The sequence below is a fragment of the Rhinolophus ferrumequinum genome, chromosome 7, assembly GCF_004115265.2.
Source record: "Rhinolophus ferrumequinum isolate MPI-CBG mRhiFer1 chromosome 7, mRhiFer1_v1.p, whole genome shotgun sequence".
Lineage (NCBI taxonomy): Eukaryota > Metazoa > Chordata > Mammalia > Chiroptera > Rhinolophidae > Rhinolophus > Rhinolophus ferrumequinum.
In genome coordinates this window covers 5504199-6080914 of record NC_046290.1, presented here as the reverse complement: position 1 = coordinate 6080914, position 576716 = coordinate 5504199, and the positions used below count along the sequence as shown (strand labels likewise).

General features: G+C 42.2%; 2 protein-coding genes, 2 long non-coding RNA genes, 1 other non-coding gene and 2 pseudogenes across 7 annotated transcripts; 2 read left to right on the top strand and 5 right to left on the bottom strand.

Moving 5' to 3' along the window:
* The first annotated feature begins 46386 nt into the window (after window positions 1-46386).
* Window positions 46387-47286, top strand: TAS2R1 (taste 2 receptor member 1). The gene has a single exon (XM_033109928.1). It carries the CDS (start codon window positions 46387-46389, stop codon window positions 47284-47286), a length of 900 nt encoding a protein of 299 aa, XP_032965819.1.
* Window positions 47287-84703: 37417 nt separating this feature from the next.
* LOC117024425 (uncharacterized) lies at window positions 84704-93645 on the bottom strand. Its single transcript, XR_004423448.1, has 3 exons — window positions 93410-93645; window positions 87781-88032; window positions 84704-87671 (listed from the first exon to the last, which is right to left on the bottom strand). It is a non-coding gene; the product is annotated as an uncharacterized LOC117024425 (long non-coding RNA).
* A 20100-nt stretch (window positions 93646-113745) lies between these two features.
* Window positions 113746-117542, bottom strand: LOC117024437 (uncharacterized). Its single transcript, XR_004423450.1, has 3 exons — window positions 117234-117542; window positions 114759-114841; window positions 113746-114623 (listed from the first exon to the last, which is right to left on the bottom strand). It is a non-coding gene; the product is annotated as an uncharacterized LOC117024437 (long non-coding RNA).
* Window positions 114723-114792, bottom strand: LOC117025375 (small nucleolar RNA SNORD123). The gene has a single exon (XR_004423588.1). It is a non-coding gene; the product is annotated as a small nucleolar RNA SNORD123 (small nucleolar RNA).
* A 153-nt stretch (window positions 117543-117695) lies between the features above and the next one.
* Window positions 117696-548496, top strand: SEMA5A (semaphorin 5A). Of its 3 annotated transcripts, none has more exons than XR_004423500.1 (24): window positions 117696-118096; window positions 221462-221556; window positions 267638-267834; window positions 312489-312588; window positions 327599-327644; window positions 392878-392940; window positions 403628-403726; window positions 405304-405517; window positions 422865-423150; window positions 427765-427900; window positions 435277-435481; window positions 457185-457392; window positions 471746-471863; window positions 480664-480845; window positions 484981-485124; window positions 494961-495108; window positions 524283-524508; window positions 527732-527950; window positions 533549-533719; window positions 535230-535385; window positions 536761-536808; window positions 541217-541428; window positions 543831-545098; window positions 548154-548496. XR_004423500.1 is itself a non-coding variant. In XM_033110203.1 (24 exons), the coding sequence occupies exons 4-24, from the start codon at window positions 267714-267716 to the stop codon at window positions 543948-543950; spliced, it is 3222 nt and encodes a 1073-aa protein (XP_032966094.1). In that variant the 5' UTR covers window positions 117696-118096; window positions 145812-145903; window positions 221462-221556; window positions 267638-267713; the 3' UTR covers window positions 543951-548496. The 3 variants fall into 3 exon arrangements, 2 of the variants coding, with proteins under 2 accessions (XP_032966094.1, XP_032966093.1); XM_033110203.1 differs by adding an exon at window positions 145812-145903 and having other exon boundaries at window positions 543831-548496; XM_033110202.1 differs by having other exon boundaries at window positions 543831-548496.
* LOC117025053 (farnesyl pyrophosphate synthase-like) lies at window positions 408793-409868 on the bottom strand (annotated as a pseudogene).
* LOC117025391 (uncharacterized) lies at window positions 430174-430339 on the bottom strand (annotated as a pseudogene).
* Window positions 548497-576716: the final 28220 nt, after the last annotated feature.

Here is a 576716-nt window from a genome sequence, read left to right as displayed (position 1 = left end):
CCCATTGAGTATTATTGGCTCCCTTGTCAAATGTTAGTTGACCATAGTATAGGCAGGGGTTTATTTCTGGGCTCCCAGGTGTCTTCTATGCTTCTTCGTGTTTATGTTTATACGATCACCACACTGTTTTGATAATGACAGCTTTGTGGTGTAGTTCATCAGGAAGTGTGATGCCTCCAGCTTTGTTCTATTGCAATTGCTTTCACTGTTTTGGGTCTTTTGTGGTTCCATATAAATTTTAGGATTGTTCTATTTCTGTGAAAAATGCCATTGGAATTTTGATAGGGATTCCATTGAATCTGTATGTTGCTTTAGGTAGTGTGGACATTTTAACAATATTAATTTTTCAATCCATGAACATGGGTTCAATTTGTGTTTTCAACTTCTTTCATCAAAGTCTAGTATTCTTTTAAAGTGAACAAAAGCTTCTGTATGTTGGGGGATAATTTTCTTCTTTCATTTTCCTGATAGTGTTTACATATGTTTTATTTTTTGTTTGAAGAGTTTGTCTATTTCTTTTAGGCAGCTTTTAAACTAAATACAAATTCAAAGATTTCCATTTCAGTTGTATTTTCTTCTCTCCTTCTTTTCTTCCTTATTTTTCTTCTCCTTCTTCTTTTTCTTCTCCTTCTCCTTCTCCTTCTTCCTATTTATTGTTCCTTTTGAATTTTTCTAGTTGATTGCTTAGTTAACTTATCTTTGTTTTATGTCATTTGTAATGAAAGCGTTTAAAGCTGTGAATTTTTCCCTGATGAGATATTTGGCTGTATGCTTTTTTATATTTTTATGTTCTATTCTCACTTTTATTGTTATATTTATAGCTTATAATTTTTATTTTATTTAAACTAAGGGTTACGTAGAATGTTACAATTTTGAAGTGTTTCCAAAAATTGTTTATTTTGAAAGGTAATACTAAAATCTCTTTTTTTACCTTGATTCCACCGGGAAATAGGAAAAATTGCAAAAGTTTTACTCTCTCTCTGCCTTTAGGAATATATTCTGAGACTTTCAAAACAAATTATTGTCATTACATTATTATTTTGATCTTGCATATGTTTTTCTTTACTGCCAGTGTCCCATTTAAATTCATGCACCATATAATTACTTCACTTCCCACTCAGTTAATGTGACGAGTAACTTCCTCTAGTTGTATTTTAATTTAGCTCACTTAAAAAAATGTATGTAATCTCTATTTATTCCATCTGGCGTCTTTTCCACTAAAGCCTTTCCCTTCACACTTTTCTCCTTGCTGTTTCTCAGGGGTTACATCTTCTGGCTTCCTACTTGTTTTGCCTCCCTCACACTCCATTTCCTGAATCATGCTAAAGTTGCTGTGGTAAATATTTGACTGAGGCAGGTTTGCTGTGTCTCTTCTTTTCTACAGGCCCTGTTTCAGTGTGAGGGTCCTGCCTTCTCATGGTCTTCCTCAGGTGTAGTCATGAAGACTCCCTATTGCCCTGACTTTGAGTCTCTGGACTTCACATGGTCTTACTTGCTATCCCGTTGGGTGCATCCCTGCAGGTTTTGAGATGTTCAGAGAGGGGTTCTGTGGACCCTCACGTAGTTGGTATCCAGCATCTCTGCCGATCTTGCCGCCACCCTCCTTAGTTCATTCTGGGGAATATGAAAGGTCTCCCAGACTTTCCTTTGGCCTGAATTTACCTCATCCCAGCTCCATCTGCCTTGGAGTTGGTGCAGACTTCTTCAAATGCCGTAAATAGAAGTGTAACTCTGTCAGACCTAGATCTAGGTGTTTTATTAAAATGAGTTTTCGTATTCCCCTGTATCTCCAAACTTGCTTTATTGAGAAGGGAATTGAGGCTTCTTCAGTGCCATGCTGAGCTGACAACTAAAACAACAAAAGCAATAATGATGTTACTACGAGTTACAGTAACGACAACGACGGCACCAATTTTGTGAAGAGCTTTCCCGACACTAAGCACTCAGCATGAATTACTGAATTGCTTTATGTTTAATGCACTCTGTGTAATAGATAATATCATTCTCTCCTATTTAAGATGAAGAGAGGGCCCCAGGGAGGTAACGCGCGCCTCTAAGTCACACAGCAGGTAAGCGGTGGGTTGGGTTAACCCAGGCAGGTTAACTCTGGAATTTACACTGCTAACCAGGCACTGGAACTGGAAAGGATTTTTTAAATATATATTACTGAGTCTATTTCTAAGGCACAAGAATAAAACTCTGAACAGTGTCATGGAATTGAGAAAAGTCCTTTATTGGTGAACTAGTGAGATAAAATGATGGAAAATGGAAAATTCGGTGAGTTCTAGAGAAAGCTACTAACAAAGAGGCAAATTTCTGGAATGACTCTCATGGGATATTAATGATCAAAATGAACCTAACTAATCAATATGTGAGAAAGAGTTAAAGAATTATAATTTTTTAAACCAATTTTCAAGTTAATTTTCACATACCATCCTCTTCTATGCTTTTGTTATAACTGACATAATGTTCTAGCAAAACATCATGACTTACCAAACTGTGTTTAAAATGAGATGATAAAAATGAGTTAAAATTAAGATCAAACAATAGAAACACATTAGAGAGAAGCTGGCCCTTTAACATTTTCCTTTTAATAGATTTATGGGTGGGAAGAGGAGGTAATATACTTCAAACTTAAAATGATACCTATTAAAATGTTGGAAGCCAAAATTAAGAATATCTTTGTTTTATAAGTAGGGTAATACAATCCTATTTTCTTATTCTTTTACCTTTGTTTTGGAAGAAAATTATTTCAAGACTCTAGTTTGGTGGCACTTAAGCTAAAGACAAGAAGTCACTTTGGGTTCATCTCTTGTTTGATTTGCAACTACTGAAATTTCCTTTGATCTTGACTTAATTACTTCCATATTTTTTGTGAATTAAAAACTTGTTTGATTTTTTTGTTCCAGTTGTTACAATTTATCATCTGCCTTCTTGTCAACAGCTGCAAACATCTTAGAGGCTACACTTAAAAGGGTCAATTTTATGATTCATTTGTGTCTTAATTTGACAAAGGGGATCTAATTAGTTGTAAATCTTTCCTTGTGAATTACTAAGAAGCAGTTTCCCTTGTTTAGTAACACCAGACCTGGAGTAGCTTTGTTAAAATTGAATACCTCTGGGGAAAAGAAAACAAAAAAAGCTAGTAATTTCTTTGAAGATGGACTATGGTTGGTTTTTGGAGGTGAGGGTTATTGAGTTGTAATAGCCAGTTTAATTCTATTGAAACATATTACGTTGTAAATTGCTGTTGAGCATGGTAGCAACTGGCCATGCTATTTAAACTGCTATATACAGCCAACACTGCACAAAACAATCTCCAAATGTACCCAAGCAGTGGTTCACTGCTGGCTGTGTGATAAAACATTTTAAAAAGGAAAATGCAATGTAGTTGGCAAACTCAGCTTGGGAACAGAAAATATCCCAAAAGAGACCATGCTATAATCGGGCAAGGGGCATAGATAAAGAGGAAATTTAAGCAATTTATTTGCCTCTTTATTATGCCTCTCTGTTAAAAAAAAATCGAGGGAAGGTTATAGAATGCCTACAAGAAACCAAATGTCTTAAATAGTCATTGTACAGTCTGCCTATCTGTATTTGTGTTTATAAATATTTAGTTTTCGTTTGATGAGCTGAAGGCAGACAGCCGTCTCCGCTTTGCCATCAACTTTATGTTTTGTTCCTTCCCAGGGGCTCCTCCATAGACGGCGAGCAGCTCTTCGTGTGGAAATAGTTCAGTGGGGAGGGTTGAAGGGGAGGAGAAAAGTATGAGGAAATGAGAGAGGAAATGGCTTCTGAATTCAACACGTTCGTACAGATGAGAGAAATGGATCCTCCTTTACCGTGGGATGCAGGGGTCCTCAGTGAATGTCATCTTTCTTGGTTAAATGCATTTCTAAATAATAAAGGAGAAAATCAGGGTGAAGGGAAAAATAAGATGGGGCCAGGATGGGGCTTGTATACAAAGAGGTGAGCTGCAAAACCAGCTCCATGTCACATGGAGAGGAGAACACGCATTGTTATGTAATTCTTGGCATCTAGACAGTCTAAACACTTATTCTAGGGAGGTAGGTACAGCTCTTTTTGTATGCAGACCTCAGAGAAGGTCTTCTCACAGTTTCATGAAGATGATGCCCTGTGATATCATGAGGAACAGTACCCACGGTGGTTCAAGCACCAATTCCGTGAGGAATTGCACGGCACTTTTGTCCAGTGTTCCTTACTGGATGTTGATGGCGGAAAACCAAAGTACAGTTTGGTGTGAGCATCTTCACAGGTCACCATATTATGTGACCAGGCTCTTTGATGGTCTGGCTTAATTCAAGAATAAAAGGTTAATGTTTAGAACCATTGGATTTAACAGGAATGGACTTCCAGGAGTGGGGACCTGCACAACCCCATAAAACTGTGCAAAATGTGACTGTGTTGCCCATGGTTGAAAGTGTATAACGTCGTCCGGCTCTGAAACAGTATGTGATCCCGACCTTTCTGGAGGAAAGGTGGTCTGCGACTCTCAGGCAGCCCTATGCAAATATTTCCCCTCTGAAGTCATACATTGGTAACGCTGGGCTGGTGCTAAGTTCCAGGTGTGCTCTGACAGGACCTAGGATGCCAGCCGTCTTCTACAGCAGTCAGAGAAGCACCACGGCTGTGATAATAAGTGGAGCTGGGGTCAGTGCCGTGTGCAAGCTCAGGAGCCAGACAGGGACACAAGCCACATCCAAGGGCCCTGCTCCTCATCATGGGCTGAGAGTAGAACAGGACAGAGCCCTGGCTTCTTGAGGATGGCACTCCATCAACTTCAAATGATGGAGACAGGGTGGTCCACAGGTGCTCTCCATGGTGACACCAAGTCATTCGAGTTCAACGTGGAGAGGGCACAGCCGGGGGAGGGGGGAGCTGCCCCTCATCCCTGTTTTATCCTCCCGGAAATTATCACCTGATTGTTGGCTTCATTATTAAGGGACAAATATTCTATGGACATTTAAAAAAGAAAAAGTCTAATTTGAGTCAATTTCTACTCATAGAATCAGAAACTAAGAAAAGACTCAAATGAAACACCAAGTATCCTTTTCCCCCCCACCAAGTTAATAAGCATTGACGGGTCCCCTCTGTCCTGCCTGTTCCTTCACTGAAACATTGGTCTAGCCCTAGGTTCTAGAACATGCTTTTACCTCACTCCTTCAGTAGCCGTGCAGGTGTCACGTTCCCATTTCCCCCTTTCTCATCAGCCTTTTCCTCCAAGGCAAACTAAAGGCACAGCACTCCCTCCCCTGGAATCTTCTGAGAAGCTTGCAGACAGCATGCACTGCACTTAGAAAGAGCAGCATCAGCTCGCCTCACTGGGCCAGCGTGCCCTGCTGGTCCCCTGTGGCTGCAGGAATGAGGGACCACACTGGGTGGCTTATGACAGCAGACATGCGTTCTCTCACAGTTCTGTTCTGGAGACCAGAGTCTGAAATCAAGGCATCAGCAGGCAGTGCTCCCTCTGAAGGCTCCAGGGGAGGGTTCTTCCCGCCTCCGCCAGCTCATGGGGGTTCCAGGCATTTCTTGGTTTGTGGCTGCATCACTCCGGTCTCTGCCTCCATCTTTACAAGGCGTTCTCTGCTTCCTGTGCATCTGTTTCCCTCTGCAAGTCTCCTATAAAGACACTTGTGATTGGATCTAGGGGCCATTAGCCAATGCCAGGATGATCTCATCTTGACATCCTAGGCTTAATTATATCTGCAAAGACCCCCTTTTTCTAAATAAGGTCACATTCGCAGCCCCTGGAGATTAAGATGTGAACATATCTTCTTGGTGGCGGGGGGGTACAATTCAGCCCACTGCAGTGCACAAAACTCACAGGATGGTTTGTCTCCTTGGTTACACACACTTCTGGAAAGAGTGAGTAGGCGTGGTATTACGGGGGGCTGTGGCCTGTTGTGGAGTGCTCTGAGTTCATACAAGGGAGAGTGGGTGTGAGAGGCGCTTTGATTGTTTATGATTCCCCTTCTGTCCCTTGATTGCTGGCAAAGGATGGCTTGCCCAGGAGACGGAGCCCCAGGACAACAGAGGCAAAGGTATTGAAACAGAAGGCAGTTGCATTTTCTTTCATGCAGTGGGCAGCCAGCAGTGGGCACCTCTGCCTTTCCCATCTCTCCGTCTCCAACTTAGAAAACAGAAGTAAGATGGTTGGTCAACGGATACATATCAACATCTTTAATTGAAAATGAAGTCAGAGTTTTTTTTTTTTGTCCCTGACAGAAATTAAACCTGATTTGATTGTGTTGACGAGGACTCATTTGGCTAATTATAAAATATGAAGGCTATTTTCCACAAACTGAGTCATGTCCTTACTTTTAATAAGAACGTATTTAAAGCACCTAATAAGACAAAAACATTTCAGGACCACCACATATCCAGGGACTGCCAATTATATTAGAGTCTATGCACACGTGATCCCCTTAAGTTATGCAGTGCACGACCTGTGTAATCATACTCATAGACCTGGACATTTTATTTAAAAATTGCTGTAATATAAAATGGTTCACAAAATTTTATTTTCCCAAATGTTTATGAATATATCAATTTAAACAAGGTGCTTTTGGGGGAAAGTGACTTGACAAATCTTGGTAAATATTTTTTTGGATTATGTATTCCAGAAATTACAAAAGATCTTTAAATAATAGGGCAACAAGTTCTTTTACCAGTTACCACTTAGATGGATTCTAATTTTTTGCTTTCAACAAAGTTAAAGAAGGTCCTGCTCATATTTTCAGGTTATTGAAAATAGTTAATTTTTGATGGCATGTTACTATGTGATTTTGATCATATAATTTAGACAAATTTCAATGAATTGAGTCAAGATGTTTTAACAAAACTCTGTTTATTCCCGTCTACTTGTTTATAAGAGTATAACTTTTCAATATTTAACATTAAGTAGGAGCAGAATTGATGCGGACTCCTGGCTCATTCTTGCAGTACGCGCAATGATTATTTCATCAAAGGATAAAAAAACTTTCACTCATCTCATTAAGAGATGAGTTTGTGTTAATATTTTGTTTTTCTTTGATAATAATTTGTATTGTGTATTTGCCAATTATTTATTGTAATGTGAAATTGCAGTAACTCACCTAAAGTAAATGTTTAATATTTAGCACCTTGCAGACAGGAAATTTTTTAAAAAAATGGTAACTTATGTATTATATATTATAAATATGAGTATATATAAATATATAATTATCATTATATATTACTTTGTTCCAAGGTACCATGTAGAGTAACCAATGAAAGACTGTCAAGCCTTAAAAATGTAATACATTACGATGAAAATCTGTGACAGAAAGTCCAAAGGAGAAAAAAGAATGAGATAAATTTCCCAACTGTTTAAAAAAAGAGCTCGTTATTTATTTATGTATGTATGTATGTATGTATGTATGTATGTATTTATTTAAATGGATGATGTTAGGTGTTAGCTCCCTGTGGTGATAGTTTTTGTATCTTGAAGATGCATCAACATCCTCTACATGGCTAATTAAACACTCCCAGAATTTTGAACTTAGTAGGTCTGGGGTGGGACTAGCAAATTTGTATTTCTAACTTGTTCCCAGATTAAGTCTGATGCTGCTGGACCACGCTTTAAAACGTACTGCCCCTAGGTGTTTGGAGTTCATTGGATATTTTTACAAGAGTGATTAATTGGGTACATGGGCAATAATATTAAAGGTCACAGGATGGATGATACATAGATAGCTAGATAGTAAAAATTGATAGTTGGAGGACAGAGAGATAGATAGATAGATAGATAAACAGACAGATAGATAGAAAGATAGATAAGGCCTAGCTAGGCCAGAGCAAAGCCATAGTGTTGATAAAAGTCATAAATGGGCAAGAATCGGAATCCTCCATTCAGGGTGGTCCTGGAACAGTTTCTGGGGCACCTGAGTTAGCTCAGGCTTTTAAGTGGCCCGTATCATCAGCTGCAGGTGGTACTGAAGCATTGATGGGCAGGGCCATCTTTGCTGAGGACTTTTCCCCAGTGCTCGGTTCTAAGCGATGCATATCCAGTACCAGCCTGTACCCAAGCATGAAGCTGCTAATGTGGGAGAGGCCCCTAGCTTCTCCCTTCTTGCCCTGATTTGCTTTGCCGCAGCTGTGGTTTTGACCCAGGTGGGCTTCTGGAACTGGGCTGAACGATAAGCCCTGGTGCCTCCACTGAACAAGGATCTTCACATTCTCAGTATCCCATGGTGGTTGCTATTATCCCCAATCATAAAGATGCAGACACTGAGCCTTCCAGAACCTGGGGACTCACCCCTGCTCCCAGGAGTGTGGGGAGGTGGGTATCTACTTGACAACAAAGTCTGTCTGTCTCTTTCCTCTGCATTTTCAGCATACATCAGAAATACCCACATCCAGTTCACCTGTGGTACTTGTCAAAAATGCAAACCCCAGCTTTGTCCCAGATCTCTTCAGTTAGAATCTCTATTTTTCAAAGAACCCAACGGGTGATTCTTCTATTCAGTCAACTTCAAGAATCACTGTTCCTGAAAATGACTCATTTTTGCATAACCATATAGGACTTCATTTCATCTGCACAAGTGATAAATCAACCCTCTGTCCAAGCTTAATAAAGGTCACTCCATTGATGGTTTAAAGCGTTTCCAGATTTCTATTGATAGGTAATTAATAATTACTTAGCATAGTCACCTAAGCACAGAATGAAGAATTGTGTCTTTGTTTTGAGGTCTCTAGTCTTCCAATGTCCTAGGCTTCACGAGTCTGCTCTGCCATGTCTGTGACCCCAGGGATGTTGTTGCAGTGCCACTCCTGGCATTGGACCTTGGCACATGCAGCTCCACGTCACCCATCGGGTTCCTCATCAATCCCCAGTGATAGAAGGGCTCCCACCTTCTATTCATCATCGCTCATCCAATTAGAGTTAAACATAGTGACACCAATGGTACACCGACTGCAAGCGGGACACCTGCTGGACTGCAGACAGCTGGGTGGGGGGATGACACAACCAGCCTTCTGGAAGCTTTAGAGAGAGTGCATGGATGGAGCTGGCGACCCTTGAAAATTGTCATCAGACAAGTACTTCTGCCCTGCTCTGTGCGTGGCCCTTGAAGCTACCTAGGGAACAAGCCGTGGGTGCCCATGACAGTTTGGTGGCCAGAGGGAGTCAAACAATAGAGAGTAGGAAGAGAGGGTCCAGGTTGGGAGGCTTCCATCTTCACCTGAACACATGATATGCTTTGCCTGGCTCTTCTGTTCAATAGTCAGTCAGTCTCAGCAGCTGGTTCTCGTGGGCTGTCTCATTCACAGGGGAGCATGGGGCAAAACTGCAGGTAGATGCCAGCGTTACCTAAAAGTTGACACATTTCCCAAGTAGGTTGAAAACCTTCCTGTGCCCCTCTGTGCTCGTTGGTGACCCTTGTTACATCTGACACTGGTTTAGCTTCAGTAAACCATGGATAGAATTTGGAGGCCTGTGGGTATTTATGTCTTTCAGACTCCTTTCCAGTGATGTACTATTACTGTAACGTGCCAGCTTCTGAGAGCTTGACTACATATGCTAGAGCTAGACTCTGAAAGTAGACCAACCAAATCAAGTTACGTTTGTTCTGTGGTTCCTGAGTAAAATACTCATATGTTAATGACTCTTGATTAAAATATATCATACATTAGGACATATATTTGAATGATATACTAATAACTCATTATCTTTCTGTTCTCTAGCAAAGAAACATCACAATTTCAAATTTTGGTCAAACATTTTACATGTGTTTAAAACATGCACAGACATTTTAAAAATATATAACTAGACATTTTAAAAATATATAACATTTGTTATGTTATTTTTTAAAGTAATTCATGTAAATTTGGAGGGTAATACAGAATAATAAATACATAAAAACACATAAAAGGAAACAAAAATAATCCATAATTACTGTTAACAAAGTGTAATTATTGTTATTATTTAGTTTCATTTTTATGCCGTGTTTCCCTGAAAACAAGACCTAGCTGGACAATCAGCTCTAATGCGTCTTTTGGAGCAAAAATTAGTATAAGACCCAGTCTTATTTTACTGTAAGACCAGATCTTTAACATAATATATAATATAATATAATATAATATAATATAATATAATGTAATACCGGTTCTTATATAATATAAGACCAGGTCTTATATTAATTTTTGCTTCAAAAGACACATTAGAGCTAATGGTCTGGCTAGGTCTTATTTTCTGGGAAACACGGTAGTTACAAATATTTTAAAATAAAATTGGAACTATTTGCCATATACTACTTTAAATTTATTTTTTAAAAAGTAACATTTTATTAAGAGAATTTCTTCATAACATTAAGTTTTTTGAAAAACAAATTTTAGCAGACATGTAGCTTCTATTACTTGGGTGCAAAAATAATTGTGGTTGAAAAGGTTAAAAACAATTGCAAAAACCACCATTACTTTTGCACTAACTTAAAATTATGTGGATATAATATAACTTGTTTGGCTATTTCCTCATAGGTTGGACCTTTAGATGATTTATTTTCTCATTTTATTTTCTTATTTTATTTATTAATATTTCCTTCCCTTTCCTTCCTACCTCCCTTCCTTTCTCCCTTCCTTCCCTCCCTCTTCCTCTCTCCCAACCCTTTTTCTTTCTTCCTACTCTTGTAAATAAAGCTACACGGTACATCACACTACAGGCCTTCTGAGTGATTAATTACATGACAAAGCAAAGTCCCAGGGAATTTCTTGGGATTAATGGCCACGGGAAAGAGTTCACTCTGGGCCAGATCTCCTATCTGGTGATCAAGGCTAGGGGAAATGCCTGGGGATGACGTCCTTATGGCTGGATCAACTTTTTTTTTTCTTTCCTTTCTCAAGAATAATAATTTTTTTTTTTTTAAAGTTAGATTTTCCCAGTGACAATAGCTTTGTCTTGTTGATGGCACGGACATTCAGGATAGTTGTCTATTTTTTTTTCTGTACTGATTAATCTAGGGATTGAAGATTTTATGAAACAGATTCATTCAATTGCAGTTGGAAAGATACAACCAAAATGGCTTTATCTCTCTAAAAACTTTGCCTATGTTACTTAACAATATTTGATTCTTTATGTAGTGCAATGCGCTATGCTTTTCTTAAACATGATTTATAGACATAATTAGGGATTTTTTCTTGGAGCTGTGTAGTGTGAATTATGCTGGAATATGTCATTTTATCAAAGCCATCAGCTCTGGCCGGGTAGTTTGCACAGGTGCAATACAACTCCTGGGAGAACTATTGTTAACTTGTAACAACACCACTAATCTGATTAGATTTCGACACAAGTTACTCAATACGTGAATAATCGCTCTGGGGTTGTGGTTTCCAGTGTACTTGATTTCCAAAGGGTGTTTCGTCTAGTTTTTATTTTTATATTTATTATGTAATATAATACAATATAATGTGATATTGTAATCAATATTATTATAAATATGTAACTATATATATTTATTATCTATATACATATATTATCTATAACTCTTCAAATGTGTTTTTCCTTGACACATTTTAGTCAGTTGGAGGGTTTTCTATGGGTCTGTAAGGTTGTATTGTGCAGCCAATTAATCCATTTCAAAGAGTAAAAGTCTACCTTTTTTCTTATAGTCTCAGCTTTGGTTGTTCAAAATGATAAAACTGCTCTCCAGTGTTTTTCTCAGCAGGAAATAAATACAGAGGATGCCAAAAAATTGTATACACATTTTAAGAAAGGAAAAAAAAACTGTATTAAAATTACGCTGATGGTAACCACTTTGAGCACCTCTTGTCATTGCGAAGTCAAACGTGACATATTCGTCTTTTGTTATTGGTATATATATTGAGAATTACAATTTGAATACAGTTTTTGCCTTTCTTAAAATGTGTATACATTTTTCTTGGCATCCTCTGAATTTCCCAGGTTATTTTATGGCCCCACCCCCATAGCTTTGCTTGTGAACTTGACCTTGACCATATTCCTGGTGCTCATCCAGACGACCTTAGCTTTCCAGTCTCATACATTCAGTGGCCTTGTGCTTATCCCCTGTGGATTCACCTTACATTCAGTAAATGAGGCCTGGACACGTATAAGTTGCAGAGTCTGTCCTGAACCATGCAAAGTCTCGGTCCTGTGGGTCTAGATTGCAGAGCAGGAGAGTGGCAGGAGGACTTTGCATCAATACCTCAGACTTACTCAGTCCAAACTTGAACTTATTCTGGGCTTTGTCCAGACCTGCCTGCTCTTCTCCCTGAGTCCCTATTTCAGTTTTTAGAGCCACCCTTCGCCTATTCTGTTCTTATAAGAAAAATGTGCCGTGCACTTAGCTAGATGTTGGCACATGATAATAAAAAATACAGACCTTTGAGCTGACATTCTGAAAATGTCACAGAAAAAGCGAAGGCTGCTAAGGCTTGTACATATGGCTCTGTGTTTGGGCAGCAAGAGTAGGTGAGAGAGGAAGGTCCCGCTTCTGTGATATCAGATAGTTTTCACTTCATGCACAAAGTCCACCAATTAGTCGTGGCTGCCCCGAGCTCTGGGTTGGGAAGGCTACAGACTCAGAAGACTGCTCTGATCAATTAGTAATATCTGCCACAGGCAGTAGCTAGAGGTATATGGTCACGCATGCTAAGCACTGACATACCACATGGCTAACAGAGATTTCTTTCTAAAAGAACCAGGGGAAACCACCCCTGAATGTTTGCCCGAGCGTCAGGATGGCTCACTGGGCTCATACACACAGCCTTCTGTGCACCAGGAGGTCTCTTTCCCCGTGTGACTATATCAGTACTCAAACCTTCCCAAATTGTGGCTGTCAATATACTGTATGTTTTTTAATGTATGTGAATTTCATCTTAATTTCTTAGGATGACATACATGTGTGACTTAAATCATATGTGTAAATGACTTTCCAAAAACAGCTTGGAGGCTTGCAGAGTATCGTGTTCTGCCTGATGGAGGACTAGAATAATAAGAGATTATATATATAATTTTTATAATACATGCTATACTATAATACGTACTGCACAAAGATTTAAGGAAAAAACACAAATTTTGTGAGTTAAATGGTGCAGAAAAAGCAAAGAATATAAATAATACTTCAAAGACGTGGCTCTGAGCCCTTGTAGTTTTACATTAATGTGGTTTTACATTAAAGGATCTTTTCATGTGCCTGGTCTCCTCAAAGCTCAGCTTGTTACTGGTGGTTGGTTGGAGGTCATGTTTGTTGAATGGATTAGAGATGCCACTATATTTCATGTTATGTAATTCCTGGTCAAGAGGCAGTGATGTTGGAATGGGGTTGCACTGGGCGAGGTGAAGATCGATGACAGTCCCTCGCCCTTCAGTTTGGTGCGGTGTGGTTGGAGCTGTGTGCTACCCCAGGCAGTTCAGACCACCCTTAGCTGCCCTGGAAAACGCACAAGACAGTTCAGAACTAGTGTGGTTCACAGTGGGACAGGTCTCAGGGTCTCATCCTAAAATAGGCAAAGGTCACGTCAAGCACTTCAGTTGTCTAACTCAAGCCAGTTACAGGATCTTCCCCCTGAGATTTTCAGTTCTTTGAGATCGTAGCTGATGTATTTCTCTGCTCTCTTTTTTCCCCATTCATTTCTTTTTTCCTCTGAACTTCCCACTGTGGGTGGGGACACTTGCCATTCATCGGGTGACCTAGTGTCCATACACCCCAGGAGGGAGGGAGGAGGGCTGACTGAGAATTTGGAGAGGACCCTGAGCCATTGACCAGGCACTTCTGTTTCCTTTGGACTCCGCCTGGAGAGAGCATGACCCAGGTCTGACGTCCATGCCTTAAGTTTTACAAGAGCACATCTCCATCCCCGAGGGGAAGCTTGGATCAGATTGATGTCTGCCTGATTCTAGGCGAAGTATAAAGAAGCTGCTTAGATGTAAAGCAAAGCCATGCTGCCCCAAATAATCTTTATCAGTGAGAAATCTGAGGTTTTGTACCTCATCTGCCTGACTCTTGCCTGTCTCTCAGTTGTTCCTCAGTTTTGTCAAGGAAAAATGGACTGAGGTATTAACCTATAAAACATATAAATGTTCAGTACAGCTTCTCATTTAATGTGTCCTGGAGCCAGTCATTAACTGAGTTCTGCTGCCACGAATGTCCCAGATAAAATGTAAAGAAAAACAAAACAAAACAATAACAGCAACAAAAAAACAAGAAATGAAACATGGCCATTGTCCTCAGTGAGTTCATAACTTGGTGAGCACACAGATAATTTAAAAAAAATCACAGAACAACATGCTAAGGTTTTGGGGAGAACTAAATTCTGGATGCTCAAACCATTTCAACTATAAGGCGACACATCATCTGGAGATCTTGTTAAAATGCAGATTGTGATTCTGCAGGTTTGGGGTGAAGTGAGAGTCTGCATTTCTCACGAGCCCCCAGGTGATGCGGATGCTGTTGGTCCTTGGGCCACACTGAGTAGCGAGTAGCGAGGCAGGAGACGAACCTGACCCTCCAGGAGCCAAACGGCACAGAGAAGGGGCGTCCAACCAGTTCGTTTTGGAAAGGTCAGGGAAGACTGCTCTGAGGACGGGACAGCAAGGCTGAATCTCCAAAGAGGAGCCGTTTGTCAGGAAAGATCTGGAGCCGTGGAAGGTCCAAAGGTGAGCCATCGTGGAAGGGCATGGTGGTCTGTTGTTTGAGGAGCCATGAGAAACCCCCACAAGTGTGAAATGGGTTGCGAGTTGGAAAGGGGAGGAAATAAGGGATGATATTCAGTGCTAAGGATGGATTCTGATTTTATCCTGCAAGTGATTGGGAACATCGACGAACTTAAAGGGAATCTTTATGATCTCATTTAAATTTTTAATAGACTTTAATTTTTTAGAACAGTTTTAGATTTACAGAAAAAAATGAGAATATATTACAAAGGATTCCCATTTAATACCTATTTTCCTTATTACAATCATCTTAAATTATTAGTATAGTCAATTTGTTACAATTGATAAACCAGTATCGATACATTATATCTATTAAAATCCATATTTTATTCGTAATTCCTTCATTTGTACCTAATGTCCTTTTTCTGTTCCAGGGTCCTATCTAGGATACATTAGATTTAGTTGACATGTCTTCTTAGGTTCTTGTTGGCTCTGGCAGTTTCTGTGACTGTCCTTGTTTTTGATGACCTGGACATTTTTTGGAGTACTGGTTAGATATTTTGTAGAATGCCCCTCTATTAGGATTTGTCTGACACTTTTGTCCTCACAAGACTTGGGTTATGGGTTATTGGGAGAAAGACCATGGAAGTCAAGTGCCATTTTCATCACGTCACACTAAAAGTACATAATAGCATCATGCTTAATGACTGTTGACGTTGACTGGTCACCTGGCTGGGGTGGTGTTTTGTTTCTGCACTGTGAAGTTACTCTTTCGTCCTCTTTTCGTGTTGTACCCTTTGAACGGTAGTTGCATACTTAAGGAGTAAGATATCTGCTTCTCCTCCTTGAGGGCAGAATACCTACATATGTTGTTTGGAAATACTCTGCTTGGGAAACGTGTCTCTTCTCCCCATTGATCAATGTACTCAGCATTTATATCAGTATGGCTTTAGGAATATTTAGTTTATACTTTGGGTTATAATCCAGTGCTACCTTATTTATTTTGTTGCCCAGATTGTGTAGCTTTGTTCATGGGGGATGTTTCAGTGGCATGTAAGTCCCACTGACATACCCATCTTTCTTTTAGCACTTTCTTTTTATCTGGCATGATAAGACGCTCCAGGCTTATCTTGTATTTTCCCTGCCCCAGTCCTAGAATCAGCCGTTTCCCCCAAGGAGCCTTGATTCCCTTTTTTGGAGGATGGTAGAAGACACCAAGATTTGGATGCTAGTTGTGCTCATTGCTACTGGGGTGTTGTTTATTTTAGGCCTTTCAGCTAATAGCACAAGGAAATATATGGGCCTATACTAACCTTCATTTATACACATATCTATAAATATTTCTATATGTAACAATTCATGTCTTTATTAGGCTACACAGTTCATACCGATGTGTCTATCTCTAATCCAGGTACTCCATGGATCATTCTAGCCTCCTTCCCATGCTTGTTTGTAAATTCTCAGTCCTACGGTGAGAAACCTGCTCCCACCATTTGCCATTCACTTACCTATTTGTTCAGTTCCAACGTGCATGGATAGCAGTCTCACCAGAACCCATAACCCGTGGGCAACAACTTGATCACCTGCAGCGCAATGGTTAGGTGTAGTTCCCAGTGCCTTTAGTCCTACAGACGCTGCTCATTTCCAAAGTTATTAGGTCAGCACCTTTTCCTCCACCCCTCTAATGAAGTTATGTCATACACTTGTAATATATTTAGATTCTCTTGTTGCATTCTGCATTTCTTTTTGGGATATCCCAAACTTCCAAATGATTTTTTAAAATTTGCGTACAGTAAGGTTCACTCTTTGTCCTATAAAAGTCTATGGATTTTTGACAAATGCATAGTGTCATATATTCACCATTACAGTAGCATACAAAATAGTTTTATTGCCCTAAAAATCTGCTGTACTTCATCCATTCTTTCTTTTCTCCCTTTTCCTGAGCTCCTGGCAACCACGGATCCTTTTATAGTCTTTATAGTTTGCCATTTTCCAGAACATCATCTAGTTGGAATCATGCAGTATTTAGCCTTTCCAGAATGGACTCTTTCACTTAGCAACATGCGTTTAAAGTCATTGCTTATCTTGTTGTATCTTTATAGCTCACTTATTTTTATTGCTGAGTAATATTCCACTGTAGGGATGTACCACAGTTCATCCATTCACCTCTTGAAGGACATCTTTGTTGCTTTCAGCTTTTGATGATTATGAGTAAAGCTGCTATAAAATATTCACATGCAAGTTTTTGTGTGGACTTAAATTTCCGAGTCAGTTGTATAAGTACTTAGGTGCACAATTGCTGGATCACATGGTAAGTCTATGTTTAGTTTTGTAAGAAACTGCCACAAACTGCCTTCCAAAGTGGCTGTACCATTTTGCCTTTCTACCCGCTGTGTTTCATTCTTGTCAGCATTCAGTTTTGTTAGTTTTTGGATTTTAGATACTATAATAGACGTGTAGTGGTATCTCCTTGTTTCAATTTCCATTTCCCTAGTGAGAAATGATGTTGAGAATCTTTGCATATGCTTTTTTGCCATCTGTATATCTTCTTTGGTGAGGTATCTGCTCAGCTCTTTGTCAATTTTTTTTTTAATTGGGTTGTTCCTTTTGTTATAGTTGAGTTTTAAGAGTTCTTTACATATTTCAGATAATAGTCTTTTATCAGATATGTCTTTTGTGAATATTTTCTTCTGGCCCATGGCTTCTCTTTTGATTAATTTAATTGGGTCTTTAATAAATGCGAAGTTTTTAATTTTAATGAAGTCTTAATTTATATATTTTTTTGTCATGTGTTGTACTGTTGGTGTTATATCTGAAAAATCATTGCTAAACCGAAAGTCACATATTTCCTTCTAGAAGTTTTATAGCATTACATTTATATTTAGGTCTATGATTCATTTGTGTTAATTTTTGTGAAAGATGTAAGGTCTGTGTCTATATTTATTCTTTCTGCATATAGATGCCCAAATGTACGATCATCATTTATTGAAAATGCTATTTTTTCTCTTTTAAATTGCCTTTGCTCCTTTGTCAGAGATAAGTTAATGATATTTATGTGTGTCTATTTCTGGGTTCTCTGCACTGTCCCATTGATCTATGTGTCTATTTTTTCATGACTCTGTTTTGATTACTGTAGTTTTTCAGTAAGTCCTGAAGTCAAATAGTATCAGTCCTCCAACTTTTTTCTTCTTCTTCAGTATTGTGCTGGCTATTCTAGATCTTTAGCCTTTCCATATCAACTTTAGAATCAGTTTGTTGGTAACCACAAAATAGCGTGTTGGTATTGTGATATATCGACTCGTATATATCTACTCGTATATATAGTCATCTTAACAATATTGAGTTTTCTAATTTATGAACATGGAATATGTCTCCATTTATTTGTAGATTCTTTGATTTCTCTCATCAGAGTTTTGTAGTATTCTATATATTAATCCTATACATATTTTGCTAGATTTATACCTCAGAATTCCATTATTTTGGTGCCATTACAAATGAAAAAAATTTATAATTTAAATTCCAATTATTTATTGCTGGCGTGTAGGAGAGTATTGACATTTAAACATTAGCCTGTTCAAACTTTGTTGTAATCACTGATTAGTATCAGGAGTCATTTTGTTGATTTGAGGGTGTTTTCTACACAATCATATCATTCATGAACAAAGGTAATTTTAATTCTTCCTTCACAATCTGTACCTTTTTATTTCATTTTCTTGTCTTATTACACTAGTTAGGTTTTCTAGTATGAAGTTGAATAGGAGTGATGGCAGGGGACATCCTTGTCTTATTCCCACAATTTAATTTTTAAATGATGAATTTCTAGGTTGTGTGAGAAAAAGAGTAGACTGAAGGAAAGGAAGCAGTATTGCTATAGTCTAGTTAAAGGATGATTTTCAAAACTGTGAAAGGAAGGATTTAAAGAAGATGGATTCAAGAGAAATGACAACTGTAGAATCTGGTTGACTATCAGGTATCATGATGACGAAAAGTATTAAAGTTACCGATGGCCTCCATGTAACTGGCTGGGCAGTGAGGCAGTGAGGGGGCACCATTCACTAAAAGAGGAAACTTAGAAATTTTAAGAATTATCCTGAATGTATTTACATATTTTAAACTCACTTAATAGTCATGTATCTCGGTGAGGTAGATACTGTTATTATTCTCAAATTATGGATGAGGAACAGAGACATGTAGAAGTTAAGTAACTTCGTTAAAGTTACATAGTTTTATAGTAGAGACTAGATTTAAACTCAGATGACCTGGCCCTGAGGTCAATACTCCAATCATATGATTCTTAAATGTATGCAATCGGGGTGAAGATTAATTCAGGTTTGGGCATTTGGTGTTCTAGGAACATGTGGGATTTCAAGTGAAAATGTACTTATTTGTTTCTTAAGCTATGTTGTTGGTATAGTGTTGGTTAGCATAGTATTCTTCGTATCTTTTTTAATATCTGAAATGTTTCATAATAGAATATTTTATATAAGATTTGATGGTATGAAAACATTGGCTTGACTCTCCAAAATGGCCTGACATAACTTGCATGTAAAATGCAGTTGTTGGGACTACTTCTTATTTTTGTTACGTATGTGTCTACTCTCAGTCTCAGGTCAGCACTGGAAACTAGGGAAGAAAGCCATCCAGATGCCAGCAACTGTGAGGGAAGAGCTGGTATCATCTTCTGTGAAGGACCAGACTTCACAATTACTTTCACAATTACTGGGATTTGATCACACAGTTCTGAGACCTTCACAATTAATTATTATTCTTAAATCATGGGTGAGGAACAGAGACATGTAGAAGTTAAGTAACTTAGTTAAAGTTACATAGTTGTATGGTAGAGACTGGATTTAAACCCAGATGACCTGACCCTGAGGTTAATACTGCAACCATAAGTAATTGTGAAGGTCTCAGAACAGTGTGATCAAATCCCAGAAGAATCTCCTAATATCCCCTATGTTGGGCAAAAGGTTTCATTGTATTTATTAGTGTAGAAAAATTATAAACTAAATAAAAGCATAAACCCATAAATAAGGAGAAGTGAGATAAATCCTGTACAGTTAACATTTGTTAATCTCCTTCCAATCTTTTTCCTCCTGCTTATATTATTTAAATTATTAGTATGTTAATTTACTTTTTTATGCCTTTTAAAGTAGAGACTATACGTGCATCTATTTAAAATACATATTTCCAGGTTCTTACACAGTACTTGGCACGTGGTGGGCAGCATTAAATATTTGTAGGAGCAAATGGACTCCAGAAATCAATACAAAGGGTTCATGTTCACGTATTTTTATTTTGAAACATATTCGTTATCTACATATAATGATCTTTTAAATCATTTTTTAAAAATTTTGCCTTAAAATTGACTTTTAATTTAATATTGCTATTCCAACTTTAATTTTATTTGCCTTATGTATTTTGCCCATCATTTTATTTTTAAACCGCATATGTATGTTTATATATAAATATATGTTTTATTTTATATATAAACATATATATATATTAAGTGTGTATCTCTCTTTACATAGCATATAGTAGAATTTGCTTTATGACTGAGGATCTTTTGTTTTGTAATTGAGTTTAGCTCTTTTATTTACTGTTGTAAATAAAACTGATATAGCTCCTTCTGATTTTTTGTTTTTTGCTTTCCGTTTCCTTTTTGTGGAGTTCCATGTTATCTTCTGATCCCGATATTGTTTTCTTTTTTTTTTTTTACCTTGTAGTGATTTTAAGATGCACAAACCATTTTTAGTCTACAGTCAGTGTTAAAAATTTAGCAGTTTATTTATACTGTAAATATGCCAGTATGCAAATATAAACTATACTTTCATTGGCCAAATGAAAGTATACTTTATAAACATATACTTTCTTGCCTTCTTTCTTTTTTTTTTTTCCTTAAGCATCAGTGCCAAGGAAGAAATAATTCTTTAGTCATCTGGGGTGCTATTTCATTGACAAAACCTCTTATCCCTCCCACATGTCATAAATATTAACAAAGGTATTTTATTAGACATTAAGAGCAGTTTGGACAGCTGTGATTGGCCAGGGAAAATTATAGGGCAGATGCAAGCTTTGTAGATACCTTCATATTATACGTCAGAGTCAGCCATAGATTATGTCTGCTGCTATGTCAGCTGTACCACCATAGTTACAGCAAGGGTGTTTCTAAGCCAGACATCATTTCTTAATTAGGTTGTGATTTTGCTTTCAGTCAGAGCAGGTACTTCAATAAATAGAACTCTCATTAAATTGTTTTTAAAAAACAAAACTTTTTTTAAAAAACAGAAAAATCTCTTTTTGTGATTATTTTTCCACTTACTATTCTGTCTGGAAATAGGCAACATCAAAAAAATTATGACATCCCCTTTATATAATTTTCCTGCATCCAATTCAGCTCCTCCAGTGATTAGTGAGCACCTGATGTATATAAATCATGCTCTGTACCCCAAAAGTAGGTTGAAACTTGGGGAGGATCCATCTTACACTGTTAGCTCAAAAGTAGGGCTGTGTTGTAATTGCAAGTATTTCAGCTTTTGAAAATTTATGAATTATCATGGTGTAATAAAATAAGAAAAATGAGTTCTCAACTGCTATTTTCTTTTTCTCCCTCTTTCACCTTATTTTCACCTATTTTCATTTCTTTAAGAATCACATCTACATTGCTTATTATACACCAGGCACTGTTCTCAGCCCTTTACAAATATTAAATCATTTGCTTGTCATAACAACCCTAGAGGCAGATATTGATATAACACCCATTCTATAGACGTGTGGACTGAGGATTTTACTACAGACAGGGTTGCTCAAAGTCTCTGGTCTTAGACATTCCCCTCCATTATCTCACCAGCATCTTCACATATCACTGTTTGTACTTGCACAGCCCACGTTTCCGTTAAGGTGGGTCTTAGGGAGGAAACAGGACATAGGTCAAAGACTGAAACACTTGGGTTTGCAGCGCTGGCCTGTCCCTTATTAACTGTGAAAACTGGGTAGGCAGAGTTATGGCCCTAAGAATATTCCACACCCTAATCCCCAGGACTGTGAAAATGATGAGATACCATACCTATGAATACGTCACCTTACATGGCAAAAGGGACTTCGAGATGTGGTTAGGATTTACTAGTCCATAACATTAAAATAGGGAGATTATCCTGGGTTATCAGAACGGCCCCGTAATCACAGATGCCCTTAAAAGTAGAAGCAGGAGAGGAAGTTGAAGAGATTCCAAGCACAAGGACTATTCAATGTGCTACTGCTGGCTTGAAGATGGAGGAGGCCACGTGCCAAGGAAATGGAGACCCTAGTCCTACAACTGCAAGGAATTGACTTCTGCCAACAACAAAAATGAGTTTGGAGCAGAGCCTCTAGAAAGGAACACAGGCCAGTGGACACCTTGAGTTTAACCTTGTAGGATCCTGAGCAGAGTATCCTGTCATGCCATGTGGGACTTCTTACAAACACCTGGGAGATAAGAAGTTGGTGTTGAAGCTGCTATATTTGTGGAACTTTGTTACATGGCAACAGCAGACTAATGCAGTAACCTTGGACAAGTTCCTGAATCTTGCCCAGTTTGTTTACTTATCTGTACAGAGGGGCTCATGGCAGGTGTGTTCCCTAAGATTAAGTCATTAGATGACAGTGTAGTGTGGTGCCCAGAACATAGTAAAAGTTCAGTAAATGTGGTTACATGTCACAGGTATAAAAAATTCATTGTGAGAGTGAAGGGTGAAACAGAGAAACTCTGCATAAGGGAAGTGGCACTTTAACTGAATAGGCTGAGTCTTGAGAGACAATTTAGATTAAAATTAAACCAGTAAAGAACTGCAAGGAGGAAAGTCCACAGTTTACCCAAATCCATCACACATTGCATGGAAGTATGCATTTGCATTTTAATAGGCAGAAGAAAATTAACTGATCTCAGACTGTGGCATCTTCCAGAGGAACTTTCAGTCCTGGAAAATAAAATAGGGGCAAAAATAGAAAATGGAAATTAATATGGAATATATACAGTGGTTTACAGCCCATGTGTTTGTGTAGCTGACTGGCAGTCCAGGACCAACACAGGACTTGTTTTTCTTTCACGCCTGTACCACGTGCAACTGAGAACTAAAATGTTAGTGTAAAGTGCATGACGGCATCTGAAGGCAAGCATGGGCTACCCGTTCCCAGTTGTGATGGACATCTGATGGATGTAATGTGATAATAACCTCTTGTCTTCTACAGAACTCAGAGGAAGCCAGACTGTGAAATGGAACCAGTGAGATTTTAAATAGTGTTAATCCACAGATTACGGTTCTGCTGGATTACTGGGAAATGCGGATCAAAAGGAGACAGGGGGTGGGAGTCAGGGAACTGTATTTATTTCCTAGGGTTGCAACAACAAATTATCCCAAATTGGGTGGCTTCAGACAACATAAATTTATTCTCTCATATTTCTGGACGTGAGAAGTCTGAAATCAAGGTGTTGGCAGGGTGGGCTCCTTCTGGAGGATCTCAGGGAGAATCTGTTCCGGGCACCCCTTCTGGCAACCTTGGGGGTGCTTGGCTTGTAGATACATCACTCCCGTCTCTGCCTCTGTTTTCACACGGTCTTCCACTCTTCTCTCTTATCAGAGCACAGGTCGTTGGATTTAGGGCCGGCCAGGTAATCCAGGATGAACGCATCTCGAAATTCTTAACTTAATTATGTTTGCAAAGACTCTCCAAATAAGGCCACAGTCACAGGTCCCTAAGGGGTTAGGACTTGGAACTATCTTTTCTGGGGGGCCACTGTTCAGCGTACTGCAGGGACTATCGAGAAATAGCATCACCTTTATAAATGTGGAATTGCAACAGGAAATAAGAAAGCAAGCCCAATGGGGCTAATTTCTATGGATGACATTTTAAGTTAAAAAAAAATATTTGGATTTCAGGTAAATATTAGTATAATTTTTCTACATGAGTAAAAAAGCTCATTCTTAGAACAAAAAAACAGGGAGAGGGAGGATAAATCTATGCAACAGTTGAGCCATTGCAGGTAGTTTTTAAATGGATAAACCCCTCTTCTTTCTCCATTGAGAGAAGAACAGACAGAGAAGACCCTCCATTGAGAGAAGGCTGACAGAGTTATAAATATTACAACATGAAAAATAAGAAACTATTGAGAAAAACAATATAATTTAAAAATATATAAGCTATTTTTCTACCTTCATTTCAGTTTTTTTAAAAATATTGCCATTTGTTGGGTTCAAAAATTTCAACTTGTGGTCATGGCGATTCAGTATTATTTGCCTGCCCCACTTGCCCTGTTTTTTTTAGCACGTATGTTGTTTGTAGAATCATCTTTATTTCGCAGAGTTTGCTTGAGAGTAAGCTAACTTCCAATTGTCTTAATAGCTTTGTTATGAGTAAATGTATGTAATTGTGCTTTGTAATGTAAAGTGGTATGCACATATAAAGTGGAATTTCATTGGCCAAAGCAAGTCATATGACAACATTTAATTTTAAGTATGCGGCGGGTAACCAGGGCTCAGGAGGAGCAACAGCCAGAGTATTTGTGGACAGCCCGAACTCCGAGCCCGAACTCCGAGCCCGAACTCCGAGCCCGAACTCCGAGCCCGAACTCCGAGCCCCAACTCCGAGCCCGAACTCCGAGCCCGAACTCCGAGCCCGAACTCCGAGCCCGAACTCCGAGCCCGAACTCCGAGCCCGAACTCCGAGCCCGAACTCCGAGCCCGAACTCCGAGCCCGAACTCCGAGCCCGAACTCCGAGCCCGAACTCCGAGCCCCAACTCCGAGCCCCAACTCCGAGCCCCAACTCCGACCTCTTAGAATCCCAAGCTCTATGGGGAAGGCAGTGCAGTACTAACTACAAAATGGCAATCGATGTTTTGATTCAGGATGTGGATAAAATTCTTCCATGTCTGATCAAAGGTAATTGGGTATTGACAAACAAATTCTGTTCACGTCAGTATCTCTGGAAGCAAGAAATTAGTCTTCCTATCAAAATTTCTTACAGAAATGTCAAAAACCCTATCAATTTGGTTGCTGTTTCTTAACGGATGTATCATTGGAGAATATCAGTTCTGAAACACTGATACTGTTCTGCGTAGTTCGACACCCAACTAATAGATTGATGGGTGTGTGTGTGTGTGTGTGTGTGTGTGTGTGTAAACACGTGTGTGCTTACATGTTGTGCTACTATTAGCAAATATGTTTGCTCATATTTGAGTCCCCCTCTTTCTGGGCACATGGTGAGACTTCACCTCCCCTTCCCCTGAAGTCAGGTGTGGCCACATGACTTACTTTGGACAGTGAACTGGTTGGGAGTGACACACGTCACTCCGGACAGAAGCATTTAATTGCCAGCATGACACTTCATTAATATCTTTCCCTCAGCTATGATAACCGGCACAGCACGCTCTGCACCGAGGAAGGACTCCATCCTCCTGAATTTCTGCCTGAGGAATAGTGTGTGGCCAGTGCCTAGCAGACTATGATGGGCAAGCAGCATGGATATAAAGGAACTTTGAGATTCGGGGGTGATTACAGGTTATGAAAATAGCCATAAATTCTTCCATCACCTTTGCAATGTGACTGTTGCCCTTCTCATCAACGGGTAGATTTTCCTTCTCCACTTCCCTGAAACTGGGCTGAATTTGTGACTTGCTTTGATCAAGAGACTGAGGGAGAACTGAGAAGTGACACTGAAGGAGTTTCCAGCAAAGGCCTCCAGAGACCTCGCAACTTCTGCTGAACCCTCCTGCTGCCTCGTATCCACCTTGCGAGCCAGTGACCACAGGGAAAGCCCGCGTGTGAAGAGAGCCCTGGCTGACAGCCAGCATGCACCTCCGGGCACGTGAGCGGGACCACCTTGGATTATTCAGCCTGCCTGGGCCACCATCTGACTGCTGTACATGAACAACCCCAGGCAAAGTCACAGAAGAAATGCCAGCTGAGCTCGGTCCAAAAACTGCTAACCCACAGAACTGTGAGTGAAGAGTTTCGTTTTTCTGCGTCACTAAGTTTGTATGGTTTGCATACGGCAATGGATAACAGATGCAGCATAAACTCGCTTATTCCGATTAATGCATGTGTGTGTATGTGTGTGGGTGTGTGTGTGTTTAATATAAGTCTGTGTGTATGTTATATGCACACATATGTGTTAATGTGTGCATATATAGTATGTGTATATAATAAACCTGTGTATATATTTTATCCCTGCTTAATGACGGGGATGTGTTCTGAAAATTGTGTTGGTAGGCAATATTGTGGTTGTGTAAACCTCACAGAGTGCACTTCCACAAACCTCCATGGTATAGCTTAGGCTATCTGGTGTACCACTGCCATACGCTTGGTCTGTCGGTGGCCGAAGTGTCATTATGTGACACGTGACTGTATACATACAAACATAGACGCACTGATATGTGTCTAGATGAAATTAATTTTTATCAGGCGACTGGGTCAAGAATGTGATGCAGTTTTTATTTTAGAAACAAAGAAATTCAGGTGTTCACTGAAATTTCCCTCATTTCTATCAAGATAATGTTGGTGGATGGCTAGATTAAAGCGATCTAAAAAAATGGACTTGAGGAAATCATTCTCTAATAGCTGATTCCTCTGTAGACAAATGATATTAAAACCAGATTGTGAGGTTCGAAGATCTGTGTTTTTGTTTTTCCCTCTTCCTCCTGAGGCATTCCAGAATGCACTATGTCGTCCTTGCCAGACGTGATTGAGGACACCTACAGGGTCAGAAAAGATAGCATCCATCGGCCCTTTGGAGTTTAGGATTACATCACTCACAACTGACACTGCTGTGATTAGTCAAGCCGGAATCATTCGAGCTAAAATGCAGCCTGGAAATCCACTGAGGCTTTTCATATCGAAAGTTTCATATAAAAAGTTATAAAGACCTTTCTAAATCATTTCTTCTGAGGAAGAGGGAGGCTTTATAAGAAGGAACCAGAGTTCAGACTGATTAGAGTCTGTGCTGGAAAGAACAGGTTTGGCTAAAATGGGAAGGTTTCGATTAAAAAGGAAACTTGCACGATAGCTGTGTATTAGCTTTCTGTGGCTGCCATACCAAAGGACTGCAAAGTAAGTGGATTAAAACTACACACATTTATTACCTTCCAGTTCTGGAGGTCCAGAGTCCAGTGTGGGTCTCCTGGGGCGACAATCCAGGTGTCAGTAGGTTCCTTTCTGGAGACTGTTGGGGAGAGGCGTTCCCTTGCTCGTGCGGGTGTTGGCGTAATTCAGTCCCTCGAGGCTGTAGCACTGAGGTTCCCCTGTCCTTGCTGGCTGTCAGCTGGGAGCCACCCTTACCACCTAGGTGCCTCAGATCCTTGCACACCGTCCCTACCTCTCGATCCTTCTCTTGCTGCCATCTCTGATTCACTTCCGAGTTTTAAGAATTTGTGTCATCAGTTTGGACCCACTCAGATTATCAGGGTAATTTTCTCATCTCAAGGTATATAAACCTAACTCATGTCTGTGAAGTCCCTTTTGCCGTGCCAGGTGACATTTTCACAGGTTCCAGGGATCAGGACATGGACATCTCAAGGAGCCATCATTCTGCCCCATCAGGCCACATAGAATGATCAGAGGTGTGGGTCTGGAGTGTCTTGTGACCATTGGGTCTCACTTCCCAGGCTGGGCCGTTGGGTGTGAGCTCAGAGAAGGGCCTGATGAAGAAATCTGGATATGTCAGTGGTTACTAGGGTGTGTTTGGTATAAAGAAGAATCAAGTTTATAGTTAGGCCTTATGTTTTTGTCCTTTTTGTTTAGAAACAAACTGTTTCATGACAGACTTTTCCATAATACCTGTTAGTTATTCTTAAGAAGCATTTTAACTACCACCTCCTCTTTTGGAACGCGTTCATAGAAGAAAGTGCTTAGAGCTCTTCACTCCCAGACTCGCGAGCCTTGCTGGGGAGTTCTGGGCTCAGGGTGACTCTGAGCTTTGAACTTTGCGTCTGTTCACTGCAGAGTGAGACAACCCGGAGCCCCCGCCATCCAATCTCCTATCCTGACTCTGTGGGGAACGGTCCCGACCCAAAGATGGACACACGGGTGATTGGAGAGTGCTAGCAGCAGGCAATTCACTGGGGCTGTTGTGTGGATGTCCTTCGGAGGCCGGAGATCGGTACAGAAGGGAATCCAGTAACACAGTGAGGATCTTCTATGGGCCTGACCTGATGACCTAACAAAAATGTTCATGTCGTTTTCCCTTCTACTAGCTTTGGATGGCTGCACTGTGGGACCGTCACTAGTATGTCCCCACTCCCCGATTTCTCATATGTCACACAGACCTGATCGGGGAGCCAAGTGGCACCATGTAAGTGTGTGCACTGGCTGCCAGGCTCTCCAGTGTGCTCATACTGGGAGACCTCGGGGTGAAACGGCTCTGAGCTACTGTGCTGGGCTGACTCTTCTAAGTGGAGGAAGTTAAGCTCGAGATTTGCTGTTAAATGTGGTACTGTCAGTCTTCCCAGAAGACGGCGGGTCTAGGTCTTGAATGTTAGTCATAGGTACGAGGTGGCCTTTGAGAAACCAGCTTCCCTCACTGCAGTGCCAGCATGTTTCGCAAGAAGCCCACTTACTCCCTGTTCCCATGGGGCAGGAGTTCGGGGGTCCCTGTGCTCCCCTGGAGTCAGCATGGGCCTGGATTCCAGTACCCATGTTGAGAGCCCAGGGACTGGTTTTACCAAGTTTTTGCAGATGCTATCAAACTTTCGGGCTTTGAGCCATGCAGGAAAATTAATAACAGGCATATTTATTAAATCTGAATGCCGATTTGTTAATTTGCCACAGGGGTTAGACGTTGCAGGCAGAAGGATACTTGTATCCAAGGCAACCTCCGCTGAAAAAGCAGATGTAGACGGAGAGCAAAGGGAACTTGAGGGTTTTGTGGGATGCTGTATTCATACTGTGTCTTCCGGGACTTCTGAAAGTGAGGCTTCCGTGACTGCAAGACCGTGTTGTGCTGTTAGGACGGCTTTGCAGTAAGTGATGCTCCGGGGTTTTCCATTGGCCTAGGCTCCCAGCACGTGGGTCATGAGAGCACATTGCCACATACTTGCTGCAGTAGAGTTGGACAAGTAACCGTTTTTAAATTGGATTATCAACAACCATGCCACCGGTTACTTCCACATCAGTAGGAAGTCGTTTGGGGTCAATTCATTTGCTCCACGGATAACTCATCCATTTTTGATTGTTTACCAGATAATTCCAGAAAGTAACTGGTGCACTTGATTGCAACACTCAAGTGTCTGCGGTGCTACTCGTGTGTGGGGGTCAGACCATCAGCCTCAGTGTGGCCCCACCTGAGGGCTTGGCCTCACGGACACGCACACTCAGGGTCCAGAGTCAGGCTTTCTGAGGGTGGAGTCCAGGAAATGGTCTTAACAAACCTTTCAGGTGATTCTTCTGTGCATGCAAGTGTGAGAACCATGGCTATAATGGTTAAAAGAGTAGGGATCCTAGGGCCAGGCTGCCTGGGCTTGTATTTTGGCTATTCCGCTGCAGGCTGGGTACCCTTGGGAAAATGACTTAACCTCTCTGAGAATCAGCTTCCTCATCTGTAACATGGACTTACTAAGGAGTCTTTCCTCACAGGGGTGTTGTGAGGGTTAACTGAGTGAACACATGTAAAGTGTGTTGTGAATAGTAGCTGGCACACAGGAAGGGCGTTCTCAGGGTTTGCTGCTATTCCTGCTTTCATGCCAGGGCTGACAGAGTGACAGTGTACAAGTGTCTGCTCCATTTGCTCCAATTTACTGCGAGCTCATCCTCTGAGTGGTGCTGGGATGCAGGAGGAGGGGTGCAGCACATGGCCCCAGGAATACTGGGCTTGCATCTTGCCCGCCCATCTGCTCCAAGGACTTGACGAGATCACCGAATGGATCTGACCCTGGTTTCTTCACCCCCGCGGTCCTGCTGGTGTTTAAGATCACTCTTGTCTTTGAAACTCTGTTCCTAAACACCATCCTCGTCCCTCGTCCTGCTAGGGCCACATCAGGGGGAGAAGTGTAGGCCGTGTTCAGACCTATGGGAGCAGGGCCATTTGCACTGGAAGCAAAAGGGACTTTTAAGAAAAGAGTGTATCACAGCCAACTGCTTTTGACTTCAATCCTGAGTAGACTAAAACTTTAAGGTGAGGTGATAACAGAGCTTCCAAAGCACGTGGTTAGTATTTTTGGTCTTTTAAAATTATGCAAATAAGGCATGTTAATCGAAGTAGAAAATATCAGATGACTGAAAGGAAAAAAAAATCATAATCTGTTGTCTGAAGAAAACACAATGAATTTTTCAGATGTATGTTTCTACAGGTTTTTCTGTATATTTTAAATTAAAATTGGTTTATACTTTTTTTAACTGGCTTTTAAAACACATATTATGAATGAGTTTGTCAATCATCACAATCAATATCAATAATTGTAGATTATACATGTCTGCTAATTATTGAATTATATATCATTGGAATTCATGATTTACTTAATTACTCCTTTAGTTAGTTTAAAATATTTTTCCATCTTATAGCCAATGAGCAATGAAATCTCCTGTAAGGATGGATATTCATGGACAATTCTCTGATAATTTCCCTAGAACACGTTCTTGAAGGCTAAATAGCTAGAGGAAGAGGGCAAAGTGTTTTAATGGCTTCTATTAAATGTTGTCAAATTGCTTTCTCAAAAATTTATCCCTGTTTATCCTTCCGCCAGTAGTGGGTAGAAGTGCCACAAGTTAAAACATTACCAACACGGGATGTTTTTCCTTATTTTAATCTCTCCCAATGTAAAAATGCTTTCTCATTCAACAAGACATTCGAGAACTGTTTCCTGAGCACCTAGACGACGCGGGCCCTGTGTGGGCATCAGGCTCTAGCATCGTCCTTACGGAGCTCATTGCCAAGGCCACTGCGTGTGGAGGCCAGTGGGACGGGTGCTTGGGCTGTGAGAGGCACAGCATTGCAAAGCAGGGGGTCCTAATCCGACCCGGGGGTGGGAGAACCTACCAAAGAAAGAGCGTCTGAATTGAGATCCTCAGAAGGAACAGGGGGTATCCACATGTCGAGTTGGGGACTGGTGGTCCTGGAGAAAGAATGGACACCCCAGGAGCAAAAGAAAGCAGGGCAAGGGCAGGATGAGACATGTAGTTGTTTTCATTTGCATTTCCTTGATTTCCAGACAAGTTGAACATTTTAAATTCTCATTGGTCATATACTCGTATTTATGTTTTTTCCTTGTGAACTGTGTATTTACATCCTTTGCCTATTTATCGATCCAAGTTTTCAGTGTATTTTACTTATCTGTTTCTAAGAACCCTTTTGCATTAGAGATACATTAACCTTCATCAATCATATTTAAAATAGAGTTTGGGCCTATATATTTCTTTAATAAATCGCTTGTTTTATGATCTGTTCATTTTTCTCTTGAGGTGTTCGGTGGTATTTTTTTTTGTTTTTTGTTTTTTGGTCTTTTTAGTTTTGAGATGTCTTTCTAAAATATTAACTCAGTCTCTTATACATTATAATGAGTTCTTTCTGGTTTTTACTCACCTTTTAATATTGTTTATGTTCTTTTTGAGCCTACAGAAATTTAAATTAAGTAGTTATAGTTGTCAGCCTTTCCTTTCAATATGAAACCCTTCTCTAGTCATTTTATTAACATATAATTATCATAAGGTAAGGTTTGTAGTTTGTTGAGTTTTGAGACATCTGTGCACCATATAATCACCAGTACAGAATATTTCTCTCATCTCAGAAAGTGCCCTCGTGTCCTGTTCTGGTCAGTTCTCTCCACACACCATGCCCTGACCACAGACCCCCCCCCCCGTCTGATTTCTATCAGCATAGATTCATTGTGCTTATTCTAAACTTCATAAAAGTACAATCATACAATAAGCAGTCTAGCTCTTTCCACTCAAGATGATGTTTTGAGATTCACCCATGTTGTTCCTTTTAATTCTCAATAGCGATCCATTGCATGACTATATTTCAATGCAGTTACCCATTTATCCAAATGTCTCTTGGTGGACATTTGGATTCTTTCATGTTTTTGGCTTCTCTGAAAATTCTTTGTACAGGTTTTTTTGTGGACATTGCTTTATTTCTCTTGGGTAAATAGAGAGAAGTGAAATTGCTGGATCACGGACTCTGCATATGTTTAACTTTATAATAAGCTGAGAAGCTATTTTCCAGAATAGCGTATCATTTTCACTCTCACTGGTGAGATATGAGAATATTCCACTTGTTCCACATTTTCACCAACACTTGTTTCATCTTTAATTAATTTCTATGTAAATTTGGAGACAGTGAGAATCTAGCTTTATCTTTCCCTGGGGGGTTAGCCACTTATCCCAACAATATTCATCATATAGTCCCAGAACAATTTTATATACATTTTTCTTTTTCTGGACTGTCCATTTATTCCCCTGATTTTCCTGATGCCAGTATCATTGAATTTTAGTCATTATTGCTTTGTAATGTATTTCAATATCTGATAGTGAAAGTTGTTCCTCTTTATTCTTTTTGTTGCTGTCCCACAAGATTTCAGGCTATTCTTACACATTTAATCTTGCTTGAAAAGTCAGGATTATTTTTCTAAAAATTTTATTTTTATTAGTCAAAGAATGATAGAGGGATAGAGAATAAAATTGAGATTGTTTCAGCCTTGGGTAAAAGTTTGCCCAAGAGAATAACAACCCTAAATCTTATTTTTTTAAAAAAAATCATTAGGTGTTATACTTATACAGCAAATTCAAGGGCTTTTGTTTGTTTGTTTGTTTTAATTCTATACCTAACTGAAGTTCAGGAATCCTTTTAATTAGAGCTTCAGGCATCATGGAAATTCCTATGGAAAGTGATTTTGAAAGTTCTCAGCTCCCTGGGATCTATTTTTGGATGGGAATTTCCATTTTTTGATTAATTTGCTCCAGATACGGTTACAGTGCTCTCAAGGCTTGCCACCAAAATGACCTGACTGAGCTGTCAGACTCAGCCCTCCCCCGTCATCAAAGATTCACACCCTGATGGAAGATGTTTATTACCAGGAGATCATTTACTAACCACAGAGCTGACTCCAACCTTCCTTCTTGCTCAGACATCACCACATGACCACAAAGTTGGGTGTTAGGAGACGGTGTTTGTGGCTCACATCAAGGAAAGAAAAGTGGGCTGAATATTTGGCAATTGTTCTTAGTTTGGGGCTAATTTTCAGAGATACTGATTAAAGCTTAAGACAGTAATTGTAACACTGTAACACTGTAACAGTAATTGTGATTTCTTGGTTTGTGCTGGAGGTTACAATCCTATGAAAATCATACAGAAAATAATGAGAGCTCGTGAGGCTATGGAGAAATTAGAAGCTTTGTGCCATGATGGTGGGGGTGTAAAATGGTTGCAGCTGCTGTGGAAAGCAGTATGGATATTCCTCAAAAATAAAAAAATAGAATTACCATATGATCCATAAATTTCACTTCTGGGTAGATACCCAAAAGAATTGAAAGCAAGGACAGGAACAGATATCTGCACACCCATGTTTATAACAACATTATTTACAGCAGCCCAAAGTGGAAGCAACCCAAGTGTCCACTGATGGATGAATGGGTAAACAATATGTGGTCTGTACATACAGTGGGATATGATTCAGCCTCAAAAAGGAAGAAGAGTCTGACACATGCTACAGCGTGGATGAACCTGGAAGACATTACGCTAAGTGAAATAAGCCAGTCACAAAAGGACAAATATTGTATGATTCCACTCATGCATGGTACTTAGAGTAATCAAATCCATAGAGACAGAAAATAGGGAGGCAGTGGCCCAAGCCTGGGGGTAAGGTCGAGATGGGGAGTTACTGTTTCATGGAGACAGAGTTTGTTTTGCAAGGTAAAAAAAAAAGCTCTGGAGATGGGCGGTGGTGATGGTTGCACAACAGTGTGAATGTCCTGAATGCCACTGCACTGTACACTTAAAAATGGTTAAAATGGCAACTTTTATGTTGCGTATATTTTAGCACAATGAAAATTTTAGAAAAAGCAAACGAAACAAACAAAGTTCCTAGGAAAATCAGATTCTGAAAACCATTAAGGGCCATTATATTAGTCAAGGTACGTTAACTGTGAAACACACAATCCCAAAATTTGGATGACTCAAGGCAATCAATACTTATTTCTCACTCATATTTCAGTCCATTGTGGGTTTGGTGAGGGCAGGCCGGGGTGGAGTGTGTGCTCCACACAATCATTCAGGGACTCACATCCTTCCATCATGTGGCCCCACCCTCCTGAAGGTCTTTAGAGTGCTCTCTGGTCAGCCAGGGGAAGAGAAAGAGGGTGAGATAGTGCTTGAGTAGTTCTTATGGACCAGGCCTCAGAGTGGAACACATCAGTTCTGGTCATATTCCGCTGGCCAGAACTCTGTCATTGGTACACACTTAATGCAAGGGACAGTGGGAAATGTAGTCCAGCTGTGTGTCCAGGAGAAAGAGGGGGTTCTCAGATATTTGTAAGAACTGCAGGTCTCTGCTACAGTTGAGTCCCACTAGAAGGGCATATTTGATAGATGTCTTTCTGGGAATAAGATCAGCAGTATTCATAGCAGTCAGAATCCTGGGGGAAAGGTATTTCTTATGGGCAACAGAGAGCTGTCTCCATCATGGATCCCACCACCTCTTTAGCATGTGAATATTCATATAAGTATTTCAACTAGTTTCCATTTTGAGCTGCAGGTAGATTGCTTCAGCAACAGACCTGTATATTCCCTGCTGACAGTCAGGTGAAGGGTGACTCCTGTGGTGATAGCCATTATTAAGCTGCTGTCAAGTTCGTAGTTGGGATAGTATGGAAAGTTGATGAGCACCACTGGTACAGATAGGAAGATGGAAACCCAGCAGCGAGGGGCTCGTTACCAGGTTCTGGATGACTTTTTCATCCTAGATGCTCAGCCACTGAAGTGGGTGGAGGGGCTTGGGGGGGTTTCTGAGCCCCAGCTGGAGCTTCACTGAGTCATACGTTGGCTGTGGCCTCTGGAGTGTTCTTTAGTCTCAAATCCTCACCAGAAAATTATATGTACACCAGACAATTATGTGTACACCTGTATGCACACAGACCTGGAGCTGCCTCCACTCAAATGGAATAAGCTGTAAGTTCACCTGCACTGATATTATACAAATATTCATAAAACTTTGGGTTTGGGTTATAGTCTTTTCAAAAATGAAGCCTTGAAAACGTGTTACAGATTTCGCCATTAAATATGCCTACAGTCACATGAAAAATCTTCACAAATGCGAGTCACTTCCCAATTTATCTTGCTTGTCAGATCTGAAGCATATTGGGTGATTTTAAGTAACACTCATGCTATTGAGTTATTTCACATCTTTCTGTTGGAAATTCTTTCACTTCCACCTATTTCTGGTTTGGCTATCCTTCTCCAACCCAAGTCTTTATCTCCCTCCATACCAGTACCTATTGGAATAATTACTGACCCCATTATTAAAACAGAACTCTCTGTTCAGGTTCATGCTAGTTAAATCTCATAGCTACGTTGAGGACCAGTTCAGTGATATACACGTGAAACTGGTCACACGGTCCTTCTCTCAGGCTGAGAGGCTGCTTATCTTGAGGGCATCAGTCTAGTAAGCTCTGATGATGAGATATGTCCAGTTTTTCTATTTGGGATTTCTCCACACTGCAACGCAGCACAGACTTAGATGCTTTACATCCTCTGAGCCTGTGAGAAGCACATAGAGGCAGGCTTGATATTTCTAATTGTTCAGAACCACAGCCATTATAGGAACTCCTTCCCAGCCAATCTGCAGGCTACATGTTGTAGCAGACCTTTCCACAATGTCATTGATGCCCAGGTGTATTTTTATTTTACACATTTAATTACGCATTCATTCAACATAGATTTTTGGGTACCGACTGTATATCAAGTGCCAGCAAGTTCTTGGGGATACATCAAAATACAAAAATTGTCACCATTATCATGGAATTTTGGATTCTATGAAGAGGAACAGATAATAAGAATTAATATGTCTGATTGTGATAAGTGTTAGCAAAAAAGTAAAAAAAGCAGAATGAAGAAGAGGAAGGGAAGGGGGTAAAAAGTGGTGGCAATATGGGGTAGAGTAATCTGATAAGGCCTTTTTGGTGAGGTGACATTTGATCTGAATTAGGAGAGGACATGATCCTCGTGGCTGTGGAAGAGTGTTCCAAGCATGAGAAATCTCAGGCCTCATACATGGCGACCCTTGTACCACGTAGGGTCACCCTGGTACTTGGTGCACTGTACCCAACAAAACCCAGTGCAAAACCATGGGCACAAAGTTACCTTCTCAGCAGCGTAAGGGATCTGGGCTAAACAGGATCTAGGCCTGCTGCAGAATACCAGTGTGGACCCGTCCACTCTACAAGGCCAGTAGTACATAGACAGTGTGTGGCACGTGTGCGATTTTCATTTTGCTTTTCCCTACCATTTCTTGCTCAAGTGCTTTCAGGGGCAAACACAGATGCTGATTTAGCAAAAAAGAATTTTTTTGTTTTAATAGTTTCCTTTGGTGAAGGCTGGCAGCCATAACGAGTACAGCATGTATATAGTAAGATTATAAATCTTAAGCTATGTTAGAACATATTTTTTTTCCTCCTATCATCTTACTTAGAAAATACAAATTTTCCTATGGTTGTACTCTTTATTTGTATATCTTAGGTGAGAATGGGATGTCTCTAAAACTACTTGGAAATCACTGTCTCTTATTCCTCTATTTCTAATTTTATTTTTCATATAAAAATTTCCAGGACCAATTGCAGACTGTATAACTCTCTGCATTTGGACTGTAAACTGCGTATAATTAAGATTGCTTTTCTAATTGCATATGTCTGAGCAGACCATTATACCTGGTTGAAAACAGACAGGCACATTTATTAAGTAGCTCAGTTTCAAATGAGAAATAAATGCCTATCATTTCTAAAATACAACATTTTCCCCAAAATGAGGGATATTAGCTGTGCTGTTGATTATGAATCCAACTTTAATAAAATTTTCTTTTGCTCAAAGGCTTTGACCAAAGTGGATGCAGTTTGCATATTTTGATCTCTTAAATGACAAATGCAAAACACATGGAAATGTAGCTCCACTCTTAATACACTTTTTGCATAGTGCAACTTGCTGGAACATGCATGTGCGTATTTGTGTTTCATTAAAAATCGTATTTGAGGTAGAGGTGGCCCTAGGACACATTACTGCTGACTTTTGATTGAATTATTGGAAACTGGGAAAATAGAAGCCAATAAAATGACATTCCAGAGAGGTGACAGAGAAGCCACCCCCTAGAAGTATTTTGGAAAGATAAGATGTAGCCAGGGCCTCCCTGAGAGACAGCGCCGAGGCCAGCAAACTTCTGCACAGATATTTTGCAAGTACTTCCAGCTCTTGCTCATTGTTACACTTCTCTACAAACCATTGCCTGTGAAATGAATAGTGGCAGGAAACTTACTTCAAATGCAATTGTCAACAGTTCTTCGCGTAGAGACCTTAGCTTTCTTAACCACACGCAGCTAACGATGCCCGTGAACAGATGGCATAGCTTCGCATTGCCCAATAAAAGTTTGTTCAGTGGACAAATGCACAAGCACAACGCCACAGATCCAGGTGTGCCAAGGTACGCGGTCTTACCTCTGCTCGATGAAGTGAGTGGTGAACCTTTAAGATTGCTTTTCATTGCAAAATGGTCCCTACACGGCTTTGGTCAGGTTGCTTTGGAAGGAGGACCCTCAGGATTAGGCAAGTGTCTCTGCCTCTCTTTCAGCCGAGAATTGTGGACCTCACGTCATACTGACTGTCAGAACCACGGAAGGAAGGAGTTTTAAGGAGCCAGGAGTGAGCAGAGAGAAAAGGGGCTTTCCAGAGGAAAAAGCTGGAGAAGAGACCCTTCAAGGATGCCCAGGGGCTGGTCCTACTCCCTCCCTCTGCGTGAGCAAATGGCCTCACGGGAGAGAAGTTCAGTTTGAGATCTAAGTGTTTGCCAGACATTACTGGGCATTGACTGTTCGTGCAGATTTCTCCCAAATCATGATACAAGTCCCTAGCAAGAAAGGAGAGAGGTGCCATTAGAAATTGAGATTTTCGTTTTGGCAGGATCCTGTCTTGCAAAGAATGAGTCATTCATTCCTCGCTGTATTGGCCCCGGTAATAGCGAGTGTGGGACCAGTGGAAACCTCGCTGAGTATGTGGCCTCTGCTTCTGCTTGACGTGACCTTCTGCTGTCCCCCTGAGACCTTCACCTGACCTTTCAGAGGACGTGGTTCTGGCCTCTTTCTGTCAAACTCGAGCCCACCTGAAATGATGCAGAACAATGGAGATCAACTGTATTGTAAATTTGATAGGTTATTTGAAAACAATAAAAGGCATGAAAATAGGCTTCATAAATCAATTTCTAAAGTGGTTGGAAACTAAAACGAGGCCTAAATTCTGTTCCCAGCAATCTGGGTTGGTGTGAGAGAGCCGGGCTGCTTTAATTATCAGTCCATATAATTAAGGTTGTATTTTTCTCTCAAATGTTGGACTGTTCTCTCCCCATCCTCCACCCTATACTGCTGTGTTTCCAGTTACATTTACTCTCTCTGTTTTAGATAAAAAGCATGATGCACTTTGAATATATCTGACAACAATTACTTTTGGAATATATTTGATCTCATCCTGTTTTTATAGCCAAAATCGCTTACTTTGTGTGAATTCTTAGGAGGAAGTAAGTTTTGTAAATCACTGTGTTAAGTCATAACTAGAAAAGAAAAAAAAAACATCGACTAAATCGAGGAAAAACCCTACTCCTGACTGCTTAATTGTTAACATTACCCAAATGTCCTCTGCTACAGTAGAATCTCTAATTATCTAAATTATGTTTTGTGCCAGGCAGAAAGAATAGGCTTTTAAAATTGATACTATCTATTGAACTGTAACAAGACAACATGCAGATTGGTGAATAATTGAGAAAGGATCATATGTCCTAAAATGAAACTTCTATATTATCATTTAGTATAAACGCAGGGAGTCTTAAGTGTACAGCAATAATGACTAATGTATTACTATTGCAATTTAAAATATGTTGGACCAATTTCACTCTACACAAAGGGCTGGAGGGCCTCAGGTACCATTGCTCGATTTTTTTTTTTCTTTTCTCACATTTTGGAAGGATTGTAGGTTCCTATGTCTACACTTTGCAATGAAGACTGGTGGGGTGCAGATATTTTTCTTCTGTAGGAAAAACATTAGAAATGTTATGTAATATTAAAGTTTGACCAGCAACCTCTTTCTAAAGCTGAGAAGCTTTATTCATTTGTTCATTGTTGCACATTCAGCAGATGTTTATAAAACATCTCCATATATATCCACACACAGATGCAGGGGATGAGGCCAGTGTTCCCAAACCACATGAAGTGCTAGAAACCTGAAGCTTGGCCCCGGCTGCTGGTAAAGCAAAGCAAGAAACAATTATCTGGGTCTTCTGGAAGTTGACAAAATGAAGTCTGGAGAAGGTGGTCTCAAGGGGGAAAAAGGAGAAACGAGGTTCTGGGAGGGCCTTATGCATGCAATCTTATCATTTCATTGTAATTCCTAAGTAAGAATTCTACCTTTGAGGGGCAGAAAAAAGGTTTGACTCATAGGATACAAAAGAACCATTTAAGATTGGACCAATGCAGAAATGGCAGTAGGGTTTCAAGATCACACATGGCAACTGGCGTGTATGTCGATGCATATGGAAACCCACTGGACCGTGCAACTCCTGGACATATAACCAGTAGGAGTACAGCGCCAGGGGTGTGCTGTGTGGATTGCAGTGCATAAAACTTCTGATGCCCATATGGGAACCTTATGCTTTGGAAGCTCTTCTTACAGCACAATAAAAATTTGAGCTGTCAGAGTGAGGATGTGATAGGAAGAGAATAATTAAATATACAAGGGAGACTCCAGAAAATAAATTTGTATTTTTTTTTATAACAAATTCTTCTACAAATATGTTCTTCTCAAATATGTTTGAGAAAACTATGAGTTTAGTGACTAGAGCACTTTGATTTAGAGATCACATGTTTGGGCCCTTGGCATATCGCTAAAGGACTGGCTTTAGGCAAATCACTTCTCTGGTTTCAGTTCCTCAGTGGGAAAGTGTCTTTCTCTGTAGCCCCCGACTATTAGATCATAGTTCACCCAGTGTGACAAAAACCCACCTCAAGCTCCCTCCGGCAAAACTTAGGGATTTGGGGGTTCATGTCAATGTCAAGGCCAATAGTAAGTGAGGGCTGATCTGGGGCTGAGATGTTCTCAGGACTGGTCTGCTCCCTCTTCTCTGGACACTGCTGTCCTCTGCAGAGGATTCACGCTTAGGCTGGTCCAAGTCCCCCTGATGGTGGCAGGCTGGCTGCCAGCAGCTCTAGACAAATATATTTGACAGAGAGGGACATTTTATCCAGTCTGCTCAAGCGAAAGTTCTCAGATTAGGTCTGACTTTGACAAATTTGGCCCTCATGCTGCTCATCCCTAAATGAACTCCCCTGCTCAGGTGAGTGGATGTGTTAACTGTCACACCTGGGTTATGTGCCTATTCCTGGATTCGGAGATGGGGACAGTCCCAAATAAGACACCTAAAGAAGGATGGAGGAGAGGCGGCTCCTCTGAACAAAGCCACGCTGGAGAATAGGGAGTGAATGCTGCTCAGGCAAAGAAAGTAGCTGCCCCACCTTTATGCCTAAAGCATTGGAAGGAATCTTGGCTCACTGTAGGACTTGACCTTGGGAGGCTGGGATGCTGAATGATAAAAGGTAAAAGTCACACAGAGGACTGAAAGTCAGATTGTGGGCCACACCTTGGAAATACTACTGTTTACCTGTGTGACCAAGGGCAATTTCCAATCCTCTGTGCACCTCAATTTAATAATCTCTAAAGTGGAGAAAATATTGATTTCGTAGAGTTGTCAAGAGGGCAAATTGAGACTACATTTGTCATTTGCTTAGCGTTTTAAGCACTACATAAATGTTAAGTATTCTGCCCCTTCCCAAAAGCGTCTGCCTCAGATTTGTTCACTGTGAATTCTTTCCATTCCCAGAGAAACAGATAATTCCCATGCTGTTTAAATTGTTCTGGTGCATAGGAAATAAGAAAAGCGGAACAATTTTTTGATAAATCCAGCATAACATGGAGAATCAAATTTATCTAATATAGCACCAGAAAAATCTACAAACCAATCTTCCTTATGAATAAAGGAGTGAAATTTCTAAACGAAACAGCAAATACAATCAGCCACATATAAAGAGATTAGGCTCCCATGTCTAGTAGAGTTGACTTAAGAGGTTCCAGTGTTAATTCACGTACTCTGCTCTCACCAGGCTTCCTTCCACAAAGAGATGGCATTGGACTGGACGATCAGCGTGCATAAAATACTCTGTTTCTGATTGATAGTGCTCAGACACTCCCATTGGCAATCTCTTCTCAACCCAGTCTTGTGGCTTTAAATATCCCTATGCAAATAAATTTTAAATGTGTATTTCTAGCCCTTGTAGCTCCCCCAACTCCAAATTTATCACTCACTGCTTAATAACATCTCCACCTGGAGTGGGCATTTCAGACCGAGCGTGTCCACAACAGAGCTTCGAATTGGAACCTTCCTCCGATCTCCCCCTTCTTGAAAAATGGCGGCATCACTCACAGTGGAGCATGTTAATGACCAAAAATAATTCCTGATTTCTCTTGTTCCCTCACTCCCCCTATCAAAGCCATCTGAAATCCCTGTTCATTATACCTTCAAAACACCTTCCATATCCGGATACTTCTTTCCAATCCTCTACCACCAGTCTGATTTAAGCCAACAACCTACCAACAGCCTTCATCTTGGCCTTTCTGCTTCCACTCTCGCCCCTTCCTGACCCCCCACGTGTGTCCTTCCCCCATGATCTGGCCCTGCCACACCTGCCCCTCTGTTCTCCTTGCCTCTGGTCTTCACCTTGCTCGTGCTATCCCCTGACACTGCAAAGTTTGGCCCTTTGTTTTTTCCTGGATCACCTCAAGGTCTCTTTTTGATTCAAGGGGGCATCGCTATCTCCTGCCCTCTCCACTTGGAGTGTTCATCCCCTAGACCTCCAGAGATGATTCCTTTTCATCCAGTTTTCTTTTCAACCATCACCTCCCTCCTCTCCTGAGGACATTGCCTCCCTTGACCCCACTTTCTAAAGTAGTACTTTGCACTGCATTACCTGGAAGTATTTACTTCTTTATTTGTTTAATTCTCCTCTTCCCCACTAAAGTGTGATTTTCAAGATGACAGAGATTTTGTCTTGTTCATTATTATATGCTGCATGCTTAGAATAGTGACTACTCTGTCGTCCCTAATACACCCAATAAATTAAAGTATGGAGGGAAGGAGGAAGGGAGAAGGAAAGGAGGGAGGGAAGGAGGAAGAGAAGAAGGAAGGAAGGAAGGAAGAAAGGAAGGAAGGAAGAAAGGAAAGGAGAGAAGGATCTGGGAGGGAGGGAAGAAGCAAGGAAGGATTTGAAATCCCACAATCAGTTTAGAGCTAAAGATGAAATCATGGGAGCCAGGGTTATTCATGGGGATTAGAGATTATTCTAATCCCCACTGTGGGGAGTGGGGCTCATTCGGGGGGGAATGGGGGTCATTCATGGCAAGTGCAGCATCTCTGGCTTCCCTTTCCTCATTGTAACTAACGTGGGATGCTTGTTTGTAAAACACTTTGAGTTCTTTCTGTGTAACACTTAAATTTAGTGCATTACATTGTTCCATTATTCTATTTGGACATACATTTAAAAATATTGAGAGGAGTAAAGAAAATCAAAGAAATCTATTACCAAGATAAAAAAGAGGAAAAAAGGGGACCTGAATATTAAAGACAAAAATGTTAGTCCAAAAGATTAATAGCATATCCAAGTGGAGAGAAGCAAATGAATGAATGTAAAGAATGATTATTCTGAAAGAGTCTGGAGCTTTTTAACCAAAATATTGAGAATTTTAAATGGAATACATTCCATAGGGGCTTTAACAAGGGCTGAGCTATGCTACATGGAAGATTCAGTAAGGATGTCTGCATTGCTTAGTCCAGGGTCTATTTCGTTCGTATTTGAACGATCTTATTAAATATACAATAATGTTAATACATGTGCATGTTCCTTAAAGCAGGAATTGTTCCCTTGGTAATGAAGAGGGAAGACTCACTTGGGAAAGGCATTAAAACTATCGCTCACTCTCAGGGTGATTCTAATCCCAGATCAATGTCCATGTGTGGCTGGAAAGCAGAAAGATGATTATGACAGGCTTCTACCTGGTGGCAAGCTTGCCAATGTCAGTCTAACTGCCTGTGGAAAAAAAATCGCTCTTTCTTTAGAGGGGCTGAATGATCTGAATATAAATAAGCAGCTCTTTCTGCCTGTCAGTTGCCTCGAGAATGTTTAGTATTGTCTCTTTTAATGACTGGTCATTTCAGATGAGTGTGAGTGAGTGGATTTAATCAGGGTGAGATGGGGTAGTCATCATCTGAATTTCGCCACATCGGGACTTGTTCCATCTGTTCTGAGCCATTTGCCCATCACTGTTCTGAACCAGTGACTGACAGGTGAAGCCTGACATGTACGTTTTTCAGCTAAGAGCCAGAAATCCTCTGATGTGTCCTTCTCGCTAAAACCAACTGCTTAAGAGACGAAAACCCCTTTTCGTCTATATTTAGGACCGTTTGTCTCTGGTTTGTTGCATTGCTCATTAAAATATTTAGCTCACTCTCGCTTAGCGCAGTATGACCAACATCCACGGTTATTTTGATTGATGTGGTAAAATCTGAGGGGAAGGCTGGATAACAGGACCCCGGAGATTCTTCACATCAGCACTGAAATGCAGCTGCCTGCGGGGTCTGAATGGGATATTAGTTCAGCAGCCACACATGTGCTGTGCTGCTCTGGACAGACATCTCGCATCCCGCCATCCTTTGGTGGAAGAAATACAAGTCTCAGGCGAGTTGGTGGCACTTGGCCAGGAATGGTACGCCTTCAGCAGCCTCTGTGTGTGCTCACTGAAGAGACTGGTGATGGAAATTATTTAATGAAAAAATGTAGCTTAATCCTCGTGAATTTTTATTTTTTACTCCGTGGGATTTCTGCATCAGAAGAGCTGTTCTTCATGAAATAAAGTTCCCTGTGAAGAATTGCCTCTACTCCCCAAGCTAGTTCTAACAAAAGTTATAATAGAATATTTGAGAACCAAATATTCCCTCAAGATGCTTGAATCCAAAAGACAAACAGCATGTTAATAAATAGAATTGGCCGTAGTGATTTCCTTTAAGTCTTCAGTGTACCATGCATTATCTTTGCTCATTGGCTGTCAGTGCTGAAAATCTACATTGCTCTTCTAGATCAGACTAGAATTTTCCCTCCACTTTTCTGCCTTAGCAGTACCATTACTTTTCTGCAATATTGACGTGCCCAGACCATGCTGAAGGGCTCAGAATGTCAATGTCACGGCAACATTGCGTCCACAGCAAAGAGCTAGATGCTGGTCTCAGGACACGATATCTCTAGGAACAGACTTAGAAAGCAAACTCTGTCTTTCAAAGTGACTTTGTACTGTTGAGTTCTCTTTTCCGCTGTTATGAAAACACTTATATAATTGAGCTTGGTTCTACGTAACAAACACACCACATGTGAAATGCTAAAAGAATGAATAAATGCTGAGGATGAGAAGAAAGCCCTGACATGCCCTCACAGAGCTGAGTCGAGTCTCACAGGGCACGGGCTAGTAACTGTTATTTGTCAGCACAGTGACAGGCTCAGCAGCAGAGGTTTGATTGAAAATCCAAGGAAGTAGTAGTGAATACTCTTTCAAGAGTCCTCGGATTCGTTATTGCATAGGTGGATGCCCTTCCATTCTTGCTTTTCCAGCCTGCAGAATGTAACATAGGAAAGTTTTTTCATACTGTTTTCTTTCCACCGGACGGAGAAGAATAAGGTTTATCCTGATTGTCATGCTTAACTCTGGATCAATTTTGAGAGAATCCATGCATGAGCTGCCTCCTGCAATACCTCCTTGAAGATATCCCCATTTGTTCCCTTCATTGCATTGATGTCATGACCAGAAGGACAGCGCGAAATCCTACATCACACAGACGTTACATATTCAGAGAAGAATAACACAGTAACTCACCACAAATGTTTTCATATGGTTCCCCTTCCAGTTTTCTACAAGTAAGATTCATTATAAGTATCTTTTATGACGCCTTTGGACAAAGTAACATGTGGCCATAAGGACACATGCCTCATTATGGGGTCTGCTGGGAACATTGTGACCCAGTGCTGCAGTGGAAAAGCTTCAATTCCCCCAACATTTAATAAATTCTTCCCCACTTTGTGCTCTGGTGGTGAATTGTCCAAACAACTAACCTAGTTTTATGTCACATTCTACATGGTAGATTGCTCTGTCTTTAGTCTCTGAATGCCTTGAGGACAGACTGTGTTCTGTCCACCACTGTCTCCCCGGTGTTTGGCACAGTGGTGATCAACTAGGGGTGATTTTGCCACTCAGGGAACATTTAGCAATGTCTGGAAACATTTTTGGTTGTCACATCTGGGGAGGAGGGTGTATTATTGGCATCTAGTGGGTAGACACCAGGGATGCTTGTAGACATCCTCCCTTGCACAGGACAGCCCCTGCCCCCCATAACCAACAAAGAATTATCCAACTCAAAAAGTCAACAGTGTCGAGATCGAGAAAACTTGTTTAGCATAACACCTGGCACAGCATACATGTTAATAAATGCTCATTTTTCCAAAGAGAGTCATAATGACACATTGAATTGCGTACTCTTTTATTATAACGTTTCCCCTGGAACAACATGCTCATGTCATAATATTCTGATTGTTTTGAAAAAATACCCAGGAAGAGGTTTCAACCCCTATTTTGTGGAATTATAGCTGTTCAATTTGTTGTAAATTCCAGGGGCGATTTCAAGAGGAACTCGTCGCGCTGCTATTTCTGTGATGTAATCTCAATCCCTGTATAATCCTGCAGATGACTGCTGGTGTGCATCGTGCCGAGGGATTCTTTTTGCTGCATATTTCCTTCCTTTAGGCTTTTGACCTATTGTATACACATATTTGTGATGCTTTCTGTTTGTCACATATGTTTTATTACATAACTGTTTTGAATTTTAGGTGGTCCTGAATTGCTAATTACATATTAGAGAGCCACTACTTAGAAGGCTTATGTGGCTCATTGAACTCCGTCATGAGAGCAGAGGTGACAGTGTCAAAAAAAAATGATTTGTTAAAGAATACCTCACAGACATTAAGCAGCATCCTACCTGTGGGCACAATTAAACATTCATGGTAGAGAGGAAGGATTGAGGAACTTCCACTAATTATGTAATCAAGGAGCCCTTCTCCCAGCGTGGAAGGTATCTCATTTCCACCATTTGCTTGTGATGATGACATTGAAAGCTAAGCAGACCTGGAAAATGCAAAAGCCTTCACAAAGAAGCAAATAGTTGCTAGAATATTTCTTTCTTATTTGACTGCCTCAGACCTAAACGGAGAAAACAGTGATATAAACACAGGTGTGCCACCTTCCTACCTCACTGCCTTTCTTGTTAGAGTCCTGTCCCCCAGAAGGATTCTGATCTAGTTGAAAAACAGACAACTTGAAAAATCCCAGCTTTCCAAAAATCTGTAACTGCACCATTTTCTAAAGTAACTGATTTTTCCTTCTCAAAATGCTAGAGTCTCATTTCATCACCCATCTTTTTTTTGCAGTGATACAATTTCTCACAGGGGTTTTGGCAAATGGCATTATTGTACTTGTGACTGGCCCGGACTTGATCAAGCAGAGAAAGATGGTGCCCTTGGATCTCCTCCTTTGCTGCCTGGCAATTTCCAGGATTGGTTTCCAGATCGTCATCTTCTATGTTATTCTGGCTGTCCTGTCCTTGATTGAATTATCTCCAGTTACTGAGACGTTTACATTTTTCATGTTTGTGAGTGAATCAGGACTTTGGCTAGCTACGTGGCTCAGCGTTTTCTACTGCGCTAAAATCACCACCGTCATTCATCCATTCTTCTTTTGGTTGAAATTGAGGATATCCAAGTTGGTTCCATTGCTGATTTTTGGGTCCTTGCTATATACATCTTTGACTTCTGTTTTCCATAGTAAATATAGCTGGACTCTTTTCCAGAAAGTCTGGTTGGGCCTTTTCTCCCCAAATGTAACAACTCAGATGAAAGAACTATGTACATTACAGTTTGCCTTTCTTGTCACTGAGTTCTTGTTGCCATTACTTATCTTCCTTATTTCTGCTCTGCTCTTGATATTTTCCCTGGGGAGACACACCCAGCAGATGATAAACACAGCACCAGGCACCAGGCACCCTAACACAAGTGTCTACTTCAACGTTCTTCTGTCTATCCTGTCCTTCCTGGTCCTCTATCTCTCCCAGTACATGATGGCTGCTTTAATCTTTTCTCAAATTTCCAAGATCAGACACTTCGTCTTTCTGATTTCCATGTTAGTGTTTGGTTCATACCCCTCTGGACACTCCATTATCTTAATTTTAGGAACTCCTAAACTCAAACAAAGTGCGAAGAAGTTCTTCCTCCACAGTAAGTGCTGTCAGTGAGAGAGAACTTGGGTCCCTTCAGAGAACCGGCGGTCTGATGAGTGGACAGTGCCTGCCATGCCTTCTTCAGCCAAACACACCAGCCTGTTCACAGATACACAAAACGTCATCTAAAGACTGTCAAAACGGAGTCATTTTTATGGACTTGCTCCTTTTTCAAAGGGTTGAGTTTCAAAGCACGACCCATGTTGGTGGGTCACGTCATATCAGTATCCTCGTTGTGATATTATACTGTTGTCTCACAAGATGTTACCTAATTGGGGAAGACTGGGTAAGTCGTACAGGGATCTTTCTGTATTCTTCTTACAACTGCAAGCAAATCAACAATTATCTCAAAATAAAAAGTTCAAAGAAAAGTAAAGCACGTTTGAACTTGTGACGTCAGAAGGATGCACGAATGCCGTAGGGTCCCTGTGTGTCTGACGCCTAGTCTTAGATGATTTGTCCTGAACAAAAGGGCTGACTGCTCATCTCTTGTTTGCCTGGATGTTATTTCTGTTCTGTTTGTTAGAATTACAGACAATGGAAACATTCTTCCACCTAAGGTCAGAGAAGAAGTTGGGGACAGGCTGGCCTTCTCTGTCCTTGTAAGCTCACCTACTCCATGCTGCTGAGAGCGTAGGTGCAATGGTGACATGTCTCATCAACTGATAAAAAGGCAGACGGATGGAGGAGAAAGAGGGATCCAGGGCCGAGCCCTTGTTTTCCCTTTCCCCCAGTTGGGCACACCGAGCACACAATAACTAGCAAAGATGTTTCATTTTGCACTCGGTGTGCTCAGCTTTGGGATCCTTTCAACTGAGGGTGGCAGTTTGGAGCTCCTACCACGTTGCATATCTTCCCAACGAAGCAACATCGGTAGGTGGGTGGGTTGGAGGTGTCTCCATCTGCTTGCAGTCACAAATGCGTTTTCTACTTATTTGATGATTTTGGATGCTAAGAAATATATTTTTAAAACAACTTCAGAACCCTTTTGCTTCCAGTGAAGTAAAAGATTTTCCTTAATTTGGCTATATATAGATCGTAATTCATGTGTGATGATGGAAAGTGTGTTTAGGTTTGGATTTGCCAATCACCACTAACGTAGATTCAAACACTGGTTTACTAGCCCAAGACATGCAGGCCTGGTCGTATTAAACAAACAGAGGCCTTTGCCTCTGAAGATCCAGGCAAGTATTTATCTTCTTGGGTGTGGGAATTAAGCTCTGAGGCTAATCTTCCTCATCCCACAGGTTTCATACTTCATTCCCCAAGGAACAAAATAACAGCCTCTGTCTTCCTGCTCTTTGATTTCCCACGTGCCACTAGGTGAGAAGTTTTATAGCTAATTGTGTACTCAGGCAACCAGATCTGGGAAGAGCAGTTATGTCCTGGATGCTTTGAGAAGGGACAGTGAGGCACCACGTTTATTTTCTGCACATCTCAAGTTCAGGTGTCTGCTCCTTGAATAATGGTGTGTATCTGCACATGGAGAGAGAGAGAGAGAGAGAGAGAGAGAGAGAGAGAGAGAGAGAGAGAGAGAGAGAGAGAGAGAGAGAGAAGGAGTGATTTCTAACATTCGGGAAGAAACACATATAACTCTCATGTGAGTTTTTTCTTATATACCAAATTCTGATTTGATTCCATGCAATTCCTGCTTTAAATAATACTAGTTAATGGAATAAATATTAAGGTATGGCTGTTTACATACTTAAACCTTACAAAGAGTTACCAAAAAAAAAAGACAATGCATGTTAGAGCAAACTGTTCTAGACACATTTTCAGAGTCTACTTTCCTAGAAATAAATTTCTTCCAGAAGTGTTGCCTGGCTGTCGCATCAACAGATATTGCTAGGACACCAATTGCTCCATTGTAGAAGCAAAACAGATTCAGCCTTCTGTCTCTCTGGAGCCTCCCTTATCTGGACTGCTGAGCCTTGACACATTGTTTTGGCCCTGTTCATCTGGTGTGGGGTTAGCCTCTGAAGTGGTGCGGAACCCCGTCTACCCCACCCCTGCATTTTGAGAAATGGGGCTGGACAGGGGCCACTGGGAGCCTTGGCTGTGGGATCACATGCCCGTGGGTCAGGCCAGAGGGCTGCTGGCTTCAGGACGTGACTCTGTATACCCTTCCCCTGCTTCCTCTGGCTCCCTGGGGAGACCCAACACCCCTGTACAGTTAGTAGCAAAGGAGGGTGGGCTCTAGGAAGCCTCTAGGAAAGGAAGCCAGCATAATGTCCCACTCCACTTCAGACAGGGATTCCACGAGCGGCCCCAAGCCAGAGGATGAGTGTGCCACGTTGTGCTCCACTGTCCATTCTGACTCCTTTAAGGCTCAAACTTCAGGAGTTCTCCATGATTTCCAGGGACTGAAAATGGTGACTCCAATTGAGAAGGCTAATCTATGTGCTCATAGAAATAGATTTTTTAAAATATTCATGATGCAACAATTTGAATGTTAAAAGTTTCAATTTAATGCTGTTTAAATTCTAAGTCACTCATTCAAATGTAAGAACTGTTTGATGATAGAATAATCTGGACCTGAAAGTGCTGGGAAGACGTCAGTGTTTAATGTCTACCGGTCTTCTTCAGTCTGACGACCACCCATTCTAGATCCTTCAGCTCACATATTATGCCCCAGTGTATGCATCAATACAGTCGTACATGTCAGACTGTGATTATTCTAATTCTAGGCTAGGGAAATATGGTTTCCATAACTTTTGTCCATGTAGCCCTACATCTTGTCGGGTGAGAAGAGGGACAGGTACTCAGAAATATCCAAAATGAAAGAAACCAGGCAGATCGTCCAAATCAACTTTGGCAATCCATGGGATGACAGATGTTGCAGACAGATGGCACCCATATTGGAGAAAAATCCAAATGACGAGGACAGGGAGACCCATGTGTTTTCGAGAGGGTTTCGCTAGGGAATGAGTTTAGAATCAGGTTAGAGATTGTATTATCTCAAACTTAATATCAGTAGTTATATTTTTTTAAAAAAATTACTCTTTTGCTACCAAAGAATTGTAGACTGTCATCTGAAACCTTTATGCCAGGGAAAAGGGGAAAGGGGTAGGCACTGAGAAAATCTGCCTCCATGAGTTGAAAACCTTAAGCTTTTGGGAGCAGTTAACATAGACTCAGCTCAGGGTATTTGTTTCACTGCCTTTCTATATGAAGCCAACATAGCTCTCTCTCTCCTTGACACATTAAACCATCTGATAAATCACTCCATACCTTTGCAGCATTAAATAATGATTGCTTTTAAGATGTGATGTAAACCTTTGGCTTCGTATCTGTGAAATCTGGATCTACTTAATCATTTTGGCTGGGGGTCAGAAGTTGGTGATTTTATTCTGTAATTTAAAACACATTCAAATCAATGAAGTGTGGGTTTCCTTTTTTCTTTTGGGTGTTTTATTTGTTTCTATTTTAAACGTTTCTCCACAGGATCATCAACATAACTTAATATTAAAATACCTACTTAAATCTCTAAAAACATGCCCATTTTTAAAACGATGATTGAGAATTCATTTTGGTTAAACCTCAACGTCCTTGAGAAAAGGGTACATTATGACTCCGTTTCTATTTCTGAGGTTGGAATGTATGTACTTAAGTAAAATCTCTAGCTTCTGTTAACTAAACTTTCCTATTCCTCTAGAGTTGTTTAAGTAATTCAATATAAGACACGCTGATGAGCCACTGGGTAGAATTCGGATTTGGGGGTACCTCAGGTCCCATAGCTGGACTGCACTCAGCACTTGGTAAGCTCGCTCTGAATGACCGAAATTCCAGAGCCACGGGGGGAACTTCTAATTCTTCTCAAGTTAGGCAGGTGGGGAAAGATTTGGAAAATAAGTGAAGTGGCTAACTTTAGGATGGGATGGAATATTGCTAAATATGGGGAATGCCTTCCGGCCTAAACCCACTCATTTGGAGAGCAGATGCTGTACTTATAAATTAGTAAGTTTCACTTCACTTGAAACTCAGGCAGTTGGCTTCCAGGAAACACTGACCAGCCATGGTCGGGAAGCTCAATTTCATGATAAATATTCCCCAGCATAGTCACCACTGCTTGAGATTCTTGAAATACGTTCTTGTGCCTTTGATCGTGGAGACATGATGTTCTTAATGCCCCTGGCTGATGATGGATCTGAAGAACGGGCTCTATGGGAGGAGAGAGGAGACCTTGAGACTAATATGTTGGATTGGGAGGCTAAGTGGATTTGTATACTACCGTATAGAGATAAGTAATTAGTCCACGCACAAGCCAAACCAGTGTTTCAGAGCCAATAATCTGGTCTCCAGTTCTCGCCAGCACGCGCCTGCTTATTTTGGTTACTTAACAACTCCCATGAAATGCAGTAAGCACAGAAAGAAGCTGAGCCTCTGCTCCCAGACCTGTAAAATGGGGATAAGAATGACAGATACCATGTGCTTAACAAAGTTCCAAATACATGGTTGTGAGCGCTAATGAATAACTCCCGGTCCAGAGACTTGAAGCAAGTGCTGTCACAGTATCTCTAGCAGCACCTTGGGAGAGCAAGGGCCTGCACTGGGAGGGACAGGCTGACAATGGAGGGTCATACGAGTAACTGAAGCCTGAAGTGAACCTAGATGCACCCTGATGAGCTGGGTGGCTTGATGTACCTGAACCTCACGTTTCTCCCAATTTTGAAATGGGGTGCAAACAATTCCAAGCTTAACAAGAGGAGTGGATGGGCTCCTGAAATCAGTGCCTGGCTGCCATTAATGTTGCTTAATGCGTACAGAATTTCTGTTTGGGATGATGAAAAAGTCCTGGAAATAGATGGTGATGGTTACACAACACTGAATGTACTTAGTACCACTGAGTCACACTTAAAATGGCGAATATGGTAAACGTTATGTATATATTACCACAAAAAAAGAAACCACTGTCATAAAAGATAAGAGGCAGGGGCTGGGCGTGCTACCATTGTGTCCTGGGACTGTTTATCGGCAAATACAGGGGACAGTCTCCCTTATCTGTCACTGTGAAATCCGAAATCAACTCCCCCCATTGCAATCAGCTTGTGTTCAGGCTAATAGACAAATACTATGAACCCAGGTACTTTTAGAATCTGAGGAGATCACTACTATTAAAATACGAGCTCCTCATGCTTTCGAAGGTACACAAGGCTTTTGGCAGGCCCTCGAACTTGAGAATGTGCAATGGTTTAAGCAGAGCAAGGAAAAAATCAGATTTTCTGATGCCATCTTTAAAAAGAAGTTAGTTCGAAATTCATTTCAAGGGTCAAACCCAAATAAAACTAAAAAGTAGATTTTTTTTTTTTTTAACAGGCAGAGGGTACTTGGGGTAAATTGCTGGGGAATGGAAGTTCTAATCCAGCAGGGCATCAAAGTTGTGCTTATAGGGAAGCATTTTAAAGTCTGACTCAATCCTTGGTACTGAACTCAGAGCGAACTGATTACAAATGGCGTGCTTCCAGAATGTTAAAAATAAACATGTCTCCCTCCGTGGGACCAGTTTCTGTTCATGTGAGTCACCTAGAGAGCAAGTGGGGAACGCATCCTGAGGCATTGTTGTCCTATCCAAGCAGAAATGTAATCAGGGCAAATCCAGCTAGCTCGGCTGGGCAGTCTTACCTGCCAACGCAATACTATTTCTTCTCCACATGCTTTGTGTTTGGTTATCCTCCAGGTTTCTGCCCCTGCCAATCAGAGCTGCTTTGTCGTCATTTATACACAGACCTACTGGAATGTGCTGGGAGGTGTGCTTATCAGTTACAAGCTGATGCCACTCCTCCCAAAGAATTCCCGGGAGGTGGGGGGCGGGGGATGGTTCCAAGTATGGAGAGCGCTCTGTCTGCCTGGTTTTAAAGGGAGAAAGTGAAGAGACCTCTTGTGAAGTAACTCTCTAAAGGTGTCCTCTCTGGGGTTTTAAATCATACCTGAAAAAGCAAAAATAAAGCAGAACGGTGTAGACAAGCCAGTAGGGACGTCCTGGGAAAAGAGCCTCAGGCCTGTGCCGTTAAACCTTCCGATGGCCAAGGTCAAGTGAGACCTGGGTCGTTTCTGCCTCTCAGGTGCTGAGAACGAGACGGGAGTGTGAGCTCCAGAGGAAGGCTTGGGTGCTCTCACTGGCTGTTAAGAGTGAGGATTTTTACATCTTTAATTAGATTTTTTATTTATTGAAAATAATAACGAATAACAAATAGGGAAGAAGAAAATTGCCCAGAATTCACCTTCCAATGAAATTAGCAATTTTGATTTGCCCGTGTTCCCATTCAAACACTGTGAATAAAATTATTTAATTTTTACATCATTATAATCATGGCAAAGGTATATTTTTATAAATTTTATTTTTCTTGTTATGTTAAGCATTTCCTTGCTGATCGTTTTAATGACTATAGAACATTGAGCTGATACAGCACAGTGCCCGGGAAAAGAGGGGGTGTTGTAATGGCCTCAGCCGTTAGGACCCAGGCTGATTCCACCGTCCCTGCTCAGACGGCCTTCCTGCTGTCCTGGGCACAGGGAGACCCTGGGCTAAGGAGTGAGTCCTTCAGAGTCTTAACTGGAAGGAGGTTTACACAGAAAGGAGTTAACTCATGTGTTAAACGATTCCACCCGTTTTCTTATCAGGTTGTTTAGAAATTCATATTGAACCAACAATACGTTTAATTACCCATTATGATAATGACGATAATGTGCTTGATCCTAAAATTTAAAAACCTGAGACCGAAGGCAGGTATTCTTAATCCCATTACAAATGAGGAAACAGATTCAGAGACTGAGTGACTGGCACAGCCATGATTTGAAGCCCCATCTTCTAGCTCATCTGGATACACTTGATGGTAACGCGGAGCCCTGAGGGTGCTGAGGGCCGAGTGCCCAGCACAGGGGTGGCACGTATCACCATAGGTGCCAGAGGAGACAGCAAGCAGAGATTCTCACCATATTCCCAAGGTGAAATGGAGGTCAAGAGAGAGGCTGGTAGATGGGCTCAAAGGAGACCAGAGAGAGGAGAAGAAGGAGCTCGTGGGCAGGGAGATATTGCAGATACCCCGGAAGTGTTGCTGGGGCCTTCCTGGAGCAGGGACAGGCATAAGCGAGAGTCCAGGGCTGACCTTGACCAGGAGAAGTTGACCTTGACCAGGAGAAGGAGCTAAGAAAAGCTGTGAGAGGAGAGTGGAGCCCCCTGCAGGCCTGCATTGTTCTGTGACGTCGGGAGCAGAAGGCGGAGCTGGGCGGCCACTGCTGGGACCTGCCGTACAGCAGTACCCTGTCCCTGTGGGAAGTTCCGCGAACCATCTGCGGATGCGTGTTCGCAGCGTGGGAGACACACTAGTCACACTGAGGATGAGAAGACCCGGGCGAGGGGCTGGGCTAACCACCCAAATCAAAGCTGATTTTCCGGGACCACCCCATCGGTTTAGCGATGGTCCATGTCTCCTCACAAACTGTTCTTCCTTCGTCACTTAGGTCTTTCCGGGAAGAGGTCGACATTTTCCCTCTTGGATTAAACTTTGAAAAAATTCGAAAGGGAACGTGGAGGAGACCGGTTTCCTCATTCTTCTAGATCAGGTTTCTCAGCTTCAACACAATTGCCATTTGGTATTGGCTAACCGTTTAGGGGTGACAGAGGCCGTGCTGTGCATTGTAGGATGGCAGCCACGTCTCTGGCCTCTACCCATAATGTGCGAATAGCACGTCCCCTCCCCACCGAGACAGTACAAAATGTCTCCAGATATTGCCACATGTCCCTGGGGGGCAAAATCACCCATGGGTGAGAACAGCTCTGCTAGAGGAACCTGTTCATTTTACTCCGCAAAGGAAAATGGACTAATAAATATGTAGATTAACATATTTATAATTTAAAAGTACCTGTGACTGTTGTATTAATTATACAATTAAATAGCAGAGCATTGAGTTTCTGTGATATTACCTTCCAGCTAAAACTCGGCGTAGTGTCATTGGAACCAGATTCAAACTCAGTCCATTTCAGTCTTTCTCTCAAAGTTTCCCCAGGACACGTCCTCTCTTGCTTCCTATTCTAAACCACTGTTTGTTGCCTCTAAGAAACAGTTGCTGTACCCCAAAGTGAGGGCACACAGTGGCACTGGGTATGTTCCTGAGTTCTGAGACTGTTGTAGGGTTAAGGAATTGATGGGTACAAAATTCGTGACATTAGGGCAGAAATTGCAAGAGAAGAACAAAGTTCTGTGTGGACTAAGAAGTCAGTCTGGGGGATTAGCATCTTCCTTTTATTTGTGGTTCCGCTGAAGGAGAATGCAGTTCTTAGAGCTCGGATAACACTGGTTGAGGCTCCGAGTGGGGCAATTGCAGAGGAGGAGGCTCAACTGGAAGCTCCTCTTCCATAGCGTCGTGTGTCTGCGTTTGCATGCACAGAGTACAAGGGCGTCTCCAGCACCGCCATCCATCATTTCTTTACTCAGGCGGAGGGAGAGGTGAAGCCAAGCAGGCAGGCTGGTGCTGTGAGCAGTGTCATTTTCCCTCATTTCCTTCCTAAGAAGCCAGACACCGCCACTCTCAGAGCTGGGGACACCCCGACCCAGCAAGGCAAACTTAGGGACTGTGCTTTATCTGAGGGAGCCTGTGGAGACCTCCCTGCAAACAGAGCTACAGGGTAATATCTCCCTGGAGACTCTGTGACCCAGTGAGAAGGATGAGTGTAATCAGGAATGTTAGGGTAAGGAGAAGCGTTAGTGTAACAAGAGGTGTTGGTGTAAGGAGGGAGGCTAGTATAAGGAGAAGTGTCAGCGTAATGGGGGTGTTAGTGTAACGGGAGGTGTCAGTGTAAGGAAGGGTGTTAGCGTAATGGGGGTGTTAGTGTAATGGGAGGTGTTAGTGTAAGGAAGGGTGTTAGTGTAATGGGGGTGTTAGTGTAACGGGAGGTGTCGGTGTAAGGAAGTGTGTTAGTGTAATGGGAGGTGTCAGTGTAAGGAAGGGTGTTAGTGTAATGGGGGTGTTAGTGTAATGGGAGGTGTCGGTGTAAGGAAGGGTGTTAGCGTAATGGGGGTGTTAGTGTAAGGAAGGGTGGTAGTGTAATGGGGGTGTTAGTGTAATGGGGGTGTTAGTGTAATGGGGGTGTTAGTGTAACGGGAGGTGTCGGTGTAAGGAAGGGTGTTAGCGTAATGGGGGTGTTAGTGTAACGGGAGGTGTCAGTGTAAGGAAGGGTGTTAGCGTAATGGGGTGTTAGTGTAATGGGAGGTGTCGGTGTAAGGAAGGGTGTTAGCGTAATGGGGGTGTTAGTGTAAGGAAGGGTGTTAGTGTAATGGGGGTGTTAGTGTAATGGAGGTGTTAGTGTAACGGGAGGTGTTAGTGTAAGGAAGGGTGTTAGCGTAATGGGGGTGTTAGTGTAACGGGAGATGTCGGTGTAAGGAAGGGTGTTAGCGTAATGGGGGTGTTAGTGTAACGGGAGGTGTTAGTGTAAGGAAGGGTGTTAGCGTAATGGGGGTGTTAGTGTAACGGGAGGTGTCGGTGTAATGCAGGGTGTTAGCGTAATGGGGGTGTTAGTGTAACGGGAGGTGTCAGTGTAAGGAAGGGTGTTAGTGTAATGGGGGTGTTAGTGTAATGGGAGGTGTCAGTTGTAAGGAAGGGTGACTTTGTTGTTAACTGTTTTCTCACTAGAATGCTGGAGGGACTAAGACAGCCAGCTGGGTTAAAATGTAAACTCCAATAGAAAGATAAAGTGCATACTGATAGAATTTGGGTGACGAAGGTCTTTCTGAGCAGAACATTAAAGTCAAAAAATTCACAGATCTGATGACATAAAACTCTCAAGTGTCTCTACAGAAAGTCTCAATGACAATCTTCAGAATTTTGGGAAGCTATTGCAGCTTATATAACAGAATTAATATTAACAGAGTAACAATTCCCCAAAGTAACGAGAAAAAGACGAGCGTGATCAATAGTGTATGCAAAAGATGTGAAGGAGGCGATCCAAAACAGGCCAGAAAGTGCTTGACAAATGTGGAACCAGAATGCAAGCTGGAACAACACTTGGGTAGTGCCAGCCATAGTTTAGTGGGCTGATAAACAAAACGGAAAGGAACGCAGTTGCCAGTGCAGGCCGTCGGAGGTTTTGCTGTCAGCACAGCATTTCAGAGAACTGTTGGCCAGTGTACCTATGGATTCGGAAGCTAGAATACTTTGACCTAGTAGCAATTCCACATCTATGTACTTGGTATCAAGAAATAATGAGTTAAGTGCCCCAAATGAAAATTGAGAAAGCTTCATTTTAAAAGTTTCATTTTTTATGAAGCCAAAAATGTGGAAGACCCTAAATGACCAGGAGAGTGTTTCAATAAAAACCACACGTGAACCTGGAATACTCCTGCATCTGTCAAAAATATGTATGTTGACCTACATGTATGGACATAAGGATGTTCATACAGCCTTAAATGCAAAAAAGAAAATAAAGATTACAAGGTAACATACAGGATTTTATTATGTGAAAATATGTAAGTTTACTTTCATATACCTAAAGAAAAAGTGGAATTGTATATGACTCTTTCTCATTTGGATCAGGGTGCACATCCCACGTTCACTCCTGTACCTCCAGGGATCCAGCTGATGCAGGCTTTTGGCGCCACCCCAGGAACAAGTGCTCAGAAGCAGAATTGAAAGCAAAGGAGGCCTCTGGTGCACCAGTGGTTGTTTTACAGTATGTAAGTCTGCCTTCTCCTGCTCCAAACCCTCCAATGTCTTACTTTCCTGTTCAGAATACAAACTATACTCTCCCTGTAGTCTATACGATCCCATGAAACATGAGCCCTCTCTAAATTCTCTCTGAATTCTTTTTCTTTCCTTTCCTTTCCTTACTTGGTCTGCATAGAACACAATGGCCTCCATGCTGTTCCTAGTTCATATACCAAGTTCTCTTCTACCCCAGGGCCTTTACATTTGCTTCTTTTTGCCCAGAAAATGCACAGTCTGCCTCTTGCCCTCACTTAATCAGGTCTCTGCTCAAATGTCACCTCCGTGAAGCAGACTTTCCTGATCATCCCATCTGAAATAGAACCTTCCCCCATCCTTCTATATCCCCCAGTTCACCTTTAATTTTCCTCCTAGCACCTCAATCAGTGCCTGACGATAAATGATGCATTCAGATCCTCATTTGTTTTTGACCTCTCCCCAAATAGAGCAAAAGCTCCACGAGGGGGACACTTGGCTTATTCTTTGCCATATCCACAGTTCCTGAAAGAGTATCTATCTGGTCTGTACTTATTGGTGGGAAAAAAAAGAGAGGGAATAATAGTAGAAATTAACTAAAAGACAAAGAAACAAAATCAACGAGAACAAATGCTGTTTTTTAGAAATATCCCAAACTAAACAAACTACTGTCAGGGATGATTAAATCAAAAAGGAAGACAAGTTATATTAGTGATGACAAAGGAGGCAAAGCGGATAGAGGAAAAGTTTTTTTAGAAATTAAGAGATTGCCCTGACCACCTTCATAACAATGAATTAGAAGATTCTGCTGAGGTGGGGGCCCTGGCCTGCCTGGAGGGCCCCCCCCCCGATGGCCCCTACAAGCAGTGGGGACAGGCATAGCCCAGGTATTGGTGGGGTGTGAAGTTTATAGAGAATTAGGTAATGATGTAAGAAAAACAAAATCACACAGATTTTCATACTAAAAAGCTCACAAATATCACAACATTGTAAAATCCAGAAAAATAACAAGAACTTATTCTTAGTAGCTGTAGCAGGAACTGACTGCCTGACGCGCACGCCTCTGCGTTACTCATCTCTCTGGGGTTTTTTCCCTGCATACTTTTCAATTGCCTCCTCCTATGACAATAATGTTGTAATATCGTTTTCTGTAGAGAAAATAGAAAGCTAATTCCATCTTCCCTCTCACAAGGTTGACAGAAACTTGTTTTTTATTATTGAGATTTAGAAAGGCTACTTTCAGTGCCACCTCTGGTAATTGGTGATGCCACAATGGTGGCTTTCTGTGCAGTTTCTTGTTCAGTAGGCCCTCCCAGTGGGACTGGGGAGGGGTGCAGAGTCAAGGCCTTGGGTATTTCCTGGGGGAGTCGTGAGGGGCCATAGGATCAGGCCTCAGAGGTTTACAAGACTTCATCCCCCATCTCTCTGGATATGGCCTCCCTCAGCCACTGCCTCAGTGGCAGGTCAGCTTCCCACCCTCGGGTGTTTCCCACTCCCTCCCTAACCATCCTCACTGTTGCAGGGCTCGTCCACCAGAAGTGGGGAACACAGAATCACCGTCAGATCCTTCTTCTTGAGGTCAGCGTGGGGTCAGGACTCTCCATGAATCCTCAAGTGACAGGCTGTTGCTGGGACCACAGGATGGCGTGTGGTGCTGGTGGCTCTCTCGTCTTTCCTGTAGCGCCCACCAGAAGCATGTCAAGGTGACACCTAGGCTGGGCAGTGCTCCATGCAGGGGAGCTGCTCGACCTCCTTGCATCCGTGGGTGAGAGCACAGCCAGTGCGAGCATCATTCTCTTCCTGGCAAGCCCACCACTGAGTGGGGGCCAACCTAGGGGCAGGTAGGAACAGCTCAAGAGCCTGCAAGAGGGGCAAGGGACTGCCTGCTGGGGTAAGTGGTACAGGATTTACTGCCACGGTTATGCTTCCATGTGTCCTTCTTGGTGTGTTCTTCTTCTCGTCCTTCCTCATTCTTCCTCCTCCATACCAGTTGGTATCCTGGTATTGGCCATCTGGTGGTTGCACGAATCCCCTCTCACTCCTTGACCATAAATAAGAATGGTCACCTCAGTTTTACATCTAACAATTTTACTATTTGTTTTCTATATGTTTTATGTCTTTTTTTGGTTCCTCTATTCCTCTATTGCTTTCTTTTATGTTAAATATGCAAACTCCAGTGTACCATTATAATTTTATTTTTCTTTATTTTCCTATATATTTTTGAGTTATTTTCATAATAGTTACTCTGGGGGTTACAATTTACATTTTAACATATGCCAATCTAGTTCAGATTAATACCAATTTAATTTCAACAGTACACAAGATTTTGTTCTTATATAGTGCCTTTTCCTCCCTTTCCTTTGTGGTGTTATTGTCACAGATTACATTACTTCTTTGTGTACTGTATGCCCATCAACACAAATTTATAATTTTTTTTTATGTTGTTATCTTTTAGGAGAAAAATCGTGCGAACAAAAAATACATTTATACTGTTTTTTTTTTTTAATATTTACCTGTTTTGTGACATTTATTGGTGCTCTTTATTTCTTTGTGTGGATTCAACTTGATGTTTAGTGTCCCTTCATTTCAGCCTGAAGGACTCTCTTTGACATTTCTAGTAGGATAGCTCTATGTGAGACAAATTATCTCCGTTTTTAAAATATGAGAATATTTTAAAATATGAGAATATATTAATTTCCCCTTCATTTCTGATGGGTAATTTTGCCAGATACAAAATTCATGGTTGATAGTTTTTTTTTCTTTCAATGCTTTGAATATGTCATACTTCTGACTTCTGGTTTCCATGGTTTCTGGTAAGTCAGCCATCAATCTAAATGAGGATTACTTTTACAAAATCAGTCATTTCTTTCTTGCTACTTTCAAGAATCTTTCTTGGTTTTTTACTTTAGACAGTTTGATGATGACATATATATGTGGATATCTTGAGTTTATCCTGTTTGGAATTCATTGAGCTGCTTGGATGAGATTAATGTTTTTTATCAAATTTGGGAAGTTTGAGCCATTATTTTTCAAATATTCTTTCTGTCCCTTTCTCTCTACTCCATTATTCATATGTTGAGAATCTTGATTGTGTTTTACAGGTCTATGAGGCTCTGTTCATTTTTTTTCTTCTTCTTTTTTGTTCCTCAGATTGGATAATCAGTTGATTACTTTCAAGATTACTTTTTCTTTCTTCTGCTCTTCAGCCCTCTAGTGAATTTTTCATATTAGTTGTACTTTTTCAATTGCATAATTTCAATTTGATTTTTAAAATGATTTCTTTATTGATATTCTCTATTTGGTGAGACATCATACTTTCCTTTAGTTCTTTTGATATAGTCCTCTTTAGCTCTTAGAATATGTTTAAATAGCTTATTTTCAAGTCTTTGTCCAGTAAGTCCAATGTCAGGTCTTCCTAAGAGACAGTTTCTATTGATTGCTTCCCTGCTCCCTTTTTATGGACCATACTTTCTTGTTTTTGGCATGTCCCATAGTTTTTTGTGAAAATCAGACATTGAAAATATAATGTGTCAACTCTGAAAATCAGATTTTCCTCTGATCCCCTCTTTCTGGTTTGTTTTCATTGCTCCTTGTTGTTGTAGTTGCTGATTGTTTGTTTAGTGACGTTGCTGAAAAATGGGAACACAGGCTTTCATTTTACAAGGCTATTGTAGATCTAGAGCGTTGGGGCTGGGACTAGGGCAAGTTGAAAGCCCCAGAGCTCACTGGTGTTGCTGAGATTTAGCCAGTTCTTCTTTAACAAATGCTCCTCAGGTTACTCCAGGCCTTTGGTTAATTTCCAAAGTTCTGAAAAAGTTGATACTGACAACTTTTGCCAGTTTTCTCATTGCTTTTACGGAGAAGACAATTTTTGGAGAAGAGAACTTTCTGCCATTTTGATTGATGTCATTTAACTTTGTTTTGATACATGAAATAGCTTGATTATGCTGCTTTTATGTAACCTCAGCCTGACCTGATAGCTCTGGTCCTGAAGGAGTCTGACTCTGATTTTTGATCCTTATTTACCCCTTATAACTTATTTACTAGGCCTAAGTTTTTACATGGAGACACCTCTAAAATAAGTTGGAGTAAAATATGTCCTTATTGATAGCACCCAAAGTAGTGCATATATTAACACCATTATTGTTTTGTACATACAGACGTTTTATAGTGAAGTATTAATCCAGATGAGGCCACAATCAGGATCATGAGTATCACTTGTGAACTTATTAGAAATGCAAATTCTCAGACCCTAGCGTGTCTAAGTCCCTGCTTTAACAAGTGCTTTGGGTAACTTATGCTTATTAAAGTTTAAGGCCCACTGGAAAAGAGAAAAAGATATCATTTACACCAGTTAAATATTCTAAGTAGAACCTTGATTCTCATTTCCATCGAGCTGAGTGATCTTGGCTGAGTTACCTATTTTCACCTGCAGGCTTTGATTAGACTTGTAAAGTTCATTCCATTGCCTTTGATGCTCAGAGACCTCCCTCTCAGTGAGTCCTTTCATGAACATTCTATGGAGAACCTTCCTCCTTCCGTCTTCTCCAGCCCTTCATCTGCTTTATAGCAGGTCACTGTTCTCCCACTGGGTGTTAGCTCCATGAGGGAAGGGACTGCTGTGGTCTGAGTGTTTGTGTCTACCCAGAATTCTTATGGTGAAATCCTAACCCCCAAAGATGATGTTATTAAGAGGTGGGGCCCCTGGGAAGTACTTAGGTTATGAGGATGGAGTCCTCATGAATGGGATTAGTGCTCTTATAAAAGAGGCTACAGAGAGATCCCTGGACCCTTCCATCATGTGAGGACACAGTGAGAAGGCACCAGCTATGACCAGGAAGAGAGCCCTCACCAGAACTTGACCATGCCGGCACCTTGATCTTGGACTTCCCAGCCTTCAGAGCTGTGAGAGATACATGTCTCTTGTTCATAAGCCACCCAGTCTGTGGTGTTTTGTTACAGCACCCTGAAAGGACTAAGAGGGACACTGCCAGCACTGAACGAGTGACCACATGTTGCATGTCTTCTGTAGATAGTGATTGTGGGGACAGAGCCAGGAGTGCAGTTTCCAGGCTCTCGGCCTCACGTGGAAAGGTGCTGGCTCAGGTAGTAAATGGCCATCAACTGTGATTGGATGGCCATCAGCTGTGGCTAGTTGGCTGTCAGCTGTAACCAGTGAGCCATTGGCCTCTAATAAAAATGCCGTGGCTACGCTAGCAACAAATGGGGGTTAGAAAGAAGATGGTGGCTGAGCCTGCAAGCGCGGATTACAGTTAGCAAGTGGGGTTGGTTGGTTGGCAGAAAAGCAGACAGCAGGTTGCAGATTGTGTGGCTCCTGCTTCCTGTGTCTCCAACCCAGCCGCCAGTGAGACTATGGTGGTATGACTCCCCTGTCTATGGCTCCGTGGGTGTTCCTTTTTGGCCTCACTATGTCCTGTGTTCTTATGTGGGGAGCGGGACTAGAGACCCCACGTGACACCCTGCATGACAGTGATTGTAGGATTAATTAAAGAGACCACTAGCTGGATGGCAGTATTAAATGGACTTGCTTCCTTTCTAGTTATTTTCCAGGCTTCTTTCCTGTGGAATCCACCTCCTGTTTAACTGCTATCCCCCAAACATAGAAGAAAGCTGATCCCAGTATTGGTCCTGTGAATGCAGAGACCCTTTTCTCCATACTTGCCTCTCCCATTGAGCTCCCAGTGTCCCGGGGCCTCACCTCACTAATGGACCTGCTTAGGACTGCCAGCCATGCAGGTCCATCATACGTGCCTCGGGGCCTCTTTGCACACCATTGTTGGTGGCTCACAATTCTTTTGATCTGCCTACTTGGGTCCGCTTGCCCACCTACATTCTTCAGATAGCTCCTAAGAGTTCCTAACTGTGTCTCCCTGCGTGATCTACACGAGGTATTATAATTCACTTCTAGGTGTAGTAGTCCTGAGGTCGGGAACAAAAAAAGTTCCAGGATTCATTCGTTCTGTTACTGACTGAATCTTTTTTTATGAATGTCCATTCGGTGTATATGCACTCAGCATCTGAAAGCTAAAGTTAGCAGTTGTTAGAAGAAAGCACAATAGCATACTGTATCCCTATTAGAGAAATTGCTCATCTGCTCACAGACTCTTCCTGACCACACCAGGCCTCTTTACTAAGAAAACACTCTAAACTTCTCCAGCTTCGATGTAACAAAAACCCACCAAATATTTGTATTTCTTTGTCTGGTGTCCTATGCAGCAGAAAAATGTAGGCTGCTTAAAAAACATGTCCTAGTCACTTTTGGATTCTCCCACAGTGTACATATTAGTCCAAAAGTTGCATTCCATCTTGTTTTGGTCACCTCTTGGATTATTACATCGAATGTCTTATTGTACCTTCACCTTTTGATGCCAGCTGCTACAAGGCGCTGCAGTTCAATCAAGCATGGAAAATAAAGGTGAACATCATTCCATTCTTCATTCTGCATTTGACACAGGCTGGAACGTCGCGGGAGGAATGAAAAATAAGAATCGATGGCACAAAGAATCTGTGGTCAGGCAGACGGCTGGATGAGGTGGTTCATACCAGAGCAGGGAAGACAAACATTTTCTCAGAACAGAACTTTGAAAGGAAGAGAGGACATTGTGCTCTGTTAGCCGTCCCAGGGACGGGATCATCAGTGTGGAAAATAGAAAACCGTGGAAAAATCAATTGATCTGGCACGGAATAAATAACAGGACAGCGACTGCAGCCATGTTTGAGAGGAGGAAAGTACAGAGGAAATATGGTATTTTTTTTTGTAACTACACAGCTTCTTACTCTCACAAGCATCTAGCTATAGGAGGAAGAAAACATGACCTGTTTCTCCATCTGCTTTCAGAATCCAACACCGTTTCCAGGCTACACGTTGGGCAAAGGGAGAATGAAACCTGCGTAGCCCAGAGGGAGGCGCGCTGCCCGTCCTGACGGAGCCCTACAGATTCTGGTGTTGCCCAGCCTCACCACCGTGAGCTGTTTTCCAGGCAAAGATACTCTGCCTACAGAGACGCTTCAAGCTCTCACTTGAGAACTCCCTGGAGTGTCCCAGTTGTGAGGTCTGTAGCTCCGCTCAGCTCCTTTTGACTGTCCAGCACCTGCACTCCCGTCCTGTGACTGGCACGTGCTTGCTCTGATGGACGCTGATGCCCTTCCAGGCCCTGTGCCCTCAGCTGCTGTGAGCATTGGCGGCTAAGGAGTCACTGCTGTCCCCCCACTTTCCAGAGCTTCCACTGCCTGGAAACTGTATTGGTTCCTAGAGCAGCTACAACAAACTCTACGGGGCTGGGTGGCTTATATAACGGAAAGTTATTTCCGGAAAGTTCTGGAGGTTGGAAGTCCAAGATCAAAGTGTGGGCAGGGTTGGTTTCTTCTGAGGCCTCTCTCCGTGGCATGCTGATGGCTGCTTCCTCCTGTGTCCTTACAGGTTTTCCTTCTGCTTCTGGCTGTGTTCCAATCTCTTCTTGTTGTAAGGACATCAATCAGATTGGGTTAGCGCCCACCCATACGACCTCATTGGACTTGAATCACCTCTCAAAGTCCCTGTCTTTATATACAGTCACATTCTGAGGTTTGGGGGTTAGGGTTTCCACGTGTGAATTTAGAAGGAGCGTAACTCAGCCCATAACAGACCAGAAGCCTGGTCTTTTTATTTTTTGTAATAAAAAACCCCCAAACTTTCTAAAGCCAAATATCATCTGGTCATTTACAGCCTCTGAGCATTTGACACCCCCACCCCCCACCCCCAAGACAGTTACCTGGTCCCTAAACCTGCAGCCACAAAAACTGCACTACTGAAACTCTATGCCCTTTCCCACGGAAAGGGCTGTTCTCCCAATGTCGACCGAAGCTGTGGCCAGGGAGGCACGTGCCGTAGACAAGGAAGCTCCTCCTAAGAAACAGGACACGAGTCAGGGACAGAGGAGACAGGAGAGACCCACAGAGTTTGGAGAAGCAGCTTGTCCCAGAGCCGCTGCACCAATAGGGCAGGGTGTGGGGACACCAACAGGTGCCCCCTGTGCCACTCACCTGTATTCTGAATGTGAGTTGAAGATGAATAAAAGGTAGAGACTCTAGCCCAGACCAGCAGGGTCCCTTCCTACCAGTCTCCCACGGTTTTCCAGCAGTTCCTTAGGGAACTGAAGGTAATATCCAAGCTTTGCGGTTCTGTGTGTGGGGGGGTAGGCTGAATATGACCCACAAAGATGCCCATGTCCTGACCTCCAGCACTTATGATTATGCTACTTTACATAGAAAAGAGGCTTCACAGACATGATCGAGGATTTTAAGTTTGAGTCATTATCTTGGGTTATCTGGGTGGGTCTGGTGCAATCCTGGGATGCTTATAAGAGGGAGGGGGAGCGTCAGAATCAGAGAAGTGACAATGCGAGCAGAGGTCAGAGAGAAGATGCTATCCTGCTGGCTTTGAAGATGGAGGAAGGAGCCACAAGCCACGGAGTGCAGGTGGCTTCTGGAAGGCAAGGGACAGATTCTCCTCTCACAGCCTCCAAAGGAACATGGCCAACACCTCAATTTCAGTCCAGTGTGACTGATTTTGGGCTTCTCACCTCCAAGCTGTGAGATAAGCATCTTGTATTAAGTCCCTAAGTTTGTGATAATTTGTTGCAGTATCAATGAAAAAGTAATATATATAATAGGGATAAGTTTTCATTACAGTGCTTTATTTCAAGAAGCATCACGTTATTTAATTTCTAATATGTATGTCATATTAGAAATATAAAATATCTTAAATTCAAATCTAGAACTAAACTGGCAAGAATTAGAATGATGCGGAAATCTGTAATATTAATCATAATTGGTCCTTCCCCCGTCCTAGCATTGCAGAAGTATCCTTGAGGACCTGAGTGCTCCGGGAAATTTACAAAAGATCTCCTGACTTCAGGCTATGATGAGAACAGCTGACATGCTCACCATCTAAACCCATAGTCCAAGCTAACAGTTCAGGGTTCAACTTCAGCAAAGAGCCTGGTAGAAAATATTCTAGACTTTGTGCTCTCTGCCACCACTCTCTGCTCTTGTAGTGTGAAAGCTGCCACAGACAGCTCGTGAACAAATGGACATGGCTACGTGCTAACAAAGCTTAATTCAACAAAAGCAGGCTGCAGGCTGGATTAATCACTGGCCACAGTTTGCTGGCTCCCCATTGGCCACCCAACGGTAGGCAAACCTGCTGTTCAAAAGCTCCTCTCCCCTGGGATGAATTTGGTGACTTGGATCTTTTATGCAGCCTCAGAGGTCACAGCTCCTAGGGGTAGGTCTTCCAGCGACCACAAGCCACCTTAATAGGTGACCACCAAGTGGTCTGCTACCTGGACGCCAGGTCTCCCCAGCAGGGCTCTCCATCACCACCCTTCCCCCCAGCCCCAGTGGCCCCCACTGAGTGGGTTTGTCCACTCTGCTCTTCCTCCCCTTCTTGACACCTCTTCTGCAAGAATCCAGCTCTTTTCCCCCAAAACCCCTTTTTCCCTTTGAGAAAAGAAGAGGAAATAAGCTTCTGCTTTCATAACCACAGGAAAATAATGGCTCATTCGGGTCATCCTGCACCTCCGTATTGTCTCCTGTCCGTGGGATCTACGGTTGGACTTAATTTATTGCTCAGTAAACTGTAGGTAGTTTTCATCCTATATGAATATGCAGTCATTTTCGGTCAGTTCTTTCATTGCCTTAAAAAGACATGTTAAAGAACCCCAGAGATAGTACTGAAGATGCACATCTGCGTGGCATGCATGAAATTGAAAACTAGAGTCCAGATACTCAGCTGGGTGACCAGCTTTCCTTGCATCAAGGCCGACTGACGAGGTTTATTCCTGTCGGGGGGCACCAGTCGTGCTGCCCTTGACCTTTCCCTGGTCCTCTGGCCTCCTCTGCAGGTTGTCTGTCTGGTGTTAGGATTCCTCACAGTCCCTGGTCCGGCAACCACTGCATTTGTAGATGTCAACAAACAAAACGGACTGTCCTGGTTTCAGCCACTTGCCTTTCCTTAGTATGAAAACAAAACAGAACAAACGGAAACCAGCTCTTGGGCTCTAGGGAATGAATACACATCTATTCTTTGGTTCCCACTTCATCAACTGATAGCCCATCTTTAGCATTGGGACCCATGTTTCCAATTGCTGTGTATCGGGCTTTAATTATAGTGAAGAGCGTGTTTCATGGGCTTATCTTGAGGAAAATAGTGCACTTAATGGCAATCTTAAGAATATTTTTATTCAACAAAGCTTCCTATTTGAAAGAAAAACATCTATGGCCTCAAAAGTTTTGGTAAAGGTTATAGAAATGGCAAAGTATGCTGTTTTCTTCCCCTCCTGTTCTCTAGCTACTCGCCTGCCTCTCTCATCCACCCACACCTGCTGAAGGAGAGCCCTTTCCTATTGAAATGCTCGCTTACCTCCCTGGCAAGAGCTGAGGAACCACCAGGAGGGAAAAAGGCGTCTGGAAGTCACAGGTCTGCTTGCCATCAGATCATGTTTCTTGAGCATCTGGACGGGGAAAGCACTGCGCAAGGCAGGTATCAGCTGAGTGAGCAGAAAAGCTGCAGATACACAGTGGGGGCCAGTGAATCTGCTGCTTAAGAGAACAAGGTAGTAATTGCTTCTTGTCCGAGCTTTCTACCATTTTTCAAAAGGAAACAGTTCAAGTATGATGCTAGCAGAAAAAGATTTTTCTCACCTTATATATGAGAATCTGTTTCAATGAAATTACCTGGAGAATTTGAAAATGCAGATGTCTGAAAGTAGGAAGATAGACTAGCTCGTATTCTTTTCCAGTCCTCCAATATCATAGGCATTTCCTTTGAATGAATCAGAACAGGACAGTATGAGAGAGTCAGACTGACGTTGCTGATTAACTTTTGTCAGCTATTCCTTTAAATTAAGGGGAAGGATATTTGATGAGAACAAATAAGCATTGACTGTCCTATAGAAAACATCAGAAATAAGTCTCAAGCTTATTCTCGTTAAGCAATAAACCATCAATTTCTTTTCCTCCAGTAATTGAGAAATTGGCACCCCGCAGTTTAATGGATGTTGTACCAACAATAACTGAGCAGAAAACTGGAATCAGGAGATCAGACACTGGGTAACAGTATTCACCCCTCACGTGGCACGTACCTGGTCAACAACTAAGGCAAGACAATATCTGAGGGATCCGACAAAAAGTGCAAAATTAGCCTTTGTCTCCAAAAGGATTATTTCCCCGTTAAGCTCATGTTTTATTTTATTCATAATGTAGTTGTGGCAAGTAGGATAACTGTTTTCATTGTGTGGGAACGGGCCAGCTGAGTGCGGCTGCTCAGGTGAGAGAGAGAAGACCTGTAGGGGACTCAGAAATGCAGAAACAGTAGGAGTGTCTGGGAGTGATGGTGCACACTCACCTTTTCAAGAGGCACTTGTCATTGTGGGGACTTTTTGCTTTTGCCAACGACAAGTAAAAAATAGTTTGTTCTTGGTTGCAGTGCAGATGCCGATAGATTTTAATGCTCCTTGAGAAAAATGAAGACTTGGGAGACTGATATTTAATAAATCAGATTATTTAAAATATAGCCCAGTTTTGTGTTTTGGCTAAATCAGGGAGATGGGAGACAAAGGGAGAAGAAGCAAAATGGAAGATGAGAGGAAGAGGGAAGACAGTGATCAAAGGGGAACAGCAGGAATTAAGTGGAAGGAGAGGAGAAAAAGACACATCTTAGCTCGTTCAGGCCGCTGTAACAGAACACCACAGACTATGTGGCTCTAACAACACACATTTATTTCTCACAGTTCTGGAGCCTGGAAGTCCAAGATCAAGGTACTCGTGGATTCAGTGTCTGGTTCCTAGACGGCTTACTTCTTTCTGGGTCCTTTGAGGACATGGCAGAAGTGGCAAGGGAGGTCTCGGGGGCGTCTTTCATCAGGGCTCTCATCCTTCTAGATCCGATCACCTCCCTGAGCCCCATTTCCTAATACCATCACCTTGGGGGTTAGGTTTCAACATGTGAATTGGGGGCGGGGGAACACAAACTTTCAGTCTAGAGCAAGGCACAGAGGCAATGGAGAGAAGGAAAGGAGACACTAAATGTAGAGACACTGGCAGCAGCAAGAGAAGAAAGGTCAGGAAAAGTGGGGGACAGCATGAGACGACATAGAGCGAGGTTAGTGGAAACTGCAGTGTGAGGTCCCCCTTGTTTGGAGTAGGTTATGGTATGTTGTCATTTACCATGGTGACACTGACTGTCATGATGAGTTAGTCATCCTGCAAGCGGGTCTGTGATGCCCGCTCTTTGCCAGGTGGTGTCCTGGGTGCTGGCGCATGGCAGCCAGGCTCATGTCCTGTGCGGTGAGACACGTCGTGCCTTTGCCACGAGGACACACGGTTTGTGTTCATTATGAAATTCTGGAGTTTATATTGTCAGTAAGGATCATTTTACCACAGATTTTTTTTGTCTTGGCGTTCTTAGGGTTTATGATTAAGGGTTTAAAGTTATAGTTTGGAGCATTAGCAACATCTAATTTTTTGGTAAAGATTAAGAGTCTTCTTTTATAATTGGAAGCAGCAGCCTGGTGGGTTTGCGATGTGGTGGTTTTGGTGGGAGGGGTGGCTAGGAGCAGGACCAAGTCATTTCAGGAACCTAAAGGTTACCCTTGCAAAGGCGCTCAGTTCATTGTCGTGGCCCTTTCTTTCTCTGAAACGAAATCCAGATGCCTTCTTAGTCCACCTGAGTCTCAGAAAGCAGAGTTCTTGGTGCTCTTTTGCAGGGAATTAAAAGCACCTTCAGGTTAAATAAAGGAGTAAAACTCAGTTCTTACTTTCATCGCTGCTCTTATCAAAATGCCAAGCTTCTTGGTTCTGAAGGCGACAGCCATGGGGCACTATCCCATATCTGACGGATGAGATGGCAAATGCCTTCAGCTAGATAAGGGGCCGCTCAACGGTCAATTAGCACAGGTTTTTCTTTAGATCAAACTGTGCTCTGGACGTGTCGCTCTGGGGCTGGCGAAGGTGATGGTACCATCTAAAGTGATGGTACCATGGGGAGTAGGATGGTGTCATTCCAGAGGTACCTAGAGGGAGCATGGGGCAGAACTTGGGCAGCGAGCAGGATTTCCAAAGGAAACTCCCTATGATGTCCTGTTTCTGTGTTCTAGAAATTATTTCGATAAGAAAAACATTTCATAAAATCATTTGGCAACAGATACTCGTTTTCCATGGGAAGTGAGATTTCTTTGAACTATTCGGCATGTCCAATTTTCATCAGTAAAATTCTGGAACTAAATAAACGTGATAATTGCACAACAATGTGAGTGTACTTAATGCCATTGAACTGTACACTTAAAAAGGGTTAAAATGGTCAATTTTATGTTATCTGTATTTTATCCCCCCAAATTTTTAATTGGTTGATTTTATTATGAAACAAGTTTCAGCAATAATTAGGCATCAATATAATAAAAAAATAATACCTTTGATTTTAAATCCATGAAAGGAATGAAATGAAATATGATCAAATTTCAAACAATTTGCTAAAAAGCTCATATTTTAGTATGATTTCATAATAAAGAAATTTCACAATGGAAACTAATTGCTAGCAGAACCATAGCTTCTGAGTTCTTCTTCTGATGCAAGAATATTAAAAGTAGGAGGAAAACAAAGGGACAAAAATTACTAAGAAAAATCCAGACCTAACCCTTATATCAGGAACTAAGAAACAAGTAACTGGCCTCCTAGGAGACAAATTGCACCATTTGGCACATAATCACTTTGTTTGGGAAACACTACATTCAGAGGGAATGGTATCTGGGAGGGAAAACATCCTTCTAATCTTATCAGTACCAGCTCTGCACCTGGAGTTTGGAGCCAGTGTCCTCTCCCTTCATTAGAAGCTCAGCTTCAAAGCCCGAAAGGACTCTGAGAAGCAGAGCTGTTTACAATCATTCCTCGTCCTTTGCAAGCAGAGCTGTGTGGGTGTGGAGAGGCAGCTCTATCAGATCCCCGGGCAAACTGAGGGCTTCTAGAATGTGCAGGCGTCTACTCTCAGGGTTAAATAATTCACCCGATAAAATTAACAACTTCTACTGGCCCCCTACCATCGCAAGTATAAAATTCATTTCTGCGTTGTTTTCTTTTCAACTTTACAGAACGGCAGGGACCATGCATATGCTCAGTAGACTTTTCTTGTAAAAAATACGTTGATTTTATGATATAATAAGCAAAACCCAGTAAATGTTTCCAAATTTGATTGCAGGATGGGGGTGGGGGATCTGGAAATTAATTCAATGATCCCACATTTACCAGGATCTTTAGACGCTCCTTAGACCATGAAATGCAAAGTCAGCTCCTTGTAGTGCTTAACCGAAGATGCTCTGCTGTTAAAGAAATAATTTCCTTTTGTCTTCTGTCCAGAAAGAATGAGGAAAAAACGATTTACATGTTATCAACTCATCTACTTAATGGCTATTGACTGTTTTCCCCTGTTATCTTAAAGCTAATAAATACAGAATCCCTCACCTGTTCGTAAAGAGATTATTCCCAACAATTTGATCATGTTGTCATTTTTCTTTAGGTGCTCTTTAAGGTCCCCATTAGCCAAACAGAACCAAATGGAGCCAAGTTAGTGTTGATCACCTGGGAGCCCCTCTGAACTTGCAGAGTTAATACGTATATCATTGTCAGGATGGAAAGTTATTTGGTGGGACTATTGGTGTCATCCATTGAGGACCAGGGTTGATTCCGCCAACCCAGCTGACTGGGTGTGTGTCCTCCCCCTCATTACTGAAAGTGCCCCTCTCTCAAAACTATACCTAGGAACAAAATGTGTGTGATTGTTGTCAGCATCTCATGTTCCCCACTCCTCCTGGAGTCCCCCTCTGGGAGATTGTACCAGTGCCCACGCTTACTCAGTGCATTCCCTGCGGAGGGCAGTGTGTCATTGAGCAGGACCACATGACTTGCCTTTGCCAGTGAAATACAAGTGGTCTGGATAGAAGTTCTAACAGCCAGCACCTGCTCCCTTTTTCCTCATCTGGGATGATGGAGGGAGGGAACCCCTGGATGCCTCGGTTCCTGAATAATTAAAATGATCAGGGTCTGCAACAAACAACGTGAGCAAGAAACCAACTTCCTCATGTAACCACTGAGCTTTTTATAGGATGTTTCTACTGCGTTACCCAATCTACCCTGTCTGATACGTCACAGTCACAACTAGAAATATTGATGACTTTGTCTCTTTGGATTCCATGGAACGATAATGACCATCAGCGACTTTCAAGTTCAGTTGGTGTCAGGAACTATTCCTGACCTACTGATTCAGTTGAAAGAGGAGCTGGAGTCTCTCGGGTCAGCTCAGTTGGCAATCTTCCATAGAGCAGCAGCTCAAGTTCAGACATGAAAATGGAGCAGTGAATTTTGAGGGAAACAAACAGTGATGACAAGGTTTGGTAGATCTCTGGTTTGATGAGACAATAAAGACATTGCAGATATAAAACAGAGTGGGGCAGAGGACATCCAGAATGAAGTCTCATGTGGTGCAGCTAGAGTGGCAGCAAGAAGTTTTAGCGCAGGAATGCTCTTCTAGAACTCATGGCAATTTAACGTGGGACTGAATTAGGGTTCTCCAGCAAAACAGAACCAATAGGATATGTATGTATAGGGGTATATATGTATATGTAAGTATAATATTTACTGTGAGGAATTAGCTCATGTGATTATGGAGGCTGGAAAGTCCCAGAATCCTTCCTCTGCAAACTGGCACTCATGAAAGCTGGTGGCATAAGTGTAGTCCAAGTCTTAAGGCCTGAGAACCAGGAGTGGTGGCAGTGGGAGCGCCCCTCTGAGGGCAGAAGACCCATGTCTCAGTTCAAGCTATCAGGCGGAGAAAGAATTCTCTTCCTTTACCTTTTTGTTCTATTCAAACCCTCAACAGATGGGATCCAATCTGCTTTACTCAGTCAACCGAGTCAGGTGCTAAGCTCTTCCAGAAACACCCTCAGGGACACATTCGGAATAAGGTCTAACTAAATATCTGGGCACCCTGTGACCCAGTCAGGTTGACATATAAAATTAACCATCAGAGGCATGAGAACTCTTTCCCAAGGAGGTATCAAGGAAACTGGGTGTGTGTGCATCTTGATACATACTGCGATTATTGATCCACAGCGTACACCCAGAAAAGTACACAAATCATAAGGATACAGCTCAGTGAATTTTCACAGAGAACGCACCAGATAAGCAGTACTCAGAAGAGACACGATATTACCAGGACTCCCTGTCATGTGTCCCTCCTCCTACTTCAGAGTAGTTCTTTTTCTCATTTCTAAAACAGATTGCCTTTACCTGCTATGTCTGGTTTCTTTTTCTCAAGGTTGTGTTTGAGACATCCATCCGTGTGTGGGTGTATAGTTCATTCCTTATCATAGCTGCATAGCATTCTTTGTATGGATGTATACTGTAATTTATTTATGCATTCTACTGTTGGTGGGCATTTGAGTAGTTTCCTATTACAAGTAGTGCTGCTGTTAACATTTTTTGATACATGTCTTTTGATGAACATACATGTGCAATCCTATTGGGTACAAGCCTTGCAGTACAATTGCTGGATCACAGGGTATATGTTATGTTCAGTTGTGACCGAGACTTTTTCCAAATTAGTTATACTCCCACCAGCAATACATGAGGGTCTTGCCTATTCCACCCTTTCTAACCCTGGGTGGTCTTTATCTTTCTCACTTTAGTCATTCTAGTAGATGTGTGATGATATCTTACTGTGGTTTTATTTCGCATTTCCCTATTGCCTCTTGGGCATCTTTTCATATATTTATTTGCCATTTGGAGTATTCTTTCTTAAGTGCCTGCTCAATTCTTTTGCACTTTTGGCCATTGGGTTGTCTGCCTTCTTTCTTGAGGATTCCTTAATATTCTTTACTCTAGATACAAGTCCTATTTCAGACGGATAATGTGCAAAACTAACTCTCACTCCATGGGTTTCCCTTACAATCTGTTCATGGTGTCTTGACATACAAAAGTTTTTAACCTTAAGGTGGCTCCAATTGATCACGTTTTCCTCTATGATTAGCATTTTGTGGGCCTTGTTTAGAAATCTGGGCCTATTCCACTGTCATAAATGTGCTTCCCTATATTTTCTTCTGAAATATTTATTACTATTTGCATTTAGATCTGCACTCCATCTGTAACTGCTTTTTGTGTTCAGTGTGATGTCGGGCTCGAGAATCATTTTTTCCATATGAATATCCAATTGGTCTGGCAAAATCAATCAAAAGGCCATCTTTTCCTCCTGCCTACCTGTGTCACTGTGGGTCACATATCAGGTGACTGCATATGCGTGGGTCTAGTGTCCAGACTTTCTGTTCTGATGCATGGATCTATTCATCTAACTATGCACTGTGTTAATTGTCATAGTTTTATAATCATGGCACATATTGCATTCAATAGTTATTTTCTTAACACAAATTCACCAGCAAGAAGCAATGGTTCAAAGGATATGGATCATATTTTGGGAGCTCTTAGCATATACAATCAAATGCCCTCAAAAGATTACACATCCTCTAATACTGTAGGTAGTTATTATTCTACTTGTTTGCTCTCATTTTGCCAACTTTTGGTTCTAGCATTTTAAAAAATTGCACCAAATATAGCCATCACCAGTGATGTTGACAACTACCATTTAGTCCGTTATACACCAGGCACTGTGTTAGCGATTCTCTCAAGAGATCTGCAGTTTGGTTTTATGTTCCCCATTTCCCATATTAAAAAAAAAAAACTGAGGCTCTGGATGGTCACCTGACTCATTCAAAGCTGCCCAGGCAGTAAGAGTCAGAGATGCATTTTCAGTCTCTATCTGCCTCTCTCCAGAGCCCTTCTTTTCCCCACTGTATTGTTGGATTCATTTGCAATTCTTTAAGGACAAAGTAGGTGAAAGTCTTTCTCCATGGGGCCTCAGTGTCCCAGTACCTCCCATTGCTCTGATTCTTGTGCCCTTCTCAGGAGGAATGACAATTCCTGAGGCTTCTAACTGTCTGGGGAGCCTGCATATGTTATCCTCCCACCACCTCCTGCCAGAGAGAGTGATTGTAATGATGCCCTTTGTGCCGACACCCATTTATCAGAGGCCAGTGGTCTAAGGGAACTAGTTAAGGACAGATTCAGAAAATTTATTGGCGATTAAACTGCCATTCTTCATGTGTAGGTGAAGAGAAAGACGTGTGGGTAGCCATTTTGCAGGGGAAATTGAGAAAATGCTGAGGGGCAGCTGTTGGATGAGCGTGGGGGTTGCAAAGGCTTCTGGGAATCCAGGGCCCAAGGCCAGTGCTGCCTGAACCTGGTGGGAATCCTCACAGATAGTAGTCATGTGGGGAAGGCCAGCAGGCCCACCTTGGAGGTCCAGGGAGTCTTGCCCACCCTTTGAAGCAGGGTGCTCAAGACTCTGCTTGCCCACCCTGCTTCAAAGTAGAAGCAGGCTCCTTTGGAGCCTGTGGGGCCGATTCTGCACCTAACATACACATTCTCTTTGTCTCACACACAGGCACCCACAGATCTCTCCCTGTTGCTCCCCTACACACTGACATTTGAGATCTTTGCCAATATTCTAAAAGGAGTTTTGGCTCCAGCTCCTTCCGCGGCCTCTGACATATGTGCCTTTTTCTGAGCTGAGCTGGGTGAAGGCAGGAGACGGCAAGAAGTAGGTAGAACAAGACCCACAGAGGCAGTGTGCCCACTTTCGCCAGCGGCTTTGTTATGTAATTGCCATGTATTTTGTCTGTTTTCCCCAGAAACATGAATGTCATCTGTAGAAGAGGAGTATGGTGAGAAGCTAAAAATATGGAAAACATGGTGTGTAGATCTGGGAAGAACAGTTCTTGGAGCAGACTTCGAGGGGCTCTTCTTCACTTAAACGGAGGATTGTGTAGCCCTGAGCACCATGTTCATCAGACCTGAAACCCTTGAGCTCCTCCAGCCAAGGGACAGGAAAGGAAGCAAAGTCACCTAAGCGGCCCTATTGTCACTAGGACAGCTCAGCTTCGGGTTCCGTAGACCTTACAGTCACACCTGTGGATGAACCAGGACAAAGGCTGCAGGTTGCTCAGAAGGACAGAAAGTCCAGCAACCTTCTGAGTCCCACAGGCCGTCCTGGAGCTCCAAGCATGGAGGGATCCTTTCCACTCATAACAAGGAGGCAGAACTGGGCCATGGTGTACCTGGACTCTTACCTGTGTCTTACCTCTTAGAGTCCTGTGTCCCTAGCACTAGCTGCCGTTACCTTACTGTATTCTTTAAATGCCCACGAGATAAGATGTTCCTCCAAATGAGCAGAAAGAAAAAAACCAAGAGTGGGACAAAGTGGCTCAGTCCTGCCACCAGTCTAGGACTTGCCTCCTGCCTCCTTGGAGACAACTGTGAAACACAAAGGAAGTAACTTTCTGTAGAACTCACGATGTTTCAGTCTAGTTACGTTCTGACCCATTAAGTTCTTTCACCCTGGCAACCCTAGGAGGCAGACATCATTTCCATTTTACAGATGAGGAAACTGAGGCTCAGAGAGGTGAAGTCGTTTGCTGAAGATTGCTCAAAGAGTAAAAGCTGAAGACAAGATTTATTCTAGGTCTGTTTGGCTTTAGAGTCAGTGATCTAAAGTGAAGCCAGTTTTGGTCTCAAATGTCATTATAGTCCTTCAGACTTAGATTTTTTTATTGATTCTGTAGATAGTCTATGGTTTGCTTCACAGGAAGCAATAAGGTTCTGTGTAGGGCAGTTATTACGCTGGCCTTTCACATATTGCCATCTTTGAAGACTTTTAAAAATATTTTAAAGGGTTGGTTTTCCAATCATCAAAATGTAGATAGTCTCACAGTGTCTAATTGAACCAAAATATTCTTAGCAGACTGGGTAATTTTGACATGAGTCATTTCATCTCTGAACTTTATGGTAATAGAGCAATTGACAGTCTCACCTCATGGTTAAGTGTGGCAGAAGATCCATTCAGAACGAGAAGAAAAAAACGACGCATTCAGCACATTTGTGTAGCAGATGAAAATGCCTGCTCTGTGCCAGCAATCGATAATCCCAGGTGTTCTTCATTCGCAGCTCAGCCCAGATCTGAGACTTGGAAATTGAACTTCCCAGAGCTTTGGTTGAACTCTTTCAGTTTTGTTTAATTCCACACGGTGTCCTGAGAAACCCGCTTCCCCAGGCCTTGGCTGCAAGTGGGTTATAAATGGGTTTCTTATAATTTAAGGACATCCGAATCCAAACACTTCCTTGAAGTTTTGAAGCTGCTGAGTCTGCAGTTGCTCAGATGTCTGGAGCGAGGAAGGCATGCCAAGCAAAGGACAGTCCAAGTGGACCGGCTGCATGGACTGCACGTGACTGGGCTGGACGGAATTACCTCCATGGGGAAATGAGGATGCACGGTCCTCAGAACGTGAGGACCCCAGGGGTTTTCACAGCAAGTTTCCCAATTAATGCCGCCCATCTCTCAGGAGCACATATCAGATGGCAGGAGCCAAGCTTTGTAGAAAGTGGATACAAAACCAAAGACTTTAAGTAACTAGCCTGTGGCCACACAAATCAATGCTGGAAGCTGAGAATAGAAACCAGTCTTCTGACCTCTAGCCCGCGACTCTATCCATCATCCCTGTCTCCGTGGAACTAAAATATACCCTTTTCTCTGAAAACAAATGGAACCAGCATGACCCAATGAAATTGAGTGTCGTTATTGTGGTTGTCATAGCAACCTGATTTAGAACTCAAAATACAGACTTTGATTTTGTGTTACTGGGAGAGGGCACTGGGGAGATAGCGGTAACCCCCTCTCCAAACAAAGTTTAATTTTTCTATGACTTGAATCCTAATGCTAGTACAAAAAGTTTTAGTGATTTGAGTTTTAGAGCTTCCAGACGGGTAAACATAATTTTCTCTCACAGATTTTCTTTTTTGCTGTTTTTCTTTTTTCAGCAAAACGAGAATTCTATTTTAATTCTATGGTTATGTTTATAGTGTTTAAGATTCTTTAGTAACTTGAAGATTTAATATATAATTAGTACATTTTATAGGATTTTAAATAATTTCTAGCCAGGATGTAATTCTGTGTATCATCATAATTTCTTTTGTGTCTAGGGTTATATGATTGCTTTGAACAGGAAAGTTGTTCTCCAGAAGTGGTCCCTAATGAAAGTGCTTTACATGGTAAGAGGTTATAATTATATGCAGCACAAATTCCTAGTTGCTGCTCAGCAGCTACCTTCCCCTTTTCCTGAGTATTATTTTTTCTAATCCCTTTGCCATCCTGAATGACTGCTTGCTCACATCCATCAAAGCTAAATGTGGCCATGAATTTTGGCCAAGGAAATGGAAGTCGAGTGTTTTGTGTAAACTCCCAGGAAGTGCCTCTAAAGGGAGGAGGGTCACCTTGTTCCTCCCCAGGCCATGGCTGTGGTGGCTGGAGCTCTGGCACTCCGCTTGGGCTCTGAGGTCATGGGACTCATTCTGGGGATAGCAGAGGTGTCAGCTGGACAGATCCTGTATCCTGAAGATCTTGGGGAGTGGGACCAAATCACTGGGGAAATCACTGACTGCCTCCGGACAGCTTTTCTATTGTATGTAAACCACTGCCGATCTGGCCTCTCTGTACCATGCAGAGGATATAACATGCAAAGCAATATTACCACTATTGATTGGATTATTCTGTTAAATCTGATCTTTCACAGCTAAAGGAAGGAAGTAATCCATCCGGTCTTTTACACGCCTTCTTCCTTCCCATGGCCACCCCAAACAGTTCCCCGCGGGAGCCTACCCCAGAACATTTACTCACCACACGGTAAGAGGAGTTTGCAGCCATCTCTGCAGAAAGCAAATAGCCTTTGATGACAAAGATGTATTCCTAATAAGCTGCTGTCCAGGAAGTGTGGAGATAGCCAGCTACTTCCTCAAGGTGCCATCTTCAGCCGGTGAGACATTCTCGTGCTTCGTCCCCAGCACTGGGATACAATTAATTTATGATCAGTGCTGCCCTCGGGTTTAAAACAAGCACAGAACGAGGCTGCCTAAGTACGTGGGTGGCGCTGATGTACTCCTCGTCTGTTCACAGTCACCCAGGCCCAGCCTGCGTCCCCGGAGCAGTGCAGGGGAGGCCAGTGCTAACTACTTATGTTAACTAGTTATGGTCCCTTGTCATTAGGAGAAGACAGTGACCTTTATTAGATAACAAGTTCCAAAAAGGCCTGAGTTTCTTGAGTCACTTTTTCTGGGAGACTGTGTCTCACACACGTGTCATTTCCTGGAGCAAGTAGGAGAAACTGAGGCCCCGGCTGTGACCTGACCACGGGACAGAGGTGGAGGCGATTGTCCAGGAGTGGACAGTTATGATGAGCCTACCCAGACCCTCTCTGAGCCAGGATCGCACAGAGACACTCAGTACCAGCACAGACACACTGCTGTCCACCACGCATGGATATTCAGATCTGCAGGAAACCCTAGGATGTTTTCACTGTCAACACAGTTTACCTTCAAAATGGGAACATCTAAAGGTAACTAGCCCTTCAGGTGTTTTTTTGGCACAATAAAAGCAAGCAGTATGTAGGCAAATGTTTGTATTTCTTTTGAAACTGAAAAACTTCCGTTATTTCAGAAACTATTTTCGGGCCAAAAAAAAAAAAATTATCAGAAATATGAGCTAAATACATGACCTCTGCGTGAACCTAAATATGCATTTATACACAGTGCTCTAGATGTTAACCATTCAAATGGCAAAACGTGTGTTCATGTGTGAAGCTGTGTTACACATACAAATATTAACCTTGTTTACATTAATTTTATGAATACAAAACCATAAACTTAAAAGCTCAGCCCCTAACAATTTAAATAGCAAAGAATGGGTGGTAATGATTCAGTGATCATTCTGCCTGATTTTTAAATCGGAGAGATTATTCCCAATCATTCAACTTCATCATAATTGTGCCCTACGGGTTTGGTGTGGAGAGATTAGTACCTCTTTTCCTTGAAATCCTTGAATGTTGATTTAATTGAATCTTTTCTCTCTTCTGCCTATTTTACAAGATTTAGCAAATGGAATGCAGGTTCTCTTCAAAAGCATGTGCTCACAAAATAAGGAGACCAATTATGTGTTGCAGGTCCAAAATCTCTGGAAATGTTGCCAAATTGTGCATTGTCCCAGCGTGCGATGTCACAATCCAGTGCATTGCAAATTGGTTCCACTTGCTCACACGCATCTCTGGGGAGTCCACTCACACATCATTTTAAATGTGCTTGGTTGTTTTTGCTGACTTATAAATGTTCAGAAGAAAAAGAACCTGCCTTCTGAAGAAGACAGGGTTATAAAATGGACAACTTCTCACCAGGAGGGAAAGTTTCTGAACCAGTTTCAAAGAGGAGGACAAAAAAAGGTCAGTGACAAGTTCAGGTTGAAGAGTTCTGCTGACACAAACACAAGAAAAGCAGATGTAAGGAGGACACAGAGGAGCCTTCGAGTTGGGCATTCGGACTTCGCATTAGAGGCAATTGGAGCATTGAGAAGGTCTGTGGCAGCCCAGAGGGAGGAAAACAATATATAAAGAGAAAAACTATTTTAGTCACTTGTATCTGATAAGCATTAGTTGGGCATCCTTTGTTAGTTAGTAAAGCTTACGTTTCTTTTTACTTGGTGCTATCATTGGACTGCACTGCTTTTAATAAGAGCAACTACTTTAATGAGTACAAGATTTATTTTCTTAGTAAAGGGGATTGTGAGCTTCTTCACAGGTGAGCTGGGGAAATCAAATGAGCAGTTTATTCGTTCAATGATTCTGTGTATTTCTATATCTGTATATTTGACTTTGGAGTGATTTCCATGAGTAGTCAATCATCTTTGCACCACCTTGAATAACTAATACAGTATTTTGATGCTTATTGATTTGTGAAATTATCAAATTTTGTAGGGTAAAAAAGCACAGGTTCATATAACCTCCTCTCACTTGAGAAATGCCTACTGCTGGGTGAGGCAGTTCCAGGTGATGGCTTTCCAAAATATGAAACTGTATTTGTAATGCTCCAAAGCTCACCTGCCTGGGTTCAAATCCAGGCACCGCGATTTATTAGCTGTGTGACTTTGGGATACTTATGTTATCTCTATGGGCCTCTGTTTCTTCATCTAAAGAAGGGGGAATAATTGTAGACATATGAGGTGGGATAATTAAGTTTGCGAACTTGTTGCAATGATGTTGCTAACCTTTTTTGATATCAGAGGGATTATTCATTATGAATTTGTACTGATTGGGCAAACAGTTAACCAAGTTTACTAGAATTTGGAAGTGCTGAAAAGGCTACCTGAAAAAGGTAGACAACCTGAACTTTTCGCCAACAGTTCATGGCTCTTACATCATGACTATGCACCAGCTCACATGACTGTCTGTGAGGGAATTTTTAGCCAGTAAACAAATAACGGTATTGGAACACCCTCCCTATTCACCTTCCCTACTCACCATCCCTGGCCCCCAATGACTTGTTTACCCGAAGATAAAGGAAATATTGAAAGGAAGACCTTTTGATGACATTCAGGTAATATGACAACAGCTCTGCTGGCCGTTCCAGAAAAAGAGTTCCAAAATTGCTTTGAAAGGTGGACTAGGCACTGGCATCGGTTCATAGCTTCCCAAGGGGAGTACTTCGAAGGTGACCATAGTGATATTCAGCAATGAAATATGTAGTACTTTTTGTAGGATGAGTTCATGAACTTAATTATCTGACCTCATATATCATACAGTAAAGCTGAGGCATTGGAACACTTGAGAATGGCAACTTTCTACCTTGTAGATATATTTGGGTGCAAAGCCCAGTGCTTGGGACTGCCAGAAGGATAGGGGAGAAGAAAATGTCCCTACTTTGGGGGAGCTTATAACCTAGAGTGGGAATAAGGAAAGATACAAAAATTATGAGGAAAGGTGCCTCTGAGTGTGTAATTATCTCTATATGGTTCAGATAGGTGTTATTAGTGATAGCTTTCCGGAGAATAGAAGGTTTCAGCTGGGTTGTATACTACAGGGAAGATTTAAACTCATGTGAGTTGTACATATCCACAATCCCCAAATTCAGAATGCTCCACAAACCATTCTAACCCCAACTCATGTGACTACACACTTTTGTATGACCTAACACACTTTTTAGTGAACACTTGACATGAACTGATGTGAGGCTATTTATCATCTTTATTATCCCACATTGTGACTATTTCTAGATTTCTCTGCAGAAATATTAATGTGTTAGATTCTAGGTGCTGCTCTCCTCCACTGGTGGCATATACCAGTTATTGCTCTGCAATGAGCAACCCCAGAAATTATGACTTAAAACAACGATCACCATTTATTATCACTCATGATTCCATGGGTTGATGGGCTCAGCTGGGCAGTGCTTCTGCTCCACCTGATGTCAGCTATGGGCTGCCATCCTCTGGAGGGTCCCTGGGGCTAGAACTTCTGACATGGGTCACTCACTTGGCTGGCAGTGGGGGCTGAGCGGGGCCTTCGGTTCAGATGTCTCAGGTAACCTGCACAACCTGCCCCATGTGACTCATTTGGGCTTCTTGAGCCTGGCGGTTGGATTTTGAGAGAGTGAAGTCCAAGAAGATTGAAGAAACTCTACAGATTTCCTAAGACCCAGGCTAAAAGTTTACGGTGTCACTTACATTGCCTGCTGGTGGCCCAAACAAGTCACATGCCAGCCCAGACTCAAGGACAAGGGAAACTGCATACCTCTCAGTGGGAGAAGTGGCAAAGAATTTGTAGCCATTGTTGACCCAAGACAGGCTGTTCTGTACTCTATGGTGTAGGGACCGCATGACGTTTGTAAATTGTGTTATGTCTCCAGCCCCAGGAACTTCACATGAGAGGCAGAATATCTGTGTGTCTCCCCACTGCTGTCAGGTCAGTCTGGTGCATGTTGGTGTGGAAATACACCAGCACCATGACTGGCATCTTCAGGTGGTTTTCCTCAAAGAACGCTGTGCGATTGTTCCCCTTCACACGTGTTTAGGTTACCATCCAAAATCGCTTATCATAAATTTAAATAATTGCAAGGCTATAATTTCAAGAGTCCTGTTAAACATGATTGAAGATTTATAGTAGAGCCTTAATATTTTCTCTCTTAAACATACCCAATGAATCTAAATGCTAAAGTGATTTGATTCCAACATCAACTCTTTTTACACTACATGAACAAACTCTTCTTTTACAGGAGAGGTTTTACATCATTTCTTTTGCTCATGAAATTTGCATTTCCATTATACTGTTCTACAATGTAAATATGGATATGTATTTAAATTTAATTTTCTAAAATATCACATGATATCTTAAATACTCTGCTCTACATTTTGAATAATTACTTCTGGATTTAGTTATCATTACAATAATTACCATTGCATAATGGAACAAAAATGAAAATGTCTCACAAATTTTGAAAATTATGAGAGCGAAGATAACATGTTATTGAAAAAATGCATCTTTGAGAGATGGGTAATTTTTTTCTTTTTACTTTCATTTTTATTCTTTATTTTTTTCTTTTGGTTACATGTCTCTACATGAATATTGCTTATTGCTAAAGTGAACAAAGGCTCAACATCAATTTTATTGCTATTTTTTCAGTTTTATAAGTTCAAGTATTTAGAAAATTCATCCATATAAACAGATGGAAATGGAAGAAAACTGTTAGAACCATGTCACTCAGTTCTTTGAACTCTTCCAAGCTATACTCCAGAAATCATATTATAATCTGTCATCAAAAATTGCTTTTAATGTTCTATCAGATGACAATTCAATTAAGTTCTCCTTCAATTTAGTTGAAAACAAACAGGAAAAAAACCCCACAAAAATAAAAAAAACTAGAAACCAAACTGACTTATTATAGTCATTGATCTTTCCCCATTTCTCAAAGTGTGCCTCTCTGAGAAAGACACCATGGGAAGGCCAGGGGACAGTGACAGGTATGCTTTTGTTCAGTAATTGCCCCCCGCCCCCCAAAAGGCTAAAGAAGTGATGGATGAGCGGAAGTTCCAAGAAGGAGTGGGGGAGGGTGGTGAAGAGTATGGCCTCTGAGTCTGTGAGTCATTGCTCCACACCAGAAAAACCAGTTAAGTGTTCTCACTTTAATACATGGAGCTTTCTGGGCGAATGGCTCTCTGGTTGACCAGTAAGCCACAAGGTTTTGAAGAGATGAATAACTAGGTCCACATGTTGGAGGGAGGGGTACAGAATCAGTTAATACAATTGATGTCCTTTTGGAAAAATTTTTGACAAATTTACATTAAAAATTAATCATGGGTAATTAAATATTTTACACTGGTAGAAATAAAAATGAGACTTTATGTCTGGCGTCTAGTAGGAGGATAATGATTATTTCCAAATAAATGAATGAATAATTGGAAACTATCTGGATTTTTTTCCTGGGCAATAAGTTTATGAGGTCATTAAATTTAACATTTTTATGGTGTCTGAGACAAGGAGTGTACAATTAGCACCATACCATGGTTTTCCTCAACCCCAAATCATGAGTGTAGATGGAAACTCTGCAAGTGAGCCTAGTAGTAATTAGATGAATTTTCATTTGCAGGTGTTAGACAACAATGCTTTGAGAACTAGAATACTAATTGTTTGTATAGAAAGATGGAGTCAGATGGTTAATAATTCAATGCGGTATGTAGAAGTTACCATTTGAATTTTAAAATAGAGTTAACATAACTTTGGCATAAAAGGAAGGCTAGTGTTTTTAAATATATGGGAAACAACTTTTAAAGCTTCCTAGCCCACAAGGTGATGATGGCAGAGAGCTGGCTGTGAACCCAAAATGGTACTTCTTCTTCCACAATATGGAGGTGTTGGGTAGATAGTCGCCCAATTCTGGACAGCATTTTCCAGCTCAGGTTTATATCCAGGTCTAGCCATGAACCAGCTCTCTCCAGCGAGATATGAGTGGAAGGGATGAATGTCACTTCTTAGCTGGGGGATTTAAGAGACAGATGAGCCATCCCACTGTCTTCTTGCCCTTTTGCTGGTTAGAAACAGAATACTCTGAGGTGTCAATCATGGCATCTGTGTGGTGCCACAGGATGGAAGGTGTTAGGGTCTTTGGGTCACAAGTTAGAGGAAAACTGTCTACTGACCAGGAATTTCTCATTGGACTGTTACACAGACAAGAAAAACAATTTCATTATAGTAAACAAGCAAAATGTTGGATTTATTTGTTATAGCAGCTATCATTGTCCTAATGAAACAGAAGTATAGGTTGAAATCATATAGAGATCAAAAACCACTTAAATAAGTTAATGCATGGTAGGTTTATAGTGTATATTTGAGGGAATATGAGTGTTTAAGGAAGCCTAAGGTATATGTGTGCTTAAGTTTTTCCTATTTAGGAGATTCGAACGTGCCTCTTTCGCTGTCAGGACTCTACTCATACATGCTACCTTTCCAAACACTGCAGTTAAAAATGCCTGAAACTGGCACAAGAAAACTATGAATTTTACCACATTATGAATAATTCTCTAGACAATCTTGTCACTCCAGCATGTATTCAAACAAGAAAAAGCCCAATAAACAGCAGCATGTCATGCTGTTAAAACAATTAAGAGTCACCAGATTAAGAATCAGCAGCAAAGTCCAAAGCCCGTAAGACTGATGGCGTTGAATGAGATGAGGTACAGCCGTTTGGCTGTGCCACCTGCTCATTGCACTTGGGTGGTGCTGCTGCTGGCACATGTGTCGGCATCACAATTGGCAGTGGAAGAGTCTGACTGGATGGAGCCCGCCACCCATCCGTCTTCATTCAGCCTCCCTTCCCAAAGGCCACGGTTATTGATGCTCTAACAAGCACACTGACAGACCCCATCCAACTTCTGTTCAGGGCCCACCGATCACAGGAGCTCAGCAGCTTTCCCTGAAATTTATACAAATGACTTGGAATATGTGAGTTTTAATGCTGATGTTTTTTTAAAAGAGGCACCTGTTGAAGTCTTCGTATTTTTATTTGTAGGTAAAAAGAGAGGACTAGAACACAGAAGACCCATCTGTCACATCCCCTCTAAAACTAACTTATAGAAAACAGGAGAGACGCCTAATAACATTTGAATCAGTTGAAGGTAAACATCCCACTCTAAATTCACAGACGTTCAGCTAACCAAACTTTTAAATTTTGCTTCATCTTTGGAGAAGTCAGATTTGATTACTCCCAGAGAAAATCACATGCAGCACACATTACAGTTATGTAGAGTGCAAGCAAGTTATAATTACTAGGATTCTCCTAAATTCAAAAGCATTAAGAATTTTTATAACATGATGATTGTAGTCAAACACTTGCAGGGCAGCCAACGTCTTCACTTCGGTCCAAGTTTCAGTCTGTAATCCAGATGTTTTGTTTACATGCCGCCAGTTCTTCATCTTTCAGATTCTTTAAACTTTAATTGACAAAATCTTTTGGCCATATTGACCTGATGCTTCCTAGGCTCAGTCTTACTGTTCTCCTTATGTGAATAATTAACGAAACAAAGAGTTGGATAATTCCAGAACCTCTCCTTCAGTTTTCACTACATTTTGATGCAGAAACAACCCCCCAAACTCTGGTTTATTTCCACTTACATTTGATGTCATCTGTGGATTTGCTTCATGTATCTTCATTCTAGGACCAAAGAGAAAGGAGCAGCTCCTGTTGGGGCCTTGCCATGGGCATGGCTGAAGGAAAAGGAGAAGAACAAGAGAAGTGTCACAAACACCCCCTCCCCAATGGAAGAATAAACAAACAAACAAACTGCTCTGAGGTAGCCTACATCCTGTAACTCACCTGTCAGCCAAAGCAAGTCACAAGGTCAAGTGGGGGTGGGGAGGCGAATCCTCTTACTGTAAGTAGGAGCCAGTAGTTGACCACAGTAACACAGGCTCTCCCAGTGCACTGTCTTGGTCACAGATATTCATTTGCCCCGTCTGCAAGCATCGTGTGGCGGGAAGTACCCCCCAGAACTACGCCCCAGTCAAATTCCAGGATTTCATATAGTCTCTCCATCCGCTCAGCATCTGATTCCTCTTGATCTAGTGACTTTTGAACAACAACAAACACACAACAAAATGTTATCTTTGCAGAAACATGGCACAGTCATCACTCCCACTTGTAAAGGTGGTGAAGGGGAAGCACACATCGATCACCTCGGACCCGCTGACAACACTTGCTAAGTCTCCTCACCCTGGGGTACAGTAGGGTGTTTTGTTTTTTTTTTTAATCCTTCACAGGATTTACTGATGCTCTGTGTTGTAACTTTAGTATGGCTCTTCTCGAAGCTGTTGAAATGCAGGTGGCTACTTTAGCAAGTGTCCCAACTGGTTTTTAAAACTCCTTAGTTTGGGGTGTTTCCTCAGGAGCGGCTGGGTAGTGTGTGCTGATTTTCTTCTCTTGCTAATGTTACAACTGATACAGAAGCGCACAGACTGACATATTATGTAAGGCACAAATAACTAATTATGCAACCTTAAATGTCCCAGGGGAAAATTCATGATCATTTCCAGGCAATGATGCTTTTTGTTTTAATAAGTTTCAGCCTCAAGGGTAGAAATGAGAACTCTCTGGTGTGTCTCCCTTTTCCATTTTGTATAGAGATTGTCCCTCATCCGTAGAGAAGGCTACAGAACCAGGGCTCATAATCTGGAGCAGGGGATGAAAACCTGAGGGCTTGCCTCCCAGCCAGAACAAGTCCAAACTCCAGAACCAGGACCAGCAAATAAAGAGATCGACTTTTACATGGGGTACTGGAAAGTGGAAGGTTGGGTCAGATGAACTTACTTTATTTTCTCATCCTCTTTTTTGTCCGACTTCTTTTTACTTCCTTCTCTTGCCCTAGCAGGTAACCGTGAGAAGGCCTGTATGTCAGAATTTTGGTTCAGAACCCAAATAATGAAGAAATGCCATGGGTTCATTCCATGGGAGCGTTACTTTGTGGGATCATGAAGAGCTGAGATACCACAAAAAGTGAGTATTCCAAAAGGCACTCTTTATTTGGCTTGCCCCCTATTTCTGAAGCTTAACAAACCTGGACACCGGAAGAAAGATGAAGTGACATGGGACTGATTTTATCCATATACCTGAAATGGTATCTAAAGTCCATGCTTCCTATGTGGACTCGGAGGGTCAGGCCTGGCGCTCAGGGTCCTGGGAAAGTGATAAAATCTGCCTTCGATGCCTCCCTCCAACCTCGACCTTCCTGGACCCCTGGGCATTTCTCCCATAACAGCCTCTTCTTTCCCACCCCACTGCCCCACCCCCATCATTCCACAAGCACCTGGGTCCCTCCAGACAATCTGAATCTCAGGTTCCCTGGAGGAGCAAATCCTCTTAGAGCCAATCACTCTCTGCTTTAACAATCAGAGTGAGAGCAACATGACTCTCTTCAGTTAATAGGACACAGTGGCGTCTGATGATGGCTTCTGTGAAATCAACTTTGAAATGTTGCCTATTCTTCTGCTCAGTGACCCTCGAACTTTTGCTGTTTCCCGTTTTATACTTTACAGGCGACGTTTCCACCACTCCTTGCTTTGTGAGTTGTTCTGCAGTCTGGGGCCAGAAGCAGTAAAATGCTCGAGCAAATTTAGCATCAAAGAGTGTCCTGCCCTTGCAATGTTTGCATTTTAAAGAGGACCACAGGAGAGGAAGGAGTCGGTTCCACGGGTGGAATTTAGACTCACACTCAAGAAGAGATAGATGTTCTGCAGTTGGGGACCTATCCAGGGAGCCCTGACATCAGGGCGCATTTCTTATACATCATCCATTCATCGAGGAACAAATATTGAGCACTCAATATGGGTTTGACACTTTTAAGGACAAAACAGAGGAAAACCCCTGTCTTTACAGAGCTTACTTTCTAGTGACAGTGTTATTTTAGTTATTAAAGTAAAGTATATAGTTTGTTATAAGATGATAGGTGCCCTGCAGCGGAGGGCATAGAGCTCGGTAAGGGGAACTAGGTGTATGGGAAGAGAGGATGAGATTTTAAATGGGACCACCAGGGAGGCATCAGTAAGAAGGGGAATGTGGATAAAGACTTGAAGAAGGGATAGTGTGCAATGAAACGTCTGACTGCATTTTTGATGTGTGACTGCTGATAGCTTTCACTCCCCACCATTCCCCTCCTTTTCCCTTTCTGCCCCACATGTGGGTGAGGCAATGGTGCCTAGGGGACATTCGGCCACATAAGCCCTGGACCCGGGCTGGAATGACTGTGCAACCCCGGCCGTCACACGGCGCCCTGTGCTCAGACTCTCCACACTTGGTTTATTTAATGCTCTGCTGCCAACATCTTAAAATGCCTCATCAGTTTTGACAGAGTGGCCGCATGTGTAGACAGGTCTGCGATAATGTGGGCAGGCCTTTCCTTTCTCCAGTATCTGAAGCAGAGCTTCCAGGAGTTCTGATGTCAAACTCAAAGCTGGCCTCCCAGGTACGGAACAAAAGTCTCACTTTTCAACTTTGGGGATAATTGTCGGATGACTGTTGCTGTGCATTGTGACACAATCATAGACTCACAGCCAGTTGTAAGAAAATCTTCAGAGGGAACCCAGCTATGCTTTACTCGGTTTCTTCTAAGGCTGTCATCGTGCATCAAAAGTGTCTTTTTTCAATATATGAAGATAGAGCATCTTTTCTGTAACAACTTGCACTTAAATATTTAGTTAAGTAGTCCTTTTTTCACTGTTCTTTCTGTCCGCAAATGTTAGGATTCCAGCCCTTACCCACGACCCTTGGCAGCAAAACTTTAAAAAATTGTCTCCACTCCTCCATTTCTTCTCTCACCGTCTCACAGACTGTTGCCCCTCCATTCCCAAGAGCCGTTCTCATCGATGATGAAATCCAGTGGATGATCCTCCATTCAGCTGAGCTCTCAGCAGCATTGGTGGAGTTAATTGCTGCCTCTTCCTAGACCTGCTTCTTTCTCCTGGCTTCCAGGACACTGATCCCTCCCAGTTTGCCTCCTTTCTTCACTGGGCACTCCTGAATCCATTGCTGGTTCCTCTCACCCCCTCCCCCCATGCTGAGCCCCGGGACTCATCTGCACTCTGTTCTTCCCCATTCTTCCTCTCACCCCGTCTAATCCTCTCTGGACTGAAGACCCCAAGCCCTTCTTTTAAGTTTCGGATGTGAATGCGTATGTATCCCAACTGCCCACCTGAGGACTGCTTTGTATCTCGCTCTTATTTCAAGAGAATTAAATTTCACGAACCAAGATTAAAAGCAGTATAATAATATTAAGAGAATGAAGATTACATGAAGTAGTAATTGTCTGACCCATTTCTAATCATTGCCCAAGAGCTGTTGACATGTTTCTGCTCTTGCTTCTAGGTTACCTTTCATTTTCTTCTACTCTGAGGACTCCAAGAATAATTTGAGGTGCAAAGCTCCGTTACTCCAACATGAAGTATGTATTTTTACATAGGATTTTCTGGTTTTACATTATTTCCAGTCATCTACAGGTGTTAACATTTTGAATTAAAATTTATTTTTCACATATCTTGCAAATCTAATCACTTTATAAAATATTGTGAAAGCTGATTTTTTTCTTTTTGAGCTTAGTCTTCTAAACTGAATGCAGAAAAATATTTTTCCTTTTCATATATATAGAGCCTATTTCAATATCAGTACTCCAGCCTGATTCTCTAAATTGATGATTTAGATTAATAGGAAAATATTATTCTAAAAATACCTAAGTAAAGGCAACCAATTTATGTTTGTGCGAAAATGTCACTCAGAGCCCATGTAGCTTTGCAGCACTACTGCCTACTTGGGGCAAACAGTTAACTAGAATTTCTCATCAATCAGGAAAAAGATTTTTCCACTAAACGGGGAAGAGATATAATTGAAGTAGGTCAAACCAGTTGAAAGTGCTTTCTCTGGAAGTAAAATATTGTTAAATATTGGCTCTTTCGTCTGGTTTAACCTAAGATGTACAGGAAACTCAGTATGAAGAGTGATGAAATTGCTAACAAAACAACTCAAAAAGAGATGATTCAGAACAAGGGAAATAAAAACAAAACAACAAAAAAATGAGAAATGCAGTTGTGGAACAACTCAGGGGACATCTGGCTGGGAGGGCCCAGCCTGGTCACAGAGCCGTCGTCCATAGAACATCTTGTGTCCATCAGGGAAAAGGGAGTGAAAGCTCTAGAGCCACAAAATCCAGAGGACAAAGATGATACAACCGTAACAGCAGCTTTTATTGACCTTTCACTGTACATAAAGATAACTATGTTCATTGTGAAAAGTTTAGAAAATAGAGAAATTCTTAAAGGAGGAAGTGATAATTGCACATCTGTGTACCTATTTCCTGTTGTGTTTGTCATGAATGCATGTATAAATTACAAAATTAGGACTATGTATTTTACAGGTTGTCTTACAACCTGTCGTTTTCATTAATGTCATAACATAATTATGTTATAAACAACATTCATAAGAATGTCATAAACAGTTTTCCGTGTCTTGAAATAGGCTTTGAGAAGACAGATTCAGTGGTTCCATAATAGCTATGTAATAGATGGAATGAAATTGATTTGATTGTTCTTCTATTGTGAGATATTTATGTTGCCTCTATTTTTTTACTGTGCTGTACAGTGACAATCTCTGTCCCCAACATTTGTAAACCTGTATTATTTCTTTAAGTTAATTTGGAGTGAAATGGTGTGTTCACTTTAAAAGCTCTTGCTAAGTATTTCCCTTCAGAACATGAATACAAATTTACCTGCCCATCAGTCAGACAAATAAGAGGGTAAAATACGTATTTGATCATCTTTGTCAATTTACTGGATGAAAATGATATCTCATTGTTTTATTTTTAAATTTTTAAAAAAAATTTGTTGTTATGTTTGATATCTATTTTATTGCTCCTTTTATGAATTATCCTCCATTCATCTTTTATATTGGGGTGTTCCTTTTCTTAAGCACTCTATATATTTGGCATCACCCAATGGTCCATGTCTTGGTAGCATAATGTCACCTTAGCTTTAGGGACACGATCAGTTATGGGAGCTCAGTAGCCACCAGGCAGATTGCCAGGATCAGATCACTACAAAGCATCTGCTCCGTGCTATTTCTGGGAGACCCCAGAGGAGTTCTTCCATGTGCTAATAAGCCCAGCTAGTGAGCTGCCATCACTGTCTGCTCTCTGACCTCCTCTGTCCTTCTTCCTCTGGCTCCCACTGGTCCATGTCTACCATCAGAACGCCATATAGGGGAGACACACATACAGCTTCCACCAGGGGTCCGGAATACTCTCGAGAATTAACAGAGAAACTGTCTTCTCCAGGGTGAGAAATCAGTCATGCCAATCCTGTCAACCCTGTGGATGCCTGTCCTTCTAATGCAGACACTTTCCAGGCTGCAGAGAGGGGTGAGTAAGCTGAGTAAGAAGGGGAGGTAAGCTGTTGTCTGTACGTACCTAGGAGCGTGTGCGATCCAGCTCAAATAGCCAACTCTGCCCTGTTGGTCTGGCACACTGAGCCTTTGTCTGTGACAAATGCTGCAGATCTTTTCTTTTTGTCTGTTGTTTCCATTACAGTTTGTCAGGGTGAAGTATGTAACTTGGTTAGCTTCCACATGAATGAAATAAGGCATTGACTTCTCTTTATGGAAACATGGTCCACTAGGTGTTCTGAAGCCCCTCTCACTGCAGAACACCTGGAAAGGTGGAAAAAAATAAACTAAATTTCTTTAAAATATATAGCTGAGCTCATAAGAAAGTAAGGAATCTCCCAAGGGCTAAAAATGGAGAGAATAGAAATTTTCTTTAGGGCTTTGCATGAATTGGGGGAGAAGATAAGTGGGGTGTGCCTATCTTAGTAACCAATAACCAAAGGATTTGAATTTTATGGTCACAGGAAATAAGGCATTGAAACCTGCAAGATGATGTGAGGAAATTGCTCCTTCACCCCAGCCCCCACCCCCAAAGCCAGCACTATTGATTGGTTATATCCTTATTGAGAGGGTATGTGAAACACCCATGCACCAGCAAAGACAGTAAAGCTCTCTGCTCCTGGATCATGGTGGGAAAAACTCTCCCCTTAAAAATGATAACCGAGCTCAGGATATAGGAATGGCGGTAGCGGGGCGTACTTTCTGAGTTCTCCTCCGGATCTTATTACAAACGGGGCCTATAACCCATCAAAGAACTCTTTGCTCATCACACAGAACAGCTAAGAGACTCGTGGATTACTTGAAGCTAAGGATTACTTGAAGGTGCGTTAATTGGGCAAGCAGGGGAAGGAAGGAAGGGAGCGGAGTGAAAACACGCGGGCCCGCGGGGTCTCTGCAGGCAGCGGCGGCAGCGAAAACCGCGCTGGCACCCGCAGTTCTGGGCACGCACGGGATCCCAGGGCGGAACGGAGAGCACAGAAAGCAGGAGGTGGGCTCTTTTCCTGCGTCCCACGGCTTATTTCTCCCGCCGAGAGGGCGGCCAGTGGGCCCTGGGGCGGACAAAGACCACAGACTCCATACCTGGGCCCCTCCCCCCCTTCCAATCCTACCCCAGCCCTTCCAGAGACTTAAACTGGCCCCTGAACTGAGAAGTAGTGTCAGATTACAGAGGAGCCGTAGTAGTGCTCAGGCTCTGGGAAGCCTGACAAGCAGCCCTGACCCAGGGAAGAGGCTGGGAAGAGTGTGATTGTGGCTGGGCTAGGAGAGAAGAGACTCCTCCACCCCCAGCCCCCACCCTTTCTGGCCTGCCTAGGGCGGGGCAAGTGCTACTGCCGAGACACTCCTAGGGATCAGCAGTAAGCAGCAGACGCAGCTCTGGGCTTTCAGCAGCTCAGAAATCTCCCGCCCGCACCCCCCCATACACACACACACTGAAGAAGTGCCTTAAGACTCAGGAGTACTGGACACGGGGCTGGTGGTGCTACTCTCAGTGTGCATATGTGCAGGAAAGGGCAGAAACTGCACTGACTTTGTAAAAAATATCATCCAGACCCCTCAGGCCCACGCATTTAAATCTACAGTCCCAAAGTCACTCTAGGCACCAGGTGATCGGCTCTGCCTGCGCAATAAGTAGGGGGCTCTTTGGTACAGCAGAGGACAACCTGGACATTACTTGGGGGGCTTACGCCAAGACTGGCGCTGCTTTTTGTTTTGCTTTGTTTTGTTTTGTTTTGCTTTGTCTTTATATCTTTGATATCTTTGCTTGTGTCCAGTGGGGGTTATCGGGTGTTTTTACATGTGAATGTATTTGACTTTTTTCTTTGTTGTTGTTGTTGTTGTGCTTGGTGATTTGTTTTGTTCTGAAACTGCCCTACCAGGGCCCAGCTTAAGAGGCACAAGATTCAACATATCCAGAGGCCAACTCCAGACCAAACCAGAGTACTACTGGGTTTGACCTACAAGTCACACACTCAGAGGGAATTCTCTACAGGCACTAGAGCCCATAGAGGCCAAACCACATTTAAGTGGTCAACCCTCACACAGCAGAACGCCCTGCAGTGGGCAGAGCCAAGTCTCACAACGAGTCAGCCTAGGAGTTAACCCCACCTACTCACAAGCAAAAAACAATTAAAGATCTTCTTGAACAGGACAATATACACAAAACAAGAGTCACCTTTGGAGCACACGCAGAGGAGAAGAACGAAGTAGTGCAGGTCAAATATAAAGAACACATACTACATAAGATAACCTAGCAAGAACTAAGAACTCTAGGGGATCTACCTAATATATCAAAGCAAACACAGAGAGTCAGCCAGAATGGGAAAACAAAGATACACGTCCCAAATAAAAGAACAGAAGAAACCTCCACAACTGGAACCAAATAAAGCAGAGGTAACCAACCTTTCAGAGACAGAGTCCAGAATATTGGTGATAAGAATGTTTAAGGAGCTTAGAGAAGACATAAAGAAGGATGTAGAAATCATAATGAACAACCAGTTAGAACTAAAGAACACAATTACCGAAATAAAGAACTCACTTGAAGGAATTACCAGCAGGTTAGATGAAACAGAGGATCGAATCGGCGACTTAGAAGACAAGGTAGCAGAGATCACCCAAACGGAACAACAGAAAGAAAAAAGAATAAAAAACAATGAGGATGGCTTAAGAGACCTCTGGGATAACATCAAGCGCAACAACGTGCGCATCATAGGAATACCAGAAGGTGAAGAGAGGAAGCAAGGGATTGAGAACATATTTGAAGTAATAATGTCCGAAAACTTCCCCAACCTGATGAAGGAAACCAACATACAAGCCCAGGAAGTGCAGAGAGTTCCAACCAGGATAAACCCAAACAGGTCCACACCAAGACATATTATAGTTAAAATGTCAAAGGTTAAAGACAAAGAGAGAATCCTAAAAGCAGCAAGAGAAAGACAGAGGGTTACATACAAGGGAACTCCCATAAGACTATCAAATGACTTTTCTACAGAAACATTGAAGGCCAGGAAGGAGTGGCAGGCGATACTCAAAGTGATGGAAAACAAAGGCCTACAACCTAGATTGCTTTATCCAGCAAGGCTATCATTTAAAGTTGATGGAGAGATAAAGAGCTTTCCAGAAAAAAATAAGCTAAAGGAATTTATTACCACCAAGCCAGCATTGCAAGAAATACTAAAAGGACTTCTGTAAATAGAAGAAAGATCAAAACAACCTAACTACAAATTTAAAAATGGCAATAACTATGTACCCATCAATAATCACTTTAAATGTAAATGGATTAAATGCTCCAATCAAGAGACATAGGGTGGCTGACTGGATAAGAAAGCAAGACCCTTGTATATGCTGTATACAAGAGACTCACCTCAGAACAAAAGACACACACAGGCTGAAAGTGAAGGGTTGGAGTAAGATATTTCATACAAATGGAAATTAGAAAAAAGCTAAAGTTGCAATCCTTATATCTGACAAAATAGACTTTAAAATGAAGAACATATTAAAAGATAAAGATGGGCACTATATAATAATAAAGGGATCAATCCGACAAGAGGACATAACCCTAGTAAACATCTATGCACCCAACATAGGAGCACCTAAATATATAAAACAGGTACTGACTGACATAAAGACAGAGATCAACAGTAACACTATCATAGTAGGGGACTTCAACACACCTCTGACAACAAGGGACAGGTCTTCCAGACAGAAAATCAATATGGAAACAACAGCCTTAAATGATACATTGGACTACTTGGATTTAATCGATATTTTCAGAACATTTCACCCCAATGCTGCAAAATACACGTTTTTCTCAAGCGCACATGGAACATTTTCCAAGATAGACCATATATTAGGCCACAAAACAAGTCTTGATAAATTTAAGAAAATTTAAATCATACCAATTGTCTTCTCTGATCACAGTGCTATGAAATTAGAAATGAACTACAGAAAAAAAACTGGAAGACATACCAACTCATGGAGGCTGAATAACTTATTACTAAATAATGAATGGGTCAAGCAGGAGATCAAGGAAGAAATCAAAAGATATCTCGAGACAAACGAAAATGAAAACACAACGACCCAAAATCTATAGGATTCCGCGAAAGCAGTCCTAAGAGGGAAATTCATAGCATTGCAGGCCTACCTAAAGAAACAAGAAACATCACTAATCAACACTTTATCTTCACACTTAAGGGATCTGGAAAAAGAACAGCAAAATAAGCCCAAAGGGAGCACAAGGAAGGAGACAATAAAGATCAGAGCAGAAATAAATGAAATAGAAACCAGAAAAACAATACAAAAGATCAATGAATCCAAGAGTTGGTTCTTAGAGAAGATAAACAAAATTGACAAACCTTTAGCCAGACTCATTAAAAAAAAGAGAGAGAGGACCCAAATTAATAAAATCAGAAATGAAAGAGGAGAAGTGACATCGGACACCGCAGAAATACAAAAAGTTTTAAGAAATTACTATGAGCAACTATATGCCAACAAATTTGACAATCTGGAAGAAATGGACAAATTTCTAGAGGCGTACAACTTTCCAAGGCTAACTCAAGAAGAAACAGAAAACCGGAATAGACTGATTACCACCAGGGAAATTGAATCAGTAATCAACAATCTCCCAACAAACAAAAGCCCTGGACCAGATGGCTTTACAGGTGAATTTTACAAAACGTTCAAAAAAGAATTATCACCTATTCTCCTCAAGCTCTTCCAAAAAATCCAGAAGGAGGGAAGACTCCCAAACACTTTTTACGAAGCCACTATCACCCTGATCCCAAAATCAGACAAAGACACCACAAAAAAAGAAAACTACAGGCCGATATTGCTAATGAACATAGATGCAAAAATCCTCAACAAAATATTAGTGAACAGAATTCAGCAATACATTAAAAAGATCATACACCATGATCAAGTGGGATTCATCCCTGGTATGCAAGGGTGGTTCAACATCCGCAAATCAATTAATGTGATACACCACATTAACAAAATGAAAAATAAAAATCACACGATCATATCAACAGATGCAGAAAAAGCATTTGATAAAATCCAACAGTGATTTATGATAAAAACCCTTAAGAAAGTGGGAATAGAGGGATCATATCTCAACATAATAAAGGCCATATATGACAAACCACAGCTAACATCATACTCAATGGGGAAAAGCTAAAACCATTCCCCCTAAGATCAGGAACAAGGCAAGGTTGCCCACTATCTCCGCTTCTATTCAACATAGTGCTGGAAGTTCTAGCCACAGCAATCAGACAAGAAGAAGAAATAAAAGGCATCCAAATCGGTAAGGAGGAAGTAAAATTATCATTATATGCAGATGATATGATACTATATATAGAGAACCCTAAAGACTCCACCAAGAAGCTATTAGAGCTGATAGATGAATTTAGTAAAGTAGCAGGATACAAAATTAATATTCAGAAATCAGTTGCATTTGTATATACCAATAATAAAACATCAGAAGGAGAAATAAGAAAAACAATCCCATTTACAATTGCTCCAAAGACTATAAAATACCTGGGAATAAATTTAACCAAAGAAGTAAAAGATCTGTACTCAGAAAATTATAAGACACTGAAGAAAGGAATGAAGGAAGATATAAATAGATGGAAACACATATCATGTTCATGGATAGGAAGAATTAATATAGTTAAAATGTCCATACTGCCTAAGGCAATATACATATTCAATGCAATTCCTATCAAACTACCAACGACGTTTTTCACAGAAATAGAACATATAATCCTAAAATTTATATGGGACCATAAAAGACCCCGAATAGCCAAGGCAATCTTGAGAAATAAGAACAAAGTGGGAGGTATAACAATACCTGACTTCAAATTATACTACAAGGCTACAGTAATCAAAACAGCATGATACTGGCATAAAACCAGACACATAGATCAATGGAACAGAATAGAGAGTTCAGAAATAAATCCATGCCTATATGGCCATTTAATCTACGACAATGGAAGCAAGAATGTACGATGAGGTAAAGACAGTCTATTCAATAAATGGTGCTGGGAAACCTGTACAGACACATGCAAAAAAATGAAGCTGGACCACCTCCTTACACCATATACAAAAATAAATTCAAAATGGCTTAAAGACTTAAATGTAAGATCTGAAACCATAAAATACCTAGAAGAAAACATAGGAAGAAACTTCACAGACATTACCCAGAGTAAGATTTTTACTGATATATCCCCTCGTGCAAGGGAAGTAAGAGAAAAAATAAACATGTGGGATTATATCAAACTAAAAAGTTTTTTCACAGCAAAGGAAACCATCAATAAAACAAAAAGGGATCCTACTGAATGGGAAAAGATATTTGCCAATGATATATCTGATAAGGGATTAATATCACAAATGTATAAAAAACTCACTCAACTCAATTCCAAAAAACAAACGACCCAATTAAAAAATGGGCAGAGGACTTGAAGACACATTTTTCTAAAAAGGACATGCAGATGTCAAACAGACATATGAAGAAATGCTCAACCTCACTAACCATCAGAGAAATGCAAATAAAAACCACAATGAGATACCACCTCACCCCAGTCAAAATGGCTATCATCAATAAATCAACAAACAACAAGTGCTGGCACGGATGTGGAGAAAAAGGAACGCTTGTGCACTGTTGGTGGGATTGCAGATTGGTGCAGCCACTATGGAAAACAGTATGGAGGTATCTCAAAAATCTGAAAATGGAACTACCCTATGATCCAGTAATTCCACTCCTAGGTATCTATCCGGAGAAATCCAAAACTCCAATTCAAAAATCTTTATGCACTCCTATGTTTATTGCAGCACTATACACAATAGCTAAGACATGGAAACAACCGAAATGCCCATCGGTAGATGACTGGATTAAGAAACTGTGGTACATTTATACAATGGAGTATTACGCAGCCATAAAGAAGAAAGAAATCTTACCATTTGCAACAACATGGATGGACCTAGAGAACATTAAGTTAAGTGAAATAAGTCAGACAGAGAAAGATAAGTACCATATGATCTCACTTATATGCGGAATCTAAAGAAAAGAATAAGTGAATGAACTAATCAGAAACAGTTTTGGAGACAAAGAGGAAAAACTGAGGGTTGCTAGATGGGCGGGGGGGGTGGGGGTAAAGGGTCAGGGGAGGGGATTAGAAAACAATCAGTAACCACAAGATGGCCAAGGGGTTTGAAAATTAATCTGGGGAACGTAATCAATAATGTTGTAAAGATTTTGTAGGGTATCCAATAGACATGTGTCCCATTTCGGAGACCATCTCAGGGAAGATGTAGATGCCTGATCACTGCACTGTACACCTGAAGCTGAACAATAATGAATGCCAACTATAATTTTATATATATATATATATATATGTATATATAGGTATGTATACATTTACAAGAGGCAGAGATATTGGGAGTGGAGATAGTGGAAATGGGATGGCTCGGTGCGATGTCAGAGAGATAGTGGATGGGGGGCGGGGGGTCCACAGTGTGAGGGATATAAATGATAAACGTCTAAGAAAAAAAAAAACCTCATAGACAAGACAGACAATAGTTTAGTGGTTACCAGAGGTTAAGGGGGTAACCTCTGGGGGGTGGGAGATGAGGGTAAGGGGGATCAAATATATGGTGATGGAAGGAGAACTGACTATGGGTGGTGAACACACAATGTAATTTATAGATGATGTGATACAGAATTGTACACCTGAAATCTATGTAATTTTACTAACAATTGTCACCCCAATAAATTAAAAAAACAAAAAGATAACCGCCAGCTTTCTCTCATGAAGGTTTAGAGTTTGACACTACTACACTTAAGATCTCCAAAGGAAAAAATTAATGCCAACAGAAAAAGAGCCCTAGCCTGGCATCACTCCTGGGATGCCCAAAACCTTCTCCAAGGGACATATTTTAATCCAGGACACTCAGAGTTTTCACATATAAAGCCACACAGAGCACCAACTTACAACCTACACCTTAAAGTCACAAAAGAACCACCTACCGTGTACATGAGTCAGCAAATAGAAACAGTGGGTTCAGAGATTAGAGGAGTAGGCTACTGACTATAAAATCTGCAGACTTGAGAGGACTCATGCCACAGAAGGAAACACAAAATAAGGTCCACATTTTTACAAAGACCATGCACTTTCTACCAATGAAAATTATGTCTGTTGAAAATAAAAGCTTATTGGGCAAGTTAAAATAAGGAATGAAACCAGACGTAGCCAAATGTGAACTTTGAGCAGTAGCGTAAGGAGTTATTCACTGGATTTAATATCATTTCAGTGGTAAGGAGAGCCTGGGCTGACATAATCCAGTGTGGATAGCCATTGTTTGGGAGCAGAGGGAAGGTCAAATGACAGTAAAGGGTCAGGTCGGCCTAAAGTTTTAGATGAGGAAGTCCTATAATTTCCTTGCAGTATCACCAGTCTTCTAGATAAGGGAGATTCAGAGGTGAACAGTATAGTGACAGTGCAATTACGTCTGTAAACTTGTTATAGGTTATTTTCTAAATATTTATGCTTAACAGTAAAAATATTGCACAGTGTGTCCCTCACTGCTCAGATCCCACCACTATCGACTTCCCCTCCTACAGTGATAAAAACCCTGAGTTTTGTCTGGGCACCAAGCCATGCTGAAAAATGAGTTTATTCTTGAGATTAAATTGTGAATAATGGGACTGAACAGAAATGATGTGTGAAATCGCCCAGTTGTGCCTTAATAGGCCAGGACATATGATCCCTCTCCTGCCTCTTTACTGGAGGACGTGGTGGTCAGAAAGGCTGGGCCATGAAGGAAGGATGGCATAGCCACAGGGAAGAGGAAACCGGGGAGCCTGACCACCTCGCAGCGCAGAGGCAGCCCTTCAGATTTATGTGCGAAAGAACTATTCTGCTTCAGCCACCATACACGTGGGTCGCTGTCACACTCGCCTGAATTATAGAGCAGAATTCGGCACCTGGAAGAGCAGTGTTGCTTTCGTTAGAAAACTAAAACTGATGTCATTGGCCTAGAGGAGACATTTTCCGAGGGCATAGCAAGGACTCAGATCCTGGTGGCGGGGAAGCTGGTGAACCTTGTGTGGTGACAAAACGTTCAGTGACACTGTCATCGGCAGCATCTGGGGAGGCTGAACAGACACCACCACCAGCATTCAGAGAAGTGGTCAGGAAATTCAGCTGCTACTGAACACGCAAGAGAGGTGAATTTAAGCTACGGAACCAAATATGGAAGGGCCACAGTTCTGCTCAGTGAATGGCAGAGCTACGGAGAGAAGGAACCAGGCCCCTGAAGGATTTCTGAAGTATTACATCATGACAGCTCTGGCCTCTCACCTGAAACCTCCAGTGTTTAGGTCCCTGTTGTTTTGGGTCTCTGTCTTATACAGCCCAATTAAATCCTTATTACGCCACATGGTAAGGTTCAGTCATTATTGATTAATTCTCTCATGGTCTTTGTACAATGTTTTGTTAACGATCCAAGTTAATTATGAATTATCTCAAAATAATGGACTAAACTAAAATTTATACCCAAATAATTGTAACTGTTAGTGTGTCCCTCTCTGTCTCTCTGTCTCTGTCTCTGTCTCTGTCTCTCTCTCTCACACACACACACACACACACACACTCACACACACTTTCGAAGGTGAAGCAGTGAAGGATAAATTAGATCCCCTTTCTAAGCAGTTACGGGGATAGGCGCATAGGTGCAGGACAGCTGGTTTACCTGCCAGGAGACTGGGCATGAGGGATACGCTCTCCCTTCAGGCTCCGTGAATCCAGGAAGGACACATTATCACTCCAGCCCCAGAGTCTTCATCTGTGTGATGAGGTTTAAGAATCGTTATCTTGAAAAAAATCCCTTCTGGCACTCAAATCCTGCATTGACATTAACAAAGTAATATTAATTTTGCAGTTTCATAATCTGCAATTATGCGTTCTCGTCTTCAACTCCATCTGCTTGCCGACCTCAGGAACGTGAGCCATTCAACTTGGAAGAAAAATGCTTAGAAGTCAAGTTTGCCTTTTCATTATAAAATAAAAGTGCCGAGAGTGTTTTGTCAGTTCAAATTAACATTTGGACACAGGCAAGTCGTGATGTGTGTGTACCAAAGACAGCAAGGGGTTCTTCACTCTCCTGCTGAGCTCAGTTTTTCTCAGAATTGGGGCGGAAAAAAAAGAGGAAATTCACACTTTGAAACCAAATGAGATTCTCTTTTTAAAAATTCAAATAGTTTGGAGGACATTTTTAATTTCCCCTCATTTGTTTAAATTAAGGGAACCCTGGGGCCCTGAGGCCCGTGTGATCCGGCCAGAGCACTGAGATTTGTAAGTAGCGTGTTCCTTGCTTTCTATCTGCTCTTTACCCCGAGCGAGTAATCAGTGCAGGCAGGTGTCCTTTGCTCGAGTTATTTCTAGACGTGTCCAGTCAGCCTGATCCCAACCTTTTAACTGTAAGGTCTGTTACTGCCTAGATTGGAAATGCTTTCTGTGAACCTCTAACCTGCAACTCCTTTTGTCCCCAGTCCCTAAGGAACAATATCTTGACAGGCCAGGGCCTCTTCTTAAGGAGAATCAAACTCGGGGCAGGCTACATTTCATGTGACTTGGACAAAACTCAGACTGTCTTAATGTGTCAACTGGGAAAAACGAGCTACTGGATAACACGAATGAGTCCCCCACACTAAGTAACGTCATTTGCTGAGTTACAGCCGTTTACCCAAATCCTTAGTATGTTTGTCACATTTAAAAATGTTGTCACATTTAAAAATTGCTGACATAGCCTTACAGTCAGTCATTTGTTTTATTTTCATTCTACAAGCAAACGTTTTTGGGCCCTTCCTAGCAGAAGCCACTGTGCCAGACAACTGTGAGTACCAAAAAGATAAAACGTGGTTCGTGTGCGAAGAGCTGACGTTCTAGAAAACCAAATTTCTGAGAATAAAGTCTGCAAGGGGAAGGCAATGATAGGGGTTTAGTGACGGGAATGGCGAGATTTTATATTGATGCTGACTTGCTTTCAGAAGATAACTTGCAGGCTGTCCTTGTTGGTGTTCATCCAGGCAGTGGTTCTCCCAGTGTGGTCCCAGGACCCAATGCGTCAGCAGCACCTGCAGGCAGGCTACATGCACTGTCCAGCCCGGGGTTGCACCCAAGACCTGCCGAATCAGAAACTCAGAGGCTGTCGGGCACCAGTGTGATTTTCAGATTCCCTCCCAGTGATTTTGAAAATGCTCAACTTGGAACCCCATTGATCTACAGCAGATATCGACAGTCTGGGGACCAAGTGGGGCCTTCCGCCTGCTTTTATAAATAGTGTTATTGGAACACAACTTGTTTATGTCATGTCTAGAGTGACAATGGAGATGATGGCTCACAAAGCCAAGCTCTCTACGCTTTGGCCTTTATAGGGAACGTTCACCAAACCCTGGGCTGGTACAGAGCGGTGGTGATGGGCCATGCCGGTGGTGGTGCCCTGAATCCCATCTGCGCCTTCTGGTTGTTTCATCGTTGGGGAAATGACGAACCTCTCTGTGCTCAGTGCTTTCGTCTATGAAGTGGTGATAATAACAGTTCTCAGCATGCAGAGTGCTTGTGAGGGGTCGACAGGTTAAAATAGTTTAAACCTCTGAGGCCACAGCCTGGCAAGCAGGAAATACCCAGTATATGTCAGTGATCGAAGGCAACGTATCAAAGACGCATTAGCAGACACTTCACTGAGGATTGTCTGACCTCAGACATTTGGGACTTCATCGATGGAGTCACCACATACACAGGTGAAACATGTGCCATGCATCACACGGGGCTCTGAAGAATGAAGTAGAAGACAGTCCAGCCTCCTCAGAGAGCATGGCAGTGTTTATCTTGGTGGAGGCTGGAAGGTGTGGCACACTTATCTGGGAACGAGGCACCTACAGGCCATTTCCTCACCACCCCCCGAGGTCCTGAGATGTTTCCCTGGTGTGAGTTGGAATGATATCTCCTGAGAGTAGGGAAAGGTGAAATAAATATTTCATGCTGCATGATTAAAAATCATGTTTGTGCTGGGAAGTTAGGGTAGAAGGAGAATAAGCAGTGGTCACAATGGTCTATGCTCCTTATTCAGTGGAGAGTCCTTTCTCAGTTCACTTCCCACAGAAAGCTCCTGCCACTCATGCAGAAAGCTGTAAAATCTGATCCTAGCAGAAGACAAAAGGTCTGCGTGCCTGTGCATGTGTGTGCCTGTGTGTGTGTGAGGCAGTCAAAGAGTGACCCCATAATATGACAGTCCCTAAAGTAATAAACTTGGCAACAAACACTTTTCAGAGGATATTATAGATAACCAAAACCTTTCATACAAATCAACTGATAAAAGTTGATATTTTAGTGAATCTTTGACCGAGATAAGCAAATATTGAGACTCTCCTCTGATTACATTAAGACTCTAAACAGGAAAACATATCCCTCGGTAGAGTTCCGTATGGAATGAGTTGCCAAAAAGGATACTCAGAGCAAAAACCTTACAGACAGGAAAACACTCACCATGCTGCTCAAGCCTTTGTTCTCTCGGATCACGTCTTTCTCAGGACTGTCAGAACCATTCATGCTTTGCAGACAGCTGAGCTTTTGTGCTGACAGTAATCTCAGGTCAATGGTTAGTAACCAGGCTATGTATCAGACTCATCTGGGGGAACTTTTCCAAAGTCACAGGTCTGGACTCTGCCCCTAGAGACTGATTCTGTAGGTGTAGGGTCAGCCTGGGCTTGTTTACGTTGACAAAACTCCCCAGCTAGTTCTGATTAGTCACACTGGCTAAGGGTCATGGTGACCGGTCCATCCAAGGGAGGCACTGGAGATTAATGTCAAACTTCATTGCAGAATTATTCGTTTACTGCGTTGAATCTTGTATTAGAAGATTGGTGCAATAGAACGAGTATAGAGTTCGGAGTTGGACACGTCTGGGTTCCTCTGGTTATTGCTTTTGCCTGTTGCTTTCTAGAGGCACATTCTCTCTGAACCACATTTTCAAGCTCTGTAAAATGAATGGCTCAGTGCTTTCCTGCTACTCTCCGTTGTCTCCTGAATGTCCTGTGTCACACCGCCTCATTCACTGGAGATTCCTCTTGGTCATTCCAGCCTCTGCACTGGTCACATGTCTAAGATGCTGGTGTTCTGTCCCATGACACATCTGTCCCCCTTGCCTTCAGTACTTCTCCACGTGGTCCCCCGTTGTCGTGGACAGACACACCTTGGACCACTGCACATCGTCAGTCTACCCCTCCGCTATGACAACTTCTCCTGTTCCTTTTCTCCAGGCCCCCATTGCAATGATTCCCTGACCTCCTCTTGCCCTCCAGACCATTGAAACCATCATCGTTTTTGTCCCCATGTCTTTTTAGTTTGCTTCCATTGCATGACCATCCTTACGGCATTTCGTTGCAAACATCTTCAGCTTTCCTGCTTCGCTCTTTTCCTGTTACCCGGTGAAACCATCTCCTGGTTGGACCCAATCATTGGCGTTGTCCACACTAGAGCCTGAGCTGCTGAACTTTGCTGGAGAAAATCTCACTCCAAGTGTGTGGATGGAGTTCGTTTCAGGAGGATGAGCACAAGCCTCAACTAGTCATTCCTTCATTCAGTGCGGCAGCAAGACGACGGTCAGTTTGTTTTCCTGATTTCCAAGATGTTGATTTCATAGCTTAGCTTCTCTTCTCTAAGGTTTATGACCTCTCCCTACTCCCCACCCAAACCTGACCTCAAATAGTTGGCTCTCCTTGTCCACGGGTTCCCCATCCACGGATTCAACCAACTGCAGATAGAAACTAATTGGAAAAAAAATGTTCCGTTGTTGCTGCTGTGCACTGTGTAGGTTGTGTCTGTACTGAACACATACAGACTTCTTTTTTCTTGTCATTATTCCTAAACAATACAGTATAGCAACTGTTTACATAGCATTTACATTGTAGTAGGTATGATAAGTAATCTAGGGAAGATTTAAAGTCGCAGGAGGATGTGTGTAGGTTCTATGCAAATGTGACGCCATATTATGTAAGGAACTTGAGTATCTGCAGATTTTGGTAGTGGGGGCAGGGATGTCCTAGAACCAATCCCCTCAGATTTTCCCCTAATGAAGCTTTCCCCACTTCATTAGGAAAACAAACCGAAGTTCTTAGAGGGGCGGGTCTTTATCTGCTTCAACAAAACTTCCATTCCTGCCTGTGCTTGGTCTCCCTTGGTCCTCTCTACCATGACAGTGTTAAGACAAACCCTGCTCTCTCCAGACACAAATCCTATTGCCTCTTATTTTGCCAAGCCTTTTGTTCCTGGGATTATCTTGTGTGTGTGTGTTTTTTTTGTTTGTTTGTTTGTTTAGTTTTTACCACATAGTCACTTTCTCTCTGTCCATGAAGGTATTTCAATCAGCGTATAAACATACCTGGAAAGACCCACTTTAAAAACTAGCCCTCTGTGCTCACGCCCCTCAAGCTGCTACCAGTTTCTTCCTCTTCAGGACAAAACTGCTCTCATGAGCTTCCTCTGCCTACTGTCTGAACGTCCTTCCCATTAAGCTTCTTTATTGAATTAAGAAATTTTGTGAGCATACAGAAGAGGAGAGTAATCTAATGAACACTCACCACACCACCTCTATCCAATCTTAACTTTTTTTCCCCGCTATTTGCTTCATATCTTAAGTTTTAAAAATGGAAAACAGAATAACAGGTCAAGTTATCTTTTCACAATCTCTGCTCCCCCTCCGTGAGATTCAACACCCTGAATTTAGTGTTTATCATTTTCTGTGCTATTTAACTGCTGTGGATGTATGTATACATTATATAGGTATGATTTTTTTGGTTTAGTACTTTATGTAAACTGGCAGTATACTGCATATCCTCTGCAACTTTGCCAACTGGGCTGTATGGAATATACATTTTCAACTTTATAAGAGTGGCCAAAACACGTCTTCCCAAGTGATTGCACCAATTTACACCTCTAGAGTTCCCCTTGACAATATTTGATGACAGTTGGTATCGCCAGACTTTCTTATTATTGCCAATCTGATTGGTATGATATGGTGCCATATTGTTTTAATTAAATTTCCATGATTATTAGGGAGGTTGTATTCTCTTCTTATGTTTATTGGCCACTGAGGTTCCTGTTTCATTTGCACAGTATTCTTTTGCTTCTTCCTCCTCCACTGGATTGGTAGGAGTTTGAAAATATATTCTGCCTCTCATCTTTTCTCAATTGTATGCATTGAAAATTCTCCGAGGCTATGGCTTGACTTTAAGTTGTATTTCATCATATGGAAGTTCTAAACTTTAATGTTGTTTGCTGTATTGATTTTTTTTTTCCTCTTTATGGCTGGTCTTTTATCTTGTTTTGAGAACTGTTCCCTATCCAGAGGTCATATAGATAGCTTCTTATATGTTTTCCTTAATGTTTTCTCACTTTAGCTTTAATCTACTTTGAAGTTATTTCTATGAATGGCTTGAGGGAGGCATCTAATTCACTGTGTTTCCATCAGGATGTCAGTTGTCTTAGAACCGCTTGTTGAGTTCCCCCCTCTTCCCAGTGAGTCCCTTTGTCACATGTCACAGTTGGCATGTATGTGGGTCTCTTTATGGGCCCTCTCTGATGTTGCCCTTTGTCAGTCCTTGTTCAGGCTCTCAGTGTCTTGATTTCTTTAGCTTTATGAACAACATTGATACCTCACGACTCCCACTTACCTTGTTTATTCTCTATAGAAATTCCTTAACCACTCTTAGACCTGTGATCTCGCCTTGCTTATAAATTTCATGATCTTAAGTTCCATAAGCCAGTGAGATTTTGATTGTATCTACATTGTATTTAAGGATGAATTTGGGGAGCATGGATTTTTTTGAATGACTATTTCTTGTTCAAGATATTATATACCGAATCATTCCTTATGTAAATATAGGATAGCATCTATTTATTCAGGCCTTCTTTAGGAGCTTTACATTTAGTTTTATAAGTTTTCCACAAAGGTCTAATATATCTTTGCCAAAATTATTCTTAGGTAACATATTGATTTTTTTGTTAATGCTATCTTTTCTAAATTATATTTTCTCATATTTGCTGCTGGTTTATGGGAACACAATTGATTTGTGTATTGCAATTCTATCTAGCAGCCTTACAGAACTTGGTCTTTATTCTAATTATTTATCTGTAGATGTTCTTAAGTGGTTTTACTGGAGACAATTATATTGTCTGTAATTAAAAGTTTGTTTCTTCCTTTTGTGGGGGTTGGAGCCAGTCTCCCCAGAACGTGACCCCCTGGCATGCAGGTTAATTTGAGCTGAAAACAATGCAAGCCCAACAAACTCAGAAAGAGTTGTTTCTTTTCTTTTCTTTTTTTTCACCTCCCCCTTACCTGCCTAATGGAACTCAGTTAGAGAAATCTGCTTCAGGAAGGAAAACAGCACAGTCATCTTAGCATATGTGAATTAAGTGCAGCAGACAGAAAGGATCCAGGCAACAATCTCTAACCGGAGATCCCCCTCTGCCCATTGTTTCTGGGTGACCCTGCATGAATTTGTTTACCAAATGTTTGCTTTCTTGTTTGTCAATTGTCTACCTCCCTCTCCTTGGTTTGAAATGACATACCTCATTTTGCTTCATGGTCTTTGGAATTTTCATGCTTATGTGAATTCCCCCATGGGGATGTATTAAAATTTGATTTTTTTTCCTGTTAAACCACTGTATGTTATTCGAATTATTCGACCAGCCAGAAAGAACTGAAGGATGAAGGGGCAAGTTCCCCTGCCCAGACACTTATCGACCAATTAGTTCAGTGTTGAATAGAAGTGTTGATGTTGGATGCTTGTCTAGATTGTCACTTTCGACTGAATGTCTCCAGCTTTTCTTAATTAAAGGTACAGTTTCTTGATTGATTTTGTCGTCTATCAGCATAGGTAAATTCCTTCTATTACTAGTCTAATGGCTAAGAGAATTTTTTAAAATGATAAATGTTAATTTTTTTCAAAGCGTGTTATGTAGCTGCTGAAATGATCCTATGGCTTTTCCTCATTCTGTTGATGAGGTGATTTATATTAATATGTTTTCTAGTGCTAACACAGCCTTGCAGTGTTGGGAGTTGACTTACGACTTCTCTGTTCACTAGGATAACTTTCATAAAATAGGGATTACTTGTACCTTGAATATTTGGTAGAATCTTCCTAGAAAACCACCCAGGCCTGTTTATCTGTTTTACTTGTTAAGCACTTGTTGATGCAGCTTCCTTAATGACTGTTTGAATTCCTATTCCCTCTTTAGTTTTCTAAAGCTAAAATTTTCTAAGAAATTATGTGTCTTTTCAGAGGTTGGTCTGTTTTATCAAACTTGTATATTATTTTTTTAAACAGCTTTGGTATTGTTGATTCTTCTTATTGTACACTTATAATCTTTCAGCAATCTGTGTTATTTATTATTTCCCTTTGCTCTTTTTCTGACTTTTTGAGTTGGACTTTTAGCTTGTCAATTTCAGTCCTTTCCTAATAAGCCTTTCTCTGTAAATACTACTGTAGCTACAGAAGTTTTTATGTTGGATTGTCATACAAAATATGAAATTTTCTGATTTCCATTGTCCTCTGTGTCCCACGTGTTATTAGAAATGTAGCTTACAATTGACAAATATGAAGTATTTTAAATGATTAACCTGTAACCTAAATGCATGGCACCGATTATTCACAATTCATCGGGGCTACTTTGTGGCTCCAGACGTGCTTAATTTTTGTAAATCTTGTATGAGCATTTGATAAGTCCATTAAAATAATCTTGCTAATTGTTTCTCTCAGGATATCTAAATTCATACTATTTTTTTCCTGTGGAATTAGTTAGAGAGAAATGTGCTCCACCAATTATTGTGGATTTGTGAATTTTCCTTGTAATTTTGTAGATTTTTACTTTTTATATTTTAAGACCATTTTGTTAGTTGCATAGACATTTGTATTTCCTAAAGAACTGAATCTTTTTTAGATAGTGAATATTTTTACTGAAAAAGATTTTACCTTCAAAATTTATATTTCTGATATGCATATTTGTAAACTATGTTGACTGATACTTGCCTGGTATTTTTTTTTTTCTCATTCTGTTATTGTGCTTTCGGATATAACTGGATTTTTATGTTTACTGCAATTCTACTACTTCTTCTCTTTGTACAATTTTTTCTTTCCATTTGTCTTCTTTTTCTTTCCAGCCTTCTACTGGACTGATTGACTTATCATTATCTTTTTTCTTCTCAACTGTTTTAGAAGATTGTATCTATTGCTTTTTTTTTTTTCAATTACATTACCATCTTTGTTACTTCAACAATGTTTGAGTTACACTCTAACGGTATTTCCACTCTTCCGTGGAATCTCACTCCCGTTCCCCATTTTCTTATTAATTGCAACTCATCCCTCAAATGTCAGCTCAAATGCCACCTCTAATGCTGTCTTGACTCCCCAGACTAAATCAGACACCTTAAATGTGTCTTTCATAGCATTTATTAGGGCTCATGATGACATACTTGTGGGATTAGTCCTTGATACCTACTTTCCCTAAGGGACTGTAATTCCTAAAAGGCAGAGGTGGCTTTGCATTACTGTACTCAGTCTATTCTTAACGTGCAGCCCAGTGCCTGTGCAACAAACTTGCTTGAAGGCAGAAAGCAGAGCGCGAGGGAGGACTGCATGGATGGTAATGTCAAGAGATGAAGATGCAGGGTTGCGAGATCTGGAAAAGCCTTATACCGTTTGTCCTTTAGGAATTACATTCTCTTGCTAAGCCCAGAACAGAAACCATGATGGACAAAACCAAAGGGAAAGTTATTTCTTTCTCTTGTTATGAAGTCTGGGGGTTGCAATCCATGGCTGAGACGGGGGTTCCATAGAGTCACCAGGGATTCAGGTTCCTTTTCTCAGCTCTCCTGTCCTAGGCTCATGGCTTATATCCTCAGGGTTACCTTATAGTCCAGGATGGTGGCTGGAATTTCAACTGTCATGGTCAAGTTTCAGGCAGGAATCCGGAAGTGGGAGGGAAGGCCAAGAAAGATGACGCCCAGTTAGTTTTTGCCCCATTTTATGAAGCCTTTCTTGGAATCCCACCAACTTACATCTTATTGGTCACAGCTAAGTCCCATGGTCTCACAGCAAGAAAGTTGTATTTTTTTTTTTTTTTAAAGCTAGGCAGATTGCAATTCAAATAAAATAAGGTGTTTTTAAGGATGAATGGGGGTGTTGTTTGGGGACAATCACTGTGGCATAGTGCTATAGACTGCGGGTGCAGGGAGACTGGTCGACCAGTAAGGGGTGCTGATATTTTGGGTGAGAGAAGTTGACACTCTGAATTAAGGTGCCAACAATGGGAATGGAAAGGAGGGTCTGAAATGAGAGTTGACAGAAGTGTGACAGGATCCCTGACAGCTCATCTTCCCACTTACTTGCTTCAGGAGCTACTTTGCCTGCTGGTCAATTTCACTTAGTAGATATTCTTTTTATTGAACTCAAGGTCATTATGAATTAATCTCCCTGGTAAATGATGGAATAAACCAAGGCAGAGTAATTTGTATTTCTAAATCTACGTAGGATGAACATTATTTTTGAAAATTTATTTCCAAATGTACTTATTTTCCCCCAAATCTCTATTTCCAAAGACAGAGGGATATGGAGGAAATTGATTAATGAGCATCAAGCATATCTTTTTTAGAAATACAGCCATTCTTCTCTTAGAGAGACTCAAGATATATACAAGTCTCCATGTCAGAAAATAACACTCAGGAAACCATATGGATGCTTTATCTCCATGCCACAAACCATCTGCACTTCCTCTAGGTATTCCAAAAATCTTTTAAACTTTGCCTTTTTTCCTCTCCCCATACCATACCTATAAAAAGGCAACTCTAGGTGTTTTGAGGACAATTTAATTTTAAGGAAATTGCTAGAAAATTGTATCTAGAAATTTAACCATAAAAACAAGGCAAAATACTTCCAGATTTCTAGACTACTTGGGTCTTCTGGATACATAGATGAAGTAAAATACAATGTCTTTATTAATAGCCTTTACCGAGAGTGAGTGAATCACTAAGCTTTTCTAAGGAAAAAAGAAATGACACTTGTGAAGCGTATGCTTTGGTTGTTGGCTCTCTGAGTTCTTGCTGAGGCTCCTTGTGAACGGACTTTAAACAGATTGCTCCCTTGAATGTAGCCCCGAGTGGGCAAAGGTGGTTTTCACCTGTGGAATGAGTTCAAGAGCGCTCAGAGGTGAGCAGAGCTCACCTAGGTTGGGTGGGGGCCAGGTCACTCTGTGTCAACCTCGATGGAACAACTGGCAGTGGCAAAACACGATCCTATGACAGATGAGGGAGGCGTGGCGCAGGTGCAGGACGGACGTGGGTGGAGCTCAGACCTCAGAGGCGGGAACGTGAAGGAGTGCCCAGTGCACAGGCTGGCAGAGGGCTGGCGAGCGGGTGCCTTTGTGGCTAACCTGATCCTTCTGTTTAAGGTTTAGGATGCTGTACTTTGTCCCGTCCCCATTGATGCTTGTTTTCAGATGTGCCATAACTACTTGCTTTCTATTCTGTCTTCGTTTCTGGGCTGTTCTTTCTGAGCAAAACCGGTCTGCTTACCTCTGCCATGGGAATGAGCATTTCTAAGGGTAAAAGGACCCTAAAGAGTTTCTGGTGAAGCTCAAGGTTTTGATGAGGGGCTGATGGCTCCCTGAACTCTCCTCACTTGGTGATTCAGCTTCTGTCAAAACTTTGGGGAGCATCACTGCATTATCTGTAGCCAAATCATGGGTCTTTCAAATATTTAAAGCATATGAACAAAAAGCAGCACTAGGTAATCTTAGTGAGGCATGAAACGGCCTATCGCTTTACCAATGTTTAGCCATTTTAAGAAAAAAACTAATGGGGCTGATCAGAAGACCTAGCAGTTCTTTCAATTCTTAAATGCCACAATCTAAAAGGAAAAGGAGTAAAAGAGGAACACTGGTGGATGAGGACTTAATGTGCCCCCTGGCTCCTTTGTAGGAAACCCAGTTAAGATGCACGCGTCCAGATGCCGCGATTTGTGGACTGAGGTTTTCCCGGATATGAGTGCAATCTCACACATCGTAAAGGTCCCAGACATCAAGGTTCCCCTCAACGTCACTCCTGACCCAGCAGCATCTTCATCTCCTCCAGGTGACATTCTCTTCGGCTCCCTCCCTGCTGCTCCCTCTGAGGTGGCAGTTTAGCAGACATGGCTGGTATTCAAGCATGAGGGAAGGAAATAAAGACAAGACAAAATCGATTCATTATTTCAGAGACATAAGAGAACCTTCATATTGCCCCACAGAAATGGAGGTGAATCAGGAAATGGATGGCGTTTTTCAACTCACATGAATCAGCGCCCCAGAATTCATCACTTTCACCAAGTGTTTGCTTGGTTTCCTCATTCTTTTACATTAGGAGCATAGCTAACCTAAAACAGTGTAGGGAGAGCTGTCGGTTTTAAAAGAAAACTAAACAGTTTTGTTTTGAAATTAGCACGTCTAGTTCTACCATGTGAAGAGAAGCAGCTTAATGTACCATGTTTCCCTGAAAATAAGACCTAGCCGAACAATCAGCTCTAATGAGTCTTTTGGAGCAAAAATTAGTATAAGACCCGGTCTTATAATAAGACCCAGTATTATAGTAAAATAAGACCGGGTCTTTAATATAAAATAATATATAATATAATATAATATAATTATAATACTGGGTCTTATTTTACTATAATACTGGGTCTTATATAATAATAATATAATGTAGTATAATATAATATAATTAATATAATATAATATAATATAATACCAGGTCTTATATTAATTTTTGCTTCAAAAGACGCATTAGAGCTGATTGTCCGGCTAGGTCTTATTTTCAGGGACACATGGTAGGAAGTTCTTCCGTGAGTAAAAACTGACCCAGAAATTTCATTTGGAAAAAGGAAACACCTGTGGATTATTTAAAATAATCTTATCGTAGAGAGCCTCCTTCTGTGCTGGGCCCTGGGTGAGTATTTACTTCTATCGTCTTCTTTCTCTCTCAATTCTTACAAAGGACTCACCTGCCAGCGGGTTTGTTTAAGCTCCAGCTGAAGAGACTCCAGCTCAGAAAAGTTAAGGAACTTTCCCTAGGTCACAAGGCAGAATCACGACCTCAGTTTTGGGTCATTTCACTTTAAGGATGCACTCTAAATGATTAATTCATTTCTTGTCACTCCTCATTATTAATTTGTTTATAATTCATTATCACTAAATATACATGTTTTAACAATGCTTGGGTGTAGCCTGTAAACTGCCTGTAAAATTGACCTCCCTCCCCCACGTACACATAAAGTTAACATAATTTATCCAGTGAATCGTTATTTTATCAGCCTTCCTGCTTAGCTCTCTATATGCCAAGATTTTTTTTTAAGTGTACATGCCTTTTACTGTAATGTTGAAAGGTAAGGACAAAGATTAACTAAACACATCTGGATCCTAAGTTCTGTCTCCCTTTGCTCTGGTGGCCGGAGGCTCCAAAGGTCCACCTACCCACCCAAGAACTGCAAGGTCAAGGGTAAGGTGGCGTCCTCCCTGCCCTCCCTCCCCTCCTATGAGGAGAGGCTAGACCTTGGTCGGCCTCCTCCTACCAGGGCACTCCCAGGCCTGTGTGCCACGTAGGCAAGAGAATCGGAAAGTTAGGAATAGAGTTAGTACCCCTGGTGCCAAACACAGAACAGAGAAGTGTTAAGCTGTTCAGTAAGGTCTCAGGAGCCAGGCAGCTGCAGTGTCCCCCTTTGCTCCCCGCCTTGGAAGAATGCTCCTCCAAAAAGGCACTCAGCCACGAACATTTCCTCCCAGATGTCTTAAAGGAAATCCGAGTGAGGCCTCTAGTCCCCAGGCAGCTCATTCCCAGTGCGAGAGAGACACTGGAAATTTGGGGCTGGGTTTGGCTTCTATGGAAACTTTCAGAATGGCTTTCATTTAATTCTCTTATTAAAAATAAAATTCTACAAAGACAGATCAATGTCAATTTGTATTTCTATTGTCCTTCTGTTGGATCTGCAGGCTATGACACCTTCCAGCCAGTGATGGGTTCTTTGTTTCACAGATAAGCTCCATGGCACAGTTTTGGGCACACTGGGCCGTTCAAGCACGGGGTATCCCAACAACCAGACACTGGCTCTCGAGCGTTGTGTAATTGTGGGCCATAGCAGCACCCTATGTCACTAGCTAAGAGAGGGCAGTGGTGAGGCGTTCCTGCGTTTCCTTATGCAAGGGTAACTTGAAAGCCACCCTCTGAAGCCAAGATGGAGAAGAAAAGGGCCCAGAGAGACTGTCCCTACCCTCATCCAGAAGGAAACGGTGACGCGCCACCCTTCGGAGCTCTGAACTGACATTTTGCTAAAGCATCACATCCTAGGAGTCTTGAAAGGTACTTTGCTTTCCAAGTATGACTCTTCACCAGAGTACTTGCTCGGTAAAGCCGGGAGATTCGGCAAACGTGCAACAAGTAACATTTGGCCCAGAACTGGACAAGTTGACGTTCACCCAGGAACTGGGAACTCATCTCTGAACGCTCAGCGTGGCTACTTGGGGATCCCCTGACCCGCCTCCCCGGTTCGTCTGACTTGTTCATTTCTCTGCTTGAACTCCGCTGAAGTCGACCCAAACAAACAAGGAGGATCCCCCACCCGCAGCAACTCAGTCTTTAAGGAGTTTCCATCTCAGCCCGCAATAGGATGTCACACAAAAAGAAAAAAATCACAAACTCGGGAGTCCGGGGGAGGACTCGGCGGCCCCTGCCCGACCCCACCACACGCCGCTTGCGGCCCGGGGACCCGCACGTACCTGGAGCCTAGGCCGGCAGACTGGACGCGCCACGTCTAGGTCTCCACCCGCACCGCCTCCGGCGCTTTATACCTCGTCCCCCCCAACTCCCCAAGTAGCCACGGCTGAGCGGCGGGACAGGGGCGGGGAGCCACCGAAGAAGGTCTGTGCGAGGGGCGGGGGCATGGGAGCCCCGAAAAGTCCAGGGTCAGGCGCTCTAGCGCCAGGGAGGGCGGAGCGGGGTTCCTGGGGTACAGGGGGTCGCCCTGAACGCAGAGTGGGTCCTGTCCCGGGAAGGGGCGGTGTCGGGGGAGGGGCCCGCGGAGGTCAAGCGCGGGGTGGAGCGCTCGGGTTTCACCCCGCCTGGGAGGGGGAGGAGGAGACGCGGCGGCGGGGGCGGGGCGGGGGCGGGGCGGGGGCGGGGCGAGGCAGCCCCGCGCTCCCAGCTCGCGCGCCCCGCGCGGCTCTACTCGCCGGGAAGGCGGCGCCGGCGGCAGCTGTTCTCACTGCACCGGCTCCCGCGCGCTGCCCTTCCTTGGCGGGTGGGCTCCGCAGTCCCCCGCCGGCCGCTGCCCCTACCCGGGGCCGCCCCCAGTCTCCATCCCTTTCCGCGGGTCCTTGCAGCTCATCCCGGGGGCTCCCCTGCGGAGCTGGCTCGGGCACCCAACTTTGCCTCCTCGCCCATCGCCCCCTCTGGGAGCGAACCTGCCTCCCCCCGGCCAGGCCTGGCCGCACGCCGGAGGACGGCCACCCCAGCCCGGAGTGCAGCAAGTGGGGGGGCGGCTGCTGCCTCGACTTCCCTTGCGGGCGCTGGAGAGAACCCTCAGACCGCTCCGGGGCCACAGGCGCTGGGTGACTGGCACAAGGAGAGCGCATCGCACCTGGTGAGCCACCCCTGCCCCACCGAGGCCGCAGCCCCCACAGTGCCGCGTTGCTGGCGGGGGCCTGGGGGCGGCAATGGTGGGCGGGTGGGTCCTGTCCGTCTTGGGCAGGGTGGATGTGCAGGCCTGGGCAGGGGACAGCGGGTGGTGGCGTGTACAGGATCGGGACTGCCAGCACTGAGGGGGCTCCAAGCTGGGCTAGTGCGCGGGTTGGAAGTTTGTGTCCCTGCCTTTGCCGAGGTCTGAGCGTGCAGAGGTAAGGGGCCAGAGCGACCGGATGGGCGACCGGGCGGTGGGCGAGGCGGGAACCCTACCCGACACCTCGCGAAGGTGCTCGGTGGAGGTCTGTGCCGGCACCCGGCGCGCGTCCAGGCTCGCATCGTTGGGAGCAAAGGGCAGGTCGGGATAGCTGGGACTTCGCGGTCCCATAGCCGCTGCTCCGCAGCCCCCCAGCTGCGGCAGGTTTTCCTATTCGAGTTACAAAGGTTTTGCGGCGCGCGTGAGAAACCGGAGGCAGTGGACTTGGGCTCAACTCCGTCAAGCGCTTTGGTTGATGAGGATCACTGAGGCCGGGGGCCGCCCCGAATGTTGCTGCCTGGGATGCAGAGGCCTGGGGAGCCGCCGACTCAATGGGCTGCCGGCTGGCCAGTCCCTTTCCGCGGGCATCCCTCCGCCGCTCCACGGATTTCGTATCCCCTGGTTCAGGGTTTCGGGGCCCGAGACAGATCTGGGCCCCGGAGGGAACTGGTTCTCCTAAGATGTGCGGGCGAACCACCGAGGAGGAATGATGTGGTTCGGCTCGCTGCCCGCGGCGCCGGGTGCCGGGCCTAGCGCAGTCAGAGCCGAGTCCCCAGGCTTTGGCGGGAAGCGCTTTCACCTCCTCGCCTTTGCTGATTTTGTACCTGGATGCAGCTGCTCAGAGTTGGGATTTAACTTTCCTGCGCCGGCGGCGTCCCGGGGATCCCCGGCAGGGGGCGCTGAGAGCGAGCGCTGGAAGAGGGAGAGACGAAGCTAAGAGCTGCGACACAGTCCTGGGTGAGCGGGTGACAGTCCCATCCCGCTAATAGCAGGACCAGGCAGATCGCGCAGTAATTTCATAGGGGTGGAGGATGGGGGCAGCTGTCTGTGACTAGGAGGAGCTGTCAGCATTGCTGGAAGAAGGAACAGGAAAGGTGGTTGCCACACACAGCCCTCTACATAGAAAGGTTCCTTCCAGGGACAGACATATCCCTGCAAACTCTTCCTGTCTGTGCGTCTGTCTTCCTCCCTGTGACGATTGCCTTAGCTCAGAAAGAAGTCGGAGTTGAGTGAAGGCAATGCGCGGTATGTTTAATACTGACAAAGTTCTGCTCGGGAGCACATTAGTTCAAACACAGAGTTACAAATCACTGCTGCAGCTTGTTGTTAAGAAAAACAATCGTATGTCACCGTTAGGTTCTCCAGAAGAGCTCTGTCCTCATGGCCAAGTTTGGGAGCAGCAGATGTGTTATTAATTATAGTTAGTTTTTTTTCTAAGCAGACACAGAAAGACAAGAACAGACTTTACTAGGGAAGATTTTTAATACCTAATTAGGATTGCTAAATTAATTACTAATTAATGCCAGTTTCAGTATTGAAGAGAGGGCAAAGTTTATCGTGTACTATCTTGAGTGATTAGTTCACAATTTCAGTTCAAGCAGAGAACACCTTAAGTTGTGTATCACTTATAAAATAACTTGTCTTGTCTATGCCGGTGTTTACACCAAAGGAAACATGGATTTTTTTACCCCAAAGATTTTTATCCATGTTTTAATGAAAAAGCAGTTTGAAATGTAACTGTTTGGGCCACTTGAAACACAGATTTCCTTACGTTCCTTTCTTGTCGAAACTTTGCAAGGAAATAGCCGATCCTTCAGGGTGCTGCACAATCACACGATCATTTGCATACTCAAGGAACCTAGGGACAAGGAACTAGTACCTGCCTTTACACACTTTTAGCCTGTACACACTTTTCTTAACGGGGAGAAGATGGATGATGATAATCATTTTGTGCCTTTTACGAATTGTACTAACATATTTGATGGTTTTAATGGCAAACAGCTGTGAGATCCCTGCTGAGAGCAAAGACTTTAGTCTCCTGGGTGGTAAAGCTTGTCTCTGTCCAAAAAAAGTTTTTGAGATGTTCAGAATTTGGTAATAATAAGCCTGTGTTCTTCACTGCCATTTCCTTTTAGAATTATTTCTTCACTGTGTCTGGATACATCAAAACATAGACACATACAGTGCAGGGGCTGTGGGACCCTAATGAATATATGCGCATAGAAGGAAACTTTGGCATAAGCTTTAGAGGGTTCACGGACCTTCTGAAACCCCATCCATAGCTTTGCAACAAGAAATCTTGCACAGAGTCACTTTAGACTCTTGATCAGGGACAGATGTTAAAACCAACCACCTTTTCTCTGTACTGTATGAAATTGCTCAGAAATGCCCGTGATGTTAGAGAGAGCTGCTTAACTGGACCATTACATAGTTTTTATTAACTTGGTGATTATTTTTAATGATTCCATATGTCTTTTTTTTTTTTTTTGGTTATAAAATCATTGAAATTGAGGCTTTGCTTCTACTATACCTAAATGTCCAGCCCAAGGTATATAGGCATTCTGTCACATAAACAAGTAATCAGGAACTCTAAGATTGGAAACTAATCCCTAAGAAGAGGTTTGGATTACAAATCATATAGTTTGCAGGATTGAACAAGTCCATTAGTTTATAATATGTCCCAGTCAAGGAATCCATTTTTGTAGTAGTTTGTGTACAAGCATTTGAGAAAAGTAGTCCCACATCCTGCAGTCACTCCTCCATAATTCTTGATTCTAAAATTATACTAAATTTGTATTTAAGAATGCTTCTGAAATTGTTGCTATAGCTACTCAGACAAAATACCTAGGGTATAATTTTAACACCGAGATGACACATTTTTAGCGTTAAATAATTTTTAGATGTACATTACGGTGTCTGACAAATTGCGCTACATCAGAATGCAAAGTGTGTTATGTGGGACCTTGTACATTTCTGCCCACCTACATCGATTTGCAAATTTAGACAGAGAAAGTGAACCATTTTCTTCAGTCCCAAGTTGAGTATCCATAAATGCTTTAAGTTGTTTATGCTGTCTTCATAGACTGATGTTGACAACACAGAAATTTTCCCATATGTTTCCAGCAAACTTTTAAAATTGAGACGCAGAAGTTTTGTTGAAAATTACTGGTTTTTCTCACTCTGCCTGCTGCCTTGTAGAAATGATCTGCCATAGGCAGGGGGTAATCTGCTGTCTCTAATTCCTGCATATGTCAGTAGCATCATAAAGGTAAATGCAACAGGTGAGGAGGAACTCCCTGGGAAACAGTTTGAAGAAGCAGCTTTTCATATACTTGATCAATATATCACTTATTTCTTGGCTGTATTTATCAGGTCCTGGTTATCTGATATATGAAATCAATTTCTAACAGCATGTGAAGGAGAAAAAAATGAAAGTAAGTTAGAACATACTTAGCAAAACTTTTCACTTCCAGTGAGCCTATCCCAAACTTGTTTTGATTCAGAATGTAAGCCAAACAGAACAAAGCCAATGAAAACTTGATCCCAGAGAAGGTAGTGTATAAGAAGCGATTTATTGTAATGTACTAGTATTGACATAATTACTTTCTGCCATCTAAAGGTTCTAGACCCAAGGAAACCTGGCTCTGAGTTTCATAGAGTATTTTGAAGCCAGGCCACTTCAAAGACAAGTTATATTTCACCTGGGGCATGACATTCAAAATGGGATTAACCCAACAGTGGGTTCAAGAAAACAAGAATTTTCCCCTTCTTTCTTTTTTGTCCATGATTAATGGTTGGTTGACAGGAACAAAGATGTACACACTATGTTTTCCTTTCCTAAGTTTTAAAATATATTGGCAGTACAATTACACTTGGAAAAAATAAAATCATTCTATTCTTTATTCTTCCCCACCCGCCCCTCCCACATATACTAGAATTAGTTTCCTGCTTAATTGTGAAAAACACTAATTTTAAGAGACTAAATTTTTTAAGGGGTGAATTTCTTTTACTCCTGGAAGGCCATGAACTCACTAATCATATCTTTCCGTATTTCCTTCATTATCTGTCACTGGATCTCTGTGGAATTGGCTAACTCAAGTTCATGTAGCATGATGAGGAAGTATACACTGGAACAATTTTATTTTATGTTGCATTTCTGTGTACATTTGAGAGTAGATCACATTACTGCAATAGGTAATTCAATTACAGATATATATGATAAGTAAGCGGGAGAGTGATGCTATCAGAAACCAACCCTACTGGGGAAACAACACCGGATTTGCTGAGATGTGAAATTAAAGAAGTTCTAGGCAAGTGACAATCATTATTGAGCAAGGACAAATTGTTCACAGGAAATAGAGCCTCTTTTCAGTCAGTTGAACTTCACCCAACATTTGGCAAAAATATAGGATGTGCCTCTGTAAAGAAAAGTAGCCGCACCCCCTCCCCCCAAAAAAGGTAAAGAAAAATTCTGGTAAGTTTCCTGTGAATTTCTTGTAAAATCATAAAAAGGCTAGTGCTTGGCTAAAACTTCTCAGAAGAGGTGCGTTCTCACAAACTGAGTCCAGATAAAGTTCCACACAAAGAACTGACCTTTCTGTAAGAAAAACTGGAGAGGTGACACATCTCAGTGAGGGCTTCCCAAGCTGTCCTCAGCCAGCCACTGAGGGAGGTGGCTGCCTGCTGCCAGGACTTCTCAAGGACGCCATGGAAAGAGAACACATTGTAGGCCACGGCCATTTATGGTTGGATAGCCTGCAACTGATGGATTTTGGAATCACAACTGGTTTCTGTGATTATGTACAGAGCCGAGATTTAGATCTGCTGTAAAACATTATCAGTTGTAAAGCTGAGAACATTGTGGCTGGTAGCATACCGCACAAAAAGTTGCTTGGATGTCCCACTTCCTTTCTTCAGCAGATAATCTAATTCAGCCATTGTTCATGCCAGTTGACACACAAGGGTGAACTAAGTAAGGATTTGCTTTTAGACATCTGTCATGTAAATTCCTGTGTGCTCTAGCTGTTGGCTTGGCTTTGAGAGAGTTCTAGAATGCGGGGTAGAATAACTACCAGAAGCCCACGGTTTAATCCAGCTGCTTGCCTAACTGGGCAGGGAGTCTGGAGAGGCCTCCACCTTGAATGGCAATGGACAGGTCCCCAGGGGACAGGCCCGCCTACTGTGCTGGAGAGATGTCAGCGGTGGTGGACAGATTCCTGGCCAGAATCGGGCAGCTGGAGAGGCGTGGTGCGGGCAACAGCAGTTGACACGGGCGTAACTGTCCCTGTGACTCAGGGGTCGGAGAAAGGTCCTCCGAGGGCCCTGCCCGAGTATGTGGGTGAAGTATGTGAGAGGAGATGGTGGGACGTCAGTGGTGGCTCAGTTAGAATCCACATCTGCATGGGGTCTGTGAATCCTCACAGAAACAGGTCCTCAAGAAGATAAAGGGGGGTGGTCGTGGTAAAGATAGGCAGCAGGGCAGGATGTCTCTACAGGAGTTGTTAGGATGTTTGGTTACCAGGATAGGGCCTCAGGAATGAGGGTGCAAAACACATCACTAGCACTAAGTTATGACGTGGAGAACAGGCGAGGGACTGTTCTGAGACAGGACAGTGTCTGAAACAGGACTTTTGGGGGCTAACTGTGGGAGATAAACACTGTTCTTTCCAAGAAGAAAATGTTTGTTTCAAGCACCCCAAACGGATTCATCAGCCTAGTCTTGAAATACAAATGCCTTTGTGAGCCAAGGGCTGCATACGTCCCGTAGCCCAACACAGGGCTCTTTGCACAGGAAGTAAACGTTTCCTAAAGGCGTTGATGACTTTGCTTGACTTAGACATCGGCATAAAATACTTCATGTGTATTAAACCGCTGTGTGCATATGAAAACACAGAAGAATGGAAACTCAGGGACGTTGTTTACTTATTTAAAATAGCACAGCCCCCTTCCGCTCCCCCGCCCCCTTCCCCCATGCACACCAATTCCCAGGAATGTGTTGTATCCTTATTACATATTTTGACACATTACAGAGATTTTAGACATTCTAGAGTGTTTTCGAAATATGGCATGGTTTCTTATTTTATTTTGGAGATTAGGCCCATAAGCCTGTCACTTAGTTGAATTTATAGATTTAATAAGCTGAAACAGATGAGTGGATAAACAAAATGTGGTAAAGCCATACAATGGAACACGATTCAGCAATAAAATGAGCGCCTGATCTATGCTGCAATATGTGTGGACTTCAAAACATCACGCTTAGTGAAAGAAGCCAGTCACAAACAGTCACGTATCCTATGGTTCCATTTATATGACATGTCTTGGAAAAGTAAACCCAGAAAGACAGAAAGCAGATTCGTGGTAGCCTGGGGCGGGGGGTGGGCACTAGGCACTGCACGTGGGCAGGAGGCTGTTTGGGATGGTGGAGATGTTCTAACACTGGAGTTTGGAGACTATCATACAACTCCCCGTTTCCAAAAAATCGTTGAATTGGATACTTACAGTGAGTCGTTTTTATGGGATGTAACTTACACCTTAATAAAGTTGTTAAAAAAGTTAATCTGGGCCATAACCTCTAACGTTAGAGTGCGTCCAACTGCCAGTGGCCTAAACAAAGCCTCCTGCCTTTACAGAGAACTGTAGTCTGGGTTTCTAGGACTTTCCCAAAGCCTGGTGCTAGGGCACCGGATGGCCAAGATGAGCAGTGTTTCTTTGGCACTGAGGCACCTCCTGGGAAGTGTGTCAGAGGTGTGATCTCTACAAGGGAAACAGGCGAACCCGGGTTGCTTCCAGATGAGACCACATCGCCGGATTTAACCAATTCATTAAACGAATCTGCCAGCCTAGCCATGCAGTGTGTGGCCCACCCCGATTCCCAGTTGTTTCTTAGAACACACTTCTCTTCTGCCACTTTGACTCTTCCAGACGCAGAGCTCAGGGGGGGTATCTTTGAAAACACAGAATCTCCTGGTCTCCTTAGAGCTGAGGGGTCTGGAACTCCCAGAGAACCACTCTGCTCACATGCGATGGGGGCCGCTTTCCTGTGCTGGGGAGAGGTTCAAGTTCTCTGCATCTCGGCCCTGGTACACCTTCTCAGCAGGGCATTGGCTTCAGCAGGTGTGGCGGCTAACTGGTCACAGCCAGACCCAGTGGCATAATGCAGATTTTTAAATGCCCAGAACCTCACTCCTGAAAGGGGACTGTGCTCTTTTTCTGCCTGAGACGAGGGAGAGTCATAGAATTGCTTCTAGCTCTGTCTATGTGCTTTGGCATGTTTTGCAGTTAAAGTACAAGCTGAAATTAGGCTGTGGGTAGCGATACATATGAATTGCCTGTAATTGCCTTGCTCTTTGACTGCTGTCTCTGGGTGGAAGCAAGTGCCTTCAGTTCTCCTCTCGTGTTTATTGCAACTTCCATCTGTTTAGTGTGTGAAAAATCCTCTCTGCCTCCTGCCTCCGGGCTTCCTCGGCTCTCTCTCAGGCACCTTGCTCTCCCCACACCAGTTGGTTTCCACATGGTGACTTTCCGTGGGAGTGTTTATTTTGGCGCAGACAGTCTGAGCTCCAGATACCCTCGACACGGCTCTCAGAAGCTCGCTGGGACTGGCCAGCCTTCAGCGCTCCCGAGCCTCTCTCCATTAGTAATAAAGTATTTGATGCAGCCCTGTGATGTTTCGGACAAGCGTTTTTGACAACGTCTGATTTCTTCAGCCCTTGTAATTGTATGCAAAAATGGAGACTGTCGTGTTTTAAATTCTAGTGCACCACTTTTATTGACCCCTCACCAACATAATTCATAATAGCTTATTCTGAATTTGCCTCCTCCCAAACTTGTGGCATAACTTAGACACAAATTAAGAGTAAAATTTATAAAATGACCATGTTTTTCTGTCACCAGTCCTAAATTATTACTCACCCTTGGTCAGTGGTCAGGAGTTATTTATGAGATTGCATTTTAATAGTTCCATTAATATTTCCTTCTGCATATTAGATGACAAAGGAGAGGGTGACATTTTTATTTTTGATGGTTTTAATTGGTCAATAAAATACTATTTAGGTCAGTATTGTGTGTGTGTATGTGTGTGTGAGAGAGAGAGAGAGAGAGAGAGAGAGAGAGAGAGAGAGAGAGAGAGAGAGAGAAAGAAAGAAAGAAAGAGACTTGTTTGTTTTCTTTCAATGAGTCAATGTTCTCCAGATTTCAAGGAGAGCTAGTTAGGCATTCCACTAAATTGATTGACTGGTTACACGATTAGAGAAATTTTCATGTTGCCAGGACATATATTCAGTTTTGAAACACAAGGAAGAAGAAAGTAATGCACTTTCTCTTGTGGTAAGGCCTCCTGTAGAGTAATTGTTGATTTGTATTGGATCTGATAGTTGGAGTTGATCATAAGTAAGTAACACGTAAGTGTTATATACTCAATAATTGAACAGATTGCCCTCAGTGGGGAAAATGTATTATTAGACCATTACTTTTGATGATTTTCACTTTTTTCTATCCAGTTCCTTTTCTGGGAAAGATCCAATGTTAACAGCATACGCGCATATTGATTTTGGACCCTCTAAAATGTATAGGATCCTAACCTTCTGTGGGTAGGCTGGAACACTAGGAAGAACCTGGGATGTTGACTTCAGAGCCCGGGAGCTAATATGTGCAGCCCCTTCTTATTAGCTGCTACCTCCTCACCTCGTATCCTTCCGAAATTAAAAATTGGAGGATATTTGGCAACATGTCAGCGAAGGAAAACTCCTTTAAAGTTGAAGCTAGGAATCAAAGGTAGGCATTTTGTTTCCTTAAGTTTAATATTTCTGGACTGTAAATATAGAAGAAAGGTCATGTTTTACAGAGGGCCAGTGCCCAGACATGAAACTTTTGCCCAAGGTAAGGTGGCCAGATGTCCAATGTGGAAAGAATACTGGACGTTGGATTCCTGTCCTTTCTGATAATGCTGCTCCTCAAATATCCTTTGATGACTTTTCCCCCCCGTATCTGAGGGATTCTCCATTTCTCCCTCCTTATCATTATCCTCCTCTGGTCAATTTCGCTGCTAATCCAGCAGTCTTTTAATTATGTTCCTCCTTCACCAGAAAATTTTTAGTCAAGCCGATCTCAAAACGTCTTCTAGTTGACCCTTTATTACTAACAAGACCCAGCTCAGTCCCTTTCTCCTCCCTTCTCTTTTTCAATGTGCATCCCACGCCCTCATGTAAAATGGGACTTGCTTGGTTTCATATCTCTATCTGATACTCTCCGGCGTCTCCACTATCTGGCTCTGTGCTCTGGAGATTCAGAGTTGCCTCTGATATGACAGGGACCCCATAGCCCTGTGCTTTTGCCCAGAGACTTGTTCCTGGGCTGCTTCATGTTGGCTCATGTAGACCAGACCTCATCTAGGTCAGTTATGAGTAGGACAGAAATGTGATGCCTGTTGAGTTACATCCCAGCATTTGCTGCACATTTGATGGTGTTCTCAAGCTGGAAAAAGCATGCATCTGCTTATCAGGTAACTCTGAATAGTCTGTGGCCAGGCGTTCAGAACCCCCGTCATTCCTCAGTCTTGCCTCAAGATAGAAAAGAGCCGAAGCCTTGGAGCTGTGCCTCTCAAGGCCTTCGGTTCTCTCCACCTTTGAATCACTCTCACTTCCTTGGCCCCTCGTTACACCACAAAGGTGGTGCTGGGCTGATGGGTATACCGGAACCCAGGGGCTGGAGTTGAAAGCATTTCCGTTCAACTTATCCAGCCTTATTGTTTTGTTTTGTTTTTTACAATGCACATCTTAAACGAGTGCTTTCCTACAGCTTTCTATACTGAAAAATGCTGCCCTTGAATGTAAATTGTGTTGTGGTCAGGGGGGCGTGGGGGGGCGGTGGAGCTCTGCAAGCCCACACAGGGCATGGTGACTGTCATGGCTTTCCAAGCAGACTCCACAATCAGGCCTGGAGCCAAATTTACTCTCTCTCTGCCAGCCATGACGGAATTTCTTGGTCCTATCTCCAGTTTGTGAAAAGAAATCCTTTAGGAAACTGCAGGCTGGCAAGTAAAAATTGCAAAGATTCATTCACTCGAAAGCTTACACCTGCAAATATTATTTAACTTTGAACGGTATTTTCTCCAGGCCCATCTGCTGGGTTTCCATCGCATGGAGGCTTATCTTGGTACGGACAAAAGCCCTTGAAGATTCGCAGTGGGAATCTAAGGGAACACATCCCAGAGGTGATATCCGAAGGGCTGTCTGGATGTCCCACACTTCACTTGTCCCTGATCCAAGAATCTGTATCATAAGGGTCACATCTCTAGTAGAACTTCATAGAGTCAGTGTAAGTGCTGGGACTTTGGTTCTCAAGGCTATAAACTACAGTTAGGACAAGAGAAGGGAGAAGTCAGTCTTTACAGTGGTCAGACCCATGTCAATTAAAGTACTTAGAACACATTTTTCAGAAGAGTATCTACCAATGAATAAATTGTTTATTGAGGGAGGCTCAAGGAAATTATGCTTTGAACTTGGACCATGGCTGGGGAAGATGGACTTGACCAATATGGGGAGGAAAGCAGAGAGAATAACATACCTTAAGTTTTGGGTTGGAAAGAAGGGTATTTCCCAATGTCTACATGGTATTGAAAAGGGACTTTTTTCCTCATATAATGAAAATTATAACAATTTAGAAGTATATGTGATTGTTTTGGTTGGTGGAAGCGAGTTGTATAGGTTTTGGAGTCAGTGAAAGAGAACACTGATAAACATTCTTCATTTCATCTTGTGACCCTGAATTCCTTCATCATCTTTCAGAAAAATCTCAGTTTTTTCCTTCAAATTTTTGCTCTTTTCTCTCAAGGGGTAGGAGAATCACAGTGACCTCTCAGCCTGTGAGTGTATGAGTGAGTTAGAGAAGAAACTCAGTCAGGTGCAGACCTTGTTTCTTAATTCTCCAGTGTCACCCACATACCATCCAGATCCTTTTCCTCTCTCAGAGTGCCCGGCTCCATTGGTGGGTTGGTTTAGGGTCAACATGAAGGAGGGGGAGCAGAAAGGAAAGGATCCCCCTCCCTGATTAATGGAGACCCCCCTGAGCTCCAGAGAATGCTGATTCCATGTCTCTCTTTGCTTTTAATGAAGTCGAACTCTGGGTTCTTTTGTCCTGCGTCTAAGACAGTGATCATTATTTGCAAAAGCAGCCACAGTTCTGACCTTTCCCACACGTGAGCTTGTGATCTGCAGAATAGTGTTACCACAAAGCCTTGTGACACAATTTGGAGTGGGAACACAGCCCCAGTGGACTGGCACCCTGGCCAACCTACCCCTTGGCGTGGCCCATAAAATGCGGCTACATGTTCACCCCCAACAACCAGTAATCAAGAGTCTCTTTTAATTAGTGGTGGTAACACTTGAACGGTAATGTAGTTTTGGATTTGCCACTAAGTGCCTTTCAATAGGCTTTTGATTTTTTGTTTTCAAATTAAACGTGTATGTTCCCCAAAGAACAACAGGCTTTGGGGCCGATATTAACTGCCTGGAGTTTATTCCCACAAACTCACCAAGGGCTCACCAATGGCACCAAGTGGGAAGAATCAGGGTTGTGATTGGAGGCTTGGCAAAGTCATCCCTAAGATGCCTGGATCAGGAGCAATGAGTGAATGGCTCAGGTTGGGGACTGAGGTGGGAAGCCTGCAGGGCCGCGTAGCCTTGGTGGGCTTCTCTTTAATTGCACTTTTGAGTGAACACAGGGTGGGCTACCAGGCTTATTGAAGCCTGCGGGGTAAACTTAATGAAAACAAATCAAATGCACGTTGGAGAAGGCTGCTTGCCCTGAGCGTGTGTGGCAACGCTCTTGGTGATCTTTGTTCCTCTTCAGAGAAAGGCCCCCGCGTTTTTCAAACCTGGCTGATGTGATAAATTTTGACTTCTGCTAGTTAGCCATGTTGCCTGATCATGCATGGCAACCCAAATATGTCACAGTTTATGTCAGATATTTAAAAAGCCCCTACGAAGGGGGCCATCAGTGCCAGCCAAATTCATCTCTTGTGTCTTTCCTATATGTGGGAAGAACCAGATTTGTAGATGTATTTCTGTAAAAGAGTTTGGACAGTACACTTCTAAGGATTGGTAGCGAGCTAAAGGAATTCATTCATGTAAAGACACAATTGGAGGTACATATGAAACTCATAAAATATACGTGTCTGAAATGTTTGGTTTCTCTGAGCAATCGGGAGGTTGTCAGCTGTTTTCTTTTCCCATATTAGCTTCCAGATGATTAATTGAATTTATTTAATTAAATGCTCTGTATTTAAATGGAATGGAAACCCAGGGAGTCTTCTGAAATAATATTGTTTCCTATTGATCTACAGGATACCACATGGCTTGCTTATACTTAGAGAAAAGACATTCAATTCTATATTAATTATCTTTTTAAAAATTATTTGCTATTACTTCTAAAGTGGAAAGTCTATTTAAAAAAGGGTTATGGACAATCTCAAAAATCCCATGCCGTGAAATTCTATTCCTTTACTGCATTCCAGAGAAGCAAGCCAGTTTTGCAACTGCCGTATTTCCCCCAAAATAAGCCCTAACCGGAAAATAAGCTCTAGTATGAGTTTTCAGGATGACATCCCCTGAACATAAGCCCTCATGTGTCTTTTGGAGCAAAAATTAATATAAAACCCGGTCTTATTTTCGGGGACACACAGTAGAAAGACGTTTTGGTTGCTGCCATAGTAAGTTGAAATGTTTGGAGGGGTAGCTGTGCTATTTTTAACGAGTTCAAATGTACCCTGTGATGGCCGATTTCCAGTACTCCAAAATTAGTTCTGGGAACTTGGACAGAACAGTGTCAAGACCTCAGACAATCGGCAAGCTCAACGTCTTTGAATTGTCAACCTCAATCTAATGCCAGGATGGATGGCTTTGGCCAAACCATACATCATTCTTTGGAGAAACAAGAGGATAACCTCTCACTGTGAACAAAGAGGTCAGAAGCTGTGGAATTAGGTGTGAGGCAAAGTGGGTGCTGAATAAAATTGGAAGCAGTTCCAAGCAACTGGAAGATGACAATCTCTTGGTGATGAGGACATTTAAATACTTAACGGGCGTTTTTAGTTCATTGGTATAGGCATAAAGGAGAACAGCTGAGATTTTTTTTTTCCTCCCTTCTGTTTTGTTTCCATGAAAAGAAGTTCCAAGGGGAAGGTTGGCTGGACCCCAGGTCAAGAAAGCCTTCGCTATCACAGTGGCCTTTTATCTGTGGAAAAAAGAAGGAAAAATACAGTTCCCTCCTGAAAAGATCTCTCCTTACGCATTTAGCCCCTGTCATCCTGGAGACAAATAACCAATTTGCTTTGAAAGAATTATATTGACATTTCCCCACATCTAGAGAAACACTTCAATATTAAACACACACCTAGCATGCAGTTGTCCTTTGCAGTATTTATTGATTACAGGTTTTCTCTAAGGTGTTTTGTTTGCTTATAAAGTAATCCATAGTTTACAAGAGGAGGGGCTAATTTTTAATAGCTTTATTCTATTAAAAATAGAAAATCCTGTCAAATCCTGTCTGTTACCTTAATTCAAATTGACCTGGCAGACAGAAGGTGGATTTGATTCAGAGGAAGGGAAATGCACTTGGTTGAATTATAGCGTCTTGTTTGTTGACTGTTGACTGCTTCCTAATTGATATCACTATTCCACAGAATTCCAGAATTTGGAAGATGCTGTTGAGGCTGACCGGTGCATCTCTGTCTCCAAGCACACAGCCTTTTCTAAACCCGCACAGAGAGACGGTGACCATTACGTTATTAATGAGAAGCTTACGAAGGGCCTCTATTATCACAAGGGCTGTTGGTTTTTCCCATCGTCCAGCTCCAGGGTGGCCCTAGGGTGAAGAATAGCATTCAGCCAACCAAGAAGTGTTTGCCAGAATGTTCCTCTGCCAGACCCCAGGCCCAGCCCTGGGCATACAGTATATAGAGGAAAGAGATCGTTTCTGCTCTCTTGGTGCTCATTTTCCAGCTGGCTGTCCCTTGTCCTGGTATGGAAGCCATTTTTCTCCAGTGTTCCTCCAGAGCCTGAATTGATGCTTCAGGTGCAAACACTGAGGAGTCACTAGAACCTGGAGCCAGGGCGGCCATGATGGCAGGTGGCAGAAAGAGTGGGCATGGGAGTAATTGGAAGACTTCAGGAGTCTCCATGCCCTGGCAGAGCTGCCTCACCTGCTGGGACTAAAGGGAGAGGTGGAGGTGTGGAAGGTGTGTCCCACTGGCATGGATACACGGTTGGTACCCCGGCCCAAGGCTCTGGGGGGGACCCTCCACTCATTGTGCACAGTGGCACGGTCAGAGCACGTGTAGCCAGGATATGGCGATCTTCAGAGTGGGTTCCTCCAACACAGATAGGGCCTGAGAATCAGAAATGGCTTCGAGGTTACGAAGCAAAAGATAGAACTATTCAAGGGTTCTGTTTCAGGATCTTGGAGAAGTTTGCAGTCCCTCGTGTCTCCGTGGGATTGTGCAGAGCCCTTCCCATGAGGGAGCTAGATGCCGAGACCTCTGTGCAATGAGCTCACTCTGTCTCATCTCATGGCCCCACATGTACAATATGTTTCTTGATGATTTTTAGGGATGAAAATCACATAATCCGCCTTCATTGCAGGACAGTCTTTTCCATTGTGCAAAGTGCTGTGCAGTCAAAATAGAGACTGAAAACCGACCTTTCCCGACTGACACCGAAGAGCCTCAGGATGTGAACAGGAGAACTGGCGCAGAGGCAGATGCCTAAGTGGCTTACGACCCCTTCCCGCTAGCTTCCTCTGGCCAGTGCCCGTGCTCCATTTCCTAACAGGACAGTCTGGGTTTTTTGTGGATGCTCCTTTGTAGAGTAATTCCAGCATGTTGGCTAATATTCCTAGTCAGAGTGTGTGCTTTTGCAGAAGGAATATTTCTCTCCTTTCTCAGCTCCTCTGTGGACCCTAAATGCTGCTTTTACCTGAGTTGAGCCATCATCCGTTGAGTACCTAACATCTGACTGCCAGAGACTATCTGAATAGCTCAGGTTGTGTGCAAATGCGATCGATTTGTCATTTCTCATTACATAGTTGGTTTTATTAAAAATTAAATTCCTTGGTGTGACATTGGTTAATAAGATTATACAGGTTTCAGGTGTGCAGTTCTCTAATCCGTCATCTTCATACTGCATTGTGTGCTCAGCCTCGCAGCCTAGTCTCCCTCCATCACCATGTACTCGACCCCTTTTACCCTCCCCCGACTCCCTTCCCTTCTGGTGACCACCATACTGTTGTCTGTGAATATGAGTTTGTTTGTCTTGTTTGTTCCTTTCTTGCTTTCTGTTTTATATCCCACGTAGGAGTGGAATCATACGGTTCTTGTCCCTTCCCGTCTGACTTATTTCACTGAGCATGATACTCTCAAGGTCCATCCGTGTCATTGCTCATCACGTAGTTGTTTGTGAACCAGAAGAATTAAGTCACTTCCCTTCTATTTTCTTCTTTTCATGTAAACCAGAAAGAGAAGCACCTGGTGTGGGGGATACATTTTGACAAATGTTTTGAAAGAAGAGAATATTATAAAGAAGGCTATTTTTATTTATTTTGGCAGGGTGTTGTTTGAGACTCATGGAGTTTACACATTATGCGTGTTGTTTCCTACTGGAAGTCTCATTTGGGTAAATGCGTTTATGTTATAATTACCTATCAAGTTCTATGCGGCTGTGAGAGCCTCTACACATAAAAACTGTGGCTATTAGTCTAAATGGGAGAGCTGAACTGCCTTGTTGTTACCTGCAGGCCTGTGAGGACATGGATTTCATTTTATTTTATTTTTAACATGGGGTCTCTTCATGGTAGATCCCTATGTAGCTAAGAACTGCCGACTTTGCTAGTGACACACGGCTGGCTCTGGGAACAGTCACTTCTAAGAAAGCTGGAGGAGACAGAGATCCAGACGGCGAGGGGAGGTGGCGAGGAAAGGACTCCTGTTAACAGACGCCCCGAGCATCTTCCCAGCTATTGCCTTGACTTCCCCTCCTCTTCTGAGCGTACACAGGCCGCGGAGCCTTTTGGAGACTATATTGAGTCTGTTTGAATGTGACACCTTTAGGGTTTCGGGGTGCTTAAGTTTCAGATAACTCTTCCAAAGGCCCCAGGCCCCATGCTCGGAGGGAGCGGACAAGCAGTGAGAATCTGGGTGCTGAAGCAGCAATACCTCAGCTTGCCAAAAAGAATTTTACTTTGCAAATCCTACTTGCTCAAGAGCTCTAAACAGACTGAATGCATAATTGAAAGCTAACTTCACAGTTACTTTCAAATATACCCATGGAATTTTATAAGGATTGACAGACATACCCAGAGGAGGCCAGTGTTCGAAAGCAAGTTACTAATTTATAATGTGAAAAAAATATGTATATAATTCTGGCTCCAGTTCAGTGAATGTCCTCATGACGCTGGCGGAGGCCGTTAGGTCATGTGTGAAGTATTTCTGGCATAAAGAGCTTACATGTTTTATTTTGTTTTAATTGAAGTTTATTAGTAGTAATTTCAGTGCAGTAGCTCACCATGAAATATGTCCTGAAGCCATTGGGAGAACTGCATAGCACAGACAGGGGACAAGCGAGCTTGCAGCTGCCCAGGCAGAGGCAGGCTGCTCCCGGCGCTGGCCAAGTGGCATCCTGACCTCTTGGAAAGGTGCTGACAAGCCTGGCAGCCGGAGAGAAGGCTGTGAGGATTTTAGCTTCAGGAACATGGGGTGGAAACGATGTGATGCAAAGCTGGCATACGGAGGTAGGCCGCTCTTCTCGCCCAGGGCCTGGCTGCCATCCTTACAGGGTTCCTCAGACTGATAGAGCCGACAGCTGGTCGTGCTCTCAAAGCTGGAAGGCAACCTTGTGGTGATAGCCAGAACCATTTGGATATAATAGGCTGGAAACTCAGAAACGGCTGCCCTTCTGCCTGTCCCTGTGGATTTTCCACAAGGACCAAGACCTGAAAATATAATTGCCGTATATTACGAACTACCTAATGGCAACACAAGCAGAAATAAACAAGTGGGACTACATCAAACTAAAGAGCTTCTGCACAGGCAAGGAAGCCATCCACAAAATGGAAAGGCTTTTCTTTTTGGAATGGGAGAAAATATACTTGCAAATCATATACCTGATAAGGGGTTAATACCCAAAGTATATAAAGAACTCATGCAACTCAGTAGCAAAAAGCAAAAGAAAAAACCTCCCACAAATAATCCAATTAAAAATGTCTGAATAGACACTTTTCGAAAGAAGACGTACAGATGGCCAACAGATACATGAAAAGGTGGTCAACATCGCTCATGTGTCAGGGACATGCACATCAAAACCACAATGAGGTATCACCTCCTACTTGTTGCAATGACTGCCATCAAAAAGTGTTGGTGAGGATGTGGAGAAGAGGGAACCCTTGTGCACTGTTGGTGGGATTGTAAACTGGTGCAGCCACTATGGAGTTTCCTCAAAAAACGAACACTAGAACTACCTTATGATTCAGCAATTTCACTTCTGGGTATTTATGTGAAGGAAACAAAAACATTAACTTGAAAAGATATCTGCACAGGCATGTTCATAGCAGTATTTTTTACAGTAGCCAAGATACAGAAGCAACAGAGTGTCCATTGATGGATAGATTAAGATATATGTGTGTGTATATATATATTCCACACACAGTGGAATATTATTCATTCGTAAAAAGAAGGAAATGCTGCCATTCATGAGAACACAGATGGACGTCGAGGGCATTGTGCTAAGTGAAATAAATGACAGAGAAAGACAAATGATCTCACCTATGTGGATTCTAAAATAAAAAAAACAAACTAAAACTCCAACTCACCGATATAGAGAACGGATTGGTCGTTTCCAGAGATGGGCAAAAAGGGGGAAGCTGGTCAAAAGGTACAAACTTCCAGTGCAAAAAAGAAAAAAAGAAAACAAGAGGACTCACTAATCTGATGATAAAGGCTTGCCGGACCTCTGGAGGTGGGTCCTCCTAAAATGTCCCGAGGAGACCTGGCTCCCAGGATATGTTTTCTACCTGAGAATGCAGGCAAACAATGTGGTTCTCTCACTTCCAGCTCAGGGCTGTATATCCTTTCGCTCTTTTCAGAAGGAAATGCGTTACATGGATAAATTCATTTGGGCCCTTGATTTATTGCTTTGTAGCACCTAATCCCATAACTTAGTGGCTGAAGACAATCCTTTGACATTTTCTCTCACCGTTCTTCTGGTGGGCTGGGTTCAGCTGGGTGGTTCTCCTTGGGTCCCTCATGCACTGCAGACACGTGGTGGCTGGGGCTAGCGTCATCAGAGGCTTCGCAGACCTGAGTGTTCCAGATGGCTTCACTTACACGCCTGGCACCCGAGCGTCCTGCTGTATGACCTCCCTCCTCTTACATGTACAAGGCATGGACTTCAAGAGGCAGGAAACGCAAGTTTCCCGGCCATTTAAAGACTGTTCCCAGAACTGGCACGGTGTCTCTTCTGCTGTCAGGGCAGTCCCAGGGCTTGCTCAGATTCACGGGGCCAGAGAAATGCAGTGCTTACTGGTGGGCATGTGCCAAGGCTCACTGCCCAGGCACGTGTGGGAAGGGAGACTGTTGAGGCCATCTGTGGAGAAGTACCATCTGCCACACCGTTCGTCATGTTCAGTGTACAGGAACCGACAGAATAAATGTGTAATCACTTGCTTCAGTCAATCATACTTGACTTCACTTCTGTAAAGAGGATTTGGAAGCTAACGCGTGGGTACTCAGCAAATACAACAGGCAAATATCAAACTTACCAATTACAAAATGGGTGATCCTTTTCACTCAAGTAGATTTTTTTTTTTCCACGAGGAAGATTGGTTGCAGGATTTCTTTATATATCAAGGTCTTCTAGAACTTTTCAATATGATTATGAGACGGTATACATGTATTGGTTATGGGAGTGGGTTTTGGATGGAGGTGACCGGGTTTATCACTCAGTTACGAGCTGTGAAAACTTGAGGATTGTTCTCAGTTTCTCTGCCTCACTTTCCTCAGTTCTAAAATGGTCAGAGTAGTTCCTACCTCGTCAGGGTTTTGTGAATGTGAGCGACTGTTAATCCATGTAAATTGCCTGCTCCATAGATAGTACCTTAAATGTTGGCAAATATTAGTGTGGTGATTCAATGAATCGACTTTCTCTTGATGAGCTGAGCTGCTGTGGGTTGACATCTGCCACTACTCCAAAGCACATCCCACAATGTACTTGTTGCAGCTCTCGGTTAGGTCTGTCACCTGCACAGGGGGGACCCACTCAGCCATGGAAGGGAGGTGGGGGGGGAGTGAAATTTGCTAGAAATAAAAACAGGGCTGAGCACTGTTGCTTGACTCTGCATGGAAGCAGATATCTCTTGACATTAGGAAAAAATAAAGGGCAGGTTGCTGTTTTCTTATCTGCTTGCCCTGGCAGGTCTTGTTTGGTGACCCCCTCCAGGCTCGGGAGGTACAGTCAGAGGGACTGCATCAAAAGCTTGCTAGGCTCTGCTTCTGGCTGACTTCCTCCCATGAGGGCCCTGCAGAGGATGGAGGAAGGAGGGCTTGTACCCGGAGGGGTCTCTGAGGGCTGGCTGCATCATTCCACCCCAGGCCTCAGCGCCCATCACTGCTCTTCCACGCAGTCTCGACTTGGGCTCTCCGACTTGGAAAATGTTCCCTCCTCCCTGCCCAGCAGGCCTGGAGGTGGCAGCTGAGGCATTGCGACGAGCCCTGGCCCTGACTTTGTGTTTCCTTCCCTTTATTAGTATTCCCTGTGCTACCCACAATTCCCGGTGGAATGTGCCCCCTGTCTGTCCTGGACCCTGGCTGGATACCCTGTCCCTGGCCAATTACCAGTGACATCCATTTTCATGTGGTTTTGTTACAACTGCCCCTGCCAGCAAGCAGAAGCCTGTGAGAAGTGAAAAACGGCTCTGCCTTTACTAATGCCAAGAAAGAGCTTCCTGGATAGATGTGTTCTTGTCACAGTTGCTGACGCCCCTGAATGGTAGGCAGCTGTCCAGTTACTTGACAAGTCACCTAGAGCTCAGTCAGGGTGAAGCAGATCACGTGACCACAATATGCTCATGTGCCGAGAACAGGACCAGAATCACGGCTCTCTGCTTGCTCACACCTCACCAGCCACCAGGTAGGATGGAACCAGGGCCGTGAACCTGCAGCTAGAATCAGAGCCACGCCCGGGCACCTGGGACCTTCAGGTGAGGATGGCTCTCTGGGTAGAAATCACCTCTGGAGCTTAACTAAGGCCACATAGTATTTCCATTAGAAAATTGGGAGCTCCTGTGTTTGAGGCCAGTCTCTAAGCTAGGTCATTCTCGTTTTGCAAGCTGACACCTTCATTGGTCAGTAGACAGCTGGTTCATGTAATTAAAGGTGCCTGAATATGCTGTGAATTAGTTTTAAAAAAATCGGTAAACTATATTACCCTGGGACAGTCCTCATAATGTGGGCTAAGATACATTTCACTTTCGATGTATAAAGACACAAATTTCTGTTTACATGCTGGTTTATACTCATTCATTCCACTTGGCTTTCTAGCTGTCATGCAGGGAGTCATGCAGGGTCTCTGGTACCACTCCCCACATAAGAATTCAGAACCTGGTGAGGCCAGAAAGGAACACCCAGGGAGCCATAGATAGGGGAGTCCTACCACTATATTCTCGCTGGCGACTGGGTTGGAGACACAGGAGGCAGGAGCCACACTATCCGTAACCTGCCATCCACTTGTCTCTGCCAAACAGTCTCACTTGCTAGCAATCCGCTTCTCTGCAATCTGCAATCCACACTCCGCCGCTTGCTCGCTCAGCCACCATCTTCTTGCTAGCTCCCCATTTTCTCTGCTAGCGTAGCCACAGCAGTTATATTAGTGGCCAATGGCTCACTGGTTACAGCTGACGGCCAACTAGCCACAGCTGATGGCCATCCAATCACAGTTGATGGCCATTCACTACCTGAGCCAGCACCTTTCCACATGAGGCCGAGAGCCTGGAAACTGCACTCCCGGCTCTGTCCCCACACTAGCTTAGTCCTAAACTTCAGTGTTTGTGATTACCAGTTTTTACTGTGCTTTTGGATGATTGATGTGAATGGAAAAGAGGAGAGCGCTCCTTACTCAGGCAAATTCCCCTCTTCCTTTCAGTATTTATATATCCTTGGGAAGCGTTTGGTAGCAAGAACTTTACAACTCAGTGTACAATACAAGCTTTATAGCAGGTCTAATTTGGGATGAAGTGTGTGGCTTATCAATGAGGAAGAAATGCTCATTTTGGTACTTTTCTACTTGACAACCCCAAATGGGTTTCCAGTTGTCTGAAACTTCCCCTAATTCTTTGAAGTATAATTATTGTAACTGCTGCAATAATTATTCGTAATGATCTAACCCTACAAAAGGCCACATAGATATTCCAAATAATAGAGTTTTTGCTCTAGATTCAATTATTTCACACGTAGGACTTAATCTTCCTAATAAAACATTCCCACTGTACTGGTTTCCCACCCCTCTATTGATTTATACTTAAACTGAAAAGAGCGTTTCTCAGACTTGAAGGACTGCTGTTCAAGGAATTATGACCTCTCTGAAAACCTCACCAGACTCTTCTCATTCTAGTTCCACTTCACCCCAGGGATCTCAGTAGTGACAGTGTCTGGAAACAAGTGGGGGCATTTTTGGGTGTCCCAGTGATTGGGGTGCTCCTGGCGTTTGGGGCCTGAGGGCCAGTGCAGCCAGTATCATCTGTTACCATGTCGAGAAGAGTCCTGTCCCTTCCAGCTCAGAATCCAGTTCTTTCTCAAGTCTCACCCAGTTGAAGTCTGGGCTCTCAGGGAGTGCATTGCACTCACCTCGCCTGCTCCTGAAATTCTGTTGCCTTTGCTGTCACTGCCAATCGTTGGATGTAAATATTAGGATGAACCAAGGGTAGACAAAGGTTTCTTGTAAAGAGCCAAATGGTAAATATTTTAAGTTCTGAGGTCCATATGGTTTCTGTCAGGACTTCTCAGTGTGCTGTTATGAAAACAGCCATTGGCAGAACGCAAAGGAGTGGACATGGCTGTGTCCCAATAAAACTTTATTTACAAAAACAGGCAGAGGGCTAGATTTGGCCCGCAAGCTGTAGTTTTCAACCCCTGCTTAAACCATATGAAATAGCTATTTTTGTAGTTTAAAAATGGCCAACTCTTGGCAATTTTATGTGATTTAAGCTAATACATTGTATAATGTGTTGTAAATCTCATTATAATCCGGATGTGTGTCTCGTTTGTACCCCAGATACCTCTGAATCTGCCTCATTCTCCCCATTTTCCATCTATGCCCTTTTTTGCCTCTTGGTTTTAGCTTCCCATGATGTGTCAGTCAAAGCCTCGGATATTGTGGGCATCCAACAAGTATATGTTTAGTATGTGAGTGAAGTGCAGAGGCCTAAACTCAAAATTCCTTCACCGAAAGAAAACTAGAGTTTATTAGATATTAAACACTTTAAAATAGTCACTAAAAAGTATTTATATGTACATATATATAAAGTATTTATGCATACAGAGACATATGTATATCATTACATTAATAGTGGTTGAGAATTCACTAAGTCCTTCTGCTGTGACCAAGGGGATTTTCATTATCGTGGTGGTTGATACCATGTGTATTTGTTTCCAGGCCACATACTTGGTGGCTTAAAACAGTAGACATTGATTCTCTCAGTCTGGAGGGCAGAAGTCTGCCATCAAGGTGTGGGCAGGGCTGGTTCCGTCTGGAGCCTCTGAGGGAGAATCTGTTCCAGGCCTCCCTCCCAGCTTCCTCTGGTTGCCCGAAGTCCTTGGTGTTCCCTGACTTGCAGACAGGCTGTATACTAAATCACCTGACGTGGCATCCTCCCTCAGTGTGTCCTTGTGTCTCGATATAAGGACATTAGCCATTGGGTTAGGGCCCACGCTAATTCAGTATGACCTCATCTTAATTTAACTATTATATCTGTAAAAACTTAAGTATTTCCAAATAACATCACAGTCTGAATTTCTGGTGGACATAAATTTTGGGGGACACTATTCCATTATTTAACCCCGTACCCCATCTATGGGGCAATGATGCAGAGTTCCTGGTGCTGGAGATGGCACCCTGCTGACATTCTGACAGAAGTGGTGACAGGTCTCCAGAGACCTTTCTGCCCCTGGACATGGTCCTGGGTTACTTGCTTTGGACCTAGAATGGAGAATTAATTTTTTGAGTGCGTAATAGACATTCGCTCATGTAATTTACCTGTGAGTTTCCTCTTCCAGAGCAACTGCTGACAAAAGGATGTTCACCCAGGAGGTATTATTATGTGGTATTTGATGACTATTAATTGATAAGTCCCTGTTGAAACACTGAGTCATGTCATCTTCCCTTTGGTCCCTCTTTATATCTTTTTATACATTTGTACGATAATTTAGAGGCACTTAACTTAGGTTGTATTTAATGGTTTTGATTTCTGAGCTTCATGAACAATTTCACACAATATAGAGTGGTCATGATGACAGTAAGATTTGAAACAATCCACTGTGAAGTTTTCTCACTTTATAAATGTTTATAATTCCTGCATTTTTATGGGATTCAGAGCATGACTAGGTTTGTCATTTTAAAAATGGAAACCACCTTCTTTTAAGAGAGATGATAGTACAGGAGCTTACATGTCTAACGGGACTACGATAAGGCTCTGGAAAATGGCACAACATTTATTCAAACAGTTGAAATCGTGCACCATGGCTAGTGTATTTATTCAGTTTTACTGAAATCATATCGTTCTTTGTGGGAGCTGAGTTTGGTGATTACACTGTTCTCTTCTGTAGGTTCCATTTTTTTATTTCATTTTTCTCTTGATTGGAAGAGCTCATTCCCATTTTATCTAAATAAGAAATTTCTTCAGCTTATAATAGATTGTAAACACTTTTATTAGCTATGTAAATCAGATAACCTTTTTCACTTACTAATTGCTTTATCTTGTGAAATTGCTTATATCTTTACCTTAATCTCAAAACAGGCATGCTCATATTGGTTTGGAAACGAAAAATATTACCTCTGAGAAACAGTTTAAATAATGAGCAGCTGGCATTCATCCCAACTGTGGAAAAGTTGTGTGAACTCAATTTCAGTTGAAGACCAATTTGATCAAGAACTGTGAAAGAAGTCTCACAACTAAAACATAAAAGGGAGGAGCTGAATTTTATCTATATCTATATCTATATCTATATCTATCTATCTATATATATATATTAAAGCTTGTTGTTGGAGACTAAATTTAGGAGATTTCACTTCCTGTTAAATATTAATTCCACAGTTATTATGAGCCTGGAAGGCTTGGTTTCACTTTCCAGATTAAAATTTTTCATTTGGGAAGTCCGGGAATTAAACGGTTCAGGAGAGCTGGGTATCCTTTGAGACGCGTCGCCCGCTGTTTGCACACAGCCCATTATCTTCCTCGTTTTCTCTCTTGTGCGTATAACCTGGCTGCACCAGAGGTGTGAGATGTTATATTACATAAGCCCAATCTTGGTTTCCCCCCGGCAAGGGGTCAGCATCCTTTGTCAAATAATCCATGGATGTAGGGATGGGTTAGGCTGGGTAGGTGACCAAGGAAGAAGTGAGGGCTGTTGAGAAGGTTCAGTCTGTGTCCAGAGAGGCCACCTGAGCACATGTTCTGGAGCCCAAGACGGTTTTGGTCCTTAGGGAAGGGGCGGAGCCTCTCAGGGCGCCCTGGAGCCCTAGAGGAGGAGGAGGGGCCTGGGGACAGGTGAGGGAGCAGCCCTGCCTGAGCATCTCCTTGGAGATCTGTGACCCTGTGTGGATATCCAGCAGGTGCTCTTACCTTGACCTCATCCCGAAGACGCGAGGCCCCCTCTGTGGGGATGGTGACAACCACAGTCACACATGGGCACACATTGTGGGGAAGGGAAGGAAGTACTTGGGTTATACAGCACTCTCCCTGAAGCCTAGAAGGGCTGTTGAGAGGAAGGGAGGGTTTCTTTGTTATGTGTGCCCCTGATGAAAGAATTAGGACCGATGCCAGGGAAAACCTAATAATTTAGAGTCATAAAGAAATGGAACGGGCTGGCTTTGGGGGTTCCAATAGATTTGATAAACCACTTAGCAGGAATATGCTGAGAGGCGTGAAATCCTGAATAACCTCCAAGCTGTTACATAATCTATTATTATTTCTTGTTTTAGTTTGTATTCCAGAATCACTTCTAGACAGAAGAGCTTGGCATAGTTTTAACAAAATAAACTTCACAACATTTTTCTAGGGTAGTTTTAGATTTACAGCAAAGTTGCCAGGACAGCACCGAGCGTTCCCATACCGCCCGTTCTTAACGTCTTACCATAGCATGGTGCGTGCATCACAGTGAAAACCCACATGGATGCATTATTATTAATGAAAGTCTGTGCTTTATTTGGACTCCCTCCGTTTTTCCCTTATGTTCTTTCTGTGTTCTGAGACCCCTTCCAGAATGCCACATTCCATTTAGTTGTCCTGTCTCCTTGGGCTCCTTGTGGCTGGGACAGTTTCTCAGACTTTCCTTGTTTCTGATGACTGACAGTTGTGAGAAGTACTGGCCAAGGGGTTTGGGGAGTGGCTCTCAGTTGGGTGTGTGTGATGTAATTGTCATGACTAGTCTGTAGTTACAGGTGTTGGGGAGCAGGGCACAGAGGTGCCCACCCCTTAGCACATCCTATCGAAGGCACATGCCGTCAACGGGACTCATCACTGATGACGTGGACCTTGATCACCTGCCTGAGATAGAACAAAATGTGGAATAACATATAAATCCAGAGTCTCCAGAGGGTCCCCAGGCCCTCAGCAAGGCCTACGCTGTGTCCGCCCCACACCCCCTTCACTGCCCAAGCCCCTCTGGCTCTCCTTCCCTCAGTGATTGTTGCAGAGTCCTCTCCTTCTGGAGGTCATCTCGGTGCCCTCAGTCACCTCTTCCCCACCCACTCCGCTGCCCTTTGTCCTGCCCTGTCCTGCACCACCAGCACCCTGTGTACATTTGTCCCGTGGACACCTCCTCCCTAGAGGACAGGCCCCAGGGGGGTGGAGAGCCGTCTGTGTTCACTCTACACTCAGCCCCTGAACAGTGCCTGGCATATAACAGGTGCTCAGAAAACATTGAATGAATGAATGAATTGGAAGAAAAGGGTCATAGCATTTAGACCACAGCCCTGTACATTGGAGGTTAGAATTTGGGGGTGAATAACGACAGATGCTATTCCATGCTGATGGGCCTTACTCAGGTGCCATTCGTGGGAGCCCATATCGCTTGGCTATTTTCTTTTATCTTCTCTCACAAACTTAGATTTTGAGAGTTGTGGCGTGCTGTGACACTCCTTTCTTCTCCAGCGCTTTTCCTTATAAAGGTTTGAACTTTCGGTTACTGTGTATGTTATGACAATATTTGTAGGAGCACGTTGTCTAGGAGGATTAAAATGGGTTTCAATCAGGGAAATGCGTCCGTTGCCATTGAAACACACTGAGCCCTCAGAAGGAAGGGGCAATGCCATGATGTAATAGATGGCGACTTAGAGGGTAATGATGGGAGCAAATGCACGGAAAGCCAACCAGCTGCACAGGCCTGAACAACCTGCCTGTGCAGGTCCTAGCGCGGCCTTAGCTGTCTTAGCCCCAGCTCGTCTCAGCAGGTAATTGTTTGCCTTTTGTGACAGTTTGTGGTTCTGGCTTGCCAGTTCTTGGCTTCCGTACACGCATGGCGATTGGAAACATATCTAAGGGATTTTTCATTCTAAGACATAGAGCGCTCAGTGGCAAACCCCTAAAAAGCTTCTTTCAGCATTAATTATGTGGTTAGAGAAAATAAATGAGCAAATTAGAGCATTAGCACCAAATTAAAACGATGCTGGAATGGTTACAGTAGCTAGTTAGGTTGGTTTTGCATTTTGGTGATGAAAAAGCTTGTTCTCACTTTGTAAACCCAGAGTTAAACAATGGAAAGTTCAGGGGCCTTGTCCATTCTTAATGCCACATAAAAAACAGTATTGAATGGAAAACGTTTTTTTCGTCAATCCATCAACAATGTGCTATGCACCAAGTAGAATGCAAACATTTAATTTTGAAAATGTTTTAGAATTCCGTTTAGATTTCAGTTGAAAGTGGGACACTCACTTAAAAAAAGCCACAAGGGGGGAGGACTCCACAAACAATGTCAGCTTTTATGTGCATGCTGTCGGTGCATAATAACACAGGTGATGATTAGCAGCAGCATGTTTCGTAGAGAAAAAAGGAAAGCCAAACGCAAACATATAAAATATGGCAAAAACTCACATTAATGTGCTTGGAGGAGGGAGCTCAGACTTGAATTTATGACTTCAACATATGCCAGAGTTATTAATTTAATGCTAAGAGTATTTCAAGGGGTAGGTGCCTCAAATGAGCGTTCATTTATCGAGCTCAAAACATGTTTTCTGTTCTGATGTGGAATAATAATAAAAAAAAAAATAGTAGGTGAAAGATAAACACGTCATTCAGGGCTATAAAAGTATCATTGAGACTCATACATAAAAAAAATTTGTTTTGCTCCTCTCTCTGTGCGTCAGTATCTTCTCTCTTTTTTTCATAGAATGGTCACTTTCTCCTGTGGATGTCCATCACGCGTGAGGCGCTGCACAAGCTGATCTGAACAGGGAGAGTGAGGGAGAGAGCACCAAACTGGTAAACAGAAGCTACAGAAATACATGGGGGACGCTTGTGGCTGCGCAGCTGGACGGGTATTTCCTGGCAGTGGGTAGCTTGGCAGTAGTCCAGTTTTCCTCCTTGATTTTTTCTCTGTAAATGTGTAAGATTCAATTGATCTTTACACTGGAAATCGATACAGGACCAACACAGGAAACGCAGGCCGTCCTTGAGATCATTCATCTTTCTTAGGTGAAAATGAGATATTTTAGAAGTTATCTGAATTTCTTAAGCCTTAAAAATTGGTTGAGTTGCCACTCTACTGATCTCCAAGAGTTGCTTCACCTCCAAAAGAAAAGGTCTTTCACGTAAGGAAGTAGCTGACCCAGGGAAGCGCCCATTTTGTCTTCAGAATGCATGAAAATCTAGATTTAAATTGTGTCACACCTAAACAACCCAATTGTGAAAACATATAATTTAGCAATTCCACAGCATATCAAATATCCATGATGGTGCCTGAGTAAAATGTGTGTCACTGTCTTCTACAAATTCAGGTATTTCTGGGAAACGTTTTGGTGGATTTGCCTATAATTACTATTTTGCTCCAAAAGACACATTAGAGCTGATTGTCCAGCTAGGACTTATTTTTGGGGGAACACGTTAGAGTTGCTCTGTCCTTTGTAAATTGCAAGTCGTTTTTGAAGTTTTTATCTGGTTGCCACAGTTACTGCTTATGTTTCTTTTTCATGGGATGATGCAAAGCGTTGCTTCTTTTGACCTGTCTCACCTGTTGCAACCATAAACCATGACCAGAAAAGAGAAAACTCCTTTGTGTGAGTTTGCTTTTTTTGTGTTCTAAGGATGCAAATTTGAGTTGCTATGGTTACAGGAAACCAGATTGGAGAGAGTTAGCTGATTGGTAAGGTTCAGCCCCACGATTCTTTTGTGACATTTTCTTCATAACTAGCTAGGAACATAATCTTTGTAAACTTTAATGATGCACAAAAACTGACTATTCCACAGATAATTACATTAAAATACCTGCTATTAGCCCAGTGATTCCAAGTCATCACCAGCTTCATTAATTATAGAATTTAATTAATATTCAGTGGTTTGAACATGTGTACCATAAGAAGTGATTCTTTCTGTCTTGATTGCACTCAGGTGTTTATTCACAGCTTCCCATACCTAAAGGTACCTACAGAGCACCTGGGGATTCTGTGAAATGCAGACCTGAGCCAGAGGCAGGGCCCCAGATTCTGCACCTCCTGCATGCTCCCCGGTGACACTAACACTGATGCCACCGGCCTTGGACCCCACTCTGAGGGGTCAGGATTATGCCGCAGAAAGCTTTTTCTCTGGCATTGACATTAGTGCACAGGCTGGGCAAAATTTAAACGGAGTCTCACTGTTCTGCATCTTAAAAAAAAAACAATGTGATTATTATCAGGCATCATAGAATTTAATTTCCGTTGGTGTTTGATTATTTGAAGGGTGGTAACAATGACGGGCTTTTATGTTCCCTCCACCTTGATTTGGGTTTTTTTTTTAATTGAAAAAGAACGCACTGTACTTTTTCTTGACTAAAAAGTCACGTATGTTCCTGTGTTAATGTGTCTGAGAAGAAAGTGGTACTGAGGATGTCGTATGATGATGGAGTGAATTCTGTGTTCACATTGACATTGTTTTCTACTTTCCTCCAAAGAAGCTGCTGTGAGAATACTGGGATTTCATAGAACTGAGAGATTCTTTTCAGCTCCGTGGTCCTTATTTTGCCCCCATTGGGATATGATGCAAGTTCAGAGTCTATTGGGTGTGTTCGTTAAGTAAAGGTGTCTGTACATCCATGGTCGGGAAATGCCTCTCAGGGCCTCCTGGCTCATGTCCCATGAGGTGTCACTCCAGTGTGCCTCCAGGACTGCCTGCAGTCACTGCTTCTCCAGTTGTCTGGCCAGGGCAGCCTAGGTTTGGTCCCACACAACTGCCGCTGGACCCTGTCCCGTGTCTGAGGCTCCAGGATGTTTTGAGGAGACAGGGTCTTCTGGAATGGCCAACCGTTTAATAAATGGAAGGCATATGAACCATCGTGCCTCTTCGTACTCGTCCCCTTGGGTAGGATGATAAAGGATTCTTGTATTCATATTAACATGGAGACAGTTTTCTAAATTTTAAAAATTTATCTGATGTGGACTCACCCACACAACTGAGTGTGAGAGAGATCGCTGTGAGAGAGTGGAAATGATGGACAGGAGGAATCGTGTCATCCTGGAGATTCTAAGTGTGACCCCAGGCAAAAGGGCTTCAAGGCCCCTTTCAATTTCTGTGTCATTAACAAGACAGCTCTTGCTGTTCATGGGCAAATCAGTGGGTGTATGTATGTGTAAGTGTGAGCATCTCTCTGTGTGTGGTGTATGAAGGGTGTATATGTGTATCTGTGTACACCTATGTGAGTTTGTATATATATGTGCACTTGTGTGTTGTGCATGGGTGTGTATGCATGCATATGGAGTACGTGTATATATCTATGCATTTATGTGTTTGTATATCTGTGGGTATGCGTGTGCATCTCTGTACTTGTCTATATGTACACGTTTTATGGGATGTGTGCATGTGTGTTTATGCATGCATGTGGTATGAGCAGGTTTTGTGTATCTGTATCTGTGTATGTGTGGTGTTTTGTATGCATATGTTTGTATATGTGTGTAGTGCCTATATGTGTGTTTGGTGTGTATATGTGTGTGCGCTTGTGTGTTATATGGGAGTGCATGTTTGTGTGCTCATGTATGCGGTGTGTGTATGTGCATACATGCATGTGTGTGTGTGGTGTGTGTGTAGTGTGAGTGTGGTGTGTGTTTATGAGTGGTGTGTGTTGATAAACGAGTGGTGTGTGCACATGTGAGTGACGTATATGAGTGGGGTGTGTGTGTGTGTGCATGTGAGTGGCATGAGTGGGGTGTGAGAGTGTGTGACACGAGTGTGTGACACGAGTGTGTGTGTGATGTATATAAGTGGTGTGTGTGCACGTGTGTGTGAGTGACGTCTGAGTGGGATGTATAGTCGAGCCCAGGCTCGCACCCTCTGCTGTGCACTGCATGATGCCTCACACACAGCGTGTGTTCAGGAGATTGCTCGCTGACATTGCATTGCATGCCTGAGGACTAGGTTTGACGGACTAACAGGAGACCACCGTCATGTGATTCACAAATCTCAGGGGACCAGAGTGAAGAAAGGAGCAGTTGGCTTCACACGACAATAGAATTCCTGGTGCTGGTTCCTCTGCGAGGTGCCACTCAGGTGGCACCTGATGGACAAGTGACACTTCCTGACTCTGCTTCACCAGGGAACACAGCTGGAGTTTAAAATACTTTTTGGGGAGAGATTAACAGATTAAAATCCCATGATTAATTTATTTTCAGATTTTATACTGCCATTAAAGTACTTCTCCTCACTGTCTTTTACCGTCGCATTAGCTGCGAGTCACTCTGGCCTGGCCTGGGGTGAGGAAACCTACCTCATTTTGTTAGAGCTGAAAGCGCCTCCGTGTGTGTAGTTCCCAGATGATCTGGGATTAATTGTCCATCCTGCACATGCTCCCGCTTTCTGCTCAGGCCCTTATTGTCACAACCATATTTGGCATAGCTCCTTCCTGCTTATTTCATCGATCTTCATGAAACTTTCCACACACTCTGTCACACAAGCTGCCCTGTGTCAACTTTTAAAAAAGTTTCTGTCCAATTTATCTCTTGCATGATGAGCTAGTGGGTTTTGAAAATTGTATCCTCTCATGTATGATGTATACTGCATGTGTCTTCACATGCTATGTGATAACATGTGACTTTTAGATGTCCATCCTTTGGAAGTTGGGGGCAGGGAGGAAGGACTCCATTTTGTGGGTGTGTGGGAGGAAGAAGAGGCATCCCGCAGCCTGGTGGCTGTCATCCCCTGGCTGGGGCTCCAACTCTCTGGCTGGGGGGCCTGTGCAGGGACTGTCCTGGCAGGGAGAAGTGGTGTGCCCCTCTTGATCTGTAGGAGGCCTGCCCTGCTGGGGCTCGTGGGTTCTAGGGGAGCCCTCATCCCTGAACTGGAAAAGGCTGATGTGAGAGAGAACTTAAGGAGGAAACAGTCCGTTTTTCTCCCATCTGTGCCCTGGAACCAGGGTTGCAGAGGCCCTCCGAAGTTCCCCAGGGTGAATTTACACCGTCATGTCGTTTGCTGCTTACACCCTATTGTGTTGCCATTTAGAGATGAAACTCTCTCATTGCTGTGCCCTTTTAGAGGTGACAAGGCTCGAGTTTCCTAAATGAACCATAGGACTAGCAACCTGTAAGGCGTCACTGCTGACATTAAAAATAACTTGTTTTCCTGAAGAGTGTCTCAACCATATTTTAAACATTGAATAATATTTTTAATGTTTTTATGGTATTTCACGTTTTAAAAAGAACCCCATTGTAAATATATGTGTGTAGGTGAATGTAATTCAAAATATAATTTTCAAAAAAGAACATTTTGAAGTTTTTTATTTTTGTTTTTAAAGCTAAAATCTTGCATTAAGACATTTATAGTTTTGTATTTTAATCTTGTGTAATAGGGAAAAATATAAATCTGTGTATCCATAATTTTCCTTAAAAACGAATCTGTTGCCTTTTCTGTTCTTTTATGTCTTTCTTTACATAGTACTTTATTTTATTCCATTACTTAAACTTCTGGATTTTTTTATGGGCCAATGCTAAATGTGCTAAATGAAGAATTGGGTAGGGTCATGGTTAAAAGCCATGGATTCTGGATACCAATTGTCTGGACCTGGCTCTGCTACTTAGTAGCTGTGTGACGTTGGGCAAATGAGCACCTCTCTGTGCTCAGTTTCTTTACCTATAAAATGCAGATGATAATGCTGATCTTTTAGGGATTTTTTTTTTTTAAGGATTCAATGAATGAGTATATGAGTTAATATAGGAAAGCACACAGAACTGCTCCTGGTGCATAATATATATATATTTATTGTTATTGTCATCAACATTATTCTTCTCATTAGACGTTAGAGACCATAATGTTGCATAAAATATTTGGGACAAGGGGGACTAATTTGTTTGTTTGTTTGTTTTGAGCAGCAGTTATATTCTAATCACAGTGATGTGTACTATACTTATTTAATCTCAGTTAGTTGTCCCCTAACCCAGTGACAATTATTTCGTGACTTAGCATCCAAGCGAGAACCAGCAGCATGGATTGGATTCTGCCTCTGATACCTTTGTCCCAGGAAACTGCAGGATAGGATGGGTACTCTCAGCACAACACATGTTCTCTGCCCTCTGGAGCTGACCGTGACATTGAAGAGATGGAGTGCTTGTTCCAGAAACAATTGAGGACCATGGCTACAGGACAACATATCACCAAGTACAAGCAGAGCAACCCAAGGAGCAGGGACATTTGCGATAACAGAACAGAGGCAACCAGAAAGAATGTGGCTGGCGGAGGGGATGGAGAGGGAGGAGCGAGTTTGTGCCGTGGGCGCAGGCATTCAGATGATGGTCAGCAGCTGGGGGCGGGGCACAGCCTGTCCCTCCCCCTGAGCTGTGGGAGGGACCAGCCCCAGGCCCGCTGTGTCCTCTCGCTGTGACTTTGATTTTCCTGTAGGAATGAGCGGGAAGCTATGGACTGGTGCCCACAGACCCTGAAGACACATCAAAGGGGTTGTTTCATTTGACCTTTGCTGAGATAATTTAAAATGAAAAGTGGGAAATTTTATTTCTGCTGACCTATTAATTAAAAAAAAAAGTTCATTAGCTTAGCAATACCTTGAAGCTAAGCAGGGTCTGAGTGCAAGTATCCAGTTTCTTGGCTTTGCACCCAAATATCCCCAGGTCACAGTCAAACGATTGTGTTGTACTCTTACAGCTCATGACTGTGATGTCCTTGGCCAATTACTTGAGCAGCTTTTAATTTTTTTAAACATGAAATAGAAAAATGACTTAATAGGACCAATTTCTAGTTGGGTTTTGGCTGCTGTTACAGACTATGATTTGAATGTGGGAGGAAAACCTCCTGAGGAATCTGACAGCATGACGGAATCATAGGACCCCATCCTGTAATTTTCCCCCAAGAGTTTCATGAGGCGCACGGTTAAGGTTGAAGTCGGAGTAGGATGTAAGCTAACCAAAGGTTTCAAACAGCTGTCCTGAGGGCAACTTAGAAAGCATGCAGTCGCTTGTAAAGGTGACTAGGAAATAGTTTGGAGTGGCTGCGATTCAGAGGTAAACATAGACTGCTGTGGTGGCCAAGAGTGGCCCCCAAAGATGTCCCATCATCATCCTTGCAACCTGTGACTGTCAGCTTGTGTGGCAAAAGGAATGTGGCAGACAGGGCTGGCTGAAGGGTCTTGAGATGGCAGATGATCGTGGATGATCCATGTGGGTTCGGACTCTAATCACAAGCGTCCTTTTAAAGGGGGCAGATGAATATTTGCCAGTCAGAGAGAGGAGAGGGGATGTGAAGACGGAGCAGAGATTTGAAGATGCTGTGCTGCTGGCCTGGAAGATGGAAGAGCTGACGCGGGCCACGAGACGAAGAATACACCTCCAGAGGCTGGGAAAGGCCAGGAAGCGGATTCTCTCCTGTCGCCTTCTGAGGAGCCACAGCACGGCCCTGCCCAGGTCTTAGTTTCATCTCAGGAAAACTCATTTCAGATTTCTGACCTCCAGACAGGCAAGGAATATGTTTGAGGTTTATTTTGTTTGTTTGTCTGAGATGTTTTAAGACACCAAGTTTATGATAATTTGTTCACCGCAGTAATTTGTTTGCATAGGAAACTAATCTGTCACTCTACTATTTAACTACGAAGATTTTGGCTTAAGGGCATTGAGTTTTAAAAAGAAACTTGAGATTCAAATGTATAATGAGCCTATTTCAAATCAGTGGAGAATTCCAATGCAAAAATTCAAAAGTTGACTGGGGTACAGATTGTTTGGAAAATCCGGGGAAATACAGAATCAGTGATTCTTCAGTTTCTTGGCACTGTATGGCTGTGATCTGCATTGTACCATCTATTTTGTGCGAGGAGCTGCTACTCCCACAATAGAGTACAAAGATGGTAAATTCTGCTGGGGACATAACCTCCTTGTTCCTCTCCTCTCTCTGCCTGCTTCCCCCACCACAGAGATGTTCCCAGTAGCTGAAGTTTTCTGAAGGACTAGCCCTTAGGCTGTACATAGTTTTGATTTGATTTAATTAACACATCCTAGGAAGAAGAAATATTTTATTTTTAAAGAAATGTGATGGAACCTAGAGGATCTGACACCTTGGATGAAGAATTTTCTCTGGATTATTATTATTTTTTTACCCTGTAAAGACAGTAAGGTTCTCCAGTTTAATGTTATATTGTGCTCCCCCGAAAATAAGACTGGGTCTTATATTAAGGTTTGCTCCAAAAGACACATTAGGGCTTATGTTCAGGGGATCCCATCCAGAAAAACCAAGCTAGGGCTTATTTTCCAGTTAAGTCTTGTTTTCGGGGAAACGTGCTAGGAGTGAGTCATTAAAGTCCTTAAATGTACTAAAACTTACTTTAACACATGTACTTGTGCTTTTTTTTTTTTTTTAAGTTCTTGAGATGGGAGATTTATTTTCCTAAAATATTTTAGTGGGAAAATTCACATTGACGACATTGAACGTACTTTAATTTTCATTTTGCATATTTTTCTTTTGCGTCTCCTTTTGATGCCATAAGACAAAAAGAACATTTTTACAACTTGAACTTGGTTGGCTTCATTTTATTCGTTGTTTTCACTAATGCTTTCCTTGCTTTGGCACGAAACACTATTTGGTTCACAACACTCTAGGAAAACTGCCTCATTACTGAAAAATTTTGACAACTTCAAGAAGAACATGTAGGGGGACATATTTGTTCAGGTTAAGTTTATGTGACTTTTGAAAACAGATTACAATCATCTGCAACTAAACCAGATCGTTTCGTTGTGTGTGGAACAGAAAGAGATGGGGTCGAAGGCTCCCTTTAATTTAGAATGCCTTAAAAGGAAAAGCAGAATGCATCGCAGGGCTCCTGCTGGCATGAGACCAGCCTCTTCTTGGGGTCTTTCCAGAATACTGCACACAGTGCAACAGAACTGAACATGAATGTTGACTTTTAAATCTACTGTGTGTGCATTGAGATTGCTCAGTTACTATGAATACCTAATTTAAAAAAAAAAAAAAAGGAAAGGAAAAGAGAAAAACCCACTGGATTATGAATAAGAAGACCAGAATTTCTACTTTAGAGTTCACCACCTGCTACCCACATCACTCTAGATGAGTCCCTTCAGGGCACCAAGCCTCCATTTCTTCATTTGCAAAATAGCAATACCTGCTTTGCTGCGCACGCAGGGTTCTTTGGAGCATCTAAAGTTAGGTATGTGGAAACACTTTGTAAAATAGATTGCCATATAAAAAGACATGCTTAATTATGAAGTGTTTTGATTATTACTGGAGTCAGAGAAAAACAAACGTTTTGCTCACATGTTTATATTTTGGGTGGCATCGAGAAGAATCAGTTCTGCTCGCACACTGGGGAAAAAGCCAGGAGGATCGGGGCTATCTGCACTCCTCTTCTAGGGGCCATAGTTGTGACTTCCTCTAACTTTTGGTGCCAGGAGCCTAAGACTCATAAATGCCCGCCCCTTCACTCATCCTCAAGCTGTAAAGGATGTTTCCAGATTCTTCACCTTTAATACCTAGCTAAGAGGACAAGATGTCTATGCAAAGAAGAACCAATAGGAAGAGAAATCACATTTTGGCTGAAGATGGTATTGTTTGCATTTTTGTTGCATACTATTACTTGTCACAATTTCCCCTCAAATCATTTGGTTCCTAGTTATTAACAGGATAATTTAGCTCTGTTTTCAGATTATACCTGGGACCCTGGTACCGGACACATCAAACTGTAATGTATCCACGTTAGGTGGGGTCTTCTGAGACAGCGAGGTGTTCTCAGGTTCGTTCATTGGAGCTGTTATCTCAGTACATCATAGGCATTTTCCCTTGGGTTCTGAGTAGTGTGGAATGGTGTTGCACTGCTAATGACAGTATCGGATAGTTTTCACCCTTGTGCTCGCCTCCTGAATTAGCAAGATAAAAAAGTTAGACTCTGTTGTGAAAGGAATGATCTCTGACTTGGTGTAAACTGACAACAGGACATACTCTACTTTTGCATCACAGTGAATAATGGAGATAGGAGTAACTTCATCCTATGACCACATCAGGAGATCTCTGGACTGTGGTACACTTTCCACTAGCTGTAGAAGGAGTGTGTTGCACAGTGGGAAAAGCATCTGTAAAATTCATCACCTCAAGAGCTAAAGAATCTATCATAATTAGTCATTGTACATGGATTTCGTAAGGGTTTGGATGACCTCGTGAACTGAAGAGCCATTCATGGCCACTGAGAGATTCAGAAGAGTTCTGACTCTTAGGATTGAGACCAGAGAGACAGTATTTGATACTCATGCTCACAGAATGTAGACTGAAACTTGAATGACTTAAGAAAACAGCAACTTCTAATTATGTGTCTGTTGGAATTGGTAGGCCAAGTGGACTGGGGATTCGGCTGATTGCGTAAATTTTGTGTGTGCGTGGAATGGTTGTCAGAAAAGTTAAACTTGTTTAACTCAGTTCCTTGAATTGATACATGAAATTATATTTTACAGCACTCTTTCCTGAGGGATTAGGAACATCATTTTAGATTGAAATCTTAGTTAGGAGGTAAATGGAAGGAATTTGAATATATATTAATACATGCATAATATTATAAACTGCATTAACTTGGGAGAAGAGTGAATTAAAATCTTTAAAAATAACATGCAATTTTATTTATTTCAGCCATTAACATTACATGGAACAAAATTAACAAAGAATTTGTAAAAATTATTCCATAAGCCAGAGAAGAGACCTTTTTTGCAACTAAAATTATTAATATTTTGTAATGATGTATATATAGATGAGCACTTACAGGGACGTGAAAAATCAAGTTTCTAAAACATGCTGTTTACCTCCCAATAGTTTGTGCTTACCCATCCAGAAATAAAACATCACCTATGACTCGTATGAAGCTGCCATTTTGTAGGACAAAATCTGTCATATTGGAGAACTTGTGTGTTCAAATTCCCATTCTTCTAATCAAGCAACACACATTTGCTGTAGTATTACTGTCTGTCACAGTGCTTGCCGTCTTGCAAATCCTCGATGAAGAAATGAATGAGATAGTGAATGAAGACTGAATGAGTGAATGAGTGTGAGTTTTGGTCTCGGCTTTGTGTCAGCAACCATGGGGGCTAAATGGCATGGCTTCTATTCCTAAGACTTCTTTTTTTAAAGTTCTTTCCAGATTCCATGGACTTTATTTTTCCTGTTATCCTGGTCCCTCAGATGTTACGTCCCCAAGAGTCCTTCCTTGGACATCCTATCTGAAGTAACCCATTGCTGTCCCCGCAGGAAACCTGCTGCTTCTTCCTCTGCCTTTATTTCCTTCCTTCCTCTTATCACTATTTGAAGTAATATGCTTTCTAGTTTACATATTGTTTCCTGTCTTCAGTAAGGTCCATGATTGGAGGCATCTTGTCTTACTGAATAATGTATCTCCAGTTCCTAGAAGAGTGAGTGGCACGTGGTAGTTCTCAGTAAATATTTCTTAAATGAATGAATGAATTATTTGAAAAGAAACTGTCTAATGAGATCCTCCTATTTGCCTGTAGTCTTACTTAGAAGCTTTATAGTGAAATTCTGAGACTTGCTGCAAGATGTAGAGTATTAGAATGATAAAACCTTGAGCCCCTGTGGAAGGGCTGACACCACAGTCCTGCTCTACAAGGATCCTGGGCTCTACAACCAATATGCATTCATTCAACAATTTTCTGCAGAATGTCTGCTAAGTGTGAGGCAGTAGACACTTAGTGGGCCAGGGAAGAAATGTGCCGGTGGACTTCTCGAGTCCTGTCCCCCTGTCCGCTGTCTCATGTCTTCAACCCCCATTGTCACCTGCCTTCCCCTGTTAGTAATGCAGTTCTGCTGAGTGGCAGTGGGCTTCTCCTTGCACCCACGGGATGCCCTCTACTTGGCCAGAATAGGTTCATGGTTGCTGGTTACTTGGCTTCTCTTTTCTTCTTGAGGCATTGATTTCATTGCCAACCACTCTATTTTCACTGTTGGACCCACAAGGGTCCTGATAAGCATCCTCTAGGGTTGCCAGTGAGACTCTATCTTGAACTTTTGTCCTCCATTGTAATTCACTTTTTAATTGTCATGTATTGTTAATCTCTCACTGTGTACCAAGTGCAAGGTGAAGGACAAGACAGACATGGCTGTAGAATCTCAAGAATCTTCTATTCTTCCATCGACCAAAGAAAATGGGAAATCTTAAAAGTAACTTCAGTGAAGTGAGAGGAGAGTTGAGGGAGAGAAAAAAGAAAAGGTTCCCGAGTATATGGCAAGAGGGAGGTAGCAGTTGGAAGGTTCAGGAAAGGTCTTACAAAGGAGGGCTATTATGTGGGCACCAACAGAAGGGAGAGGGTCTGGGTGGGGTGGTGGAAAGGATACTCAGGCAGAGGGAGCTGCATGTTGAAGTCCACAATGTGTGAAAAAGTTCACTTACGATGTGCTGGTAACGTTCTGGCTAGCCAGCATCTATCCCCCAGTAAGTGGCGGGCGTCCATAGGAATGGAAAAAGCCATCCTTTCTGCAGCATGGGGAACGGATTGGAAGAAGGCAAGACTGGATGCTGGAAATCCAGTGGAGGAGCCTCTTCCAAAGCCCAAGGCTAATACGATGGTGGTTTTTATTAGAAAGGCAATGGTGGAGTGAGAGGAAAATAGGTCCATTTCACAGGAATTTAGGAGGCTCCATGTACAGGATTTGGTGATTGCTGGACTTGGTAAGAGAAGGGGGCTTCGTGATGAAGAGTGAGGTGACACTCCTTGGTTTCTTGCTTGATCTTTAGGAGAAAGGATTCTCCATTTTGTCCATTCCAAGGTGAGAAGCTTGGAGAAGGTGGATTAGTTGCTGCTGCTGGGGTTTGGGGGATAAATTCAAATTTTTGGATCTTAAGACTTGACCCACTCACCGTGCCTCATCTCTCTCCGGTTGCTACTATAGCCTTATTGTCATGTTCTAGAAACGCTTCCCCACACTGCCTTTCTGAAGTTCCCCTTTGTGCTGGAAATACAGCTTTCCACGGTGGACACTTCTCAGGTGGAACCTGACGCCTGCCTGGGTCACCATATGGCAGTTGATAGGAGGCTGTTTGCTTCCCTCCCAGGCCAACTGAGAATTTGTATCATAGGCTTTATAGGTGTTGCATCAGGTATAGAAGCCAAGAAACAAGGAAAGACCTCAGGAATCCATCCTGAAAGAAGTAATAAGCACCGGTAACCATATTGTGTAAAAGGCACAGGAAAGCGTGTTTGATGAGAAAGCCTGTTTATTCCTGAAGAAGGTGATTAAGGCATGTGTGGGAAACACTGGCTGATGGCATTTGGATAAACTGTTAATGAGAAGTCCTACTGGGCCAGATGGCATTTGCTTTCTCTCAGGAACTAGTTAGCATGCAAATATGCACCAAATATTCCAGGATGGTTTGAACCTGGAAGTGACTTGCGGATAATGGAGATGGAGACCGGCTGGCTACTTGAGAGTGATGGTGAAAGCTCCGTGGCTCCCTCGTCTAAAGCATGTGCTCCTTTATTACAGCCATAAACATAATTAGAGCTAATTGTGATGGAACACAGCCATATAATTCATTAAAATTGTTTCATTTCTAGTACAGTGATACTTATGCTACCTCACTATTTCATCCCATTTCTCACAAGAATAGACATTGTTCTATAAGGAGTTGACACCCATTTCATTATTGGTTGTAGCAAACTTAAGATCAGCTTTACCAAATACTCAATAATTGTTCAGTTTTAGAGGTTATCTTGGTGCAAGCTCATGCTTCAGAGTAGTGACAGGGAAGGGCTTCCTGTAAGGAAGGTGGTGATGGTGGTACAGCGTGTGGAGTGGGTGGCGTGACTACAGCATGGCTTGTGTTCCAGGATGTCATCACTGGGATCTGCTGTTCTGGAAGCTTCCTGTTGGCCTCGGGTTACAAAGACTTTGTTTTGATGGGTTTTGTGCCCTTCTCAACATGTTTACTTGCCATCTTCGCCCACCGTTAGTGAGGGCACAACAAAGCCACACAGAGTCCTCACCCGTCAGCCTCTTTTCCCTTGGTGTGGTGCTGCAGAGACCTGGGGCCTTTCCTTTCACCCCTGCCCCACGGGGATGCACGGTGTCTTAGTTAAATATGGCCTCCTCCTTAAAAGGGATTCTTGGCAGTCATCTCTCCAAAATCCAGACCATGTAAGACTCCCTGATGATAGTTATTTGCAGCCCAAACCAAAAGTTTTCAAAAAGTCACCCTTTATATTCATGTTGGGTTTAAAACAATAATTTGGGAGTTGAGCAACAGAGCTGTTAAACAGCTTGTTGGGACCTTGATTATGTATGAATATATTTGCAGTTAAATGTAGTACGAGCAAACTAAGAAGTCAGGTAATTTTAGCAACTTCTAATCAGTGCTTTGAAGTTGAAACAGTAGGTGTAGCCTGCTAAAAGGGTGTCCCCATTACAGCTAATATAAAATTAAACTTTTACAATGATATTGGACCTTGTCTAATGCCAAATCAATCTTTAAATGATTATAAAAGGAAGCGTGAATTATCTGGTCTCTTCTAGTCTTTGATCTGTCTATAGCCAATCATGTACTCTATTCTGGTTGGATGTGTTCATTTGGGTGCCACACTCCAAGAGTCTTCCTCCCGGGGTCCTCAGACCTCAGGGACTAGTGTTATTTGTGTGGGCACCGGCTCTCTGACTGCTGGCTTTCCGAAAGAGGGTGATTAAGTAATTCTCCTCCCAGTGTTTTAGGGAAGTCAAATGGACTAGTCGAAGTTTAACAGCCTTCACTGTGTAATCAGAAAGAGTTTGGACAATCTGTGGACCCACCCCCAAGGGGGATACGAGGCCGCAACCCGTCCAGCAGACTATTTCCTGTTCCCCCAAACAGTGAGCCTGTGCCAGAGATCTCCCACTGGTAATTAGTGAAAATAACTGATGAAGTGAGGTCATAATTTGAAAGTTTGAGTCATAGACATGTGAAGTATAATTTAAAGAAATTATACTAAACCAATTTCTCCATCGGATAAACCAAGCCCAGTGAGTTCTCTGTTGAAAGCTTGATGCTTTCGTCTTCTGTGAACTAATAAAATGAGTGATAGACCCAGAATAGGAGGAGGAAATTGGGTATTCCATTCTTAGTCCCGCCCCCACCATGTGAAACTACTTAATTATTGTTATACTAATACCAGATGTTCTCAGAACACTTTCCCCCAACAAATTATTTTTTTCCCTGCCCAAATAAAAGATAAATAGGGAAACTAAATTAGACTTTTAATTTTTTAGCATTCTGAACTTGGTTGCAGTTTTTGGTTAGGAGAAATTACTAGGTGATGGATTTTGATTTCCCTCGAAAATGCAGTTACAGGAATGTTAAAGATGATTGGACACCAAGCGTCGGGGATTAGGAAAACAATGCTGTCATTATTTGGGCATCTGTCATATGCCAAGCATAGTGCAAAATGATCAAGAAAATGTGCTCTCCGGAGGAAAGCTTTGTGACCCGGGCTGAGTAGGGGTTCAGTGTTCCAGTGTCCCTTTGAAAAAATATACAGGGAATCAAAGAACGGGAGTGAATCTATTGATCCCTGATGTGTCCCTTCCCATTTCGGCTTCTCTTTCCTTCTCCTCACCTCTATCTGCCCCCAATTAGAACCATGTGGGAAGGGTATTTAATTATTGAGTGGCCTCTGCTTTCTCAGACAGCTTGGCTCTGACGGATTTCTAAGACTTAACTTGTTCCTCTCCTTGAAGTGGAGGGCTGCAGTGCCAGGGGCCTCCCGCCAGGACCTGGCTCTCTGGTTTCGCTGGGAGCGTGCCAAGTGACAAGCTCAGCACGTGTTTCCTAGTGTGGGAGGAGGCTGGCTGACACTTGAAGAATCCCGTGGAAACTCTATAAGCTTGAGATGCAGGATGTTTAGAGATAACTCACGGCTGAAAGGGAGTCCAGACCAGCTCTCTGCTATTTCTGGCATGAGGTTTTGCTGGGATACTATCGATCTCAGACTTGCCATGCTATAGATGTCTCAGTTACTTCAAATCCCACGTGCTCAGAAACGTGGCTGGCACAGCCACGCATGCTTACCTGGAGCCAGATGGTGCCTCCGATATGTACATACATCATGGGAACAAGTCCCCACACATGAGGACAACTCGGTCCACGTTGTATAGGTGGCTGCTTCTGCTTTTATTTAAATTCCAACTATGCACGGAAATTGTTCCTGTCTTCCGTTTTAGCTGCTACAGAGCAGTAAACTCCCCCCTCCAGGAAAAATTATCCATGTTGAATATAGGGATATATTACTTTTCCTCAATTCATAACTCAGACCCTTCAGACGCTTCCACGGTATTGTCATTTTTATTTAAAAAAAAGATATTTAGAGACAGAGAGTGAGAGTTTACTCACCGCGCTCATGGTTAGGTATTTGTCTATTTTGGTTTCTGTGGTAGGTTTGACCATTTAAAATATTGTCCCTACGGCATGAAAAAGAAATGTAGATATCTGAATTCTATCATATGTTTAGGAATTACAGTAGAACAATCTAGAAATTGAACAAGTTACGTTTTCTATAGGTAGATTAACAGACAGTTTTAAGTTTCCCATTTTGTTACAGTTTGGACAATATTTAGCTGCATGCACCTGAAAACTCAATTTATGGCGGATTAGCCAAGTAACACCTGTGTTTTTTGTCATGTCTCAAACTGTATGTCCAGAGTTGGTAGGGTGCTGTTGGGGTAACCCTTGGGACCAAGGCTCCTTCTGTCTTTCCCTCAGCCATGCTTGGTGTGTGGCTTTTGTTTGGTGCTCAGGACTTAGAGGGCAAGGGGAGGAGGGCTGCTCCACCTCCAGGTGAGAGGCTGCATTCCAGCAGGAAGGGGGAGGGCAGTGGCCTAAGGCGCATGCCAGCCAGGCCTTCCTCCTCTTGAGGAGCTTCTCAAAGTTCCATGCCGGGCCTCCTGCTTATCTCCCACTGGCCTGAAACCGTCAAGGGTTAACGTGATGGTAAAGGACGGGGAGATGGACGCAGGGAAAGCAGAGGGGCACATGGCTGCTGTGAGTTCAGTGGAGTTCAGGGACCATGACTGCATAGAGGGGAAGGAGAAAAGGGATATTGAACAGGCCATCAGTGTCTGCTTCATGTTTCTGAACTCTTCCAATCACTGCCTTAACTTTTGGATGCTTTCCTTGTGTTCTTTTCTTATTCTGCACATAGAAAAACTCCTAGAAGAATGTGTGTCTATATTTATGTTGTATAGGTAATAATAGAGCATTTTATATAAACACATACAAGCACACACAGACTCATACACACACATGTGTAGTCATGCACTGCATAATGAGGTTTTGGTCAACAGGCTGCATGTATAGTGGTGGTCTGATAACATTATAACGGAGCTGAAAACTTCCTATTGCCTAGTGATGTCAAAGCTGTCCGAACATCACAGCACTATGCGTTAGTCACGTGTGTGTGGTGACGCTGGTGTAAACAAACCAACTGCGCTGCCAGTCATGTAAAAGTATAGCACATACAATTATGTACAATACACGATACTTGATAGTGGTAATAAATGACTATGTGTTTGGCTTATGTATTTCCCACACGATGCTTTTTATCATTATCTTCAAGTGTACTAGCCTCATACCTACCATGTTTACTGTATCTCTCAATTGCATCATCTTCTCGTGTGCTTTATTTAACCTCGTGTTGTTCTGTACAGTAACGGGCTCTCCGGGCTTGTAGCCTAGGAGTAGTAGGCTGTACCATACAGCCCAGGTATGGAGTGGGCTGCACCGTCCAGGTGTATGTGTGTGCGTGTCCTCTATGATGTTCTCACAGCAACGACATCGCTTAATGACACATTTCTTAGAACACGCGTATATCCCCATCTTGAAGCAGTGCCTCACTGCATTTCGACATTTGTCTTAAAAATAAAACAATTTATTGGCAATTTAGGTTATTATCTTTTATCTCAGGTGCCAACGTTTTAAAATGTAAATATACATGGATTTTTATTTTTCTATGTTAAAGTTTTAATAACAGGTTATAGTGTAAATGGTGTTAGCAGCCATTTCAACAGTTACACGAAACTGCTAATGTATTTTGTGAATTAAGCATGTTTCAACTGAAGAAAAACTGTCTCATTTGGAATGTTGGTAATTAATTTTTTTCCCCATGGTCTTTGAATTAAATAATTATAACCATCAAGAAATTAGTGTAACAAATTCTAGCCTCACATAGTGGCCATTAAATAATCCATGTTAGGTTTTTGGTGTTTTTTTTTTCCCCATAAAGGCAGGGATAATTAATATGTTCACTAGGGGATTAATTTAATTTGATCTTTAGTGAACAGTTTAGCTTCTGAAGATGTTGATAAAAGATTCTTAAGGCGTAAAGGCCCAGCTTAGAAGGGATGTGTTGACAAATGCCAAAAAAGGCGAGGGGAGACTCAAGAGGGAGCAAGTATACTTGGAACTGGATCGAAAACATTTTTGTCTTTTGAAACCAATAGTGTGGACTGAGACAGGCACAGACCACAACTGGAAACTCAGTCCATAAGGTTGCCAGAGTTCACAGATATGTTAGTGTAAGTATATCCTAAATGTTGCATGGGCTATAATTATACTCAGGTACTCTTTGTTACCTGCGATGTACATTTAACTGGGCCTCCTGGATTTCCTCTGGTGCCCTATCCTGAGGCCACCTCTGTGGAGGCCAGCATGCTCCCTCAGCCCGGATCAGCAGTCCCGATGGTGGGGGGTGATGTTTGGATCAGTCGTCATGAAATGAGTGCTCTTGGTTGTATAGCCAGGCACGCTTTGATTAAAAATGCATACATCAAGAGCTAGCATGATTAAAACCTTTGGAAGCCTTGGTGTTTTGCCAGCTAGCTCTTCACACATGTCTTATGAGCAGAAGTTTTCCTGTCATTTGGAAAGAATATCGCTTCAGAGGCCTCACGGAGAAGATGTCTGCCCAGCCGTCACCATCAATATGTGATGAATTTACAAATGATTGAATCTGAACCATGTGTTGCATTTAATAATACATTATAATAACACAAAACGAGTTGAGGATTAATCAAAACTTTATAAACTGGTGCTAAATTGACTTAGTGATTTGCATCTGGCTCTGTGTGGTCGGCTTGTTGACAATAACTTATTAAAAAAATTGCCTTGCAATTTCTTCTTAATTGCATATGTTGTGCTGTAGGGTGATACAGAAAATATTAAAATATGAGTAACAGATGGATGCTAGCTAATGGAGCTTCATATCCCATATATTTTCTCATTATTGTTTTCTATTTATTTATGTATCTATTTCTGTAAAATAATATTTTTTCCAGGAGAGCACTAACTTCAGCCCTTTTTCTAACTTTTCCTACACTTTCTTATCTCAGTTTCTTGTTACCTTACTGTGTGATGGTGGAGTCTCTGCTCTGGAATCCATTTGGAGTTTGGTGTTTGTCGTTGGTGGATGGACATTAATATACCTAATCAGGTTGAAACGCTTTGAAGGTAATGATAGCATTCGTATTTTGATGACGGTGGTTCTGTTATGTATCTGCTATGGCTGTAGTTTTCTTATCCTTATTTAAGATAACAGAAAAATGAAATACTAAAGAATCAAGGTGTCCATTTCTGGACCCTGAGAAAAGATGTCAATTGTGAAACTTCATTCTCTTACATTAGCTTATTTGTAGAGCCTACTGTGTGTAGGGCATTGACTGATATTCAGAAATATAGGAGGCGTTTGTCTGATTTCAAATAGCTTGGAGTTTAATGGGGGGAGGACAGAACATATATCCACATAATCAGACCAATGAGGCATGCCGCATGTTCCACGGGAAGCAAGGTTTCTTTGTGCCGTTACTGGTAGTGCCATTCTTGTGATTTTGTAGTGCCTGCGTTACCAAACACAGCCATCATTTTTATCCATTTCTTGTTTTTGCTTTTATTTTGCATTTGACAACTTTTTAATATGGGAAAGTTGACTCAGCTGGGGATAGAAAGAGAATAAACAAATGACACTAAACTATTTAATATTTTCCCTTAAAATAATTTTTTTTCAATTGCCCCATAAAAGTCTGTGAAGTTTTAAGAGTGGTAACCCTGATTCTTGTGAAAAGTCTCCTGGGGTTTGGGGTGGGGGTGGGGACAGTCATCCATTTTTATGACCAACTGCTCCACCAGGTGGCACCACAAAAGCATGCGCATCCTTTTGGTCCAAAGGAGCGGCTGGGACACCTGGGACCTTTCTCGCTGATATTTACACCTGCTGCTTTGCGTTTACTCATTTGGTTGTGACATTATCATAATTGTGTCACGCATATGTTTTCATTACATTCCTCTTAGCCTGCAGTAACTAATATGTCTGTTTCATAGAGTCAATTCTTTAGTTGTTAATCTTACACACAAAACAAATACACAAAACAAATACAGAACGAAAACACGTGCTAATTCTGCTAAATCCAACCCAGCCCAAACCATGCTAAACATTGCCTTTTATGTTCTTGGTTCAAGTTTGACTCCAGCTATCCAGTCTTGAGTCATAATGGCCCCTGGCATGACTGGCTTATTGGGTCAGAGTTGGTGACTGTGTTACTTGGATGACATACCCATGAGAAACAGGCAGCTACAGAGAATTTGTGCCGCTAATTTTGTGATCTGAGGTTCATCTACTGCTCCACGCTGTTTTGCTCCCTGGTGACGTATTGTGGGCTGGGAAATAGACCCTGGGGCCCCCACAGCTCTGTAGTGGCCGTGCGTCCACGACAAGTACCTTCCGTATTAGAATCCACGCAGTAGTCTGGGAGAGGTGAAGAGTAACTGCAATTTTGTCTTTAAATACATCATAACCTCCAGAAATTTGTGTTAGCTTTCTAAAATTTAGTTCTGAACTGAAATAAAATATGACAAAGTTTGGTGTAATTTTCTCAAAAGAGCTGGGTGGATGGTGAATGAGTCATTTCCTTCTTGGTGGCATTGCTGTATTTTTGTCTTTCTGTGTTCATTTATGATCATGATGTTCTGAAATATATTGTCACAACTGTGCTGTTATTCTAGAAACTTTTTTTTTGTACTATAGGCAACAGACACATCCTTGTGTGTAGGCCCAGAATTTGTGCTCTGTGGGCAGTGATTGCACCCCATATCAGGAAATCGTTTCTCAATTCTAGATGACTGGATAAGTTGTTTCATCAGGCTTAATTTCGTAGTAAGCATTGCAGTATGCGTTGGTTGGCAGCAGGATGTTTAGGAACACCTGATTCTGTTTCGGTGTGTCTGCCATCTACCAGGTTCCGGAGGGAAATAAGGGTACAGAAGCCAAGGCCAGGTACAGGAGCACCTTATTACCAGGTGGGCCTTGGCTCCAATCCCAATTGGTCTCCATTCTCCAATCCCCATACCCTTCATTTCCTCTCCTTCTACTCATAATTTCTATCTGAAGCAAAGATAAGCATTTGTTTCTTAATCAGGAGCTTGATCCCACAGCAGGGCAAGCTTCTTCTTTTCCCCATTTCTTCGCAAACCTCTGCCTGAATCTTGACCTGACCCCTTCACTATCGGCCTGCATTGTATTCCCAACACTCAGTGCATAATTTAACAACTTTGAATCCAATGGCAAGTATCTGCATCTGAGAGCTAGCCGAGAGTCCAACCACAGGCCACCACATGATGAGGCAAGAGGGACTGCCGGGGAAGCATGCGGTTTTAGCAAGAAATGAGTGCAGGCAAATCAGCCCAGGGGTTAAGAGCAACAGCTTCCCAGATGGCTCATGGCTGAGTCACTGCTCATCACTTACTTCCCCTGTGACCTTGGGTGGGATACTGACTTCTCTGGCTCTTATTCGTCTTCTGTAAAATGAGGACAATAGCACTTCTTCATAGGGCTGTTTTGAAGATGAACCATCACCATCAGTCGCTTGCTTAGATCCCTGGGGTCTTGAAGTGCTGGCTGAATATCAGCAAGCACAGTCTTTAGACATTTGTTTCCAGAGTAGTCAATGACACTCAGCCTCAAGTCTCAGCTAGCATGAGGTGTGCCTGGTTATTGAGAGGCACTAAAAGGTAATTGATTTCTGGGCTCTGGCTGTCTCCTTTATCACTGCCTCTAGAGCAGTCTCTATCCCTAGGTATCTGTGTCCAAACATGGTCAACTCTGTATCTGAAAATATCATGGAAAGGCAGCAAGCACAAAAAATATGCAGGGATATTTTTGTTTTAAATAAAAAGATACTTGAGCATAATGGTTTTTGAGGCAGTGTGAAGAATGGTGATGTTTTTCTTGAGAAACCAGTAATGTTAAATATGTACAGGCCAGTTACCATTGGGAGACCCGTTTTTCTCAGTCGAGTATGAAAGCTGATTGTCTGCACATTGTTGTGGCTTCACTAATTCCAGGTGTGTCGGAGAAAACTACCATTTGCCTTTAAGTCTCTAGGACACGAAGCTAAAGGGGAAAAGACAAATGCTACCACGTGATACTCTTTTTAATAAGGCATTGCGTTTGGAAGACGATACCAGATTAACTAATTTAAAAGACAAATATTGGATTCGTATGGCAGGCTATTTTAGGCCATTTTATTCATGCGTATTAAAGCACAAATGAAGTGATTATCTCAAACGGGCTGGTCAGAATATTGTCCTTCCTGGTAGCGGGTTGCAGGATATACAGGGTTTTATGGGCTCTAAAAATATTTTTATGGACTGATCTGTGAATTATGGAAATATATACCTAAAAATAAAAAATTGAAGGATCAAGGCTGTCCTGAAAACCCAGCCTTCTTTAGGTAAGGTCTCGAATACCCCAGGATAATGGTTTTAGGTTGAGTCCTGTCCGGCAGGCTGGTTTATTGAGGAACAGAGGGCATGTGTGAGATTCAGCAACTCTGAATTTGAGCAACTCTGAATTTCAGCAACTCTGAACTTTGACCCTGCCACTTATTGGCTGTTTTGCAGCTCTGAAAAATGCATCCAATAATATTTCTTTTGGCTGTGTTTGCTGCAATATCCATGTCAGGGCAGCTGCTTCAAAACAGTTTCATGGCTTTTGTAGACCATCTGGGTAGAAGTTTCTTGTGCTTTCTTATGAAATAAACGTCTGTGATGATCTTTAAGCCTCCTCTAAAATGCATTGTATGAGGATATGCAATTATCCATTCTTCGTTAATTGATCTTCCTTTTGCAGAAATGAGTGCAGGGCGTGCTGGGCACACAACAGCTGACGTTGGAGGGTGTGGACAAGGAACGGGAGGAGAGCATTCATGACAAACGAATGAATATTCAGTATGTCGGGGCAAACGGACCCTGGGAGGAGCAATTCAGCTGGCTCAACGAACAGTCCCTCGTCTCCTATCTGGTCTCCAACACGAACAATACGTTGGAAAATCTCGTCCTCCTGATGGTCCTCTCATTGACAGGAAAAGTGGCATAGAGTTTGTAAAGGAGGCTTTAATTGAATTGTCTGAATTGAATGAATGTATTTTTGGTGGAAAAATGGCATTTGTATTGTTTAGGTTGAGGGTAACCATATTTTACACTTGTCTCTATTGGATTTATCAGGGAAGGTATTGGGGCCTGTTAAACAAATCTGATGGCAAAAGTCTTTCTTGGCCTTTAACAGTGTAGAAAAATACAGGAGTAGAGCTAGTGTGGTCTCCACATGTAGTTTACAATGAACACAGCGACAGATTTGTTTTCATTAGGTGAAGTATCTTGGAAATAATCTTTTACATATTCTTTGCATTCTTCTCCCCCAACTTCTCTTTTCCAAATTTGATATGGTATAAAACTTGGGTATAAAACTATGGTATAAAATTTGAATTTTTCCCGGATGTGGGTTATGTGGTCTGAGAAGGCAGGAAGTGCCACATTTCCCACTGGATCAGGCTGGACTGTCCCAACTGGGGGTCATGCAATGTGCAGGGCCATCTCTTCCTCTGTCCTGATAATTACTGTGTGGTGAGCGCCTGCTCTCACCTCCTCACATGGCTCTTCTAAAGGCATTCCTGTAGGTGTGACTCTGGGAGGAATTGTGCCGGCATTATTTTTGTTAAGGAAGGAACCGCTAGAAATGGAAGCCCAGGTACTCTCTCGGACTGCTCTTGGTTGAAACCACTCAGCCACTAGAATCTCTGAGAATGCCCCAGCCATTCACGTAGACAGTCGTAAGATGGGAGGAAGAGTCTGTTAAATGGCTCCTCCGGTTTTCACAGGAGCTCTCTCCCTGCAAAGTGGATCAGCTTCCTGGGGTACCAAAAGAAAACAGTGCTTTTAGGCTGTTTGATGCACTGTTTGATGCAAGTGCAGAATTGTTTACCAATGTGGAAAGTACATTTAAAACCAGGTTTGCAGGCCTAACATGTTGGATTGAAAACCAGGAATGTTTTGTGGACACCCACAGTTTTTCATTTTTAAGTAGCAACGACAGTGTGCTGAGTTCCCACTGAACTCTGTTGAGAATGAAGGCCAGCGTTTCTTGTCCAGTAGTGGTTTACCGTTGTGACAACCGCATTTCTCTTTATTGATACAAAGTGTTGCGGTGTCCATAGAAGAGACATATTAATTCTTTTTCATCTCAATTTCTTCTCCACTTTACGTAATCGTACATTCCTTATGCGATGGTCTGAGTGTTTGTCTCCTCCTAAAATTCATATGTTGAATGACCTAAACTCCTAAGGGTGAAGGTGTTAGTAGGTTGGGGCAAAAGTAATTGCAGTTGAGAAGTTTAAAAATAATTGCAAAAACTGCAATTTCTTTTGCACCAACCTAATAGTAGGGGGAGCCTTTGGGATGTGATTTGGTCTGAATGGAAGTAGGGCTCTTATTAAATGGATCCTCATGAATGGAAGTAGAGCTCTTATTAAATGGATCCCACAAAACTCTGTAGCCCCTTCTGCTATATGAGAACACACGGGGAAGTCTGGACTCAGAAGAGGTTCCCTCATCTCACCAGGCTGCACGCTGATCATGGATTTGTAAGCCTCCAGAGTGATGAGAATAAATTCTGGTTTTTGTTTGTTTGTTTGTTTGTTTTTTAAGACACCCAGTTTGAGGTATTAGGTTGGTGCAAAGGTAATTGCAGTTTTTGCAATTATTTTTAACCTTTTAAACCACAGTTACTTTTGCACCAACCTAATATTTTGTTACAGAAGCCAGAGTGGACCAAGACTTCTTAGCAACCATTGTATGTCTCAAACAAGTTAGAAAGTCGAGTGGCTGGAGAACTGATTCCGGTTAGAACCTAAATGCTTTCATCAGTCGGGCCACCCACGTGGATATGAGACCACTATGCTAATTTTCTACTTAGTTTCTACGAAACTGAAAATGGCGGAGGAGGAATGCACTCACTAGGTCCCTGTCAAAAACGGAAGGGTTTTGGGTTTTACCCTAATTGCAAGTTAATGGTCAGCTTGCCACAATTTCATGGATGCTGGCAGAACACATAAGACTCCCAGGTTAGAGACAAAGGACTTTAGTAACCACATCACACTGTGTTTGCACTGATTTCCCATTGCTGCCATCCCCCAACCCCCCAAGTCCCATGGGGTGAATTACTGTACATGCAGTGGATGTTCATCATAGCTGAGGAACTCCAAGTTTGAGAAACTCAAATCTTTTATAATGACTGCATGCAAACCCAACCAACGCTTGTCCCATAAGGAGACATGTTTGTTACATAGGACAGTAAATAAATCTGCCCTCTGTCCTTGGAATGAGACATTGGCTCTGCCTTCCAAGACTGTTTGCTATACAGACATCCTTGGAAAGATATTCCAGAACAAAAGTGCCCTGCAGCTACACGGGTTACGAGTGGAGAATTGTTTACCACTACTCACCTGTACCCACTGATGGCTCTTCTTGGAAACGTAAAGCTTTGTGACTTGATTCATTTTTGCCCTCCACCACCTGAGTAGTCCTAACCTTTGAAAGTTACTTCTTTCTTCGTTCTCACAAAACTGACCACTGTCTTCTTGCCCCAATTCTGCATCATATTATGTATTTCCTTTTTATTCACACCAGTTGATGTGTTTTTCTGCTTTCCTTAGTAGACCTTGAACTCCCAGAGGGCCCTCATTTCAGTGTCTAATACCATGCTTGCTGCTTAGTAGGCTCGTGCAAATAAGTGTTTGTTGGACAAATTGACGAATGAATGCGTTCTTCATTCTTGTTAACAAAAAGGAAAATTTGGAATATCCACTGTTTAATTATATTATTGACTCAAAGGATAAGTAAAATAAAGCAGGAGTATTAATATAAAATTATTCTAAAACACTTGCAAATATATTTCAACTGCAAACCTTAGCTTGACCTGTTAAGGTTTAAGAAATGGTTAGGTTTTGCTCCTTTTAAAACTCCTTCCACATTGGTGATGTCGGACTGTCCCACCCACTGTAAGGAGAATTGTGCACCCTAAGACTATTGCCCTCCTGATCCTGATGGTGGTGCAGGGGAGGTGTTGGCTGTGAAGGAGATGCCACCACGCAACCTATTTAACAGGAATGAGTTTACTGCACACTTCAAAAGACCTCTGACGCCAACTTCCACAGTCCATTACATAGCTGCGGTCCAGAGGTGAGCAGGACCATGACTAGGTACTCTCTCTAATTCATATGAGACGTGCTTCTGCACTTCACAGTTTACATGCATTTCTTTTACTCTGAGAATGAATTCTCAGTTCAAACCATAAGTACTCAGAAGATTCTTTACAACGTGAATTCATATTGTAGCTTTTGAACTGGGAAGATGGGAATTTTTACTAAGAAATGGTTATTACATTTTAATTATCAACTAGCATGTCACATATCCTCTGTGCATTAACTGAAGAGCAGAGATAGGTTCAGAAATACAAACTAAGAAAATTAGATTCAAATTTGTTTCCTGGTTCTTATAAGTCGAGTTTAAGTAAAAAGGACAAATTGCTAAACTGGAAGAATTGAGGATAAACTTCAAATAGACTGATTTATCATTTACCGATTACTGTCCATTTTTTTAAATTAAAATTTATTGGGGTGACAATGGTTAGTAAAATTACAAATAAAGAAACAAAAACTCATAGACACAGACAGTAGTTTAGTGGTTACCAGAGGGTAAGGGGGGCGGTGGTAGATGAAGGTTAACAGGGTCAAATATATGGTGATGGAAGGAGAACTGACTCTGGGTGGTGAACACACAATGTGATGCATAGATGACGTATTACAGAATTGTACACTGTTACTGTCCATTTTTACATGTGAAAAATATTAGTTTGCTTTGTCAAGAACCACTTAAAAATTTTATGAATATCCTTTGCATATCCTGACTTGGGTGGTCCCCTCTCACAGGAACACATCCTGGTCAGCAGCTCATCTCACAGAAGTGACATGGATGGGTTGGTTACTCCACCACTCAAACTCCCTCACTGTAGGCTCAGTTGTGTTCCCTCATATTCCAGCATTTTCTACCGGGCCAGACACTTAGTAGGGAGTCAACAACTACAGATATAATGATGGAACAGAGATTCTATTTTTAGCATCATGATTCGTATGAATGGAGGCCTGAGTCTGCTTGTTTTGGGAGATGATGAAGTAAAGCGCAGTGCAGCTGTCTGCCTGTAAGGATCAGCTTTTCCCACCTGGAACATTTCCAGTTTCGGCTCATTTTCTTGCTCTCCTGTGAGAAAGCTGAGCAGGTACCTCTTGAATTTGCTCCTGTGTGGTGATGTTGTTCAGAAACCCCTCTCCCTGACCATGTGTACCTGCTGACTTCTCATATTGGCGGTTTAATCCCTGACTCTGAGTTATTTATCATCAACTAGGGACCCCAGTGTACTCCAGGTATGACCGAAGATAGGGCAGCTCCATGGCTTAGAAGAAACACAGATTTTTGTTTTACCTAAAGTAATGGCAGCCTCAAACGGAATAAAGAAAGAATTTAAACACTTTGAAATATCCTACAACTCCTTTGGTTTTGAAGTAGGTTTATGCACGTATGTATAAATAATGCTCTTTGCTGAAATTCCTAGTTTTAACTTCAGAATGAATAGTTTAATATATAGACTAAGTTCAGAAGAATTTTCAAAGTGAAAATGGCAAAGGGTGTGTTTATTATTTCTTAGAAACTAACATTTTCACCAGATACTTTGGATAGCATAATTTTTTTGTATGTGGATTGAGGTCATGAATATATGCTGGGCTGTAGGACAAAATCTTTTGGAAATATGTTTTGCATAATGTCTCAGTTTGACCCATGGTATATATTAATCACTAGCTACAAACAGGGAGATGCCATATAAACTCAAAAGAGGGCAATAATGATCTCACACAAGATTAAAAGTTAGGAGGATCAAGGAAATGTTGCAAACTTTAAAATGCTATACAAATGTTAGGTTGCTGAAGAGCCATGGGAGAAGGGGAATTAGCTGACTCAACAAAGACTTGGTGGTTGGCAAGTCAGGGGCTGGGAACAGGGTGTGTTGGAAAGCATCCAGGTGAGTCTAAACGTAGCAGATTGGAGAATGACTGGCCTAGCGGGTCAATATGTCTCCTGCATAGATTCTGTTCTGATCAGGTGTCTAGTCTTTGTAAACTCACTTGGAGAGCAGAAAGATGATATTTATTATAGGTGATATTTCTGATATTTATTATAGAAGAATAATATTACTTTATTATTATTATTATAATGAAGTAATTCCTTCATTAAAGACCTTGTTAAGTTTAGATTGAAGATTGTACTGCTTTCAAGTTCTATTTCTATGATTGTCTTGAGTTTGAGAGTTAAAAGATTAACTTCATTGCATCTCTTTTATGTCTCTGCCTCCATAAGTAAGCACTTTGAGGTCAGGCTTTATGTGTTGAATTTTAAAAAAAATTACTGTTATTCCTTTAACCCCTGGCTAATTATGCAAAAGGAAAGAGCTCTGTGGATAGTTGCTGATTTAATTTTGTTTTATTAAAAGGGAATCATTAAGCTCAGTCTTTATGGAGAACATTTGGAAGGACAGATCCAGACAAGAATATGGCCCACTCATATTTTACAAACAATGTATTTTTTAATTTAAAAATAAACACACTATTTAGCATATGCTAGAAATAGATGCTACTTGTTAAGAGTATGGTAACCCTGCATCTGTTGTGTTGAATCTAGACACCTTGAGAGATAAAAACAGCTGATTTGTTGGTCAGTTCTGAGCTGTTGCTAGGGTGTGTGTCACTTCACCAGGTGCTGGCATCTTACTGACATTGCATCAAAGCCATCATCTAGTTAGCATGTTTCATATTTGTTTCCCAGGAGTGACAGACTACTAGCATAAGAAAAATTCCTTGCAAAGACATAGCACACATTTCTAAGAAGAAAATACACAACATTAACTTTGCATATTTGTTTTCAGGAGGAAAATAACTTTAATCTCATTATCAAGGGCTGTCAGGCCCTAATTAAATTTTTCTCTCCTGCCCTGGACCCATGGTTTTCAGTTAGTTCTGTTTTATAAATAGAGAGACTATACTGACATTCTCCCTATAGAAATGACTAAGTTAATTGTTAATTATGAATGTTACCAGGGCATCATTCTTGAGGAGTCTTACAGTAATCAAGCTAGGCCTGTGTGGGCAAGATAGAGGGAAGCCACTTGGGGAAAAAAAATATGAATTGAGGATTTTGTAACTTTTTGTATAAACATTAATATGGGTTGATGACAGTATAGTTTTATATATATTAATAATTATATATTATATATTTAATGTATAACAACATAATATATAGCATGTAAGTATATGTATTTTATATATATATATATGTACATATATATATATATATATATATATATTCAATAGACTTCTTTTTAGAGCAGTTGTACGTTCACAGAAGAATTGTGTGGAAAGCACCGAGATTTTCCCCCTGGCTCCCTACATACCACAACCTCCTCTGCTGTCAACATCCCCACCCGAGGGACACGTTTGTTAGGACTGATGAACCTCCATTGTCCCATCGTTATGACCCACAGTCCATAGTTTACATTAGGGTTCACTCGCGGTGTTGTACGTTCTCTGGGCTTTGACAGATGTGCTATGATGTGAATCCCTCATTAGAGTGTCCTGCAGAGTAGTTTCACTGCCCTAAAATCCCTCTGTGCTCTACCTGTTTATCCTTCCTATTCCCTGGCAAGCACTGATCTTTTTACTGTCTCCACAGATTTACCATCTTCGGAATGTTACAGAGTTGGAACCATACAGCATGTAGTCTTTTCAGATTGGCTTCTTTCACTTAGTGACATGCATTTCAGGTTCCGCTCCATCTTTCAGGCTTGATAACTCATTTCCTTTTAGCACTGAATAATATTCTGTTGTCTGGATGTAGCAGTCACCCACTGAAAGCATCTTGGTTACTTCCGTGTTTTGGCAATTATGCCTTTAAAGGAAGTCTCTTCTATGCTATTTTCTCATAAATAAAGCTTTCCATGAAAATGAAAAGCAAATGGAATGAGGGTGTTGCAGACACCAAGGAGATGGTAAGGAGCTTGGGAGCTGGGGAGATCGGCTGGTGTCCTGTTCTCAGGTGTGAACTTCTAACCCAGAATGCACTGGGTGTAGGGTCTGGTTTCCTCGTTCACATAGTTAATGGGGTCTCTCTCAGGAATGCCCAACAGTCCAATAGTGTAATGGTTAGACACTCTGATGTTATGCAGATGTGCCTTTGAATTCCCACGTCAGCACCTCCCATTTGTGTGACGTTTAGCAAGTTTGTTAATCTTCCTGAACCTCCAGTGTCTCTTCTAAAAAGGCATCGATAATGGCTTTGTGGTAACGTCAGCACAAATCCTGGCAGAAAAAGTGGTCAATAGACAATTATTGCTCTTATCACGATCACTGAACTTACAACTTTCCAACGTATTGTATTTTCTTATTATGTTGTTTGTTTTTTCTCTATAAAAATATGAGCTCCGTGAGAGCAGGTATGTTTACTTGACTTGTTGCTGATGGATCCTCAGTGCCTAGAAAAGTGTCTGACAACTTAATAAAAGGCTGTTGAAGGAATGAATGAGCTTCCCAAATGAATCAGTGGACCTTTCAGAAGCTGCCGTGTGTCTTTTTTCTGTATTCCAGGAAGACTGACCACAGATTTGCCAAGGAGGACCATGCATGGTAGCAAGTAGTGTTTACCCATAAATTGAGGGGCACTACTACTGGCAAATCAGTTACTTTTGTCTGTGGTTCCTTCTCTCAATAAATATATTGAATAAGAATTTCTACTTACGATTGTAGAACTATCCAATTTATCTATCAGAAATTAGGGCACCGTGACCCTTTCTGATAGGTAAAATGGCAGTGGCAAGAAAAAATTTCTTCGTCTTTTATTATTTCTGTGTTTATTTTTCCATTTTAACATTTTTGCAGTTTAAAGGTGATGTGATTAAAGTAAAACATTCAAGTTGATGGTAGAAATCTGAACCTGACTTGAATCAGAGATTTTGCTAATGCTTATTGCCTGTTGGTAAACTTTAACTTCCTGAGACATTTTACCTGCATTTCCACCTATTCAAGTCTTTGATTTACATGTACAATGTAGGCATATGAGTATTAAAAAACTTCAAAGCCCTAACTTACTAGGGGTTGAGTGGCCGCTATGGACAGAGAGCTGTGATGCCAGATAGGCCCCAGCTCTCAGGTGGGGTAAACTGAGGTAAGGGGCTATGTGATACGAGTATGACTCTTTCTGTCCAACTCTGAACCAAAGGACGTCATAAGCCAAGTGCTGGCCATGTTCCAGGGACACCTACAGAGGACAGCCTGTCACTGGTTTGGGACAGGAGACTCTTGGTTTCTCTCCTCTGGATCTCCCCCTCGTTTCTGACAAATCTGGCTTTGAAGCCACTCCATGAGGCTGGACAAGAATGGATGGAGCTTTTGCCTTAACCTCTTCCCCTAGAAGGGGCCATCGTGGAGAGGCAAGTGCTGTGCCACAGTGGGGACAACGTAAGCTTTGGCGTTAGACCAACTGCCACTTAACCAGTTCTGAGAGACAAGTTAGGTTTAAGCAGTTAGGTTTAAGACTTGGGCAAAATGTGAGGTGATCGTCAAGGTCACTGTCCCCTTGGGTGGCATAGCAGCCACAGGCCCCCCGTGAGTAGGGTCGTCCCAAGGAGCTGCCAGAGAGCGGGACACACGCTCCTGCGAGGTTGGGATTAGGTGTGAGCGTCAGAGCTGTGCAGGCCGCTTATTTTAGGAGCTGCACGTTACCGTCCTGTGTGAGTACAGTAACTCGATACCCCCCGAGGGAGGAATACATTTATCCACTTTAACGAATGCTTTTGAAATAAAATACTGATGACCAAGGCATCATTTCACTGTAAAATTATTTTAACAGGGTGTGTTTTTTTTTCTGATGCAGAGAAATTAATGATGGATCAGATGACAGAAGAAAATGATCTTTTTTCCTATCTTATTCATTCTTAAAAATCTGACTTACAGTCTCCAAAAGCTGCGAGGTAAGGATGAGGTGATGCCAAAGAAACCTTGTGTCAATTTAAATAAGATGTATTATGCTCGCCTCTCGTTCCCTTCTCTGCTGTGTGAGGCCTTCAGTCCATTCACAGTGGGCCTTTTCCATGCTGGCTGATTGCAGACAGTGCTCTTTTTCAGTAACTGAGCAGAAGAAAGGTGACAGTCCTATTTGTTAAGTGCATGTATTTTGAAGAAATTTGCTCCGACTTCTTACATGTTTGATCATCTTACTCATGCGTTCAAGGAGCTCAGTTGTGTAGGAGCAGATAGGATTCATTCCCTGAATTGGTCCCTTCCATATTTATAAATTGCTCTATATTTACATTACATAGTCTGCGTTGGTTGGCTCACTCATGTATCTTTTCCGTGATCACACCACAGGAAGAGAAGCACCAGCCATATGCACATGAGGATGAGATGGTGCCAAAGAAAAATCAACATCACACAGCTAAAAATTGGAAATCTCGAGTGGTGCTTGAAGGCAGTGTATGTATAGCAAATGCTCAGTTGGGTAACCTACTGGATAGCAATTTGCACTTGGAATCATAATGGATGGTGATGGTAGAAATACCATATCCATGAGTTCGCGGAGTTGTAATAGCCATTCGTACACGGGGCTGCCCTTCTCCTCCTCCAAGCTCAGATTCAAGAACACTCTGTTTCTTAAGTGTTAAATACCTACTTCACTGTTTAGTTCTACTTGATTTATTTTGACTGTGCTATTTAAAGAGTGGTTTTTCTCAAAATTTCTGATACTCAAAATGAATATTATGAACCAGGCATATTTGCAACGTAATCCACAATATCTAGTACATTCCATCTAATTGTGGCCAAGTCCTCTGACCACCCTGGCTCTCTTCCCAATGGTGGCTTCTCCATTACCTTACATTTCTCCCCTGACAGAGGCTTGTCTCCTAGGAAGGACTGCAGAGGTATATGCTTTATGGAAAGGCTGATGTTTTGTCCCCTTTTGCACAATTTTCATTAGAATTAAAGAAACCCTTGGATCCCTGGCCAAGCACAGCATTTAGTAAGTGTCTATAAACAAGTTTTATGAAAAAGCTAATATTTTGTTCTTTTTTGACCAGTTTCCATTAGAACCAAAGGAACCCACTGTTAGCTTAGTTCTGCATTCAAACCTCGTTTTTTTCTAGTTGGGCCAGTGCTGCCTAAGGACACCTTTTGGATGTCCCTGGATGTGTCTGTTGCCTGCCTATCTGGACTTCAGGAAAGCCTGGGAGAAACGGTGTGTGAACCCTGCCCGAAGTTTCTGGTTGTTCAAAGAGAACTGACTGTCATGAAAATGTTAAGTACTTTCTCTCTGGAGCTCCATGCAAAATAAATAACCATTAGGAACCATACTAAGCACACAAAGCAACTAGCCACCGTTTCAACAGATGCTGTGTGAATGAGGCTGTGGACTTAAGATGCAAAGGAACACAGGCGGGTAGTTCATACTGAAACTTACTGAATTCAGAAGGAACTTCGTAGATTTCTAAATGTTCTCCTTTCCACAGTTTTTTAACCTGCTGGTAGATTTCAAATAAAACTGAACATCTCTCTGTTTACAGAAAAGACCCCCAACTGGGCAAATTTTATTCGAGATTATAACAAGTGATTGTAAGTAAATGTTTGTGATCTGAGGACACAAGCAATAGAGGGCACAGGCCACATCAATATAGGAATTGATGAACCCGAGGACAGTGTCTTATGCAGGTGTGTGGCCAGCATACACCTCAGCAGAGGCTGGTATTCAATAGATACAGGTTCGAGATTAGTCGCTGATTTTCCTGACCTGAGGGCAGTTGTGGGGACAGAGTCCCAGAGATCAGTTTCCAGGCTCTCGACCTCACGTGGAAAGGTGCTGGCTCGGATCTTAGATGGCCATCAGTTGTAATCAGATGGCCATCCGCTGTGGCTGGGTGGCCATCATCTGTTACTGGTTAGCCATTAGCCGCTAATACAACTGCCGTGGCTACGCTGGGGGTTGGTTGTTTGGCAGAGAAGCGGATGGCAGATTGCGGATCATGTTGATCCTACTTCCTGTGTCTCACCCGGCCACCAGCGAGACAGGGGTGCAGGAAGACCCCTCGTTGGGGTACTGGCAGATGTTTGCTTTTGTGTCTCGACCAGCCGCCATCGAGAATATAGTGGTATGACTCTCCTATCTATAGCTCCATTGGTGTTCCTTTTTGGCCTCTCCATATCCTGCGTTCTTGTGCGGAGAGCGGGACCAGAGTTCTTGCATTACAGCAGTAATAAAATATATGGTCACGGACCAATAGCAGAATATAGTGACATTAGAATATGACAGGCCACAGTGGCCTTTCACAGCAAACTTACCTGTGAAAGGCAGCATATTTGGTGTCCAGAGTCATTTTATAAGTGCCACTAACACATCATGCAAGATGCAGGATGCCCAATGGTATGGTCCATGAGTGTGGTTATTCCAACTTCTGCTCAATTCATGTGCAGATGGAGAAGCCCATGTAGACAGATTTTGTCTGCCTAAGGAAGGAGGAAAGAGTGGGTGATTCAAACCAAAGTGAGGAGGGAGAATCCACACAGCTGAGCATTTGCAGTGTTCCCTGCAGAACCAACGTAGAACATAGACTATCACAGGCTCTTGGAGAAATACGGGGAGTAACCAGTTTCCTCCCATTAAAGGTGGGAACAAGATAAGGGTGCCGGGTACCCAGTGTGATTTAATGCTGTACTGCAATGCTTTTATGCAATGCAATTGGATAAAAAAGGAGATAAGACAATATGAATGTTGAGTTGGAAAATGTAAAATTATTCCACATCTTGGCCCCCCAAAACATAAGATAATCAGTTACAAGCATTATAAGAAATAAAAAGTCAGTCAGGTTACGAGGTTCAAAATAAATATGCAAAAGCCAAGAATTTTCTATTTACCCGCAAATAATTGATTAACGTATAACAGGATAATGGGATCCCGTTCATGATGGCAGCAAAAATACAAAATATCTAAGAATTAACTTAAAAGAATGTGTACGGCCCATATAGCTCTTCAGTGACTCTTTGTATGGATGGTGGTTTTCCTAAGGTTCTTGGTTGTTAGATCATCACGAGAGCTTGCAATCTCCAACCTAGGGTTGTGACTGTGCTTTATTTTCTTGGGGTTCACTGACTGAGGCCGATCGGGCTGTGTATATGCTTGCCTCCTGTGTCAACAGTCATTCAAGGTCACCTCCCTGCCTCTTTGGCCCAAGTACTGACCCTGGTGGTTCAATCCCCAAAGCAGACAGTCCTGCTGCTTGCACCGGGGCAGGGGTGACTGGTGCCATTGTTTATTGGTTCTGAATGGGGTTCCCCAGTTAATCCCCATGGCGCCTGTTTCTCTTGCTCATTGCATCTGTTGCTTCTGAACTTGGAGCAGCCCTAGAGGCTCTACTGTGAATCTTTGTAGTTCTTATTTGAGGCTGCGATTTCCTCCTTTTGGGTGAGCTGATTTTCTGTCTGTCTTTCAGAGATTTCCTCAAGATTTCTGGCCCGCCTGGCACTCTCTCCTTGTCTTCTAGCCCTTTCACTAACATTTTTCTTTTGAATGCACAAATCCTTTCTGTCATTTCCAGGATCCAAGGATGGGAAAGCAGGTAGGGACATGTGCTCAGATGGCCCTTTTGGCCCCACCCAGGACAGAACTTTGAACTACACAAGAGCTCACACAGGACCTGCCAGTAGGGTTACCACATAAGATCCAAGATGCCTATTTCAATCTGAACTTCAGATAAATAGTAATTGTGTTAGCGTAAATCTGTCCTGTACTTATTCTAACAAAACGTATCCAGTGTTTATCTGACATGTATATTTAACATAGAAAACTATGTGTTGTTTATCTACAATTCAAATTGAAATGCAAATCCTGTGATTTTATTTGCTAAATTTGGCCACCCCACCCATGGGTGTCTGGTGAACAGAAGCCACACTCACTGTACAGGTGCACGTGTAATGGAGGGTGGGGCAGAGGAGAGAATGACCCACACTTTAGGGACCCTTACGCATGGGTCTTTCTAGAGCCCCAACACTGCTGGTGCCTTAGATATTATCCACCTCGGTAACTGGAGCAAATGAAATGTTAGTTGAACTGAGACTGACCTATCTTGTATTGGTCAGGTGCTTTCTTAAGGCCATCGTCGCTGTCTTAGTCTGTTCAGGCTACTATAACAAAATACCATACACTGGGTGTCTTTTAAACAACAGAAATCTTTTTCTTGCCGTATCAGATTCTGGGAAGTCCAAGATCAAAGTGGCAGCAGTCTGATCAAGTCCCGCGTTTTGGTTCAGAGACAACATCTATTCACTGTGGCAGGGGCAAGGGTGCTTTCTTGGGCTCTTTTATAAGGACACTAATCCCATTGCTGAGGGTTCCACCCATGTGATCTAATCTCCTTCCAAAGGCCCTGCCTCTTAACACCATCCCCTTGGGGACTAGGCTTCAGGATATGAATTGGGGGGCGGGGGAGACACAAATATCCAGACCGTAGCAGTAATTAAGTATATGGGTGATGCGAGTAATACTTAACTGTGAATTAATGAATTTCTAACAATAAATACATTAATGATAAATAACACTTCAAATGTGATAGCATAAAGTCTATTGAGTTATTTCTAGTATTTTGCTTGAAATGTAAAATAACTCTTCAAAAGTATTATCAAAACGTGCTCTTTAATTACAGCTCTTCTAGTGTTTCCATTTAGTGTCATTAACTTCAAAGATGTTGAATGTTGACGGTGACAGCTCACTAACTAGCTATTTGCGTACAGCCTCCTGATGACATGCTAAATAAGAACCAGTGTGTTAAAACAGAGATCACGTGGGGAATTTTCCTGACTGTGGGAGGCCAATGAAATGATGTCAGTGACTAATTATTGTTGACATATTTGTGAAATGATTGTAAGAACCTATAAACATAGCTTTCATTTTCATGTAACAGGATCAGGCTTTGCCTTAATCTTTGCAAAGAAGTTCTTTATAAAATTGCCTATGTTTTAATGGTTTCAAATGGGGAATCTGTTTTGTTTTCCTCTTCGAAAGATTTGTGGATATGAACAGTTCATTTCTCATTTCTTTATTATCCTCAGGTGACAGAATTTTGATTTCGTACTTCCTGGGACCCCTGCATTGCAGAATATAATTCTGTGCATAAAACTTAGCTCCCAGGAATGGTCACGTTTAGAGTCATATTACTTCCTGTTTATGCACATGTTGGCCAAACGTCAGACCAAAAGAAAGAAGTAATCAACCATAACATTATCTATATCTTTAATAGATTTTTTATTCTTTGTGTAATCCCTCACAGCTGCTTTTTCCCTCCTCCCACTTAAGTCTTAGAATGTATTTTTTTTAAAGAGCACTCATTTTGTAACTTAAGCTTTTCAATCTTTGAATCTGATTTGCTTTTTTCTTCTGAACCTTTTGATATATAAGAATGTAATTTAAGGTCTTGCTGCGTACATGCCAGCACAAGGGGAAACCAGAAAACAAAAGAGAAATAGCACTCAAGATTTCTTATTGCAGCATTGTTACTTACCTTTATTTGCGTGGTTAGTAACATACTCTCCTGCATCTGTCCATTCTTTTTGTCACGCTGTACATGTTTTTGGTACATAATATTAAGTCTGAGGGTAATACGTACTTTTTTAATGCACTCAGAGCTTTGGTCAGGCTTTTGTCATGGATGGTATTTTGCTGTACTCTCTTTCATTTACTTCCTCCTACTAGCTCTGCAGTCTGACATGTCACTCTTTCAAACATGACGAGAAGCCAGAGCCTCGGTTGCCAGGTAGTTTTTGAATAGGAGCAGAAACCTTTGCCTGACTGAGAAAGTCAGGAAAAGTGAGAGAGAGAGGGAGGGAGGGAGGGAGGGAGGGAGAGAAGGAGAGAGGGGGGGAGAGAGAGAGAGAGAGAGAGAGAGAGAGAGAGAGAGAGAGAGAGAAGATAAGTTGGGAAGGGAAAGAGGAGGAGGAAGGGGAGAGGGACAGAAAAAAAAGATAGATTGAGAGACAGAGATGAAGAGAGAGGCTGGGTAATAGAGATGGAGAAGAGATGGAGGGAACCCAGAAGAAAGAGAACGTAGTGGGAGAGAAGGAGTGACAGAGGGCGAGGTGAAGAAGGACCAAGAAATCTCAGAATGTGATGGTGAAAATCCTGTCACTAACTGCCATAAACAGCAAATCTCTTCATAACGAACATGCTTCTGAATCCAAATACGTATCATGGTCATTTCAGGCAGTATTTAATACAGTAGGGTCACAACAGGAAAAAAGGTGAATAGTCCTTTGAGGGTTGGATTTAATGAATTTTTAAATTCCTAAGAATTTTATAAAGGCAAACGGAGAGAGATAAAGTGAAGAAGCGTCATTTAATTTCCTAGAATAAATTATCAGTAAATCCCAGTGGTGTCAAGATTGAAGCCCCTACAGAGCCAATCCACAAACCTGGGAAGTGGTTCTCGGGCCCCCGCCAGGTGCCTTTTCACTCCCACTTCCTTGGCCAGTGCTGTGCGGTGCTGGAATTGGTCCTCCCACCTCCTGAGAACCAGCTGTGTGCATCTGTTCCCATCTCCATGTTCAACCTGGCCACGGTGGGAGCATTTACACCATGGAAATTGGCAAACATTACAAATCAGGGCTCTTGGAAAGCCACTTAGTAAACATTGACCAGCACACCACTGGGCGCTCCTCCTGCCCTTCCCGTGACTGGTATCATGTCACTTGTTTTTGGATGCCCACAGGAGCTATTTCTCCTCCTGCCTCCCTCCCACCCAGAATGCTGACCTCCAGGGACACCCACCTGGGTAATGCCTGTGCTCTTGATTTCTTTCCCTTTCCTTAATTAAAATGTGTTTACTGTGAGTTCTGTTCCTGTAAGCTGCTGCCCTGCATTAGAAGGCCTCCCTTCCCCCCATATAAGGCCCCTGCACTTGTGTTCAACCAATAGGATGTTTTTCCTCCGTGTCACATGGGAAGATACCTGGGTCTTCTGGGGGTCAGACAACTCCATAACCTAAATGGCGGGAATGTCAGAGCCTGTTCAGACTGTAGGTCACAGCACTGTCACCTGCATCCCTGTGTGCACCACGGGCCTTGGTGAACACAACCAAAACCATGTTAAAAGACAAACGTGTCAGGATTGGCAAATACAATTTTTGGGAGCAGTGAAATCTCATGGGGAGCAGAGACTCTCTCTGCTTTGTTTACTGAACCATCAGTTCAATTTCAGTGAAATGAAAGTGGTTTGGAAATGTGACATCCATTTTGTGCCTCTGTGGCATGGGACTGACCTCGAGTCTCCAGGGAGGCTGACATACATGTGTCTGCGCATTAGAAATCTTTCTGGGGGGTGGGGCCGTGCTCTTTATTCACATAGGAAGGCAAGTCAGTGCTGAGGGCCTCTTCTTATTGGAAGCTTGCTGGTGGCCTCCACTGATCGCCTCTCTATATAAGAATGGCCTCTGTGGCACCTGAGAGCTTGTGGGCACCTCCAAACCAATGAGTGGAACCAAAAAATGCAAAAGCAGAGAAAGGGAAAAGGAAGCGAAACATACACTAGAAATGAAAGCGCTCAGGTTGTAAGCAATTAAAAAATGCAAAAGAAATCTTTAAATCTCTAACAGGTTAAGCAGAAATCTCTAGAATTTCCGATGGTTTGCCCTAGAGAACAGAACAATGTAGGTTTGGATATTCATTTTAGGGGTGATATTTCTCCTCCCAGTTTGGCCATCATAGTTGTAGGCCTCAGAGATGACTGTGGACTGTCAGCCCAAGGGGGACAGGGACACATTCCACATTGTGACCTAGACCAAAATACCCTGCCTCCCCCCAAAAAAAGACCCACTTCAGAGACCCATAGTTCTTAGACCCTAAACTGTGAGCAAAGTGTGGACAGGAACCATACTGCATTTATGACAGCAGACGTGTATTTTGTTGCACATTTTCCAGTCTCTCAGTGGTTACGACAGCACGGTTCATTAATGGTAATAAACTGGCTGCCCACCTGTACATGGATCTAAATTTTACCTGCTGTGCTTCATCCTGTCTTGCCCTGGATTGAGTTTAGAAAGTTTGAAAGGAGTGGAGCAGTGGGGGCTGAGGCCCACACGTCGAATTTACACACTGCCCTGCGTCCCTCTCCTCCGCGCCAGGAGGGTGAGTTATGAGTCTGCTGCTCACAGGAGCTGGGGCTGCTGCTCCCTCCTCTGCAGGACCGAGCACCACTCACACCGCACTCTTCCCGCTGCGAGGCAATGAGAGCAGATTTGCGCCGTGTAATTTTCCTGATTAATTGAATACACGTGGCTTATACTCACAGAAGTGAGTTTGCCACCAAAAACGACTCTAATTGGCTGAATAAATAACCCTAAGATTTTGTTGCCTGCAGCCTTTGCTTTATTGAATTATTAACACTGTGTCCCCTCCAGATCAGCAGCCGCTAATGACTGATCTGCCTCAGGCCATGAATGTCCTCAGATCCAGTTCTGAATGGCCTGGATGGCATATGGCTAACTTATAGCTTACACTGTTAGCTCAGCTTTCAAAACAGCCTCGTATTCAGGAACATAGTGAAAAGTAAGCCGTCTTTTGCATTGTATTTTTTTAATAAGCAATAATATATTTGGTTGCTTTTCTGTAGCTTCAGCCAGGGGTTCTTAACCAGGAGTGATTCTGCACCCTTCCTCAAGGGACATTTGGCAATGTCTAGGGACCGCTGCAGTTGTCACAACTTGGGGTGTGTGTGCTAGTGGTGTCTGGAGGGTAGAGGCCAAGGAAGCTGCTAAACACCGTACACGGCCCAGGACGCCCCTCAGCAGAGAAGTATCTGGCCCCACATGTTTGCAGAGCTGAGGATAAGAAACTTTGGTTTAATTAGATTCTAAGGGAGAAAACAAAATGAGCATTTATGCTAGCGTTTCCTGGGTGGGCATTTTGTTCATTCTTTCACTGAAGAGGTATTTTATGAGCATGGGTTATGTAGGAACCGTGCTGGCAACGGGATAATGACGTGAGTGAGCGTGAAGGTCCTTACCCTGCAACCTTCTGTGAAGGTGGTGCTAGTGGGGAACTGGCCATCGCCAGGATGACCCCAGCCCGAGAGGCCCCTGGAGATGCATAGGCCGTAGTCATGACTTACAGTGGAGATAGAGCAGATACTGCTTTCGTTTTGTATTCCTGGTGTGAAGTGAGAAACAATGCTGAAGGGGGCCCTTCCACAGGAAAGGGCTGCCTCGTCTTGCTAGTAATAACCACTTCCATTTTTGCACTTTATTCGCGGTCCTACACGATCAGTGTTGTTACAGGTGAGGAAACCGAGGCTCAGCAATGGTGACCGTGGGTACTCCCAGCTGACAAGCTGCAGAGCCTGCACCCGTCCCACCCCTCTGCTCTGTGTCTTCCCTTTGCACCCCTGGGATGAGAAGCAGCTCTGCTACTTTCTAATGACAAGAGGTTTTTTTACTTCTAAAAGTTGTGATATGGTGTCTTATTAATGTTGTGGTAAAGAGTGATGGAGATTTATAATAGCTGCAATGACACGTACGCATTTCAAAATAATAAGGCATATTGTCCTGAAGCTTCGGTGAGGTTAGGGATGCGTTAGGCCCATTCGGCTGGAGGCAGAGCGCCGGCTGTTGGGGCTTCCTGGCCTGGAATCCTGACTCCGTACAGCCTGCGGCTCAGAAGGCTGCTCCTCCTCCCACGTCCCTCCTAGGTGCTTAGCGACCTGGCATGGAGGCATCCGATCATCCTCAGCCGTTAGACAAGAAATGCAAACAGCAGCTAACAGTATGGAAAGCCGTTCAGCCTCACACATAACTAAGGGAATTTAAACTATCAGATAGGCAAAGATTAAGGAAAAAAAATGGAAACTCCCCCAATGTCTGCAAGGGTTGATGTGACTTTAATGGCCAGTTGGAGGTTTAGGAAGTGTCTGGCACATTAATTAACCCGGCGATTCCACATCTATGAATTTATCCTGTGTTTGTTCCCACTGAATTGGGCAATGGTAGAAAATGTTCTGACTTATTTTTAATAGTGGAAAGATGTCCACGAGAAGAGACCTGGTTAAACAAAATAAGGAGTAATGCATGGTCTCCATAAAGTGTGGGGCATATCTGTTTTTGCAAACCTGGAAACGTATCTGTGATATTGAGTGACTGAAGTTGATTGTAAACAGCACGGGCAGTCCCTTTGTGTGTGTAATTGGTCACAAGTACATGGAAAATGTTTGAAAGAATATATGCCAACCTGTTCTTATCAGTTACCTCCATAACATGAATTAGACTAGGGGATGGAAGGGAGGTTTTCTTTTCATTTTATGTAATTCTATACTTTTAGAGATCATTACTGTATATTAGTTTAAAATGGAACACCTTTTAATTGAAAACGCATTTATTGAACATCTATTAATTGCCAGCTATTCTTCTGGGGGCTAATAACGCAAATATGAATGAGACATTTCTCCTGCTACAGAGTAGTTTCCAGTCTAACCTGAAAAATACCCTGTTTCCCCTAAAATAAGACCTAGCCAGACAATCAGCTCTAATGCGTCTTTTGGAGCAAAAATAAATATAAGACCCGGTATTATTATATTATATTATTATATTATATTATATTATATTATATTATATTATATTATATTATATTATATTATATTATATTATATTATATTATATAAGACCCGGTCTTATATTACAGTAAAATAAGACCGGGTCTTATATTAATTTTTTGCTTCAAAAGATGCATTACAACTGATTGTCCAGCTAGGTCTTATTTTCAGGGAAACACGGTACCTACTGGCCATATTGACCCCATTTTCTGTTGTTGGGTCCTCAGTTACATTGTTGCTCTGGATAATTAGGTTACAACAGAAATAAAGTCATTTGGCACTGTGCTGGTGAATTATGTTTTTGCATTTTTCTAAAATAATTTTTTGATGATTATGAAATAGAAAAAAAATGTTATTTTAAAAGCTGCACTTTTCATCAAAACTTATTGTGTCGCAGTCTGAGATGCTCATGGAGTGCTGCCTACCATTATGTAGGCACCAGGTGTATGTTAGTGAGTGAGAAGTACGTGGTATAGTTGAGGGAACAGAAAGCAGATAAGGAGCAAAGACTTGAGTATGTCATCAAAATTGAGATGAGGGCTGTGGAGGATGGGCGTGGTGATGGTTGGACAGGGCTGTCCACCCGAGCCTGTCTGAGATGACATTTAACAGTAGACGTGAAGAATGAGAGAACCAGCCATACTGGATGTGGGGAGCGGTATAGGAGAGTCCTGAGACAGGAAAAGCCTGGCCATATTTAAGAATCCAGTGGCTCATGAGACTTGGCCGGAGTGGGCCGGTGTGGTCAGACTGAAGGCAGGACAGGCAGACAGGGCTGCGTGGCAGGAGGCAGATGGCTGTATGTTCTGTAGCATCACCACTGTGCAGAGTGAACTGGCCATTTTTGCCCTGATGATGGAAATGATTCCAAGATGCCAGGCGAATCTAGTGAACTTAGCAGTAGAAGAAGATTAATTCCATACCACGTTGTACGTGGTGGGTATTCCTCTTTAATTACTTAGTAAATGGATAAATCTTTAAAACTCATTTAGCCTCTTCCAGATGAAATACGAGAATGTCCTAAAAAATAAAATAAAAAAGAGGAAGGCGCTTGTCAGACGTGCCTATTTACGCCTTTGTCTTTTCCAAGCCAGATTCCTGTTTTCTGGTGGAAGGTCTATCCTTGCCTTTGATTCATGTCTGTCACAGCTGGCATCCCTGTGTGTCTGGCTTCTCCCTCTGAGTCCCTTCAACCTGCAGACATTTTGGCTTAAACTTGCCTTCGGGCTCAGCTGCACTTCGCATGCCGTGTTCGGGCTTGGCCTCAGACAGGTGTGCGTGAGGTGCTCTGACTCAGAAACAAGTCATTTCTACCCACAGACAACTCTGATCGTCAGGATTCCACCCTGAGGCACTGAACTCTTCACCTGAGAGAGCTTCTTTTTCTCAACGTCCACAGCTTTTATCGGCACCTCCCTGATCACTCTCACTCTCTCTGCTGTTTTTCTAGTATTGAAACTTTCGTATAATGTACTATAAAACTGCTACTTGCAAATGTATTTTTTAAGTCCTTTTTTTAAAATTGTTATTTTAAATCCTTCACATGATTAGGTTATCTGCTAGTTCTTTTCCTGCTGACTTGTATCATTCATGTTAATTGTGGGAGAAGACAGAAAAAAAAATGAACAACTTAAAATATGGAGCAAAGAAATGGCCAGTAGTAAGGAAATTATTTAGTAAATAATGCTGTATACAAAACAGGAATATTTTGCAGTTGTTAAAAATCCTGCTTTTAAAGGATTTCACTTTGTATGCATGAGGATGTATCTTATACATATCCAATTCAATAAACAAAATAATTATGAATAGATAAAAGACCAAAAAGAAATGCACCAAAATGATAATGGCAATTAGCTCTTGGTGGTCAAATTGTGAATGGTTCTTTTCTTTATTATTTTATACTTTTATAAATTTTCTACAATGGATATATGCAAATTGTGCAATGAAGAGAAAATGGCCTCTGAAAACATTAAGCACATATCTGGAAGGGATAAAACATTTCTGTGATGCGCTTTTCTTTGGCTGTTTCCACCTCACCTCCCAACTCTTGTATCGTCCTCAGGAACTGCTGTTTTAGTTCCTTTGACTGTTGCCCCAGACTAAGCTAAGGATTATTTCTGTGCATATAGACCAGTACAGGGAAAAATGTGATGCAGCCTCACTGGGACTCACTCTGCTCTTTGAACACAGGGCAGGAGCTGCTCATTTGTTGTCTTATTCGCGCAGCACAGAATTGATTTCCTAAGCCACGTAATGTTATCAGGGGGTGCCAAAAAACAACAAAAATCAAAACCAAAAAGCTTCCCAAGCACTGTATAATGCCTTTTCTATGCCCAAAAGTGTCAAGAGGCAGATAGAAAAGAAACAAAAGCAGAAACAAAAACAAGTACTGCCAAGCTTTTAGAGAAAAATTGGAAGAAAAATTTCCCCAAGGAAAGATACCTTTAGAAAACATGACTGGCTCTATGTATTTTGAGGACAAAAGCAGTGTGTCGATAGCCTGTTTTATAAATTAGAAAAGTAGAGTTCTGTTTTTAATAATTTGCTTTATAGATCTCATACTGTAAAAGCATCCCATCATTCTACTAAGAGTACAAGGTTGTTGCTTTTCTACTGTTCTGTGTTCGTCCTTCAGGTGTAATTGGAAATAAAGATGTAGCATAGAACATTTAATTTTGAGTAAATGAGTTTGCTTGCAACTGTGTCATTCAGCTAGGTGGTTAATGAATCTTGTTAAAGGGAATACATACAGACTTACTGGTTAAGAAAACTTTATTCAGCATAATACACATGACTTATGAAACTTAGTTATGCTGCATGGTTTGGATATTTTAAAAAAATCTCTCTTGCATAGTCTAATCAAACCAGAACCTGGTTGCTTTGGCAACGGTCTTTTTGAATTTTCCAAAGCTATGGCTAGTTCTAAATCTGGCACTCTGTCATTTCCTGTCTCTCTGGTGGTTATGGATTGGTGGGGAGAAGCCACACCATTCTGCCTGACTCAGTCAATGACACAGAAACCTCGGGAAGTGGGGTATGCACACAGGGCAGGGGGCAGATCTCATCCATCTTTGAGCAGCTTCCCCTGATGAGGTTTCTCTCCAGGTGCCCCTCTGGGCAGTGCCACAGGGAGACCCACAGGTGGGGTCCTGCAGGAACTGAGAAATCAGCCCCGTTGCTTTTAGACCCATCACTCGTTCATCTTCTGGGCATCCACGTCACCCTTTGGGTGGACTTAGGGGTGCGATCTATGGATGTGAGGGAATTGGGTCCTTCTGATTCCTAAATGAAACTCAGCCTCACGAAGGCCCAGACCTTCTCCTGGGGACAAAGCAGCAGAGTCTGTTTCCACGGGGTCCTGAACCAAGTTTGTGCCTCTAACTTCCCAGTGCTCTGGAAAAGTCTTTCTCCTCAGCCACCTCTCCTAATTGAGAAAGTCCTCCTCGTAATAATGATTACTACTGCTTTGGTGAAATGCTCGGATGCTCTACTGAACAAGACTGAAAATTACTCACGGTAAGGTCAGCATCAATCTGACGGACCTCAGGCCATGTTACCAGTAGCCCCCAAATCTCCATACTTTAAACAACAAATGTCTGTTTCTCATTCATGCTCCCCGTGGGTCTGGGACTGGTGGAGGCTCTGCGTGATACTTCCTCGGGGATGGGGGTTGACTTCTGGGGCATTGCTGATCATTGAGCACGGACTTGTGAAGGTTTCAGAAGGACGCATCCCTCTCGCTTACATCTCGTTGACCTGAGAAAGCACACAGCCATGGCCAATTTCAATGTGGAGAAGTGTGATTCTACCAGGAATTCAGGTGAACAGCACTAATACCTGTAATTCATTTTCTTGTCCTTTGTGTGCCAGGCATTGTCACCCTAAGCTTGGCTTGTGTGGTGTTAGCTCCTTTCATGTAGGTTCTGTCATGATCCTGACTTTACACACAGCCTCACGGAGAATGAGTAAGTTCTCAGGCTGCACACAGCGTTGGCCGTAGAATCTACCTGTTGTCTGTTTCCCCAGAGCCAAAGCTTGTATGATGGCATGAGATCGCTGCAGAATTCTTCTGAGGCAAACACTGCATAGAACTGTCCTAACTGTGCCTGCCTGGGAAATGCAGCCCAGCGCAGTACCCTGAAATCACGTGGATTGAGTTGATTGTGTGTGCAAGTTAGAGGGTTTTCTCTCTTCTTCCGAGTCAGATACCTAAGCTGCATCTTCATTACCTTGTGGAAATAGTGGGCGTTCCCCTACCATGTCCATCTTTCTAGCTGCCATTTCCAGACATTGGGACAGCCCCTGCAGGTGCTTTCTCCTTGACCTCGGTCATCTTCATTTCTCATATGAGTTGTGAGTGACGTTCCCAAAGTTAGACACACTGTAAGTTGCAGAGTCAGGACTAAAATCCACAGTTGTCTGACTCAAAGCTTGCCCTCTAATCCATCGGCGTATTAGGGATTTCAATAAAAGTACTGCAAATCCCCAAGGTTCTACAAAGTGCTCCTTCAGTTCAAGCCTGTTGGGACTGCTTTGGATCTAGGGCTGAAAACCTTTCGGCCATTGGTAACTTGGAAGAAGAGGAGGGACAATAGGCATGAACGACAAGGACCTGCTAGCCACCTGGCTCAGGGTCCGCAGCACTTGTAGGGGTCCCACTCATATCTCATTGGGATGGCGCAGACAGCCGAGGACTGGCATCCTTGCTTCATCACTTCAAACAAGTTGGAGAATGTCTGAGTCTCATTTTTCTCACATGTAAAATGGGACACCTTCCTAGCAATGGCCTTATACGTGAAGTGTTTTGTAAATTGCTTATTGAGTAGTGGTGGCTTTTGGGGGGATGGAGAAATCTTAGCCTTCTCCATTCTCTGGCAGCCCTCCCTAGCCACCTCCAATAAGCATTCCCTCTAACTGAAATCTGTGCTTTCTGTAAATGTGGCTCAGGACCAAATGCCCTAGCCATGATTTGCAACCCAGTGCCACTCTTAAGCCCTACCAGTATAGAAATTTTGGAGAGGTCAGAAAATCAACCTCTTAAAACAGGTAGATAGTGGAAATTGATACAGCATTCTGGAGAACAGTGTGCTCGTATATATGAAAAGATTCAAGTATGTATGAATTCATTAACTCCATGATTTATCATCTACAAATTTGTCCTAAGGAAATAATCAGAAGAGTCATGAGGAATGTTTATGTGGTGTTATGATAGCAGTAATTGGAAACCACCAAAATATCCAGTAGTTGGGGATTTGCTAAATAAATGGATACTATTATACCATTTGACGGATTGCTTTGAGCCACTTGAAACATCTTTTTTTTAATATTCAAGGATTTTGGTAAAACTGGGTAGAGTAAACCCAGTTTTACAAAACAGAAATGAATTTACATACACGAAAATTTATAGGTAGAACATACCCCCGAGTGTTACCGGACATCATAATCCATCACCAAGAGATCACTCATATTGTTACATTCTTTTTACTGTTTAGTGTTTTCCAAAATTTATTATAATAAATATATATTCAGAAAATATTACATTATTTCAAGGAAAATAAAGAAAACACACCAAGGAAAGTTTAGTACTGATAGGTAAACTTTTTAAGTTGCCATGGAAAGCAGTAGAATGTAGGGGTTGCCGTCAGGGAGGAGGATTGGATGAGATTTGTTCAATTCGTACAGTATTCATTCCAGTAATGGAAGAGTCTGCCAGCATCTCAAGTCAGACATTTCCAATTTGGCAGGATTACTGTCATTTACTGTTATTAAAGCTACAACGAAAAACAACGTCTACTTTTTTTTATTGTAAATAAAATCTAATCACAAGTTCCCTTCGGAGTAATGACAGACTCCTAGCTGACCCTCCCTGAATTTTGAATAGCAGCCTGAGTCAGCAGAGCAAAGGGCAGCCTGAGGTTCCGATTCTCGTCTTGGTCATTACGGAGATGTGAGCAGCCCCCCACTTCCTATAGCCCTGAACGGAGCTTCTTGCCTCTCTCTGTGCCCCATACAGGGGGATAATCATACTGATTTGCTTACCCAGCTCCCTAGGGTGTTGTGAGGAGTCCTTGGACTTTGTCAGTAAAAGGACTTTGAAGTTTTAGTGCCCTGAATAGTGTTATCACTAAAACAAAACAAAACAAAACAAAACAAACAAAAAAAAAACCCTGTAAAACTTTCATCTGCAGTGTTCCCTTATTTGTAGCACTTCGGGATCCTTCACAAGAAACTGGCCTCCCAGAGGCATGATGCCAGACCCACGCTGGGCCAGGACGGGCTCCGGCCTGCCTGCACCACTCCACCCACCCTGGCTGCCACCTCTGGGCACGGACCTGTGCTACCTGCCTTGGCTTGATTCTGGCTTAGGAGCTCCTTGGGGCTTACTTACCAAATTCTGTCAAGGAAGAAAGCCATCCATGCTTACATCCATAGTCAGTGCTGGGAAACAAGGAAACTTTTCCTACATATGCCCACATGGCTAGCTGGGGACATCTGCAACATAGTGTGGCCAGGCTTGGACTCCTCCAGCCAGTGCCCGAAAGCTCCCACCAGTGGGCGTGGAAAGTGCCAGAAGTCATAATCCTGGAAGAAGTCAGTGCTCATCCAGTCTCAGAACTGTTCATGCAACTCATGTCCCTATCCTTGCGACCGGGTCCTTTTGTTTAAAGGGATCATGAGATGGAAAAGGACTGAAACTTTGTGTCTGGGGAAGAGGCTTGATTTGGGCAGCCACTTATGAGGACACCTTCGCCTGTGGTCATTTGGTGCTCACTAAGAATAATGAAACTCGTCTCTGTATCATGACTGCCAAACCTCACTCTCCTTTTCCCTTACATCTGCCCACTCCTGTGATAAATCTGAGACACTTGGATCTGAAAACACAGTCTCCCTCTTGGCAGTAACTTGGATGAGTATTTTAGAAATGCTCATTGGGAGCGGTTGCCAATTATTTAATGCTGAGTAGGAAAAGGAGGGATGAGTCAAATCAGCCAACAACCCAGGTGAAACCAATCCCAGATCATTAACTCTGAAATATTTACGATAGATGTTGAAAATAATAACTTAAAAGTAACATAAGAGCAGATTGTATTCATTTAATGACTCTGGTAATTGGATTTCCTTATCTTTGTCTATAAATATATTTACCTAGTTTCCCAAGCTAGAAATCTCAGAATCATTCTAAATTCTACCCTTTTCTTTCGTACCCCTTCTCTAACAACGAGCCACAAAATTCTCTCATAGATAACTGCCCTCCCTCCCCCGCAATAGTCTACTCTTTCTTTTCTATTCTCTTCAGTCACGTTGACAGATTGAGGCGTAATTCATTCCCTGGCCTCCTGATTCCTCTTACTCCTTCTATTTAATCCTTGCTTCCAAACGATCTCCACGCTGGTAACCAGATGGCCCCCGTGTACCGCCACTCACATCTTTGCTTGTAGACCTCATTGGCTTCCCGCTGCCCCTGAGATAAAGTAAGAAGCAGACTTTGCTTATGTGCGAATCACTTCAATAATGTTAAAGATTCCACCCTAGGAGTTAAACAGGTAAGGGAGACTTTATTCAAGACTACTGTAATAGAGGAGAGAGATTGAACTGAATTCCACTGAAACTAAAAATGAGAGAGTTTTAAGCACTGAAGAGCTAATGGAAAAAATACTGGAGACTGTTAGGGGGAAAGTTGGTCAGTGGGGTTAGGATATTTGCGTTCGCTAATTAGTATTTATCAAAATTAGGCTCCTTCCCTCCAACAGAGACTGGGAGATAGGGTCCTATTTTTCTTTTTTTATTAAGTTTGTTGGGGTGACAATGGTTAGTAAAATTACGTGATTTCATTTTCAAAGGATGGCTCCCAGGTCCTTGAGAAAAACAATCCCGAGTGGTAAAACTGGCGAGAGGCTGGGCAAAGATTTATATCTCAAAGGGACAGAGAAAGGATTCAAAATGGTCAATTTTCTAAAGTAAATGCTTGAAGAAGATGGAGGCCAGGGACCCAGAGTCAGGAAGAAATGGGTCTAAAGCACAGTCAGGCTGAGAGGAAGGTAAGGCCTTCTCGGTTAACAGCCTGGTATCATTTTAACTTGTACCTTCATCTCTGAATTCCCCTTGAGGCTTCTCTCCATGTAATTCACGCAGAACTTCTCAGTGACGTTGTTCTGTTCCCACCTTCTCCACTTCAATGCCTTGCGCGCTTTTCGTACTTTGAGAACCTGTTCACATGTCACCTTGGCACTCCAGGCAGTGACTAGGTGTTTTGCCCAAGGACCCAAAGTGGTGTAAAGTATTAAATATCTACATGGCACTCAGACCAATTGACTATAATTGAGCACATTAAGCATATCTTGGCACATTGTGAGTAACTGAAACACTTCTTTTTTGATGAATAAATTTCTCCCACTATTTCAAGATTGATCCATAGAGATTTTTGGGAGCATCCTTAGATTTTCAGCCCTTGGGAAAATCACTATGTTCTCCATAAGATTCTGGTTTTAACCTGAAAATGAATGAAATTCACAAATAAGCAGAAAATGTTATAGGAATCATCCGGTAAATTGTTAAAATTGTGATTCTGTGGCCCCTACCTAGAGGTTCTGAGTCAGTAAGTCTGGCGCTGGCCTGAGACCCTGCATTTTGACATTTCCTTAATTATCCTATTGGGGAGTCAGAATGCAGAACTGAATAAAAGACCACATATCACACAACCTTCAAGTAAGTTCCAGATGATGGAACCGGGACTCCTGAAACTAACAAGGCAGCGAAAGGTTCTTGGGGAATACAAGTAAACACGTGTGCCCCCCTTCCTTCCCCCACCACGCTTACGCCACACAGACAGGATGCAGCGAGCCTCTGGTCACGGGTGGCTGCACACCAGTGGGTAGGACTTGTTTTCAATGAAGCCTGAGCCCATTAGTCCTGATGATCTTTTTCCAGGGCCAAGACCACCACGCAGCAAGCGTTCATTTGTGGGCACTTGTGGCACTTCCCCACCTTTTCTCCTGATTGCCACTCAGCACTGGCAGTGATAGTTAACAGGCTTCAATGCCAGGGCCAACTGAGGCTGGCAGTGGTGGCATCGAGCCCTTGGACCCAGCTCCCCCACTTGAGGCTTTGGAGATGGATTGGAGAGTCCAATGTAAACTCCAATTTGACTAAAACCTAAAACCAAAAAAAAAAAAAAAATTGTTTTTGAAAAATATAGTGAATACTAGACTTTTAAAAATATGAAGTTATAAAAATTACTTTTAAAATGATAGAAAAGGACTGCATTAGTATAGTATAGCAAATGCTTCAAAGAGTAGAAAAGTGTAAACTGGAACCCCCTTTCTGGAGGCAAGCACAATTCAGTGTCTTATGTATCTTTCCAGAAATTTTCTAAGGAGATTGAAACATACGTAAGTATGCAAACTCTTTATAAAAAATGGGGGCGTAGATATTATCCTGGCCCCGCTTTGTTTTCTTGTAACTCTACTACAGAGATAGTTCAGGGACAGCAGACAGATTATACTTTCAACATCTGCGTTTTGCAGGTTACACCATTATATGGATCTAGCACAGTGATTCAAACAGGGCTGATTCTGCTCCCTGGGAAACCTTTGACAATGGCTAAGGACACTTGTTTTTCACAAACTGGGGGACAGTGCTGAGTGCTGCTGGCATCCAGAGCATGCAGGACGCTCCCCGCCGCCCCCTCCACAGAGAAGTGGCCCCCAGTGTCAGTCCCGCCAGTGCTGAGAAAACATCACTGCGATAGCATCACTAATTTTCAAGGGCTTGGATGGGTTCTGCCTTCAGAGTGTAGCTTATCAACCGGGAGCAACCACATAAAACAAAGTCACAAGGTGTACAAGTGAGGACACTTTGGGAGTGGGGACACTGCTTTTTCAAAGCATCTCCAGTGTGATGTGTCCCAGGGTCAGCATCAAGGGCTGCTGGGAAGGAAAAGGGGGTAAACTCTGGAGGGCAGGGGCCGGTGTTATCTCTGTCCGCAGGCTGTGGGGACAAGTCATGCATAGGGAGCCTGGTCACGTGCCGCTGGGGAAGAGGGAGGGGTGGCCCTGGGCAGGCCCCTTAGGTGTCCGGCACACCAGGTCTCATTCCTGGTCCCTCGTTCCTCAGGACCTCATCTAGTCACCGCCGGCCACCTGGGACTTTGCGGGGCTGTCGGGGCAGAGGGACGGTATGAGGTGTGACCTCATGACACTGACCTGATGTCTGTGTGGCTGCTTTTACCCTCAATGTGCCCAAAGCACCTCTTGACTTCTGAAAGGTGACCATTTTTTCAAAGAGAGCTGTGTGTGGAACGTGTGCCAGTCTGGGCTTGAATGTCACATCTGCTGGTTTGGAGCGACTTTGGTGGTCTCTGTGTCTGCCACCTGAATATTAAATATACCTTGTCATTTCCTGTCACATAGCTCCTGTGGAGGAGAGCAGGCTGTTTTGGGACAGAGGAAGCACACTGACAGCCGAGACCTTGGCAGCTCAGGGCACCTGCCAAACCTATAATTTCGCAGGCAAAATGAGAGCATCCATTTTTAGCCCCAGAGGGTATTTTTTTTTTTTTTTAATTTTTTTTCTTATGGTTTAGATTCTGGCTGCTTTATTTTTGTAGCAGCTCCACTGTGTTTACTTCGTGCCTGGATAACAGATCCTTTCTTTATAGAATGATTGCAACTGACTAAGTTTAGGAAAACAAAATGAAACAAACTAACTTACTAGGAAAATCATGTTTAATTATTAATACAATTGTCCCAACCTCCTGTGCTTCCCCAGAGAGGCTATGACAACCTTTACTATTTAAATGGTGCCGGATGTTTACGTGTGGTTTTGTTTTCTTCTGGATCTAAAGCAACTCTTTCAAACACAACGTATCATCAAACCTCTCCCTTTCCCTTCAAGGGTTTCAATGAACTTTTAATTATCAGAAGCCTTGCTTCACACGTGATGTCCTTTCTCTGCTTTTTTCAGGGCTTGCCTTTCCCAAATAAGATTTTCTTGCTTAAAATAAATGAGGAGAGTTCCCCACAATATGAGTCTTCATGAGAGCTCAGGTATAAGATGTGTCCTTATTTTGGGGAGACTTACAAACATTTAGTTCAGGCTTGGGGTGAAGATGCTGCCAGCACCAGACTGAGGGGAGAGTCTGGTGGTCCAAGTTGGTGATAGCAGGCTCCACTATTTAAGCCAAGATTGGGTGTAGCAATGCGTCCTTCATAACAATGGAAATACATAGAGGCTTGATTAAGACGTGTGTGTTTTTTTTTTATTTATCATTTATGATGTCATAGCCCCAGTATTGTTTATACAGTGGAACATGTAGGGGAATTTTATAGAAGAACATTTAGGGAAATGATAAAGACATTTGTGTTTTTTAAAATTTTATGGTTTCACCGTCCCAGTATCGCTTCCATGTTTGATTTCCTGGTTAGAAAGGCTAATGAAGATACTATAGGACGGAGTGGAAGTCCCTTATTAGGGACACTGGATGGCAAATGCAAAGCATTTGGGGAGTGTGTGTATGTGTAGGTGTGTGTGGGAGCACACCACATGGTTTAGACCGCGGTCTGTGAAGGCCTGTACCACCACTGTCCCCTGTGTATATAGTTGTGTAGTGTTTTCCATCACCCCACTTTCTGCAAGTGCATATGTCAGGGAAGGGAGGTGGCCAGGTGTGATAGAATGATATTGCAGGGATGTTTCTGAGCAGGTATTCATGATTCTGCTGTGAAAACCAGGGGACTCTGGATGTTTACTTGGCAAAGTATTATGCTCCAGGCCTTTCTCCTGTTGGACCCACCATTACTTGGCAGCCAAGTCTTGTTTTTGTTTGGTGTCCAATGAAAGGTCTTCTTTACCTGGGCCAGTACCACTAAAGGTGCTAAGCTGAGATTTTCCTGTAGCTGATGGCTGCAACAGTAGACATTTCCATTTGGTGTCGGCTAAGTGTCCTTGGTTATTACATTTGCTCTGTCCTAAGTGATACCCTTTGACGCTCCCACACTCTGGAGAAGAAGTGAGCATTCTCTATATGGACCTTGAGGAGAAGGTAACTAAGTCTGAGGTAATATCTAGGATTCAGTCTTCCCATCGTCAGCTTCCTGCTTTGCCCAAATGGTTCCCTACTTGGTTCTCTCATAAGAGCTTTTACATATCACTTCTGTGCTAGGACATCTCTATGCTAAATGCAAAGTTATAGATGGGAGAAGCCCATGACTAAGGAACTAAGTGTTTCCGTGAGTGATGTAAAGTACAGTGAGATTGTGTGTATTCAGTTTTGTTAGCCATCTTTGGGGTTGGGTCCAAAGAGAAGCCATATGCTACTTGTTCAGCATGGCGGAGGGAGATGGAAGGCAGCAAAGGGAAGGACTAATTGTCAGCTTACTCTGTAGAGGAACTGCAAAATAGATAATAGAGTAACCAACCACATTTAAGTCTTAAAGCAACACATAAGCTAACATTTTCTGAAACATGACCAAGGCTTATCAGTTCTTATCAGTATAGGAATATATGGCTTTAATATAATACTTATTTACTTTTGATTGTATTGTACACTTTCAATGACAAGAGAAGAATGAAGTTTTTGGAACAAGGAATTCCATCATTTCTAGGAGCTGGAAAATATAAACTTGGAACATTTGGTTCTGTTTCCAATTGATAAACATGTCAAGTGAGGAAAATGTCTTCCCCCTTTTCCCCCTCCCCCGAAAATGAAGATGTGATGGAAACTATTTCTCTTTGAGTAAGCAGCAAAATTTTCCTACTTCGGTGTCTAGCACACCATATTGTGTTTCATGAAGTTTTAGAATCTCTAACAGAATACAGATGAAATCATGTATTTAAACATACCAATCACATTTAAATTAACTCATGAACATTAAAAAAAAATTTTAATACTTCTTGCTATGGACTGAATGTTTGTGCACCCCACCGCCATTCATATGTTGAAGCCCTAACTCCTAATGTGATGACATTTGGGCCCTGTGGGAGTTCATCAGACTTAGATGAGGTCACGAGCGTGGGACCCTCATGGTGGGATTAGTGCCCTTAGAAGAAGAGACACCAGAGAGCTTGCCTCTTCTCCCTCCACCATGTGAAGACACAGCGAGAAGGTGGCCACCTGCAGCTCAGGAGGAGAACTCTCATCAGGAATGGAGCCCGCTAACACTTTGATCTTGGAATCCTAACCTCCATAACTATGAGCAGTAAATTCCTGTGGATTACGCCACCCAATCTGTGGTACTTTGTTATGCCAGCATGAACTGACTAATATACTTACGTGGACTGTTTCTCATTTGGGAGTAAATTTAATCTCTAGGATGTATTGAAATAGAGATATTTGCTTAAATATAAACTGCCTTGCTCTGTGAAAATATAAAGGTCTACACTCATGGTTTTATTAACATGTACTCTTGTGAATTCATTGACAGTTGTTCTAACCCATGAGCTGCTAACATTAACACAATTTAGCAATCGCTTGCACATGCCTGTCCAAATAACCAGATCCTTCACTTATACTATTGCAAACAGCAAAATCAGTATCTCCTACTGTGTGCTCTTGGGGCATTTTATGTGACCATTGGAATTTTGAAAATTAACTTTGACAGTATTTGATAATTGAACTGTGCATGGTTAGAAACTAATGATCACATGGATGTTTTGATCTTACGTGACTTTATTTGTCTTATTTTGTCAAGGCTTTACTACCTTTAAAACTGCCTCAGAGTAGTGAATGGAAAATGAGAACCAGCTATCTACAATGCTTGTTTTTATGCTGTAGGTGAAAATAATCTTGTTAAAATCAGACATTAAAAATATATATAAATTTACAGTTGATGATAGGTTGAGTTGAATAAACTATAATATAAACTTATTTTAAATGAAATTATATGTGTCACTGTATATTGAATAGCTTGAGTTTCAGTGATCTGCATCAGTTATCTACTAATATAAAAAATATGAAAACACACTGAGTGACTTAACACGCATTTGTGATCTCACTGTGTTGGTGGGTTTGGAGTCTGGCTATAGCTTCCCTGAGTTCTCTGTAATGCTTCAGTCAAGTGCAATTGATGGGGCTGAGGTCTCATCTGAAGGTTTCACTGGGGAAGGGTCTGCTTCTAGGTTCCATTGAGTTGTTGGCAGAATTTGTTTGCTTGTGGTTGCAGGACTGAGGGTTTCATTTTCTTGCTGGAAACTTCCTTTAGTTCCTGCCAACTGCCTATTGCTCTTTGTCATGTGGAATTCTGCAGCATTGTATATTAGATATTAACCTTATGCACTATACGTAGCATATAATCACCGTTTATTTATTTATTGCTAATGGCATCGATGAAAATCTTCCTGTTCCATATTTTATCTTGTGAAAATAGGTCAAATCAAGGGCTGAGTCTTCTAAGACTATAAGAATCAGTTTTTCATCCTACTTAGCTTTCCTTCTCCTCAGTGAAGGTGAAAGTAGCCTGTGAGGCTTTAAAGGATGTCACTGTTAATACAAATCTGACTGTAAAATTTATACATCTCTGGGGCTCCCTTCCCGAGCTTCTCAGCTTCTTATACCTGCCTGTTTGCTGTCATTGGGTGCCTCAAATATTGAAGCTTACACATGTCCCACAGAGTTGACACTGCCATCCATGGCAGTTCAGGGCTTCATGTGACATATTTCACAGCAAACTTGGCTTTAAACACAGAGAGCTGACCATTTGCAGAAGCCTTCCCCTGTTAATCCCAGAGCTTCCGCTTATAGACACGTCATGCAGCTCCAGAGCAGTTTGCAGCTGCCTTCCGTGGTTTGCTGGGCAACCCGACATAGGCTGCCTGAATTTACAAGCTGGACCACACGTGGATGCGTGCCTGCCACCCAGATCTCACGAACAGGTTTATTATTTATGTGCTCACATAGTAAAGCAGCTTAAAATTTGATGAAAGTGCCTCGTTGGCAAATGCTCTTCTTAGTTTCAGACAGTTACTTCAGGTTTAGACTTTCTACATTATCCTGAAACATTGAGAAAGACTACGAGACTGGTCAGATCCATTTTTAGAAGGTAGCAGGCTTGGAGATTTAGAACAAAATTGCTCTCTCTAGGGAAAAAAATGGGACCCATCTGTCATCAGCTCTTTGGACCTTATACTTTGAAACACATCACTGCTCTTCCCCATTCTCAAATAAAAGCAGAAATGCTGATTTGTAGAGAATACCTCTTTTTTTCCTTTTTGCACTTTATGTCAGAAGCTTTTCCTGTGACCCTTTTAAAACATGTGGTCCCTATATGCTACCAAGGGCAACAAAGTGATGTTTTTTAGTTTTTTTTCCTGGAAAAATTGCTAGGAGGAAAAGAAAATGTCATGATAAGTACAGAATGAGTCTGCATTTGCAAAGTACAGGGAAAGAAACCAAATTTCCACACAACTAGGTTTTCTAGACCTGAAACAGGCATTACAGAAAATAGTCTAACACACTAACTTCATTTTATAGATCAAGCAACATGGCATAGAAAGGTGCAGACTCAGGTTACAGACTCAGGCTGGCAGTAGAGAACACCCTTTGTTGTGATAATACCATTGAACACTAACGTTGAGCCAGAAACTTGGCTGCGTAGTTTTGAAACCTCATAACATTCCTGTAACCTGGTGGCTGATATTATCCTGCTTATTTTATAGCAGAAGAAATTCGGGAAGGTTAAAACCAAAACAAAACATCTCCATTCTACACAGGTAGGAAGAAGTGATAGGATTGGAACTCAGTCACGGTTTCTACCCTGGGGAGCCCTTATAGTCATTTTCTTTTTTTTAATTTATTGGGGTGACAATTGTTAGTAAAATTACATAGATTTCAGGTGTTCAATTCTGTATTACATCATCTATAAATCCCATTGTGTGTTCACCACCCGGAGTCAGTTCTCCTTCCATCACCATATATTTGATCCCCCTTCGCTCATCTCCCACCCCCCACCCCCCTTACATAGACATTTTCTTAAAGAAGACGGAGCACATTGCTGATTTGCCCATGTGCTGGCGTTGCGGATGGGAGACAGGTTCTCCTGTTTCTTTTTACTGATTTGGGAAAGTCGGGGCCCCACGTTGTACCTTGAGGAACTGAACTTGGAAGCAGAAGATTTTTAGCACAAGCAGGGAGACCAGTTATTTCACAAATGCGCTGACATAGGTACATAGTTGGGCTGACTTACTAGGATTGATTTGGAAATTTTAGGGGGGATAACTGTATTAAAAGTCTAGAAACTTTCAGGGCTCTGAGGGCTTTGGGGCACATTTGGGACTAAGGAGGTTTTCATGGGGAGATAAAAGGCGAGTTTAGTCCTTTTGTAGAACAGTCTGAGTCTCTCCTCTTTTGGGAGACAGGCCCCTCTGTTGTCATTTAAACACCTCATTGAAAGGCAGTTTCCAAATGGTTTTTAAAATGATGTCTGGCAAGGTCCAATGCTTCTTGAAATCCCCCCAGCGCTGGGTTTTCCCCTTGCTTTGAATCACAATGTTTATTTTTAAAAGTTTTCGTGGTTCGACCCTTCAGCCTTTGTTGTTGCAGCTGGGCCGACTTAGATCTCCCTTCTCTCCTCCAGCCCTTTTGTGGTTTGGGGTAGAGTTCTGATGCCTTGGGGACAGGAGGCTAATGCCACACACACATCTGCTTTTTGTTAGCACCCCAAGTCACAGGTGCCCCTAATTGTGCTCTGCCTGCGCACCAGAATGTTCCTCTTTTCTCCGGGTCCTCTCACCTCTCTGTGTTCTTGAATTCCCTGGGAAGTTAGGGTTTTGGACTTTCTCATTTCATTATGTTTTGGTTTCTGCTTCCAATCACCCCTACATCTTCCACAGCCCAATCCTGGTTCTCACCCGTACCCAGAGCCTGATGCCTCTCTTTACAGAAGCAATTACTTGCAACCAGTTGCATAAGAGAGATTAAACATCCCAGGAAGGCAACTGTGTGACCCTGACACTTTTTCCTCCCTGGCTGGGCTGGGGACAGAGCAGTTCTTTCTCAAGCTGGGTAGCAAAGAACTCCCATCCTGATGAAAGATGAAGCTGGTGAGTGGAAATTCTGCAGGGAACCCAGAAAGATTTACTTTAATTAGAATTTATGCGCCTATCGAAGTGCTGGAGCTGCTGGATTCTCGGAAACAATGAGCCGGCTCCTGCTGTAATTGGCAGACAGAGACTGATGCCCTGTGAGTACCTTTCTGCGCTGTCCTCCAGCGTTTTTGATCACGGTCTCTCCTCAGTGCTGTGTGCATCTGAGGCTATCCAGATAATGTGTCCCCTGCTGACCCACTCTCCTTTCCCAGAGGGGTCCTCTGTAAGTTTTAGTCAAATAGCAGCCATTTCTCTGCTTTTCAGTTCAGAATTTTAGTGGTGTGTAAGCCTTCCTTTCATGTTGTGATTGGATCTCTTTAAAGCCCTCAGTTAACTTATATACATACGTCCTTATTTTAACATCCAGTATTCAGAGGGATCAGGGACTTTTTAGAGCCAGGTATGGGCAGAAAAGCCAGATGGGATAGTCATTTCTTTTTTCTTTTAATTCTCATAATTTCTTATTACAGGATTGCTCGATCCCAGTTTGAAACCTTTTTCCCGTTCTGGCCCGTTCATGTTGGCACACTGCTTCCCAGTCTTGATGCTTTTTCTAGAAATAACTGACCGTATGCTAACTAACCAGGAAACTCTGGGAGAGGTGTGGTTAGTGTGTAATAATCGTAGCTTCAGGGTGTAGACAAGAGAAAGGGCTGTCTGGTGCTGGGGAAATAAAAATTCTGGTGCTTGACTCATATCCATAACCCCTGAGTTTGATTTATCACTCTTATAGATTATTCTGACCTGCTTTACGAGTACGTTTGTGGGGCTTGCCAACTTATCTTTTTGTGATCATGATAGAAACTATTCTTCTTGAACTTGAGAAACAGTATGTGCATTGCCGAATCAGTATGTTTTCTTAATCTGAGGATGCGTGAACTATTATTATTTTTGCTCACTTTCTATAGACAACTAACAGTGCAAAGGGGTGGGCGTGGAGAAAGAGGCTCAATGTATCTATATTTTTTTCATTATAAAGGAAGGAAAGTGGCTTCAAAGGAAGCCAATTCCATTTCAAAGGGGAGAAGTTGCTGGAGGAGAATTGCTGTGAGGCCATCTGGAAGAAAGAAAGTTAGGACTTTGGACCTTTTTATTCTATGGCATTTCTGGATGGTTTTGCTTGTTTTGTCTTTTAATGTCTTCATGTACTCAAAGTGACTCAGTTAAATTTCCCAGTTCCTGGACTGGGAAAAATGGTACTCACCATTCTGTACCACTTTAGCTTTTCCTCCCTTATACGCTCTGTAGAGAGAAAACACTTTCCTGTTCAATGCTTCACAGATGAGAATCTGTCAGAGGGGCCACGTATGACGTGATTTGGTATTTGGAGGTCCAAGTTAATAGCCTGGGTTGTCAGGAATATATTATCTCAAGTGTAATGAGACACAATCAGCTCTTTAGACTGTAATCGTCCCTTAAATCGTGGGAGCAAGCATCATTAGCCGATGCAGAAGATGGGATCTGGTTCACGTTACAGAAGGAGAGCGCTCAGGAGCCCTGCCAGCCAAAGCCAGCACCTGGGTTCGGCAAGAGACCTTGCCTCTGGCCTGTCATCCCTGATGTCCGGTAATTGTTCAGATTTCTGTTTCCGAGGGGTTTAATTTTCAGTCCAAGATGACTTCAGACAGTTCTCTGCCCACGGTGGTTAATGCCAGACAGTCAGGCACCAGGGCCCCCGCAGCTCGCAGCCAGCATGGTGGGTTACATGCCCCTCCAAAGCAAAAGGTCCCATACTTTGCTTTCCAGAAATGGTTAGGCAGCTTGTGTCTTTCGAGTGTCTATTGCCGGACTCCCAGTCTCCCTTCGTCAAGGTGGTTACTTCTCTGAGTAATATGCACTTTACTCATACAGTCTCACAGCCCACCTGCATGCCAGCCAGCTTCTGACATGCCTGTGTAGAGCTGAGGACACTGTTACTGTACGTGGGACAGCAGGTATTCTAGCTGTTGCTCATATCCTCCGGTATATACAGTCTATCCTCATTATTCATGGTACTCACGCTCTAGAAAGTCACCTGTGAACATTGAGTCAGCTACTACTGAACCATTGCTCCTAGGGGACATCGAGGGTCAAAGTTCCTGGGAGCGCCTGGTCACAACATCTTTACCAACCCACCAATGAAGAGCCTTGTGCTATGTGCGCTTCGGTGTGAAGACACCTTATTTAATACAGAGTGGATTCATGAGCTTTGAACTCACCGCCAACAGCACATTTTGGGGTGACAGATAAATTTCCGTGAATAGGCGAGTTTGCAGATATGGAATCCGTGAATAATGAGGATCAACTGTATTTCCTTTCTCGTTCATGAATCCCAGTTACCACATGCAAGAGGAATGTGAAATGTGTGGAGTTACCGGAGCCCTTTTGTGCTCTGAATCACGTAGGTGCAAAGGAGCGGCTTACGCTTGCCCTCCGTGGTTGAGGCCTCCCTGGAGGAAGAGTTCACCGGCTTCTTCCTGGGTGATGGATTAGACCCCTTTGGGAGCGTTGCTGCCTGTCCTTCTGATGTCATCGTGGTACCTGCCCGTCAGTGTTTCTGCGCTGATCTGGAGAATAGTGATGTTGGACTTTGTGTAATAGATGGTATATTGACCAACAAGCAGGGTGAGGAAACTGGGCACATTTACGTAACACGATGTGAACAGCAGGTAAGGACAGTGGTTCTTCTACAGGTTAGCACTGCCCCTCCTGTTTTTCCTTTAACATTGTGCTTAGGGAGAGTGTGGCTGGAAGCTAAAAAAAAGTTTGGTCCGCTTTGGATGAAAGGATGTGGCCTTCTGTGTGGGAGCCTGCCATGACTTTTTGAACACGGCTGTGAAACTTCCTTCTGAAACACAGTACCCGCCCCCGTGCCCTGGTGGGAGCCATTGGGCAGGCTAGCAATAATCTGGGTGGAATGCATCCTGCTTGCGAGAGAGTGGGTTCCCAAGTGTGACGAACACCCACGGAGATGGACGGCACTGACTCCCCTCACCGCCGCCCCCTGCTGACGAGCCAAGGATGGCTCTGGGATTCCTGCACAGCCTCTCGCTCTGGGAAGCATGTGGCTCCTTGACAGCCATCTGTCTGTCAAAGCAAATTGGGATTGAGGAGAAGGGGGCTCCCTCTGGTGACTTCAGCCAGAATGAAGATGTCTTCTGAGCAGTGACAGTTTCTGGAGTGAATGTCCTTGAGGGAGGAAAGCTCATGTTGTTGGAACTTCTCTGCCCGTCCTTTCTGTAAAAGTCTGTTGTAGTGTCAGGAGCCCCAGGGCGCCTGTGTTGAGCTGCAGGGCTGACAAATGGAAAAAAGCCGGTGCAGAAGGTGAAGGAAAGGGTTGAAGGGAAGAGTCTGTTTCTACTGACAGTTTATCATGTGACACCAGATGGATGAGGTGCAGGACTAACACCATTCAGTTATTCAGATCTCTGTCCTAATTATTCTCTTCTGCTGGAGGTTCAGCTGGAACTGTCATTGTTACTTGGTGTTCACACCTTGTCAGGTAGATGTGCCTTGTCTGTGAAGAGGAGTTCCCGTCTTCTGTCCTTGGCTGAGTGAAGAAAGAGGATGGGGAAGTTGACAGTCTCCCAAGGTTCACAGCGGAGGGAAGTCGTGGAACCTGGACTGTTTCTGACCCTCCCCTTTCTCATCTCAGGATGGTTATGACCAATTTCCATCTTTTTAGCTTTGTCGAAAGACCCCTATGTGCCCCAGAATATGAAAATAGGGGAAACCTAATTCGAGGGGCATGAGCAGTTTATCTCTGTGAAGGAATGGCCATAAACACCATTCTGTGGCATCAAGTTATGGTTTCCCTTAGTAAACCTTAGTAGTCTAGAGAAAAAGCTGAGTAGTCTAGTTGAGAAAAGCTGCTGTCACCAGAATTTCATGCCACTCTTCTGACGTATAGCTCCTTTACGTTATTTAGGAAGGAGCATAATTTGAGAAACTGTCAGTAAATAATGGACAGCCATAGCCCTTCTTCCCAGTGCAGTTCGAGGCCCTTGAAGAAGGAAACGGCCAGCAGGGTGAGATGTTTTGTTCCAAGTATAATAAAGGGCCTTATCACCTTCCTCCCCAGCGCTCTCAGCTCTCCATTTGAATGAGGGGTTTTCCTTGTGGTTTAATGTCCCTGGTAGCTCACAGTGACTGCTGCATTGAGAAGGACGGTCCATCATTAGATGATGGTTTCTCTGATGGGATGTGTGAGGAGCAAGAGACATTTCACATTAGCACTCTGCTGAGCTGCTGGATGTCTGCTGGTCCGAGAGAGGGGAGATGGATGAGAAGCTGAACGTGACAGGAGCATCTTAATTTAATACTTCAGTCTATCTAGTTGGAGAAAAAACTCCGCAAGCAAGGACAGGTCTGTGTACTGCTGTCATGTGAGTTTATTTTCTGCGTTACTGTTTTGTCCTTTTCACTAGAGTTATACAGGCCTTTCGTTAATGTCCCGGATTCAGTGATTAGGCTCATTACTCCTCTGGGGCAGTGCCATTTCTTCATGCCTAAAATGTGGTTGATGAGAAATATAAGTGCAAATCAAATGGCTAAAAATCCTAATAATTATTGAGATTAAAATGCACATTTTGGAGTCAGGCATAAAGTACCATCAAGAACATAATGATCTTCTGGTGCTAAAGGACTTAAAATGCTTCTGAGTTTTAACTTGGTAAATCTCATCATAAATTCACGTTCACTTTGGCCAGAAGACTTACACGTTTTCTCAAGCCACGTGTGAAGGAGTGCCTTTAAACTTGTCTTCTCTCTGCAGTTAACTGGGGAGAAGGGACACAGGAGTGATTGGGGATGGGTGTGGGAGAGCAGGCAGCCTGCTCGTGGTCAAGTGCTTCAGGAACACTGCACGTGCAAAGGTGCCTGCAACCCATCGCTACAGAGAGAACAAAGGCCAGGAGGCAGAACTGCTTTTGTTTGAACCGATGACTGCAGAATCAGTCCAGGTCAACGGAACATCATTAATTCAGAAGTTGGAGTCACTTTTACTTAGCCATTGACCTGCTATCTATGAAAACCAGGTTGACTAGGGAATTATTAGTGTAGGCATGACATCTGCAGAGAGAATGTTTGCATTACGAAGGAACAGTGTTTTCCTGACCACTTGGCCACCGGTTTGGCCTTGTTCTCCTCTCTTGCCTCTGTTCACAAGAGCCGTCGTGTCTCCTTGGGGACATCTGAGCATGGAGGGAGGTTCTCAGGGGACAGTGGATGCAGCTTCCCCAGAGAGTCTAGTCTCTGGAGGGATCCTGACATCTGCCAGTCAGCTTAAGAGGCAAGAAGGGGGAGATAAAAGTATGTTATCCCAGGGGAGTCTGCAATAAGTTTAGATTTTACAAGAGTATGAGGAGGATGGGCCCAAACCTGCTTGTACAGCATCAAGAAGTCTCTTCTGAGACCTGAAAATCTAAAGAGATGTGGAAGGAGAATTTTATTTTGAGTGAAAATGGGATCAAGGCATGCCTGCAGTCTCTGGCCAGGAAGGTGAGATGTTTCCCAACTCAGGACTTTCTCTCCCACATGGCACAGGCGCCATCCAGCAGCTCCCGCCTGGGTACCCGCTGTGGGCCTAGTGCGTTGCAGACCCACAGGAGGGCTGGGCAACGTGCAGCTCCAAGGGGAGTGATTTTGACTGATGTCAGACTGGATGATGTGAGGTCCTATTGGCAACTGTCTCTAGCAGCTGGCTGTATGGCTGTGCCCCGGGTCTGTTCACGTTTACACAGAGCCTGCAGTCAAAGGAGGGAAACCTCTCCTCAGCCTGGCCTCGCGGATGCGAAGTTGGTAGGATGGATGACTCCTCTTGACAAGGGAAGGCCAGCAAATTAACAACAGAGAAAACCAGAGGGGGTCTGGGTGTACTGGTCGCAGAAGAGAGGTGACTGGGGGACAGCACAGGGGGACCCCTGCGGATTTAAGAGCCAGCAGGAATGCAGGACCAGTCTTAGGATGGATGGCTGGAGCAATGAGGTCAAGCCAATAAAACAATCTTAAGGGGCAAGAAATACAGAGTTCTGGATTCAGAGTAACAAATAAACTCCATACATAGCAGAGGGAAGGGATTACTGCCTCAGCAGCTTATAAAAATCAAAGGAAAAAACAACCCAAAACCCAACACCATTGGTTAGGTTAATACTGTTTGTCCAACCAAGTGGGGGTTTGTCTTCCTGACAGTTTAGGAAAAGGAAACACAAACCCATCCCACTGGTGGGGGCGGGACAACCACGCACGCAGGATTTACCCAATGTCAGGCCCCATCCAACACACTTTCCCTGCGCTGTCACTTTTGCCGGCAAAGCTTGTCAGCGGAAAATAATGAAACACACTTTGTGAAACACGGTCCCTTCCCAACTGGTCTTGTTTTCTCTCCAGTTGGTTCCCCAGAGCGGCTTTTATTGAATGTGGTGGTGAGCAATGGACTGCGGCTCCTTTAATAATCGGGAAGCTTAGAAATTTCCCGATTATCCGACACTCTTCTTCCAGGTGGGAGGTTTTAGGTCCATGGTGTCGTTCCTCAAGGAGGGAGGAGGGATGCAGGTAGAGTCGGGCTTCTGGGATGAAATTCTGAAGGGTGTGTGTTGCAAAGAGAATGAAATAAGGCTCTTTGGCTCATACACAGGAGGGCCTGCCTCTCCAGCAGGTTTGCATCAGGACACACGCGGCCTTCTGGTTCTGTTTAGCGAGTCCGATTTGATCAGCCGTCTGCTTGATGGAGGCTGCAGAAGGGGCAGGCCGGCTTCATGACTAATCCAAGGCAGCTGCCATGGTTGTTTTTAAACATTAGGGTAGCTGTGCTGCTTCTTCATGGGAGGAAGTTTCAGTACAGTCTGTGCCGAAATGGATGACATGACTCATTGCCTAATATATATAAAAGGGATCTTTTTATTCCCCCACACATGTAAATACTCTAAACACTGCAATGTTTACAGGAAGGTAAGACGCCATCTGGTTCAATGCGTAGTAGCCTATTTCTTATTTTTATCACTGATTTATATTAAGAGGATGACAAGTAGAACAGAATTAGGTTTTTGGTTATGCAATGCAATCAGGGATTCATCTAGTGCTAAGGATTCTGCAGCCTCAAAAGCATGAAACAGTTGCTTCAAGGGAATGACTTGCCTGCCTGCGTGCCGTAACACAAAAATGAGGCATCTTCCTTCTTCAGGCCTGGTGCCCACCTTTGACAATGGAAGACCTGGCAGGTCATTGGGACTGATTTCAGCAGGATTTAAAATTCTTTTATTCTTCATGTCTTCAGAGAGATGAATGTTCTGAAATGACTTCAGAGTATTTACTGGGTTTAAACCAAAAAAACACCACCGTAGTTTGACTTCTAAGTCAAACACAATTTGCTCGGCCCAGATCATTGCAGACCTCGTCAAACAGCAGCATTAGAGTCTAGGCACATAAAATAAATGAAGTCATGGAAAACCCAGAACTCACACAGCCCCACATGCATACTGGATTGGCCTGTGTGTTTTCGTACTAATCAGATTGCTCTTAATACCTTAAAGGAGAACATTTTTTATTTCTCTCTCCAAAATTGGATAGAGAGCATCCTTTGTAGTGAGCAACTTCTAAAGAAATGCTATCTGTTCTTATTTTAGGAAAATAATTTTCTGAGTGATTTGACCCATTGTCATTTCTCTAATAATTCATCATGAGTTTCACAGTCAACCATCTTTCCAGCAATAAATAAGCCCCTTTTCTCCTTCATGCTATTGCAGTCAACCTTCATCTGCTTTAGTTCAGCTTCATTCTAGGGAGGTGTTGATGCCAATTTTGGATTTAATCTGTGGCAGATATTTCCCTCTACCTATGGAATTACCAAAGGGCTGATGCTATCTATGAGCCCAACCTTGCCAGTTGCTTTAACAAAAGTTTAGTAACATGGTTTTATGATTGTTTTTTTAACCGTTAAATCTTGATCTTACAGTCTTGAGTTCAGGTCTAGAGTTCAATCTTGAATCACTTTTGTGTGGGAAAGCTACTGGGTAAGTCTTGTTGGATGTGTTGCTTTGAAAAGTAGGAATCGAGAGACAAGATTTTTCAGAACGCCTCAGACACTTCTCTTTCTGGGAACCGAGAATGTCATCTACAAAGGATGGATCAATTTAGCTTTCAGAATGAAAGCTGAGGGGCCAATTGCCCATGCAAATTGACCACTTGTTCAAAGGCTTCAAAACTGCCCACATTGAAAGCTAGCCTGCCCTTTGAAAATTTGTCGCGTGGTGGCAGAAATAAGAAAGTAGTTGCTCTTCGGAGACCTTGGTGTCCTCAGAGAGCTGGTTTCAGAAATTGCTCACTTTGAGCCCTTGCTTGGTGTTTGGCAACTTGTTTGCTGAAATAAAGAAGTCATTTTTCTCTGTACCTATGGGTCAGTTTTTGTTTTGTTTGTTTGTTTATTTTGTTCTTTAGATTCCACATATAAGTGAGATCCTGTGGTATTTGTCTTTTCCTGTATTATTATTTCACTGAGCATGATACCGTCTAGGTCCATGCATGTTGTCGCAAATGGTAAGATTTCAGGGGTTGGGGGCAGATAAAAAAGGTGAAGGGATTAAGAAGTACAAATTGGTACTTACAAAACAGTCATGGGGATGTAAAGTACAGCATAGAGAATATAGTCAACAATATGGTAATAACTATGTGTCGTGTCAGACGCGTAATATATTTACTGGGGTTATCACTCTGACATATATCAGTGTCTAATCACCGTTGTTTGTACACCTGAAACTAATAAAAAGAGAATAAAAAAGTCATTTTTGCCCCCCTCTTTCTTTCCCTCTGCTCCCATACGTCTTAGCACCTCAGAACACATCTCATGTGGGAATAAAGGACAAGGAAGTATTTGATATTTGACTCCAGCTTTATTCCAGTTACTGAGGCGATCTATCAGTTCCAGGTCAGCACGTCCTGCCAGCTTTGAATACTCCAGAAAAGGTGATCGGCAAGAAGACCGACTGGAAAACAATTGGGGTCCTTTCTTCCCAAATGTTATTAGGACTGGCCATCACAGAGACTGAACATTCCCGTCTTCCCTTTCTGTAGGTCTCAGCTGAGTTTAACATTTCTAAAGCATCACGTCAGTGACAACTAACTGGTGGAGAGAGAGATCTCATGTCTGGATGTGGAGGCTCCAAGCAGGAAGCCTCTTTCTCTTCCTGGTGCATGTTTTTGTTTGCACATAACTTTCAAAAGGGCTTGCTCTTCTGTTTAGGGAGGTAGGATTTGCCTCTGCCTGGTCTCCGAGGCTTCTGACCCAAACATGAGGTTTTGTGTCCCCATATGAGGACACACTGTCCATGAAAACTCTGCCATCCCTGGCTGACCTCCATGGATTACTACTTCTTCCCCAAGATAAGCCAGAGATTTAGAGAAGGGAAGTTGTGACATCTGACAGTTGACTTTTTAAATGTACACAAGCTAATTATCAAAGAGCTTCTTTATTCAATGGTCTGGATCAATATGTGAGATTATTTGTATAGGAAATAATTAGCTGGTTATTAATGGGATCATTCCTGATTTGGGGAAAGCTACGTATGCTAACGGGTGAATTCCTTCCATGTGCCTATGGCATTACGCGTGTCGTTCTTCCCTACATCCTGTACTCAACGTCACACATTGAGTACGTATATGTTTTGCTTTACTTTCCATATCAGTGTATATGGCCAACGAGACACTCCTCCAGGAGAAAGTGTCTCGTTGGCCATATACACTGATATGGAAAGTAAGGCAAAACATATATGTACTTTTTGGTGCATATATTTGCTTTTTGGGGTATGATGTTATTGTATAGTTACAACTCTCAAGAACTGACTTAAATCTTTTTCCCCTCGTACATTTGTCGTGTCGTACTAACTTCCTAAAGCCACAGCTGTTTGCACTGATGTTTCCCTATGGAAACACTGCTTGATTCAGATGCTGTTTGCACATGTGGAATTTGGCCAGGGTACAACACAGAATCCACACATGGGCCAGTGCTGGCAAACCGAGGGACGAAGGAATGCCTTTTAAAACAGAAAGCATCCTGAGACTTGGGTCTCAATGTCACATCCTTCTAACTCTGCTCTCAGCATTTATACATCGTAATGTCAAATAATGTTCAAAGTTTAGATGGGGACACTGAACAAATCAGCAGACCTATATTTAAAAAAACCACGGTATGTCTTAAATTTGAATCCGGACTTGTCTTGACTATAAAGTGGTCGGCCATCTTATATTTGGGGAGAACCTGCTCCGTGGGCCAGCCTCTCACTCAGTGGCATCAGTGGGAGGGGAGGGCCAGATGCCAGCTGGAATGGCACGTACAGGCCTCTGCCTTTACCCTACACTTTCTTCATCGCCTCTAGCTTCCTGCTCAGTTTGCTTTTCCTCTTCACACTGTTTTCTTGAATGCTGGAACTTTTTGCTCAGGAATGTGGGGACAGCTAGGAGCAGACGTTCCTGTAGTTTCTGTCCTTAAAAGTTTGCATCTTTCCAGAGCACCCAAATATTTCTGCAGCTGCTGCTTGTGTATTTCTCTCCCCCTCCTCCTTTTCTCATGTGGCCTTCCTCCCTTTCCATTGTGCCCCGTCCTCTGTACTGTTTTTGCCTTGATGCTTCTTTCTCTGTTCCTGTTGCCAGCACTTGCTTTTCTTTTCTGATCGGCTGGGGGTTTCTGATGATACCCTATGTCCCTCCCCCTCTCCCCCCATACTCACCAGCCCATAGGAGCCTGCCTTTCTTTTAGGCAGCAACTTTCTTTACCCTGAATGTCCACTGTGAGTTCTCTAAACACTGTCCAGTGGGGCACGTGTATTTGAAGGGAACAACAGAGATAGAGGTGACATCATGCAGGGAGAGCAAAGTTAGGGACAGTGTCAGAAAGGGGAGCGCTGTGTCCACAGAGAGCGAGCAGCTTGTCTTCACCCTGCGCACCTGAGTGGTGGAGTCTCCAGACCTTGCTCCTCAGCTGATCCGGTGACATCGGACCAACGAGCGAGCAACAACAATGTCCTGTGCTTATGCATTTTAATACCTAGTGAGCAAATTCTGATGCTCGTTGTTTACAGTATCGTCTTAAATTCAAAGACATCCATTCCTCTTGTAGTATACACACCATTTCTAGATTGCTTTTATGTTTTGCAAAAATGGGCAATGACTTACAGTTTTAAAAATATATGTATTTTAAAATCTAAAGTTCTCCTGTGGCAGCTTCTTGGCCCTGGTTCCCCTCCTTGTGTGTTCACTGCTGAGCTGCCATATTGATTCTCCTAAACACCACTCTGGTCCTGACCTTCCACTGAGCCTTCAGTGGGTCCCTCTTCCTTGGGATGAAGTCTCCTCCCTTTCTTATGTTAACGTTCTCTACTTGTCTGCTTTTTTCTCAACCAGCTCCTTGGAGCCTTATCCTACTTGGCCCAGCAGGGGCCTGTGTGCCAGGCTGCCCTGCTGCTCCACTCACTGCTGATGCTGCCTGCCTTCCCCACCGCTCCCCACTTGGAACCAATTCTCCCATGTGCTGCCATGTTTCCCTCCACAAACTTAAGCATGAGACTGGCTTTCCATCTGTGATCCTCGCTGCCCTCCAGTCCTGACTTTCCTCTTCAGCGGAGTTGTTTTGCTTCACCTGACCCCATTCAGTCTGTACCTCTGCAAATTCTTGCCTCAGCTGGCTCCAAGGCTGAGGGTCCCATCAATTCGCCCTGCCCCAAGGGTGGTACTCGCCATTCATGCTCCAGCTCTGCATGGCTCTGGCCAAAATGGCTCTTCTTTCCATCCTGGGATTCTCAGGTCTCCCTGCCCCACCTCACTCAATACCCTTCACCAACTCTTTTAATATCCCACCCATCCCTCAAAACCCAGATCACATTTCTCTTTTTCCAGGAAGCTTTCCTTGACTCTTCCGCCTGGAACTAACCTCTCTTTTCTCCAGTTCACAGTTTTACTGAGTTGTGTAGCACAAATCAGTCAGTGCCTGATGTGAGCTACCAAGAACATAATGGATTCTTGCTTTGACTAATACGCGCCTATCATGCACGGCCAAGGGGGTTTGCTTGGTGGTTAACTGAGCTCTTGACTGCTGATGGCATGGCTCTCAGACTCTGTAGTCCCTGGTACAATTCTTGTAAGTTGGGAAACCCTAGCCCATCAGCTTACAAGTTTCCTGAGCCTGCCCCTGGTGGGGTTTCTTTCCACGCCTCCACTGAACGTCTTTATGATGCCAGGTGGTCTCGTCCATTTTCATTTTATTTCTTGTGATCTTACTGTGGCATGGTTTCTAAATTGAGCTCTCAAGACTGGCCTGAAATTTTAATTTCTCTCATGTGTCCACAGGAATAATGACTACCACTCCCCCGACCCTTGATCTCTAGAAAAATGTTTAAATCTACAGTTTTTTCTTATTCTAAGCAGAATGGGCTGGCGGAAGGTTGCATATTTTAGCAGAAAGCTGTGAGTTGATGAGCACTTAATAAGTTATAATTGATGTTTAAATTTTATTTATGCATTTCAGTTTAGAGACATTTTAAGAGCCTGTGAAGATGATTATAAGGTACCACTTCCGGGAAAGGTTTATTGTTTGTAAATCACAAAGCCTTGCAGGGCTAGTTCTGCACAGTTGTCCCCTAGGCTGGGTTTTGGGGGTGAGGCTCTAATTGAGAGCCTTGATGGCACAGGACTTCTGAGGTTGTTTCTACTAAAGTTGACACTCAGCTGAAAGCAAAAAAGAATGAGGATAATATGGAATTGAGTCAAACGGAGACATTTATATGTTAAAACATAAGCAGTTTCTTATTTAATAGGCAAATATCCACCTTAAAATATTCCACCCTCCAGTCTGACGTGAGCCTCTGGGGCTTTGTCTTTCTTTACCTACTCAGTTTTCTAGAAAATATGTCAGTGATTTATATCAGGTCTGACAATTAAGTTTGCATACTTGTTGCAACAATGTTGCTAACCTTTTTTTTTAATATCAGAGGGATTATTCATTATGAATTTGTACCAGCTGGACAAACAGTTAACCAAGTTTACTATTTGGAAGTGCTGAAAATGCTGCGTGAAAAAGTTAGACGACCTGAACTTTTTACCAACCATTCATGGCTCTTGCATCACGACAATGCACCAGCTCACACGGCACTGTTTGTGAGGGAGTTTTTAGCCAGTAAACAAATAACTGGATTGGAACACACTCCCTACTCACCTGATCAGGCCCCCAATGACTTCTTTCTTTACCTGAAGATAAAGGAAATTGAAAGGAAGACATTTTGATGACATTCAGGACATCAAGGGTAATACGGAGACAGCTCTGATGGTCATTCCAGAAAGAGTTCCATATTTGCTTTGAACGGTGGACTAGGCACTGGTGTCTGTGCATAGCTTCCCAAGGGGAATACTTTGAAGGTGACCATAGTGATATTCAGCAATGAATATCACTTTTCTAGGATGAGTTCATGAACTTAATTGTCCTACCTCGTAAATCAGCTAATGTATGACTTCGCTAGGGACCATGGGAGAGCTCACCTCCAGACCTGAAGAGGCCATTGTCTGTGACTTCAGCTTAACTCCTATACAAGGTCACTGCTTTGTTGCTGCGGTTTCTGCTCACACATGTGGGTGTCGTGTGGAGTGATGTATATGCATCTGGAGTGTGGAACTTCTACCCAGCAAGGTTCGCCTAATGGAGCAGAAGATCCTGAACCTGTTCACTGGCCCTCATGCTCCAGGGTGGTGACATGTCTTTCTAATTGTTGATATAAACACTGGTGCAGTAAAACCTTTCAGGGTGTACACACCCGTCCTACTGCTGGTACTGGTTTCTGGTTTAGACTTCAGATTGTAGAGGAAGTTGTGTTGGCCCCTGAGCCATGTGAGTTCTGGGTTGGGCATTCTGTCACTTGAGTGTTGACTTTTCACAAGGAAGGGTCTGGATTCAGCAGGGATGGTCTCTTCCTGCAGTATGTGTTGTCTGGTGGCATCAACCATTCTGAATTCTTTCATCCTTTTTGGTCTCTGTCCCCTTTGCTGTTTGAAAGGATGGCTGTCCTCTGCAGGCCTGACTCTTGGATGTCCTAGCTGAGGGGCACAGCAGCTAACTTATAACCTCACTGGTGGAGGCTGGGAGAGCTCAGCCTTCAGACCTAATTACCAGCCCTGTTTTTAATTTAATCGTGACACGTGGGAGCTGATAGAAATCACCAGGAATTCATAGCAGTCACCAGTGGACCTGTCCAACTTTATTACTTAAATTTTCATTAGGATGTAAACAAATACAAGGAAATCTTAGTACTAATGTTGAAGCAGATTTTAGGGCTCCAGAGGAGACTTGGTGTATTCAAATGTGCAGTTTAATAAAGAAGTCTCAGCTAACATATTTGTTGCCACACCCAAAGGAGATATTATGCTATTGTGAGAAAGAATTGGCCGCTCCTAGAAATTTTTCCTGGGCTGAGTATGCCTCCTTACCTTGGGGAGAGCTCCCTTACTCCTCTTTTGGCCTCAAAGATTTGCATCTGTGCCTCCTTCTTTCCAAAGGATGATGTCACGAACCTTCAAAGACTCTGCTGGGACCGCATTGGGATTCAAGATGCTGCAATGTATCAGTGCACCTGGGCTGTGGGCGCCTTTTTGGGCAATTCTGAATGTGTTGCTTTGGATCACCTCCTCGCTTCCCATAAACTAACCAAAGGCACTTCCAGGAGGGAGGAGCCTCTCAGAGAGACAGTGTCACCTAGCCACTGCCCACTGGCCTCTGAATCTCAGGACTTCCAAATTGAATTTTAACAAATATAAAATCCTACAAATTTCCAGATGCTGTAATTCAGTTAATTTTCTGCAGGCAGATGGCTTTTAGATAATTACTGAAGGAGACGGTGTGGGAATCATTGCATAGAAGAATAGCCAGAATGTTCCAGAATGTTCTGGGAAGTTCTCCTCCTCCCTTCTTGTCACCATTCTCAGCTGCTGCCTAAGTGTATGTGTTGGGATAGGCAACATCAGTATGTTCCAACTTTATGGCAGCCAGAAGCTGCAGAGCATGGAGAATAGAAAGAAAGTCCGTGAACTAGGACAACAGAAAAAGCGTGAGCACTGCAGGACAGTATTTGAAATAACAGGCATCCTTAAGTAATAATGGACATATCTCCTTTGTGAATAATAACTGAAAAATAACCCATTTAATTGCTGGCATACATGGTTCTAGGGAGGCTGGTGTTTTGTGGTAGACTTTCTGTCACATTATAATATCAAGTTTCTAGGATTTTCATACGTTAAATCAGATGAGGAGATTGTGTGGCTTTACTTGGTTTTAGTAAAGCGAATACTTTTTTTTTTTTGGTTTATAATTCTTTTTTCCCATAAAATTGCATGTTATACACCAAAGAAATTAATATGTAAATGAAAATACATACTCAGGTTTGTGGTAGAGTTTATTCTATACCTTCTGCCTTTATCTCCTAGTTTAAAAATGCTTTACTTAAGGTACTTGTGGGGACAGAGTCCCAGAGAGCCGTTTCCAGGCTCTCAACCTCACGTGGACAGGTGCTGGCTCAGGTTGTAGATGGCCATCAGCTGTGACTAAGCTGGCCGTCAGCTGTAACCAGTTAGCCATTAGCCACTAATATAACTGCTGTGACTACGCTAGGGGGTTGGTTGGTTGGCAGAGAAGCGGATGATGGATTGTGCATCATGTGGAGCCTGCTTCCTGTGTCTCCAACCCAGCTGCCAGCGAGACTATAGTGGTATGAATCCCCCATCCATGGCTCCATGGGTGTTCCTTTTTGGCTTTGCCATATCCTGGGTTCTTATGCGGGGAGAGGGACCAGAGACCCTGCATGACAGTACTGTATTCCCAAAAAGGCATGAAAAAGCCGTCCTAAAATGGGTAAATTCATACAAGCAATCTGACTTTGATGTTCAAGCTGCTTAATTAAGGTCATTCAAATGGGTTTGAAATGATGGTCCTTTCTGTTGTTTCCTGAGATTTGTTTTCATATGTTAACCCCATTCGAATTTTTATTTCTCCTTTTCTGAAGAAAGAAATCCTTGGGTGCATGTGATATTAAGCCAAGACTATTCCATTTGCGATTTCCAAGCTGTCCTGTGTCACTTTAAGTTTTACATTGCCAAAGCGGCTTACTCTGGTTGTGCAGGACGCTAATGGGACTTTCTAGAATTGATAAGCAATGACCACAGCATCATTGACACTGGATTAATAGGATCTTTTCTTTTCTGTTTTGCAGTGTTGGTGTATGGCAGTTGGGCTTGAGTGTGCAGATGGCTACGGATCCTTAGCGTGATACATGATCGAAGAAACACTCCACCCTTTTCCTCCTGGGTAAGTCGGACATCTAAGTGGGAAGTGAAGAAACCAACAATTTTATAGATTCACATACTGTGATAGCTTGTGAGCTTCTCTTATCTCTGCTGTTAAAAATGGCAGTGAATGGGCAAACCGTCAGAAAGACAAATCTTTACGGCAAAACAATGTTGGGCTAACTCCTTTGTGAAATCACACAGGAATCCCCAGAAGGCGCATTGACACAGCATTTCCAGCCCAATGTGACCGTCCAGCTGGCTTCAGTTTATTTTGTTTGCACCCTCATACACACTACTACTTATTAGGGCAAGCATGCAGTTCTTTTGGGCTATCCAAAAATTATGTTACACAAAAGTGTTCTGGCATCAGATCTCCCTCTTTTGTTACAAGCAAACACAGATGTTTATAAGAGTCAAGTTTGAACAAGATTAACATACTTAAATCATGGAATAACATGGGGTCACCCTTTGCCTCATATATCAAATGAGGTAAATTTTTTTTTTTTTGGATTGTACTTTTTTTTTTTTTTTACAAAAGAATAATCTGACACCTTCAGGCCCATTTGACTCTGCTCTACTGGTTACCAAAAAGATGGGCAAAGAAAAACTAATTAATTTGTGTTTCTTTAATGAGTTTAGGTAGGGAACTACTTCATTCATTCATGCATTTATTCATTCCTGCATTCCTGCATTCATAGAAATAAATAATTGTAGAAAGCCCACAAACCTGATGTAGCAGGACTTTTGGAGATAGGCCTTTCTCAAGAGCCACTGGACCCTACGCACTTGTTCCAGGAGTAATGGAAAAGTGTTCTTCACTTTAATAACAATGATATAAAAAATAAAATTATGATTATAAAAGTAATGGAAAGGTATATATGGTACCTTATTAACTGGAAAAAAGAAATTGCAGAATAATACATTGAATATAATTCCATTTATCTTAGAAACACACACACACACACAAACACATGAACACATAATCTCTACACAAAAGTTATGTGTGTTATAACATCTAGCAGAGCATATGTCAATACATGCCAAATTGTAAATAGCTTATCTCTGTAATTGAGGATGTTGGCACGTCGTGAGCCGTATATTCACTGTCTAAAATTTTCCATTTTAAAATTTGCAATTTAAAAGCATGAATTAAAAAATGGATTAAAGTAGTGAATAGCAAATGCTCCTTGTGGAAAATATGTACGAGAAGGGGAAAATTCACCCAGAATGTCTTCAGCAAAGAACCGCTGTTAGCATTTAACATAATGAATTGCCAGAGTTTCAGCTGGTGCTGCTGTGCTGACAGGAATTCTGTTTTGTGGTATTTGTTGTTTACTTGTACATGTTATGGACACAGGTACGTCACATGCTGAGCGGTTGTGTTTTGGGATAAAGATTTAGCCTGTCATTCCTAATGACGTCAGAAGTACTAAAGCTGTGGACTCCACCCCTTCTTCCTGTCCTATCGTTCAGTCAGCCTGATGGACTGTCTCCGTGAGGTGATGTGAAAAGGTCCGTGCAGATCTGATCTGTTGTGTCATATACATTTCACTCCGCGTTAGCCAAGTTCACTGACAGGATGGTCTGCTCCCATTATCCACGTTAGGATGCACTGGAATTCCCATTATGGAACTGGGGACAACTTGCTTTGTTTCCTCTATTCTCTTCCCTATGGGGTTTGGGCCTCTTTTCCCTCATTTGTTTAGCTGAGTGTCTGCCAAGTATGTTGTTGTCCTGAAGGTTGCTGACTCCTGTAAATATTTGTGAATCACAGATGTGTGGGGAAGTTCAGAACCCTTTTCATTCCTTCTTTTTATGTGGGGCTGGGAATGGCGTACGTGCACTGTTCATTCTCACACACCCTTTAGAGGGGCATTTGTGTGTGGGGTTAAAAACTTGGATTTGAAGATTGACAGTGTATAGGAGGAAACTGCCCTTTTGATTAAGCTGTGCATAAGAGCTTTATTTGGCAGAACTTTCCTAAGGGCATAAAAATGACCTTGGGTTTTTTGGGTTTCATGGGACTTGGGGTTTTCCGACATTGTGGTCTCCAGATCAGAATACTGGAGAGGTTTCTATAGCTGCAGGGCTACAAACCTAATCAGTTCATGTTTTATCTGCTGGAGCTTTTCATGTGGTTTTCATGCGTGTTTGTGTCTCTTTGAGCCTCCCAGGCCAGAAAGGGATCAGAGTATTTTTGCTTCATTTGCTTTTGCTTAAAGCTTGGACAGTAACCACTGTTGGTTAAACCAAAGCAGAAAAAGCAAAGGTTGGAAAGATGGTCAGGAGATTCTGGGAAGTAAATACCACCATATTTTCATATGACCATATCTAAGAATAGTGAACAAATCTTACATTTCCAGTGTGGAGGAATTAGGTGGCATGTAAGTTATTTACCATAGGTCAGATTATTTTGGTTGTAACTGCCCTAATTGCAGCTCTGAGGCCATGTACCTTTGAGACCTGTTCCTCCTCCTTCCGTAGCAAGCCGCCTCCTTGCTACAGTGATGGCTTGAAGACGAGGTACCTGCCCAAGCTGGCCAATCACACATCCCATCTGGTGGCCACTCTGGTTCATTCTAGTTCAGGCTACGTCTCCAGCTTGGACACTGACATCCTATTCCTTCTCTCCTACCCAGCGATGATACCTAACAATTAAGTTGCACCTCCTCTGTGTCTCCACACTCCCATACATGTCCCCCCAGTGACAATTTAAAGCTGAATTCCTTGTAGTATTTCTTGTGTGTGCATAGTCTTTCCTCTTCAGAATACGAGGCTCTTGACTTGATTGAATTTGTCTTCCCAGTAATAACAGTCTGGCACGCGGTAAGAGCTGGGTGTGTGTGTACTAGGTACTGAAGTGATTTCCACTGAGATTTTGTAAAACATAGGTTCTCTAATGGCCCTTAAAAGGGTGATAAAAATGTGCTCCTCTAGCCTTCTGATTGTGCTACATTTGATTTAAGATGTTTATTTCATGATTTTTTCCCAATAAGGACATAATTAGATTTGCTGTATCCATTATAGACTGTCCCATATTGTCCAGCTGAGCACAGTTACTCTACTGCTTTCCTGGGTAGTTGTGTCTGTCGTCCGGACGATTGAACGTCATTCCTGGTGTATCAGACAGGAAAGAGTGCACGATCTTTCCTCACCCAGTCTCTGCCTCCCTGCTGGCTGGCTGTAAGTTGTGCAGAGAACTGCAGAGGAAGGCAAGATTTATCAAGTGGCACATAGACCAAGACCCATGCACCCTCCCCTCCACTGCAGGGTCAGATGTCAGCTCCTTCCTGGCATTTCACATTTCTTAAGTGGAGCATTTGGACCTACTGTCATGTCACAGCGGAATTTCGTCAGTCATCTTCCAGGAATACATATTATGAAACGTAAAACTAGCAGAAAATAGCATGACCGTCGGGTCGTGAGACTGAGTCAAGCTCACCCCTGAAGTCATAGTTCCTGTAAATTAGTTATCTTGTATGTACATGTTCAAAAAGCAGCATTGATGTGTCTTCAGGGAGTCCCTGCTATGCTGGGAGCACAATCCCGGGGCAGTTGGCTATGTAGGTACAGATAGAGATAGAGAGACACACTCGTAGGACGGTGTGACTGTAGCTAATGATAGATATAGATGTGATATGGATAGGTATAGATAGATAGATAGAAATGTAGCTAGAAATAGAGAGATAAAGATATAGATGATATAGATATAGATATGATATGGCTAGGTATATATAGATAGATATAAATATGGATAGAAATAGATAGATAAATATATAGATAATATAGATATGATATAGATATTGACAGGTATAGACAGATATATACAGATATATAGATATACATGGGTAGAGATAGAGATAGAAATACTCATAGGTAGATATAAATGTAGGTAGATATAGATGATATAAATATAGATATGATATTGCTAGGTATATATAGATAGATATATAGATAAAGATGATATAGATATATAGATATAGATGATATTGATTGGCATATATATAGATAGAAATATAGATAGAAATAGAGAGATAGATAAAGATATAGGTATAGATGATATAGACATAGATACGATACAGATATTGATAGTTATAGATATAAATATGGAGTTAGAGATAAAGCATAGATATAGATATACTCATACTTAGAGATGGATATAGACAGACATAAATGCAGATGCTGAAATAGATACACAGACATAGGCATACGGACATATAGGTTTATAGATACAGATCTAGATGATGTAGACATAGACATAGGAATAGACATAGACAGCACTATTTTGGGGACTTACGAAGGTCACTAGAGCAGGTTTACAGTCAATGAAATAAATATCTAAAACAGTGGGCTAAAGCCCAGCTTTGGGGCTTAATTATGAATTTCTGGTAAATTATTTGTCAGCTGCTGAGGATCCACATGATAGGGAAAGATCACAGCTCTGCAGCACCTTCAAAATAAGTGATCTTTCACTGACTTGGTGCTCTAAGCACATGTGCGCACGTGTGTACACACACACACCCTCACACACACGCACACGGTTTTCATTGAAGTGTGGACAGTTGCCCACATTTCTCATCAGCCATTTCTGAACACATACCTGAGTCGTGCTGATGACTATTCATGGCTGTGAGCAGCAGGTGGGAGGTATCCACAGACGGGTCACATAGTAGGTGCTATCCACAGGCCAGTCACATAGTAGGCGCCAAACAGGATGGAACAACCCCATGAAGCATGTGCACGAAAACATTTCCTGTATCAGTGCTCATTCTAAGTATTATCACTGAACAGAGCATCTTTTTAGTAGGCATATCTAGTTCTTTTCTGCCAAGTAACTCTGACTTTTCTCTATTTTTCTGGAATTTCCTTCTTAACTCAATTTGATGTTTAGATGTATGCTAACTTGATCATTCTACTGCCATATTTTCTATGGAGCTGATTACATTTGTTTTTATAACTTTCTGTTATATGTGTTATATGTTTTACTGTGTTATGCTTTTTTAAGATTGTTTCATAATCCAGGTGTAGAAAAGGTCTGTGTGAAGGTCTTAGAAGTTTCTTCTGGAATGTCATCATAATAGCAATAATGAAAAAAAGAATCACGATGGTCTAGCTTTGTTCTGTGATTATAATGTTAAGTGTCTTGTATGCATTCTAACTTTGACTATTATTTTCTTGTTCAAGTTCTGTCTTTATGGCAGAGCATTTCCAAAGCAACTTTTGTTCTTTTAAGCAAATACTAAATGGTCAGATACACCTACTACTACTCTTTCTAACTACAGGTACATGGTTGTGAAGACATTATTGATTTGGAGTAGCTTCTTATTTTTCTTAATGCAGGCGAATTCTCCATGTATAGTGTAGAGTGGACATCTCCTGGGTCACCTCCACCTGCCTGCACTAGTCACCTTTGTTTGGATCTGAAGAGGGACTGGGACCAGTTCACCAGTGGTGGTCATTTAACCGCCTTGTAATGTCGCAGTGACAATGGAGATTTAATAAAGATCCTCCAACATTTCATTTTACAAAACATTTTATAAATGTAAGATGCCATTCTGGTAATAATAACCTGGTAATAATTCCTAATAATAGGTCAAATGATTTGAACACTCCCTGTGTCCCAGGCACTGGTGTAAGTGCTTTACTTGCATCTTCTCCACAACCATACAAAGCTGGTTTTACTACGGTATTTCCCTGAAAATAGACCTAGCCAAACACTCAGCTCTAATGAGTCTTTTGGAGCAAAAATTAATATAAGACCTGGCCTTATTTTACTATAATATAAGACTGGGTATAATATAATATAATATAATATAATGTAATAATATAAGACCAGGTCTTATATTAATTTTTGCTCCAAAAGACTCATTAGCGCTGATGGCCCAGCGAGGTCTTATTTTTTGGAAACATGGTATTGTTCCCAGTTTAGACGTGAGTAAAGCAAGGTATGGAGAGGTTAAGAAACTTGCCAAAGTTACTCAGGTCACCTGGAGGGCCAAGCCCAGTGGATAACATACAACTTCTTAATCCATTGTGTGTTTTATCCCCTTTGTTTTCTAAGGTCACCAAGGGAGCTCCCATGACAGAATATTATCAAAAGAATTATAAAGCAATAGAACCCACCTACTCAAATGTTATTGCAAAATAAAGCAGCTATAGGTTTCTGCAAATAGAGTGTTGGTTTTATTTCACTGAGCTAGCAAATATTTGAGGGTTGCAACCCACTTTCACTGTGTAATTTCCTTGCCGAAATCACATGATTGATGGTTCATTCAAACAAAAATCCCTCATGGACAAACATCTGTATAAACAAGTGGTGCCTGTGAAGCATCATTTTCTGTACATGGATGGAGGTCATCACTGACTAGCGGGCATCACAGCTCATGTCTGATTGGAAACTGTGTTCCTATTACTGATGAAACACACCACTTTTCTTGAAAATTGCAAGGAACAGTGACTAGCAGAACTATCCTCTATCCACCACCCCATCTCCCCCAACAGGTATTTCTTGAGCACCTACCGTGTTGAGACTTTAGTAATTGGAGGTAGGCTGGCAAACAGGACAGGCTCCCAGTTCTCATGGAGCACACATTTTAGGTGGGAGAGCTAGACCATAAACAATAATCACATCACAGGAAATAAGAAAAAGTATCATGTAAGTGCTATGCCAAGAATTCAGGTAGGGTCACGTGACAGAGAGGCTAGAGAGTACAGTGGGAAAGGGGAGAGTGGTATGAAGTGAGACCGCAGTTGTGGGCAGGAATGGAAGCGTGTAGGGCTTTGAACTTGGGTGTTCATTATGGGTGTTGGGAAGCTTTTGGAGAAGCAGTGGTGGGACAAGATTTGTTTGCAGTTTTAAATTGTCACTCGAGCTGTCATGGTTACCACTGGGGAAATGGATTGTAGGGTAGCAAGATGGGAAGCAGTAAGAGCAGTTAGAAGTTCATCATAGGTGACTGGACTTGTTGGAAATGAAGAAAACTGGATATATTTGGAATATTTTTGGCAGAGTCAGTGGTATTCTGATGGCCTGGGCATTGCGGGAGAGGCAAAGCAAATTCAAGAAAAACATTTTAAGTTTTGGACTTGAGAAAATTGGTGGCAGGTGGACCATTCACCAAGACAGAAGTCCGGGTGAGATGCAGGTTTTGGAGGGAAAAACGAGAATTCTCCTAGGGTCATGTCAGTTTTGAGTTGCCAGCTTTCATTTCTCATCTAGGCAAGAGGGTAGCCAGTTACAGATGTGAGTCTGGGCTACGTGGGAATGACTGGAAGCAGAGATAGGTATTTGGGAGTCGTCACCATGTTGTCAGTAGTTACAGCCCAGAGCCTCTCTTGTAGGATCCACGATAGGGAGGAATAGCGTGACTGAGACAGAACTTGGGCCCTGGGATGTGTGAGGAGGGTGTTGCGAGAGCCCTTCCTAGTATTTAGCTTTATGCCATAGTGCTTAGACACTTCAGAAGTGATCTTAAAATTGACAAAAAGTTCCAAAGGTAATTCTACCCTTGAGAGACTTTGTTCAACATCTTAGCAGCAAAATTCCCCACTGTTGTAACGTAAGGTGCCGTTCTGGTTATAAGGAATAAGGTCAGATTCTTACAATGAAGTGTGTGAGGAGAGTTCTTTTCAGCCTTCAGTTTGCTTTTTTCTTCCCATTGGCAATTCAGGCTCCTGTTGTTCTCAAAAGCAACTCTTCCCAGTTGAGTGTTTGGAGGCAGGGCAAATAAGGCGTGGGTTTCGACGATCTACCCCGTTTTCCTTGTTACCAAAATGCTACTTTCTGACATAAACATTTGTGCTACTGTTTTCTTGTCCTGCTCTGTACTCTTACAATTATTTGTGTATTTTTTCCCAGGGACCTTGGGCTAGTGAACATGTAGCCTTTGAGAGGCCTGCTGAATATTTTTGCCAGTGTATTATTTCGCGTTCTCAGCGTCAGTTCTGGCAGCAGTCAGCGTACTTGCTGACTGAATGAATCTGTGAGCATTTGCTATGTGCTGGTAAGAGAGTCTGTGACACACTTAATAATAATACAGCACATAGTGATACAGGCCAGAGGGTCGCTCAGCATTGGATTCCCTGCAAGGAGTTCAGTGAACTTGCATTGTGACACCTTTTGTATGAGTATCAAAGCTGTGAAGTTCAGGATGTCACCAGAGTTTTATCAGTGGCTTGCAACTTTGATTTTCTATCAGAGTAACGTGTTTGGCCTATTAATGTAGAGTTGAAGGTTTACATTTCTCAGTTAGTTGGCACTGCCTATTAAGATTTCCTGAGGCAGGGGTGGCCAGTTAGCTCAGTTGGTTAGAGCGTGTTGCTAAAAAAAAAAAAAAAAAAAAAAAAAAAAATTCCTGAGGCAAATGTATTCTATTGTAAAGTAGGATATAGGGCTGTATGCTGAGAAGTAGATGGGTTTCAGTATCCAGAATCCACACAGAGACCTTTGCAAAAGGGACATGCATAATTTGTAAAGCACACTGATTGAGCACTTGTTAAAATAGATGTACTGAACTAAAGAATAAATTATTTTTTCAGTGGTTTATTTCATTGGTAAAATGCCAATATAGAAACTAGTTTATAAATAATCTAAAAGATCTCATTTAAAAAAAATCACTTTATTGAGGTATGATTGACGTATGAAAAACTATACATATTTGATGTCTAGTTCTCGATGAGTCTGAGGATAAGAATGTACCTTGAAACCGCCAACACCACCATCAAAGACATGGATGTATCCATCACCCCCCAGTTTCCTCTTGCCTTCATGATAATTATTATTTGTGTTTGCTAATAATATTTAACCTAAGATCTGCCCTCATAGAAAATTTAAGTATTCAATACAGTATTGTTATTAGCTATAGGTACTACGGTGTATAGTAAATCCCATTTTTAAAATTCGTGGTATTTTCAGAGATTCAGAATCACCTCTCAAGAATGCCATTTTGAGCAAGTCATTTGGGGTCACTCACCTAAGTGGCGATCAGCCTGAATTTGTCGTTATGTGATCCCCCTTCTCTGCTGCATAGGTGTTCAAATCTCAGATGACACCTGTATGCCAGTGTCTCTGCAGCTCATTAAGGGCAGTAAAATGTAAAGGTGGGATTTACCTCAGCTGATCAGGGCTTTCAACCATTGCGTGTAAGTTGTCTGTGAGATTCAGAGAATATACCACCCGTGATTATAATATGATTTGACAGTGGATCCAGGTGTTCAGATGGAGTCAGTGAGGTCAAAAGGGATTCCGTTACCGTTTTCAAAGACTAGGATTATTCCCCCATTTCCGGGGTTAGAAACACTATAAAACATCTTCTTTAGTGTTGATACCAACAATAATCTGATACAGTTCAACAAGATAAAAAAGCCAGCAACACTGAAAGATCTTAGTAGGATCAGGTAGGACAACGAATATTTTTCGCTACCTCTTTACCACCTAGTACAAAGGCCTATGACTTTATTACTTGCAAAACTCTGGAAGATGCTAGCTGGATAACAGAAACTCTCGAGGAAAATGGAAGGAACCCGTTTTCTGGTGGACTGCATCTACTGTTAGCCTTCTTGTTTCTTTACCTCTCAAGGGGCAGGGGACACTGACACTGATGCCACATACCATTTTTAAAGAAACAGAGAGTTGTCAGTTCTTCCCTCCAAAACCATTCATATGTACAACTACAAGATTCTTGATTGTCCTGATGTTGGAGACAGTTCCTGAGCTGAGCATATCACACAACGTCTCAGCAGGTGTTCTGGTCATAGAACCCATCCTAGGGACAGTACAGAGTAGCATTTGTGGCTGAAAACTCTCCAAACAAACACTGCCCAGATTTAAGAATTATGGAGAGTGACACCTTGGTAACGCCCACCTCCAGGGGTAGGACCAGTAACGTTACTGAGTTTATGTGTGATCCCATTGGTCTCAGCCAGGGAAGGGTAAAAACGCCATTTGTGTCAACGGTGAAGAATGCATTTTTGGAAATGTAGTTTTATTATACTGGATTCTTTCCAAGTTTATATTTTAGTGGATTTTTTAGTCTTAATTTGAGTAGTTGCAGACTGATTTTTCTGTTGATTCCGTTCTGTTTTTTGGCATTGTAAGGGCTAGAATGTAATCTGATTGTTATTAAAAACAAAAGCCCTCAACACTAAATGATATAAATAGTCTTAACAAGTACTAGATAGAGACAGCAGTTGCAATGCCTATGATAGACATAAGGTTAGTATCTCCAATATATAAAGAGCTATATACATTGATTAAAAATTCAGTCTATGAGAAAATGGATAAAGAGATGAATAGGCAATTCAGATAAGAGTAAATTTGGATCTCCAGTAAGAAGATGAAATGATATTCCATCTATTGTTAGGATAATGCAAATGAAATATTATTCTTCTGACTGGCAAAAAGAAAACACTTAAATTGCTGTAAGGATTCTGATAAAAGGGGACTCTTACCTATTCCTGATGAATACGGAAATTGTTTACATTTTGACAAAATAGTCTACAATCCCTGTTAAAAAATGTATAAACTTTGACCCAGCAGTAACACTTCTGAGAATATAGATTATACAATTAAAAACACCAACATACATATATAAAGGTATGAATATTGGGTTTTATGGTAGCATTGCTTTCACTGTCCCCCCAAAACCCTCAAATAATTACTTCGCATATTGAGTATGTATCAATAGATTATACATTATGTATCAATAGATTATAGATTATGTTTTAATTAGGGTACAATTCAGGCATTTAAAGATAACTTTAAATCACACCTGGCTACCTTGGAGAGATTTTCATACTTATTTTTGTGTTTCCCTGAAAATAAGACCTACCTGGACCCATCAGCTCAAATGCATCTTTTGGAGCAAAAATTAATGTAAGACCCAGTATTATATTATATTATATTATATTATATTATATTACATTACATTACGTTATATTAAAGACCTGATCTAATATATTAAAATAAGACCGAGTCTTATATTAATTTTTGCTCCAAAGACTCATTAGAGCTGATGGTCTGGCTAGGTCTTACTTTCAGGAAAACACGGTATTCAGTGAAAAGAATAGATCCCGATTTTAAAGCAGAAAGACCCTAGTCCCTCCAGTCTGTATACCTGTGTTTGTTTGTGATTCTATGAACATGGAGAAAGATCTAGAAGGGTGCTCACCAGACTGCTAACAATGGTTATGTGAGTAGGGGGAGAAGTGACTTCTAAGAAGTGACCCTGCAATAGTCATTGAACTTGCAAAGTAGGAAGATTTGGGCATCTGCTGGCCATGAACTCTAACCTTATTGCTCTGGGCACAGCAGAGTTCCAGTTGTAAGTGAGGCCATCAGAACATTTCTATTCCTTTAAAGGGCTTAAAATAACTCCTATAAGGAATACAGGCTCTTCCCTAGCCCCAATCTTATGTCTGGGATCCTTTCTGTCCCTTCTGATAACATTCGTTCTCCTTTCAAATAGTCCCTTTTTAGAAAGTAAACATTCATCAGCGGTGGTTTAGAAATCCTAAATCTGCTGTTAGGTATTTGATGTGAGATATTAAATATTTCCCCTTCTCTCCAGCACATGAATAACTCAGAGCATGTGAAAAACGCTTCCCATGTCTCATTTTCCTCTTCTATGTGCGCAAAAAACCATTATTCTCTTGGTTGTTATGGGCAGTGACAAATATTATAATTAAGGTAAATTATAATGATAAATGCCTAACTTTTTATTCAAGAGGTGTTGTATAAACAGAAAGATTGAATATAATATAGCTCCTTAGTACCACTCTATTAGCAAATGTTGCTGCTATTACTTAAAACGAAGAAAATTGGCTGGGAGGTGGGGGATGAACCATAAAGAACTTGCATGGTGACATACACATGAGTCAGTGACGAAGGCAGAGGTTTCTATGAGTGTTGGCAAACTCTCTGGACCATTGTTTGAAGAGCCCCAGTGCATTGTGCACGGTTTAAGATGTGGTGCCATGTATGCATGTGTACCAGCAAATAACACGAAGGAGAAATGGAGTAGTGCAGCTGTTAATCAAATGCCCTTCCATTATTTGAATGGCATCTGGAACCAATATGGCCACCAAGGGCCTCCCAGAGCACATCCTGAAGCCAGTGGTTTGCTTCCAGATGTACTCATAGGGTTTTTGGGGTGCACATCAAGTGTCTACTCAAGTCATGATTTTTTCTCTATGTGACACAACAGACAAAAAAATGTTGTTCTCAATTTGCCTTTCTAAAAACTTGATTTGCTTTTGCTGGTTATGTGTTGATGTAATTGAGCTTTTCTATGTCCTATCATACACTGATTGTGGAGGAAAATGAAATGCTCCCTAGATGAATAAATAGAAGTACTTTGAGTGTCATTTATAAACACTTAAATGTCCTGTGTGCTTGTGCGTGCATGCGTGCCGGCCTCAGGAGCAAGGCGAACCCTCCCATTTTAATCCTTGCCGTCAGGACACTGGCAGGCCCACTATGGACTCCATTGGTTGGCACAGTGTCAGAAGAGATTGCCCCGTTGTATTTAGGATACTGGGCAGGTAGGTAGTCAGCCAAGGACTGTCATCGCCTTGCCCTGTTTGATTGTCAACTCAGAGATGCAGCTTCTCCTCCCCGAGCATGACCGTGAATGTGATTTTTCATCTCCTTTCCTCTATCTCTGCGCCACTTCCTGCCAAGACATATTCAATTTGACCTTCACTTTGTCCTGCACGGTTACATACCTGTTACCCTCCGGAGCCCATCTTAGCACAGATAGGTGTCTGGGCACTTTCTGCACTTTCATCAACATCAGGAGCACATGTGGACAAGTGCATTACTCTTCGGCTTATAGATATTGGGGTTACCATTCTTACAGGTGTCCTGTCTCAGTGTGTCCTCAGTATTTGTCATCTATGGAGGGCAGTTTCCAAGGATCAAAGACACTCCTGTTGGGTGTCAGGAATTGTGAGCAGATGGCAAACGAATCGATTGCAGTCATGGGATGAGGGTCTCATAGTCACATGCTGGAACCGAATGCTTGCTGCCAGTGAGTCAAAGAACATGGGAAATGAGTGTGTGCCTTTGCTCCATTTTGCCTGTAGGAGGTGTGATGGAGTGAATGCTTCGGCAACCCAAAGTTCCTATATTGGATTTCTAAACCCCAATGTGAGGGTGTTAGGAGGTGGGGCTTTAGGGAGGGGATTAGATCAGGAGGTGTAGCCCTCCGAATGGGATTAGCGCCTCTATAGGAGAGATGTGAGATATGTCCCTGCCCTCCCTTCCCCTCCACCCCCCTGCTTCCTCTCCCCTCCCATCCTCTTCTCCCCTCCCCTCCCCGCCCATCCTTTTCTCCCCTCCCTTTCCCTCTTCTCCCCTCCCATCCCCTCCCCTCCCCTCTGCTCCTTTACTCTGCCATTTGAGGACATATCCTGAAAACAGCAGTCTGTGGACCATGATGCAAGCTCCCACCAGACACCAAATCTGCTGGCGCCTTGATCTATGACTTTCCAGCCTCTAGAACTGTGAAAATAAATGGTTATTGTTTAAGCCACCCAATCTATGGAAATTTGTAATAGCAGCCCAAGCTAAGGCAAGAAGGCTTTAATAAATGTTGAAATGAAGTTGTCAATAGGAATGGCAGATAGACAAGAGTTGTATGGATCCCAGGATTTGTGGCAATAAAGATATGGTAGAGAAGTGGAGGAAAAATATCTCAAGAGAGAAGAATGCAGTTATAGAATCAGTTCAGTGGAATCTTCACGATCATTCTTGTTCCCCTTAACTTTAAAAAACTAAATAAAAGTAGGAGTCAGTCCCTACTTTGCAAATTATAGGCAGTGCCGAGGAATAACTGGGGTCATATGACATGGGAAGTTGAGAAAAAAAATGCATGAACTGGGAATCCCACTTAAGGCTTAAATAAATGTAGATTTATGTGAGAAATTAAAAAAAAAAGTCTTATCAAAGCAGACAATATGCATAAGCAGAAATGGTAAATATATTCTCTATGGACAACCCTGTGGGATAGCATATTTAATTAGAAGTTGCAGCTTATAATGTTAAAAAAAATACTCTTTGAAAAACAATTGTCTGTGAATTGTGTCCAACTGGTTTTATTTATTCTAGTGAAACTTCTTATGGGTAAAATGTAGAAGCAACAGCATGTTAAAATAATACAACAGAGAGTTTAAATGCTTGCTATAAATTGCCTCTCTTATTTTTTCACATGGCAAAATAAAGAGAGAATCTGTATGGGGTATAAAAGATAATTAGAAAGTTGTCCAGTGACTACCAGTCTTCATATTTTAGTAGCTGAGAACAGTTTCAGGGACAGGGCACTTACAGCTGAGTGTGCCCTCAGTATTTCTGAACTATGGATGACAGTTGTCACAGGCAGGTGATAAAGAACATTCCTATTGGGTGGCAGGAATTGAGAGCAAATGGCCAGGCTTTGACTGGAATCATGGGGACGGGTCTGATCATTACGTCCAGTCTTACCTATTCTCCTGCTCCTGATAGGGCATAATGCTACCGAAATTACATTTTTTTTTCAGTCTAAAGCAGAGCTTCTCACCCTTGGCACCGGGGGTTGGATGGTTTCTTCTCGTGGGGGTTTTCCTGGGCTTTACAGGTATTTATCAGCACCCCCAACCTTTCCTCCCTAGATACCCGTAGCATCCTCCAGCTGTGACAGCCAAAATCCTCTCCAGACATTGCCAAATGTTCCCAGGCAGAGGGAGTCAAATCACCCTTGGTTTTGACCTCTTGTTCTGAACAGTCCCCTAAATGAAAAGCAGGACAGGTAGAAGTCTTGAACGCGCTGAGTGTAGTGTAGCCATACATCTCCGCAGGGGAGGCCAGGGACTTGATGTGCTGCAGGTTTCATGCTGCCTCTGCAAGCACTCTCGGCCTCATGCCCGTGGCTTCCCGGCAGTCCACCCATGAGCGAGCCCTGCGATGGGGGTGGCGCAGTGAGTGGCTTCTGCTGTCCTTCCAGAGCCGGCTCTGGGAGGTTCACTTCCACCTGGATCTCCACCTGAGACGTGTGGGACCTGCCTATGGATGACGAGTGGCTTTGGGTTTCATCCTGTAGTGAGCTCGGTGATCAGAAATGGGTGAGAGTACACAAACACTGCAGTTGGTTAACCTCTGTTTTCCTTGACCTCCCACATTTCAGATTTTCACTGCTTTTTTTTTTTTTTTCGTTTATTTTACTCATGGATTTTAGATCGAAAGAGTGGAACAAATAAAATCCCACCCCCCAGCTGAAAGCTGAAGAGTAGGTTTTTCTAAGAAAAGAACACTGGAGAGTTAATTGATGATCTGATGACCCATTACTGTCCTTTCGTTTACCTTCCTTATTTTGACCGACCACTCTCCAAAATAACACAAGGGGTAGAGTGCAGTGTGTACTTGGAACAACAATGTGAAAATCTTTCTGGTGTCATCCCTGAAGCCCATAGAGTTTATTGAGCTGAGTGAGTGCCAGTTCGAGCTGCCTTTGAGGGACACAATTTAAAAAAATTATTATTGTTTTGCTGCTCAACTTTCTCAGCTGTGTTCCAAAGCAGAAAGTTGTCTAACAATGGAAGATTTTGCAGCCTGTATCTTTGAGCTAAGTCAGAGATCTGATGGCAACTCCTGGTGCTAGAGAACAGGATGTGAATTTGGCAAACTCTTTGAAGTAGAGTGAGGCCATAAACCAGGGAGTGAATTATAACGATGCAGACAGTAGTCGTTTTGGTTTGATAGGTGTTCAGCAGGGATTTTATTACATATATTTTCCATTTTAGTTAAAGGAAAATTCCACCCAATTTGCTTTGACCAACCATCTGGAAGCCCTTTTTCTCTTTATTGCTTTTTGACACCTTGCCAACTGAAAGAAAAAAGATAGAGGATGAAAAAAATTACAAAAATGCTGTTTTTAATGCAATTTGATGTTAAAGAAAATAATAATTTTTCATTTTTCAGCATATGCATTAAGTTAAATCAAGTTCCTGTAAGTTTTCTTTGGTAATTGTCTGTCCTCTGGTATGTGTGACAAAGTATGTACGTTCCTGTCCTTCCTCCTGCTATTGTCTGACATCTCTGAGGCCCAGCACATCGCACAGAGGTCTGTGTTCAGCGGTCATCGTCACTTTATTAGGTAAAACTCCGTCTTACAGCTGAGGAGCCCGGGACGTGGAGCAGTCACATTCCTCCGGTTGGTACAGCTTCTTCTATACTGGCTAGAGTTGTTTCTTTTCCATTCTGTAAGGAAATTTTGGTTAAAGGAAGAAGTTTCCTGAAAGGCGCTTCTTAAAAGTACCCACTCATTGGAAGCACTTATCGGACAAATCAAGTCGTGGTTAATTTATCATTCGAAAAATGCAAATCTCTGATTCATTTGGATCGAATGTCTTATCTGTTTCAAGAACCATCCTGTTTCATCGTGACCAGATCTCTGCCTATGTTTGGATCAAGTGGACTGAGCCTTGGATGGCCATGCGTCACACAAAATTGAGACCCATCTATGAAACGGTGTAATATTTATTGAACAACCATCTGGGAAATGGAGTAATATTTACAGCAGACTTGCTATATGTCAGACACTGTACTCGGTGTTTGGTTGAATGTTATGTCAATCATGACAGAAACGCTGCAAGGTGAGGGGTTTTATTCCCATTGAGTTGATAAAGCCAACACACCGACGTTCTGTGACTTTCCCAAGGTGGAGTCAAGCTGCTGGGATTCGCGCCCGAGTCTCAAAAGCTCATGCCTTGATTCTGGGAAACGTTTTTCTCTTGGTTGTGAATGATACCTGTGCTTGATGTTTTCTTTGAATGAGTAGACCTGGTAGGTTTTGCCAAGGTTTTTGGAACAATTTGTTGCATTTATGTAAAGATTTCTAGTAAAGAATGGTACCAGTATTTTTATCTTATGATTATTAGACAGTAAAAGCATCAGTCAAGCCAGTGACATGTAAACATTTGAAAAGGGACATGTTTCCATCTGAATATTTATGCAGGATCCATGATCTTAGAGCACTGAATGTAGATCTCTTATAAAGTCTAATCAGAGAGAATGTTATGCTTATTTGAAGAGAGTATATGGCAGCATAGGCATCAGCAGAAAGAGCTAGAGGAAAACTGTCATCTTAGAGGAAAGTAATTTTTTCTCACTTGTAGTGAATTGCTAGATCTTGAATACAGCTGAGTAGTGTTTTCCATATCTTATGCTTCATTTATTGTAAATGAAATTAATTTTTGTGATGGTATCCCTTAAAGTCTCAAATATTATTACAATGAAATATGATGATTGTAATGTCTATTTATGCATGTAATATGTGTTTTCCTAAAATAATTATGTCACACATTTTCATTTCACAAGGACAAAAGAGTTGGGTATCCTTTTAGCTCTCTTCCAGTGAAACAAGAAAGACAGTAGGTGATAATTTTGAATCAGATCCTACTAGATAGAAAAAATGTTAGGAAGTGTTTTTTTCTAATTTTTTAGATGAGTTTTACTTGCTTTGTAGAGATTTTACACATATATTTTGGTACATCCCTTGCTTAAGTTCAGTGAAATTCATTTAAAGGGGAAGTAATTAACTTTGCAAATGCTAGGCTGTTGGGAAACTCAGAGTACAGGAATGTTTCAGAAACGTAAATTATTATGGCTATGTAATGACTTTTAGTAAGCACATAAAGTTGCTGTTGTCCAGGTATAACAAAAACATTGTGAAATAATATCTGCTATCATTTACTTCCCTGTTTGGTAACTATGTCTATTCCACAGGGTAAAAACCTGTAGTGATTTCAAGCATTCATTCTTAACCTTTATTCAAACCTCCCCATTTCTACCCTCCTTTAGCCACACGCTCCAGCGTGCCTTATCACGCTTTCCAGTTCATACTGTTTTAAGGCTTACACTTCTTCCTCCCTGAAGTCCCACTGAATCTCCTGGCAGGGTTTTGCCTCAATATATCAACGTATACCAGTCCATTTCTGTGAGTTCTAGCTCCGTCCCACCCGATATTCTGAGCGTGCCATTTAAGCCTTGGGTATTCTTTGCCTAAACTTTGTAAATCTTGTCTAAGGCTTCAGAAGCCAGGTGAGTTCCTTCTTATTCTTCTCAGCCTGACTTTCTTATTTCTAGTGAGTCCCATCTATATTCCATTTGCTATCTTAGGTGGTACATGTTTAAGTGATGCCCCTTCTCCTTCCATTGAGTGCTACCCTGATGATTTGGGAACAGTTTTATTGTATAATTTCTGTCATTGTATAATTTTATTTACCGTTCTCCTGGGATCAAGCCTTTCATTCCCTAAGTCACCTTCACTCTGACTCCTGGGAACCCAATACCTGGCCATCTGACCTTGTGACCCCTACTTGGGAATGAAGATTCTGTTTGCCTCCTGCCAACAATTATTCCACATACATCTCATGTGGTGGGTCCTATGGAAATGGTGGGCATTGGTGAATGGAACAGCAAACATTGCTGATGGATGGATATACGAATGCTGTGTTTTGGTCCCGAAGTCTCTTTGCACAAGAAAATAATAACAACGGGGACTATTCAGTATAGAAAAAAATAGTTAAGTAGCAGAAGTATCACAATAAAATATGTTCGTAGTTCTTTGTTTTATATGACACTCTTGATCTGAAACTCTAAAGAAAATTATTAGTCAATCAGAATAGCCATTTCAAAGATAAGTCATTGAGGTATAGGGTGATCTAGGAAGTGCTAGACTCTATTTTGTTCCTATAGATATCATTCTCTAGGGCTTAATTAGAGTAAGCAGAAGGGAAAGGTAAAGGGAAGGACTCCTGGAATCCATGACCAAGGTGGATTTCCAAGGTGGATTTTCCACCCATCATTTACCGGGACAGGACATGACCTCCTTGATGGAGACAGTCTTTCATTCCAGGGAACACCTTGCATAGACTTAGTTAAGACCCTCTGTCGCATTCTAAATGAAAGTTCTACTACTCACAGTCATCATATTATTTAGCCTTAAGTAGCCTCCGTTTATCATCTTCTAAGTTCTAACTCATAATTTCATTTCTAATCATGATTGCATATTTAATGTAAGTTTTTCGGTTTGCTGTGCACAAGGTGAACATTATTTCTTCCTTCTTCTAGCCCTTCCAGCACACTTTATTTCTTTGGGCCGGGATGAGCCGGCTTTCTGGCATTGGACGAGATGTGGTGATGCAATGACTTGACTATCAGTCTACGGGTGACTTAAGGGAACTGCCCAGCCTGCTCTCGTTGGGAGTGGTATATGTGTGCCTTTATCGGTGTGCACTGGGGACACACTTTGGCTTCCACTTGATTGGATATGGTGTAGAGATGCATGGCCCCTGAAGTGGTTGAAGTCAGAGAACATCCACAGTATGGATAAGGCAGAGTTCACATGCGCAAGACTTGTCTCTTATTTGCTGTGGCCCAGTGGCTGAGCTAAGTGTCTAATTAAGAAGATTTATTAAAATCTGGAGCTCCACAAGATAATCAGCAGAAATTCAGAAAACATGCTGGAGACATGCCATTTTATTTCTTCCTTTTCACTGTGCAGCCATCTGACCCTATTTCTTTTGCCTGGGCTGGAATCACTAGCATCGTATGCACAAAGGTTGAGAATAATTTTTGGAGTGGTGCTGTAAGCTATTTTATTTATGGTTACACAGTGTACATAGTTTTCCAAATTATCACAGGATGAAATGAGAAATGCCTTTGTGTAAAAAGAAGTCCAGATGGAAATTGTCATTGGCTATAACTCAAGAATAAATATAGTCAGTAGGTACTGAATGCTCTGTTGTGGAAATGTAGGCAGCTTGTATGCCTTTTTCCTTTACTTGCAAACTGTATTATGTACTTATTTATAATATGTGAAAAGAATAGCCTGGATGTTTTTCAAGATTAAAGACCACTGAAATGGAAATCCCAATCCTGGGGAAATTGACTGCTGACTGCTCAGGGAAATCAGACATTAAAACTGCCCCAGGAAAATGGAACAAAATGCTTTAAAAATGTGAACAAAGAAAGGTCTTCCCCTTTGGAACCCGTGTAATGTCAAAGAAAATCTATCAGTTACATATATAATGTTTTTAACAAGATCTTAGTTTTTCTTTGGAGGAGCTGCTTTTTCTCCTTCTTCTCCTCCTCCTCTTCTTCCTTCTCCTCCTCCTCTTTCTCTTCCTCTTCCTCCTCCTCCTTCTTCTTCTCCTTCTCCTCCTTAATTTTTCACTTTCTTAATAAGAAGATCTACAAGATCATATTAGGATTTCTTTTGTCCTATTATAGGTGTAGGTGAATACTTATCTGTTATTTACACACTTGTATTTAGTAAAAACAATGAAAGATGCTGGGAAATAAAACATTAACTTTTAATTGGCAGTTTCTATAAAAGAAAAATATCATGATAAAACAAAAGCTAAGAGTTTTTTCCTTTGTAATTATTATTTTCAGAGGAATATACATAACCAATTTTATTAAGCCAAAAAATATGTGGATATAAATAGAAAAACATAACAAAACAACAACCCTGAGTAAAGGATATAGTATCATCCTTCATCTCAATATGAAACCAGAGAGCAGAAGGAGGTCTTACTTGTTTGGTAAAACCCATAGTTTTTCCAGAAGTCTTTTTCTCTACCTGGAGACTTTGGTTTGAGTAGCTGCCTGAATGATCAATAGGAACCATCAGGTAATGATAGCTGCCCCAACTAATGCCTCCATCTGAGGCACTTCCACTAGACCAGGTGCATTTAATCATTTCTCAACGCCTCCTCAGGGAGGGAAGTATACTTTTCCATAGGGAGAAACTTAGTCATGGAAAGGTTGAAGATGTGAATATCTGAAGGTCAACCCCTCAATCAATGACGGAGCTGCCGCCGAGGAGCCACTGTGTCTCTTCCACACACAGGTAAAGACCCTTTTCCAGGTGTGGCCCAGGAGGGAGAGCCTGGGGCCGGGGGCGCACGCTGGACACAAATGGGCAGACAGACAGAGGGATGCGGGGTGTTAGTTCTTGCTCACCCATAAACACAGATCTCTAAGGTGTTTGTTTTGCAGTTCTTTCTGGCCAGCTGGGCCGGTAACTTGGCTGCCCACATTTGCCTGAAAAGTGTTTTGGACTCCATAGATGAGAGGTACAGCCTGAATACCCAATTTTACACTAGGATATTTGACCCTGAAGATTTAGAGAGCGAGGCATGTTTGGAATGGTTATCTTTTGGCTTTTCTGGTGAATTATGTTCATGTGCTTTTAGCCATGTTTCTAAACTGATAGATATTAAACTGTATGTTACATAGAATGCTTATTTGACAATTAGCCAGGCTGTCTGGGGATCATTTAAGAGTGACCGACTGGCATCAGGACTCCTGGGTTCTACTTTCAACTCTGCTGTCAATAGTGGTTCTCGGACAAATGACTTCCCTTCTTGGGGACTCAGTTTCCATGTCTGTGAGAAGAGAAGTAAAAATGAAGTAAAGTCAGTGGTTTTTAAACTGTTTAAAGTGGCCCAGTTTTCCCCATAGTGCTTTTAGAGGAAAGGGAGACTGAGGTCATGGCTTTTGAAAAAGGTTGAAAAAGTTTGGAAAGACCAAGTGTTCCTGGAGCTCTGTGTGTCTCTGTGACATTTATTTAAAAATATAACTTAAACATAAAATTTGCCTTGGAATGGTTTTAGTTTCGAGTAGCTACAGAATGGAGTGGTTCAGAGACCCTGAGAGACTGCTGCCTGGGTTCACATCTGAGCTCTGTCCTTTACTATGACGGGCACATTTTTAAACATCCCTGTGGCTCAGTTTCCTCCTCTGTAAAAAGAGGATAATAACTTTGGGTGATCATGATGTGTCCACGTAGGTTTATCAGTTGTGACAAATGACCCACTCTGATAGGGGATGTGATGGGGGGGCTGTGCGTGTGTGGGGGCCGGAGTATATGGGGATCTGTGTGTCTTTCCCTTAATATTGCTGTGAATCTAAAGCTGCTGTAAAAAGTAAAGCCTATTAATAAAAAAGAGGATAATAATAATAGGAGCTGTCTCATTGGGTTGTTATAATGGTAAAAGAGTTAATAATTGTAAAATATTTCGAACAGCACTTGGCACCTTTTACGTACTCTATGAGTTAAATACATGTGTGCTCGTTCATTAGAAAACTTGTTTTGCAACACATAATTTCTATAATTTATGAGCAATTTCAGTACTTTCTGCATGTTTAATGGGTTTCCAGCTTGACTTAGTAAGCATTTGTGTAGAGTGGACGTCTCAGGCCAAGAAAACAGCTTGAGCAAGTTATGGAAGTGTAGAAGTCCCAGAAGTAGAAGAGTCTAGTGTCGGTGGGTTTTTCTGTCCAAGGAGGTGTCGGCGGTGCTGGAGCCCAATGCACAGTTACAGGGTTCATTGTTGTAGAGGTGAGACTTACAGCTGATGGTAGTGGTGATGGTGATGGAGGTGGATGCTGGAGGTGATGGTGATGGTGGTGGTAGGATAGGTGGGATTGATGGTAGTGATGATGGTGGTGGTGTTGGTGATGGAGGTGGTGGTGATGGTGTAGGCAAAACAGGAGACTCTCCTCTTTACCCCTGAATAACGATTGTGTTGTCTCCATCCAGAACTTAGGGGCATCTGGCAGACTGCTGTGCAAATTGATAATTAATGGCCCAGTTAACTCTCAGAACTGAAGGAAAGGAAGCCACTGAGTAGCAATTGGAGAAGAGAAATGGGGGTAGGTGGGGACTGAGGAAGTTTCCTTCCTTCTGTTCTAGTGGTTGACCCCTGTGAAGGTCATATAGCATCTTCCACAGGTGCACACACACCTGGCCTGCAATTTTGTTAACATCTGCAAAGTGAAACAAAAGTAGCCAGGTAGCCGACCAGTCAAAGTGTACTTCGCCAGGACATTCGGGCTTCCTGTTCCGAGTTTTGAAATGGATTAGGTGAAGGCTTTGCTTACAAATTCTGACACTGTTCATTTCATTTTAAACTCTGCTGTCCTTGTTGCTGTGGTAATTAAAGCACATTTATCTGATTTCCATTCTATTACTGATTTTTGAGACCCATGTTTCTTTGTGGTGAAGTTGTGTGTTGGAGTGATTTGGGATAGTTTTGGTTAGTATGTGTAGTATTTTCTAGCTATAGGACCACACTGGCATAGTAAAAAGACAAGAAAATTGAACTTTGGAAAAGGAATTTGAAAGATTCCCTTTTTATGTGCAGTCTTTTTGTTATGTCATAACTCAACAATTTCTTTGAGATTTTAACTTAGTATATGGCAGTAATTCTTAATGGGAGGAAGGGTGATTTACCCATCCTCTCCCCTGTCAATATCTAGGGATATTTTGATTGTCAATCAAGACGGTTGTCTTGTGCTACTGGGCTTTCATAGGTAGAGGTAAGCAATACTGCTGAACTCTATCCAGTGCTCAGACAGACCCCACAACAAAGACTTAAGCCATCTAAAATGCCAGTAATACCGAGATTAAGAAACTCTGGGATATAGTGTTTATTTTCTGAGAAATTGGCGGGGACATATTCATTATTCCAGAATCTCTTCTTTTCCGTTTTCTAAATTCCATGACAATAACCGTCTAACATTTACCTAAAAACCTGTTTGAAATCTATGTGCCACAAAAAACCTACTTGCATTGGGCTAATTTTATATCTTTCTAGTACGTTCTCTTGAAGCAAACATTTTCAATTTAAATGTTAACCCTACCCATATCTTACACTTTCCCACATGGTATCTTTATGAGTTCTTATAAATCAACTTTATGTATATATTTATTTTCCTTAGATTTGGTTTTAAGCTCCTGAATACTGTGTAAAATTTCTTTGAATTATTTTAAAAATGTAGTTTAGTGCTCTACATGCTTTGCATATTCCATACATATTTAATGGTAAGATTTGATGCTTGACTCATTTGTATAAGTCAAAATATAATTTTCTTAATATCCATAATTCTTTCATTAAAGAGAAAAAAAATAGTGTTTTTTCCCCATTTTTTTCTCCCGAAGCATTCAAATCTTACTGGATTTGAATACTGAAATGAAGGTACTTTGTTTCATATTTGAGAAAATATTGTTAGTCTTGTACTTTTCTGGGCTTTAATTATTGTATTTATTATTTTTAAATAAATCTAAGATAGAGTCTTTATGAGACTGTTCCAACTAGCCAGCCTTTTAAAAGCCCGTGCTATACTCTTTTTTTTATGACATTTAAATCGGTTTCTGTGACTTTGCTAAACTAAACAGTGAGTATGCAGTTGCCATTAGGAAAATGTTTCTGTTTGCACCAATTCTGCCATTGGGCACGTGGAGCCCTTTGAGATTGAGCTAATTTGTTGGTGACATTTCAACCGTGTTCTGTTTATTTAATTTCTAAATTAATTTCTTTCTTCCATGTCCATGGCTCTGAGGATGCAAGGCAAGAAACATGTATTAGCATCATCATGGGGAATTAGAAACCCAAAGTCCTTTTCTTCCTGGTAGATAAAGAGAGGTCCCTTCTAGTCATCATTTTTGGTCATTTCTGCTGGCCTTTGGCTTCTCACAGGAGGGTAGTGAGATCCAGACTGCCTGTTTAAGGCAGCTGACTTGGTGCCCTCTGGTACAGACATTGGTGACCAATACACGTCTTCATGTGGTCAATTCAATAGCAAGGAGTCATAAGTGATATGAAGAGAATCTAGCATATTTGAGGTTCCCCTTTTGAAAGGTCATGCAAACTAATCGTGATTATTAACCATCTGCAGGGCCCCAGGCACCTTGGTGACTTCCTGCAGGTGTCCGCTCATTCACTCCTTGCGATCACCCAGCAAGGTGTGTGTGTGAATTATCTTTATTTCACCTCCAGAGAAACAGCACCTCACAGAACTGAATTACCTTGGCCAAGGTTCTTACTTCTGTGTTTGACTCAGGTCTGCCCAACTCCAAATATGGTATTCTTCTTACTCTGTGTGTCCACCAGATCTCAGTGACTTTTATTAGAAATTATTCAGTTCAGTGAGGGTGAAAGGAATTGACCCAGTCCCGGAAGGAATGCTGCCCTGGGCCTTCAGAAACTTGACTTTAAATATTGCTTAAAATTACGAAGGTGCTGCCATATGAATGCCAAGTTTGACAAGCCCTGAGTTTGAGAGAATTTAGGGCAGCTGGGTGATAAGGAAGGTTTTTATGGGAGCACGCAAGACAGTCCCCATCGTGGATTCCTGTGGAGTTTTGGATCTCTGGGGAGTCCGTTTTTCTGTGAAGCCATTTCTAAGTGTTATTTGGATTCTCAGAAGGGACAGAAATGCTATAACCAGCAGGGTGTTTTGAACACCCTGTTTGGTTTCCTGACGTGTACGAACATAGTCTCAGAGGACAATCCTGGAACTGGCTGCTTGGGCCTGTTGTTTCTTGGTGGGATAAGATAATGAATATGTTGCCTAACATTCTGTAACTCTAGAAGTTGCTTCCAAACCGCATGGCTCCTTATTAAACTGGGTGAGAGGACGATGCTTGCAGAGCTGGTTACTGTAGAGTCACCCTTTCTTTGGGTGGCTGGATAATCCGTTCTGGAATCTAGTACCTGTGCAAAAGGAGGGACACAGCAAAACAGCTCTTCACTTGTTGGTATATGGTCGTCACGCCAGTAACCTCCTTACCTGAGTTAACCTTTGGAGGTCATCTGTGACGGTGCCTCTGGAAGGTCTCAGTGTTTGTTCATTCATTTGTGGCCGTTTTCTTCCTGTGATCTCAAGAACTCACTACCAGAGGTTAGTCTAACCATAGTTTCCACTCCTAGCAAGGGAAAATTATTTGTCTTCAAATTATGTTCCAGTGGGACCCTCGTCATTGCAAATATACATTTCAAAATAATTTGATTAAGTAAGGAATCTAGTGACATAGCATTAGGGACTTTGGATTGTTACCAAGTCTATGAATGATTTACCTTGGCTCAAAGATTTATTGCAGGTATTAGAAAGTTAGGGGCACGCAAGCTGCAATTTGAGTCCTGTTTTTGTCTTTCATGTGCATGCACACACACACACACACAGACACACACACACACACAGAGTGGAGAGTGCGAGTTGAAACCCCTTGACATTCTGACTTTGATTAGGAAACAATTCATTGGTGGGTTTTGCTTAGTTTAACCTCACAGCAGGTAGCTAATGAAAGCCTGTATTGCCACAGTTTAGGGAAATAAGACAGCCCCGGATTTTATAGATGGGAAAATGAATACAGGAATCCTATGCGTGTCTTCTAAAGATGAGTCACAGTGGGATGCCGAGCCTGGCTTTGAACTTGGATATAATACATACCATGTAGGTTTATAACTACACCGTTACTGTGTTTCTGAGCAGTTCCAGTGGCCGAAGAGAGCTGTCTGTGTGTGTCCCATTTCTGTTTCTCTTTTTTCTGATTCTCGTTTTCTATTTTGTTAAGTTGTTTGTGTCTAATGCTTAGCCCTCTGAGCACTGGCGAGGAATACTCAGCAAAGAGGATGGGCTCGTTTTTCACCAGAGGATGAGATGTCTTAAAATGAGGGGTGGGGACTTTCATCACAAGGTGACAGCAGGTATGTGTTAGTCATTGCATGCCAGTCAGTGTGAGATGGTGCATGCGAAGAATTTAACATTATAATCTTCACAGCCATCCACGGGAAAGTATAATTCATATCTTCATTTCGTAATGAGGCAGTGGAGCCTTGGAGAGTTTAAGTAACTTGCCCAAAGTCACCCAGCCAGCAAGGCTGGAAGCCCAATAGAGGAGCCGGACTTCTTGACCCCTCCTATTCTGCTCATTTGTCTCACAAACATTGGCTGCGTCTGCGTAACATTTAAGGCCTAAGCTCTCCACGGTGATAAAAAGGTGTACTAACTATAATAATGAGAGTCTTGTGTTGTACTGAGGAATTAAGTTCCTGAATAATTATATCACTTTATAAGTGGAACGATAAAGTCTACAGGCAGAGGGTTTGGGGTGCAAGGTGGAAGGAAGAATTAATTCTCCTGGGGAAGGTGAGTGGGTAAATAATTAAGCTTTTGCAGATGCATTTAAGGGGCCAACGCAAGAGTGGAGTAGCTGGAAAACTCTACTTTGGCGAAGGCATTCTACACACAAAGAGCAGAAGGGTGTGTGGCCCTGGATATGCTGGCGTCCCAAGAATGCTGAAGCTCGCGTGGTGCCGGGTGGGAAGGGAGGCAGGAGTGGGGAGCGAGATTGTGTTGCATCTCTCTGGTTGAGCTCCCAGACTGTGCACAGGATCAAGGGCAGAGGGTCAGGACAGAGGTGTTTAAGCCACGTTGAGGGGAGAGAAAGGGATCGGAGTGAGGGATGATGATTCAATCAGGACACTGGCTGGGGCAGGGAGCAAAGGGCACTCAACAGGTTCCATTTAGGGGCCACTAGACACATGTCTGGTGATACGTCAAGAGCACTAAAAGCACAAAAATATGTCGTCCCATGAAGACCTTGACAGGGAGGTGGTACTACTACTTTAGAGAAGGGAGGAAAGCTGCCAGGGGTTCCTGAGCTCTTCTAGTGTCCCCAAGCAAGAAGGGAACAAAGTCAAACTCACACCTGTCTAATCGAGAAATCGCCCCAAAGGAACTGAATGTTTACAATGGATTTATCCTTGATAGTCCTTGGCTGTGAGCTAAGTCACCTTAATTATTAATTGCAAGAATATGTGGATGTTTTGTGGATCATCCTTTGTGAAAAGTGTGGACCAACAGAATAGGGTTTAGACACCTGAGTCCAGTGTGTGTGTGTGTGTGTGTGTGTGTGTGTGTAGAATTAATCGTTTTAAACATACGGTTACAGCAAATAAGGGCATGATTTTTTGTGCTGTCTACTAGTACAGATGACTGACTTCCCCTTCACATGTGGGGTCTGTGTGGCCTGGGACAGGCTTGCGTTGGGTTCACCAGTGTGCAGAGACAGTGTGCTGGCCTGCTCGGCAACCCTGGTATGGGGGGAATGGTGACAGCCTGGAGAAGAGGCAGCTGTTCCTTATGACCATGTTGTTCTGAGTTCATGACCCTGGGCCGATTCTCATCCCTGAAATTCCTTAGGAAAACTCCCATGGGATGAGAAGCTTGCCTGGAAAATCCCCATAGGATGAGAATCTTGCTCAGTGGTCGAGGAATTAATTTGCCAAGATACACTTGCCCAAGATTTATGGGCATGTGATTTGGGGGAAACATAACTATTTTGTGATCCAAAATGCTAATTTGATAGTTCGCAGCACACTGTGACCTCACTCTGTGGGAACTGTAGCGGATACCGGGAGACTGATATTTAAGAGCTGAGAAGTGGGCCACAAGGGACCGCTGATTCCAAGTCAATTACACAAGTGTTGTGTGATGGAGGCTTCACGTCGGGGGGTGGAACCTGTCTGTGGTCCCTGAGACAGTTCAGAGAGGCCAGAAACATTCTCTTGGGCTACCATATGGCACTAGATCTTTCGTCTTCTAAGAACTCAGTGCTGTGAGCAGTACAATAGCAGAGCATTTGTCATGTGCACATAGTTGAAGTAATGTGTCCAAATGTTTGGACACCGCTGTCACCGAGACTGCCCAGCCACCTAATGGCCACTGGTTCTTCTGTGGACTCTTCTCTTCGGAGAGTCAGCGATGCTAGAAAGAGCCTTTCCTTTAGCTCTCTGCCCTAATTGCTTTAACGCTGGAAAAAGCCCTGGGAAAAGAATGGCCATTTCTATAAAGTGTGTTGGGGTGCAGAAGTGTGTGCATACTTTTAGGGATTGTCGGAGGGTGTGTGTGGCAGGCATGTTGGAGACGGCAGTCAGTTCATGGGCTTGGAGCCAGGTGTCCAGCAACACAGTTATTAAGTAGGTAGTAGAACATAAGTGATATGCACTATGAGGTAATTTATAACGACAGAGAATATAAATTATAAAGTCGTTTGTAATTCTAAATAGTGGAAAATACTTGAGCTTATTGTACTCCGTTGCTTCATTAATACCAATGGGGCAACAAGCTCTTTGGATAATTAGTGCACTTCAGCCTAAAAACCTGCTTTAGTTAGGCTTAAAACTGTTGAATAGGAATGTCAGCTTCAGATTGGTTTTTGTATGGCTCTTTCCCTTTTTTGGTATACCTGTGGCTCACCCAGCCCCGTCCCCCCTCAGCCCACCCCCCCAATTTATGTCATGCTAACGGAACCCAGCCTATGAAAAGCTCAATATATGAAGAGCTCTCTCCTTCCTTATGGGCTCCCACAGTCACTGCTACCCCCAAACAAAACTGCTGAAGCCCCTCCTCCCCCAAACGGAAACAATCCCCCACAGTCCGTCCTGGGAATCTGCCAGACTCCAGCCGTGTTTCTCAGCCTCTAGCTTCTGTTCCGGAGCCATCGTCACAAGAACCTGGTAGCCTGAGTTGGAATGCGGATTTTTTACTTTTTCTAATAGCTTTACTTGATATATAATTCACATGCTGTAAAATTCACTCTTCTAAAGTTTACAGCCCTTTTCACATAGTCACAGAGTTGTGCAGCTACCACCATCTAATTTCAGAATATTTTCATTACCCCCAGACGACAACTTGTACCCATCGGCAAAACCTCCCTATCTCCCCCCTGCCCAGCAACCACTAATCCGTATTGTCTCAGTGGGTTTGCCTGTTCTAGACATTTCACATACATGGAATCAGAAAATATGTGGCGCTTTATTTGTGGCTTCTTTCATTTAGCGTGGTCTTCAAGTCCATCCATCTTGTGATGTTCATCCATGTTGTAGTAGCACGTATCAGATTTTATTCCTTTTCTTCCTGAATAATACTCCATTGCAGGATATGCCACATTTCTTTATCCATTCACGATTCATTAGTTGGTGGACATTGGGATTATTTCCCCTTTTTTGGACTCTTAGGAACAGTGCTGCTGTCACCATTCATGTACAAGTTTTTGTGTGGGCATATATATATATATATATGGTATATATCTAGCAGTGGAGTTGCTTGGTGAATGGAATTAGTTTTTCCAGCGAGCTATGTATTTTACTACCATGTTACATTCAAAGTGTAGCATACATTTTACAAAATTTGAAAATGTGGTGTTGGTACAATACGATTGCAAAATTGTCCACCTCTATAAAGCAATGAGTCTTTATACCACTGGGGGTACAGGATTGCACAGTGGTGTTTGAGCCAACATGTGTGACTTCAAGTCCTGGCACTGCTGCTTTCTAGATTGACGACGACCTGGGGCTAAAAGGCTGACTTCTCTGAATCATAGTTTCTGGTCCAGATTAAACTCAGGTCTGTGATTCTCAAGCTCTTACACTTTCTTTTCAAAGTTTTTCAAGTCATTGCACACAGAAAATGTGCAATATGTAGCATTTGCGTGGGTAAATTTGGTGAGTGGAGGAGACTTGTCACCTGGAGACTGAAGGGGTTGGTCCCTGGTACACCTGAATTGCAGTTCTTTGGTATCCTAAGCCATGCTGGATATGACTCTCTTCTACCACGACTTGCCTGCTAGGAAATGGTTTTCTCAACATGCCTGTGCTCTTGCCCCTTCCTGTAACCTCTCTTGTTCTAATCTGTGAGAATCATCATTAACCACTGGAGAAAAATGTTGGACAGTAAACTAAGTTTTTGAAGGGTGGCGATCGCACTGTATTTTATCTTTCATATGAGGTGTAGAGGAAGCTCAAAAGATAAATGAAGGGTCTAGTGATGGTAATTTTGAATACTTTAGCTCTGACTCCCATTGGGAAGTTATGGATGACCATCACCAATGCCCGTCATTGGATCTGGTGTTTGATGCCACACCATTGTCATATTTTTTCTAGGCTTTGGAGCATCATATAATATTTCTTGATTTGTCTTTTTCTGTGCTCACTTTAGTCAGCAGGTCTTTGGCCAATATGTAGCTTAGGGAAAAAAATCTCGTTTCCTACTATGAGTAAAATCTTTAGCCGTGTGGAATTTCCTCTAGAGAACTTGGGTATATCGTCTTGTTTTTTTTTTGTTTTGTTTTTTTTTTTTTTTTTTTTTTTTTTTTTTTAATTTATTGGGGTGACAATTGTTAGTAGAATTACATAGATTTCAGTTATGCAATTCTGAATCACATCATCCATAAATCACACTGTGTGTTCACCACCCAGAGTCAGCTCCCCTTCCATCACCGTACATTTGATCCCCCTCACCCTCATCCCCCACCCCCCAACCCCCTTACGCTCTGGTAACCACCAAATTACGTTCCCCAGATTAATTTTCAAACCCCGTGGCCATCCTGTGGTCACCGACTGCCCTCCTTTTTATTTTATTTTTATCTGGAGACGAGAGCACTGGTCAGCTTTTCTCTCAGCAGAGGACCACTCAGGTGCTCTTGAGTCAGGGAGATGCCTTTTCACTGGCGATCTAGCTCTGGCAGGAGAAAAGAATTCTGGTTCCTTTAGAATAATCACCAGTTGTCTTTGACCCCATCTTCCCTTGTCTACCAGGCATGGTCCAGCTTGAGCACATGTAACCAATGTGCCGAGACTGGACTTACTAGATAGAGCTGCTTCTGTGCTCTGCTGATGGAAATGAGTCACAGACGGGACAAGTCATCATGCTTCTGCTTGGTAGTATTTCTTAGCAAAAGAATACATTAAAAAATTTTGTCTGATGTTATAATCACATGTGCCCATTTGCAGTAAACTTGCAGAACAGCCCCTCGAAGTATTAAAAGTAGGCAGAACCCCATATCTCAGAACATTCTAATGATTCAGTGTATTTTCCTCCAGATGTAAATTGTAACAGTGAAGAACCACATGGTCATGTCTAACGGTTACTGAGCCCTTGCAGCAGGCCTGCATTGTTCTATATGTTTCTCATCGATTGCATCATCAAATCCTCACAACCTTATGAGGAAGGAACAAAGGTTATTCCCACTTAAAGGAGGAAATACAGGACGAACAACCAGCAAATCCCTTGCTGGCGTTTGCATCCTCTTTACAGTCAGACCCAGAGCCCAGGAGCTCAGTGTTTGTATGTTTATATTTCAATATGAGAATGTTTACGTGTGTGCATACACGTCAGCATACACTTGTGGGCATGTGCTTGTGTGTGTGTGTGCGCGCGTTTGTTTATAGGCCACGCACAGAGTTTAATTTCCTGCCGATACACTTCATAATATATTTTATTTCTCATGTCCTTAAAATTTCACTTAAAAATAGTGCCCTGTCTTCCTGATACACTTAATTTGTATGGAAGCATTTCCGTCCCTTTAAATAGAAGCTTGCAAATCCTGGCTTGTAACACATAATAATCAGACGAGGAGGAAATACAGTTCCATGTAAATCTTTGTTAACACCTCTGATAATCCTTCAGAGAATGAGCTAGAGATGAAAATAAAAGGCAAAGTGTATGATGTGTGTGTGTGTGTGTGAAATCAAAAGGTATGTTTTATTAAGCAGCCATAGCTGCCACGAACTGCCTCATGTTTGCATTTTAAAAATGGCAATCATGAAACAGAACTCTACAAGGTGGAAACAAATTTTGTTTTGGACTTCTCAGATAGGTAGCTTTCTCCCACAACTTGCCAATTTCTGTGATCCATGAGATTAGTCACTTAACTCGATAGATCTGTCTGTGGTCCACTGCAAGGAGATGCTTTAAAATGGTGAGTGTTGTGCTCTGGATACATCGGACTTTCCAGAATGAGGCGTTTGTGAGTTAAAAAGCAGAGTACCTCCAGTCTCATCTCCGTGGTCAATGAGCTGCTTCTTGTGCTACCGTGGTGGTAATCAGAGAGAACGGCAGGAATTTTCCAGAACAGTGAGATTAAGCATACCATCTGCCTCTTACGTATCATGTTAGAGGAAGTACATCACTTTCATTGATGCACTCAAGCGGGAACACAGTCTATTGCTCACCGACAGAACAAACGTGTGTGCCAACCTTGCCTCTAATCCTTTCACAGGGGTGTGCTATTTACCAAGCTAACATGACAACTTGGAGGACAAAATCTCAGATGGCCGTGTTAGTGTTAGGATGGAAAGTATTTGTCAGTGCCTGTGTGTGCCTGAGTGTTTCTTCTCAGTATAACCAGAGAGCTTTGCGTAACGCAGTTTATCTGTCAAGGCTTATAAAACCCATTTCATTTCCTTAGGTAAGAGTGAAGAGTCCTCCCCCCACCACGGGTAAAATGAATTTAGTAAGTAAAGGAGTGGGAGGGAGGCTCCAGTTTCAGAACTGTCCATTACTGACTCAGTTTATACCCAAATGGCATGCGTTCTCCTCCTAATTCTACTACATGAGAGCAACAGGACTTTTCTGTTCTACTTGGAGAACACTTATGGGAAGTTGGCCTCTGCTCGTCCATGACTGTACCTTCTAACCACCCCTTCTTTAAACCTGTCCTGCTTTTTGCACTGCCCCGCAGCAACTGTCTCTCCATTATTTCCGACTCCCTCATACTCAGTAAGTAAAACCTGAACTGATTCTAAATATGTCCCGTAGGGCTCTAGTCTCATTAGTTAATCCATAAAACTAATCTCACCTCACTCCTTTGTTTTAATCATCAATATTTTTATTCATACTAAATTATAAAATAAATGCATGCTTATTGAAAATGCAAACAATATAGAAGAGTATAAAATATCCCCGCTGCCTCGGAGTAATCACACTTTTCTTTCACCTACAAACATAAACAGAGAAATCATTTGGTTTATTTTAGTCAAAAATTGGACCTTTCTCTCTCTTCCTTTTTTCTTTATATCTCTACAGATAAATAAATAACATTTACACTGTATTATTTTTTTTCCACTCAACATCATTACTGGATTTTTATGGCAGTGTATAGGTAGAGTCTTACTTAAACTACATTGGCTTTACAAGCTGCATAATATTTAATAGTATGGATGTGCCATAATTTATTTGATCTCATTACTTATATTAATAAAGTTGGTCCTTTCAAGCAGGTAAATGTGTTTGTTACCCTAATTCTCGGTAAATTCTACCCCGAGACTTCATTCCATTTCTCTGCCGAAAGTGTCATCTTTTAATTTCCAGTCCATTTACATGATTCCCATACTCCAAACCTTCCACAGCCTTTTCCGATATTTGCCTGATGCTTCTTTGCACTATTTGTTAGTGGTTGATTGACCCGTCTATTCAACAAATATTAGGTACTTCCTATGTACAAGGAGCTGTGATGGGTTGTGAGGGGCTGCAGTGACAAGTGGGGCTCAGCCTCTCCTGTGTGGCCCTGCAGGAACTCCAGGTCAGGAGACAGAAGAAGCCACATTCCATGGCAGAGTGACCTGAGGGCCCCACAGACAAATCGCAGGAGTCTGGATGGAGGGTCCTTGCTTCTCGTTGGGCAAGTGGTTCCAGGGATGGGGGAGCTGGTGTTTGATCTGGACCGCAGAGGAGGGATAGGTTCTGAAGCATTCGTGGAGCAATGTGTTCTAGGCAGAAGGGCGGAAGTGGAGCAGCAAGGGGTCTAATAGATCTGGGTGGTTTGATCCTGGAAGTTGAAGAAGTAGAGAACTACCTCTGTTCATTCAACATTCATGCATTTTCACATTAGCCCTACTGGGGAGTTTGTTTACATGTCCTTGCCTTTTTTTTCTTTCACATAGTTTTAACAAAGTTAAAGTATTGTTTAGTTTTGCTTCTTTTTTTCAGTGAATATTGATTTACCATAGTATATATAATTCTTGACATTTTTTCTTTCAATATTATATTTCTAATATTCATTTACATTGTATGTAGCTGGAGTCCATTCATATTCACTGTGAATAATACACTATAAAAATTTCCATTCTCTCAGTGGACGCTGAGAGATTTCTAGGTTTTTGCTAGTACGAACACGGCCGCTATGAAGTTTCTTTTACAGGTTTCGTGGGCAGATGTGGAATTTTCCTAAGGCTGGGGCAACCCACCGTCACAACTCTTATTAAACAGTAAACTACTTTATCATCTCTTTGTAGGAAGACACTAATTTGGTTGTTAGAAAATTTTTTTCCAACAAGATGAAAAAAAAACATTTAAAAAATAGTCCTAATTTGTTTACATGTATTAAATTTTTTTTAGTGCTTCTTCACTGCTAGGGAGTACCCTACATCCTTTCACATTAACTCATAAATTGTGAGCCATGGCATTTCTCTCCATATTACAGATGATGGAACCCGAGGCATAAGGTTAATGATGTTGGAGCTAGCACTGGGACCCAGGCCATCTGGCTCCAGAGTCGGTTGTCTCGTAGACCAGTGTTGGTGGGTCGGGCGGGTCGCTGGGATACAGTCGGCGGAGGAACACCAGAGAGAGTTGTGAACCTTTCGCGTGGCAAAGTCCGGCGCTCAGGCATCCTGCAGCTGTGTTGAACTCCTTCACTCTGGAAGAACAGCACGTCAAATGGCTGCAACGTGACCTTCCTTTTTCTGGACTTATATTTAGGAATTGTCGCTTTTGTGTTCATTGACATATCCACCATGGCAGCGCTTTCGCTATTTTGAAATACAGAAGTGAAACCCTTGGGGATTACTTTTCAACCGTGGAGACCTTTCTTGTGACGTCCTGAATGACCTTTCCACATTGCAGGCTAATGCATTGAAGAATAAACTACCATATGTTCACAGCACATCTGCATTTCCCAGCGTCACATTACGTGCTAATCATCGATGCTTTTGTGGCGGCTAATTGAAGGTCTTTATTGACTTGTTCTTCTGAAATCTCACCTAAGAGACGGATTCCTTTTGAGCACACTTGTAGTTTTCCACAGAGACTCCTAAAACACCCTGAGCACTAGTCAGCGGCACTGGCAGAAAGTATCTAGGTTTTCACAGAGCTTTTCCCTTCACTTGGTCAAAGACTACCTTCATTTCTTCCCCGCTAGTACCTAGTCAGTCAGTCGATAATATTTGTATGTGTGAGATACTCTCTTCTAGGCTCTGGGGATGCCCAGGGAACAAAACCAAGGCTAGCTCTCCAGTTGTTTATATCCTAGTGGGTTAAACAGGCCATAAACAAATACATTAACTGAGCAATTTCAAGTGACATGAAGGAGAGAAAAATCACAGATTCTGGGGGAGAGGAAGAGGCAGGTGCTTTAGCAGGTCTTGCTGGCGAGGCTTTCTGAGGAGGTACCTGAGTAATGAGGGAAACCCGAGTAATGAGAAGGAGGCACTTTGGAAGGACGTAGGGAAAGGACCGCTGGACCTATGGGCCCGCATTGATCTCTGAAAGGTAATGATCTTCTTGGGTAAAAATACTACAGAGAAGGTCCTTGTATGTGTGTAAATCTTGCCCAATGAGATCTCTGGTTCCAGAATCGATGAATGATGCTATAGTTGATTATTTGCTGAAATTTACGTCCCCAAGGAAACGTATTCAGGCCCAACGTGACGTCAGTTGGTAGAAACAGAGCATTTGCTTGATTCTTCGGCCAGGTGATCCATATGTCTAGCAGGGCTCCCAATCCCCAGTCAACTGACAATTATTGCAGAAATGAGGTATAAACAGGGATAGTGTCTTCAGTACAGCAAGACGACCCTGAGGCTGGGGACTTGCCTATTCAAATTGTTAGTTCTTCCATTTATCTGTAGGGCATCCTTGCGTCTTGCCTCCATATCTGTAAAACAGGAAGGAATGAAAATGCTTATTTTACAGGTTTACCTCAGGAAAATAAGAGATATATTAATACTGTACAGAATCATATACCCTGCTTTGCAGTTTCTTATATGTTATTATTCTCTGATAAGTGGAATCTTTCATTTTGACGTGATATGTCTCAGTATTTTTCTTCTTCTCATGAGAACTTTTAAGATTCACTCTCAGCAACTTTCAAGTATGTAAACAGTATTATTAGCTATAGTTAGTGTTTCATTTTAGCGGGGATTTCTTATTCTTGTTTTTAATAAACTGACCCCAAAGTAGTAAGTAGTACTTTTGAGAACTTTTTTTCTTTTTTCCCCAAGACCAAAGATTGTGAGAGATTTAAATGAACTCAAATATACTGACTTTGCCATGTCTGGTCCATTGAGCCTAATAGATGTCATAGATATCATACACAAGGGTGATTCCCAAATGAAATCTGAAAACACCAAATCAGGGGCCTTTTCATTAAATATTCTAGTTTCCCCAAGTGTATTAGCAGTCTTTTATCTGTAAATTCACCTGATAATATTTCAAGGTATTTGCATTTTCATCTTAGATAATGAATCTGATGAATTTATTCTGGTTTGATTGATAGCATCCTCCTTTATTTGTCCTTTGACTTTCCAAGTGGTTCTAGTGAATTACAGCGTGCCAGAGTAACTTCTCTGAACCCTTCTCAACCATTCAGAAGATACGGTGATACCTTCTGTGTGCTTTCATGTTTCCAGGCCCAGAACACTTCCTCTGTTTAGCTGGTCTGCCTATAGTAATCCCTTCATCTTTTCGACCATTAACTGGGAAATTATGACATTTAGAAAGGACATTTCTCAAAACCATTGGAATCCTTGTATTTGGACCAGATGTTAAGAGAATTTTAATGGAGGAATAAAACATCTGTGACAATGGGTAGCAGAGTGATAGAAGGAAAAGGAACATAGATAGCATTTTATTAGAAGCATAAATATTGGTAAGAAGATAGAGAGGTGTATGTGGGCTTGCCATATTTTCTTCCATCATCTCATTTCTCGGGTGGTGATTGTTTGTCTACACTATGTCCTGTATTGTGTAGGGGTTGAAATTCTCACAACTGTGGTTGAGAATGGGGCAGATACACAGACAGTTATAGTTCAAGGTTGTAACAACTACGGTAGGAGTGAGTATGAGGTATAGTGGGGCCAGGTGGCAATGAGGGAAAATGAAAAAAAAATCAGAGAGGGCTGCTCAGAGATGAAGCCTAAGGATTGGGCAGGGAAACCTGTGTTAGCTGAAAAACAGCTGACATTGCAGAGGTGAGAAATAGAGGGGTTTGGTTAGGGTGGGGAGGAGGGCATGATTCTAGATATGAGTGAGGGAAGAGCTGTCAGAACACAGTGACAAAATTACAGAGGAGCTTTGAGAAGGTGTAGGAGGGGGAAATGGCGAGTGAGTCCTCAGATTATGAGGTGGGTGGCTGAGTAAATGAGAGTAAATACACACAAAGAAGACAGGCGATGAAGACAGGTATTGAGGTCACCTTTGGGTGAGGTTCTTCTGGCTTATTTATGTGAAGGTGTCTGTTTTAATTTATGGGTCCAGATTATGTACAAAGATCTTGAAGAAAGTGACAGATTTGGAAGTCACCAGTTTTTAGAAAGTATGTAATATCATGTGAGTTTGAAGAAGATAGGCTATTGAGAGTGTGTAGACTGAGAAGAGATGAACCTTCAGGAGAGACTGGGGTGTACCTTCCTGAGGAGAGTCTTGGCTGCAACAGGGAGATTCAGGTGATGAGGAAACCAGGGAAGAGAGGGCTTCTGGAGATATTGAAGAGAAAAGGGTTAATGGGCACAAATGCCATGGAGATGTCCCCTTGGATTTGGGAATCTGGAGGTGACCAATGACGTTGACAAGCGTAGTAACAATAGAAGGATGTGTCCTCTTCTTCCAGCTACCAGTGTATGCTTTTGGATGCTGGCAAAGACACGGCACCTTCTATTGCACAAGAGAGAAAGTGGCATTCCAAGTCCTGCTTATCTTAACTAAAAACAAATGGGAGCTATGAATAATAATTTTCACACCATGAGAGTCATTTATAATTTGACTACCTTATTGTATCCATATGAGTTTCCTGCCCTGAGGAAATGTCTCTGGATAACTCTCTTAGAAATTGTCCATTGTTGCCTTAACGACCCACTATTTAAGTTTTCTTTCTTTCTTAGAAAGGACTGTTATTGGTTTAGCTAACACAGAAGTAGATTGAATGAACTTTCCCTTGGTTTTAAAACCTGCTGACAGATAAAATTAATATTGCCTTTGTGTAAATAATAATTTTATCTAATGGACTTCATTTATTTTTATGGTTCCTCTAGGCGATCTGGAGCTAAACAAGGGGGAAAAGGCAAAAAGTGAAATAACAGTTCCCTTTGAAGAGAGATATAAAATAAGGTCACTGGAGCCAAACCATTATTGAAATGTATAAAATAGTTTAATGTTTGCTTTTTCCCATTTTATACCATGAGGTCATTTTATGTAGCTATAAAGTTCCATCTCATCTCTTTTAGGTATGATGAAAATCTATGTGTAGCAAAGCCTACCTCTTACTTAGTTACCTGAAGGTGGCAGCCAGGGGTCCTTCTGTAGTTAAGGGTGGTCAGTGTTTTCATTAACATATTCCTAAAAATATTTCACTGATTCATCGATGTTAAGCCTCTTTTGGCTGAATCTTGAGAGTCAAGGCACATGCGTTAATATCATATAAAAACATCCAATTTTTACAAAAAAGTATGTAAAAATTGAAGGTGCGTCATTATGTCTGGTAAAGATCCTCATATCCCTTATAGAAGCAACATCATAACGAGAAAACTTTAATTTCACTTTATTTCCCAAAGAATAAAAGTTTCAGTTATTATGTTTGAAAAAAGTTTACAAGGATCTATTTCCTTGAACACTGTGTATTAACTAAGTTTATTGTTTTATTGATTTTTTCATTGAATCCCATTTCCTGCTCAGCACCTAGAATATGTGATAAGCATTGCAAGAGATGAACATAGATTCATTCAGTACCTTGCTTCTAGCCTCAAGCACATCAGACTGATTGGCCTGAATTGTTTCTTCCTGTTTCCTTGAACCCTCTTAACTTGACCCCCTTCAGAAGCCACAGCTTCTGTCTTCGTCATCCATTCAGAGGGAATTCCTCCTTCTTCTGACTTTGCTAAGACTTTGTTGCTACTTCTATTTGATATTTATTGAAAGATAGATTTTTGCTGGCTCAACTACTCTTCACTGTGACCTTGAAGTGCCCTCACCGTGTTGTCTCCATCTTCACCCCCATGTGTTGGAGTGCTGTCCCTTGCCCAATGTCAACAGGTGACATTGTTCAATATGGCTGGTTGGTTAATTAGCGACGCCCCCGAGACACTGCTTGATTCCATGCCAAGGGTTCATCCCTTAAGATTAACTCTGGAGATCTTGTGGCTGCAGTGTGTGGATTGAGCAGTATGAGCAGGACAACTGGGTAACGTATGCAGAGAGCTGGGGGCAGCCTCATCCGATTGACGTGGCCGCCCCTACACACTTGATCTCAGGGTAACCTGTGAGATGCCTTTAGCTTGGGCCTTCTTATCTCAGCCTGAAAGTGAAGAGAGAGACTAGATGATGTCGACCTCCCAGTTCACCTTTCATATTTAGTGAGTCCTTGACTCATTTCCTCTCTGCTGTGTGCCAGGGGAATGAATAAACCACCTGGCAGTGGTGCCTGCTCAGTGGCAAGGGGTGGGTGAATTCTAAATACTCAACAGAGCATTGGTTTTGTGATTTCTGATGCATTCAGACAGCCTATTCAGCATGCGGGAATGCATCAACGCGGGACTGTAACCACGTGTTCGACCCATACATTGCTTATAATAAAAAGATGTCAAAACGTAGGAGCACGAAAGGTTGTACGCCAATACGTGCAACCTCTGATGAGGAAGCAGACACCGTGATTGGTACATCCGGCTTCCCGGCAGGAGCTGCCACCGTGGGCCGGAGTGGGCGGCCCCGTGTGTGCAGAAGCTGGAGGTCAGCCGGAACCTTGCTTAGTGGGAAGACTCGGGGCAGGTGTGGGGCCCACGGCATCAGCTGTGTGCACATGCGTGTGCTAGGCCTACTCTGGGGGTTCTGGCGAGGCCGGAGGGGCTGGAGGGGCGCCTTCACGATGGGAGTAGTGGTGGTGGCATGGGGAGGAGACCGGCTGCGAGCGAGCAGTGTTTTCTTTGGCACACAATGGAGGAATCCTGAGTTTTCGAATAGGGCTTGGCTGTTTACCTGGCAGCAGCTGACGATTGTGCCACAGGCACTGTATTGGGCTGTGCCAGGGTGTGTGGGGGTGAGACCAGGTGGTTTGCTCAGGTGGTGTAATGATTCTCCAGTGGCTCGGCCGCTGTCCTTTTGGGCTGGGACGTCCGTATGGCGGAGCAGTTCATGGGATCCCCTGGATCGGGGCCAGGAGGTGGGGAGAGCAAGGGCAGATGCAAACGTTTCAGAAGAGCAGGGCTTCCCTCTTCTCGTACAAACTCTGGCCGTTGTATGCCCGGTGGTTCAGTCAGCGGTAGCTTGGCATAATTCAGAGGCACACGTGCACCACCGAGTCTTCTCCACTCGGGCTTGGCCCTTTGACACTTAGGATGCTGCTGCAGGCAGGTGTGGGCGCGGCTTCGGGCGTCCGCTCCGAGTCAGCTCACCTGACGTCTTCGTCGACTCCGCGATGGAAGTCCTTAAAGCCATCAGGTAGGGGACAGACCCGGGCCCCAGAGGCTTTTTATGGACTCTGAGATGTGCCAACAGATCGGGCCACTTCCAACTTTATAGTAGGTCTAAGAAGAAACCCAGCCGCCTCTGAAAATAAATACATTAAGCTTCTTTTGGATCCGTTTTTATTAATCACTGGTTAGACTTTGTTCCCTAAGCAAAACTTCTTATGTAAACGTTCATTGTTTTGATTTCTTTTTTTTATCTGACAGCATTTTTTAAACTAAGAGGAACAATTATTTTCTGTTCTCCAAAGCCTATTCATGTGCGGTGTGGGTGTGAACGGGAAATGTTATTTATTGCACACACACTTACATACAGAATTTTGCTTATTTAGATGGAGCTTATAGAGAAATCCTCCCACATCAAGAAACTAAAAAGAAGGCTTCATGGGTTTTGAAGTAGATGCAACAAAAATGTTTCTATTTTGTTGCCCAAATTGGTCTGCCGTAATAAATCTTCCTATTGGCAAAATCATTTGTTTAGTATTAACTCACCTAATATACTTTTAATTTTCCAGTGATGGTAGGATGAAATTAGAACAACTTTTATTGAAATTCATCCTTTGAAATTTTCTTCACATTTCCCAATATAGCAAATATTATTAACATGACTTACATTTTTATTGAAATTTTGCTGACATGGCTCAATACAAATTCAGTTGGGTGATTTATATAAGTGTATTTTAAAATCATCTTTCAAGTGATGATAGCTTACTTAATTTCTAAAGAGGGAGAGGTATTTTGATACACAAAAATCAGAGCTTCTCAACCAGGGGTGAGTGGCAATGTCTGGAGACAATTTTGATTGACACAATGGGGGGGCGGTGCTTCTGGCAGCTAGTGGGTAGAGGCCAGGGATGGTGCTAAATGCACCGAACAGAACAAAGAATTATCTGGCTCTAAATGTCAGAAGTGCTGAGCACTAAAAACCCTGATATAAAAACCCCCCTCCCCCCATCACTCAGAGGCCAGAGCTGCATGATTCAGTGGAAGATGGAATTACAGAGTCCAGGCTGGAGGGACCTTTTATTTAGAGCAAAAGCTTCTTCAAGTAAGAGACATTAAAGGAGTTCACCTTGTATGGCAGGATGCTCTGAAAAACTCCCTCTCTAAATGAAGGCTGTGGAGGCCCTTCCCTGGCACCTTACCACAAAGACCAGTTATAGTACCTTTATTTACAGAAGAAAGGTAACGTTATAGTCTGAAAATTACAAACTTCTAAAAATCACCTGTTCTCATTACATGTGCTCCCCTTCGTTTTCCATGGCAAACATGTAATTGCATTTCGTCACCATTGAACTATGTGTCTGTCCCATTTTAGCTGTTCTGACACTTGACATGGCATCTCCTCCTTCCCTAACCGTCACTTTCCAGATCCCAGGGAAGGACCGTTTCAGGCACTTGTGCTGTTTTTCTCTTCCTTTCCTTCAGAAGGCAAAGATGGCAGAGCTGAGATGAGAGTTCATGGCGATTGTAAACTTGGACGGTTCTGATCGGCAGTTGACCTGTGTAACTCATTTCGTAGGTAAAAATAAGACCTGTGCCTCCGTTATCCATTACAAAGCACTGTGCCTGAGCGGGAGTTGTGGACCCATTGGACAGGTGCCCCTGCTCTACATTCCTTCCTCCACCTTCATGCTCAGCATCCCTTGCTCCACCAGAAATCGCATGGGCCTCATCCTGGTTGGCAGCACTGGCTGTTGTTTCTTGGTTCAACTTGAGTATTTCCATCAATGGGAGCATTTTTTTTTTTTTATGGTTTTCTAACAGCTTGGATCATAGTTATTTTACAAGGCTACCTTACTTTAAAGCGTATTAGTCTTTTAAATTATTCATAATTTTTAAAGTCTCAGAGCTCCCAGCACAGTAATTATAGAGACTGTGAAATTTTATGTACCCTCAATTTATGTTTCTGCATCTTGAAATCACACCATAGATTCATGACACCCTCCTTTTGGAGATAGGTCCCCTTCCTTCCTTCCTTCCTTCCTTCCTTCCTTCCTTCCTTCCTTCCTTCCTTCCTTCCTTCCTTCCTTCCTTCCTTCCTTCCTTCCTTTTATTACCTCTTTCTTTAACCAGATCCTAATAGCTTCCCACCTTTGCTTTTTCTGGATCTTCTTCTATCTGATAATCTCTCCCTCTTAAATCTCCAATCTCTTATTCACTCCCACTTCTCAGAAAAGCAGCCACATTTAAAGATGTTTTTTCTACCCTAAAAATGTCCTAACTGTGATCTTGCTGTGCTGCTCTGATTTCACTGAGTGTTCTTTGGTTACCTAGCGTTCAAGGGAGCCATCTACGTCCTTTCACTCCATCCATTCCCTTCCTATATGGCTTTTGTGTCTTGTTCTGCTGAAACTACCGCCCCCCAAAGTGATCAATGACTGTCTGTTCATTAAAACCATTGGTCTTCACTCTACCTCATTGGGGTGCAGACCAGGCCTCTTTTTAAAATGTGTTAGTTTTATATTTCAACGGAGTTTGATCTCCAGTTTTCCCTTGATGCTCTGTTTCTGTTTTCCTTCTCTCATCTTTGTGTGGTGACTTTTTAAATTGTAGCTTCTAAACAAACAAACAGTTCTCTTTAGTCCCCACCCCCATTCCTCTCATGGCTTCCCCTGGTGATGACTCTTTACCTTATCCATGATTTTAACCCTTCCAAACATTATATGAAGTCTCTGAATTTTTTTTTGTGGAGTATCCAGCCTGGATTTTCCACAGTCTGCTGCATTTCCTTAAATATTCTCTCAGCATGTTAAACCCATGTGCACAAAGCAAAATGACCATGTTCTCCTTTAAACAAAACTCTGCTCTTGATTATCATATTGAAACGAATGGCATTACCATCCTCACAGTCACTCGTATTCTCTGTCTTGAGTCCATCGTGCTCTTTGCTATTAGGTTGGTGCAAAGGTAATCGTGGTTTTTACCATTTTACCTTTTAAACCATAATTACTGTTGCACCAACGTAATATCTATTCCTCCAAACTTTGCATATTAGAACAACAATCATTTTCTCACGTTTCACACGTTGGGGGTTGGGATTTTCGGCAGGGCTCAACTAGGTGATTGCTATACTCTCATGAGATTTACTGAAGTCACTTAGTGACTTGCAGCTTTCCTCACATATCAGGTGCCTTGGTGGGGATGGCTGGGAAGCTGGGCTCAGTGGGAAATGTCTCTAGGCACTCCTATATATGGTCTCTCTAGAATGGCAGTCTCAGGGTAGTTGAACTTCTGACCCGGTGTCTCAGTGCCCAGATAACATGTTATAAGAGTTAAGAAGTGGAGATTACCAGTCTTTTAGAGTCTGGGCTTGGAAACTAGCATACTACCACTTCCGTTGTATTTAATTGAACCATATGGTCACAGAGTCAACCCAGATTCAAGAGAGGGGTCACAGACCTACCTTTCAATGGGAGGAAGGTCAGAGAATCTGTGGCCCTCTTTAATGTGCCAGACGTTCCCTGACTCATCCCATTGAGTGTTTGCTGTGTTTGCCTGAATTTTTAGTTACATTGACACAACTTGAACACAAGTCACAGCTTCATTTATTTCTCTTCTGAATACTTGCAGTGGCTTCAAATTAACTTCTCTACCTCTGTAGTCTTCTCTACCCAGTTTCCTATGTACACTGTTGTAGGAATAATTTTATTACTATTTCTTCTAATGTAATATTAATATGCTGTGGTAGCTTGTGGCCTAAAAATAGAGACCTCAGACCTTAGTATAGTTTGCTTTTCAAACCTTAACCCAACCTACTCTCTAAGCTGCCTCCTCCCACTCCCCTTTATGTCTCCTGGCGTCTGGGTCAAATATAGTAAACCGTTCCCGAAACATACCGCCTATTCCTTCCTCTGGCCCCTCCAGTGTGTCTTTCCATCCTCTTCCCTTGGCATGGAATGTACTTCCAGAAATCATCATCTGTTGAAATCCTTTTTATCCTTCAGTATTCAGCTCAAACGTGAACCCCTCCCTGGACACATCCTCGATCCCTCTAAATAGCAGCAGTGCTCTCAACTCCCACAGCATTCCTGATTTTCTTTTTTTATGGTTTTCTAATAGCTTGGATTATAGTTAGTTTTACAAGCCTCCCTTATTTTAAAGCATATTAGTCTTCTAACTTTTTCATAATCTTTAAAGTCTCAGAGCTCCCAGCACAGTAATTTCATTTCACCTAGTAGGTGCTCAATAAAGATTTTATTTGATTCACACTTGGTCTCTAGCCATCAACTTTGCAGGTAGGTGATCTACAAATTTCAAAGGATAAATTCGCCGAATGTGGGTGATTTTTAAAAGTTGGGTAGCATAATATTAATCAGCTAGTAGGTAAAAGAAAATGGCCATAGCCTTATTAAAAGGGTCTTTTGTATATTAAACAGGAAGGGCAGCAGTTCTTAGGGTTTCCACATATAGATTTGTGTTTGTAAGAGGAGACAATGTTCTAAGGGAAGACCAGTAATGACCACTGCTATCAAACTGCTTTCCTTAGGAGTGACTACGGTGTGTTGGCGCAGCTTAAATTGGAACCTTTCTCCTTTTATAATAAATGGGTTGTCTCACAAAATTATTGGGAGAAAAAGAGGTCCTTTTTGAGATACACATATACTCACACGTATCTGACACAAGATCTAGAATAAGTTCTACTTTTCTAAGTCCTCTAAACTTTTTTTTTTTTAAGGTAGTGATGGAGCTTTACCAAAAGACCACTGTCAGAAAACCTGAACTCGTGTTCATGCAGTCCTTCTCTTTGTGTGTTCTAGGCACTTTCTCCACATGACGGGAAGACGAGCTTCTGGTTAGAAGACACGTGCCCAGACTCAAAGGCTTCTGCCCACCATGAAGGGCACCTGCGTCATTGCATGGCTGTTCTCAAGCCTGGGGTGGTGGAGACTCGCCCAGACAGAAACAGACGCATCTCAGTGCCAGAGAGCGGAGCACCCGGTCATTTCCTATAAAGGTAAGGGACACGCGTGCCCCGACGGCCAAGCCACCACTTAAATGCACTTTCCATACTCAGTGACAGAGGACAGCAGTGCTTTTGGCTCTATTATTCTGTGACTCTTGTTGTAGACATTATTTAAAATAGGAACAACAATGCAAAATTCTCCATTGCAAGAATTTCATTTCCAGAAATTGATCACTATCTCAAGAAGACTTCAAAACCAGAGTTCTCAGGGTTTGAAAATCCCACTATTGAGACCACCTTTGTTTAACAAGTGCTGCAAGCATTCAGGCGTTTGAACCGGGGGATAAAAATGTGACCCACAGAAATAACACCAAAATCAAGGAAAACAAAAAATTGTTCACTTCAGCATTTCCGAACAAAGCCTTATTTTTGGCATAAAACGTATGCTTTTGTCTTTACCTGGCATTGCATGGCAGACCGAATTTGTTTAATGTCTCCAGTATCTCTGTGGATTTATAGGATTAATTAATTAGTATGTATAGCTACTCATTTATTCTTTCATTTATCAAAATTTATTCAGGGTTCTTATTACTCTGGGCACTCAACATTCAGGAAGAAAAACAAATTAGTTTTTGCCCCGTCCTCAAGGAACTCACAGTTATATTATCAAGCTAAGTATAATTAATCAGACATCGTATTTGAATAATGCATCCAATAAATAGTTTTATGTTTTGTTAGTTTTAAACTTTGTCTTGAAAAATTTCAAATAGATATAGAAACAGAAAGACTAGTCTGAGGAATACCCAGCCCTTGAATTTATTAATTCATGGCCCACATTTTGTCTTTTAAATCCCCACTCACGCTCTACCCCACACCCACCAAAGTATTTTGAAGCAAATTCAAGAAGTCATATAATTTTATCTAAAATATTTAAATTCATGACTATAAAAGAATGTGAAGTCACAATAAAATTATCACAGAAAAAAACCCAAACAAAAATAATTCCATAAAATCATCATTCAGTGAGTATTGTGAGATCCTTGATATCTCTTGAATCCTTACGTATTGTTTTTAGCAATTGGATTGAAACAGGATCTAAATGAGTTCATATACTGCAAATGATTGGTGTTGCTCTTGAGTGTCTTTTAATCTTTTACTGTTTTTTTTTGTTTGTTTGCTTGTTTTTCTTTTGGTTGGTATTGCTCTCCTTGCAAATTAATTATTAAAAACAAAACAAAAAAAACTGAGCTCTTTGTCCTGTCGATTTTCCCACAGTCTGGATTTTGCCAAATGCATCCCATTTGTGCTGTTCTGTCTCAAATATTTCTGTAAATATGTAGTAATATCAAGAGGCTCCTTAGAGTCAGGTTGAAATCTTTTCGTCTCTACTGTTTCCTGGATGGTGCTGTGTGCTTCCATTAGAGGCGGATGATAGCTAGGTGTGAATTTCACAGTCACTGATGATCCCTCCCTAAATTTACTGATTCATTCATGGCTGCAACACTGGGGTTCCCTCATTTTATTATTCTCTCTTCATGTACTGGCGAGAATATTTCTATATGAAGTAACGTTCCCTCATCATCTATTTGAATATACTAAGGGCACAGCTTATATAGGAATGGGAGAATTAATGCTTTTTTTTTCTTCTTCCCTTTATCAGTTATTTTTTGGACTAGTCAGTTGATTCTCTACTATTATCCAAAGGGGACAAGTAAGATGTTATGTTTGCTTTTTATTTTTTGTCTTATTTTTATTATTAGAATCATTAGTAATACATAGATTTCAGTATTTCATATATATCAAGCAATTACAGCTTTATTCTTATCGAGTGAAATCGTTACGTTTCAAGCCTATGGGAGCCTTTTGAAGTTGGTTCCTGAGTTCTTTCGACACAACCCCCGTTGCCCCTGATAGCTTGCTTACTCTCTGGGACAAGATGTTCCTGACCCCTCTTACCCATTTCCTTCCGGAGACCTGAGTATCAGCCATTTGGGGCTGATTAGAGCGTGGAGGTGCTCAGTTGTGTTCAGTGTATGTAGCTGAGGGAAACATTTTAAAAAGTGCACCGTAAGCTTCTCTGGGTACTTCTGTCTCATCTGCAGGATGCTGTGGGTTTCTGAACCTCTTCCATCTCATGTCTACATCTTTCTCTCCCGTGCACAGAAGCCCAAGTGTCTGCAGACCAATGTACTTTGCCTTTTCCTGAAATACACACTCCGTTGTTTAGGAATAAGAGTTTTATGCAACTCTTGTCATTTCTGATGACTGAAAACCCTGCAAGAGGATTTTCTTCTCTTTTAATTGTCAGGATATAAATTTCAGTGGGGCATTAAAGCAAAATTAGTCCCTTGAAATAATTTCCATTTGTATGGTTATGTCAACTCAAAACCTGGTTAGTTTTGTTTAATTTTGCTTTTAATTTTTAGAGATTTAAAAAATTTACATTATTATGTAGTGTTCAAAGTCCAATTAACAAAACAAGAGGACCTTAGCTTTGCTCCCTCTTTTCTTCACCCTGTTTACTCTCTCTGCATTTAGCTAACCTTTTACTTATGGTTTATGATTCTTTTTAGATACAGACAAAGATACACAACACACACACACACACACACACTGATCCTCTTTCTTAGATAAAAAGTTGCATATATACAGACTTGTCTCTGTAGTATTTTTTGACTTAATGACATAATGATATATCCCGGAGCCTACTCCCTGGCAGAGTCTGGATTGACTCCACTCCTTTTTGTAGCCACATGACTCTCCACTATGTGATAAATATAGTCTACTCAGCAGTTCCCTATTGAGAGATGTTGTTGTTTTCTGTCGTTTGTGATCACGGATGGTGTTACAGGGAGTAGCACGTCCTGCAAACATCTTTAAATATCTTTGCAAGGGTACCTCTGGGAGAGATTCCTAGTGTTGGGATTGCTAGGTTGAAGGACAAGTGCAGGTGTGGTTTTGCGAGATGTTGTCCAGTTTCCAGTTGTGAAGGTTCTCCATTTTGCATTCTCGTAGTCCTCATAAGTATCTGTTTTCCACTAGCCTTTCCAGCAGAGTATCCCATTAACCTTTGGGTTTGGGGCCAATCTCATAGTTCATAAGTGGCATCTCAGCTTTTTTTTGTTACCCTATCTTTTTTTTTAAAATTAGTTTCAGGTGTACAAAACAATATACTAGTTAGGCATTTACACCCCTCACAAAGTGACAATCCTCCTCCCCCAATCTACTACCCCTCTGACATCATATAGGGTTGTTAAAATTCCACTTCATGGACGGTGTAGATGCCTGACCACTGTGCTATACACCTGAAGCTGAATAATATTGTATGTCAATTATAGTTTAATATATATAGTCACAGGATGTAGAGTACAACATAGGGAATAGAGTCAATCGAATTGCATCAGCTTATTTTTAATTTGCATGTTTTTAACTTCGGGTGAATGTGCAACAAACATTTAGTGGGTGCCTATCAGGTACCAGGGTCTGTGCTAAATATTGAGGAAATAGAGGCAAGAAACACAGTCTCTGCTAAGAGTTTAGAATATCTTTTTAAACCAGAAGGGCCTTACATTACATTCTATTTAGGGCCTCCTGGGTGTCATGGCTGAGTGCTGTGGGACCCAGGACAGGGGCATCTAAACCAGACCAGACAACCTACGCTGTAGAGTGTGGATATGAAAGGTTTCTAGGATGAGGCAAGGCCAGAGCTGAGTCCCAGATGGTTGTCAGAAGGTGGTTATGGATCTCACAAAGGAAAAGGTATTCCCAGGAGAGGAGAACTACTGGTACAGAGCCCCAAAGTGAGGGAGGGGAGCATAGCAGGTCCCGGCATGTGCCATGTACAGTGAGTCATGAAATCTTAGGTTCCGTTTCAGAAGGAGGGAGATGAGGCTAAAGTGGTTAACGGGGACTCGTACATGGTATTGAAAGGCATTTTAAGTCCCCGGTCTGGACAGGCTCAGCTTGGAGGATGGCAAAATCGTGTCAGGGAGAACCCATTCTGAGACTGCTGCTGTGATGAAAAGGAGCAGTGATGAGAAAATGAGCTGAGGGAGCGGTGGCAGGAATGTGAAATTGGGTAGTCTAGAAATTTGAAGGAGGTAGTGTTGATGATTAAACGGATAGACGACAAAAGGGAGAAGGAGGCACTCAGTATGCTCCCCATGTTCTTGGCTGTTTATTCCATATGGAAGAAAGAAAGGGAAGCAGACGTGAGGGATGTGATGATTTTAGATGGAGAAAGCTGAGTTCCCCACCATCAGATGGAATTACCTAGTTGAGAACAAGGCATTATGGGAACCAAGAAAGGAGGGCTTTTCAAGAGGGAGGTGACTATCTTATGATGCAGAGATTTCAAGGCTGATGTGAGCCAGAAAGTAGAGTGACACACTCATCCTGGTTTGCCCGGGACTCTCCTGGGGTTAGCACTAAAAATCCAATCTTCCGGGAAAACCAGGACAGAATGTCATCCTCCTAGAAATCCTGTAAGCAATGGTGAATTCGTTTCCTGCTGCTGCTGTACCAAAAAAACACCAACTGGGTGGCTTGACACAACAGAGATATCTTCTTTTACAGTTCTGTAAGCTGTAAATCCCAAATCAAGGTGTTGGCCAGGCCATGCTCACTCTGATGGGTCTAGGGAAGAATCCCTCTTTGCTTCTTCTTAGCTTCTGGTGGTCATTAGCAATCATTGGCATTTTTTGGTGTGGAGACATGTCACTCCAATATCTGAGTCTGTGGCCACATGGTCTTCTTTGTGTGTCTGTGTCTTTTTGTCTTCTCTTCTTATAAGGACACCAGTCATATTGCATATGGCATTTAGAACCCACCATAACCCATGTTAACCAACTATATCTGCAAAGACCTCATTTCCAAATAAGGTCACATTCATGTATATCTAAGGTTAGGATTTCAAAGTATGTTTGGGGGGAACACAATTCCCTAACAAGTAGCATTTATCAGAACAGATTTTGGGCAGTGCAGGAGGAGGAAACTAGATGGTGATGAGCAGAGGAATAAACTTGGGAAGAAGATATAGAAGGAGAAAATTATTGTCTCAGCCAGCTGGGACATGAGGGCAGAGGATGGCTTTTAAGAGAGCATTACTTAATCATCCTTAAATGGTGATGGGAAGAAGCCAGGTGAAGGAAGAGACTAAAGAGAGAAGAGAGAGGGGGAAATCAATTGGTCAGGCAAAGTCCCAGACTGTAGGAGGAGGTAGGGTCCTGGGCACAGGCGGGGGGATTAGCTTATAGGAAGCAGACTCCAGTGAGCCTGGAGGGAGGGAGGCCAGGGCACCCAGGATGCAGGAAAGTTAGTGGGTGGGGGTGGCTGGAAGGAGAGGGAGTTCCTGAGGACCTCCACCTCAGCTGTGAAGGAGTACGCAGGCCAATGGCCAAGAGTGTGGGGCTTTAGGAAGGAAGTGCTCCTCTGAAGAAGGGATGAGACTGTGGACCAAAAAAACACATAAAAGATTCCCTGTGCTTGTTTGCCGCCCAGTAGTCCTTGAAATGGCTCCTGTTACAGCTGAGTAGGTGGCCACTGCTATGCTTCATGACCATTTTGTCCAGCACACAACTCTACAAGACCGTTTGAGGAAGTAGGATGAAACCCTGATGAGGGAGAAAGAAAGCCAGGACCGGATAATCTTGACTTTCAAAGTCTTGATTTCCCTATGCGTTTATAATTTCTTGCTTTCGTGTGCGGCTTTGGAGGGGCCCGCACAAAAGGGAATGAAGTGGTCCAGATGCTACAGTAACGTCTTCTTACAACCAAGCACGTTTTACTGAAGTCTTTTTTGTTTGTTTGTTTTAACATTTTATTGATTGTTAAATTATTTTTTTAAATATCATTAAATTTTTGGGGTGCCATTAGTTAATAATATGATATAAGTTTCAGGTGGACAATTCTATAATACATCTGTACATTGCATGGTGTTTTCACCACCCAGAGGCTAGTCTCATTCCGTCACCATATATTTGACCCTCTTTACCCTCTTCACTTTCCATCCCTACCCCTTGTTGAAGTCTTAATTCGGTTTACCTGACCAGCCAGACGATGCTGGCAGGATCCTTTTTGCCCAATCTCGGTAAAGCATCTGCCACTGCGGGTTCCCTGGTCTAGTGGAGTCCGTTGCTCAATACGCACTAACAGCTCGCTGTGTTTGCAAGTTTACTCCCTTGACTTCATGTTCTCGAATATTTATCCATGGTTATGCGGGGGCTGCTACAACTCCCTTACCCATCACAGACGCACCGTTCACACTTAACATCTTTGTCATTTGCTTAAAAGTCTGTTCCAATAAAGACGGGAAAAAATAGTGACCCTTCAAGACAGCGTGTTTCTCAGCATGCTCACTGAGCCTCATAACCATCTCTGAAATGAGTTCTAAATGTTTAAAGTCCATTTAGGCGGTAGTGCCATATTCTGCTTTTGTTTGTTTATTGATTAAGGTTTACTCAGCTATTTAGAGAGTGTGTTCCAGTGTAGGAATTGGTTTCTGGGGAGCAGTTTTACATTATACACAGAGGAAGACCACTGGCGGGGTGAGTCATGCCACACTCAGGCTTTCTTTGCCATGGAGCCTTAACATGACTCCTTTGGAGGCCTTTCTTCGCTGTCGTAGCTGTCAGCGCTTGGTGTAATGCCTCAAATTACCCCTGCCTACAGAATCATGCAGGACACTATTCATTCCACTCCCAGGTCCCTCAGATCTTTATCTCTGCCTCCTTGGTGTTCCCGCTGAGTGTCTTCCTCCTTCTGGATTCATTGATTGGCCTGAGAGTTGTTTTGGAACTTGTGGAAAAGGGCTACACGAATGCTTGATAAAGGATTAGCAACAGATCTTGGAAAGGGCATCTGAAGGCATCGAAATGAGTATTCTAGCCTGGGCCATCACTGGGGCAGGCCTGGGGGTGGCACTTGTCCATTGAATTTCAACAGCTACCTTTATCCCCACGTGGAGTCTTAGGCGATTGAAAGACCATGACTGAAAGGGTCCAACATAGGATTTTAAGCTTGGGTTCTAGTCCTGTACCATAGTATGAATGGTCATTTTTCATGGATCTTGTGTTTTTCTTTTGAATCATATAATTATGTTTCATTGCATTCATGTCTATGATGAAGGCATTAAATTATTAAATGTTCACAGTAAAAATATTTAATATGTTTGGCAGTTCTCTGTTGGCTCTTCTTCACGTTAATTTACCGGCTTTGCCCCCCCACCCCGAGAGGTTGTCTTCCTACCAGTTTGTAAGATGGCCACGTACACATTATCTGTTGCCCAGTTAACTGCCAACCTGCCCATGGTCCTGCCTCTTGCCATTCTTCCCTTGACTTTCTCACAGTCCCTGGGAGCCCTGCCATTGCTTGGCCTGCTACTTGCTCCCCTTGAGGCTGCAAAAGACGTGACTTAGGCAGCCTCAGTTACCTCGAAGGCACAATGAAGTATATATAGCCTTTTAGAAAACAAGGATGAGGATGCTGGAAAGGAGCCCAAGGACTCATTTCTGTGCTCAGTACGTGTCCCGTGGTCCCATGCGGGTCCCATGGCTCCATACGTGTCCTATGGCTCATGAATGTCCCACGGTCCCATGCAGGTCCCCTGGTGCTCCATTTTTTCTCTGGGTTTGGGCTGTCTGGTATCTAATGCCCCCAATAGTCAGGCAGTGTGATTGTCTGGGCTGGATTTTTCCTTTTCTCTCGAATCTAGGACCCTCATCACCACAGGAAGGGCCGCAGTAGATGATTTCTGGAGTCCCTGTGAGATTTCAGAGTCTTTGAGTATGTAAACCTTGATTAAAACGGTTTCTACTATTTCTATATTCATCTTGTCTCAGATCTGACATTTGACCTTTATAAATCACACATGTGGAAGACCGCATGACAGTGGCCTACTTTCTCCAAGGAAGAATTAGGACATTTATTTCAATTAAGAATAGATTGCATGAAATTGATTTTAATACTTAATTTTAATATTTTCATATGAATCTGATTAAAGTGCAGCAAGACACGCTAATTATTGAAAACTGTCTTAAACTCAATGCTTTTCTCTGTATAAACTAAAATTTACATACACCAAAGGTGCTTCTCTTTGGTTTCATGATCGGATATGAGTTATTTTCATGTGAGTTTACTTGGGGAGGAAAAGTATTGTTTGGGTTCTTAAAAAGTTCGTTGTTCCATAAATAATTTGACTTTTGTCATAAGGCATATGATTGAGTGATATTATTTCATATACTTAATGTCAAAACCCCATGGGCAAAATATTGAAATCTATTTGCAAACGTAGCAACTAAGGTGCACTGCCTGTTTTTACATTTAAAACTACCTTGTAGGGAGTGGGGAAAGAAAGAAGAACTAAAAAGAAAACCAAAAAAGAAAATAAAAACTATATTTGGGGATACATTTTTGATTTTAAAGTCTGTTGCTGGATTACTATCTGAAGAAAATGGAATATTAAAAAATATACCACTTTTCGACTCTATAATGTAGGTATAATGTTTATTCATGAATGCATAGAGGTCTTAGAAGAAAATGCAGTAGAAATGACGATGCATTTTTCATTGAGTGAACTGATTCCAATACCTGCATTGTACTTTTATGCTATTATTGATCTTTGGTGAGAGCTGAAACAGTCCCTGCTGTATGTTTTTTATAAACAATGATTAGGTTCTCAAAGTGACTTATTGAGTTTTGAGAATTAACAAATTTTATATTACTTTTGTGTTCTAGGCAACTAATGAAATAATTTATGAGAGTGAACATCTATATTTTATCTTAAGATAAAATTTTCATTTTTTGATTGATTTGTCTTGGTGGGGAAATAGTTTTTATTATTTTAAGACTGCAAATGGAATACTTTATAAGTGAAGTAGTTCAGTGTGATTGCATTAAAACCGGGAATATGATTTTTGTAAAATTATTGCCAGGATTCAGATTTAAATCATTCATTTCCTTTGGCCTAAAATGGTATATTATTGTGTTTTATTTATCTTTAAGCATATTATAGTCTTTCTAAGCATTCAATGGGTAATTCATCCATTTTTCACACTGAAGGTAGATAAAAATCTTGTCCTTATTTATGTATGAAGGAAGAATTGGAGATTAAATGTAGGGTGAATAAAGTTTTAATTAGGCAATATTTTTCTTGGATTTCTGACCTCTTGTCTTCTTCTAATATAGAGGCATGGTAAGCAAGTATAGTTGCATCTGAGAGAGAAAGCATTAGGTCAACTCCAGCAGACAGCAGTGCTGAAAGTTTTCTGTTGCCAACGTGACAAAGAAAAGACACCAGTGAGTTTTCTAAATCGTAGTTAGTGTGTCTATTAATTTAATCATCTTAACTTTTAATTTCCCAGAAGCTTTTTAGTATTGAGTGAAAAAGGCCAGAGGTCGCCTGTGGCTTTCGGAGGAGTTCTGTTTAATTTCTTTTTTGCTGTTCGATTTCACTCGTGTGACTTGAGGGTGGGTCTCCGAGAGACTAGTGATGCATTGAGTGATACAGGGAGCATTTTCTGTCTTTCTTTTTCTTTTAATTAAAATTTATTGGGGTGACAATGGTTCGTAAAATGATATGGGTTTCAAGTGTACAATTCTGTAATCCATCATCTGTACATCACATTGTGTGTTCATTCATAATCCAGAGCTCAGTATCAGCATCGTGTGGTAGCGCGCCAGAATGATCCCCAGTCCATAGTGTGACAGGTTGCAGGAAAGCAATTTGAGCATTCCCTCCTTGAAAGCACCTCTGGGCACACGTGAGACAGACTATACACCCTATTAACTGAAATCAATGAGGCCAGACCCTGACGCCAGGAGTGGCTAACAGTGCGCTCCTGGCAGCTCTCAGGAGGTCACTAAAAATTGTCATTCTCATTTGTAGTTTTGATTTTCGTGCCACCGTATTTCCTGGCTTCAGCACACAGTGTTTTTAATTCCGCTTGTTTGAAGATAAAAGCAGAGGTCCAGTTCATTAATAATTCAACCAAAGTTTACTGAGTGCCCATTATGTGCTAGGAATGGTTTCCGTCCCCGGGGTTACCCTGATAAGCAAAACAGGTAGAACTCTCGGCCTGTGCTGAGCTTGCATCCTCTGAGAGGAGACAGACAGTAATTAGATGATGTGAGAGGGAGCAGGCTGCAGAGAGGTAGGGGCTGAGAAAACCACAAAGAGGGAACGGGTCGAATGGGGCGGGCTCTCGCAGTTTGCATCAAGGTAACCAGGTGTGCCAGATTTACCTGTTGCCTGTCAGCCCCACACTTGCCCCTTCTTATTCTCTGTGCAACTGGTCAGGGAGTCAGAAGAACTTCTCAGGCCCGGGTGCCAGGATGTGTGAATGGCAGGAACCGGCAGTTGCTGAGGTTGCTGGAGGAGGAGAGGTGATCTCGCTCGGGCCTCCGACAGCCAAGCTGAGGAGTGTGGGGAGGGCGACTTCCCAGCAGGAGCAGGCAGTGCTTTTTGGCAACTGCCACTGGAGTCACAGCTGCTGGCAAAGAGCCCAGTGCGGGGACAGGCTATGGGCTGCAGCCCAGCTTGTTATTAATAGCAGCTGCTTGCGTCTGTGTGTCCTGGTTCTTCCTTTTGGTGCTCCCAGGCCCCGTCCTTCACTCCTTTGCTTTATCAGTTCTTACAATACCTTTACAACCAATTCCCTCTGTTACGTTTTCTCTACTTGAGCTACCTAAGGTGGTGTCTGTGTTCCTGGCTGGATTGTGACTGACACAGAAGGACCCATTGAATGGAGACTTAAAGGAGGCCAGGGGGCAAGCCATGTGGATAACCGAGGAAAGAGTGTCGCAGGCAGAGGGAAGAGAAAGTGCAAAGGCCTGGAGGCGGGGCCGTGCTCGGCAGGCTGGAGTAACAGCAAGGAGGCCACGATGACCAGAATAGAATGAACCTCAGGAGACAGTAATGGAGATGAAAGGGGGAAGGGGCCAGTAATGGAGATGAAAAGGTCAGAAAGGGGCCAGGTCCTATAACGCCTTTAAGGGCTTTGACTTCTATTCTCCATGAGGTGGGAAGCCACTGGAAGAATCTGAGTAGAGGAACAACACAATCTAATATAACTTAAAAGGGTCGCCCTGGCCGCTGTGCTTAGGGCAACTGGGTGAGTGAGATGCCGGGAAGAGAGACCACTTTGGGGCTGGTGAGGAATCTGATGTGGGGGTGGCGGCTTGGATGAGGATGTTCCCAGTGGACACAGGGAACAGTGGCCATATTCTGCATATAGCTTAATTTGGAAGTCAAGGCCAAAGCGTTTTCTTTCAGATTGTATATGTGCTGTGAGAGGAAGACAAAGGCAAGAGTGACACGCAAGCTTTTGATTTGAGCGATTGGAAGAGTGGAGGTGCTATTTACTGAGATGAAGAAGACCATTTGGGAGGGGTATCAGGAGCTCCATTTTGGACACGTGAAGTGTAAATGTTTCTTTGGCATCCAAGTGGGAATATCGAATAGTCAGTTACATATACAACTCAGAGTTCTTGGCTGGAGGTAGGCATTTGGGAGTTATTAGCATATGGATATCATTTAAAGCCTTAGACTGGGTGAAGTTTCTAGGGGAAAAAGTGCAGATAGAAAAAAGAGGCCAACTGAGTGAGCCCTGGAGCCATTCAGTACATAGAGTTTGGAGAGATGAGAGAGCAAATCAGATGGACAAGGGACAGTCGGAGATAATCCTGGAAGCCAAGTGAAGAACATGTTCCTTTCATGGTGGCCTAGCAGGCTAAGATCTAGAGCTTGGCTCTGAACACTGGAAAACAGGTGGCTGATGTGCTAGCAGGAGACAGACACTAGGGCACTGAAGGGCCCCAGAGTCTCTATGCCAACCTGGGGTCCACTTCAGCAGCAGAATAATTTGGCACGTGACTATCTGTCAGATACTTCAGGTTACCGTGGCACATGCCACGTATTTGAATATAAATGTCCCTTGAATGGTGGCCAAGGAAAATATTGCCCTAGTGATCTTTGAGAAACAGTATTGTATGGGGTTTCTACCTATAAGAGGAGAAGCCTCAGAAGTTGGTCTGGTGCCCTTAATTGAGGTCATTATTAGCCAGCTGTTGAGTAGAAAGAGCAATATGGTCAGGAAACAAGGTGTTAGGTTTGTGTCCTGTGACTTAATAATTGTGTGAATTTGGGCAAGTTGCCTAATAATTCTGTGCCTCCATTAACACTTAGAACATGGGGATGATAATACCACCTTTGTAGTATTATTGGGTAGGGGAAATTGTGTGTGTGTGTGTGTGTGTGTGTGTGTGTGTGTGTGTGTGTGTGTGTATGTGTATGTGAAAGTACAAAGAATTCCAGTGCCAGATGTCATTATATCCAACATTACAAATAACTGACTTTGAGCATAAATGTAGTTTATAACCCTGCTAACTATTAGCAAATTTTGAACACTCTATGAGGCACAAGATTTTGAGGAACTAGCAGTGAATACGACATGTGAATATTTGGTTTTCATGATTTGTATCTGGGTTTTAATGTTAATCACTATATAATGCACTATATAATGCAAAGACATGTTGGGAACTTCTCATTTAGTGGTTAAAGGGAAAAATCTCACATCGTGGCATGGATGGTTCAAGACACATGTAAGCATTTACTAAAATTAAAAACAAAACAAACAACCAAACAAAAAAAACTACGATAAAGCATGATTCATTCAAATTTAGAAATCATTTGAATGCTTTTATTTTTTAATTCCAAAAGATCAGCCCTACTAAAACAATCACATCTATAAAAATAAAGCTCTAGCATGGAAATAATAAATCCTACATTTCACAGTGGGGATACAAAATCTTTGATGCTAAGTCCATGGATCAAGATATAAATTTGAAACCCAAATCAATTAGTTTTGGGACTATAAATACAAACTAAAGCAGAATTCTGCTTTCATCATAGAGTTTTTAATCATACCATTCAGCACAGATATTGGAAGTTGTATACAGATTGTCAGAGAGCTTCTATCAGGTATATCTTGTTTGTCTCTTATTTGACCAAGGTGATTTTTTAATTTTATGTTGAAAAATAATATAGGGGACTTTATCATCTAGTTATGATGGAAACAAGGGACTTGATTTACCCTCTTGCTTTAAACAAAAGAACCAGACAAAATATTAGAAACTACAATTTTCAGGCAGTGGACAACAGGCACAGGGCAGAGCAAGATTGTAATTCCTTAGAGAAGGGAAATAAATAAGATGAGTCTTATGATTGGCTCAACTCACTGGAACTAATTTCTAAGACATAGCCCAGTGATAGAGTCTCCAAGCATAAACCAGCATAAATCAAGTCTCAGTATATTTAAAAGGATTTCTACATCGTATGTGATCTGTGAGCATATCAGAATAAAACTGAAAATCCATAACAGGATGACATATGGAAAATTATGTTGGACTTGATATAATTCTAAATGATTCATAGGTCAAAGAACAAATGAAAACGGAAATTCTAAATATTTCCATTGAAATGACCGTAAAAGTACAACTTAATCCTAACTTGTGGTATACACCCAAAAGCAGAGTTTAAGCAGAGATCTGTAACATTATTTGCTTATATTAGGGATGGAGAAAGACCTGTTACCATTTATTTTGGGATCTTCCTTAGGGAAATTGGGGAAAAAATCAAATTAAATCTATGATAAACAGAAGGAAGAAAAAAGAATGAAGACGATAAATCAGTTAAGTGGAAAAAAAAACTGTGATGATCAGTGAAACTAAAGCTTAGTTCTTTAATACAACCGATGATATCAATAAACTTCTAAACACATTGATTAAGAGCAAGAGAGGACATTTATCAATATTAGGAATGAATGATGAGACATCACTATAGAACGTACAGAAGTAAAAAGGATAGTAATAGAAAACAATGAACAAGTTTATGCGAATAAATTTGGCAATTTAGGTGATATGGACCAATTCTTTGAAGCTACAATCTATCCAAGTTCTCTAAAGAAGAGACAGGTAACTTGACAATTCTATATCTATTAAAGGAATTAAATTTGTAGTTTCAAATCTTTCAACAAAGAAAACTTCAAATTCAGAGGTCTTCAATGGTGAATTTTAACAAATATTTAAGGAAAAAAAATACTAATTCCACTCATTCAGTGTAGAAGAGGATGGAACACCTCTCAGATTATTTAAGAAGTTGTCATTACTCTTTTACCATAGCCAGACAAGACATTCCAAAATATAAAACTACAGACCAGTAACTCTCACAAATGTAGACACAAAAATTCTTAATAAAATTTTATCAGTTAAATCTAGAAATTTGTAAAAAGGATTACATTGTATCCAATTGGTTTTTATCCCCAAAAACGTAACATTGCATGGGTAAATGAAAAAATTTCAAAGGTTTAACATTTGAAAATCAATCAATGTAAATCAACATATTAACTAAACTTAAAAAAAAATATTTCAATGCATAAAAAAAAGCTGGATGGCTCAGTTGGTTAGAGCACGTGCTCTTTAACAACAAGGTTGCTGGTTCCACTCCCACATGGGATGGTGGGCTGCACCTGCACAACTAGATTGAAAACAGTGACTGGACTTGGTGCTGAGCTGCGCCTTCCACAACTAAGCTTGAAGGACAACTTGACTTGGAGTTGATGGGTCCTGGGAAAAACACACTGTTCCCCAGTAAAGTACTGGAATATTCATTCCCCTTCCCCAACAAAATCTTAAAAAAAAAAAAAGTCATTTGATAAAATTCAGCACACATTCATAAGAACTAGGAGCAAAAATTATTGCCACAAGGTGACAAAAGTTACCTTAAAATATCTAAATCTAACATGATACTTGATGGTTAAAAGCTGAATGCTTTCTACACAAGGATGTTTACTCTTACCACTTTCAGTGCTTTTATTGTACTAGCCATTGTGAAAGGTAATAATAGATAAATAAATATATTGTAATAAAAGTAATATAATAAACAAATAGATGACATGCAGATTGGGAAGGAAGAATTAAACCTGTCTTCTTTGTAAACATCCTAATTAAATTTTTAAAAAGAACTACTAGAACTAACAAGTGGACATTGCATGATTTCAAGATATATAGTGAATACAAAAAATTCAATTGCATTGTAATACACTATCAACTAGTAGTTAGAAATTGAAATTATATTATTTACAGAAGCATTATAAATATGAAATTAGGATATGTTTAACAAAATATGTGCATAAGCTGAACATTGAAAACTACAAAACATTACTAAGAAAATTAAAAAGACCTAAACAAAGGGAGGTAAATATTCATTAATCAGATTCAGTTGTAATGTGTCCACCTGTATGTACTGCAGCTATACCATGTGCATTGCAATCTATAGATTCATACAAATCCAATCAAAATCTTAACGACTTTTATTACATAAATTGAAAAGCTGTTGTTAAAATTCATATGGAAATCAAAGTATTTAGAAAAGCTGACAATATTTTGAGAAGGAAGAGCAATGTTGGAATACTTACAGTACCTGAATTAAATATAATGTGGTGTTTCCACAAGGATGAACAGAAAGTGATGTAACAGAAAGCAGGGACCAGAACTAGACCCACACATCTAGTGCCAATTAATTTTAAACAAGTGGACATGGTAAACCAATGAGGAAATGAGAATCTTCTCAACACATGGTTTTGGAAAATTGCAATCTCTATGCAAAACTTAACTGAAATGGATCAATGACCTAAAGTTCAGAGTGAAAATTATAAAATCTATAGAAGAAAACCTATGCAAAACATTTCTGAGACTTTGGATTAAACAAAGATTTCTTAGGATACAAAAAGTCACATAAAAGAAAATTTGATAAATTGGACCACAACAAAATTGAAAACATTTCCTCTTCAAAGACACCATTGAGTAAATGGAAACGCAAGCCAGTGCTATCTGTACATATTTACAAAATGTTTATCTACTAAAGATCTCGTGTTCGGCATATATAAATAAACTTACAACTTAATAAGAAAATAAATAACTCAAATTTTAAAAAATGGACTAGAACTTAGACAATTTGCAAAATGCTAATGACAACCATGGTAAGATACCGTGTTTCCCCAAAAATAAGACCGGGTCTTATATTAAGTTTTGCTCCAAAAGACGCATTAGGGCTTATGTTCAGGGAATGTCATTCTGAAAAATCATGCTAGGGCTTATTTTCCGGTTAGGTCTTATTTTTGGGGAAACACAGTACTTCTACATATCCAGCAGAGGACTAAAATAAAAAAAAATCTGATAATACTAAGCATTGCTGAGAACATGAAGGAACTGGACCTCTTATGCTTTGTACTTGATAATTCAAGATGGTGGAGCCTCTTTGGGAAACATACAGTTTCTTCAAAAGTTAAATATACCCTTACCCTAAGTCCCTGCAAACCCTCTCATAGCTATTTGCCCAAGAGTAACGAAATGTTGAGTAATGTTTATGGAACAATTCGTAATCAAAGGTTCATGGCATCTTCATTCTTTCTAGCCTAAAATGGGAAGCACAAAAGTCCATCAGTGGGAGTGGACAAATTAATTATGTAAAATAGAATACACTGGACAATGAAAAGAAATGAACTACTTATACAGGCCAAAAAAAAAAAAGGGGGGGTGAATGTCCAAAGTTTTGTGCTAAGTGAAAGATTACAGATGCAAAAGACTAGAACCACTGTATTATTCCATTATGTGAAATTCTATAGGAGACAAAACTACAGTTACAGAATACCTATCAGTGGTTGTCTAAATACAGGGCAAAGGAAAGAATTCACTGCAAAGGTTTGTGAGAGAACATGTAAGTTGATACAAGTATTTTATATCATGACTGACGTGGTGGAGACAAGGTTTATACATTTGTTAAAAGTCGTTGAATTTAAGTTGGTAAATGTTATTGTGTCTAAATTATATACCTCAGTAAAGCCAGTTTTAAAAATTATATAGGCCCCAACTCTAATGGAGAAGCATGGACTTGTTAAGAATGTAGGATCCAGTAATCAAATTGCTTTAAGAAGTAGCCTGAGTTTGTCAAAACACAGGGCTTGCCACATTTCCTTGGCACTAATGCCAAGCATTATGTGAGAACTTTACAATGAGAAAGGTAATTATGAATAATGTTTTATGCAACATTTAATAAAATCTTTAACTATGTACTCATATATCAGAAATCTCCCTAAAATCCAAGCTACTCAGGTCTATAATGAAAACCCGCCACACAAACTGTTTAATCAGTCAAGTTTTCTCCCCGAAGTTATTTTAAAAGATAAAAACCCTAATAATTCAGGTTAACTTGCTGTAAGAAAGGTAATTTGTATAGAAAGTTTCTTCTTTAAACACTGCCTCTGCCTAAGGGTGATCTTAGTTGGAAAATATTCTGACACATATGTGCTTTAAGAAGATGCCATCACATCTGAGAAATGCTGACTTGTAGGTTACGTTTTGATTTAAGAGATAATAGTATTTCTTGGAAATACTCTCTAAGTTATCAAAACCATAGAGAGGCAATGAGAGAGTACTTTTGGTTGTAATGCATGCAACTCTTCTTTTTCTTTTCAGGGCTGATTCTCTGTAGGTGGTCTTTCACTTCCTCACTCCTACAATTAGAAGTGGGGCAATGAGAGGAGCCTTTAGTACAGAGCAGCACTGTGTGATAGAACTTCCTGTGAGGATGGATATCCTTATATCCAGTGCTGGCAAACATGGCAGCCATTAGCCATGTGTAGCTGTTGAGGACCAAAATGTTGCTAGTGCAACAGAAGTAATGAATTTTTTTAACTTAATTTCACTTAGTTAAAATCAAACTATCAATAGTTATCTGTTGGTGGTGACTCCCAGATTGGAAAGCACAGGTCTAGACCTTTGGCTTCTAGTACTACGTATGTAATAAATATTGACATAGGCTATTGTTCCTGCATGTCCACGCAAAGGCTGTTATATCTGGGCATCGCATTGGAGTCAGTCTTTTCGCAAGCATCATAGTTTATGTTTTAAGAAACTGAGCTAGGAAAAAGAAAACTGTGTAGTCGATGTACTTCTGCTATTAATTACTTCTCTGATGTAAAGAAGATCTCTTATTGTCTTTCTGTTTGATTTCAATTTCTTTAAGTAGAAAATGAGTATATGGGGGTGTTACATGAAAGGTTTTAGCACAGTGATGAGTCTGTTGCTCCTTAAACTAGGATAATAAGGTAGCCCAAGGGACAGGTGGACATTCTTTACCTCTTCAAGAAAATTCCCTGCTCTCTAAGCCCTCAAATAATAACACAATAAGATTCTGTATTATAAGAAGCAAAATATAAATTGAGGTTCTTTTGACGTGGACTATAATTTTTATCACAAGTGTTCATTTAGTAGGATAAATTAATATAGTTCATATGAAGAACTGTTTGACATTTCATTTTCAGGATTTTCACAATTAATTAATATATAAAGAGTTTAGAATCACATTCCACTTTAGACTTTTCGCTTTTTTCTTGCTACCTAGAAGGAAACAATTCAGAGATGAAATATTAATATACATTTTAAGTCATCAGTGCAATGAAGTTTAGAAACTGTTACTCCGAAAGCTCATTGGTTATTAAGCTTTACAAAAATCAATGAGAAATGTCTTGGCTGCAAGTAAGTAATAGAAATTCGACCTAATGGTGATTTAAAGCATAAGGAAATTTATGGTCTCCTAACTAGAAATAAAGAGTTAGTCTCTGCAGGACGGTTCAGAAGTGTCAGCAAGACCCAAGCTCTGTCATTTCGCGCTATCATCCTCATGGAGTTGGCTTTTTTTGCCTTTGGTTTTTGTTTCGTGTTTGGAAGATTGCTGGCAGCATTCGAAGGCAGGCAGTGGTGGGAGGATGGACGATAACCAACTTCTCTACTCATCTGTTTCATATCAGAAGCCAATAACAAAGGCAAAATCTTTCATGTGTGGAATTGTTTACATGCAAGTGGCCGGAGTTATGTCACATGCTGGCCTCTAGGTAGAAGGGAAGAGAAGGGTCTGGCAAACGGGAATGGAGAAAATCACAATTTAACCCCTGAGTCCTGTAGGCCAGGGAGTAGAGTGAGATGAGGAACCCATTTTGGGTGCAATACTTAAGAGGCAGCAAACAATTTAGTGATCAAGGTCAATAATATATTAATGCAATATTTGAAAAAAGTCAACATTAATGTCAAAAAAAAATCCATGATGAAGAGACTATTTGTATTTTAAATAGAATCAGTATAGTCTCCTGCCAAGCCCTATTGGAGCTCTAATGTCTTCATTTAAGATGTAGAGAGTTTTTTTCATCCTGGATTTTTTCCCCCACATTAATTTAGACCTTAAAAAAATATTGCATGCAAGTATCCTGTTGGTAGATGAGTTTTTTGGCCCCCTTTTAAATTGGACACTGTAGGTGAGGACTCCACTCACCTTACTCTTACTCCAGACCTGCTGTTTAACCAAATTAGGTTCAGTTAGCGAGGAAGAGTCAGGGGGCAGCTAACCTTGTCTCCACAGCTGTGTAATTGGTTCTGGGGTTTCTACTCCATGAATATTCATAAATGTGTGTCCTTATATCTGCTCCATGGCATGTGTCTGTCTCTCCTTTTATTTTCTAAAACTCTGGTTGATAAACCGTGTCTGTGCTATCTTGGGTTTCTTTCTGAACAACAGGTATTTAAAATACTCTCTTTGAAAAACTGACCAGACACTCTCTTGACAAGAAACAGAAAACTTACCCGTAGCAGATTGCTCCCAACCATGCAGAAGAGCAAGAATTTCCCAGTTTTGTATTTTCTCATTTTAAAAGCAATATTCTTGAGTGATTTGAAATTTAAAACATGATTCATGAAAAGGTTGAGACTACAAAGATCTCTTGGTGCCTTTTCGTGTCTCTTGAAACGGACAATGAGAATTGGACTCTGAGAATGACTGAGTATATTCTCAAAGAACTTGTGTCATAAAATGGTGGAAATTAAAATTATGAAATATGAAAACTGGCACAAAAGAATCAACCCTTCCTATAATCATAATCTCGTTCTATCTTTGGTCTGATTAAGTACCAGTTGATGTTGATTGGCTGTTTATTTGAGACCTCTTAAGCTTTTTTTTTTCCCCCCCTTCAAGGAGCATGACAAAAGCAAGCCATCTCTCAATGGGAAAACTTTAAAATTCTATCAGGATGTTTTTGTGACTATAAGTAACTCTGCTGATGAAAAAATCACATGAAAAAAATTTCATCTAGGCCTGTGAAGCTTGACTAATACAGATATGTAGTGGGAATTTCATGCAAGGCTATAAAATAAATTTGTATTAAGGGGCCAAATGTATTATTCACACCATTTATAAGGTATAAATTCTTCAATCTCAAAGGTGTCTGCACAAAATAGTTTGGTGTCTTTTCTGATTTAATGCAGCTTTTCTAAGCTCTTGAGGGCAATGTTTGGAATTGGGGGAGGGGGACGGGAAGAGCATATGGAAATAATAAATTTGCATAGTTGTTTGTTAAAGATGCCTGCTATGAGAAAATGTAATGTACGCAGCAGTGAAAGTGGGAAGCTCACAGTGAACTTTGCATGTGTTTGTCATTACTGTTCTTAGTTGAGACTCCCTTTCCTCCTGAGCCAAACCTGAGCTCCCAGATTTTTGTTTTTTCTTTAAGCCACCAATGAAATGCTGTTTCTCTCAGCTGTATCCTGCCTCACACCCTGCTTGCTTCCATATATCCCATTTTTTTCTGGCCACTTGAGATGTCTTTTTATTTTATTTTGATTCAGTCACCCATTACATGAATTAAAAATTGTTTCAGTTGCAACTGAGCAAGTGACCCTTTGCAGGGCTGTATCTCTTGGCCAGAACCACTGTAGCTGTTGCTGGGCAGGAGGTGTGGGTACAGTTGGATAATATTCTGTCTGTAGCTCAATTTGTAATTCTCAAATGCTCTGGGATTCCTTGGCCTCCAGACCTATGTGAAGCTTCAGTTGATATCACCAAGAATTTCACACTCCAAGTGAGGCAAAATATATCTCCCAAAGGGTGTGTAATTCTATTATGCACCAACAGCTCTTGTGTGACTTCAAGCCAAGCAAAAACATTTGCTGGTGCTGGAGCTACTTTTCAGCCAGTCTAACCATGTGACCTTCTAGAACCTCTCTCACTCCAGCACTTTGCTTTTGACCTATGCCTGCCCTTCCGTGTAACTGTGACCTCCCTTTTCTACTGCGGTAGGTGGGGGTAGCAGCCGTAACGGTTTTTAAGGGCAGATCCAGCACAAGTCCAAATCTGCCTCCCTGCTGTGTTTGTTTTTATCATCTGTGGGACGTTCCGGACCAGTGTGCGTGGAGGGGATAGCAACCATCTTCAGATGGACCGAAACAGAAACGATTAGATCAGCGCTTTGCAAGGACTTCCTGTGTGCTATATTTGTTCATCGTAGATTAGAAGGACTTATGCCTTTTATAGTCTGAGACCAAACTCTTCTGGCCACAGAACCACACAAAGCACTTATCCAAAGAACCAAATGCGATTATAAGATCTCATGAAAAATTCTGCTCTAATGAAATGGACTGCAGAGTCCTGGGGTCTTTAATTAGTGGGTTTTTCTAACCATATTAAAAGACATAAAAGTTCAAAACAAAAAAATGAGCTGCATTCATAACTACCATGCCTACAGGGCCAGGCCATCCTGACCTGAGAAATCCTGGGGGCCAGGTGAGGTGCCGGATGGTTTCCAGCAGGCCATAGTTTCTCCTCTAAGCATTTTCAGATGGTTTTGTACCTAAAAATTAAGATTTGAGTTGGAGACTAAAGAGTTTCTGCTTTAACCTCAGTAACCACTGAAATTGTCTCACATTTGGTATTTATCTAGCATGGGGGCCTAGTAAAGGAATTAGGATGTGTGTGGGCTGGGTCCCAAAACCCTGGGGCAAGTAGATTAACTGTGTGTTCACTTGGGTTTTTATGTTCTCTTTTCTGGGATATAATTAGCAGTTAAATTAGATTTACTTTAGTAGTTTAAATTCTATTTTGAAAAGGCAGAGGTAAAATAGAAAGTAGGGATTTAATATTCTATACCTTTTCCCCGAAGATTCAAAACATTAATATTTATCAACATGAAAATGTTGGGAGAGCATTCAACTAATTCTCTGTTCATCTGAGGTCAGAGTCCTAGTTACTGGGGAAATGATGTGAAAACAGAAAGAAGGCAGTTTTTATAAAAGATTTCCAGCAAAACAGCAGACTGAGTTGATGGGAGAAATCACTCATCCTCATACAACAGCGTTAAAAATCTCAGAGTTGTCCCAAAAGCAAGAAAGGGAAATCTCAGGGCAGAGATGTGAAAAAGAGGGATCAAATCTGGAATCCTCAATAGGAATCCAAGTTGAAAGGCCTTAGGGGCTAGGGTTGTAAAACATGCCTAGAGATGGAAAAAGTGGGCGGTGAGGGTCCTGATGGACAGGGAGAGCATAAGCTCAACTTCCTGTATAAAAGTACAAGCCAGGATCAGCCATCCTACCTGAGAATTGCAAGTGCAAGAGAACCTTATATTATCCCCATAGAGGGAAAGAAGCTGGCGATGGAAGCAGACTCATGAAAGAGTAATTGGAATATCAAGCCTGCTCTATGGGCTCCCATGGGGGACCCAAATATATACTGTCCTTGCAACAGTGGAGCCTCAAGCCAAGAAATTGACAATTGACACATAAACCCCAAATCTTAGACTCTGAGAGGGCCCTCTAGCCTTCCACTCTCTAGCGATGCCTCCATAGTTCCTGGATTGTGGGAATAACTCTTACTGAAGATGAACTCAGAGTTCAAGAATAAACACCAAAGAGACGATGGATGGATCTAAGTAAGACCCAACAGACACCATCAGTGCAGAACTTACGTCCCTCAGCCCATATAATAGACTGACTCCCAACAGATTTTTAAGTAAGAGGTACCCAAGTAGAATCAAATAGCCAGAACAAGAGGCCATGGCATAGATGTGGCAGAGAAGAGATGTAGTAAATAAGATTATTATGAGTCGGAAAAAAAAAAAAAATCTGAGAAAAGCTGTGCAAATGTAGTACCTAGAGAGGAATAGATAAATCCATATTTGAATTCACAGTAAGGAATTTATTTAAGTATTTATCTTGAACTCATAACATATAAGAAATATATGAGTCTTACGAGTACGTTACAAAAAATAGAGGTCATGATGGTCTAATTGTGATCATTTGCCTGTCTTCCCCTCTAAAAATAGCCATATCTTCTCTTATTTTCAACAAGGAAAATACGTGATCCCACATAGATGTGGGCTTTTAGAGGGTGAGATTTCTGCTCTATTTATTGTTGTACCCCAAGCAAGAACTTCATGGATGTTGGTAGAGAGAATGACTTCCTATTGAATCCTCTGCTTTCCAAGAACTCTCTTTCTCCAACAGGATGAAGAAAATAGAAAATTAGGTATTTAAAAGATTAATCATAGACTGGTAAGGGAAAACTACAAAATAAAAAGTATTCATCATTTGTGGTTCTTGTCCTTTAGCTCTTAGAATTCTAGTTTTCTTGCATGAATAATGTAAATAATAATATCTGCCTTCAAGGCTTTTTCAAAGACTCAGGAATGTATATCTAAAATAATGGCCTTGGTGCTTGGCTTAGTTCTTAGAATATTGTGGAAAATCAATACATACCAATATTGGTGTTACTGTTTTCATTGCAGTTTTATTATTTTCACCATCATCTGAAATAAAATTCCTCAAGAGTGTGTACTAAAGCTTCATTACTTTTGGTAGCTATTGTCTTGCGATAAAAAGCAAGGTATAGGGTATAATAAAAATGTGTTTGTTTTGGGAGAATACTATTAAGATAGTTCACCTTCCTGGGTCTCTATCTGTTAATCTAAACTCACTTTACAGTAGCCTTTATTTTCTTAATATATGCATTTTGAAAACATCTTTACTGACCTCTAGGTTTTTAAAATTTGTCTCTTTTGGAATATATTCAATCTGTCAAATTTCTTAAGATCTTACTTGCTGTAGTCTATCAGAGTTGCTAAACAGAATCCAAAGCCCGTCTCTGTGGATAATGCCTGTACATCATCTCTCGGGGTGTGTGCCCATACGTGCTGCTAATTTCTGATTAATCTCCACTCAGTACAGATGAGATACGGTGACCCACAACAGGTGAGTGGTGATTCATATGGTGCCTAGTTCATTGAACTGTCCAAAGGTCTCAGAGGCCTCTGCTGAGAGATGATGTCATAGTTGAAATTTTTGTTTATCTAGAATTTAAAAACTAAACAAACACAATCTCTCATTATTCTTGTGTCAACTGAGGACAACAACAATCATAGAATCTGTTATCATGACCTTAGGACAATCAACGGGGAAGCATTTTAAAGGAATAATTTTTCAGGTCATTGCAGCCTTAGATTCCAGGTTATTCTACCTCTTCTGCCCCTCTGGTTCTGATGAAACTGTGTGGACATTTTGCCCTCAAAGCAAAACTTTTTCCTTTTTTTGTTTATTTTTCCCTCACCTCTAAGAAAATTGTTCTTCGAGTTGTGCTAACATGGATACTTCACTGTTGAACAAGCCAAGATGTGGTGATGCCAAACATAAAGACAAAATAAGTTGGGTTGATGAAAGTTTGAATCTTTTTAAAGAAAAGGGCAAAACTGGGTGTATAGGAATAATAATAGACGTAAAAGTTATATTGTGTCCTCCATACCAGAAGGACTCGTTTTAGATTCCATGGATGTCACATTGTCACTGATTCAGCTTCCATCTAACATGCTGGGAATTCCCTTCCCTGGCCTCTGTATTACAAAAGGAAAACAACGCTGTGAATCATGATAGATTATGAAAAAAAAGCAAAGTATAACAGTCTTGAATTCCAGCAATGCCGCACAAAGTAAAATCACAACCCAACAACAAATATTGACTGAGTCCCTTACAGGCAGCATGTTTTCTCGTCTTTCTAAGAGTCTATAAAGTGGCTGTGTCTCCCACCTTTTATGTAGCCCAGGAAACAAACTAAGAGAGTGATGTCACTTGCCCACAATCCGTAGTGAATTTGGAGCAGAGCAAGGACTAGAATCCTGGCCTGTTGGAGTGTGATGGCCAGTCTCCTAAGGCTCCGGTGCTCAGCTGTGGTGGGGGACAGGCTGTAGCATGCTGTTCCTACCTGATGTGTAGGTCGTGTGTGTGTGTGTGTGTGTGTGTGTGTGTTTTGGGTGCTGTGCTGGGGAGCTGGGGGTCCTTCAGAGGAGAAGCATGCTGCACCCTGGTCAACATGTATGTGCTCCCTGTCCTTACATTAACAGAAGCTTCCTGGAGCTCTGCTGGCTGCCATATTTACAAGAGGGCTCTGAGCCAATGCTTTGCTCCTTGAATCAGATTGTTCTGAAGTAAAAATGTCTCATGTACCTCAGTACCCCATATCAGAGAGTTCTAGATTCTAGGTGTATTTATTACACTGCAGACTAACCAAGCACCTCAATCCTAGTTGAAAGAACTCTAACGTCCACAGCTGTCTCTTCCTTTCCAGTTTCTTTGCTTTCACCACAGAGTGGACACTTAAGGACTGAAGTTCATTCATTCATTACCTTCGTGTTCAACCTTTATTCATTCAGTTATTCATTGAACCAGCATTCGTTCATTCATTCACTTAGTACATTTTTATTATTGAGTGAATGCCTCCTTTGTGTCAGGCTCTGCGCCAGGCACTGGGGATGTAGGAAGTGGGAAGACAGCTGTGCAAATAGGCAACTGGAGCTCTGGGTCATAGGGTCTGGTGGGCAAAGCTTGTGCAATGCATGCACATGGGAGGGGTCCTTCATCTTTCTAGAGGAGCTGTCATCGCAGCTGGTGTATGAAGGACAGGTAACAGAGCACCAGATGAGGAAAGGGAGGTGAGCAGAGTTCTGGAGAGTTCCAGGACCCAAACATTTTGATCCAGTTGGACCCCAAAGTGCATGCTGGATGGCAGAGAGAATGGGATTAGAGAAGAGAAGGACCCAGATCGGTGTGGTTTTGTAAGGTTTCATCTAAGGATGCTGATGTGGAGTCCCAGGCAGGGGACACTGGAGAGCCTAGCACCAAAGGAGAGACTGTTGGCATAGCCAGGTGAGCAGCGGTGCAGGTGACAGACAGTGGTGGCCTAAACCAACGTCATGGCTTTGGGGACAGAGGGAAGCTTGTTAAAGAAGAAGCAACAGGGTTCGGTGAATGGATTGGGGGAGGGTGTCACCGCAGCTTGTTCCAGCATGATGCACTGCCTTCAGTCCAGGAAACTGACACCTGACAGTCCCTTCTGTTTTAGTTGACATTCAGCACCAGAAAAAGCATTCTCACAGTTCCTGTCCAAGTCTTATTAGTTAAATAGCCTTAGTTTAAAAAGTGAGATTAGAAATTTATCTGTAGATATTCATCAATATTATACTACATAACATGGAGATAAATAACTTCACTTATGTATTTTAAAACATGGAAGATCCAAGTTCTCCCTCACTTTCCACCGGGCATCAGATTAGTCCTCTGTGTCCCCTTTAGTCCAAGCCACTCACACATCAGGAGAAAGACTCGCCTGGGCCTTCTCATCTTGACATCACCCGTTCATGGTGGCTTCTAGGGTAACAATCCCTCCTACCTGCTCTCATTAACCTAATCCTTTTAACAGTCTCCACATTTGACAAGAAGCTTTCTTTTATCCTCAGCGTTTATAATGATATTGTCAGGCATTGCTGTCTCTGGGCATCTTTAATGTAGTAGTGTTTATGTTTGGGGAAGAACAAAAATAGCAATGTTTATAACTTTTATAACTGGTGGGGAGAAAACAGAACTAATTCAAGCTGGCATCATCAGCTTGGTGGGTCCTGTTTGTGCAAATAATGCTCGCTAATTATAGCCCTTCCAGCATTATTATACTGACCATATGTAATTAACTTGACTTTTCATTCTCTGCTTAGAAAAGTAGAATGTGTTGCAGTTTCCCCTTACATCTCCCCAAGCCAGGATCACACATTCTCCAGTGGACGAAGTCCAGCATTCGTCTTTTCTTCAGTAGTGCTAAAATCTCTGTATGGCATTACGTTGAATAGGTCTAGTTCATCAAAAATAGAATCATAATTATGGAAAGTCAGTTAAAAGGAGGGTGAATTGTAAAACAAAATGAGATTTTTAATGGCTTGTCGACACTTATAATTAATGAGATGGAGCTGGGGCCACATGTGTGACCTTTAGGTAGAAATCAGGCCCTGTGTGAATGGGCCCAGGAAAGAGAATGATTTTTCAGAAGAAAAGAACTCTGTACATCTTGCTAGTTTCTGCCTCCTCCTCGTTCAGGCCTTTTTCTTGAAGTTGGGCTCATTGGTGTGGTCCGCCGGCCACTCGGCGGTCATGTCATAGAATGTATGAGAGCTTTTTTGGAGGAGACAAAGCCCCACCATGGAGGCCCCAGAAGAAGGCAGTTGTGTAGCTGACATTGACTCCTGTATTTGAGTCTACTTGTTATCTTGCTCATAATAGGAAGCTGCTTTTCATGACAGTGTTAATTCGTGGGTCTGATCCACTTTAGTATCTGTTGTACACAGTGAATTTCTTTGAACACTGGTTGCAAACAAAGAGGGAATGATACAGAAGCATTCTGGCTTTAAAGCCTGATACCATCCAACTGCCCGACTTCCTCACACACCAAGTGGGTTCCTGAGGCTACAGAAATTGTTTTTGTCTGATTAGGCACAGGTCCCTTTGAACTCTGTGGGGGTTCTTTTCCACTGACACTTTCTTGTAACCGTGTGCAGTGTGTTTTTTTTTGTTGTCTGATTTTGGAATCCAAAGAGTCTACACATCAGCCCACCCCAAATCCTTCATGCTTTTGTTAAAGCATAAAAAACAAAACTGTAGTTACTGTAACATCTGTTACATTCCATACCCTGAGGCACAGACAGGCAGAGCTAAACTTCCTGCACACACGTACACACACACACACACACACACACACACACAGACAGACATACCTCTTTTCCTGCTCATGCACATAAAATGGGTTGACTGGAAGGCAGAAGTAAATCAGAAGAAATATCTAGTCTGTGGTTCACAAAGGATGTTAGTTACCCATCTAATTACCACCAACAGAGCCTCTGTTTTCCAAGGGAGCCCACAGACAGGAAATGCATCTTCCATGAGGCTGGGGCTTAACTGGGGCTATCCACTGTCACTTCTGGGGAAAGAATGGGGGGAATAGGGGAGGTTAGAATTTATATCTATGACACTAGAAACAGTATTCAATTAGGAGACATGTAAAAAGCACAGATAACGATAAATGGCTCAGGATTGAGTCAAATTAATTCTAAGATAAATACCATCATGGCTGTTAGCTCTGAAATTCTACAGTCAACTATAGGAGTTGCAGACGACTGACGAGGACTAACATGACCTACTAAGAAAGAGGATGGAGTCTCTTCGTTTGTTCTTGCATGCTTTTATTTGTTCCTTTGCTCAACATTGCACAAGGCTTTTTGCTGGCTTCCAGTGTGGGGACCCATTTCCTTCCTGTTCTAACCTGCTTCCTTTAATACCTCAGTTGGAACTGTATTAAATACCACCAATGTGTTGATGGCTATCACATTTTTATCTTTCGTTCCACCACTCCTGAGCCCCAGAGCTGCCTTGCACATGACTCCTCCTCTCTCCGTGGGGATTTCCTGTGGGGATCTCCACCTAGGCATCCATTTACGAATTGGTGGCTTGTTTTCCAAACCCCAAGCCTATTTTCCCTTTAACCTCTCCTATCTCAGAAATGGCTTTGGGGATTGAGTTGCTCTAGTGGAAAACTTTGGTGTCATCCTTCATTTCATTTCCTTATTTCCCCAGTCAGTTAATTCAAACACCTCCTAACTGCCCTGTCCTCCTTCTCCCTGGACTGCTTGCTGCATTCTATGTCGCTTGCCGTCCATTCTGCACAGAACGCCCATAGGAACTTTTAAAAATGCAAATTAGCATATACTGCCCCTTCCCCCGCCACACACCTTGGCAAGGAATTGTGTCAAAGAATAGGGGTTGGCAAAAACTATAGCCCACAGCCAAATGGGGCCTGCCTCCTGTTCTTGTGAAATCCTCTCGTTGGAATGTAGCACACCCACTCCTTTACGTTTGTCTAGTGACAATAGTACAGTGGAGTCGTGACAGAGACCGTATGGGCTACCAAGCCTAGAATATTATCTGGCCCTTTACAGCAGGACTTTTCCAATCTCTCCCACAGAATAAAATCTAAAGGCCTTCACCTTGACCAGCAAGACTGAAGGTGAACTGGCCCCGCGTCCCTCTCTCCTCTCCCCACCTCCTCCCTCTCACACTGCCTGCCTTGTTTCTGAACCCCTGTACACCCCACCCCACCGAAGGGCCTCTCCCCTGACAGCTCCCTATCCTGAATGCCTTCTCCCAGTGTGGTTTTTTCTTATCACTCAGGTCTCAGCTTAAGGTCGCTTCAGCAAGGTGGCCTCCCAGTGAAACTATCACGTTGCTCCAAGCCGCAGTCTAAAAAGTTGTCCTGTTTTATTTACATTATGGCATTTGTTACTTATTTTATTGGTTCTGCCCTTCTCACTGGAATATACATCTAATGAGAGGAACCTTATCTATTTATTTTCCTGCAGTATCTCTAGTTCCAAACACAGGGCCAGGCACAGAGTCCCTAAGTGTGTTATCTGAACAGAGGCCGCACATGCAAGGCGGTGGATGGCCCCGTGAGGAAACATTCATGACATCAAGCCAGGGATTAGAGCTGACCACGATGGATGACACGAAAACTGGGGACAGAGCAGGAAGGTCCCCTGAGTCGTTTGGGATACATCAGGAAATGAGTATACGAACTTGTCAAGTAAAATTGAAACAAGAGTAGAAGTAGGATGGTGACACTGAATTCACAGTTCTCTGCAAGGAACTCATAAATACAGCTCCTGCTTTGTCCACACAGTGGCTTTGTTGCATACTGGGAATGACAGCAGCTGTTAGCCAGCGAGGTCAGGTTAGTCCCTGGAAATGAAAACAACCACAGCTTTACCAAAATAAACCAACGTGGGCAAAACAAAGGGAAAGGCAGCATTTATTTTCCGTATCTCCTCTGACCCTACCCCACTTGTGAACCCATCTTTATTGAGGTCGGTGATTTGAAGGTATGGAGAACAGAACTCTCTTAGGGATGCCAGGCCAAGGCAGAAATCTACCTCTGCTGGAAAGAAAAACCCTCAGGCCATAAATGGCAGCTTTTGTTTCATGTTTAAAACATATGCTTTTTTTTTTTTTTTCAGTCTAACATCTTAAGTGTTTGACTTGGGAGCTACTGGTACCCTAAGTAAGCCTGTGAGTGAGGCGTGTAAATTTCATGAAACCCTAGATGACATGAGCTAATAGGCCGTGCTAGGAATGCTGGAGGGTTTGTTTTTTTTCTTTTGGAGGAAAGGGAAGTATTGTAATTAGCTGGGGTTTCAAGATGATTTTGTGTGACCATGCACAGAACACTCAACTTTTGTCCATGAGTTGGGTAATGATTTTCTGTATGCCTTTTTCATTTTAGTTGAAAGATACTTGGCCGTTTAAAACTAATGGAGTAAAATATTCTGGAAATGCTGTTACTTATTGATGCTCTGTGCTGTATGGTAAATCCTATACAGTCAGGTGTCAGGGGCTCTCTGTCTTGACTAGACTGCATTGCTGTCTGGCTGGGTGGTTTTCAGTAGGTCCCTTTGCTCTTCTGGACTCCAGATTCCATCGATAAAATGAGGCATTTCCATGGGTGTGTCCAGAGTTTCCTTCTTACTTTAAGATTATGGATTATGTTTTTTTGTCCGTTACTAAAGCATTATACTTAGTATGTTTAATTATCTGTAATACCTACTTACTGAGCTCTTATGCTATGATATTCTAGAGCAGAGGTTAGCACACTATTTTTTTCTATAAAGTGCCAGATAGTAAATATTTTAGGCCTTGGAGTTAGACAATCTATATTAAACTATGCTGATGTAGCACAAGTACAGCCATAGGTATATATAAACAAATGGGCAATGCTGTACTCCTTAACAATTTATTTAATCAGCTTAACAACAACAACAACAGAAATATTTATAAAACACATGTGATGGCCAGAATTCGGCCCACGACCATCATCTGCCGATCCTCGTTCTAGAACCTAGGCACTAAAAATTATACTCTATAAATATTCAAGATGACTTCTTTTAATAAATGCACAGCATTATCTGGATATAATCTCATTCACATGTAAACACGCAGAAAAATGATGGAATATAGTTCAGAAGTGCTACTTAAACATAAACACCAATGAAGATATGTTCTACAGGCAGCGTCTAGTGGACCAGAAGGGATGGAGAATGGCTAGTGAGGGTCTGTAAGGAAGGACGCAGATGGATACTGGGGCTGCACTGTGCCTTGTGGCTTTCCATATTATATTCATTGCATATTCATTCAAGGACTGTTACACTACATGTTAGAACACAGATAGTAACACACTTGCATGCTACCCTTCATTTGTTTGAGAGCAGGAGGGAAGTAGGAGTGAAGACCATTCAGAAAGGATGGGATTATGTCAGCAATGTGGGAGGTGAGAATGAGTTCAGTGAAGGATGGGTTTGTGGCCTAAGGTGTGTGCATTGTGGAAAACAGAAGAGAAGAGCGGTTGAGTCTGAGAGGGACCGACATTCAGGCAAAGGCTGTGTGCTGTGGCCCATGGAAACTTCCAGGCAAGGAAAGTCAGTGCAAGCAGAGCACAGCATTGCCACTTGAGATTGGACTGCCTCCCAAAGGCTCGTGGTGACTCCTTGCGTCTGGAAGTTCACAGGGACATCATGAACTAAGAGGGTGCCTTCATTTGTGTGTGCGAGTTTCACAAGAGACTTGGGACACTCATGACTCTGGCTTTGACTTTTCCTCCTTCCAACCCTCCTTAAGGATTTGTCCAAAGCAGATTGCATTTTGCCTCTCTTCACTGAATATCAGTCAGTTATTCACTAGAACAATGGATAATGTAATAGAATATCTGTTCACTTTTGTTAATCTATTAACATCTTGTTGGTTTCTGTGGAAGACTATGTGGTAAAATTTCTTAAAGTGGAGAAATTTCCTATGCTGTTTTAGAAAACAAACAAGCAAGCAAACAAACAAACAAAATGGGATGGCTGGGGGCTGTAAAACATGTGAAGAAAGATCACAATGAAATATACTAATTGTATTACGAATGGCATTTACCTGCTTTCCAGCCATATGTCTATTGCAAGTCATATAAAGCGTTTGGCGAGCTTGATCCTAAGGAAGAATTTTCCCTGTGGATAAGCTGTGGTCTGGCCACGTAACAGATCCTGATGATATTCAAGGGGACTGGGATGTCTTCTCAGATAAACAGGTTAATAATATCCTGATAAAGTGAGACTGTTTCCTTTGTATTTCTGACTCAGCCACACCAACATATCTGTATGTGAATAGCTCCCAGCAATAGTTACATGGGTTTTATTATTTGCTGATTATCATCACGAGGGGGATAACCTCTGAGTTAGGGGTCCCCCAGACCGCCACCAGGTTCACTGCTTTCACTAGCAAGGCTCACATAACTCAGAAAAGTTGTCACACTCATAGTTGTGGCTTTTTACAGAAAAAGAATGCAGATTAAAATTAGCAAACACTCGGGGTGCATAGAGCAAAGTCCAGGAGAGACCAGGTGCAGGCTTCTATTGGTTCTCTCCCAGTGGAATTGTCTGGACAGCATTCAGTTCTCTTAGTGATGATGTGTGAGAGAATGGATGGAGTATTGCCAACCCGAGAATCTCCTTTGAGTCTTGGTGTCCCGAGTTGTGTTCTGTTTTGTTTTTTTTTGCTCAATAGCCAGGGAACACCCCTGTGGCTGACCTTAGTTATTCAGTCCCTAGTCCTTATGGCGGTCAAAGGGCCCCACCATCAGTTACACTGCTAGTGCAGAGGACCTGGCATGCCGAAGGCCCCCAGGCATGCAAAGGCACTCTGCTCAGGCAGAATGTTCCAGGGTCTCAGAGACGATCTCCTAGGAGGCTGTCCGGGATCCAACTTTTCTTTGGAATTTGTGGGGTTCCAACACCCAGACCTTCTGAGTCGACTGGTTACTGGGCACTCTCACTTGACTAAAAGATTTCTGACAAAGAGTGTTATCTTTTCAGTTAGTGCTGAATGCTTGTTCATGGCTTTCCTGAATTTGGCAGGGCTTTTATACCCTTAGCAGGTAGACAGTGATTTACATGATATTGGATGTCGTTCTGAGAGGAAGTTATGATTGACGACAGATATTCTGCCTGGTACTCAGGGTGTTGTCAAAAGACATAAGAGGGCCATCCTCTTGGTGAAATTGTGTGACAGGTGAAACCACTCTTTACTGCCTAGAGTGGTGAGGGTGAGAACTGGTATCCTCCTGTGCTGTAGGTATTCTGCTGAACACTGCAGAGGATTCATTTACGTATTCTCTCCACACAAGCTCTTGTTTTCTTATTTTCCATCTATTTTATAGTTTGTTAAGACAAAAATGAGGCAACGGGTGGTGGCCTCACAGTCCCACAGATAAAGTCTTCCGCATCTGAGATTCAAATCCAAGTTAGCCGAACTCCAAGGACCGCGTTACTTTCACTAATGATTGGGTGGATGGAGGACAGTTTTGTTGGAATCAATTTCTGATTCAGTTGCAGTGTTATCGCGATTGGTTCTGAGAAGGCCCAGAGGTAATTTTTTTTTCAATAATGGATGTAATAGAACAACACTTCTATATTGCCAAGGAGTCCTGTTCTCAGTACCTTAGATATGCACTGCCCAGTAGGTAGCCACCAGCTATGTTGGCTGTTGAGCACTTGAGATGTGGCTGGTGCATACTGAGATGTGTGTAAAGTACACATTAGATTTCAAGGACCTAGAACATACACACGAAATGAAGCTATCTCAGTCTTTTTTATTTTGATAACATGTGAAATGATATCCTGGATATATTGGGTTCAATAAACCAAACTGTTGAAAATTGATTGTACTGCTTAACATGCTTTAATGTAGCTACTGGAAAATTCAGCATTACATGTGTAGGTCACATTATATTTTTATTGAACAACATTTATCATCCCACTTTCCTTGGGACCAGCTAGCATTTCTCTTATTCAGGTTAGCTCTCTTGTGTGTGTGTCTCACCTTTTTAGTTAAATGATAAATGTCTTGAAGGCAGAGGTTTGTCTTACCTAACTTTGCATCCTAGCCGGTACTACAGTGGATTCTCCCGTGTAGCAGGTACTCAAAAGCATTAGTTGGCTACAGAAATGAATTACTGTGCTGCCCCACTATTCTTGGTGCATATCACCCTAGTGCTTAAACCTGAAGCTTCTAGAACAGTCTGGATCTGTCTTGGAAAACATTCTGTTTCTGATGCATAGACAGAATGAGTACTTTTTTGCAAAAAGACCATCTTGGGAGTTATCAGAATGTCTCCAAGCAAGGAGACTTCTGTACACAACCCTGGCTGGTTTCCTGAAGGCTTGTGTCTTCTTCCTCTGAATCCTGAGGCTTAGATGAGAACCTCCGATTTTCCACTAGCAAGGAGACAGAGAAGAAACCGAGTGCGTATTGTGCGAAAGAGGTATTAGCTGCAGGAAATGATTTATTTTCTTAAACCGAGGTAGTCTGGCAATTCCTGAATATGTGGCAGAACTAAGTGTAGGAACATTTGAAAACCAAGAGCCCTAAGGTTCTAAGAAATACCTGAAACTCTGTGGCAAGTGGCTTTATATGTGTCCGTCACACTTCTGGTCATCACTGCTTACCCAGCAATACATGGTCACTCCTGGAATAATCTAAGTGCCTATTGAGTAGAAAGTGTTCATTTTATACTTTTAGTCATAGTAACCTCATTTGTAATTCTAAAGTTATAAATCTAAAGGAAATTACTTTTTAATATCCTCTGGCACAACATTAAGATTTTACAATTAGATTTTATAGCCTACAGTCATATGCTGCAGGACACAAGGCAAATTTGAGACCCTCTGCACTAAGAAAGTTTCCTGTAGGTGACGAAGGATACCTACAAGCCATGCAGAGTTTAAGGCAGAGCAGCCCAGGCACCACCTTCACAGCCTGGAGGACAAACCTGGTCACGGTCCAGGAGTCTGAGGGTCTGGGCTAGTTTACACATGATTTTACATAATCTTAAATTGAAAAAACAATCTGTCTTGATGGATGGATGAGTAGAAATTACTTCTTGTGTGAGTTATCCAGCAATAAAAACCTGTCACTGATTAGCTTGGTTCTTATCCTGCAGTTAGGAGGAATAATTACTCCAGATGGCTTAATGACATAGGAAGTTTCCATGATCTTAAAGGTTATAGACAAAAGGGAAGGCAGCGCCAGCCTACCAGGTGGATTTTGAACCCAGCTTACTCACAACTTTCCAGAAGCTTCTTTTACACCGTGCCAGGTGTGTCTCAGGTAACCTTTGGATAACTCAAAATTTCTTTGGCTAGAGTAACCTGGACCCCACCTAAGACTGACCTTTAGATCCTGAGATTGAACTAGTATTTCTGGTATGGCCAGAAAATCGCACAGGCAAGTGAAACCTTGGGGAAACTGGAAATCACGAATCTCACCCTTGACTCAGAATGGGAGTACGAGGTTTGACAGTTAAGTTCGTGAACTTGTTGCAATGATGTTGCTAACCTTTTTTGATATCAAAGGGATTATTAATTATGAATTTGTACCAACCGAACAAATAGCTAACCAAGTTTACTATTTGGAAGTGCTGAAAAGGCTGCGTGAAAAAGTTAAACGACCTGAATTTTTTGCCGCCAATTCATGGCTCTTGCATCACGACAATGCACCAGGTCACACGGCACTGTCTGTGAGGGAGTTTTTAGCCAGTAAAAAAATAACTATATTGGAACACTTTCCCTACTCACTTGATTTGGCCCCCAATGACTTCTTTCTTTATCAAAAGATAAAGGAAATATTAAAGGAAGACATTTTGATGACATTCAGGACATCAAGGGTAATACAACGACAGCTCTGATGGCCATTCCAGAAAAAGAGTTCCAAAATTGCTTTCGAGGGTGGACTCGGCGCTGGCATTGGTGCATAGCTTCCCAAGGGGAGTACTTCAAAGGTGACCATAGTGATATTCAGCAATGATGTATGTGGCACGTTTTTTAGGATTAGTTCGCGAACTTAATTGTCTGACCTAGTACATTTCAACTGGTCATGAGATGGTAGTTGATTCCAGTGAAATATTGTTTCCTCAGATTTCTCTTAAAATATGTGCCAAGAGAAAACATCAAACACATTTATTTATTTCTGTATTATCGTGCAGTAATCTAAATTTGAGAAATGATATGTCCGGAAGTCATACAAACAGCCTTTGGAGGAGTGCAGCGTGTCCCGAGCCTGCCCGGGGCCAGCCTTTATCTAACAGCTGCCTCCCCCATGCAGGCTTCTGCTTCTGCCCTTACTGGAATAGCGTATGCATTCTTTCCTGTAATTTAACTGATCTGTGGCTATTATTTGATGTTTATTTACATTGTGAATATATATTATACTATGCATTCCAGGCTGTAAACATAGCTTAAAATGAGACTTGTGGTTTTCAAATTGTGTTTAAGTTAAGAAGACCCAAATGAGAGGTGCTTCAAGGAACGTGAACTATCACAGCTTTTGGATTTCTTCGAAATCTAGCAGGCAGGTTGCCCAAGGTGAAGCGGTGAACTTTGGAACAACCCAATTCCAGAGCACAGACATTTTGCCAGATTTGCAGTTGGTGGGTTTTTCCTATAGTGAACATCTGAAGAATGGATGAAGTGTATTATGTGTCATTGCAAAGAAACCACGAAGAGACTTGATAGAACACCTGACTTGTGGCGCAGATACACAACCAAAGACAAAAAGAATATGAGAAAGCACTGACAGCTTGTTAAAATACCATGTTTTATGTGTCATCTTTACAAATACAAATGTAAATAAAGGATGCTCTAGACTTTCTTTCTTTTTTAATTAAAGTTTATTGAGGTGACAATTGTTAGTAAAGTTACATAGATTTCAGTTGTATAATTCTGTAATACATCATCTATATATATTGTGTGTTCACCACCCGGAGTCAGTTCTCCTTCCATCACCATATATTTGATCCCCTTTACCCTCATCTCCCACCCCCCACCCCCCTTACCCTCTGGTAACCACTAACTATTGTCTGTGTCTACAAGTTTTTGTTTCTTCATTTGCTTGTCTTGTTCTTTTGTTGTTTTCAGTTTTATATACCACACATCAGTGAAATCATATGGTTTTCTACTTTTTCTGTTTGACTTATTTCGCTTAGCATTATAATCTCAAGATCCATCCATGTTGTCACAAGTAGTACTATTTCATCTTTTCTTATGGCCGAATAGTATTCCATTGTGTATATTCTTGATATGTTGGATCCTCTTTGTTTTTGCTGATATAAAAATGTTTGAATTTCTCTATTTGGTTAATAGTGAAGAGTTTTGTTTTATTTTACAGAAAAAGTCATATCAATGGAACATTTTGATCATTGCCTGTAGCAAGATTTTGAGACCACTTTTTCTTCTCTACTGTATTCTTGAGTGTATATTGTACACACACACACACACACACACACACACACTTTTATCTAGTATACATATATACATATATAATTTATATGTATAATATCTCTTCATATACACTTATGCAAATACATGTGTACAAACATGTGTGTGTGTGTGTATGAATGAACATACTGATGCCTGTATTTAGACATAACTATGTAAAACTATATATATACACACACATACTTGTATCTAGATATAAACATATGTTCTCATATGCTTTTATATACTTATTTATGTATCTGTCCGTGTAATTATGTTTGAAGAAACATATGTGTACACACGTACACTTGCATATAAAAATATATATGAATATATTATACCTAACTCTAGACATAGGTATGTTAGTCCTTTTAAATAACCACAGTGTAGAAAGCTGTATTTGCTCAGATAAGTCTGGCAGAGACCACCCCATGGCATTCCCACTTGGATGATCTAGTGCTATGATGGGGAAGAACCCAGACTGCTGGAGAAGTCATGGGACTCAGGACTTTCCACTTTGCCACTCATTGGTGTGTGACTTTGGGAGGTAATGTGACTTCTTTGTCCTTAGCTTTATCAACTATAAAATTGGGGAAGGGGGGAGGTCAATTGCCTCACCGCCAGTGTCATGTCCCGCTGTAACTACTTTGATTCTACCAAGTCCTAGGTAGGAATTAGAGTGAAAATAATTGAGACCTATACATTCTTAGAAACAAAATTGGCCTGATATTTTTCAACCCTTCTCCAAAGCTAAAGTAAGGCAGAGTGAATTTGCCTAATTCTAAGTAAACCCATGTAACCAGGACCTGCCTTGGAAAAAAACGCCCGAGATAAATTTTCCACTGTTGTGATCGTCTTCCTCTGGATGCCTTGTTGCCCGTGGTGGACCCTGGTTTCTTTCTGATTTTCTATAGGATCTTCCCTTTCTCCAGGTTGCCCTCTAGGGCTGGCTATGCTTGTCACCCACCTGAAAATTACCACTGAATCCCTTTTTTCCAATTTTGCTCTCTTTTGGTGGGTGGCAACTAGTGTTTCCAACAAATTGATCCATGCTGATGTTACTATGTGCTAAGGATTAATGTACATTATACATTCCTTGGAAAATTGATTTTAAATTTGGACCTCATGGGAGTATTTCCTTCATCCTATCCTGCCGTTAAATTCCAACTTACCCCTTTGCCACTTATGTTATATTGGGCAAGATGTTTAACTTGTCAAAATTTCTGGATGTTTAGCTTTTATTTTTTATTTCTGCAACAAACATTATAGATCTAGCTTCACAGGATTATGAACATTAAAAGAAATGAATTGTTAACATGTGAAAATATCTCACAGAGTTCCTAAAACCAAGTAAACACTGAAAATATAGACAGTAACAGCAGTGTAAATAAGAGACATCAGTAATTTGGATGTATCTCTTTTCCACAAGCATAAATTTCCTCCCTGATGAAGTGTTCTGCCTTGGCTTAGCAAACACATGAGGCTTTGGGACTGTCCGTGTAAGAAACGTCCAAACCTATAGAGAATTTTTATAAGAGTTTATTGGAGCCAAACTGATGATAATTACCGGGAAGCAAGATCTCAAATACTCCAGAGAATGACAGTTTTGCAGCTTCTTTTATGTATTTGAAATTAAGGAGGGAACATAAGGAAGATGACATGCGGGTGGGAGAAAGGAAGGCGGGAATTGGATTACAGGACAGTTAGCAAGATTCTGTGCTCTCCTGGGGGTGGTTATTTCAAAGGGGTGTGAACCTAGGTGCACAGAAACAATGGACAGGGCTGCTTAAGGCAAAGATAAACCTTTCATTGAAGAAGTATAGGCCTGGGGCTGACTACCCACCATGACCTGCCCAGTTAGGGGTTTATGACCAGGTCACCTGTGAGGATACTTTCCGTAGAAGCCTTTTTCCTCCACAGGACTTGAATCTATTATTATCACTTACAGAATTTCAGCCACGGCTCAGGTAGTCCAAAGCCTGATGTATCTTATTTTTGGGGGATGAAACATGGCTGGGGGTGCTGTCGACCTGCTGTCTAAAGTGCCCTGACTTGCTCTGAGTGACTTGGAAGAAGAGGCCTGGAAAAGCAGATGGAAATGGAAAAAGAAAGAAAAATGGTAGCAATCAAGAAACAGGGCAGTAAATCAGCACAGTCCTGCCACACTGTTCTTCTTATGGCTTTTTAAAATTCTACTCCTTTGTTTTCCAATCATATTTTTAGCTCAGAGTGCATTGGTCGAATGGTTTATGTAATGCAATGAAGCCGAAAATGAAGTCTGAAGCAAGGAGATTTAAAGAGCCATAGGTGTCTTTGAGGTAGAATGATTCCTTTCACAACTCAGGGAAGGGGCAGGCAAGGAGAACTTCCAGAATGCCCAGCCAAGAGAACGCCTCACCGTGCTCTGCCAGCAGAGGTGCCCTTCCGGAGGAGGTGAGAACCCAGCTCGTGCATTTTCAGAACAGTGTCCTGTCCCCCATATCACAGCTGAGTGGCTTAGACTGCTTAGAAACCCAGACATTGCACTCTGTTTGTATCATACCCCCTTCTCATTCCAGAATGTTCTTCACTCCAGTAAAGCAGAGCAATGACGGGTATTGACATTTTCTTCCCCCTTACTTACATAAAGACCCTTGGATCATAAAACCTAACTAGTGAAAATGGTGAATGCTTTTTCCTGGAGATCTTAACTAACTTGTAGATCATGGTTATTCATAAGAACAACAGCAAAACCAATAAATGTTGTATTTACAGGTTGACAATAGTAACTGGTTTTGGGAGACCCAGCCTTCTGCGATTGTATTTCACTGTTCTCAAGCCTGTAGTTCAAACCCAAGTGGGTGGTAACTTTTACTTAAATGTATATAGATCAATGAGAATAAACTCACTTTCAAAGTGAAGAGGTCGTAGATTTTTCTTTCTTCCTGTTACTTTCAAAATGTGTCACATACAAAGGTACATTTTTGACTCACTGCCATTTAAAAGTGTAGTGTAGTGGCTAAAAACACCAACTCCAAAATATGGAGTGGCTCTTATGAGCTGTTGACTTCAGCAAGACTTGGTGTCCTACCTGTAATAGGGCGGGTGTGAGAAATATAGGAGTTAACATGTGTAAAGTATGTAGAGCGACATCTAGCAGTCAGCATATACTGTTTAAACATTAAGCAGCTATTTTTGTTAGCTGCTTTACCAATAATCATGTTATTGTCATTATTATTTGCATGTACAATATTAGATGGAGATTGAACCAAAGCATAATTGTAAAGAGTGAGCCTTGGTTTGCACTTATATTTCTGTGGATTTATATTGCACCTGTGCTCTAGTTCCTTTCCATTCACCTTTACCCACCACCCTGGCCCCTCCCACTTTACCCTGTTACTTAGTTTATGATATGGGTTTCAAGTTCCCCAAAGAAGTTTCACCGCCCTGCTTTCTCCCGTCCTTAATTGACTGAAGTTTGAAAGAATAAATTCAGGCTACTCAGAGCCACCCTTATTCTGCCTGGGAGGTTTCCCTGTTCATCATATGCCCACAAGTCAGCTTGGTCTCCGGCCGTCAGGGCCGCAGTCTTCAGCCCGTGGAGAAGCCATCAATCTGGGTTTGGGAAGACAGGTTTCAGACAAGGGCTATTCTTTATCAGCAGAATCCCCTCTGATCCTTGCTTATCAGGCTTTGAAGGTTTTCTTGGCTTACAGCCATCATTACCTTGGATATCTTTAGAGTGTTTGCTTTTTTTTTAAAACAGTAACTTTGACTCCTTTTTCTTTGTTTTTGTTTGGGGAGGCGGGGGCAATGGACTTCCATCTGTTAAGCTAATCTCTAGTGTACATGCCAATTATTTGGGCAAAATTTATTAATACTGAAAATAATTATTTCTTGAAGCTCTACACTGGGTTCTTTTAAAAATTGAATCAGTACACTTTTGGTAGACTATTTACAAAACAATCCTGGATGCTTGTGTAGTAATAAGAGAAGGCAAATGTGAATCATGGCAGCTAATTCTGCAATAAAAAATCATTGCCAGAGGCTATACTTCCACAATCATGTTTGTGCAATGAATGCATTAGCTAGGATGATTAATATCAAACATTTAAAAATATCTACAAAGTATTCAGTTCAAATGCATAGGTTTTATGTTACGGTTTAACTTCCAAACAGTGGTGTGTTGGCTGCCATATTTAAGTTCCATTTCATCGTACGGTTCTTTCAGCAAGAACAGAAGAGAGAGGTAGGAGGAAAAGATGAACCCATTATTTAGAAGACATGAACATGTATTAAGAATGTCAATGTTATTGAAAAATGTGTCTCTGAAACTCACCACATGCTGTGTGCCGTCCCCTGACCGCCATAGTCTCCCTGATCTTTCTTTGGCCTCTGGTGAGCTTGTTTACCTCCACCTGCCCAGCTGGTCTCTCTTCTCCTAACTCTGTACTCCCCTAGCTCTTCTGATGAATCTGTAACAGCTCATTTTCTGATTCCGTAGAAAGCAGCTCAGTAAATTCTTCATGCTGCTACTGAACTTTGTTATTGTGGCGAATACTACTGACACCTTGTTGAACTATCCTTGTGTTTCTGCATTCAACCTATTCTATGAGAGAGAGAGAGAAAGAGAGAGAGAGAGAGAGAAAGAGAGAGAGGCTAATACAGCTCTCTCCTTAGGACTATTTTCAGCCATGTTCTTAAATGAGGTGGCCCGTGATTTTTCTTTCTTATTATGTCCTTGTCTAGCCTTAGTATCAAGATTATCAAGATCACAATAAGCTCAGCACTGCAGAGAGAAGAGGAGCTTTACCTCTTTGTCTAATGTCTGACATAATTTGTATAAAATTGGGATTATATGTTTCTTGAGAAGTTGATAAAATTTACATGTAAAACTGAGCCTGCAGTCCTTTATGACACACTGGGCTTGGGAGTTTATTATGTATTTTGTTTGGGTGTTTGAAACTGTAGTAACAAAAGAGTACAAAGAAACTATATTTTTAGAGGCTTTTTTTTTTTTTTAAATGAGGGGAGCATGCATATTCTTATAGGCAGAGGGGAAGGGATTTTATAACATCTGGGATATTCGAGGGAAAAAAGAGGTAATTTAAGGACGAGATTAAAGACAAGGGAAGAGATGGGGTGGAAGCCGAGCTGGAGCGACTGACTGGTCATCGAAGAGGCCAGAGCATCATGCTTCCGATTTTACAGGGAAAGTTGAGAGCACAGGTATCGCTGTGGGCATATTTTCAATATTTTCTGTTAGAGACCGGGGTTGGTGCAGCAACTTTCTGCCATTCTGGTGTCCAGTACGATAGGAAGCCGGGTGATACACAGAGGTGAAATAGGCAGACCTTTTGGATGAATGCACAGGAAAATCAAAACAAAGAGGAATAGGCAGATTGTCCAACTGTGATCTAGTGTTAACCATAAAAATACAGTTTTAACAGGGAAACGCGTTAGAAATTTAAATAAGGAAAATTGCGCAATATTGACGGAACCCTATGCTGTTAATTCATCCCCCCTCCGCATGCCCACATGTCTCTTTGTATTACCTGAGGGTGTTTAAGAAGTGGTGTAACCACTCTCCCATTGCTCAGTGTAGGATGTCTCTTCATCCTGGTTCCTGTTTGTCACTCTCTTCCAATTCCTCTAAATGAAAAGAAAGGTAAATGCATGAGAAGCAAGTTTTACCTAAGCCCTTTGTTTTCGTTTTGCCTAAGCCCCCAGTCATCTTTCTATGTATGAATATTTCCTGTAACTCTATAAACACCTGTGCACACCTGTATTTATAGATTCGGTGTTTAAAGAAGGGGTTAGGGCCAGTTCCTTAACTGAATAATAAACTCCTGGAAGAACCATTTATTAATAAATTTTTATAGCTCCAGCTCCTGTACATACTTTGCTATAAAAGTATTTTGTTTCAATCGACTTGCCTATAAAATGAAGAAATTTATATAAAATACTAAAAAGACTCAAGATACCGTACACATTAAAACTGGAAAAACCAAATAGTCTCTATGTAAGTCAGCGTGGCTTCCTGTAGGCAGAATAGAGCTTTCTGTCTATGTCATTTCTCCCCCAATAACTGAAAGTAGAGAAATGTCATGTTTATTATACAACGCTATTGCTTGAAAATAATCCATCTCATTTGCATGAATGAAGGCGTTTCTACAGAACACGTTATGGGGCACGGGTACATTTCCATATTAGATATGTTTCTAGCATCTGCTTTTAGGAAAAGAGATTAGTTCTGTACTGCACACTTTTTCCTGAAACCAATAAGTTTGTTGATTTGACAGTTATATGCCTGTTCAGTCAGTGTGCTGTCACTCAAAATGCTAAATCCAAGGAAAAAGGCAATCAGATAACAAGGTTAGCTATCAGGAATAATGATAAGGTGTGGCACAATGGCAGGGAGTCCCTCTGTATTTTTTCAGTGTCAGAAATGAGCTAAGGAAAGTTGCAAAAAATGGCTCATGAAGCGGCACTCTAGGCTGGAGGTCCTTCATTTAATAGGATTTAATAGTTCTTGTAAAAACCTGCCTCTAAAGAGTGGCTGTTTCCTGATTTCCCTTAGGGAAAAAAATTACAAATGAGGCCTAGAGGTAATGGTGGATTTCTCATCTAGAGAGGACTAATGTATTTAACAAGCCTAATCCTGGGGCCAAAATAGAAACCCAAAGGACAGGGACATAGAACGGCCACTTTGAAAGAAGGCGAATGGTGCTCTCGTGTTTGTCCTTGTTCCTATGGAGAGCTGTGGTGGTGACGTCTCCCAAGTTTTCATCGCTTCCCAGTCAAGTAGCATGAGACATGGTCTTGTCTGTATTCAGTGGTCCTCCGATGAGCCGTGTAAATGCCGGGTTATTTTCTGCTCAGCCCAGCGCTGACAGGAAATTGCGCATCTGGCTTGTCCATCACAACCGAGCACTGATCCCTTGCTTGCTCTTTCCTGGGTGGCTATACTCCGTGCATCACGCATTCTCAGTGTGGATTATGTGACATCCTGATGGAAACCTCCAGTGGCCCCTGAAAGATCACATCAGGGGACTTTCAAGTCCTCTCTGAAATGTAATGTGTGCTACCTGAAGTCCCCAGAGGAAAAGTCATTCATTTTTATCTTTTTATTTATTTATTTTTCCTATTTAGAAATTGGCCCCTGGTTACGCGAGTTCAGAGCGAAGAATGCTGTGGATTTCTCGCAGTTAACATTTGACCCAGGACAGAAAGAACTTGTTGTAGGAGCAAGGTGAGAGATCTTCCGTTTTGCCACTGCAGATTCGTGCGGACTTCATTGTACATCTGTGCAGTCACACATGAGCTGCTCTGCCAGAGTTAACGAGTGCTGACTAACATTTCTTCCAAGAATGAAATACAATATGAGTGTCATAAATATGAGTGTCATTCTACTAATAGAATGACTACTGCTTTTTACAGCAAGCATTTATCGGGCCCTTCCCATGTGCCAGGAGCTGTTCTAACATGTAATTCATTCACTTTCTCCTCCCATGCAAACTGAGAGGTAGGTATCGTCAACATCTCTATTTTAGACACAAGGAAACTGAGGCAGGAAGTGGATAAATACATTTCCAGGGAATATGTATTATGTCTAATAAAAGATGGACCCAGGTTTCAGACCCAGGCAATTTGACTGAAGAAACCATGTTCTTAACTTCTCACTAGATTCTTCAGTAAACCTCTAGAGATCAAGAGACCATAACGTCCATTCTGGCCCATGTTACCTTTCTTTGTGAGCTCCATTAGGCTATTTACCAGTCAATTGAGAATTCAAGGAAGTTGTTATTATTTATGCCTCTTAAGGTTCACGTGATCCTGTATCCAGGTCAACATTTGACATCCCAGTTTGAAAATGAGGCCACCGGTACACAATCAGCACAGATCTTGAGTTGTTCTTCTCATACTTACCATGACTTCCTTAGAGAACATGCATAATCCCTGCATTCAAATCACCTATCCTGCCATTTTGAGGATGATATATAAGCAACACTTTTTATTCATGTCTTAGGAAAAATGACATTGAACTTGAAGAAAGAGGCCATTTGTAGATTTGAACTCTTCTGGCATCCAAAGAAAGCACTTTAGGCAGTGAAGTGCTCATGTGTCTTGCCCAAATTTACTAGATTATAAAATATACCTTTCATAGCAAGAGAGATTGTACAGTTTCCACGTAGATCTGAGTGAAGCTAAATCTGGGTTACATTCTGGGCACTCTAGACAAACATTGAACAGTTTCTCGGATCATTGCTTTTGCTCTCAGATCTTAAGGAGCCCTTTGCGTCCACCCAACAAGTGAGGATGTTGAGATGTGTGGTCGTAACTTTAAATGAATAGACAGAAGTTGGTTTAGTTCCTAGCACCGAACATGTCACCTGCATCTCTTTTGATGTTTGTGCATAGACAGCATGTGTGCACTGGATGGGCTTACTTGGTGTGCTTTTGCTTACTTCAGGAATACTTGGGGGATTTCTGATGCTGCCTTCCATCAAATTCCATCCCTGGGAGCCTGCTGTATGTTGCAGGTATTTTTAACTGGTTTACTGTAAGCAAGGGAACAAGAGAGTGGCAGTCTCTGAACCCCAAAGTCAACCCTTAGGGAAAATGAGCTCTTTCCCTTAAGTCAAGCAGGAACAGCGACCCCTGCTGGGACAGCCGGTGCAACTATGACCCCAACTGGTGTAACTATGTCTAGCTTCCTTCATTCAACTCGAAAGAACTTTGTGGTGAGGTTGACTCAAAAGACTCTCCATTGTTTCTGGAGGTTGCAGAGGCAGCCCTGCACAGGTATATACACTCTGCCACTGGCTGGCATTTGGTTAGTGACACACATGTCCCTAATGGATGTAAGCAGCCACTGAGCAAAATGAGACTTAGAAGAGACATGTCATGGTCCTGTCAGGCTGGATACAGCACCTGGCGAGTGTCCCCAGGGAACACCCGTCCCTGAAGGTTCTCCATCTCAGTGGCCCTGGAGGTCCTATCTGTGTTTCTGGAAATCTCCCATCTGCCTCATCTCACCACAGTGCCAACCTAGACACACCGAGAGGGATTGCACTAGCCACTGAGTCAGCTTGGTGTGTGTTGTGGTGACCTGGAGAAATAGAATCTCCAGATTTAGCACATGAAAGTCCAGGATGTGCGGTAAAATTGGAATTTCAGATAAGAAACACTGGGAGTATGTATTTTCTATTCTAGAACAGTGCGTGGTACACTGTAGACACTCGATAAACAAAAGAAAGGAGTAGACTGCACGCACTTAGCTGCATGACCTGGAGCCCATTTCAGAGTCTAATTTTCTCATCTTTAAAATTGATATAATTGTTTCTAGTCCTTTCAGCTGTTGTGAGGATTAAATGAAATAATCCATGAAAAGTGATTGTCCCAGTAACGGGCACCCAGGAAGCACAGCGGTGGGGAGCTCTGCGGATATCCATGGATTTTGGCTTATATGTGCATGTATATTTCTGGCAGATATCACTGAGTGAGAATAGGAATTTTACCTAGGAAACCTGGTGGGATGAGGCTCAGAATGTTTGAAAAGGAGTGTGAGCCAGTTATAAAACTTTAAAAATAACCCAGTCCTCTGATTCCTGTTTGGGAGGGCTTGACCTAGAAAAAGCAGTTTAGATAGCAAGTATATATTTTAGAAATCTGTAATGGTTTAAAGATATGAGCGGTGGAAAAATGTGTAGAGAGTCTTTTTGTTTTTTTCTTTCATATCAGCACTAGGCTTTGTAAAGCCATTTACTGGATGGTTTTACTTGATATCAGCGATACTTTACGTTCCTGAATTGAATTCAGTTCAAGATTCTTTGCAAAAAGTTCATTGTGCTACAAAAGAAAAACCTGTTTTTAGGCGATTTGTGTTATGTAGTTTCAGAAAGTCTTGGGTCTGAATTCATACAATTTCTGGAAGGAGCCCTAAATTTCCCATTTGCATGGAGCACATTATTTTTCATAATATTTTAAAAGCACTGATGTTCATATCCTGTTTTAACCAAACCTCCTTAAAAATTAATAATGTTGCTGTTTTCAATGACGAGATTCAGGCATTTTTATTCTAGAAAATGTGGAAAATACAGTAAAGCATAACGACAAGAACAACAAAAAATCTAAACAAACAAAAAAACAACAATACAATTTCGGAAATAATCCTAGTTAACCTTTTCAGTTATTTCCCTGCATTATTTGATTTCTGTTGGTTTATACTATTGGGATAAAATTTTATCAATGCTTTTTATACTTCTCTGTCAAAAAACCTACTAAAAGCAGTTCCCATGATATATAGACATCAAGAAAAATTCCAGAATGAATTCCATAATTCCACAATGCTATCTTGTGCTTTAGAGGTTTTTGTATAGATAATTATAAAAGTAATGATAGTAATAATAGACCACAAAGTTGACACAAATATAAGTTTCCTGCATTTAGGATTGTAACAACAGATGTAAGAGAGGGTGATTATATTTTTTATTCTCCAAATGAATCTGTTGTTCTTTAGTGATTCAGGTTCATTGTAAGGACGACAAGTGATTCTGTGCTGAATTTAAATGTTATTTCAAATGGCAACTCACTTGGTCCGCACACAGTGCAGTGTTTGGCAGTAATCAGGAAGTTTATAAATTAACCGTATTTTTATAAAGCATCAAGCCACACAGCAATAAGGAAAAAGAGCTTCTCATCAAGGAGAATGGGAGCTTATTTCAGCTTCTTTTATTTGTTTGTTTCTTGATCTTTCTGTTATTTTCTTTCCATAACTTGATTTCTGATGATCGTACTCTTCTCTAACAAGTGTCAGTGTCGTATAAACATACAAATTGAAGGGCATAGTTCTGCAACCTGTGATATTTCAGTAAGAACACTCACCTGTAAGCTCTCACACAACACCTGGAGTCAGGAGGCCTAACCACCTGCTTGTAAGGTGGTGAGATTGAAGCCCATACACCCAATACTTGGGTCAGGTTCCCATCCTAATTGATGTGACAAATATACCGATTTATGTCCTTGGAGATTTAAAATTTTAATTCTATTAAAAAGGCATCACAAAATGACAACATTATAAAGATATCAAAAGAAAGAGTAACAGGGATGCCTGAGTCTCCTTGCAACACCTGACATGATGTGAGTACAGGCCACTGTGCAGCACGCATGGAACTTGCCATTATCGTCAATGGACTGTTTCCATTTATTGGAAGATATTTCTGTATATATGTTTGTACTATAAATGGTATAGATTTTTTTTTAAATTAAAGTTGATTGGGGTGACAGTGGTGAGTAAAGTTACATAGATTTCAGGTGTGCAATTCTGTATTACATCATCTATAAATCCCATTGTGTGTTCACCACCCAGAGTCAGTTCTCTTTCCATCACCGTATATTTGATTCCTTTACCCTCATCTACTACCTTCCTCCCCCTTTACCCTCTGGTAACCACTAAACTATTGTCTGTATCTATGAGTTTTTGTTTGTTTGTTTGTCTCGTTCTTTTTTTGCTTTCAGTTTTATATCTCACAAATCAGTGAAATCATATGGGTTTTGACTTTTCCTGTCTGACTTATTTCGCTTAGCATAATAATCTCAAGATCCATCCAGGTTGTCGCAAACGGCACTATTTCATCTTTTCCTATGGCAGAGTAGATTTCTAATCAGCATGTTTATTACTAAAACCCGAATGCTTCCAAGGCAGAAGTTGGTCTTGCTAACAGTCACAACAAACTGGTCTTGAAAAATTGTAGTGTATTATTTTGAACCATTTGTTTTGCTCATGGCTTGAATCTACAAAAGTAAAGATAAAAAGGAAAGATAAATTACTTCTGTTGTGCTGGGTCTGAATTTGCTTTAAGCATGCAAAGCATATATTCCCAGAAGATCATATGGACTGAAGGGGCACTCTTCTATTTAATTGGAATGAGTTCCTGTTTTCAGAATGATTTTGCCCCTGGTTCTAAACAAAGGGAGCTAAATTTCAGGTTCATATACCAGTCATTTTAAAAAATTAACTAATATCATTCTCTCCATTTGGTGGTTATAATTCCTATTTTTATTTTAAAGTTTTACCTTAGAATTAATCTGTTGGAAGCAGCATGTAATTAAAAGGAAACTGGAGATTTTTATGCAATTTCTGCTTCTAGTAGCCACAACCTCTATTTTCCCAAGGCTATTATTTTAGTCAAGTTTACGCATTAAAGGTAACTCCTTCTGACTGGAATGAACTCAGCAATTAGGAACACATCCAAAAAGCAATAGACCCCCATCGTGCAAAGAAATCCCAGGTAATGATGATGTTTATATTGTATTGACATTAATTACGACTTATAAAAGCAGCTGGTAATGAAAAGAAGGGTGGTGCTTTTCATTCCTAATCTTCATTTTCACCCTTGCCCCACCTAGAATTTTTTTAAACCTGTATTTTACGGTTTGAGTATTTTCTGTCTCTATCCTTTCCTTCTCATTGTTAGCACTAGATTCACGGGTGTGCCTTTTTCTCTTAAGATTCTCTGTGCTTCTCTTTCTCTTCCTTGCGCTGGTTCTCCCCTTTCTTCCAAAAGGTCTAGTGATCAATTAAACTAATCTGTGTTAAAAACCTCGCTCTTTGTCGGCTGGCTTTGTTAAATTTTGTCCAGTATTTGTCAAATGTTAGTGTATTAAGTATCACCAAGGGCGGTCATTCAAAATTCAGCTTTCTCTGCCCCCTACTGCCAAACCCTGCTGATTCAGTTGTTTGTAGGATGGTCCCAGAGTATGAGCTTTTAACAAACAGGTGGTCCACACACAGGCTTGTGGGAAAGACTTCTGACCATTGTTTCCTTTTGCTGTTGTTCAAAAACAAAATAATCTGCGTACTTTCATTCCTGCTGGAGCTGATGTGCAGCTAAGCCTAACAGCATAGGTATTTATTTAGTTATAGGCTATATATAGTCTTCCATTTTCCCAAATTCAATGAATGAGCCAACAAGGAGTTTGATAAAAATGAATCAGCCTCTTTACTTTGAGTGTGTGGATGTGTGTGATACAATATTTGAGTGTTGAGAGCTTTTCTCCTTGCCGGCCACACCTTGGGTTTGTCAGAATTTATTACTTCATGGAGTTATTCTTTCATGACTCTTCATTCATCAAATATTCATTGAGCTGATTTTATGTCAGGAAGTACCTTAGGCATTGGGGAAACAAAGATGAAGACTTTATAGCGTAGTGCAAAGGTTGGCAAGCTAAGGTCTGAGTTTGCCTCCAGTTTTTGTAAATAAAGATTTATTGGAACACAGCCCACCCAATATTTGTATGTTACCTGTGGCTGCTTTAGAACTTTAGCTGCAGAGATTAGTACTTGCGAGTGAGGCCGCAAAAATGGAGTCTTTGCTCTCTGGCCCTTAAAGAAAAATTCTGCTGTCTCCTGGCTTAGTGGATGTGGGAGAAAACAAGCAATTCAGTTCTCCCAGGAAGACCTGAGTAAAGGGCCCTGGAAACACCAAGCATAAAGGAGCATGATGGTCCTTGGGGGTGAAAAGGGAACACTGAGAAGGTGCTTTGCTGGTTGGTCTTTGGAGATACATAAGCGGTCTAGCAGGTGGGATAGGCCCTTTCCTCCACAAGAACCACACAGTGGGGAAAGTCAGAGGTCCCAGATGTGGCTTCAATGGACCTGTGGGTGATTTTAAGAGGGACGTTATTATAGGTGAGGCCCAAGCTTAGGTGGAGTCAGATTATGGAGGAGTTTGTATTTAATCTTCTAGACCCGTGATTCCAACTCAGGCAGTCATGAGAGTCACCTGAGTGGCCTTCCAAAAATGCAGGTGCTCAGGCCTGCCTTTGGATTGTTTGAATTAGAATTTCTGGAAGTCAGGTTGGAATCTTGGTTTACTCCAGCTCCCGATGACCTGCTGGCCTGGCAAATTAGAGAGCCTCTCCCAAAGTCATTAGTTGCTCAGGAGATGTTTAAGGCCATTTACATGCTCAGGTTTGCATTAGGGCTGTATTTCTGCCATATTGTGTACGGAAAGTGCTAGAGTTTGGAGAATTTGGATATAGGGACAGCAGTTGGGGGCTGTGAATCAGGTCATAGTTTAGGAAAGTAAAACTTAGCCAGTGATAGTGGAAATGGAGAGAACTCATATTTGAGACCTATTTCAGAGTTGGCTTTGATGGTGATTGACAGCTAATAGAACGGGGTGGCTGAGAGCAAGGGTCACGTGTGAGATTTGGGAGCAAGATTTGGGAGCGTGGCTTGTTGTGATGGCGTTAGCTGGGGTTGAGCATATGGGGACTCAAATTAATTCTTTGATTATTTGAGGATACATGAAAAAGAATCTCAGATTTTTCTTATTCTGAAGAGAACCCAGAAAAATAGTTGCATATGGAGATAATTTGAACAGTGACTATTACCTAGGAAAACACAGGTTAAAGGCATCATAAGATAATTCAGTTGGTATGCTTTCAAGTGAAAAAATGGTCTCTATTAACTGAAAAATGGAAAGGAACAAATCAAATACCCAATGGACACACAAAAGCAAAAGTCGCGAGTTAAATTTAGAGCAGTAAGTCATCGTCTGTAATCCTCAAAGCACTTAGAAATTTGCAAGTAACATTTAAAGCATAGTAAAATTTGAAATTATCAGGGTGATTAACAATATTGATGAATAACTCTGCCTCTAAATAAGCTTATGGGAAACGGTTTTTCTGATTCTATATCTCTGAAGTTTGCTAACAGCATTGGTTGTAATTGTAGCATGCCACTAAAAATCCATCTTAGTTATTTCATTCTACTTGCCAAATACCAAGAGGCTATCCATCTACTTCTGTGACTTTTAATCTTGGTCTTCAAACATTCCATAGTGCTATTAAGACTGTTTGATCTTGGGTTTGATGTATTCTTTGAAACATTTCTAATAACCAGGACTTATAAGGGGTTTGAAATAGCTTTGGGGGAATGAACTAAAGAATGAAATAAGCCAATACAATTCTGGGAGCGTGAGTACTGAATACATGTGACAACAACAACAATAATAGAATAACAATTATTTAAAAATTTTATAGCCCCAAATGCATATATTTATAGTCTCGCAGGAAGGTAGGAAGAATTCTGGCTGAGGAATTATAATAATATGGAATTACACATTTGTCACCATATTTAAAAATATATTAGCAAAGGAAAACATATACAGCATTCTAAAGCTGCGATCTAAGTGTGATCTAACTATTTAGATACATAGCTTTATTTAGTTTGGTAGTTTTAAAATTTAGCTAAACTCCCAAAACTGGTGGGAAAAGTACGCGAAAGAGCTGTGTTTGGAATGATTATAACCACAGAAAAAATAAAGGCTTCTACAATTAGTTTGGAGCCAACCAACATAACAAAGGTCTTAGGAATAACAATTATAGATAGGTTGGTGAAATATGTAAGTTGGTTACATGATGAAATTAAATCGTCATGTTCTTTAAAGCTATAGTTATGGTTGATATAGTAAATATTTACAGTTACATAATTAATTTTTATAAAAACATTTTGTGCTTTAAAGGATATGTTACTACTTTTCCTTAGCTACCAAGTCCCAAACTTACATTTTTACCTTCATGTCTGTCGATGCCATTGAAAATTGGGGTTCCATGTAGCATATCAGTATTTCAAGCTCTGTGCCGGTTGGATATCGACAACAGTTAGCATGGAATCTGGAAATACAGAGAAATCATGCAAAGGATGGAGCTGGCATGGGTACAGGTGAGGCTAGTTGTTCAGCTGATGTCAGCTCTCAGGTTTACCCAAATGGTGACAGTTTTTGTGCAGTGTGTGTTTTCAGATTGTTTCATGATCTACCACGGTCTAAACTTTGACACAAGTTTCCATCACTATTGTTTAAAACATTTTTTAGTAGATTTACTTGCTTTTCTGTCTCTGTTTTCTCTTTGTGCAAAATGCATGTCTGCCTTTCTTAATTATTCAGTCTTCTGCTTCTCGGTTATAAGAAAGCATCTAACCTATCTGTTCAGGAAGAACTTGGAATTTTTTCTTTGATTTTATAGCTATATTCATCAGAGACCAATTGAGTTATTCTAAGAGAATGTCATTTTAAAGCACTTGTGCCTTTCATAATTAATGGAGGTCAGAGTTAAGTTTTATAGTGTCTCTAGATAAAATGAGTCATTTAGTTAATATGCTTATGATGGCTCAACCTTTAATGCCGCCTGAAGTTTATGACTTTCCATGAAGACACAAATGAACTTCGTCTATTAAGGCCCACACTGCTCCCTCAGAGAATATATTGTTGTGCTTAGTGATTTGTTGCTAATAGGCCACTGGGGGATGTGATGGGACACGAGAGTGAGTTATTCAGTTCTACAGTCAATAAGAAATAAACTCCATTGACGAGGGAGCAAATGCACTCAGCTGTCTAGTGGGAAAGGATGAATGGCCTTTGAAATTGTCAGTCTCTGTCTGCCAAATGTAATGGCTTTGTGATTTGAATTATTCAGTCTATGGGATCCGTGTATTGGTCTTATATTAGCACTCCTAAAAGTAATGTGGTTATTACATCTGAATGTGTACCATTGCTTTGTATTCTAAGACTTTGAATAACAAGTAAGTCCATACCAAGGGAAGGAAAAGCTCATATTGTATTCACTATGGCCGTTAAAGTGAACATGGTAAACACGGTAAACTCTTGCTCTGTACTTCTGTAACGAGAGGGGGGACTGGAAGTAGAGAGCAGCTCCCCTTAGCTGTACAATTCATCCACTCCAAGAATCCGATCTCTTAACCTTGTACACCACCGCCTTTCTCCCTGAAGGATGGCAGTGTCCCTTTTTACTACCTATTTACATCTAGGGGTGTTATGAAGATTAATGAGGCCACTTAAACGCTTTGGGTTGCTCAAAGCATTGCCCTCCTAGAGAAACTGACGCTGTATGAAACATTTGGTTAGCATTCCCTGTTGGCTGGGAGCCAGAAGCATTACTCCTTCCTGATGCTAAGGTTGGTAGCCTTTCTCGTGAACCTCACGTATATTGTTTTCCCTCCTCTGTGTGCTCACAATAGCAAGATAAAGAGGTTGCCTCTTCTTTAATGCCCTGGAGAACAGCCACTTGTAGGGGACCATAGATCTTACTTTAGTGTGTGAGTGGCCCAACATCTGGGAATATCAAGTTTTTATTCCATTTAGAAGATTTTCTTTCTTTTCGTAACCTTTAACTTCGTAGGTTGTTGACCTAAACTGTAATGGATCAAGCTGTCTGGGGAGATTTCAGGTCCCTCGTCTTGCTAGCGGGGTCGGAATTTTTCCAATAGCAAAAATGCACTTGGAGTTGTACTTGGAGCCAAATAGTTTGAGGAAAGAGGTTTGAGAATAGTCGAGTCCATATTGTGTTTTGTCAGATTCTAAGGTTCCAGGGAGGAGATTAGGGAATTCCACGAATGTTTCATTTGTATTTCATCTTTTAAAATATTTTTTTAAATCGTTGAAAATCATGACAGATAAAGTGAATACTGACATGAGTAATATTACCTATTTCTAATATGGAAAGGTCCAGCAAGGCATTAAATTGCCTCCTAGGGGTTTGTGTAGAACACAGTTATATATTAAACAAATATTTGAAAGCATCTACCAACTCTTTGTCTCCAAAATCAAACAAATAAAAAAACAGCAGCAAAATGTAACCAACCAACCAACATGAAAAAAGAACTTAAATAGACGTTGAGTCTATACACCTTATAGATGTGATAATACCAACTTCAAAATTTTCACATCAGTGTAATCAACTGATTTATGATTAACAAATATTACATGTAAGTACTTATTGAATAAATTTTTACTAATAAAAATTATCTTACTTTTTATATACTGAATTTTCATTTAAGATGATTTTGATATATGGTACTGATTTGCAAAAAGTAAAAACACTTGAAAAGTATTTTTCAGGAATTTATTGAGATATGTCAGGATCACAAGTCTTTCATTAGATGCCTATATGTCCATCTAACTCTATTGGTCATTCATAGATCTAAAAAGGGTCACAGTCTTAAGGGAATCTGTGATATTTAAACGTACTGACAGATTGTATAGTTTAGCTCTCTTATTTCTTAAATGAAGAAACTTGTGCACTCTTAAAAGAAGCGTGGGTAAGCAGTTTCAGGAAGAATTTATGAGAAATAAGGATGGAGAAAGGAGGCACCATTTAATCAGCCAGACCAGCAGGATTAACTTGTTCTCTTAATGGGGAGACATATGTCACAGTCAGATCACAGTCTCAGGGTTGAGATTCAATTGCCTAGAATCAAAAGCTTGTCAGCAGCCACGCTAAGACTTGAATCATCTCAGAATGATTTGTAAATATACCTGTGGCTGAACAAAGAAGATATGAAATAATTGAATTGTAAAAACTATTACTGAATATATCTCCGTCCGTCTCCTCCTGCCCCTGTGTGTGTGTGCATGTGGTGTGTGTTTGTTGCCAATGAAATTAGGAAGGAGACATTGGATGACTGATTGGTGAAACCATCTGTGACAATAGGACAAGGAACATCAGGCTGTGTGTGTGGGGGGTCTTAATTCTAGGACTTTCTCTGCATCCTAATAATCCTGGATAAATCACACCACCTCTTAATTTGAAGAAATTTCCCCATCTACTATTTGAGGGGGTATAGAAAACACCCTCATGTCTCTATAGACAACCTAGCTCTGGAATTCTTGGATTCTATGATTTTTTTTTATGTCAACAATTTGAAGATGGGTTAAAAAAAATCACTAACTTGCACCTTGTAACCCAAAAAAATACCAAAGGGAAAGTTCAGATCTTTGGCGCTTCTCTTCATTAGGATGGTGGTGGGGATGGTACCTCATAATGACTGTGACATTTTTCCAAGGCAGCCTCCTTCTCCTCTCTACCCTTCTGTTCACGTCCAGCATACTGAGTTATCACCGATGAAATGGTTGTGAGGGTACCATAGTTCTCAGGTGTCTGGGGAAGGAGGTTAAAACCCACTGGGAATTTTCTGAGGGTAGGGAGGGTTACCTATACAGACTTTTGGGACCTGGAGTCGGAAAAAGGATGGTCAGCAGAGTTAGATTTGCTTGGGTGATGTAGACTCAGATGTGGCATGTTTGTCATCATGAATCAATGTTTTCCTGTCTTAGTCCATTCGGGCTGCTGTAACAAAATGCCACAGACGGGTGGCTTACAAACAATAGAGATTTATTCCTAAGAGTTCTGGAAGCTGGGAGTCCATGATCAGGGTGGCAGCATGGCTCGGTTCTGGTGGAGCTCTCCTCCGAGCTGCAGATGGCCAACTTCTAGCTCTGTGTCCTCACATGGTGGGAGGGGCGAGGGGTCTCTGGAGCCTCATTTATGGGGCAATATCCTATTTATGTCTGCCCCACCCTCATGAATAAAACACCTCCCAGAGGCCCTACCTTCACCTTCGGGGGTTAGAATTTTATCATGCATTTTGGGAAGACAAACATTCAGCCTATAGCACTTCCCTGATGGAAAACACAAAAACTGGACCCAGGAGTTTCAGAGAAGGATCCATGTTCCTTCCCCAACTCTCTCCCCAAGTAGAGAGAGGACTGTGAACTTTTCTCTCCAATTGTCCTACCCAGAGCTCTGTAGAGCACTGGGGACACCACCATCCTCTTTCCTTAATAGTATGAAGGCACTTCCAGCTCTTTCTTTGTGTATGAGAGCTGCCTTTCTAGAACGTTCTCACACTATAGTGTGGGCATGCACATGTGGACTGGGCAGGAGAGAGTGTGTCTGTGGGCTGGGAGATGGTCTTGCAATATCATCAAAGCTTGCAGGTAATTCATTGATTAAAAATACGGTTTCTTTTATTGGGAATATTTACAGAAAAAGTATTTCTTGAAAGAACCAGTGAGTTGAAAAGAGTGTAATGACTGGCTCCCAGAACCATGACAAGATAGACAATGTCTTCTCTAAAAATCTTTTAAATGTCTTCTCAATGTCTTTTCATAAACTATCTGGAAATAGCTACTGTTATTTGAGTTTTTACAATGGGGTCAGACACCATTCTACCTGTTTTGCCTTGGACTGGAACCTCCCGAAGCACCCCAAGAGGCAGACATGATTGTTACCTCCATTCTACAGATGAGAAGACTGAGATATATGGCATGCTGAAGCTCCCTTCCTGACGTTGTGTGGTGACAGAGCTTTGGTATTTGCACAAATGTTCTGAACCACTAGCAATACTGTCTCCCATAGTAGAGGGAGCTTTTACAGCCAGGAAGCCCCTGAGGACCAGGATTGGGAGCCACGGGCTCAGAGCTGATGCCTCCCTTATGGCGAGCTATTGCCTCCAGTGCCACATGTATGCCCCGCATCCGAAAGACTTATCTCTGTGTGTGTCTACATTTCTAACTTCTCTTAGAGAAGTCCTGCTGGTCTCTGTTTCACATCAGGTGAGATCTTGGCAACTCTTCAAATGCAAGCCAGCCTCCAGGGCACTTCCCTTGGCAGCTGGACTGTGCTCTTTCAGACATTCACTGAGGTTATGTGAACCCCTTCCCCTGCAGGAAGAAGCTTCTGTTGGAAGCCTTGCCTCCACATGGTGCCCAGCTAAATAAAACTGGACTCTGCTGCTTTATTCGCTCTCCGAGGGCACCCTTACTCTGGTTCTTCGTAGAAGTCTATGACTCCACTGTAATAAAGGAGGGGACGTTTGACCCAGATGGCTTTGTGATGGAGGCGGGCTGTGCCAGCACTGCTTCTGAGAGCTTGGCTGGCATTATTTCAGAGGTAAAATTGGAGGGACAGAAAGTGTGGCAAAGAGGTCATTGTAGTGGTTGAAGGAGGCAGGTTTCACTAAGTGAAGGATGGCAGTGACCCCATGGTGGGGGACAAATTGTGAAGTACCTGAGTGCCCAGGGGATGATGCCTGGGACACATGAGGCCACCCCAAAGTGGCACTTAGTCCCTCTTCGTCCTCCAGCAGTGTGTCCACACATGCTATGGGATGTCAGCCTCCACAGCTTTGTGATCCCCTTTCCTAGCCACACAGTAGGCATGTTTCGTGGTCCGCTCTAGGCTATGCCCTTGGCCTGACTTGGCTGTCACTTGTTACTTCTACTGGGACAGCATGTCTACTTCTGACATCTACATACCTCTCCAGATAGTGAAAGTAATCTACTTTTGTTTCTTACAAAAGTGTTGGGAAAATTTTATTATTCTTTTAGTTTCATAGCTATAACCTTGAACTAGCCCGTGTGAGAGTGTGTGTGTGTGTGTGTGTGTGTGTGTGAGAGAGAGAGAGTGTGTGTGTGTGCGCACGTGCGAAACCTTGAACTCAGCTTCAGAGTCCCCTTCCCACAATCACGTGTTCCTAGGGTCTCCTTTCCATTAGTATATGCCAATTTCTCCCCGTCTTTATTGTCTATACCTGGGCTGACCATCCCCTCCACTCACCCCTGGAATGCTGCTCCTGCACCAGCTTCTTACTATATAGAGTCAAGGAGGCATTTGTTTGTGATTCGAGTTAGAGACCAAAGCATTTCACACAAGCAAGGCCAATCCGTTGTTTCTAAAAGCCACAATAATGTGGTCAAAAACCTAATGCCACTGATACGTATAGATTTTTCCTCTGTGCTCTGCTGATCTCGATTGCATATTTCTCTGCGCTTCCCCTTTGGTGTTGAAATCTGGTCGTTTTCTTCTCCCTGATTTCCGGTTTCCCACTTGACCAGCCAGAGCTGACTCTAACCCTTCAAGTTCCTGCTTCTAAACTTAGTACACACTGAATCCATCTTACAAGGCAGAGCACTGTAATACGAAGACCATTGTTCATTGAATTCAAAACCTGGACGTGTCTTAGTTATAAAACATGGTGAACATAGGTGATCGGTAAGAATGAAGAGTCATGAAGAATGGTTTTGTGTCGTCTTACTTAATTCCCTTCTGGAACCGAATGCCCACGTCCTTTTCTCCATTTCATGTAGATCAAGAGATCCAATTAATACTGTAGACTCACGTGAGTCTCTCTCTCTCTCTCTCTCTCTCTCTCGCACACTCACACGTTCCTTAATGTCTCGCCTATCTCAAATGTGTGCCCATTGACATATGGAATACCTCTTTGAACTCTGAGGTCCAAGGGCAGCTGTGCGATACACGTTCTTCGCAGGAAGATTCTTTGGAAGCCCCAAATCATTAAATTGTTTGTTTCCCTTTGTTCTCATGATTTTTATGAACCATAATATTTGTGGGATCTATTAAAAATAAAACTTCTCTCTCTTTCTATTTTGTAGAAACTACCTCTTCAGGTTGCAGCTTGAGGATTTGTCTCTGATCCAGGTAGGCACAATTTGTTTTTCTCAAACTTTCATTTCCCATCCCAATTAGCTGGCTGTGTGAGGGGATGAAGACAGATGCGTGTAAAGGTATTAATGAAGACCAAGCAGGGCCGCACTTCCTTAGGTCAGGCCCCAGGCTTTGACGTGTGTCGTCACCTGCTTTAATTCGCAGCTGGCCCTTTTCACCTATGGTGTGGCCTCTCTTACTTTCATGGGCGTCATCTGATTTTCTTTTCTTCAAATGATTGATAATTCAAAGGACACTTCCTCAGTGTCTGTGAGCATCCTTTTATTCTCCAGTTAGAATAATCATTGATTATTTAGTTTGATGCATTCAGCCATCATATTCTTATAAAACTCAACTCCCTTAGAAAAACATCCTTATTTCCTCTTTATCATTCGTAATTAAATAAGTATGAATTTATTTGTTAAAAACCACATATAGCAAAAAATAAGTAATGATAGATTAAAAATGCAATTTACCTCCGCTTGTGTTTATCGTTTGGAGAAGGAGACTGAAATGTTTATGTCTGAATAAAGCATTTGTTTTAGTGGCAGATTTAAACCTCAAAGGCCCACTTTTGTCCTCAAGTCTTTTGAAAGGGTCTTCTTAGAGAAGGAGTGGGTTATGGTATAAATATCTCCTTCACTGAGGTTCTGGAACTCTCTGAAGAGCAAGTCCTGGGGCTGTGTGTGGTCTGGAAGAAGTTCTTCAACCAGCTTTAATGTCACCCACCTGTACTAGAGTTCTAAGAAGTGATTGGAGAGAAGTTTATATTATTTTCTTCTCTTTGAGATGGTATTTATGAACGTTCAGACTTATTAGAGTAAGGGCTTAATATTAGATCTTTTGTTCTCCAGGGCCTTAAAGTAAGCCAATCCCACAAGCAAAGCTAATATTGGTAAAAAGCAAGGGCTTTAAAAATGGCAGACCTGGTGATCTAGATCTGTGACTCCCATTTCACGCTTATCTGTGAAATAGTCACAAAACACTACCTTCCCCATCCTGTCATTGCAAAAATTAAATCAGTTAAGGCATACACAAAAGATAAGGCACAGTGCTTTCTCAACAAATGTTAATTGCTTATGTTTTTTAAAAATGATGACAATAAATAATAAATTATCATCATAATCATTTCATCCTGCTGGGCAATGAATTAATTATCTTTCCTCTACAGTTTAGTGTATGACTAAAATCTTTAAATGACTTGGTTGGTTGGTAAATGATAATGTATTAATAAGAAATCAGAATGATCAGTTGCTTCGCCAAAGTTCCATTTTAAAGCTCTGGTTTTTAATAATCTTTTATTTTAAAAAATATAGACCTTTCAATAGATAGGAATTATATATTATGCTCATATTCATTTTCCTGGGATAATATATTATCTGGCATATTGTGTGTGTTAAAAGAGTAGACTGTGGAGATACGTGTGTATGCAAACATATTCATTGATTTCCTAGTTTCCTAGCTCTCTTTGCTTAGAGGATTTAGAAAGTAGCAGTGTACACCTTAATACACAGTAGTTGGTTTCTAAGTTTACTTCTCCACTAAAGGGAACTGAGGTAGCTGTTTTGGATAAGTAACTGATTCTAGGGCCTGGGTAGCAAAGGCACAATAATCCTGGAAGACTTTGCTACTTCAGAAATTAAGGAAGTATTCAAAGAATGAGGGCATGTCAGAAGGACCCAAGAGCCAGCATGAGGTGGGCTTGCTGAAGAAATCTGGGATAACTTGATTATTAAAATAAATAACGATGGTATCAGATTATAAGACATTGAATAATCTGAGTTCATCAGCATATACTAATATAAAAATAAATGAATGAAAAACAAATAAGGCAGACGTGACTGATCTTTTTAATGTAAAACGCCAACTAATAAATATTGAAGGAATGATTTAATTAGAAAATCATCATTTGGCAACCATGACACTAAAAATTTCAGGAAAAAATGACGAATGGATGCTAAAACTTATGGGTAAGAGTTTGATGATGACCAAGATATTTATGTAGTACCAAAGTATTTACCTAGACGATACTTATTAATTACAAGAGGCAAACTTGCAACTTGATAGTGAAGAGACCTGGCCAATCCCACCATCGCCAGCTACTCGACGGTACCTTCACCAGCAATGGGACAGAGTTTAAGCATCCTGGTTTGATGCACTGAGAGCGCAGCGAGACTTCTGTGGTATGCTAGCCAAACATTATAACCAATTTTATCATAAGGAATCATCACACAAACCAAAACTGAGAGGCATTCTACAAAAAACTTGCCTGTACTTTGCAAAATTCATCAAGTCATAAAAGGCATAGAAAGAATGAACATCTATCTATTCCATCATAAAGAAGAAAAAAGTGGACCTGACAATTAAAAGAGACACTTGATCCTGCATCTTGGAATAGGGGGAAAAAATGGTTTGTGATATAAAGAGCAATATTGGGAGAACTGGCGAAATTTTAAGGTGTGTAGTAGATAAGATAGTAGAAATGTATTAATATTAATTTTCTGATTTCAATAACTGTAATGTGGTTTTGTAGGGAAATGTCCTCGTTCTTTAAAAAAAACCTACTAAGATATGTAGGGATAAAGGGCTTCATTTCTACAACTTATTCTTAAATGATTTAAAAAATTACAATATGTGCGTATGCATATATGTGTGTGTGTATATGTGTATATGTGTATACACACACACATATACTACATATACACACACTCGTGCAGAAAGAATAAGGCAAGTGTGATAAAATTCTAATGGGGGAAATCTAAGAGTCTAGGTGAAGGGTTTTGTCAAGTCCATTGTGCTTTTCTTGCAACTTTTCTTGATCTTATTTCAAAATAAAATGATGCAAAAAAATCGGGAGATTTATTTGCCATTAGCGCGTGTATGATATTATGGTTCGTGCAAGGATACTGTGCTTTTCCCATTGTCATGACTGCCTGTGGTAGAAATCAAGGGTAGGTTATGGATAGAATTGAACTGTTCTTGAAGTATGAAAACCCATGGCATCACCACCCGATAAGAGTATAGTCTGTGCATTGGGCCACGCCAGAAGACAGGCGCTTTCTCAATGGTAGCCTTGACAACGCAGCCCTAATAAGATTGGTGCAAACTGTGTACCTCTCCTTCTCACATTCTGTGGTTCTGTGTACTGCTCAGTAGCCTACTGTTTACTCAGTGTGGAGAAAGCACGCAGTTCTTCTTGACGGTTTTCTCTTACTTGTCTGCAGTAAAGCTGTCTTGTCAATTTCTGTGAATATTTTATTTTAATGTAAATGACTCTCTCCAAGGGTGACAAAAAGAATAGGCACACTGTTAAAGGAAGGGCTATCCTGGTGTTAAGAGCTCTGTCTGAGAGAAAACATAACGTGAGTCTCATAGGTAATTGAAGATTATCTGGTGGTGTGCACATTGAAAGAGATACAAAGAAACAGGGGAAATTATTTTAAATAATGTGTTTAACTTAGCTCATACAGAGAACATCATTTCAACATGTACTCATTACATTACTAGGAATTAAGATGTTACATCCTTTTTGTTTAATATTGAGTCTTCAAAGTCTGGTGTGTATTTGCCCTTGGAGCATACTTACTTCTGTTCGGGCTAGCCAGCTTCCAAACGCGCAGTGTAGCTAGTGAAACCGTTGGACAGTGTCATCCTTCTAGATCGTGAGTGACAGAAGTGTTTATGACTCGTATGCCTTCAGTTATGTTATATATAGAAATGTTCTTTTCTACCAGGGAACATCTGGATTGATTTGGATATCTCAGGCTAATAGTTTTCTCCTTCTCCTTTCTCTCCTAAGATAGAAAATTGTTTAAACATGGGAAAATGAGGAAACTTGAGACCAAGGAGGACAAGCAAATTGCAAAAGAGTGGAGAGAGTCAGAAGTGAGCCTCAGAGATTAGCCTTATTTGACACGAGGCCAGCTGTGTTTGATCTCGCCCCTCTGCCCGACAGCAACGTCCACTTCCCGGTGGCAGCTGGCATTGCTCGTGTCTGTCCCTACCACGCACGTCACCTCGGACGCACCCACCTTGTCTGTAATGTAAGGCTGCTGGGAGCTTCCCAAACTGGACCCTATTTCCCAATTTCAAGCTTTTGCTCTTGCTATCCTGTCTCTCGGAAACACTTTTCCCCAGAACTCTTCTCAATTTAGAGAAAGATGGCCGATCCTGAGACCCACGTTAGCCGTGACCTCTTTGTAACCCGCCCGGAGTCTGTCTGGGCTGATGGTGCTCTGAGGCCTTTCCCAGCTTCAGAGCCTTTGTTTCTGACGAGCTCCTACTGCCTCATGTTGAAAGTCACTCTGTGTGCTGGGAGGAACATTTTATTTCTCTGTGTCTCCTCAGTATTAGATTAGAGCAGGTCGTTAGATTAGGTTACCTGGCAGGAGGTAGAAAACGTCTGTGAAAGTTTCCATCCCTTGATGTTTAGTAACATGTTCACTCTTTCTTTAACTTTTTTAACTGACCACTAGTGGAATATGGGTAAACTTCACTTTTTGTCCCTAAATTCAAGAGAGAGTCACCTACCCCGGAGACTGGAGCACGAAGAAAATGCTTGCTGAGGGAGGCATCCTGTAACACAGCTGTGCTCACCCTTGCCCCGCAGGGAAATTCTAGGACAATACAGGGGATTCCAGACTGAACCATTTCTTTCTTACATCCCTTGATACTGTTTTAGGATCAGTAATGAGAAAGCAGATGTTAACCAATGTTTCATTTAAAAAAAATCGTTGCAGTGATTTTCACAGGATTCTGGACACCCCTCCACCCTGTCAGTGACCCCCAGGATTCTGGACACCCCTCCACCCTGTCAGTGACCCCCAGGATTCTGGACACCCCTCCACCCTGTCAGTGACCCCCAGGATTCTGGACACCCCTCCACCCTGTCAGTGACCCCCAGGATTCTGGACACCCCTCCACCCTGTCAGTGACCCCCAGGATTCTGGACACCCCTCCACCCTGTCAGTGACCCCCAGGATTCTGGATACCCCTCCACCCTGTCAGTGACCCCCAGGATTCTGGACACCCCTCCACCCTGTCAGTGACCCCCAGGATTCTGGACACCCCTCCACCCTGTCAGTGACCCCCAGGATTCTGGACACCCCTGCACCCTGTCAGTGACCCCCAGGATTCTGGACACCCCTGCACCCTGTCAGTGACCCCCAGGATTCTGGACACCCCTCCACCCTGTCAGTGACCCCCAGGATTCTGGACACCCCTGCACCCTGTCAGTGACCCCCAGGATTCTGGACACCCCTGCACCCTGTCAGTGACCCCCAGGATTCTGGACACCCCTCCACCCTGTCAGTGACCCCCAGGATTCTGGACACCCCTCCCCCCTGTCAGTGACCCCCAGGATTCTGGACACCCCTGCACCCTGTCAGTGACCCCCAGGATTCTGGACACCCCTGCACCCTGTCAGTGACCCCCAGGATTCTGGACACCCCTGCACCCTGTCAGTGACCCCCAGGATTCTGGACACCCCTCCACCCTGTCAGTGACCCCCAGGATTCTGGACACCCCTCCACCCTGTCAGTGACCCCCAGGATTCTGGACACCCCTCCACCCTGTCAGTGACCCCCAGGATTCTGGACACCCCTCCACCCTGTCAGTGACCCCCAGGATTCTGGACACCCCTCCACCCTGTCAGTGACCCCCAAATTCAACGTGTGGCTTTGCGCAGACCAGAAGTGTCGTCAACACCCATCTCCCTCTCCCCTGCCTCAGGTCAAGGTGGTCTCCACATGGTGACTCGGTGATCCCAATTTCTGTCGTTTAGTGAGAGCAGAAGAGGGGGTTCCAGCTGTCATTTGTGCCTGAGTAGTGAGGGATGGATGGGAGATGAGCTGAGGGCGTGACACCTAGAAGTCAGCACACTGGCCCTCCAAAGATTGTCACGCCTTGTGGCTCAGCGTGGGGAGTCATGCTGAAATCCACTTGATGAGAAAAATGAGCTTTTGTGGGGTCGCTTCAGAATGTGAAAACTCACTGCAAGTCTGATACTGACAACAGTCTGGAACTGGAGTCAACAGAACCCACTTCAGAGGTGTCGTCCTCTTTTCCTTCCTAGTAGAGACATCACCAGTGGAATTTCTAAAGCAGTAAAGATTTGAGTAAGGATTGGGTTGGGACACAGTTCCTCAGCTACCCCGAGTGAACTTTGTCCCCTTGAGGTAAATCTCTTGGCATCACCACGAAAATATTCACATGTAAGTATACCACAAGGCTGTATTTAGAGTGTGTTACATTTTTTAAACATATACCTTCGCCTATAAAGTGAAAGAGCGAGAATTGCTTTTAATTTAAAGAAATAAAACCTGGTTTTCATCAACGACTAGAGAATCAAATACTAATGTGGTATGATTTCTGAGGCTTCTTTCCACTCTGAGGCTGTGATGAAATTCCTCGCAGCTCACCACGTGCTGAAATTTACCCATCGCATCTTAAAAGCCAATCATTTTCGGGCATCGTGATAGAAGACGTGGCAGTTTACCATTATGCGTCTCTCCTATTTCTTGCCGTAACAGATTCAACTCTTCAGCATCACTTTTCTTCTTGCCTTGATCACAGCGGTTATTTTGCAAGAACAAAGCTTTTTGAAAAATATAAGAATGCAGCTGGCCTCAAGACTAATTCACAACATTTGCCCATCTGGGATCGTACCCTGGATGGCTTGAAGTAGATGCTCCTAAGAACGCAAATGGACTGCAGTTCATTTAACCTCACTATCTTTCTAACGTTGTTTTGGGAAATAGCTCAAAATCCATTTTTATATTGTTTTTTTACTGAGGGAAAGAAATCCACAGCCTGTTTCTTGCTTACAACTGCTGGAGTAAGCAGAAAAATGGAAATCTGTGTTCCAATTTGCCACCTGCCTCTCTATGATTTCTAAATTGAAAACTATTAAATCTCTTGACTACCTGGTCAATATCAGTAGCGAATTCTCTGGAAAGTTAAGATAGATGTTAACTTTATTTCCTGTACATTTGAGTTTGGGGAACTGGGTTTCGATTTGTAAGCAAGTTTCTCAACTGGGCACTATTTAACCCCCTGGGAACATCTGGTTGTCACCACTGGTGGGAGGGTTGCTGCTGGCATCTGGTGGGTGGACTGCAGCCCGTCCGCACTCAACAAAGACTTTTTTGGCTCTGAGTAGGAATGCTGCCAAGGTTCGATTGCTACTTCAGCTTTCACATACTATGAGGAAGCCACTTCTTTGAGGAAGCCACTTTTCTAGTTGGTGATGTTAACACTACTTGATTAAATCTATAAAACCTTTGATGTTCTTAGAGAATTTTCCTCTTTAGATTTCTTCATATATTTAACCAAACACATGTATAAATCCTTAGTGGCCATTTCTAAAGAAGCTGCTGGGATTCTTGAGTTTAAATTGCTTTCTTTTATTAATATGAAATTAAGTTTAAAATAAATTGAATCAATTTATACTACTAATACTCTCTTTAATGGGTTATAACAATATGATATAACTACCCTCTGCTGGAATTCTTCTGTATAATTTAAAGAAGGACGTATTAATTAATAATTTAAAATAACTATTCAAATGAGATAGTCACATGAATTCATTTTTTAAATTAAATCTTATATTGAACAAGGAGAGACTGGTCTCCCCTGTAGTCCTCAAAAATCACGATTCTAAATTTTATTTATTTTCTGCCTTTATCAAATATATTCTTAAAATCATAGTGTTGCAGAAGTGGAAGGGATCTTAGAGATAATGATTATTAAAAACTTTCAGGGGTCTGCAACCTAAGGCTTGCAGATCAAAGTTAAAATTTTATTGGAACACAGAAGCATTTCCTCAATTTCTTGAGATCTTGCTTCCAGGCATATCCTCGGTTTAGCTCAGATAAATTTTTATAAAAATTAAAAAAAAAAGTTTTGGAACACAGCCGCACACTCATTTGCATATTTTCTGCCGGTGGTCATAGTTAATAAAGTTTATTGGAACACAGACTCATCCATTCCTTTATGTACCATCGTCTATGGCTGCTGCATTAGTGAGCTGACCAATTGTAACAGAGACTGACCGTCAAAGTCTGAAATATTTGCTATCTGACCCTTTAAGAAAAAGTTTGTCATCTATTGTGGTACCTAGTAGATAGCACATTCTCAGTGACTGTTTCCTGAGTAGATGAGGGAACACAATAGAATGCATTGTAATTCTTTGGTTTTGTTTTTGCTTTTTTTCAGACATTGTTGGGCGGATGTGTTTATTTTGACTTCCTGTGCAATGATTTCATGGTCTCTAGTAGACAGTGACTGGGAATTGATGGGTTGGGAATCTAAGATAGTGTAAGCATTTGTCCCCAGAGTCTAGTCTCTCATACCTGTTCCCTTGGTGAAAATTCCCTGTCAAGAACCGTTTTATCCACCCATTTATTCAAACACATTTACCTTCCTCTTCTCGTAACTTCCTGTAGGATTTATAGTTGCTCACGTATATTTTATATAGATGAGGACTAAGGTTTTACTAGTTTCAGACAGCATTAATTGAGTTCAGATATTGGCTGTTAACAGCATCCTTCACTCTGTCTTGGTGGCTGACCGTGCACACAAAAGTCTCCTTCCTCACTTGTGTGACAGTCCGGCGCGGAGACTCTGGGGCTGTGTTCCATGCTGCCATCCAAGAGCCCAGGATGTCAGCTTAATGATTCCTCCATCTTCAGACCACACCTCAAGTGACAGCATGGAGGAAAGAGGAGAGGATCACGCAGAGATCTCTCTGGGCCATGCCAGGAAGTGGCACACCTCCCTTCTGCCCAATTTTTGTGGCCACAACTTAATCTTATAGCCTCAACCAAGTGCAAGGGCGCTGGGAAGTGTAGTTTGTGTACCCAAGAAGAGGCAGGAAACTTGGACGTTTAGATATGGGCAGCGTTAGCCTTTTCTTCCTGACAGTGCTGGGGAAAACAAGACTAGCCCCTAGGGGCGCATCTAACTGTTCCCTGTTCTCTCCCCATGCCATGGCTGCCAGTCTAACTTTCTACTGCACACCAACAAATTTATTCATGCATCTAACATTTCTGTAAATAACAAAGCAGAGATACTTTGAACAAACCACGTAACCTCTTAGGACCTCAATTTTCTCCATGCTGCGTTTTGGAGGGGAGACTCAGGAATTATCCCTGCGGTCCATTTTATCTTGAAAATCTTAATGTATGCCATCCTTCCACTAACTCTTTCTTCTGTCGTTGCTTAAATGTCTCCTGGATTCCTCCTCCTTTAACGAAAGTGTTCCCTATATTTGGGAACTTGGCATTATGTTTATTCGATGTAACTTTAATGACCTAATTTGTCATAAAATAATGATGCCATCAGCAACGATAATAGCAGGCAGCATTGGCTGTGCCCTTACTCTGTCCTCAGCTCTTCACATTTTTGTTTTCTCAGCAGCACTAAGGAGTAGGTGTTATTTTCAGTATTTTATAGATGAGGAGTTGAAGCTTGGAGAGTTTATGTGATTTACCCAAGATCACCCTGCTGGTATGTGGTAGAGCTTGGCTTTGGACCTGGGTATGTTGGGCGCCAGAGAAGAGTGTCTTAATCACTAACTGCCTACTTTATTATTCTCATCGGTACTGACTGCCATGCCACCGGTGGGTAACGACTGGCTTACGGCGAATGCAATTCTTCATTTATAATGGGATTTATATCTGGGCTTAGGTCAGGTTTCCTGTGAGTCTGAGACAGCGTTCATGTGCTTGGGCTGTATTGAGGGTGTGTTCTCAGCAGGTGGGGAGTGAGGGATACAGACAGCAGAGGAAGGAACTAGGTAAGGGTTTTTGCTTGGAACTGGAGTCTGTCATCAGCCTGATCCCAAGGGCACTCCGGAGCATGAATAGACTCAATTGGTCCCCTTTGGGTCAAGGGGGTGGTTTATACCCAATTTCCCCATTATCCTTCAGTTATTAGCTACCTATTTTAGGGTTTGGGCGTTGTGGTAACCTACTCTCCTGACAAGGGAGCTCTCATCAGCCAAGAACAATTCTCCAGAGAAGGGGACAGCCTTGAGCTGGCATCAACCAGCCCTGACAGCAGGCAGAGGAAGGCACCCTGTTTTGGTAGGGGCCCTGGGGAGGGCGCCAGAGTGCACACTATGTGTATTAGTCGGTATTTGTATGGATCTGCCCTAGGCTTGTCCTGATGTTCTAGACCCTGATTGCACACACACAGGTCCCCACCACCGAAGAACTGAAATGTCTTTATGCCTTTGAAAAACACTGCGATACCGACTTGATTATTGAATGCAGTCTGTTGCGTTATACATGCCTTAGTTTTTAATAATTCTCTCTATCCGTTTCTGAATTTATGCTTCATTGGCAGCATCAAAAACGAAATCAAAGATGCATGAATATTTTTCTTAGGCATGTGTATTATTTGGTTTCATGAAACGAAGTCAGGACATTTCTCTAAGACAATAACAAACACTGTCTGACAATCACAGGCTGCTAGATAAATGGAGGGGTCCATTTCATTTATCTAAAATGCATTTCTACCTCTATTTCAGAAGTGGCCTGAGAGTCTGACATAACTGTTGAATGATGGGTAAGATTAGATCCTCCACCCTGCTTCCATTTCCTTCTTTGTGTGCCTCTTCCAAAATGCTGACCCAAACAGAGAAGCCAACGTACCTGGAAAATCCTTTGTTTCAAATACAATTACTGGGTTTCTTGTTTGGGTAGGAGATTATGTATTCTGGAAGCTGAAGTCTCCCAATTACCTAGGGGCCGAGTGAAAATGAATGGCATGGGAGAAATATAAATGAAAAAATGTGAGTCACACTGGCCTACCATTCTCTGGAGTGAATGAACTTACACTCTTGATTTGGTGACTCTTTAACATATAAAGCATTTGTCATCTGAATTTATTCAGTAACTATCATGGAGTTGGATAGAGGCACCATGGATATAGCTGTGATGGGCACGTCCCTTGTTTCATGTATGCCCATCAGACTCTCCTTTGCTGTGTTCTCATAGCTAACTTTTAGAGTCAGTATGTTACTGCTTCATTAGGTCACAGTGTTTAATCTGTTTGCATCAGTTCTTACTGGCCTGGGGGCTAGCCTCTTTCAAGTGATAGGATACGAGCTCTGCTATGATTTTACCTGAGTTAATTGAACAGTTTAGTTGTTGAAGTTCAACCCCATTTTCAATTTTTGGGTATACTCAATTATTGTTTATATGTTCTCTAGAAGGTACAAAGGCAAGCTGCCCAATCAGATATGCACTATTAGAAGTAGTCTATTTAATAAGAAAATAGGTATGACTATGTATGAGATTGTGTTAATATTTCCATCCAAAAACCTCTCAAAATTTTTGTTGTGAAATTTTTAATCATCATTTGAATAAGGAAGCATTGAAATCAAAAGTAGTCTTAAAGGATAGCCATCACTTTCTGGTTCAAGAGGACGGAGAGAACCCACATACTGATCCTCCATCCATCAAAAATGTAACATTTAAGTGACAATAAAGAGATGTAGAAGGAAAAAACACCACGGACACTAGAAATGGAGTCATATATAACCCCAAATTTGAAGATGTTTTTTGAAGGATCTAAAACATTATTTAAAAGTTTGGAAATATACAAGAACAGAGAAAAGCAAAATCAAAACCATGCTGGTAAAAGCCAGATAGCAACGAAAACTAATGACTTCAGATGAAACAGTAATAGTCCAAGGAGTTACAATATGGCATAAAGAATTCCAAATAGTCATCTCAGTGAGATTCAAGAAAATATTGTAGGTCTTCAGTAAACACTGGAGGATCGAACACTCATGATTACCTCAGTTTTCTTTCTGACACACCATTTTGAGTACCGAAGGCCATTTTTAAATGTCATAAGCCCACAAGAACGAAGAACATGGGAGAGAAGATAACACCATTTTGGGTTTAGCTAGAGGCTGAGCCTCCAGTAGATGGCTGCTGCTCAAAGAAGGAGACAAGCAGAGATCTTGGTAGTCACACACAAGTGTTGTCACAAATTAAAGACTTAATGGATCTCAAACACATGGTCAGTCTTCCTGCTGAAGATGTTTGCCAAACTTTGGTCATGCATGGCTCATGCAGCTAAAGATCTGAGCTAAACAGAGTGGAATGGCTCTCCCACAGTCTTAAAAGACTGATGACCTAGATGCTCAATTTCCTGACTGAAAACCCTGGAAGACATGCCCTAGAAACAAAGAGGAATGAGAAGTGTATTGAATCTCTCCAGACTGCACCTCAGCCCCTGTTCAGCTCAGTCCCTGCCTTCACCTCCCCCACTCACCCCAAATCTGCGGTTGAACTAGCATGATTTGGCATCTCTACAGTTCTGTGATCCACCATTGCCAGCATGCAGTGACATATTCTAGACATGTGAAAAGGCAAGACCTTGTAACAGATAAATTAGCTAAGAATAGGCAATAGAATTAAACCCATGGAGGATCCATAGTAAACTGGAAAACAGCCTGGTGAGAAATATCTAAACTGATGTACAGAGAAGGATTATGGGAAAAATGTTAAAAGTAAGAGATATATATGAAACATTCAAAACTCTGTCTCACATATCATTTGAGTCTCAAAAGGAGAAGGGAGAGAACAAAGTGGTAGCTATATTCATAGTAATTATTGCTGAGACCTTTCAAAAATGATTAAAGACATTAGTCATCTGACTAAGAAGTTCAGCAAACCCCCCAAATAATAAATAATATAAAACCACATCTATACACATTATAGTGAAACTTCTGGAAACCAGTGACAAAAAGAAGCATCTTAAAAATAAACCAGAGTGGAGAATAAAATACACATAACCTTCAGTGGAGTAAAGATAAGATTTACAGGTAATTTTCCAACAACTACAGAAACCAGGAGGCAATAGAAGAAGCAGTTCAATACCCAGGTCTTCTCCCTTACTTTGTACTGCAATACAGCTGCTCCTTATACTGAAGAAGACAGAGGTTTAATTTTGGAAGATGGAAACCTGGAAGCCCATTTGACCAGGGTGCCCAGAAATAGCTTAGAACACTCATTTATAAAAAAAGAGAGAAATTAAGTATAAGTCTATGTAGTGAGATCCCAGCTCCTCTCCCCCGCTGTGTAGTGTTCATGCTTACATATATTTTATATGGACTTTTTGAATCCACTCCTGTTGTCCATTGTCCATCTAGAATCTTGAGGGTCGCCACTCCACTACAAAGGCTCAAATCTAGAGCAGCCTACAAAGCAATTCATGTACCCAGCTCTGGTTTTCTTTATAGTTTTCATTATAGGGAAGCAAAAAAACAGATAGGGAAGCAAATTGAATGAGGAACTCGGAGAAAATAGAGATAAGAAGTTATTAATATTTTCTGAAGCAAGACAAGATATCGCATCCATGAAACAAAGAAAGATAAATATTCAGTTTGTAAAAGGGCCTTCATAGGTTATTTTTAAAATACGTGATAGTAAAAATGACAGTATCATTGAAAATTAGGAAATAAATATGTTTGAGTCTCCAAGAAAGTTAATAAAGACTAAGAGATGGAAAATGAAGGAATGTATGTGAACAGTATGTGATTAATACACTAGGCTTGAAATAGAGTTTTCAACACAAGAGGGTGGGAGGAAAATATGCCCGGGATCAGGAAGAAGGGGGCTAATTATGGAATAGTTGTGCTGCAGGTCTCAGGAGCAGGCTGGAGTAGGTGAAAGTTTCAGAAGATATCTTTCTAGGAAGATAACAATAATGGAATACCTGAGGTGTTTGAATGTATTTGGAGAAAAAGCAGATTCATGATTGGGCATTGGGGGACAAATTAGCAATAAGTACATAGAAAAAGAAACAAGAGTCTTGCTATAGACTTAATGTTTGTATCCCCCCCCAAATTTACATATTGGCACTTTACCCACAATGGGGTGATGTTTGGAGGTGAGGTCTCTGGGAGGTGAATGGGTGGTGAGGGTGAAGCCCCCCTGAAGAGGATTAGCACCCTTATAAAAGAGACCCCAGAGAGGTGCCTTTCCCCTTCTGCCACGTGAGGTCACAATGAAATGACCAGTTCCTGTGAACCAGGAAGCGGACTTGCACTAGACACTGAATCTGCCGGCACCTTGATCTTGGACTTCCCAGCCTCCAGGATCGTGAGCAATAAATATCTGTTCTTTATAAGCCATCCTGTTCATGGTATTTTGTGATAGTAGCCTGAACAGACCAAGACAAGATCATTTTTAACTCCGAGAAAAACAAAATTGTTTTGAGAAACATATCTTACTTCATGGCACATCTGTGAATAGCATCGACATAGTCATAAATGTGTAAACAGAATACCCAACCAGAATGATGATAAATCAATATTGAAAAAGAGGGGATGGGAGAATGTATATGTGTTAATCGGGGAAACGGATAGGTTGAAAGAGGAGCCAGTAAATGATATTTTTTAACTGAAAAAACAAATCAAGAAATAGTAGTAAAACCACATGATTTAGAGATACGGAGATAAATACCAAAATTGACCAGTTGAAGAGTTGAAATTTCTTACTTTGAACAAACAGTATATGGGCTACAACATAGAAGGTTTACTGTAGTCTTTTGTGTTAAGTCCTGTAGTTTTCTTTATAAATTAAGTGCTTGTCTAACTTAGAAAAATAATATAAAGATGATATTGTATTCATAAAGCATGGGAAGGCTACCATGGAAAAGAAAAGCACAGTTTCAAGGAAGAATCCATAGAAATAAAGATAGATGTCTTACATATACAATTCATCAAAGATTATGCAAAAGGAAATTAGACATTTCCATAAAAATGCCTTTAAGAAGAAAGTGATTTCTATTTTTTTTAAATCCAACTCACAAGGCTAACAACTGGAAAGTGGTTAATTATATGAAGATTATTTTTATCAAATGTAGAAATGCAATTAGAAATTCTTTGGGAAAACAAAGACGAATAATAAGTATATAAGTAAATGGTTCTCCAAATATGAAACAAACAGGATAATTTTGAGTATGAGAAAGTGAAAGCAACAAAGGACCACAGTCTTTATTTGTGTGAATTTCTTAGGATTTATTATAGTTTTGATATAACTAATTTTCAGTGATGTTTATTTTATTTTCCCCAATTGATTTTTCTCTTATAAGTGGGATATTTTGCTGGGTAAACGCTCCTCTTTTCCCTTTTGTATTTCTTTGAGAATCATGCTAAACAAAGCTTAGATTTCAAAATATTTTGTAACAGATTTATTAAACTTTGTAATTGTCAAGGACTGTTTTTGATTTGTTTATTCTAATTCTTCTTAAATAGCTGATCTAAGATTTACTACCTGGAAATATAACCTTGTTCTATCTATAAAGAAACATGTGATCAAAAAATCAGCAACATTAATGACCTTATCTTCTACATGATTAAAACTTCTTTTTTAATTTAGTGGGACCTTTTAGGAACATTTTCAGGGTTTATATGTCTGGTGAAGAAATATGAATTTCAGTCATTCCTTCAGTATGACCTCCAGTTCTTTTTCATTTTTCTATTTAAGTTAAATCTAGTATTTGAAATAAGTAAAATAGCCAGTGGTCCTCTCCATGTGGTGGGTATTCTGGATTTTCATTTTTACACTTTATTGTAATTTTCTAAACTGTCTGCCATATATATGAATTATATAATTATTATCAGCGAAGGCTAATCAATTTTAATAGACTGATAAAGATAAAAAGACAAAACACTGCAAACCTGGTTTCAGAACTTCTTGCTCTGTAATAATTAGAGTTTGTTGAGGGTCCCCTTCTCTTCTGCTCAGCTGGGGCCTTGAGGGAGTCAGAGAAGAAGTGCTGGCAGAACGAATGAATACATTTCTTCCTTTTTACCATTAACACAGTTCCGTGCTAGCATTTGAACTTCAGACTTGTCAAGTTGAGAGCAGCTGATTCTGTCTAACTTCTAAGGCATGGCTTTGTCCAGATGTGGCTGATATTCGTGTCATGGCTGCTCTGATGCCTCTGGTCTGGGATCCACCTTGGCACTCTTTGCAAATCTGCTCTGAAAAGCAGCCAGGAAGGAGCCAGGTTTCTGCGCATGAACAAACATGAGCATGAAGCAAAACAGGCTCTCTCCCCCACATCAGTTTCTTAGCTCCACCTTGAAGGTAGAGCAGGTATGAGAACAGTTTATCTTATGTGGTGATTCAAATGTGTGCTGACTTCCTTGTAGCTGGAGAACCAGCGGCTGCAGGGTTAACTGAGAGGCCATGCTTTCGCCTATAAGGGCTGCTGTCACTGTCTTGCATGCTTATATTCCCTTTGGGATGACGAGGACCCTATTCTCTGTGACTCTGCAGTAGTGCCCATGACATGATGTAGTAGGTTGAAAATTGGCACTTGCCCAAACGATATCCATGTCCTAACTCCTTGGGACCTGTGAATGTCACCTCATATGGCCAAAATGTGGTGAAGTTAAGAATCTTGAGATGGGGAGGTTATCTTGGTTTATATGGGTGGGTCCTAAATGCAGTCACAAGTTTCCTTATAAGAGGGGGACCAGGGGAACTTTGGCATGTACCTGTAGAGGAGAAATCCATGTGAAGGTGGAGCAGAGAGAGACTTGAAGAGGCCACCTTGGAGACTGGGGTGATGCAGCCATAAGCCAAGGAATGCAGCAGAAGCTGGAAGAGGTAAGGACGACATCTCCCCTGGAACCTCTGGAGGGGCGCATGTCTTTGCTGACACCTTGAGTTTGGTCCAGTGATGATTGATTTCTGACTTCCAGCCTCCGGAACTATTAGAGAATACAATTCAGCTGATTTAAGCCACCAAGTTTATGGCAATTTTATTATAGCAGCCACAGGAAACTAATACATGTGACCTCTATTTTGTGTGTCTTGCTGGCAGGCCCGTGACCCTGGAAGCCTGATGAGGTATGGCATCTCCTTGGTCGAGGGTTCTATAAATGACCCAAGTACAGCTAATTAGTAGTCTTTAAGGACTTTGAAATAGAGAGAAACAGGGCTACTCTCTTTTCTTTGCAATGATGAACTCGAAGGATGACGTCACCTGTAGGCAACTTGGAGCCATCTTGTCACTATGTGGTATCTGCCTAAGAAAAGGACCAACAGTGGCCATTATAGCTGGGAATCAGCACTGTTGAATTTTTATAGCATACTCTGAATCCCAAGGCTAGTGTATGCTCCAGTCCAGTTTTCTCATCATGTATTTTCCAGTTACAAAATATTTTAAAACTTGTTTTTCTCTTAAACTAGTTGGAGTTGAGTTTTTATGGCTTGTCACGGAGACAGTCCTAAGGGCTTGGTTAAAATATTGTACTTCTGTATGCCACTACGTTCAAAACTTCTTAAAACATATCTGAATGCCGGTGTGTACTTACTTTGAGAATCCAGATGCTTATGAATTTGCTGCCTGCAATTTGTCTACCCTGTGAGAGAAGAAGCTATCTTCAGAGTGTTGTGTCTGATACATATACCAACTGTGATTTTCTTCTGCTTAAAAGAAACGTTCCCATTGCTTGAGGGAGTCAATGAGGTCATAAGAAATACACTTGGATTGTAAATCAGACCTCACAAAATTCATTTGGAAGTCCCATTTCACCCAGACAGTTCTGTCCATCAGAAGGAATACAAGTTAAGTATGAACATATTATCCTTTGCGTTATGTATTGTGTCCTAGGGCTGCTGTAACAAATAACCACAGATTTCGTGGCTTAAGACAAGAGAAATGTACTAACCTCGCAGTCCTGGAGTCCTGTCCTCTTCCAGCTCCTGGTGGCTCCTGGCACTGCTTCGGTGGTCAGTGCATACCTCCAGGCCCTGCCTCGAATTTGTATGGCCTTCCTGAGTGTCAGAGCGTCTCAAATCTCCCTCCCCTTCTTCTTATAAGAACACTTGTCATTGGATTTAGGGCCCATTGCATAATCTAAGATGATCTCATCTTGAGATCCTTAATTAGATTTGCAAAGATCCTTTCTCCAAATAAGGTCATATTCACAGGTTCTGGGAAGACAGATTTTTTGGCAGGCCACCGTCCCACCCAGTACAGGTCATATTCAGGGGCTCTTTAGAAGAAAACCTTCCTGAGTTTACGCGTCTTTGTTTTGAGTAGATCCTACCTTTTCATGGTGCCGTGAGGCTTCTCCTTGTGTTACGGCTGCGCATTGTTTTGAAATAACTATTCCTCCTTTTTCTCCACCTCAGGGTTTCTTAACCGCAGCACCAGTGACAGCTTGGCCAGATAATCCTTTGCTCCGGGCGGCTGTCCAGTGCATTGTAGGGTGTAGCATGGAGGCAGACGCTCTGACCTCTCTATTCACTAGATGTCAGCAGCACCTCACCTCCCAGATGTGACAACAAAAACGTCTCCAGATATTTCCACATGTCCTGTGGGGAGCAAAATGATCCCCAGTTGAGAAGCATGGCTCTATCCCCACATCACACAATGATGGTGATAAATATTTTCTGACAGAACAGCCAAGAGATAAGAGAAGACCCAGACAAATATAAATTCTGCCTTTCCCAAAGTGGAAGGAATTGATTTTCTCTGGCAAAACAGATGGGCTGTGGCACATGGAAGGAGCTGTCATTTGCCCATTTGCCCATTTTCTGGAGTGCTCATGCCTTAGACGTACGAGGAGGTTGATAATGTCACAGCTTTACTGGTTCTAATGCCCGTCTCAGCCATATTCTGGAACATGACTCCCTGACGGACCACACAGCTGATCCCAGCTGGGCTGGCCTGCTATACCAGCAAGGGTTGCACTGTCCCCGCAAATCCCTGAGGCCAGTGTGGGAGCTCAGTGGAAATGCCTTTGGAAGGGAGGGGCGGAGGAGAGGATGGTATTGGGATTGCAGTTTCTGTCTCATCACTTTGGAGGTCGTTTCGGTACTGTAATAGTGTCTCGAAGTGAGAGTAATGGCGACTTCTGATTCTCCTCTGAGCGGGGCCCCTGGAGGGTTTCCAGAGCTCCCCTCCTGTTGTATTTCAGCTGCATTAGGACATCCATGATCCAGCCCCATAACGAAAGAATGAAATGTGAAGCGTTGCTCTTGTCTGTACAATTCATAGTACTCACTGCCAAGTTGTTCTTGTAAATCTTCTTTGGCTTTTTGTAGTTTTAGTTAGGAAGGCAGACAAAGTTGCTACATATTTATGGCCTTCTTCCCCAAAACCTGTTCAAATGATAGGTGTTAATAAATGACAAAACTCTGTGTAAGATTATGTCTAACAGGGATGCGTGAAGCTGACCCAGCTCACTGGTGGGGCTCTTCTGTCCAGGCTTCCCCATTATGCCCTCCCTCCCCACTCCACCAGTCAGTGCCCAACCCATAACCGGAAGCTGATAAAATGACAAGTCAAATCTGAGGAGTTCCCCAGGACAAGGTGGGCATTGATTAGTCATTCCCCACTTGTCTGCTTCCAGAGTGTTTGCCTGAATTCAAACCTCCAGCTGAATTCAAACCTCCCATCTGTGTCTCTACTTGCTATTTCTCCTGCTCAGATCCTACCGTGTTCTGTCTAGACTTTCTCTCAGATCAACTCCTGGCAGCTATTATTTTAATCGTCCCCCTCTGTGGCAGGCTGTTTCTTCATCAACTCTTCTGCCCTTGATTTAATTTGCTTCTCTCCATCCCAACAGGATTTGACCAGATGGGCACGTAGTCTCCCAGGGCCTCTTCGGCTCTGAGAATCTGAGAACTGCATGCCCAGTTGTTATGGGCGTCCCCTTCTTCTGAACAGCGACGCTCACCACGAGTGTTTAATTAATATTGAGAGTGCAGCAAACCTAGCTCACTCTGTGCCTTCAATGGCCAGTGGCTCTGGGCTTGGTTCCTGAAGCCTGTCCAAATGACTAACCGGAGTGGTCCAGACTCCTAACTAACAGCTCCATGAGGGAGGTATTCACTTAGGCTAATGGCTTCTATTCAACAGTGGACAGAGCTGAAGGCTGTCAGTCCATTACTAAAATATTACAATAATGATTGGAAATCATACGACAATAGGGCCCGCTTAAAGGGTCTGACTATCACCATCCATTGTTACTAAAGATGTCTCTCTGGGCATTGAAAGCTACGGAAATATCGGCTCTTGTCAGTCTTGGAAAAGAACGTTCATCACAAATATTGTCCTTACACACAATGTGATATATAGATGATGTATTACAGAATTGTACACCTGAAACCAATGTAACTTTACTAACTACTGTCACCCCAATAAACTTTAATTAAAAAAAAGAAAAAGCTGGAAAAGGCAAGAAACCAATTCTTCTCTAAAGCTTCCAGAAGGAATGAAGGCTTGTCAGCACCTTAATGCTGGCCCAGTAAGAATTTATATCTCCATAACTCTCAGATAATAAATTTGTATTGTGGAAAAAAAAACAACAAATATTTTCCTTTAACGTCTTTTAGAAAATTCTATGCCAAAGAGAGGACAGACCTCATATTTTATATTCTTAGAAAAATGCAATCAGTATAACACTAGAAAATTAAATTATGTGAATTTTTTTATTTATACATTTTTATTTATTTAAGAAAGAAGTATTCAAAAACTTTAAAAAGATTCGATTGTCATGGTTTTATTCTAACCATCTGTATTAGTTTCCTAGGACTGTGTGACTGAAGAACCCAAACTGAGTGATTATAAACAACAGAAATTGTTGTCTCATGGGTCTGGAGACCAGAAATCCGAAATTAAGTGTGGGCAGGGCTGTGGGGGAGGGTCCTCCCTGCCTCTTGCTGCTTCATGTTCCAGGCGTTTACCCATAATCCTTCACCTTCCCCGGCTTGTAGGCAGGTCACGCAAGTCACATGGCCTTCTCCCTGTGTCTTCACAAGTCTTCCCTTTTTGCTTGTCCGTCTCCATGTACAAACTCCCCCTTTTTATAAGGACACCAGTCCCACTGGATTAGAGCCTGCTTAGGAGCTCGTTTGAACTTGATTAGCTCTGTAAAGACCTTATTTCCAAGTAAGTCCATATTCTGAGATCTGGAGGGTTAGGACATCAATATATCTTTTTAGAGGGACACAATTCAACCTGTAACACCATGAATACAATTTGTAATGAACAGATGACATTTTGGTCACCTAATAACTATGTATTCTTCAATTCTGCGTGTGTGTGTGTGTGTGTGTGTGTGTGTGTGTATACATACCATGGAAGTATACTTCCCCCCTTTGTGGAATATTTTTGCTGATGGTATGGAATTTAGAAAAAAGTATGTTTTGCGTTTTTTTTCAGGTAAAATTTGTCGCTTTCAAAATTCAGCTATTATTAGATTTTCTAAGGGAACCTTGTTTTTTCACCCTTTTCCCCTTCATAATGGAGCATTCGTGGTGATGCTGGTTCTCTTCTCTGAACTTCAGCTGCATCCTGGTGCTTTCCCGATCATGTGTTGCTTATGCTGTGTTGTCTTCCAGAGGGAGACCCCCAAGCTTCTGCCATAACTCGATTCAAGCTCCCCGAGGAAGGGCAGGGCCTTTACGTATTTTTTGAGCCCACCCTTTTTGGAACATGAGGTCTTACACCTAGAAAATACTCTGTCTTTCTCTCCTCTTATCTCCTTTCCTTGCACAGTGTTGTTACTGTCCATGCTAATTCTGAAATTTAAATATATAAAGTATTACAGAGGTGTTATTTCATAAGCTAATCCTGAAATTCAAAAATCCGAAGGTATTCTATCTGGACAAGGTTACTTTCTGTATGATGTTTTACATTTATATTTGGTCCAGGTCTTTCTAAAATGTAGATTTCCTTTTGTAGTTTTAGAAAAGCACATAGCTAAAGTAACCTTGAGTGTGAAAGTTATAAAATGAAAAAAATATTTAGGCATTCATTATAAGTTCTGACCAAGCACATAATAATACGATGCCTTTTAGCAACTGAATATAAAATGGAATTACATGTAAAAATGTGTTCACTGAGTCAGAAAAGAATTTGTAATTTATTCACCATGGTAAATAGAGATTTTACACTGATGGCTTTTTTATTAGCCTTACATGTATGAATAACCGTATAGTTCTAATAACAGATGATTGTTTTTCCCAAGGAAATGATAATTAAATTGGCCCTTATCATTTTGAAGCATGGTTAAGGTAAATATATATAATCTTACACTTATTGCTCATGGTCAAGGATACAGGAAGGGTTTCTACAAAAAAGAAGATGTATGAATCGGGAGCAGTAAAATTGAGAAGAGAGTATCCGCTTGAAGTAAATTGGAAAGGAGGGGTGGGGAAGTGATTCAGCTTGAACCCTCTGCTCTCCATGGCGTATACGCAATAAGTAAATTGCTGGTCACATTATGTAATGTCTTACTGTACAGCACTGTGATCTTTTTATAAATTTCGATTACTTTTTTCACTCTTTTTATTAGGTTGTAAGTCAACTTTTAGTCCCCAAATTATTAGTTGTTTTTTTTTTCCCCATAGCTCTCTCATTCAAAGTGAGAGTGAGTTCTGTCAGAAAAGGCACATTAATTGTTATGAAATACATTTGAGAAAAGTACAATTCTTTTTCCAAAAGCACACAGACACTTTTCTATTTCATAATACACATAAAAATGTGTATTTCATAATTATAGTGCATGTCACATTATATACGTGCAGCCTGACGCTAGGAGGACTCTGTATAAATAAATCACATTTAGCTATTTTAAAAACAAAGCTGTTTTACCAGTTTTTGATAAATTTCAGTTTGTCACAGCTGTTTAAATATAGCCAATATATTTAAAGATTCATAGGTCAACCTCTAAGACATGATAAGCCTACAAACCGATGTGTAGGTAACATATTAATTGTATACTTTATACACTAATAACCTTTTCTTCACCTTCTAAAATAACTGATGTTTTCCAGACTTTTCTCTTTTCCTTATGTGGGATTCAAGTCTCTATTTCCTTGCCCCTGTTACACACCCTTTTTAAATTAACATGGTAGTTAATTATCACTCATCAAATTAAAATACCCTTTAGATGATACGTGATCATCTATTCGCTTCACTGTGGATTGGAGTTTTTGTTTGGCAAATAGAAGCTGTATTTTCTGCTCATTCTGCCTAGAATCAAGGGAGCCAGGAGTGATATTTGGATGAATTCAGTGATTTCCAGCCAGATCTTGCAGCTATGTGCAATGTAATTCTCTGAAGATATTTAGCAACATAAAGAGGATATTTTATTCTGAGTCTTCCTGATGTAATGGTGATCATGGCCAATCTTGGGGAATTATTTTATATATATATATATATGTATATATCCATCTATCTGCTGAGAGCTCAGGATGCACTGAATCTTATCGGATCGGCATCATCCCTACCCTGATTCTGCACATGAGGAAAACTTGTCAGTGTCACCTATCTCTGAGCTTGGTGGACTCCACATGAAATCTCAGCCCTCTGGGCTGCAGCACCCATGCTCTTAACCGTCTTCCATAAATACTGAAGAGCAGGACAGTGGGAGGGTGGTGGTGGGGGGCAATGACTCCTCCTCCTCCTGCCCCTGATCACCAGCCCTCCCCGCGTAAACCCCACATACCACCAGAACCATTTTAAAATTCTACCAAGCCAAAGGTCCAGACCCTCACTGTGAATTATTTGGTCTCTCATCTCTCTCTTTGTTCACTTAATTCTGAAAAAATGGAGTTTACAAACCAGAAATCCCCCAAAGGGAAGTTTATTTCGATGTACTCCCTTTTCCAGTAGAATGACTCTTACAAAGGGTCGTCAGGTTAAGAGGCTTACTGACTTTTTAGCATAGTGATTCTAGAATCTGCTGGGTCATCAGTGTCACTTGAATAGACTTTTGAAAATGGAAATCCCCAAATCCTTTCCCCAAAGCCTACTGAATATGGGTTTGGGGTCATAGGGATCTCAGCTTTGAACTTGAGCCCTGGGAAGCTAAAACACTGGTGGTACTTAGTGGGAATGGACCCAGGCGTGGGTTGCGAAAATAGTGCATTTGATCCCAGAAGTGCTAGGGAGCAGCAGGAAGAGGGGCTCTGGGGGGCTGGGTGTTTGGGTGGATTGAGGGGATGGACAGCCGGAAGTTGTGCTTTGACCCTAGTGACCGCGGGTGATGGTGAAGTTTCCAGCTGGCTGTCCAGTGGGTATTTGCAAAAGCAGTTAAAACATCTTGGCAGGGGGAAAGAAGGAGGGAGGGAAGGAGGACACAAACAGAGCAGGTGAAAGTGAAATTGTGGGAGACAATGAATGAATGAGTGAGTGAATGAATGAATGAATGAATTGTGGGACGAGGTAGGTCTGGGAATGGCACTAGTTTGTTGGCTCATTAGGAAACCACTTCTGCACTCTCAATGTAAAGGAAAAGTGAGTTGCCTGACTTGTGGGCGGAGTGTTTAGGAGTCCACGGTCCCTGGACACAGCAGATGACAGGGGCAGCGTTTGGAGTTCTGAGAGGTTAGGCCGGTGGCTGGTTAGTGGTTGTGTGAGGAGCTTTTTGACAAGGTATCTGGACAGCACCAGGTATTTGGATATTCCAAGCAGGGAGTTTGGCACCGATAGGTTTGGACAATAAGGAGGCATAGTGCCCACCTTTGTGCGAGCAGCAGCTGGACAAATTCAGGACAGTGTGGGTGGAACTGAGTCTCACTGTCCATTTCAAGGGGTCTGGCAGGACTATGACGTTCGAGGCCCAGGCCAGGACCCATTGCCCCAGGGGACCTGAGCACAACTTCGCTGGTGTCGCTGGAGATCTCCTGGGCCTGTGACCCCCACAGTGGTGCAGGTTGTGTGTGCCGAGACCTATACCCTAGGCTTTGGGCCTGCATGGAGTCATGACGCGTCCGTATCTCAAACCCCACGTGGCTGCAGTGTCGCTGAGATGGGTGGCGACTGTGTGTGACAGTCCCTGCATCATAGATGTGTGGCAGGGAGCCCAAGGGGCGTCTGGCCATGTTTCACAGGCAAATAGAGAGGATTTGGGGATAATCCACTCCTGTGTGTGATGTGAGTTCTGTTCCCAATTTCATTTCTTGTCTCCCTACTCCCTTCAGTGATACTAGTGTGATTAATAAAAAGCCAGCACTTTTCAAACCACGTTCACTTCTGTGGGTTGAGGTGCTAACCAGGTATAAGACAGAGAGGTTGATATATATGTAATTGTCATGTTGCAGATAAAGGGACTAATTGCTCTTTATTCTTTTCTCTTTGTTAGTATACAGAGAACACAGATGCCAACATTAATCGTTTTATTTACTTATTTCTTATTTCTTATTACTGATTTTTGCAAAAAAGACCAGCATCCCTTCCACCTACACCTGGATATCAATTACTAATTTGGGTGAACAGTTTCTCATCTCCAAATACTGGGTGTAGTAGGGCTAACCCAGGAATATAGCAGGTCAACAATTGACCTCAAAAAGCCTAAATATTGGAGGAGGAAGAGAAGAAAGAAAAGTGGGGAAAAAAGGAAATTCGATGAATAAATAATACAGGAGGAGCAGGCAGAACGGAAAAATCGCATAAATGCGCACTGTGACAAACAGATCAGAGCAGTGTGGAGTTTAATGACATGATTACATTTACCACTGTTATTGCTCAAAAGGTGGCAATTACCGATCGTCCATACAATGAACTAAACCCCCTGGAATTGTGGCAACTACCTGTTCAAAAATTCAAGTGCGTGCTGCTCCGGTGATAACTTTCTCTTGAAATTTAAAATTAGAGAAAGTTTGCTTTTCATATGCCCTGGAAAGGGAGGTGGAAAGGATGGCTTCATCCACCCTTAAGACGTAAAAGACGACGTTTCATGAAGACATGTCTGCAGAAGGAAGCCATTACCCGGAGTGCTCTCAGTCTTTCATTTCAAGTTTCCCAGAAACAGAAATTATAAGGAAATCGTATTGACAAATAGGTATCAGGTGCGGACTGCACTGCATTCTGCCAGGAAGCGCGGGGGCCCGAGTACTCACTGGAACCTTATGTTCTCGTCGACAAGACAAGACTCATGCTCCTGAAAAATTAATGGTGATAGTTAGTGGCAGTGCTGTCCCAGGCACTCTGTGATTAATCACCAGTGTGTGACAGGGACAGTGCTGCAGGAGCTCAGATCAGGGAGAGAGGGTGCCCCCTGACAGGCACCAGACAAGGACGGTCAGAACCGAGAGGGCACAGCTCTGGTCACCTTCCACACCAAGTTAGTCAGCCTCGGCTCTGCTGATGCTTTGGGCCGGCTGATTCCTGGTGGTGCGGGTGCCGTCTGGGCACTGCGGGATGTTCAGCAGCATCCTTGACTCTACCCACCAGATACCAGTGGTCCCACGCCCTGCCCCCAGTTATGACAACTACATTTGCATGTGGTCCCTTGGAGAATCACGGGTCTTCACCAACAGCAATGGCTTCACCTTTCAATTACCTGTCTGATAGAAACAATTGATTGCATTTTGTATTTCTTAGGCATTTCAAATAAATATTGTTTTCTGTGTTAGTGTCCATTTCATAAAACACCATGAAAACTGATTTTTAAACTTGCAAGGAATTCTAGAGTAGTTAATCTCCCGATAAATTCAGCGTTTAGTCATCTATCCACAACTTGTGCATTCGTAAGTAGAGACAGTGAAGAAGCGGGTTCTGTGCCTCAGCTGAACGTGTGTGGTCTGGGGCAGGCTCCTTAAACTCACCGCGCCTCAGCGTCCTCTTGGGGATTACCGTAACGCCTTCCTTCAGGTTAATGCAGCTAACACTGTCAGCCTAGCATATCCTACACACTAATGAACGTCTCCATTCTTTTATTGTTACAATTATGAACTTCACAAATCAGGTATATATGTAACTACTGTCGTTTAAGATCAATACAATAAACAGGCTGGGGGGCTCAATTCATTTGCAAATGTGGGGCAGTAGGCATTTGCTAAGGGGAAAAGGGGCTTAAACATTGTCATACATTTAAAAAATCGTAATGTCTGGCATCTTCTAAATGCCACTGGTGCCCCATGCCAGTGGTGGCTCTGCCCAGCTGGGCACAGAGAGGGTGGGTGGGCTGGTGAGTTGGGGGACAAAAGACAGCCTGTTGCTAGTGCTGCAGCCTGAGCCCCACAGCCGGTAGGAGAGTGGGCTTGACACACGCGCACCTGTGACGAGCAGGGGACGTGTGTCTGCTGGACATCAAGACTGTGACAAAGTAATTACTCCTTGCTTCTGTGATCGATTGCTGCCGAACAAAGTACTGCCAAACAACTGTTTTAGTTTGCTCACGATTTTGTGGATCAGGAAGGGATTCCACAAAACTTTGACTGGGGAGTTCAATTCTGATCATGGTGGCATCAGATGAGGCAGCTGGGACTGGAGATTCCATATTCAAGCTGGTTCATCAACTCCTGTGTCTCCAAGTCATTGTCCCATTGCTCCCTGGGGTAGCTGTCCATCCATTTGTCAGTCCCTCTCTCTCCCTCTGTCTCTCTGTCTCTCACCCCCCACCCCCACATCTCTTCCCATCTAACTCCATTCTCCCTCCACTTGTCATTTTATCCTCCAGGGCTTCTGCTGGTCTCTGGATAGTTTTCTTCCAAGGCAGCTGGGCTGCAAGAGGCAGCAAGCTAAGCTGAAGGCCAGTGAGGGCTGAGCATGGAACTGACAGCACGGGGTCACTGCTGTCATATTCTGTCGGTCAAAGCAGTCGCAGGCCTGCTGGGTGAAGTGGTGAGCAAGACTCCAGTTCTGGACGGGAAAGGGCAGGTGACACTGCACCAGGGCCTGTGGCGGGGACATTTGGGGGCTGCCTATGGAGCACACAGTTGGCTGCACCCTAAGAGTTGTGTAGTAAGACTTTACTTAAGCCTTTGTTCTGTGATTCCACTGCCCATGCATTCTGACCCCCGTGACCGAGCGTCTTTGTTTCTAACAAGCACGTAGAGGGGAGTTTCATGCAGAGTCTAGAGTCAAAAGCAGTGATTGCCCAAGTGGGTGGGAAGAAGATACTAGAATTTCCATTTCTATTGTTTTTATTAAACAGCAGTGTTGATTTTACTAATATTAATATGCAAGTTGATGCTTCTCAATAGGTCAAGCTGCTGACACGTATCAGAGTCAAATTCTGGGGTACCCTGAGGGGATCAGGGACAAATAGGAAAGGTTTGGGTTTGCAAGGGCCATAAAGTATATTTTTGCATTTTGTTTTCTAATATGGTAGGATCTTTATAATGTTCTGTGGTGACGTGAGGGGCAACCATTATGCTTTGTTCCACGGAGAGGTTCTCTAGGTATCACTAGGCAATGTATTTAAAGAGTTGTATATTAGTCTAACATATTAGAGTTCTGTTAAACTTAATATACGGGTATGTGTGTGTGTGCATATACACCATATAAGACTGTGTGGTTTTCTTCATCCTTTTTAAGAGAAAAATGAGACAAATTTGCTGAACTTCCTGTGATTTTTAATGGTATGATGAATAGTAGGTACTTTCAGAAAAATTAATTTTTATTTCTAGAATGAGTGAGACACAGCCTGCTTTTCAAAAAGAAATCATACAATGGAAAAGTAAATTTTTTATCCCGACATTTCAAAATGTTTGTAAATTTGTTGTTGAAATTGACATACAAGTGGCACTATAATGATCTTCTGTACTTTAGATTTGAACATTTAGAGGGTTGTTTTAAAAGAAGTTTACCTATACTTTTCATCTGGCTATAAAATTTTCAACTGGAGGGTTTCAGTGTGTTTCCTGCTCATTTTAAACTTACGATTTTTCAAGCATAGGATTTTGACATCAGTTAGGATGAAAATGTACCAGGCAAATTTCAACTAAAAGCTATCATCTAATTGGAAGATAGGTTCGGGAAAAAAATCGTATACCAAAATTGAGAACAGCCAATGATGCCATTTATATATAAATGGATTTATATATCTGTTTGAGGTGTCTACTTTAGTTATAACAGTTTTAAACTATTCAGAATAAACTGAATAGACTTTCTAAACAGTTTTAAATCACTTTATCCCTGTATCATAAATGATTAAACCAAGATTTAAAAGTAACTTGTTCAATTGGAATATAAAATAAGATTTCTTTTAAAACAGCTTTCAACTTACGCCATTCTTTTAAAACATGTGCATTGTAATTAAAATATACATATTTCCATGCACAGTTGCATGTGGATGTGATTTACAAATGGAGACGCGTACGTCGCTAACGAGTAAATGCCCAGTCTTAGGGATCAGAATATATCAGGGGAACGTTTTGAGAAATACCAGTGAGATCTGTTGAAGATGTTTTCTGATCATTACAATACTCATCTCATCTTCGGTAAGCATAAAAAATTGATTAAAGTGGTACTGCCGCTAGTGTTCTCTTTCCAGACAAAAGCTATTTCATTTAAAATTATTATTATTTTTTTAGAGAAGAAGGCCTTTGTTTGGAGAGTATGACGGCAGGTTCTATTGCCTGTCATTTGTTTTGTTCCATCTTTTCTGCTGTTTTCAAATATCCCATGATATGAATTAGATCTCGGTCGCAACTTGTGTATTAGCCACTGCCGGGTTAATTAGTATCGTATGAAGACTACCTTTTGATTCCAGCTGCTTCATCATACAACCAGTTATTGGTAAATTTGTTTTTAGTAAATTTTATTTTTGTTTAATGTTGGAAAAAAGAAATTCACCCTAGGTGAATTTCATTCATGAGAGTGCACTGCTGGAAATAGAAACACCCCGAAAATGGTTTCACCTTTATTTTCTCCTGTGCCATCACCCCTGAAAGCACACGTACCTGTGCTGGGCATCTTCCGCTGTCCTTCTCCATACACTGTCCCCTGCTTCATACACTGTCCCCTTTCTTGTACACTGGTTCCTGCTGTGTGGACTGTGTCATACTCCCATGCTGTCAAATGTCCAGTTGGATGGGCCAGTGGACAAGGCACGTTGAATTTCTGGAGAGAGAAGAGGGAGGTGAAGGTAATGCTTCCCTTCACCTGCTGCATAAGGTGCCCCTGGACTCCCTCGGACCCTTGACCAGAGGTCAGCACAAAGACTCAGAGCACAGAGCTCTGTACCGCCTGGCTCTGTCTGTATGGGCCCAGTCTTCTCCCTTTGTCCATCTCGACCCCTGGCAGCCACCGGGGACTCCTGTGTTTCCGTCCACCCCACCTCCCTCTTTGCTTGTAGTTCTCTCAAGTCTTCCTCAGATTATCTTGTTCGATGGGATGGTGTCACATAGGCCCTGTAGGGCTCTTGATTAGGAGGTATCCTCTAAATGTGCTTCTAGGTTTTGGAAGTATTTTTAATTCTATTTTAGAACACAGCACGTATGGCGTATGTTTCTTTTAAATTTGTCAATGGTTTTAAAGAGAGACAGATTTTAAGAATCCACATTTTTTATTGAGTTTGGTTGAATATGATGCCATTTTATTGTTTTAAATTAGGGGTTGAGGAAAAGGGATTTTCAAAGTGCTTTGCCTTGTTTGACTAGATCGAGGGTTGGCAAGATTTTTCTGTGAAGGACCAGATAACAAATTTAGAAGCTTTGCAGGCCGCGTGATCTCTGGTGCAGTGTATCAGCTGTCACTGTGGTGTCAAACCAGCCATGGGCTCTATTTAAATGAATAGAGATGGCTGTGTTCCAGTAAAATCTTATTTATAATAATAACGGTGGGCAGATTGGCCTGCTGGCTCTGGTTCTTCAATTCCTGTATTAGAGTGACACACATTAGAGAATGTGTATTGTTTCTTTCAAAAGTATAGAATTTTAAAAGGTATATAAATTATAAATCCTTACAAGGGATGAAATTATAACATGTTTGATATTAATTATTATTTAAATTCTATTTAGGGAGAACTCCTAAGTATACTCTTCTAATTGCAGTATGCAAAGAAATACTTGGCTGTAAGAATTATATATGTATGAAAAAACTTGAGTAAGTATCTAGTTGGTTTGAATTGAATAATATTTAGTGTGTCGTGTGATGCCTAAAAATAGTATTTGGTAACTTCGCTGATTTTAAAACTACTTATCAGATATTTAACTAACACATTAGCAAGCGTTGATGCACATGGTATTTTTCAGATCATATTGGTATCTAAGTTAACGTAAAAATGAATGTCCGTATCCGCTTTATACACGGGAGTACGTGTGTGTTTGTGCATGTACACACGGTTTCCTGTGTCTTTGTAGGAAATAGAGGCAGACAAGGGACTAGGAAGTGGATCAGTGGAGCCATTCGTTGCTGGTCTTCTGCCCTGCTGGCCACTCCGAAATGTGTGCCCTTTCCTTTGTTGTTGGGGTGCACGTAGAATACCAGTGGGCTGCCATCAGTTGTGATGGTTCTGACTGCAACTAAAAAAGAAGACTACATTCAAAGGTCGAAGGGTCCAAGGTCAGCATGTGTGCCAGGGTTCAGGAGAGGCCTGGCCCAAGACCATTCTCAGGAGACTCTCATGTTTCTTTCTCTGCTGACTGGCTTTATTTCAGGTATTTGCTTACATAAATTTGCTGCTATTCAGTCTTAATTGTGTGTGTGTGTGTGTGTGTGTGTGTGTGTGTTTAAGAGAGAAAAGGAGATAGAATATGAACATCTGAATAAATGATTGAATGAAAACAAATGACTAAGGACTATCCTCTTAGGACTGGAGTGGGTTCAATGTCCATCCCTGGTCCAATCAGCTGTGACCAGGAAGCAGATGGCAATAAAGCCATGTCTTCTGCTGCCGCTCCCAGATCCCCCTTGATGGGGTACTTCCCTGGCAGTGACGATGGTAAGCTCAGGAGAGGCCCACAGACGTCTACACTGCTGCCCAAAGCAGTACCTGAGAATTCAAAATCAGGCAGCAAAAATCATTGAACCTTATTAATATGTTGGAGTGGGAGATAAAGAGAAGGATGGGGTGAGTGCCAGATTCTATGGAAAATGAAACTATCAATAAAATAGTAGGAAAAAATGTTCTATAATATATATTTTTGAACCAGTTCTTTAAGCATTGTAACAATTTGAAAATTTGGCTTTATGTTGGGACAATCAGATGAGGGAGAGTAACCCACCTACACGTAACACATAGGTGCATTTTCAAGTACAGTCTCATGAGAAATCTCTTTGTAACTTCTTTTTGTTATAATGTTACAGATGGAATTGTAGCACCTTAATTTAGGATCTGCATTTGGTCAGGATGGTGGGACAAACTCCTAGTATTCTTGGAAACTTTATACAAAGAGATAAATGTCAGTCAGTGTAGCTCTTTCGAAGATTTGCCTCAGAGCTCCTACCTCCTGCCTCAGTTTTCTTGAAAGCATCCATATGTTTTGGCAGCATTTCTTCTGCTCCCTATGAAGCAGCCCCCAGCAGAACACCTGGTCGAGAGTCGTAGGGTGCCACCTCCGTGGGTGACAGGGTCATTCTGAGATACTGGGAGCGTGCACTTCACCTGCGCCCCTGAGGGCAGCCGTGCATGCTCAGAGGGCACCACTGCCCACCCCGGGACGATGGTGTGACAGAGTGATGGATCAAGCGTCCACAGTCAGCTGTTGTGGAAACTTGTGAGCTGATGTTTAAGTTTAGTTTAGAGAAGAACGAAGCGTGGCTGGTTTTGAGTCTTATGACTCCTGGTCTTAACAGGACCACTGTGGTTTGAGTTAAAGGATGTGTTTCATTTGCACATTAATATGTTAAGAGACTAAGTGAGGAGTCCCTTCTTACTCCCCTGCTGCTTTGGGGAGCCAAGAGCTCCGGGCATTTTTGGCCTTCAGGCTGACTCCCAGAGGCCGCTGTCTTGGCTGTTTCACCCTGTGACAGATGCAGAATCCAACCCCTTCCCATGGAGTTAGGTCAGCTGTGTCATGAAATGCAAACATGTTGTGGGCAGGAAGATTTTCTAAGAAGAAGTGTTGGAAATCCTTCCCAGAGTAGAAGACATCCTAGACAGCGGTTGGAAGAAGAAAGGGACTGTGCAATGGTGCGGAAATGCTTCTAATTAAAGGGAGGGGATTTGAGAAGTGTCGGAGGCGTGAGGAATTTAGCGCACCACTGCAGATGTTTCTTTCTCCCTTCCTCTCCTTTGGTGTTATTATTAGAATGAAGGGTTTGCGAGTTGCCTTGCTGGGCTGGCTGCCCCAGACTGGCAGAGTTTATGTGCCTGGCCAAGGGGTGCCCTCTTCCTGTGCTGTCATCATGTTTCCTGTCCTGGGGCCTCTGTGAGGTCTGATCCTGGACAAGAACTTTAATGGAAGCAATGTGTCGTGCGTTGGCACAAGGACAGCAATTTATTAAAGTGTATCCGTTCTGTGCTGGTAGGCGGGCTTCTTCCAGCTGACATGTGCAAGGACGAATAAGAAAGCTGGTCCTCATTTTCCATAAAAGCATCCCAGGTCCGCACTAGCCCACGGTCAGGGAGCCCGTTCCATTTGTGCTTTCCTAAAAACTTTACCCTGAGAAAGAGTTCTCGAGTTAGAAAATAAAGGGAAAATAATTCCATCACTGATGACTATTAAAAATAATTGATAAATCGTGTTGAATTTGAATTGGCCCAATCCGTCATAAAAAGGGACTGGAAATAATTATGTTCTCCTCTTTCCTTATTCGCTGGCTCACTGTTAACTCCCACATGGCTGCTTTCTCTACATAATTCATTCGGGATGTGTCTACGTTGATACTTTTCAGGCAAGCAAATCTGGGTTTGAGTTTACATTATGAAAATGAAGGTCTTTTGCTTTCCCCTTGTCACTATTACTTTCTTTCAGAATTCTGTATTAGCTACTGTTTTATAGTCTACTGGAAATTATTGCATTGTTAGACATTCATTACAATGTGCTTTCATTCAGAATCGGGATGTTCAATCAGGAAAACACATCGGGCACAGACAAAATCATTATATACACAGTTTTAGTAAAACCATAGATCATGCACGTTGAGGTGTCTAGTACATAATGCTATGCACCCCACATTCTGTGTTAGGTTCTGTGACTATGAAAATGACGTTGAAGTTTGAATACTCTGAGACCGATAAGAAACAGCTGGGGATACAACTTGGGCGCGGTCACTGGGGAAAGAAAGGGGGCGTGCCTGAGGTTATACGTGTTCTATGTAACAGTCAGCATAGTCGGGCTGTGCGTACAGCTCCCTAACTTGCCTCTGTTGGGGTACTTGGTGGAAGTTTAGGTGCTTTGGAGCAAGCTGGCAGAGCACCTAGTTTTTCCATCCAAGGAGGATGGTAGGTAGAATTTTATTGTGGTTCTCAGGATTCTGCCCCCTGGTGGACGTGCCGTGTATAGTCATCTCCCTTGAGTGTGGGCAGGACTAGGAATATGGTGGAGTTCATGTCCATGATGAGGTTACCTTATATAGTGAAGGTAAAGGGATTTTGCAGATATAATTAAGCACATTAACCAGTCGAGCATAAGTTTACCAAGTGGAGGTTATTTTGGGTGGACTTGACCTAACCATGTGAGCCCTTAGAAGGGACTGCACGCAGTGGCAGAAGCTCTGTTGTTGACCTTGAAGAAGCAAACTTCCATGGTGTGGCGAGGGCCACGTGGCAGCATTGATGGGCATCCTCTAGGAGCAGACGACCTCGGTCCTCAAACCACAGGAACTGAATTTCCCCACAATCTTGGAGTTCAAGGGGATCCTGGGATCCTAACCACCAGATTTCAGTCCCAGTGGAGCCCTGGACTCAGGCTGATGGGACCCTAACCAGAGGCCCTAGCTGGACTCCAACCCACCAAGAACTGGGAGATAATACATGGGTATTGCTTTAAGCCTCTATGTTTATGGCAACTTGTTAGAATGCACTAAAACAAGGAGTGCATTCCTTTCCTATTGCTGCTGTAACAAATTACCCCGTGCTTAGTGGCTTAAAACAATGTAACTTCATTACCTTACTGTTCAGGATGTAAGAAGTTCAAAATGGGTCTCACTGGGTTAGACTCAAGGTGTTGGCAGGTCTCTGTTCCTTCTGGAGACGCTCGGGGACAATCTGCTTCCTTGCCATTTCCAGCTCCTAGAAGCTGCTGGCACTCATGGCTCATGGCCGACCTCCATCAGCAAGGAGAGCAGTCATGTTGCTCCAACCTCTGTTTCCTTCGTCTTGTCTCCCTCTCGGCTCTGACACCCCTCTCTCCCTCTTCTATTTACAAGGACTCTTGATTACATTGGACTCACTGGATAATCCAGGATAACCTCCCATCTCAAGGTCAACTGATTCGCAACCTTAATTCCGTCTGCAACCGTAAATTGCCCCCTTGCCAAGTACCAATCTATTCACAGGTTTCAAAGGTTGGCATGTGGATATCTTTATTCTGCCTACTGGTACGAATTCAGGTTTTATGTTGTGGAATGGGAGGCCCACGTATGACAGGATGGAAGGTGTATTTTAGAAAGAGCATTCTGATGACACAGAAGGGTTCAGTTGGGGATCTCTTTCTCCATCTGGGCAGATGGGATGCCGGAAAGTAGGTAATGCCTCAGTGTACCCATGGCACTCGAGATTTCACTGTTTCTTATATTCTACAAATGGTGCTAAATCAATTAAGTGGATTTAGCTATAAGTAAATGCTGTGTGTTATTGATTTTTCTTAAATCCACTTCACAAGGGGAGGGCAGAGTCTTTTTGTATATGTGTATTACTTTGATTGAAATGTGTGGGAACAGTGCAGTTACTGCTTTTCCAGTTACTGCGTTTAGAAGGTTGTGGGTCATCCTCACTTACATTATTGAAAACTCCAGAGACAAATCCGTAGCCAGCCTGCTCACAGGCGTCACTGCTTGTTTCAGTTTGGGCTTCTGTCTTTCCAATCTTAGCTTCCTCTTTATTTTTTTTTTTCTTACCCTTTTTTCTTTCTTTCTTTTTTCACTTTCCACGATAGTCATGCGCCACTTAACAATGGGGAAATGTTCTGAGAAATGCATCGCAGATGATCTTGTCATGCTGCGAACAGCATAGATTGTACTTCCACACCCCCAGATGGTCTAGCCTGCTACACACCTCGGATGTACGCTGGAGCCTATTGCTGCAGGCTGCAAACCTTTACAACACGTTACTGCACTGAATATGTAGGCAGTTGTAGCACAGTGGTATTTGTGTATCTAAACATAGAAAAGATAGAGTGAAATATGGTATAAAAGATGAAGAGTGGCCCACCTGTACAGGGCACGTCCCATGAATGGAGCCTGAAGGACTGCAGGACGCGCTGGCCGTGTCAGTGAGTGAGTGTGAAGGCTCAGAACATGGAGCCTCCATGTGGATGATTGTCCACTACTGGAGACTTTGGAAACTAAACTCATAAAAATAGATTTTTCTTTCCTCAGTAATAAATTAGTTTATTTGACCATAACTGTTTTACTTTATAAGCTTTTCAATTTATTTTTTTAGCTTTTTGACACTTTTGTAATAACACTTAGCTTAAAACACCAACACCTTGTACTGCTGTACAAAACTATTTTCTAAGACAAACACACACATTAGCCTTGGCCGACACAAGGCAGGATCACCAATCGCACTGTTTCCCACCCCCACACCTTGTGCCACTGGAAGTCCTCAGGGGCAGTGACACACACAGAGCTGCCATCTCTTGTATAACACTGTCTTCTCCTGATACACCTCCTGAAGGACCTGCCTGAGGCTCTTCTTGAGGGGGTGTCACTCTTCCAAAATATGTCCCTGGTGGCTTGCTTGTTCTGTTTCTTTTTTTCTCATCATAGATTTGCTTTTAAGCAGATAATAAACATTCCTCTCTGTTAGTGATGGACGTCACTAGGTGACAGACATTTTTAAGCTCCGTTATAATCTGATGGGACAAATGTCATGTATCTGGTTCTTCGTTGACCGAAAGTCATTACGCGGCACATGCCTGTCTTTGTCATTTTATTGTATTCGTTATTTTTAAAGGTGTTTTTGACATTAATCTGCTTGCTCCAGAGTGAACCTTGCTTGACCTGAATTGGATGATGCTCTTGTGTTAAAATGGGAAGGAAATGAGACATGAGCCAGCCGTCTATCAGTTGATGTAAGGGGCCCGTGTATTCCCGAGAAGTGAAGTGACCTGACAAATGTCAAACAGCGGTCTTCTCCCCTGTCGGGGACAGCAGTATATCTTGATCCTGTTCAATCGGGTTTCATGGCTATATTTGTCTTACCCTATTTAGGGATCTGGAAGTCTGTGAAAATCCAGATATTTCTCAGTTTTGTCCATTAGTTTGTCAATCAATAAATCAATAGAAAATCAATCACATCATATGGATATGGGATTTACTTTCCATGTAAACTAGAGTTTTGCAACTTTGCACAGTTGACATTTCGGGCTAGATAATTCTTCATTATGGGACCATCCTGTACATTCATTCTGGGGCATGTAGCAGCATCCTTGGCCTCCACCCACTAGATGCCAGTAGCACTCTCTCTGGCACAGGCTGTGACAGCCAAAAATGTCTCCAGACATATTGCCAACTGTCCTTGGAGGGGCATCATCCCCAATTGGGGACCAGTGGTATAAACGTATCTGAGAATAGTAGGGAAACGTGTTTCGAATAGGAGGTATTGTCTGGATTGAATTCGGTATTTGAATGAGCAGAAGAATACTCTAATTCCAGCAGAGAAGAATTCTGTACTAGAGGGAAAATGGAAATTGTCTTCTTTAGAAATAAATATGCCATTATCTCAGTGTAGCACATGTCTATTGCTTTTGTATTGTTTAATCTTTCCAGGTCTACCAAGATCATTAAGTATTAGAAATTGAATTTTGATAGTCCATCTTAATTCAGAATAGTCATATATTTAGTTTTCTCAACTAACAAAGTGAGGGTGATAATGGTACCTACCTCCTAGGGTCATTGTGACGATTCCATGAGGCTTAGAAAGTGGCTTTTATTACACCTAGAAATTCTCCATTTATGTTAACTAATACTATCAGTTAATGAAGAATCAGGTTAGGCTAATGAGTAAATTATGTAGCTTATAGAGACACAGACACACATACACATATGATTACTTATTTATTTTTTAAAACCTCACATTTCTTAGCATCTTCTTACCAACCAGAGGTTCCAGGTAAAACAGAGTTTCATCACCTTGTCCTGGAGAAACCACGCACATATCTGTGTATTTCTGTATATATCCGTGTATATCCATGTATATCCATGTATCTCCGACTGGACTAGGTCCAGGCTGACGTTCGTTGATAGCCACACTGGGGCAGCTCTCAGGCCGGCCTGAGAAGGTGGCCTGGGGTGAGCGCTGCATTTCTGACCAGCCACGGCTTTCACGCAGACTTGACTGTGCTCACACTTTCTTTTCTGGTGGGAGTCCAGAAAGTTATTGTGTTTGGGGAACGGGATCTGCAAGACCACCCTGGCGTGAATAGTCCTCTGGGAGGATTCACAGGACCCGGCGTATGGGTACTCTCATGGCTGCGGTTTCTGATAGTGAAGGATACGGAGCTAGATCAGCAGAAGGGTGAGGCACATGAGGAAGGTTAGAAGAGACTGGGGTGCAAGCTTCTTTATCTAATGCGAGCCTGTCTAGAGATCCCTGTCTCAGGGCTGCTGTGCTGACTCTTTCCTGTACAGTTATTTATTGAACGGGGACTGGAGTTCATCGTCATCTGGAATTTAATAATACTCATGCCTGAGTCAGAAAAGACTCTTAGAACTCATCCTTATGTTTTGCCCATGAAAGTTTCTTACATTTTAATACTATATAAGTAGAAGAAACAGAGAGTATAAGCTGAGAAATCTTACACAAATTTCTAGAAACTGTAATATCACCCTTTATCGAACAAAATCTCACATTCTATAGTTTATGCCTTTTTTGCTAATGTTACAAGAATTATAATTAAAATGTTTCTGTTCTGTTTTAGTGGTCACAAGAGTATTTTCAGGAACATTATCTCCTTGAAACTCTGTATTACCACTTTTTGGTAATTAGGTTACTTATTATTTTTCCCTGTTTGCCGATGAGCAAACTAACTCAGACAGGTTAGGCAATTTGCTCAAGGTTGCATAGCTAATAACAACAAAGCCAGACACAAATACTCTTCTTGTATTCCTTTATGAATTCCACAGCTATCTCTAGTGTCTTGTTATTGAATCAGAATAGAGTCACACCTCTAATGCAATAGGTTATTTTCATTAATATCATTTTTTTTATTGCTTCTATGCCTATAGGAGACAGTATTAAACTTTCCCTCACATATTGTCTACTGGCTATGTCCTCTCCTCCATCTGCCACCGAGGTGTCTGTGATTGGGGGTGGGGATTCAATGCACGGTAATTTGTCACAGGCAGGGACTTGGGGTGATTCAGTGTGATACCAAATCAGAGGCACGAGACTCTCAGCTCTCCATCCAATAGTTCTTCCCTCTGTACAGTCCCCTCCCCATATGACCTTCTGTCATGTCCCCAAGGGATGCATTTCTGGTACTTTCTGTAGTCTAAAGATCTGATCTTACAACCTAGAGAAAAAAATGTGTTTCTGCTTAGCATCCCAAGAGATAATTGTATGATGCATGTGTTGTATGCCTTACTAGCTTATTCATCATGAAATTGTCATCATTTCTAAAACAAATTGAAATATACCTACTTCAAAAATAAATTAGTATGTTTAAAACAGAGATTAATATAATTTATCCCCTAATTATTAAGTAATTACAAATCAAACAGTTGGTGCTGATTATCTGTAGCCAAGGCAGCATTTTAAAAATGCATGATAAATTACAGCAATCTGTTGAAGTGTTGAAGGTGATTATTTATAAAGTGTGATGTAAATGAAATTTGCCACAGAGGGAAGAAATAAATTCTATATTAACATCCAATTATCTCTTTCTCTCACTTCTGGATTCAGTGTGTCCTACTGTTTACATCGACTCGTACTGCCTGGGGACAACAGTATTTATGAAGGTGGCATTTTTAGTTCCAGCATCAGTAAGGATTTTTATATTCCAGATCAGTGGTATCACATTACCACTGACCAACAGATGAACTTTATTGCAAAAATCATAAAAAATAATCTTTACATTCCTTCCCGGAGGGTGCCATGGCCTCATATTCTGTGTTTTGTTTCAACGAATGGGTGCTCTTATCAGTGCTTGTGCAATCACCCTTCCGGTCTGAATTACTAACTGAATACATTCTCCACACACAGAACATGTTTTTCAGGTTCATTCTCTAGGTTTCTAACCTCAGATTGTCTCAGTATTTTTTTATCCATGATTCACATTAGGACTTAAAGGATATTCTGAAAATCTTTGTTGACAGCCCCAAGTGACTAAGTTGACTGACTGTTTTAGGGTCCATTGGCTCTTAACAGGCGAAATCTACCAATATAATATTTTCAAGGGCAAACAATTGGAGCTAAATCTACCAATAATAAAAATCAGCAAGAGTCAACTACATTAATCAAGAATGAGAAATAGAATAGGTGTTTCAGAGAACACAAATCAGCAGATTTTAGGTGGCTCTAAGAAAAGTAATCATATTTTTCCTTAATCAGTGTACAATTTTATGATACAATAATGCAAGAATGCAATACCCTAGCTTTTTCTAAGTCATTCTAGTATGGCTCAAGTATTGTGCATGTGTTTGGCTGCCACACTTTTGAAACAACTTTTTATTATGGGTAATTCCAAGCACAGACAAAGGTCAAGAGAATAAATAGTATTCCGAAACTCTGTGTACTCAGCAGTCAGATTGAAATGTATCGGCATTTTTACAAGTCTACTTTCATCTGTTATCTTACCTACTTCCCCCATGCACACACGAGCACCAGATTATTCTGAAGCAAATCTCAGACAACATGACATTTCATCTTTCAATATTTTAGTTCAATTCTATCCTTTGGAGTTATATTCAATCAGAAAAAAGAGAGGGGAATCGGGCCGGAAGAGTCAGAGAAATTCGATACCCTATTATCTGGGAAATGAGAAAAGGACCTCGGGCACACTGGTCTAGAGAAGAGAAGACCCAGGAGAACGATTTAGGGGTTCATAAACAAAAGGAACAATAACATGGAGGAATTTATGTGCCTCCAAGGCATAGAACCAGAACTAATGGGTAAAAGCTATGGGGTGATAGATGTCAGCTCAGTTTAAGAAAAAACTTCCTAAAGTCAAGTGGGCTAAAGATTCAATGGACTGTCACAAGAAATTGATGTCTTCAGCCAACTGGGTTTATCAAGCGGACCAAGTAACATCTTGGCAGAGTGATACAGAGCGGCAGGTAGAAGGGGTTTAGGTCAGATTTGGTCAGGTGGCTCTCTCCAAATCCACAAACCTATGAGGTAGGCTTGGATTTTTACCCCAGTGTCTTCTTCATTTATATGAAATAAATGAGAATATATTTTTTCGGACTATGAGAGACACGTAAGCGCTTCATTCTGCTGTTTGTAGAGTGGACACATGGGGGCCGTGGAAAGATCGCAGTGTTCTGAGCCAGTAACCTAGCGACCCCCACCTTGATTCTGCCACTTTGTAGCTGGACAGAGCTCAGTGAGGTATTTACCCGGCAGCCTGAACCTCAGGCTTCTACTCTGTACTCTGTAAAATAGGATTTTAAAGGCATTTTCATAGAATTAAGTCAGGGGTCATAATTAGAGCCTCTGTCCTCTATTCTGTACTCAGTTAGGTACTTGGTATTAGGTGTTTGAACTTATTGTTTAAATGTCCAGAACTTCACAAAACTTCCCTGTTAATATTGTTTTGATACGGTTGAATTTGTATTAATTTGTTCAGGACTCTGGACTGTGGCTACCGTGATGGGATTTTCCAGAAGGAGGCTAGAGTTCGGCCGGCATTTTGCACTGGAACAATTTCTCTTCATTACTCTAGGAGAAATGAGGATATTCTTAATTTAACCGTGCTTGCTTCCTCCCTTTGAAAGAGAACAGTTGCAATCATTTCATTGCTATAACCTTCCTACATTCTTTCTCATATAGGTGGTTAGAAGTTGTTTCAAAGATAAACTATTTTTTCCTAGGACTGTCTTAAGGAACCTGATAATAGTTTCCTGTGTAGACTAACATTACACTAAACAATAATAATGGCTTATTCAGTCAAGCATTACATCATTATATTGATAGAAACTTTGTAAGTGTGTAACCCCATTTATGGAACCGTAGCCCTCTAGAAATTGTCACAAGTAACTGGATACCCCCCAAATCATATGTTCCTGTTCATCCTCTTTATATTTTAATAGTATTTACAAGTAGAGGGTCGCCCGCAGATTCTGTTTATAGAATACCTGGAAAGGACAGAAACCCTCTTGTGCTTTTGACATGTTCCCTGGCTAATTCTGCCATCTCACGTTATCGAAACATCAAAACGAAACACAAGACTGGACAAGACAGTCCTCTCCTTGGAAACATCCGCCTGTGTTCAGAGACTTGAGCCCCCCATGTTATCCTGAAATGCCCTCAGGCCAGATGCAGAGCCAGCAACATTTGGGGTGTGTAGTGTGGAATGGAGCACTGACACCCTTTGTTCATGAACAGATTGGAAAATGTGAGATAAAGGGATTTTATTGTGATGGTGGGAGCAAATGTGGGAGAGGCTGAGAAGGAGGGGGTGCCGGGGGTGGGGTGGGGGGGCAAGGAATGTTAAAACTTTAGCAATTCCTGTCTGGTCTTCCTCCGCAGAACACTGCCCTTCTCCTTCCAGCATTTTTCAGATGCCGGGCCCTCAGCATGAAAACAAGGCGCAGTGGCTGAGTGCCTGACATTCCCCTGGAGCGAGCCAGCGTGGTGGGGAGCTGGCTAACGCTTGCCGCTGCTGTATCTGTGTCCCAGACACTCAGTGTGGGTAGAAACCAGTCCTGTGATGGTTTTAAAGGAAGCTGAGGGCGCAGCTCCCTTGCACTTGGTTTAGTATATCCCAGGAGGTGGTGCCTGTGTTAACTGCCGTCCGCTAACCCAGTGGATGGGGAAGAGAGCCTCTGCCCGGGGGGATGGGGATGGCTGCATACAAGACACCCAGCTCTGGGCAATGGAGAGGACACTGATTTATTAGTCACCTATACTCATAGCCAGGCAAGGGGGACACTGCACGCCACAGCACACAGGGCCACTCCAGGAACAGAGGGAACAAGTAGGGCTGCAGGAAGCAGGCCGTGTATTTGTAGTATCAAGAGGGTGGGGCGCCCCTTGGTTCCCACACGTGGATGTGATGGTCTTGTTTGAATAATTGCACGGCTGGCAGAGCATTGAAACCGACGCCCAGTGAGGATCAGGAACAATACCTGGGCCCGTGACAAGGAGTGTTGTTTGGCTCAGGGACCTTATTCCTGGGAACAGAGCAGGGAGGGGAACGTGCAGTGAGGCCATCTGAGACCCTTCCATATTCTCCCAGATACGGAGGCAGCACGTAATAGTGGGCCATGATTGTAGGCTTCTCACCACCATGTCTGGAAAAGAAAGAAAAGAAAAAAATGTGCTGATTTGCAGTGACAACAGACCACTAACTCATTGTTTCAGCCACTCAGCTCACATATTAATACTTTTCCCTAATGTTCTATTCCTAAATATTAAAGTGCCTGCACGTTATAGTGAAGAATCCCCAGAGTAAGATTAGAAGAAATTTCAAATCAAAGACAATCCTTCTCCATCTTTTTGGAACTCCAAATAAGGGACAAAAGATTGCTCAGTAGGTAAAGGATTCTTGGCTTCCCTTGCCGCATCCCCAACCTCAAGCAGCAAGTGCCTAAGATAGTGACGGAAATACTTTGTTGTTATTGTTCTTGACACGAATAGTCATTATTGAAGGAAGAGAGTTTTCTTTGTCCTCAAATAGGATATACAAAATTGTGAAACTGGAGAAGGGCTTCCTGTTTTGTGCTTCTGTTCTCGGTCTCCAGGGTCCACTGAGGAAACACTGACTATGTCCCCACATATTTACAGGGAGGATGTAAACATGAGGATGTCACCCTCCCACCAGCCTGGGATCTCAAAGCTAAGAACCGAAGGGTATTTTCTACTCAAGTGTTTCATTTGACAGCAATTTTGACTTCATTTCCTTATAAAATGGTTCCTTGAATGTGTGGCCATATTTAAATTTTAAGTCCTTGGCAGATCATTCTGGGATTTGCTTTGAACATTGTTGAAACAAAATGTGTTCTTTACTTGGAGGCCAGGTGCCTCAAAGCTTTCCTGTTTATCACTGCTCCCCTCTTTGCTTCTAATGCTCTCATTCCCTCTCCTTTCTGGCTCTTTCCCTTCTTCCTTCCCTCCTTCACTGCCCCTGGGTCTTTTCTATCGTCTTTAATCCTGCTGTCCAAGTCCCATTCCTTTTGGCTTATGGAAATGTTGGGTAAATGCAGAGTATTCTTAAATAGGAAATAATAGACCTACACTAAAACTAAAGTGATCTATTTTCATGGTCTGTTTTATTCTCTTCCAGTCTTACAACATAGTCCCTCAAAATAGACTTGAATTGGAGTTGGTTTACATCTTTCATTGCGGGCCCATATTTCCTAAAAAGAAACTAGGCACATAGCCATCATTTGAGAGTTTCCAATCCTAAAATTAGTTTAAAGAGAACAACAAAAATAGATTTACAAGCTAAATTCACTTCTTATCCATTTCTGCAGGGGAAATAGAGAGAGATGAAGTGAGTGTCTGGAATGAGAAAAGATAAGTCCGTGAGGCACTTGAGGTTGGTTTCTACAGAGAGAAATGCTCAAGTAAAAGACGGAGAACCAGGCCAAGAGAGACATCGCTTAGAGCAGCTCCTGTGAAAAATCCAAGTGAAGCCAAAAAGAACAACTTGATATTTACCCTGTAATCTCGTGAGGAGGAATAGCACAGCTCACAGACAGCAAAGACCAGGGAGGGTCTCTTTAGTTTTGCAAGAACCCAAATTCAAGTCATACTGTGTTTCCCCAAAAATAAGACCTAGATGGACAATCAGCTCTCATGCATCGTTTGGAGCAAAAGTTAATGTAAGACCTGGTCTTACTTTACTATAAGACCGGGTATAATATAATATAATATAATGTAATATAATATAATATAACATAATACTGGGTCTTATTTTACTACAGTATAAGACTGGGTCTTATATAATATGATATGATATGATATGATATGATATGATATGATATGATACTGAGTCTTATATTAATTTTTGCTCCAAAAGGCGCATTAGAGCTGAATGTCCAGCCAGGTCTTATTTTCGGGGAAACGCCGTAGATTAAGGTTCAATGGAAGGATGCAACTGTGTGCGTGACTTCAGTGAGTCTGAGAAAGAGTAACGAAGCACGGGGCAGTTTTATTCCTGTCATTGTTCGATCTGTTTCTACTCGCAACACTTCTGACATCACGTGAGGGTGTTTTTCCCACACCCAATTCTGCAATTCTCTGGACACCACCCAAGTGTCCTATAATTCAGCTCAGTTTTGACACTAGCTTTCTGGAGCACCTCAGGCCTCCCGGCTTAGGACTCAGTCCCACAAGACTGATCCCCACTTCAGACACCAGTCACAAGTCCAGAGTGTCACCTGTGTTTCTGACCAAGTGGCTCCATAAATCGGGACTTCCCACCACCCCCTCCTCAGGTTCAGTAATTCTCTAGAACAGCTCACAAAACTGAAGGACACACTTTACTTGTGTTTACTAGTTTCCTGTAAAGGATACAACTCAGGGACACCCAAGTGGAAGAGATAGGCGACAGGGAGTGTGTGCATGCGGACCGTCCGAGAGAGCAGACCGTGCTCTCTCGGGTCCACCACCCTCCTAGCTCCTCCATATGTTCACCAACCTGGAAGCTCTCTGAACACTGTCTTTCAGGTGTTTTTATGGAGGTTTTATTGCATCAGCACGATTGATTACATCACTGGCTATTGATGACAGAACTCAATCTCCAACTCCTCTTCCCTTCCTGGGGGTCCAGAGGTGAGGCTGTAAGTGCCAGCACTCAGCTCACTGGTTGCTTGCTCTGGCAGCCAGCCCCCATCCTAAAGCTATGGGCCCACCAAGGGTCACCTTATTAGCATAAACTCAGGTGTGGTTGACAGGATAAATAACGAAAAGGAAATTCCAAGGGTTTTAGAGCTCTATGTAAGGAACTGGGGGTGGGGCGGGGACAAAGACCAAGTATATATTTCTCACTGTGTCACACACATTGCTAACAAATTTTCAAGGTTCCTTAATGCACAGCAGTATTTGTCCCAGCTTTCTCCAAATATTGCAATAAGCAATTTAATATTCCGAACAGATTTTTTTCTTTTGGCAGACATCTGTATCTTTTTTTTTTTCCTACTGACTGAATTGATTTAGCTTTTCAAATCATTTGGAATTCCTCAGGCATTTATTTGAAATTTTATTTTCAGATATCCCCAAAGCAAAGAACAATTTTTCATCAACACATGTGGAAATATTTGGTACTATGAGCCCTTAAAGATTATTAGAAGCAAACTTTTGCTCAGTTGCTGTTTGCATTTCTTCTTCTTTCCATGGTAGCTTTGCAGTGGTCCCCTTGTCCGTGGTTTCACTTTCCATGGTTTGTTTCCCATAGCCAAGCATGGTCTGAAAATAGTAAATGGAAAGTTCCAGAATTAACACTTCATAAGTTTTAAATTGTGTGCCGTTCTGAGTAGTGTGATGACATCGCTGCCCGTCCCACTCTGTCCTGCTTGGGACTAAATCACCCTTTGTCCATCGTCTCCGTGCTGTATATGTTACCTGCTTCTTAGTCATGCAGTAGCCATCTCAGTATCAGTGCTTGTGTTCAAGTGACTCTTATGTGGACTAGCGCTACGTCACAATGCCTGTCATTCATTTTACTTCATCTCATCACGTAGCTTGTATCATCTCACATCGCAAGGAGGGTGAGTACAGGACAATAAGACATTTTGAGAGAGAGAGAGACCACATTCACATACATTTATTACAATATATTATAATTGTTCTATTTTATTATTAATTATTGTTAATCCCTTACTGTGTCTAATTTATAAATTAAACTTTATCATAGGTATGTATAGATAGGAAAAGACATAGTGTATATAGGGTTCAGTACTCCCCGCAGTGTCAGGTATCCTCTGGGGGTCTTGCCATGTGTCCTCCAGGGGTAAAGGGGGACTACTCTTATTTCCAAGTTAAAAAGAGAGACGCCTGTAGGATTAGAATGGGATTACAGCAGATTTTTCTTTAAATAATTAAGGTCGTTGAATAATGATTCAATGATGCCAACTTTGCAGGCTTACTCTATGCAGGCTCTGTATTAAATCCATTTGTAAATTCTTCTTAGTACTCGTCTTGACCCTTTGAGCTTGTTGCTGTTTATTATAGCCATTAACCAATGAGGAAAAAGAGGAAGAGAGAAATGAAAAGATTCAACTAAATCACATAGCCCGGATGCAACCCAGCTCTCCACATCCTTAGATAGGACCCAGGTGGTTGGAGCAGGGCTTCATTGTCTTTTACAAATGAGGAGAGAGGGACCTGTGATGTTAATAATTTGGTCTTTGAACTTGCGAGTGGAGAGGACAGATTGACAGACACAGCCGGACCTGCTGTGTCTCCAGTCCTCCTTGCTCAGCAGCATGCCTGCTGGGCTATTCTTCTTCATTAGGTAACACAACACCATGCCGGAGACTGAGTACGACTGATCAATGCATTTTTAATCCAATAGTCAGGATTTTTATTGGGTCGTGAAATTTTGGCTCACTGAGCCTTCTAATTTAAGAACTAAAATGAATACATAGAGTTACGTCCCAAACTACCATTTTGAGAACCTATTTGAAGGGAAAAGGGTAAGAATTGTAACTTCTTTAGAGATTCTTTCCAAATCAGCCTGGGTGTTTCTGTTTTATCTTAGCAACATGACATCTGACAGTTCTCTGCTCTGCTACCCAGTTTTCAGTATTCAGTCCAAATGCATCTTCAGCAGGTCCAGACCTCTGGGTTTTTGCTTTGGGTTGCTGGAGCTGGTCATAGGGTGCAGTGATGGCTCCCTGACCCACCCTGACCTTTTGGTGGATTCCTTTTCCCTCCTGGGGCCTCAGTTGCTGTGTGCAGAGCTGTCTAGAGGCTGCCTCACTCTGCTCCTCATACAACCTCTTCTGGAACCTTTCTGAGACATCCATCGAGGCCCCTTGATGCTGCCATTGGAAACCATGCGGACGTCTTCTGAGCAGCAGCGTGCATTGCTGATGGTTCTAGTGCCCTGTTCTGAGCCACCGGTGATGCCTGAAGACTAAAATGGGGTAGGAGGTGGCCAGGGGCCTCATTTATTCTAAAGATTATCCACGAACTTCATCTATTGCAAGTACAAATTATAATCTATTTTTAGAGCCAATTTTTAGAGTCCCAGTCCCTAATATAAATCTCACGTTTTGCGTTGGAGCCGACTGTTTTGATGGATACTTTCAGGTATGACACAGAAGCTTGTATTTCATTTGATTTACTTTCAGTGAAATTTAATTTGATATGAACTAGACAGTTCTATTATATGAAATTTTGTATATATGAGATACATACACATATGTACATTATATATGTATAATATATTATATATAATATACATATATATATATATATATATATATATATAATATAAAATATATCTTCCTTAAAGGAAGGTAAAGATGTTTCGAGTTGATGGATCACTGTGGTCAAGAAGCAGAGGGATGGATGTAGTCAGAGAAATGGGGACAAAATCTCATGAGATTTTGTGTGAACGGGCTGAGGACTCCAGCTTTTACTTTAAGTAGAACAGCAAGCCATCGGAGGGTATTAAACATGATCTCATTTTCACATTAAAAAGTTACTTTGGGTTGAGGTGTAGAGAAAGGGTTGTAATGGGGCCAGGTTGGATCAGGAATGCATATTAGGAGATTGCTGCCATAGTTTAGGCAAGAGAAACTTGTAAGGAAATGGATGGACTTGTGGTTTTGCTTGTTTGCTCCAGTCAGCAGGATTTGATGGTGGATTGGATGTTGACAGTGACAGGAATCAAGAATGGCTCGGACATTTTTTACCTGAGCAACTGGGTGGCTGGTGATGGGAACAAAGTTGGGGAGAAGAAAGTTGAGAGTCACTGAGGGAAATCGTGTGTGGTGATTTGGATCAAGTTTCCAGACGCCTTTTGGGTATGCTAACTGATATACAAGTGTCCAGGAGAGAGTGAGAAGAATGAATACTTCCTGTCAATGAACAGGAATGTGGGTACAGGGTATTGATGGTCTTACCATCCTGCGGCCAGGTGCTACTCCCCACGGAGGAAGAGATGAGGAGAAAGAGGCAAGTCGCAGGCAGATGGGGGGGTGAGGACAGAGGGAGGAAACACAAGAGAGGAGTAATTAGTGAAGGAGAGTGAGAGGGAGCAGCCGGTGGGTGAGGAAGGAAACCTGGGTAGTATGGGTTGTAGACTGTAGGAAGCAAGTGGTTCTAGAAGGAAGGAGCGGTGTATCCAATGCTTTTGAAAAGTCTGTATCCAAATGCGTAGATAGTCAAATGCTATGCTGCACATTTTGCTCTGTTCTCTAGGAGAACAAACTGTACTGAGTTTTCTGGATCTTCCTGTTACCGTGCTCACGCCATGTGCCTTTGTGTTACAGTAAGCCATCTCTCAGTCTGAACAAGGGTGTTTCAAATAAGGGTCTTGGGTTCGTCTTCCTTATACCTGGAATGTGGCCAGCACCTGGGTGTGGACTCTCCATGTTAACCAGCCATGTGGCATGCAGATTTATGACTGTGAAGCTATTGTGACTTCCTGTTCCATTCCCTTCCCCCAAAAAGAATAAAACAAAGGCCAAAACAAAACATCCGAGCCACGCTTTGTTCCCAAGCAAAGACAATATAAAGATCAAGATGCACAGTATTTTGTTTTGGCCTCCAATCCAGCTGCTTTCCTGAACTTTCTCATACCACCATTATCATTTGAAGGGAGTACCTCAAACTGACCTTGGAACAAACTCAAGACTCCTTTCCAGAGCCCACCAGGCCTTTGGTAGTTCCCGTCTCAGTTAATGGTGACTAAACCCAGACCCACCCATTCTGCCCGTTGCTGCGACTCATTCAGCCTTCCTAGGGCTTCTTGAATTGGGCTTCTTTGCTTTCTCCTCAATGGGCTTAAATTATATAAGGTTCTTTCGTGAATTCTTCTCCGTTCTCTCATTCGTTCAATCCTTTTCCCTCCGTCATCTCTCTAAACTGCATATCTGATCCAACTGGAATCTTAGATCTTTCACTTGCTTTCTTTCCTTGGGTAGTTGTTTGTAATGCTCTGTGCCTCAGTTTCCCCTGCCTCGTCCTATGGTTACTGTCTTAACACAGGTAAGCTATTATATCATCTTACTACTTAGATCCCTTAAATGGAGACATTCCTGTGTTCTAACCATATCATGTAAGAGGCTTTGTGGTAGAACCTTTTCTTCCTTTGCACTTTCAAAGGCTGCGGATGCCCCTGTTTCTCGCGGCTTTGGCGGACAAATTTCCTGCAGGTCCTTGAATGTGAGTTGCCTTTTCACCTCTCACAGACCTCACACATGCTGGTGACTTTCCAGGACACATCTGCCCCTTTCATTTACCAGCAGAATCTCCATTTCCTTCCATCTCTGCTCAGATGGAAGCTTGGCCAAGTTGGTTTGTGTGACTCTCCATCTTCTCCATCCAATATGTTCCTTTCTCGATGCTCTCACAGGTTATGCCTTTACTGCTCATGTTGTATTTTATCTCGTTTACTTTTCCATCACCTTTACTAGGCTGAGAATTTCTAAACTGCAGAAGGCTGTAGAAAGGATCTTATTGTATCCTAAACTTGTCATATAATAGGTGCTCACTAAATAGGAGTTGAATAATCCAAATTAAACTGGATTACCTAGAAATATGACTGGAGAGTTATCATCACCTTTTTTGGCGTGTTTCCTTGGCATAAAACCGATTAAAGTGATTACATAGAGGTGACATAGGGTTTCTCTCCATATTTCGTGTATCATGAATTTGTTTATATTAAACACAGACAAGCCTCAATGACCGTCCTTTGTGGTGTTAGGTATCAGAGGAAAAACTTTGTCATCTGGGGACTATTATGCAATAATAATTATATCACCAATGTAGTGGCAATGTAGAAGCTATTTCCTAATTTAAGAGTTTCTTTCTCCTGCGACTCATCATTATTTAAAAGAAAAGAAGAAATTGGCAGAGGTGGTCTCGTGATGAAATCTTTTTGAAATGCCCAGGGTCAGATGTGTAGAAAAGGCGAGATTCTGAGATTTTGTAGACTATATTTGGAGTTGCTGCATCCATTCTAAAAATAGATTCAAGTAAAATTAGATAATTAAGAATTATGTGTTGGTCAAATCACCCAAATTGTATATTAGTATGAACACTAATAATCTAACTAATTATGAATGACATTTGTCAAAACACCAGAGAAGATAAACTAATCAAAATGGTTGTAAATTGACTGATAAGGTCTTCGAATGTGCAAAGAAAAATAATGATCGCACTGGGACAGACATAGTTCTCATAACCAGAAATCATTTCTAAATTAAAAAGCAATTAAATCTTTTATAACTGCTATTTGAATGTATGGGCATGTGGCTTGATTTTCAGAGCTACAATAATCCTAAGAAAATAATCAAGAGACCTAATTATCTACCATCATAATCCATTAAATCAGTTGGCCTTGTGTGAGAGCACATACAGACTTGTGTGGGAAAAAAAGTTGTCCTGTTTGGAAAAACAAAGGAGAAAAAGCAGCTTCTCTTCATTACCCAGCCTCACCAGACCTGTAGGCCTTAGGAAATGCTAACTCTTAGCATTTCTTATTTCAGAGCTAGCAGAGCTCTTGTAGGGTTTGATTGTCCTAGAAAATCCTAAATTTAAAGCTCGGTGCTTGTCCTCAGTCTGTCTGATGGCTTTGGGGGAGAGGTGTGGCTTTCACCTTCACGGTGGCATGGTTATCAGCCTTGAGACCATGTAGGAAATGTCTAAAAGGCTGGATTCTCCAGTAAGAAGACAGCAGGGGAAATCATAAGACCATCTGGGGACACGGAAGAGTGATGTTCTGGGGGAGAGCAGATAGGCTGGCTCCTGACCAATGGAAACAACCAGAGTGCACCAGGCCCCAGGGTTCCTAGTCTGTGTCACCTCTTCAATGGCCCTTCACACCCCTCAGGGTTCTCTGGACTGTGCTGTGGGAAAAAGGGGTTGGAAAGGGTTGGCCTCCACATTCCAGTGAGGAAGTGGGGATATGGACTTTTAGAATCTCAGATTGGAACTTCAACTGTGTTTTCTTGGCTGTGCCTGCATAATGGGGGTTGCGTCATATCCAGGACACGGGCTGTGTGGCCTAGATGCTTATCGGCTTGTATGACATCTCTTTGGGACAATTCATTCTTTATTCCATCAAACCCAACATGCCAGCTCACTTTGGGAATATAACCAGTTTGAATGACCTGCCTGTAGTTTAATAATCTTTACCCAACTGTAATGTGTCAGAAGATGGGACTGTGTACCCACTCACCCGTACACACTTGCTCTGTTTCTTGCCTTTGGTATTATTTTAAGCGGGTTTGGATAATTCCACAGAATCGCAGAGTGATAGACTATTCTCAATTAAATTTACTTTTGTGCTTTCCATGAACTTTCAGAGTTCAAACGGGGTGTGGAGAAGGGTGCTAGCCAGCACTTTCAAATGAATGAATACGTGTGGAATCAACATTGCAACCTTTACAGTTTTGTCAGAATCTCCATAATGATGAAGTGAAGACGCATCTCTCCAGCCAAACCATTTTATTTCCCATTTCCTCACCAAGGGTCTTTCCCCATTTTATTAGAAAGAGAAAGCAATGTATTTTCTTTCCTCAGACAAGTTCAAAGCCAGCAAACGCCATCTTTCAGTAGGACTCTGCTGAGGCAGGAAGGAGGTAGGAGTCTGGTAGCTCCTGATGCCCCACTCACTGAGAGAAGGGGCCATGACACACAGGCTAACATCGTAGGTGCTAAACCCAGACGGCCCTGGTTCAAGTCCCAGGTCATCCACTTAATAGTTGGATGACCTTTCATGAGTTATTTACATTTCTACTTAGTACCAGTCACGCTTGCAACATACTCGAGATTGACGAGTGCTGCCTGAAGTATGTTTATCTGTTGGGTCTGGTGGAACTCACTGTGTGATCCAAAAGGTGGGTAGTGGCGATCACAGTCAAAGTCAAAACTGGAAAAATCAAAGTCAGATCCAAAGTGTTCCCCCAATCCACATCACATTTCCTCTGTTGATGTTGAGAATTACAGTTGAGACCCAAGAATTCCTAAAATTCTATCATGAACTCTGAATGTGGCTGGTTTGAAGGCAGAATAAATATTAGCTTTTTAAATAGCATGTTTCTTTCCAGAATTTTCTGCATGTGTGAAAATCTAAGAGAAATGTTAAGATATAAAAAATTTAATTCTTCTATTCTGTTTTTCTTATTTTTTTTTCCACTTATAAACTTCAGCTTCTTTAGCTTTGCTAAATGTCATGTAAGTCAAGGGTTATGAGTTTTCCCTCATTTCCATTTCTGTTTGTGTCTTATTTCTTTTGTGTCATCTCATTTGCTTGACTCAGGGCATAGAATTCCAAACAAATAAGTCATTATCATATGATTTTGAAAAAGAAACTCCTGTACCAAACTACTGTGAATTCTTATGCAGTTAGCGCAATCTTTCACGTGATTAATATGGTTAATTGTGTTTCTTTCTTTTTTTCGGTTGGTTTTGAGAAACCAGAATTTATTACCAATCCACTGAAATATGTTTGATTCAAACGTGTGATGATAAAAAAAAATCCTATGAATTCTTTTTGTCAACTATTTTACTATTTTGGAAGTGAATTTATTGTCCCATCATGTTTTTCTTTGAACGGTCCTGTAAAGGTAGTTCTACGTTTCTAAGATGATTTGCTCGTGGGGATGGGAAGAAGGCAGTCCAGAATCGTGCATCGCCCGCAGTCCAAACCCAGCCACAGGAGTGGTGGGAATGATTTCATGTTGAGCTACCAGTGCCCACCTGTTTGTCAGGTCAGGTGTGTGGGCATCTCCCTCCCACAGTAAGAAGCTGGCCACCCATCCCTTCTATCCTATCATCTGCTTATTTCAGGCTCTCAGTGTCTGACTGCTGGTTGCCTGCAGGAGTCTCTACACCAGTTTCCCTGTCACCCACCACTCTCCATTCCAGGCCTAATCATGCCCCCAGTGACTAATCTCAATGACTAATCTCACCATGCCAACATCTTATCCATGTTTTTAGTTCATGAACAAAGTCTGAACTCCTTAGGTCGTGCGACGGGTCCCGAGCTGCATGCCAACCTCTCAAGCCACATCCCGTTCCATTCCCTACGCCAGTGACTTCCAGTTCCTCACCCCGATACGCGTTCCTCCATTCCAGGTGTTTGCCGGCTGATTCCTTTGCTTTTCATGAACATGCATCCCTCCATTCACGGACCGGTTCCTTCACAGTGCAGCTCAAGTCTTGTTGCCCTGGGAAACATTCATCGATTCATCCCCGGCCACATGTGGGCCTGGCGTTCCCCTTCAATACTCCCCAAACCGTAGTGCGTACCCCTCTAAGAGCTATTTGATATCAGGGACTGTGTCTTTTATGTTTACAGGGACCAACTCAGGTGTTTGGCAGAAAATGGAGGAAAATTCATCCACCTGATCTCATCAAAGTCGTGTGTGTGTGTGTGTGTGTGTGTGTGTGTGTGTAATTCACGTGTTCATTGGTTTTCTATGGCTGCCGTAACAAATTGCCTCAGACTTAGTGACTTAAAGCAAACAGAAAATTATTCTCTCACAGTCCTCGAAGCCAGTAGTGGACTGGCTTCTTCTAATTATTCTTATGGAGCTAAAATCGCTTGAGCCACGTGCCCTCCCTCTGCTTCTAGTGGACATTCTGTCGTTTGTGCCTTGTGGAGTCTAGTGGCTGAGGCGTTCCTGGACTTGTGGCCGCATCACTCCAACCTCTTTCTCCGTGGTCACATCACCTCCCCTCTGTGTGTGTCAAATCTGCACCTGCCTCCCCTTTATGAGGAAACATTTCATTATATTTAGGGCCCTCCTATATAATCCAGGCTGATTTCCCATCTCAAGAGCCATACTTTAATCATGGACATCTGCAAAGTCCTTTTTTGTCATATAAGTAATATTCACAGGTACCAGTGAGTAAGATGTGCATAATTTTTGTGGGGGTTCAATTTTCACCCCGCCACAATGTCCCCCGCCGCCCGGGCATACACGTGTGTGTGCTTCTGGATGGATATTACTCAGAACCATAGAGCCAAATTAATATACTTCCAAATCAAATTCCTTCATAGGAATTTGGGTAAAGTTGCAAGATTTGGCAGTTAATTGTCAACTCTAGCTAACTGCATATCAAAAGAGCCGCTCAGAATAGATGGAAGAGTGTGGGAGAAACTGAGTGACTTTCCCCACAATTTATTGTAAACTATAACCAAAAAAATCCATTTTCAATCACAATATCTTAGAATATATATATATCACCAGCTCTTACTTAAAACACTTTTGGTCTTGTTTACTAGATAGAGCTCTATTTCATCAAAGAGTTTAGCAGTAATGACAATATTTTAGGACTTACCCCTGACATGTAAATAAACTGATTATACCATAGAAGAGAGGGAAATGTTTGAAGAAATAGATGGCAAAGCTGCAAATTGCTCTTTAATGCTAAATTATTAATTTACTTTAATAAGGTCAACCAAATATTCCTAAAATAACGAGAATGTTAAATTGACTGAGCAATGAATATATTGATGATGTTCGTTAAGTGCTCACTTAACATTGTGATATTATAAATAATGCCTCTTGAACAGAAGTATATCATCCTGTTACGCATTTTATTTAAAACAAGAAGAATGTAACTGCCCAAATGTACACCAGGAAACAAATTTTAATGTTCATTTCTCTCAGCTGCAAGCAAAAATTTATGGAAATAATGCTGATAAGGCTCATAAAAAGGGTTTTCAGTATATCTTGCAATCTAAAAAATAGCTCAATAAGTTGTGAAGCTGGAAGTAAAGTCAATCTTTGTAGTGGGAAGATGCATCTCAGGAAGCAAGTGTTTATACCATGAGTAATAAATAAATTCTGAGTGGTCCAGTGAGTATAAAACAATCCCTCACTAAGCATCCATAATCTGGCGTTTATAAATGCCCCCGTGAATCCAACACGCGTTCTAACTCAGAACTGCTGAGAAAAGTAATCAGGTATGAAGTGTTGTTTGTTTTCATGATGCTAGTTTCAGAAAACTAGAAACTATTGATGGAAAAACTAAAAACAAAACGCATATATTTCCATCTACCTTGGCTATTAAGCTGAAAGTGTGTATAGAACGTTTTCATTAGGATTTAGCGAGAATATACAATGTAAGGACCAAGACTTATGGCTCCAGTAGAGGTGACCTTACACTTCAAGCAAGAGAAATCTAACACACAGACTCACCAATGGGATAGGACTCCTGAAAACATAAAAGTATCAGTTCAGTGGAATTCTAAGTCAGACGAAGAATTACAGGGTTTCTGCCTCTTCATTTGAACTCATACTGTGGTTGCTGAAGTCCTTTTATGCATGTGTTCCATGTTGCCTCACGATAAACACCGTGGTCCTTCATATAACTTGCGAGGTGCAGTCCCTTTGGAATCCTTTAACTACCATGTTTCCCCGAAAATAAGACCTCGCTGGACAATCAGCTCTAATGCATTTTTTGGAGCAAAAATTAATGTAAGACCCGGTATTATATCGTATTGTATTGTATTGTATTGTATTATATTATATTATATAGACCTGTTCTTATAATAAAATAAGACTAGGTCTTATATTAATTTTTGCTCCAAAAGACGCATTCGAGCTGATTGTCCGGCTAGGTCTTATTTTCGGGGAAACAGCTGTATTCCAGGAAGAAGTTTCATCGTATGGCTGGGAAACTCATTCCTGTATGAGGGCCAGACTTGTGTGTCTTCATTTTCCCAGTGATTCTAGAATGTGATTGCCAATAGTCTGGTTCTGGTGCTCTGTGTAAGAAAGCATGGGTCAAAGCCATATTCACATTTAGCCTGTGAAGTCATTTCCAAGAAAACCTTCGTTATACCAAGTGCTTCATCTGTAGAGCTGGCCAAGGTCCTACAAAGCACCCTATGTCAATATGCTTCTCTTGTTTTGTTTTCTTTTGGCGCGAGGCCTCATAGCAATGTCCCCTAAAGTCTTCAGAGTCAAAACACACTGATACTTTTCATGATTTTCTAAAATCAACTTATTCCTTCCAGGGTACCTCTTTGCATGTGCAGAATAAAGGTTACATCAGTTAAAATGTCTAATTTTAATTTGAGATGTATCCATTTAGCGTCTAGCAAGTGCCATTATTTTTGTTGAACATTACAGATACTATGATGTTTGAATGGTGTAACCTATGTGATTGCATGTTTTAACAACGAAAATACATGGCATTCTATTAGAAGCAATCGTTTTCCCATGCAACACATTTGAGAAATAATAAAATTAGACAAGTCCTTGGGAAGTCAGTCCATTCTGATGTCAACACTTTTATTCCAGGCTTGATTTGACTTTGAATTGAGTTGCTTATATACTAATACTTTAGACCATTTATGTTAAAAATAGTCATTCCTCTAGGAACTGGATTTTTTTCACTCTGTTTAGGTTAGCAGATTGGACAGTTTGCCATTTTTCAAACCAATCCACTTGGATCCACGAAAGCGATTTCTTTGAATCCAAGAGCAGTAGCTTTTCTTACTAGCCTTACCTTCCAGCACCACTTTCATGGATGTCAGCATTTTTGAAATGCACCAGTTGCTTGATGCCTGAGTGTCTAACAATAATCATTTTAAATATTAGACCAGATATTATCATGTTCTTTAATAGTGGGCTCCTTTCTGATGCTTTTTTTTTTATTATTATCCCAGTGGGGCACTTCCATTTTCAGGGGCAGGGTTATTAGGACTCAGCCTCCATTACTTTGTTCTTCTCCAACCTCTGGTCCATACCAGACACTTTAACTTGCTTATCAGAGGCACTTGGTAACTTAAAACAGTGACTTCTCAAGTATGTTTCCTGGAACCTCAGGGTTTTAGAGGTGCTCAGGGGTTTTATATGTTATTACATATTAATTCTATTATTTAAAAATCATTTATACCAATGTTGACCATCCACCATATTCTAAAGCATTGGAAACCCTCAGTGAGTTAACTTTTATTGTAATACGACCTGGATTGCTTGCTTTATTCTAGCGCATGGAATATAGTGTCTGCTGTCATTTCAGATTATCGTCCAAATTCACTGAGGTTCACAGGTGGCCTTATTTATTACTACCTGATTTGTATAAATCAGGATTATTTCAAAAGTACGTGATCAAAACAAAATACAGAAATAATGGAATACTGAGAGCAAAATAACTCAGCAGTCACGTGGCCTCACATTTTTCTAAGGATTTAATGCTAGAATCTCACACTTAAAACAACATGAGTTTAGTAAATGCCACTATTACCTGCTTTTATATGGGATTACACCTAAGGATGTACTTAAAGAAATGAGTCTACTGCTGAGAAAGTGTAGAAATCCCCGCTCTAGTCCTTCCTGCCCCCATTTACAGAGCAGCTACCTTCGTGTCCCTCATCCCACTGTCGGGACAAAGTGAAGTGTTTGGGAGAGGGAGCCTTGAGGGGTCTCAGTTATCGCGGCACAGCCCATTGTGGGCTTGCGGAGCCACTCCGTCTCCGTGTGCCCATTTCACATGGGGTGTCCTCTGGGGGCACCCTGGAGCCACTTCCAAGGCTGTGGGTGTAGAGCAGCCCGTATTCATTCATTTGTTCAACAGTCTGTTGAGTTCTTGTTGTGTGTGAGGCGCTGTGCTCGGTGCTGGGACACATTAGTGAATCAAGACGGCGAGATGCTGCTCCATCGTAACTTGCCTCCTAGTGGGGATTGAGGAGGCAGGTGTCGTGGTACATACATCGTTACATAGGCCCCAGTGGGGAAACAGCAGGTGAGCAGAGCTGTGCAGGAGGCGCAGGTGTTAGCTAGGTGCACATCTGGAGAAGAGGGTTCCAGTGTGGGACTGGCCCGTGCACAGGCCATGTGCGACATGGAAGCAGGGTCTGAGGACCCCTCCAAGGAGCCCTGTCTCCTGGAGTGGAGTGTGGGGGTGGCAGTCCTAGGAAACGACACAGAGAGAAAATAAGTGGCCGGATGTGGCAGAACATTCCAGGTGGCTTTGGCTTGTACTCCAGGTTACTGAGGGGTCCGTGGAGGGCTGTAACAGAGGAGGGATGGTGTCCCAACCTTCGTTCTGAAGGCACAACGTTGTGGCTATTCCAGAACAGACTGTCTTCTCACATTCAAGATGTTTAAAGTCACAAAACCAATGCCAGATTCTTCTATCATACCTTGGCCATACAGTTGCTGACTCTATAGTTCATTAGATGAATCATGACGCCTTTAAAATCAATACTCGAGCCATGAATTGGGTCCTGAGGCTTTAAAAATGAATATACTATATGACAGGGAAATCAATACTTTCTATGATTAATTAATATTTACTGAATGCCAACAGCTCTGAACTTAGATGTGCACAATTTTCTGTGAGATATGTGTGTGTGTGTGTGTGTGTGTGTGTGTGTGTGTGTGTGTGTGTGTTAATTATGGGAAAGAAAAAAAAGAAACCTTGACAACTAGTAATGAGGCACACTTACTTTGCAAATTTTAGTGATTGGAGAGTTGTTCAGAGCTTTGAATCCAAGTTACAAAGTTTGAATCTTGGTGCCCCCACGTTCTATTCTTAGTGGCTTTTGGTGAGTTATTCAACAAGTGTCCTCATCCAGTGTTATAGTATGGTTCTCCCCCATTCATGTTAGAGGCTTAAATGGGATCAATGTACTCGTACAATAGCACCTAGCACCGCGCTTCACACAGCACAGAACTTCAATACGTTGTTATTGTTAATTTGCCTCAGGCTTACCAGCTAATTTGTGGCAGAATGATGCCCCTTTTTGTGTAGTATTATTGTCAATCTCAAACTCTTACTATTATGCCACACGGTCTGTACTGGGTTGAATGAATAATGTCTCCCCCAAATTCATGTTAACCTGGGTTCTTAGAATGTGACCTGATTTGGAAATAGGGTCTTCGCAGATGCAGTTAGTTAAGATGAGGTCACACTGGACTTGGGTGGGCTTTCATCTAAAGACCAGGGTCCTTATAGGAAGAGGGACATTTGAACAGAAACATGCTGAGAGAATACCATATGACAATAGAGCATATTGGGTGATTGTTAACCAAGGAATGCCAAGGGTTGCAGGCCACCACCAAAGGTAAGAGAGGCAGGAAACAGATTCCCCCTTGGAGATTCCAGAAGAAACCAAACATGTGGACACTTTGATTTGGGACTTCTAGCCCATGGGAACTGAGAAAGAATAAGTTTCTGTTGTTTAAAGCTACCCCGTTTGTGGTATTTTTTGTTACAACAGCCCTAGGAATCTAATACGCTGTTTACTCAGTTAAAAAACAGCCCTCGATTTAAAAAGCCCAATTAAAAAAACAAAAGGTCCAAGGATCATTTAACAAGCTGTGAGCTCTACTGTATAGTTATCAGAGTAGGTTTGACTTGGTACTATTGTGTGGAAGAAACTCTTGAACTTTAAAATAAGGTTTTTAAAAATGATAATATATTTTTATGGGACTCTTTAAGCTTGATCTGTATCTCTGATTTCATAGGCTATCGGTGTAGTGAGAATCAAAAAACAGTTGTTAGATGATATAAAGTCCCCTTCCAATTCTCTGATTCAGAGGTTACCAGGGAGAATGAAGTGGCCTTGCCTATACTTGACATGGACTTAAATGCAAATTTATGGCAAATTAATATTAAAAGTGAATAAATACACTTAATAGCCACTAAGAAGTAAAGGCAGAGAGAGGTGTTGGGCAGACCCTCCCAAAGTGACTATTTACCCCTTTGTGTTTCAACGCACACCTTTCCGTTTTAAGTGCCACTTCTTTTGAACCTGCCACATGTGGCCACTAAAGGTAATTAGTGATGATATCTATGCCCAAGGATAATTAGATTGACACTTTAGTCAAGTCGCATAAAGATCACAATTAATTCAGGTTCCAACTCACTTGCGTTTTGCTTCCGTTTTAAACAAAGACATGGCCTCACATTCCCTGGCAATTTGTTTGTAATCACTGTGGCTATTTAACATTCTCCAGTGTTTCACAGAAATACATGACATAAGAAAATGAATGCAAACATATTAAAAAAAAAAAAAAAGCCCTCAGGTAGTTGTTAATTTTTGGCACCGTGTAATTAAACTAGTTTTTTTTTAATGTAATCTTTTGCCAGTATCTAATTAGCAAAGCCATCTGCTGAAAGAGTAGTGGCCCATCTGCCTAAGAATGTTGTTCTCTTCATTTTCATGAACAGTATCTGCCTTTGCTGGTCCCTGTCTAATTAACTTCTCTCGCCTTGGAAAGCGATAACGCACAGCTTTGTTCATATACTTCTGAGAACTGTGGGTTTATGTGTATGTCACACATACTTAGAAAGAGCCAATCATTTTTTCCCCCACACCTGATTTACTCCTGCGATCACAACTCAGTTTGTGATCCCCTGAGTTTTGTGCTGTGTCCTAAGGCGCCTCCTTACATCCCCAGGGTTTTTGCAGGTAGAAAACGACCCTGTTTCCTTTCAGGTCTGTCTGTAGCACTGTCACTTCCTGAAAGTTGATGGTGTGGGAGGCTCCAGGGTACCAGTGGATCAGAGAGGAGCGTGCCTATTGTAACAATGAACATGACCACTGTAGCATCAAATTCATCGTGATCTTGTCTAGACTGATAGAAGACACTTATATTTTATTATAAACTAATATCCAATGTGTGCAAATGTTCCCTATATGCCTGTTTCCTTTCCATCTGGCATTATGTAGCACAGTATCTTGCACTTGGTAGGTATTGACCGAATATTTATTACATGAAAGATAATGAATGGATGTGTATACAGCAAAACCTTTGTAAGTAGTTGAAGAGCACAGATGTTATTTGTATGAATTTACAGATAAAAAAAATTTAAAAAAAAGGACTGCAAACAGAAACCTTCATGGCTTTGAAAATGTAGGTGTTTCAAACCCATTGCCTACTGTGTATAGCCTTTGGATATTCAAATAATGGCAGTATTGCTGTTACATATCTGCTGCTGGAAAATATAATGAAGTCTAGATGCAGAATGGAATACAGAATTAAGATTTCTTTTCTCTACTGAGCTGTCGTGCAATGAAAAAAGACAAAGATGACAAAAATTAAAGATTGAAAACCCAGAGACTTGGAAAATTAGATCCTGAGTGTTGTACTGAAATCTGAAAGGTAGAATGCCTTCTCATTTATTTTCATTGTCATAAACGTAGGTTTGGGCAGGTAGAAAAGTGTTTTAGAAGGAAGTCAATCAGAGTGATAGCTTCACAAATCAGTAGAGGGATTTTTTCCAAAATTATGATACATGAAAGAATAACAAAGAATCTCCACTGAGAATAGAGCAAGAAGGCATGAGTAAAAGTTTAATAGATTAGAACAAATCTTAAGGAATGAAGAAAGATATGACCAAGTCAAACCATAATCTAATTTTATACAGATGATGAGTAACTTTGAGAAATAAGGCCTGGTTCAGGAGAGTTCCATTGATGTTTGTATATGTGTCCAGTGAGCATTTCTCACCCCCAGCCCTCGCCACAGTGGTCAAATGGGTAAAGTCTAGTTCACTGAGGGAATGGAAAGACATTATGGGGTGAATCTGGAACACCCAATTTTAGGCCAGTCTGGAAAAGACCCATTTTGACCTTCTATTCTTTTCAAATTCTATGATATGCAATAATATGTGTTCACCCTACAACAGGTAGTTCAGTTTCATCCTTAATATAATTTCCCTTGATCTTGTCCTTTATTCAGGTAGAAAGTGAATCAACAGAATAGCTATGCAATCGTGGTCTTTAATTAATTCTGGATTTGAATATTGTTGGAAAGCTGGTGATATGGAATAAAAATGCCTCAGAAAAGTAACTTTTTGGTACCTTTAGTAATTGTCTTCAGAAAAATCTGTGAGACTTGCCTCTATGGGTCTGGTAAACTTGTGTGAGCAGTTGCTCCTTCTTGGTAAACTGGATAAAGTAATGAAATAGTTTTGAAAACTCTCACATCCTTTTCCCCATCACTTTCCCCTTCCAGTCCTTGGCCAGTGTTTATCTTGAAAATGCAAAGGCTACTCGGGTATTAGGTAGTCATGGGAAGCTGTTTGTTTGCCATTTCGCAGACAGATCTGAACAATTTTGATGGCATTTCATAAATGTTGTTCTCGTAACCCTGGGGCTGACCCTGTTCCTCACAGCTCTTAATGTTTACTGAAGATGGTGTTGCTATTCAACTTTCCACACAATTGCTAGACCAGTGAGGGCCACTACAAATCCCTCTTTAGCTAAAGCGTTTCACTGTGTCGTTTCCCTGGCCATTATAGAACAACGATCCCTCTGATACATCAAACACTAAATCCTCTGGTAAAGTCCAGGTCATATTGCTAAAAGGATACATCATAGTGGATCGATTCTGTTTTGAGTTTAAGTAAGGGCAAAGGCATGGCATATTTAAATAAAAACAGAGCGAGCTTTTCTGAAGACATCTAAGAAAGGAAAGGTCCACTCAGATCAACAGCAATGCATTTATTTGACCTGTGCTTTATGGGGATAGATCGTTATCTAACTGTATATGAAGCACTTACCTTTTCTCTGGAAGTGCCATCACTTTTCATGAAAGCATTTGTCATCGTACCAGGGGATTCAAGTCATTTGTTTGTATGAAATGTTGACTAACTGTTACTTTATTGTTGCCATTAAACATTATGAACAGGAAAACATCACAGAAAGAATTAACAAATTCTCTTATCAGATGTTGACACTGACAAAAATCTCTAAGTCTGCACAAGGGAAAACAGTGGTAGTATTGTTTCTGTTTGAAAGACACTGAAGTGTTCTCTCTAGAATACTTTTCTTATGGACTCATATTTGCCAAGTAAGAGAAGTTATACAAGATGCAGTGTTTTATGTTTTAATCTCTGTTATGTAACATTCCTTGGAGGAAAGTAGATATTAGATAATGGTGTTAACATGACTTTGTTATTCTCCTAAGTTTAGGAGAATTAGAAAGAATAAATTTTCTAGAACAAAGAGTGAAACCATTATTCCTATTCATAATATTTGACATTGGTTTATTTTTGGGGGCTTCCTTTAGTTTATTATTTAACATTAGTCCAAATGAACAACAGAAAAGTTGCCCCTTGCTTACATTTTTTTCTGATAATAATTTAAACACTTCTTTACAAATCCTGACTTCTTCAGAAATCCAACTCTAATAGTAAGAGAGAACATAATTGTAATAACAGGTGTACAAAATGGAGAAAACACTTTTTTTACCCCATAAAAGTCTGCATTCCATATAGTAATGGAAAAGATGAACAACTCAGATGTTTAAATTTGTTCAGAAAATGATTCACAATCTCAGCATATAGATCATTAATGTTTACAAGCATCATTTCTTCCTGTGAAGTAAGTGCTGTATGTTACCTTAAGTAATCACAGGCTCCATTTGTGAGCTGGTGTCAGATGTGAAAGGACGCATATCAATTTGATTAGCATGAGTTAGATTTGGAAAGTCTGAGAAAACAATATTTAAAATTTGTGGCTCTAAATATTTAGTCAGAGCTAGCTGATAGCAGTATGAAAATTACTGGTATTGGGGGTGGGGATAATAGATGTGCTTTTTATATGAGCTATTTATTTTATTGACTTGTCATAATTTATATATGGATCTTGGGAGTAATGATATGCAAAATCATTCTTGCTTCATTATCTATGAATATTGATAGATGACACACTATTAAACAATTAAAATATAAATGTCTGAATGAGCATTTTGATAATTTTGTTTCAAGGCTTCCCTTTGAAGCATGCTGTGGGTCTTTTCTGTGATTTCATGAAAATGGCAGTTTCTGTAATCAGTGTGCTAGCCACCAACTTACTGCATGTGTCTCCCTGACAGTGACTAGATCCACACATCCCACGATCACTGCTTAAACATAATAATTAGGGGGTGAGTCCTTTAAAACGCTTCAGTTTTAAAGCTAAGCATAAAACCACGTGACTGAATTTCGTGCATTTGGTGTAAACTCTTTTATTAGTTTGAAAATGTTGGTGTCTTGTGCGCCCACAGCTCCTCATCTAGTTACCGGCGTCTTTGTTATTTTTTCTCTTTTATTCAGTCAAAGCTATAATGGTTGCTGTCATTTTGGTGTTTCCCACAGGCTGTGGAGTGGGAGTGTGATGAAGCAACCAAGAAGGCCTGTTACAGTAAGGGCAAATCACAGGTAAGGAGGGCACGGCTGTGGGTGGTCAGTGCGTTTTGAAGGGCGGTACATAAAACATTTGAATGTGAGGTTATTCCTGATGATGATGTCATGTAAAAAGAGCAAGTTTCAAGGTTTTAACATTAAATTAAGATCGACAACTATCACTTTCCCAAAAAGATTCCTCACGTAAGATGCGATTCGATAGGCACTCTCAATCATGAGACTCAGCTGTGAAATTAACTGGTTATGCTGTCACTTAGAAAAACACGGGCCCAGATTTTTGAAACAGTATTTCAGTTTCCCCTGATCACGCCTGAGAGCTAACTCCGGAAAGTAACTCTATGAAAAATAAAAATTTTACCTCAAACATGGTCTGAGAGTTCTTTATATTTTCTCTTAACATGTCTTTAAGACATGAACTTGCTTTTCATAAGAAAATCTATACCCCCAACTTCCCAAGGAAAGAGTGGATTGCAGCTAAAGCTGGAAACACATTTCCTGAGCAACTGTGCACATGGCAGGAGCAGCTCCACCTGGCCGGCTCAGTGAGAGGCGTCTGCTGATTGCGTCTTCTAAGGAATCGTATGTCCCTGAGAAGATACTGGACCGTGTTGAGGACACTCATCTGCCGCTGCTTCTTAGGCTCATTATGTGGCGTTCTGTGAGCCATCATCTTCCTTGAACGGAGTGTGGGCTCTCCAACCTGGATCACACTTTGGGTTACAGAAGAAAGCATATCCACAAAGAGCAGCAAAGAGGGTTCATTGTGCCACGTGTGGTCCTAGGGTCACGAGCTGGGGGGAAATACCGCAAATGGAGAGATGCTGGCAAAAGGGCCTGATGCCATCTGTGTTTGTAAAAGACTCTTAGACACTTGATTTTATCCAGTTGCATTGCTTGTTTCTGTCGTTTAAGTAAGCAGTTTTGAGGGTCAGACACGGAGGAAGGTCTCCGCAAGCTTGGTCGCTGGGATTCCCCAAACTGAATAAAGAACTAGGAAGATGGAAGAGAAGGAAGAAAAGGCAATCGTACCAGGGGAACGCTTCGAGACGAAGAAAAAAGAAAAAAGAAAAAAGGCAGACATTGACAAAGGCTGTTTACTGAAATATCTTTACCCTCAGAAAATGCTTCTGAGATAAATCATCAGAGACACAAGAAGATTTAAAAGTAGCACCACGTTAAAAAGAATCAGACTATTGTCTCTTAAAATGCCCCCAAAATGAATAAATTAGTACATAATACATTTATTTGCCTCTGTAACCTTATTGTGTTTGTATAGATTATGTATAAAACTAGTGAAAAAGCACTTTCTAGATGGCTCTTTCTCCTTCCTGTAATGTGTACACGTCTTAATATGCAGATATCTTACTGCACTTTTGCTCCTCAGGCCTGTAGCACAGAGGGTTCTTCCGATAAGGCCACCTCCTGAGGGGATGAAATGCGGGGATCAGAGTTACTGGGGACTGGGATGGAAAAAAACGGCTTTCTTTCTATTAGCAAGATTCACTCACTGATGGGAAGCGTTAGCCTTTCTTTTCCTGCTTCTAATGCCAACATTGTCCCCTGTGCCTGGTGGCAGCTGTGCTTTCCCTTTCCTGGGACCCCATCTTAACCTCTTCCCACCTCAGACCCTGTCTCCGTCACTCGTGTCCCATGACTTGTGTGTCCCCTCTCCTGAGGGACTCCTGTCTGATCCGGTCCCACCCCCATGGCATAGGTTATCAGTAGCTATTCGTACTTGCCCAGTCATGCGGCATTTCAGTTACCACAGAGCCAGGTGGTTTCTTGGGGGCCCAGGACACAGCCCGTGGTGGGTGTTTAAGTCACTGTACTAATGAGTGAACCACACCTGAGGTTCTGCCTGCGTGGTGAGCTTCAGTCCAGGGTTTCTCGCCTTCACTACTGTTGATGCTGGTGGCCGGTCACACTTTGCTGTGGGGTCAGTGCTGCTCCTTGTCACATGCTCAGCAGCATCCTGGGCCCCTACCTACCAGATGCTTGTAATTCCTCCCACCCAGTCGTGACAACCCAGAATAACCAAACATGGCTCCAGACGTGGCCAGACATTCACCTAGCTGAGATCCCTGGCTTGAATTCCCCACACGGTAAATGCTTTGGCCACTTTGGTTTTGTCCATTTTGAATTTTGTTCTTCTTAAGAGTGCTTTCATGTTTCATCTAGATCACGTTTATTTCAGACTTTTAAAAATGAAGGATTAATCCACTTCCCCCCTGTGGACTTCAATCTCCTTATATGTTAAAGGAAAGCTCGATTACTCAAGCTAGTCAGGTTCTTCTAGTAGTCTAAGTCAATAATTTTAAACGAATCAGTGTGGTAGCATACTACCAGTAGATTGTTACGATTTGGGGTGAAACGTAGCTTCTGCCATGAGTTTTGGCCCGTGTTTTGCCTTAAGCAGTGATCACTCGTTGTTTGGGGTTTAGCAATTAACCAAGTAAATATCAGAAAACACACAGCAAAGGCTATTTTTCATGACCATTAAGTAACATGATCGATTCACAGACAGGACCAACTGGGACTCCCCTTAATTGAGTTTTCCCAGGACACCGAGAGAAAAATGAGTACCACCAGCATTGTCAAATAAAATCATGTCGTTAGGTTCCTCATGTCGCTGGTCTTAATGGGTTAAGAACGATGGCACATCTCGGTAATTATACATTGATTCAAACAGTGTTTGCGAATGGGATTTTTTTAAGACGAGTATCTTAAGCCAGATGAAGATAGATTTCAAATGCCCACTACCCTGAGAGAGAGCGCGCCCACGTTCTTTTCAGTTGCATGGAGTGTGCTGATAAACTCACATACGTTTTGAACTACCAGTGCTCGGTTGAAACACAATCCAGTTTTGCTGCAGAACCCTGGCTGTGGAAGTTCATGTGCACAAAATGATGTGATTGATTTATAAAGGCGCCAGCCCGGGCAGCGCTGCAGGCCTGGTCCCTGGGCGGCGAGTGTAGAGGGGCGACTGGCACCCTCCGTTCTCCTCCACTAGCTCCCTTTCCCTGTTTAGCTTCTCTGTTGCTTTCTTAAAATGGCACCTGACACAGAAACCCTCAGATGACAGGCCGAGCCCAGCCAGTGCTGCCTAACCAACCAGTGCAAACTCCTGGATTCAGAATTCAGACACCCCGAATTGTCCTGTTCTGTCTGCTCCAGGGGCCAGATCAGAAAACATTCTGACAGTCCGTTTGACTAAAAATGGCACATCTATTTGGGGGAGTGGAAGTCAGACTTTTCTTTGTAGCCATGAGTTTAGAAATGAGAATTTGACTGTTTCATATTTTAGTTGGTGCGGTCATAGTATGAAAATTGACAGGATTACAAAGTTTCCCTTCTCCCTGAAATGAAAAAAAAATAATGCAAAATGTGACATCTCAAAAATGAGAAAAATGCCAGCCATTTTGACTGAAGTAATTTTGTTCCTACGCTAAGAAAAGTAGCCTGTGCCGCTCCACATAATACATTTTACTGCAGAGCCGGAATGTGAAGCGTGGACGAGGGGCTGGGCCTGCAGGGGTGGCATGGCCTGTGCCCACTCACGTTTCTGATGGGGACATTTCTCAGCTGGCTGCAGAGCAGGGGAGAAGAAAGATGACACCTTTCCTCTTATGTTCCTGGTAATGCTGGGACTGACGCAGACATCATTTCATGTGTAGTCCATTAAAATGACAAAGTTGGGACTCAGGGTCAAGAACATGTAGCCAAATCTTTGGTTGGGACCTGCAAAAGAGAAGGGAGGCACCAAGCCTGCTCATTCTTCATGAAGTTTGGGTTCTGTTTTGTTTATAACATTTTCAGCTCACTTTGGAGAAAGGGGGTGGCTTTGCCTGCAATGAATGGCCTAAACATTCCATGTATTGAAAAGGGGGGGAAAATCTGTGTGTACGAATTCTAAAACTTTTTATAATAAAATCTGTTGTATTTTAGTTTTTGTTTTGAAATACTATTATAGAAATCTGCTTTGAGAACTATTTAAATGTCTTTTATACAAATATTATTTTAAACATAAATAGTCGATTCTCTTGTGACCTAACAAGGGTTCCTTGTCTGTTCGGGGCTATTATGTCTGAGCCAAAGCCCTTCCCACCATGATCTTTAGGAACTTTACAAAGGAAACACAACTGATTATTAAAGGAAAGAAAGAGCTGCTTTGTGCACTTTCTAATTTTCAAGTTTCTTGCTCATGATCTCATTTCGGAACTTTTAACACCAAGTTCCTAGAATTATTTTGCTAGTTAGTGGGAGAGTTTTGATTAGAATCCAGGGCTCTGTGTATTGTTCCCCCTGCTGTATCCTGTGGTCCGGCTCCCAAGTGGTCAAATTGTGCGAGTAAAGAAGTAAATGCCACGTGAGTGAGAGAAGAAAAACGACAGCATCCTGCCTGGGAACCCAGTGGTGCAGGGAGTGAAACATGACGTCTGCACCCAGATTGCCAATATCGGAGAGCTATGAGTTAATCAATACCTGTAGCAAACTACACACCTGCCTTTGTCCTATATGACTGCTTCAAAATTGAGGATTCTTTGGATTAGATACTAACAGCCTGTGTACTTTACATATACCAAATTTTGTTGTTTTTAAATTGAGGTTCCAAAACAAGTTTCCCATGGAGTCAGCTCAGTTGAAAATAGTCATATTATGTAAATATATATAAATTATATTTTAATGTATTAGTACACGATGTATTAGATAACATCATTCTATATTCATATACAAGGTCTGCCAATTAAGTTCGTGAACTTGTTGCAATGATGTTGCTAACCTTTTTTGATATCAGAGGGATTTTTCATGATGAATTTTCACCAACTGAATAAACAGTTAATCAAGTTGACTATTTGGAAGTGCTGAAAAGGCTGCATGAAAACGTTAGATCTAAACGACCTGAACTTTTCGCCAATAATTCATGGCTCTTGCATCAGGACAATGCACCAGCTCAGATGGCATTGTCTGTGAGGGAGTTTTTAGCCAGTAAACAAATAACTGGATTGGAACACCCTCCCTACTCACCTGACCTGGCCCCCAATGACTTCTTTCTTTACCCGAAGATAAAGGGAATATTGAAAGGAAGACATTTTGATGACATTCAGGACATCAAGGGTAATACGACGACAGCTCTGATGGCCATTCCACAAAAGGAGTTCCAAAATTGCTTTGAAGGGTAGACTAGGTGCTGGCATTGGTGCATAGCTTCGCAAGGGGAGTACTTCAAAGGTGACCATAGAGATATTCAGCAATAAAATATGTAGCACTTTTTCTAAGATGAGTTCGTGAACTTAATTGTCCAACCTCATATATATGGGAATATTCCCATCTATATGTTTATAGGCATATGCATGTATGTCTCTATATTTATATGTATAAATATAGATGTAATAGTATGTCTATATATTTTTATATGCTTCTGTAATATGTATGCACACATATATACATATGAAAACATACATATGCCATGTGCATGTATGTATGTGTGTGTGTATATATATGTATATATGTATATATATATATATAAAATGAGAGTCATCCATCTACATTCTGATAATACCACTCAGGTAGAATGGCCCAGGTGTGCCTGTGCCGTATATGTGTATGTATATATATAAAATCTGATTGGATCATAAGGTTTTTCACAATCCACCTGGTAATCATGACTCTGGTGGTGTTCGTTCAACCTAGAAGTCACATGCAATTATTCTAAATTGCTCCTCAGATGTTCTCTTTGGATGCTCACAAAGGTAATGCATCGTTAAGAGACAGATGCACTGCTTTCAGTGGGAGTGCTGTGATTAACATAAAGTCTGGCAGGCTCCCAGCTCTCCTCCCTCTGCCCTCCTCCCTAAAATGGATGGGTTTGGAGATAAGCTGGGTGTTGCTGAGGACTCTACCTCTTTGCCATGATTCTTTCTATGGTGACGGTCTTCAAGCAGCACATAGTTGTCTGAAGAGAAAATGATGAAATGCTATAAGACAAAACCAGTTCATTCATTGAGAAAATGTTCCTACAACACGTGTTCTCTCGTCAGGGGCCAGACCTTACATCCTTGAGACCCAGTGAGCCTTCACTGGCCTCATCTAAAAGCTCTCAGTGAGTCAGCAGTCATGTACCTGGCCGATCAATTTACATAAGAATCCCCCGGAATCAAGGACAGGTTGACCAGCCTGCAGGAGCCCAGGCTCACCTGGGGTCCTGTTCATGTCCCAGTGGTATTATCAGAATGTAGATGGATGACTCTCACTGTCAACAACACAAGCTGTGTGGTGGCAGGCTGCCAGCGGCCTTGGAAGTGACCACTGTGCCTTCTTGGAAAGCCTGAATTCATTAAATCCTCTTAAACCACTTTCAAGGTACAGAAATGGGATAAAGGGAAAACAATTCTTAGATAAGAAAAAGAAACTCAAAGACATTTAGATAAGCGCTTACTTCTAAGAGAAACCTATAACAGAATCTCCTAAAGGAATTTCTACATTGTGCCTGTATTTTAAAACAGGTGATTCCAAGCAGTCCTTGTGGCAAGGTCAGCTACCCCACAGAAAGGTCATGTTTGTAACATAGTCTTACGAAACAATTTACCAGGAGATTCTCTACAGTAGAATTTGGGTCTTAGGATCACCACTAGGAGGGGACTGATTATTACAAAATCTTTCACTCAGATCCTTTTCCTTCCATTCATTTTTTTTGGGGGGGAGGGGAACAGGACTTTATTGGGAAACAGTGTGTACTTCCAGGATTTATTTCCAAGTCAAGTTTTTGTCCTTTCAATCCTAGTTGTGGAGGGTGCCGTTCAGCTTCAAGTTGTTGTCCTTTCAGTCTTAGTTGTGGAGGGCGCAGCTCAGCTCCAGGTCCAGTTGCCGTTGCTAGTTGCAGAGAGCTCAGCCCACCATCCCTTGCGGGAGTCGAACCGGCAACCTCGTGGTTGAGAGGATGCACTCCAACCAACTGAGCCATCTGGGAGCTCAGCGGCAGCTCAGCTCAAGGTGCCGTGTTCAATCTTAGTTGCAGGGGGTGGAACCCACCATCCCTTGTGTGACTGGAGGAGTTGAACCGGCAACCTTGTGGTTGAAGCCCACTGGCCCATGTGGGAATCGAACCGGCAGCCTTCTGGAGTTAGGAGCATGGAGCTCCAACCGCCCGCCTGAGCCACCGGGCTGGCCCTCCTTTCATTCTTAATTTTGACTCTTTCATTCCTAAATTTATCTTCTGCTCAAAAGCTAAGTACCTCCACTTTCTTCCATTTCTGTGTTTTTCAGTTGTTTTGTTTGAACTTGCCCCAATCCCTCTTCAGAAAAACAAAACAAAACAAAAAACAAACAAACAAAAAACCAAAGTTATTATTTAAAACATATTTCTTTGCTTAGGATTTACATCCAGTCAGTTTCTAGAATCAGTTGAAGCCATTTGTAAATTAAACCTGAGAAGACTTCTAAGGGAGTCAGAATAGGAAGGGTCTGAGATGAGCTGAGCCAGACTGTTGGACAAATGAATTCAACTCTTGACAATTCAGGAGAAAGACAAAAATTCCACTTGCCCCACAGGTTTCTCTTGCAGGACACAGTGAGTTGGCACATCTTGACCTAGCCTGGGTGCTGACAAGCAGAACTTCCCCCATCCCTCCTCTACCCTGTTCCATCCGACCTTGCATACTGGCCTCATCTAGAATATTACCCTCCTTGGGTCCCATTTGTCATAAGCCACTCTGGGTTCCATAGTGTTCGTGCTCCTCCATCCTTTTTGGAAAGGACTGCACGGGCCTCCATGTCTGATTGTCCTAGCTCCTGACATTTACCCCTTCCCTTCCTACATACTCACCGAGGTGGGGGAAGCCCATCCATGTCATAAGGGCACGTGACCCTTCTCAGGTAACAGAGGCACCTGGGATATTCTCACGGGGTCCAGATGACCAGAACATGCTTTTTTAAATGTAATAATTGAAATAATATTGCCCCTTCCTTCATTTACTGTTTTCCAAGATTTAAAACAAAAAACAAACAAAAAAAAAAACGACCAGCTTGATTTGTCCCTCCTCCCTGGCACACTGCTGCGTCATGGTTGTCACATGCTGGTTGTCATTTTTCTCGTTTCCTCAGGTTTGTGATGCACCTTCAGGAATGTTTCGGACCTGCAGGCCTCTTTTCACTCTGTCTGTCTTTTTGGGAGATCAAAATAAACAATCCCTTAGTGGTCTTATCGGGTTTCCTTCCCATAATTGATCAGAGGCCCTTCCTTTTCACCAGGTCTGTAGAATTCAGCCTTGGGATCACCTCTTATCAACCGGAATGATTTCCTTGGATTAACTTACCTTTGACCGAGTTCATGATTAGGGGCACAGGGACTAGGTGAGGACTGGCTCTGACTCTGTTGTCTTGTGTCAGCCTCTTGCTTAAAACAAAACAAACAGAAAGCTCTTTACATCTCGACTCATTCTTGAAAGACTTCTGAAAGCAGCAACAGAAAACAAAATCTCCACCTCTGCCCACTGTGTGTAATTTTCCATCTCACTCTTTATCCTCGTGTCATTTTTGTGTCTGTTTTATCTGCTCACAGCAGCAAGCACTCTGAGCCCTGTGTTCTCCAAGGTGTGGGTTTGGACTCGCCCCCAGACGTGCTTAGGCTTTGTGTTTTCATCCTCACCTTGATCCTGTTTTTGCAAACTCTGTCTCTCTGCTCCCTGAGGTGGTGGCCTCGCCACGCCAATCTTGTGATCTCCTGTGATCTCCCTCCGTTCCCAGAGCCTGGGAAGGGATGGCAATATGGTACTACAAAGGCTTAGTTAGTAATAGTTCTTTCTCTCTAGAACTCTCCTACCCGCTCCCCAGTTATAAAAAAGAAACAGAACAAAATAAAACACAGCTCCCCATCTGGAGCACCTTTCTCACCCAATTTACTATCTACCATTTACACTCATTTCTTAATTCTTCTGACAGTTAATGTAGTTCTTTCATTCTGCATTTTGGTTTTCTCCTCAGTTTAAGTGTCTTCAGATTAGCAGCCAATGAAAATTTGTCACTATTATCGCTAGTAATCGTATTAGGAGAATTATCTACCCTTGACATTTTACTTTACATTTAGAAAGCAAATGCAAATAGCTTAGCTCTTTCCATCTTCACACTCAGGCCATGCAGCAGACTGAGCTATCACAAATCAACATTTCATGGAGACTGGGCTTCCCTTTGGCTGGAAGAGCATTGCTATGCCATTAAGTCCAAATCTCCCTGACTTTGGGCACTTTGTGATTCAAACCAGTGTGCTGTCATGCAGCATCTTCTGGGCCCAGGTGGTGGTTCAGTCCCCACATCCCATTTGGTTTGCTGGGTCCTGGCTTTGCCCTTTCACACCTCCTGCCTGGTCTAGGCACGGAATGATGTGGGACTGAATTGTGGGTGTGGTTTCCTTCTGTGTCTCCTGAACAGCAGTCTCCTTGCTTTCAGTTTACCTTCCATGTTGAATCCCAAGTGGTGCTATAATAACAAACATCGCATCAGGTCAGAACTTTGTTCAGCACAAGCGTAATGGTTTCCTTAGCATTCAGGATTCAATGCAAACTCACTAGCTGGGCACAGCTGGCCCATGACTGGCTCCCCAGCTGTGTGGCCTCTTCTGTACACAATAAAGCACCATGCTTTCTCTAGCCTGGGTACCTTGGCACAGTCCATTCGCCTTGCCTGGAATGTCTGTTCCCTCCTTTGCTGAGTAAAATCTTTCAAGTGTCAGATGAAACCTCCTCCAGGGAGCCTCACTAAATTCTACTCTTCCTTTGAAATTTATTTTAGGTATCACTTTCTCTGGGAAGCCTTCCTACACCCTTTCTCTTCTCCTCCCCTCTGGAGTTGGTAATATGCTCCTCTGTGGGCAGCTCCAGAGGAGTTGTTATGGCCCCATATTTTGACTTTTCTGCTAGCCTAGACGGTGAACTCCAGCGCAGTACCACCAGAGTATTTAATCGCTAAATTAGATACATGGGTCAACGCCCATGTGCTACTTAATATAACCTTGCCCCTGATTTTCTATGAATGCTTTGCAACTACAAGAAATATTGAACTCTGGGTCATCCCTCTGCTTGGGCTTTCCTCCCATATGTTTCAGACATCCTTTCTTTGTTAGTTGTATTTTTACTTGTCCATCAAAGAATCAGAAATGTTAATTGATTCTTGCTATGTATGTAACGCAGTTTCAGAACTTTATGTAAAACTTCTTACTGTTTGTAGTATATGAAGTTTCTTGTGTGACCTTCTCATTTGGAGAAACATTCACACTTGCAAGGCTTCTTTTTTTTTTTTTTTTTTTGAGTTCTGGGAAGTTATCTAAGACACTGTTTCATGAGCATAGTTTCCTTTTATTTATTTTCCTAGTATATGTCAAAGGCAATTTAGGGTGTGCACTGTTATCAGATATAATTCAAAATGAAGACACATTCATCAAAAGAATATGTATGCTTTGAGGTTTCAATTGAATGCATATTTATCTTCATAAATGTCCTCTTAAACAAGAGAAAGTCAGGTTATTTAACAGTTTTGCTGTTACTTTTTGGTCAATGTCAAAGAGTCGTTTTGTGTTTGTTTTATAGTGGTCAATTAAATTAAATTTATTAGCCAGATAAACTGTATTCAGATTCACCGTTCCCCTTGTGCTCAAATCTTGTTAACATCTTTCTTGTGTTTTTTTTGTTTTGTTTTGTTTTGTTTTTTTCAGGAAGAATGTCAGAACTACATTCGGGTGCTTTTGGTGGGTGGTGACCGGTTATTTACCTGTGGGACCAACGCTTTCACACCTATCTGCACCAACCGCACGGTATGGCTTCATGTCGAGTCTTGATGACATTTAATACCAGGAAAATCCAAACATCCTATTAAAATACTAGTGTTAAATGTATTTCTATTCTCCAGGGAGTTGCTTTTTAACTTATAGAAAAAACATCTTTTGTCAAGTTGAATAAATATTTGATGTATTGATTTAGTCCTAATCACAACTCTCAATCATATAAAGAACTGGAAATAACCATAGCTTATATAATTAAATTTCAGTGGGTTTCTAAACTATTTCCCCACCATGACCCTAAACATTAATTGTAAATATATATTTTTTCTTATTCTGCTGTACTATAGAGATATTCTTAAGTATTAAAGTGGCCCAAAACCACAATCCAAATGAACAAAGATATCACACATTGGATAGAAGGTTGTCAGAAAATTAAAGCAATCAAATAAGCAACTGGAACCCTAGACAAAGCAAAGTTATAGCCAAAAATTTTCTTTCTGCGAAGTTGTCACACTGACAGGGATTTTCAGCCAGCACAACAGCAGGGTCATCAAAACACACATGTAGCCTTCCTAATTAGGGACATTTCCTTTGATCTTCCTCAGGGACCACAATGAGGATCTATCATCATGTTAGTTTTCTGGTTGCACAACTTCCCTCAAAAGCTGACTGTGTCATCTGCTGTTACCATTCATTATTTTCAAATTAACGTTCAGTTATTGGAAATGAAGAGAGGAGGAGGATAAGAAGTGATGCTCACAGAGAGATCCCCAGTTCTAAGAGCTGGACGTCAACTAAGTCATTTCGTCCTCACATCTGCCCAATGTGGTGGTTATCCTTTGGCTCCCATTTTATAAAAGAGTCTGAGGCACAAAGAGTTTAAGTAACTTGCCTGGGGCTACAAGTCTGCTGGTAGAGCAGGCAGTGAATCTCAGTACCCCCACCTGACCCCTCTGCTCTGTGCCTCTTAGGTAAGAGTGAAGAAACACATGGGACAAAGATTCCCCCACCACCTAGAGACCTTTCCTCCTTCAGTGATTGTTCGGGGATCCAGCATTTGAGAGGCTGGATTCCCACCAGACGATGGCAAGACATGGAGGTGTCTCTCTGAAAACTGAAAAATAAAGTTTTGGAAATTTTGGCTACATAATGCTATAAATATCCACACGTCCTTGTCTGTGAACACACTTCTGGGCTGGTCATAATATGCTGATTCACTTATATTGATAAAATTGTACATAATTCTGTACCGTGGCTTATACTTTTATAAATATTGGACTTGGTTTCTTTGTTAAAGTGGCGAGATCTGCTCTGCCCCATGCATCGTAAGTAGGAGTCATATGCAACCATTTTACTTCACATTTTGTAAGCATTCTGCAGCAGGAGGCTCTGTAACTCTAAGGGGTGGTAAGGGAGCTGGATTCGTGGATTCTCTAACCACGACCACAGCACGCAGTTTCATGCAAGTCAGAGTGTGGGTTTGTCGCGTCTCCTCACAAACCCCAGAGCTTGTTGCACATGCTCCGTTTGCATCCAGGCGGCGTTATCCATGAACACTGTTCAAGAGCTTTCCCGGGATCACTGGTGTCTCTCTCTCGCCTCATCCACAGCTGAGTAACCTGACCGAGATCCATGATCAGATCAGCGGGATGGCTCGCTGTCCCTACAGTCCCCAGCACAATTCCACAGCTCTCCTCACAGCCGGCGGGGAGCTATACGCTGCGACGGCCATGGACTTCCCAGGCCGCGATCCCGCCATTTACCGAAGTCTGGGCGTCTTACCTCCGCTCCGCACGGCCCAGTACAACTCTAAGTGGCTCAATGGTGAGTCTTCCAGTCACTTCCCTTGCCCCTCCTGTTTTCTGTGGTGCTCACGAGCAAACCGCCACAGTTTCTAAGGGAAAGCCAATTTTTCCTTTTCTAGAGAAATCAAAATGTAATGTTTTTCGTACTTTCACTGTAGACCGCGGTAATAGGGTTCCTTTTGGCATTCATTGAACTTAAGCTGTTTTTTAATATTATTGTTTGAAATTTAGAAAATTTGATGTGTCAAAGATATCTGTAGACTCATGTGCATTTTTCCTTTATTATATATCTTTTCTAAAAAAGGAAATTACTAGCATTTTGTGAAATTTTCAGGCACTGTAAAGAAAGTGTGTGGCTATTGGTAGCTCCAAATAGCTTGACCAATTTGAAAAAAGGTATCAAGTCCTGTAACTGGCAGGTTGCGGTGGCATCTTCACAGCTGCTTACATCTCTGGCTCATGCTAGAGGGACCCAAATCCTGTACTCTCTGCCTTCCACCATCTGTCCTGTCAGATTGGCCCTCAGGCTGGCTCTGCTCCTGGATGCAAATTCACTGCTGCAATTTCAGGTCCTGCATCCAGATGTGATGATACCCAGTAGCAGAAGAACCACATTCCTTGTCTCCTTTTGTCCATCTGTCTGTCTGTCTGTCTGTCTATTTGTTTGTTTGTTTAAGAAATCAGCAAGCCCCAGGAGACTGTCCTTCAGTCTTGGGCTAGAACTTGCTCGCCTGCTCACTAAACAGTGAGAAGGTGGTTCCAACCACCCAAATTGAGATTTGCTGTGTACCGTGTCCTGAGATCTGGCAGCCGAAAGTCAGCCCTCTGTCCGTGTATGTGTTCCTGTGTGAAGGTGGCCACATGCGTGCACACATACACACACACACATGCAGACACAGTGTTATGGAGACATTAAATGTGCCATATGTAGTCCACTCCCTCAAGCGTTTATTTGAGAGTTTGCACAAAATGAAATCATCAAATTGCCATTAGAATATTTACTATTTGAGCTTTCAAGTTCTACAAAGATTCACTGGCCTTTTGCCAAGTACATGCTAATATATGGAGCAGAGCTTCCCTATCTCAGCACTATTGACATTTTGGGCTAGATAATTATTTCGGGGGTCTGTGTGTGGTGGGGATGGGGGACAGATTTGTCCTGGATCTCATGGATGGTCAGCAGCATCCCTGACCTATGCCCACTAGATAGTTCACCTCCCGCCATATGGATAACAAACACGATTTCCAAAAGTTGCCTCTGATTGAGAAGCACTGGTTTAGACCTATTGCTTATGCATATTTGTGTGTGTGTGTGTGTGTGTGTGTGTGTGTGACACAAGTGTTTGGTCGAATAACATAGTCAAACCAAACATCACAGTTTACCTTTTAAAGACTCCCTCATAGAGGAGAAAATGTCCTCATCAAGTTTCTCCAGGAAGTTGAAGGACTCTGTGCTTCCAAGGGGCAACATGAGCTGTTTTCCTCAACCGGAGCAGTAGTTAGATTCTCTCCATGAACATCATTTCTGGTGAACTGGTTACAGCTAGACCCATCGACTCTCTAAGCAGGGTCTCCCTTCATCCCTGAAGCTTTCATCTGTGTAGCTCAAGTTCTTCTTTCTATTTATTTGTTGATTTTTACTAGCCAAGCAAAGTTTCCAGTTAAAAATAAAAATCCCCCCCACCCCAAAAGCATTGCAATTAGAGTTTGCCGAAAGCAAAGTAAAAAGTAATTAGGAGCACAGTCTCTTTCTTTCCCCAAAAGTGATACCCTTAAGAATATCCTGGAAAAATAATTCAGGTCATTGCATGAGTTATAAACACCGGCTGTTTCTGTATACGTGACTCCGATACCCACGGCCTGATGAGATGGCCAGATTCTGCTAACCCTCTGGGGGGAATCCTTTCCATTTGCGAGTCAGGGAACATAACAAGGGCAGTAGAAGAGCTCACTCAGTGCTTATGCCAGTCACACTGGGCACGCCGTCCTTATTTGTTGAACACAAAACAGAGAGTTTTAGATGGTTGAAATGTGCTGCTGTGTACGTATGTCATCTAACAACTGCAGAAATGAAACATAGTCCCAATAAACATGGTGGAGCCACCACTCAGCTCACAGTGTCATCATAACCCTATGGACTGATGGCCCTGCTTCTCTCTGACAGCAGCACTCCCCCACCCCCACGCGCTTCCCGGGCCACACGGAGACCCTCTCTCCTGGGGCACAGAGCCTGACTGAGGGTTCCCAGTCCTTGCATGCTCACGCTTTCTGTCCTCTCCTGGCTTCTACTGGCGCTCTTTCTTCTTCTGTGGAACACTGAGATATAATTTCTACTCCTGATTGGCCCTGGTTTCCTGCTCTGACTGATCCTTTGTCCAGGACCGATTCTGGCCTCTGTCCCCCACTTAGCTCCGCTGTGTCCCCCACTGAGACCTGCTGCAGGGACATCCATTCTCGCTGATCTAATTGCAGTCCACACGTTGTGCCCCGTCTGCTCTTTGACCAGACGCTCGGTCTCAGTTCTTTCCACTGTGTTCTGAAATCATTTTTTCCATAGATTGCTGCTATATTCATTATCCCTTCTTTTTCGCCATAGCCTTAAATTTCTTCCTCTCTAATGATGATCACTCTCTTTTAATAAAAATGCTCATATTTCTTCTTTCTTCAATGAGACAAGAACAAATAAAGAAACCCAACAGGCTAAAAACAAACACCCTTAGCTCTGCAGAGTCCAGGGAGGCTCTTGTTTCCCTTTGTGATTTTAGAAACCCATTAAATGATGCTATGATGTTCTTCTGCATTTTCAACAGATTGAGAGGCAAAGCACAGGAGCCAACAAGTGGAGATTTGTTCGGAAAAGAGCTTAGTGGGGAACAGGAAGGAGGCTGTGTTCAGTGCAGTGGGGAGGGGTCCCTCTTGATTCCCACTGCTTCTCTCTGTGTTTAAGATGTCCTCAGTTCTCTTCCGAAATGCTACATCAGGCCCTCTCCTACCTGTTGTCCACAAACTAGCCAGGGTGACCCTGCAGCACTGGAAACCATATCATGCCAAGCCCAGGCTTAACACCCTTTGATGCGTTCTGTCTTCTGAGAAGAGAAACTGCCCGCTCCCTTCCATGGCTTTGCTCTGGGATATCGGGACATCATCTCTTCCATTCCCAGCCAAGCTGTTCCGCATGACCCAGGCCCTCTCTGTTCTGGACCATCTCCAGGCTGCCCTCTCCACCCACTTTATTTTTGAAGGTTAGACAACAATTATTGACAGCCTCCCTGCCCCACCCTCAAAGTCCCCAGGTCACTTTTTCCACTTATAGAACTTGGGTGCCAGCCCCACAAAGATGGCCCCGGGCAGAGGTGTAGCGTGCTGTTCCATGAGACCCATAAGGTGACCGTAAGTGTCCTGTCCATACGGCGAGAACACAGCCAGCCGATTCAGCTCCTCCGATGGCATTTTCATCCGGCCACCGTCTCAGCCTCCTGCCCGCAATTCTCCTACAGGATCTGCTGCTGCTCCAGAGAGGCGTGTGGGAAACACTGGGCCGCCAGACAGCTGCCCTTTTGTCCCGGATGTGAGTGCCCTTCTTGCCCTTCCCACTGAGGTCCCTAGAGAGGTCAAGGTGGCCGTCCTGAATCTGAAAGAATTCTGGCATTCGCACGCTCCTTTCCGACAGTGCCCGCCGTATACATGGCAACAGCCACAGGAAGGTAGAAGGAATAGGAAGGTGTCATGCGTGTGACAATCGATGTGGACCTCTTTTCAGTGAGTCTGCCGAGACCCACGTTTCCCTGAGGGGCTGTGAGGAGCCCTAGGCTCTCGAGTCCCTGTCTCCTCCAGAGAGAAGCCTTCCCTTATCATCCTGTGTGAGGAGCCTCCATCCCATCACCCTTTGATTTCCTTCCTCGCAGGAATTCCTATTTGTCATCATTTTATGGATTATCTATTTGGTTATTTATTTCCGCTCTCCCTTAGAAAACTAGTCCCCCAACAGACTGCACTTGTCTCATTCATTCCTGGGTAGGCAGAGAGCCTGCCCCTGCTCAGCAATGTTTAATAAGTGTGTAAAAATGATTACGTCAGGAGGAATGAATGCATGGTCTGCCTGCATATCCCAGGCGACTTCCTTATCTACAAGCAGATTGATTTTTCTACAATACTGATCTGATCATTATTCTTTTTCTTCAAGTCTTTAGACTGTGTACAAGGGGGTGACAACCACAGGAGCCAGTTAGTAAGTGGAAATGAGAGAAGGAGGGCAGGTGTACACCGGGGGTGGTGGGAACTGTGGTCCGAAGCAGCACCCAGGCTCACTCGCAAGGGCAGGGCGGCCAGTACCTTTTTGCCACCTCATTCCCTAGGCAGTGCCCGGCCATGGTGGCCGGGTCATCTGATTTTTCTAAAGAAGTCAGAAATCTGGATTTTCTTGTGAAATCTCTGCTTTTTATAATACTGGTAACTAGCTCTTCTTAAAGACTGTGGGAACCAGCAGAGTAGGGACAACATACCCTCTTGAATTCTTCTTAAAGACTGTGGGAACCAGCAGAGTAGGGACAACATACCCTCTTGAATTCAACCCCGGCCCCCAGTTTTCAGGTAAGCCTGAGTGCCTTCACCAGCCTTAGCAGTTGCTTCATTATCTGACCCCACCTTTCACTCCCCGCCTTTTCTCCCTCCCCCTGTGTCCTCTGCCCAGAATCCCCTCACTGCCCCCCACTCTGTTCTCCTGGCTCATTTCCTCATATCCTCCAAGGGTCCTATGCGCCACCAACAAGCCTTCCTTGACCTCTCCACGTCCTTCGTCTTCTAGGAGCCCAGGCACCCTGTTCGTCTCCCCTGTGCCCTCCCTCCTTTTACTCCCTCATTCGCATTTCTTCTCCTCACTATGTCATACTCCCCACCCCTGTGGTTAGGGACTGTGCTCCGTCTGGTTTCACATGTGGCATCAGCTCATAGGTACAGGGTGGAGGCTTTGGCAGCAGAAAGACGTGAGGGTGAGTCAACACTCAGCCTTTGGGGTGTTCATTTGTCTCCCAATTCTCAGTTTCCTTATCTGCAAAGTGGAGATAACTAGCCACCTGACCTGGCTGTTGTGTGAATGAATTGAGACAATGAAGAGATGATGAATATCAGTGCCTCGCACACAGCTACCGTATTTTTCCGAAAATAAGCCCTCGCATGATTTTTCAGGAGGTCATCCCCTGCACATAAGCCCTAATGTGTTTTTTGGAGCAAAATTAGTATAAGACCTGACCTTATTTTCAGGGAAACACGGTAGTATTCAATAAATGGTGGTGATTTCTGTGAAGTCCCCTAGTCTGGTAGGGTATGTGACGTGTGGTCGGCAGTGAATAAACGTCTGTTGGCTGAGTGAATGGGTAAATGGTTTGCACTCTGGTCCCTGAATGCCGGCCACCTAGCAGCCTACATTTTCTTCCTCTGTCCTGACGCTGAGATGCCTCCTCCATGCTGTCCTGCTGTGCCACCTGCTGCCCCTCTGAGGCTGGCCTCTCCTGGCCTTCCTGTCCTGCTGATACCACATCTAGGCCCTCCGGGGCACATTCAGGACCTACCTATCGCTGCCCACCCATGGTCCCTCCACGTGCTCACGAGACTCAGGGCCACGGGAGGCTATCACTCCACTGACAGCTGCTCACATATCATGATAAATAGAACTCACATCTTTGTTCTGGGCATTGTCCAGTTTTTCCAACTGTTTTGTGTCCAAGAAAGAGAATTATCTCAGGAGGAGAGATCAAGAGGAAAGCACCTACTAACCGAGGGCAACAAAATTTGGGGGCTTAGATTCAGTGCTTGTGATTAAGTTGTGTGTAGACAGTTTGCTTATACACAGACGCAGCCCTTGTCCATAATTCTATTACTTAACTTAGACATGGGGTGAACTCCCAGCGTGGCCGTCACTGATGTTTCTTCTGTGCCCGTACCAGCACCAAACTAGGCATTTTCCTGCCCAACCTCCTGCCCGGCGCAGCCAGCCACCGAGCAGCTCTCCCTGGCCAAGCCACACCTTCAGTGGCGTTTTGGACAGTGCCTATGCTTGTTTCCTACAGTTATCAGAACAAAGCGCCACAAACTGCGGGACTTAAAATAACAGCAATTTATTGTCTCAGTTCCGGAAGCCAGAGTCCAAAGTCAAGGTGTCGGCAGGATTGGTTCCTTCTCGGGGCCTCAGAGGGAAGGAGACTCTTGTAGCTTCTGGTGGCTGTGGCTGTTGCTCGGCTTGTAGCAGCATCACGCCAGTCTCTGCCTCCGTCTTCACATGGTTTCCTCCCTGTGTGTCTCTATGTCCTCACGTGGCCATTGTCACGTAAGAACACCAGGCATATTGGATTAGGGGCCCACATTGCTCCAATGACCTCATATTAACTAATTATATCTGCAGTGATCGCATTTTCACATTTACAGGTACTGGGGGTTTGGATGTCAACATATCTTCTAGGTGGATACAATTCAACCCATCACAGCGTGCTAACCAAGAAATACTTGAATGTCCAAATCATAAAGTGCAGTATTGTATTTTTGGAGTAAATCTCCTAGGCTTTGCATTCTATGTGGTCTCCATTGCAGCTTTTCAATTCTGCTGTCTTAGCATGAAAACAGCCATCTCGAAAGCCCAGATGGACACGTGGCTGTGTACGCATAAACCTTTATTTGTAGCCAACAGGTAGGATTTGGCCTGTGGGCTGTAGTTTGCTGGCCCCTGTTCTGTCTGGAAAGCTCTTTCCTTGGATAATCCACATGGCCAGCTGCTTCAGCTCCTTCCAGTCTTTGTGCAAATGCTGCTTCTCAACAGGCCCTCACCTGAAGTCACACCCTCTCCCACCTAGCCCTCTTGGTCCCCTTTACCTCATTCAGGTTTTAGCCTTAGCTGTTACGCTGTTTCAGTACCTCCTCCTCTCCTCCATTGGAATGAGAGTTCCCTGGTGGGTGGGTTTATCTCTTTTGTTCACTGGTGCATCTCGCATGTTTTCTAGAGCTCTGGGCACATAGTAAGCACCCAATCCGTATTTTTTGAATAAATGAGTTAATAGATGAGTGGTTGATGCCTTTGTGTTCCCCACGAGTGTATGAATTCCTTGAGGGCAGGGATTTTGTGTCAGCAATCTGTGTGCTCAGCGTCTGCCTGACACACAGCTGAGGCTCCATCAACATTTGTTGAAAGGGTAGGACGTAAGCACACTCACAAACAGCAGAAATATGAATGATGTTGTTAAACAAAGTTAATGGGTTGTATTCGTTGTAACCCAGAATTTAGAAGACAAACCAAAAAAATGGATTTATATGTTTGAAACTGACTCAGATCCAAACATTTAAAAAAAAATGTTCCTTTTGCCATCTCATTTGGACTCCAATTTTCAACTATTATTTATTCAGTCAGTGACCAAGGGCAATGTGATTGATTGGATAATTTTCTGAAGGCATTTGAAACATTGAGTTATGTGTTTGGTAATGAATACAAGTTTTAAGATCGGATTTTTCCCCTGTGCCAAAATCACTCTTAAAATAAATGTATGTGTTTAGAGAAACACCTTAACAACTTTAATGCATTAAAATACAAATTGCTAATAACCCTTATTAAATGATTACTGTAAGGCAGGATAATAAATGTTTAATGACCAATGCCTAAAATAGAGAAGCTATAAAACTTGACTTCAAGGAATTTGCAATGAAATTGGGGAATCAATAAACCCATGTCAAAGGGGGAAAATGACATTTCCAAGCTAATAGTGGGCAAATTAAGTTTGGAGGTTGTGAGGGGACTGCATGCTTGCACATTGAATAAAACCTCGGTAGGGACTTGGAAAAACGAATTCATAAATTAACCTTAATAACTCAGCGTGGACATCTACATGGGCTCAATCTCATTAACACTCAGGAACCTGCTTATTTTCTCCTCTGGAGGAAATGTTTGCGAGTCTGCTGGGCTGTCCTGCTGAACTCCACAGGTTCCTCCATTCTCTGATATTCCAGCCATGACCTCACGTGGAGGGAAAGGCACTTGAAATCCACAAGCATTCTCATTTTAGTAGTATCACTTTTTATTAGGTTGGTGCAAAAGTAATTGCGGTTTCGAACCGTGAATTTTAAATCATTATAACTAGGCTCACACACATCTTTATTAATCAAAATAGGAACCATGACAATCAACACATTTTTGCCAATGAGAAATAAGTTTGTTTATTCTTGTAGCATAAAAATTTGTGCTTTGGGATTCGATGAACTCTTGGAAAGCATTTTCTGCACCCTGCTCGTTGTGGAAGCATTTTCCCTGCAAAAAGTTGTCGAGATGCTTGAAGGAATCGTAGTTGGTTGGCGAGAGGTCAGGTGAATATGGCGAATGAGGCAAAACTTCGTAGCCCAATTCGTTCGACTTCAGAAGCATTGGTTGTGCGACACGCGCTCGGGCATTGTCATGGAGAAGAATTGGGCCCTTTCTGTTGACCAATGCCGGCTGCAGGTGTTGCAGTTTTCGGTGCATCTCATCGGTTTGCTGAGCATACTTCTCAGATGTAATGGTTTCACCCGGATTCAGAAAGCTGTAATGGATCAGACTGGCAGCAGACGACCAAACAGTGACTGTGACCTTTCTTTGGTGCAAGTTTGGCTTTGGGAAGTGCTTTGGAGCTTCCTCTCAGTCCAACCACTGCGCTGGTTGTCTCCCGTTGTCTTATAAAATCTACTTTTCATTGCATGTCACAATCTGATCGAGAAATGGTTCATTGTTGTTGCCTAGAATAAGAGAAGACGACACTTCAAAATGACGCTTTTTTTGATTTGCGGTCAACTCATGAGGCACTCACTTGTCGAGCTTTCTCACCTTTCCAACTTGCTTCAAATGCGAATGACCGTAGAATGGTCAATGTTGAGTTCTTCGACAACTTCTCTCGTGGTTGTAAGAGGATCAGCTTTGATGATTGCTCTCAACTGGTCATTGTCGACTTCCGATGGCCGGCCACTATGCTCCTCATCTTCAAGGCTCTCGTCTCCTTTGCAGAACTTCTTGAACCACCACTGCACTGTACATTCCTTAGCAGTTCCTGGGCCTAATGTGTTGTTGATGTTGCAAGTTGTCTCTGCTGCTTTACGACCCATTTTGAACTCGAATAAGAAAACCACTCGAATTTGCTTTTTGTCTAACATCTTTTCCATAGTCTAAAATACATATAAAATAAACAGGAAGTAATAAGTCATTAGCAAAAATACATAAAGTGAGAAATGTGCATTAAAATGATACATAACGTAACCACAATTATTTAAGAATGTATTCCAATATCAAACAGCAAATGTCAACAATGCAAAAACTGCAATTACATGTGCACCAACCTAATATGAGCTGTTACATTTTTAGTTGAGAAAACGCTTTTTGTAACAATCTCAAATTCTCTTGGTGTGAAATACTTTAGTGATATCACCCACACATTAAATAGAGTCTTCAACGTCTTTAAGATACAATGATTAACCTACTAATGAGTAAAGTCAATAATTTACTTGGAGGGAGAAAATCCCCTCTCTGCTCAACTCCAGGAGAAATTGTTTCTGCTTGTCGTGTTCCTGTCTGGGGGCAGACGATGCCCAGGCGTTCCGGGCTCGGCCAGGCTGGGCTGGCTTTGTTGGGCTCCATCCCGGGGACTGTGAGTAGCAGCATCTGCACAGCACTGTCCCTGAAGGTGCGGATTGGCTGTGCTAGGCGCTGCCTGGACTAATGACATTCGTTAAGGGAGGAAATTCATAAATGCAAGCAGAGTTCACAGACCAAGCATAACAGAGACCAGTGGGTCCTGAGAATCCACTACGTCTGGGTAGGACAACCAAAGTGTTTATCAAGGAAAAGAAGCTCGTAAAACAAAAACAAAAATCAAGATTGCTTAGTCAGCTGCCTAGTTCTGCATTTAACCAAACGAGCACCCAGGGTGATGCTTAGAAAGTGGTGTCATTTGGAAAACTGTGGGCTGACACCTAACTCCTGGTGGGTGATGAGACCTGCGCTTACAGCATGCTGAGCAAAGTTGTGTGACGTGTGACCCAGCATGAGGAGCCGTCCTTTTCTCACTTCCAAGCTCCATCCAGCCTATCAGAGTAGGTTGTCTATCTTGTGTGAGATAAATGGAAATTGGGTTGTAAGCCAAACCTGATTTTTTTCATAGGATCAGAAAAGATTTTACATCAGTGGCCTCCGTGCGTGTCATCTGCCTGCGTGTGCACCTGTTGGAGTCTCTGTTACCTCCAGATATTACTCCACGTGCAAGGGAGAGTCACATGGCTCTTTAGAACTTGCCAGGTGGATGGGAGTCCCTATGTATATGCCATCTGTAGTCCTCTGCACAGCCTTCCAAGGCAGATGACATGGTCCTTATTTTCCAGATGAGCAAGCTGAGGTCAGTGGGATTAGCCCCCTGAACCAGGGCCACACGGCGATGAGCAGCTGACCTAGCATTTGAACGCAGGTCCCACTGCAGAGCTTACCTCCTGCCCCCTCCACATGCTTCCAGCACCCCCCTCGTTTAGGCAACATGTTAGGAAACAGCAACACCCTAACCTGCCTCCGTCTTTCCCTGGTGCTGCTTTGATACCAGAGAAGAGGGATATGGGGATTTTGAAAATGGTAGAGAGTGTTTTCTTATAAAAGCTTGCAGGAGGAGATGGGATGAACTGGGATTATTAAACCTAAAGCAGAAGAGCCTGTGGGTGATGTAATGCGGCCCTTTATGGACACAGAAGTTCGGCAGGTGACACAAGGTGAAACGTGTGATTTGGTAGAATCTTCCAGGAGAATGGAAAGGCTGCCTGAGGCTTTGTGCTTGGACTGGAAACAGAGAGCAGAATGGACAAGGATCTCTCTTGTCACTTTGAGCGAGAACATTTAGACGTGTAGCCACTGAATGAAGCTCCTGTAGACAGAAAGAGAGGGAGAATTCTAGGTGAGTGTGTTGGGCTCCGAGATACGTGCTCATGCAGAGGTGGCAATTCTTGGTTAGGGAGAAATAGCACAGGTCTCTGGTACGAGTCGCTCCTACTCGAATCAGCAAATGCATGTGAATAACGCATTTCAGTAGGGCTTGAAGAAGGAAGGAATCGAGTTTGCTGGTACCCTCTTCCTAGTCCCACTACGCGTGTTTCGGCAACAGCTTTCTTTCTGCCAGGTGCTCAGTGAGAGAAGGACCTGGGATCCAAGGCTCACTTTGCTGTGTCACCATTAGTGGTCCCGGACATAGGCCACCCCTCCCCCCTTTACCTGACCCACACGCACAGGAATTTGGAGCATAAGCTTTTCTCTAAAACTCTTCAGTGTCTCCTATGGCAGTGGGAATCTGCCGCCTCTCTGTGGGTGGCTGGCCTGGCCTTCTACTTCCTGTCCCGGCGATCCCTTCTTTGCCAACACAAGCGTCATTCCACTTCCAGCCACCCGTAGGGCCCGCTCTGCAGCTGTGCTCGCTCCTAGTGGCTCATTCCCAAACTCCTGTCTGCCCTTCCTCTCCCCTCCTTTCTGATTCTCAAGTTCATGTCCCTGCCCTTGGCCTCCTTCTCACCATCAGAGTGATTCCTGTCCGTCTGTGTCTTGTTTCTCTCCTCACGCTGTCCTTGGGGGCCTGGACTGTACCTGTCATCCCACCATGGAATACCCAGCAGGGACTGCCCTCCGCGCAGTGAGTGGTCAGGAAGTCCCCGATGACAGAGGCGCCCTCTGGCTGCCGCTGAAGGTCTCTCTGGAGCGGGGCCCCTGCAGCTGGTGTGGTTCCAGATCTGCTGAAAGGAACACAGACCCTAATTCGATATACAGAATGAAAGCTAATGACTCAACTTGTTCAGTGACTACCAACCTTGATGTGTTTAGAACCAGGGTGGTTCTATTAATTTATATATTTATTATTTATGCATGTTATTTCATAATTTAAACAAACAGTGATCTATATTTTGATGAATTCGAATCAAGTGCTAGTCACTTGGCATATGTTGCCTTTGATTCTCGAGTGGTATCGCCTATTGGGTACTGTACCCACCATCCTGAAAAGGAGGAGACAGAGTCCATGTTGTTAAATAGCTTGTGAAGTTCATACAGCCAGTAGGTGGAAGTATTGAGCCATATATACATACACGTCAGTGCTATAGGTACCTATGTGCCACACACACAAATATGTTTATCTGTCATCTATCTATCTATCTATCTATCTTTCACTAGAAATCTTAGACAATGAACTTTAGTACATCAATGGCTTTTAAACCACATTGTATTTAATTTAGTTACCCACTCATAATAAATACCTAGGTGAGGGTGGCTGGTTGGCTCAGGTGGTTACAGCGCGAGCTCTGAACAACAGGGTTGCTGGTTCGAGTCCCAGATGGACCAGTGAGCTGCGCCCTCCACAACTAGATTGAAAACAATGACTTGACTTGGAACTGATGGGTCCTGGAAAAATACTGTTCCCCAATATTCCCCAATAAAAAAAAATTTTTTTAAAGAATTTGAAAATAAATAAATACCTAGATGTATAGATTGACTTTGGAAGGCTCGCAGCACAGTTTCATGTAGCTGTGACAAGGTGAACAATATGTACAGTAAAAGAGAGTCTGAAATCGAGGAATATGTATAGAAACAGAGTTGGGACTGACTGACACCAACAGATTAGGGAACCAAACATCTCTGGCTAATCGTGTGTCATACCTAAAAATTGCTTCCATTGACTCTTTTCTCTTTGTGGAATAGCTTGCTGTTTTAAAAACACAGCACGGCTGTCTTTATGTTCCTCAAATGCTGATCACCGTTAAGCGTATAATATATGCATGTTTGATTATTCATGATCATTGTGTGAAGTTCTATTAAATATAAACTATTAGAAGAGAAATCAAGAGTAAATCATGAAATAATAATTATAGCCACCATGCATTCAGATTTTACTATGTACTTGTCTCTTTAATCCTTCCAGCACAGTAGGTGTTTTATGCCCCGAGTCGTAGCCCAGGATGAAGGAACAGGCCAGATGTCAGCAGTCCACCCCCAGCTTTCAGGCTGGGCTGGGCAGAGCCACAGCCCCTGTGCCCCAGGCCAGGCATTGTCCAACTTGCCTTTGGCAAGCATGTCGAACAAGATGGCCTTTGTTTGCAAAAGAATTAATGATAGACTTTGATTCTAGTTAGTTTTTTGTAGAGTAGGAAAATTGGAATTCCTTGTCTCTACTGCCCACTCTCGTCGATGTAGACCAATGTCTACAGCAAGAGCCTATCGGTGGCTGGGTCCATCGAGCACTTGAACCATCTGAACATGGTGGATGCAGTGGGCGCTGGAATGGGAAGAGCACAGGCCAGAAGGAGGCATTTGGATGTTTAGCATCTGGCTTTCCACGGTCCCAGTCTTCTCCAGCGTGTGATGCTTCTGTCCTCATTACTGGTGTTCACTTACATTGTGGGTCTCCTCCCATCTGCTTGATCACTGTGATGTCAGAAGAGGTGTAACATCGAAGTGCTAATGTCACGAAACAAGAGTCCTCTTATCCCATGATATATTGTGTACAACCCTGTAATCCACAGCTCAGTGTGTGTTACAAGCATGAGAAAGCAGCTTCTTCGTGCATATACTTTAATAAGCTGACATATCCTCACGTCTGTTTTTATTCCGAATTAGCAGCACACCTTCCTCTGATCCTTTGTAGCTCTAACAATAATCACAAAGAGAGGACCCCTCACGTCTCTTTTCCATGTGCTCGCATCATTGTAGAGAAGAAGGCAATGCCTGATTTATAACTTGTTCAATTCACTCAGGAGTGACAGACACTGCTTTGTGGTGAGTTGCATTTTAATCGGAGACAGAACTTGAATAGTGGAAAGGAAACAATATGCATCTTATTATCCTGCCTGGTGAGAATCAAACATGCCCTCCCTCCAGATTTATATCTATAAATGCAAGAGATATTTGGCTGGCTGTTTGACAATTATTCCTGCTTTTTTCACTGTCTTTGGAAAAGGAACAGGATGCTGGTTTCAAAAGGCTCTGCTTTCTGAGGATCGGAGCTTCCTGGCTGTGCCACAGGTCACAGGGTCAGGGATCCATCAGCATCCTGAAGGACCACAGCAAGGCAGCAGGATGTGCTTCCAAATGCAGTTTAGCACCCTGGCTAAAGCGACAGTGGTGTGTGGTGAACTAGAGAACAACATACACTGCAGACTGAGCACATGTACTTCCCTTGTTTTCTCAGTGGGGAAATGTATTTGAGCATTTCTTTGCAAAATACTCCTAGTCTCCCTGTCAAACAATTGGTTTAGGGTGTGGTTTGGAGGGATATCGGGGGTTCTCTGTGGAAACAGGAAGCTGTGGACCGATCTGCTTGACATTACTCCATGTAATGTAATGGAGTAAAGATGCCTTTACATGTGGCATCTGTATTTGATTGTTCAGTGACGTGGACACTGAACATGAAATAGAGGCCCTAACAGTCACCCGTTGGCACTCTGGGGCTATGGCGGCACCATTTGAAACACCATCTCGGGTGCTGAAGCAATCATTTCCTGACAATATTCTTGTTTTATAAGCTCTTGGGTTGTTGGCTTCTTCCTCCTGATTTGTCTTCTTTCTGTGTGGTTCCTGATGTGTCTAAGAGCCACAGGGTCCAGTTTCATTTGGGCATTTGTTTTCCCCTCTAGTCAGTTGTAAAACCCTCTTCCTCTCACTCCTGAGTAAACCTGCTCACCACTTTGGTTCCTAAAGCATTGTCCAGAATTCCTCATCCTATTCTTGACTATTCTTAGCAGCATCGTTTGTTCTCCTGCAGCCCATTATGTATTTCAGCGTCGTGTGATGGCAAGTGTATGGGATCTGAGGCTGGACTGTCTGGGTTGGGGATATAAACCCCATCCCCTGCCCTCATTGCTAGTTGTGTGGACTTGGACCGATTAGTAAACCTGTGGGCTTTCATGTTTGCGTCTGTGAAATGGAAGAATGACACAGCACCTGCCCCTATGGTTCCTGTGAGTTTCATGAGCACAGAACCAGGTACAGCGGCACTCTACAGGCATTTTTAAATTATAGACCCAACCTTGAGCTGGAAGAAACCATGACAGGTCTTTTTACCTTTGTAGCTTCTCATTTTCCTGCTCAAAACTTCCTACATACCTGAGATACTTGCCATGTGGTTTTCATGCTGTTTGTCCCCAACTTAGTAGTAGAAGTAAGCAGTTGGGAGGGTGTTTGGTAAATCTTGTGGACTCTGCCTCACACCTCATCCACGTGTGCTGGGAACTCCAGTCCAGGGCAAGATGCACCCAGTCCAGTGCTTCTCTCTTTGTTTTCTCCATTTAATATAAGGTATTTTGTTGTTGTTATTGCTGCCGATGACGGTTTTTTTGTTTGTTTTCAGTACAGTGATCAAACTGTAGCCTGGTTATATGAATTTAGGTGCAGGGCTTGGTCTGAAATGTTTGAGCCTTCTCTTTAGAATTAGACATACAGGTGAATATTTTCTTCAGAGAGGAAATGTAGTCTTGTGCTTTTGGGGTATGCTACAGGAAGGATTTCTCTTTTGGAGCCTCATGGTGAACATAGATTTAAAAATCCCCCCAATATTTTGCCTTATATTCCCAAAACCACAAGTCAGAGATATGCAGCCTCCTGTTCTGTGAGCCTCTCTCCAGGATATTAAAGCATCCTGTAACAGGAAATATATCTGCTTTTCATCTCAGATGTTTTAATGCAATCCAGGGTTTGGTTTTATAAATGCCCATTTCAGGTTAAAGCAAAGTGATCTAAATAGTATGTTTGGCAGTTTTTAAATTAAAATCATTTCTTACTGAATTCTCTTTGTATTACTCAATGTTCTTAAATGACTTAAGAACAATATAATGGACTGAAGAGAAAAGCACATTGCATGTACAATTTAGAATATTTGTTACATTTTTAGAATGTGAAGTTGAATTAAACTGAAACATTTTGTAACGACATTGACTATATGTGTTGATTAAAAACTAGCAACAGTCTGTCTGGACCAAATAGTAGAATACTCAAAGCCATCTTCATGTTAGCCTCTGCATCAACGTCTACATTTCAGATCTTAGGTCGGTCTGTTGTGTGTCTCACTCAACATTAGTGGGTCATCGTGTAGCCAAACATATTTTCAGTTGTCCTGCCAATAACATGTCTATTGGTGCAATCTGATTGGACCTGACAAAGTACAAGGTCAGTTGAATTGCCTCCAAAACTAATTGTCCCTGAAATGTGTCTTTGTGCATATACTTGTTGTCTGTGTCTTTCCATTTATTTTGAACACCAAAAGCTATTGCCATATTATCCTAATTGCACCATAAAATTCAGGTATTTGCGATAGAATGAAACACTTTTAGCAATAGAGAAAAGAGTAAGAATCAAACCTGTTCAGTAGAGTTTTTAAAAATAAATATTAAGGCAACATTAGGGTGTCTGAAAGGGCATCGAGTCTATTATTGATGGGCTCAAACAGGAAGTTACAAAGATAACACCTCCAATGATGTATATAAAATTCAGCCGCCAGTCTATATAATTCCTAAGTTCCTCATGAGTTTGGTGACTAAGTAAAGGTTTTACTGTACTTTTGTCATTTCTAAATCTGTATTTTTAAGCTAATTTTGAGACCAAATACCTGCAGGTCAGTAACTCAATCTCAATATATTGCTTCCATTCTTTATGTGGATTCCTCAGCAACCCAGAAAAAAGACAATAAGGGTTAATCCTCAGTGATGTGGTCACCATAGTAACGGAAATTGCTAATGCTAATTCAGGACACTGATCTCACAGTTTCAGTTTTGTTTCAGTTTCACAAATGAAAAACATTTTAAAGTCCTTAATAAAAGCACATAAATTATGTACGTCATACATAAGTATGTAAGTAAAATCAAAGAATTTTGTTCTCTCATACACAAATGATATACTAGACTCCTGTGTTCTGAACCACATTTCATCCTTTTAATCTTATTCTCTCCTGTCTCTCTCTCTCTCTCTCTCTCTCTCTCTCTCTCTCTCTCTCTCTCTCTCTCTCTCTCTCTCTCTGTTATGTAGGATTATATGAATAAAGTAATAGATATTGCCTTAAAATTTTTATATTGTGAATATTAGCTGCCCATTTTTGATGGTGTTCATGTCCTGTTAACTTGATGTTGCATTAAGTCGAGACGCTCACCTGTAGAATTATGCTGGCGATTTCCTGCCATTTGGAGCTTGTGTGCCAAGTTCCACCCAGTAGCACAAATCATTCCATGCTCATAGGGCCTTCCATTCACCCTATAAGATGTCTACACAAAACCAAGTCTCCTTGGAAGAGATACTGAGCAGGCAAGACATAAAGAAATATCATGTGGATGTTGACACTCTTCTTTTTTCCTGTTGTTTCCAGAACCAAACTTCGTATCATCTTATGACATCGGGAATTTCACCTACTTCTTTTTCCGAGAAAATGCCGTAGAGCATGACTGTGGGAAAACCGTCTTCTCCAGAGCTGCCCGGGTCTGCAAAAATGACATTGGAGGGCGTTTCCTGCTGGAGGACACCTGGACCACGTTCATGAAGGCCCGTCTGAACTGCTCCCGCCCCGGCGAGGTCCCCTTTTACTACAATGAACTTCAGGGCACGTTCTTCCTACCCGAGCTGGATTTGATCTACGGCATCTTCACCACCAATGTGTATGTAACTAGAAATAATTGCTTTGCCTGCTCTTCTACTCATTCTCAATGAGGAGACTGGTTTTGGACCTTTGTGGTTTAAAAGTTGCTTTAAAAGAAATCTTTCTTATTTTACTGGGCTAGCAGACATTTTTTTTTCTTTTTTCTTTCTTTCTTTTTTTTTCCCTTTTCTTTCGTTTTTTTTTTTTTTTTTTTTTTAATATGATTAAATGTTATGCAAAGATCTATGATTTCTGAGGCTGGTATTAGGAAAAGAAAGCTAATCAAAAGATTTTAATCATCAAATTATTCTACCATAAATTTCTCCTTCCTGATTGGCCAGGGTGTTCTGGAATGCTGGGACATATTAGATGCATTTTTTTCTACACGCATGTTATACATTTGTGCGTAATGAAAGCAGTGTTGTCTGGAAAGTCTGATCTTTGAGATAATGTAACTCTTGCCTGAACCCCTGCTCATAAATGAAACGTACATTTTCACTTTCCCACAGCTGCATTGTAAGCCATTGTGCTGCAGGACGCCTAAGTTAGCAGGCATTTCTAAAATGATGGTGATGCTTTTAAAATACTTTTGAAAAAATAATAGCATATTTTTTTTCTCTTGAGGGGAGATACTCCTAGCTTCAGAACTGACAGTATTGAACTACGTAAAACATATGAAGTTTTCTGATCTTTCACTCATGCGAATCTGGTGGGGTGTAGACGACTCTACTCACTTTCCATTCTTAGCTAGTGTGCTGTGCTAAGACAACAAGATCACATCCCAGCCCCAGGAGTCAAAAATTACATTGAGACTCTGAGATTCTGAGCTCCACTTTCCTCAACATTATCAGTGGTAATGGTAATTCTGCAGGGTGAGTTCTGATTTGAATCTCCTTTGAAATCTCTAATTTGGGGACCTAACAATTTGGACAAAAACCCAATATTTGTATCCCCAGTAAAGGGTTTGAATCAGGGTAGGTTGGAGGTGCTGACAAATGAAGTAGGATGACCCACCGTCCTGGTTTGTCTGGGATTGTCCCAGTTTTAGCCTTGGGGACAGCCCTGCATTTAGGGAAACTTCTCAGTCCTGGGTGAGTTCAGAGATCCAGTCACCCGGCTTTGCATCTTTTTGACTTATGTTCTCATCTCTTCAGTGTCAGAAGCCTGCCTGCGGATTGTGTTTCTAGAGTCTCTTTGTCTGCATCTTACTTCTCTGTTGACATTTTCCTCCTGATCTTTGCACTTCGGAGTTTACGTGTTAACGTTCGCTTGATAATAACATTTACTCCATGAAGAGTCTTCTTTCGTACATCGAGTTACGGACAAAAATAAGACTAAAATGGATGGCTTCCCACCTGCCCCCACCCCACCATGGCCATCTTTATTATAAATCTGGTTTTCAACCCCAGAAGTTATTTTCTGTACTTGATAAGTTTCTTTACAAAAAATCAATGTAAAGTTTCGGAATTTGATTTGCTTTCCAAAACCTTGTTTAAGAGATAGTGTAGGCTGCACAAGATGAATGTTCCATAGATCAGTTGACATCAATTTCACACCCAATGGGAGCTTGGCTTACTTAGCTGTTTATTCCCCCGGTCTGGGCAAAATGAACAATTTAAAAAGTTATATAACTACTGTGTCTGGACCATGCCAAGATGGTGAATGGTCAACTTAAATACTCGCAAAAATAAGTTGCAGACTATTCCAGACTATTTGTTTTTGATGTAGACACCCATCTTGTGGGAAGTCATCCAACATGTAGCATCTGTGCTAGCAGAGGCAGCTTCACTGAATCTTCTTCCCTTTCTCTCTCGAATCCTTCTTCTCCCTGGATCTGGGAAACAACAGATAGAAATATATCCATCTCTGATCCCACGGTATGTTCCACCTCTCATGCTCTCCTGTCTCAGCCTTGATCTTACCCTGTCAACAGACGACCATATTCTTGACAAGACTTGTTCTAAACTGAACAGAAATGACGAGCAGAGGTAGCCAGTTATTTCCTATCTCTGAATGAGATGCCCATAAAATGCTTGGCTAGCTTTCTGGTGCTTTTGCTCAGAATTTTGGGTTGCCTCTGTGTATTTGTCCAGGTCTGTCAGCACTGGGAAATGGCAGTAAGGTTACTGTTCTAACGCTGCCTGTCCCTGGAACTGTGTAGTTTTCTCAACACTGTGGCCATGAGTGGGGCTACAGGACCTGGGATTCTACTGCAAAGAGTCTCTGAAGGTTTAGCCTTTGTTTTATGGGATATGTAAAAATGGTGGCTCACAGATAGTAAATGGTGGGGGTGGGGATGGGGAAGGGTGAGGGTTTTGATTTCTCTTCCCTCCTCAGGGTATGAAGAGCTAGGAGAATGTCTCTCTTTTTCTCCCTGTGACTCCAGTAGACTAAGGAAGCAAACTTTAAGTTCCCCTGTTTTGGGCTCACCAAGGGGTCCTACTTCCACTTTTACCTGCCGGGGCTCTGAACAAGTTCAGAGGTAAAATGCAGCATTGAATGAAGGCCCCAGTATGACCGCAATTACTGATAGAGGCCTGGTGGCGACACATACCGTAGTAGGTCTGTTGACCCAATGGGTTTCTGAGCACCAACCCCAGCTTTAAGGAGACTCAGCCAGAAGGTCATGATAGTCTAGGCCTGGGCTGGCCTCACCTGCCCCTGGAATGGGGAGGAGAAGGAGGGTATATAACTCTGGCAGGCAGGGCCTTCCCAGGAGGAGGGCGAGGAAGGGCCACTATGGAGTCACCTGTGCCCTTTCTCCACACACCTCTCAGGTCACAACAAGTAAAAGGGCAGAGGGAGGGCACAAGATTGTGTGTGTGTGTGTGTCAGTGGCGCTCTCCTCACCAGAAGTTAGGAGTAAGTGTCCCCCAACACCTGACAGAGATGCTCGCACTGGCCGCCTGTGGGCATCCCGGGACTCCAGGCTGAGAGCAGACACTGGCCCAGCCTGGTTCCGAGGGAGTGAATGCAGTGAACTGAGAAGTGGGGTGCAGCAGGAAGGGGAAGGCGTCCAACGACGGGCTCGTGGGCGTGAATACGGGGACCTCTGCAAAGCCCCTGCTTTACTGCCCCTCAGGCTGTGACTTGGACTAAGTGACCTCTCTGTGCCTCTGGTTTTTGTCTGTAAAATCTGGCTGGTCTCAGTCTATAGGTTCCCTGTGAGAAGTAAGAGGACCCCTCCCAAGGGATTATCAGAGGGCTTGGGGGCATTATTATTACTAACCCCCCCCACACACACACACATACCCACAACTATCACTGCCAGGCCCAAGGTGGCCTTGGTAGAATCCCTCCTGTGTGTCTGGCCTTTTTGCTCTGCATAGTAGTTTTCTTCTTCTTCCTAAAGTCTAGTCACATGACTAGACTTCTAGTTCAGAAGCTAATTCTTCCTTGTGCTTTTTGACTTCTCACATTCTTCTTTTCTGAGGGTAATGTAAGAAAGAATAAAGAAAAAAGCAGTATGAATAGGTTCATATTTAGTGTCTATCACTTTATTCACCAGCAGCAGAGGTAGGCATAATTCCTGCCATTTTCTCCTCTGTGCTGGAACTTCGAGAGAAACATAGGTCCCTGACCTCAAGGCTCCTACCTTCCCATGGAGGTGGTTTTAATACCGTCCACACAGAGCTCTAAGAAAAGATTCAAAATCCTGGTCTTTGGAATGGGACTGCTGGGGTTCAAGTCCAACTCCCCCAGTTAGTAGCTGGGTGACTTTCAGCAGGTCTCTTGACCTCTCTGGGCCCCATGTTCCTTATTAGTGACTGTCCCTTACTTTAGGGAGATTGAGTGAAGCCTGTAGAAGGATGTGTAGCCCCCAGTCAGTGTTCGTCAGATAAACTGAGTGTAATGCAGATATTTCTGTTTTAGAGTTCCTGTGATTCAGGGAAAACAATGGATGAACGGGCTTATATTGACTAAGAGCAGTAACATGAAAATTTAAAACCAGAGCTGTGCTCAGAAAGCAGATTTATTTAACCAAAAAAAAGCATTTTGCCCTTTGCACACTTAGTAAAAGGGCACCAGACTTCTGAGGGCGCATCACTAGGAGCTTGAATTCCAAACTATGGTGTCAAGATTTCCTGTCAGTGCCATCTCAGATTTTTCTGACAGGCACTTTTTGCAAAATGCTTTTACTTGATTATTTTTTTTAAAGGTTTACAGATAAGCACACATATCTGGGGATTAAAAATTAAGCAACAGCCTGCCCCACTGCCCCCTGAAGGAGCCTGGTAAGCAGGCGGGAAGGGGGCTGGGCTAGGCTGAGCGGTGAGAAGCTCCAGCTCCTGGATGAGAAAGTCTTTTTCCTCCAGAATTTAAACGTGTAGCATACAGCTCTTCCAAAGCCTTTGTCACTCCGGCTGTGGCTCAGTGAATTAATCCCCTCCGGGAGGGTTACAAGTGTCATAGCCGCTAAACATCCTTGTTTCTGTACTGAAGCATTTGTTCCTTCCCTAAGAAACTAGTCACTGCTCCCACTTCATCCCTGGCGTGTGCAGGAGCCCGTGATCTTGAGTTTCTCTAGCAGGTGCCGGCTCTGGGCGGTGCGCAGGGGCCGTGGGGAGCACGGCGGTCGCTGCCGGGCCTCCTGACCCTCCCTCTTCCTCTTCCTCTTCCTCTTCCTCCCCAGGAACAGCATCGCGGCCTCTGCTGTGTGCGTCTTCAACCTGAGCGCCATCTCGCAGGCTTTCAACGGCCCCTTCAAGTACCAGGAGAACTCACGCTCCGCCTGGCTGCCGTATCCCAACCCGAACCCCAGCTTCCAGGTAATTCTAGGGGGCAACGGGCAACTCCGTCAGTCACTCCCAGACCGATGTGGAAACCTCACGAGTCGGGCTGGGACCCCTCCCACCTCAGGGCCTGGCCCCTGCATGGGCAGCTGTGAGCTCCCCGACCCCGCGTGGGACAGTCCCACACTCGGCTTGGCTCCGGTGAATAAACTCCGGCCTTTTGTGGGCTGAGGGGCCTGGACCAGAAAGGGCCTTTTGTCCTGTGTGACGCCTGAGGCTGGACTGAGAAAGGCTAGCACAATGCGGCGGTTTGGGCATCCAGGCTTCAATGATTACTAACGATGGTGGACTCCGTGTCCCCAGAAGCTCTAATCCCCAGTGAATGATGCCGTCATGAAGGGGGCCCAGGGCACAGAGCAGTGGGGACACACAACCAGCATCAGAGCTCTAATTGGCGACTGTAGCGAGATTTCCTGTCGGTGTGAATGGGGTGCGATGCGCAGCTGTAGGGGAAGGAGAGCAGATGGAGGCCGTTCATTCATAAAACACAAAAGTACAGATGTTTGAGCTACACAGGGCTCTGCACACCATTTACTCCCGTCTCCCAACACGCAGGGCAAGGTGGGACGCAGTGAGATCCAGCGACTTCCTCATGTTTGGCTGGTCAGCAGGTGTATGAGTCTGCCTGGCCGCCGTAACACAGGGCCACAGGCCAGGGGACTTAAAGGAAATTTGTTTTCTCCCAGTTCTGGAGGCCAGAAGTCCATGATCAAGGTGCCGGCTGGTTTTGTTTCTGGTGAGGGCTCCCTGCCCGACGGCCTTCATGCTGTGTCCTTAAGTGGCCGTTCCTTGGTGCACTTGTGGGACCTGCGCCCCACACTTGTGACCTCATTTAACCTTAAAGACTTCCTTAGAGGCTCCACCTCCAAATACAGCCACATCGAGGGTTAGGGCTTCAACATAAGACTTTGGGGGAGATGCAAGCACTGAGTCCATGACGGCAGACTTCCCTTGAGGGCCTGTCTTCTGGCAAGAACGCTCATGAGATCACCGTTCTCCTCGCGGGTGTAAGGTTTAGCACCACACAGTTCCAAACAGGGCTCAGTGGCTCGTGCATCACGTTGCATGCTGGCAACAGTGCTATGGTCCGTAGCAACTTCTGCCCCACACAGACAAGGGCGTTCAGCTTCCGGGCAGATAATCTGGCCAAGAGCACTGGGAGCAGTGGCTGAGTGGGGATCCCAACACCCGTCCGCAGATGCAAAGCCCCAACCTCTTCTGACTAAAGGACCCTAACTACTTAGTTACCTGAACTAATCAGTGCCAGACCGAGGTCCTGTATCCAGGCTTCCAAATTCTGGTTGGTTTGTCATCTGTCCCCATAAAACCTTTGGCTTTTGAGAAAACTGTGGGTATGGAAAGGTTCAATTCTTTTACACTGTACTTGGACTTTGGCAGAGACCCTTCAATTCTAATTGTTTTGAAAGAGTTGTTTGTGTTTTTTAAAGAGCCCGGGATTGGGATTAAGACGGGTGGTTTACACATCCTCTGTTACCATTTACTGCTTTATATAGGACACATTATTGAGCAACTTCCATCTCATATTTTCATCAGTACCGTGAGGAAGGAGGGATACACGTGCACAGGACTATTTTAGGAATAAATTTTGATAATGTCAATGAATGTGCATGGTTTGCTGTGTAATGTACATGACGGAGTTCTCTGAGGGACCATTTACTGGGTGCTGCCTGGGTGTCGCACGTTGTAAATGCTTTATGTACTTCGTCTTGTTTCCTCCTCTCAGCAAGTCTGTAGCGTGGGCATCCTTAGCCACACTTGATAAATCAGGAAACCAAGTGATCAGATTTACATTTATGATCCCAGACTTGCTCATGAGGAAGTCCAGCACTGGAGAGAGAAAGCCCTATTCTGAGTCAGGCGAACTAACCGTTTGGTGGGAACCACACATGCGGTAGTCACTTTTCCTGATGACATGTGTGGTTTATGGTTTACATATTTATTAACTGAACAGTGACTCGACCCCTCCATCGACTCTGAACCTAAATCCCACCTTTGTTCCCAGATGATGGGGTGAACCGTGACCATGTAAAAAGGTGCTTCACAAAAAAAATCCTGAAGGCGATATATACCATTCCCTTTTAAGAAAGTCCAGTGTAAAATCCCGAAGTTTAAAAAAAAATTAACAAAGATGCTCCCTAAATTTATAGTGTACTTTTAACGTCCTGATGCTCCTACGGCAAAATTCTTCACAATGAACAGTGACTTAAAAAACTCTGTGACGTCTTCCCACCTCCAGGCTTTGCATAACTTCTTGCTCCTCGGTCTGGATATATTTGTAGCACACAGCAAATCCCCTCATTTCCTAAGGCCATGGGCATCTGGTTTTGTTTCAATTAGCAATAATCGCGCCTCGGATAAACCTCATTGGCTACGACACTGCCACTGCGCAAAACTAGGGCATCTGGTTTTGTAATGCCAGTATCACACGGAAGGGCTTACTCACATTGATGAGGTGGGAGTAGGCCTATGCAGTATAATAAATGAAGCGTGTAGAAATGTGGCTTTGACTTCAGTCAGGCTCACGTAGCTCAGCTTGCCTGCCTTCCTTGGGTAGAATGTAAGATTTGCAGGGAACTGGAGTCAGAGTCTGGTGATTCTCTGTACAACTCCTAGCACAAATATGTAGCGAGTATTTTCTTTTGGCTTACCACATTTGATGACCATGCTAGCATACAGCATCCTTCCTGACCTTCATGGGGCCATCTAGGCTGGCACAGAGAGGGAATGCCACGCTTAGTCTGAACTGAGGGTCCCTCCACTAGTCGTGTATAAAGGGTCTATGTTTGCAATAACCAACAGTGAGAAGTGATTAGATTGTTTCAGTCTTGTTTGTGTGCTGACATTTGGGATTTTATGCAGCACTCATACACTAGAAATAGCTAATTAATGAAAGGAGCAGAGACACGATTGAGGCTCAGGAAGAAGAATGCATGAGGAGGACAGTACATGATCTTTCAAGATGTAATACGGACATCTCAACTGAAAACGATAACGAAACGACTCCTGTGTATCAGTTGCCATCTAGAAACCACTGTAGATGGTGTAGGATCTGACCCTGCTAGAGGCTGCAGCCGACAGTCATCTGAACCCTCGGCCTCACTAAGAAAATCAGAACTAACAGAAAATACCATCCAGACCCAGTAGCATAGCGGGATGGGACAGACTATGCAATTATTTTTTAGTTTCGATTACCACCCATCAAAAATAATGGAGCCAAAATGGACAAGAGACCCTCAACAGTGGTCACTCAGATGAGGAGGACTTTGCTGGAGGATCATATAAAGGGACTTAGCCGTGTCATCAGGACACTTTGATACATAATGCATGTTTGCAGCAAGATGAGAAGAAGGGTACCCTGAAAATCGGCACCCTTAGCGTGAGGTTACGTGATTGTGGACTTGTGAGCTTGGATGCACCTGTGAGCTAGGGTGAGAATGGATTTGTTGCTCTTGAAAAAAATAACAAAAACTGTAAGTATTATTGTGTTTAAAATTAGTAGAATTGTTTTCCTTACTCTGTTCAGAGGTGTTAGCAAGGCAGCCATTGTGGGTTGTAAGCCACATGAGGACAATAACTGTATTTTTACTACTTTTATTGTTTTCCTCTTGTACAGAGTCCCCAGAGTGTCACACAGACACTGGGAGAGCCCAGTATATAAGGCACAACTATAGAATTTGCAGCTCATTAGAGAGCTAGGTGGGTTACTTAGGATCTAATAAATATATACTGTAAATTCAAATAGCTTTCAAAATATTTGAAAAAGAATCCTTGGGTGACATATTTATTATAGGCTAGAAGAGTCTAAGACTTTGTAGAGTGTAGTTCCAAACCAGTTTTCGGCTCACGATTTTGGCCAATTCCAGTGTGTGGGAGTTTTTCCCATACCTCCAAGCAATATTCCAACACCATCTGGGTGCCCTACTATTCCACTCCATTCTGACACCGCTTACCTGCAGATAGAATTAGATCCCACAGGTTAAAGCCTCCCTCTCCCCTTCTCTGGATGACAATCTCAAGTCCAGATTTTCAACCTTGCTTGTGACCAATCTACTGTAGACGTTATAGATCAGAGGTTCCAACCATCCCCTCCTTGAGTTCTATTAATTTCCTCCAGCGGCTCAGGGAACTCAAAGAAACGTTTTACTTATTAGCTTACCAATTTATTATCTAAGGACATAACTCAGGAACAGCTTGATGAAAGAGATGTATAGGACAAGGTGAGGGCAAAGAGCTTGTGTGCTCTCTCCACGCACGTCGCTCCCCCAGCACTTCCACATGTTCTCCAACCCAGAAGCTTTCTGAAACTCTCTGAACCCCATCCCTTTGGGGTTTTCTGGAGGTGTTTCATTCCCTAGGTTTGATTGATTAAATCATTGGCCATTGGTGATGAAAATCAAGCTCCAGCCCCTCCGCCCTCCTCAGAGGGCAGTGGGATTAAAAGTTCCAACCCCCTAATCACATGGTCGGCTCCTCTGGCAACCAGCCTCCCCCCTCCTTAGGTGCTCTGCAAAAGTCACCTCATAAACGCAACAAAAGACACCTTTTTCCCTGTCATCACTTAGGAAATTCCAAGATTTTTAGGAGCCCTGTGCCAGAAACTGGGAAGAAGACCAAAGGTGTTTTTCTTATTATAAATCACAGTGTCACAGGTTTATGACTTAAATAAGACAAGTTGTCCAGGAGTAAAACCGTGTCATCAGTGGTCCTGCTATGCAGCTCCAGTCCACCGAGGCCTCCCGGTCTTCCAGCTAGCTCTCCAGATTCCTCAAGAACAGCAAGAGGTTCTCAGCTTTATGTCTCCAGATTTGTATGCCAATTAAACAAAACAACTGTGTGTGCAAAGCAAAACTTGTGTGTAAAACCTCACCCAGCAGGCAGATAGCTGCTTGCCACCTGTACCTATGTACTGCCATCGATTCCAGGAAAACAGCCAAACGCCCAGTCATTCTCAGAACTAGAATTCACATGTGTAGACGTCAGACCAAGTCCTGTAGAGCTCTCTTTCACTTTGTAACACATGTAACAGACAATGATCCAGTCCTCCAAGTATTACTATTAAATCGAATAGTTATGTCAAATCTTTTACACAACGCCCTGCCCCAACACCAACTGCTAGAGTATTCACCTGTTGGTTCCTTCCTTCCTTTATTTATTCATTCATTTTCCGCTGGCCACCATCGCTCAAAGGACCCTAGAATTACTGTCCTGCTACTCGATGAATGCATTGACCATTTGCCAAGATCAAATGGCTTCTCTGTGCCAGGCACGCTGTCTCCTGCTTTGTCATTTACAAGCCCCTGCAATTAATTTACAAATGCTCTCCACTGGTTATCAGTCAATCTCACACAGCCCTGCGAAGTGAACAGAGTAAGCGGTTTTTTCTCGTCACTTTATAGGCAGTGATATTACTGGTCCAAAAGTTCTGTGTGCCCAACACTTCAAAGGGCCAATACTCAAAACATCAGAGTCTGGAGTAAGGAAAGGTTTATTGATGGAGAAGGCACCCAGTCAAGAAGTTTGGGGCCTTCGAGGTTCCTCAAATCCATTTTAAGAGAGAATTTGGGCTTCTTTTATGTGCAAGGAAGGGAGAAGGGGAGGAGCAAGAGGTGATTGACAGTCACACACATCTGGGACCAACAGGGATCCAAGGAAGAGCTCTGAATCTTGAAATCTCTTTGTTCCAGGCCAGTTGACCCCTGCTGATTTGAGTCTGGTCTTGAGGCTCCTGCAAATCTTTGATGAACAGTCTTTATTTTTTACATATTTCATCACCTCTTTGGGAGAGACACCTCCTGACAATGGGCTATTCCTCCAAACACTCAAGCCTCAAGCAGAATTTTCTCTAATGATTAGCATATCTATAGCAGAAGTTACTGGTTTGAAGGCCATGGGAAAAATACAGGCTGGAATCAAGGTAGAGTGAGAGAGAGCCAGCAGTCCACTCTGTTGCAGAGAGAGAAGCTGACAAGCAGTGTCTCCCCTGCGACCACATGGCTCCTGGGTGACCGAGCTGAGCCCTTCACCCGACTACGTGTCGTGTGGTCCCATTGCCGGGTCCATGGGCTGCCCCTGCAAGGATGTGACATTAAACTAGCATTGGACAAGACTCGAAATCCATTTCAGCCCAAGATTCTCTCATTGTACAATCGGCCTATCATTTCATGGCATGTAGGACATTTCATCAAGTGCTGCAAAAATACCATCTGTTTTAAAAAAGCAATTTCCATCTTACGCTTTAGACCACTCACCTATTACAAAACCAAGTATTACAAATGATGTGTTATAAATGGTAGTTTCAGATTGTATGGGCAGGGAAATTCTTTTCCATCAAACCTACTTACGTGAAGTTCTGCTGAGGATCAGCCTTTATTGGTCCCAGGATTTCAAGTTTATAAAGGAAATGAAGAAGGTTGGTGGTAATTTTCCGGTTCTGTGCTCTGCCCCAGGAAAGCTTTGCCATCTTTCCTACCCTCTTTTGATCTCATCCTTGCCAAAAACCAACCTATATCACACCTCCCAGCTTCTTCATAACACAGGTCAGAATTCAGTTCCCAGCAAATTCCAGATTTTTTGTCCTATATATCTCAGATTCATATTCATATATTTCCCCAATCTAAAAATCTCTTTCCTCCCTTCCTTCCTTCCTTCTTCCTTCTACTTTCATCCTTAAATTCTTCCCCCCACCCCATGTCCTTCCCTCTCTCCCTTTATCTCCTTTTCCCCTCTTTTTGCAAAGTCACCATGTTATTTTTCCCATTACTAAATTCTAAAGAATTTCCTTGTTTCGTCTAGCTTGGAATATGAGCACAAAACAATAAGGCCAGCATATTGTTTTTGCAGTCCATGAGAATGATACTGGAATAATATTATATAATTTGCAGAATAAAATGGCCTCATTCTATCTCCATGGAATCCATATCTTGCTTATAGACCCACTGCTCCAGTAGGAAAACTAATAAATCTATATGATGTATTTGATTGCTGCATCTTCAGTCTGGATACCTGACTTATCAGATGGACATAATCATATGCATTTAGACAGACAGCTCCCAAGGGACTCAACAGATGCAGAGGAGTTTTTATGCATTCCCTATTCAAATTAAAGTCAGCAAGGACTTTCACTGTATTTTTTTCACTTCTGATCACCCATTTATGATTGAGTTGGGAGACGCCCCAAATATAAGTTCAGATCTAAATTGGGAGGGGCTCCACGAATGGGGCCTTTGGGGGGAAAGGAGAAGCAGGCAGGTGTGCACATGGTAGCGATCCAGGTGACGGGCCAGCTTCCGGCTGGGGGGCTGGTTCCAGTCATGCTCTGCTTTCCCTTGCAGTGCGGCACGGTGGACCAGGGCCTGTACGTGAACCTGACAGAGCGGAACCTGCAGGACGCTCAGAAGTTCATTCTGATGCATGAGGTGGTGCAGCCGGTGACCGCGGTGCCGGCCTTTATGGAGGACAACAGCCGCTTTACCCACGTGGCCGTGGACGTGGTGCAGGCCAGGGACGTGCTCGTCCACACCATCTACTTGGCCACAGGTAAGAGCTGGCCCCTCTCTGTGGCGTTTTCTACCATCTCCTGACTTCCTGTTTTGAATTCTAAATGTGCAATTTCAATGTCAAGCTTTGGATCTGTGTGTTTTCCTCACAAGCAGCAAAACACGATGCTCCCTTATCTCCCATCCTCTCCTCTGTGCTTCCCATGGGAAATATCCATTTCACTCCCATTTTTAAGTACGTTCATCATAATTTTAATTGGAAAGACAATGTCTGATTTCCTAACTATTGTTTTTAAACTTCTCATAAAATAAGTCTTTTCTTGGCACGTTTAATTTGGAGTATTTAAGACAATAGAATTTGTTAGAAGACATTGTTGAGTGAAATAAGAATATTATCCTAGACACTCCCATCCTAACGGAGACAGCACATAATACACCAACCGCTATGGAGAGCATTGGCGAGGTGATGACCAGCTTCTGAAGTGCGTGTGAATAGAATGATGTGGTGGCGAGAGCCAGGGAAGCTCCTGTAGTTGGCCGAGGCCGATGAAGGTTGGCTTCTCCCAGGAGTTAACATTTAAGCTGAGAGCTGATGGAGAAGGTGAGAAGGAAGTACTGGCCTTGCCTAAGGAGGGAACGGGGAAGGTAAGAGATGCAGGAGTGGTCAGCTGTGGACGGTGTCCCCATGGGGTCAGGTAAAGTCAGGGCAGAGATGTGACCACCAGATCTCCAAAGGGGCCCACTGGTGCCTCTGAAGATCAGTCTGAGGGAGGACCAGGGAGGACAGGGCAGGACAATGGAAGAAGTTCGATGGAAAGAGCTACTATGAGTGAGGCTTCCAGAAGCTTTTCATGAAGGCTGGTGGAGGATTGATGTGGCAGCCTGAACAGATGGGAGGTCAAGTGTGTCGTTTGTTTTGGGAGACGGTATAGAATGACCATCCCATGGCAGTGCCTGTTGCTCACCGGAGTGTAGGAAGGAACCATGTGTCTTCTTCTGCCATTTTTATCCTTAATGCCTCACAGGATGCCTGGCACCGGGTAGGTTGTGGAATGAATGAATGGACATTTCCAGAAGGTTTTCTACTGTGTCTTCATAAACTTTCTGGTTGATGCTACAGAGAGTAGAGCATGGGATTCTAGGAGGCCGTTGAGTTCTTCGTCAATACGTGAAGGGGGTGAGGACGCGGAGACGGGCAGGTCCTGAGCAGACCTGGGTGTATCGGTGCAGGGCAGCCTGAGCCTCGACCTGAGAATTCTGACCCGTTCCACAGCCAAGGCCTACATGGAGGTGATGTTTGCTTCCACTGTGATTCCAGTGGCCCTCTCCTTCTACTTCAGTTTTGACGAGTAGCTCAGCTCAGACTGCCGTAACAAAATACCGTGCACAGGGTGGCTTACACAACAGAAATCCATTTCTCAGTTCTGAAGGCTGAAAGTCCAAGATCAAGGTGACATGCAGTTTGTGTCCTGGTAAGAACCGACTTCCTGATTTATAAATGGTCATCTTCTTGCTGTGTCCTCGCATGGTAGTGACAGAAATGATCTCTCTCCTGTCACTCCTTGGAAGGGCACGAATCCCATTTATGAGGGCTCCACCCTCATGACCTAATTACCTCGCTAAGATCCCACCTCCAAATACCATAGCTTTGAACATGAGGACTTCAACGAGAATTTTGAGGGGACATACATGATGTTTGAACAGAATCTAAATCAAATCAAAGTAGACCAACTTAGGTAAATGATAAGTCTGAGAGGAAATTACAGTCAATATCCATGGCTTTTTAAACAGTACAGCCTTCAAAGAACGTGCTTGCCCAAGTCTGTTTTGATTGCTCTCCGTCTGCCTGTCGCCTAGCTCAAGCCCGTCCCACAGGATAGCGAGGGAACTCACGCAGGCTGCTCGATCCTGCCTCTGGGTTTGCATTTCTGATTCCAACAGCAATATGCCATGTGCCATTCCACAAATATGTCTTACAGAGATCCACGTTTTTGTTCCACACACCTGATTTTTTGCTTTTGTTTATGCGACTGCCTATTTACAAATTGAATCATGTCATACATGAAGATGTGGCCAACCCAAGTCACAGGTTGGGATACGGGGAAGATGCCATGCAGAGAACTCGCTGGACTTGCCATGGCTCACTGGTCAGGGCGGTGATTAAGCTCATGGGGAGGAGGAGGTTGCAGTGGGCGAGGTCCCTTCCAGCAGGGAAACGGCCGTGGATACGCGATGCCCTGAAGAAAGGCCTGCTCCAAACCACAGCCAGTTATTCAGGGCGACACACTAAGGGTTCTACTGGTGGCTGGAAATACCACAGATGGTGTTTAACTTTATTTAGACTGGCTGGATAATTCCAACTAACTACAGGAATTTTATGCCTCAACCCAGCTCTGGTACTTCTCAATTATCTCTGATGACACTGATTAATACATTTAGGAGGAGAGCTCTTCTTTTGCAGGTTTCAATTCCAGTGTGTCTATAATTGAATGAATATCTTCATTGCCCAGCCCTGATGCTTCTCCCATATTCTCTGTCTTGCTCTTATTCAGGCACCACGTCCTGTAGATATGAATCCTCTGCTACCCCCGCTCATCATTTATTTTTCCATAACTATCTATTCCCTTAATTTGAACCCTTATTATTTCTAGAGCACTATTTTAGACCGTTGTTTGTTCAAATTTAGCGTGGATAAAACTCACCTGGAAGACACGTGGAAATACAGGTTCCCAAGCCCCACCCCATGAGATTCTGATTCAGTGCAGAGTTGGTATTTCTGAGAGGCTCTCAGGGAACATAAAACTGTGCATTTCTGGACCATATTTAAGTAAAGCTATTGTAAATGAAATAATGGTTTTCTTGACCTAGAGTCTCTCTCTAAGAGATGCACCTTGCTGCTCTCTCTGGTTAGGCACTGACAAGCATTGTGATTGGCTCCCAGTTGTTTGTGATACAGATGCAAAATCTGTTATCCAACATGAGCTTATCAGACATGCTTACTCTTTATTTCAGTAGTTGCTGGTATGATTTTCTAACTGGTAGGAAAAAGAGCTGTGACTTGATTTGAAAGAAAGTGCTTTAAGAGGCAGCAAGCTAATTCAGAATGATTAAATATGTATTAGGCTAAAGAAAATGTGGTCATAAATTATCTCTAATGAAATGTGGTGGTCTGGGCAGAGACAGGCAAAGGTACCAGGAATGATATCCCTGAAATAAAGGAAGAAATGAATCGGCAAATTTGAAAGCACACCACGTTTGAACAATATTGATGCAGAATAAATGAGCATTAAGTGTAGCCAGGTTAAGTTTTTGAATTCCAAGGATAAAGAAAGAATTATTTAGGCATTCAGGAGAAAAAATACCTACAAATGAAAAAGAAAAGGTAGGTGGTCTCAGAATACTCTGTAGCTGCATAACTCTGTGAAGCATGGTCTAACATATTCTAAGAAAAAGAAAATGTAAATCAACAATATTATATTCAATAAAGAATCAAAAGAACAGGCAGTTATTCCCCAAAATGAAAATCTCAGGCAATAGTATACCTGGGGTCTTTTTTATAAACACAAAACAAGACTAATTACTGGCTAGATTCAGCCAAACAAATGATAGAGAAGCTTTGAGAAAGAAAGTGGGATAAAGTGGAACACTTAATACCAGACTTCAAGTAAAAGAATTTTATATATATATATATATATACACACATATATATATATATAATATATATACACACACATATATATGTATATATATGTGTATATATATACATATATAATTGTTATATATATATATATATACATATATATATAATTGTTTCTTACATACATATATGGAAAATTAACTGTGATTCAAGAGTTCTAGTCTAGGCTAATCGTCCTTCAAAAATAAAGGCACGTGGAAAATATAGGGTTACAACATCTGTGATTCCTACTTCAAAAACAGAAAACCTTGATCTCTAGCCAGAGGAGTAAATCAGAACCAAAACTTTAAGAGGGAAGTCATGGAAAAAGGATGGGTGGGGAACTGAGAATTCATTTTAATTTCAGATGAAGACAAACTGAGGTGTCTAGGGCATGACAGCAGGTAAGTGTTCGGACAGTTGGCAGAGTGACAGTGTGTTCACAGCATAGAGAAGTTCTGTGAATTGGGCGTGTCTTAAGCACCTCCTCAGACTCCCTTGGCCATCTGCTGTCCTGGACCCTCAGCCATTTGCTCTGTCTCAGCTGCCACCATGGCTGGTCGATTCCTTGGCAGGACCATAAAGTTCTTCCAACCGATGCTGTCCAGTTGGTGGCCAGGCTCCTCCTGCCACTGGAGCGGGACCTGGCTTCTGAAGCAGATGCTAAAGGCGCTTGGAGATGCAACCCATAAGTGCAAGGGATTCCCAATGGGAGGCAGGCGTGGGATGGTACCCACTAAGAGATCTCCTTTCTCCTTTTCCCTCCAATGGGCTGTTCAGAGAAAGCTTTTCCAGGTAGCCAAGCAGATGTCCCTTGATCCTCAACATAAAGGAAGTGGCCCTCTGGTAACACTTCACATGGCATCACTCCCCATCTTACCCGTTCCCTTTCTTCCTCACTCACTCACATAGTCCTGGGTTTGTACCCTAATAATGCATTAGCCCTCAATCCTTGCTTCACGTTCTACTTCCCAGGCGGTTGCAGAAGGAGAGACTCGAGTAGGCCCTTTAAAGGTGCATGGCTATGAACCGAGTCAGGGATAGATGGTGTATGCTCTATAGACCACGATAAGAAACTAAGATTTTAATCCAAGTGTAATAATAATAACAACAACAACTGATCTGAAAATTGTGTAAAGAAAGAAAGTAACATGAAATGATAAATGTTTTTAAGGATTACTGTCCATTATTCCTGCAGAATGAATGGGAGGGTAGCAGCAGGGGTAGAAACAGAGTAAACATCAGAGTCAAATGTCTTTCTACAATGTTGGTGTGATTTTGCTGCCTGATTTGTCAATTACATAAAAATTAATAGGCATTGTGGTAACATGTCATTGTGTCGTAATTGTATAATGAAGGTGATCAAGGCTATTTCAGTCATAAAGGAGGTCCAGGAGGAGATGCGTGTGGCAGGTGTGGCCAGCAGACAGGTGGGGGTGTAGACTAAGTCACATATGCCCACCTTGGTGATATCTCCCCCAAGGAGGCACAAATTAGTTCTTGAGGGACAAAAGAAATGTTATGTTTGTGTATAAAATATAGACATACATGCATTACATAAACAAACATGCAATCATTAGTATTCCAATCTCATGAGCAGGAGGACTGTTGCAGAAAAAAATGTGAAAAATCTCTGCTGTAGTGACAATGAAAAAAGTCTGAGAATCACGTCCCTTGGTCACTTTTATAGAGAAACATTGACAGGTTCAGTATATATTCTGGACGTATGTAAGGGGAGGGAATGGGTACGATGCAGAGAGACTCCTGATTTGTTTTTGGTTTGGGCAGATGCGTAAGTGCCGACAGCCTGTTCTGAGAAGGGAGAAAACTGAGGTTTTGGTGTCAGATTCCTGGGGGAGGATTCAGCAGTGAACACAACAGGCAGACTCCCTGCCCTCAAGAAGCTTGAGAGAGAGAGAGAACAAAATAAAATTACAATAAATGTTGGGGGTGGGACATAAAGCAGGAAGAAGGAATAGAAGGAAGCAAGGGTTTCCATGTTAAGAAGTCTTTTCTAAGGGTAACAAATGAGATCCATTGTGTTTAATGATTTTCAAAAGGCATCAGGTAAAGACTGAAATTCACTTTTAAGGATGTTAGCTCTTTGGAATGTCCCTCTTTGACCATCTTCAGTGGAGATTAGACCCCGTGGACATGGCTTTTATGTTTACAACTACTGATGGGACTCTTACTGAGAGGGGAGACTGATGGAACAGGAGAAGGGGTCACCAAATAGGTGAGGTCCTGAGGGGCACCAGGGGTCAGGGTCAGCGGAACCAGAGGGAAGAGGAAGGAGATGCCTCATTGGTACAGTTGGGAGCCCGGAACTGACGCCTGTCATCTCCCGTTTAGCTTTGTCAGGAGCAAAGTACAACCAGTGGCTCCACCCTGTCCTGTCTTTCTTCTCTTCCAGATAGAGCACAGCGTTCTTATTGTAACTTGCTATTAATCATTACTAAAATACAGAAATTGGTAATGCTTCTAAAGTGAGCTTATAGAAAAAGCAAATAAGCAATCTCCTATATAGTCCAGAAGTTTCTTCTGTAAGAGTAACAGTTGGCAACTAGCTCAACAAAAGCTCAAACCCCATCCCTGACTTTTTTATAGCCCTACGTGTAGTTTTTTCCAGCACTTAATTCTCAAGCCTTTTGGCTCCCTTTCTAAAGAGAGGAAGAAGAGACAGCTGAGTGAGGTTCAGGCCTCAGCATTCCCTTGGACTAAGTATGTAAGACTTGAGAAACCCTAGGGAGACCCTTTCGGGCACCAAAAATTAAGTAATTCATTTACTGTTGCCATTACTAACAATTATCTCCCTCAGGATTTATAATCAATTTGCAATTTGTCACAAGTAAGCATTGAATTCTGAGAATACTACACTGGAAAGATGGTTTATAGTCACTCCAAATTCTGCCCTTCTCATTGGAAATTGGAAATCTAAACCCAGCTTGGCGTTGTTCTGTATGAGCCCATTTATGTAAAGGGTTCCCAAAGGCTGAAAGGGAACCTTGTGTAGTTTAAGTGCATATTTGATAAAATTTAATGAGTTTTGAGAATAATTGCAGTGAATAATAGCAATGTAGGAAAATCCCAGTTATCTGGTGTATGGATTAAATTGTGTCCCCACCAAAAGATACATTGAAGCCCTCACTTGCCAGTATCTCACAATGTGACCTGATTTGGAAATAGGGTTTCTCCAGATGTCATTAGTTAAATCATACTGGAGTAACGTAAACTCTTAATCCAATATGACTCGTGTCCTTAGAAGAGGAGAAAGACACACACAGGGAGAATGAATGACATGTGACAGCAGGCAGACATTGCAAAGCCATTGCCAGAAGCTGGAAGAGACAAAGGAGGATTCTACCCAGAGTCTCACGGGAGCATGCATGCCCTGCCACCTTGATTTCGGACTTCTAGTATCCAGAACTGTGAGATAATAAATTTCCGTTGCTCTAAGCCATCCAGAATATAGTAGTCAACATCAGCAGCCCTAGGCTACTAATTCAGCTGGGGCATACTTTTCCACTTGGCATGTGGTCTTCCAGCCAAGTGTGAAGCATAGCCTGGCTTCCTCCGCCTCCCCTGACATTTCTGTGTCCTGAACTCAATGAACAAAATTAGTTCTTTAGTATTAGTTGATGTCAGGCCCAATTAAAATGAAAAGTCTACTGTTGAAAACAATTTAATACATGCCAAACCACTTGAAATGGCATAAACACAACTAATTGTTCTGTTTTAAAACTAAATATAGGAACATAAATTCTTGTATTTTAATGTGTTTCATTTTAAATGAGTTCTCTGAATAATTTTAGTAGCTCATGCCTAGTTCTCCAACCACAGAATAATATGAAGTTATAAGCTATGAATTAGTAGATATCTCAATTTACTTTAAATGTGAAATTGTTGATTTCTACTTTTATGGAGCAGCTGATTTTACTCTTTTCTTCTTGGTCTGCTTTCTCTCTTCCTGCCTTTTTTTGTTTTAGAGTTATGTAAATCTTCCTACCTTCTTCTTTCATGTTTCACATGATCAGGATTGATTGAAAGTTGCCCTAGGTAGTAAAGCAGTGTGGAGAAAATAAATGCAAACTGTTTCTCGATATGGTACCCATCTTTTCATATAAATTCTGCCTAGTGCAGTTTTGATACAACTATTTTAGGTTTCCTGACAGTTCCTGGAATTAAGCACAATAGTCTACAATTCCCAAACTGGCTGGCCTCCTGCTTATACAAAAACCTAGTTAGTATATTATTGTTCCTGCGTGAAATGATGATGTCATAATTCCAAAGAGATTTGAGTAATGTCCACCCAGTGCCCCAGGCTTTGTTGTATGTGAAATCCAGATCTCTAGTCCTGCAAAGGAACATTCAAATCACTTTCAACATGACAACTTCATCAAGCGAGTCTGATGGAGAGGACCAGTTACTGGAGCGTGTAACTGAGGAACTTGCATAAGAAGTTTTAGCAGATATTTTCATCCCAGATAATTCAGTTATGAGAAGACCTACTTGATGATGAATCTGCAGGTATTATTACAAAAAGATTTTTCTTGTTGACCTTAAGAACATAGTCTTCATAGGTAATAAAACTTCCAATTAAATGGCCTCTCCATTCTCATCCATTTCACTGATTGTGGTGAATACATTAAATGTATTTTACAATTATTACTAACACTTGTTAACTACTCCTCTTCATCCAAAATGCTCGTCTTAAAAGATATTTTATCTATATCTATCATCTATCTATAGATAAAATATATATATTTTTTACCTTAGAGGCCACTGTGGTAGATCTGAGTCTACAAATTGAATATAACTGAAAGTGTTTCCTGTGTCCAATACAGTCTGATGATTATTTTTTTATGAAAAAAATTAAAGAGTGAAAGTGCTACCAGTGTTTAAGCTTGGATAGTTAAGCTCTGTATGGTTTTTCTATTTCTTCCATGATGAGCATGTAATCAACTAAGTAGTAAAAGAAGTTACTTTTAAAGAAATAAGTCTAACTTCTATCACTGTAAGAAAGAACGTCAGTTTTATTAGTACTGAATGTGGCACCCTGCAAGTTTGAATTTATCTGATTTACCTTCATGTAAACTCAAATATAATATGAGATGTCCTGGGGCATTTATAGATACCAGAGCTCAAACTCAAATTATACTCGAAAAACCTAGTAAATCCCAAATGCTGGATGATTAGATGGGACATGCAGCCCTCTGTGGTCTTTTCCTTTCTTCCATGCTTAATTTTAAAGTTTTGTTAGGATACTTGGGTTGGGTATTAAAATAAAAACCCACACAATCCTTAGAACTTGTGAGACAGAGATGGTCATTTAAGATCACCTGGCAGACAGCACAGATATGCCTCTCCTAGAGGAATTCAGTGACAAGGGAGGGTGCTCATGGGAGCTGGAAGAATGAAGACAAGCCTCAGAGGCATCTCAGGATCCAGCTTCACATGGGAATGCCACTGACATTCACTCTAGTTATGAATAAAGATGAAAAACTGAAGACTACAAAAGCTTAACTCTGTTTGAAATTATTAAAGCATTTTGAGATTGAAACAATGCTCAGAAGGGCAGTTCTTGTTACCCATTTTTAGTCTAACTCTTGAACTCCAACTGAATATAAGGAAACTGATTAAATATGGCTTTTTGTTGTTGTTTTTGTTGTTCTTTTGTTTTTGTTCTGTTTTGTTTTACTGGAGGAATTAAATGAGTTGAGAGAAAGGAAAATTTACTCTAGAAAGGAGATTTCTTTCTTTAACTTGCAATATGTGTTAAGCATTACTAACATGTGAGGCTAAATATTGAGAGCTGTCAGCAATTAGTAAAACTCCCTTAGGGGATCCTGAGTTAAGACTAGTAGAAGTTGGTTTTCACATCCCAGAACATACAGGAGGTTTTAGAGCCTCCATTTTTATGTATTTGTACCAATGATAGAAAAATTTTCACGAGTTGCCCAAATACTCAAATACATTTATGGGATTTTGAAATAATAAAAACAATTCTCACTCGTAGTATTGAAAGTGATCTCAAAAATTAATTATCAGGGTAGGAACTTCATTTAGGTCCTTATTGATATGGTCAGGTAAATAATTTCTAAAATCAAACCTTGACCGTAGCAAAAGAACACTGGTTCCAAGTGCAAAATCACCTCAACCACAGAGGCCTTGACTTGTCCTTGGTAAATAGTGTCTTTAAAGGCAATCTTCACAAGGAGCTAATGTCCTTTAAGTTAAAATATAATTTTTTTCTTTCAATTAGAAATTGCATAGATTATTCAGTGTTGGTATTTTTAAATGTATGTGTTTCCCCCCAAATAAGACCTAGTAGGACAATCAGCTCTACTGCATCTTTTGGAGCAAAAATTAATATAAGACCTGGTATTATATTATATTATATTATATTATATTATATTATATTATATTATATTATAGACCCGGTCTTATATTATAGTAAAATAAGACCAGAGCTTATATTAATTTTTGCTCCAAAAGATGCATCAGAACTGATTGTCTGGCTAGGTCTTATTTTTGGGGAAATATGGTACAGTTGTGGGCAGCATGAATTTCTCTGCATGGATTGGCTATGAGCCAGTGGTCTTGGTCTTTGCTGAATTCCTGACCTGAGGATTCACCTGAACGCTTGTCTTCAGGAATCTCTAACTCTCAAAGATGGGTCCTTGACCTGCTCCTCTGGGTCCTCAGATTCTGGGGCTCCCTGGCCTTGAGCACAGAGAATGCCAGGAGCAGGAGGGCACGGGCTGAGTGCCAGCGCATCTTGTCCAGGCTGGGCTCTGACGTCTTACCCAGTTTTAGTGACAGGGCCTTTGACATTTCCTTCTGTGACTGAGCTCCAATCCTCTCCAGCGTCTGAGTTTTGTCCTGCATCCTCTGCCACATCACATCCCAGGAATCAGAGGACCATCCACGTGCCGTGTGGTCGGTCCTCCACCATCTCCAGGCACCAACCTCGGCCTTCTCTGGTCGTCTGTCTCCTGCTCTCTGATTGGGACCCTCACTGTGGCCTTCATGGTTGGAGGATGTGTAACTGGTTTTGGGACCGGGCTACCCCTCAGCCACTTGAATCCGAGTTTGGGAGAAACAGTGACTTTTGTTAAGGCTCATTTGCCTTCTGTGTGAGTAAGAACCGAACTGGGGTGGCACATAGATCAAAAGCCAGTGTGCACCGAGAGAAGGTTCAGGGAGCCACACTGGACAGTCAGCACTGATGCCAGCAAGCCCGGGGCCTGGGTCTGCATCATGAGCATGGGGCATGTTTAGGGGCTGAGGATTTCAGCTCCGTCTCAGGACCCTGTCACAGTACAAGCCTGTTTCCCTGCACAGGAACGTTTAGTGACACGCATCATGACTGCCCGTTGGATGCCAGCTGGCACGTTCCTGTCCCGTGGCTATTTGGTTCCTTATTTCAGACTCCCAGTTTCATGCCTTTGGAAGTCTGCAGCCCGCCCATAATTTCTGTTAATTAATTCCTGGGATTATGCTCACGAAATCCTGTCTGTGCTCAGATGGAATGTGTTTCTCCAGGTGTTAGACACAAACTCAGCTCCTTTACCAGATTATGTTTAAAAAGAATGAGACATATAACCAGAAGACATTGTAGAAGGTTCGATGGTGAGCGGGAAGGTTTACTGAGGAGCAGGCAGCTTTCTACCGTCAACCTAGTTATCTCTTCTCTCCCTTTATCCTTCACTCTTTCTTAGTAGGGTCCTAACAGAATTCCAACCCTTGTCTCATGTGGTGCCCCCTTCCTGACACCCTCCCCCCATATGGAGGTCATCAGGGTGGATAAAGGGGAAGTGAGTTGGCTTCCATCTCAGGATGTCCTCCAAAGAATAACTGTTACGACCCTAGAGGACTGTTAGGGAATAGAAGGTGCATACCTTATTAAATACCCATGCCCGTTTTCTGTTTACTACTCACTCCTATTTTAATATATTTGCATCTAAAATTAGCTTCACATCATGTGCAAGTGTCTATGTGGGAAGATAGCACACCCAGGGAAAGGGTAAGTTCACAAAGGTCAGGGGCTGCATTCTTATAGTAGTTTTCCATTTTTAAGAAGACTTTTCTGAGGAATTAGAGGCTACAAACGTAAAACCGTTTTAGATGGATGTGTTAGGTATCAGGAGTAATTCACAGGCGCACCCGTTTACCCCTCAGCCGGGTCCAACAGCAGAAATGCACAGACGTTCTGAAGCCCCTCTGTGTCCCACGCCAAACCCATGCCCTCTGCCCCAAAGCACCCACTACCCTGAATTTTGTTTTTATTATCTCCTTGTTTTCTTTTCTAATTCCCCCGTACTTGTATCCTAAATGGCATAGCTTAATTTTATATGATTTTAAACTTCAGGTAAATAGATTTATGTATGTTCTCCTGAGACGTACTCGTTAAAATTGTGTTCAGCATTATTTCTATGAGTGATTCATGCATCTTCATACGTGCAGCTAAAGTCCCTTCATCTGTACTGCCGTACAGTTTTCCCTTGTTTGCCTGAATGTCCAAGGTAATCTTGTTGATTGGCATTTGGGTGGTTTCCAGTATTTTACTGCTCGTAAGTGGTGCCACCAAGATGTGTTCTTGTCACATGTCCTGGAGCCCGTGTAGGACTTTATCCGGGGCAGGGCTTCCCGATCATGGCAACCATAGACAATGACATTCTGTATATGGCACACTGAGGAAGTCAAGTCACTGCTGCTATGGGGGACCAACCTAGCAGGGCAAAGCTGCCCGTGCCCACCATCAGTGGAGGAGACCTGTGTCAGTGTGTTTGTAACCCGTTCATGGTCCATAGGTGAGAAAGCTGAAGTTGCTGATTCACAGGGTGTTAGAACTGTCAACTCTGCTACATTGTTCCAAATTGCTGACCAAAGCGTTTTGCAGAGCTCAGCACTTTACCACCCTTAATCAAGTCTGCGGCATTGCACAAACACATATACACTGGACTGTTTCCCAACAATCACTTTCTGGTTCCAACCCAATGCACCACCCTTCCAGGAAACATTTAATCGTACATGTCCACAGCCATGGTCCTTAATTTTCCCTGCTTTGGTTAGGACACCCTCCCTCACATGCTCTCATTTCCTTCTGTGCTGGCAAATGCCTGCTCATCCTTCAAGGTCTATCATTGAAAAGTGTAGGCTTATCCTTCCCCATCCTTTCCACATGAGCGCTCAAGCATTTCTTCCTCTGGATCCTGGAGACACAGGGACGTGAGAACACTGACCTAGACTCCTAGACTAGGAGGGTCAGACAGGCTCCACCCACCCCTGCCAGACAGAGGAGAGGGGAGGGAGCTGGCTCCTGGGAGGTCGGGAGATGGTTGCCTGCTGGAGAGGTTATGGATGGATCTTACTGGGAGCAGGCACAAGTTATGCAAAAACTGCAGATATAGAAAGACATGCATGTTCTAAAAGGTGAAAAATTTAACTTAGCTGGACTTATGAGTGTAGAGACAGAAGATGAAGCTGAAAAGTAGGATGAAACTGAAGTTTTCATCCTAACAAATGACTTCAGGATTTCGTGCATGGGCAGATTTGGGCCGAAGGGGAGACACTGCTCAGTTCTGGATATGCGGAGGTCCAGAGGTGTGTGTCGGTCCCCCATAGCAGCAAGTGATTGACAGTTAGCTGGAAATCCTTTGAAGCTACAGAGAGGTTTGGGTTGGGACTAGAAACCTCAGATCACGTGGAAGCTGTAAGAATGAACAAGATGATGCCAGAAGAAAGTGTGAAAACTCTAGCTACCGAACAGCTTGAAACATCAGCCACTGGTTCATCATTAGTATAATGTAGCAATTCAGAAAAATGACACAATAATTTTCTTATCCCATTGAGTAAAGAGCTCTCTTTTTTCTTTTAAATTAATGTTACAGAAGTACAAAAGTGCTTAGCATAGATTTTTCTCAGCCATCCCAATCCACACCTAATGGAATCCGAGGCAGTATAAATTTCACCCCTGGGGGTGAGAGGGTAATTTAGATGCTGTATTCCTGTCAGACTGTCAGAGAAGGGCTGCCAACTTTGCCAATTGGGTGGCTGTTTTGTAATTGAGGTACAATAAATCTACGGCGAGTAATTTTCTTCTGGAAACTTGAATTGCCTCCTTAGCAGAATGATGAGAGTTAGATTTAAGCAGTGGGGTTAGAGGAGAGCTTTAGAAAAGATACCCAGGGGACTCTATTAATTGTGCTCTCGTTTTAAATGTAATATGGTTTTTATTCACAGGAAACTTCAGTAGTCAGTAGTAAATTTCCTACAGACACCAGCTTATGATTTAGAGGACTGAGAGGTGCTTTTGAGGTTTTATTCAGCAAGGCAGTGGAGAATGTTGTAAGACAGCTGCCATCTCCCCTCCTGCTTTATGTGTGGGAGGACTGACAGGCAGGGAGCTTGCTCATTTGGACAAACCTTGAGTAGGGCTCAGAATCCATAAGCTAAAAGTAGCAAGAAAATAATAATAGCAAGTTTTGATACAATGCACCCTGTGTGCCAGGCCCCACCCAAGCTCTCTGCATGAATGAGCTCCCTGTGTGGCCCAGGACCTGTGAGCTGGGCCCCACGGTGAAGGAGACACAGAGACGTGACACACACTGGATCATGTGCTCTGCTTGAGCACCTACTGTGTGCCAGGCACTGTTCTAGACTACAGTGAGACCTCAGTGCACGAGGCAGGCTATGTCCCCCAGTGCCTGACTCCTTGGAGCTTATATGCCGAGGGTGAGGATGCAGGACTATGGTTTAAAATGATACTTTGGGATAAAAGAATATTGCATATAACTTACAACTAGGGTGTTTAACCTGGTTGAGAAATTCTTGGGGAAGGAAATAAGCCATTAGTTGAATCTGATAAACCAAGTTAATTAAAATCTTTTCAGGCATACACTAGCCAAGAAGACCTATTTTCTTCTTTTAATTCCCTTTCACTATAGAAATGTAACGCTGAGCTCCCCGTGCCAAGACCAATTTGATTCATTTGCTCAATTACAAGTTAAAAGAAAGAACTTTCGTAACATATTAGCTGTCTGCTACTTTGGGGTAAAGACCGGCTGAATTGATGAACTTTGTGTAATGATCTGTTGCTATGGCAACGTGCTGCCCAGTGAGTGGAAGAGGGCATTTCATCATTACCTCAAGATAATGGTTGGAACAGCAATTGATGCAAATACAAAAGGTTTTTCTCTCTTGCTGCAGTACCTCTGGCTTCATGAGACAAACCCTAAAAATGGCTCTCGGATACAGTGTTGGGGGATCAGAGTCAAATGCACAATCAGAAATACAGTAATTTAGCTTGCCATGTTAGCAGCCCAGGGTCTGCACTGGCTCACCAGCCCTGTCACAGGTAACCCTTGTCAGAACTGCCACTTGCCCCTTTCACAGTTTTAATTTCTTGTACTGGATTTAGCACACAGAAAGCTGAATAACAAACCTTCAAAAATTTAACAAAAAATTCTTAAAACATAATGAATCTTAGAGAAGTGATAAAAGAAAAATAGTGTCAAGGGAACAGATTTAACTGACCTGTGCTTTGCAAAAACCCGTGCATCTTCTTGTCACATTTTCCTGAACTAGCCCTCTGTTTGTTTCTTTGTATGACTTTTTTTCTTATCTTACAAAACAAAAACATTATATATCGATCGATAGATAGATAGATAGATAGATAGATAGATAGATAGATAGATAGATAGATATACATACACATACACATGCACATATATGTTACACACACACCAGGGTGCCAAAAAAATGTATACACATTTTAAGAGATGTTATCTATGCTCAAGCGGTAGTTTGACATAATCAGAAGTATCTGGACGCTGATGGGAACCACTTTGAGTACCTCTTGTAATTGCAGAAGTCAAACATGACTTGTATTCATCTTTTGTTATCGGTATATATTGAGTATTACAATTTTAATACAGTTTTCCTTTCTTAAAATTTGTGTATACATTTTTTTTATTGCACCTTACAGGAAATACATATATTTTTCTGTGTTTTGGATGTGCTTCAGGATGCTATTCTTAGAAGAATTAATGTCTCTGCATCGTTTTTCATTTCTCAGGGTTCTCAAGGTCACTTGAATTGGAGTCACTATACTCATAAAGTATAATGACTTTCACTTTGTTATTTGTTTCATTGTTTAAGCTTTCATGAATTGCAGATGGCAATTCCAATTATATACAAGTTTGAAAAATCAAAAATTATTTTATACATAGCAGAAGTGAATGTTTTATTGAGCTGACCATGTTTCTGTTTCCTCCTTCTGTTTCTCCTTGCTTGCTTCCTTCCTGCCTTCCTTTCTTTCCTACAAAAGGATTTTTTCATAAACTCTTGAATTTTGGTGAACTAAAGTTCTACAGATCCTCCAAAAAGAAATTAATTATAATCCGCGACCTTTTCCTCAGACACTTGACAGGTCATTCTTGAGCACTCATTAGCTCTCTCTTCTTTTCCCCCAAAGATCACCATATGAATGACTGTATAATGTTTATCAAAATGCATCAATTTTCCACACTGTTACACGTCCACTATTATCTCCTGCTTCTTTTATAACCCAGGACCATCTGTATAAGACATTAAGTGAAATAAATGTCAATATGTGAAAAACACTAGTCTGTTAATGTGAATCTTATGTTGTAATCATACAAGGTAAAAAAAAAAAGAATTGAGACAAACATGTAATACTTTTGCATTAGAATTTGAGTTATAATATCTTAGGGAAAATAACCTGCAGTCTACTTTTGAGATTTCTTTGAACAAATTATCTGGATGACAAAATCCATTTTTCTGTTTCTTACTCTTGCCTTGGAGCCCTGTGCAAGTTTGCTCGGGCTGCCATAACAAAGATAACGAAACACCACAGACAAGGAGGATTCAACAACAGAAATTTATTTCTTACAGTTCTAGAGGCTGGAAGTCCAAGGTCAACTTGTGGGCAGGTTTAGTTTCTTCTGAGGCCTCTCTCCACTCTCAGATGCCTCTCTTCTCGATGCGTCCTCACATTTGGGTACACATGTCTCTTGTAATTCCCTCTTCTTGTAAGGACACCAGTCATATTGGACCAGGACCCATGCATGTGACCTCACTTGAACTCAAGTACCTCTTTGCAGGTTCCATCTCCAAATCCAGCACATTCTGAGGTCCTGGGGGTTAGGACTTCGACATATGGATTTGGGGGGGGGACACAGTTCAGCCCATAACAGTCCTTGTCTTCTTATAAAGCATATTTTCATACCAAATGAGATTATTATACTTAACCATCTTTATCAAGATGCAAAACAGAATCTTGTTAAAACAACTAAATCCATGTCAGTTAGTAAAATGAACATTGAAACTTAGAAAAATGGCAGCTGTTTTCCCCCAGAGTCAAACATAGGTTTCATTTTCAACCACTAATAACTGAATTCTGTACATTAGATGCTACATTATATGGAGCTTACATTGCATAGACATAGCAATAAGTGATTTTAGGGTCTTGTTTTAATTGTCAACTTTTTTGTTTGCACAAATCTTGTGTCACCTTAAACATTTTCAAAAATAGAACTGAAATAGAAAGTATTTTGTTTTTATCAGATTATTCTCTTATTTGCTTCCTGAGCTTATGGAAATGAAAGCCCCAGGCGTGATAGAAAAGTCAGATCGACCCTGGCTTGGCCCCACTTGTACATTAATTATCTGTGCTTTGAATTCTTTAAGATAAGCACCTGTCTATAAATCATGGCTTAATCTTTGCCTCAAATAACAGCTACTATTAAATACACTGTTTTATCAGCCCACCTGATCTTTGAGGAAATCCTCAGCCATACAATTACCGTCGCACATTGTGGGGACTGCATATTATCCTGCACATACTTTCAAAACAAAAACACCTGTGAAGATTTAGAAACCACCACTTGACGGATATGAAGAGGACCTAAATTCTGGCCCAGTGGTCTGATCTTTGTAACTCTACCTTTCAGGGCTTTGCGTTCCTCACCTGTAAAATTTAAAATATTGCTATAGGTCCCTTCCAACCCTAATGTCCTGTGACTGTTCAGAATTGCAGGTTAGAAAACAAAATGATCTTAGATGATTTGCATTGAGAGATGACCATACCAACGGTGTCACTCATTGTCCCCAAGAACTTACCTTGTTAGATTCATAAAATAGACTGAATTAGGAAAATGAGGCTGTTCTGTTGTCCTTTGTGTATATCCAGCTATCTACCTGTGCTTCTGCATGTTAGCTTAATTTGTGGATGACTATATCAGTTTTTATTCTTGTTTTGTATTAGCTTTACCATGATGCTTCAGGCTGTGGGTGATGAAAGCTCACATCCCTCCACCTTTCTGTTGGGGAGATCAGTCAGGGTCATTAGTTTTCTCAGCAAAGTGATACAGAAGCTACACTGCAACAGGAGGGGACTAGGTTATGTGTATTACGTGCCATTAGTCAGTCATCTCCGACTCCCGGTGACCCTGTGGATGAGTGACGTCCACCATGTCCTGTCCTCACCGCCCTGCTCGGCTCCTGCAGACTCCCACCCGTGTCTTCTCTGACGGCCTCAGTCCATCTGATATTTTCTTCCTCTCTCCTGCTGCCTGCTGTTTTTCCCAGCATTATTGTGTTTTCCAAAGAACCCCGCCTTCTCGTAATGTGCCTGAAGTAAGACCAAATAGGACCGCTGCAGTATTGTGATTTTTGTCTCCAGTGATGTTTCAGGCTGAATTTGCTCTGGGACCCACTTGTCTGTTCCTGGTGGCCCAGGGTACCCATAGAGCTCTCCTCCCACACCACGTTTCAAATGATTCCACTTTTTCTCTATCAGCCTTCTTTGCTGTCAGGACAGACTATGGAGAGACAGAATGGTTTCCTATGGTCAAAAGTGTCAGACAAAGGTGCATAGGTTCTGAAATGATCTGACAATAATTGCATTCACTCTCACAGGACATCTGTCACTTGCCTGTGGGCAGGTGAGGAGTTAGGGACCAGCATCCGATACCAGGGCTGCACTCACTAGCTGGGTTATCGGGAGCCCTCAGTTAACTTTTGAAGACCTGCAGCCTCTTACCTGCAATAGAAAGCCCAGGGCAGGGAGTGCCAAATATTTGTGGAGGAAGAGCATTTCTTCAGAGGAAATCATATGGCAACGTGCAATGTGAAATGCAGTCCAATGAAGCTGGTCATGTTGTGGGTTGTGTTTGTCTGCTTTGGGGGGGGTCCCGTGGGCACCTGGCTCTCCAGGGCTGCACTGAGACACCTCTGCATATCTCCAAGCTGTCCAATCCCATGGCCACAACGTCATGTGGCTACTGGACCCTGGAATGTGGCTAGTCTGAATTAAACCCAGATTTCAAAGGTGAGAGAGGAGCTGGAGATTATGAGGTTTCAGGCCAGGTGCAGCCCGTGGATAACTCAGTACTGGTACCAGGTGGCACCTCATGCAGAGGGTCCCCAGGCAGGAGAGGGGTGTGGTCACAGACTCAGTGAGGAGAGTAGAGGGAGTATTCTGGGGACATCCCGGTGAGAGAGGTGTTCTACTAGGGTAACTGTGGGCACAGAGCGAGAATAATGTGCAGGCTGAAGAAGAAAAGGCTTCCAGGAAACAGAGCTTCCTGCAAGGCTGTGGGGGAGGTGAATTCCAGATGTGCTGGCCCTGGTGCCAAGGGGCGGGGGAGCTTCAGGAGGCTGCCCATGTGACCAGATGCTTCATGTGTGAAGGACCCAGCTGAGGCATAGGTGGCAAGTCTACAAGGAGTACCCTTCTCTGAAATGCTAAGCCCTGCAGTGTTGTTGGAACCCAGTCAGCTGGAAAAGCAGATGCAGATGTGCAGAAAACATGCTGAAAAGTTATGATCAATGATAGTTATTTCTTTTGAATCAAATTATTAAAGATCTTTCAAAATGTGGGGCTTTTATCTGCGATTGCTTAAAAATTTGAAATGCCTGGGAGCCTATTGACGTTCGAACTATTATTTGGGCAGGTTCCTCACGTAACAATCCATCAAAAAGAAATAATCAACAGCAAGGAGTCTTTGTCACACTGTTGAGTAGGATTTAGTTCCGTAACCATGGTTCCCATGCAAACAGTGTAACAATAGATAGGCAGTGAAGATTCTCCAGCTGGGCTCCCATCTCCTTGGCACCCCGCCCCACCCCCACCCTGCACTGCTATAAAATGTTTCACCCCAGAAGTCTCTTACTTAAGCTCTCATAGGTGCCTTTGTGGGTGGTGGCGGTCCCTTTCTATCCTCTGGCTCAGACAATGTCTCTTGTTGTCATAATGTCCCAAAGGGCAGCCAAAAGCTCTGGCCTGTCACTCCTTCTGAAGTGACAGTCTGTCACCTCCATCTGCTGGTGAGGACCTCCTGTTAGGGTATTGTGGCTGAGACATCTGCGCTAAAGTCACCTTCCCCGAAACTTCCATCTTGTGACCCGTCATTACGTTGGTGCTGTGTGTTTATTGATGCTTTGCGCTATGCCGGGCAGGTAGAGCCAGAAATCTCTGAAGCTGGATTTCCCACCAGCTGGGCACTGTGGTCTCCAAGTTAAAATAAAGTTGACTTACACAGTAAACTCATACAACTTTTCTTGCACACGTAAGTCTATGAAATGTGCATTTGTTAAAATGTCTGCTGCCCTGATCCCAGGCTGCTCCCCAATCTCTCGTGCTCACACACAGCTCCAGGTACCACATTTTTAAACATTGCACCATCCGCATAATTCTGTTTATGCTTGAACTTTCTCAAAAGTAACATGTTTAACCAGCTAGCGTAAAATAAAAGTAAGCAATGGTTTACTAATACTGCATACATTATTACACAGTCAGTTCATGATAAATACATGTTCACTGGAGATGTTTCAGATATATATATATATATATATATATATATATATTTTAATAAATCGAGGATAATATGTGTCTGTATATGTATCTTTAAATGTCTTCAGACTCTGAGGACTTTCACAGAAACAGAAAACTGAGAAGAAGTTTCTGTCCAGAGTCTTCTGAGATTAATGGTTGATGGGCAGCCAGACAGCCTAAGGTTCATAACTTACTTCTGGCTTTAGATAACACTTCACCCTCATTTCTGTGTTTGCAGAATGAGAGCTAGAATGTTGGGAACTCAGGACCCCCAGGGGTTTTATTCAGTCAGTGCCTTTGGGATGGTTTGTGTAACTGATGACGGCTCTGAGACGTGTCTCTCGGCTGGGTTTCAGGCCCAGGATGTGTGGGCTGCCAGCAGGGGCCTTGCCACAGTACACGGGGACAGCAGAGCTTCAAATCTGTGTCTGACCCATGGCACAGACCATGCCAGGCCCCTCCCTGGCTGAAAGGACTCTTCTTTCGTGCCCTCACAGCCCATCTGGGACATCTACCTGGTTCAGGAGACACTCATGCTCGGGCATTGCTTCTAGCCAAGGTTATAAAAAAGTGAACAGAAACACGCAGTGAGCAGAAAACCTGGAGATGGGAGGAGACCAGGTCAGGAAGGGATGTTTACATGAAAGAAGAACTTGGAGAGTTGAAACCAAGGAAAGCGTCCCCAGGCAGAACATCAGAGAGAAGGAAGAAGGAGGTGATCTAGACAGGGGAGGAAGAGAGACCAAGGAGGATATATTTCCCGGGCAGGAAGGAAAGAGTGCAGCATCTTGGCAGTTGCCTGAGGCCTGGGGTCTGCCCTGCTGGCATGGCAGTGTCAGCCCCTCTCTCTGACACTAGGAACCCCAGACTGTCTCTTGTGAGTTCCTCTCACCTGATGTTCCCCACAGGAAGGTACAAAGCTGCTCCTTCGAGCCACAGGAAGCTCAGCTGAGCTCTGGCCTCCAGACTTGCAGCAGGACGAGGCTTGGTAGTTCTCTTCCAACTGCACCTTAGCTCTGCTGACAGCTGTGAACAGGACTGGCGCCTGGGTCCAGCTCTGCCAATTGAACAGGTTTGGGGTGGGGCCCAGGCGTCAGCATTTGTAAAGGCTCCTCAGAAGATTCTCTCTGCAGCCAGGCTGGAGAACCATGGGTGCCTTGTGGCTCCCTCTGACCTTGTTTCTCTCCTTTCCCGCTGCCTTTGCAGATTACGGCACCATTAAGAAAGTGCGGGCACCGCTGACTGAGACCGCAGGCAGCTGTTTGCTGGAAGAGGTGGAGCTCTTCCCCGAGAGGCGGGGGGAGCCCATCAGGAGCCTGCAAATTCTTCACAGCCAGAGCGTCCTGTTCGTGGGCCTGCGGGAACACGTGGCCAAGATCCTGCTGAAAAGGTGCCATTTCCACCGCACGCGCAGGTAGGTCTGTTTCGGGATCCATCCTGGGCACTGGTGCCCCTTATAGATATGCCACCAGAGAGTGGGCACAGGAGCTGGAAGTCACTGAGGTTGGATGACAGCGACCATGACGGTGTGAGTCCCGCATCCCAGGATGCGGAGTTTTGATGCAAACTGATTTCCTGTGATGAGAATAACCCAGCAGAATCCATGGAGAAGGAGCCATGTTATAAACTCTGTGAGCAGCTGTCGGGGTCACAGGAAATTACTCAGTGCATTATGACGCTCGGCGGTAACACTGATAGTTGGTGTTCCTGCGTTAATCTGGCAAATGACTTTTGTTCATTTGTGTGGTGTATGTGTGTGTCTGTGCATAAATTTGGATATATATCAGACAGAGAATGATGTGAAGTGTGCATAACCTTAGCACAAAGCTGATCCCCCCCAGAAGAAGCAACGGGTCACCCCGTTTCTGGGCAGTCCTCGCGCTGCTGTCCTGCATCACACAGACCACAGGAGGAGGAAAAGTGAAGGGGATTCTTGCAGACACAAGGGAAGCCGAGTGCCCTCACACCTTTTCTCACCACCCAGGCTAGTCTGCGCCTTTGCCCTGGGGTGTCGACTATTGACCACAATGGTGTTTGAAGCTCAGTTTGGCAAAACGCAGGCCCAGGTGCTTGGGAAACTGAAAGATTCTGTATTCGCCACACACATTAATGTTGGGGTGTTGCATACTCGTACATGGCCTGGTCCCCGAAGATTGCCCCTGGGGAATGCACAATCTCCAATGTTCTTGTGTGTCAGTGCTCTTACTGACTCCATTCCCCAGTGCAGTGCATCAGTGCAGATTCGGTGTAGAAATGGATGCTTGGATATATTGCCCACAAACACCATACACAGATCACTGTTTCTCAGACAACGCAGCCCAAAGGCTCTAGCTTTGGGCTCTGAGGCTGAGGGTCACATTTCAGACCTGCGTGTGCTGTTTCTTACCCTGGAAACAGAAGTATTGGAAACCTCACTTTCTCATCTAACACATGTGAGTTGCAGTAGGATCAAAAGAACTCTGTAAAATGGGTAATCTTATGCAGAAGGAAAGTTTTGTGGATAATAAAAATTATTACAATATCCCTTTCTGGATGATTCTAGAAAATGAAGTCTATACTATCAGGCCTCCTTTGCTATCAGAGTGTTAAGAAGTAACATTAGGGACCCCCAGCTAATAAATGCTATTGTGAGCATTTATACCAAGGAGTGATATTTATGAACAGCTATCTTTTATAGAGTAGCTCCTTTTATCCTAACTTTAACCAATGGCTGCTTAAAATTTGTCCCTATTTGTGTTCCCTGCAGGACTAACTTAGGGCAGGAATCATTCTGCCCAGTGGGTGACAGGGAGGGTTGGGGTCTTGCCAACAGGCCCATCACAATTGAGAATACAATTAGAAGGGCACCAGTCTTATAACTCCATCCCAGTGACAGCTTTGGGGGTGTGACACAGGCTAACGTGCAGGAAGACACAGGTACATGTCAGGTGCTTCTAGTGACAGAATGAGCGTTGGTGGCTTGCCAAGCATGAGAACATCCGTCCTTTCATGGTGCTTTCCTCCCCTAAACCGGGGTTACAGGAGCTCAGCAACTTGGAGATTAGGAAGCTAAGTTTTGCATCAGATCAGAGAAGCCAAGTGTCATCGTGCCCACTCTTGCCTCTTCTACAGCTGCATGTCAACCCCGGTCATGAATCCACAGGAGCCTGCTGCCATCAGGCACAGCGGCAGAGAGGAGCTCACAGTCTCTTCTTTCTGTCAGGGAGAAGAAGGCCACTTGTCTGTCCGCATCAGGCTCCTGCAGGGAGGAGATTTGACAGTTACACCCAGAGCTGAATCTCCTTGCTGTTTACTTGTTCACTCGCTCAGAGGGAAGCAGCGAGAGATTATACCTTCACTGTAAACCGCTAGATGGTGGCTTCTGTGTGCCTACACTCAGCTGGGGTAGTGGTATTTTACCTTTAAATATTCCAGTTGAGAAAAGAAATTCTAAAGATTTAATTCAAGAGTTTCACTGGATTCTTTCTGATATGTTTCTCGACCATCCTCTTTCTACAGAAAGACAGAAAACCCACCTTAGTTAAACTTAACTGGAGAAAATAATCCATTTTTAAGAAACAAATATCTACATGACCAGATTTTTTGTTTTTTGGAAGAATTATGGGGAAACAGTATATTTTTTTCTTTGACAAATACGATTTTAACTTTTCAGAAATATGCTTAAAGAAGTACAATGAATAGAAACAGAATAACAATTGAGTAACAAGTGGTTACCAATGTCTTCGTTAAATATATTTTTTATACTAGAATGTAAGTAATTTTGTTTCTAGTAAATCAGTTTTATGAATGAATTGAAGTGGTTAAGAAGAGAAATAGAACTTAACTAAGTTACCTGTCTCTTTCCAAGTCATATTCACATTAGTCATTTTTTTAATGTTTTTCGAAGGCAACACACAGTTGGATATCTATTAATATGTTTATAAGTGATAATAATTGATACCATTTCACAAGTTTCTTTTATGTATCTTGCAGTGTGCTAGATTTTATCACCACTTAATCATATACCCTGAGAGTAAAGTCACCTAACATCTCCATTTTTCAAATGGTGGTTTAGACTTTTGGTGACCTGGCCAAGTCCACATAGCTCAAGTGCCATGAAGCCCAGGTTCAGAGCTGGGACTTTCTGCCACCAAGGCCCAGGGTTTATCTGGTTCTCTGCGCTGCCCCTGGTACAGTGAGGATATCACGTTCGTGGTACAATGAGGACATCATGCTCGTGGTCAGATTTTACAGGGACGACCTGTTTGATGGCGCTTTGCATGTGTGTTACTGAGAGCCTGAGCTGGTTAGAACCAGGACAGGCCGAATGCAAGTCTACTGGCAACCGGTTGAGGCTTCTTCCCATTAGTTTCTTCTTGACTGTGCTCGATCCAGCTGACCAGAAGGAGCTCTTCTAGAACGAGTCTCCATTCCGCACTTGTTCTAGATTCAGGAGCCTCAGAGGAGGCCGAAACCCCGCATTCCCACCCCGTCTGTGCATGCGCGCCTTGTAACGTGGAACAAACAAGCAGCATCATGCTTTAACCCCACGCAGCTGTCCTCAGAAAGTTATTTTGAGAGAACATTTTAAAAATACAGTTTAGTCAAGTTTGACCTCAAAAAATAATAAAAGTTTTCGTTTTAGCTTTTTTTTTTTTTTTTTTTTTTTGGCAAAACCACTTAATAAAGAGCCTGGGGAATTATGTAAACAATCCAGCTCATCAGAATGGGTGGCTCCCTCTGGGGGTGTGGAGAGCAAGAGGACCTTTTCCTTCTCTTGTGTCCCGTTGTACTCGAGGACTTACTACACATACATGTACTGGTTTCATAAAGTGATTTAACATTTACTGAATTTAGAGGAACGTGGGGATCAGGACAGGCCAGGATATGGGTACAGCATATGACAATGGGAGGTACGTAACCTGATGCCACCCTGTGGGCACCCCCCCACCATCTGCACCTGGTGCAATTTGGGGTTCCTCCATAGCAGCGTGAGGTCTTTAAAGTGGGAAAAATCTTCCTGGGGATGCACAGGATGGAGCAGCTAAGAACCTCTGCCTGCATCCCGCCTGGTGGAAAAACCAAGGTAAACTCGTAACCTGTACTCGCAGAAAAATGGCCTCTGGCAGGGACTTGGAAGAGTCCCCCTTTCACTGCCTCAGGGAGGAAAGAATGGTCCCAGGACTTGGGCTGTAATAGTCGTGTCCAAAAATCAGACTGTATTCCCTCTCCTCTCTGCCTGGGGAAATACTGCAGACTTCCAACTGGTGTGACAGGCGGCAGCTCCTAGAATTTACGGAAAGGGGGAGTGATGGTGGGAGTGTTTTGACACAGACTCTTAAGTCATCTTAAGGATTGTGTGTTAATTAGATCAGTGGGTGGGTAAGCTGTCTCTGTAAAGAACCGGGCAGAAGACATGTGGACCTCATGGGCGGTATGGCTTGGGCTGCGACAACGCAACCGACCTCATAGCCTGGAAGCAGCCGCAGATCAGAAGGACCAGGCGTGCTTGTGTGCCGGTCAGGCTCATAGAATCATCGCACCGAACAGCACAAGTCACTTTTGGATCCAGACAGTTTATTACTTTCATAGACAACAAAAGCAGGAGCAGAAGAGGTGTCAGCTACCCGTGGGCCTTTTCCCGCAGGACAACACCAAAAGAAAAGGGGCCAGGTGACAATGCAGCACGAGAACCGGTGTGCCAGGTTGCTCAGGAACCAACTGGTGCCGCAGCTTAGGGCCACAGCCTGCAGCTGTGGGGCAGGTGGGGCAGGCGGGGCTGAAACGCTGGTACCCAGAGGCAAGGGAAAGTCTCATGACAGCCTCCCTGGAACAGAGGCAGGTGGCAGGGAGGCAGCCTTGCACACACAGCTCCTCATCTTACCCCATGTGCCAGGATCCAGGAGGATCCCAGGGCATTCTGCCAAAACTTAGGTCAGCTGTGGTTGAGCCTTGCCCTATGCGGGGACATGAAAAGCGGGGACAGAGTGCCAGGGCACAGCATTCCCGTACACGGTGTAAAACTTCAGGTGGCAGGCTGTCACTTGCTGACTCCTAAATGAGAATATCATCATCTATGTCTTTTGAATGAGTGCATGTGTCTTAAGACATGATATACATTGATTTATAAAATTAGGGGTTATGTTACATAAATTAATTATGAAATTACCTAAATTAACTTATGCCCTAATATTTTCTGAATAGCATGGTATTTTCTACCCTTCAGACACTTAACTCATATAGTCTTTAGTTTTTTATTTGACACCCACCACGGTTATGATAAACCTGTCAGACTGTAGAGTGAACATTGTGTAGATAAGGGATGGATCTGAATCAGAGAGAGAGTATCCAAAGACCCATCCGTTATAGAACAGAAATGAATTCTGCCTACCGCATGCCAGGGCAGGTTCAATCAGCCTCCAGCGGCAGAGCTCAGGAAGGCTGGCCACTGTCTGCCTTTCCAGTTTCATTGCCGCCTCCTACATGTGCCTGGCCTCAGACAGGCCAAGTAAATATTTATCAAATTAATACATGGAGAGTCTGCCTCTTCCCTCTCTGCTATCTTACTTTAAAACCTAAAAAGAAAACCTAAATTGTTGTGAAACAGTTAAACTCTCTTTACAGAGAAGTGTAGTGATATAAAGCGTTAGCCAAGGGATTGAAAACCCTTGGGGCTTAGCTGTTTGTTTTGTTTTATTTTTTTCTTTATATATAAACTAATTGGGGAGAAAAGCACAGCTGAGAACTGGAAGAATCATAGCCTACATATAAAACAGAAGAACATGCCTTTTACATTTTGCTTTCTAAAACTGGAGGGAAAGATGAAACCAGTGAGGAAAATACAAGCGCTCTATTTGTGAATGGGTATCTTGTCACAGTGTCATTTAGTTAAAAAAATCAACACCGCATTCAGAAAATTAGTATGGAAATTAGGGCATTTGTTCCTTGAAAGGGCAAAGTTTTCAAAGGTGGAGCTAATTAGTTGGCACCTTTATTAATTAAATGTTCTCTGAAGACAGCATTTATCTGATGAGAGAAAGACACAACTTACAGGGAGACATTGTAGGATCCCCACAGGCCCGACACCAGGACAACTTTAGCCATTCGATAGTGAATCACATAAATAATCAGAAAGCCGTTTTGACAAGTACCCAGTTTGCAAACTAAATATTCTCCCTTCGAAGGAATTTCATATTTTCCACATCTCAGTGTCTTGAATCTTTGTTTGTGTTGGCTTCAGCGTCGTCTCTAAAGGCTGCGCATTTTCCTTAGTTAATTCATTTCTAGTACATTTATTGAGCTTCACATATGCCAAGCGCCCAGACAGGCCCTGAGTGGAAGATGACGGATGAGGCAGTGCTGGCCCTGTCTTCATGGGGCTCAGAGTCTAATGAGAAATTCTGGCATAAATAAAATCTCCTGAATATCTATTGTGGATTCGAGCCAAAGAGGCTTAGAATAGCCGTAGACTTTGTCCCCAAATCGATTTGTCATTGCAGCCCGATCCTGGGCCACAGTAGGACGTAAGCCCCCAACCGCACATCCCTGTCCACTTACTTATGAAGTTACAGCTGAACCACAACCAGTGTTCCAGTGTTAAGTTTCCAACAGTAAAGTAATTAATCACCGAGTTTTGACATCCTTATTCAATGGATTATTCACCCAGTGGGTTATTCTGAAGCCATCAGACGATGGGTATGAACATACGTGTGACATGATAGACGCTGAAAAAAGGAAGCCATTCTGTGTATGTCATCATTGCAACTACTGAAAAACATAGAGGGCGGCAAAGACAAAGTACATTCACCAACATGCTAATTACGCATGACTGTGAAGAGCACATTGTAAGAGGGGCTTCAGGGGGGTTGGGCTGGAACATGGCGTCTTCCAGCAAAGTCACACATTAACACCCCAGGTCCTGGGCAGAGTGGACAAGAAACAGACAAAATGTGCAGAAGGCGAAACATGAATATGCGTGAACCTGACTAGTAACTTAAGAAACAGATGTCATTTTTCCGTAATAATCAAGGAGAAATGGTGTCGTGGAGCCTGAAGCTTATACCATTTGGAAGGGGTTCTCACTAAGGACAAGAATAGGAAATTATAAATACGCAATGACCAGGGCCAATTGCACAGCCTTAAAGGGCCTTGTGAAATAAAGAACTAAAAATTTCAGGGAGTAAAAGCTTCTTTCACTCCATGGTAAGTCCACCTTTGGTGGTGATATAAACATAGTTTGACTGATGTAGACCATAAAAGCAAAGAAAATAAATACATGAGTGCCGCCTGTAGAGATGCCATCGGATGCCCCTGCCTTTTCCAGGGCTCAATTTCTTCCCCTACAAACATGGTACGAGTACATTTTTTTTCTTTTCTTCTTTGGCCAAATATTTTCATGTAACTGTGTGATTGTTACAATGGAGACTCCTTTTCTAAGAACAAGAAAGTGCACTAAAGACATTCCATAGGTCAAACCCAGTAGTATAGGTGTTAGCTTTCCTTAGCTATTACATTAGCCAGCCAGCAGTTTGGGGTTCAGTTTTTTGTTCAGTTTCCTAAAAGAGCGTGTTTCTGTTCCCTAAATGGCCATCTGGGTTCCAAACGGTCAATCAGATAAAGTTTGAAAATCAGTATAATTACCCACCTTTTGTAATTCAGTGGAGAAACACAACCATGGAGCCCACGACACGAAGCTTCATTATTTAATGTCTACTTCTCAGGCCTCCCGCTGTTGAGTTCCCAAATTTAAAACTATGTGAAGAACTCCACGGGAAAGCTTGGGCTGCAGCCATCGTCAGCCCCAGGTCCTTGTACTGAGTTATCCTGAGCAGTAGTACTTGACTTTTATACACGGAGCTTCCCCTAAGATTTTATTTGCAGCACAGTCCAATGAATTAATAAGTTTTAGGGAAATAACCATTGCCATGTGTCTGCAAAATAGCTTGCCTATGGAAAAGTCATGAGCTTTGGGTTCACCTGGATCCTGGATTAGCCTTTTGCTGGGTGTGCAGTTTTGAGCAAGGTATTCAGTACGTTACTGGGGACAAAACGACAGAGACTAAGTAGTGGGTCTGGCAATTATTAAGAAGTCAGTGCAAGATGGTCCCTTTCCTTTCCTGCCTGCGTGTTATAGTCAGTTCATGTAGGTCCTACTCGGCCAGCACGGCTAGTGAATGGTCATCATTTAGTCTCGGCAGTCTTTTGGAGGCATGGTTTCAGAATTTTCCTTTGTTCTACTTGGAAGTCAAAATCAAACACAAAAGAAATAGGAAAATAAAGGAAAAGAAATCAAAATGCTCTTGTATGTGTGCTTTGCCTTCTTTACCCAGATGAATTTCATACTTGAAAGCAAACTGGCCTGATAAGAAATTGCTTTTCTGCCTTTAAACAACTTTACGTTGTCTGAGAGGTAAGGAGCCCATAGGGCTGTTTCCACTCCCGCGTTAAATTGTTTGACTGACTCTGGTCTGTCTGGGCAAGTGCATTTTTTGGCAGTTTGTGAGACTCTACCATGACCACATTCTCTGTGCAGTTGAGTGATCTCAACATGACCCCATCCAATGGGCAGGAGCGTGTCTCAGTGGATGTTCAGTAACCTCCTGTCTCTAGTAAACATGTATCTATCCATCTGTACAAGAGATTCAGGCACTGATGGAGGTGGGGCAGGGCCAGGTGTGAGATCCAACGCGCACCTTTGCTGCCCTCAGCAGGTTGGGGAGGGCATCAGAGACCCCCAACTCAAGGTAGATACCACCCACGCCATACGTGTGCTGCTCAGATGGGTGGCGGTTCTTCCCTCGGGATGGTCTGTGCTGGTACCAGGATCCCTGGGCCTCTCAGCCTTATCTACTCAGTCACGGGCCAATTGTTAAGTTGGGTGAATTAGGAGTCAGAATAATATAAATTTGTTCTCTGGATATACTGTCCTTTAAGTTTTTGTGTAAAAATTAAGACATATTACTTGACGTCTTGTGTAGTCTTCAGATATAACTGTTGACCCTTCAAACTCTGCTGTGAATTCTGATTCTTCCCATTAAATCTTTCACAGAAGGGTTTCCCGTGAAGAAACACGAGATGGACAAAGATGTAATTGTGTCTTTACTTTTTCCTTGATTGGTGGGGAGGAGAGGAGACTGGGAGAGGGGACTTTGGAGATACCTGTAATTACCTGTATTTTATAGAACAGAGAACACAGACCACCCAAAGTGTGAGCTTTTCTCTGAAGGAAGTGGCCCGTGATTCTTTTCTTTCCCTCTTGGGCACGTGACACAGCCTTTCCTGGTCATCACTCCAACATCCCTGAGCTGCGAAGACTCCTGTTGGGCACTGATGCTCTCTATGCCCCTTTGTCCTGGTTTTGGTCCCTGCACGCAAAACTGGCCGTAGCTGAGGCTGCCTTCCTTGGAGAACTTCATCCTGGGGGCAGACTTGGCCTTTCCAGAAAGACTATGTTTGTTCTAGAGAAAAGTTCAGGATGATTGAGGCCCATGGGAAGGTCAAGATAAACAATCCCAGATTCTGTGCGTGATGAGTGGGTGAAGCGGGGCTTTCAAATAAATACTGATCCTTGACATCTGCTTTGCACAGTATTTGGAGGAGCTTTAAAGTCTGCAGCACTTACAAGGAAACCCTAAGTCTTAACAGGGCTCGAGGACTCAGCGGTTCTTCTCCTCAAGCTTCAACCAAAGCCCGGCCTCCATTTTATTCGGTTCTTCATACTGAGTTCTCTCCCCCTTGAGCACCCTCCCAAGCTGATCTCGCTGACAGAATGTTCTCGTTTTCTGATATAGAGCCAATAGCTGGCTCCTAATCATCTCATTGGTCCTAGTTTAAATGCCACTCCCCACGTATTCCCTGACTTCAGATCCGCCCATCTCAGTGGTGGTTCCCCCTTTTGGTTTATCCTTGGCAACTCTTTGTTGCTGTTTATTGGTATAATTGCCTAATGTTTCTTCCCTTTTCTAAAAGGAAAGTTCTTTGGGTTCAGTGACTGTGTCTGTTTTGTTCACTCCAGTACATCCACCACCTTCAGAGTCTGCTTCATTCATGACAAATGCTTTTTTTAAATGTGTGCCGAATGAATTGATGATGGAAACACTTTAACGTCCCATGCTTAATGAATGCATTTTGTTAATATGGCAAAAATTCTTAATATCAAAAATAAACTGGTATAATGACAATTACTGTGACAGAAACAAGCCAGATAAAGTTATCCACACTTAGACAATGTCATGTGCGAGGGGATCGTATTCGGTAATTAGCTCCCAATTTCCAGAAATACAGTGAAAAGATTTTAATGAATATACCTATTTTTCCCATTACTCAAATCAGCAAGTAGCATAAAGGCCAACTTTAAAATGTCAAGGAAGAGTTAGACCAATATTAATCATATTCCCGTAAAGAGGGAAGTAGTTTCTCCTGCTTCTAGAATGGAGGCCGGCCTCTAAATGTGCATTTAGGTCGACAGCATACTCAGAATAAGTGTGTTTTCAAATTTAACCTTCAGATTCTGACCAATATGTTTTCTAAATTAAGATATTTTCAAATATCAGGGCAATATGTCAAGTGAGAATAACCTAAGGTTATTAACAAAAATAAGGGGAAAACTATTTTAAAAGGTTCATCATACAAAGAAAAACATTTTCAAAGTGGAATAAAGAATAGCCATTTCATGGTGGCTGCGTTACCAGGAAGTCTGTGATTTTACACATGGTCTCTTTAAAAAAAGCACCTTCCAAAAATAATAAGTTGTGATGACTTGTTTTCCTTAAAGTGTGATTTAGAATAAAGGTAAAGCTCATCAGAATTTTGCCTGTGGTATGAAATATTTTAAGTGTGGAAAACATATTTATATATAAATGGTGTTTTTAATGAATGGGCATTTGTGTTTGTAGAGAAGTTTTAATATTTTAAGGGGTAAGTGGAATGTTAAGACCTGCAGAACCATCAGCATTATCAGGAGAAAGAGATGTTTTTACAAGCAGCTTTTCATTTAAAACGGCTTAAAATATCCCATGTAACGCTGTGGCATTGTTTGAGTTCTCCAGGTTGCTTTGCAAGGGGAAGCCTGGGGCAAAGTTAGTGAATTGGAGGAATTTTCCCCTTTTTGCAATTTTAATTTAGTCTAATGTTACTTTAATAAGAACCATGAACAGGAATTCAGGCCTTTTGAATAATTTCTCTACATGTAGCCTTGCCCTGTTGCCCACCAACGTGAAAATGGGATCAGACACAGAGAATTGTTGTGTGTGCTGTATACTGTGACATTCAGTCAATCAGGCTCCAGTTAGACTGGGACCCTGGGTCAGAACTGGCTGTCACAGCCCGGTGAGGTGGCAGCAGCAAGCAGAAGGGTTCTTGGCTCTCACACTTTGCCCAGAAGATCTGTCAGGTCACAGTTGAAGGAAGCTTCGTCTGGATATCTTCCTACAGAGCACTGTCTGCACAGGTAAAGTTACACCGGAGACTTACCTGACTGTGGGCCTAGTCACATTATGTGAAATTTTAGGTCATAGACATAAAAATGTTCACTTTCCCTGGTCGCACACGGTTATTACTTTGTTCTCACCCTTCTTAGCCCCTGAAGAAAAAAAAAATTGTTACTCAATCAGTTATGTTTCTTAAAATGACGAGTTCTTAAAATTGAAAAAAAATTGGCACGTGTTTCATATACAGGTGAAATTCCATTCAACGCAACTGATCCCTGGAATGACTTTTTATTTAAAAGAGTAAATTGTTAGAAATGATATTCCCAAACCTCAGGAACAAGAGATTTTACAAAGATGACGCTCACACTCTCTGGTATAAACTTGTGTTTCAAAAAGGTGTTATCTGAATTCGATAGAAAATGGGAGAGGAAACCAAACACAGCTTCCTTGTTCTTACTCCTAAGCTGTGAATCTGTGTTGGTGTGAAGTTGGAGAAATTTTGATTAAAAATATATATTTTTTGTTTCTTTGTTTATAATATTTTGGAGGGGAGGAAAGGAGAGTTACTAAAATACTTTTCAGATGGATCAAAGATAAGGAGGCAAATGAAATGATACCGTGGAACAATCCAAAGGAATCGTGGGTAAATATTTTTATGATTTTGAAGTGTAGAAACTCTTTCGAAATATGGCACAAAATCCAGATGCTATGAAGAAAAACGATTCATAAAATTTACTGCAGAAAATTTTTAAATATTTGTAATTCAAGAAAAAAATAGTGACAAATGAGAAAAGTAGTTGAAATGCTATTGACAGACTGACCTTTTTAACACAGACATTTTTGCTTCTCATAAGCCATAAAAAGTACTGAAACCAATGACCCAATTAAAAAGAAACAAAAGCAGGAATTGGTTATAAATAGATGTCTACACAAATACAAATACAAATAATAAGTACACAAACATACTATATCTTAATCTCACAACCAAATAAAACAGATGACTAGAAAATTGTTTTCAATCTATCAGAAAAGGCTGTTTTTTTTAAAAAAAAACACACTACATACAGCATGAAACAGGGAGAGAAGAAAGAGGCACCGCTCATATTGCCGATTGGTACAAAATTGTTAATACCCACAACTTTGAACTCATCAATAGAAGTTTGTCATGTGGAAATATGTACAAAGATGTGCATTACAGCCACACTTTCAAGGATTTAAATAAATGTTGGTTCATCAAGGTAACAGAATACTATACAGGCATAAGGAATAAGGTAGAGCTGTATTTACTGATGAGAAGTGTCATGATACATAATTATGTGTACAGAGCAAAACATGAGGCTGTGTGTACAGTCCCCTTTACATGTATTAATGCAATTGCACATGCAAACAACATATATATACACATATATACATATGTATGTGTGACTTGTATAGAGTCAATATCTCCAAAATATTTAGGCATGAACAGTGCCGACTTCTAGGATATAAAGGCTTTTACTTGACCCTCATTTGATTTACTTTTATTTTTTATTTTTGCATGAAAGTGTATGTGTGTTAAAGTAATTAAACTAGAGGCTATTGGACCGAGGTGACTCTAATGCCTCGGTAGCCTGCTAAGCAAACCAAAGCCTAAGCCAGAGTCACTGCTTTGAAATCCGGGCAAATGAAACAACTGACGGCAAACAGCCAACAAGGCAACTGCTTAAGCCTCCGCCGATCACATCACTGCTTTGCTTCGCTCCCACGTCTTCCATAAAGTTCCTCCCTCAGCTCCTGTCTGTGGGACCTCCTAACCACTTTGGATTTGGCGCTGCCTTTCAGACTGATACATGCTCCAGCGAATTGGAAAATGTGCACGTGCCTCAGTTTACCTTGCAGCGTGTGCAGGATCGTTTACCAGAACGTTCTACCGACGTCATGGCGACGGGTAATTGTTTTGCACCCCTTCCCACCTCCGCCTGGTCCTGCTACGCGAAGCACCGATCTTAACCATGTCTGTTCATTTTGGACTTTTGGGGTTAGTAAGAAATAATGGCATAGTAACTTAATCGGTACTTTTCTACCTCTGTTGCTTCATTTATTGTCTTTAGACATACCTTCCCCGTGTGTCGGACTTTGCCTTTCCCTGCTTTGGTTTCTTCATTTCAAAGGGGGAATAAATGTAGTAGCTAATTAACATACTATACATTTATATTACTTTTTGTATTTGTATTTACGTTATTCTAGGAGGTTTAAATGAGCTAATAGAGGTGAAGCTCTGAGAAGAGTGCTTTATACGTGGCGAACATACTTGACGTGCTAATTAGGGTTATTTGATATCATGACTATTATCGTTATTACTTATCCTACCTCACTGGCCCCGTGTTTGCTTAATTGGTAACTGGCATATTCTCCCTCCCAACTCTAAGACGCATTAGCACATCCACGCTGCTCTCACCTGTTTCCTCACATCTAGTTCCTGCGTATCTGACCTCTGGGCCTTTCAGGAAGAGAATTCCCGGGTGTCCTATGTCCTGCTTGCCTGTGGGGCGATCGTCCGCATCATTTTGGCTCCAGCACTGTTACCTCTGTCTGCTTCCTCCCTCCCCACATCTACCTTCTGGTGCATTTCTGACAGGGACCAAAATCTTCATCTAATAATGCCCAGGTGGTACATGGACTCCATACTGAGACAAAGCTGTAATTAATATCCACTATCCACAGTATTTCTGATATAATATGTGAAATGTTGTAGATAGAGCTATATTAAACTACTATTAAATTGAAAAATTTAATACATTTTTAAGCTACGGTATTCAAAAGGAAGGCTTCCTTATTTTATGAAATTTGAACTCACCGTGTTGTAGGATTTTGGGTGTATTTGCTTGTCCGTCAGCCAATTTCATAAATGTTGTGTCTTTGTTTTTTCATCAATATAGTGAAAATAATACCTGCCTCCTTAGAGTTTTTTGGGTGTCTAGATGATGTAATAATGTGATCTATCACAGTAGGTGTTCAACAAATATTTGTTATTAAGGAGTCGATGATGATAGTGATGGAGGTGGTATTTTTGAGCACGGTAAAATTCTGACTTTAGCTCTGTTGGTGACACCAAAAGGCTCGTGTTGGTACAGGTAGTCATTTAGTCATCTGCCCTCTATCTTAGGAAAAAAACTGTAGCTATTTCAATGCCAATTAATTATTTACTTTTAAATGGATATTTACCAGTGTGGGCGGATAGGTACTTTCTCCCATCTGCAGACTGAAAGTTTATTATAACCAGTTCGCATGGCGACACAGAAGGGCCAGGCTCCCCTTTGCTTGCAACTGGTTTAGTAGGTGAAGCTGCCTCTCTGTTGACCCTTTGGCGTGTGTTTCCAGCGCCTGCATTGGGGCCCAGGACCCTTACTGTGGCTGGGACGTGGTGATGAAGAAATGCACGAGCCTGGAGGAGAGCCTGAGCATGACGCAATGGGAGCAGAGCATCTCCACCTGTCCTGTAAGTGTCCGCGTTCTCAGTCGTCTGAACACTCTGTCCACAGGGACCCCGCAGACCTACGGGCCTAACCCACGCTGTAATGGTGTCCACACGTTTTCATCTTACACCCTTTCCTGTACACAGTCTGTGCTCTCTTACTCATTCAGCATTTAGCTTGCCGGAGAGCCACACAGGATACTGGCATAAGCTTTTTGTCTGTTTCGAAGGACGTATCTTAAGAGAACACAGTGCTGGTTTGAAAATGGGATGTACTGTCTCTGTTTTACTCTTGGATTTTTCTCTCCAGAGTTTGGTACAGACTCTTTTACCCTTTCTAGCGTTAATAAAATAGGAACATCCGCACCCATCAGTTTCTCTTGGGAGCCTTGATTCCAGAAGCTGAGATAAGTGGAGCTTTTAAAGGAATGAACTAAAGGATATCACTACCATGGAGCCCCATGGGGGGCAGCCTTGGAGATCCTTCTCAGGGTCACGGCAAGGCCCGGGAGAAACGGCCTGATGTACATTCCCACAGTGAATTCTGCAGAAGGAAGAAAAACTCGCTCGCATTTAGAGTCACACTCTGAATCCAAGAAAACAGATCCCATGTGTTCCTTTGCCAGTTTGTTTGTTTAGGTCCTCACTTACTGACCACGACCAGCTTCTCTTTTATTCCTTTTGTCTTTAGAACCCTTAATCCACTAACCTCACATTCTTTTTTCTGTTCTCAGAGAATATGAGCAAAGCTATTAACTCCTACACATTTGAAAATGTATTAAGCCACCTTGCTGCCACGTAACCGCTGACCCTCTGACTGGCATCCCTGTGCGAGACAGGGATGAGAGGGGAAGGGGCACATTCCCATACTTGAAATCCTTGTGGTTTCTCAGATCTTGAACTGCCCGAGGCACGGGACCCTGCTAGGTCCATGACTAAATCCCGTGTTCATGAAGACTGTGCTTCCATTTGTAAGTGGGAAAATCAGGAAGTGACAAGAGGAAGGCCAGGCCTATTACAACCAGTGTCCTTCCCCCAAACGACCCCAGGTTGAACCCATTCACTGCAGAGTTGAACATATAACCCCATCCAGGCGCCAGGGCCGGGAAAGCTTTGCAAGGTCATTAGCTGCTGATCCTCGGGGTTATTGAGCTTCAGATCTTGGATTCGGGAAGCCGACTTTCCTGCAGTGTCTCCTTGAAATCAATTTTAAACACGCCGGTGTTTAAGTTTCTTCTCATTCTGAACACCACTCTGAAAGGTGCCACCTTAAATTCTTTGCAGCTGGAGAAAACGTGCAATCTCTGAACGGTAGCCCAATGTACGGGTCATACTTTAGAAGTATCAGCACATCTTGTAGCTGTTTGACCTTGCATTTTTAGTGGTAAAAAGGGCAGAAGAATCCAGTAGCAGTTCTTCTCGTGTAGTAAGGCCATTGATCTATGGCCATGGTTGTTTTAGTGAGTATCTGAGACAAACTTAATTATGTTATGGGAAATTCATGCTCACCCCTGATCCACTTGGTTTGTAACAAACTGATGTCTAGTGTATTTCCACAGTCAAAAAATGGAGATGATCAGAAGTGACCAGAGGGGGTTGCTAAAGTTGCCACTGCTGCTGAGAGGACCGTTTCTGTTAGAAACACATGAAGGTCAGAGAGCAGTATGAAGCTGGTCTCGTGTTGGAGCTGTCCCTCCGCCATCTCTGCTTTAAAAGTATGGCTGAGAGGTGGTCTCTGGTTCACTGTTTGTGAAACACACATAACTAGTTCTTCTTTTTCTTCGGGTACTTTTATGATTTCATTATATAAAACCATCCTTATCCTCTAACCCTGTGTTATGTGTCATATCTCCAGGTACACTTCAATGAATTAACAATATGGAAAGCACCCGACAACAGAGAATTATGTCACTTTAATCCAAAGAGGAAATAAAACCATATTTTTCTGATATATGTAGGCTGCCATGTAGAAAATGGAAAATCTCATCTTATCCAACTACTATTTTAATTATTATCCCTTTCTAAAAATGTCTTAGAGAGAAATGAACTAGATGAAAATAATTAGCATTTATGTAGAGCAGTCTTAACTTAGAGAGGTATTTTTAAACGCTTTTCAAAATGTAATTTGCTTCTACGCTTTTTTAAAATTTTTGACTGAAATAGAAGAAAGGCTTAATTTTATTGGCCAAATCTTCTATATTTCATCATTTCTGATATACCATGTTCATGATATATACTACTATTGTATAAGAAAAAAAAGTTGTCATGGATTGCAAGATGCCAATATATTTATATAAACCTTATAATCAGCTAAATACATTTATTTTGTAATATACATATGTTTCTCCAGCAGAAATGAAGCTTTAGAAGGGAGGGGTTTTTGAATGAGACCAAAGTGTCTTATATGCAATGTAAAAGCCCAGTTCAATAATGACAAGCGGCCTCTTACGAGGAGCTCAGTAAGGTTAGAGGGGTGTTGAGTATGCTGCGGGTGATATCAGATTCTCTTGTGGGAGCCTACCTTGTAAATCCCCACGGACCTTGGACAAATGGTGTAGTAGAACGGCATTCCCCAAAGTGAGCGGTCCAGTCAAACCTCACGCAGAGGCTTAGATCCTCTGTTTGCAAGAGTTTAAGTTGGTGATGGGACCCCCAGATCCTTCCCAGACACTTAGCAACTTAAAGACCTATTTGAAAGGGCCCTGTTTAAAAATATGTACGGATCACTGTGTCTAGGAGACAGGGCAGTGATTGACATAGTGATTAACGTGCTGGTTATTTCTATAGTTGTAATTGAAAGCATTGTTCTCAGGTTAAGAGATTTGAAACGCTCGAGCGAGTTCTAAATCGACAGAGGCCAATTTAGTGGTTCGGATTATATAGTATATGTCCCATATTACTTCTCACGTTGTTTAACGAGACTTCCATAGTCTTAAGAATCTACCTGGCCTTTTTTTATGCATGAATACCGTTCACATCCTTTGCAGGTACACGGTTCCCAGCATACCGTATTGTATGATGAGTCCCGGTTCCAAAATATATCATGCAATAACTAGCAAAATATATAGACCAAAGAAGCACATAAGGTTCTTGCAATAACAGGATTCTTCCTAGGCTGTTGTGAAGTTGGCATCTTTAGAGTGAAAGGGGTGTCTGGGAGTGGCTGAGCCCAGAGATCTCCATTTAGATGGCAACACCATAGACCCGAGCCTAAAAGGTTTCCACAAGGTTCTAAAGTTATATGGGGAAAGAAATCAGGATTTAGATCCAGTACATTATCACTAATCTAAAGACAGCGTCATTGCCAGCTGTCAACATCTCCCCAAAGCAGCGGCTGATAGATATGTGGACACAACGGTGTGACCCAGTGGTAACCTTGCAAACTATGCTCAGAGAACAAGCGAGATATGCTTTCTGAAGTCTGTAATGATATCCACTACATATTTTTTGAACAAATCAAGCACAGTTATTGGCCCCATATGTTTCCTGTTGATTTGCACAGAGCTTTAAAAATAGGCCTGAGATTCTGAGATAATCATGGCATTCACTCCGCATTTACTATGTCTTGATTCTCAGACTAAATAGTTTATGTACATTACCTTCTATAACGAGTGTTGCATAAGACTTGATAAAAAAAGAAATGTACTGTAAAGTAGGGAGAAAGGAACTAAGGTTAATTGTGTGTCTACACCATGTGCTCAGGGCTGCACTAGGCAGTTTTCAGTGGATTATCTCATTCAATGCTCACGATGGCCTCCAAAGATGGACATCGTGGCTTCCAGTTTATAAATAAAAGAATGAGGATTCCTCGGAGGCAATAAATAAAGATCGCCTCTATTCACCTATCCTTTCAGAGGCCACGCAGCACTCGAGCTGTTTTCTTCAAAGGGGCTATGTTTCCTTTGCATAGCTCATTTATAGAGACAGACTTAGGAATTATATCAAATTGATGTTATAATACAAGGCAAGCCTTTTCAAGGAGCATATCCAGTATCCTGTTTTGTTACAACCTGTGACAAAAGATACATGAAACTTTGAAAATAAAGGCAGATCTTTTAACTTCTGAAAATTATCCAAATAGAAAATGTAAGACTTCGATGTAGTTATACGAGAGTGATGGCTGCAGTACAGTCGGGACCTAAAGATATGCTCCGGGGACCCCTGTATTCGTCAGGTGCATCTGCATCCTTGGGAATGAATGAATTAAATGTGAATGAACCGAAATGGGGTTGTGGGTTATGCTTGTTAACAGAAGTTGGATCTTCCTTAGCTAGCTCTTGGAAGTCCGTTATTTCCCAGGTGAGGGGAACTTTGGTGTTACAGAATTCGGGGTGAAAGTATATGAAACTCATTTCCATGATACTCTCACCAAAGAAGGACCTAAGAACTGCATTACAGAATGAAGTGGCTGAGATCACAGGCTCTGGACTCAGCTTGTTTAGAATGATCTTGAGTCGTTTACAACCAGCGTGACTTTGAGCAAACTGAGCCTCCTCTGAGCCTGTTTTGCTCTCTGTAAAATGGGATGTAGGCAGTAGGGATGTTGGGAAGATTCAAGGAGTTAATTTGTGCACAGTGTCTGGCACTAACTACCTAGGGTATATGGTTTGCTATGGCTTCATACTTAATATTTCATAAGAAAAATCACATGCCCCAAATAGAAAGTTGCTTGGCAGAAACCCAGAAGATAGCACAACTATAGAAAATGTATTCCAGATAGCTTCATTTCTGAGGTCTGTTCAAGGAAAGCTAAGAAACTTTAAACCTATTTACTCATATGGAAAAGTAAAGCAGAAGAACCTACCCCATTATTCATGGATCTGTTTCTGAGGCGGAAATATAATATACTCAGGGTCAAAACCAGCGTGTGATCAAGTGCAATGCCGAGAGCCCCCGTCCAGCTGCCCATGTTATTTTCTGAACACTAGAAGTTCTTCTGGCTCCGAAATTTAATAGAACCAACAGCAATGTCCCTGAGTTGAAAATACTGCCCCTCAAAGTCTGCAGACACCCCACCCATGGGCTCAAAATGAAGTCCACACCCTTACCTTGCGGAATCCCAGCTCTGCATACCCTCACTAGTGATTAGCACCGTATAGTTCCTTTCCTTCCCAGTGTTTTTATTACCATAACGATTCTTTTTTTTTTTTTTTTTACCTTATTTCTCTCCATTCTTTCATGAACCATCACTTAGTTCTAATCCTTCTTCTCTTTCCCGCGGTCACTCTAACCAGTTTATCTTTTACCCATCCATGTATTTGGAAAGAGAACAGTTGTAGCATCTCTGTGCCTAAGACCCCCTTATCTTAGGCCAGGGCCTAAAGGGGGGGGTAGGAAGATGACTCGTGCAGTGATTTTTTACCTGGAGGCGACCCCAGGGACATTTAGCAATGTCTGAACCAATTTTGGTTGTCACATCCTGAGGCGGTCGCGTACGGGCAGCTAGAGGGTGGAGGCCGGGCATGTCAGTTACCATCCTACAATGCACAGGGCATCCCCACAACAAAGAATTGTCCAGCCCAAATGTCGGTAGTTCTGAGATTGAGAAACCCTGGTCTCCTAGAAAGGAAAAGGCAGACCAGCATTTCCAAGCACATCTTCCAAATCGCTAGCTGTGCAATCTTTGGCGATTTTATAAAAATTTCCTTAAATCGTAGTTTACTTTCTCTCTAAAACTAGAACATAAAGATTTTGTCCAATAGGGCTGCACTTACCTAACAAACTGAATTTCCTATAACTAGAGCCTTAAAAATGACTGTCTGTATCCTTCCATGATAGGGAGTGCACAGTCTCAGGGCTGATTCTGCCCCGGTTCAGGGAGGTGCTGCGTCAGTAGTTATCTTATTTTGGGCTTCCTCCTGTTGCCCCCAGGAGCAGGACGCATTACATCCTCACATAACAGAATCCAAAGCAGGAAGAAAGAGACGACGCAGAGAGTATCTTTCTTTTATCTGGAGGAAAATAATGTCTAGAAGCCTCTTGCAGTCTCTCCTTGAGTCTTATTGGGCAGAATCAGGTCACATGATCATCCTAAGACCCAGCACTGGCCTGGTGCATGGGGTGGCCATGACTGGCTTTGACCAGTCGGGATTTGTCCCCTGGCCTGGGCGTGTCCTATTTAAGTGCGTGGCTCGTGGTGCCCATGCAGCCCTGCATTGGATGCCTGCTTCCCCGGGAGTGGTGAGGACTCACTCCCATGATGAAGGAATGCAAAGCCCTTCATTCAAGTCGTTTCCTCATCAAAGCCTTCCACGCTGGCTGGGGTTATTGCCCTTGGCCCTTTGGGCAGCAAAAATTGAGACTCTCTGGTCCCCTGCAGGGCAGATTTATTTTCAGGGAGGAAATGCATTGGAACGGGATCCTCAGAGTTGTCAGGAATCAGGGCTGTGACTCCAGCTCCTCCTCTCCATGTCTGCCTGTCTGTCTGCCTATTTCTCTCTCACGCTGGGGGTTTCTCCTTGTACCTTCCAGATACTCATTGCTTTCCTATCACCTTACTGATAAATTCAGCTGAGAGTTTGACTCATGACCTTGCAGTTCCCTTTCCACAAGTCACTGACTTATTTTTTCCATTTGCCAATTTCTGTATTTCCATTATAAAATGTCTTCTTTGAATAGTCTAAATGATTTCTGTTTCTATCCTCATTCATTTGTCACCATTGCATTCTGTTTCCTTCTGGCTCCACAAATCCTCATTTTCCTAGATTCAGATTTTCTCATGACGTCTAAAGAGATCCTATAATCCTTTGTAGTTCCGATGAGGAAGCAGAGGCCAAAGGGTCTTTGAGAGAATCTTCTTTGACCCCAAGCCTCTATTCTGTCCCCAAGTAACCTGTTCTTTCAAAAGCCCTAATCAATATCAGGGGGATTCCTAAACCTTCAAAAATCACAACAGCGTCCCTGATCTGTTACCCTCACACCCTCACAGAGGAAGCGGCCAGTGGGAGGACCAATGTCTCGCACAGCCTCTCAGGGTAGGCACGTGGGTGGCTGTGCCGGTCAGTCCCCATTCCCCGTCCCCCACCCACTGTCTGCACCACATCCAGATTTTTTCCTTGTTTTCTTGGGATCAGTCAGTGGGAGGCATGGGCAGGAGGAGGGAGGCTGGGGTATTTCTTCTTTGCCTCCTTCGGCCCCGGCTGCAGCTCCGGCCGGGGCTTCACACCCCTGTGACAGCCCCTGTCAGGTAGCGCAGCTCCAAGCTCTGACCAACATGCAACCCTGAGCCTGTCTTCCCCTCTTCCCAACAAGCCGAGCGCATCCCCTGACGCTTCCCTTACCCAGCCCACACTTCTGCCCAGACGGCCTCCACTGCATTCTCTTCAAAATTGTGTGAACTGTGGCTTCCGTTTCCTGCCAGGGTCAGCCAAGATGCACCTACTTAAGACTTGTATCTTCATCTCTGGGACCCCACCTCTGTCATGAAGCCATGTTATCGTAAGCTTTGTGGGGCTTCTTTTCCCTGACACTCCAGTAACATTCCAGAGGCTTCTGGCTCTTTCTAGACTCAGTTGGAGTCTAGTCCACAGACAAGCAGGCCTGTAGAGAAAGAGGAGGTTTTTTTTATGCAAACTATTAGGGTCAACATTATGTGTTAAACTACATGGATATTGACATTCTCAGTAAATATATAATTTTGGTTGGGTTTTTTTTTTAATGTTATTTTCTTTTAAAAATCCACTTACTTTTAAGCCCTTCAGGTTTTGCACCATTTCCCATGAGCTGGACATACATGTGAGTGTGTGTGTGTGTGTGTGTGTGTGTGTGTGTGTGTTTGGGGTATCAGGAGGGACAGCCACCTGCCCACACATCATACACAGAGCAGCCCCATGGTACCCACGTGACACAATCCAGTCCTGTACTTTGAAATCCCTTCTTCCCACAGTTCATTTGTTCAGTAGCTCAGCAGGGAAAACCATGCACCCTGTGCAAATCCAGCCAGTGAGCCAAACCTGTCAGTCATTTGAACAAAAGTTCTGAAATGTTTTCAATGTGAAAATGCCCCAAACATAGAAGCTTCCCTTCTTCTTCGTATGCCTCCATGAGAATTTTTCTCCCTGATTCTCCCTTCCCACCAAACACCTGTATGCCAGGAGCAGGTGTGGGAGGCTGTGGCTCTGTGGGCTGTTAAGAATGAGTCCTTATCATCTAGATGGGTGTTGTCTGAGGTGGAGCATCGTTTGGAGGCCATGAGGGAAGCACAGGAGTCCGTACTTGGGTTTGTGAAACCAAAATGGAGCTCAGCGTCATTTCCTCAGGGCCCATGCAGGGCTTTTACTTCTCATGGGCCCTGAACTAGACTCTGCGCACCGTGCCAGCCATTTGACAAGTAAATTAAATGTGGTTACTTTGAGATGACATGTGAGCCAGGCCAGGTCTTACATGACTACTATTTGACAAATCTTTCATGTTTTTAAGGTACGTAAAAATGCAACAGAATTGTACACCTGTGATTTTTCACTCCAATTCTTCTTGTTCCGTAGGTTTCTCACGTCAGTGGCCAATTCTACCATGACGTGATCATCAGGCTGTTAGCACCCTCCATTCCCCTCCTCTCTGTCTCCTTCTTTCTCCTTCTTTTCCTCCTCCTCCTTCTTCATCTCCTCGTCTACCTCCTCTTTTTCTCCTCCTCCCCCTGCCACCTCCTCCCTCATTATCTCCACTGGTGACGTCTGCTGCTTTATTTTGAAACCCTTCGCTGTTCACCCCTTTTTACTGTAATATAAAATGTTCTAAATGCATTCCGATCGTCTTGTGAGAGACCTTTCATGTTTGTCTCTCAGTGACCCCTTTTCTGACACCCTTACTTGTATCTGCTTCCTAGACGAGGAATCTCACTGTGGATGGGCACTTTGGTGTGTGGTCCCCGTGGACGCCCTGCACGCACACGGATGGCAGTGCCGTGGGAACCTGCCTGTGTCGCAGCCGCTCCTGTGACAGCCCAGCCCCCCAGTGTGGCGGCTGGCGGTGCGAGGGCCCCCGCATGGAGATCGCCAACTGTTCCAGGTACGTAGCTCCCAACACTCGGCCGTCCTTTTGTGGAGACTGTGGAGGAGGTTGGGAAAGCGTTCTTCATATGTACCTTCCCATTTCAAGAGAAAGGCAGAAAGAGACAGGGACACCTACCACTTCAAAACACGTGCTCTATGAAACTGTAAAGTAGATTACAGATCAGAACCTACTCGTATTCCTAGGTTCTTCGTTAGATTAGGAAAAACATTGCTAATGTCAGCAGTACTACCGTGTTTCCCCGAAAATAAGACCTAGCTGAACCATCAGCTCTAATGCGTCTTTTGGAGCAAAACTTAATATAAGACCTGGTCTTATTTTAATATAATATAAGACCAGGTCAATATAATATAATATAATATAATATAATATAATATAATATAATATAATATAATATAATATAATATAATATAATATAATATAATATAATATAATATAATACTGGGTCTTATATTAATTTTTGCTCCAAAAGATGCAGTAGAGCTGATGGTCCAGCTACCTCGTATTTTCAGGGAAACACAGTATTGGCTTGTTTGAGGGAAACATCCCTGTCAATTACAGTCTTTCTGGAATGTGTGACCTCATACTCCCTTACTAATAGAACTCAGTACATTTGTTGTGCTCTGGCATGATCCACTTGGCTCTTCACAACTGTCTCTTCCTTTTGCCAGTGTCAGGGACCCCCAATGGTTAGAAGTGAGCACTATGGGTCCCTCCTTTCTGACCTTGCCATTAGGTGGTTCCTAAGAGTGAAAGCAAGTCTCAGATCAAATTTAGGCTGACACACAAGACGGTAACACAGCCTGTTCTCAGAAATGATGGCGTCCCAGCTCCCTGTCCCTCAGGCCTGCTGAAATGCACACGCATGAGAGGTTCACATAAAGCAGATGGGAAGCTTCTGGTAGCTGATCAGCCAACCTCTAATCAGACCAGGGAAAGGCATCCTCTCTTATCATGGTGGACACTTCACGAAGGCCAGCCCCAGCCTTGTACCCAAAGTGTGCAAGGACAGAGAGGCACACACAGTGTTTCAGCTCATCCACTCTTGGATGCATCAATGCATGAATCCAAAATTACCCCTAGTAGCCCATATGCTAATAAGTGACCTGCTCATGCAGATTCAGAAGCAATATGCATTGTTCGAAGCAGTTTCCTCTGGTGCGAGCACCAACGTCAGATAGTTGGTGTAGTCTGAGAAGCTAACGACCTACCTCCATTGTTGACTTCCCTGGGTCTGTAAAGGACAGATCTTGGGTCGTAACTGAAGCTCTCATGGCCACACACATCCATCGCACTGTGATGGGATAGCTCTCACTGGCAGTGTTTGTGCTTGGACAGTTGGGTTTCCTGGCACAGTTGTCTTCACAGCAAAATGCTCACCTGCCCCCTAAAAGAATGTTGATAAACTTGATGCCCCTCAAATACCTGAAAATTGGCATCTAATTGGTTTCACCAAAAGTTTCAATATTTGCAAAGGTAGCATTTCTGTTACATCACTACTGAAATGTGGAATCTAATGGAATCTAAACACCATAGTAATTTGCTAGCTACCTTCACATTTAGAAAGATTGATGATCAGATGCTAATATTCAGAAATCTTATGTTGCCCCTTCTCTTTAATTTCCTATTTCTATTCTATTCCTTATAGAATCTTATCCTCATATGTTATGTTTTTTATGTTTGAAAGTCTTATAATAGTCACCCTATTATACTTTTATGCAACTACCACAAAAACAGATTATATAAATGCAATTTTAAAAAGCTTATTTCTAATAACCAGTAGGCTTTATATCTTAAAATTAGCACATAATTAATCTAAACAGCATTACCATTACCCATTTTTGACAAACGATGATTTAACATAAAAAATGAGATTTTATTGAAAATCCATTCCTTAAGGCAGTTGTTTTTAATTCCCAATGACTGTTTCTACTCAGGCATCTATGCAACTTCTTGCCTGAATCGGGCAGGGCTTAGCATCAATTCCATTCTTATGTTTTATTTTTCTACTTCTAAGTGCTGACAAGTATTACTCCCATCAGGAGATAGAAATGTAAGATCACAGCACTTTCATTCACTTCTCTGAATTCTTTCGAAGTTATCTCCCAAAAGTGCGGTAATCTAACATCAAAGATTGTTTTTAACACCCGATATCAGTTGATACCTGTTCATGCTGGCCTTCAATTTTGTTGGAAGCAAAACATTGGAAACCATCTAATCTGCAAATTGAATTTTTTGCTTGGTCAGTACTGTCAAGTACTTTCTCAATTTGTGCAAAGTACATCAAAGAGCCTTTGAGAAGACTGATCAAATGACTCTAAATTCAACCTGTTATCCTTTATGTATGGGCACCTGTTCAATCCAATACACTCAGAAAGTGTTGGAAAATTCCAAATATTCCTAGTTGAATACACTTTTCAAGTATAATGTTTTTGAGTATACACTTTATCTCTTGACATCATTTAAATATATGTTCTCAGTGCCTTAGAGCAGCAGAGTAAAGACATTCAATTTATGAAAAGAAATCCACAATATAAAGCAATCAGCTAAACCAGACTGTACCGTCAAAGCAGGGCCAACTCAGACTTACTGTCGCTCAGAAAAATCTGTTCTTTTTTTCTTTGTAATTAAAATAAACATTTGTGCGTCCTCATGACACCACGTCACTTCTGAATTCTAATTCTTAGTGAGAAGGGAGGGAGGCAGAGAGAGAGATTAAGAAATGTAACCAGCTAATAGAAAGGTAGTCGGTCAAGGGACAGCCTGGAACCTTGACAGGAGTTTGGCATCTAAATGCATTAAGTCTCCACAGCCTTCCATCTTTTTACTCATGTTGTCCTTTACGGAACTTTCTCTGCGAGCAAAACCCGTGTCCATCCTGGAATGGCCAGGAGTACCACTCAGACAGGAGACTTGTGTTTAGGAAGGAAATTGGAAGATGCCTCAGCACCATCCTCTTTGAGGGCAGGAAGGCAGGCACCTGGGCTGAGGGAAGAGTGCACAGTCCTGCAGGCCCCACAAAGAACCCCGCTGACCACGCAAGAGCTGGAACCACCCGATGGTTGTTAGAGCCTCCCAGCTGAGGGTCATAGCCACCAGCACTCAGCAGCTGGAGAAAGGGGTCTCCATCCTCAGGGCCCATCGTGTGGCATCCACTGCTGCTGTGTGCTTTGGCAGCGACTGGGAGATAGAAAAAGCCACGTCTTTCATCAAAGTGCCATCTGCTCTGTAGTGTGCTGAGCTCCCAACACCCCACTCGGTTAACATGCAGTGCTGGGTGACAGGAGACCCCTGGGTAGGTTTCCTGTGTCCTCTGTGTACTGTTTTGTTGTTTGATTTTCTTTTACAGCTCTATGCACTGTATGCAGTTATTTCCTCCTCAGTTTGCTCCTCTGTCCTCTGAACCTATAGCACCGTGACCACAGTATTATGTTATACTTTCAAAGCAGTATTTTATATTTTATAAAAGTGGTTCGTTTTATTTTTATGTATCTACCTTATTTAATATACATATATAAAATAACATAAATAAATACAGATATACACAATGTGCGCTCCTTATTTGTACTTTGTATCTTTCTCACATTGCAAGAAAATAGCCAAGAATCTGAATTTAAATAGCCCTCCTTCATCTTTAGTACAGTTTGTTTTAAAGCCTTGGGCATTACGGGTGCTCTGTCAATATGAATGCTAGCAAGGGAATGACTAATTTTCATTGATATGAGTAGATTGTAAAAGTAAGCATTATGTATAGCTGTCGATGATTATTTCATTCAAAGCGAACTTTTCCTCGATTCTAACTGATAGCAGGACAAGTCAAATAAAAGCATAAACTCTACAGACTCAGGGATTCATCTCTGGTTGCTTTTCAATGAACCTCATTATTTTTAGATTCCCACTTTCACAGCTAAAGTTTCTTAATAGTTTCTAATATAATTCATTTTGAATTATTTATAGTGTACTCAAAAAACTTTACTCTCAAATTTCCTACCTTGACTGTAAAATCAGACACCTGGGAGAAAAATCCCACAGTAATTGAGAATCCCATGACACAGTACCTCGGTCCCACGGCCCCGTGCCTTTTTCCTGTGAGCCACTCTGCCTCGGTGACCCGACTGTTTTGTCTCCCCAGGAATGGCGGCTGGACCCCCTGGACCTCCTGGTCTCCCTGCAGCACCACCTGTGGGATCGGCTTCCAGGTGCGGCAGCGATCGTGCAGCAACCCCACGCCGCGGCACGGAGGCCGGGTGTGTGTGGGACAGAACCGCGAGGAACGGTACGTGCCTCTCCGCCCCCGCATTGCCCTCCTCACGCTTCAGGTCATTCCAGCGTGGCTGGTTCCCCTGAGGTTTTAGTCTGGGATCTAGCTTAGCTTCTCTGCGCTGTCTCTTTCTGCTGAGCTGTATCGTCCCCTCCTTGTCCGGACATCCTTTAATTATGGCCAAAGCCTTGTGTCGACAGCATCAGTGGCCACCATAGTCCCTGCAGGTTGGCTCAGCTGAGCAATTTCCGAAGGAATGGAGATCCAGGGACAGTGGGCAGCTCTGTGCTGGGCTCCTGGAGACTCAGCAAGTGAGTCTGTGGGAGAAAGATTGTTCTTGTTAGAATTCAACTAGACCAGTTTCAAAACCTACGGTTTCATGTCGGACCTAAGGCTGTCCTGGGCCCATATGGTATCGGTCAGATGAAGTCCAGTTTTCATCAGAACTAAACTGAGCAGCTGGAGTGTAGGCGAGAACATATTCAAGGTTTGGTTTATATTTATAACTAGTGCACACTCGTCAGTTAACAGGTAGCCTCAGCGAAGCTACGGAATCACCCAGAGTGGGGCATTTTTTCCATGTGTATTTTAAGCTTTTAGCACATCAGGAGGTCATTTCCATTCAGTCTTGTACTTAACACTTTGTTGCTTTTTATAGAATCAGACATTTGCTTTGGCCTTCATAAAATCTACAGTTGTGATAGTGGACTCTTTTTCACAAATTTAAAGTACATTCCCGTTTATGATCATTGGGAGAATATCCAAGTAGGTTAATTTTGCATCACTTTCTGGATTCTTATTCTGCCAAACCCACATCAACTTATTGTACTGATCCATGTGAAACAAAATGGCTTTCAGTGCCTTTTAATTAAAATGTAGTAAGGCTTGTATTTGTTGATATGGGTTCACTGGGAGCCTCATAAAACCACTGTGTGCAGTTATTTCCTATGTGATTAATATTTATATAGACAAAACCTACAGGCTTACTATATACATAATTCTCTACTAGTTATGTATTTCAACCTCAAAGCAACTGGAGATAATCATTCCTTTCTTTCTTCACTGTGTTCCTAAATTACCAATTAAGATTTCATTCCTTTTGACTCAAAGGGAAATGAAAGATGATTCTTACAAAGCAGAGTTGGTCATTTCTGAGTAGTTCCCCCAAGATATTATTGCGCAAGTCTGGCATTTGCGATCCAACACCAGTTGATAAGTGGGAAAGTCAATTATAGGAGAGCGGTCTCCCTACTATTTCCAAGCCTTGTGAGATCTAAAATTGGTTGGAACTTTGACAGTGCGATACATTGTCACATAATACAGCCCATTCAGGCAAAGCCACCTTGATCTGTGTGAAGCCATCCTTAGAATCACAGCCCTTCCACAGACCTAACACCTGTTGTCACCTTTCCTGGACTGAACACACAGGAAGAAGCTGTTTAACTCTGTGGCTAATATATACGTATGTTCCATATCCAATTACGGTTGTTCTTAAAGCTTTGTTTTTAGGCAGAGATCAGGGTGGCTAGTGTGTTTGGAGGACTTACATTTAAAATGTCCATTTTTATAGAGAAATGCTCATTTGGGCTAGATGAATATTTGGTCGATGGAGGAAATTTGGATTTAAGTAATAAAGGAATGGAGGGTAGGAATAGGGACTATGTAAGATTTCTGGAGAAGTGAAGCCTCCCTATTGAACAGCCTTTCTTAGGGGTTATCAAGGGGTTAATGAAAACTAGAAAACCAATATGGTGCCCTTCTTGGTCTTCTTCACCAGGAAAGTTCTTAGATTTCTTTGCCGTGTTCTATGCGAGTTCTCTCCACATAAGTAATACAAAGGAATAACATCCTTTGCAAATGTTGGAGAACTAAACTCAAGATTAAAGGAAAAGATTAAAGGAAATCTTTTGTACCTCCACGGGAAGGTACAAAAGACCCAGGAATAAGGATACACAATCATTAAACACGATCACCTCATGCGTATTTAAACACCAACAACCCTAAAGAAGTCCTGAGTGGCTACAAGTGAATAAATTGATTCTCCCAAAAGTTGTCCTTAAATTAAGGCCAGGATTATAATTTAGTGACTTTTGATTTGAGACAAAATCTCCAATAGGTGGAATAATTCGATGGCAGTGTTATTGTAACTAAAATCTCAAAAATATTCCTATCACTTTTTTATGCAGTAATAAAGAACATATCTAATTTATATTTTACATGTACTCTAAAAAGTTTAGCCGCTTTGTTTTTCTGTTCTAAAATGTCCTGGAAAAATGATTTTCTTGAGTATCAGGAACTAAGTAGAAGCACTGAATCCCAAAGGGGCTGCCATGGACCTCGGTGTGAATATTATCAAAACACAAACCTCATTATCTGCATTAGTTTTCTCCTGCTGTGTGACAATAGTTCCAGAAGCTTAGTGATCTAAAATCACACACATTTATTGTCTCACAGTCTCAGGGGATCAGGAGTTTCCAATATGACTTACCTGTGTTCCCTGGCTGGCCAGAACTGCAATCCCACCTGAGGCTCACCCGGAGAAGGCTGTACTTCCCAGATCGTGTAGTTGGTGTCAGCATTCAGTGCCCTGTGGGGACCTCAGTTTCTCACAGTTAGTCACAGATTGCCCTGAGTTTATTGCCAACAAACCTTCCCATCATGGTCACCTGCTTCTTCAAACTAGCAAGGAAGAGTGTCTCCTTGCAGATGGGCTTTGCACTCTTACATAATGCCATCATAAAGTGGCATGCCACCTGACCTTGCCATATTCTGTGAGAAGTAAGTCGCAGGCCCTGTCTACACTCGAGAGGGTGACACTGTACCAGCTGTGGATACCAAGGGGCAGGGATCACTGGGGTCACCTTAGAGTATCTGCCATAATCAGTTGGTTATCTGTCCCGGAGTCGTTCACATTCCTTCCACACGCAAGATGCATTTCACCAACTCCCAAGGTCCCCACAAGTTTTATGCCATGAATTCATCTCCCCAAATTCCAGAACCATATGTAAATCAGCCCCAAATGTGAATGAGGCCCTCAGGATGTGGTTCTTCTCACTCTGTCAACCTCTAAAATGAGAGACATGTTATCTGCCAGCAACACACCCAGCGGGCAATGGTGGGACCGGCAAAGGGCAACAGCCACAGATATTTCTGTTGAAAGTGGGGAAAATGGAAAGTACAGAGGAATCGCTGCTCCTCAGAAATTCTTAAACCTAGCCAGACAGGTGCTGGGAGGAGCTCCAGGAAGTTTCAAGGCCTGGCCATAATTCTCCGTGGTTGTTGGCTCTGCCTTCTAGGCACTCAGTTTTGCTTCCTGAACCTTCCTTCCTTCCGCCTAAAAGGTAACATGTGCTTGCCGGCTGCTGGGTGCTTTCATCAGCCTGCTTCCTGCCGGTGGGATGTTGGATTCCCAACAGCCTCATTTCATTGGGACTTTCTCTGGACCTTTCAGTCCAAGCTGGTATTTTTGCTGAAATAAACTCTGTGGGTCTTCCCTGGATGTCCATGTTGTTTGCTTCACTGAACAAAACTACGCCCACAGATCATTTTAAGCTGGTCCTTCTCAACCTGGGGATGGTGTCCAGATGTTTGAGGGGCAACACCCTGTAGCTCGCCTGTGATTGAGAGGGTCCGGGAGGCACACCCTTGCTCTTGATCTTTTGTGAGAGGACCCTTTGTGTGACTGAACACTACAGTTCTGATCCTTTGATCCTTCTGAGATGTTTAACAAAAGATTGTACAGCCACATCCTCAGCCTTTTACTCTATGCCGATCACTCCTGGCAATGCTCAGAAGCTATTTCTTTAGCATCTTTTGCCATCAGGAGAGGGTCAGAATTTCTAATACTGTTCAGTCCCGGTTCCTTCTGTTTAATCTTTCTTCCCTCAATTTTTTTTTCTTCTCCTACATTTAACAATAAGCAGCAAGAAGAAACCAGGCAGCCCCTCCAACACTTTACCTGGAAATTTCCTTAAGTATATAACTCGTTCATACTTCTATGTTCCACTTCCCGTCATACTTCAGCAACAATTTTGGAAGCTCTCTGCCTTGAATATAACAAGGCTCTTTCTTCCACTTTTCAGTAAGATGCTTTTATTTCCTTTTTAACTGTGATAAAATACATATAACATAAAATGTACCCATTTATCCATTTTTATGTGCACAATTGAGAGGCATTAATTTCATTCACACTATTGTGCAACCACAGCTATCATCTATTTCCAAACATTTTTCATCACCCCAAACAACCTGTGTAACCATTTAGCAACAACGCTCCATTTCCCCTTCCTTCCAGCCCCTGGTCACCTCTAAGCTATGTTCTGTCTCTATGAATTTTCCCATTCTAGACATTTCATATAAGTAGAATCATGCAATATTTGCCCTATTGTGTCTGGCTTATTTCACTTAGCATGTTGTGTTCAAGGTTCATCCATGTTGTAGTCCATGTCAGAACTTCTTTCCCTTTTTTAAGGCTGAATAATATTCAACTGTATGACTGTACCATGTTGTATTTAGCCATTAACCCATCAGTGGACGTCTGGGTTATTTCTACCTTTTGTCTGTTGTGAATATTGCTGCAGCGAGCACAGGCATATGGGTATCTGTGCAAGTTCCTGTTTCATTTCTTCTGTGTATATACCTAAGAGTAGAATTGCTTGGCCATATGTTAATTCTATGTTTAGAGTTCTGAGGAATTGCCAAACTGATTTCCACAGCGGCTGCACCATTGTACATTCCTGCCAGCAATATACAAGGATTACAATTTCTCCACAGCCTCACCAACGATGCTTGTTACTTTCAGTTTTTATAGACCTAATAGGTGGTGTGTCACTGTGGTTTTGATTCACATTTCTCTACATACTAATGATGTTGAACATCCTTGTATGTTCTGATGGGCCATCTGTAGTCTTTTTTGGAAATATCTAGTCAAGTCCTTTGCCCATTTTCTAATTGGGTGGATTTTGTTGTTGCTGAGCTTTAGTCCTTTATCCTTCTTCCTTCTTAATCCTCGCTGGCAGCATCCTCAAAATCTAGATGTATGCTAACAGTCTGTTAGGTTTTCTCTACCCTGCTCAAAGTTCTACTTGCTTCTACCCTGGTCCCAAAGGCGCTCTTCCATTTTCAGGTGTTTCTGACAGGAGTGCCACATGTGTAGGTACCAAAATCTGTTTTACTGGTTGTTACGTAGTAATATTACCACCAACTCAGCTGCCTAAAGCCCCCCGTGATTATTGGCTCACAGTTCCTATGGGTTCGTTCCTGGACACATTGTATCTGTGTCCTGCATTTCAGCATCTCACAAGGCTCTAGCCAGGTATAGACCATGGCTGTGGCTTTACCTGAAGCTCGACTGGAGAAGGGTCTGCTTTCCAAATCCCGTGGCCGTTGGCAACATTCAGTTCCCTCAGTTCCTTGGCACCTGTTCCTTGGGCCCAGTTCCTTGGGCCTTCCTGACCTGGCTGCTTACTTCCTCAGAACCAGCCAAGGAGAGTTTTCTTGAAAGAAGGGCATCGCCCTCTTATGTAACATACTCAGGGACATGATATCCTGCAATCTTTGCCACATTCTGTCAGGAGCGAGTCACGAGGCCCCCCAGCACTGAATGGGAGGGGACTACACAGTGTGAGTTCTAGGATGTGGGGATCGTGGGGACCACATTAGAGTTAAAAGTCAAAGGAATGGATGGGGTTTTTTATATGATTATTGTTTGCCTTCGTGGGTGTGTTTACTTAGTCCTGGGGTGAGCCAAAACTGCTTTTCACAAGTCTTTCCTCTCCCCTAATGGGTTTTCTTAGCTTTCATTTGGGGTGAAAATTAATATTATTCTAAACTCAATGTATGTCCAATTTCTCTGGTGCCACAAAAGATTCCATCATTTCAGTATGGCTCAGCAAAGGGACAATCACTTAGAAAGAAGCAAGGAAGAAATAGTTCTGACAGGACTCTGATTGGTGCAGGCTGGCAGAGTGCAGTGAAAAGCTATCACGGACCTAACCGGAACAGAACACAATTTACAGCAGAAAGAAATAGGAAAAGAAATGTGAGACAGTGTTGAGAATCTAGTCTATACGGGATTATGAAAGGCAATTCTTTTCACAGAGATGAGGTTTATGGAAAAATGGATAATTTATGGAGACATATTGCTGGGTCACTAATTATCTTTTAAATGCAAAATGAGAGTGAGCAGTCACGGGCAAAATTAACATCTTAATTTTTAATGCCTCATGAAATGCACCTGTGATTTTCCGTGCTTTAAGATACTAGAGATCCAAGAGAGCCCATCAAATTTCAAAAATGTTTAGCATGTTATTTGGTCAAAACCAGCTGCATGTAGAGGACTGGAGCAAGGAGATCCAACAGCTGGCCTATTGTGTAGGTAGGTATCTTACCCACAAATTAATACAAATCCTTTAACAAGCGGAGTCACCACAGTAACTTACTTCCAGCTTCCATTTGTATTTGTGACCATGAAAGAGTAGTTCAACAAGAGTCCTTCTCTTAGGATCGCTTCTTAGTGGAGTGGGAGATTAAGGGGGCCAAAGGGACCCTACTTCCCTGAAATTGCAGAGAATCAGTTAGGGGCTTGCAAGAGCTCTGCCTCCGAGCAGACTCTCTCCCGCTGGATTTGTGGGTGAAAGTCCAGACGTAAAGGGACAGGGCTAGCCCAGCAATTTCTGGTTCCCTCCTGACCTCCCTTGCAAAGGGTGACATGCACATATCCTGGTGAGGCTTTTCCCCCAGGACTACTGTAGATGGAGAAAGAAAAAGAAAGGGAAGGCAGGTGGGGGGCAACCTTAAGAACAGCCACCTATGAAACTGATGAAAGTTCGGGGCTGCGTGTCGTCTTCAGCTTCTCCTGCAATAGACTTTTAGCTTCCATAACATGCGGGGCATTTTCAGAGCTGGCCTGATGCAGGCAAATGGGAGAAAGTTGTGTGCACCGTGATTTATTTTGCTGTGGGGAAATGGTAGCTCGGTTACTGTGCTTCTCGTTAAAAGTCAAGGGTCTTGTATTTCCTTTGCTCTCTCTACTCTTTTATTGTTTGTTTGTTTGTTTGTGTTTTCGAAAGCGAAAATTAGGGCCAAGGCCTCCAGGAGGTCCATGCCTTTTAGATGTCAGTGAGTCAGCTTTTAAACAGGAGGCAGTCTTCTACTCCTCCTTCTGCCCACAGTGAAAGAAGCTACCAAACCCCAGGTGTATCCCTTCCTCTCCTTCTACCGCAGTCAAGCTTATCTAGCTTGGAATATTTCTCCCTTGGATTGCTGCAATCCAGTTCTCCTGGCCGGTATTTGCCCCATCAGCTCTTTCTGCTGGTGGCCTCACCTGTCTACGTGTGGAGATTTTGAATTAAATGCTGCGAGTTCTGATGTTCTGAGTTTTCTTGACTTACTCCTTCCAAATGTGTTCTCCAAACAAATGGCAGCTTCCTCTTGGAACAGTCCACGCACCAACACACCTGTTAGTAGTCAGCGAGCAGTCGCGATGTTTTATTTATTGTAACTCTACCCGTGTGCACGTTTCCTAAAGTCACATTCCTTTAATCTATTGTAGCCACAATTTTGTTTTGGCTCTTTTATCTAGAGGTCAGACTCTCTTACTTAGAAGGTCTTTCCTTTACCCTCCTACACAGAAGAATGGCTTAGCCCTGAGCCCTGAGACTCAGGGCCCTGGGAGACTGTGTATGACTTCTTAAAAAGGAACCCTCATGTTTCTTTGTGCTTCAAAAATGGAAAAGATGAAGAAGAATGATAACTATTCAGTTCTATGGGTTACTTTATGTGAACATTTAGGGACATGAAACCATTTGTCTGATTGGTTCCTGACTTTCTAGAGGCTTTCTCATGCCAGGACGTTTCAACCCTGCCTCCGGAAGCAAGGGTGCTTCCCAGTTTCAACTGAGAGGCTGGCTTTGGACTTCGTTTGTTTATTTGTTTGTTTGTTTGTTTGTTTTTCTAAACATTCACACTATTGCCATATCTTACTCCCACGATGCCAAACCCCATAAATATCTCTTCCTCTACTCCTCCACCATCATCATGTTTGTCTAGCTTGGAATCTCTCCCTTGGATTGCTGCAATCCAGATTCTCCTGGCTGATATTGGCCCCATCAATTTTTCCTGCTGGTGGCCTCACCTATCTCCACACTCAAGCATGGAGAGCTCCTTAAATCTCACAGGCTCGGGTCCTCCAGTGAGATGAGCCACCAACCCCTGGAGACCAGTGTCCACCCTCTGACTCGGACAATGCTATTTTGTCTCTGGAGCTCTGTGGGATTTCCTTGATTTCTTTTAAATAAAGTTCAAGTTCTTCCACCCTATCCATAAAGATAGATCATTCCACTTCCCGTCACCTTTTCCTGTTCTCTTTTCCTCAGTCCTCTGTCTTACTTCATTCTTCCCATCTCTACCTTTCAGTTTTTTTCCAGAATGTCAGCCAATGCTCCATCTGCCTCATTCTATTGACCCCCTGCAGCTTGGCCTGGCTTTTTTACTTTCGTCGCTGTTCCTGAAGCCTTCACTTTTCCATGGATTTTTTCCTGATTTGATGGAAAAAAACCACTGAACCGTACCAGCATTTGCTTTCAGGAAACTATGTTCCCCAAATTACTTTTCCTGGTTTCTGGAAAGCTGCTGCCATTTGCCCCTGTTTTCTGCTCATTAAAGATCGTGCTTTCTCCACTGTACATCCTGGGCTTGTGCCCACCTCAGGTTGTAAGCACCTGTGACAGGGAGCACTCTTTGTAGTGTCCTTTGCATGTGCCCTGCAGGATTAAGTGCTTGTTAGTAGTGATGACATTAAAGGTGACTGATATAGCAACCTGCATGGGCCCTCCTGCCTCCTCCTTTTGAAGGCAGAAGGCCTGGGGTGGCGAGACAGGGAAATCTGGCATTCCAGTGTTCTCTAGCAGCTACATTTGTGCTCAGTAGGTGGAGGGCTGGGTTTCAATAGTTCATACGTTGTCAGATGTGTCTCACTAAATTTGGCCAAGTTCAGAGTAGCGTCTTCCTCCCTACGAGCTCTAACCCATAAAACACCGGGCTCTTTCTTGTTTTTGTTTGTTTGTGTATTTGTTCCCCTCGCTTCACTTCACTTGCAGTATTAAAGACTGAGGGAGACTTGATTCATGTACAGCTAAAGAAGGGCTTGTGGATTTAGCTAAACATTGCCAGTATGAGTGTCTATTTAGAAGTATATTCAATTGCTAAAAAATAGGACTAGTATTTGTAAATGGTAATTCAACTCTATTTAGCTAACTGGTGGTCTTTTAAATTAAGGTTGTTGGGCATCACTCTGGAAGTCTACAGATAAAATTAAATGTGCACAAAACTCAGCAGGTTATTGCATGAGGCTTCCTACTAAATTCAGGCTTCAACTTTTTTTTAACTTATTATGTTAATAGGATCATGAGCCTTATTTGATTCACGGGTGAGAGATGAAATCCAGATACGCTTTTGCTGACGTTGTATTCATAACCTACTTTATCTTCCGATGTTTATGTTTAGCAGATAAATGCCCTACCTAGGTATTTTCTATGTGTTCTCATTTTGGGGTGTCTATTTGAAGGGTTTTGTTTTGTTTGTTTCTCCTTTAATTGGCTGCACAGGAAGATCCATCCTGCAGTGTGAGTTCAGCACTATCGTCATTGTCCCGTGCATCCCATTGTCTGTGCACACGCGGCATGGCCAGCGCCACCTCTGCCCCCTCCACTGTGCAATCACTGCAACTGCAAAACGCCGGTCCACGCGGAGCATGCCCATGTGCGACATTTGGTGCAGGGACGGAGCGTGGAGGGTCTGCGGCCGCTCGGTGCACTAAGCCGTCCCCTGTCCTCTTGCTTTCCCCATTACAGATACTGCAATGAGCATCTGCTGTGCCCCCCGCACATGTTCTGGACAGGCTGGGGGCCTTGGGAACGGTGCACGGCCCAGTGCGGGGGCGGCATTCAAGCTCGCCGCAGGACCTGCGAGAATGGGCCCGACTGCGCGGGCTGCAATATGGTGAGTACAGCCCGCGGCCTGCAGCCGAGAGAGCAGAGCCAGCACACGCTGGATGTTCTACCCAGATGCCCTGAACACACAAGATGCACTGCAGACACTAAGTGCCTGGTACATACTAAGTGTTCTGTACACACCAGGTGCTCTGCAAACACTAGGTGCTCTGCACACACTAGGTGCTTGGCACTCACTAGGTGCCTAGCAAACACTAAATGCTGTGAATCACATATGTTTCTCTGGTTAATGACAATGTTTGGAGGAAATACTGGAAATTCAGAGTATCTTGGAAGCTTCTTGAATTAAATATTCACCTATGGGGTAAGCTGCCCCAGAGTTCTTCAGTTCCCATTTCTGAGCTGTCATGACATTTCAAATCATGACAAAAACTTCAGCCTGCTTAAAATTCTGGTCACAGTATTTGATTTGGGGAACTGGGATAAGGTCTCCATACTGAGCTTACACTAATGTATAGAATGCAGATGACCCTGAGACACTGGGTAGTGAGAAACTTTATGGGGTCATTGTCAGGCCCACTGGTACCAATTGAGAGGGAATAAAAGATAACTCAAGAGTTTTGTTTTTCTTCCACCTTAGCATCTCATCTTTTCTTTATCACTTTAAAGCCCCAAATAACATTCCTCTAGTGCAAGCTCCTTCCCAAAGGCCGGTTGTTGCTCTTCCTGCACCATCGGTCAGGAACCCTGAGCCTGAAAGCCTCCTGGGCTGGCACCTCATTCACCTTCCCCTGGTGCTGGCACTGCAGAGTGTGTGCAGAGATGGGGGCATGTTTGGGGGAGAAGTTCAGCATGAGAAGGTCTAGCTTGGCATCCTTCCTCGCTGATTGTTCCAGTTGGTCTTTGCAGCATTTTGGTCCCCTGGTTGATGAGACTGAGCTATGTTTTTGTGCTGCTGTAGGCTGGTTTTTGTGAGACGTAAAAACCACATACCCCCAAACAGCCTTGAGGAATTTGGAGAGAGGAAGAGGGCTATGAGATGCTTTGTCAGATGTTACTCTGACCCAAGGAGACCTCTGTTACTGGGATTTGCGATTACATTTTTTCCCCTTTGCACTGGCCGATATTGCAGTAGCTTTAATAGAAGCTGTTTGTTAGTGATTAAAAAGACACTTCTTTCCAGGTCAGCCTGAACTAAATTTGAACCCTGAAAAATATCAATGCCCAATTTGCAATGATATATTTATTGATATATCGTGTGCTGAAATCTAAAATTATTTCTTAAAATGTATGAGTAAATCTGTGAGCATTCATTTGTTCTAGGAAGACAATTCAAATGTGGTAGCTTTATTTTTTGCTGAATATATCATTTCTTATTTCCGGTGGGTTGGCATCTGCGCATGAGATCTCCATGCCTGAATCAGACAGGGTTTGTCTTGTCCGCTGGGATGGATGGCCCAAGTTGTTCTTACACTTTAGTTTCTAAAACCTTACAATATGAAAAACTCAGAAAACATTTCCAATCATTCATTTTTTTCATTGCAAATTGACTTCAATAATTACATTTAAAAACAGTTTAATGAAAGAAAGAAGTTTATATTAAGGAAAGTTTAGCATATCTCCGATGTAGTCACTGGAATATATGTGTATGGGTGCACGTATGCAGTGGGGGAATACACCTGATTATAAAGGTAAAACTCAAATGTCTTCCTAAAATGTTAATGTATGTATTACTTTATGTCTATGTTCACAGAATTATGGTTTATGAAACAAATATATCAGTTTTCAAATCCAGGAAAATGTCATACAAGTCGCCGATGAACCTAATGTCAGTTCTTAGGTATTTTAGTTGTTTTTCTTTTTTTCTTTCCCACCAAAATTAATCTCCTGACCATGTGCTTCCAAGAAGATGTTATGGTGGCAGATTGGAGCCATCTAACTCTTTCATTGTAGGAGGATAACCTTTATTTTCCTTCCCGTGACTTTTCCATTTATTCCCGTTTCTGTCTCTTCTACTGCAGAAATGCCAATCCATGCTCTTTGAATGCCATAAGCGGGATGAAGGACAGAGGGGCTTGGTTCTTTTGGATTTCTTAGAAAATGTATCCTACCAGTTAAATTCCTAAGAAGTTTATTAAAAATAATCGCTGTTTAAAGGAATATGTTGATCTTCATATTCCAGCTGCAGTTTATGATATAAATCTTTGGCCACAAAGTATGTTTTGATGGAGGTGTATTATCAAGATAGTAGCTATAAAGTATAGGTAATTTATTTATTTTGGAGTCAAGAAGTTCAAGACACATCTTGCCTGTGTCTGGCTGGATGAGCAGTTAGTGGATGTCTCCAAATCTCAGTCTCCTCCGCTAAGAAGGGGTGACAGTCCCTCCCTCCTACCACTGCTGTCAAGTGTCAAATTTGGTGATGTCCTTGAGGTTCTAGCTGAAGGTCTCACCTTTCCAGCCCTTCACTGTGAGTTCTCCTTGCTACTCTCATTTCTTTAATTGTTATCCCTGGGTTTCAGCTGCTTCTCTGAGCTCACGCTTATTAAAACTGACAGTATGCTAATGAAATGTTATATACGTAGTAAAGGACATGTTTGTGGAAAGTATAAGAACTTTTCCTGAGTACTACAGCAGACTATCGAGAAAAAGTTGATTTCAAGTTCAAGTATGACCAGTATATTAAAGACTAGAGCATCTTTTCTTGCTCCACCATTTTGAAATGGATATTTCACATAAAGATCTCCCATGTTTCACCTGTGAAATTCATATGTCCTGTTTTTGAACACGTTTCCAAGTCTCTATTTAAATCTCAGTGGGAGTGGTTCAGTGTAGACAGTTAAGGACCGTCCTTGAGAACTGTGAGGTTTTTCCCTATGAAACCCTGCTCTTAAAGTTCCAAATCCCTCTCCAGCATCCTGATTTCGGTTCTTTTGGGTAAATACGCAGACGTGAGCATGCTGGGTCATAAGGTAGTTCCATTTTTCATTTTTTAAGGAACCTTCCTACTGTTTTCCATAGTGGCTGCACCTGTTTGTATCCCCACCAACAGCATTCAAGGGGTGCAGTTTCTCCACATCTAAAAGAGTTGAAATTAGGACCTTGAAGAGCTGTCCCCACTCTCATGTTCATTGCAGCACTAGTCACAGTGGCCATGATGTGGAAATGACCTAAAGGCCATCAACAGATGAGTGGATAAAGGAAATGGGGTGTATCCATACAATGGACTGCTATTCAGCCTTTAAAAAGAAGGAAATTCTGTATCATGTGACAACATGGGTGAACCTTGAAGGATACTATGCTAAGTGAGATTAGCCAGTCATAAAAAGACACATACTGCGTGATTCCACTTATAAGAGGAATCCGACATAGTCAAATTCATAGAATCAAAGAGTGGAATGATGGTTGCCAGAGGCTGGGTGGAGAGGGAAATGGGGAAATTAAGTTTCAGATAAGCAAGGTGAACAAGTTCTGGACTTAAAAATTTAAGAGGGTAGATCTCACGTTAAATGTTCTTACTACCAAAACAAAGTTACAGGAAAATAAGAGTTCCAGACATTGAAGGCTTGGGGGCTGTGGAGCCTTGGGTTGTGTGGGGGCTGACTGACTGACATAGAGGAGGGCCTGGTCTTGTGCAGACACTTAATTGTGTGACCCTGAAGCCCGCCCACTGTCCTCAGGGCCTCTGCCTTCCTCCATGAAGTGTGGGGTCAAGACTGCTGGTGCCTTGGAATCGCTGGTTCTGTGATCCTGGGGTCCCTTCTCTGGACCCTGGTGGCACATGTGTCCAGCTGGCTGGCTGAGGGATCACTACTGGGACGCACCCTTCCTTTGTGTCTGAGACCTCTGGTGAGGTGGAATGACACGCCAGGACACTTCACGGACAGGTGTTTCCTCCCCACTGCCAAGGAAGCTTACCTAGAACCCCAGGGGCATCTGGGTTCCTCCGGTTCCTCGCCGTTCCTGCCCAGATCTCGCATGGTCCCTTCACACATGTGGCCTCATGGAGTGGGTGGCGAGAGCATGGAGGGCAGGTGAGACGGGTGGGGCCCGGCACTGCCTCTGAGTCACCAAGACGCTTGAGGTGCCGTTCCCCTTTTGCAGTTTGCACCCCCAAATGAAATATGAGGCACTGATACCTGGCTGTTTAGGAGATTACATATAAAGTATGATATTTGTGGTATAACGCAGCCCAGTGACAAACCTAACACAGGCGTTCATAACATAGAAATTATCATCACTGTCATTACTGGCACCAATGCATAGTAGTAGGTGAAAAAAGTTCCATTCTTGAATTATATAGCAATAACAACTGATTTTTTATATGTTACTATATTTTAAATTACTTTTAAATTAATATATAAACATTATCAATATTTTAGATTAATGTATTAAATATAAATATTATTTTATATTAATTGTGTTTCGCTTATTGATGTTTCATTTTTAACTTGTTTAGATAAGGTCTAGTAAGCATAGTGGTAATTGTTAGATCAAGTCTCACAAATCCTAACACTGCATAATGTCAAATTAAATAGTAAATGAAATTACAACTCAGCATACCTTACTTATCATTTAGGCATGTTATCCTGTGTTACCATGTTTCAGTTTTGATTGAAATCCTGTGTTACATAATAAAATAGTTAACTTTTATCTAGTGCCTACTGCATGCCATACACTGCACGAAGAGCAATGAAAATGTATTATGATTATTCTCCCTGTGTCCCTGCTGGGCACCTTTCATTAACACTTCTACTTGGAGATGGGGAAGCTCAACTTGAGAAAGATGAATGGATTTGGCCCATAGTCAGTTGCTAGTAGGTGACTAGGTCAGCATTTGAGAACTAGTTCTCTGGGTATGAATTGAATTTACTGACACACCTCCATTGGCGTATTTTTTTGGTGTATTGTTGAGTAATAAATGATGGGTCTTTATTTTTCTTTATGCTTATTTAGTACAATGTGTTTCTCAAAAGAAAGAAGAGCTTTTTTGGCTTTTCATTTTTTTGGCTTCTCTCATTCATTAGCACCCTTCATTTTCATAATATTGTGATCACATTCTTTCAGCCAACCATGAGAGTACCATTAGGAGATTGTTATGGACATGGAAATTAGTTGAAGATAAACTCACAACACAAATCTTAATTCTGTTTTGGCTGAAAATTACAACACGTTGAAGGAAAAAATGATAGAAAATGTCATGTTGTATAAATAGAATTGCTTTTCAAATTAATGTCACTGAAGATTTCCTCAAAGGCTTAGCTGATGTGTAAAAGAATAGAGCTAAAGAGGTGTCAGATACAGCAAAGAGAATTCCAAAACAGAAGCAGACATAGTATTGCCAGCACTATATTTATTGCTGAAATATCACACAAAGTGTAAAACACTTGATCGAAAGCTATCATTTACAATATCAGCAGAAAGCGTATCTACTTCCTACAAAAGAACCGGACCACATCCAGCCCTGAAAGGTCCAAAAGAAAGACATCAGAGTCAATCCACATGGTCAAAGTGATTCTGTGAAGGTTCGTCAGAGTTGATAGAACACACTGAAAATTGTTTGTATCAAATTATGGCACTATAGATAAATTTAGGAGCAAGTGAAAACTGGCAATCAGAAGTATAAACAGGTGAAAATAATGACAGTATTACAAAATACTTCATTTTTGTGTACCTCTTTGGAGTTTGCAAAATGCGTTGGAAATGTCATCTCATGCATTCCTGATTTTCCGAATGAGAAAATCATGGCCTAGAGAAACTAGTTATGTACCTAAAACCCTGCAGCCAGCAGAGCAAGACCCCATATCGAGGCTTTGTCATCCTAAGGTCCTAAAAAGGTCTAGGATGCTGTGGCTTCCTCAGAAAATAATGGGTCAAGAACTGTGAGATCACCCAGCAGGAGCTCATTTCCCACACCCATAAAGCTGGATGGATGCCAAGAAACCTTATTAGAAAGACTCATTTCCTTTCATCCTTAATTGATAAAGTTATCTCTAGTGTCCCCTTTATTTTTCTTAGTACTAAAATGTCTTCAAGCGATTCACAACCTCCTTGCAATGGCACTTACTTCTATTCAGCTGGCACCTCCTTGCTGCATAAAATATGGAGGAAATGTAAACTGGGAAAGTCTAAAGCTTTTCAACCTGAACAAGTACTTTTGACCTTGGCTGCTTGCTAGTTTATAGTTGTTAGTTTCCTTTGTTTTCATATTTAGTGTTTCCTCCTTTCTGAACAGCGGTTTTCTCGAGATCCGTGGTCCTGCCATGGAGGACGGGCTCTGTGAGCAGGCAGAGAGGAAGTTCTCTCCGTGTTTGATGACTTTTGTTTGCTTTTCTTCCATTTGTACAATGTAAGCCCAGCATATGCTAGACTGTAGGTATTGAACAGTGCCAGTTTGCACTAAAGTATGTGTTAAAGTGTTATTATCTCACTTTGGGGCAAGACGCGCGTCCCCACGGTTATTTGCTCCCCCTAGCACCATCAGGAAAGCTGTCACCAACGCTGGCCTCTGGCCTGGGCTCCTTGCATGAGCTACTCCTTGAGTTGTGTACTTTCTCCTTCCCTTCCTGTTTGTAGAGTCTGCCTCTCAAATGCCGCTTCACAACTAATATTAAAAGGCATACTGTTCCTTGATTGCTGTACCTATTGGAGATAACCTAAAATGTTCACGTGCTCTATGACCATGAAAGCTCAACAGACCTCCTTGACCTTCATGGAGAAGGTCAGCGTATGAACTCTTCCACTGTGCTCACAAAATGTATACACTCAGATTTCCAAATATTCTTCTGCAAGGGAAATGATCGATTTCCCTCTCTGAAACTTGATATTAGAACTTTATAAGCATGAAGATGCAAAATTTGCTTTCTTTTGTTATGAGATTTCTCAGTAAAGAGCTTGCAGATATGAAAGATGGTCACATTTTGTTAAAAGAGCCTTTTAGTATTCAGAAAAAGTTAATATCAGGACACAAAATCAAGTGGTACAGCGGATGGCTACAAAAGTGTAAGTTTTCTGAAATTTAGTACTGGAAGTTTGGCAATCAAGTTTAAAAGAATGATGCGTGATGCAGAGGGAGAGAAAAGAAAAAATGATGGATTATAGGAATTAATCTATCAAAAGTCTGCCCCTAGAACATATAAATTATCATCTGCAATCTCTGGAAATGGCAGTTGGTATGGAGACCTGGAGTATTTCACAAAAAATGTTTTATTTATAACGTTGGAAGAGTCTGTTGCACAGGTTTCCTTGGCTTTACAAAAAAATCAGACTTGTTTCTGTCTATAAAAATTCAAATACAGTGTTTGCAAAGTTAATTGAAAAGGGGAGCTTTCATGAATGGATGTTTTCTGCTGGAAAAGTGACTTAAGTGAGAAACACACAAAGATTTTTTTCTTTACAGTTCACCAGTAAATTCCATAATAAAGATTTCCCTGTACCTGACACCAAAATACCTAAAATGTACTAATAGAAACACAATAATAGTATTCACAGTCATAACAATTTTCACTAAAAGTCTACGAGTTTAAAAATCTTTTGTAGGTCTACATGAATACACAGTACCCACAAAACAAACCACATTTTTAAAGGCATAACACATACTCAGCCCTAGGAAACTCAGGTCTCTGTTTTAAATGTTGACAGATTTTTAACTGCTACAGAATGAGTCCTTAAACATGACTTTCTAAATTTAAAGCTTTAGCAGCCATTCCTCTAAACACAATCAGGGAATATTCTTTTCCAAATGCTTCTTCTATCTTTGACTGTAGCCCTGCTGACACCTTTGGGTGAATCATGTATTATCTAACCAGAGAGAACGCTCTTTAGGTCATCGAGTCGATTTGTTGTCACTGCCAAATTGGGCACTTATTTTGGTCAATTTCTATAGTCACCTTGTCTGCTTGTAGTTACACTGCGCACTTGCCCCTGCAATTAAACAGACCGCTCTCTGACTTTTAAAACGTGATTCAGTTGATCAGCCAAATGGACTTTTAAATGATGTGCCCTGATGCTGTTCTTCTCACGGGAAGATAGGGACTTCCTGTCCCGGTGTGTAGTTTGCAGGGTCACGATTGGGCTCTTGTGTGGATTTGCATCTTTGGGATACTTCCATCTTTTCCTCCCACCCAATTTTTAAAAATCATATTTCAGTCCAGCACCTCCCTGCACAGGCTGGGGTTGTATTTCCAGGAGGCATTTTCATGATGTGGTCCGTGACTGCTTGAGAACGTTCTACCCACCTGGACATCCCAGCCTGAGACCTGTGGGTCCCCACTGGCTTAACGCCGCTCAACCACCTTATAGAAAAGGTGGAGAGAAGCAGGGATCTGCCCCAGCATAGGTTCCACCTCTAGAGATGCCAACATATTGCCCCAGCCCACTCATTCCTAAAACCCTCTCTAAAGTCAAGTAAATAAACACACAAACAGAACCTTGGGAGACTCTCTCTGAGGAAGGCTTTGTCATCTACTTAATTGGCTTTGCCTCTTGTGGTGTCTTCCTTTTGCTTTACTCAGGTTTGCCAGATCGGCATACCTTACAGTCTTAAAAGATGTTTGCCTCAAGTCACACTGATGTCACTAGAATCTGAGCGTCTTGAGTTTTTACCCAGGTCCTTCCATCATTATTTTCTAAATGTTAAGCTTCTAGCCAATGATGGGTTCTGGGGACCACAGGATGAAGAAGAGAATCACAGTCCCTGCTTAGAACTTAGGTAGGAACCCACCTTTGTGAAGCTTAACCCAAAATGGTCTGTTTACCAGTTTCTTCGTTACCAATTTTTATGTGTGGGTGCTGCTGTTCAGAACGTGTGTTAATGCTGTTTTCCACTGAGCAAGGATGGAGTGTGTTGGAGAAGTATTTCACGTGTACAGAAGTGCAGCTAGAGGATTTCCCAGTGAGTTTGGATCACAGTGTACTTGTCATTTGTTTTGGTTCATGACAGACAGTTCTTCCTTTTGGAGAAGTAATGTAAGTGTTTAATTATATCAGTGATGTCTTTTAATTGGTGTTTTGCTTAGGATTTGTATTTCACATTTTATTATTTCATCTGAGTGCCTCTGATGGCATTATCGAACATGTATAATTTCTGTTGTTGAAACAGTTCACATACATAATAATTTTCAAAGCAACTTGCAGTTAAGTAAAGAAGGAAGCAGCAGATGTTGGAGCATGAAAAAATGATTTTAAACCATTGACTATTCTTCACCGATGCCAGTTTCTTTCTTCCCAAGTGCTATCCCTTTAGTAATCATAGAATTTTCTAAGAATTAGAGACTAGGTCAGACCCCTTCTATGTGAAGACCAGAGAGAATATAAGAAGCTACCACTACATTTAGATACTCTAATTTCTAAACAGAAACACGAGGTTACATTTAGAAGGCCTCAACATTTGTCAGAAAAAATAAAAGCCTAAGTATTTTGCTCGGTAGTCCGACGATGTGTCACAAAGCAGACGTTCTTAGAACACTCGTCTCTTCATTTCACTCCACATCATATTTTTTCCAAGATCTGTTTGACTTGCAGAATCTCATGAGGTTTTGGTTTGAAAGAAATAGTTGCAATAAAGACACGGGAAGGTAGAATTGGCTCGTACCCTGTCACATTCTTGCATTATTTTATAAGCCATGCTGCGTGAGAAAGGCACACCCCACACACTCGTCTTTGGCATCTTCTTTCGTGATGTGAACCATCTTCCACATCTGTTCCAGTCTATCCTAGTCCCATGAAATTGCCCAGTTTGAGACTATTGGAAAGCAGTCTTCCAATAGAACTCTAATGTCACTGTGTGGGAGAAAGAAATGGCGGTGGCTGAAAGAAGGAAGCTGTGGAATCCACCTTATAAGATGATTCAGGCTCCTTATATGAAACCAGAAGCACGTGAACCATAGCCTCTCAAAAGAGAGAGAGGGAGACGAAGACAGAGGAGCAAACAGATGGAATTCAGCCTCGAGAGGTGCCCTCTGATATTCTCCAGGCACTTTTCCTTATGAAGCTAATTTAATTGATTTCTTTCTGTTATCTCCTTGCAATTGTGAATAGCTTTTAGTGATAAAGCCCTGACATCTAACAGTGAACGGAAGGAAAGGAACTGCGCCTGTTATATGAGTCTCCTTTGAGAATTGATTTCTCTCATGCGTGGTGATATTGTTAATTTCTAAATAGTTTCATATATGGAAGAAGGGAACAGTCTTAGTAACTTCAGTTACTGATTCATGTCTGTCATCCTATTCTTTGTAGAACTTTCAGATATTATCTTCTGTGTATCTAGCCAAATGAAAATGTTGACTATCTACTGTGTGTGCACAAAACTGTACTAGACACTATGGCAGATAAACAGGTGTATGCAATGAAACTCCAAAGCTTAAGGAGCTGGCTCTCTAGCTTAGGAGAAAACATGTAAATCAAATGGCTAGAATATCAGGAAGAAGTTGGAATGCCCATGGAGCAATTAGGAGAAAAACAGGGACTCTGGCTGGATGGTTCAAGGGCCCCACCAGGTGTGGCCAGGATTTGGCCAAGTTGAGATGGGAGTGGGACTTCACTGTGACAGGAACATGAGTGGAGTGTGTGGATCAAAGGATACGGTGTACACTCTGTGAGCGCTAAGCAGCATTGTGCGTGTGACTTGAGAACACGTTAAAGAAATGTGACAAGGCACAGATTTGGAAAGTAAGTTGTTTCATTTCTAACAGGTCTTGAGTACCAGGTTGTGGGGTCTCATTAGCTTGCTGTTGCAGTGGCATAATTGGAGATACGCTAATTTTCTTGGGGTAATATTTCCACCGTACAGCTCCATCCATGATTTCAGAACATGTAAGCTACATCATAGTTTCCATTCTTTTCCCCTTCATGTTTTTACTATCTAAACGAAAAATAAATCATGTCTTTACTATTTAAACAAAGCTATCTATTGTAAATATGTATGTGATGCTACGCGTGCAAATCTGCGTGTGTGTGGGTGTGCATGGTCCTTATTCTAAAGCGTGCTACTTTCCCACATGCCTTACGTCAACATTAGTGGGTACTCCCAAACCTTAAATTTAAGGTCCGTCTTGCCCAAATATATGTTATATAAACTTGGGTTTAGTCCTATGTCAAAGAGGAAAGTTCCATCACACTACTATGAGCTGAATTAATTTGTTTTTAAACTTATAAAAAAAAGAACTTAGTAAAAAAGGGAAGATATTTTAAGATTTTAAAGTCAGGGATAATGTCTATTTTATTCACGACTGTATCCTCAACCCATAACAGTGTAGGATAGTAAATAAATGAACCTAATTATTAAATGTATGTATTAATCTTTTTAAAGATGATGATGGTTTGGGGAAAGTCGTTACCATCTTTTCAAATGAAGGGATTATTCTCATGATTATATTTTTCTTGTCTACTCTTTGATTCTTTCTTACAGTCTCTTATAATGGAACATGCTCTGTGGTTAGTCTTCTTTCACAGAGATTCTTCACACTGCAATGAAACTGCCTTTATTTCACATTTAATTTTTCTTCCCATGATATTTATGTATGAACATTGTTCATATTCTTAAATTATTTCAAATTCTTTCTAATTGGTTTTGGAAGTCTGCTGCAAACGAATCCAATTTAGCACTGAAAACCAGTCTGCCTGCAGTAATAGTGTATGAAGTTCATTAAAATTTCTTTTGATATTAGGTTATACTTGACCATGACCTTCAAAGACCTTATCAGGTCCCATAGCAAGATTTGAGTATATATACCTAAGGCAGAGCACTTAATTAGAAAAGAAAATCTGAATTTAATATTTTAAAGTGGCACAGAGTCCAACATTTGAGCTTCCTTCTGTAAACAAGAATCCAAAGAGCCATGACCCTTTCCAGACTGTGACCCTCCGTGTTAATCAAATGTTGTCTTATCCCATTTGGTGCCCTTCCTGTACACTAAGCCGAGTCTAGTCCAGCTCGGTTCCCTCAACAAGCAAGTCTTCAACAAGTACAGTGTGCTCCCCAGCTTGCAGTGTGCGCTGGGTGGAACGTGACTCTGATTACGTTGCTGTCCTGGACCTCAGGATGCTCTCAGCCTAGGAGGAGGAAGAATATGAAGGACCAAATGGCATCAACTCCAGGTAGAAAGGGCCATATGCAAGCTTAAGGTGTCCAGAGGATGGGAGAAGTCAGCTTGTGACTTTAAGCCCCCTCTCCATGGGATGGGTTTCACTGGAAAAGCCCCAAGTCCTAATTTTAGCAGAAGTCATTTGGGAGTTTACAGGGTTACTGAGACCCAGGAAGACCCGTGGTCAGTGGGAATTTGGACATAAAGTGTGTTCCCAGCAGTTTGCTTACACAAAAATTGGCCGGCACTGGAACTGGCTGAGGCTTGGTGCTTCCCTGGGAGTGCATGTGGGGTGGCTTGCCTCCGGCCCCAAGGGCTGTGAGGGTGCCCCCCTAGGTACACTGAGGAATCCTCATTGTTTACTCTGCAGGATAGGGATTTGCCTGTGGACCTCTAGTGCACCTGTTGTTTCTCCATGCACTGGGAATATCATTGACACCAAGGGGTCACTTAGCCGGCTCATTCATTCCCCTGGAGATGGAAACATTCGGACCGTTGGGATTGATATTTCATCTTGTAAACCATAATTCCTGAGGCTATTAGGGAAATGTAATTCCCCATGAAGGGATTTGGCAAGTTTCTTCTTGGGTGCATGTACCTTGTGTGACCTTCTCAGGGCCTCTCAAGCTCTCTCACTGTTTTCTCATCCTTGATGCTCAAAGATCAAATTATTCTTACATGTGTCTCACGAGTCATGGCATAATGAGAGGAGTCTGGCCACAGGAAACCCTATTTCATCCTGCTACAAATTGTTCACTTTTAAAGTTCTGGCATTTAACTTCTCTACCTTTTACCTGAATCTTTGCAAAAAAAAAAAAAAAAAAAATGTAGTTAGTGGAAGTTACAGCTTTTTCCCAGTAGACACTGCCTCTTGTTCCTTAGCAGGATTTGCAACTTCCTTTCTGTTGCATTTATGCTGATATTTACATGGGGGGGGGGGGGTGCCTCTGAGTAGATGCCATGAGTTTACTATCAACTTGCAGGGTTTTGCCTCATTTGAAAAGCAATCTGAACTAGCTTCCAGCGCAAGGACCCAAGTTAAAAATGGTTACTCCAGACAAATATTTATAGCAGGTCTAGTATCACAAAAGAAAATTTTATGGTCCTAGCTCTTTGCTGATATTTTATTTATACTTCAGCGACGACAGATAATGTGCTTGGCATGGTTTTCAATGGCGAACTGTGTCCTCCTGACAGGCGGGTTTCAATGAAATCACTGGTGAGCTTGGAGTTAGAGAAGTCTGGGGACGCTTTTCCACCAGACGAGGGAGGTGCTCCAGCGACTTGTGGACACTGCGGAGAACACCATGGGATTCCAGAATCCCAGGGGCAGGTGTCCAGCCTGTGTGGCTCACGCTGCATCCTCAGCACCTTCTCAGTGGCTGGCACAAAGGAGCTGCTCAGTGAACTACGTGAAATACACTGGCAGCATTCAAGTTAGGGGAGCAGTGTTACAAATTCGGACCAGCTGCAGAGATCAAACATTCTCTCAAAAGTCCCCAAACAGTCAGCATCATATTTGTAAGAACACATGCAGAGAAGGGTCAGTGGTTCAACTTTTTAAGTTTTATTTGTATCTCTCTCCCTCACTGATGGCACAGCTGGGTGCCACCTCTTTGCACAGGGGATGGGCATCGGAAATAAGAACTAGTTAGAGCTGGCTCTGGAGAGGACAGCAGGGGCCCTGAGCAGTGGACGGACAGGAACATGTGTGTTAAAGCTCCCAAGCCAATATGTCCAGGGCCTGAGTTGCTTAGTGAATGGCACTGGCTATGAGGACTAAAAATGGATGAGCTCCAGGATATCTGCTACCCCCTACGGTGCCTTTGTGTGCATTTGAACAAGTTTCCCCTTCTGAGGGTCACAGCACCCCAGGCTGGGGCCTTGGCAGGCAGCCAGCGTGTTTTTATGCAAACAATGGTGCCCCTGCCTCCAAGCACCGGCAGTCCTGTGCCAAATCTTGTGGTTTAGGAGAAGCTGCAAGCTGAATTGCAGCCCTCACACACCCTGGCTGCCAGAATCTTTTGTGTAGTACACATACTGTGCAGCCTTGTGCGACAAATTCTTCAGGCTTTACATACAAATTGTGCTCAAATATTTTCATTTCACTTCTATTCATATGTTCATATGAATGATAGGACATTTGTGATGAGCAAGGGGGAGAATCTTGTAAATACATTTTAGAGTACTAAAATTAAGAGAAAGAATGTGGTTGTCATTTCAATAGATGCAGAATAAATGTTTGATAGAAACTCAAATCTCATTCATTAATTTAACAAAGGCAACAAATCAATGGATAGAAGCATCTTTACCCTTATGAAGGATGCCTAATAAAGCGTCACAGCAACCGTTACTGTACTTAAACTGGTGAAAGATTAGAAGCTGTTGCATTAAAATCAAGAAAAAGGCACGGCGTCCTCCCAGCACCACTGATGTCCCATGCTGTGCTGGAGGTTACAGCCAATTCCATACAACAAGGAAAAGAACTGAGTCGTGAGGTCACGGATGGGACTAGCTTATCCCAAGGATTCCTGCCAGCTCTCCTAACGGTGTCTCAAAGGTCAGAGACTATTAGTTAATGACTGGTCACTAGATGTACGGCAAATGGCGCCATGCTGAACCCCTGCTGGTGGCACTGGGGAGCTGCTCAACTAGATGAGCCCCCGCCCCTCTTGGACCGTAACCGCCAGATCTTTATCTGCTTCTACATTGTTTGTTTACTGATCGGACGATTGTTCAGTATTTATAAAGATTTTGAACACCATTGAGGAAAAGTGATAAAAAATCACGCAAAGGCTGTGGCTTGTTTTCTGATGCGTGGACCCCATCAGATCTATGTCTGACTGAGGACATGCTGTGCGGTCCGATGCTGGCACAGTGCCTGGTGTGTGATAACTAGCAAGTGTCCAGTGCCAGGCTACAATTAGAAAAAATGACAAGTAGGCAGCCGCTATCTTCACAAATCTCACAGTCCATCAGGGAGACCCCTGTGCAGACAGGTCATTGCGGAATTCCATCCTCCCTCTGTTACTTTCCAGGGTACAGTGGTCACAGGAAGGAAGGAATAGTAGTTCCAGGTAAATTTAGGAGCAGAGCATAGGTATTATAATACAGAAAGGCAGCAGAAGCAAAGCCCTAGAGGCCTGAAAGCACAGCATATGTCTTTGGGTCTTCTAGACAGTGACACGTGGCTAGGGTACAGACCATGGATGGGCACAGTCCATGGGTGGGTACAGGCCATGGGTGGACAGGGTTGAGACAAAGCCATTGATCTGGTTTTCTGAGTACCGGAAAGCTGAGTACTTTTAGATTCACTCTGCGAGTAACCTGAGCCACAGAAATGCGGTTAGAAACACAAATTAGTCCGGTGTTTTCCTAAATGGGCACCATGACCCACCATTCCAAATCTCTTACCCTTGAGCCTCCTTGAGTAATAGTTAATTATACTTTTTGTAGAACTGCATATGCTTCATCTATAATTATGTATCATATATAATATATGCTTAGGCTTCCAGCTGCTGGTGTCATTTTGCCTGCCCCTGTGAACCCTGTTTGAACAAACCTCACTCACTCCCCTGACCTGACTGCCATGTTCTGTCTGAATGTGAATTAGAACATCTCATGGTCTAGAAAGCCAGAGAAGCTTGTAATACTGAGGAACAGACTAACAGAAGAAAACTACGTTTATTTTCTGTCACACTGTAAGAGAAAACGTAGATGTCCACAGTCACCCTAACATATCACTTTTTCTCTATATTAATATTTGTAAGAAAATAAAGCAATTTAGAGATAATTTAATCATATTGTGGAAGCATTTTTATTCAACCACCTCATGGAATCTTTTGCCTAAATGAATAGAAATGGAAGCAGAAAGCAGTCAATACTCTTGCTTACATTTTGCAATGTTTCCTAGAAGAGAAAAATGAATTGTAAAGTCACGCACAGTACACAATTCTAAATATTTCAACTAAGGCATTTTCTAGAGGCCTGAAAAATAGTTGTGAATGAGAAACACCCCTACCTTATTAAAGAAGCAACATTCTAGAACATGAGATTTGTAGCTGCGTTTGTTGGTTTAGATCATCTTAATATGTGAATTCCCAAATAAGTGACCTCCATCATGTTTTTATATTTTCATGTATAAAAATGGGTTTATATTGCAAAAATAGGGGGAAAGAAAATTTGTATGGCTAAAGCCTAAGGAATGGATATACAATGTCCATCAGGATAATATCACATATCTGTGACTGAAAATATGGATTCGAAAGAAGTTTACCCACTTCACTATTTAATCGCCATTTTTTTTTATTTTAGGAACTTATAGCAGAATGATTTTCTAATTGTATTTAAGTAAATGAACATTCAGAACGCAGATCAGTCTTTACACATTGATTTGGACAGTTACAGGCAACTTCTAGATAAATAAACTTATATTATTACCATATGTTTAGTATATTAAGGTCTAGAAATGGTTAAGCTTAACTTATGAGTTTGATTTCAACATCTTGAATGTTTTAATTCTGCTGCAAACCTCATGGTTTTATGGGAAAGCAACTATGTTAATGCTGGTTTAGGAAACAAGTGAGAGACGGAGCTTTTTCTGTCCCTGTTGTGACAAAGATGTTGATGGCTTCCTACAGTCTGAGTAGTCTCTTTGACAGTTGCTCTAATAAGCTTCATCCTCTACTCCAGACCACCACATAGATGGAAGTGGAGAGAGAACCGTGAGAAGTGGGGGCATAGAAAGCAGCAGAGTTCTAGTCTCAAACTTAGGTTAAAAGGAAAACAAAATCCAAGCAGATGCAAGAAATACGTTTACACTGCGGGAAAAGGAAAGTTCTAGTGCATCCATAGTATTGTCAGTAATAGGTGAGTTGAATTATAACCCCAAGATATTCGTGAGCCCTAAAATGAAGTTCTGAGAGAGGTTATAAATCTTAGAAATAAACCCATCAGGAGCGGTCATAGACAAATTATTGTGTTATGATGTTTTCACTTCATTTAGACAGAATATTCGCTTTCGTGATAGCGCGTTTGAGAAAGATCGTATGAAAGCCATTATATGTTTATATTACTGCATGAGATGGTGATTCTACCAAGAAAGGACAAAGCCTTTATTTCTCGGGTTGGAAAGGCATCTCTTTTGTTGGGAGGTTAGAAGGCTTCTGGTTCATGGTTCTCCCAGCTTTGGGAGGCAAGCCAATAGAATAATGATGGCAGACAGGGAGCCTCACCCAGGCCTCAGGCCTGGATATTAACCTTGGCTGTCAGTTATGACCACATGTCCTAGGCAGGCCACCTTCATACTTTACTCTTTTCAGTAGGATTACTGCAAGGGCCCTGTGCATACATCTGGAACGGGGATAGAATTGGGGCACAAGTACTTTTAACTTTATTAAGGAAAAAAAATGAGGATAAATACTCAACTGTTTTGACGACTTATATTTCAACCAGTGGGTCTTTTATTTTCTGTGACCAAAACTTTAAACTTTCCTTACAGTGGCTAAGGTTGCACTAGGGATTGTGTTTCCTTTTCTCATAACAATCCCATTCTACTATTAGGGCATGGATAACTTAGCCAGAATTGGTTGCTGTGTGTCCCACCTCTGGTGCTGTGATTGATGGGGACGGCATACCTTCCTATGAAACTGGTCAGTCAGACACAGGATCCCAGCCAAAGTGGCTTATGGGATCGACCACAGTGTTAATGAATGTGTTCTCCTGTTATTTAAGATCAAGTGCCTCTTGCCTCTTCAGTCCCATAAGACGTAGTTGGTGTGGGGCTTACGGCACATGTTTATTTTCATCATTAATATCTAAGATCTCCTGAATACATAGTTTAGTGTCTTGTACATGTTACAGAGGCCCCAACACTGATAACTGGAAGGTAGATAAATGGATGAGTGGATGGATGGATGGATGGATGGATGGATGGATGGATGGATGGACGAACGGATGGATGGATGGATAGATGGATGGGTGACATGATATTTCTATTTTCATAATTGTTTTTGGAAAATGTCATTTGGGCAATATTACTTTAACTTTAATTTCAAAAATACAAATGTTTAAATTAAGATATTTAGGTCATTACCCAGAATTTCTGGCAGGAAACATTCATGAGGTGATAGGAATCTAACTAAACAATTTGAATTATAAAAAGAAAGTTGTTTAAATATTGTTTTTTAAGACATAATTAATTTCCCACAGTAAACTGGCCAAAAGAATTTTAAAAATGCAGTTCCTTGTGATTTAAATTACAGCTAAAAGATGTTGATAAAACATACATGTTTTTCACTTCCTACATCCGTTAAATAATGGGATCCCATCTTAGAGAGCCAAGAATATCACCCCAGAGTTCCAACTATTTCCCGACTAGTAAAACGAAATGACAGAAGGACAATGACCTTAGCAGTGAATGTTCCAAATACACCATTCATCATATAGGGATTTAAAATAAATAAATGTTCTTACTACTATCTTTTAGGGCATGAAATAACTAATTATTTAGGGACTATGAACTGATAAAAAAATAACTAATTATTTAGGGACTATGAACTGATAAAAAAGTTAGTTTCATATAAACTCAGATAAGAGCAAATTTAGAAGATAATTTTCCACTTGATCATATTACAGAGGGAGTGAAATGATATACTGTGGAAACTTTGGATGCAAGTTAAATTTAAACTTATTTTACCACTTAGATATAAATCCATTCCCCTGTGTATAACCCTGCTTGGATAATTATGAGTTATTGTGGCCATCCGCATTTTCTTGGAGAGAGAATAATTTCTCAGGATTTCTAGTGACCAACTTTGGACAACTCATAATATTTTCTTGTTCTGTACCCCATCTTTGTTTCCAGGCCTCTGTGCAGACCAACAATGCCCCCCAGCTCTCTAATAATCACTGTAAATGCATAATCCAGTTTAACATGCCCGAATCATCATGATGTGTTTCTCTCTGTGCCCATTTTATAGATGAGAAAGCTGAGGCACCAGGTTAAGGAATCGAAGGGAGTGGCCCCCTGGACAGACCTGGTGGGCTCCCTTGGTTACCACACAGGGTCACAAACTTATAAGTGAGCAGGGAGTTTCACAGTCAGAACTGGTTGACCATCTTATGGATAAATTCACAGGAGAAATTACTTGAGGAAAAAGACTGAGGAAGTGCCAGCTTCCTGTGCATCATCCACACACTGGAAAGCCAGCCGCCAACAGCTTTGAAGGAGGTGTACTTCAGATGGCTCCCCACTAGAGCATGGAGTCAAGTGGGCCGAGGATTTTAGGAACGTGAGACCCCATCCTCAATCTTCAAGGCTTCAACGGGGTTGGTAGAAGAGGAGAATCGTCCACACAACCTCAGAGCCACGGGAATACACCCTCATTTTCAGTTTGAATCAGTGAAGTCCATTGTAGAATCAGTCAGACAACTACCAAATTGCTCTGACCTTTTGGGAACTTGCTTCCAGATGGCACGCTACCCAAAAGTGTTTCCTAATGGGCATTCTGCTCAGTTACTCAGTTCTGGTTCCTCAAGAAGGTCTGAGGACACAGGGCTCCGAGACCAGCTCGGATCACGCTTGGTTTGAAGAAACCTGTTTAACTTCGTTGAGCCCAGGGCTCCTCAGTCTTTCGTGCAAAGATGCTTTTACCCGTAACACCCATGCGCTTCCCACAGAGACACACTTTAGGAAAACCTCTTTTGGGGAATGAATAGAGCATCATTTAAATTCTGTCTATGCCCTTAAAGCAAAAGGCCTTTACCCGACATGCCTCACTCAAACACAGTGGACTACAGTCTACAGCTTGAATGGAATTGGTGAAGTTGAAATTCAAACTGATGGTCAACACATGTATATTTTGTCACTATTCTGTAAAGCTGAACTAAAAAAAATTAATCCTGCATGATACCAGGTAGCTTTAACAAAACATGAATTGTAACAACTCAACTTGGTAATTATGGTAATTAACCTGTGGGACCCTTCTCAACACCTTGAATTTTCTATGTGCTATTAATATTTCCTATGTATTATTAATATCAAGTAATGACCATTTTAAAAAAATTAACCAAAACTTTCTCTTCGGAAAGAATTGGAGGAATATCATAGCAGGAATATAATTAGTTTCTTGTAAAAGAAAAATCCTTGCCACTGGGAGACCAGATTAAGAGGCAAAGGAGGCAGAGATAAGAGAACTGAACTTCATTTGAATCACCTAATAAATGGAATCCTTGCAGTATTGGAGAAAAGCAGAGTCACAGAATAGATTCACTTTATATAGGCAAACATAAATATATAGTATTTATATAAGTCTCTATGTAAATCACTGGTTTTTGCAGAATTTAGTTCCTTGCAATTTGGGGACTGCAGCCCCTGTTTTCTTGCTGGCTTTTGGCTGGAGGTCACCATGAGCTCCTAGAGGTTGTCCTTAGGTCAGAGCCACGTGACCCCCCTCCCAGCATGTCAGCTAACTGCTTCAAAGCCAGCACGAGAGTCTCTCTCTAGTCCACCACAAGGAAGTCTTGGATTGCAGAACCTAATTCACAGAGTCGCTATCGCATCATCTTCCAGGCGAGAGAAGATTACACAGGATGTACACACACTCACGCAGATAGACACACACAGAACGAACGTCATTTTCTACTAAGAAACAGACAACTATTTGCTGCTACTTTTGTCCTTATAAGAACTTAGGACAACTACCCCCGTGTATTACTTCAAAAGTAATGCCCTATGAGTTGTCCTGCCAATAGAACAATCTCAGTTTGGTGTGTGGTTTTTACTCTAGTTCTTCCAAAATTGCACATAAAAACTCTTAAAATATGTACAAATTATTATTCTGCAGAAGCAAGTGTATTACCATTCAACATTTTTCCCTCAGAAAAAATGAGGAATGTTCTCTTTCCATCACCATAGACTCTGGGTGGTGAACACACAGTGCAATATATAGATGATGTATTACAAAATTGTACACCTGAAACCTATGTAACTTTACGAACAATTGTCACCCCGATAAACTTTAATTTAAAAAAATGGAGGAATGGAAGTAAAGAGTGGACTCCCTCTCTCAGGCTCACCCATTTCAATCATTGGTTTGAGAAGGAAACATTTTCCCCAATGATAGGTTTTCACATCCAACTGAAAGTACGTCTCCTCTCATTACAAGGTATTTGCCAGGAGGGAAAAAAAAAGTCTGAATCCTTGATGTCCGTCCTCAAGGACTAACAAATTAAAGGCGTGATACTGAGAGAATTAAGTAAATAAATGGATCTTCTCATTGGATGTAAGTTTACAGAGTGTGCATGAATCACAGCCTCTGTAATAAAGATTTCAGTGACAGCACCAATTTTCTCATTCCTTTTGGGCTTTCTACAGTGTTATAAAAAGGAATGCCCAAAATAATTGCAAGAAGGACAGCCAGCTTCATTTCGTGCACATGCACACACGTATAGAATCTTACACACATACATGTCTTTTCTTAGTAAGAAAGTGGAGGGCTACTGGCGTACTTTTCTGCACCTAAAAGCACCTAAGAGGCTGGCTGCACCTAAAAGGCTGGCTGCTTGCTGAAAGTCATGCACCCACAAGAAAGCTCCTGAGATATTCAGCTCAGTCTGCTCCCCCTTGCAGCAGCCATGGCGCCAGTCACCCAGCGGGGACGGAAGTTGCATCAACCCCAGGCTTTACCCTCCAGAAGCTCACGGGCTGGGGATACTCCTGTACAAACAAGCGGTTCGAGTGGCGTAGAGAACCGTGGCTGCTCAGAGGAAACCTGCTGAGATGCAGGCAGTTGCAGCGTACAACAGTGGGATTTTCTCAAAAACATTCATTGTTTTCCTTACAATATTGCTCTATATTTTAAAAAACTACATTTCTATTTCATTTCATTAAGTCTTTATGACTAGTCATCGTCTTGGAAAGAAACTGGAAACATTCTTTAAAAGCTCTAAATCATCAGCCTTTCTTCAGAGGAACTAGCGTGGACCGTCATGCAGCATTTGGAAAAGCAAGTCTTTTCACTTTCCATGAATGGGATTCAGGTGCACGCCCCGCATACTTACTGTGAGTCAGTGGACAAAAGCCAAACCAAGGCTCTGGCTCCCTACATGCTCTCAGTGAGATCTGAGGTCACCTTGTCTAACGCCTCGCTTGGCATTTGCTGGGATGTGTTGTGCTGAAGGCTGAATGTTTGTGTCCCCCCAAAATCCATGCATTGAAAACCTAGTGCCCAAGGCCGTGGTTTGAGGATGCGGGCCACTGAGCAGATGAGGTCTTGAAGGTGGAGCCCTCACGAATGGGATTTGTGCCTTTGTAAAAGGGATGCCAGAGAGCGCCCCTGCCCCTTCTGCCATGGGAGGACACAAGGAGAGGTCTGAGACCCTCCCTCGATCAGGCTGGCTCCCTGACCTTGGGCTTCCAGCGTCCAGAACTGTGGGAAATGAATTGCTGTCCATTCTGTGCCACCCAGTCTGTGGAATTTTGTTACAGCAGCCTGAATGAACTAAGACATGTTTCCAGTGTTCGAAGATTTGCAGAGGATTAGACCGTGAGTAAGAAGCTGGCCTTCTGGCTGAGTTCTTCCACCAAGCCATCCTGGGACTCACAACCTTCCCCAAATCCCATGGAAGGTGACAGTAACTCCTTCGTGTTCAAAGGGCTGTACCAACGTGAAAATGCACTGCAGCCAAAGAGACCGATTCTGAGATAAATAAGATTCTAAAAGTGGGTACTTTATACACGTGTAGAGATAAGCTACAACATGTCGTTCATACACTGGCTGAATGTGTGATAGGCATGTTTCAGGTGTATGTGATGACAAGTAAAATTGGACTTGATGCACGTGTTGCATTGATGAAGCGTCTGTCTACAAATACTTAGTAGTTACACTGGAGTCCCGAACCGTCAGGCACGAACGCCATAAAAAAAACCTGTCATTTTCCTGTGTGCGGGTCTGGGTAAATAACAGCTGTTCTGAATATCATTTCCAAATCGGCAAGGTAACCACCATTTGTTAAAAAGAAACTGGTTTTTCTGTGTCCATATAATAGTAATAGCTTTATGGAGTCATGATTGGCATGTAATAAACTGCACATATTTAAGTATGAAAGTTTTGACCAGCGTTTACAGCCATGAAACCATCAGCACAATCAAGAGAGTGAACACGCTCGTCAACCCAAAAGTGTCCCTGTTCCCTTTTGGAGCCCCTCCTTCATACACCTCTGGGTCCTCCCCAGGGTCAGGGAGCCACTTCGCTGCTTTCTGACCCTACATCCGTTTTCCTTTTCCATAATTTTATATGAATGGAATCATCCAGTGTTACTTTTTTTCTTTTTTTTGCTGGCTTCTTTCACTCTGTCTCATGATTTGATTCTTCTATGTTGTTATATGTCTCAGCAGTTCATTTACTGTTGAGTATTCGGCTATAAGATGATTTTTTTTAAATATTCACCTCCTGATGGACATGCGGGTTGTTTCCAGGTTTTGGCTGTTACAAATGAAGCTGTTAGAAATAGTCACGTCCAAATGGTTGTATGGACACATGCTTTCTTTTCTCAGGTAAACATCTAGTGGGGAAACGGCTCGGTCTTACGATAAGTGTACGCTTAGGTTTTTAGGAAAATGTCAAGCAGTTTGGAAAGGGTTTGTGCCATTGTACATTCCTACCAGCAGGGAAGAGGGCCCCTTGTTCACCAAGCTCACCAGCATTTGGTGGTGACAGGTTTTTGGCTTCTTCTCTTTCATTTTATCCTTTCTGATATCTAATAGGTGTGTGGTGATTTACTTGTGGTTTTAATTTGCTTTTTTTCCTAAAAATGTTGAGCATTAACTTTACATATGTTTTATTGTCATCTGTATATCTTTGATGAAATGTCTCTTCATAAGACTTGACAATTTTTATAGTTTTTTAATTGTTGAGGTTAATTTTTCAACACATAATGGATATGAGTCTTTTATCAAATATGTAAGTTACAAATATTCTCTCCCAGTGTGTAGTTGTCTTTCATTCTCTTAACAATGTCTCTCAAAGAGCAGAAATTCCTAATTTTGGTTAATTCAATGTATTTTTTCTTTTCGTTTTTTCTTTTATGAGTGATGCTTTTGGCACTGTGCCTAGGAAATCTTTACTTAACCTGAGTTACAGACATGTTCTCCTGTTTTCTTCTAGAAGGTTTATGGTATTAGATATTGGTCTATGATCTATTTGAGTTTATTATCATTAATGAAGCTAGTTATTGATCAAACTTATTGATCAACGTTTTGGCAGATGGCTGTCCAATTGTTCCAGCACCATTTGCTGAAAACACTCTGCTTTCTTCACAGTACTGGCTTTGCACCTTTATCAAAAATGAATAAACCATATATATATTCTGCGATTTCCATTCCATTCCTTTGCTTAATTTTTCTATCTTGATGCTAACACCACAGCATCTTGATTTAGTTTTTTCAACGGAAAAATAAACAGCAAAACAGAGAACCCCACTTAACCATCTAAATTTGTTCCCCAAATTTATGCAAATTCCACTTGAATGGGCTTATAAGCAAATTGAGCAATATGATTATTCCACTCACCAAAAAAAAAGTAATGTTACTGTACTTAAGACTGGTAATGTAAAATAAATATGACTAAGTCTTGCTTTTGACAAACTTGCAGTCTATTAGTGGAGGCAATCTATAACTAGACAGTTAAACTTCAGTAAAACACATGAAACAGTCCTGAGGTGACAGTGGCCTGAATTAGAAAAGAGGCAGTTAAAGTCGGGAGGAGAGAAAGAACACAGACGCCCTATCTATAGGACTTGACCCAGAAGTAAGGGAGAAGTGGTAGGGTGCCTCCCTGGTTTCTGGATTAAATTTTTAAATGGGTGGTTTTATCACTGTTGACTAAGACAGAGAATACCTGGGGAACATATCTGGAGTACTGTTTGAAATTACTTTAGTAACAATTCTTCTTTTTCTTTCTTTGTTTTCATTGACCATTTTTTTTTGTACGTGTATCAGCTTTATTTTTTTAAACTTTACTTCAGCTTTATTGACATATAATTGACAAATAACATTGTGTAAGTTTAAAGTGTACCACTTATTGATTTGATACATTTATAAATTGCAAAATTATTACCACCATAGCAGTTAGCTACCACCTCTATCCTGTCAGTTACCATTTCTTTTTTGTAGTGAGAACGTTTAAGATTTACTCTCTTAACAACGTTCAAATATATGATGCAGTTTATCACCATGCTGTACATTAGATCCTCATACTTGTTAATCTTATAACTGGAAGTTCATACCTACCACTCTACTTTGTGTTTCTCTAAGTTTGTCATTTTTTTTTTTATCTATAGTTGGCTTTCAATATTATATTCGAGTGTTTGTCTTTTTTAGATTCCACTTATAAATACTATTAGCAGAATTTGTCTTCCTCTGTCTGACTTATTTCTCTTAGCATAATACCCTCAGAGTCCATCCAAGTTGTAACAAATGGCAGGATTTCATTCTTTCTCATGGCTGAATAATATTCCATTGTATGTAGTATATGTATATGAGGTCAGACAATTAAGTTTGAGAACTTATTGCAACAATGTTGCTAACCTTCTGATATCAGAGGGATTGTTCATTATGAATTTGTACCAAATGGACAAACAGTTAACCAAGTTTACTATTTGGAAGTGCTGAAAAGGATGCGTGAAAAAGTTAGACGACCTGAACTTTTTGCCAACAATTCATGGCTCTTGCATCACGACAATGCACCAGCTCACACGTCACTGTCTGTGAGGGAGTTTTAGCCAGTAAACAAATAACTGTATTGCAACACCCTCCCTACTCACCTGATCAGGCCCCCAATGACTTCTTTCTTTACCTGAAGATAAAGGAAATATTGAAAGGAAGACATTTTGATGACATTCAGGACATCAAGTGTAATATGACGACAGCTCTGATGGCCATTCCAGAAAAAGAGTTCCAAAATTGTTTTGAAGGGTGGACTAGGTGCTGGCGTCGGTGCATAGCTCCCCAAGGGGAGTACTTCAAAGGTGACTGTAGTGATGTTTAGCAGTGAAGTATGTAGCACTTTTTCTAGGATGAGTTCAAGAACTTAATTGTCAGACCTCGTATACCACGTCTTCTTTATCCATTCATCCATCCATGGGCACTTAGGTTATCTCCGTATCTTGTGCATTGTAAATAATGCTGCAATGAACATGGGCGTGAAGAACTCTATGAGATCCCGATTTCAATTCCTTATATACCCAGAAGTGGGATTGATTTCCCACTTAACCATTCTTACTTAATATTTCTCGCCAGAATATTAAGAATCCTATGTGGCAAGTAATAGTAATTAGCTCCCTGAAATTGCTTTTAAAATAATTTCTTTCTTTACCATTACACGTAATGCTGTTCAAGTTCCATTCAAATGTGAGTACTTAGAGCAATAGTTCATCAGTAAATTATGGTAAACAGATTCAGTTAAGTCGTATAATCCTCATCATTGCGTTGAATTGCTTCATAATTTTGGTCATTAATATAAAACAGATTGGTCATATCATTTCTCAGCATTTCATAATTTGATCATTGAAGTGAATGTGTCATAATGAAACCTCAAAAAACAGTTGAAAAAAGAGTGTCCTGTGTCTCATGTTAAAATGTGTGCTATGAGAAGAGAACGAACAAAAGAACAGACTTTGTTTATCAGGGGTTAGATCTAGTGCTCCTGAATGGATTTCCTTCACCCTCGTGCTATGCCCACCTCTGGGACATGTGGCCTCTGCCCTGCTGGGCATGTCACAGCACACAGAGGCCAACTCAGCCAATTGGGCCAGCTTTAAAATAGATATGCCACTCATTTATTTCAAAAACAAAACTTCATCGCCATAGAAAAGGTGAAATTTCTAGTGTGAGGAAGCTAAGAATTATTGGGGATGTCCTCTATATTTGTGTTAAGATGTGGGAGGAGATTATTAATACTTACAGACCTAACCATTTTTAAGCAGGAGTCCATAAACAGTATATGCTTTAAGTCCGGGTCAGCAAGGAGCCCCTGGGCCCTCGCCCAGCCAGCCTGGCACAGACTGATGGAGGGGAGGACAGTGGCATAGGGCATTTTCAGCCGGGGGTTACAGTGCTGCCACACAGCAGGCCCGGAAGTTCCCCGACAAGGCTGCTTGCGTTCCTACCGCAGGGCTTCCATTCTGAGTGAAAAGGAGAGAACACACGTGTTCTGGCTAGCTGCTCGCATGATTGGATCTACGGCGTTCATTGGGGCTATTGTTTATCTCAGAGGCAGCATCCAAAAGATGCTGTAATAAAAGATGCTATGAACAATGGAAAATGCAGCCCTCTACCTTCCAGTGCGTGTGGGTGTGTTGATGTGCAGATGAGCTGCACTGCTGTGGGCGGGGCTAAGGGAGCCGTGCCAGGGCTTAGACCAGGAAGGAGGGGCGCTGGCTTCCACACTTTCTGTTAAAAGCCTATGAGGTCACAACATGGGGGACTCCTGAGCAGTGCCCCTCGTGGAAAAATAAAAAGGTGGATTCTGAGTAAAGGAAACTAGTTAGAATAACTAGAATAGTGACAAAGTAAAGATTTTAATAGACTTCTAGGTGAAGCCAGTGATGTGGACACACATAGGTACTTTCTCTCCTATTGGAAACTCACTAACACAGTATGAAAGGGATGGTTTTTCAAACCAGGAACCCACAAAGACAGTTCTTACATTGAGTACCTGACAGGGGTGAACTAATAACAAGCACATAAACACTAAACAATCCCTCATCCCCTCTATGACTACCACCCCCCAAAAATAAAATAAATAAAACAGGAGAGCCCTTGACCTGGATTGGAAAGGGACAAGCTAAGAAACAAATCAGTCGTGGTTTACCAACCACACAACTCAGGTGCAATAGTATTCACGTAGGGCACAGTGCGAACCCTGGATTTTGACCAAGTATGTAGTTTAACTCTGTTACAGTGATGGGAGGTGGGGAGTCTGCTTCAGTGTTGTGGACACGGGGAGTGGGTGGGGAGTTGAGAGCTAAACCCTCTTCTCCCATAGCACAGTCAGTGGACAACGCCTAATGGAAGATTCTAGTCATTAGCTCTATGGGATAAAGATGAAAGTATTCAACTGAAATTGATGGGGGAAGGATGGACGAGTTCTCTTTTTCACAATAAAGTATAGAGAGTAATTTAACTCTTATTTTATAGGTATGTTTAACATTGATAAAAATCATTTTAAAAGTATGGCCACAATTGAGTGCATTATGTCTGGTGGGTTTTCTCTCTAATGAAACATCCTTTGTTCTCAAATGATAGCATCACAATGTGGTACTGTCTCCAAGGTCAAACCCAGTATCCCTTATATTTGACCCTGCTTCGGGAGACATAGTATTTAAAATTTTTGCCAAATAAATATTTTAGTGCTTTGGGAAGATCTTCATAATTGTACCCTTAATTTCACCCCCATTTCACTAACACACTGGACCCCTTTTGTCAGACCTTCAGATTTCTCTGCTCAGCACCCAGGACCTCCCACCTGTGCTTATAAGGGAGACATCTGGTAGTGACAGAAGGGAGCAGGACCCGACTAATGTCACTGACGCAGTAACTAGGGAAATCTTGTGAAGACTTCTTATCGACTAAAAGTTACATATTGTGTTATTTAGGTACCCACCAGTCTAACACTTTGAATCTGCAATTCCAGAGCTTAAAACATTCATTGATTTCAAACTGAACACAGTATGGTAAAAAAAAAACAAAAACAAGTGATGATGGCATCATTTTAACTTCTGTCTTCTAAGGAAGACAGCTAAATGTAACATCAGGAGAATCAGCACTTTTGGTTACTTCTTAAGTGAAAGGGAGGTGTTTTTATGGGATCACAATTTTTATCCACATAGAGCTAGGTTTATTGTCTAACTGTCATTGTTGACACGGGAATTGATGAAGATGTCTTTCGGATTTGACTTGAACACTGAACATTTTTGTAAACACCTAATTTAACAAAAATGTGTTTTCAACCTTGTAGAGCAGCTGGGGGGTGTCTCGGGACCTGAAATTTTGGAGGGGCCTGCCTTTCACGATAGGAAGGCAGCCTCTGCCTCTATATATGCCTTATGATGGGCACACGCCACGACTTTTGTCTCCCAGGAGTACCAGCCGTGTAATACCAACCCGTGCCCCGAGCTGAAGAAGACCACGCCCTGGACGCCCTGGACGCCCGTCAACATCTCTGACAACGGAGGCCACTACGAGCAGCGGTTTCGATACACGTGCAAAGCCCGCCTACCCGACCCAAATTTGCTGGAAGTGGGGAGACAGAGAATCGAAATGCGGTATTGTTCTAGTGATGGCACCAGCAGCTGCTCCACAGATGGTGAGTAGGGGCACCATAGGGACCGACCCACTTCTGTGGACAGGTCTGTGAGTTCATAGATCGAGGGGGCGTTTTTCCTGCCAGTGACTTCGAGTCCAGCAATCTTTGTAACAATGATCGTTCTAGAGAAGAACTGGCTTTATAGCCCATTGAGGGGAAAGACTCGTACTATATAGAAATTCAGTTATACTCATATATTGAGGTGGTCTGTGAATTCAACCCTCAAAATAACACTGTAGTTAGAATAGGTCCACAAGAGTTTGTGGGAGATTTATTTAGAATCAGAAAATACATTGCGGAAGAGTCAGTGACCTTCCATAGTTCTTCTGGCTCTAAAATATAAATAGCAATAAGATTTTCCTTTACTCAGCTCAAACTGGACAAAGACAACGGAAGTGCATCTCTCTGTTTATATATAAAAGGATCTTTATGTGAAAAAGTACAGCATGTGAAAATCCTTTAATAGCCTGTGAAATTGCTTTGCCCCTTGTGATTCCATAAATCCCTTTAATGCCATATTATGAGTGTGGGGAAAGGTCTAGGACTTACCACAAGCTCCGCCCTCTGCCTGACCATCCCAAAGACCTTCATTTGCGCTTCCTTTTTCATCTCTTCTATCATTCTCATCTAATTTAACAAAATCAGGCCAGTTGTATGAAGAAACCAAGTGCTCACACATGTCCCCAGAGTGTGGTTTGATGAGAACAGCGATAGTAAGTCTTCACCAGACCACCGCCAACCTTTCTCAGCACTTCTGCGTTGGTGGTCCTACCTTTTTCTCCCAACATGATGAGTCGCCATGTTGGACGGACACGGTGGCATACATCATGGAGGTGTGATTAGTCTCCTCCGTGTTGCCTGAGGGAAGCTGTTCCATGGAGTGAGGCCACCAACTGCACACATGTTACAGGTGTCCATACCTCCCTCTGGGAGCTGCGAAATGGCTGGGCAGCTTAACGCTGCCAGCCTGGATGCTGGGAAGACCAACAGTCCCCATCGAGAGCCACTCCCCATCATGTTGTTTTCGATGACATTCACTGTCTACTCAGTTAATGCTGTTAACTGTCTCCTCGCCTCAAACCATTCTGCTCTCTGTTGTTCAGCAACTTACAAGCTTGTTTGTTGTTTCTTGGGATAAAAAAAAAAAAGCTCTGCTTTAGTGACAAAATTTTGTATGAATAAGTCTATGATTTATATGAAACAAACACCGCCTACTTAGAATATCAAGCAAAATGAGAATCGAACTTATTAATTCTATAAAATTCTGCCTTAATGAGAGAAAGAGATAATGATGGACTACCAGAGATAGATAGCTGAAGAGCTATTCGAAAGATCTATTAGGTTGGTACAAAAGTAATTACCGTTTAAAAGGTTAAAAATAATTGCAAAAACCACAATTACTTTTGCCCCAGCCTAATACATGCTACAAGGATTGTCCCGTCATCTCAAGTTAGGTTGTGAGAAAAAAGCAGAATGCCCCATTAAATGTGAGTTTCAGACAGTTTTCAGAATTTTTTTAGTATAAGTCTATTCCATGAATCTTTTCTAGGATAAGCATGTCCCGGGCAATATTTGGGATGTACTTATCCTAAATTAGGATTTGTTGTTAGTATGTAATTCAAATTTAACTGGATTGCCTATGCTTTATTTGCTAAATCTGGTGACCCTGTCTTTAATTCATTCACTTATTTCCTTATTTTAGAGCTGGCTGTGAACAATCTCATTTCTTATAACATCAAAGTAGAAAATGAGGAAGAGTTTCTCGATACATTAACTTTTTTCTCTTTTCTGAACATAGATGTTTTTTATTCCTTCCATTCTCAGACACATATGAAGCCAATGCTAATATTTGTTTTAAATGTTATTAATATAAACTAAGGAAAATTTTAATGTACACTTATAAAAGATATTCTATATTTCCTCCAAAAGTACATCATGGGCATGGCTTTAAAAAGGTTCCATCTTTCTCATGTCTTAATGGCTTCTCATTCTAATGACCATCCATATGTTTTTGGTATTGATATCGTGAAAATTGGACTTGTTTGCCTCTGACCACACAAAATGAGGCTTAATTGTGCATTATTGTTCTTAATTGGTGAACTCCAGAGTACTGGCTCATCACAGAAAGATATTCCTAATCCATGTTCTCTGAAGAGCATCCTGCCTGGATGTCTGGGACAGTTTTTAAGTAAAGCCACAAAGTTGCTTCACAGTGGGTAGGACTGTTGGCACATTTGCCTTGTCACACTTCCCAGAACTTTTGTGCCTACTTTGAAACTTTCTTTGTTAAAACCTGTGTCACACTGCCTACATTTGAGAAAAATTATTGAATACTTTTCAATATTAAAAGTGGGTAAGGATTTTCCCTAAAATGAACAGGAACTTTGACTGTGGCTAAATTACTTAACAAGCGCAAAGTGCTGGGAGCAGACTTGACACACAGTCAGCACTCAGAGTCTGTTTCTACTGAGACAACTCCCCTCCCCCAACCCCCCAGCACCCCAACTGCTGCTCCTTCTACATCTGCACTTGTTCCTGGGGACACACGTCTTGCTGGTAAGTGCAGTCTGAACTTCATGGGAGCTCTTGCCACATAGCAGGGTCATTCAGGACTGCTCGGTTCCGGGCCGTGGGCTCAACCCACTTGCTTGGTTCTGGAGCAGACGCCTGTCTCCAGGGCCTGTGATCCAGCAGCATTTATTCCACGACTGTCACCAGCCGTATTTCACTTTGCGAAGGTGCACGGGTGAAAGAAGATGTTTAGAAAATGTCTGAATCGTGCTTCTGTTTTGTAGACCTCATCCTCAGTGGCAGCACATACCTACCTCATCATGTCCTAGGGCAGGTTGCTGTAGAATTCCCAAGGGAAGCGACAAAGTTGTGTCTTCTTTGTAAAAAGTCTCTCAGAAAAATGCACGAACTACAAACGTAAGACCTCTGACCTGTGCGAGATCGCCGCCTTACTCTCAAGCTGAGTGCTTATTTGCATCCTGATTTACTAGTAACTGCAGAGCCAGAAGCCTGAGTTACAGGAGGTTATCACTCAATAACAATGTGTTTTTGGTTTTGTTTTTTTCCTTTGGCTGTTGAAGGATAAAAAGTGTGCAACTGAATTTGAGGGTGCAGTTATAAGAATAAAGCAGGCAGTTGACACAGAATGAAAGTTTGGACTCCAGTGACCTGGACAACTAACAGAATCACAGGTTAGCCTTTACCTCGACAGGCCTTTCTGGTGACTTCCTGCGTGCTGGGAGATACTCCGCCCACACCGTCAATGGGGCGTGGTCAGCCTGGACGTCATGGTCGCAGTGCAGCCGCGACTGCAGCAGGGGCATCCGGAACCGGAAGCGGGTTTGCAACAACCCTGAGCCCAAGTATGGGGGCATGCCCTGCCTGGGCCCGTCCCTGGAGTACCAGGAATGCAACATTTTGCCCTGCCCAGGTGAGTGGATTGGGGAATCTGGAAAAATCTGACCAATCAGGGCTTTGGGAAACTTTCTGATCTAGAGCGGCTCAGCCATCTTCCCTGGCTTTGTTATAGATAGATAGCTAGATAGATAGATATAATAGATATAGGTACAGATACAGATACAGATATAGATATAGATATAGATATAGATATAGATATAGATATAGATATAGATATAGATATAGATAGATACATCCATACACACACATACATACCTTGGAGATACTGACGGTTTAGTTTCAGATCACTGCAATAAAGCCAATAGCGCAATAAATCAGGTCACATGCATTTTCGGGTTTCCCAGTGCATATAAAAGTTATGTTTGCATTATATTGTAGTCTGTGAAATGAGTAATGGCATTATGTCTTTAAAAAACAATGTATATACCTTAAGTTAAAAATCCTTCATTCCTAAAAGATTGTTAACCATCATCTGAGCCTTCACCAAGTTGTAATGTTTTTGCTGGTAGAGGGTCTTGTCTTCAATTGTAAGAAAACCTAATCTCTGCCAAACCCAATAAAATGAGATAAGCCTGGATCTACATACACACACATCAGCATACAGAGATCTAAATCACAGATACTATATTCTAACTGCATTGATTTAAAACCAAATATAACCTAGGCTGGAGTATATTCATTTATTTCTTCCGATTTAAAATAACCTGAAACATTCTGGTGATCCGTCCGAGGATTGTGGGCCCTCGGCACGGTGCCTGATGGACAAGTCAGCCTTGTTGCCTTCGTCTACAGAGAGGTGTCGTGTCCTGGAAAGTGAATGCTGGCCCCCTTCCATGCTCCAATGGGCCCAGCCCTGCAGAAACTGGCCTTTATTCACCCGACTATTCCTTCAGGGTCACAGTTATTAAGGGTGACCCACCAGGGTCCTGCCAAGCCAGACCCTTGTAACCTCAGTTCCCAGGGGTTCACTCTCTTCTGAGTTCAGTCCTCTAAACACATACTCCTCTCCTGAAGGCCCACAGAAGCTGGGTCTTCCTCCTGAGACCTGGCTTTTCATTCCATGGAATTCCCAAACAAGCACAGGGTTAATAAATGAGCTAAAAGAGCCCCCACACAGGGTCTTGTCTGTTACTACAGCCCCGGGGCTCTGTCCTCTGCATTCCTCCTGCCACAGCTCTGGGTGCAGCCCTGTCACCTTTATCACTTCTACCTGATGTTCTCACAGTCAGAGGATCTTTAACCTGATACCTCTGGCCATCCCAAGTGCTGTCTACAGCTCTGTGTGCTGCATTTGACTTGGGTCAGAGTGAAAGCTCCAGGAGGGCAGGGATGTTGGGATAGTCTCACTCACTCACTGCAGTGCCCTCAGCTCCCGGCATGGGCCTGGCACACACTAGAAATGCCTGCCAGTGATTGTTTGTTAAACCAACTGCAAAACAAGCAGCTGGTTATTGATCTTCCTTCACTCAATTTATCAGCAAATGTTTTTGGATAGTCCACTGGGCGCTACCCTCAAGGTAAAGAAAGATGCAGTGATATGGTCCAAGTTAGAAGGAACCTAAGAGTTCAGTGAGAAAGTATCCTATGAATGCCAATCCACTATGGTCACAAGCTATGGGGCTGGTGACAACATGCAGTGGTTACATCGGCCAAGGACCCACTGAGACGGAATCATGGCAACTACACTGAGCAGGCTGCCTCTGAGCTGAGTCTTGATTGATAGATAAGTGTTGGCCAAATAGACAAGCAGGGATGGGGCATGGGGGCGGGGGGGGGGTGATTCCAAATACCACATATAACGTTTTTAAAGGCACAGAAGCATGAAAGTATAGCATCTTTTGCAGGAGGTACAAGCAACTTCCTGAATTCTTCGCTCAAGGAACTGGCTTGCAGCAGTGCTCAGTGATCATTTGTTGGATGGATGGATGGATGGATGGATGGATGGATGGAAAAATAATGGATGAATGGATCAATGGATGATGGATGGGTCAATGGGTGGATGCCTGGGTGGGTAATGGATGGGTGGATGACGGATGGATGGATGGATGGATGGATGGATGGATGGATGGATGGATGCCTGGATGGGTGATGAATGGATAGATGATGGGTTCATGGGTGGGTGATGGATAGATGGAATCATAGATGAATGGATAGGTAGATGGTAGATGAATGAACGAGTGGGTGGATGGATAGATAGATGGGCACATGGATGATGGATGGATGGGTGGGTGGGTGATGGATGGATGGATGGATGGTGGATGGATGGATGGATGGATGAATGCCTGGGTGGGTGATGGATGGATGGATGGATGATGGGTTGATGGGTGGGTAATAGATAGATGGAATGATAGATGAATGGATGCGTGGACAGTAGATGAATGAGTGGATGGATGGATGGGTGCATGGATGATAGAGGATGGATGGACGAATAAACATGTACATTAAACCGAAAATGCACAGTTCACAGCTTTGTAGCCGAGCCTCCCAATAACGTCCCCACTCCTGCAGCTGCTCCCCTCCTCCCAGGCTGCTCTGCCCAAATTTCTCCAATCTCAGGAGACTCTTCACTCTGAAAACGGAGCTTTCCCAGCCGAGCAATGCCGAGGGGCTGGGAAAGGTCACAGAGCCAGTTCTTTCCCACAGCCCCAGCACTGAGAGTGGAGGGTTCCTCCCCGGGGCTGGGAGGGAGCCCGTGTGGCCACATCATTAGATCAAGGCCCTTGCTATAACTGAGCAGGGAGGACGACATGGGAACGTCAGGTCCCCTCCTTGTATTCTCGCCTCCCCAGGCTCCAGACACGAGTCCTCATTGCCGTGGTTGGAATGTGCAGCCCCCTCCCGATGCTGGGTGCTGCCCTGTCCTGGGGTGCAGGCCCAGTGCCTGTCTCAGAGACACCCATTGACGTGACCTTGTGGCTGGTTTTATTTTAGTTGATTTGATGGTCAAGCAGTATCGTGTGTATATAACCTTAATGTCTTAAAATAGCTCTGTCCTCATTTTTTTCCTGAAAGCCAAGATTACATAGAGGGTTGTGAAAATATTCAGAGTGGCCCCTGTCACTTTCCACTTAGGAGTAGATGGGTTTGAGGGACTGAGTTGGGAAAATGTCATTCCTCTCTCCCACCTCCTAGAAAATTCCTAACACGTGACAGCATATAACTCAGCAAGGAGGGGTGGGAAACCCTCAGGGCTCTGGATACAGAGCTGCTCAGCCACAAAAAAGTCCAGTTATAGGGCTATTTTTACCTCATTTCAGACACTCTCCTCCCTAAGAATTTATTTGTCTTTGGCCCTGTTGGGTCCAGATGGGCACTGTATTTTATAAAAAACAAGCTTCCTCATTATGAGTAAGTTTGAAAACAAGCCTAAGCAAATCAAAGGTGTATGTAAAATATCTTTTAAATTAATCAGTGAAGGATTTGATCTCCAGTTTAAATGTGTTTTATAAACTATAATACATTTCACACTGTATTATAGTTTATAATACACATTTGACCCTTTTTCATCTTCTACGGGTTGATCCAACTAGTTCCTTCACCTGCATAATTTACCTTTTTCATCTTGTACTAACCCTTTTTCATGTTCTATGCACTGACCCTTTTTCATCTTCTATGGGTCGATCCAACTAGTTCCTTCACCTGCATAATTTACCTTCAACATTGAGAAATATCTTGGTGTTTGTCCTTCACTCTTTTTATTCAATCCATGTTTCATTCAGAACTAAGGATTTTACACCTTGTCCAACAGAGGTAGAGCGTGTAGGTGGTTCTTTTTACCAATATTCAAATTCACATAAGACAGTTCATTTTGTCTTTATTATGAAAGCAGTAAGTGTGAGCTAGAAGGGGCCCAACAGCGAGGCAGACTCTGAATCAGAGTGTGTATTAGTGCACAGTACAGTATTGCTAGCTGTAGGCATTGGTACACCGCGCATTCATCTTGCATGACTGAGATTTCACACCGGAACTGCAGCTCCCGCTTCCCCTCCCCCAGCTCCTTCTATTTTAGTGGCACATTCCTTTGAGTATATACACCACATGTCCTTTATCCATTCATCTGTCAATTGACATGGATGTTTCCATGTCTTGGCTGTTGTGAATAATACAATGACCATGGTGGCACAGATAACTTTCCAAGATCCTGATCTCAATACTTTTGGGTCAATACCCAGGAATGTGACTGCTGGATCATATGGTAGTTCTATCTTTAATTTTTTGAGAAACCATCATATTGTTACTCATAGCAGCTACACCATTTTACATTTTCATCAACAGGGCACAAGGGTTCCAATTTCTCCGGCCAACACTGTTATCTATTGTTTTTTTGATGATAGCCATTCTGACAGGTGTGCAGTGATGTCTAACTGTAGTTTTGATTTGCGTTTCTCTGTTGATTAATGATGTTGAGCACCTTTTCATGGACCTGCTGGCCGTGGAGCTACAGGTTCCTCATGTGACAGAAAAACCAAGGGTCTTCAGATCACACGGTTGGTTCTAAGTCCGGCCCCAGCACCAATCTAGATGAGGTATTAGACCCTTCTGAGCCCCAGACTGCCTTGTGTGCATTCAGACACCCGAACTCTGTGACACCTCCTATTGTAAGGCACTGTGACTCATCTGTGCCTAAGTGAGGGCTATGCAAGTATGCCCTTAAATGTGTACTGCTGTGAGACCAAGCTTCTGCTCACTAATTAGAATCTAATGACATCTTGACAAAGTCCAGCTTTACTCTGGAACTCAGCAAAATAGGGCAGAGCTGGCTGGCAAGAGGGAGCGTCAGCCAGGAGCACATCATATCTGACAATGTCAGACTGAAGCAAGCGTGAGATCTCAGCTGTAGTAGTGTCAGCTCATGCAGGAGGTTGCGCTGGGATCCAGGTGGGTCAGCTGACTCCTGCATTCAGGTGGCCCATCCACAGGTACCAGGAGCCCAGCCTGGAGAAAACAGGAGACGTGTTCTGGGTTACGATCCGGCATTGATTGGCAACAGTTAGTCCAGGTGCCAGTTCTGCCCAGTGTTCGAGTTACAGAAGTGGCTTCTGTATCCAGCCTGCAGTCTGCTTGTAGGTAGCAGGTTCTCTGCTCAGTCCATCCCGGAAACTTGCCGTCAGCTCCGCCTGGTGTGCACTTAGTATGATGGTTCAGTGCACACATCTGAGTGTCCTTCAAAGTCCTTCTCACAGGACCTGTGAGCTTCTCTCTATCCCACAGTCCTGGAACAAATTGGAATCCAGTTAGTAAGAAAGGCTGTGATGGGACATTCTGTCCTTGGCTGTAAGTCTCCTCTGGCCAGTTCGATTGTGCGGTTAGCAAAGGCAAGGAGTTAATTGCATCAGTCACGGCACTGCATGGTTCGTGGTCATTCCCGTGGACGTGATTTTGTTAAGTTGCAGTCCTGTCATTCTCACGCTTGCATACTATGTTCAGTGATACTTCCCTAGGAACAAATCAGAGAAACTGAAACTACGTAGGGAGGAAGCGGCAGAAAGGGTGCTTGCATCAGAAGGAAGACCCCAAAGACCCCGCTGTGTGTGCCGGCAGTGCACGGCGTGCTCCCCCCTGGCAAGTTCCATCTGTAGCCTCAACAGATAGACTTTGTGTCTCTTCACAGTGGATGGCATGTGGTCTTGCTGGTCCCCCTGGTCAAAATGCTCGGCGACCTGTGGTGGTGGACACTACATGAGGACCCGCTCCTGTACAAACCCAGCCCCAGCCTACGGAGGTGACATCTGCCTGGGTCTGCACACCGAGGAGGCACTCTGCAACACGCAGCCCTGCCCCGGTAAGCTCAGCCGCCGGGCCTCGCTGCGGCATGACTCGGGGACAAACGTACCTCTGTCCTCAATGTACAATGGTGAGATTGATGTTACCACATCACAGGTACCAAAAAGGAACAGACACATCAACCCCACACTGTCACCCTTGGAGTGACGTCATAACACATTGTTCTGCAATAAAATGATGCTCCCCACTTATAACAAAGCTTTCGTAAAACAGTTAACCTAGTGACGGGGATTGCAGGGAGAGACCTCGTGAAGCTGCTAACAGGAACCGGGCTTGGGCCATGGGTCTGGGGTTTGTGCTTAAGGTCAGCTGGCACTGGGGCCCTGGCGAGGAGCTGCAGCAGCCTCCCCAGCCAAGAATTAGCTCCGTTTCCTGACGTGTGGGGACCGTTGGAATGAAAATGAGACACTCTCTTCTGAGTCTAACATTAACATTGAAACACCCAAACTTGCTTTTTTTAACTTGCTCCTGTACGTCTTTCTGGAAGGGTCCGTGTATGTTGAAAAGTGCCCAGAAAGCAAATTCTGACAGCCATTCTCACAAAAACTGGCACTTGACACATTACTAAGGGAAAATGTATCCTTCACATGGGTCAAGGCATAAGTTTTTATTTCCAAATTTCCCCTGAACTGCAAAGATGGTGCTTACATTTTAAAAGAGGGAAAGATGCAAACTGCATAGGAAAATATCCTTTTATGTTGATTAATGTTTTATATATCATATCAAGAGTTCGTTTTTTTTAAGCTGCTTACTTAAAATGCAAGTGTCATTCCTCTCTCTTGACACATCTGTAGGCCCAGGTGAATTTCACAAATCCTAGTGATTCTTTCACTTGGGGTGACATGACCTTCCATAGCTCATTTTTGGCCTTAACCCTAGACTTGGGCATTGATCTCATGTGCCCTGACAGCAAACATGGGGTAAGATGAATCCTACCTCAAGTACAGCCTGACTTTGGTAAATCGACTGCAGAATTGTTTTTGTCATGGAAGAGGAAACACTTGCAGTAGCTTGAAACCCCCATTCAGCAGCTGGGGTTTTCTCAGGAACACACCATGGTCTCTGTTGCCTGAGCACTGAGGCCTGTGGGAGTTTTTCAGGAAAGCGTTGGCAGGCTGCTCATCACAGAGGAGCGTTACCCTAGCAGAAATGGTGTCTGTGTGGCTGATTTCTGTCCCCCCACCACTCGGGGGTTGTGCACAGCTCGTCCTCATGGATTGGCTACTCAGTGTCTAATTCAGTTACTGTACAGCATTAAATAATGTAGGTTTTGGCGAGTGTATTTTAAGCATTATTTCTGGTCAAAATACACGAGTTCTTCTATTCATGCTCGTGTGTATTTTATTCACTGGACTGGTCAGAAGAGACGAGTACACCTTATTTGTTATATAAGCCCCATCAAACCTAATATGAAGAGTTAAAGTAATGCCTGTAACTTGACAGTGTTTCGAGATTGATTGAACTCACTGAGTCCTGATGCTGCATGTCCCCCCGTCTGGTCACTGCAGAGAGCTGGTCGGAGTGGTCAGACTGGTCTCAGTGTGATGTGTCTGGAGCCCAGGTCCGCACCCGCCAGTGCATCCTTCTCTTCCCTGTGGGCAGCCAGTGTTCTGGAAACACCACCGAGAGCCGGCCATGTAGTTTTGATTCCAATCTCATCCCAGGTAAGGGCAGAGGTGCTTATCAGTGTGAACAAAATCACTTCCCACATGCAGAGAGGAAATGATTCATAGGTAGGCGTTTTAACTGTTCTTTAGGTCCCATTTGGTGAAACAGATGATTCTATCAACTGTGTGGTGTCAAGATGATTAAAGTATAGATTTCTAGGTAACTAGGGGTTTAGGCTTGCATGTGGGCCATGCATTTTAAATTTTTCTTAAGCAAAATATCTTCTACAATTTGTTGACTAGAATGCCTGCAGAAGATTTTGCTCAAAAAAAATCAAAGTGGCGTATTTGGTTATTTTAATTACAAAGTTAAATGCTTTGGCCATGCTGTAAGTATTTGTACACAGGGGAAAAGGGCCATTTTCTTTAATATATTTGGTAAAGTGGAAACCTATCGTCACTGTCATCTTGGAGAAGAGGTAGCTGACCCTCCGGCCACTGGCTTTTCCAGGCAAATCGATGTTTAGTTGTTAGTGATAGCTGGTCGCCTGTCACGTGCTCACTATTGAGCCGGTGTACTTACTGTCACATCATTTCCCATCTGCCCACTGTGTGACTTAGAACTGTGATGGACCACTGCAACAAGAGGTAATAACTTGTTTTCCACCGCTTATGGAAACTGTAATATTTTAGAGAAAAATGTTAGCTTTAGCCCTCTGGGGGCCTCCAATCACATTGGGTATGAAGCTGCAGTGTTTATTTTTATCCCCTTTGTAACCATAGACGTTTTTAATTTTCCGTATCTAATGAATCATCAGTATCAGGGAGAATAATGTTTCTGGCCTCCTGAAATGGTGTTTTGCCCTTGGGGGTTAAAAGGTGTAGGGAGATCTCACCTCCCACTGGGGTCTCACTCCTGGGTCTCACGTGGGACACGGCAGAGCAGGAATGGGCTCTGAGAAGGGGCCTTATTTGTTCTGGCCATTTCCTTTGAGCTCTGGTGCATTGGTCTCCTCTGCAGGGAATGTGACAACAAGGGCTTTGACGAAACAAAGGACCTGAGACAGGGCCACCACAGGCAAGCACTGGGGCTTCCACAGCTGGCGGGATATATTGTACCCGAAAATCAGCACATTCTCTGGCCTTATTTTGAAGTTAGTGCCCTGGTTTCAGCCCCAGGAACCATGGCGTTTTCTTTCTGTGTTAATGAACCTCAGCCCTTTCTAATCAAGGAGGGGACTTTGACCAAATACATGTCAGGTTGATGAAAACAAACAAAGAAACAAATATAATTTTTGTGAAAAACATCAGGCTTTTGGAACTTTGACTCACATAAAACTCAGAATCGTTAGACGTCTTGTTAATGAATCATTAACGTGATCGATCTTCCCAACACCGTCTATGCGTTGTAACTGCGCGTTTGTTTTTCCAGAAGTGTCTGTGGCGAGATCCAGTAGCGTAGAAGAGAAAAGGTGTGGCGGTAAGTTCTGCCTGTAACTGCTTTCTAATTGATTTCTGATATTTTCCAGTCATTCCTCTTCCCGCGTTTCATATGATGTTTGTGCTGTTGGCCAGGGGAAAACAGCGTGGAGGGACTCCTGGATCCCAGACACCTTAGACGGGGGGCGCATGACAGCAAAGAGTCAATGTTTGACGTCTGGGTCAGTGGTTCTCAGGTGGGGTCGCTAGGGCAGCAGCATCGGCATTGGCTGGGGACAGGGCAGAAATGCAGATTCTTGGGCCCCACCTCGATCCACAGAATCAGAACCCCTTTGAGTGGGGCTCAGCACTCTGGTTTAACAAGCCTCTCAGGTGATTCTGGTGAATGCTAAGCTTTATGAACCAGTGCCCTTGATACCTTGATATTATATAGATACTAAATCTATAATTTAAGTTCTCATGAATAAAGCCGTATTCAAGAATTTTGCTTGGATTTATAATGCAAATTCATGGCAGCCAGCCTCAACTCTCCTGACTGCAGGAGTGACAAAATTGTAAGGGGGCATAAAGTTATACCTATATCTCTAGAGGGATTTTTCAAACTTCCCACAACCATTAATGACAAAAATCAATGTCCTCTGGGTCAAGTCTACGATAAATTTGGACTTCCCTGTCTGTGTCTATCTTGTCTGGACGAGAGGGGCTAACTGTCCATGGATCCAAACCCAGCCCCGTCCACCTTTGGTAATTGAAGCCGCAATCCGCACAAAGACAGTTAGCTGTGGTCATACGTGTAGCTTCATAGTCTGGTGACCTGTAAATAACCATCCCTCCCGTAATCCATCCACCAGGGGAGGCCCAGACAGCCCAGCCCGACGGGCTTCGGTCTCTGTTGATGTTCAGATGGAACCTGGGGCTTCTAGGCGTGTTTTATGAATGCATTTAGCGTTATTAACTGCACTGAATGAGAGTTCACTGTCTTTAATTCTTTCTGTTTAGTCAGCTGTCTCATGATCCATTCACTCAGTGACCTTTGCTGAACACTCATTCTGTGCCACTTTTGTGAGGCCATTGAGCTCACAGTGGGGACTCAAATAGCCCCAGCCCCTCAGGAACCAACAGTCATATCCTGAGAAGGGCATTGTCGGGTGCCCTTCCTGGGTCAGCTCAGTGAGTTCACAGACTGGCCGTCGCTAACTTGGGATCCGGTTGCAAGATGAATATACACCACTTCACATAAAATTAATCATAGCCAAAATATGGTTAGATCCATCACCATGTGCCAGACACTGTATCAAATGACAGCAGGGTCCTATTTGACCCTCACAAAGAGCACTCAGGTAGGTGCCAAAGTCCCCAGTTCTTTATGTGGCATCCTTGGGGATAGGGAAGTGTCTAGATGGCGGCACTCTGCGGGTTCTAGATGGGCCATATGGGGTACATACTGTGTATTACATAACACCCTGCGGGGTCTGGGGGCCACATTCCATAATCAGTCTCTTTAATGATTCTGCCATGAAATGTGGGCCAAGTGAATATGCTGATGCTTCTCCTGGCAGTTCTGGTTAGTTCTGCAGCAAATGGGTCAGGTCAGGTCAGGCTTTGCTGCTAGGTAAGTGATGAAAAATCCAGTGTCGGAGATTTTGCTTTTGGGAATTGTTAAAAAGGGGTATCGGCCATAGATTTTTATTCGTATTATGTAAACAGGGATTGCGGGGGTCAAAGAGGTGGGGTGCCTGACTGCAGTCACACAGGCTATCAGCAGTGGAGTGGATCGGATCCAGGCAGTGGGATCCCGGTGTGAGTGGTAAGCCCGGAGCACCACGGGGAAAGGGTCCGGGAGGATTGTCTGGGGGGCTGGAATCACAGCCGCCCTGGTCAGAAGACATTCTTAGACTGCACCCAGGGTCCAGGGTCGTCTGCTGCCCTCAGAGGCAGCAGAGGTACAGAGTGCAAAACCAATCAAAGTTTGCATAGGAACTCAGCCCATTGAGCAACTATCCCAGCTTTACTGACCAAAAATTATAGCAAAAAAAAAACCCCACAAACATACTCCAAGCAAAGAGCCACACTAAGCAAATTCAAAAGAAATTTAATAGGCACTATTTTTTCCCTATGCAGACAAATGTGAGTCTGTTGAAATTTTTCAACTTAGAGAGCTATATTTAGTTGCATGAGACACAAGGACTATGTAGTCGTCATAAAGATGTCAGTGGCCCCAGCTGTCCCCGGGCACCTGCAAGAATGATTCATTTGACTAATGGCAAAGTATCTGCGTATGGAGAACGTCATACATCTTCCACGTGTTATAATAAAATACGTTATCAGTGCAGCAGAAAGGACTTCTGTCCCTACCTGGCATTGACCCCGGGGAGTCCGAGCCCTAAAGTATTAAGAAGTGACAACCCACGTGAAATCGCTCTTGGTACCGGAGCAGCTTCAGTGTTCGAGTCAAGACCTGCAGTGGTCGCTGGAGGGACACCCTGGATGCTTTATCCAAGGGCCCAGCTTGGGAGCTGTCCAGCCCTGGAGGCTGCAGACAAAAACCAGGAAACGTCAGATTTACAAAATCCTTTCACTTTGTTAAACCATTGACCGAATAATCCAGACCCGAAGAACTGAGGTGCATGTTGGCAGTGGGTGATAACTGTGGAATGTTCTGGTAGTGGACCCCTGCGCTGGGGATTTCCTGTCTGTTTGGAGTCTCAGTGGGTAGGAGCGTGTTGTGCTCACAGAGAACCTAGGAGGAGGCAGCCTCTGTGACTGTCCTTCCGCCTGGGAAGGGGGTGCACCTCCCAGGGACACAGGGCCCCGGAACGCGGTGTCGGGAGCAGCAAAGGGGCCCAGCTTAGAGGGAGGAGTCAGGGATTAGGGACACCTGAGGGGTACTCAGCCTCTGCTGTGATGGCAGGTGAGGTGAAGGCAGCTCAGCTCCCTTGGGGAGGAGCCCGGTGGTTACGGTGCAAACGCCCCAGGCCCTGTGTGCGGGGACGGACCTGCAGGTCTCCTGTCCCCGAGAGCCCTGGGGCCTCGCTCTGCAGCCCTTCAGACTCGCCTGGAGTTGATGGTTCCCAGCACTTATCTCCAGTACTTCCATTTGGGACAGTGTTGATGGGTTGGTGTAGGGGCTAGAGCTGGGTGACACTGCGCTCTGTGGTAGCTGACACTGCGCTCTGTGGTAGCCAATGGAGGGGACATCCCGGGATAAGCCAGGTCGTCAGGATGTGCTCTGTGCCGGGAGGACACGTAGGACCAGTAACCCACAGGCAGCCTGTTAGCCACACGGGGCCACCACAGCACAAAAAGGTGGGTTGTGCTCTGCTTTCCCTAACTGTCCCTGAGCGAGCACCGTCAGCACTGCACAGATGGGGTCTTCATTCCTGGAAAGGCTTGAAACTTTAATTGTAGTGTTTGACCACCACACCAGGGATATGTGTTCTTTGACTGTTATTCCTCAGACATAAGGCCGGCCTTGCTTACGTTACCTTGATGTCACTCAAGCCAATCTGTGTTAGAGACATAAATCCACGTCTGCTCATTTGTTCAATGTTTTGTACTCATAACTCAAGGAAAATAACTCAAGATGCCATCAAGCGGAATAAAAATGTAGAAAGAGGGTTATTTCTTGACCATTAAAAGATCATATTTTATTCATTTGGCACAAATCCTTTATTTCTTTGGAGTAAATCATTTTTCTTTATAAGGTCTCCAAAATACGAAAAAAGTGAACCCAGGATAATATTTACACATGCACATATGCAGACACACACCTCGCACAGAAGTGTGCAGGGAACTTGGGGAAGGCACACCAGAAGCTGCTTCCAGCAGTTCCCTGTCGGAAAGCAAAAGGGCTTCTTATTCTTATATACCCTTTTGCACTTTCTAATGTTATACAATGTGTATATATTCATATTCAAAAAATATGAAAAACCTAAGAATTGTGTAAATAGAACACATTTTTACATAAAATGCAGTAGTAAAGGAGAGCAGACGGACAGCGTCTGGCTTTCAGGGTATCAGTGTTGGAAGCAGTATGTGCTTTCTCCCGTTGCGGGGTGTGCTACAGGCAGGCCCGCCCAGCCTGTAGGGAGCCTGGAAAACAGTGTTTCCTAGAAACCGCATTGACTGCTACACTTGAACTTGCCACACTGGAAATGGAAGAACATTGTTGTATAAGCCTTTAAATTAGAAACAAAACAAAACAAAACTTCTGCTAGTGCATTACGGTGATCTCCAAAAGACTGATTATAATGCGTTAAGATATACCGTGTTTTCCGCGGAGAAGTGTCTTGGTGGCCATGACATTTCGAAGGATGGTACTATGACTTTTTAAATTTTGAATGGATATGGGCTTGCCATTTCATCTTTCTCTTTGCACCAAGCCCACAGAGCTGTGGGGCCGCGTGCTCCTTCCCTGTGTAGCATCACGTTTGGTGCTGTCTCCCCAGAATTCAACATGTTCCACATGGTCGCCGTGGGGCTGAGCAGCTCCATCCTCGGCTGCCTCCTCACGCTCCTTGTCTACACCTACTGCCAGCGGTACCAGCAGCAGTCCCACGATGCCACTGTCATCCATCCCGTCGCGCCCGCCCCTCTCAACACCAGCATAACTAACCACATCAACAAACTGGACAAGTATGACTCGATGGAGGCCATCAAGGTAAGGGAAGGGCAGTGACCACTGCAGCCCGTTGTGCAGAGAAGGCAGGGGGGCCCTGGGGCTGTTGGCAGAGCGCATGGTGGTGCTTCAGGTGACAAGCTGGGGACAAGGGAATGGACACCCCTTACGAGGAACAGCCGTTCTAGTTTTGTGTTGCCTGTGAAAAGGTGGCACTTTGAATTGGGAATGTAGGTTAAAAGTAGGACATGAAAACAGCAACAGATAAAATATTGGAAAATATTAGGTTATTGGCCAGTGTCCAGCTCTGCCCCCACTGTGCGTCCTGCATCCAAAGGGGGGTGATGTCCAAGAGAAGAGCTCCAGGCCAGGGACCAGTACATGCTGGGCAGTGGTAATGAGGACCAGGGTTGGGCAAGCAAATACACAGGTCGATTTCAGGAAGCACCAGGATGGCATCCTTTGAAAATAGTTGTCATATTATTGTAAAGACTATGTTCAAATAGTTTTCAAGCACAATGAGGGTCCTTCAGCTTTGGTGATGTAAAGATGCTATGTGACTGGTGTATTTTGTTAATTTTCCCCAATGGGTGATTAATTCAATGTTTGACCCAGAAATTTAGAGTAAATGACCATTCTTCTTCTCGATCCCATAGAGAAGGGTTGGAGAGGGTATCAGCATTGAACCTGACAGATTTGGGTTCACAAATCACTTACCAGCCAGATAAAATTACTCATTAAGCCTCCGTTTCCTCCTCAATAAGTTGAAAATAATGAGTCAAATGAGATAATTTATATAAAGTGCCTTGAACAGTGCCTGGCAAAATAAATGTAGTTTTAATTTGAGGCATTTTGCATCATGGGTCAGAGTACAAGTTACTTTTTTGAGCCTCAGTTTCTTCATCTTTAAAATGGGTACTCCCTTATCATTGCTATGAGGTTTCAATGGACAACATACATGGGGCCCAGCACCCAGCAAACTGTAGCTGTTGTTCTTATTGTGTCTACACAAGAGGTCAGGGGTGTAGCTGGAAAAACATCAAGAGCCCTTGTTTACTGCACCTGACCTTCCCTACTGCCACATGAATGAAGGAAATACTCACGAGCTCAGTGACCTATATTTTGATATTCCTGTTAAGTTGGTAGTTCCCCTTAACATTCTTAGGACATATTTTGATGTGTTCTCTCTGCTCTGATGGTTTCTTTTAAAATTTTATTTCCTTCCAATGGGAGAATATAAAAGATCTTTAGCTGTTACAACATCAGGTGGTTGAAAGGTCTTATGTCTCGAGAGCCACAGTCCTCACTTGTTTCCTGCACCTCCCCCACCCGACATGAGGCATGCATTCTCCACCATTGAGACAGAGACAGAACCAATGACTTAGCCATGGACCCTGCTTCACCAAGATCCAGAGTCCAGCACCACCTTACACTGGTCAGGTGACAGCTGGGGAGTAAAGCACGAGGAATTAACGACCCCCTCACACTCTCTTAGAACTGAGCTTCCGAGTTTGAGGAGGAACATGGGCTCCTATGAGCAAGAACTTTCCAAATGACCCTCCAGAATCCAAGAACAGGGCTTCTCTAAACGTGCTTCCGACGCATCAGCTTATCTGTGGTCACTCTTAATACTTCTCGCATCTGAAGATAAATTAGCTGGTCTTCTGTTTGCACTTAAGGTCAAGTGCTCACTTAAGATGATCAGAAATATTACTGCTATGAGGGCAAAGTCTCTGGGGGCACTGACTGCTGCCTTGTCACTAATCAATCCTTCTAGAACTTTCTTCTGATACATTGCCCAGAAGAGTCCTGGACAGTTGCCTCTGTCTACCATCCTTCATCTTTATTTTGGTCCTCTCAGTATTTACCCTCCATCTAGGATAGTTCAGCTCTTTGAAAGTGCAGGTGACTTTAATCACTGTTAATTAGGAAGGACATCTGTGTCACAAGTGCCTGCAGTAGTCACGTTCTAATAAGTGCAGAAAAGGGAAAGAAAGTAGCTCCTTTGAAATTTCATGCATTTAATTAAATTTAAGTTCTGTCAAAAGGTCTTGGTAATGTACTTATCTATGGTAATCAGAAAGCTGCTTAAATATCTTCTCAGTTATGTGTGATAACATTCAAAGTGTTTGTTAATTTGAATTCACTGGAGTTTTAGGTTTCCTTGAGGTTTAGATTTAGGTTTTCTAATTCTTGGAAAATTCCTTCCTAAAATTCAAAAATAGACTGGAAAATATCAAAAACTGCCAGCCTTATTCTAGTTATGAGGCAAATCCTCAGTAAAGCAAGTAATGTGATGAGGCAGGTAAGTGAGGAAATACCTTTTCCAATAACAGAAACTTAGGAGAAAGCTCAAATTCAACATAATCATCCCCTATTTCTGTTCTCTTTCTGGAATAGTAAGTACTGTGCATCCTTAAATATTTTATTTTTATTTTTCACAGGCATTTAACAAAAACAACTTGATCCTAGAGGAAAGAAACAAATACTTCAACCCGCATCTCACTGGGAAGACTTACTCAAATGCTTACTTTACGGATCTTAATAATTATGATGAGTACTAATAACACGTATATTTTTGGCTTCTTGTTATCCCCTCATTCCTCAAAGCCTGTGCTCCATGACTGCCCATGTTTCCGAGACTTCAGAGATGAAGTTTGGATACATTTCAAGTGCATTTCAAGCCATGAGTGTCCCATTGCTGCCAAAAATAGACGTCCTTAAAAGCAACAAAAAGCTAAACATGACATCGTGAAATTCTGGTCTACAGTACTTGATCATTGTTCAATGAGCCATGGTGTAGAGTTGTTGTGCTTTTTTTTAATTTTTTTATGATGTTCAGTTCATTTTTCTAACAAATCAATTGTTCTCTTGAGCTTTTTAACAAATAAACCACCTACATTGGAAGGAGTCTTTAGAAATAGGAACCTTTTCTTGCTCTTGAGCAAAAATCTTCATGATGTTTTAATTCAAGGAAATAGTTGCTTTTTATGAGAGCCCAGCCCCGCCCCTACCCCCCCCACACATACACACACCAGGAGTGCTTAGGTCCATAGTATTATTAAAATGAAAAATATCAATATGGCAATATAGTGACTCACTGTGGATCTCCTATATTCCCAATCTGGATAATACTGTGGAAATCTTGGAAGCAACTTGTGTTTTTGGATATGGACTAATTCTTGCCTGAGGAAGCCCAGGATTCGACCTGGCTTGCACCTGCAGAGGCGATGGTAGATGGTCTCCACACTTGGTCTTGATGCAGTTATTGTGTTACCGCTGGGAGAGGTGAACAGGAAGAACAGAGGCACAGACACAACGAGGGGGGAAAGTGTTCTGCAGGATTGCTGTGAAACTAGCCTTATTCTGACTTCTGAATTTCATGGCATTCCAGGGAGCTCCTGGCCACGTGGTTGGCCCAGAAGCCCACCTGTCTGGTCCATAGTAATGCCCTGAAGAGCCGGTGTGTACAATAACCACTTGTTCCACATTTGAATGGACTCTACACCTCTCTCCTACAAAAAATAATCTTGAACATTCATGATGCCAATGAAGAAAGTATTGAAAGTACTGAATCTCTCTGACAGAACTAATGTATGGTGATCAGCCCCTAACAAGTGCATTAATGAGGTGTAAACTCGCTTTCTGCTACCTGTCGTACATAATGAACTGCTCCCCAAGTACCAAGCTGTCATCGCTGCCTCTGGGTCAGGTGAGGAGGAGATGTTTAGCTCTGATGCCTTTGGTTTTTAATCTCAGTGTTGCCTTCCCATCCACTCAGTCCCACGGCTCCCTGCATGGAGGTAACAGCATTTCAAGATAGACCTTGAGAAATCAGGGTACCTAGAAATAAGGTTTTTAATGACCCTTGTGATTCTGAGCTTTTATCATTGATAAACATTTCAGAGCATTAGAATTCTGTTCATAGTGGTCCCAGTAGGGAAAAAAAAAAGGCTAAATTACTCACCCACAACTAATACATAACATATGGCAGTTGGTTGAATAATTATTGAAAGTAGGGACAAGATTGAAAGTGTTCATCTCATGCCTTTGGGCATTGCGATAAATATCCTGGGTGGACATTGAAACGTGTTTTTATTGACCAATGAACCTTTAGATCTGGGAAAATATATAGTAATGGGCATTGAGGGACACAAACTTATTAGCATACAAGTGTTTTTACTCTATCCAATTTAAAGAAACAATTTCATAAAGTGTTGGGTAATCTTATGTTTAGGAATGTTGCGCTCAAAATATTCTCATATTCCCAAATTTGCAGAAATGACTCTGTGAAAATTAAAATTAAATGGTATGTGGGCTCTGGAAGCCTGATGGATTTCCAGGGAATGGTGTTCCAGGTCTTTGCAGCAGGGACTTCAGGTTGAGCATCGGCATTGCTTGTCTTCTGTGGAGGGTCACACTGTGTCCATGTGAAATCCACATTCAGGAGATGCAGTGTCATCAAATGGTTTCCAAGTTGTTCTTGGATTACATTTTCACTGGATGCTCCAGCCTGTCTCATCACTTTCCCATAAGAAAAATGTCCTTACTATGTAGCACGTTTTAGCTGTTTTTTGAATCCCTTCCCCCAATATTTTCTAAGCTTAAAAGGTCATTCCATTTCCCCTAGGAAAGAGGATACTGATATTTCAAAACACATCACTTGGACGTCATGAGAAATGCTTTCTAAATGATATCAAAGCTGGTCTTGAATCAGTCTTAGCCAATCAGTGGGGGAAATACCCTCCTCCCACAAGAGAATTTTCATGTTGTTGATTACATAAATCTTTGCAATTATCACTGCAAAGAAATTCCCTCTTTTTTGTTCCCTGACACTCTATTGAAAGGAAAATCATTCTGGCCTCCTCTCTCTTTCTGTCTGTCTCCTCTCTCTCTCTCTCTCATCAGATTCCAGTTGGTTTAGAATAGCATTAGCTGTAATCTCAGTATTTTCATCAGCTATGCACTGACTGGTTTTCCATCCCTGCATCTCTGTTGCTCACGTGTCTCTGCTTCACTCACGTCCACATCTCTCATTACTGAAAGAGCCCCCGCAGTGGGCTTTCCCAAGATGCCCACTCTTCACTGGGACGTCGTGCTTCACACAACAGCTCTCCTTCAGGCCAGGATGTTTGGGACTCCTGCCAAAATGTTCTGGGAATACTTGTCACATTTTTCATTTTGGTGTGATTTTTCATTCTCTTTTCTCTTTTACTATAAGAAGCACAATTAGAAATTAATACTTTTATGCTGCACCAAGCAATTTAATCCTACTAAAGGACCCTATGTTAAATGACATTAATAACAGGTTAATTTTTAGGGTTGTTTCTGGATACCGTAGAAGTTTGGCTGGTTTTCATTAGGAAACTGGCTTTAGCCTCACATTTAAATTCTTTGGAAGTGGTTCCCAGTGTTGATCAGCGTCCTTTCTCTAGACTAGTCACCATCTATCGACACTGCAGTGCACCAACATTTTACAGGAAGGAGAACACAGAATTTCTAAAATGATTATTCTATACTCCTTTTCTTAAGAACTTGTGTTAAAGATGCATCATACATATTTTTTGGAGCAGATGGATCAAAGTTTTATTCAATGGCCATATGTTATATTACCAAAATTTGCTACATGTTTTAAAAGCATCAGAAAGGGAGACCTGTTCTCTTTTGAAATTATGGTTCACTCTGCAAAGGGAATTAGAGCATCATCAAAACCAAATTCAGAGCCTGACCCAGTGTACCGTTCCCAGTGAAAGCTATCTCACATAATATTGCTGAAAGATCCTATTAGTTCAGCCGTAAAAAGCAGTGAGGCTCCTTGCTCATGACCAGGGCACAACCAATTCTCATTCAAGCAAACATGTTTGACTTTGTTGGCACGATGAGGGTAACTAGCCAAGGGCACTATCAGACCTGAAAGGAGAAAAGGAGAGATAGACACCGGTTGTGCGGCATCTCTCGCTAACAATTTTATTGGGCTAGGAATAAAATCCATTCCACTATATTTAGTCAGAAATATGAGGCCAGTGTTTCAAACATGATCCTGTTCTTTCTCAACTTGTTGGCAATTTAATGCCAAATAGTCCAAATATTAGATGATTGGAAGTTCAAATGGTAGTTCAAATGGTTCGCATGTTAAATAAATACAAGCTGGAAACAAAATCTGGAGTTTGGAAAATCCAAACTCTTCTGTCATGTCACTAAGAAGAAAGCAAGCATTATTAGCCACCTCTGTAAGTCCAGATAGTTTAATTTCCTATAAAATGTTGCCAGTGCCTTGCTTAAGATGATGATTTATCGTTTCATCTGGATGTTATCGGTTCCAATTCAAAGCAGAGGATTGATTGGCTCTTCTTTGAAGAAAATCCTTCTCGTAGGCCTCTCTGAACTCAGGAATAGAAAAGGACTAAGAAGCACATCAATTTCAGATGTGATTTTCATCCCCACTGGGGCTGTGAAGTTGCAGTAGGTGCAGTGGTGAGTTCTGAATTAAGGTGAACTCAGCCTCACCTTCCAGAAACTGGCATCGCTTTAATGTCACATCCTCCAGAAAACACCTTAGCATTTGCTCTGTGGTAGGAATATCAGTGTGATGCCTTTTTATTACTGTGCCCCGTCAGGCAAGTCTACAGATAGAGGAAAATCAGACACGGGCTAGTGATGGCTGCCACAGATAAGGTGAATGGAACAAGAATGTTGCCTGCTTTTGTTTTCTATAATCAATGTGAAAACTGCTTCGCAAATTAACAAAGTTGTCACTCTTGATTTAGGTTAAGAAAGTTAGCAGTGTTTTCTCTGCTGAAATTGATGGTTTTTCGCCTGTACCATGACTATTGGGCAAAATCAAACTTGAATTTCTACACTTTGAAAGAAAGCACAGTATGAACCTTTCACCAAGCAGCTATATTCACCTCCAACGTTCTTACTGCCATCAGCTAAGAAAATGCACAAACTTGGTCCAATGTAGGATTCTTCAAAAGTGTGTAACAAAATGTATGTTCTGCCACTTGACGTGACTTTTGAAAATGCTATGAAATGTTAAATGCCTCATTCTGTGTTAATTTGCTGTTGCTCTTTTATGATACAAAAATAAACTTACCTGGGATTGTTTCATTGTTCTCATTGAACCTTCTCCAAATCCAACTTCAGCCCTTTGTAAACTTGCAAAAAGTTACTGACCTTAAAATTAATTTTTAAGAGGCCACATATATTAATCATAATGGAGCTTTTTCAGAATGAGCTAGCATTGCCTCCTCTTCATATGAGAGAGAATGGAGCTTTGGTTGTCCTATTCAAATGCCTCTGGATTGTGTAGTACTTCCTGACAGGTCCATCGGGTGCACCACATGTTTTTTCAGTCCTTACATTCAATTTTCAAGATTTCATTCAAAACTTTGTTGTTAGAAATGTGAAATGTGAATTTCCAGTGGTCTTCACTTTTGTCTTTTTTTTGTTCATTAATTCACTTCACTGGTTGTAAATGCTCCCTTGAGAGCTGTCCAGGTGGTTTAAAGACACCTGACAGACATAGTTTTCAAAGCTCGGTTTAAGACACCTGGTGTGGCAGCCCAGGAGGGGAGCTCCTTATCTGCGGCACTGGGTCACTTGTGGAAGTTCAGGAAGGGAGGGGTGGGCAGGGCTTACCCAGCCAATCAGCAGAGACCAACTCACACAAGCTCCCAGCCTCAAGTCTGAAGAAAACAAGCATATTTATAAGGTAAACTGAGCTGTTGTGACAGAAGTGAAACTGCTGTGCTTGGTCACTGCTCTTGGTGAATTGACAATCTCGATACGCCAAACCTCTTCATCCTTTTTGAAACAATAACTTCGTGAAGAATGATCCTAAGTGCTGCTAACAGTGCAACAATCTTCCCTTCATAGCAACCTCCTCTTCAGCTCTAACTGGGACAAGATAAGAGAATCTCGATTATGTACAGTATAAATTGTATTATATTTTTTGTACTTACGTTTTATGTAAATAGTTTGTCTCATTCAACCGTATGTGAGCATTGAAATAAATCCTACCATTTAGGAAACAAGTTAGTAGCATTTTTCTTTGCATAACCTCAAAGTCCCCTGTGTCCCCAGATGTGCTAAGGCACAGTCGCTACTTGAAGGAGAGCATTTCAGCAAAGTGAGACTGGATGACCTCCTGGGTAAGCCCCATAACACACGCCTGTTTGTTCTTCATATCCCAAAGCCTCTTGAGTGGCAGGCAAGACAGGACCAACCAGCTTCTTGATTCTGTGAAGTAGTAAAGAATTTTTAGAAAAGTCTATGGACAATAGGAAATGTGTGACATGGAAAGCCAACTGGGTTTTTAATTTACAAGGAGTTGGTATCAGATATTGTTGACTATTGATCTGTTAAGCTTTACTACACTCCCTTCAGTGCACCATATTCCATTCTTCTTTGCATAAAACAAGTTTTTTCTAGAATGAACCACTGATTATCTGTTGGCATGAACACAGCTGGAAGATACCTGGCCCAGGAAAACTACACTATTGAGTGAGAGCCATATTCAGTATTCACGACCCCGTTGAATATCTTTCTCTCAATCTCTCTCTCTCTCTCTCTCTCTCTCTCTCTATATATATATATATATATATATATATATATATATATATATATATATACACGAGGTGCCATAAAAATGTATATACATGACTTGCATTCATCTTTTGTTATCGATATATATTCAGTATTACAATTTTAATACAGTTTTTTCCTTTCCTAAAATGTGTATACACTTTTTGGCACCCTCTGCATATATAAACATGTATATAATAAGTCCATTTAATATGGAGGCTAAAAATCAAAGTAAAATTACATAAAAATATAAACTAGTGAAGCATGTTATAATGATTAATTTTTTTAAACCACTACTAATAAACCATTAATTTGTTAATTCTGTATTTGCCCAGATGACCCAGGCTGACTACTCTCTTAAAAGACTTTTTGCCTATTGAAAGAGTCCCAGAAAAATAACTTCCTACAGCTTCTTGGGGATGTCAGTTCCCCACACTGAGCAGGCTGACAATCCAGGAGATTCTTAGCTCTGGCTGTATAGTAGTACATTTTTGGAGAGTTTATTTTTTAATAAAATAACACCCAAACGCCACCCCAGATGAATTCGATTTGGATTTTGAGTATCTGTGTTCTATGAAATAGTACAATTTTAAAGTATTCTATGAAAAACCTACATATTAGCTGGTAGTTTACAAAGTGAGTGGAATACATAAGGGTTGTACCACAATTTCCTTTCTTGTGATTTTTTTCCCTGACCCTTTGTATTTACAGACATATTCTAATACTTGCACATTGCACATGGATCCAACTCCTTTTTATAATCTTCATAGGGACTTAAAAATAAAATTGAAATATGACTTAAAATACCTTTCTGGGCCTGTTTGAAATATATAATGTAAATCTCTATTTAAAGTGTCTCCTTGAACCCAGCTTGTGAAGTATAACAAAAATGACTGAATGTATTGACTGCATAACTGTAGATATTTAATGTAAGAAGAACTTGTCCTTAAAATAATATCCAAAACAGTATTATTTTTCTGGAATTGTACTTGGTTTATACATGGTTTATTTCTTTAAAGTGGTTTGTTTATCAAATCACACAGAAAATGAGGTCTAAAATGGCTTTTCTCTCATCAATCAGCTTGGCATATGTTTTCCTTGGACGCATTTGAAGCTCTCACCTCACCCCTGTAATCACAGCCAGAACCAGAACTGAAAGCAACAAGATCATATTTGATAAACATTTGATAGCTCTGGGTGGTGCAGAGCTCTTAAACCTAGCTACTAAAAGCCTAACAGAGGAAATAAAATAAATAACCCTTTGTAAAATGATTCCTCATACAATATGTAGGAACTGTAAGAGTTCACCCCTAGTTTGAAAAATTGTTAATATCTTAAAAATGAGTCTTAGCACACAACACAGACAGAATTTTGCTAAACTATGTTTTTTCAATCCTAAGGTGTGTGGGCTTGACATTATTAGGTATTTGTGATGGCCTTTTCCAGAGGGTCAGTTGTTCGTCACAGTGGTGGTTTCATGGGCCATCTTTCCCTAGAAAGTTAGAAGTAGTGAAGACAGCCATACTTTAGTGCTGTGCCAATGCCTGTCCATGCTTTTCTTACTCTTCAGTTTCCTACCGCTCTTTCACTTCAGAATTATTATGTCACTTCCTTTTTCCTGCTAATAGATGCAGTTACAGGATCTCTGTGCCCACTTCTGAGACCATGCGCCCCCTAGAGTCCCAGGGCTCACCTTTCCCTAAGAAAAGAATTTAGTGGTGGCAGCAACATGGCGCCAGGAAAATCATTCTCAGGAAGACCAAACATTCAGAGGGGAGATTCACATGCACACACTCACAGGTAAGCACGGCAGCTGGAAAGTCTCCGTTCTGAATCTACAAGGTTCTCCCGTTTGCTGAAGGGACAAAGGGAGCACACACTCACACAAATGAACAGAACAACTGCAAGGAACTCCATTCTGAATTTGAACACATTTTCCATGGGTTTCCAGTCATTTCAACTCAACTCATTGTGACACATGCATTTTTTGGCACATACTCAGGATAGGTCCCATTTTTAAAGATTCTGAAGCTTATATGTTGGAGGGCCTTTGAAAGAAAAGGAATACAAAATAGTTACACTATAAAATCAAGTATGAAAATAAATAGATTGAGAAAACAAATTACTACAAACTTCAAATTTAAAAATCCTGATAGAAACTGCATACCTAATTCAAGAAAAATAACGGAACACTGTGTTAATGAACTGCCAGACACACATCTATAATACTTCCTCCCATGTTTCTTGTTTGCATACACTTTGACTCATATGGTAACATTTTTATAATATCTTTGTCTACTCTAAGAAGAGAAAATAATTGTTAATCAAGATTGATTTATCTATCAATTACACCTTGTTATGTATAAAATTTTAGGATTTTTGTCAAGTTTTGGAATGCTTCTATCAACTCCATTTATGTATAAGCTGAGAGATTAGGGTAAGTACCTACACAGACCAGCTTATGGATCTGTTTCCAAAGTTTTCTCCTCTACTGCTCACAGACTCCGAGGGCTGTGCACTGCAGGACAGCCCCTCTAAGACTGCTTCACGGCCACACGTGGCTGACATGACAGAGGTCGAGTGCTCCCATATCTCCAATAAATCCTACAATAACATCATTCTACATGAAGGTGACTGTGAATCACATACACACATTGCTTTAAGCCCAAATCGAATGTCTTCTGCTCTTCGGTTTCCCCATACAACTTCTGAGAAATGCCCCAGCCACTCCAACATCACCTACTCGAAACGGAAATGTGATGGAGAGGGAATCAGAAAGGAGTGTTCATTGCACTTGAATCATTGACTTGACCTCATTTCAAAAAAAAAACAGGGCCGTATGCAGAGTGCAGGCCCCTAAAGCATGTGACGTCCCACGTCTGTACTGCTAGGAATGGTGTTTGTGCTGGATAACGGGCAGCAGACTTGACTGAGACAGCTGTGCTTTGGGTTCCCTTTCCAAGGACCTGGAAACCCTAATGACACAGCGGCAGTATTGGGCAGGGATCTAACGGGCTCTGCCATTACTGGCTGGTGACCCTGGGGCTGTTCGCTTCTCTCTGCCTCAGTTTCTCATCTGTAAGTGTAGATAATAAAAGCATCTATATTGTAAAGTTATTTTGACATTTCATGGGGTTAATGCAAACAATGCATGTAACAAAAGTCCTAGCCACGTACAAAGTGCTCCACAAAAAAGGTGCTATTATTACTTTTATTATAAATGAAAGATAATGTGAATAATATTTAAATAATCAGTATTGTATTAAACACTCCTTGTGGCAACTGAAATGCTGTAGAAGAAAAAAAAAATCCCACAGCATTTGTAGAGGGAGCATGTCCTTTCAAAACAAGTGATATCATAACAGACGTGTCTATTACGAGGAAACCATGAGTCAAGTTGACCAGCTGCATATTTGGGGAATTGCTTAAGCAAGTCACAATGCTGTTATAGAGGTGCCGATGGGAAAGGAAATGTTTAGATTCTTGATTGCTTATCCTGTGGAATACAGAGCAACCTGTCAGAGCAAAGCTATTTCTTCTCCGCATGTTATGATGGGAGGATTTGCTCCAACATGTAATAGTCTTACAGCTCTCAGGAAGAAAAGCCTTCTGCACATCTAAGGTAATATTCTTAATATTAAGCTGTATCATTAAACAAAGAGTGTGAGGTACTTTCATTTTTTCATTAATTATGGAAAAGATAGATTTTCTGTGGTCAGTAGTCAAGGTTACTAATTAACTTTGGGTTCTCTGATTTTGATATCATCAGAAAAATAAAAGAGGTTTTTTATAAAGAGTCACTTTGAGTGTTTTGGTTGTTCCTAATCTATTTTTCTTTTGTCAAAAGAGATGATGATGGAAATCCCTAAGGGGTAAAAAGGATGAAAATCCAACCTCTGAACTTCCCCACAGAAAATAGAGACCAAGGTCATCGTGACACCATGCTCGGTAATGGGACAGGAGAAGCTGCCAATGGAAGCATGTCGTGGCCAGGATAGATGGTTCCTTGTTTGATCTTTCAGTTTAATTTTTCACAGCTTCATATTTTTTAAAGTTTTATAGAAATTAGGATTGGGAAAACTTGTAAAATATACCAACATTCAGAGAGCGTGGTTACCTGGAATTTCCCCCAAAGTGTCTTCCTGGTTGGAGGGAGCAGCAGGTAAGAGGTGATATATGGAAAAGGAAAGTCAGCTGGAAGGGAAAGGTGCAAGCGTGATTCACAGTGGGACTCTAAGACCATGTGGTAGGGTGTTACTCGCACACACTAACGGAAGTACAAAGTAGCCTTTGCCAAAGTCTGGTGTTTGAGAGCAGTAGAAGGAGAAAATGTCTTACAAGACAAAAATAAATGTAAACATGTATTTTTGGCTATTGTGATTCAGTCCAAAGGAGAGCCACCAACCAAAGAATCAAAAGTCTAGAAATTTGCGGCAAAAACACGTGGCAGCTCAATGTGTTGAAGACAGACCCAGCGTGATGACCCAGCTTCGAGCAGCAGAGCCGGTTGCCAATCTAGTCCACAGCGTCCAATGGTAGGTCCTTTGACAAATGACCAGAAGCTGGGAGATGAGATTCCTTTAAAAAGATGGTGATGTGCCCATCACACCTGGTGGTGGGAGATAAGAATAGCAATGCAGGTAAAAGTCCCAATCTTATCCTGTGCCTAGAAAGGGGGCCTGAAACAAAAACAAAAACATGTAAAGGGTAATACTTTTGAAATAACTTAGCTTGCATTTCTTCTCCCAGTTATCCCATTGTTGTTATTTTTCTTGTCACCTATCCCGTTTGAACGTAGACTGGCTGTCAGTCCCATTGCTCCAGCCAAGGTGTGTGCAAGCAGAAAGAGTCCAGTGGAAGTTGGGTCTTCCTGGTGCCCAGGGTGACAGAGGTCCCTGTATTCTCTCCTGATATGAAAGTAAAAGAGGCCTGAGTATTCTGGGCCTGAGGTGATGAGAAATGAGATGACCCCCAAGTAGGGGACAAGACAAGCCAGCACAGAGACTCTGAGAGTCCCCGCACTCATGACAGCTGCCGTGTGGCTGGATCAGCAGGGAGAGGTTGTGAAGGAGAGAAGGGAACGGGGTACGTTAGCCTCGAACTCGTATCAGTGTCGGTGGGAACAGAGGCCACCACCCAGGTAAACAAGTGACTCTTGTATGTAACTATTCCTTGTGTGTATATGCTTTTGAAGGGTTTGAAGGAGAAGTTTTGGGGAGTCTCAGCCTTGGGTGAGGTGGGGTGGCTGGCATTGTTAGCAGCAGGGGGTGGGAAGCAAGGAAGCTGACACAGGGGTGGGTCTGACCTATGCTAACACTGAGACCTTGGTGGGGTGAGGCTACCAGGCCCTGCTCTTGAAAGAGCGCTTTTTCACAAGAGACCTGTTAGTCTTGAGAGAAATTAAACACAATTGGTATGGTAGTGAGGAGTGACACGGGCTGGGGAGAATGCTGTCTTCACTTCTGTGAGGGACCCCGAGCTCTCTGTCCCCTGAGAGCTGGGTGTCTTGGGAACAAGGGACAGCACCCTTGGCCAGCACACTGGCTTTCTCACAGGGGTGTGTTGAATGAAAGCAACTCCAAGTAGGTGAAGAGGAAGAAGTTACTGAGAGGGGGAGGGAAGTGGACGCAGGTGAGAATAGGGGGCCCCTTCCTGTGTGTGGTTGTGGCACAGCCTGGGGCTCTTGGTGTCCTGGGAGGCATGGGACAGCAGGGCTGGGGTACATGAGGGGCAGGGGGGGTGAGAAGTGGGGAGCCTGCTCATGTCCCTCAGCAGTGTGAGCACCTCTCTCCACCCCACCTGCTGCCTACCGCTCTCAGGATGCGAACCAGACAATGCTCACCTGTGGCCTGGATGTGAGCGTAAAGGTGCCTGAGTGAACTGGGCTCCCAGGGGAACGGCACACATCACCACCTGCAGTTTGTGGTGTGAATGGGGGTGAACTGTCCTCGGGCAAGAACACACTTCCCGTGTAGGGAGGGGACCTGAGAGGCCCTGGATAAAGCCAGTGCTTGAGGGAAGTGACTGGGTTGCTAAGGGCGGGATGAGAAGTACCTTAAGGCATTTTAAGAGGTTTAACAATTGTCCGCAGCAAGAAGTGATCTTCGTTCATCAAGCAATGCCCAAATTAAGTGCTTTTCTCTTTTCTTCTTTTTCTTCTCATTCACCCAAGTTTTCTTATCTTCACAAAATGGAGGCCACTCGCCAAATCATCTTTACTGGGGAGGGACCGGCACCCACTTGGATAAACAGAGTTTTGCAAAAATCAACCCTTTCACAGCAGCGGACTCTAAATACGAATCCACTCTTTTGGTGGGAACAGCTTCATAGGAAAATGCCTTGCTGGAAATTCAAATCTCTATCTAACATTGTGTGAAAACAAGACTTTGTGAAACTGAAGTGACCTTATGATTCGTTTCCGGTCAGCAGCCCCACTCTGCTGAGTGGTGCTCTGGGCTGCAGGAGGAGTCGTGTGGTGGGAGGGGCTAAGTGGCCCTGCACAGCTCAGGGGACAGTGGAGGCGCCTGGCCTCCAGGTTGTGATGTGAAACAGTTGTGGGCGATCGGAGACGAGGAAATGCCTGAGACACGGGAACAACTGACCACTCACCCAAAAAAGGCAGGAAGTGAGCAGACGAGGGGCAGAGGTTGAAAATCAGTAGTCGTATCTTTTAGGCAACGCAGAGTATCAGTCAGCGAAAGGAAGTGTGAATGCTGGTGCGGAGCTGCAGTGAGCCTGGTAAAGAGAAGAGTTTGACAGAAACAGATCATTTCTGTGGAGAGAGGTGACAGGGAAGGAGAGAAGCTAGAAGGATCAGGAGGAGCCCCCAATGACGGGCCTGGGGTACTTTTGTCGGAAAACAAAACAACTCTTACTCCTGTGGACAAGTGGCTTTAATTTCTTTGTGTTATAAGTTGTGGGGTTCCTTTCCTTTAAAACAATTATGTGAAACACAAACATGCAGAACAGCTAAGGGTGGAGCTCGGATGGCGGAGCATGGGAAGGATCCCCTTTTCCTGATGTTGCCCCCTAGAGAGGGGCTGCTGGTACCAGTCTCAGCCTCCAAATCAAACTGCAGCTTCCGGAAGAATGAGCACCCTGGAAGACGTCACTGGGAAGTGACAGTCCTTTCATAGACCCAGAAGCAGTACACACAGTACAACTGGGTGAAGCAGGTTTTGTAATCATAGAGCGAGAACGAGGAGAGATAATGGGTGTGTTGAGAGAATGAAAGGCACGGAGGGCAGAGGCTGGAGATTTTGTTGCGGATGGATCCTCTATTGTTGGCAGTCAGCAAATGTCACATTGCTAAACCTGGAGATCGGGGTGTAGGGATGAGCTCTTAGTGCTTAGAAAATAGCCAAGCATCTTATTTACCTTAAAACCCATCACTGTTACCTTCGCGATTTAGTCAGGTTATTTCCTGGAAGCTTTTCAGAAAACAAGTTTCACCAGTGTAATAAAATCAAAATGCTACTTAGGTAACAATAAACTGTATTGTTGAACCATATAAGAAGTTTGGGAGCTTGGGAAGGCCATCCTTTGAGAAACAATGGGATGGTACCTAACACAGTTGAAAATGCCTTTTGAATCTATTTCTAGTAACCGGAGGGGTGATAGTTCACCCACCTTGTCAAATTTAGTGTGGATAATGGAAAGGCAAAGATTAGATGTTTGGAAACAATGGAGAGGAAGGGATTTAAGAGAAAAAACAAATGCAGGCATGCCTCAGTCCTGTATCCATAGGGCCGTAAGTGGGCATTGCTGTTTACAGAATTTTGACAGCCTGAAGCCAAAAGCAAGTAAGCATATGTGACTCACAAATGGATTCATTAGACAGAATATTGTCAATTTGTGTCTTGTTTCAGAAGACAGATGTATTTGCTACATTACAGTGGATTCTCCATTTAATAATTTGATATGTTTTGAGGAGAAAAGCTATTTTTCTTGGTAAAGCTGGTCTGCATTGCTCTTCTATTATCTGTAAGGTACTGTGACCCGGGAATACTAAGTTCCCTATTTCTATGCTGCCCACTCAGCATGTACTCAAATTGTCTCTAAGGAAATAAAATACATTTACAAAAAAAGTTGCAATGCATAAGGCTTTACCATCCAGAAATTTCTCCCATAAATACCTAGTATCCCTTAAACTAAATGTTTTGTTAAAACAGAGGTTGTAAAAATTCAAATTGAGATGGTAGACATCCTTGCAGAGAAGTGGGGGGTGCAAGGAACCAGGGATGCCTGCCAAGGATGGTATTATTTTGTGCTGGAAGAACTAGAACTGAACTTCCTGTGTAGGGTCAAGAACTGGGAAGTCAGTCTCATCCCTGACATGAGATTCGCTTCTTAGCAATCCCATGCCTATGTGGGAACTAACTCTGAACTGTGGTTGGAAAAGAGTAGCCCCCAAGACAGAAGAACCCAGAGCCTGTGTAATGTCCAAAAATCTAAAGAGAAATGAAGGTGTAAAGGTAGCCTACAGTGATAAAATCTGTTCGTACCCAGCCTGACAAATTTAAAAGCTAATCTTGAAATTGTCAAGGCAATCTAAATAACAGAATTGATCATCAGTCTATATAGGAATAAAATAAAATTCAATATTAAACAACACCATCTTGCCATTTTCGGCATCCATTAAGGTAATACCAAGCATTCAAAGAAGCAAGAAAACATGGCACAAACATTTGTATGTAAAATTCACAGCAGCTTTGTTCATAGTAGCAAAACAGTGAAAACAGCCCAAATGTCCAACAAATAGGGAATATAACCAAATTGTGTTATAGTATGCCCGTAAATGGCTCAGTAATGGGAAGAAATAAAATACCGATACATTAATACACTGACAGCGTAGATGAATCTCAGAAACATTATACTAAGTAAAACAGGCCAGACACACATACACAAAACACATCACATGATTCTCGTTCCATTGATGTGAAATTCTCGAAAAGGCAAAATCATAGTGACAGAAAGCAGATTTGGGGTTGCCTGGGGCTGAGGATTGAGGAAGCATATTCTCTACAAGGGATCTAGAGGGAAATTTTGGGGGTGATTAAAATGACTGTTATGGTTATATTACTGTATATATTTATCAAGAACGATCAAAGTTTACCCTTTAATTTTATTTTGTGTTATTTATACATTTCAATAATGTTGATGCAAAAAAAATAAATAAATAGTCTAAAACTGATAGAATGTTGTGGATTGGGGAGAGACAAATGTAAAACTCTGTCCCTGTAAGGGCTCCATAACTGGGGGCAAAGTGTGTCTCCCCAAAACAGCTACCACATAAGGGAAGAAAAGAAGGTAAGGACATAAGGGAACATCCCTCCCTGAGAGAGACTCAGATACTGCCATCAGTTAATGATCATTTGGGTTATTTCTAGTTTGGGGCTATTTCAAATATACACAACTATGTACAAAGAAAAGAGAGATTTAGAAAATCCATCCAAATTCTAAATAAAACCCTGTAATCACTAAAAAAAGTACTCAAAAGTAGCGTGAATGGTAAATTAAATATTACTGATGGGAAGACAGTAATTAGAAGGTAGAGCTGAGGAAACAAAGCAAAATGAATCACAGATGTGAAGTACAAGAATAGAAGTTAAGAGTCATGAGAAAAAGAATAAGAAGATTAATACACACCAAAGGCTGAAAATGAGACTGGCCTGTTTTTAGAGATATTCACCTTAGTTTTGATTCATCTTTATTTTGTTCACAATTGTGTCTTTACCCAATCTGAACTTAAAGGAAAGACTTCCGAAATGGCCTTAGATAATATATTTCTTTTCTAATGCCTCTTAAAGACATTTTTGATTTATTCACAGCTGGATTGTTTAAATCCTCCCCTGACATTTCCCACCGTGCTATTTTTATCCACTTTCTCTGTCTAAGGGCCTAAGAATGAAAGGAACTGATTGACACAGAAATGATGCTCCAGGACAATAATTATCTAACAAAATCCTGACTTCTGTCACTGATTTCTGTCTTCACGCAACAGGCAGACACACTTTTAAAAGTTAGGAAATACTTTTAAAGCCCTCGACTCATCTCTAGACAAGGGTTTAAATTCATCTCCTACAGATCTAGAAATTTTAAGGGACAGTTATTCAATGTGATTTCTTTTCCTGTTTAAAATTTCCCACAAGCAGCAGAACACGGAAGGAAATGCAGCCAGCACAGTAAGAAGGTCAGGAGGGGGAGCAGAAAGAATGGAAATGGTGTAGACAGGACCATAAAGAGGGCTACAAGGAGTGTAGGAGGTTTCAGAAAGCTAGAGTGGCAGTGAACTCTTTCCCTTGGGTCCCCTGTTAGAATCTTTGAGGGAGGCTCTCCTAGAGCCTTTGTTTTCTTTGGAGGCTTCTGCATCTAATCAGAGAAAGCTGACCACATTATGTTTCACATTGTATCTCTTTTCTAGAGTTCCTCTTAAATGTATCTCTTCTATATCAAAATATCGCCATAATGACTATTGCAATTCCAAGTCTTTATTAATGAATTATTGCCAGTTATCAGGATGGTCACAAGGATTCTTTTGAGAGGACGTGTAGGAAACAGGAGTTCTGTTGGCAGAGGTTGTGGCTTTAATGTAGACAAGTTCATGATAAACACAAATGAGTCTGCACTCTGTCAAAATTCTCAGCTAATGAATGCCGTCTTGGGTCCTTGAAGAATACAGGCTAGGAATAAGCCATATGATACACAGCTGGGCCAACTGACGTCAACATATGTAGTTAGCAAAAGGGATCTTTGCTCATGATTTGATAAGACCCTGAATGTCCTCACATAGACCTGGTTGGTGGTGTGTGGGGAAGAGAAGACCCAGGCATTCCTCACTAGTCACCTTTGCACAGATTGGTTGCCACTCATGCAGATGTCCCAGCATCACCCCACGGGATTCATGTTGGGGGCTTGTTTGGTCTATGCCTCTATGTCCCCTTCTGGAACAACCCGTATACCAATAAACAACCCGTATTCCAATAAAATGGAAACACATGAGACAAGACTTCATATAGACAGAGAAACAAAAAGGGAAACTGAAGCAAGCAGTAGAAAAATAAGACTAATTATGACAATATTTACCAAATGTTGCACCCTCCCCCCAAAAAGGTCAGAATCCTTTATTCAGAGACCTATGTTTTTAAGAAATAATAGAATAACAAAATAGATTCAACAGTGCCAGCTCCATGGGACAAGTTGGATTTGTTGTGACTGTTTAGAGACCCAGGAGCAGCAGCAGTTCACAAGGCCTAGCTGGGGGTGGGGACCAAGGCTCCTTCTTAGTTTTCTTACTGTTTCTGGCTTTCTGGAATGACACCGAGAATGACATTCTTCAAAGGAATCTGGTGGAAACTCCACTTGTGAAAGGAAGAGGTTACTACGCAAGCTCTTGAAAATGTATATGAACTGTGTTTCTTATTTGCTTCAGCAAGAAAGATAAATGTTTGTGAAACCCAATCTCTCCAACTGGGATTGGTGGATTTTAAAGCTGGGGTGGTTAGGCATTGGTGGACCTCTAGACGGAAAGTGCGTTAATGTTGAGTTGCTATTTAATCTCACTGTATTCCTTACCCTCCACTCTCATGAATTCCCTGTTCACTCCAGGTCCCCCTGCCCAGCCAGACAGATGCCAAGCTTGTTGGCTGGAAGTAAGTGAAACCCTGTATTTCTCAGCTGCTGACTCTGACCTTGGGTCATCTGAGTTGACATCTTCATTGGTAAACTTGGGACAATATCCCTCTTGTGGAGAGGACCCACCGGGTTCATGTTGAGGGATGGACAGTGCAAACCAAGAAGCACCATGATACATATGCGTCTCCTCCTGCCTTGTTTTGTGGTTATTTGTGTGGGGCATCCTCTCTCGCATATTGTCAGTCTTCAGAAGGAAGACTGAGGTGACATGCATCCTCGAATCACCTCATAGAGAGTGTCTGGGACACCAAAGTGCCTTGTAATCTACTGCCTCAGTAATCGAATCATAGAAGAATATTACCCCAAATAGCTACATCTTATACCGAATAGCACTCATCTTTTACACACGATAGGTTTAGGGATGTGTGTTTATAAAGAAAACTTAATTGCAAATTATAGGTTACAAAATTTTTTCAGTCATTAGGAAGAGAGTGGTATCTGTAGCAAAATCAATGTCAACTGTTTCTATGCTTTAAAATGGCCAAGCACAGATCTGATTTTCAGTGGGGAACACACCATGCAATATACAGATGATGCATTATAGAATTGTACATTTGAAACCTATATAATTTTATTAACTAATACCACCCCAGTAAATTTAATTAAAAAATAAAATAAAATGACCAAGCATATAATTAACATATTTTGATCATGCTTCTTTGATTTCTATCACCTCATGATTTTTCTCCTGGATTTCAATGTAATGCAATTTAAATAAATTGAAAGCTTCTCTCCTTTTAAAATTAAAAAACAAAACAAACATACAAAACTCTGCCAAAAAATTTCATTCATAACTCTATTCCAATGATGACTTGATATCTCCGACGGTGCCACTTTGGGGCACGCCCCTGTCTTCTGTCCGATTTAAGAATAAGATCTCTGGGCGTTGGCTTCTATAAACGCTTTGGAGAAGAGTAGAAATCCTGGGATACTGTACCGCTGTTTTCCCTCACAGTCCATACTACTGTTCACAATCATCTATGAGCTTCTCAGTCACAGGAAACTACTAGCTGCAGCTGCATGCATCTCATTTTAACTCTCTTCCCAGACAGGGGCACATCCTTTACAATCACAAAACTCTTCGACATCGGACAGAACTCAAGGTGACCGGTGTTTATCCCTAATGTTTTGAATGAACAAAGTACCAGAGCTTGTCTTGCCTTTGGAGCAAATCTAGTTCCAGCTCTCTCATTCCACCATTGAGGAAACCAAGGCAGGAGTAGCAAAGTGACTTTCCAGGTCACAGACCTCTGTGTGGCTGAGTCAGGGCTGGGGCCCCCACCTTCTTATGTTCAATATCCTGGGCCGGGGTCTTCTGAGTATGCATTTGTTCTAACACACATTGTAGCAGCTGTGTGAGGGTCTGTGAGGATGGCCCCCCTCCTACCAGTGTCACTCAGGTCCCAAAGATTCCCTGTCTCTGTTTAGCCAGGCAAAGGACAAGGAGTGCCCCAAGTAGCATGACCCATGTGGGCACTCGCTGCCTTTATTCTTACCCTCGTTACCTACGGACCAGACTGAACTTCCGGCTGGATTAAGGGCTTGTGTGAGTACACGTCTCTCCTAGGTCTGTGCCCAAGTTCATGGAGCCCTGCTGCCCTTGATGTGGGTTTGGAACATTACAGAGAACAAAGAGTGCTGGAATAAAGAGATGCCATCCCATCAATAAAAGCCAACAGGCTGGGCCAAGTGCATTTTATCAACAAAGCAGAGAGCAGATCTGTAGGACACAACTGTGTCTTATGGCAAGGACAATGTCAGGTTTTCTTCCACATTGTGGAAGAATTTTATCTCTTAAATACAAGGGGACTGTTAGCAGTGCTCTTATTGCCCTTTGGAGAGTGGGGATGGGAATTTAAAAGCATAATGAGGATCCCAGGACTAATCCTTTCACATCCAAGAAGTGCCTGTGGAGAGTCAGCCAGGGGCAAATCTTTGTACTGGGGACTGTTTGGGAGGCGAAATGACCACAGACTGTACCCCCTAGGAGTTCATAATTCATTATGTGTTTACATTAGAGCCCAGGAAGACGGGGGTCTCTTCCAAGGGAGTGGTAAAAAGTGATGGCTGAATTTAGAGGAGGGGTAGCCAGCTTCCCGCTGGGTCATGCAGAAAGAAAGTGGGAAGACCTTTCTTTTTTACTTAAACTTATTGGGGTGACATCGGTTAATAAAATTAGAAGGTTTCAAGGGTATAATTCTATAATACCTCATCTGTATATTGCATTGTGTGTTTACCATCCAAATTCAAATCTCCTTCCGTCACCATACAATTGGCCCCCTTTACCCTCTTCTACCTCTCTTTCCCCTCTGGTAATCATCGTACTGTTATCTATGTCTACGAGTTTGTATTTGTTTTGTTTGTTTGTTGCTTTCAGTTTTATGTGGTCTTTCACTTACGTAGAAGACCGTTTCTTCTTCATGTCTTTTGGTTTCAAGAAAGGGTATGAGTAGCTTATGAGGAGGGACTAACTTGACACCATGTGTTTTCCTGCGACTCAAATAGGGAACAAAGTTTGAAGTGTGCATTTCAGTTTGAAACACAAATTCTCATCACACTTCTAGGAAGTCATCGCTTCACTTAAATATATGAGGTTTGCCAATTAAATTTGTGAACTTGTTGCAACGATGTTGCTAAACTTTTTTGATATCACAGGGATTATTCATTATGAATTTGTACTAACTGGAAAAACAGTTAAACAAGCTTACTATTTGGAAGTGCTGAAAAGGCTGTGTGAAAAAGTGAGATGACCTGAACTTTTTGCCAACAATTCATGGCTCTTGCATCACGACAATGCACCAGCTCACACGGCACTGTCTGTGAGGGAGTTTTTAGCCAGTAAACACCCTCCCTACTTACCTGATCTGGCCCCCAATGACTTCTTTCTTTACTCAAAAGTAAAGGAAATAATGAAGGGAAGACATTCTGATGACATACAGGACATCAAGTGTAATACGACAACAGCTCTGATGGCCATTCCAGAAAGAGTTCCAAAATTGCTTTGAAGGGTGGACTAGGCACTGGTGTCGGTGCATAGCTTCCCAAGGGGAGTACTTCGAAGGTGACCATAGTGATATTTAGCCATGAGGTAGATAGCGCTTTTTCTAGGATGAGTTGGTGAACTTAATTGTCCCATCTCGTAGACTCTTCTCACTTTATCTTGTGGAAGTCTTCTATGAGACTGTGAATTAAAATACTTTGAAGTAAATAAACATTTAATTCTTGAAAATAGGGAGTATATTTTCATAGATTTGAGATTTTAAAATTTTAAGATTTTAAATTTTAAGCTGGATTTTAACAATGTCCTCAGTTTGGCTTCTTTCATTTCCAACCATAAATAATCTTTTCCAAAAGTATCCTTGATGCTCTCTGCTCCCTTCCCATCATAGACGCCATCATGTTAGATGCAAACACCAACTCCAGCATTTAGAAAACTTTCAGAGCTAACTGAAGGACGGCGAGGACACCAGGCAGCTTTAGCCTGTAGATTATTTTCTTTCTAGTTAACGTCTATTTTTCTTTTGAGTCTGTTTTTAAATAATGGAAGAATTTCATCATTTGTTTTAATATCCTGCCCATCTAGTGTGTCTAATATAAGACACAGCAGATCTTTCATGAAAGCTAGATTAAATATTTAAAAACAAATAAGGGAATAAATAAATAGGAGAATTTTTGTCATTTCCACTTTTAATGATTGACCGTTAGATGTGCTGGAATCCTGTTATTAAGAGTTCCCAACTCCACATACTTTGAACTGTACACAACATGCAGGTTGTTGGTTTGTGACAACCATCCCAATTCAGGACATCACAGATGCCTGGGGCTGAATTGCAGTGACGTACTTTGTAGTGAGCGGTATTTGCTTTTTGGTAAATGAGACGCCATGTGGTCATGATATTCTAGGTTTCCAGATTTTTATTTAATTAAAGAAAAGGAAAAATGAGAGTGTAAAACAGATATAAAAACATAGAAGTTTGCAGAAAACGTAAGCTGCCATGTCAAGAGGCTGGAACAGGAAAGTGGGTAACTTATGAGAAGAAAGCATGTTTCTCCCCACAGGGAAGACAACATAATTAGTCACAAATAGACACTGTCAGGCATTAGAGAAAAATCTGTGCAGCACAAATTGGAGAATTAAGTGTCCAGGGCTTGTTAACACCTCGGGCATCGTGACTCTCACTCTGTCTTCATCGCCCTCGTTAGACCCCTCAGGTGTTCAATCAGATCTTCTTCAATATCCCTGTTTCTGGTCAATTATGATACAGTGAAATTAAATGGGCCTTGCAGAACCCATAGGAACCATAATTCCACTAAAACTTACCCCTTGAAGTCTCCTCTGAAAGAGCCTGTGTCCGTGTGCTTATCTATGAAAACATTTATTTGACAGCTCAAGTGAGGACAACAAACTGATGTGATATGTGAAGTCAGGGGATTAGAAAGAAATCTGTGTTGAAAGAAAATACTGAAAAGACGCAGCCATGAAGAGCAGTTGGTGGTTAACCATGGTAATTGCAGTTTGGGTTGCCGTTTCGATGACTGGATCAGTAATACCAGCTTCAGGAAAAAGTGCATGATGACAAAAGGCTAAATGGCCCCGACACTATTAATTAATGCATAGAAATAAGACTGGCTGAAGAACAAACTACAATATGTCTTTATATGACTGTCAAATTTATATAGAAGCCGAGTTCCCTTTCCACAGGCCTTCTCATTCCTGGAGATTATTAGACTTGGTCTTCGAACTACTCGTTTTGAATATAAGACTTTATGTCTGGGTGGAAGTGGAACATTGGTGTGGTGAGGGCACACTGCCGAATGCTAACACAGAAAGCAGAGTCAAATTAAACCTTGGCCTTGAGGAGAATATGGGAGCAGGTGCAGCCACTTCCGCCGCACCTAATAGATAAAATAAATCTTAATGAAAAAATATCCTGAGAACCCTGGATGTGAAAAATGCCTATAATTTATTTACATAATGTTAACTAGCTTATCCATATTGACAAAAGACACCAAAGAAAACAGTCAGTAGAGCAGGGATGGCATGTATCTACTTACATTATTTCCTAATGGAAAAAAAAATGTCGAGCGATAAGTAATAAGTCAGACATATCTTTTTTCTGAGCTCTGGAGATAAATTGTGAATGGTTACAAATGCTGTGTAACAAACGCCCTAAAACTCAGCAAACATTTATTACGATCGTAGATGCCATGGGTCTGGAATTCAAAGAGGGAACAGCAGGGACAGCCGGTCTCTGCCCCACAGTATCCGGTCTCCAGAGGGAAGAGCCAAAGGCAAGTGTCATTTGAAAATGCACGCACTCACATGTGGGGTGCTTGATGCTGTCTCACAGCTGGGGACTGGCATCCATGGAAAGTGTGCGCCTCCTGGGGTCTCCTTGGGGGCTCGCTTTGGCATACTTACAGCATGGCAGTTGGGTTTCAAGAGCATTTTCAGCTTCTGCTCTGAAGGAAAGAACTTAGATTTAGGTCTTACTTCACACAGGAAGTCAATTTCTGGTCTCTTACAGCAAACGGGCTGTGTTCAGTTGTTGTTTCTGCGAAGCAAGTCACATTTGAGCCTCCACTACTCCTGATTCTAGTGTTTTTTTAGGCCTAAATATTTGGCTGCACTCCGTACATATATCCACATATATGTTACCTTATTTTTGAGTGTGTGTGTGTGTGTGTGTGTGTCCATTCTTTCTATAGTTTTGAGTGCAGGACAGAGTTCCTTGGCCATATTCTGCTCTTTTGACTAGAAGTGTAATCTTCTCAAAAACAATGATTCACCTTTGGAATGTAGGGGCAGGATAAAAAACCGCTTTGTGAGGGGAACATGAAAAATATCCTCAAGGGGTGATTACATCTGTAAGGAAGTTTTTTCCTCCTGTTGTTGTACAAATACATGCGCAGATTAAAGACCTAGAAGATTTAGTAGTGTTTTATTGTTAAGATACTACTTTTGTGAAATAAATTGGGGAGTGATATAATTAATGCCTTAAAGTGCTAGCCACTCCATTTTTAGGTTTGAATATGGGACATTGAAGAGCACAACAGTGCAGATTTAGATATGAGCATCTTTGCAGCATGTCAACGAGAAATAATCATTGCCTCGTTATCCACATATTCATTAAAAATTATTTTTTATTGTTTGATAACATAGATGTAATAAAACAGCCAAACCCACATACCCCAAAACACACACTCAGGTATCTGCTCCCTGTGGAACAAATGGATAACCACATGATTTTAGTGCATGCATTATATTTACAATTTAGTTGAATTCACTTTTAATAGCTACAGCATAATTAGTGAAGGCCAAATGTCATGATTCAACTTTCAGCAAAGAGGAGACAAATGATTATGAAAAGCAATAAGAATCGTAGATCATGTCAATATTTAAAATGTTTACTTTTAATTTTTTGGAAAATGATTTTTAGCTAGATCATAATGAATTTTATCAAAAGAAACAAGTAAAAAATAACAACCCATCCTGTTCAATTGTTTTCTTTGTTCTCAGCTGTGACCAAAACAGCAGGAGGATGGCAAGTAAAAGATGCCTGAAGAACTATAGAATAGACAACGCTCCATGGGATGTAAGGTATCGTTTCCAACTTCCTTCAGTGGGTCAGTTGTCACATGAATGAATGATTGACAGATACGACATTAAATGAGGGGATCCTCATCTAGGGTCATGCCTAGAAGCAGACCTCCTTACAGCTAAGGTTAAATAGATGCCATCTTGTTTTTCTAAGATGTAGTTTTATTTAACTTCTTATAGATAAATAGAGACAGGAGTGGCTGAAATGATGCACAGGTCATTGCAGGCTCCATCCCCTGCTGTGTGCGAAGGGAGCCCTCCCAGCTCTGCAGGAAAGAGTCTTCTGTCCTAACTGAGCAATGGCCTTGGATGAGGGGAATCAACCAGAAGGGATAGTTTATATGGTTTGGCATGATATCCGGACACTGATATAAGGGTCATCTCAAAACAGACAAAAGACAATCAAATTCATAGAGACAGTCCACGGACAACAAAGACTGGGAAATGCAGACACTGCTGAAATCTGGAGCGATCCGCCTTCAGACTTTCACAGCTGCTGAATATTAGGAGGTCGGGGAAAGTCCTGTGAAGTGGGTGTCCTCACCTGAGCTGCTGACCTGATCAGGCAGCCTTCTGAGGCACTGATTCCAGGGCTCTGCTTGCGTCAGGGCCCTATCTGTCATTTCCCCTGACCTTTCAGGCTTGTCACCATATGCGGGAGCAATTGGTTTGGGTCTCTTAAACAGTTTCCTCACAAGTTCCGTGAATTGCTGAGCGGAGTCGCGTAGGATTGAGGAAGTGCATACAAATTGATTCTTTGGCGATTCATTCCAGTATTTTTGTGTTGAATTTGACTATCTATGCCTAGAATTTCTGAAGGCTTTTCTTTAAGCCATTTCTTTCTTTTATGAAAAAAAAAATGTGTAGTTTCTATGCTTTCACAATTTCATGGATCCTATATGCTTTTCTAAAAATAATTGCTGGAGACCCCACTGTTTTTATAGCCACAGTTGTTAGTAGAGTCACAAACCAATGTCCGCATGGGGCTCACTGAGTGTATTCAGGTGTCATATGCAGATGAAACCCCATTGCACACATTCCAGATGATGCCCCAAGTGTGACACTTTCCACCCTGAATATGGCAGTCTTCACCTATATGGAAGTAATCTCCCACCTCAGAAACAACCTGTGTGACCAGATCTCTGACCCCTGAATAGCCATTATGCCCCCCACCATGGGAAAGAAGATCAAAGGAGAGTTTGGTTACCAATTCATCTAACACACAAACCTTTACTATCTCCCGAAGCCCAAAGGAAAACAAAAGAAAACAAAACCAATCACTGAATGTGGTTTTGATGATTGGTCCCAATAGTGTCAATTTAAGGTTGGTAATTTTCAACCGTAATTTAGTTAAATGGTTCTTTACAATCTGTCACAGAAGCAAGTAGAAGTGGAAACAGTGTGGCCTGTATATTGCTGGTACTTTTGATTTGAGAGTTGCTAAGTGTCAGTAGAGGGAATCTGGCCAGGGGATAATGTCCTGGACAGAAAGAGAAGCTACGGGAGCTGGTGATACATGTGAGACAAAAAGAGGAATGTAAGCCTTCCTTATGAATACAGGTGTGGGAAGGAGGGTACAGGGAGCTTATTTCATCAGATGTAAAGTTCTGGGACACAAGGAAAATGATTTTGGAAAATTACTCAAGGAATAAAAGAAAACATCTCTTTCCAGATGTGTAAATTCGCTTGTCCTCAACCTATACTCCTAAATTACTTTCTGAAGAAAAGGACTGGCTATTAGTGTATAGAATCTGGGCTATATATATCACATAACTAGGTGATTTGCTTGTCAACATGAAACATGGCCAATGAGTTCCAGAAATTATAAAAGTTTATAAGTGGATATTTTAAAGAGAGAATAAATTGGTTGTATTTTAAAGTGACTGCATGAAAGGACAGAGTGAGGAAGCTGCATTTGTTCTCACAGTGGGATGGGAAAGGAGAGGGTTTCACCGTGAGCTGAGTGGGGGGGAGGGTGCTTCTGTCAGGATGGCTTCTCCAGAGCAGTGGGTGACAGGATGTAGATGCCACCTGGTTCGTCATATCATGACTGCCATATGAGAGATTATGTCGAGCCGAGATGGAAACTCGGCTTATTTTCCTGATGCAAAACTTTCACATGATCTGAGAATATCAGCTATTCTTCTAAGAATCCTAATTTGTTTTACATGGATAAAGAATGCCAAAATGAGGAGCTACAATGAAGAGAAAGTGAACAAATTTATTTTTGAACTAAAAAGAGCCACGAATCCATTTTTCTAAATCCTGACTTCAAATCAGTTCTGCAGATGCTTGCAGGGACAACCCTTTGATGTGTCAGTGCATTTGCGCGTGTTTTATTATTTGGGATAGCTGCTCTTGACCTGTTCTTTTTCCCCACACTGGAAATCGCCCATGTATGCTGAAAGGGAAATGTGTACATCTGGTTGTTCATTTGGCAATTGGAGAAGAAGAGATACTTGTCCAATGTAGGTGAAGGATCCTTCCCCAAATAGAACCCAACTCAAACTAGCCTCATGTACATGAGAATTGAATGGCTCCCAGGGCAGATACTAGCTTCAGGTACGGCTGAATCCAGTGGTTCCAACACTGTCAGTGGGTACTTCTGTCTCCTCGTCTCTCCCGTGCCCTGCTTTCTTAATGAGTGTACACACACACACACACACACACACACACATTTATACATACTATTGGTTCTATTCCTCTAAAGAAACCTAACTCCTACGCAGCTGTAGACAAGTTGCTCTTGGTCAGCTGGAAACTTGCCTGGCCCGTGGTACACATGTGTGAAATGGGTTAATAATCCCTGCTTTACAGGGTTTTTACAGGGGTTGAGGAAGACACTGCAGGTAAAGAACCCAACACAGCACCTCAGGCAGGATCAGTGAAAATCTAAGTCAGGGCCCAGGACAGGGTGGAGGTATTTCCGTGCTTACAGTAGTCATCGTCTGGCCCCCTGCGGTCATCAGTGCCCGTGGAGAAATCGGACGTTGTTCTGACCGCAGGACTTCAGGCCGATGGGCCTTGTGTGAGGACATCAGGGGCTCAGCGATGCTGGTTCTGCAGCCCCGTGCAGAGCAGCGAGCCTCAGCGTGGTGCCTGCACGTCCTTCCCCCTCTCTCCTCATGGCCCCACCCCCACCCCTTCCCTGCCATCCTGCCACCCAGTCTCTGCCACGGTGCCCGGAGAGCACAGTGCCAGCAGCACAGAGAAGCTGGGCCTTGCTGCAGGGCCCATGGGACCGTCCTGTGAGCTCTTCCCCACGCCAGCCAGCCGTGGCCTGGGGTTCTCCACAGGCTCAGCTCTCCCTCCGCTCGGCACCCTCAATGTATGAACCTTATGTACCTTTTTTGTTTTTTAAACAGGACTTTATTGGGGAACAGTGTGTACTTCCAGGACTTTTTCCAAGTCAAGTTGTTGTCCTTTCAGTTGTAGTTGTTCAATCGTAGTTGTGGAGGGCACAGCACAACTCCAGGTCCAGTCGCTGTCACTAGCTGCAGGGGGCACAGCCCACCATCCCCTGCAGGACTCGAACCAGCAACCTTGTGGTTGACAGGATGCGCTCCAACCAACTGAGCCATCCAGGAGCTCAGCAGCAGCTCAGCTCAAGGTGCCGTGTTCAATCTTAGTTGCAGGGGGCGCTGCCCACCATCCCTTGTGGGACTCGAGGAATCGAACTGGCAACCTTGTGGTTGAGAGCCCACTGGCCCATGTGGGAATCGATCCGGCAGCCCTCAGCATTAGGAGCACGGAGCTCCAACCGCCTGAGCCACCGGGCCAGGCCCGAACCTTATGTATCTTCAACTCATATCCAGTGTCAATTATCACGTCAGAAATGACTATATAACTATGTCCTAACCACAGACAGAACTGTAGAAGGCACTGTGATTAGTCATTGCTCAGGAAACCCCTATGTTGTTTGGGCAGCTAAAAACTCATTTTTTTAAGCTTTCTTCTAGCTAGTGGTGACCACGTGTCATAGTTAGAATTTGAAAAATAATTAGAATTTTCTCTTATAGAAAGGGTCAAGCTCATCTGGCACACTCTTTTGGCCCTTCCCCCTTTCCTTTTGTTGCCTGGAATACAGATGTGCTGCTTAGAGGCACAGCAGCCTTTCCGTGAGCATGAGTCATACACCTAGAATCACAGAATAGGACGGTCGGAGGAACACGGTTCCCAGGTTCAGTTTGGAGAAACTCTTCCCAACCAGAATGTATACCTGTATCCTCCTGTTTCCTGTGGAGACAATATTTGGTTAAGTCCCTTCATTCAATTTTATATTACTTGCAGCTGAAGGAAATGCTATACAAGATACAAAATAATCTGAGGAAAAGTAGAAGTCCAGACATCTTAATAATCATCATGAAAGACAGCAACCAAATGTGACCACAGACACTTCTCAGAAGATAAAAGAGGAAGGAAACACAGAGCTAGACAGAGAGAAGGTAGTCGGTGTCTACTGATTTTCCTTTACACTCAGCCTGATTGCGCCTTTCATATTTCACACACAGCACACACATGCACACTTATATGCACACACACACATACACACACACACAAATCCTGACAGATATTCATCTTATTTCCTATTGAGACAATAATCTCAACATGTTTCACTGGTTATTATTAAGTTTGGTAAAAAGGAAAGAGATGTTAGAAGAAAATAGTAAATGTTTCTCCCTATTCTCTTTTTAGGGAAATCAAAGAAGAAATTACATGCCAATATTAGAAAGAACTAGCATTCTTATAGTCATCTTTATTGTCAAATGGTTAGAGTGCGTGATTTTCTATTTTGTCCTCTTGAAGGAAAATTGTCAGCATCAGTGAACATTGAAAATTGAGGTATGAAATGGAGACCATTTTTACCTGGATTATTCATTTTGGCAATTATCATCTTTGACAGTAACTGCATAACAAAATTTCTTCAATTTGATCTGCATAATCAGACTTCACGAGAAGTCAATATGAATTGATCTGTATGAATATAAACCATTATAAATGTTTAATATCTTAACTCATCAACCAAATGTTTTATCAGTTTTCTTTGTGCTGAAATCACATAGGAACTAATCAGAGTGGGTTCTCTATTCGAATGAGTTAAGCAATTTTTAACCATTCTGAAAACATCACGAATCAGACATGAGTAATCTTTTGCCATTCGGCCTCTCCTTTTTATGAACACATGCCTCCTTTCTAAGAATCGTGTGTGAGGACTGAGGAGGTAGAATGTATAGCATTTGCCCCCCACTGCAAAGTGGGGGCACTTTGTGTCTCTCCTTTTGTCCTTGGAATCACAAACCGAAACCAATGTTGAAATTTGAAACAAATCCCAGTGATAGCCTGTTTAGACACCCCTTTCCAGGGACTGCAGGTGGTATTTGCTTCACTAAAGTAAGCCATTTTGGGTGGATCATAATCCCAAATATAAGCTTTGATTTCCCAGTTGCTCATACTGTTTGTTCTGTTTGTTTGTTTGTTTGTTTGTTTGTTTGTTTGTTTGTTTTGCACTAGCTGATAGAGGACAGAGTGTCAGGGAGAAGGTGCTGCTCTGATTTCTGCTTCTGCAAGTTGCTGATTGCAGGCTTATTCCGAAGAGGGGCTGTGCCCAGTGAAGCAGGTGGTCCCAGGAAACCCCTTCCTCTCCAGGAGTCTCAGAAACTCCATAGGTGGGGTCCCTGCCTCAGGGGAGACCCAGGTGAAGTCTGCATTTATTTATCACCTGGAAATAGGTCCCTGGGTTTGTCAGGCCAAGGCCATATGTGGCTGAGCAGACCCTGACCACAGACTCTGCTGGTAGGTGGAGCCTTAGGCCTCAAGTGTGTCCTGGGGGAATCCAGTACCTGGCGACAGGTCCAGCCTTGGGTCAGCTGGAGCTCCAGGTGACACAGGGAGGCAGCCTCAGATTTGTCAGCCATGAGGCCGAGGGGCTGGGTGAGGCCCGGTTTGGATCTCTGATCACTGCCAATGTCTGGGGGCCCAGAGACAAAGGGAAGGAGACTGCCCAGAGCTTTCTTTGGGTAACTAATTAATCAAACATGCAGAGAACATTGTATGCAGTCATGTGAGGAGAGTGGTAGTGGAAACACTCTCAGACTTTGAGGAGTATTGATGAGTCCTGGGGATGTTGTTAAAATTCTGTCCCGGGGTCCAGGTGGACTAAGAGTCAGCATTTCCCATAGGTCAGTGCTGCTGTGTGACACCTAGGGCTGGAAATGCCAGGGCCTTGGGACATTTGGGCTGGAGAGAAAATAGTGTCTATCTGGGCCGTGGGACGAAGTACAGACAGGATTTTCCCAGCCTGAGCTGAGACGGCAATCCTCGTGGTGTAAACTTGTCGGGTAATAGGACATGCTATAAGGTTTTTTCCTCCGATCGATCTGTAGTGTATACTACAGAGCAGGTTTCTCAGGCTCAGCACTATTGACATTTGGGGCTGAAAAACTGGGGGGCTATTTGCAATATAGAATGGTTGGCAGCATCCCTGGCCTCTACCCAACAGCAACCAGTAGCAACGCCCCTCCCCCGCAGTTGTGATGACCACAGATGCCTACATAAATCCACATCTTCTGGAGGCAAAACCAATCCTGGTTGTGTTACCGGGAAACGACGTTGAACACCCTGGCTCTTCTTCTCCGTGACGGAATGCATTCAATCAAGTTTGTTCAGCATGAACAGCAGAAGTTTATTAGTAAAAGAAAGTACTCCCCGAGACGTGGAGAGGGTTGACCCAAGAGGGAAGCAGCTCCATCTTACATTGTGTGAAGGCTTTTATTTCTATGGGTAGAATTGCCACCCCCTCTCTCTTCTCCTTTCTCTTTCTCCCCCTGAGGTGCCTGGTCCTCTGGCATTTAGCAATACATTTCTTTGATTTATGGGGGATGTATAAACACACCTCTTTGATTTAGGGGTGGTGTAGACACATCCTCTTGGTTTAGGGGGATGTGTAAACACATCCCTTAGGGGTATGTGTGAGCCTGGAGTCCTGCTGGGCAGCTGCCAGTGGTCTTGACCCAGGTGGGAGCTGCAGGAAGGGGCTTTCTAACTGGGGCAAAATTTCTCCATCCCCTGCTCATTTCTATCTATCTACTTACCCTATTAGTTGAGAATCACTGCTCAAGAGTTTACAACAGGAATCTGTGGTTTCTACTTTTACAACTTCAAGGAATTTAGAATATTTTGTCTACATTTGCTTTTCTTTCATATTTTGTGCTATTGTTGACATGTATTTTAATACTATAGATATTTAAAACTCAAAACATCACAAGTGTTGTAGAAAATCAATATTCGTTTAGATTTTCCCCATATAGTTGTCATTTTGCTTGCTTTTTATTCTTTATTATGAATATCTGGGTTTCCCATAGGTCTCTGTTATTTTATTTTTCTTTTATCATTTGGTCTTATCTCCTAGTGTGTTAGGTAATGTACTATTTAATGCCGTATGTATTTTTAAAAAGTTGTGAACATGATTTGTTGTCATCCTCATAAAGGGTCTATGTTTACTTCTGACAGGCAGATAATTCATATTTGAGCATCTATTCCCCCTTAGACATTTATAAATTACAAATTCAGAACCCAGTGGCTCAGATGCCAGTCGTCAATTGAGCCTGATCATGGATTGACTGATTAGAGGCTGGACTTCATTATTCTTGAGGGTTATCCATTTCTCTTTGTTCTTACTCATAGGCTGTAGCCCTTCAGGGTTTCCACTGAATGCCTGGGTTAAGAGCTTTGCTGGGATCTGAACTTCATTTTTGGCCTCTCTAGTGCAATGAGACTTCAGGAAGCCTTACTCAGCTTCCCCTCTTTTCAGCTTTATCCACTTGATTGGCTTCTGAGCCAGTGGGAACTAACCTTTTAATTCATGGCTCATGGGGAAAATGGCACTTCATGGGGAATTTCCTTTATCTCCTTTATCTTGGGTTTCACTGTCTTGGTAGTTCTGCAAAGCCTTCAAACTGAGATTTCCGTATATTTTGTCGGTGTTTCTTGTTTTTGGTGGGAGGGTTGGATTGCAACAAGCTAATCTACAAATATCAGAAGATTGAAAATCCACTGATAGCTTGTTGGAAGCATAGCCAAGTCAACACAAAGAGAGAGTCGGACATCTTGGACTGGGACTCAGACATCTTGGCTTAAATCTGACACTGCCATTTCCAAGCTTTGAGCTTTTTAGAACATCATACAACTTTTCTGTCTGATCTTCCTCATCTGTGAAATATAGCCAATAACAATTATACCTTCCTCACAGCATTGCTACCTGGATGAAATAAATATGAGAAATTAATATGAGGTTTACCTCAACTTTGTACAATTATGCAAGGGGAATTTATAACTTCGATTTATATCTTTAGTAGCTTTATGTCTTCAGTAGAAGACAAACTATACACCATGTCTCTTTACAATTGTGTTGTTCAGCAGAGAGGACAGAGCTATGAGAGGCAAGAATTTT

Bases quoted from the DNA above. Each gene is read 5' to 3' on its own strand.
- TAS2R1 (XM_033109928.1), top strand. From the start codon at position 46,387: ATGCTAGAGTCTCATTTCATCACCCATCTTTTTTTTGCAGTGATACAA.
- SEMA5A (XM_033110202.1), top strand. From the start codon at position 267,714: ATGAAGGGCACCTGCGTCATTGCATGGCTGTTCTCAAGCCTGGGGTGG. The intron at 312,589-327,598 runs GTGAGAGATCTT...TCTATTTTGTAG, and splicing joins GAACTTGTTGTAGGAGCAAG to AAACTACCTCTTCAGGTTGC. The intron at 435,482-457,184 runs GTAAGAGCTGGC...CTGCCTTTGCAG, and splicing joins CACCATCTACTTGGCCACAG to ATTACGGCACCATTAAGAAA.